At 38.7% G+C, this 576716-nt stretch overlaps 5 protein-coding genes, 1 long non-coding RNA gene and 3 pseudogenes across 20 annotated transcripts; 6 read left to right on the top strand and 3 right to left on the bottom strand.

Moving 5' to 3' along the window:
* Window positions 1-2441: 2441 nt before the first annotated feature.
* Window positions 2442-4416, bottom strand: LOC116855183 (interleukin-3-like). Its single transcript, XM_032837669.1, has 5 exons — window positions 4258-4416; window positions 4131-4166; window positions 2799-2891; window positions 2655-2690; window positions 2442-2546 (listed from the first exon to the last, which is right to left on the bottom strand). The coding sequence occupies exons 1-5, from the start codon at window positions 4414-4416 to the stop codon at window positions 2442-2444; spliced, it is 429 nt and encodes a 142-aa protein (XP_032693560.1).
* A 25020-nt stretch (window positions 4417-29436) lies between these two features.
* Window positions 29437-38284, top strand: LOC116855168. Its single transcript, XR_004380306.1, has 3 exons — window positions 29437-29587; window positions 34217-34290; window positions 38101-38284. It is a non-coding gene; the product is annotated as an uncharacterized LOC116855168 (long non-coding RNA).
* A 4179-nt stretch (window positions 38285-42463) lies between these two features.
* Window positions 42464-103246, top strand: ACSL6 (acyl-CoA synthetase long chain family member 6). 5 transcript variants are annotated; one of them, XM_032837559.1, is made up of 22 exons: window positions 42512-42600; window positions 43349-43462; window positions 59634-59854; window positions 61926-62040; window positions 62736-62800; window positions 63062-63163; window positions 63665-63764; window positions 64318-64496; window positions 65536-65568; window positions 66831-66882; window positions 75275-75348; window positions 76907-76984; window positions 78607-78741; window positions 79158-79292; window positions 80297-80392; window positions 81389-81461; window positions 83466-83554; window positions 84533-84649; window positions 87145-87288; window positions 88310-88411; window positions 89316-89387; window positions 100043-103246. In XM_032837559.1, exons 3-22 carry the CDS (start codon window positions 59660-59662, stop codon window positions 100178-100180), a joined length of 2094 nt encoding a protein of 697 aa, XP_032693450.1. In that variant the 5' UTR covers window positions 42512-42600; window positions 43349-43462; window positions 59634-59659; the 3' UTR covers window positions 100181-103246. The 5 variants fall into 5 exon arrangements, with proteins under 5 accessions (XP_032693449.1, XP_032693448.1, XP_032693450.1 ...); XM_032837558.1 differs by lacking the exons at window positions 43349-43462; window positions 76907-76984 and adding an exon at window positions 77042-77119 and having other exon boundaries at window positions 42464-42600; XM_032837557.1 differs by lacking the exon at window positions 43349-43462 and having other exon boundaries at window positions 42464-42600.
* Window positions 103247-107811: 4565 nt separating this feature from the next.
* On the top strand, window positions 107812-198184 carry MEIKIN (meiotic kinetochore factor). The gene is made up of 13 exons (XM_032837677.1): window positions 107812-108105; window positions 108252-108339; window positions 108909-108996; window positions 110802-110862; window positions 119548-119685; window positions 127285-127404; window positions 137610-137649; window positions 147751-147815; window positions 152975-153045; window positions 174345-174425; window positions 177321-177440; window positions 187339-187465; window positions 197858-198184. The coding sequence occupies exons 1-13, from the start codon at window positions 107973-107975 to the stop codon at window positions 197887-197889; spliced, it is 1164 nt and encodes a 387-aa protein (XP_032693568.1). The 5' UTR covers window positions 107812-107972; the 3' UTR covers window positions 197890-198184.
* A 536-nt stretch (window positions 198185-198720) lies between these two features.
* On the bottom strand, window positions 198721-198819 carry LOC116855238 (annotated as a pseudogene).
* Window positions 198820-208392: 9573 nt separating this feature from the next.
* On the top strand, window positions 208393-361638 carry FNIP1 (folliculin interacting protein 1). Of its 3 annotated transcripts, XM_032837634.1 has the most exons (18): window positions 208393-208583; window positions 267286-267412; window positions 283298-283432; window positions 286641-286741; window positions 287166-287240; window positions 292421-292512; window positions 298697-298780; window positions 299956-300027; window positions 305360-305495; window positions 307533-307734; window positions 311621-311706; window positions 330356-330502; window positions 331370-331539; window positions 339650-341075; window positions 341976-342144; window positions 354223-354420; window positions 358880-358995; window positions 361025-361638. In XM_032837634.1, the coding sequence occupies exons 1-18, from the start codon at window positions 208492-208494 to the stop codon at window positions 361101-361103; spliced, it is 3507 nt and encodes a 1168-aa protein (XP_032693525.1). In that variant the 5' UTR covers window positions 208393-208491; the 3' UTR covers window positions 361104-361638. The 3 variants fall into 3 exon arrangements, with proteins under 3 accessions (XP_032693525.1, XP_032693526.1, XP_032693527.1); XM_032837635.1 differs by lacking the exon at window positions 298697-298780; XM_032837636.1 differs by lacking the exon at window positions 354223-354420.
* On the top strand, window positions 301138-301268 carry LOC116855242 (annotated as a pseudogene).
* Window positions 361639-370544: 8906 nt separating the features above from the next.
* On the top strand, window positions 370545-558477 carry RAPGEF6 (Rap guanine nucleotide exchange factor 6). Of its 9 annotated transcripts, XM_032837625.1 has the most exons (30): window positions 370545-370826; window positions 392337-392407; window positions 393722-393778; window positions 397829-397912; window positions 418816-418885; window positions 438940-439083; window positions 464567-464698; window positions 473208-473385; window positions 475617-475753; window positions 477850-478008; window positions 478592-478744; window positions 484726-484890; window positions 487921-488028; window positions 490343-490546; window positions 493388-493496; window positions 502247-502487; window positions 506141-506152; window positions 509477-509634; window positions 517009-517249; window positions 519176-519559; window positions 527178-527389; window positions 531927-532050; window positions 534412-534435; window positions 538194-538414; window positions 542736-542927; window positions 545788-545922; window positions 551379-551607; window positions 553486-553988; window positions 556011-556325; window positions 557032-558477. In XM_032837625.1, the coding sequence occupies exons 1-30, from the start codon at window positions 370758-370760 to the stop codon at window positions 557055-557057; spliced, it is 4857 nt and encodes a 1618-aa protein (XP_032693516.1). In that variant the 5' UTR covers window positions 370545-370757; the 3' UTR covers window positions 557058-558477. The 9 variants fall into 9 exon arrangements, 8 of the variants coding, with proteins under 8 accessions (XP_032693516.1, XP_032693517.1, XP_032693518.1 ...); XM_032837626.1 differs by lacking the exon at window positions 506141-506152; XM_032837627.1 differs by lacking the exon at window positions 534412-534435.
* LOC116855167 lies at window positions 483393-484574 on the bottom strand (annotated as a pseudogene).
* Window positions 558478-576716: the final 18239 nt, after the last annotated feature.

Raw genomic sequence — 576716 nt, 5'->3', positions numbered from 1 at the left:
CAACCTATGTGTGACTTGCTCAAACAGGCCTTTCCAGACCACTCAATGTAAAGCAACCTCCCCAGACCCCCTCCATCTGGTTAGTTCACTGTCATAGCTCCAAGTGTCCAGGACAAGCCCTGACACATAGGTGCCCAGCCAGAGTTTGCTGAATGGATGAATTCCAAGGCACTGAAGGAGTGTTGCCCCATCCAGACTGGAGTGAGAATAGTGTGGCTCCAGGACAAAAGGAGGTTCCAGAAGGGGCCTTGAATGGAGACTGTCAGGTAAGAACAAAATGGCAGCCTGCCAGCTACCTTCCTACACCTCAGGTGAGGGGAGCTCCAGCAACTGGTAAAATTAACAGATCCCCAGTGGAAGGAGTCCACGTTGTAGCATTTCCTGATGTCCATAGTGTAAATATGTCACTGTGCCCAACTTCCAGCTACAGATGGTTTGATAACTGGCTGGCAACTTTTTATAAGATGGAACAATTGGCTCTGTGAGCCAGTATGAGCTGGTTCCATCCACCATTGGCTCTGGCCTGCTGAGGATGAAGACAAGGTGTGGGAGAAGCATGGCAGAACAGGCCACGGGGTCCATCTCCTTTCCACCAGGACAGAGGGTAGCAGGGCTGGCAGAGGTGGAAGGCTGCTGACCCACTCTCTAGAGAGTGAAGTGGAGGTGACAGGCAGGGACTCATCCTGGTCACATAGGAGTGGGACACAAATGCTTGCCTCAGCCAGGATGAAATTAGGACCAGCCACCAGGTGTGGGTGTGAGAGCGAGTGGAGCAGGGGAGCAGGAGAAGCGGGAAAGCCAGCTAGGAATCTGGACTCTTCAGTGCACACTCTCAGATCCTCCCCCAGGATCCTGGAGCATTCTCATGCAGTGGCCCAGCTCCCCCTAGTGGCTCCACCAGAAACTGCAGCAGCTTCCCCAGCTCCTCCCACGAGAGAGTGCAACACAGAATCTTCCCTGAGCACCCACAGTGCCGTCTGTGAGCCAGACTGGAGAGAGGGGGAAAGAGTGAGCAGAAAATTATTTTTGTGGGAACACAAAATTGTATTAGGAGGAGGAACGTGGAGAAATATATTTCTGAGGTAGTAGCAGATCACTTTAACCTCCTGCTCTCCCATTCAGGCAGCTGGGCTGTTCCATACCCATCACATAAGGGGAGGGGTGGATCAAGGCAGGAAACAGAAAAGAAGAAGGCCAGGCCACCAGCATCTAACCTTGGAATCCAAAGCCTTTATGGGACTTGTGAGGAGTCAGAGGGGTTGACATTGCTCCTTAGTGTGGTGACAGAGGAAGGCTTACTCTCCCCTTTCTCCCCCACAGTCCCAGACTAGAGGAGATGCAGGATACCCAAGAGCCAGAGAGGGAGGCACTTAGGGCCAAAGGGTCCCTGGGACATCAAGGGTCAGGCTCACAATGAAGCTACACTTGTTCATCTCCCAGCCTCCGCCATCCACATCAGTCTTTGCTGCCCTGGGCTACATGGCTGTCCTTCCAGTGGTTCCCTGTGTGCCTATTTCAGACAAGAGCACTGGAATAACGTGGACAGCAGAGGTAAGCAGCATTTGAGTTGGTCTCTGAAGTAGAAACTCACCATTTGGAGTCAGAATCAGGGCATTTGGGGCTGAGGTGTCAGTGTGGGTAGAAGTTTAGAGTTATAAAAAAAGGTGTGTGGTTCATCCCGGAAGCCACAATGCTGCTGTTGGCTGGCACATCAAGGAGGTTGGCAGTTGTAGGCATAATGGAATAGAAACAACAGGTGGAGGCAGGTCTCTTTTGCTATCCTAAGGATAAGAACAAAGTCCAGAAGCCCCTGAGGACTGGGAAATTAAGTATCAGACCAACCTGGTCAGATTCGGATTTTCTAAAACTCAATCTGGCTCCCTGGTAGACCACAGATTGCCAGGGTGTGGATTCCGGGGCCCATCTGGTGGCAGGGAGACTTGCTGGGGGTGAGAGGTGGAGGGCTGCTCAATCGTCAGGCAAGAGATTTACTAAGACCTGAGTCAAATCGAGACACTGGCAACAAAGCAGTTGTTCAGAGAGTGTGGTTTATTTTCTCAGATGTGTAGAAATCAGTTTAAAATCTTAGGTACAAATGAACAAGCCCCAAGTCCCCCTCTTGAGTCTTGTTTAGGAGGAGCAGGACGTAGGCTCCTTTGCTAAAATAAATACATTTCATGTTGCATAAGGTTATAAATAAAAACATACATAAATAAATAACTTCAATAGAATAAAAATGAGACCATCACCACAAAAGGCCAAATGGGGGCAGCACATTTCAGAAATTAGATAATGAACAATTGTTCTGACTCCACTGGAGAAAATGAAATCTCTTCAGTCCTGGACTGTGTGAGAGATACCCCAGAGTCTTCAGGTGTCCTGCTGTGTCTGACATCCAAGGCCCAGAGACAGAGGGGACATCAGACTGAGAATTCCAGGACTCAGTGGTTGTTCCTGAAATTCAGAAAGTTATCAAGGGCTTCCAGATATTTTTTCAGCTTCTTTTGGAAATCACTCCAGTTATTCTCAATAGAGATTGGTTCTCCCTGTGAAGAAACCAGGAGGGTGGCATTAGGTTGGAAGGTAGATGACGGCTCAGAGTCAGGTCATGGGTAAGAGTACCACCTGCCAGGGCATCTTGGGGGTCAGCTTACCCTGGGTGTGGGAGTTGGCAGGAGTGGCAGGAATTCCTGTGGGAAGAGACCAAAGCAGACAGTCAGAGAGAGTCACCTGGAAAAGGAGCAGGCCCTAGTTAGGGCCAAAGCAGGGATCCCCAAAACCCTCAAAGTTTTACCTACCTTAAGATTTTTCCAGATAAGTGATTCATTGCTGTAGAAATTTTTGGTAGCATTCAAGAATGCATCCAGGTTTGGCCTCAGAAGGGTAGTGTTCTAAGGGGACCGAGAATACACATAAGGGGAGAAGGTTGGCATTCAGCCTTCCCATAGCTGAAGTCATCCCCAGTTTTCCAAGTCTGCTTTCAGGGACGTCCTTGGGCAATCCCTCCTAGTCCTCTTCTTGCCCCAGGTGGTTCCCTGGGAAGCCCTTAAGGGCACAGGCCTCGAAGTGAGTATACACCCCAAGCAAGGCCTACTTCCCTCAGCCCCGAGCCCCTGACTCCAGGTAAGGGGCACACAGGGCCTGGGTGGATCTTTCCCCATTTAGGGGGGAAAGCATTGCCCAAAAGATCTACAAAAGGTGGAGGGCTGGCCACGGGGAGTATTTGTAGCTAAGAGGCCAGATAACAGGATTAATGCCTTGACTGAATGAAGGCCTCCTAGAAAATCAGGAAGAAAATTGCAGAGATCTCAACCCCAGCGGGACATGGGTGCAGCCTGTGAACTATACATGCTTAAAAGAGGGGCATATACATTTCTGATAAATTCAGGAAAGATTCCAACCTCTTGTCAGACCCAAGGATTACCATACAAACAAAGGAAAAATAACCATAGAAGCCAACCGAAACTAGGAAAAATAAGTGTAAATGATAACGCCCAGGGCCAGTCTACATGAGAAACAGGATTCAGTGTCTAAAGGAAAAGGAAGGAAGCAGGCAAGTTCATGGGGGAAATTTTAGGCTGCCCCACTGAAAAATCAAGAGCTTAAGGCCTTTGGAATTGTTCACTGGGAGCTAGCTACCTTTTCATTTGTAATTTAAAAAAAAAGAAGAAGCAGGGCGCCTGGGTGGCTCAGTGGGTTAAAGCCTCTGCCTTTGGCTCAGGTCATGATCTCAGGGTCCTGGGATCGAGCCCCGCATCGGGCTCTCTGCTCAGCAGAGAGCCTGCTTTCTCCTCTCTCTCTCTCTGCCTGCCTCTCTGCCTACTTGTGATCTCTGCCTGTCAAATAAATAAATAAATAAATAATAAGAAGAAGCAGCAGCAGCAGCAGCATTTTCCTGTTCTAGACCCAGCAGGGGAAAATGTATTAAACACTTAGCATCTGACACAGGTCTGGTGACTCTATGCGCTGGTGCCACATAATTCTCACAGAGACCCCACTGAGCTACACAGTAAACCCTGTGCACAAATGAAGCACTGAGGCTAGGCAAGGTGGGGTGACAGGCCTATGGCCACCCAGGCAGAAAATGGGTTAGGACCCAGGTGTTGCCTGAGTGTGGGCTGAGTACTTACCAGCAGGGTGTTTGTCTCATTTGGGTCCAGGGTTTCCTGTGGGGGCAGAGGGAGAGAGCTGTGAGTTCTCTTGGCCTGAGACACCTGCTAGCCCTTCCCTGCCCTCTGCCAACCTTATCCCACTCACTTCTGCAGGCGAGGGTGAACTGTTTAAGATGTCTATAATTTCACTGATCATCTTGAAGTTTTGCTGAGGCGGGTATGTCAGCAAGGACCGCCCCTGGGCCTGCGGGGCTTGCAGTCCAAGCAGGAGCAGGAGAAGGTGCAGGACAGGGACGCTGTTCATGTTCGGGCTGGTAGGGTGTATTCTGTCTTGTCCTGGTCCCTTGTGGCGTTCTGAAGCATCCGACACAGTCTCCCGTCTTTTATGCACAGAGGCCGCGTGCCTACACCCCGATGAGAGGGGCGGACGTCGGAAGAATCTTTATCTGACATGGAACCTCCATAGCAAACCACAGACTTATTCATCACTTTCTAGTACTGGAGATCAGTGAAACTTGGAAAAAAAAAAATTACTCAGAGGTTATCTCCTTCTCTTGCCAAGGAGAAGAGATGGGTAGGCCACTGGGCAGGGTGGGAACAGGTGAGAGGATCCCTCTGACAAGTGAGGGGCTGTCTGACTCAGAGCTCCCTCAAGCCTCCTGCCCCGTGGCATCTGCTCCTGCCATCCCCTGGATAGCTCTGACCCTCTACTGCTCACCCTACCTGGCACTTCCTGGTCCTTTGTGGGTGTCCAAGTGAAGGCCACTGGAACAGATGAGAGTTTTTCTGGAAGCTGGTCACAGAGCTAACTGTTCACATGTGAGCTCATTAACTGAGAAGCACATCTCTTGAAAACCTCCCACCCTAGTGCTGAGTTTCTGATGTTAAAGCCCCCAGTAGTTTGCCTTATGGCCCTTGGGCGGCTGCTTCTCCTTAGCACTTTCTGTTCCTTGGGGCAGGGGCACAGATGTAGCCCAGGCACCATATGCCCATTCTGTCTTCATTGGTCTGACAACCTGACTCTGCCCTGTGTTATGGGATCTTAACCCCTAGTGGAGGCCTGGCTGCAAGCCCTGGTGGTCCCTTTGGTAGCATGGAGGAGCTGGGCTCCAGGACCGGAAGATGGGGCCTTTGAGGAAGAGGCAGTTGTCACTGGGAAACAGGAGGAGGAGGCTGCCCTGGGAAGGTTTAGGAGGGGGAACTAGAGGCTGTGAGGGGTGAAGCAAGGGAGAGGAGAGGGCAACTTTCGGCTTCAGTGTGGGTTTCTAGTGATAGAGGCTGGTGAACAGCAGAGAGCTGTGTTGCAGGGGTCCGAGTGTCTGGGAGTATGGATTTGGCAGGCACAGGCCCAGTAGAAAGACTTTGCAGGGTGGGGAGGAGGATAGGGACACATCATGGAGGAGGCCAAAGAGAACCAGAGAAGCAGCAGCTAGAGAAGAGGCAGGAAAACCAGGAGAGTAGGGGAGTCAAAGGCAGCCCCTGAAGGGAGAGGGGAACCACTGCTCCCTGAGGCATGTCAGGCCCTGACACAGACCCAGACAGGAGGTTTTGGCAAAGGGGTGAATGTGGCAAGGCATGGGGAAGAGTTCTTTGAGATAACTGGGACTGAGGCGGCAGAATAGGAGAGGCGGGATGGAAGAGCCAGGGGTCAGGGTGAGATGTGATACAATCAGCATGGGGAGATTTAGGATAGGAGGTTATGCTGAGCCAGGGGAACTGGGGGGTTTCAGGCCTCTGAGCAGAGAAGAGATCTGGTAAAGACAAGGACCAGGATGTGGCTGAAGGGGAGGCAGGTAAGGAAGCTGTGGCGCAAGGCAGTGCTCTGAGAATGATGCCTGTAGCCAATACTCGTGGCCCCCTTCTCAGCCACGGGTCAGGAAAGGTCTCGGGGTTTGGGCCCAGAGCATCCTCACAAAAGCACGTGGAGTGTCTTGAAGGCACAGTGAAATGGGACAACACACAATTAACCTACGGCTAGGTACTCGCTAGGCATTGTTCATTCAACAAACTTTTATCAGCATTTGCTAAATCAGTCCTGGGAATAGAACAGACTCTGTCCCTCTCCTTCGGAAGCTTACAGGCTGATGGCCAGCCTTGCTCCTCTCATCTTAGACCTTAGAACTGCTGCTTCAGTGAGGGGCTTATTGGAAGTGCAGAAGCACCTGCCTCACCCCAGACTTTCTGGATCAAAAATTGCATTTTGACAAGACCCTCGGGTGATTCACATGGCATTGTAGAAGTTCTGATTCAAAGTACTCAACATGGGATGCATGGGTGGCTCAGTCAGTTTAGCGGCTGCCTTCGGCTCAGGTCATGATCCCAGGGTCCTAGGATGGAGTTACACTCCCTGCCTATCTGGGAGCCTGCTTCTTCCTCTGCCTGCCTCTCTCTTTCTCTCTGACAAATAAACAAAGTACTCAACTCCTAACGTAAGAGCTTAATAAGTGTGAGATACTATTTGCTCTCCCAACATACTTTGTATGGGCCTCATCCAACATTTGCTGTTTGTATTACCATGATTTGTTCTGTCTGCCCTGTTAGACGTTGAGCTTAAAAGCTGAAAAAAGATAAAAAATACTCAGCTTGAGTAGGGCTGGGGGTCCTCGCCCTCGGGAGACAGGGCTTCTTGACCACTCAACCATGGGTTGGTGTTACCTTCTATATAAGAGTTTTAAGGATCAGAGCACAAAAACATGATTTCTTTCTTTCTTTTTTAATTTATTTGAGAGAGAGAGAGAGAGAGAGAGGGAATGAGAGAAAGCGAGCATGAGAGAGGGAAGGTCAGAGGAAGAAGCAGACCCCCTGCTGAGCAAGGAGTCTGATGGGGGAATCCATCCTGGGACTCCAGGATCATGACCTGAGCTGAAGGCAGTCGCTCAACCAACTGAGCCATCCAGATTTCTTACAGAGAAAAAAAAACCTCTATTTTTTTTTTAATTCAAATGACTTTTTGAGGGAATTTGAAAGTTCAGTCCGTTCTGAAGCTAGGGAGGCTGAACATTCCTGCAAATGCTCTTTTTAAACCCTGACTTTGTGTTGCATTATAGCAAAGAAGACCCGAGTACTGCTACTGGAAATCTTTGACATTTATAGTATTTGTCTCGTTTTAAAAATACTTTAAAAACCTATCAAAGGAGAAGGAGGTTTTAGACCTCATGCTAGGGGCATTAGAAACATTATGGGGTGTTCAGCCAGGGAGGTGTGTGGCCCTGGAAAGTGTGGGTTCCAAGAAACCCAGCCCTGCTACTGTGGGGAGAATGGTCAGGATAGCAGGGTGGCCAGTAATGGGTTGGGGCAGTCCTCTGGACCATCGATGATGGGGAGGCTAGGCTACGTGTATTCTGGTTCAGAGGCAGAGAACTGCATGGAGGCAAAGACTTGAACAGCTAACCTCCACTGAGCAGCACTTAGCAAATGCTGGGCACTCAGTTCTTTTCCCTGGTTGACTCATTTAATCCTCACAGTGAACCTGTGGGGCAGGTATTATTATTACCACCGTTTCACAGCTAAAGAAACTGAGGCTCAAGGAAGCTGAGTTCCCCAAAGCTAGGAAGTGACATCACCAGGATTGAATGCAAGCAGGTGTGTCTGATCCCAGAGGCTGAGCACTAGAAAGTAATAGATTAAGAGGTGATGCAGGCTGATGGGAAGGGGGCAGTATGGTGAGGATAAAATGGAGCCATTGGAATTTTTGACTAGAGGCCACTGGTGCCTCTGGGGTAGCCTTTTTAGTGTGCAGTGAGGGTAGAAGCTGGTGGTGGTGGGCTGAGGAATGAGTGAAGGTGGGACAGAGGATAGTGGATTATTTGAAGTTTTATTCTGAAGGGAAGGGGAGAGATAGGGGCAGCTAGAGGAGTCAGGGAGACAGAAGGATCTTTCCAGACAGGGAAGCTTGGAAATCCTTCTGCTGGAGGTGAGATGAGAATGGGCTGGACAGTTGGACGCAGGCCAGTGCAATGGGTGCCCGAAGGGCATGCACACGGGGGGGGGGGGGGCTCCCTGCATTGGGCATCACATGCTCACCCAAGCAGAAGGCTCAGGGAAAGGCCACCAAGGTGGGCCCAGTCCATCCAGGAGGGAGGGTGTAATGGATTGTGTCCGCTGCTTTGGTGGCAGGAGAAGAAAATGGTTTCTGTGTTCCCTGTGAAATAAGAGGCACAGTCAGCTCCTGAAGTTTAGGGAGGTGGGGTCAGAGGCACAGAGGGTGTCCTGGTTGGGAGTCTGTTAGCTGACTGCCTCAGGATGGCCTTAAGGGGCTAGTAGCCTTGGCTTAAAAGACAAGAAGTTTGGGAGAATCCAAAGCCTTTCTGTTCCAAGGTGGAGGGCCCCTGAGGCTGGGGCATGAGGCCATGGTGGGCAGAGAAAGGAGCAGGATGGCCAGAGCAAGGCAGGCAGGAGGTAGTGGGCCCAGTCCCCCTAGAGAGGCCCCTGGAGTGCAAGCCAGTGCTTACTCCTGGTCAAGGAACAGAGTTACATTCCACAAAGCAAACGTTCTTCAGAGGGGCTGCTCAGCTGTTGTTGTAGGGGACGACCAGGTATCCTCCCCAGGGCTTCTGCAACCTCTCAGGGCAACCAGGAGCCTGACCCTCCTTTGGGAGTCTCCTTTGAGGTTTGCCTTGGCTCTAAGGCAGCTGCTTCAGGTCCATTCGCAGAAACCCCTTCCTTCTCCCGCAGGCAAAAGTCATGCCCATCCCCTTAAGAGAAGCCTGGCCTCCTATAAAAAATTGATTCTCCCCCTGGTGTTTCTATCAGCCCAGCCTAGGGAAAGCTTCCTCTGCAGACTGGGCTTATTGCAATCAGGAAGGGAAATGAGCTGAGGGTGCCCAGCCCTGTGTGGCATAAGGGAGGCCCTGCTAGAGCTGGGGTGGGAGAGCCAGCCCAGGACTGCTGACTGGAGTGTGCAGAAAAGGGACCCTATGGCTTTCAGGGTGGATTTCTGTGCCCCATCCAACGGATCCCTGTAGGCCTATGGTCTGGATTCACTCAGAATGGGGCACAGTGTTCAAAGTTGTGGCCCTTGGGGCCCATCCATATCTCCTCCTTCCTGTCACTCACCCACTCAACCCCACAGGCCTGGTGGAATTTTCTGGGGTCTCCACCACCAACAGGGACCCAGACTTCAATCATCATGGCAGACTCCCCTGATACCCTCTCTTTGGCATCCTGTGTCAGATTCCGTCTGTCTGTGACCTCAGTCATGCTTCCGCTGGTAGCCCTGACCACACTACTTGATCTTGCCATTACACAAGGCAGCTCCAGGCTTCTGGCTTGCCAAGCAGTACCATCAGGTTTCACATGCTCACCTGAGCAGAAAGAGCTTTGGGAAAAGGGAGGTCTGGCCTCCTGTCCCACCCAGCTCTGCACTCCTCACCCAGGGCCCACATAGTCTCACCCTGTGCACCCTCAGCTTTCTACCCGGTGCTGAGGATGTGGCCTTCTGGAGGCCCATTGGTGCCAAGTGGACCTCCTCCCCAAGTCCAGTCTCAGAGAGGATAAATGGAAAACTGCAGTTGAAAATAATAAGCCTGATGAGGAAGAAGGCTTAAAATGGGGCAGCCTCACTCTGTCTGGACAATCGGGGGAGACTGAAGAAGGGAAGGCTAAGCTCTCTGAAGGCTGCTATGGAACCATATGTGTTAGAGAGGAAGCACTCCCAGGCAGTTGGGTGTGAGGATGCAGGCATGCTGTCTGTCAATCTCAAGTCTCCTAGCCTCAGCTCTGACATCCGGTAATGGGGTAGCCATGTCAATCTTGTTACTTACAAACATATGTGCATTCAGTGCCTACTACTCTCTTGTTGCCCACGTGGAACACAGAGCTTTGGGACATGCATTCCTATTATGTCCATAAAGCCAGAAGTCAGGTGAGGGACAGACATACAGGGCCCTCAGCCCCACACTCCCCATTCTTACTGACACTGCCCCAAAACTGTAGGATGACTTAGATGCTGGTAACACAGTGTTCCAGATGCTCATGAATTGCTCTTCTAAGTGGTTAAGCCTTCCCGCAGGTGGTTAGCCATGGAGATGATGTTGCCAGGCAGAATCTTGGCTGCCTCGCAGGCAGAGAAGGGGAGGCCAGGAAAGGTGGCTGGCAGAGAGCCAGAGCTTTCCAGGTGACAGCAGGACCAGATCCTGGCTGGGCACAAGCAGGCCCAGGTGAGCCTCTTCAGAGCCAGGTTGCCCACTCCGTCTGGTGAGCAGAGGCTCTTATCTTCCTTGGTGAGGTGAGGTGAAAACCTTTGAGAATGTTTTTTCAAGTTTTACTGATCATGAGTTCCAGAAAATGATGAATAAGTTGATATGTTTGTCATGGAGGTTCCCTATCAGACAAGGGTATCAGCCCATCCGGGGCTTCTCTGAACATCCCCCACCACCCCATTTCCCGCCTTGCCCCCCCATTCCCCACAGTGGGTCTATAAAAGAGAAAGCCAGCTGGGCCACTCCAGATTCCTACAGCCAGGGAGGACCACATTAGCTCCCAGAAACTCAAGATGTGGAGAACCCTCTGCATTCAGCTTCTCCTCATCTTCCTTCCCTTTGGCCTCCCCAGATCTGTGTCCATAAGGGTCTCCAGCACCCAGGCTCCGGGCTGCTGCAAGTACTGGAGCACCATCTCTGAAATCTGCTCTAAGCTGAACTCTAGCTCTGTGAGTAGCTGGTGACTCCCTGGGCATGGGCAGGGACGGCCTGGCAGTCTCAGGCCAGGGACACTCACGGTTCTCTCTCTTTTCCCCTGCAGACACCTGAAGACATTAATCTGCGGCTGGCACTGCAGGTGAGGGCTCAGGCCTCAGTCCCCTCCAGGGACTGCCATTGTGTGGCTGGTCCCTGCCCTGGGCTGGGGTGTGTTTGGGTGAGGCACCCCTGGCTGGTCACACCTGGGCCTTAATCCTCTATCTGGCATTTTAAGTGCAGATACTTCCATTGGCCTCTTTGGCTTGTGTGGGGGTTGCATAGCAGATGCTTATTCCCAAGAGTGGGAATTCTAAAATTGTATCTTGCCAAAGCTGGCCTCCATTCCTTTGGGTTCTTCTGGTGGCTGGTTCATGAAGTTCTCCAGTCACCCAGGCTCCTTTTGCAGCTCATCTCGAGCCAGGTGGTAAGATGGGCCCTGCCTTGATTGGGGTTTGCTGTGCCCCTGGGGTGGCTGGGTTCTTCCTGGTCTGGGACAGGACAGGGCACCAATGTGGAAAGCTAGGAGAGGTGGCAGAGGGTGCTGGTGAAGGCATCACAGAAAAGAGGCAGGAAGGATTACACCCAAGACCATGAGAAGGACAGCCCCTCCTGAGCCCTCCCTTATCACTCCTTATCCTACAGAGTGATTACCTTCTGGCATCTAACCTGGCTGCTTTCCGGCTCATCTCACAGGACATCATCAGTGGCTCTAATGAGTCCTTATTCATCAGTAAAAATCTGGAGGACCTAGAGGTGTGTGAGGTTGGGGAAGATCTCTCTGGCACTGGGTCTCCAGGACCCCAAAGGAGCCCACTCTGGGTCAGTGTGCATGGCCTGGTTTTGCTTTTTCTCAAAGAGCAGCAGCATTTTCACCCTTACCCCTCCCCTGCCAATCTGTCCATGGCTGGGGACAGAGTTGCCACCTAGTCCCTTCTTGGGTACGATCACTGGCAGGGGCACACAGAGGCCCCCAAGCTCCTAGTGAGACCCTAGTTGCCTTCCAGCTTTTCCCAAAAGGCTAACTGGCTCTTCCTGTCTCTGGTCTACAGAAATTCCTGCAAACCTTGCCCATGCCTATGCCCACATCCCAGGTAAGCTGCTTAGACCAAGTGTAGAACCTGCTACACCCCTTCTACCTCTTCCTCAACTGACCCAAATTTCTCATTTCTTCTAAGGGAGAAGTGTACATCCAAGCAGAAGATTTTGATGAATTCTCAGGGAAGCTGAAAGTCTTTCTGGAAGCCCTGGATGAATTCCTGATGCGCTTACTGGAGTGCCCAGAAACTTTCAAAGCCTTGTGCAGAAAATCTTAGTCTGGTCCTCTGCATGCTCAGGGCTCAGAATTGGGCTCAGGTCCTGTGTCTCCAACCTTCCTTCTTGGTATGCCAGTGAATGCTCCACTCTGTCATAGATCTCACTGACAATCCTATTTATGTAACAATTTATTTATTGTCCACCCTATTATGGAGTTATTTATTTTAATAATGGAACCCTCTCAGGAACCTTGGAGCAAAGCTCAGAGGGAATATGAAGCCATTTTCATTTGTACCTCAGATTTCAAAAGGGTTCCTCCTCCTCTGTGGAAAATAAATATTTTATGAAAGCTACTTTGTGCCCAGTGTTGTATTTCTAGTGGGTTTCTCTGTCTGATTTGGGTCTGGGTTGCAATTTCCACACCCATAGTTAATTTCTTTAATTCTGTGGTTTTGATTCCTTTCAGGATTCTGTCCCCCCACCCCAACCCCATATTCCCTGTCCTACCCCCTTCCTGGGCTCACCTGGGTCTTTTTCTTCTCCCTGGCTCAGGCACCACCATCAGCCCCAGCCCCTACTCATCCTCTCCCCACTACCCACATCTACCTCTTAGCACCTATCTGCTCCATCCACTTCTCATCACTCCCATGTTCACCCCCCATCCAGACCCAGACCTGTCCACTGGAATTCCCACCACAGCTCCCAGGCCAGACATCTCTCTTCCTGTGTCTCTCAGCAGCCAGAGTGACTAGACACCTCTCTGTCCACAACCCCCTGCTGTTGTCACTCCAGTGACCTACAGTTAACGCACTTAGACCAGCCCCAGGAGAAACACAGCCTAGTTTTTTCCCTAAGGAAATCCCCACTGAGGAATCTTAGGGCTTCCAGTACAGGAAATGAGTCCCCTCACCCCTCTTCAAGCTTTTAGTCCTCTCTAACCCCTCCTGTCCTCCTCTACCTCCTGGTAGCCACACTCAGATGAGAAGACTCTAGTCCACACCACATGATATGAAATAGGCTCCCATTTTCTGTATTCTAAAACTCTCCTTTCAGACTCAATAAAACACAGCTCTAATGGCCAGACACTAAACAAATGAAAGGTTGTCTTCTTCCCCGTCAGCTGTCAACTAGGGGACATTTGCTTGTTCTAAACTACCCTCTCAAGAGAAAATGTCAGTTTAAGAGAATGCTGCATAGGATTTTACCTGTTGTCCTCGAAAAGACAACCAACATCTAAGCTTATACTTCTTTGAGCCAAGAAGACAACCAGTGGGACAGAGTGTCTTGGAGCCTTCTGGCCTCCTACAGTGTGGTAGAGCAAGAATATATGGTTTTCTAAAGCCTAAGTGGAAACCCAGAAGTAAGAAAGGTCTTAAAGCCCCAGTGAAGAAGGCTACCTGTCAGGCAGGGGAACCCAGGAAGAGATGGTAGGATGACCACAGGGGCTGGAGCAGGGGGCTCAGACAAGGTAGAATTAGGGGTTTGCCCTTGGTGTCAAGCTATGGAATAAACAGTTTCCTGCCTGTTCCTTCACAGAATCCCAAAAGATGCACACACATATCCATGGGACCCACCTGCCACAGAGAACCTCACAGCCAGGCAAGTCCAGCTTGAAAAGCAACAACAGGTAAGAGGATGACAGCAGTGCCTGTCCTGTAGGAGAGAGGGTCTCTTTCCATCCTCCTCACTCCAATAGCGCAAAGAAGAAAGGGTCCTAGAAAGGGAGGGAAGAGAAAGATGCAGCCATTCCTGCCCCCACCCCCACCATGGCAGCTCTCTGGGGCAGAACTGGCCAGCCTGGGGGAGGGGAAGAAATGGGTGTCAACCTGGCTCCAAGCTATACCCACTTTTCTTTTATACTGCAAAGGACTCAGGAGTTGGGAACCTGTTCCAGAAGTTGACCAGAGTCAGGAATGGCTGGTAGGAAGGGACACAGATGAAGGCAATGATTGAAAATATACAAGTGCGTGCCAGCCTTCACGGTCCAGTCATTCCACTGCCACTCACAGTCACAGAGTGCGCTCCCCCCTGCTGCTCATGGCCCCTGGGAAGCCCCCCTCCACACTCTTCACCCAGCTGATTGCTTCCACGTATCTTCCTCCTAGTTCAGACGCTCTGCCTAGCTGCTTCTGTGGATCTGTCAGGTACAGAAGCTGGAAGAAGTTCCCTGAGGTAAGAGGACACCTTGCTTGCACCCATTTTCTCCTCTCTGCCTCCCTCTGACTCACACACAGCCTCCTCTGGCCACTTCTTTTGGGAGTTTAAACTCTTTAACTACAGGACTATTATCCTGTCTGTGCTGTACCCAGATGGTGAGTCATTTACCTCCCTGTCTCTTCCTCCCCTCTGCAGACAGGACCCTGTCTTTTGTTTCTTAGGTATCTTTTCTTTAATTTGTAGAAGTTTAAACATTTGAAACATTTGCCTGACGATTGAACACGAACGTTTTCCAAACATCTTTTGTATTGGGTCCCATAGGTTTACAACAGACTCTTTAAACTCTGAGAACTTTTTCAGATTTAACTACTGAGACTCCATCTTATCATTCCAGTTAATGTGTCTGGTGCTCCACGAGGCTGGGATGAGTTGAGGAGGCCCGTGGCCTGGAATGCCACACTGCATTTCTGCCAAGATGTCTATGCCAAAAGGGCCATGATGTCATAGACAGCAGGTGAGAAGTGGAGTTGGAGCTGTGGGTCTCTCTGGTCTTGGTAAGTTAATTGTCCTGGCCTCTCTCATGATCATTGTTTTAACTGCAATTGCCCTAGTTCCTGACTTCGAAACATCTAGTCTATATTTGCATGCCAGTGTCCATAAAGCTATCTTAGTCCATCTGGGCTGCTATAACAAAATACTCTAGGCTGAGTGGCTAAGAAAGCACAGGAATTTATCTCTCACGGTTCTGGAGGCTGGGCAGTCCATCTCCAAGATGCTAACAGATTTGATGTGGGATGAGGGGCTCTTTTCTGGTTCATGGATGTCTATCTTTTCACTCTAACCTCACTTGGAAGTAGAGGCAAGAGAGCTCTCTGGGGCCTCTTTTACAAGGGCACTGATCTGATCCCATTCATGAGGTCTGTGCCCTCATAACCATCACTTCCCAAAAACCCCACCTCCGCATACCATACATTGGGGATCAGATTTCAACACACAAATGTTGGAGAAACAAAAACATTCAGTCTTCAGCAGCAGCATTATTTACAATGGCCAAAGCAGCCTAAGTGTCCATCAGTAGCTGAATGGATAGACATTCAGCCTATACATACAATTGAATATTATTCAGCCTTAAAAAAGAAGGGCATTCTGATACATGCTGCTGTATGGATGAACTTTGAAGATACTCTGCTAAGTGAAAAAAGCCAGAGATAAAGATTAAACCCCACTCACATATTTCTAGTAATCAAATTTTTTTAAAGATTTTATTTAGAGAGAAAGCACACATTCAAGCATGGGGAGGGGTAGAGGGAGAGGGAAAAGCAGACTCCCCACTGAGCTCAGAGCCAGATGTGGAGCTCCATCTCACAGCCCTGAGATCATGACCTGAGCAGAAATTGGGAGTCAGATGCTTAACCCACTGAGCCATCCAGGTGCCCCAATAGTAATCCAATTTATAGAGACAGAAGATAAAAGGATAGTTGCCAGTAGCTGCATGTAGGGGAGAATGGGGCATCATTGTTTCATAGGTCCAGAGCTTCAATTTGGGATGATGAAAAAAATCAGGAGACGGGTGGTGGTAATGGTTGCACAGCAGAATGAATGTACTTAATGTCACTCTACTGTGTCCTTATAAATGGTTAAGATGATAACGTTTATGCTATGTCTATTTCACTACAATAAAAAAAATCTAGTCTGGATGTTTTCTCAGTAGAGCCTGAGAGTCTTCCTGAGTCTCCCCATGGCCCAGGTTGGTCAGTGTAGCAACAAGGCTCTCCCAGCCCCAATCCCAGGGCTCTCTCCACCCTGACCTTCCTCAGCCCAGGGCCCTTGGCTTCTTGCCAGCCTGGTAAATGACTCTTCATACTGAGACTCAGTTCTTGGTCCCTGCACCATATAGCTCTCTGAGCCTCCCCACCCACTCCCAGGGCACTGCTTGCCTTTCTGTATGGCCAGGCTAAACAGACCATCCTCTCTCTGTTCATGAGAGCATGTGGATCCATACAAATGGTGAGGCTATATCAGCTTCCTCCCCGTGCCCCAGGAGGCCTGTGTGGGGACTAGGGGATGGGTCTGGGCGTCCTGGAGGAATAAACATTCTGGGCTTAGCCACCAGGCACTCAGGGTAGTAAGCTGGTAGAAGCACCCCATGAAGACAGCTCTAGAGGTTGGCGACCTGTTGCTCACAACAGGATTTGGCGTAGCCCCAGGTTCCTCTTGCAAATTTCTGTTCTTTCCATTTGATATTTGGGAATGTTGGCTAAGTAAATTTAGATCTCCTGTAGATAACCCTCACAGTAGGAAGAAGAGAGGCTGGTGGAAAAGACCATGATTTTGCCATCTTGCCAAACCCTCTTTGCTCTGAAAGTTCTTCTAGTTCTCTTTGGTTTTCCAGTATTTGAAGTGCAAGAAATTTCATTGATTTTATTGTATTCTTTTAACATTTAACATTTAAAAATGGACTACAGAGCACACATACAAAAAAAGGTATAAAATACATATGCACAGTTTAACAACTAAAGCAGTCACTCATATCACCAGTGCTTGTCAAAGGAAAGAACATCGCACAAACTCCAGAATTCTCCTCACATTTGCCTTCTGATCATAGCTTCCTCCCCTTTGGGGATGCTAACCTATTACCTTGTCTTATGGTAATCAATTTCTTGGTTTTCTTTTAGCTTTGTTACCTTCTTATGCATTCTTAATATACTTTGCCTGCTTTTAAACATTAAGTGAATGGAATGGAGTTGTTTCTAGTCTTTACCGTAAATCTGCTATGAATATTATTCTGGTGCACATGCACATATATTTATTAGAATAGATGAACCCCCATCACCACCACCACCAAGATATCCATGCCCTAATCCCTGGAACCTGTGTATTTGTTACCTTACTTTTGCAGAGATGATTAAGGATTTTGAGATGGGAAGATTATCCTGGATTATCTGGGTAGGCCCAATGGAATCACAAGGGTTAAGAGGGATTCAGGAGGGTAAGATCCAGAGAAGGAGGTGGGATATTGGAAGCAGAGGTCAGAGAAAGAGAGAGGGATTTGAAAAGGCTACACCGAGGGCTTTAAAGATGAAGAAAGAAGTCTCGGGCAAGGAATGCAGGAGGCTTCTAGAAGCTGGAAAATGTTGAAGAAACAGATTATTCCAGAAAGAATGCAACTCTATAATACGTTGATTTTAAGACTTCTCACTTTAGAAGTGTCAAATAATAAAATCCATGTAATTTTAAGCCACAAAGTTTGTGGTTATAAGTGTATACACATAAACCTAGGAGTTGGAATTGCTAGGTTTTGAAATACATTCAACTTCACCAGATAGTGATAAACAATTTCACAATGTTGTACAATTTACATTCCCACCAGCAGTATTTGAATATTCCTGCTGCTCCACATCCTTGCCAACATGTGATATTGTCTGAAATTGTCAGGCTTTTAAAATTTATACCAGTCTGAGAGGCATAAATAACCTCTCACCATGGTTTAAATTTGCCTTGTCTGGATTACTAATAAGGGGTGAGAACGATTTCATGTTTTTTGACCTTTTGGATTCCTTGTATTATGAAGTGCCTATTCAGCATTTTGCCCATTTTTTTTCCCCCCTGGAATTTTCTGCAATTTTCTTATTTGCAGGATTTCTTTAAATATTCTGGATACCAGTGTTTGTGGATTATACATGTTGCAAATATCTTTCACTGTTTCTTATCTCATCACTCTATGGTATCTTTTGAGGAACCAAAGTTCTTTGTTTTAATATTCACATCTTCCTCAACCTACAGTGGGGTCATATGGGTTTCATAAGAAGTCAAAAATACCATAAGTTGGGGTGCCTGGGTGGCTCAGTGGGTTAAAGCCTCTGCCTTCAGCTCAGGTCATGATCCCAGGGTCCTGGGATCGAGCCCCGCATTGGGCTCCCTGCTCCGCAGGGAGCCTGCTTCCTCCTCTCTCTCTCTCTCTCTCTCTGCCTGCCTCTCTGCCTACTTGTGACCTCTGTCTGTCAAATAAATTTAAAAAAAAAAAGAAACTATTATAAGTTGAAAATGCATTTTATAAACCTAACCTACTAAACATTGTAGCTTTGACTAGCCTACCTTAAACATGGTCAAAACACTTACGTTAGCCTACGGTTAGGCAGAATCATCTAACAAAAGGTCTATTTTATAATAAAGTATTGAATATCTCATGTAATTTATGGAATACTGTACTGAAAGTGAAAAACAAAATGGCAATATGTATATTGGTTGTTCACCCTTGTGATGAGGTAGCTGAATGGGAGCTGCCCCCTCCCAGCGTCAGGAGAGAGTATCCTACTATATACATCACTATCCCTGGAAAAGATAAGAAGTTGAAATTTGAAGTATGGTTTCTCCTCCAGGTGTATCACTTCCACCATCAGAATGTGGAGAAAGCCTATGTCAAACTCCTGTATATTGGGGACTGTCTGTAGTCAGATATTTTCTTTATGGGTTGAGCTTTTTGCATTTTCTTTAGATGTTCCTCCTTTCCTACCTCAAGGCCCTGAGATTTTCTTGCATACTAGTCAAGAACTTTATACTTTTGCTTTCCACATTGTTGTCTTTAACTGACCTGGGATTGCATGAGGTAGGGCTCTGATTTGATTGTTTCCATATTAGTGCTTATTTGTCCCAGCACCGTTTTCCATTTTTTAAGAAGATTGGCCTTTCCCTGTTGATTTGTATCACTATCTCTATCATTTTTCAAGGGAATATATATATATAGGTGTGGGTCTCATCTTAGGTGCTTTATTCCATTGGTCTGTTTCCTCTTGAACCAATATCACACTGTCTTAAATATTGTAACTTTATAATACATCTTGGTATCTGGTAGAGCAAGTTCTCTCCCTTGTCCTTTTCCTTAAGAGTGTCTTGGATATTCTTATCCACATCAACTTTAAATTGGCTTGTCAATTCCAACCCCCCCACCCAGAAATGCTGGGACTTGGAGTTGCATTGATTCTATAAATCAACTTAAGTAAAATGCTATCCTTAAAAATATAGAGACTTATAATCCATAAATACAGTGTATCTATTTTTTATTTCTTCACTGTCTCTCAGTAAATTTTAAAATTTTGTCAGCAGAAAACATACACAACTTTAGTTAAATTTAGTCCTAGGAATTTGGTATTTTGGTATAGCATTAAGAATAATATCTTTTTAAAAGTTCATAATAATAAATGTCATTTTCTTGTATAGAGAAATATGATTGATTTTTATAGATTGATTTTTGTCCCTAGAAAATCTGTAAACTCTCTTATCAATATTAAAACTGCATTTACAGCTCTTGCTGGATTTTATATATATATAAGTTTATCATCTGTGAATAGGGACTTTTGTTGCTACTTTTCTTATTTTTATGCCTTTTATTTTTCTTTGTTTTCTATGCAGGCTAGGACATTCTGTACAATGTCAAATAAAAGTAGTGATAGGCATCATTGTCTTGTTACAGATATGAAAGGGAAAGATATCATCTTTCTACCATTGAGTATGTAGTTTCCTTTCAGTATACAGCAGATATCCTTATCAGATTAAGCAAGTTCCCTTGTATTCCTAGGTTTGCTGAGAGTTTTTATCATGAATGGAAGTGGATTTTATCAAATAAATTTTTCCACATATTTTGAGATGATCATTTTTATTTTTCTCTTTTAATCTATGTGGTGAATCACATTAATTTACCTTCTAATTTTAAAATAATTCATATTCCAGACAAACCCAACATGGTCATCATATATTCTTACCATTTTTGTATTTTGCTAGTTTGTGTATCCTTTTTTTTTTTTTTTTTATGATTTTTGCATCTGTGTTTAAGAGTGAGATTTACGGAAATGTATGTCCTGATTTGCCTGGGATAACTCCTGTTTATACTTGTCTTACTGGCATCATTATTAATAGTATTGCCTTTCACTCTCAAAAGTGCCCTATTTTGGATGATAAAGGAAATAATCAGTCTGGTAAGAATGACTCTGATTCCGCCTTTTCATATTGTCTCTTTGGTTTTGGTACCACAGCAGTGTTTCCTCATTTTATATTTTCTGTAAGAGTTTGGAACTATGTCTTCTTTGAATGTTTGGTAGAATTCACTGCTAAAGCCATTTGGGGTCAGAGATTTCTTATTGCATCTATTGTTTTATTCTTTTTGAAGATTTTTATTTATTTATTTGAGAGAGAGAGAGAACAAGCAGGGGGAGGGGCAGGGAGGGGAGTGGGGAAGCAGACTCCCTGCTGAGTGGGGAGCTCTAAGCAGGGCTTGATCCCAGGACCTTGAGATCATGACCTGAGCCGAAGTCAGACCCTTAACCAACTGAGCCACCTGGGTGCCCTTGAATTTGTTATTTTATAGGTTATAGGATTGTTCATATTTTCTATTTCTCTGTGTCAATTTTGAGATTATAATTTTATACTAATTTGTCAACTTTTTCTAAATTTTCTGGCTTTTTAAAATATGCTCTTATCTTTTTAAGGTTTGCAGCGTCAGTGGTGACGGCCCTGATATTGGTTATTAATTCTTCTCTCTTCTTTATTATTTCACTAGATGTTTGTGAATTGTTTTAGTCCTTATAGAAAACCAGCTTTGAATTTTGTTAATCCTTCTATTGTATGCTCATTTTCTATTTCATTACTGTTTGCTCTCTATTATTTTGTTTCATGCATTTTCTTTGGGTTTATTTTGCCATTCTTTGTTGAGGTTCTTGAGATGGATGCTTCACTAATTATTTTTCACTCTTTAATCTTTTCTAATATATGTACTTAAGGCCCTAAACCAAAACTTTTTTCCGTGAAAAACCAAATAGTAAGTATAGTTGACTTGGCAGATTTCTTTCAGAACAACTCAATTCTGCCATTACAGTACAAAAGCAGCAACAGGCAATAAATAAATACATGGAAGTGATTGTGTTCCAATAAAACTTTATTTACAGTATTAGGCTTTGGGCTGGTTTTGGCTTGTGGGTTGGATTTTGCCAAAACCTATTCTAAACTTTTCTCCATGTACTGCTTTAGCAACATCTCACAAATTTTGGTAAGATATTTTGTTATTTAGTTCAAATATTTTATTTATTCTGAATTCTTTGACATGTGGATTATTTTTGAAGTGTATTTCTTAATGTTCAAGTATTTAGGGATTTCTAGTTCTCTTTTTTTCTTTCTTTTTTTGTGCTACTGATTTCCTTTTAACTGTAGTCAGAGAATATGCTCCTTAACAGAGCTGTGCAATAGAAATATAATGTAAGCCACAAATGTAATTTAAAATTTTCAGGAAATCACATTTTAAGAAGTAAAAAGAAACAATTGGAAATTAATTTTAATAAAGTGTTCTAATTAAAAAATAAAGTGTTTTATTTAGCCTTATATATCCAAAATAGTATCCTTTTAACATGTAATCAATATAAAAATTATTATGCCATATTTTAGATTTTTTGTACAAAGTCTTCAAAACACAGTGTGTATTTACATCAATGGCACATCTTAATTAGGCCTGGCCATACATCAAGTGCTCAGCGTACGTCCAGTGGCTACCATAATAGACAGTGTAGCTTTAGATGATGTCATCCTTAGAAATTGGTTAAGACTTACTTTAGGGGGGCGCCTGGGTGGCTCAGTGAGTTACAGCCTCTGCTTTCAGCTCAGGTCATGATCCCAGAGTCCTGGGATTGAGCCCTGCATTGGGCTCTCTGCTCCGCAGGGAGTCAGCTTCCTCATCTCTCTCTGCCTGCCTCTCTGCGTACTTGTGATCTCTGTCAAATAAATAAATAAAATCTTAAAAAAAAAAAAAAAGACTTACTTTAGGATCTAGTATGTGGTCAGTTTTTATAAATGTTCTATGTATATTTGAAAATAATCTGTACTCTAGTTATTGGATACAGCATTTTATACAAAATGCATTTATCAAAATGTCTGTTTGTCAGGTTTCTTACTGTGTTGTTCAAATCTGTATCCTTACTGAATTTTTTGAATTCTTTGTATGCTATTCGGTCACAGAGTATATGTGCAGATCTTCCACCATCTCTGTGAATCGGTCTGATTATCCTTGCAGTTCTGTCAGTTTCTCTTTACATACTTTGAGATAATGCATGTAATACTTAATTCTGTCTTCTTGAACTGAATAGGCCATTTTTGTAAAATGATGAGTATTAAAAATTATTTCGTTGCCAAAAGGATGTTTGCCTTAAAGTCTATTTTGTCTCACTTGACTTTCTTTTGGTAATTGCTTGCATGGTGTGTCTTTCTCCAGTCTTTTACTTTCAGCTTGTCTCAGGCTTTAGGAGTGTTTCTCATTCTGTTTTTAAATTCAGCCTGACAATCTTTATCTTATGCCTGGAGTACTGTTTTTAATTTGAATGTGGTAGTACTGTTGTATTTTGGATAAACTTATTATTTTATAGAATGCCTTCTAGTTTTCCTGCCTATTCTATTTCTGTGTTGTTGTTGTTATTTCGGATTAGTTAATTTTTTGCAACTTTTTGTTTGTTTAATAATTTTCTCCTCTTTTTCTAGTTTGGAAGACTCTAGCTAAACCAGAAAAGGGAGTACCCTTCTGTACTAAGATTCCTTAAGTCCTTCTGGCCAAATCCAAGGTAGGGACAGAACTTTAGCTCCCATTTTCCTAAGGATCCTCACTCTCGCCTTGGCTGATCCTACCCCAAACACACACTCCCACCTGTGAGTGAACCTTCATCAAGTTAGGCAACAGGTCTGGTCCTAAGTCACTTCCAGTGTCCTGAATCCCTTAAGAGTCTAGGCTTTTGAAAGCTTCCCAAACAGCCTTTTTTCTGTTTCTGAGTTAACATCCCTCCCTGGAAATCCTGTATGCTTCGTATTCCAGCTGGAGGAATTGGGGAAGCCTTATGAGGCAACGGAATCTGCCAGGAAAGCACAACTGGGTTAGTATTTCCCAACATTCTCCTTTTATGTAATTGTCATCTGATCTTCTATCCTTGGCTTTGGGTAATTAAGGAAAGTTGATAAGGACAGCAACGGCCCAGGGACCACAAGTGACAAGGAAGGTGGTTGAGGTCTGGGTGGTAGTTCTATTCTCGCCCCACCGTCTTCTCTCCTTCCCCGCCACCCCCTCACCACGTTCCAGTGTGGGCTGCCTGAAGGGGGCGTCGCTGGAGGCCTTGCTCTAGTTGAAGCACATGGACATTCAGTTTTAGGGGGCATCTATCCCCAGGGTCTCAGTGCATGTGTTCAGAATCCATAGCCTGTCACAGCCACATCGCTGGTCATTAACCTCCCAGGGCCAGGCTTCCCAGCTACCCTTGAGACAACTTTTTCTAGCCATACAGCCTGTTCCTGTGTGTCTGCCCCCAAAATAGCCTTCCTTGGGCTTAGTCTTGGAACTCCACTCCTTAGACCAGGGTGGCCACCATCTCACAAGCTCCTTTACCCTCTAGCTCAGTGTTTCCCCTTAGACGCTCCACAAGAACCTGAAGCTTATCTCATTATAAGCTGGATCATTGTCCTCTATCTGAGCCTTCTCTTTCCAGTGTTTCCATCCCAGTGACTGACCAGTATCCCCATCCACTCAGACCCCCAAGCTAGGCAGGCATCCTCACCTCCCCATGCTCCTCACCTGCACATTGCCCACTCCTGTCACTTCTATGTCCTAGTTTGCCCTTGGTCCCATAGGGGAAACTCTTCCTGCCCCTGGCCCTGCTCCTTTCCTGTGACCTCTCACCTGACATTTGCTACAGCTCTGTCCTGAGAGTCCTGTCCTCCAGTCCTGCCCTGCCAACTACTTCCCCGCCCAGAGACCAGGTGGTGTCTTTCTAAAATTTAAATCTAGTCATTTCAGCCCCCTGACTCCTCAAACTTGTTCAGAGTTTCTCTGTGGTCTGGTGTTCAAAGCCTGGCTCCTTATTCCTGCAGCCTCATTGGCAGTCACCCCTCATGCCTCTGCACTCTGGGTTCACCCAGACCCAACAACTCAACCCTTTCTGTCCCTTCCAGGCCTCTACACAAGTTGTTCTTTCACTCTGGAATGCTGGCGTCCTCCCCTTCCACTCTCACAACCCCCTTCTCTTTCTCCACAGCCTTCAGCTCAGACATCTTCCTGTGGAAAGCCTCTGTAGCAGTCAGATACCTGCTCTGGGCTCAGACGGTCCCTGTGCTTCTTCAGTGGACTGAAAACTTTCTCCTTGTCTTTTAATTGCTGTTCTCCCACCTTTTTCACTACACCATGAGGACTGTGTCTTATATCCTTTTATAATCTTAGCACCTAGCCCAATGCCTAGATGATAGGAGGCCCATCATAAATGCTTGTTGAGTGACTAAATGATTCAATATCGCTTTCATTTCTCTCTCTGTCCTTCATCCCTCCGTCCCTTCCTTTCTTTTCCTGTGACTTATTCCGTCATGTCCTTTGCTCATTTTTCCATTAAGGTCTCAAGTGTTTTCCTTACAAGAGTCTTCCATACATTAAGGTTAGTAGCACTTGGTCATATTTGTGGAAATTGTTTTCTCCAGCACATTACTTGTTATTATAATTCATGATGATTTTCTCACAGAGAAGTTTTAAATTTGAATCCTAATGAATTTACTGACCTGTTCCAGGTTACTTTAAGCAGGATAATGAATAGGAGAGGATATGAGGGAACCTTCTGGGGTACTGGAAATGTTCCAGATCCTGATCTGAGCATTCCTTACACAAATATACACATATATAAAGAGTCATTCAATTGTACACATATTTGTGCATGTTATTATATATAAGATATACCTATGTAAAAAGTTTTTAAAAATCCCTTTTCATTTGTCTTTTCTTTCACCAGTTTTTAAAAAGTTTTCTTGAGATGTGACTGAGGTATAATAAATAGCACATTTTAAAATTGTACAATTTGATAACTTTTAACACATGTACACTAGCATAAGACCATTACCACAATCAAGATAGTGAACTTACACATCACCACCCAAAATTTCCTCAGACTCCTCTGCAATCACTTCCTCCCACCCCTTTCCCACTGTGCTTTACATTTCCTCGAATTTCATATAAATGGAATTGTACAGTTCATACTCTTTTTTTAATCTGGCTTATTTTAGTATAATAATTTTGAGATTCATCAAAATATGTTGGTGCGTGTTTCAGTAGTTGATTCTTTTTATTGCTGAGTAGTATTCTATCATGTGGCTAGTCCCCAGTTGGCTTAGCCATTTGTCTGTCAATGGAAATGTGGTATGTTTCCAGTTTGGGGCTACTACAAGTAAATCTGTTAATCAAGTACAATTCTTTATATGGATATACACTTTGATTTCTTTCATATAAATTCTTTCACTGATTTTTATTCTTAGAAAATCCTCTTTTATGTAATGGAAGTAAAGTATTTAAATTTTTCTTCTTTTTTCACACTTAACTTTTAATTAGCTAGAATTAATTTTATTGTGTAGCATGAGGTGGGACTTTAACTTATTTTCCCCATAAATAGCCATTCTCCCCATCACCATTTAGTGAAGAATTGGTTTGTAATCCCCCTCCCCCCACTGCAGTTCTAGGAATTGGGACCATTGGGACCACTGCAGGAAATACCCCTTATTCACAAAGAACCAGGTTCCAATAATATCCTGCAGCTATTTCCAAGTACCTCCAGAGCCGTGTCCTGTGGTCACACACAGTTCAAGCTGATGCCCACACACTTACTTGGATGTTAGAATCACTCACACTTAAATACAATTGTCCACTGATAGTTGGCAGGAGATTTTGGCAGTATCTGTCCCATTCATGCAATGATCCAGGCATAAACAGAGTGGATAGCCAGGAGTCACCCACAGTGAGGAGGGCAAAGCCAACCCAGGTGCCATATTTTCAGCCAAAACTTCTTCCCACCCTATTTTATTGAATAAGCCTGGCAAGAAAGCTTAGTTGTAGGCGGCAGGAGCCTTCAGTGCCAGGCCAAGGGCTATAATTTATTGATGTCTGCTCTGTATAAAATCCTACACTGAATGCTGAGTATAGAAAGGTGATTTATTTTCAGACCCTGCCCTCAAGAAGCTCACCAAAAAGTAAGCAAACAACTGTTATTCGTTCATTCATGCACATACTCATTGATTCATTGAACTAATGTTAATCCCCCACTAATTGCCAAACACTGTTCTAAGGGCTTAGGATACATAAGTGAAAAAATCCCGCAGACTGTGGGATTTTCCAGGACGTGGAGCTGGAGTGATAGCATGCTCTGCCCTGCCCTTACCAAGTGCAGGTCTGTCCAGAGCTGTCTTGTCCATCCAGAGCCAGGTCTGCGCCTCCCCAGGACAGCAAGCTGGCTGCCACTAAGCATGTCTTCAGATGATAAGAGCCCCCATCTTGGGAGAGCCTGGGAGTGGGGACAGGGCACCTAGCCCTTTGTCTCTGAAGCCAAGGCTAGTCTGGCAAGGCTGTCACAAAGACAGTGACTGTGGCTTTAGATCTCAGGAGGAGGCAGGAAGCTGTGGCCAAGGCCTCAGCAGCAACATTTGCTCATCTAAAAGGAGAAAGGAAGTGTGTGCCAGGAAATGTGTACAGTACCCCCTCCCCAGCTTGGGCTTGAGTGGCCTCAGTCCAGCAGAGTCCTGGACCTGACCCGAGGCCCGTAGTGACAGCAGTGCCCACTCTCTCCCAGATGGCATCTTCTGCCCATGAAGCTGCAGTGGTCAGTGTGGTTGCTGGCACCAGCAACCCTAGAGGTCCCCCCTGTCCCTGCACATGTGGAATCTGTGACCAAAGACCTCAGGGTGACTTGAGACCTCCCCACACACACCTCACCCCACAACCTCTCTGCTTGGGGCTTCCCATGACTGCGGCCACAGAGGTTTCTTGGGCTCTTTTTCTCTGACGCTTTTTCCATAGCGCAGCTGGGAACTGATGTGAACTACCCTCGGAAGTCCCGGTTCCTGAAAGCTTCACAGATTGTCCTCCACACTCTCTCCTCTGCCTCTATACCCTGCTCTGTCCAGATGCCTGACAGAGAACACTGGCTTCTACTGCTGTGGGGCAGAGCATCGCATGTGTGTGAGGCTTGGCCACCTTCTGCTTCTGTGTGGTGGCCACACATATTGCTGGGATTCATGCTCTGTCCAAACACAATGAATGTTCAGTCTTAGGATCCAGCAATGAACAAGAAAGACTGGGTCTGCCCTGAAGGAGCTCCCAGGAGAGGAACCGACCATAAAGACGTGAATACAAAGAGGATAATTGAAGATAGTGATAAGTGTTATTAGTTAAACAAAACAAGGAACTATGATCAAGCTTGTGTGGGCGCCATGAGACTGGGTCCTCAAACAAGACTTCCTTGAAAGAGAGCATGAGTTCAGACATGAGGGACAAGAGACAGGCAACCGTAGGAAAAATAGGGGTATAGAAGAGCAGCGCCAAGTCCTATCATGGGTTTCAGGGAGTCCTTGAGGAAAAGGAGACCAGTGTAGATGGGGAGGGGACAGTGGAAGGGAATGAGTCCGAAGGGTGGGCAGGGCTAGATCACAGATAGCCTTGGACCTGGATTCTAGTCCCAAGTTGGAGGATTTTATGGCAATCTAATGATAGGATCTAATTTAGGTTTTTCAAAAATTAGTCTGGCTGTTGTGACAGAGTGGACAGCAATGGGTCAAGGTTAGGCATGGATGGGCTCCATTTATATGTTGAAAGTAGAGCTGAGTAAAGCTGAGAGACAGGATATGGGGCATGAGAGTATAAAAGGAGTCAGAGATGAGTTGACAGGTTTTGATCAAGCCGCTGAATGGAATGGGCTGCCATGAACTGAGATGGGGAAGACCACAAAAAAGCAGGTTGATGGGGTAATGGGAATACCCACTTTTTTGCTTTTCTATGGATCATGATTCTCCAATTGCCAAATAATAGAATGTATGAGTGAAACTGGCCTGAACATCAAGGGAAAGGTATTGACTCTGACAACTGAAAAGTCCAGAATTTAGGCCTAGTTTGATCAGAGCTTCTCCATGGGTCCTTAAATCTTACTTTGTCCTCAATCTGGCTTGCCTTGGTGGAGCAGAATGGCTGTATGTGTTTCAGTCCTGTCACCCAGTGGAAGAAGCTTCTACTGCCCAACGATTAAACAAAAGTCCTGAACTTTTGTTCAGTTTGACGGAACCAATTTAAATCACCAATCACCATGGCAAATAGGGATGGGGTTATCCTAACTTTCTTCACCAGAGGCTACCCCTGCAGCTGCAGGTAGGAGGATCTGCTTACCAAAACAGGAATGGAATGGATGCCGAGAAGGCAGCCCTCATGGTCCACACAGGTGTGGCTTCCTGGTGATGCCATTCAGATGTCCAGTGGGAGCTATGAGGAGGGAGGCTGGATGGAGGAGTCTGAAGCCCAGGAGAGGGATCGGACTGGGAATGAATGTTGAGTTGTCACTAGTGACTGGTAGTACTCACAGCATGAGGCTGGAAGAGGACACCTGAGGAGTCAGTGTAAATGGCGATCTGCAGACTCAGCCCCGGGGCCCGGCAGTATTTGGAAGTAGGACTGCCCCTGAGGAGAAGCCAGCAAAGGGGGATGCGAAGGAGCAACGAGGGGGAAGGAAAGCCTAGGCAGCGTGTTGTCATGGAATTGAAAGAGAAAATCGTTTCCCTTCAGCTACATTGAAAACCAGTGGGTAAGAAAAGCACGATGACAACAAGGATGTGAATCCTGGATGGGGCAACACACTGCGACTGCCTGCACCCGCCTCTGGTCTGCAGCCCCACCTGGCCCGGGGAAGGACGCAGCGTGGAGAAGAGGGAGAGGCCCACTCCTTGTGGGATCAGCACAGACGGGAAGTCCTGCACACTGACCAAGTGACTGGTTAGGGAATGGGCAGCGTGGGTTTGGGGCTGGAAAGGAGTGGACATGAAGGATAAGAGACAGTAGAGTTCCAACAACTGGCATGGTGGGAAGGACAGCATGAGTGCCAGAAAGTTACGTGTTTGTGTGAGATGTGTGAGGATAAGGGTGATGGAAGAGGAGTCTCAGAAGTGATTGACTGGAAAGAGAGGGCTGGAACAGGGTCCCAGAAGTCCTGGTCACCCTTGGAGACTGTCCGGGGGTGAGGGTAGGACCTGACCCAGGAAAAGCCCAATAATAAGCTGGGGCTGAGCCACTGTACATGTTATGATCATATTTTGAAGGATTAACCTCCTTCTGAGCTGTCTTGTTTCCTAGCTCATGCCACAAGGATAAAACACCCAACTCCAGCCCAGAACTCGGTCCACACCAGTGAAAGTAGCCACATGAGGGATGGTCAGCATGGAAAGACCATGTCTATAATTTCGGGGGTCAAGATCCACCCGTGACTGACTCCAAGACCTTAGGTCTCTGTGGAAGAGAGACTTGGCTTGGACTTGGCTGAACTGATTGTTGAGGGTGGGATGAGGGGATCTCTGACAACTCAGGTATGGAAAAGGATCTCAGTCACCCACTGCCTGGAGGGGGCCCAAGGACAACATTTGATGAATAAAAGTGAACAAGTGATGGAATAATTAGTGATCAAATCTAAAAGCCAATTTCCAAAAAGGCAGTAGAGGTTTAAAAAAAGGAAAAAAAGTTAGGAAGGATTGAGTCAAGGCAGTGAGCCACCTGTCTGTGTGTCTTGGCTGCGCTGGGGAAGCCTGGGCCTCAACCGTTCATGGTGATGAGAGGGCACTGACTCATGGGAAAGAAGCTGTGATCAGGATCAGTATGATTCTGTGGGAGGATATTAGAGAAAGACTTTTAAGATGTTCCTTGGCCTGGACTTTTCTTTCCTCCCACTGCTCATCCTGTGTTATCTGGATTTTACATGCATTTCTGCTGATGATGCCCTTCCCCACCACCCCTCACCTCCATACCCACCCCAGCCTATCTTCGCCATAGCTGGGGTGATGTGTTTATAACTAGTCCTTGTATTGTTTCTTAAAAAATGTTTATTTAATTATTTGTCAGGGAGAGAGAGAGCAAGCAGGGGGAGCAGCAGAGGCAGAGGGAGAGGCAGGCTGCCCGCTGAGCAGGGAGCCCAGTGTGGGACTGGATCCCAAGACCCTGGAACCATGATCTGTGCCAAAGGTAGACACTTAACCAGCTAAGCCACCTAGGTGCCCCAAATCCCTGTTTTGAAAAGCCACCTACTTCATAGGTCTCCACTTGCATTCTTTGAAAAAAGATGACATTCCAGTTTTGTTGTTTCTTCTTTTTTTCTGGCTACAAGTGTGATGTATGTTCATTATAAAAAGTCTGGAAAACTCAGACAAGCACCAAGAAAGAGCACAAAAACCACCCTCATTCCCAAATTCAGAGGCAGTCCCTTACTTTTGACACATGGGTCTCTGTCTTTCCTGACATCCTTCCAACCACATCTTTCTGTTAATTGGAACCATACCTTATCTTCCAGTTTATAGATTTTAGAAGGGAATGAAAGCTCTCTGAGAGTATGAGTTTTATCTACTTTGTTCACTGGTATATGGTAGCCATTCCATAAGTATTTGTCATTAGAATATCATAACTTGTTTTCACTTAATGCATTGTCAACATTTTCTGGCATCAGTATGTATTCTTTTATGCCATTATGTTTAATGACTGCAAAATATTTTGTGCTATGTGTATACACTAATTGTTTTATCCAACCCACTTAGATATTGAAGTTGCCTTGAATTTTTTATCTATAGGTAACATCATGCTAAACATCTTTGAATATTCATCTATAGCTATTTCTGCACATTATCCCTGAAGATAAATTCCTAGGGCCAAGGAATTATATGTATTAGAAGTGGAATTGTGGACTGAATGTGCTTTACTTCAAATTTCTATACATTTTGCCAAATTGCCCTCCCACCCAAAACAGGCTTATCCAAACCCTTGTCCTAAACTCCTTCAGAGGAATCTGTGGCCATGTTTTAAACCTTGATAATTGATTAAAAAAAAAAAAAGATGTACCTGATTGCTATTGAGTTTTCTTTGATTACTTGTGGGGCTAATTTTTATATTTTTACTAGCCTTTTGTATTTTCTTTTCTTCACTACTTAGTCATCTTCTCGCCCGATTCTTTCCAACATGTATTTTCTCATTGATTTATATGAGCCCCTCATATAGTCAATATTTGGGGATTGTGAAATTTTTAAAATTTCATGTATTTGTATTTGATCTTTCTATCAGTTGGTCCGATTTCTGCACTGGTGTCACGGACTTAATGTTTGTGCTGTCCATTACATTACTTATTTCGGCCTTTTAGTTTTTAGTATTACTCTCCTTTCAAAGACGACTCTCAGCCAGTATTGTACAGGTATGTTCTTTTTTTTTTTTTTAAAGATTTTATTTATTTATTTGACAGACAGATCACAAGTAGGCAGAGAGGCAGGCAGAGAGAGAGAGGGAAGCAGGCTCCCTGCTGAGCAGAGAGCCTGATGCAGGGCTCAATCCCAGGACCCTGGGATCAGGACCTCTGCGGAAGGCAGAGGCTTTAACCCACTGAGTCACCCAGGCGCCCCTATAGGTATGTTCTTTAAATTAAATTCAAATCCATTTGTTGAGTTGAAAATTGAAGCTGCATTAAACATAGACCCCTCTGTGGAGTGAATTGACATTTTTGTAATCTAGTATTTTCATTCAGGAAATTAGTTTCTCCATTCACTGAAGTCTTCTTTTATGTCATTCTATGAAGTTCTATAGCATCCTTCACCCATGTCCCATACATATCTTGTTTAGTCCCACTATTTTCTTATTTATTTATTTTTAAGTTATTTATATATTTTTTTCTTTTTTAAGAGAGAGAAGGAACACAAATAGGGGAAGGGGCAGAGGGAGAGAATATCCAAGCACACTCCTGCTGAGCATGAAGCGCAAAGTGGGGCTCGATTCCACAACCCTATGACCCTGAGATCATGACCTGAGCTGAAACGGAGAGTCAGGCAATTAACCAACTGAGCCACCCATGCGCCCACCCACCACCTAGTTATTTTCTGGGTTTTTTTTGTTGCTTTTGTGAATGTACTATTTTTTTTTCTGTATCTTTTCTGTTATATTTTCATAATAAACATTCAGACATCTTATATAAACATTTCTATTTAGTACCACCATTTTTAGTTGCTTCTCTTGTAGTTTCTACCCTCTACACACTCACTTTCTTTCCTCTTTGAATCTTCCATCCACATATGGAGGCAGAACTCAGTTTGAAGACCCCAAAACAGGAGTACAGATCAGCATGCCTTCCTGTCCTCAGATATGAATGATCTTCCCCAGTGAGGTCATTTGTACTTGGGTTGGAAAGACAGTCTGCTCTGGATGCATAGATACTTGGGTGCAACAAGAGAAACGTGATCCTCCCAGCCAAGGAACCACGGAAACAGGTGTCTTGGGAAGAGCACAAACCCAGTGGAACAGAGAGCATGTGGAGGGAGTTGGGGTTAATAAAGCAGGAGGTTCAGCAGAGACAGGCCTTGGGCGTTTATGGCTGGCTAGAGCCCCTGAACTTCGTACTCTGGCAAGAGGATCTGTCCCTGAGGAACACAGTGATGGGAATGGTAGGACCCAAGGAAGAGGAGGAGGAGGGGCTGAATGTGTGTATATGTTGTGGGGCAGGGTCCTGGGAAGGGGTCCAGAGGGAGCAGAGGTACTTGGAAGGAGGACCTGTCTCCCCAGTGCTCTGTCTTCCTTCAGCTGCCCCCTCACCACCTGAAGAAATCTTTCCTGATGTTTCTTAAGGGCAGAGTTTAGAGGTCCATCCTCCCTGCTACCAAAAGTCTCACGCTGACTCAAGCACAAATCCTGCGTGGTACATTTTTTCTAATTCTCCACCAGGATGAATCCTATGGGTGCTTATATCTGCTTAATGATTTCTCTGTCATTCTAAAATTCTACAACACCAAACTTTCATTGAGTGTCTCCTGAATGCCAGAAGGCTGAGTACGAGATGAAGGCAGCCCAAGTGCTGACTGGAGGGGGTGGCAGTGTTTTAGTCTGACTCTCCACAGGTGTTGGCAGCTGAGTCCCCTGCCTCACTCCTTACCCCGAGGTCTGTGGCAATTCACCTTGTGAAACTCATCTCTTCATCACATACTTGGCCCAGCAGCTCCATCTTGGGTGTTTCACATCCCATAATTTTTTCCTCGTTTGGGAACTTTCAATCTATAGATTTAGAATATTTTTTGAGGGGTACCTGGGTGGCTCAGTCATTAAGCGGCTGGCTTCAACTCAGGTCATGATCCCAGGGTCCTGGAATCCAGCCCTGCATCAGGCTCCCTGCTCAGCAGGAAGCCTCTTCGTCCTCTCCCACTCCTCCTGCTTGTGTTCTTCTCTCACTGTGTCTCTTTGTCAAATAAAGAAATACAATTTTATATATATATAAAATTTATATATACACATATAAAATATATATTTCATTTGATTTTGAGGGGTGCCTGTGTGGCTCAGTCGGTTAAGTGTCTGCCTTCAACTCAGGTCCTGATTTCAGGGTCCTAGGATTGAGCCCTGTGTCGGGCTCCCTGCTCAGCGGGGAGCCTGCTTCTCCCTCTCCCTCTTTCCCTCCCCACCACCCACACCCCCCAGGGGCACACAGGTACGTGCTCTCTCTCTCAAATAAATAAGTAAAATCTTTGAAATAAATTAAAAATGTATTTTTGTAATTATTTTGGATGGAGTTGGGATTACGTAGCATACGTATGCAGGATGCCCTGGTATTTTAGGTGAATTCCCTGCTGCTGTGTCATCACTGAGAGCTCGTGGTTGGCCCTGGTATTTCTACGATTCAAGGGATGTTCTCTTTCCTTCCATCTGGGGTCTGCCCACACATAAACCACATCACAGCTTTGGGGAAGAGAGCAACGCCTGTGATTACTGGGGGTGCTGAGGTTAAACTTGCCATCTTTTCCCACTGAAAGATATACTGACTCCCAAATTCGAATGTCCTCTTCCCAAGAAATTAACTCTTTTTCCTCTTCTTTTACATAAAAAAAAAATCCCTATTCCTAATTTTCAGAGGTTTTATTAAGAAAAGATGCGGGGTTCTTGTGGATTCCTCTTTAAGTGACTTTTGCCAATTTTCCTGTCTGTAGGTATAATGGAAAGAACACAATTCGGGGAACTGAATGGCTCTGGATTCAGATCTCAGGCTGCCTTGGGATCTTGGGTAAGTTACTTCAGCTCTCTAAGCTTCGATATCTTCAGCTGCAAAATTAGGTATTATTAGCACAAAGGACTGCAATGGTCCTTGGAAACTACCTCACATGTTCCAAATGCAGGAATGCAGGTGGGCTCGCCAGATGCCCTGATATCAGGGATATGGGCACAGCCAGAAATGAGGGTCCCTGAAAACTCCAGTTCCTTTATAGATGGGCTGGAAATCTTGCCCTGGGATTTGTTTTGAGATGCAGCAGAGTTGGGCCTGGTGGCTTTCCTGGTCTGCTGTTATATACTGACTTTCCCCACCCCTCATTGACCCTGTAGAGAACCTGACAGTGAATTCCTCTGTTTCTCATCTCTGCTCTTCTGGGCACATTTGCTTCATTTTTTTACATTCTCTGCCAATGTATGCTCTCTGCAGAAAAGGACTAAAATTCCAATCCCAAATTCCCAGGAAAGAATGACGATGGGTCCAGCTATTGGACCAGTTACCAATGACCAGAGGACAGAGTCACCTTGTGTGAACTTGGTAGCCCCTTTTGTAAAGTTGTGGATGGAACTAAAGGGGATAGTAAGAGCAATGTTTGCTAAAGAAGTTGGTGCAGAGATAATCCTAACATCCTTACAGCTTAGAGTGGGAGCAGAACTGGAGCTCACCATGCATTTGTGCCTGGTTGACACTCCATACGTCTGTGGGTACGACCCCTGGCTGCTTGTTCCGCATCAGCTGGGCACCCTGCAACTAGGGTCTCTTTTATTTCAGTGAAAATTCAATTTACATATTTAATCTGCCTGTTAAGATTTCATCTAGGATTTTTGTGCCTATATTTATATCTGACATTGGTTTATCTATTTTTAGTTTTTTAAAAATTGAGTTTTGGAATTCTGTCTGTATTTATCTCCTAAATTGAATTGGATGACAAATCATACATTCATATAGTTTCAGATAATTTTTATCATAGAGGGATTACTTACATTATCAAATTTAAAAAAAAATTCTCCCTTTGGGGTAGTGGGTGATACATTAGGCTGGGAGTTAGAATGTCTAAGGTCTGGTTTGATCCTCATCTCAGTTTTTCTGTGTGACCGAAATCAAGTTCCTTAGCCTCCCTGGGCCTCTAGGATTAGGGAGGACAAGACAGCTGGCCCAGATGTCCTGAGCCCCCGCCCAGCTGGCCTTTCTGGGTGATCAGACCCTGGTACTTGGGGTTGTTTTCTTTTGGCAGGACCCATTGTCACCTTTCTGGCACCCTCTAGCCAATTTCTAGTGGTTTTCCTCCCACCTTTGAAGTGCTCTGTGTTGTGTTCTTGGTTTTCTCCTGGACTTAAGAGAGCAGCCCCCTCCCCCGCCCCCCACCACTGCCTCGCCAAAGCAGGTTTTGTTCTCCCTGGGTCTGAGTCATGTGGTCAATGACTTAGGCATTGATTTTTTGGTTCTCTATAATGAGCTCTGAGATGGGAACATTCTGCCTGCCTCCAGGAACGCATCATCCTCTTCTGGAAATTCATATCTCCTTGGCCTTCCCTGGTACCTGGCCCTTCCCTGAGATCTCCTTCCGAAGAGTCTGCCTCTGCCTGCCTCCCCTCCTTCTGTAACATCTTCCTGGGCTGACATGTGCCACTCTAAAGGTCCTCATGGCCACCTCCAACCCTCATCTCCCTCACTAGCCCCAGGTCAGTGAGGACTTCTAATGGCTGCCAGAGAAACGGAAGCCTGGGGCAAATGCCTAGAGCCCACAGAGTCAGGAAGTAAGGAGTCTTGTAGCACTGACCCTCTCCTCACACCCTGCCTTTCCTGCCATTTGGGAGGAATATCCTTCTGAATTCTCTAAAGGTCTTCCCATGGCCTGCTTTCACTCTTCGATATGCCAGCCCTTTCTGAACGGAGAGAGGGTTCTGGGCAATGGCTTCTTCTGATATTAGATTTCTCCTTGTTACAAAAATGTCTATTCATTGTAGAAAATTTGGAAAATACGGTTGAATTTGAAGAAGAGAAAAGACCTTATAATCCCATCACTCAGTGATAAAAGCTATTCAACGTTTGTCCATTTTTTTCCCATGAATATACAAATGATTTCAAACATAATTGGAATTGTACTGAATATACTGTCTCCATAAGCTGCATTTTTCAGCTGGCTGCCTGCCATGAGCATCTCTCTGTGTCATTGTGCAGTGATCTGCATCATTGTGTTTCGGGCAGAAGTGCATATACCATCTTAGAGATGCACAAAAACGAATTCAGTTTGTGATTGAATATTTGGGCAGTTTCCAGTCTGGCCCTGTTGTAAGATATTGCAATGACAATCCTTGTGAACAAATACTTCCTAATGTTTCCCCTGTGTGCTCATTCCTGAGTAGTAGTCAAAGTTAAGAATTTTGGGAGGTTTGTGATACACCTTGCCATACTGCCTTTCAAAAGGGGTTTGCAAAATGTCAGACCTTCAGATGCCCATACTTTTTCCTGATCTCTACCTTCCTACCGAGATCATTGGTGTGCCCATAGAGCTGAGTTGCCTAGGTGGTTGCGAGGGAAAAGGGTCTGAATTCTTGTGCGATGGAAATAGTGAAGGGGGCCAGGGAGATCCTTCCAGATGGGTGAGGTGGAGCTTTTGGAATGGTAGTCTTCTGAGTGCCCTTGTGACATATCTGGGAGAGGGGACCCCACCAGTTGTTGGTGGAAGGAGACAGGAAAAGGGATGGTGACCTTCAGGCAGTAGTTTCATTGTTCACTTCCATGGCCAGCTATACAGAGAAGGGCAGTATTTCTTCTTTCTTCAGTTCCCTGTCCATGTCCTTTGCTTATTTGTCTTTTTCTTCTTGATTTGGGTAACATGTCAAAACCTTTTCCTGTTGTCTGTGGTGTAAATATTTTTTGCAAGTTATCTGTTAGATTCTCTTAATGGTGGTTTTTAAGATGCAGACATTTAAAATTTGCATGCAGTCAGATCTTCCAATCTACCAGTGTTTTCCTTTGTGGTTACTGCCTTCATGTTGTACTTCAAGATTTTCCCTACCTCTAGATGGTATACACATTCATCTATATTTTCTTCAATTATTTTTGTTTGCTTCGTTTTTCAAAGTCTTGAAAATGTGATTTATTTCCCATCAAATCCTGACCTTGTGTGAGTGGGAGACCCAGGGGTCTCCTTGGGATCTGGTGCTGGTGGCTTGATTAGCCCTAACTTCCAGACCTGTGGACTCAGGACAAATTCCAAGGCACTCATCTTTGTCCTTCTATGACTCTGAAGAAATACCAAGAGACTTTGAGTCATTTGGTTGGCCTTTTCAAAAGTAGAGAATCTGGTAGCTTGTGTCTGTCTAGTTGGCTCATCATAAAACTTTCAATCAAAAGAAACCTTCCCAAATGCATGGGTCAGTCCATGTCTGACAGTTAGGCAGTAGGATTTCTATGGCGCAAACACACTGTATGTGGGCAGGGACTTTCCATTTGTTTCTTCACCTCCACATCCCAAGTACCTACACAATGCCTTGCACATAGCAGGGACTCAGCATATACTTGTTAACTGAATAAATGCATGAATGATTATCACATATCCACTTTTTAAATTTAAAGAGGTAATAATGTGGAGAAAATACTCATGTGGTTAGGTTTTAAAAAAGAAGCATATGGTACTGAATAAACTGTATCCATCATTCATTCATTTAACAAATATTTATTAAACTCTTATGAATGGGGGAAAGACAGGACTGATATAAAGATTAAATGACTTAACATACTGTATCAGTCTTCTAGAGATTCCATAACAAAATACCACAAATTGGGTGGCTTAAACAACAGAAATTTATTTTCTCACAGCTCTGGAGGCTGGAAGTCCAAGATCATGATGTCAGCAGTGTTGGTATCTGGTGAGACCTCTCTAATTGGCTTGCAGATGGCTGTCTTCTTACCGCATCCTCAACACAGTCTTTCTCTGTGTGTGTGCCCTCCTGGTGTCTCTTCCTCTTCTTATAATGATGCTAGATCTATTAGATCAGGACTCCACCCTTATGACCTCATTTAACCTTAATTATCTCCTTAAAGTCCCTGTCTCCAAATACAATCACATTGGAGGTTAGGGCTTCAACATATGAATTTCGGGGGTGGGGGGAGGATACAATTCAGTCTGTAACACATATGTAAAATACTTATAAATAATGCCTGGCTAATAATGCTCATTATAAATAATGAGCCTGGCTGGCTTATTTAGTAGAACATGGGACTCTTGATCTCAGGGTTGTGAGTTTGAACCCCATTTGTGTGTAGAGATTACTTAAAAATAAAATATTTTTAAAAAGAGGGAAAAAAAGAATGCCTAGTACATACTAAGTACTATATGAATGTTTGATATTATGATTACTATTATTATTGTTAGAAAATATACAAAACCACATTGGTTATTATCCTCGGGGAATGAAATTACAAATGACTGTAGTTTATTCTTTCCCATATTTTCTAACATCTCTACATTGAACAGTTGTATTAATCTGGGGGAAAATACTACTATTCAATAAAAGGCATGGGTTGACACTTGTTTGCAGATCTATACCCATTTCATCACATATTCCCAGCCTTCACTCTGGATAGGGTTTCAGGTTCTGGCTCAGCTCTTCATATTTGTGGTTGTCAAAGTGGAGAGAAACAAAAACGGGGCTCAGCTCCCACAGGCCCACCAGCTGGAGCTTCCATTTCCTCATGGATGCAAGGATGTGGGTGTGGGAGTGTCATGCTGTAAGGGCTAGAAAGACCTTTAGCAGTGGGACAGTGAGTAAGTCAGTCTGAATTCTTGACTGCAAGCAATAAAATCCATATTGACTATTTTAAGCAGAAAAGGAGCACATTAAAGAATGTTAAGTAGCTCACAGAATTTGTGGAAAGGCTCAAGAAAAAGGGTCAGTTCTCAGCTTCTAAGAACAACTCCACAAACCATCCTTTATACATTGTTTTTGCTCCCAGCCTGTGCCAGTAAGATGGAGACCACACATAGGACTTCCTCTTGCTTATTGCTGGATTTTGAATCAAAGGTTTACGAGGGTGTATCTCACTGGCATGGTCTAAGTCACTTATCCACCCCTTCCTGCCTAGGAGGCTATAAAAGAGAGTTCTCTGGATTCTACCTAACTTCAGGAAAACCGAGCCCAGGGTGGCTGAGGCCATCCTTGTCTGGCTTTTAGGGCCATGGTCAGGCTGGACACAGAGTGGTGGACACTGGGCCTCACAGACCAGAGGGTGGCCATCTGTGATGATAAAGAGGCAGCAGAGTCATGGCCAGTTAATCCTGATGCTCAGAAACCTTGACTTAGCCCCTCCTTGTACCAATGGACACAGAGAGGGACAAAAGCTTGCCCAAGGCTGCACAGCATGGCAGAACTGCAGCCAGGACTGGGAGTGGTGCCCCACTTTGATGCCTGGCAAGTTTTAAGGCCCCACTAGAATATTTCTTCCTTCAGGATGTCTGCCCTGGGTGAGGCCAGGATCAAATGCTTGTCTTCACACTCACCACCTGAACTGCTCATTACTGCTGTTTCCTATTTGCCTTTTCCCCTCCTTGGTTCCAATCAGGGGGCCAAAAACATGTGTTAATGAACATTAGTTGAATGAGTGAATGAATGAATGAATGGGAGTCTGCCATATGACCTAAGGCAGATGTTCTGCTCCTCAGACACTGGTCTCCTACTCTGTTGAAGAAAATAATCTCTGCATTCTCTGAACCAGACCCTGTGTCACGGTCTGAAAACATGATCCAGATCCTACCTGCCTGCTCTCTCAAGGTGCTGGGCTGGGAGGAGATGGATGTGAAAAGAGCTGGCCACTACTGTGGCTGACCTTGCTGATTAAGAGAGAAGTCCAAGGGCCCTCAGCCTGGACTAAGTATCTCTGGGTCCTGGGTCCCCTCCTTCTGGGTCCCATGGCTATCATATCCATGCAGCCTGGATGCCTCAGAGTCACAATTGTTGAGGCCCACAGAAGGTCCATAGATGGACACCCACAGAAGGGGAAAGAGACCTCTGGAACCAAGGACAGAAAAGAACAAGTCCCTACAGCCAGTGGTAGGAACAGGCCTAAAGTGGAAAGCTATCTGGCCCATGATTCCACAGCTAGGCCCATAGTCTTCCAATCCCCACCCCTCAGGGAGTAGGGGGAGGCAAGCCACTCTCAAAGAAAAGAAAAATACTCAGTTAAGCTGTAATCTGTCTCTGCTCCAGCTCATCTTTTTGAATCAGATTATTCACAAGTAGCAGAGACATCTGTAGGGAGAGTAACTGGATGCGACATCCTGCAGGAGGCCAGGCTAAATGTGTCCCATGACATCACTCTGGAGAGGAGGCTGCCAGGAGCCACGGAAGGGCCTGGAGCATTTCTGCACCTGAGTGCTGCAGAGGAAAGCTGGGCCTGAGGCTAGTAGCATGGCTTCTGGGCCCTCTGCTCCCCAAAGAAATTCTTTGTTGGCTCCCCTGTCCTGTGGAGAAATTGCCTGCCCATCTCTATAGACTAATCTGATCTGGAGAGATACCTTCTTTCTGCCCAGCCTTCTGGTTCCCCCCGGGTCTCCTTTGGGCACCAGTAAGTCTTCAGTTAATCTGCTGCCAGAGGGAGTTTGGTGGGGGAGGTATTCTGACAGACATGTGACACCCTTTTGGAGCCTTCTAAGCCTGGAGCATGAGAGATTCCACAGTCCCTGCCAGGCTGTGCCTGGGTTCCAGCAGGAGCATTTCTCCCAGAGTCCAGATCCTGAGGTGGGAAAGAAGGTGGAAGGTCCTATTGTAAACATGGGAAGTGTCTCAGAGGCACACATCTGCACATTTACACCTATAGGGTGTATATGTTTGGGGCTGGGCGCACACATGCCGTATACTAGTACTACAGGCAGAGGCTGCTGCACAAACTCACACCCTAAATGCTAAGTTGTTGAGCACATGTGCACATAGGGCAGGTGGTCGCTGGTGAGTCTGAAGAGACCTCTGGCTCTTCCACTCTAAGCCACCTGACCTCTAACCTCTGGTTTCCTACCCTTTTCTTCATGTGTTCTGGGTTGGGCTGCTTGAGCGCTGTCCTCGGTGCTGGATGCCTGGTAGGACAAGCACATTTGAGAACAGGCAAGAGTGTTGGGAGGAGGTGACCTTGAAAGCGGGGTGTAAGTGTAGGACCCAGCAGGATATCTACATTTATTCTACTTATTCTTTTGGAAGAATGTACAACTGGGGTTTCTCCCTCCATCCCAGACACTGAAACAGAACTTGTCTAACCCCTCTGCCAAAATTGTGGCCATACACGCCTGTGGGTGGCCATATAGACATTCACTGTAGCTATGAGGGGCTTCTTGAGGCCTCATGTGCCACAAATAGCTATGTATGAAGACCATGATCGCCTGTGTCCTCAAGAAACACCTGTGATTCCATGTGGCTTCCTGTGACCCCATGTGGCAGGCTGTGACTACATGGAGCCTCCTGTGACCTTGATGGCCTCAGATCCAACCTTCCCAGAAGGGGAGATCTGAGGTCTGGGGTCCCCAGGGAATCTGGGCACTAATCTGGGCTCCTAATCCCTTCGCCAGAGCCTATACAGACACACCACCTCTCTCCTCACTGGCTTGCCCCCCCCCCCATCTGGGCACTAATCTGGGCTCCTAATCCCTTCGCCAGAGCCTATACAGACACACCACCTCTCTCCTCACTGGCTTGCGGACTTGGCAGAGGCTCCTGGTGTCTGCAAACTTGGGTCCTAGGGGGCGTCCGCGTTAGCGGAAACTGGCCCACAGGCACATGTGCCTCTTAGAACAGGTGACTGCAACGCCTCTGCCACCAGAGTCTGCCCAGCAATCACGCGGGGTAAGGGTCGCGCAGCGGTGGGGTGGGCGCGGCGTCACGGTCCCGCGCTCTTCTCCCGTGCGCCCCTCTCCTGCCGGTTTTCCCAGAACGCCTGGTCCTGACGTTGGGGGCGGGGGCGCAGAAGGCTGGTTGGCCCTGCGGCCGGCCCCTCCCCCGCCCGGCCTCGGCGGTTCCGACGCGGCTTGGAGCGCGGGAGGCGCCCCGAACTCCGCAGGCTGCGGGGCTGGCAGGGGGCTCAGGTGCGGAGCGCGCGCCGCGCCCTCCCCCTCCTGCCAGGACTCAGCAGCGGCGCGGAGAGGGGGGGCGCTGCGGAGCCGGGGGGCGGGGGCTAAAAATACCCGGCGGCGGCGGCGGCGGCGGCGGCGGCGCGGCGACTGCTGGGGCTGCGGGGCTGCGGGCCAGGGAGGCCGTGCGGGGCCAGGCCGGGCCCCGCTTACCGACATGCTGACCTTCTTCCTCGTCTCCGGGGGATCCCTCTGGCTGTTCGCGGGTAAGTCCCCATTCTGTCCTCTTCCCAGACCCCCATCCCCAGCGCGCTATAGGGTCTTGGCCCTGGGTGGAAGTGCGGCCCGCCCCCCCCCCAATCCCACTCCCCGTCCCCGCTGCTGAGCGGTCCCTACAAGCCTCTCCCCCCAACCCTGGCCTCCCAGCTCGTTCCCCCAACCTCCCAAATTCTGGCGAGCTCTGGCTCGGGTTTGAGAAGCAGCTAGGTGTGTGGACATGAGGGGCCTCGCTCTCAGGACGGCACAACAACCTCATTCCAGTTCTAGCACCCTCTCCCCTTATAGCGAGCACCATCCGTGGTCGGACTAGGCCGAGCTCACCCGTCACCCAAGGGACAGATGCGGTGCACCCTTGTCCATCCCCAGTATCCAGAAACCTAGGGTGTTGGTCCCCGACGTTTTACTGCAGGTGGGAGACGTAACCAGCACCGACCTGGGCTTCCTGATCCTGGGCAGGGGTCTCCTCAAGACCCCTCACTGCCCACCCTTGAGCCAGAAACCTTCACAAGATTTCTGTAGAAGGTGTTCACCCTACTCCTCAGTTCTGGCCAGTGCTTGTGTCCCCACTTCTCCCAGCCTTCTCCCCTCCCCCCCTTATAGGAGTCAGCTCCTCGCCCCTGCATTCTTTTAAAAGGCTGTGAGGACCCGCTCTGAATCCCTGCCCAGCACTCCTCCCTCCTCCTTCCCCACCACACACACACCTGGGGTCTCACCACAGGCCCGTTCATCCACCAGTTCTGCTGCCTGCACCAGCCAGTCCCCTCTGAGAGCCTCGTGTTCCTCCAGGGTATAATACCACTACAGGGTCTCCACTTCCGGCTGCCCATTTGCAGATTTAAGCCTAATAAGGTATGTGAAGTTTGGAACCTTAAACTGGCCTTGAAAGGGACCTAGTCCAGAGCAAATACTCTTTGAATGCTAATGTAAATAATAAGTATTATTATTTCACATACAGGCTGCAGCAACAGAGGAGGTAATAAGGTTCTTTTTGAGCCAAAGAAGGGGAAGCCAACCCTTTTGAAAAGCTTACCTGCAGTTTTATATGTATTATTTAAAATTCACAGCAAATACTAGGAGTTTGGTGGTGCCTTCCCTTTCTCACTGAGGTTCAGAGGTTAATTGACTTGCCCAATGTCACATGGGTAATATCTGGCAGAGTGGGATTTGATGTGAGGTTTTAAGTGAGCAATCATTGCTAAATGCATGGTGGTATCAGGCCTGAACCTTGAGGGTTGGTGGGCCAGGTAATCATCACCCCCCCAACTCCATTGCCCTGAGTTGGGCCACAGGGATACTTCCCCTGAGCTGGAGAGTGAGTGAGGCCTCTCTAATCCCTTCAGCTCCCTAAGCTCCTTCTGTCTGCCAGTGTCTGAGGACAGGCTGTACAGGGCCATTCTGGGCCTGATATGCTCATCTAGCAGGCAAGGTCTGGGCTAGAGCTGGGGTCACAGGTAAGGGAGATGGTCTCAGAGCCTTTCCCTAGTGCCAGGACCCTTTGCTCTATCCTTAGTAGGCCCTCACCCAGTGGTGGATCCAAGGGCAACTCTCTGGAACCTTGGTCTTCTGCAAACATAGGGAAAGGTCTGGGGACCACAGGGCCACATATGCCAGGAGTAATCAGCAACCTTTGAGAAAAAGCTTCTCATATTATTAGGTACTTGGTCTGAAATTGGGGTTCAGCGGGCACTGACTCAAACTGGACTTTTGTCTGCTTCATGGAGCATTTCCCAAAGTTGTCGCATACCTCTTGGAATGGGAAAACTGCCTCACTGAGGGACTGTACAGAGGCCTTGGAGTGGTCAGGGAGGGAGATTCTTGGCGCAGGTGGCAGCTGCTTCTGTATAGGGCAAGCTGCTCAATGCAAACAGGAAATTCCTCAAAGATGCCACACTTGTTAGAGTAAGAGACTGAGTAGCAGGCATTGGATGGAATACCCCCTGCACCTGTAGGGGCTCCCAGATTTTGTGTCCACCTTGCTTGGGACTTTGCCTGGACCCCAGCCTTCCTCTGGGGAGAGAGAGAGAACTCCTAGGCTAAGACTGACCACACATTTGGCCTTGTAATCTCCAGGGTCCCTGGGCAGCTGTCAGATCCCTTTGGCGCAGCTAGAAACAGGAGGTGACCCTCAAGGTGATGTCACTCTTTAGTAAAGTTATGTACTTTTGCCACCCTTTCTGGCCCTAAGGAGACAAGGGTTGCCTTCAGAGGACTGCAGGGAGAGGATGATGTGAAGGGTAAGAGGACGCCCCTGGAGGAAGAACTGTCTGTCTAGGGGAGGCAGCCACATGCTCTGAACCCTAGGAGAACCAGAGATGCATCTGTCCTCTTCCCCACAGAGGAGGCCATCTCTGAGTCCCAGGCCAGCCCATATCTCACCTGTGTGTTAAGCAGTAAACGATGAAACAAATAAAATAGATTCAGCCTGAGTCAGATGCTGCACCTGGCCCCAGGAAAACATGGTTGGTCTCTGTGCAGTGAGCACTCAGAGGACTGTGGGAGCAATGGATGGGCATTTCCGCCTGGCCATATGGCACCCTTGGGCAAAGTAGAAAGAGACACCTCTCAGAGAGGTGAATTTCTGAAAGGGCATCCTTCTTTCTAGGTTGCTGCAGCCCCATGCCCTTGGACAAGGTCCATTCTGCTCAACCACGTACCTGACCACTGGTGGCATCTTAATAGGCTTCTGCAGCAAACAGGGATGTTTGTCAGAGGCAGATAGGACAAACTGGGTAGAGAGAGTCAGGCCAGCCAAGGGGTGCAGGAAGAACTGTGGGGGAGTGGGTCTTCATGGTCTTGTGCCCAGGAGCCTTGGTTGTGGGAGGAGGGTATTCTGGAGGAAAGGTTTTTTTTAGGTGGCAGAGACCAGGCTGCAGTGGCCAGGCTGAGCCAGCAGGGGGAGGCTGGTAGAGCGCATAGAGGCTGTTGATGTTTCAGACAAGATTAGATGGTGGCTCAGGTCACCACCGCTGGGCTCCTGGAAGGGGAAGGTAAGAAGCCCAAGCTGTGACCCTGGGGAATGCGGTTGGCCCAGGTGGCAGAGACTGCTGTGGCAGCCATCTGGCTGTAAGTGTCTGGGGCAGGTGCAGATGTGCACATCTTACTGAGTTCAGCCCTATCAGATCTTCACCTGATTCCAGGCTTCCATTAAGATGGAGGAGGAGTGTGAGATCCGGAGCCATTACAGGGGACCCAAGTAGGCACTTAGGATCCTTACAGATTGTGGAGCTCCAGGAAGAACAGCTGAGGGCATGCCTCACAAAAGAAAATTGTGATTTGCACACAGTGCACTGCCCTGTGGGAAAGTTCTGACCTCAGCTGGCCCAGCGTGTCGTAGGATACAAGGGTCCTGCCAGTGACAGCACACTGACACCAGAGGGCGTCAGAACCTGGCCATTCTGTTCTCTTGCGTGCTTTTCTGTCCCATGTGATGGTAAGGGCTCTTAGGTTGACCTTCAGAAGGCTGACTTTGGCTTGGCTACAGGCCCAGACGGGACCGAGGGCTGTCCCATACACATAGCAAGCAAGATAAGGGAGCAGGAGGCTCTGGCTTGTTTGCAAAAGGAGGCAATATTTACAGGCATTTGTCTAACATAGGCTGCACTTTGTCATTAGCCATGTAATTAGCCTGGTACATAGTAGGCACTCAAATATCCATTCAGTGAAGTACTGTGGAAGGAGAGTTGTTTTTATGGGGTGGGGGGAAGTGTTGTTGCAAACGTACTGATTTGACTGCTGTTTCCCTGAGCACCTACCATGTGTCAAGCACCGTGCTCTGTAATTCCCTAAGCTTTTCATGTAATCTTTCCCACAGCACTGTAGTGCTGTTATCCCCATTTAACAGCTGAGTCAGTGAGACTCAGGGAGGTTCAGAGGGAAAGCAACTCCTAAGAGCTGGGAGCCAGACCATCCTCTCAGACTTGCAGTCCAGGGAGGGACCACCAGGTGTGAGCAGCCAGGGCCTGAGCCCTCCAGCAGGCTCTGTAGTGGGCACAAGCAAGGGAGTGGTCCTTGGAAGGAGGAGGGTTTAAAGAGAGGACTGGCATCAACTGTCAAGAGCAGGGCCAGCACATAGAAGGGTCCCCTTAAATGTTAACTCGATCTAGGCCTTCCTCAAAGCAGGGACAGTGTTCTGACCTGCAGAGAGGGAGTTAGGGAAACAAGGCATTCCTGGCAGAAGGACCAGTATGAGGAAAGACAAGGAAGGCCATAGGAGTGAAGGAAATCTAGGGACAAACTCTCCTTGGCCAGGGAGGTCATGAGGGCTGGGGTCTGCAGGCTCTGGGATACCAGCCCAGGCACTGGGCTTTGTTCTGTGTATGTAGTGGCAGCGTCAAAGAAACATAGCCCAAGCTGGTCATGTGAGTGGCCACGGTGACACTACCCTGCACTTCACATGCCATGTGCATCGCCTAGGGGCACCTGTTCCACTGACCTGCAGTCTTTGGCCTCATACATTATGATCTCCTGAAGGGCAGGGCCAGAGTGTCTCTTCTGTGAGCCCCAATCCGGGGCCAGGCAGAGCATGTACCAGTGTTGGTTACCTTAATGAAGGATAGGAAGAATTCTGTGAGAATAGTTTATTTTAATAATGATTTGTTTTATAAGCTGTTTTCTTACCACACATCAGTTAGCTAATAACAGAATTTGAGTGTGCTCCTACTAGGTGCCAGTCTCCATGCCCACCTTGGGATGGGGGGAGCGGGGGTGATGATAGTGTAGTAGAAGCAGGGGGGGGGAGCAGGTGTGAACTCACTTCAGGCAGGACAGCTCAGCCTTTCTGGGAGAACCCTTAGTGTTAACCCAGAACAGAAGGAGGTGCTCCAAAAGTAATTGTGGAAGGAAGGAAGGAAGGAAGAAGGAAGGAAGGAAGGAAGGAAGGAAGGAAGGTCGGTAGGTCAATCTAATCCCTAGCTGCAGGTGATTGGTTTTGTAGAGAATATATTCCTCTCTGAGGGCAAGGTCCTTTTGTCTCCTTAGAGCTCCAGTAGGCTGGGAGCTCTGGCTAAGCAGAGCAGAGAGCAGGCCCTAGTCTGGGTTCCCAGCTCACTGAATGGGCTGGTGTGCTGGCCCCATTCCCTGCCTTTGCCTGGCCAGAGTCCTCACTAGTCACCCATTGGGCCTCAGGGATACTACTTTGGGGTATCCTTCAGGATACCCAGGCACATCTCCCACCATTGTTTGGCTGCTCTGGGAGCTCATGGTGGGTGGAGTCATTCCCAGACCTGGTTCCTTTTTACGGCTTCTGATTCTTGCAGGCTTGATCTTGATCATCTGATTCTGTGACAGGCAGAAGTGGCAAGCTGGGAAATGGGTTGGTATAAATTCTGGACCAAGCTGAGTGACCTGTTCTGAGGCCCAGCCTGTAATCTCAGAACGTGAAAGATATCAAATCCCAAGAAGTCCCATGCGTCACTACTCCCCTGCTCTGCCCGGAGACATCTTTCCTCTTCGGACAGCTAGTCCAGGCATTTGGATGGGAGTGTCCATGGAGAACTGCGGGAAGCTCACTTCTGATTTCCTCTCTGCCCATTCAGTCCTACGTTCTGAGACAGCTGTCTCCTGGGGACTTTAGAGCAGGAAGCCAGGCCAGGATGGTGCTAGTGAGGGAACAATCAGCATCTCCATTTTCAGAGCCTGGGAGAAGCAAATCCAGAATGACACCTGTTGGGAGTCAGGAAGAGACCCAGCGATTGATGGCTATTAGAGGAAGGAGAGAGGGAACAGGCAGGCCCAGGTCAGAAGGGCTGCTCTGGGCCCAAGGCCACTAACCAACACCAGGAACCCTGCCCTGTTCCCAGCACACTGCACCAGCCTGGACCATCAGCTTGGCAGGTGGATCCCAAGGAACCAGGCCGGACTTAGCCCTGCTGCAAAGCCCTGTGTCTCCCTCTAATGTGCAGATTGTTGTGGGGGCTAAGTGTCTCCAGTCTGGCTCCTGACCAGCAACCCCTGGCCCATCCTTGGCTATAGACCAAGTGACTGCAAATCATGTCAAGTAGGCAGAAGGGTCACTGGGACGGACAGTGAGGTCAATTAGAGATTGGACAGCAAGCCTGCACAGCAAGGACAATCAGAGGAGGGGGAGGGTTGTTGGAGCTGAGACTGAGTGGCAGGATGGAATAAGGGCCTGCCAGTGCACTTGGACAGGGAGGTTGGCCAAAGGCTGGATGGCAAGCTTCCAGAGGCCAGTGAGAGGAAGGCAGTTACCAGCATGGAGATGGGAGACTCACTGGGACCCATCCAGGCCTGCAGTGACCCCTGAAGTTTGGAAACTGGGGTGTGCATGAAACCACTTAAAGCCCAGGACCTTGCTTACTTCTGGCAGACTTCAGTGTTAACGGTGATATTCCCTTCCAGCAGATGCGTTGGATGTGGTTCTGTAAGGGACATCGTCAACTCCCACACTTAGCCCCCCTTCCTGCCTGCAGGCTCTGTCCACAAGCCTGGCTCTGCCTGGAATGGTGGAGAGAAAGGGAGGGCGGGCCTTCTCCTGGCCAGTGGGCTGGTGGGAGATGGGGGTATGTATGTCCCCAACCTCCTTGCCCAGGTCAGATATCAGGGAAGACTGTGACCTGGGAAGCACCCTTTCTATCTGTATTGAAGTGTCCTTTTTTGTCGTCGTCGTCGTCGTCCTCCTCCTCCTCCTCCTGCCTCCTGTTCCTCCCAGGGCTGCTCCCTGAACACTCACAGACATGCCTGGCTTCCTGGCTCCGTGGGTGTACTATGTGGCCCCGGCCTCTAGAAGGAAGACCTGTGGAGCGAGCAGTAGTGGACACTCATCCAGAAAGGGCATCTTCGTTGGGCTGAGAAGCTGACCAGGGCAGTTTCCCTCAGATCGCAGGGAATCAACAGAGCGTCCTCTAGGCCTCCTCTTGGTTTCTAATCAGTTTAAGTGGTTTTGTTCTAGATTGTTCCTCAGGCTCACCCATCATGTGTGTGTTTGAGGGCTCCCTGTGTCACTGTCTCCTGCTCATGGGAGTCTGAGGAGTACCCTCACTTCTCAGGGTGCAAGATTTGCACTGTGGGGATAGGCTTAGGTGGCCCTTAGGGATGTCAGAAAAGCAGCATTGGCCTCTGGAAATCTGAACAAAAGTAAAGTCTGACCTTGTCGTGGGGCCTCTGTGGAGGATGGAATCCAAGCCCTGTAGTGTCCCAGAAGGTTGTGATCTTGCACACTGGGCCTTAGGTTACCAGGAGCCCCGGCCCCAGCTCCTGTGGCTCCTGTGCCAGTGGCCTCGGGCGAGGCAGGCAGAGGATGCCCGTGGCCTCCATTCTTAAAAAGTCCTCACTGTGCGCTACAGGGTCTTTTGTTTACTCTAATTTCTCTTTCCTTTTCTTTCTGCATGTTTAACTGTCAACACCCTGAGAATTACCAGCATTCCCCTCTGCATAAAAGGTGGTGATCTGAGAGCCAGCCATTTCTATGTCTGCAAGGGATAAACCCGTGGGGCCTCCAAATGAGCCAGTCCCACTCCTTGGTGCCACCCACTGGACCTGACGCAGGGCTTTCCTCAGAGACCCCAGAGGCCTTTGACTCCTCTGGAAAGGTGGTGGGTTTAATAGGAATCTAAGGGATGGGTGCTCTCGGTGGGTCAGTGTGAACAACGTCCAACAGCCTTACCCCAGCCAGCCAGGGCCTCGTTTTGCTTGGGTCTGAAAGAGATTTTTGTTCTCTGGTGAGAACAGCCCCAGTCTGGCGCCAGAGCCAGCAGCAGGAATACAAACCCTTTCATGTGACAGGCCCAGAGTGGAAAGATACAGCAGCAGGCCCTCCCCTGCACTCCTCGGGAGGTGGGTATTTGCATATTCCCCATTCATCCTGGCCTTGAAAAAGAGGCCCGAATTCTCAATGCTCCCTGCCCAGCTGAGGGCTGGGCTGCTGGAGCCTGGCATTAACCCTGAGGACGCCAAGGGCCCCTGCTGGCCTAGAGCAGGACCAGGCAACCAGAGGGCAGTGAGAGACAGTGCCCCTGGCCTCCAGAGGGGTGGTTTGGGAGGTGACCAGGTCCCACCGACAGGCAGAGCCTTCGACTGAACTGAGTGGAACTCGGATTTGTTACTTTTGTGGCATTCAGAGGAAGAACATTGTCAAAGTATATGGGATCCAAGAAGTTAAACTATTTATCAAATTTTCCAGAAAATTTACGTCTAACCAAAGGCAAAACTCTCTCTTCCTTGCTCATTGTCTCTTCTGTGACAAACCCAGCGACCTTTGGAACAGCCCCAACAGAGACTGGGTAGCTCATGTCTGTGGCAGCAGCCCCTTCATCAGGGAGCTAGGGGCGCAGCTTGCCTGGGGGCACTTGTGCATCTTAAAACCCTGGGGGTATTAGGAGCTGTTGGGTTCTGTCAGCTCCTGGCTGTGACACCAAAGGCGAGAGGCCTGTAGACAGTACCATGAGATGATCTTTTCTCTTCTGCAGCTACTTACTGGCCTCCCAGCCTCGGCTTCCTACCCCTTTCCTCAATGCAACCAGACTCCTGCCTCTTTCCTGGGACCCTCAGCATCTTACAGGGTCTCCCTGCAACTTACCAACCCACTTCCGTCCCTCAGTCCACTTCTTAGAACACTCCTTCCCATCTGCTCCTGAGTCCCTCCTTGCTCCCTGTACCTGACTAAGGATGTGTCCCAGGTTCCTCTTTTGTGCATTTTTTCCTGAGCTGGGTGCCAGTGAGAGAATCCCCCCACCTCAGTGACCACAACTATGTCTTAGCAGGACCCTCCTGGAGAAGGTCGCATCCCGTGCCATGGCCACTGCCGTGAGCTCTGAGACCCTGGCTCTGCCAGGAGCAGCTTCTGGTCCCTTGAGCTGGAACCTGCTAGGTTCACAGTATGTCCTCAGTTTGGGCAGGTGATGGAAACGGATCACGGATCCTGAGGCTAGGAAATGGGCAGTCCTAACACGGACTGGCTGGGAAGGGAAAGGATCGTGTTGTGGTGACAGGATTTGGCTTCCTGCACAGTTGGGTCTGGCTAGGGGGTATCCCTCTTTTCTTGTGGTGCTCATGGCCCTCAGTGGGGCCTGAATTCTGCCTGCTGTCCTGGGGGGCTTGGTGTGTAAAGGAGGACAGCGAGGCTCAGGCTCACCCACACCGTCGGCCCCGGTTATTGTGCTCTGCAAATATTGCCAAAGGGCCTACTGCCAGTTTGAGCCTCTGATGCCCCTCTTTGCTCTGAATTTTTAGTTGGGCCGGATTCATGGTGAGGACAACATTTATCTCCCAGCTTGTGAAAGACACTCTGTTTCTCTTTGCTCTTCTGTCCTCAAGGTTCTTTGTATTTTTTAAGTTCCCGAAAGTGTCGTTTGAGCCTGGCTTCCCAGTGTTATCGTCAGGAATGTGGGCCCATGTTCCCTGACCCGGGCTTTGGGTGAGTGGGATTTCTTTAGAGGTGCTGGCGTGGTGAGAGGAGGGTGCGGGGAGAGGAGGGCAGTGAAGGCAGCTTCCTGGATGCTAAATGAATTGCTAAAGGGAGACATGATCAAGGTGAGTCTGGGCCTGTTGGCAGGGATGGCCGGCCCCATGCTGTGCTCAGGCCCAGCCTGCCAGAGGTGGGCTTTCCCACACTGAAGAGGCTTAACTGAACCTTCAGAGCTAGCATCAGGCTTCGTGGGGGAAGCTCGACAGGTGAGTCACTGTGTAACCCAGCAACCTGTGTCCCAGCCTCTTGGGGATGTGCGGCAGCTCTCACCTGGCAGGTCCCCAGTCGGGGAGGCCCTGGGCCCCATCTCTGCCCCAATTGTCTGTGGTTCTGTGACTAACTAAAACCCAAGAGGAAAATGGAAATAAAGCCTCTCGTGCATGATAGAGCCAAGCATGAATATCTGTGAGCACAGGGTGGAGAGTGGGCCCAGGGTAGGCTGCTGGGTTTGTTTGTCTGCCTGTCAGAGTCCTACAGGTGTGGTGGTGAGATCCCTGCTTTTCTTACCCTAGGGGCTGGGCCACACCCTTACTGGGACGAACTGCTGCCGGCCTCTGCTGCCGGCCTCTTCGTCCCAGCACCGGGGGTGGTTCCATCAGCCAGGACCTGGGTTGTGGCTGCTGAATTTCTTGCTCCAAAAGCCGTCCCAGGAAGCATTAAACAGAGATTTTGTCTTATTTTAAAAACCTCTCTGAAGATGTCTAGAGGAAAGTAAGGGTCCTGCCGAGAAGGAAGAGGTAGGAGCTTTGTGAGCAGAAGGTGGGTCCTCAGGCATTTTTGTATTTTAAAGCTTCCTTGGGGTGGATTGGAGGAGGCTGTGGCCTGGGGGGCCTAGATAGGCTCCTGTCAAATTCCAGGAGGGGGCAGCTGAGGCAGGAAGCTCTCCTCCAGGAGGCTCCAGCTCCAGGGTGGTGGGCTGAGCCATGAAGGCCGCATCAGCCTCAGGGAAGTGTTGCAAGGTGTGTGGGCTCCAGACTCACTGGGCTGGCTGTGCCCGCAGTCCATTAGGAGCGAGCTCAGAGCCCTGGACGGTGGCGTGGGACCGCCCTGCTGCTGAGGAGGTAGGTCGGATTTGGATAGACAGTGGCCGCATTTTGGCAGACTGGGAAGCACCAGGTGTGGTTAGGGCCTGGAGGGCGGTGAGCTAATTACTGTGGCCTGGATGTGCATTTTACTCTTCAGCAGTGGTGACCATCTTCCTCCTGTGTGTCCAGCCATGTACTAGTCATAGAAGTTGGAGCCACATCCCCACCCCTCATCCTATGGAGACAGACCTTGCAGAAGTGGGGCCCTGGGAGTCCCTGGGACCTCTGGTCCCAGTCTGTCTGCCAGGGGTGCTGAGAGAGTTCAGAGCTCAGCTCTGGTTCCACAGGGCCAGGGTGTAGATTCTGGCTTGGGATGGCCGTATCTCTAAGGGCAGGCATTGAGAAAGGGCTGATGTGCTGGCCTGGGGTCTTGCAGAGGACAAGCCAGTATCTTCTTCTACCTGCTGACCCCAATCCCTATTGGAGGGCACCCAGGGCATCTCTGAGCAGATGTTTTATCTGGGACTGTGCTCAGTTTCCTTCTTCTCCCCAAGTAGACAGGTTGTGACCTTTGGGGTGGGGGGGTAGGGAGGAGAGGCAGCCCCTGGAACTCTGAGAGGGCCTGGAGGTGGAATCTCCTGGGCCCCCAGATGCCTCACTCAGCCGCAGATATGGCATCTGCACCCCCACGCCCGACTACTACCTACCACTTCCGCCACTCAAGTAGGTGGCAAGTCCCCAGCCCCCGGCTGAAGCTCTCGCCCCTAATCAGTGTCATAGATGGGTGTGTAAAGAGGCTTTGTCCTTAAGCAACCCATTTGGCCAACTCTGTCCAGAACTGAAGACAGAGTGGGGGAGAGGGCAGAAGCCGTGAGCCGAGCTCTGGCCACCCGGCAGAGTGGGGGTTAAGGCGAGTTCCTTGGCTCTAAGCTGATCTGAGCCAGTGCTGCCCAGTGTGCAGATGGGGGTGGGGGCGGCAGCTCCTCATAGAGCTGTTCTGTGCCCAGGTCCCTGCCAGACCTGCTCCCACAGCCGCCAGGGAGCCGCTGCCACCTCTGCTAACGCCGCCGCTGCCACCCGGCTTCTCAGAGCAGGTGGCTGTTGCCATCCGCTGTCCCCAGGAGGGCAGACTCGGGGCAGGGCCTTCGCCACTTTTGTGCTTTGCTCAAGATGTGGTAAGCTCTCTCCCTGAGCCCCACACACCCTTTATAAAGGGAGGCTGGTACTAGTGGGACCAGTTCAGCTGCCTCCCCAGTGCCAGGAGCCCTCTGGAAAGGTAGGGTGTAAATGCATGTCCTTTTGCAAGTTATCTTTGAGCCCTTCTGACTGGCAAAGAGACAGAGTAACTGCTTTAGCTAACCACTGTCTATGAGTGTTTCACTTACTCTGTGATTGGCCCCACATTCTCTGACCCTGAGCTTCTTAGAGAAGAAGCCCTGAGGGGTCAAGTGACTTATCCAAGGTCATAGGGCTATCAAGAGTGTGAGTCGATTTGGACCAGGTCAGTGCAGCACCAGAACTTGCCTTGGAGCCTTTTCCCTGCCTTGTTTGCTGGAGACTCCGGTCCCTGGGAGAGGTTGTGATTTTCTTTTTGAAGCTTTTCATTGGGAGGTAAGGGTGTTCTTTAGTAATCCGGTGGCTTGCCTTGCGCTGCCTACCATTTCTGAACTCCTCAGAGGTTTTCAGAAACTCAGAACCCTGCTGCAAGGGCCCTCACCCCACTCCAGTCTGATACAGAAGGAACATGGGTGATTCTAAAAGAAGGGAAGAATCTGAGGGTCAGGTTGTTCTTTAGCACTGGGCATGATGAGTTGGACTTTTATCCTAAGGTAGTAGTAGGGAGCCAAATAAGGTCTTTGAGTAGTAGCATGACATAGTCATGTCTGTGTGTCGGGAAAATATACTTGGTATCAGTGTAGGCACCAGTCAGAGCAGGGACGCCTGTGAGGAGGCTGGTGTGGGAGTCTGGACTGTGCTTGCTGGTGGCTGGACCAGGCCAGGAGCTGTGGGGTGAAGAGGGGTAGTCACCTTTGAGGGGTATTGAGGAGGTGGCCCTGACAGAGCCATCTAGCCAAGTTGCCAAGGTCTAGAGTGCTGGGGCTAGGAGGTCGGTTCAGTAGAGTGTCCTTGGAGCCAAGCCATGGGACTCAGGGCCATCTCCACAGGGACTGTGCCCTGAGCTCTGCCTCAACCACCTGGTCACCGTGGTGCCAGCATGCTTCCCACCAGTGTCTCTTTCCTCCCATCCTCTCCCTTCCTGCGCAGCTCTGTCTCTTACCACCTACCTTCCCTGTGCCCCAGTCAGTGGAGGACCTACTATGATGGGGGTAGTCCCAGGCCCTTAACCTGTGCCAACAGCTGTATCCTGAACTGTTCTGTGCCAGAGGAGAAGAAGGCATAGGATACGCCGGAGGAGAGGAGACTGGTTTGAGCTGAGGGCGGGGTCCTCCTTCAAGGTGAATATTTACAAACACAGCAGCTCACTTGGCAACAGGGCACCACTGATTCCCTTGGGTGCTGCCTACCCCCCCATCCCTGTCCCATGCTACTGCAACCAGGAGAGGCTCCTGGGGCCTGGGAGGAGGCAGCTACTGCTAGCACCCCAGGGACCACCAAACCCCACCCTAGTCCAACAGAGAGGGAGTGAAGGTCAGAGGAGGCCAAGGCCCTGTGAAATAGGGAAAGGAGACCAGACTCCCAGACCTAGGCTCTACCCTGCCCCAATTTCAAGTGTTTGGTGGCATGGGTTGGCTCTTAGGCTCGTGTCCTCAGAAGACCTGAATTTGCAGCTCTGCCCTGCAGTGGCTCCCAGGTCTTGGGGCAGATGCATGCGGCCCTGACTGCGTCAGAGAAGGTTGGCGAGCCTAGAAGCATGATATGGTGCCCAGTTGATTGCCTTGTTGCTGCCCACCAGGTAGGGGTGCAGGCCCACCTGAGGAGGAGCGGGGAGTCCAGCCCTTTCTCCAGCACCTCCCATTGCCCCAGGCAAGTGGGCTTCCTGGAGAGAAGGGCCCAGCCTGGAGAAGCTGGTGAGAGGAAGGGCGCCCATGCCTAGTGTGTGCATGGTGGAGAAACAGCCATGGGCCTGACAGGCTGCTGCCACTTCCTGGGCTCTGGCGGCCTCATGCTGCCTCCCACCCCTGTGGTCTTGGCCTGGGCTCTTCTGAGCAGGTCTGGAGCCGGTTATGTGGGAGCTTGACACCCTTAGACATAGAGGTGTGGGTATGGGTGGTCCAGTGCTGGCAGGGGGTGGGGTGGTGATACCACATGAGGTCATGGTTTGGGAGGCTGTAGTCTGAGGCCTGGATCAGGCTCCCCCTCTTGCTCCCTGTGTGCCTGTAGATAGCAGCTACCTTTAGCAGCGTCTCTGTGCTCCCATCTCAGGCGAGGGCTTCTGCTTCCCAGACTCCAGCAATTCAGGAAGGTTAGACAACTTCTGTTTTTCCCTATCCTGGGGACTCTGATATTTTGGTGACTTCTGAGAGTGCACGTACCTAGGAGGCCAGCCTCTCAGACCGGTGGCAATGACCTTTGTACAACATTTCCAGAGCTCAGACTTAATTTCCTGAGCAGGATATTCAGCCGGCTCAGTGCTCCCCACTTTGTGTCAGCTCCAGCCTTTGTGTGTTGGCTTCCCCCTGCTCAGGACACCCTTTCCTCTTTGTCCGTCTGTCTCAGCATCAGTACAACTCCCTGCCAGAAGCAGGTCCTGACTCCCCTGAGTCGGGCACCTTCTCTGGCTCCCCATGTCTGATCACGGCCCAGACTGCGCTACACAGTACCGCCCCCTCCTTCATGTGTCTCTTCCATGGGACTGAGGGCAGACCCACATGTGACTTGTCCCAGGGCCCAGCCCTGAGCCAGAGGAGAGTGGGGAGGGTTTGCTCTGTGATTGGGGGTTGGTTGGGTGGATGGATGACTTGGCTATTCTGGGCTGTGCTCTGCGAAAACCCCAGCATGGCAGCAGAGACTGCAGATGCCACGTTCTCCTGCAGCTCAGCGCCCAGCAGCTACTGCCGAGGGCTAAGGACTGCTGATAGTGAGCTATCTTTGCAGGGTTCTTGCTGACATTTTTGGGACCACATAGCTGAGCTCTTGAGCTTGTCCAGGGCTTTTCAGCCCATTGACTCAGTTCAGACCCATTAGAAGAAACATTAGGCAGCTCAGAGCCTACCCCAAGAGCTGATGAGGATATTTGGATTTTCTATGTGTGGACTAAATCACTTCTCTGCTAGGCATGGCCATGACTCAGTCAACCCATCTGCAGCTTAGGGAAGCAAATGTCCTAAGGAAGTTAGCTGGTCACCTGCCCAGGATCTTCCCCAGAATGGTTTTCCTTGGTGAATTCACTGGGGTCCATAGCTGGGCCTCTTCTTTGCTAGTGTGGCACCTCATATGATTGATATGCCAGGAGTGGTTTGTTCCTGTGGGATGATAGCCTGTTGGCTGATCTAGCTTGAGGACGCCGCCAGGAAAATTGGGTTTCCAGCTCAGGAACTCAGTGGGAATGACCATGGTGCTGGGGGCTTACATTCTCTGCTCCCCAGGGAGCCCCCAGAGTCTGTGGGTGGCTCATGAGTGTTTCCAGGACTCAGACGGCCTGTTGTGCTGTGCACAGAGCATCGGCTCCTGAGGGGCTGCAGCTGGAGCCCAGCCACCTCTGTCAGGTGCTTGGACCTGCTTGGACTGGGCAGCCTCCCTGGTCTTGCAGCCGTACTCCATACCCATCTGTTTTGTCATGGCGTGCCTCTAACTATGAGTATGTGGCTGAGTGATGCTGTCCCCATTCTAAAGATGGGCAAGGAGAGGTCCACAAAGCTGGGTTATGTGGAACCTTGTTTGGCTTGTGAGTGAAGGAGAGGGGATTTGAAACAAGATTTGCCTGCTTTCTTGGCAATGATTTTGCACATCACTGACCTCATCTCTGGTGTGGTTTAGTACAAATATTATTTGTCAGGATTTCAGCAGATCTCTCCTCTCTCAGGGGTCAGGCAATTGCAGCTTGGCTCATATCCTGTGGCAGTAGAGTGGCTGCTGTTGGATTTCTCATTGTTTCCCAAGAAGCGAAACCACAGCCATGCTTCCAGAGGTAGAGGGCCAGCAAGGAGAGTGGCTGCAGACGGGGAAGTGGTGCCTGGACCTATCCAGCCCTCAGCAGGCTAGTAGACCTGTCGGTGTTTTGTGGCGTTACTAGTCTCAGATATTCCTAGGCAGTGACTCCAAGGAGGCCCCCATGGGGATAAGAGCATCCAGTGCCTGGTCCATCCTTGCTCCTTCTCTCAGTCCTAAGTGTAGACCCCCGAGCCCAGCTGGCCATGTCCGCTCTGCCAGCATGGTTCACTTAGTGGCCATTGGGAGGACATGGTAGCTTCTGGGACTGCTGTCTTTGAACCGTTAGTCACTAATGCTTCCCACAGAAATGCTTCCCCTGTCCACCCCAAGGCATCCTCTCTGTCCCCAGGTAAGCTCACTGTGTCCTCTCAGGCTGAGGTGGGCAAGCATGGCACCCTGACCCCCATATCGCAGGAAATGCTGGTTACCCCCAGGAGAGCACACAGCACCTTGCTGAGCCCTTTCTCTCTGGGCTTTGCTTCCTTTCCCTTCCCACCAGTTTAACATGTGCTTCCTGGGCCACTCCTGTTTCCTTTACACATTAGCGGATGGGGTATCCAGTTAATGGGACCAGTTAATGGTGGGTCACTTGTGCCTCTTGGTGCTTGATCAGGGGCAGTGCAGAGCCCTAGCACATAGTGGTCAGTGGTCTGGGGCCAGGGAGTGGTGCCTTGACCCTACCCTGGCTGCTCTTGATAATGCTGCTATTCCTCAGAAAGTTGGCCACAGTATCACCTCTGGCCCTGGCAAGACTTTGGCTCCAAGTTTTCTTAAGGAGCACCTGTGGTGGATGAGAGTGTAGACCTGGGGAAACCCTGCTGTGTCACTCCCTGGAACCTTGCCAGATAGAGTGATGCCCTCGTGTCATGAGGGCCAGAGGTGTCTGTCAGGATGGGTCTGTGGGTTCTGCTCCCCTTGCCTTCTCTGTCTCCCTCAGGGTCAGGGCCTGGGACTGGGAGCTTGGGGTAGAGTGGGAGGAGCCTGCATCAGCCCATTCATTCTGGCCACTGTGTTCCTCATACTCCAGGAGCAGAGGTAAGCACACTGGTCTGACCATACTGGTCTGTACCCAGATCTTGGGGCTCAGAAGGCTTTACTTCCAGAGCTATCAGAGCATGCGCTGGCCTCCAGAGAATATGGAAGCATCTGTCAGTCATGGCCCAGGACCTGAGCATATGGTTCTCAGAACTGGGCTGGATGTGAGAGTGTCAGGGGTGACTGCTCCAGGTTCTGGCCTGTCACCTAGAAAGGTCCTTCTAGAAAGCCAGCTTCTAGGATATGCAGTGTTATACCAGGCGACTATACACCCAGCTAGCCCAGGGCCTGCCGTACAGTGTATTTGGCTGGGGTCTGGCTGAGGTCACTGTGCTGCTTGTGACCCAAGACAGATGGAAGGACAGACCTGGGACTCCTCCCTGGCCTCCATCTGCTCTCCTCTCTCACTGCCTATTGTTTCCTGCAGAGTTCATCCTCTCGCTTCTGGAGAAGATGCAGACACAGGAGATCCTGAGGTTGCTGCGGCTGCCCGAGCTGGGGGACTTGGGCCAGTTTTTCCGCAGCCTCTCAGCTACCACCCTTGTGAGTGTGGGTGCTCTGGCTGCTATCCTCGCCTACTGGTTCACGCACCGGCCAAAGGCCTTGCAACCACCATGCAACCTCCTGATGCAGTCAGAGGAAGTGGAGGTGAGCAGAGTGCAAGCAGCTGGCCTGTGGCAAGTAGCAGGTAGAGGTGTCTTAAAGGTAGAAGCCAAACTTGCAGCTGATTTGACCCAAAATGGTACAGAGAATCTTGTTTTCCCCTGGCAGTGAGCCAGTAAGCCCCCCAGGGCCTTGAACAGGGTCTCCGACACAGTGCTCCTCTGCCTTTTCTAGGAACTGAGCATGAGCCCTGGGCAGAGCCCAACCGTGGCCTTGCACTGGATCTCTAGTTTGTCTGCTTCTTGGGTGGGAAGCCTTGACTCCCTGGTGCTTCAGTAGAAAGTCTAAGGTTCTCAAGGGGCCACCAGGTAACTTCCCTCTTGGTCTCCCTGTGCCAGCCCCTGGTCTAGAACTGGGACTCAGAACTGAGCCCACCCTATGGCCCTGTCTTCCCAGGGCACATGGGCTCCCAGGAGGGCCACCAAGGAGAGGAAGGGCAGTGCTCTGGCCTGGACAATGGTATTCCAGGCTCAATCTAAAAGGACTGGTGAGATTGCTTTCTTTTTTAAGCTTATGAAATTTATTTTGCCTTTTAAAAAATTGTCTTTTTCCTAAACTTTTTGAATAAACATTTTGAATAGTTAATGTATTCACACTTCCAAAGAGGAAAAGTTGTAGACTGAAGATCTACCTTCTTCCCCTCGCCTGCAAGTTCTCCTCCCCAAGGAACATTCCATGAGCAAATGGATAGTTATCTGCCCTCTTTTTTTTTTTTTAAGATATTATTTATTTATTTTCGAAAGAGAGAGTGAGAGAGGAGGGGAGGTGGAGAAGGAGAGGGAGAGAGAATCTTGAGCAGACTCTGTGCTGAGCATGGAGCCTGGGAGGCAGGGTGCTTAACCTCACGACCTGAGCCGAAATCAAGAGTCAGATTCTTAATTAACCCTCTGAGCCACCCCGGCACCCTGCCCCTCTTTCTGAATACTAACTTGCTGCACACACAGTTCAGCATCTTACTGTTTTGTTCTTAAGGATGCATCTCTTCAACCATGAGCATAGCAGTTTTGTGTGGTCAGAGAAGATGCAGGTCTAGATAGGACAGGGATCTTCAGGATACTTTTGCAGCAGGAGGCATGATGTGTGCAAAGGTGTGGATATGTGATCTTGCACCCGGTGGCTTCGGGAAATGATAATTCACATGGAGTGGCTGGACAGTGGAGGGGGTAACCCTGGACTAGCAGAGTGGTGACCAGAATGGCCTCTGGTGACCCACAGCCCCGAAAGGTTGGCCATGCCTCTTACTAGCTATATGGTCCTCAGCAGTTTCTTAACTCTCTGAGCCTCAGTGTCCTCAACTGCCAAGTGGGTAATAAAAAGAATGCCCACTTCCTAAGATTGTGGTAAAGACTTGGTAAGATGACACAGAGAAAGCACTAGACTAATCGTTTCGGTAGACTTGTAATTACAACTTGTTTGGAGAGGCCAGTAAGGACAAAGCTCCATGGGCTAGGACCCTGGAGGCAGGCAACATGGATTTGCTTTGGGTTTTCAGTAGTAAAGAGACACAGGTCCAATTTGTGCTGTAGAAGGATCGAGTGTCCTGGACAGGAGTGTTCCCAGACAGGTACCTTCAGCCAGTACACAAACTAATTCATACTACTATGTGAGTGATGGATGGCTCCTAAATGATTCTTAACCTAGGGATGCAGCAGCAGCAGCAGTAGCTGGCGATGAGGGCCATCCCGATGCCAGAGGATGACCTGACGCCTACTGGCACTCCCCGCGGAGTGACCCATAGCTGTATATGAATCGTAACTGGAATTCTGGATGTTTTGTGGGTGCTGCGTGCACCTATGGGAGACTAGCGTACCGGGCCTGTGTGTGTGAGCCAACTGTGTTGGAGTGAGGGGGCATACAGGTCAAGTGTGGAAGTCGTGTGTGTGCCATCCAGGTGTTCTATCTAGGCCCCATGTGTGAATGCATACAGCATGTCACAGTCCCACCTGTGTGGCCCTGGTGTGCGTCCACGCTGTGTACAGCCTGGTGCGTCCTGGTGCCCTCTCCTGATGCCTCTGTCTGCCTCAGTCAGCTTCCCTGGCCTGTGCTTGGCTCGTAGGACAGTGGTGGGGCCCGGCGATCTGTGATCGGGGATGGTCCTCAGTTGCTCACCCACTACTACGATGATGCCAGGACCATGTACCAGGTGTTCCGCCGTGGGCTCAGCATCTCAGGTGAGAGGGGGCATAGGGGTGTGCAGGAGCTGTGGTGGGAATGAGCAGGTACAAATGTGGGGAGGGGCAAGCCAGGTACCGGGGGCCTGGGAGGAGAGTGATACTGGGGTTCAGAGGAGAAAAACCACTGTTAGCCCTTCTCCTGCCCAACTAGAGAAGTAGCTGCAGTATGTGGCCAAAGGGCTGACCTCAACTTTGTTCTAGCCCTTAGGACTGCCTGACCTTAAGCTGGCTCTTAGCCCGTACTTTATACTCCCATAGGCAGCCCCTCATAAGCTTCATACTGCCAGAGCACTGGCTGGCACTGTTCAGAACCTGCGCCTCTGAGATGTCTAGGTGGGCCAGGGTAGGGGGCAAAAGGAAATGGTCCAACAGAGGCAACTTTCTACCTCTGCCCCATGGCTAGGTCTCTGTGTCCTCCTGGGGCTGCATCAGACAGGTCATGGTGGGAACTGGCATTGTGTTATTCCCCATTCCTGGGCCTCCCTGATCCCTGAGGGGACACATCATGCTGGTGCACTTTAGGCCTTCTTGGGCTTCAGCAGGTTAGACAGGGAGCTAAGGGGCAGTTCGCCTGACTCCTAGACTAGTCACCCCACGGCCTGGGATGGCCATTCAGGTGTCTGATGAGCAGCTGCAGGTGACAGCCCACCCTACCGTCCTCCCTGGCACGAGGCCCGCTTATCTTCCTGCAGGGAATGGACCCTGTCTTGGTTTCAGGAAGCCGAAGCAACCTTATCAGTGGCTGTCCTACCAGGAGGTGAGTGACAGAGGACAGGCCCCACCCTGTCAACCCATGTAGACCTGGCATTGGGGGGCGCATGGGCACCCTGCAAGGTCTCAAAGGGTCATTGTTTCCTTGCCTGGCCTGTTTGCCAGACTCCTGGCAGCTACCTCACAGGGCTTCCAGCCGATCCGTGTAGGGACTTGGGAAGATCTCAGACCTGTAAGAATCCCCACCTGGGGATCTCCCTTCCCTGATGAAAGTTGCTTTCCATCACTTCCCCATGTCTGTGTGCAGGTGGCTGACAGAGCTGAATTTCTAGGGTCTGGACTTCTCCAACACAATTGTAAACCAAGTACAGATCAGTTTATTGGCGTTTTTGCTCAAAATCGGCCAGAGGTAAGCATCTGCCTTGAATGGTTTTAGAGGTATCAGTGGAGTAGGGGCTTGAGTATCATACACAGCCCTGCTCCCATCTGGGACAAGAGGAAAAATGGATATCCTTGGTGCATGCCACCCCTCAGTCTCTTGGGTTTGCCTCTAACCATGAGTGGACAACCTGGACAAGCTCGGTCTGTCCACATCAGCCAGCCCCACAAATAGCTGTTCCATGAGCCATGTGGGAAGAAGGACCCAAGGAAGAAGGCCATGCAAGCCCTTTAAGTAGGCTTGGGGCTGTTTGGAGTCTCAGAATTCCCTGGCGCATGCATGATCCTGAAGGCTGTGGGTAAGTGGGCAAAACCAACTGGCTTCACAGATGCCTTGCCACATGGAGAGGGACAGAACAGAGCCTTCTCAATAGGACCCAGAACAAGTCCTCCAGTTGCCTGGGCATAAGGGCCGTATAGCCCTTCTATGTGCTCTGGGCTCCCCCAACCCCAGACCCATGTGTTTCCACAGTGGATAATTGCAGAGCTTGCCTGCTACACATATTCTATGGTGGTGGTCCCGCTCTATGACACCCTGGGCCCTGGTGCTATCCGCTACATCATCAGGACAGGTGAGCCCCTACATCCCCTTCTTGTCACTGGCAGCCAGCCCTCCAGATCCCCACCTCTCATGTTATACTACTTGTCTGACACCGATAAACTCTTGGCTTCCGTTCTCAAAGAACATTTTCCACTTTGGCCCTTGAGTTGGCTTTCCCCACTTGGACTTCACCTAAAGGCACCTTCCATGGGGCCTGGCTATCATGAAGGAGCCTCTGCACCAGCCCCCACACAGGCTTCCAATTCCCTGAGGGTTAGTATAGCTTGGGGCAGATGCCCAGGGGCAGGGGCGGGGGTGGCAAATAGCTCCTGCAGACCTGAGATTATGAAGCCTGAGCCTGGAGTGAAGGAATGCTTGGAATCTGCTCTAGGAGATTCCCTGGCCTTTTGTCCTTGGCTTCTCCCTAGCTCCCTGTACCTCTCTGTACAGCACACTGCCCCGCGTGCCTATCTTAATGCATTTATTTACACGCAAGCTCAGGCACACACAGCCTGTGGTTCTGTGGCCTGGCCCATGTACCCATGGTCACAGCCTATGCCCACACAGCATGACTTTCCCTTCAGCTGACATCAGCACAGTAGTCGTGGACAAACCTCAGAAGGCCGTGCTGCTGCTGGAACATGTGGAGAGGAAGGAGACTCCAGGGCTCAAGCTTATCATCATCATGGAACCGTTTGAGGAAGCTCTGAAAGACAGAGGGCAGGAGTGCGGTGTGGTCATTAAGTCCATGCAGGCTGTGGAGGTGAGGCTCTGCTTCTGGGCTCTTCCTGGCCCACTACCAGCCAGAGCAGCTGTCAGGCTATCCAGCCAGAGCAGCTGGTTATCTGACCCTCTCGTGCCCTGGGGTGGGTGTCTTGGGTCATAAGGACATGTCAGGGTTGAAACAGGGCAGGCTTCATGAGGGCTGATGGTGGGGGCTGGGACCGGGGTGCCTATGGGCATCCCCTAGGCAATAGGCTCCATTGGCTGGCACAGTTAATGACATAGGCACCAACAGGTGGATGGGGGTACCAGCCTGCCCAGAATTACTCATGTAGCCTCTGGGGCTGCCTTTGCTCCAGCCCATCTGAACCTGACTACTATAGACAGACATTCCAGGAATCTTTGAGGTTCTTTCAATGTGCAGAGCCTCCCGGCGGCCAGCGGAACTAGTTTTTCTGTGTGTGACCTTCCTCGAGGTGTCAGTTTAGTGGCAGCTTATGGCCTGCTAGCATGACACGGGCCATTCTGGCCTCCAGGGCCTCATGCCCTGCTCAGTAGCAGCTGACCCCCACCGTACCTTCCTGGACGTCGGCTCCTGGGCTCCCCCATTCTCCTCCTGCTTGCTTGTCTATTCTGGGCAATGCTTGTAATGCCTGTGTACTTGTACCCTTCCATGGCTTTGGGGGGCCACATTTACACTGGCAGCCCCCATCTGCCCCTCCAGCCTTGACCCTTTATCTGGAAGTCCCAGCCACCTAGCCCCTCTGTCCTGAGCACTTGTCCAGATGGGCACCTCAAGCCATCTTCCCACTGTGCATGTGCACAGTGCCTCACCTTTCCCTGGGCCTCGGCCTCTTGTCTATAATGTGTGGGGTGGCCCAGGCCTGGATGCATATTTGAGGAGAGGCCGCTCAGGTGGTTTCTCCACATGGGCTACATCTGGACAGGGAATCCTGAATTCTAGACTCAGCACAAGAGCAAGGCATACTAGGCTGAGTTTGTTTTGATTTTTTGTTTCTTCCTTTGTTTTGATGGATGAGAACTTTTGAGCATTTAAAAATAGTACTTTTCTCTTCCAGGAGTGTGGCCAACAGAATCATCAGGCTCCTGTGGTAAGCTCCTCTGCCAGCAGGTTTTTCTTGAGCAAGATGCTGTGCAGAGCTGATCCTCACAGACACCCCCCTCCCCAGGGGCTTGATAAGAGGTCAGAGCAGCACCCCTGTGCTGATTAGCAACTACACTAAGCAGCTTGGGAAATGCACGCTTAAAGTGCCAGGACTTCTGTGGGTGAGGATCTAGAAAGTGACCTGGAATAGGAGTCAGGTGTTGAGGAAGGAGGAAAAAAGGGCAGCCAATCCTGGCCTCTCTTGGTTCTCCAGGAGGATTTTCTTTGGGACAGTGCATGGTTTTCTTTGATTGTAGTGAACTCTGTAAGGACGGGGAGAGCAGAAGCTATCTTTCTTCATTTTTGCTTTGTGATTTTTGTGTGTGTGTGTCGCCCTCAAGTGATACTGCCTGGGGTTGAGTCACCAGTAATGGTCACTGGCCCTGGGAGGGCCCTGTAGGGGTTTTCAGCTTGCTTACAAGGCCTCTTGCCTCCGCTCCTCCCTCTAGCTCAGCCTTTCCCCTCTTCTTGCAAGGCCCTGAGTTTTCTCATACATGGGCTGGCCATCACAGGTGGCTCTGGGAGGTTCCCACCTCCCACACACAAAACACCAGCCTTAGACTGCTGTTCTCTGACCCCCTGGCATGCCCTTGCTTCTACCAGGTGAGTTCTCTCCCAGAGCCCACCCTCTGTTCCGTTTGTCTGGAGGGATCTGGCTTGTCCCTCATTCTGAGCTTGTGTCACGTCCTCTGCATGTGATCAGATGTGCTTGGCTCTTCCTGCTGACTTCAGGACTGTGTATCCTGTGTCAAGGACAAGGGCTTGAAGTAGAGCAGTCATGGTGACACGGTGGGAAGCTCAGTTCCTGCTTCACATGTTCTGCTCCCAAGCCTAACCACAGACATTTGGGAGAAAGTGGGAAGGAAGGACTGCACTGGATCACATGCCCGAGGCCTAGATGTGGCCACTGCAGCCCAGTCCCAACTAGAATTGAACTCAGATTCAAATCAGGGAGGCAGCAGATGCAGGTGAGAGGTTAGTGGGACAGATGGACTTCCAAGCTCCTATTAGGGTTCCTCAGCTTCTCCTCCCCTTTCCCAGGGATGTGCCAGCCTGCCCTTCTGACTGCAGTGTGCAGGGCATGCGCCCAGGGCCCACGTGGCGGGTGGGGGCGCACAAAAGGGCCAGCTGGTAGAGAGACCTGGAGATCCTGGGCCCTGGTTGGCCACACTGGGTCCCTTTAACTCACGCCTTTTCTCCATCCTGCAGCCCCCGAAGCCTGGAGACCTCTCCATTGTGTGTTTCACAAGCGGCACAACAGGTGAGCAGAGGTGCCCAGATCACCATCCGGGGCCACCGGAAACCTTCTCTAGCAGCCTTGGTGGGGTGGATTCAGGGCTCTCTGGTGTCCTGGGCGGCATGGGCTGAGCCTTGTCCTATGGCTGGCTCCAGACACTGGGCCCTTCCTGCCACTCCCAGTGCCCAGTAGGAGGCAGCCCAGGTGGCTGGACGTAAATGGACAGTGTGGTCTGAGAGGCGTGGGGTCGGGGCTCACCAATACCTACACTGGGGCCAGAGGAGAACCGGGTAGCCGAGTCACTTCATCCCTCCCTGAGAAGCAGCTCTCACCCCGCTGCTTTCTGCCCCTGGCTGGCCTTTGTGTCGGAGACGGGGAAGAAGTGTGCGGTTTGGTGTCTGAGAGCCTCGATTTGAATCCCACTTCCCCCACTTGCTGGGGAGTCTGAGCCAGTCGTGTAAACTTGCTGCCACCACTCTGCCCAGCTTCTTACCTGGGATGGGGGCTCTTGAAAGTGCCAAAGAAGAGAGGGGATGTAATGTGAAAAAGCGGTGCAAAGGCTCTGTCGTGGGGTGGGGTAGGGCTGGTGTGCTGTGGGCATGGCTGTGGGGACGAGGACAAGCAGAAGTGACACCCACATGCCTGGTGCTGACAGAGGAGGGCACACAGCTGCATAGCAGGGACACCCAAGGCAGGCTGCATGGGGGCGGGGTCAGGATGCACACGGTCACGGGCACAGCACATCATAGTCTGCTGTGCCCTGTGGACCCAGGGACTGAGCTGCTGGGGCCTCTGCACGGCCTGTGAGGCCAGTAGGTGTGGGGGGTTGCTCAGGGGGCCTCCACTAGCAAGTGGAGGTGGGGGACTGGGGCCCTGCTCCTGTGATCCCCAGGCCAGTGCTCTTCCCCTTTGCTGCTCCATCTCATCTATGGACTTGGGAAGTTGCTTGTCTTTTCTCCGAATGGGCAAGGAGTTTCTAGCCTTCTTTTTCCAGACCGAGGACTGGCCTGCCTTGGTGATAGCTCTTGGTGGGGTGGGCAGTGAATCTGGGGCTTCTGACGCTTTCCACACACACAGCCTCTAAGTCCGACCAGCCCCATGAGCAGGACTCTCCATGAAGATGGATCACCATAAACGTGGCTTTGTTGGATCAAGATGGATCTTTGCCATTAATTCGGGTTTGAGGGTTTCTACCACATTGCTAATTTTTGTCCGAGAAGAAGTAATGTAGCATTTGCTCTCCAGGGGCTGACATCTAGATTCAAGCCAGAATTCAAAAATGCCTTTCAGGTTTATATTGTTCTTTGTCATGAGTTTCATGACATACACTTTTAGTGACCTGTCTTTCCAGCCTGGGCTGGGGAGCACGTGACCACTGTGGCCTTTAGCTTTGGACCCTTGCCCTTCGAGCGTGCCCCTAGGCTTTTCCTGAGTCACTTGATGTTGCTGTGTTTTTGGAAAAGAACTTCACAACGCAGAAATGTGCTGTCACCTGGCTGGAAAGGGCAGGCCTCCTGTCTAGTGCTTTTGCAGACCATGAAGTCACCACAGGAAGCTAAGCCATCCTGCCCAGGCTCTGGGTGGTAGAAGTGGGACATATGGAGCTTGGCCAACAAGTGGTGATTTAGTGCCCAAGCCTCCTACTCCCGCTAGTGCTGGGGGCAGAGCTGGAGGATGGAGCACAGCTCTCATCGCCCTGCCTGGCAGTACCTGGATTTCCTTGGCCCTCGCCTGAACTTGCTTTGCCCCTGGTAGCCATCCTGTTATTGAGCACATCAGCAAGGTGTGTCACAGCCCCAAGCCAGCTTCCCTTCCATACCAATCATCCTGGCTCCCAGCTTCATCAAGAGCCACGCTGTTCTTTCAGTGGGGAAAGATAGAAAATATGATCTAAACCTGACATTTGGTTTGTGATTCTGGTGAAATCATTCTGGGAAGATTTTCTTCTTGGTATGTGATGGAAACCTCTGTGGAAATTTGTAGAATAAGCCAGTGCTTTGGAGCCTATAGTCAGGCCAGGAGGGCACTGGAGGCGGTGAGAGCTTGGGATTTATCTATCCTCAGGGGTGGCTACTGGCTGGGTGTGTGGGTTGGTTGTTCATAATTCATAAAATGACTATTAGCTGGACAGGAATCTGACACCCCCTTCTCCCCAAGAAAAGAAGATTTGTGGTATTACATGGCCCAGTTTGGGAAATTGGGCCCCATGAATAATTAAGATGTATTCAATGAGGACATGTACCCTCTCTTCCCAGAGAAGAAAACATACCTTTCTTAACTGATATGCTTTTAGCATTTTTTTCCTACTTTATGTAGATTGACTCAGCACATTTGTGGAGCACCCAGTATACATCAGACCATTGCTGGGGGCTGAGGTCACAGGGATGGATAAGCCAGAGCCCTGTCTCCATGGGCTCACAGCTCATGTCACCTAGCAGTTCGGTACCATGTGGTCACTGCCCCGAGGGTCCGCATCCTAGCATGCCTGCAGCACTAGGCCACTGCAGGACGGGAAGAGCACGACAGAAAGTGTTCCCAGAGGAAGTCCATCTGCGGAGTCCTGGAACATTGGTAGCTGGAGGAAAATAGGAGAAAGGGTGTTCTCGGCAGGGGGATCAGCGTGTGCTGAGGATCAGCTGCAAGGAGGAAAATGTTGCTTTGAGGGAGAGCTGAGTGAAGGAATAGCAGTCTCGGGCCAAATCCTGGAAGCACTGGCAGGAGAGGAGTGACAGGGGCTGGGGTTTCAAATGGAGGCTAAGCGGTACGGCCAGAGACCCTGGAGGAGAACAGACTCTTTCAGTGTTGTCTGGTGGCTGCGCCATACCCAGAGGATGCCACTGCAGAAACACTTGCTGGTGCTCTTAGCAAAGGCTAATCGTGGAGTGGAGGCTGGACGTAGACGCTGATGGCAGTGGAATGAGGAGTGAACGGGAGGTGAGGATATCACTTCAACAAGTATGGATAATTCCTTCAAGAAGCTTGGCCACGTCACCAAAAGGCCTGCTCCAGAACATTCATGACCTCGCTGTGTGGAGAGTCAGAATCTGGAAACCAGTCCAGTGCCCATCAGTGATGGAAGAGTATACCCCAGTAGAGCATTCTGCCTCACTGTATGTTGAATGAAAGAATCCAGGCACAAAAGAGTGCGTGATTTCTTTGACTTAAAGTTACAAACATAATCAACTAGTCTACGGTTTTAGAAGTCAGGCTAACGGTTGCCTTCCAGGATAAGGGGGCCCTGGATTACCAACGGTGTTCTATGTCTTGACCTGGTGCTGGTTGCACAGGTAAGTTCACTTTGAGAAAAAAAAAAATCTGTTGAGCCATATACTGATTTGGGCACTTTACTATATATGTATGTTGTGCTTTAAGAGAGATCTGTGGGGAAAAAAGTACATTGGCTCTGAAGGAACGACAGAGCAAGAGTAGAGCTGACAGAGGCTGGGAGGGGGTGGGGGGTTCTTGTTATTTTCTTGGAAACCCCTGCAGGTGTTTCTTGGTATTGAGAAAGAGCCACTAGAGACAGAGAAAGGGAGGTGCTGCTCAGTGGAGCCGAGCCCCCATAGCTTTGGTTTGGACTGGAGGAGAGAGGAGGCTTCCAGGTGCCACCAGGAAAGAGATGTGCCCTGCCTAGTGAAGGGAGGAAGAGTGGGTAGAGGCATCTCCTCTGTTCTAATTGAGGACACCCAGGAAAGCTCACTCATATGCAGTCCTTTAGCTGAGCATGAAGATGCCCCACAGCCTTACGTCTGTGGCAGCTCAGAGATGGGAGCTCGGGAAAATATTCTCCTTGACCTATTTATTTTACACCATTCAGTTCAAGACTTAGGTGACTATATGCATGAAACTACATCTCAGCACTCCTGCTCTGCAGCTTTAGGAGAATTTCTTCACCAGTCTTAAGCCCCCACTTCTTTGGATATTAAATGAAGCCATTCATGGAGCACCTGAGTGGCTCAGTTGGTTAAGCATCTACCTTCAGCTCAGGTCATGATCCCATGATGAAACCTGAGTGGGGTTTCCTGCTCGGTGGGGTGTCTGCTTCTCCCTCTCCCTGCTCCTACTCTCTCTCTCTCTCAACTGAAAAAAACACAAATCTTTAAAAGAACTAAATGAGGCCATTTGATATTTGCAGCGTAGACTGTTTTTGAAATAACTGAGTTACCATGTATGAGATGCCCACCTAGCACAGTGCCCACAGTGGTGGGTGTTCAGTAACTGGCTGCTATTAGAGTTACTACTTGTATTCCTACCAGCTCTCAAGTCTGATTGTTTAAAAATAAAAAACTTTAAAAATGGTGGGTATGGGGTTGATGAAAGTGAGGCTCAATCCTAAAGAAGGTGTGGGAGCCTCGAGCAGGGAGAATACTCTGCATTATAAATCTTCCCAAGCATTTCTGTTATCAGCCTCTTTTGTAACCCACCTTTGCATGAAAGCAGAAACAAGCAGCCAGAGGAACCTCCAGCCGGAGGGCCCAGCACTGCTCTCAATCCTACTCCCACCCACCCCTATAGAAGAGACCGGGAGCTCCCTCCTCCCCCACCATAACTGCTCTCACTTGGAGCCAGTGTCCATCCAGGGCAGACCTTCAGTCAGTGAAATGCTTTTCTGCGTAGCAGCCGTGGATGGCCTGCCAAAGAATACTGACTAAAGTCCAAATGACTTTTGCAGAATCTGCAAAGAAGAGTTCTTTAACTTCAGCAGCTGGAGAGAAAATAAATGGGAGGATGGCCAGGCTGTGAGTAGAAGGTTGGAAAGGGACAGTTGGTCTCATGTTGCTGAGATATTGGGGCCCAGGCAGCACCTCCACTGATGTTGGAACAGAAAAGGAGAGAACCAGAGCAAACACTGGTTCTTTAACTTTGCTAGAGGTCTAGTGAGGAATGCTTACCTGTTCCTCCATGTGAGTAACTTGGAAAATTTTCCGTAACACATTTGAAGAAAATACTACCAGAAGCAAGCATTTGTCCTGAATCAGAGAAGCAAGCAGAACTTTCCAAAGCCTTACCTCCCACCTCCCAGCTCGGACCTTGCATCCTGTCCCAGGATTTGTTGTCAACATGTGCTTCTCCTTCTTCCTTTGGGACCACATGGAGGCATGACTTGAAGACATGATTTGAACATCTCTGGCAATGTTTTAAAATTCTGTAACTCATTAGAAGTTTATAAAACCTCACTCATATCTGCAAGAAAGTTGGAGGAGGAGGAGAAACGCCAGAGCAAGAGGGAGGGAAGAAGTGGAAGCAAAGTGGTCAGATTCGCACTTTGGACAGACATCTGCAGTTCTGCATTCAGTCCATCAGTGACTTACAACATCCATGAAACTGACCTGACAATAACCAGAAAAAGCATGAGGTGCCTGTGTTTTCATCCAGGGGCAGAAGTACAATTCCCCACCACCCCCGCTGAGTAAAGGCCTAGATGGAGCCAAAGGTTTGTTTCTAAAGGGTACAAACATTTTCTCTTAGTGTTGGAGAGGAAAAAGGTTTGTCTAAGCAGAACTGAGTAACTGCTAACATTGTGTGTGTTGTGGACTGAACTGAATGGAGGCTTCAGACAATTTTCATGAATGAATACAACTTGCTCTTGAGATTCTCAGTCAACCACCTTGAGGTTGCATTAGGCATGAGCAAGCCAGCCAGCCTAGCAGATCTAAAGTTCTATAGCATTGGACAGTATGTTGTGGGAGTTCTGAATTCATACCTAGTATTTTGGGGGTATTCCTTAGAAAATTCCAGAACTTGGGGATCCACAGGTGAAAATTTCCCAGAATAGTCTGTGGATCCAGAGATTCTGTGGGATTTGTACATAGGAGATGATTCAGGAACAGTTCTAATCTGGGCTTAGGTTTGAGGAAAGATGCTGGGATGAAAGAAAGACCACCAGAGGTAAAACAGATCCCATGGGTCTTCATTTGAAAAAAAGAAAGATATTTTGACAGCTACATAATAAAGCCCTGTAACCTTCTGCATCTCCCCACCCTCCAAAACCCTCTGTGATTTGCAGAATGGGTGTTTGTGCCAGAGCACTTGTTAAAACCCCACCCACCATACGTCTTGGTCAGACTGAGACGCTCCTGTGTCTGATGGACGGATGCCAGTTAAGGTGAGCACACAGGCCACACAAGATAGAATTATGAGAGTAACTTGACTTTTGACTCCATCTGTGCCTTTAAAGTTACTCTGTGGGAACTTTTTCTGCCCTTGGGTGAAAACAGGCACCTCTTGCGTTTTCTGGTCACTGTCATGTCAATTTCATAGGTGTCGTAAGTCACCAACAGTCTGAATTCATAACTGCAGGTGTCCATCCAAAGTGCGAATCTGATCACTTTGCTGCCATTTTTTCCCTCCCCAGCTGGAGCTGGCTGCTGGCCTGGTGGCCTGCCTCTCTTCTCTCACTTGGGTGTTTCTCCTCCTCCAGCTTGCTAATGAAACTTTGGGCCCTCTCCCACCAAGTGGAAATGGGGAGGGAGAAAAAGAAAGTGGGAAAGGGAAGTGGAGAGACAGTTTGGGGCGGACCTTTAAAACTTGCTCTTTATGTCATGGCCACTTGTGGGAGTTGTCTTGATTGCAGGCAGTGTTCTCTGGGTTGTCTGCTCCCTCCTCCACTTCACCTTTGGCCTGTGGCCCAAGACTGCTTCCTCCTGAGTTGGAGGAAACTGGCCAGTGGACAAGACTCCTTCTTAACCCACCATTCCCAATACCCACTAAGACTAATGTTCTTTCTGCAAACTCCATAACCAGTCCCTGGGATTTATTTGTTTGCAGACACGCTTTTTACACTTCTCACCGGGACCCTCAGCTGCAGGGAACATGATCAATTCTGAGTTAATGTGGGTTTTGGGTTGGGAAAGAAAACCCCCCCCCCATTCTTCCCCACTTTGATGGGATATAGAACTATGTAGCTCTCTCTGAAGAAATTCTTCTCACAAATCCATTCCTCCATTTCTCCCCCTCCTCCCTCTCCTCACCTCCACTTCCTCCTCTCTCTTTTCCTTCCCCCTCCTTCTGTCCCCCTCCTCCTTCTTCCTCTTTTCCCTCTTCTTTTTCTTGTTCCTTTTCTCCTTCTTCACCTTCTCCTCTTCTTTTTTCTTCCCCTTCTCTTCCTCCTCCTCCCATCCTCCTTCTTCTTCCCCTTGTTCTTCTTTCTTCTTCTTTCTCCTCCCCCTCCTCCTTTTCCCCTCCTTCTCCTCCCCCTCCTCCTCCTTCTTCTCCCCCTCCCCTCCCCTCTCTCCTCTTCCTCCCTCCTCCTCCTCCTTCCTCCTCTTCCTCTTCCTCTTCTTCTTCTTCTTCTTCTTCTTCTTCTTCTTCTTCTTCTTCTTCTTCTTCTTCTCTTCTTCCTCCCCCTCCTCCTCTTCCTCCTCTCCTTCCCTCACTGAAGTAAATTTCATACAGCATAAAATTAAACATTTTAGTGTGAGCAATGTGGTGGCATATACTACAATACTCTTTTTATCTCAGGTCACTTAGTCCTTTTTTTTTATGACCTCTTTCTAGGTGAGGGTTGCAAATTTAACATATTGGTTTATTTAATATTTCCTGGGTAAATTCTGCCCATGGTCTGGTCTTTCACTTTTGGAGTTTCATGGTTATTGTAACTGCTGCCTTAGTGGAAACTTTTAATTTAACATTTTTTGCACATAGATTATATTCTTAGAACTTCTGAAAGCCCTGGGAGGTGGGCATTGTCTCTGTTTTACAGGTAAGCAAACAGAGAGGAGAAATGGCTTCCCTGTGTTCTGCTGGCAGTGACAGGCAAGGCCAGGAGTCAAGAGGCTAGTTAGATGTGTGTCCTATTCACCCTGACGTGAAATGGTGACTAGCTGGCCTTCCTCCCCAGTCTATGGTGCCCTGGGTCCCCACCTAGCCCCTGTCTTCTGAGTCATTCTACCAGACCTGGGTTTCACTACAAGCAGTCCTGAAAGGTCTTATCAAGACAAAGCGAGAATATCCTTCTCCTGTCCTGTCTCTGCCAGCAAGGGAGGGATTGACCCCGTGCTCTGCCCCTCTAGGCTGGCTCCAGCCTGGGGCCTTTACAGGGGCTGCATGCAGCAAGGAAGTCCTCTGTCAGCACAGTGGGCTGCTGGATTCTGGAGACAAGACCCGCTCAGCCCAGAAAGGAGCACAGGGTACTGAGTGTATGTGAGGAGGCAGAAGAGGGGAAAGGCACAGGTCACAAGTAGCCAGCCTTTCAGGCCTTAAGACACCCTGGCTGTGGGACTGTGTCACCTGTGTTCTGGTCCCAAGCTGCTGGGAACCTCAAGGTGAGAGTCTCCGACACAGCACCCATCAGCCTAGGACTCTGAAGTGGCTGCAGATGAAGGCCAGAGGCTCGGGTGCTGAGTGTCTGGGACTGTCACTGTCCCAGTGACCCTTGAGCTTCTAGCTGATTTGCCTTTTTGCTTTCTCTTTTTAGGAAACCCAAAAGGTGCGATGCTCACCCATGGGAACGTGGTGGCTGATTTCTCAGGCTTTCTGAAAGTGACAGAGGTGAATAAAGTAGATTCACTGCACAGGTGTCTCTCGAGGACACCCTTAAGCCTCAGAGTTTTTTTGTTTGTTTTCTTTTTTTTTTCCCCCTGATGTAATCTGAGCTGCCTTTCCTATGAAAGGCAGGAGTTTCTCTTGTCATTAAGAACAATCTGACTTTTACAGACACTTTAGCCCCCAAACCCTGAAATGACCCATGCCTGATAAATAGCCAGTTTGATTTCTGAGAGTGCGAAGATCCCAGAAAGAGAAACATGTAAACCTGTTTTTTCATTTTTAACTGTGAAAATTGAAATATGTGTGGTTTTGTATGTACCTTTATTAGAAAGTAATCCTTAATAACTTGTCTTTCACATAGGTCAGGGTTTAATTCAGTCATTTTGTGTTTAAGGACTGCTAGAGTCTGAGAAATAACGGTAACTGCTAATTTGTAAGACTGTACTTGAAAAGGTAAATCTAAAGTTTAAAAAAAAAAAAAAGCTTCATATCTTGGCCTAACCAAGGCATGTTAGCATTTTATAACCAACTAAGAGAAGGATGTTTTTCCACAAGTGGTGAGTATCCGTTTGTCCTGCAAGTTTCCTCAAGGAGAAAGGGATGTTCCTTTTCACGGAAGTCAGGCTTTTTCTCCACTGTGGAGAAAAATCTCTCTTCTGCATTCATGCCACGTGGCAGCATGGAGCATATGCCCCCCAGACACTGATAGATTTTGGTAGAATGGTGAGAGACTGTTGGTGGCTGAACCCATGTCAGGAGCCATAAGCTAGGTTCCCAGGGCTTGTCCAGACTGGTTCAGAAGCCAGCCCCAGGGAACGAAGGGCCTGTGAAAGGGTGGGGGTCAGGGCAGTCCACCGAAGGAGAGCTCCCAAGGACCCGGCCCACCCCCTGAGCACAAGCCTTGTGCAGCCCCTGTCGCTATGGTCAGTCCCATGTGCTTGTCAGGGGCAGGGGGGCATAGCAGGGCTCCCTCTCAGCCTCCTCTACATGCCCTGTCCCCAGGCTGTGGCATGCAATGTCTGGTTCAGCCATCTATCTGCCTGAGGCTTCTACCCCAGCCACAGCTGGTGCAGAGCTAGGGCTCCCCCGGGGTCCCTTTTCTGGAAGGAGGACTAGAAAGTGCCGACAAGGCAAGCCTCTCGGACTCCCCGCCCATGTGCCGCAGGGAGATGGCGAAGGGGGCCTGGCCCCAGAGGAGACTTCCTGCGGAGCTGGACTCTGCTGGTTTATGTGTGCTTCACTGGGCTTTTTGCTTCTGCAGATAACCTAGACCCACTGGCTGCGCCCTAACACTCCGCCTCCTACGCTGCCCTGTCTCTCTCTCCCTCTCTCCTTCCTGCGCCTTTCATCTTCCTCTCTCTCTCACACTGTTTCTCTCTCTCTCTCTCTCATATCTCGCCTCTCTCTCTCTCCCTCCCCCTACCACTCAGTCCCTCCATTCCCCTTCCCCTCTTCCTGTTTGCCCCTCCAGGACCATTTTCTCTGTATTGTTTTATGACTCTCTCGTCGTCTTCCTGTCAGTGTTTCTTTCCTTTCTGTCTCCCATGCCCGTCACCTGCAGAAAGTGATCTTTCCGAGACAGGACGATGTGCTCATCTCCTTCCTGCCTCTGGCTCACATGTTTGAGAGAGTGATCCAGGTAAGACGCCCACCTGACTGACCGGGCCTTGCCTGGGCTCCTTCTGTTTTCTTACAGAGTCAGTGGGCTCCCACTTGTGCGGATGTGCACATTTCCTATTTGCCTTTAGCACACATGTTTGAGCGAATGGTGCAGGTAAGGCCCTGGCTCCAGAGAGGCACAGTCTGTGCCCAGAACCCAGAACCCTAGCAGAGTGTCACTTTGTCACTGGTGCCATGAAGTAGAACTAAACTGCCCTGTCCTCAGAAGCTACCAAGAGGTCGGGGGACCTTGACTGCCTGACTTCTCCCTCCTGGGGAGTCTTCAGGGCCTACCCCAGGCCTGCCTTGTCTTATTTGCAGTTATACCTCAGCTGAGAGAGGCCCCAGCTGTTGGACCATGCTCAGAGAGGATCATAGCTTTGCAGAAGTATTTTGCATTCACACTCTGTACACTGTGGCTCCACCTATGGCCACGACACTTATATACCATAACTTCCAGAACTCATGAACTCCTAGAAAGGAAAACAAGACAGTAAGGTTGGGGAATCAAACTGCCATGACCCCTTACTCCAGAGATGGGACCAGCATAATGATTAGTCCTGAGAACAGCCTAGTACGGGTACAGAGGGAGTTGGGGGAGTCCACACAAGACTGTAGGAACAAAGAATTTTCCAGGCATGCGTCACTCGGAACCAGCTTGTGAATAATCTGTGTATTTTTTTTTAAATAATTTACTTATTGGAGAGAGAAAGAGCACTAGCAGGGGTGGCAGAGGGAGAGGGAGAAGCAGACTCACCGCTGAGCAGGGAGCCTGATATGGGGCTCGATCCCAGGACCTGGGATCATGACCCGAGCTGAAGGCAGACGCTTAACCAACAGAGCCACCCAGGCTCTCCTAAGCTGTGTCTACTAAGCCTCTCCCATCTTGCTTGGAGGAAAGCTCGTATTTTAGGGCATGCTTTCCAGCTTTTCAGATCTGAATTAGAATGCCATAGGTCATCACTATTAATTAGTTTTGTGACTCTAAGCAAGTGGCTTTACCTCTGAATTTTGCATTCCTCGCCTATAAAATAGAGACATAAATGCTGCCTCACTTGTAGGGTTGCAATAAGCATTAAATAAGGGAGCATGTATTAAGCCCCATGCATATTCTTAAATCCATTAAGAACCAGCCAGTCCCCCTGCCCTGCCTTGGTCCCCCACACCAAACAACACCCACAGCCAACATTACTCATGGGCACTGCACACCTTTCCAGAGTTGCTGAGGTGACCCTGGGGGAAATCCATAGACCTGGGGCAGACCTGTTGATAGGGTGAAGTACAGCTCAGAGACCTGAGTCCTCAGGAAGGCCCTTGCCCAGGGCTTGGGTGTTGAGCGTGAGGGAGAAGGCACCAGTGAGATTGGCTGCTCTGCCATCTCCCAAAGGCCCAGGATCCCCCTCCATCTCTTGCTGCTTCACCCCGTGCCTGAGTGGGACTTAATGGGAAGGGGGGCACCTCATGGTATTCTTGAGTGTCTCATGGCAGCAGCCAGAGCTGGGTTAGGGGGTCATGGGTGCCCTCCATGTGGGGCAGAGCTTTGGACAGCAGCCAGGACTGACCACCCTGAGGAACTCCTCCCTTCCTGTCCTCTCCCTCCAGTCTGTTGTCTACTGCCATGGGGGACGTGTCGGCTTCTTTCAGGGAGACATACGTCTCCTCTCAGATGACATGAAGGCTCTGCACCCCACCATTTTCCCTGTGGTTCCTAGATTGCTGAACCGGATGCATGACAAGGTAAGTCCCCTAGGGAGTCTCTGACCAGGCTGAGGTGCTGTGTATCTCCTTGTCTGGACAGGATCTGGAGCCCCGGGTGAGCTTGCCATGCTGCCTCCCTCAGGTCCTCCCTCATGGCGCCTCCCCTCTGAAATTCCTTTGCTCTCACCTTCCTTCTCCTCTTTTCTTCCAATTCTCTAATACCTTGTTTAAGGTTTTTTCTTCAGGAATTTCTATCCCCACAATGTGACCAGGCGCTGGTTAGCCTTTAGCTGGGTGTCACACATCCACTGATCTCCTGCAGAGGCAACATGGAGTGTGACTTCTCTGTTGGTCAGGCTGGGCCTTCTTCCTGGGGGGGGGGGGGTCTGCAGTGGTGTCTGTCTAGAGGTAGTACACACAGGCCCAACAGCTGTCTTCCAACTTCTGTTCCTCAGATCTTCAGCCAGGCAGACACACCATTAAAGCGCTGGCTCTTGGAGTTTGCAGCAAAACGTAAACAAGCTGAGGTCCGGAGCGGAATCATTAGGAATGATAGTATCTGGGATGAACTCTTCTTTAATAAGATTCAGGTAAGAAAATGAACAAGTGGCCTTAGAGAAGAATTTGACAAGCTCATTCTAGTGGCCTGTAATCTTTTACAAAATAACTCATTTGCTCATGAAATCAAAACTTAAGCTACCACAGAAATATTAAAGGACTCATTTTTATTATTTGGGTGTGTGTGATATTTGCCAAAAGGTAACCAGCAAGAAGGACTCCTGGGCATCAGTTCCCTTGGCCTCCACAAGCATTGGGGTGCCTTTGCCCTCAGCTCGATCAGGAGCTCCTGTGGCCTTCAGTTTCTCTTGCCCCCTCCCCCTTTAGCCTTGGCCATGCTGGCTTTCCAGCAGCACTAGGTTCTAGCCATGAGGCCAAGAATCTTCCTTTCCCCTCCTATTTCCTAATCCTTCAACCTCTCCTAGACTGAGTGGATCATAAATTACTCACTTCTATATTCCCACGTAAATTTTCAAGCTCTGCATTACCCAAGGAATTTGTAGCTAATTAGTAGCAGTACTTTTTTTTTTACTTCTCTATTTTTAGCTAAGACAATTAATATTTAAACTCTCTTGGCTCAACTTACAGAAACAAAGTGCTTAAAGAATCCAGTTGTCCTCTGCTGTGCATAGTAAATAGAGCAGCACATGGAATCAATTTATAAATGAGAAAAGACTATGCCATTACCATGGGAGTGGGAAGAAATTGTCCTAAGTAATTGTTTTGGCTGCATGCAACTGATGGGAGAGTGAGGGAAGAGCTGTGTATTTTAAGGGAAAGCCAAAAGTATGGAATAGCACACTTACCTCCAAAGACAAAGAGAAGTTGACCATATTGTGGGTCAAGTTGCAAAACTGATTGGGTTGATTCATTTGAAAGGAGAAGGGACTTCTTCAGCCTTAGGCTGTCTCTTTTATCCCTCCCCTATGGCCAGGTAGGGTCCAACTGTTGAGTGGTGACCCTGGATGAGACCCCCGCGGGCTAGATGCCATCTCTGGCAGCACAAACTCTGGCTGGTTCTCGTCTCTTCCCATAGGCCAGTCTTGGTGGTTGTGTGCGGATGATCGTCACTGGAGCAGCCCCTGCATCCCCAACGGTGCTGGGATTCCTCAGGGCAGCTCTGGGGTGCCAGGTACAGCCTTTCCACTGCTTTCCCTAGAGTCAATGGGACCTGTGTCAGGGCAGAGGAGGAAACCCACTGCACCCTCTACTGGAGAGAAAAAGATCCTTGGGGCAGGATTTTAGTGGGACAAAAGCTCCCTCCTCTGAGGATGAAATAGGTTGAGAGTCAGTGAAGCCAAGATTATCTTGTCACGTTCTGCGACGTCTAGGTGTACCCACTCTGGGAAGAGGGGCCCATTAAACTCTGTATGGGTCATCGTTGTGCTAGAGAACCCATCCCATACCTGTGCCAGCATCTCTGCATTCTCCATTCTGCAAAATATCTCCCGACCCACAAAAGGAGCACTAGAGAGGGAGATGCAAGCCCACTGCTGTTTTGTTATTTGATTCAACAGGTTTTGTCATCTCTTAAAATACTCATTCCTTCATTTATCTATCCGGTTAATATTTATTAAGTTCCTGCATCTGCAGGGCTGTGACTCATGTGTTTTGTGTAAAGTAGGCACAACTGTTTCATAAATGTCCATGCTTAAGTTTTTATACTTTAGAAGCTAGTGCTCCCTTCACTATCCTCCTGTTCTGTACCAGCATGGCCTGGGCACTCCTAGGGCAGGCTGTCTCACATGCTCTATTCCTGCAAACATGTGGACCTCTGAGGGGGGAAATATCTTACAGAGTAGAAGTAAAATGCATAGTAGGTTTTAAAGTATTTGTCTCATACCTATCATCCAAATGAAAAATAAAGTCAGTAGTTGAAAATAGGTCAGAAATCTTCACCCCAAATCACATAACTTTATCTCCTAAGTGTCTGCAGTATAAAAATAGCACCTCTTCTAAGCCAAGGAGCCACACCTGTTGTTTTCACCTGGAGTAGCCTACCTCCCCTCCCACTGCCCCCAGCATGGGACAGTCAGATGTTCAGTGGGAGGTTAGCTGGCTGAAAAGGGCAATCAGTCAGCTGTAGGAACATGTTAACTTACAGCTTGTTTTTGTTTTTCATTTGAAGGTTTACGAAGGTTACGGCCAAACTGAGTGTACAGCTGGGTGTACCTTCACCACACCCGGGGACTGGACCTCAGGTAGTATGGAGTGGAGATGTGGGAATGATTCATGGGGCACCACTGATCTAAAATGTCTTTATGGAAAACAAATTTATGGGTCATTTAGGAAAAAGGGGACAGAAAAAGAAGAAAAGCACTGATGGTGGTTATGTCTGGGTTGTGGCACAATGGATGTTGTTCTCTTTGCTACATATTTTTGTGATTTTCAAATATGTTTTGTCTTTTCCCATTTCTTTTATGGATACCTAGAAGTCATATATATATATATGTAAAGAAGCGGTAGATCACAGACTATAGTTCCAGGTGGAACTATCAGTAAACATCAGTAAATAACATCAGTAAATGTCAGTATGTTGGATTTTGTGAGTTAGAACCTAATATTTTAGAATGAAGGAAGCAGGGTGTGAATTAGGTATGATTTAGGAAAGAAGGGCAAGTTCATAGTGACCAGAGCACTATTTCTTAAACCATTTCTGAGACCCTTTGGGACCTGGGGTCTCCTGTGATGTTAATGTCTAAAAGGCAACAGCATCCTCCGGAAGAAGCAGCTCCTTTCCATGCCTTCATTCTGAAGAGACTCCTCTTTCAGAGCAAGAAGGGTGCAGCAGGCAGCCCATGTATTTACCTACCACAAAATTTAAACCAGACACCAGAAGAATCTGAAAAACACTGAGCAAAAGAATCCTTCAGGATACCAACTTCCTATGTCAGCCGGGGGCCATTCTTTCAGCGCAGGTTTACTCAACTACACACTAGAAAATTCAGGGTGATACACGTGGAAAAGAGAGATGCACAGTAATGCCATGCTCTTTTCAGAACACCTTGAGGCAGTCAGCTGAAACATGATAGGTGTGTTCCATATTGAAGTCATATTTGACCACATCAAGGACAGAAGCATTTTTGTCTGAGTTTTATCTCTTCAAACTCTAGGTGAATAAAGTCTATCTTGTGTATAGATTCTTTGCTGTCTCTACCCCTGGAAAACTTACTACAAGGACTATTCTTCCAAAACCCTGGATCAGTAACTTTTTTCTTATTCTGCCATCATATTTACTGATCACTCACGTGGATCCCCTTCTTTCTGGACACTCTCTTTCCTCTTAATGGCATCCTTTATATTTTCCTATGTAAGATTTTTGAGATTTTGCCTTTTTAAGTAATCCTTACCACAAAAACTTGCCAAGGCTATTCAGTATGAGAGGATAGATATCTTTAGACAATATTGTAAAAGTCGGCAGCCTCTTTAAAAGAGAAACCAGATTGTCGCAACCTGTTTTCATCTACAAGGCGCACTTTTCTTTCAGGACCTTGGCCAGCACCCACTCAAAGCCCCTCCCCCTTGCCAGGGAATTGTGCTATAACAACCATAATTACTAGAAAAATGACTTCAATGTAATTGTGCAGTTGGAGTATGTATGAGCAAGAACATTTGAAGTCTTATTTTTCAGGGAAGAATGATCTCATCCTTGTCTTCTATTCCTTTGTTACTCTAAGTGTAATATGTGGACCAGAAGCACCAGCATCCCCTGGGTGTCTGTGAGACATGGAGACTTTCAGGGCTCATCAAAATCTAAATTTTGAAAAAAATTCTGGATGGTTTGCACATGAACCAATAGTCTGTTGACTGGTGGAAAAGTAATGATGACAGTTCCAAAACCAGGGGTCTGACAATGGGGGGAAATGTTTAATATGGGCCCTATTGGAAAAATACTGATGGTATGGTTGGTGTGGGTAGGAGGCCCCCTACAGACCCTGCGCAGGTTAGTACTGGGCCAGGTGTGCCTGTTTAGCTTTTTTAAGAATCAGATGTAAAACAAAGGCCCAGCAGAGGTTGGCCTGTCTTTTCCCCAGAACGTTTTTTAATCATCAGTGCTTACCTGTGACAAACGCCTGTCTTAAGGTGTATTGCTCTCCTGTAATTCCCCACTTCAACACTGGAGGGATTTTTATGTGGCCCAGAGCATCTTCAGTGCTGAAATTGATCTAGACACTGACAAATGCCATATTGCTTTGGTGTTCTAGGGCACGTAGGGGCACCTCTCCCCTGCAATCATATCAAGCTCATCGATGTCGAGGAACTGAACTATTGGACCTCCAAAGGAGAGGGAGAGGTAAAGTTAGGACCTTAGCCATTTATGTCTCTGCATGCCACATATAGTAAGTAAAAGAAAAACAATGGAATTGTTTTCCTTTCACCCTCCCTGTAAAGTCACTTTAAATTACTGATTAATTTCACTCTACTGAATTCAGCATTTCCTCTCTTGCTTATGAAGCAACCAGCCTCCAAGGTTGGGACCAGGCTGGTCTAAATCAAGACTTGAAATTCCCAAACTTTTGTGGCACCTGAGTAGCTCAGTCAGTTAAGCATCCAACTCCTGATTGTGTCTCAGGTCTTGATCTCAGGGTTCTGGGATTGAGCCCTGAGTCAGGCTCTGTACTCAGCAGGGTGCCTGCTTGAGATTCTCTCTCTCCCTCTCAATCTCCGCACCCCGCCCCCCGCTCATGCTCTCTCTCTAAAATAAATAAATCTTAAAAAAAAAAACAAAAAAGCAAAAAATGAAATTCCTAAACTTAAAAAAAAAAAATCCATTGTTTTCCTCTAACTGACATGGCCTACTACTATGTATGTGTCCCAACAGAAGCCGTACTCTTGCAACTAGACCAGAAGAGGGTGATAGAGCTGGCCTATACTTGTTCACTCCATGGGAGCAGATGGGGCATGACTGCCCCATCATGTCACAGAGAGCTCAAATCTCCAATGGAATCAGCCAGCCCTCAGTATCTGAGGAGAGCCCTTTCAGTGTCACAAAGCAGCACTTACTGAAGGGAGGGAGGGCAGGAGGCCTGAGGGTAGGGTAGGGGACCAGGACAGGGAAGAAACCTGGCCAGGACAGAACATACTGTTGGAGAGAAGCAGGAGACTGTTCAGTCTGCTGGTGGCCATTCCTGTACTCTGTCTCCATCTCTGCTGTTTCCACAGCAAATTTCTGGAAGGATAGGATACATTCTCCTACACATGCCTCCTGACAGCCCCACATCAGGATTCCTCATGCTGTGGGCTGACAGAAACCCTGTGTTTGTCCCTACAGATATGCGTGAGAGGACCAAATGTGTTCAAAGGTTACTTGAAAGATCCAGACAGGACAAAGGAAGCCCTGGACAGCGACGGCTGGCTGCACACTGGGGACATTGGGAAGTGGCTGCCGGTGCGTAAGTTTCCAGCCACCGCATGCTCACGGTGGGAGGTTGTATAATCCAACTCACTTCTGAGGCAAAATTCTTCTCCCTCTCTTCCCTGATAATTAGCCATTTAGGAACTGCGGGGCTGGAGAGGGGTGGGATAAGGAGGTTCTTCCTTATCTTGCCCCCAGAGCTTTCTTGTCTGTCCATCCTTCTGATAAAGGTGATAGAGATCTTTATGGGAGGGCACAGCTGGAGTTTAAGACCACTCCCTACCTTATCCCTTTCCGGGTTGAGATTTGTCAGTGCTGTGGAATCTGACCAGTGAGGTACAAGGGACTGGAAGCTCATAACTCTGGGAGGTCTGAGAAAGCAGGGCCTAGGGACCCACAGACATTGGCACCTCGCTGAGAGGTGGCACTGAGCAGTGGGAAAAGTTGGAGCCAGGTGGAAGGGTGTCTGAGTTCTTTTGGCTCTGCCAGCAGTTGCTCTGAGATTGAAGCCCAAAGCCTCATCCCTCTCTGGGGCTCCTTATTGACTTTCTTGTGGAGCAAGAGAAGAAAGCTACATGATATTCTTTGGCTGCAGCCCCCGACTTTTAACCAGACCCGGTTATTGTGCCTCACTCTGTCATTTGTAAAATGGGGGCTAATAACACTGATTGCCTCTATGGTGGTTTTGAGGAATAAAAGAAGTTATACCTGTAAAGCGGTTGACACAAGGCCTGGCACACAGGATATGCTTAGATTAAAAACTATGACCAGAAAATGGCTCTGTTGCTGGAACCAAGAGCCCCTGGCCTGATACAGCCCACCTCAGGAATGTCCCCTGTGTCTTTGTGAAGTTGCTAAGGTTTAGGGTAGATGCTGTAAAATGTAGTGTTTCTCAGGCATGTGAAGGGTGCTGAACCATCTGGTGGCCCTGTAGGCTGGTGAGCTGATTCGCCCCGGCCTTGAATCTGTGTCCTTCCCTGAGAAGCCCTTTCCCATAGCAGACACAGATGCACCCCCAGTGTGTGCCCAGGGCCAGGGACTCTGCTCAGGAAAGAGATGCCAATATGGTATGTAATGTGATGGGCATAAGTGAAGGGCCACGCTCACCTGGGGAGAGGCAGGGGCTGACGGGCGCCTCTGGGAGTCTCAGGATGTGAGTCCTGTTCCAAGGAGAGAGGAGAGGGTGGAGAGGATGTTCAGGGCAGGAGTGATAGCACATGCTAAGTAGAGAGACACGAGAGGTGTGAGGTAGGCAGTTCTCCCTGAGGTCCCCTAGGTGTGGAGGGGAGAGGCTGGGGAAGCAACAGGGCCTGCAGGCTGGCAGAGCGTGCATCATTCCCTCCGCTGAGGAAGCCTAGGCTCAGAGCCCCTCACTTGCACAGGCCCTGTCCAAGCCCCAGCACTTCATTTTATATTATTTTTCTTAAAGGGGGAGGGCCTCAAAATTGGTAAAAGCTTGAAGTTCCACAGAACCTTGAATCTAGTACTGATTCCCTGTAAGTTGGATGGAACCAACCACCCTTGCAGGATGGTAGGAGAAGCAAGTAAAGTAATTCATGTGGAGACCTAGAGCTGTGTATACACTAGGAGCCCAGGACAGTGGACAGGTGGTCTGTAGGTGTCCATTTTTTAAAATTATTAATGTTTTGAAAGAGTATTAGGTAGATTAAGGACAAGGTACAAACTTCTGATCCAGAAAGACCTAATTCAAATCCTGGTTCCCCTGCGTCCTAGCTGTGTGGCTTTTGAGAAATCAACCAAATTCTCTAATCCTCATTTTCCTCATCTGTGGAATGGAGGTGATGATGCCCCACTCAGGAGGTACCATGAGGGTCAAAGAAGCCAGTTATAGAAAGCACCTAAGGTCCAGCCCGGGTTTTGAATGAAACAGGGCCTGCTCGTTTTTTCTTTTCTGGAAACTTTGCTCTGCTTTGGCCAATTAAACAGATGGAGGAGGGACAGAGGATATGCAGAAATCCAGTCAGAAGGTGACAACTCTGCATTCCATCTGGTCTGTCAGGGAGGAGTCCCCTGGGACCTCTGCCAAGGTCTGCTGTTTGCTGGGGGATGGAGAGGCCACTCTTTGGGAGCAGAGGCAGTAGCTGGGCAGAAAGGCCTAAGCATCATTCAAGGGAGTGAATTTGAAGATGGTGGTGAGAAAAGAGGCAGTTTGGGTGAGAGGGGAAGGTAGGCAGGCCTTCTGAGAAGGACGACACCTGGTTGCTGGGCATGAGGGTGGCGGGTATGAGAGTGGGGAGTGGGAGGCGGGGTAAGTGCTGAGGGGAAAGGACAGTGGGCACTCAGCGTCTAGCAGATCTCTAGGGCCATCAACCCGTGGTTTGTGGTTTGTGGTGGCCCTCTCTAGCCACAAGGGGGCTGTGTAATGGCAGAGGCCTCAGGCAGAGGCCCAGATCCATTGGGGTTTGCAGGGGGGACAGGGCAGGGGTGAGGCACTATGGCACTGATGAGTGGGGGGTTTAGATTCAAGAATGCTATCTTTTCCTGAAGCAGTTTGTCCAACTCCACAGGCAGGGACTCTTAAAGTTATTGATCGGAAGAAACACATATTTAAACTTGCTCAGGGAGAGTATGTGGCGCCTGAGAAGATTGAGAACATCTATATCCGGAGTGAGCCTGTGGCACAAATCTATGTCCACGGGGACAGCTTAAAGGTGAGTCTCCCGTGCTTCAGCCCTCTCACGCATACTGGGCCTGCTGAAAAATCTGGAGTTATTTGGGAATAACTTCCTGAGTATTTGGTATTTGGCTGTTGTGGTAAACATGGATTTCCAATCAGACACTGGTATTCTGCATATTAGATTGTGAGAGAAAATTCCTTTTGAAGGAGAAATCTCACTTGTAGAGTTTGATAAACTGTGATTAGGTGAAAAAGTTGCTTGAAGTAGTGGTAAGGAACATTCCCACTGCTTTTAACTTAGGCTCCACCTACTTCCAAGAGGGATATTGAGATAAGATGCTAAAGCCAGATTCAGGGTTTCTTCTGCTCTTTAATCTTAAAAATGCAGATGAGGTCTACAGATAAATAGATACAGTATTATAAATAACGGTACTGTTGATAATATAGCTCTCCCTCTCTGTATATATGGCTAATATATTAGGCTAATATGTTAACATAGTTAGGATTAAATTATTAGAGAGGATTTATGTTTATTCTGCCTTCAACATCATTTAGACTTGAAGTCAGAAAGATTACTGTGAATATATTTTGTGCTGTCATTGGATTCATTAGGCAAATATTATTAATTTATTTTAAAGAAAATCCTTTAAAACCTTAAAATGGAGTTCTTCATGAATGGGTGCCATATTAATAAAACAATTTCAAAATGATTTGGGAAACCTTGAGAAATATATGTGTTTGGGTTCATAGAATTGTTTGACTGACATCTTAAAGGTGTACTCATGGGATTGGCATGAGAATTAAACTTTACTGATTCTTAATATCCTTAAGTTTACCCTTTATTAATTGTTAACAAAGTTAAGGAAATATATCGGAAAATAAACAGTCAAGAATGTGTGCTATATTGGTGGAAATGTTTCATAACATAAGCATATACTTATTTTTAGAAGAAAGTGGAATCTGAGAATACCAGGAGATTATTTTTAATGCTGGACCACAAATAACCACTTTGAAAGCTTTTGTCTGACTGTGTTTTCCTTTGGTTGGGATTGCAGGCCTTTTTGGTGGGTATTGTTGTGCCAGACCCTGAAGTCATGCCCTCTTGGGCCCAGAAGAGAGGAATTGAAGGGTCATACGCAGAGCTCTGTGCAAATAAGGTCTGTACCTTGGTTGCTGGACCTCCCGATGCTACTGGGTAACGGGAAGGCAGAAACGCAGTAGACCAGTGGAATTTGAACCTATAGGGACATTTCTAACTTTATTTTATAAGTGGTAGAAATCTTAAACCAGAGGTTCATCTTTTTGTTACTGTGGTTGGAGGAATGCAGATTTCTTCTTAGAAAGTTTGATAGACTATTGAACTATTGGAGGAAGACGTCACAGAAAGCTTGTCCAGCCCTGCTGTCCGGCAGCTCACAGTTGGGTCCAGAGAGGGAGGTGGCTGACCCAAGGCCACACAGCTGACACCGCTGGTTAGAGTATTATCAGGTGTGAGTATAGGCCTTCTGACTCACTGGCCTTGCTCTTTCCAAATGTGAGGTGGCTTTTGTATGTACTGGACTCAGATAGTCATGGAGTTGACAAAAAAAAATAGACTCCCTTCTTCCTGCTTAGAGCTTTAGCCATTGCCATCTGCCCGAAACTTCTCAGGCATGGGTAGAGTCCTCTGGAAGGATTGCTGTTCTAGCTCAACATCACCTCGTCCAGGCACATGGTCCATGTTCAGCAGCACCCATGGTCCCGAGCACTCTCACTGGATCCTGGGCCCTTCTGGGAGAGACAGGGTTCCTGGGACTCACTGGGCTGACCAGAGAACCGCTTTAAAAAATGGAGTGGTCCCTTAGCCTCTTCCTGGTCACTCCTTTGTTCATGCCTGGCACTTACTTGCCTGATGAGAGGTGGTGACTCTGTGCTGCCTGGGAGTGTCAGCCCCAGGAGAGGGGCAGAGGTGGGGGTTGGCACAACCACCAGTCGTACTTTGCTGAAGACTCACTGTTTCCTCTACCTCCATTTTGAAATGTGTTTTTGCCTTGTCATTTTTTTCTCTATGGTCCAATTCAGGAGCTGAAAAAAGCCATTTTGGAAGATATGGTGAGGTTGGGAAAACAGAGTGGACTCCATTCGTTCGAACAGGTAAATATTACCTTCCCCATACTTGTTACAACCCTTCATGCAGTGCTGAAAATTAAACTCAGCCATGGTGATCCTGACCTAGATTCTCCACCCCCATATGCTGCTGCCCTCGGCCAGGCTGCGTACTGACAAGACCCCTGAAGGCCTGTTCCAAGCCAACTTGTAGCAGCCTTCGTTCTGCGCTAAAATAGGTCGTATGTCAAGTGAGACCGTGCTTGCTGTCCTCATAATCACAGACGTTCCTAACGCTGAAATATTACCTTGCTGTCACACAGCAGAGCGTGTGTGCACATGCTTGGCCTGTCTCCAGCCTGCTTGCAGTACTCAAGACCAGAGTCCTCTCTTATTTTTATTTTTATGGGGACTATCTTCTTGGCTACAGCAGGCAAGCTGACTTGCTAGGACATCGGAAAGGTCATGTTCCTCGGGCCAGTGATCTCTCCGCCCCCCGTGTCTACCACAAAGAGGAAGAAACACAGAAAGTGTTAGGAGATGACACAGCAAGCGGTCCTCTCAGACCCTTTCTCTTTGCAAGTTTGGGGTTCTTATTGTAACTGAGTTCAGAAGCGCCCTTGATCCTACTTATCTACACCATTTATACATCCTCTTTAGTCAAAAATTCAAAAAGAAAAATTATTCAAATAGAGAAATAGACACACTCTGATTTAAAAAAAAATTTCCTGCCTGTCTTTAACATAATCATTTGTAATAAAATTGTGTTTCTCCAATAGGGCTTCCAAATACAGTGTTAGTGTTAGGGATCTGCAGGGTTTATGAGAATTTTAAATTTTGTATGTTTATTTTGATGATAACCTGAAAACATTTTTAAACCAGTTTCAAATGTAAAAACTCTTGTAGCAGGTATTTATGATTAGAAACCTCGTCCACAGAGTCAGACTTTAATTTCTTAAGTTTCAAACTGATGGAATCTAAACACAGTTTCAGAATTATTTTCCTTGAAATAGATCTTTATATAAATCTAGTTTGAGAAACAGGGCTTTACCCTCATCTCTCAGCATCTAAGGCAAAAAAAAAAAAAAAAAAAAAAAAGGCTTGGATGAATTAAATCTTCATTTTAAAAAATTACAAAGTCAGAGGGATTCAGTCAAGTTATATTTCTCTTTCTGAATGAAAGTTCATTTCTGACATCATTATTTAAAATTCTAAATTTGCTAGAACTGATTTCATTGCCCTTCCATTAATGGTTTCTGTGTGACTGGATCACATGATGACGTAGAGCAGGGAACACAAATGAGTGGTCCAAGACCCCTTTGTTCTGGGCCTGCGTCTTCCTCTGAATAGGGAGCTACAGGGGCTCTGAGGGCATTGCTTTAAGCTGATTGGTTCCTGCCACTACCTTGCTATTCCCGAGGCTGGCACGCCCCCTGCTGGGTTTGGGCGGCATGATCTGCCCCAGCACATGGAGAATCTTAGCATTTGGATGCTAAGCAAAAGACCATCCATCACCTCTAAATATTACGCTGAAAGGGGACGGTTGGTGAAGTTTCAGGTGTTGACCATTGCTCACATTAGACCCTTACTGAGAGGAGAGGTATTCTTTTTTTTTTTTAAGATTTTATTTATTTATTTGACAGAGAGATCAGAAGTAGGCAGAGAGGCAGGCAGAGAGAGAGAAGCCGCAGGCTCCCTGCTGAGCAGAGCCTAATGCAGGGCTCGATCCCAGGACCCTGAGATCATGATCTGAGCCGAAGGCAGAGGCTTAACCTACTGAGCCACCCAGGCACCCTGAGAAGAGAGGTATTCTTGTCTTCCCATACCACTTAAGTAGTTTCTGCTCTTTTTTTTTTTTTTTTTTAAGATTTTATTTATTTATTTGACAGACAGAGATCACAAGTAGGCAGAGAGGCAGGCAGAGAGAGAGGGTGGAGGAAGCAGGCTCCCTGCAGAGGAGAGAGCCCGATGTAGGGCTCGATCCCAGGACCCCTGGGATCATGACCTGAGCCGAAGGCAGAGGCTTTAACCCACTGAGCCATCCAGGCACCCCTAGTTTCTGCTCTTAATCTGCCTTCACCATGGTAACCTCAAATACAGGGAAGTCATGTGGGAATCCCAAAGACCTGAGCTTTAACGCCAAGGGTGTCACCACTTCATTTTCTCTGTTCTCCTTTTCCTTTTTGTTGGTCTGTGCATCCTCTACCAATAAGCAGCGCATGCCCTCAGCTGACTACTGGAGAGTGAAAACCAGGCCTCCTGCCTGAGGATGGTGTGCTCCCAGTTGTGCTCCAGAGATCAATGTAAATCATTTAAGTTAACCCACAGTCCACTGTCAGCTTGTCCTTTTCCCTTTTCCTCAAAAATGAGTCATCAGTTAAGACTTAATACTAGTTTTTTTTTTTAAGACCACGCAAACACAAATAGATATACAAGCCTACAAGGCTTAAATCATTCACCAAAAGCTTTAAGAGTTCAGGCTCACTGGGCAGGGTTGATCTGAATTAACATTTGAATTAGATAAAAAATTAATGTAATTTAATTTCCAGAAACAGACAATTTCTTAGAATGAGGCCAATCATTATTTCTTTATGGAGATCTTTGGAAGATATATTTTAAGGAATAGATAGGAAGCATTTAAAATCACTCTATTGGGGCACCTGGGTGGCTCAGAGGGTTAAAGCCTCTGCCTTCAGCTCAGGTCATGATCCCAGGACCCTGGGATCGAGCCCCGCGTCGGGCTCTCTGCTCGACAGGGAGCCTGCTTCCTCCACTCTCTCTGCTTGCTTCTCGGCCTACTTGTAATCTCTGCCTGTCAAATAAATAAATAAAATCTTTAAAAAATAAAAAAAAAATCACTCTATCGATAATTAAAATGTTTAGGTACCCAGGAAGTTTTTGAGCATACTTAGCCATGATTTAACCGTTTTCTTGACATTTATATGCCTTATTAGTTTGTAGAGACAATAACAAGTGAACTTTGACACTTGATAGATTTTTCATATTCTGATGTGAAACTCTCACCAAAATATATTATTGTGTTTCCTGTCACTAAACTGAATGCTTACCTAACCAATTTGCCTTTAAATCAGAAATGAAAAAAAAAAAAAGAAAGACATGAATAGAGCATTTGCCTAATTACAGTGCGTTTTGTTTTTACTTTATCTCTTCAGTCCGAAATTATTCACTCTGTGTTTATTATCTCCAAGCAACATTATGGGTTTGATTTAGTAATACCATTGAAAATTTAAAATACCACGTTTCTTCAGAATTATGAAAAGTTTTGTGCTGTAATGAGTTAGCATAAATTGACACTTTTGAGGTATTTTAACTCAATACAATATACAAAAGTTACAGTATTTCTAAACTAAAAAAAAAAAAAATCCCTTTGGAATCACTTTTCAGTGGCAAGAGTATAGTTTCAGAAAGGAAGCTAACATTAGCATTTCCTTCCTTAACAAAAATTTTGCTTATTGGGGCGCCTGAATGGCTCAGTCAGTTGAGCAGCTGACTCTTGATTTTGGCCCAAGTCATGATCTCAGGGTCCTGGGATCAAGCCCTGCACTCAGCAGGAGTCTGGTTGGGGTTCTCTCCCTCTCCCTGTGTCCCTCCCCCCACTCACGTGTGTATGCATGCGCACACACTCTATCAAATAAATTGATAAATCTTTAAAAATTGCTTTGCTTATTACAAATTAGAAAACGAGTTTCACATTGTGTTAGGCCCGAAGGGAGAATAAAGATTCTCATTCCTTTTTACCCCCACAAATCGATAGTTTGGTCTTATTAGAAAATACGTAATTATAGAAAATGAAAATTGGTTTTAACATTGGTTTCCTTCTTTAAAAAAACAACTAAGTTTGGGACCTACAGTTGAGCTTAGTGTTAGTTAAAGTACTGGTTTGATCCATTTTTTTCCCCTACTTACTGACTGGACTTTTATTCACTCAGGCAGTTTGTATAGGTATTTTCTTTCTTTCTTTTTTTTTTAAATTAACACATAATGTATTATTTGCTTCAGGAGTACAGGTCTGTGAATCGTCAGTCTTACACAATTCACAGCACTCACCGTAGCACATACCTTCTCCAATGTCCATCATCCAGCCACCCCATCCCTCCCCTTCTACCCCCAGCAACCCTCAGTTTGTTTCCTGAGATTAAGAGTCTCTTATGGTTTGTCTGCCTCCCCTGTCCCATCTTGTTTCATTTTTTCCCCTCCCTGCCTCCCATGACTCCCCCGCCCTGCCTCTCAAATTCCTCATATCAGAGAGTGTATAGGTATTTTCATGGAAGAATTCAAACAGACCCAGAGCTGTAGGTCAGCCTGATACAGGGCCCTGCAGCCAGGCGGCAGAGCCACTCTCAGCCACTCACTAAGGGAGTTAAAGGCGCCCTATGCCTTGGCTTCCTGCAAGGCGGTATTTAGTGCTACTCCCTGTCTGCAAGCAGAAACTATTTTGTAGTGAGCCACACTGAACTGCTGATGCCCCCGTCAGCCCTTAGGCTTGCTGTGACATCTACCTGCTGGTTCAGTCCTTTGTTCCTGAGATCATAACGTTTTCTTTTCTAGTCTATTTAGCATCTAAATAGCATTCCATAGCTCTCCCTATGAAATTCATCTTCCCTGTACTTTATCGTTTGTAGCTTCTGTGTGTCACTGCTAGATTTTCAAAGGTGCTCACCCCAAGCTCTGCACTGAACATACACTCTAGTTCCAATTTCATCATGTTCTCCACAGGCTGTGAGGGGCTCAGATGAGCTGAAACCCAGGCTGCAGATATTGTATCTTGGCTTCTGCTTCTCCTTTTAAAATTACATTATTAATTTCATTTACAAAAGAAGGTTGGCTTTTGCACTTCCTGGAAGTCTTTATGTGGTACCATTTTTATCAGAAGAGAACTTTAGGGGGGAAAAAATTAAGGAAATTAGCACTATTTTCAGCTTTTCATTTTATGACCTTACATAAACATGAGATAATAAATTAATTTGCAGAATCTAAGATTAAGTTTGACTCAGATTGTGTTCATTTCTTCAGGCTAATTACTTTTGTTGTCAAGTGGTGATTTCCAAACTTCTTTAAGCACCAGAGCTTAGATGGAATCTTATCTGAAAAGTCGAGCTTGCACCAAGCATTGGAGCAGTGCTGCCCTGGTGGGGTTGGGGCTGGAACCAGAACCTCTCTCCCCCTGCTCCCCAACCCAAGCACCTCACTTCATCCCTCCTCCACCCCACCTCCGCACACCTCTGCTTCTCACCAACCTCACCCCACCCCCACTTATATATACCTGCCTCCCCCACCACAGCACCCCCACCAGGGGCCTCCACAGAACCCCTGCTTTTCAGTGCACTCTGTCTGAAAATATCTCCCTTGGGACCTGTTTCCAGTGAATTTTGGGTCCTCTAGAATGGTTAATGTTTAATAAAGAAAAATTAAAAAAATATATATTCCAGAGGGTACAAAAATGGCAGCCTATTCCTTACCAAATCCTTGCTTATTTGAACATCAAGAACAGTGAGGGAGTTTCCAAGCAAGACATTTTTTACAAGAACCTTACCTAATTTTGAAACATTTGACAATGCCCCTTTTAGCTAAGAACCTCAGATTTCCATCTATTTATATCAGATATCCAAGCAGAAATCCTTTGTGAGTAAAGTAAAGTTGAGGCAGCTAACTATAATGCTAGTTCTGGTTTTAGCCTAATGTTCTCTCTTCACCTCTCCCCTACACACTCGAATCCTTAAAATGCTGTTTTTTCTGTAGCAAAAGTGAATCCTTCATTTGGACAAATGTCTAAGAGACAAAGTGAATCTGATTTATTAATGTGTGCTCATTTGAAAGCTTTCACATTTTTAAATTACAAGCATGGGTTTAAAAAATTTGTTAGAATTTTAAGAATTGGTTAGGATTTTTCCTTGTGGACTTTTAGGAAGTTGGGAATATAGCTAGCTGTTTTAGGGATCTTCTTTGTATATTGATTTTTTGATCTGAATAATGCCAAGTTTTCAGAGCAAAGAATTCTTGGCCATCTCAAAAGGCCCACCTCCCAGGACACAAGACTATTAACATTAGAGGTTTTGAAGACAATCACTGACATGCTGAACATTTTGAAACTAATTTGCATATGCTAATTTTTTCTCATTTTTTTATTGTGGTAATATGCACATAAAATTTACCTCTTACCCATTTTTAAGTGTACAGTCTAGTAGCATTAGACGTGTTTGTAATGTTGTGCAATCACCACCACCCTCCATCTCCATAAGTCTTCTCATCTTGTAAATGTGAAACTCCATCCCCATTAAACAATAACTCCCATCCCCCCACCCCACCCCCAGCCTCTGGCAACCACCAGTTTACTCTCTGTCTCTATGATTTGGGTTACTCTAAGTACTTCATATCAGTAGAATCATGCCATATTTATCTTTTTGTGACGGGCTTATTTCACTTAGCATAATGTCCTCAAGCTTCATCCATGTTGTAGCACATGTCAGAACTTCCTTCCCTTTTACAGCAAGTAATATTCCACTGTATGTATATAAGCACATTTTGCTTATCCATCTGTCAGTGGACATTTGATTGCTTCCATGTCTTGACTACTATGAACCATGTTGCTATGAACATGATTGTACAAGTATCTTTTCTCCAGATCTTGCTTTCGGTTCTTTTGGATATCAACCCAGAAGTGCAATTGTTGGGTAATGTGGTAGTTCTATTTTTAATTTTTTGAGGAACTGCTGTATTGTTTTCCACAGTGACTGCACCATTTTACATTCCTGCCAACAGTGCCCAAGGGTTTAGCTTTCTCCACATCCTCACCAACACTTGTTGTTTTCTGTTTTTTTGGATAATAGTCATCCTAAATATGTGTGAGGTGGTACAAATATTGATTTTTGAAATAAGTCATTTCCTGATTGTTTCCATTGATTTTATGAACAGTTCTTCTATGACAGTAGCATCTGACAGAGTGACCTCTCATTCTTGTCCTCCTGGTGTTTGTAACCCACACTCCAGTACCTTTCTACTCATCAAGTCACTCCTCTATCTCAAGCCCAGGCTGTTGCTCTGTCCTGCATACTGATACTAATATATCCAGTAGTAACCACTTGGTTGTCTCAGAATCATTTCAGACTTTAACACAAATACTTGATCTTCCCTCCTCCAAAGAATCTTCCTGCTCCTCCAGTTTTTCTTCTCAAGCAGAAACCTAGAGCCATTCTTAATATCTCTCTTTCTCTACCACTTACCCAAGCAAATTATAAGTCCTATCCTTTCTATCCCCCAATCTATTTCTATCTCCAGAGCCAACTTTTAGAGTCCAGGTCACCCTCGGTCTTGTCTCTTGGCTGGTCTTGCCATTTCCACTTTAACCTCACTTCAGTCCATCCTTAGCACAGTGGTTTTTCCAAAGAGCCATTCTGTCTCTCACTGCTTAAGAATTATTGAAAGAATTATGTCCAAACTCTCTGCTTTGGCATCTTAATCCTTTATAACTTGCCCCCAGGGTATCTCTCCAGCCCCAAATAGCTTTATTCTCCAACGGTACCATATGCTTCAGTCTACACATAGAGTGCTCCAAATGTGCTTTGGCACATATGACTTCTACCTAGAGCACCCTCCTCTCCTTGGGCCATCTAGCAACCACTGCTCCTTCCCCTTGCTGTCTTCAATGGGCTAAAGCTGACTTTATCCTTCAAGGTCCACTCTGGCATCTCTTTTCAATGAACCCTCCCCAAGCCTGGGATGGGTGCTGTATCAGAACTGCATTCAGCTCTAACAGAAAAGCCACAATGTCTTAAACACTTGGATGTGTTTTGTGTTTTTTCTCGCATAAGAAGTGCAATGATAGGCAGTCCAAGGAAGGTACAGGTCCTCAAAGACCTAGGCTCTGCCAGTCTTTCCACTCTCCATTCTTAGTATGTTGGCTTATCACAAGGTGGCCACTATAACTTTGGACATTGTCCATATTCAAAGAAGGAAAAAAAGAGAGTGGGTAGAGATAGCTATGTCTGAACCTTTTACTACAAAAGCAAAAACTTTTCCCTTCTCACTAGCCAAAAATAGATCTCATGACTGTCCCCTAGCTGCAGTGGCTGGGAAACCAGGAAAGGTGATTTGTCATGGTTGGCATAGAACATTTTGGCCCCAAACCAAATCAAGGTTTTATCAGCATGGAAGAAGTCAGGACTGGGTATTATGAAAGCAACTGATTCTGCCTGAGAATGGTGACCTTCCCTGTGCTTGTCCCTGTAGTAGCAATATAATACTGTCACTACGTAATATAGCAGCATCTGTCATTAGATTATAAATTGATGTGGGCAGGGACCGTGTCCTGTTATTCTTTGTATCCCTAATGCCTGACACATACCTGATACAAAGGAGTTGCTCAATAAATATCAATTACACAAAACAACAGATGAATGTATATGTGTATTTAACACATTTTGAGTTAATTTTCCAAGTGTCTGTGACAGTTGACTATTAAACAATGCAAATTTGAACTGAAGGGGTCACTTAGACATGGCTTTTTTCCCTTCCTATAAAATCAGTATAGTACTGTAAATATATTTTCTCTTCTTTATGATGTTCTTTTTTTCCTTAAGATTTTCTTTCTAACATTTTCTTTTCTCTAGCTTGCTTTATTATAAGAATACAGTATATCATACGTATAACATACAAATTATGTATTAATCAACTAGTTATGTTATCAGTAAAGCATCCAGTCAACTGTTGGCTATTAATAGTTAAGTTCTGGGAGAGTCAAAATTTACACACAAATTTTCACTTGCTCCGCACAACTCCATTGTTGTTCAAAGGTCACCTGTACATACCTAGGGAGTAGTTAGGATTTGCTGCACTTCTTACTGCTGCTACCTAGACTTTTCTGCCAGAAGATTCTGAAAAAGGTTTGTTGTTTCAGTTTCAAAATTGCATTTTGGACTTCAAATAATATACATGTAAAGACAAATGACATTTATGTTTAGCAAATGGTATTTGTAGTCACATTGTGATTTTTATTTTTCTGTGACTTTTATTTTTCAGAAGTGTAATAGAAATTGTTATTAAAATGTCTATTGCAACAATTCATAACCCTGTTTGCTATTTAATGATCCGGGTCTGTTATCTCAACAAAATCATTTAATTTAGACCCAGCTGTTAGGACACAATTTCTTGGAGGCAGTATCACTCAAGGATTAAACTCAAGCCCAGATCATAAGATTCTCAAGGGATTATCAATGAATGACCTTTTCAGATGGAGCCTCATGTGGGAGGAGTCTGCCCAGGTCCTCCTAGTTAATTTCTATCTCTGGTCCTCATTTCAGCATTTTGCAAAGGGATTTTGCATGAGGGGCCCTAAGATCTGTCTCATAGAAATAGGAAGTGTGTACTGCTATGCCTGATCCCTTCATGCCTCCTCCCAGTAGCTGTGATAAAAGCCATGGCAGGGCCTTTTTTTTTTTTTTTTTTAAACATAGACTCATCATGTCCTACCAAGATTTTATATTCCTCTCATGAATTGCAGTACCATCTATATATCCATCCAGATCAGAACCCCGGGAGTCCTGGAGGCTGCCCTCCCTCTTTACTACCTCTTGCCCACTGAATGGTTCTTAGAACTGCTTACTGTGTCTGTCTGTGCCACTGCTCTAAGTATAGGTAGGTCCTTATCTTGTCTCCCATGGATTGGCCAGATTCTTCCGATTGGTTTCCCTGTATCTTTTTTTTTTTTTAAGATTTTATTTATTTATTTGACAGACAGAGATCACAAGTAGGCAGAGAGGCAGGCAGAGAGGAGGAAGCAGGCTCCCCGCTAAGCAGAGAGCCTGATGTGCGGCTAGATCCCAGGACACTGAGATCATGACCTGAGCTGAAGGTAGAGGCTTTAACCCACTAAGTCACCCAGGCTCCCCGGTTTCCCTGTATCTTATCGTAATGTTTTCAAAAACAGTTCTCACATTTCACATTTCTCTTGGACAGATCTCTCTAAAATGTGTATCTTTCTGAAATGTGTATTCAGCCATATCACTGCCCTGTATAAGAACTTTCAGTGCCTTCCCACTGACTCCAGACTAAAATTGGAGCTCCTCTGTCAACCGTCACATCACTACCACTTCAGCTCTATCCCTTATCCCCTTTCCCTCCTACTTCATGTAACTACAACCAGAAACCCCTTGGATTTCCTTTCTCACTCCCATAGCTTTGTTCTTGTGGTTGCCTCCGCCTAGAATGCCCTATACCACCCACCTCTCCCCGCTTTGCTGGTTAACTCTTACTCATTCTTTAACACTCACTGAATTTGGGAAGGCTTCCCCATGGCTCCTTCTTCTCCCCTACCATAACTGTGTTCGGCACCTGTCACTCTATGTGTACCTCACTGATCACTGTTCTATGCCTGCTCTGCTGGGTGCTAGTAGGCACCCGCTGTGGGCAAGGGCACTCATGAGTCTTCTTTGCATCCTCAGTGCCTGGCACAGAAAAAGCAGCCGGTTCATTTCTGTTAACTGGTTAAATGAAGAAATAGGAAGGGGAAAAGTTGGCTTGCAGACATGTTAAATAGGCTGAAATGTTTATTTAACGTAATTTTGACTTTTAAATGAGTACAGTGTTTCTGTATCAATATATCCTTATATGTTGTTTACTTTTATCATGTGTGCTATAAATGCTATGTTGTATTCCTGATAAAGACATATTCTGCATTTGGTTTTTAGGTTAAAGCCATTCACATCCACTCTGACATGTTCTCAGTTCAGAATGGCTTGCTGACACCAACACTAAAGGCTAAGAGACCTGAGCTGAGAGAGTACTTCAAAAAACAAATAGAAGAGCTTTACTCAATCTCCATGTGAAGTTCCAGGAAAGTTCTTCTCAGTATAATGGACTGTGTAGCAATACTGTAGTTACTCTTGAAAGTAATGAATCAGAATGATGCAGCTGAAAATGAATAAGCACGTGAGCTTATGATTGAGCCTTTTCCTGTCTCAAGAGGTCTTTAACAATATTTTCTCTATCATCACTGAGTACACTTTATTTTTATTAAAATGATATTGTAACAAGCTGCTAAAAATATCACAGATGGCAATGTAAAAATCAAGACTTTTCTCAAGGACTGTGTACCACTAAAAGTAATATATTCTCAATGTTCACAGAACTATTAAACATAAAGGAAAAACATAACTGATATACTGTACTTAATTATTTGTGGAATAGTAACCAGATAGTAACCAGATACAGCAAATTTCTAGACAATGTGGACTACCTCATTCAATAACTGATTGTCAAAATCACAGTTAAATCACTTAAAACATTAAAACTATGTGTACAGAATCATGCTAAAACAAAACATAATGCACATTCTGCATAACTTCACAGTCTTTATACATGACAATTCTTATTGATGTAATCAAGTTTTCCCTCTCATTTTTACTTTTATTCATGAAAAATGCAAATTCAGATATTCTTGAAACAAATGTTATATTTATATAACATTTTACAAAGATCTTTCAATACATTTTCTCATTAAACTCATTAAAATTTCAGGAACTACCTAGAAAAAAAATGTACAAAGACTTCAAGGATAATATGTATATATCCGTGGACTTCGTACAAGTGAATTCTAAAAGATCTCTGTTGACTGATTGCGCAATGAATGGACCTTTGGGGAAGACTTGGGAAAAGAAACTCAGAATTATTTCTCAGGATAGACAGCAATTAATGTCCCTATGTTCCTTGCTGGGTTCTTCAGGCCTTCCATTCTCAATATGTCCATGCCAGGCCTGGGAAACCCAATATGGCTATGATCCTGAACAAGGGGAGGAGGGAATGTTATTTCCAAAGAAAACAGGTTTCAACAACTTAATTTTGAAGAACTTCTTCAAAATACCCATAGAAGACTTTTAAGTCCATCATAGATAAATATCTCATAGGGCATAATTCCATTCATAAAATCCTTAAATGCTTCTAAGCTTAACCGTGGAAACCTCCTTTCTTGCATCATGTGTTTAGATACTTCTTGCACCTGAGTGCCGACAATCTCATATAATTAAAGCCAGCATGGATAGCAGTTAAGTTCCAAGCTACAGACTGTGCATCTGCTCAAGGAACCATCCCTAGGCAAGTATTTTCTTCTGTAGAGACAGGACTCTGCAAGCAGACATGGAGGTGTAGTGCTCACAGTCCAGAAGTTCCTCTCTGCTGGAGCAAATCCAAGCTATAAATAAATGCTATTGGTTAAAAAAAAAAAAAAAAAAAAAAAGCATTATCGCATAGGACTACTGGATGAATCTGTATCAGTGATTATAACATATTTCAGTCTTGGCAAAAGTGGATCACACCTTTATATGATGCATTTACCCAATTTTTACATATTCCTTTGGTAGATTTTTTCTGCAGACCCTTTACTTACACTTACAAATATGACTTTTAGTATATGAGCTAGTTCAGTGCATACTGACTTTTCAAGGCAGTTCTGAAAAAACAAATTCTTAAAATGTCCAAGGCTATATCCATATAGCATTAATTTTTTATATTTAATATGTTCAACTAATTGAAAGAGAAAAATCATTACCTGAATTAGATAGTCATACTATTTTAAATAAGACAAGTAGCTTCACATCTGAAGAAAATGAAGCTGCTTCCCATTGTCTTTCCACTCAACCAAAATTTCATAGTTGTCTTTTGTTTCCAAAAGGATTTTTGACAATGTAACATAAGCAAATAATTTAAAACTTATACTGATTCTATTTATATCTCACTGTAGTTAGATATGATTGATTATGGACAGCTTAAGCATTTCTTCTTTTTCTCACCTTAAAGATCTTCATGTTATCTTCTAGTCTTCCTGATCTGTGTGAAAAGCATCACACTTGGGCCAATAAATAGGTTACAGCAGATGTGCTGAGAAAAGTAAACTTTTGGCGCTAAATATACTGCAGGTACATTTATCTATTCCTCTGTTTAATTCCACTTAATTTTTTAATAAAGGAGAAATGAAACAATACATGTTAATGGAAAAAAATCCCTCTTGTTTCAGATTTCCCAACTTAATGTTGGAAAATTTTGTATTTCTCTTTAACGAATATGGGAAAAGGCTATATACTTAGGACGTTCACATTTGTAGTGGACATCAGATAGGATATAAATCTAGAGGTTTAACAGAGATCAATTACAGAAAATATATTCCTAAATGTTTGGCCTTTTATCAAGTTTCCATTCAAATGTAAATTAGTAACATAATTAGGAATATACATTAGTAATTTTCACATTTTGCAAACTAATCCTGTATATAATTTAAAATAAGATATACACCAATTTTTTTTTCCTTTTGCCATGAAAGAGATCTTTATATTGCATAGTGATTCCCCTCCAGGCAGGAGAGAAACTGAGGTGTTGGCGTGGAGGCCTACTTCCACATTTAGGAATTCACAAACTCACAAGTCCAAGGAATAAACATACCATGTCTCCCTCATATGTGCAAGTCAAAATTTCATTATAAATTTAAGTAAACCTGCAAGCATGAGAAAAAAAATAGGACTTTGCATTGCAACTTTTATAGTCAGGTAATGTTTCAGCGACTTGAAGGTACCACTTAATTTGGCTGTATTACCCATCAACGAACTGATCATCTTTTATTTTTTCTGCAGTAAAGAAAATGAATTATTCTCTATTTTCCAAATGTACAAAGCACAAAGGTGATATAGTTATTTAGAATACCAAATACTATGAAATGAATGTAAACAATGGAAAAATGTATTTTTTGCATGAAAACACACTACTTACAAACTTGCTTCATATCTCAGGAAAAAAGAAGAATGAATAATCGTATATAAAATTGATAAATTATATGTTGAATTAAGTTGCTGTATTTTCTTGCCTGTTTTTATTTTAAGGAAGCATAAACATGAAAAGAAAACAAACCTGATAGTCTGAATTTTTTTCTCAAGTATGCACACAGTCCTTTCTATGATTCTAACTGCAGTGAGAATGAGATTAGCATTCAAGGAGGACAAAGCCCTAAAGGAGGAACTCTCCAGTTAGAACAATGTATGGTCATAACCCAGAGGCAATAGATAAATACCTGGAATACAAGCATTTCTAAACCTTGTCCCAAACTGAAAAGGTTCTGTTGAGGTGACAGTGGCTTTTAGACATTCATTTGACTCATTAATTTTCCTTGTTAAGTCACTTGCAACAATTGCATGAGACAGGAGGAAATGGATATTTTTTGAAGAATTGCTTATTCTACTTACAATTTTTAAAAATTGAGATTAAAAATTACTTTTTAAATATGCATAGAAGTATCTTAACTGTAATTATATTTTTAGTTGCTTTGTTATAATAGCATGCCTATCAAATATAAAATGCATTTATGAAAACTTTTGTAAAAAATAAAGATTTTTTCATTTCTCAAAGCTGCTTATAATTACTATTTTATATATTTATATAACATAATCCCTGTAGTTAGCATATTAATAGTCATTGATAACTGTAAACATTGTATAGAGCTTTATCACACTAGTCAGGATACTCTGCATTCTTTTTAAGGATCCTCAGACTTCAGATTACAGTCCCCACCCAGAGACTCTCTCCTTTGCTTTGCACATTTCCTTTTACCAAATGTGTCCTGGATTTTTATGTGTCCTGAATTTAAATAATTTTTATACTTTTAAAAGAACAAATACCTGTATTCAAATTTTCCACTGTAATACATCTTAAACAACATTTCTACAATTTCTTTTACCCATATACAAACTAATGGTTACAATTTCTTACTGTGTGCCGTAGTTATGCAGATTCTGCCTTCTCTACAGATTTGCTATTGCCTACCCCTCCATTCTCAAAGCTGTTAGTATAGTTGGGGCCATTCTCATCTCTTGTCTGGAATATTACTGCTTTCTTTCTTTCTTTTTTTTTAAGATTTTATTTATTTGACAGACAGAGATCACAAGCAGGCAGAGAGGCAGGCAGAGAGAGGAAGGGAAGCAGGCTCCCTGCTGAGCAGAGAGCCCGATGCAATGCAGGGCTCCAGGACCCTGAGATCATGACCTTAGCTGAAGGCAGAGGCTTTAACCCACTGAGCCACCCAGGCGCCCCCATTACTGCTCTTTCTTAATTAGTCTTCCTGTTTCCACCCCAGCTTCCTTAAATTTCACCACCCACATTTCAGTCAGTGTGATCTTTCTAAATTGAAAATCTGGTCACACCACTCTCCTGATTAATATTCCTTTGATGACTTCCCATAGTTTCCAGGATAAAGTTCAGACTCCCTGTTCCAGCACACAAGACCTAGCATCTCTTCTCTTGCCCTTCCCCCATAGAGCCTGGGCTCCAGTCATACTAGCTACTTAATGTAGTGTCCTAAAAGCTTCATGCTTTTCTGTGCCTCCATGTGGCACATAGAGTCCCCTTTTCATAGAATGCCATAGCCTTTAATCCCTCTGCTAACTTCCACCATGCAGCTCTTAAAACAGCTCAGCTATTCTTTTATCTTAGAAGATTCCCTTTGCCCCACTCCCACTCCCACTGTGAGTTACCTCAAGTTGTAGCCCCAGTGCAGAAGGTCTGGTCCATAGCGGATGCTCAAGAAATATCCATTTAGGGGCACCTGGGTGGCTCAAGTTAGTTAATTGTCTGCCTTTGGCACTGGTCATGATCTCAGGGTCCTGGAATCAAGCCCCATGTCGGGCTCCCTACTCAGCTGGGAGTCAGCTTCTCCCTCTCCTCCCTGCTTGTACATTCTCTTGTGATCTCTATCTCTCTCCCTGAAATAAATAAATCTTTTTAAAAAATAAAATTAGGGACGCTTGGGTGGCTCAGCTGGTTGAGCAGCTGCCTTCGGCTCAGGTCATGGTCCCAGCGTCCTGGGATCGAGTCCCACATAGGGCTCCTTGCTCAGCAGGGAGCCTGCTTCTCCCTCTGCCTCTGCCTGCCTGTGCTTGCTTTCTCGCTCTCCCTCTCTCTGACAAATAAATAAATAAATAAAAATATTTTTAAAAAATTAAAAAATAAAAAAATAAAAAATAAAATTAGAAAAGAAATATTCATTTATGAAAAATCCCCTTGGTTCTTTTTCATACATTCATGCATAATGTACATATGCATTAAGATCGCAATCCCTTGAGGATATGTTTCATCTATCACTGTGGTTTTGTTCATTCTTGTCAAGTAAAGAAAAATAAAAATAAACTGGTTGTCAGTTGCACCTTGAAACCTATGGATAGAACCACAAACAAAAGTGGGTCGGTCACTCCATAAAAAATACAGAAAGATTTCCTCTGAGCTCCTGGGAATCCTAAAGCCACAGACAGGCTATTTAAAAAACAAAAACAAAAATATTTCTTCTGAAATCTCTTCAAAATTTGGAATTTGTTTTCCCATGAAAGTTTGCCACTCCGTAACTGCTCCAAACCTAGTCAAATCCATAACATAACTGAACTGAAACAGAGAGCAGAATCCTGAGTCTAGATATGGAAGGAGTGCAAAGGGACATGGGAGAAGTTCAGTTTAACACTCAAAGATGAATGCTTGCACTGGCATTTGTGTATTTGGGGTAGAATGGGGGAGACAGACAGATAATTGAATTGAGATGTGTCTGCCCTACCTCATCCTTTTGTATGGGACACATCTCCTTCCCTTTTATAGCCTGGTTCTGGGTGAAGCTTTAAAAAAACCAAGTCTGTCTGTAGTCTCTTTAATCCCCTTGCTGCCCAGGGCTTCAAACTCCCTTCCTTGCTCCCTCTACCCACTGCCCAGCCATGTGTTAGGAAGAATGGGGTCATGACAAACACACTAGGCAAATGCCAGCAGACTCATGCCACCTATGCCAATCATCAGTCATAATGAGCCTCCCTAGGCTGTAGTTTACTCAGCTGCAGAATGAGGAGGCAACTAGATTATCTCCAAGGACCTCTTTTGGCTCAAAAAATCATTCATAAGTTTATTTCCAGTTTTGAAACCCTATGTATTAACTCCTACGAATCTTTACTTGATGGCATTTCAGTAAATGCAGACCAGTGAGTGAGACAGACCTCTATAGGGCCACCAAAGCACAGATCAGCTTTTGCTTTAAGCTGCTTTCCTTTTTCATTGTTTCTTCCATTTCTAGGTAAAGGGCATGGAAGAACCCAGACCTCCCACAGGTCATTTAAGAGCTCCGAGTTTTTTTCACAACAGCCCCCAAAAGGAGAGAGGAGAGCCTGGAGACCTGACTTGTAAACTAGAGACTGCCTATCAGCATATTATGGATATAACTAAAGAAAGGAGGTTGAAATATGAGAATTGCTTTGTACTGCAAAAACACTATGAGATCCTAGACTGAAGGACACCTCTGTATCCCCAGGACCTACCACCATGTCTAACACAGACTAAGGTGCTGAGTAAGTATTGATTCAGGGACTCAAAGCACTGTATCAAATTAGGTAAGACTACCCACCTTCTATTCTTGAAAACTAAGTTTTAATGATTACTTATATATTGAATCAACTGTCGTGACTTTCTATGAGCCTATTTTAAATTTAAAAAAATTCAGAGTGATTTCATTATGAAAATATTGTGGCTGTATATGTGCTATAGTCACACATATACACTATTGGAGCATCACAAAAAAAGTCTGGAGTTTTTGTAATTTTACCTCTACAAATGCATTTTTAATGTTGTGAAATGTCATTTTTAAAAATAGGAAGATGGTTACTGTGTGCACAATATGTTCATCAGATGCAGCCAGATGGTTCAACCACAGTGTATGGATTGAGAAAGGTAATTCCCACGTTCCTGCAATGATGCCCAGCAAACGCGCCAAGCCCCAAGACAGCAGGAGGTAAGAAATTCTCTACCTTGACCATAAGGCCGCCCAGATGTCCAGAGACAGCTCCTGGACAGGGGCTAAGGGATTACACTATCCTTAAGAAGAAATATCCTGGAAACAAGATCTTCGAATGCTCAAATACCATGGCCCGGGGACTGAAGCTCATTGCTCAGGAGGATATTCTCTACTGGTTTAATGTACTTTTGTTCCCGTCTGATCTTCCCGCACTGAGTCAGGTGACGCCCCACCACCGCCCGGTCCCCCTCTACCCCCCACCCCCGCTAGATTCCCTATGTTCAGACCCCAACACTGTTATTACCAGGGCTTTAACGCAATGTTACAGGGAGACGGGCTGAGCCATCCGTAGCATCACGTGACAGACTCATCACACCAAGGAAAAAATAAAATGCAGAGGAGCAACCTCCTGGACGACGAAAAGCCTTTTCCCCATAAGCTTACCTTCAGGCGAGAAACGAGTGAGTCTGTACCACCAGTCGGCAACCCTGTGCGCCCACTGCCAGATACCCCGACGCTACGCCCCCGGGGAGGCGGGGCCGTCTTCAGGGGGCGGAGCCTCTTCCCCGTTACTCCGCTTCCCAGAAGCTATCGCGCGGCTTGGTCAAGATAAAAAAGGGCGGGAGCGCCCGGCAGGCTCCAGTCAGTCAGGCGTTGGTGCTGTAGGATTTTATCTCTTCGTCCCGCTCCTGTCGTTCTATTCCGCAGGCAGCTACGTTGCCCGGACGGTGGCTCACTCAGACTGTAGATTGTTTCCTCCGGAAGGCTAAGAGACAGGCTGTGAAGGGCCAAGAGGTCCCTGAGGCCTTGGGGGTTAGGTGGCAATGTGGTCACTACGGGTGTATACCCGCAAGAAGCGGGCCGGCCAGAGGCTCAACCTAACCCCGACGCTGGACCTAGGCCCCACCGCGAAAGTAGAGGCCCCCCCAGGTCCAGGCAGAAGGCACTCTGCGCACCGTAAGCCCCAGCTGACAAGGCCTGCGGAGAAGGGCCCAGGGTGGGCGAGCACAAGGGCGGGGGTGACTAGTCCTCAGCCCAGGGACACCCGAGGGCAGCAAGCCTCCTTCCAGGGCTTTGCCCTGAAATATGTCGTCCTCTCTTAGGTTTGAAAGGGAAAGCACATCGTTTGCAGAAGATCTCAGAGAAAGCAGAGTGCAGTGGGCAGGGAGTTAGCGGTTCTAGGCCACCGAGGTGCGTAAACCACTAGTGCCAAACCTGTGCCCTCTGTCTCCTCAAAACTTTAGTCCTCCTTTTCTGCCTATAGGCCCTCATTCTAAGTGTCAAGGAAGAAATGACTATAATACTATTTACTGTTTGGCTGCTGTTGGAACATAGACCCAGAAATTTGACTTTAGGAAGATTTTTATTTGAGAGAGAGGGAGAGAGACTCCCAAGCCGACTCCCTGGGAAGTGCGGAGCCCCAGGAGTTCGATCTCAGGACCCAGGAGATCATGACCTCAGCCTAAATCTTCAGTGGAAGCTCAACTGACTGAGCCACCCAGGTGCCCCTGGAAATATTTATGTAAAAAATTTTTTTTGAAGAGCAGTTTTGCCAACTTATCTAAAAGCAAGTGAGATAAAACCTTCAGGAAAGCATTTGTAGCGCCAGCGAATATTGGTACAATTAACCCACTGGAGTCTTTACTTTTTCCTAATGACGTCCAAATAGCTTTTAAGATTCTGAACAGTGTGAACTGTGAACAGAGAAGGGGAGAGCCAAGTCCAGACCATGCAAATTAATTGTGTTATTTGTTTGTTAGCGGTCAGTTAAGAGTTACAGGACAGAAAAGCCTGCAAGAAAATAGCACTAATGAAGAGCCCCCGGATGAGAAAGTTGCTCCATTGAGTGTATGTATATTTCTCTTACCGACCTTGGTTATACTTAAAGCAGAGGCCAATGGTAACTGATGTGCCTTCAGATTAAAGTGTATTAAGAATTTTGTTCAATAGAGACTGCATATCTTCCTAGTGTTTTTTTAAACATTGGTGTTTTCTCTTTAGACAGGGCCTTGAATTTCTAATTCTGGTGGAAGATTCATGGGCGTATCTTTTTTGTTTTTAATTTCCATTGACACAGATTTGAGAAATGCCCATTACTCACTAATTTTCTATAAAAGCTATCTGTAAGTTTTTCTTAGTAACTCCCTTATGTTTAGTAGCAGTTAAACCATTTTAAAGCCATTTTCATTCTCATTTGAATTTCCTTTGATGGCTAGTAACAGTGTTCATTACCATTAGAATATATAACTTCTTGATTTACTGTATTTAATATGGATTCTGTACAATATTTTAAGGATACGTAGTAATTTGGAGAGATACAGAATTTAAAAATTGCTTGTGACTCATTTACCATTAGCATTAAATAGTCATGTTCCAGAGTTTTAGCTTATATATCTCTCTAAAACATGTGTTTTGGGGGTGGGCAGTTTCAACAAATGGCACTTTTTTTTTTTTTTTAACAAATGGCATTTTTTTAAAAGGCCTTTACTCTGGATTTTAAGTGTTAAGTGTTCCTTGTAGATGTTTCAGATTATGCAAAAAAAAAAAAAAGTGCTTAAAAAGTTCCCTCTAATTTTTATGTATTTCCTTACATTCCTTTTTCCATTTTTTTTACAATCTCTTTTTTCAACTTAGAAATTGTTATCTTACTGTATATTCCTCTAACACTAAATGGCCTTCAAAAATATGATTTTTAGTGTCTAAATAGTGCTTTGTCTTATAGATAAATATACTGTAATTTATATAACTATTTTCCAGTGGTTGGAGGATTGAGATTATTTCCCAGGTTTTACCATTTTAGGTATCAGTGGACGTTGTACCACAGAAGTTTTTTGTGCACCTTAAAATTTTTATCCTAAGACAAATAACTTTGCAGTGGGTCAAGGGTTGGATCATGTTTAAAGTTTGATTCATGTTGGCCACTTGGCACCATTTTACCTGATACTTAAAAAGTACATATATTTTATTGAACATGACATCTGAAACTAACGATGTACTATATGTTGGCTAATTTAATTTAAATTTTTTTAAAAAGGAAAAAGGAAAAAAATGCATATATTTGATAGATGAAAAGTAGCATGTTATTTGATACTGCATTTCTCTGAATGCAGTATTTCTGAATGTAAAGTTTACACTTTTTTCCCCTCCTTTTATTATTTGTGTTTGTTTTTTGTGAAATGCTTATTGATATATATATTGAAGATAGTTACACTTTATACACACATAACAAATAGTTTTATATTTTTTTGTTTGCCTTTAATCATATTTCTGGTTTTTAACTTATCACTCTTTTCATTTATTTTGCTTTCATATTTAGAGAAAGAAAAGCCCTTCCAGCCTAGGGGATCAGAAAAATATTCACCTTTAATGTCTAGTTGCTGGTTTATCCAGTAGTTAGTTGACTAGAATATTGCTGACTCTGTAGATATGTCCATGTTATTATATTTTAGTATTTATTTTTAGATTTAATATTAAGTATCAGATTATATCTGTGATCAGTAGGCTGGCAGAATCTATTACATATGAAACTGATACACAATGTTGATACTAGTTTTTCATTTTCAAAATAACCAAACTAGTGTGATATAATATTATAATATGAAAATATTCAGTCTCATAATTTGTGCTATATCTTTAATTCTCGTTTCCCTTAGGAATCAGTGACTGATGATCTCCAGGTTGACTGTAGTTCATCCAATAGTGAGCTAGTATCAGGTAAGATTGTCACATGTGAACTCTCTCAGCTTTGTTTCTTACAAATAGAAGCATCCATTTGTATTTTTGCCTCATCTTCCCATCTCAGTGGAAGAAGTGTCTTTCTCCTAGTCCAAGGTGAATCCTATGTGTACAATGGACCTCATCCTCATCCTTCAAGCACACTCCAGCCAATTAAAATTGAGATAAATACTACAAAAGAGATTGACTTGAGTATAACTAATTGAGTTTATTTAGAAAGTTTAGGGAAGGATTCCATGAGGGAATAGTAATTGAATTGACTTAGGTAGAAAAGGAGAAATTAACTGTGCAAGGAGATGAGTTAAGAGCCATCCAGGCAGAGGGAACAGCATGTGCAAAGACCCTAATATGGCACTAAGCCTTGTGAGTTCTTGAACTGAAAGAAAGCCAGTGTGACTGTAGTACAGAGAGAAGGGGGGAATGCAGTAATAAGCCAAGGTTCAACAGACAGAGGCCTTGCATAACATTGTAGGCCATGTCAAAGATTTTGGTGTTTGTATTTGTAGCAGCAAGAAGCCACTGAAGTCTTACTTAGGAAAATATATGATCACCTTGGCTGTGGTGTGGAAATAAGCAGAATGGATGCAAATAGATCAGGTAGGGGTTATACATTATTTTAGGGGGAAATGATGGCACTTTGTACTAAAAGATAACATTGGAAATGGAACAAAGTGGGCATAACTCATGACTATTTTAGGAAATGAAACTGACGGAGTTTGGCAAATGAAGAATGAAGTAGATGGAGGTATCAAAGATGACATCTGTTTCTGGCTTGCATAACTGGATATAAGGTGGTGCCATTTACTGAAAAAAAAAATCTTGTTTGAGGGAAGGTTCATAAATTATGTTTTTAATATGTTATGAGTACTTTTAAGATGATTAAGTAGAATGCCATATGAGCAATTGGATATGGAGGGAAGCTGATAGAAAATTTGTGAGCCATCTACATATTGGTGTAATCAAAGTTTTTTTAAAAAATGAGAAAGGATGCCATCAGCACACCAGAAATACTGAGGAATTCTTAAAAGCAGATGAGATCAGATTGCTGAATATTTGAAGAACAGAAAAACCGCTGCCTTGGTAAGAACAGCTCTAGAGACATTTGAAACAGTTGGTCAATAAATGCAAAAAAAAAAAAAAAAGTAATAGAAAGGACCCTGAAGGAATTGTCAAGGTGATGGATTAAACACTAAATTATGTAACTATGTAGCCTGGTTCCTCTTCCTCATCCCTTTCTTACATTGGAAACATTGGCAGTTACAATGCTGGCTGCCAGGATAAACCATGGAAACTCTCCTAAGCAAAGAGAACTAAGGGTTTGGATTCTAAGTGTCAATTTTGAGGCTGGAATGAGAAGCAGAAGAGAGTCTGAAGTAACTGCAGAATGCCACAAAGATCACAGTGGGATAAAAAGGTGAAAGAGATAGATTATGCTTATGCTTATTAACCCCAGGGTACAGATGTAGTATGACTCTCTGAAGTGGAATTTCTTTTTTTTTTTTTTTAAGACATTTTATGTACTTATTTTAGAGAGCAGAGTGAACATGGCCATGTGAGAGAGAAGGAGCAGGAAGAGGGGCAGAAGCAGATTTCCTTCTGAGCAGGGAGCCCAGTATAGGGCTCTGTCCCAGGACTCTGGGATTATGAGCTGAGCTGATGGCAGACACTTATCCGACTGAGCCACCCAGGCACCTCTGAAGTGGAATTTCTTTTCTTTTCTTTTCTTTTCCTTTTTTTAAAGATTTTATTTATTTATTTGACAGACAGAGATCACAAGTAGGCAGAGAGGCAGGCAGAGAGGAGAGGAGGAAGCAGGCTCCCCACAGAGCAGAGAGCCCGATGCGGGGCTCCATCCCAGGACTCTGGGATCATGACCCAAGCCGAAGGCAGAGGCTTTAATCCACTGAGCCACCCAGGTGCCCCTGAAGTGGAATTTCTGATAATGGAGCTTTGTAGTGTGTACACTATCCGGACAATTAGGACAGTGCTCCATGTAACCTACAATACCCAGAAAATACAGGAGGACATCACCATGCAGAACACAGGTTCTCAGAATGTCTCATCACTCATAAGTCTCCAGAAGTAGGCTGCTGTTTCAGAGTGTATATGCACTGCTATACAAGCAAAGATTTTCAAGTAGAGATATAAACAGACAACCAGGAGCAGCCAAACCTTTGAATAAAATCAGTGGCATGGAAGAGAGGCCACAAATTGAGCAAACAGAGTAACTTTAACAGCTGAGAAATAGCAAAAAACTTTAAATATCTCTTTGAAGACAAGAGGCCGGGGCACCTGGGTAGCTCAGTGCGTTAAGCATCTATCTTCAGCTCAGGTCATGATCCCAGCGTCCTGGGATGGAGCTCCACATCAGGCTCCTTGCTCTGTGGGGAGTCTGCTTCTCCCTCTGCCTGTCCCCCTGCTCGTGTTCCCTCTCCCTTAAATAAATAAAGAAAATATTGAAAAAAATAAAGACAAGAGACCACTGGATCCATAATATAACAATCTGTTTTAACAAAAATTATAGTCCCTAGACACTAAAAATATCATCAAATTTTAAAACTCAGAAAATGATCCGAGGGCGCCTGCGTGGCTCAGCAGGTTAAGCCTCTGCCTTCAGCTCAGGTCATGATCCCAGAGTCCTGGGATTGAGTCCCACATCGGGCTCTCTGCTCAGCAGGGAGCCTGCTTCCCCTTCCCTCTCTGTCTCTCTGCCTACTTGTGATCTCTCTCTCTCTGTCAAATAAATAAGTAAATAGAATCTTTAAAAAAAAAAAAAAAGAAAAAAGAAAAAGAAAATGATCCGAATATTGAAATGAATTCAACTCAAAATCAAATTAGCTGGCTAGAAAGTAGAATAGAGAAATATTTCCTGGAATATAGTACAAAAGAACATGGAAGGTGCTCAAAAAATGCATTTCCTTCCTTCTCTTTTTATGTTTAACTTGTTCTTCAAGGAAAAAAAGAAATTAGGTGCTGTCTCTACTGGGAACTCTCTTGACCCATCTTCTCTCTTCCTACATGAGTTGTTCTTTCCTGGGAATTCTGTGGTGCTCTTTGTATACTTCTGTTAGGACTCAAAACAGTAGCATTATTGCTTTTGTTACTTTTGGCGCTAAAGCCATTGAGAATAAGCCCTACATTTTATGTTCCTATCTCATGTTTGGGACTTTATATAATTGCAAATGCTTGTTGAATGAGTATTATACTCTGTTTAGAGAAAATAAACTATTTAATCATAATTATTATTTTCTTAAATTGTAGTTTAAATACATAATATATGTCATTGGTTACTAGATTTATCAAGTTGATGGATAAAAGATAGAAGGAAATAGAGACTAGACTGTCTCTAATTTGCAAACTAGTTGCATTCTAAGACATCATTGTCAACTGATATTTGAAACCTAGAATACTTTTTCCCATAATAAAATGTAAATGGTTAGGTTTTGAACAGCCTACAGAATTCTATTTAATTTATAAGTAACCATTTTAATTCTGTCTTGGAATGTAGTTAATTTTGCAACATGATGAAAATTAATTCAAGACTTTATATTTAGTATAGAAGATTGAACATAGACATTTACTTCTCCCTTTCCTGAGAGAGAAGGAAAAAATAATTGAGAGCTAGATGCCTAAAGTAAGGACAAATGAAGAAACAAACTGATCCAAGCTATAGTTTCAGGAATTAGAGGCATCACATATTCCTGAAGAAATGTGTACAGATAGTGTTGAAAATAGGAGGATTTTTAGAAATCTTTAAAAGTAATGGTTAAATGCTTTGCTCCCTTCCCTAATGGTGTGGTCAGACAATTACTCTTTTTCCTACCTTGGCAGTCCAGATACATTGAAGCACAGGATCTGGACTCAGGGATGCCATATTGAAAAGTAGTAGGGGTTCAGGGAGGAGGGAAGCGAATTAACTAAAGTTTGTATGCTTAGTGGTGTAACTTTTGGGCCCATTATCCCCACCTTACCCCACTCGGGAAAATACTCCTCAAAAAAGACTGGAGGATTCTGCTTTTAGAATCTTCTCTGACCAGAAGGAGACCTATATTCTGACAGTAAGGACCTGGTCCCTATCTTAAATACCCTTCTGTGAAGCCCACTACTTCCTAAATCCCACTCATGGACCTAGAATTTCTAATTAATGTGTTAGAGCATCATTCTTGAACATTCAAGAATTAAAAGGCACTTAATGAAAGCATTTCAAATAAATGGTACCAAATGAAAAGAAGCTTGAAGAATACAGTGCAAAGTAAGGAAAAATTTTAAAAGCCATGTTTCATTATCCTCAGGACAATGAAAATATATATCCAAGATAAAAGTATGGACTACTATGAAAAGGAGCAGTTGGAAAACAAAAAGTATTCTTAAAAAATAAAAATACAAAAGTAAAAATAAATACATCATTTTCATACAAATACAAAATACAATCATAGTACAATTTTTTGTACAAATTTTATACAAACATTTACACAAGTTTTGTATGTTTTTTTATACAAATACAATATAATACAAATACAAAATTAAAAAGAAAACATTCTGGGCGCCTGGGTGGCTCAGTCATTAACTGTCTGCCTTTGGCTCAGGTCATGATCCCAGGGTCCTGGGATCAAGCCCCACATCAGGCTCCTTGCTCCGCAGGAGGCCTGCTTCTCCCTCGCCCACTCCCCCCTGCTTGTGTTCCCTCTCTCGCTGTGTCTCTCTCTGTCAAATAAATAAATTAAATCTTTAAAAAAAAGAAGAAGAAGGAAGAAAAAGAAAACATTCTGTGAAGGATTGGATGATGAATTTAAGGAAATATTCCAAAAGTTAAACTAACATCAGAAGATAAAAATAGTGGCAGTGGTGACACAATTCTGTGAGTATACTAAAAATCACTCAATTGTATACTTTAAAAGGTGGAGATTTATGGAATATAAATTTTATTGCAATAAAACTGCTATTTTAAAAAGAAAAATAATGGGGCACCTGGGTGGCTCAGTGGGTTAAGCCGCTGCCTTCGGCTCAGGTCATGATCTCAGGGTCCTGGGATCGAGTCCTGCATTGGGCTCTCTGCTCAGCGGGGAGCCCGCTTCCCTCTCTCTCTTTCTCAGCCTGCCTCTCTGCCTACTTGTGATCTCTCTCTGTCAAATGAATAAATAAAATCTTTTAAAAAAATAATGAGAAGATGAGTTCAGACATTCTAACATCTGAAAAATAGTAGTTCCAGACATTATAGAGTAAACAGAAAGGAAATTATGAACACATAAAGCTAGACATTTTTCTAGAATTAAGAGAGCTCATGAGTATATATAACAAAAGAGCCCACCAGCTGCCCATCACAATGAATGAAAAAAGACTCATACCAAGCACAGCACAATGTAACTTAAAGATCCTCAGGATAAAGAGAGAAATCCTTCAGTCTTCCAGGAAAAAAATTGTTGATTGCAAATAAGCAATGGAGAATATGAATGGCATTGAGTTTCTCAAGAGCAACTCCAGAAGCTAGAACATGGTGGGGCAATGCATTTAAAATTCTGAAGCATACAGATTTAGCAGAGATAGAATAGATGCCCAGGCAAAATTCGGTTCAGATTTCAAGACTGATGGTATTTCAAGACTGATGATGCCACCCATATAACCAAGAGGGTTAAGGAAAGGTTTGTCACTCACATAATGAGACTTTCTAGAGAGAAGTGCATCTTCCAAATAGGACTGAAAATGGCTTGAGAGAACAGGGAGAAGAAACAGTATAAGGGGTGTTAAGTGAGGCAAGGATGGAGTTTCCCAGGCATGGTTTTAACTTGAAACCATTGCCAAAAGATGGAACATCAGGACTTTCTTATCAGCTTGCCCAGATGTGGGGCAGAGATAGCACTGAGGTTTAAATTTGTCAAACATTAGAAAATGAAATCAGTCATTTTAATACACGAGTCTGGAATTCTGTACCCAGCCAAACAATTACTCAAGCATGAAGATAGTATAAGCAAATTTCTAGACAGGTCTTCCATCTTTTCTCATGAGATAAAGGAGATACTCCAACAAAACTAGAGAATAAATCAATAAAGAAGAAATCAAAGTATCCAGCAATCAGAGGCAATCTGATTGACTTTCTTAAGATTCAGAAAGAATTTCTTAGGATAATGGTAAAAGGGGAATTCCAAGAAGACACCTGTGCATCATGTCTAGAGGACAAGAGGTCTGAATTTGAGCAAGTGAATTGAGAGCTTCAATAGCAGTACTTCTTTAAAAAAGGCGGGGGGAAGGAAAGAGGAGAAAGGGGGAATGAGGGTAGAAAAAAAGAAAAGAAAAAAGAAAGGAACTGATAGATAACTTGGAATTTTTTAAGTATTGAGAAGAGATGTATAATTTTGTAAATATTTGTGACAGAATAGTGATAGGTACTTAGAAAACTAATTTTATTTATTTATTTATTTTATTATTATTATTTTTTAAGATTTTATTTATTTATTTGAGAGAGAGACAGTGAGAGAGAGCATGAGCGAGGAGAAGGTGAGAGGGAGAAGCAGACTCCCTGTGGAGTTGGGAGCCTGATGCGGGACTCGATCCCAGGACTCCGGGATCATGACCTGAGCTGAAGGCAGTCACTTAACCGACTGAGCCACCCAGGCACCCAGAAAACTAATTTTAAAATTGAGTAATCAGTAATTGAAAAAAAAAACAACTTGTAGCAAAAGGATCTGTCTATAGCTCATAGTATATGGCTTCGGTATAAATATATTTGAGCAGGCATAATAATAGAATTGTTGAACACATTTTAATTTAGAAATATAAAGGGAGTGTTAGAAGAAACAGCTAGTAGTTAAAAATAGTTGACTCTGGAGATTAGGGGATTATGGGGTGGTATGAGACAACAGATTGCCGTTTTGGTTACAAGCCTTATAGAACAAGTTGACTTAATAAAAGTATATATATAGTATAAGCTGACATAAATATAACTTTAAGTGCATTTACATTTCTAACCTGTGACTCCAGAAACATCCTTCCACTGCTATAATCATGAATATTTATATATTCTTTTCTCTACCCAACTACCCAGATGGTGAGCATGGGGTTTTCCTAATTTCTAAACCTGGCTTGAGTTCTGGGGTTTGGTGGAAGGGATGGTTCTACTCTGTGTGTGGTGTTCATGGAATTTTGAAAACTGGAAGGCAAGAGAGATGTAACAACATGTGAGAGGGGAAGGATGAAGACGGAGTGAGAAGACTAAGAAGCGAGGACAGGGACAAGATACTCTGGGGCACTCGGAGTAAGAGAAGCAAAAGATGATCAACCTACCTATGACATCTGATGTGGTAAAGAGATTTGATTGGGTCAATCAATTTAAGTGTTGAATGGTGGTTAGAAGAGGGGGCCAGATTGGAAATAATTGTCAACTTTAAGAATGATGTTGGAGTGGAAGAGAAAGATGTGGTAAGGTCAATGTAGGAAGGACAGAGCTAGTTGTCTCAGGTAGGTAACGGATGAGGAGAGATGGGCTATAATTCAGTGCCCCCGCAGGAATAAATTTATGAGAGTCATGCTCCCCTTTTATCCCTAACCCTCCCAACACCCTGCCAGTTTTTATTTAGTGTTAACATCTATCTTTTCAGTTGAAAGTGTTTAATAAATGCTGACTAGAGAAGACTACATTTTCCCTTTTTTTACTAAACCTGTTTGTTAAGTTTTGGTATTAATTTCTTTCCCTTTCATTTATGTGAAAGTTCTTCACTGTAGTTCATTCTCACAGGGATAACTTTAAAGACTTCTTAGTCTGGAAGATTCTCTGTTCAAATATTTTGCCCCTTATTGAAAGGTTTGTTTTCTTATTATTGAGTCTTCAAAATTATTTATATTTTGGATTCCAATCTATTTGCAGTTGTTTTCTGTCAATCTGTGGCTTGTCTTTTTCTTTTAACAGTCTCTTTCAAAGAGAAGTTTTAAATTTATGAAGTTTAATGATCATTGCTATAGTTATTGTTAATCTTAGTGTTAGAAGAAATCTTTGCCTACCTCAGTGTCATGAAGATTTTCTCCTCTGCTTTTTTTTTTCTAGAACCTTTGTATTTTTAGGATTTACATTTATGTCAATGACCCAATTTTTATCTGATGGAAGGTATGAATGCAAGTTTTTTGTTTTCTTTTGCTTTTGCATATAGGTACGCAGTTCCTTCAAGATAATTTGTTTAAAACAGTGTCCTTTCTCCACTGAATTGCCTTTGCATCTTGGTAAAAAATCAGTTGCTCGTATAACTGTTACATTTCTGGGCTTTCTGTTGAATTCCTTTGATCTATTTGTTTAAGCTCATTGTTTTTTAAATGGACTAACTAGAGTTACTTTTCCTTCTCAGCTAATTAGTTTACAATTATGGGTTACTTATATGTAAAACTTGCATTTTGGAATCAAAAATCACAACTTAACTGAAGGAAGGGAAGAAATAAATTATGAAACTTGGTAAAGCAATGGAAAAAGATTATAATGGTTTCTCTACATCAAAGCCAGAATTATTATCTAAGATTGAAGTGAAAGTGGTGTGCAACAGTATGCCTTTTCAGTTGTTTGTATAAGTAATTTTACATTCTCTCTATATAATTGCATATATGTTTCTACAAATATGAATTCCTAGGATTCTGAGTCTATTTACTATTGAAACATTTTACCCTTTTCCTTTGTTTATTTTATAGGACTAACTTTGCAGCATGGTATTTCTAGTTCTCTTCTGAGCTATTCATTCACAGACTCTTTCACAGAACACAAGAGTTTTGGAGAGAGTTTAAGCAGTTTCTCATCACCTGAACTCTTCAGAGGATCAGATTCTTTAGGTAAGAAAATACTCTCAACCTTAAGCTGACCCATATAGAAATTGTTCCTTTGTTCACAAATAATATTCCTCTTGAGAAGGTATGCTTGTCTTCCTCAACTAAACCTCCTTCCCCAGTCCACTACTGCATTCCATGCTCGATCACATAGGACTATTCATTAAAAGCTACCAGACAAGAAAAGGATGAAGATATTAGGGGAATGCCCCCGAAACAGGCCAGTTTGATCTGTAGTATCCCAGAGAAGCTCACAATTTGGCTGCACCAGTACTTGTAAAAAGGTATGTCTGAAATGTGAAAGATGTGGTGACTACTTTCTTACTCAAATGGAACTTAGAGATTTACTCTTTGGGGTGTTTTGAAACAGAGGAACTTTGGCCTATAGGATACTAAGCACTGTTAAAAACAAGGATCTGTGATATTTTGAAATGTTGGTCCCAAATACTCATTCCCCTGTAGTAATATTATATAGCCACATTGTTGCCATATCCTTGCAGTGGGTAGAGTGTACTCTCTCCCTCTTTGGCTCTGGAAAAGCAATGGAAATATGACTTGCTTTGGGCAGTAGGATATCAGTGAATGAAACATAAGCAGATCTTTGAAATATGCCTAAATGGGTGGACTTGTCCTCTTATACTTTTAACATTGTGAGAAGAATATATCTTAATTAGCTTCAGCTTCTCCTGTGGGGACCCCAGAATGAGAGTTATGGAACAGAACAGTCCCAGGCAATCTGTAGATTGCAGAGAGCTGCCCCAGCATATCAGCAGAAATGTAATCTGAAGCAGACCTGGTTGAACCAATCTGTAGACATGGGAATAAGAAATAAATGCTTTCATTTTATGTCAATGAGATTTGAGGGTTATTTATTACATAGAAAAAGCCAACTGTTTCAGAGACTGTACAGAATGAAGTAGAGAGGAAATTAAATGAAGTGTACATTATGAATTGTTGTACCTTCTCACCTAATGCCTGTTCCCTCACCAACCCAACATTCCCTTTTTCTGTTCAGCTTCCAGAATACTAGCATCCAGACTTGAACATTTCAGGCAGGAGAATGGAAGATTCTTTCCTAACAAATCTGAGCAACCCTAAAGAAAATATCTAATGATATTGACCTCAGTAGCCCTTCAGTGAAGCTGACAAGAACACCCTAAAATTAAGTCAACTTGTGAGAAACCCCAACTAGGCCACAGAAATCCCAGTTAGCCTCTTACAGCCCTCTCTTAAATATGAGTAGAGAGCCAAGAATCACCAGACCTCTGAGAAAAGTTTCTAACATAAAACATAGAGATCAGAACAAAGGAAAATATGGAAATGATATCAGCAAAATGTTGGAATAAGAAGCCCTGGCTCCTCCTTCCCCCATAGACACACCAATTCAACAGTAATACATGGACTTATTCCTTTTGTGAGAAATCTAGAAGCTAGTCAAGGGACTCTTATACCCAAGGCATGTATGAGACCAGCCACATCAAAGCCAGTAGGAAAATTCAAGACACTCTCTCACCATAATCCCCACTCATAGCACATTGCCACACAATTGGCAGGAAACCACCAGGTCCCAGCTTCTCCCTCGGGAGGGAAAAAAAGGACTGAACTGTGTGTGAAATGCAAATTTCCCAGGAGCTTCCCAAAGGATTGGCTACTCTTGTGACTGTTTCAGAGTGCTGCCTAAGGGAATGGCTTCTGTCTCATCTGTCTCAGAGTGCTAATGGGACCTGGTATATTCTAGATGACTCTTGGCCACTAACAACAAATACATTGTGTGAGGAAAGCTTAAGAGACTCATGGAACACAATGAAACATGCAATTTATACTTCATAGGGGTCCCAGAGGGAGAAGAGATGAGGGAGGGAAAGAAAGAAGGGAGGGATAAAAGAAAGAGAAGGAAGAGGGGGGAAAAGGGAGGCGGTGGTGGGTGAGGGGAGGAGAAAGAGAATGCAGGTAGAAGGAAGAAAAGGGAAAAAGAGCACATGCCAGAAAATTTATTTATAGAAATAATGGCTGCAAAATTCCCAAATCTGGGGAAGGAAATGCAGACCTAGGAGGCCCAGTGAATCTCAGAATAAGCAAATCAAAAAAATCCACACAGGAACTCATAATCAAATTATCAGAAGTGAAAGACAAAGAATTTTAAAAGCAGTAATACAAAAGCAAAATAGAAAACAGCTTGATATGTACATTAGACTATCGATGGATTTCTCAGCAGAAACATTGGTGGCCGAACTGTACAGATACAGTTAAAGTGATGAAAGAAAAGAAACTGTCAACCAAGAATACTGTAATCAGCAACACTATCATGGAGTATTATTCAGCTATAAAAATAATTTTTTATTCTTTGCCATTTGCAAAGACATGGGTGGAGCGAGAGAGTATAAAGCTAAGTAAAATAGAGAAAGACAAACCATATGCTGTCACTCATATGTGGAATTTAAGAAACAAAAAGAGCAAAGGGGAAAAAACCAAGAAACAAATTTTTTAAATAAGATTTTTTTATTTGAGAGAGAGAGAGATAGTGAGAGAATATAAGCAGTAGGGAGAGGGAGAAGCAGGCTCCCCACTGAGCAGGGAGCTTGATGAGGGCATGATTGCAGGTCCCTGAAATCATGACTTGAACCAAAGGCAGATGCTTAACTAACCGAGCCATTCAGGTACCCCAGGAAGCAAACTTGTTTCTTTTTTTTAAAGATTTTATTTATTTATTTGAGAGAGAGAGAGCACAAGAGGGGAGTGGTGGTCAGAGGGAGAAGCAGATTCCCCGCCCAGCAGGGAGCCTGATGTGGGACTCCATCCCAGGACTCCAGGATCATGACCTGAGCTGAAGGCAGTTGTCCAACCAACTGATCCAACCAGGCGCCCAGGAAACACACTCTTAATGGTAGAGAACAAACTGATGATTACCGGGGCGTGGGGGCAGCAGGAGGCCTGCTTCTCTCTCTCCTACTCCCCCTGCTTGTGTTCCCTCTCTCCCTGTGTCTCTCTCTGTCAAATGAATAAATAAAATCCTTAAAAAAAAAAAGTTGGGGCACCTGGGTGGTTCAGTGGGTTAAAGTCTCTGCCTTCAGCTCAGGTCGTGATCCCAGGATCCTGGGATTGAGCCCTGCATCAGGCTCTGCTCTGTTCAGTGGGGAGCCTGCTTCCTCTCTCTCTGCCTGCCTCTCTGCCTACTTGTGATCTCTGCCTGTCAAATAAATAAATAAATAAATAAATAAATAAATAAATCTTTTTTAAAAAGTTAAAAGATATATATATAATAATAAAAGTTATTAAAGTTATTAAAAGTTATTAAAGTTATTAAAATAACTATAATAAGATATGTTAATAGATACACACTATAAAAAGGTATAAATTATAACATCAGTAACAAAGTGTGTATGAAGGGAGAAATAAAAATATAGAGTTTTTTGAGGTGCTTGGATGGCTCAGTCAGCTAAAGCATCTGCCTTCAGCTCAGGTCATGATCCCAGCGTCCTGGGATCAAGCCCTTTGTCAGGCTCCCTGCTCAGCAGGAAGCCTGCCTCTCCTGCTCCTCTGCCACTCCCCCTGCTTGTGCTCTCTCACTTTCTCTCTCTCTCTCAAATAAATAAATAAGATCTTTAAAAAACTAAAAAAGAAAAAAAATGGATATTTTGTATATGATTGAAGTTGCTAAAAGTTTAAAATAGATTGTTAAAACAAAACTTTATATAAGCACCATGGTAACACATAGAAAATACCTATAGAAGATACTCAAAAGATTGGGGTGGCTGGGTGCCACAGTTGGTTAAGCATCTGACTCAGGTTCAGCTCAGGTCATGATCTCAAGGTCCTGAGATCGAGCCCTACATTGGGCTCTGCACTGAGCATGGAGTCTGTTTTCTCTGCCCCTCCCCACCTCACACTCACTTTATCTTTCTCTCGAATAAATAAATAAATATTTTTTAAAAAGAAGGTACAGAAAAGAAAAATAGAAAGGAATAAAAGCATATCAGTATGAAAAAAAAAATCAATGAAACAGAAAGGAAGATGGCAAGAGAGGTAAAGGGGCGAAAGAACTAAAACACAGAAGATAATTAACAAAATAGTAACAGTCTTTCCCAATCAGTAATTATCTTAAATGTAAATGGTTTAAATTCCCCAACCAAAAGACAAAGAGTGGGTGAATGGATTAAAAAAAAACCAAGGTCCAACTATATGCTGTCTACAAAAGACTCTTTTTACATTTTAGGACACACATGGTCTTAAAGTGGAGCAATGGGAAAAGATATTCTGTGCAAATGATAACCAAAAGAGAGCAGGAGTGGCTCTACTTATATCAGCTAAAACAGACTTTACATCAAAAACTATCACTAGAGACAAAGACATGATATAATGATAAAAGGGTCAATTAATCTGGAACATATTATGATAATAAATAAATAGGCACTCAGCATCAGAGTACCTAACATAATCAACACTGATAGACCTAAAGGCATAAATGGACATTTATATGGTAATGGAGACTTCATTACTTCCACTTTTAATAATGAATTAAACATCTACACATAAATTCAACACTTTTTTAAAAAAAGGATTTTATTTATTTATTTGACAGAGATCACAAGTAGGCAGAGAGGCAGGCAGAGGGAGAAGAGGAAGCTCTCTGCCAAGCAGAGAGCCCAATGTGGGGCTCGATCCCAGGACCCTGGGATCATGACCTGAGCTGAAGGCAGAGGCTTTAACCCACTGATCCACCCAGTCACCCCTAAATTCAACACTTTTTAATTTCAAAATGTATTACAAAACTACAGCAATTGAAAAACATGGTACTGGCAAATAGATAGACATATAGGTGAATGGAATGGAGAGCCCAGAAATGAATCCATGCTTATACAGTCTTCTTGATTTTAAATGAAGAGTGACAAGAATAAACATTGGGGAAAGAATAGTCTCTTCAATAAATTATGTTGGGAACACAGGACTTCCACATATGAAAGGATGAAATCAGGCCATTACCTTACATCATGTAGAAAAACCAACCCAAAATGCACTAAAGACTTAAACATAAGACCAGAAACTATAAAACTCCTAGAAGAAAACACACGGGTAAATCTAGATGATATTGATCTTGACAGTAATTTCTTAGATATGACACCAAAAGCACGGTCAACAAAACCTCAAATAGTCAAGTGGGACTACATAAAACTAAGAAGCTACACAGGAAAACAACAGAACAAAAAGACAACATACAAAAAGGGAGAAATGTTTGCAAACTACATATCTGATGAGATTGATATCTAAATCTGTAAGAAACTCCTGCAACTCAGTAGGAAAAAAACAACAAATAACCCAATTACATAATGGATGAAGGACTTGAATAGACATTTCCCCAAAAGGGACATACAAATGGCCAACAGGTGAAGTCTGGGTGGCTCAGTCAGTTAAGTGTCTGCCCTTGGCTAGCTCATGATCCCACGGTTCTAGAATCAAGTCCTGCACCATGCTCCTTGCTCCATGGGGAGTCTGCTTCTCCCTCTGGTTCCCCATAATTATGTTCTTTTTCTCTGACAAATAAATAAATAAAATCTTTTTAAAAAATTACTAAAACCGGGGCGCCTGGGTGGCTCAGTGGGTTAAGCCTCTGCCTTCGACTCAGGTCATGATCTCAGAGTCCTGGGATCGAGTCCCACATCGGGCTCTGCTCTGCGGAGAGCCTGCTTCCTCCTCTCTCTCTCTGCCTGCCTCTCTGACTACTTGTGATCTCTCTGTCAAATAAATAAATAAATTCTTTAAAAAAAAATTACTAAAACCAAGCAAACAGATGGTCGACAGGTATATGAGAAGATGCTCAACATCACCAATTTTCAGGGGTATGCTAATTAAAGCCACAATGAGATCTCACCTTACACCTGTTAGGATGATAGTGATGATGATAATAATAATAATAATAGTAAAGCAAGTGTTGATAAGAATATGGAGAAATGAGTACCCCTGTATGATGTTGTTGGGATTGTAAATGGTGTAGCTGCTATGAAAAACAGTGCGGAGGTTCCTCAAAAAATTAAAAATAGTACTACCATATGATCCACCAACCCACTTCTGGTTCTTTACTCAAAGTATATACATATGATGAAATAGTATTCAGCCTTAATAAAGGGAAAGACTTCCAAATGCAACAACATGGATAAATTTTGAGAATGTCACACTTAGTGAAATAAATCAGTCACAGAAAGATAAGTACTGTATCATTCTCTTTGCATGAGATATCTAAAATAGTCAAATTCATAGTAGAGAGTAGAATGTTGGTTGCCAGGGCCTAGGATGAGATAGATATGGGAAGTTGCTATTCAACAGGTATTAGTGTCAGTTTAGTAAGATGAATAGGTTCTAGAGATCTCCTAAACAACAACACTGTGCTATATAGTTAAAAATACTCTATTGTAAACTTAAAAACTTGAGAGGGAAGATTCATGTTGAATGTTCCTACCAGAATAGAACAAAAAATTAAAAAGTAAGAAAAGGAACCATGCAGAAATAGAAACACAAGGAGAAAAAAAATGTTAAAAAAATAGTCTAATTGACATAAACTGTACATTGTGTCCATTAAATAAAAGTAGGGTGCTATAAAAAGCAATATTCCAATGACAAATGCAGTAACAGTGAAAAACTTGGTAGAAGGATTAGAAGTTAGGGTTGAGGAGAGAAGAGTCAGGAGGAAAATAAAGAAAAAAGATTGCAGTTTAGAGGGAAAAAAAGATCAGAGGAAGAGTATATAAAATCTAATATCAAATAAAAGGAGTTATAGACAAAGATAATGGAAGAAACACAGGGAAGAAAATTATAAATGTTATAATTCAAGAGCATTTCCTAGAGCTAAAGAGTATGATTTCTGTGTTAAAAGGGCCACAGTGTACCTAGCACAATAGATAAAAAACACCAAGATAGAGCATTATGCAACTTCAGAACACTAGAGAATGGGATAAAAAGAATGGGTTTATAGAATTTGAAAGAGTTTGTGATTAAATCGATGAAAAATACAGAGAAAATTAAAACAAAAAGACTTATTGACTCTGGGGAGTGGGGAGGAGAAATGGTTGTTACGGTATACCGCAAGAGTAAATAACATTTTTATAGCAGCTTATCATCATAATGTCTACACCGAATATTGATCTAACTACATATGCAATATAATGAATTGTGGGAATTGTGAGAAAGGTGGGTACGACATAAGAGAGAATAACCTCATCCTTCCATAGCGGGAATTCAATGGAAAGCTTAAAATCAAGTGATACTAGTATGTTATTTAGTGATACGATATTTAATGGGACCTAGGTATAATTTACACATAAAATATTAAGAGGAACCTCCTGTGTATGCCATCTGTCCCTTAGGTCAATAATCTTTATGGGGCAAAAATCTATGAAAGAAAATAGGTTATAGCACTGAAATGGGCCAAAGATTATTTATTATCCTAATGCCATCAAGGCTTGTCTTTTTTATCTGTCTTACTCAAAATATTTAATTACCACAGCTTGGTATGGGGAACCTAAGCTGGTATGGGAACCTAAGTTGGGGCTCAGGGAGATAACCTACTATTTGTACACTGTCCAAGTTGTGTGCCATTTCCTCCTGCTGTTTTAGATTGGGAATGTCCCAAGTTGGAAGAACGTACACGATGCAAAAATTCCACTCTTCTGGATACCAGTACAGCAGTAGCAATAGAGAAGGTACCACAGTTTTCAAACCTCTCTGCAATTTTAGGTGAGTTTTCACATTCTTTTTTCTCATGTCACAGGGGAAACCCCCTCATCTATGTTGGAAAAAAAGTAATTTTTATTTATTTTTATTTTATTTTTTTTTTAAAAAAGATTTTATTTATCCATTTGACAGAGAGAGAGAGATCACAAGCAGGCAGGCAGAGAGAGAGGAAGAAGCAGGCTCCCCGCCGAGCAGAGAGCCCGATGTGGGGCTCGATCACAGGACCCCAAGATCATGACCCGAGCCGAAGGCAGAGGCCTAGCCCTCTGAGCCACCCAGGTGCCCCTAATTTTTAAAAACTATTTATAAGCTAAATTCATCAATTAAGATTACCTTTGGCTACAAATAATATCTGACTAGTAGTAGCTTAAGCACATAAGGATCTCCTTTTTTATAACTTTTATTTTGAACTAACTTTAGACTGCATAAAAGGTGCAAAAATAGTACAGAGAGTTCCTATATATCTTTCACCCAGCTTGCCCTAATGCTGTCTTATATAACATGAGTACAATGATCAGAATCAGAAAATTAACAATGGCATAAAACTACTAATGAAGCTACAGACTTTATTCACATTTCACCAGTTTTTCCACCAGTGTCTTTTCTTGTGTTTCAGGATCCAACATTGCATCTGGTTGTTATTTCTTCTTTAATCTACTATAGTCTGTGACAGTTTCTCAGTCTTTCTTTGTCTTTCATAGTCTTGACACTTTTGAAGATTTCTGATCAGGTATTTTGTGGAACATCCCTCAAATGGAATTTGTCTAATATCTCCTCATGATTGGAATGACTTTATTCATTTTTTAAAAGAATGCTGCAGAAATGATGTTATACCCTTTTTAGTACATCATATGAAGTTCTTGGTGTCAGTATATTTCATTACTGGTGATACTAAATTTCATCATTGGATTAACATAGTGTCTTTGGTTTCTTGCATGGTTAAGTTACTACTTGACCTTTGTGTTAACAGATATATAGAAAAGATAGTTTGAGACCCTGTAAATTCTGTTTCTTCTCAAGTTTTCATTCACTGGCATTAGTAGTCATCAGAGGAGTTTGTGACATTTATTACTCTGGTGTTCATGTAATGGTGATTTTCCATTTCACACTTTGCTGCTACATTTACTAATTGGAATTCTACTGTAAAAGAACTATCTCTTTTCTGCCCTATTTATTCAGTTGTTTATGTCAGTATGAAGTCATGAATATTTATTTTATGTGTCCAAGTCCAATACTTTCATTATTTATTTACATATACATAGAATTCTAGTATACACATAAAAAAGTTTCAGAATTGTTAACCCAGATCCCTTTGAGAAACACACTAACTAAATAGATTATAGCATTTTTGTACAGTTCTGTTTGTTATTACTATTACTCTTGTTATTACTATTACAAATTAAAATAATGTTTTCCGAAGCTATATATACAGGTTAGTTCTTTTCTTCCCTTCCCCTTGCAGTACAGTTGGTATTCACTTGGAATATACTTAGATTGATTTGTTAGTGTTGGATTCAGTTTTTCATTCCCCATCCTATTTGTTGTTTGTTTGTTTGTTTGTTTCTTTATTCAGAGAGAAGGGGCTATGTGAAGGTGTGTGAAACATTGTTGTGGTTCTGAGAGTCAAAGCTATAAGAAATATGTATATTCTCAGAAAATATCACTTCCTCCTTCCTGCTACTCTGATCCAATTCCCCTCTTCTTTCTACACCTTTCCCATCCAACCATTATAAGTAACTAGTCTCTTTAGTTTATGGTTTATCCTTCTTATATTTCTTTTGTATGTATTTTCTTACATCTTCTTATTTCTTACATGGAGCTTAGCATACATATAGATATACTTTTTATTTTGTTTTTTTCCATCCACATAATAGTAGGTACTAGAAATCACTGCAGATCTTATAGAGATCTTCCTCATTTTTTTTTTTGATAGCTACATACTCCACTGTATGGATGCACTTTTGTTTATTTAACTGCTCTTTTTACGAATAGGGTGTGCAGGGGTTTTTCCCCCAATATTTTGCCACTACAAATAATGTGTTAATGAATAAATTTATTATATATATCTTTCATATTATTGATGGAATATCTTCAAGGTAGATTCTCAGAATTAGGATGACTGAGTCAAAAGGTAAGTGGATTTATAGTTTTGTCGAATATTGCCAAATTTTCCTCCAGAAAGATTAAACCTGTTTGCATTTCCACCAGCAAAGTATTACAGTGCTTGTTTCCTCATATCCTCACCAACAAAATATATTGTCATATTTTAAAATTTTTAAATTTTTCTACCCTAATAGGTGAGAAATGATATCTCAGTGTTATTTTAATCTGTGTTTTATTATCTGTGAGTTTAACATTTTCATATGTTTGAGAGCCATTTTTGTTTTCTGTGTGTGTGTGTGTGTGTGTGTGTGAATTTTCCTTTCATGCTTTTTCCCCATTTTTCATCTTTACCCTCCCTCTCTAGGTTCATTAGATATTAAGTATATTAGCCTTTTCCTAAAGGCTCCAATCAAAAGACACAGGGTGACAGAATGGATTAAATGAACAAAACCAATCTATATGCTGCCTGTAAGACTCATCTCAGACCTAAAGACATATACAGACTGAAAATGAAGGGATAGAAAAATATTTACCATGCACATGTAAATAAAAAAAGGCCAGGGCAGCAACACTTCAATCAGACAAAATAATCTTTAAAACAAAGACTGTAACAAGAGACAAAGAAAGGCATTACATAATGATAAAGGGATAAATCCAGTGAGAGAATATAACAGTTGTAAATATTTATATATCCAATATTGAAGCACCTAAGTACATAAAGCATATATTAATGGACATAAAGATAGTAGTACAATAATACTATGGGACTTTTAACAACCCATTTAAATCAATGGATAGATCATCCAGACAGAAAATCAATAAGGAAATGGTGTCTTTGAATGACACATTACACCAGATGAACATAACAGATACATACAAAACATTTCATCCAAACAAGAGAATATATATATTCTTTTCAAGTGTTCATGGAATATTCTTGGGAACAGATTGCATATTAGGCCAGAAAGCAAGTCTTAGTAAATTTAAGAAGGTTGAAATCATACTAGGCGTCTTTCCTGACCACAACAATATAAAACTAGATATGATTCACAAGAAAAAAACTGGGAAATAAACCCCCAAAACATGTGGAGACTAGACAGTATAATATAAAACAACCAGTGAGTCAACAAAGAAATCAAAGGGGAAATCAAAAATTATATAGAGACACAAGAAAATGAAAACATAATGGTTCCAAACCTTTAAGACAAGTAGTTCTAAGAGTGAAATATAAAGTGTAGAGGTCTACCTGGAGAAACAAGAAAAAACTCAAATAAATTATCTAATCTTAATCCCAAAGTAACTAGAAAAAGAACAAACAAAGCCCAAGATGAGTAGAAAGAAGGAAAAAATAAAGTTCAGAGCAGAAATAAATTTTTTTCTTAAAGATTTTATTTATTTATTTGACAGACAGAGATCACAAGCAGACAGAGAGGCAGGCAGAGAGAGAGGAGGAAGCAGGCTCCCTGCTGAGCAGAGAGCCCGATGCGGGGCTCGATCCCAGGACCCTGAGATCATGACCTGAGCCAAAGGCAGTGGCTTAACCCACTGAGCCACCCAGGCGCCCAAGCAGAAATAAATTTTATAGAGACTAAAACAAAAACAAAAAACAATAGAACAGATCAATGAATGCAGGAGCTTGTTCTTTGAAAAGAAACAAAATTGATAAGCCCTCAGCCAGATGCATGAAGAAAAAAAGAGAAAATGCCCAAATAAATACAACCAGAAATGAAGGAGAAGTAATAACTGACTCTAGAAATATAAAAGATGATAAGAGAATAATATGAAAAATTATCTCCCAAAATTGGACACTATAGAAGAAATGGGTGAATTGCTAGTAACATACAATCTTCCAAACTGAATCAGGAAGAAGTAGAAAGTCCTAACAGACCAGTTACTAGTAACAAAATTGAATCAGTGCCTACCAAAACATAAAAGTCTGGGACCAGATGGATTCACAGGTGACTTCTACCCAGCATTTAAAAAAGAGTTAATACTTATTCTTCCCAAACTTAAAAAAAAAAAAAATAGAAGAGGAAGGAAAGCTTCTAAATTCATTCCACAAGGCCAGTATTACCATGATAACAAACCAGACAAATATGTACACACAGAAAGGAAGGGAGGAAGGAAAGGAGGAAGCAAGGAAGGAAGGAGGGAGGAAGAAAGGAAGGAAGGAGAGAGGGAGACAGAAAGAAAGATAGTTACAGGTCAAAATTCTGAATGAACATAATTGCAAAAAATCCTCAGTAAAATACTAGCAAACCACATCCAACAATACATTAAAAGGATCATTCACTGCTACCAAGTGGGATTTATTATGGGGATGCAAGGATGGTTCAGTATTTGCAAATCAATCAACATGATATACCACATCATATGATTATCTCAGTACATGCAGAAAAAGCATTTAACAAAATTTTACATCTATTCATGTTAAAAAAAAAACTTCCCACAAAGTGGTTTTAGAGGGAACACACTTCAACATAATAAGGCCATCTATGAAAAAAAGCCACAGTTGATATCATACTCAATGGTGAAAAACTGAGAGCGTTTCCTAGATCAGGAACAAGATAAGGATGTCCTTTCGTTCTATTTTTCTGCTACTACAGCATAGTGTTAGACATCCTAGCTAAAGCAATCAAACAAGAAAAAGAAATAAAAGGCATCCATATCAGTAAGGAAGAAGTTAAACTGTCATTTGCAGATGACATGATACTATAGACAGAAGACCCTAAAGACTTTACAAAAAAACTATTAGAACTAATAAATAAACTCAATAAAGTTTAAGGATACAAAATTAATACCCAGAAATTGGTAACAGTTCTATACACTGATAGTGAAGTAGCTGAAAGAGAAATTAAGAAAACAACTCCATTTATAATTGCCCAAAAAAGAATAAAATACCTAGGAATAAACTCAACCAAGGAGGTGAAAGACATGTACTCTGAAGATTATGGAACATTGATGAAAAACACTGAAGAGAACACAAACAAATGGGAAGATATTCCATGCTCATGGATTAGAAGAGTTAATATTTTTTAAATGTCCATACTTCCAAAAACAATCTAAAGAGTTAATGCAATCCCTATCAAAATACCAATAGCATTTTTCACAGAACTAGAACAAATAATCCTAAAATTTGTGTGGAACTACAAAAGACCCCAAATGGCCAAGACAATATTGAGAAAGAATGAAACTGGAGGTGTTGTACTTCCAGTTTTCCAAGATATACTACAAAACTGTAGTCAAAACAGCATGGTTCTGGCACAAAAACAGACACATAGATCAATGGAACAAAATAGAGAGCCCAGAAATAAAACCATGCTTATATGGGCAGTTAATCTGTGACAGAGGAGACAAGAATATACAATGAAGAAAATGCTTCTTCAATATATGCTGCTGGGAAAACTGGACAGCTATGTGCAAAAGAATGAAACTGGGCAACTTTCTTACATCATACACAAAATAAACTCAAAATGGATTAAAAACCTACATATGAGACCTGAAACCATAAAAATCCTAGGAGAGAATACAGCAGTACTTTCTTTTATATCAGCCATAGCACTGTTTTTCTAGATATGTCTCCTGAGGCATGGGAAACAAAAGGAAAAATAAACTATTGGGACCACATTAAAAAGCTTTTGTACAATGAAGGGAACCATCAATCAAACAAAAAGGCAACCTAATGAATGGGAGAAGCTAGTTGCAAATGATATATCTAATAAGGGGTTACTATCCAAAATATATAAAGAACTTCTACAATTCAACACCAAAAAACCAAACAATCCAATTTAAAAAAATGGGCAGGATGGGGCACCTGGGTGGCTCAGTGGGTTAAGCCTCTGCCTTTGGCTCAGGTCACAGTCTCAGGGTCCTGGGCTGGAGCCCCACATCAGGCTCTCTGCTCAGCGGGGAGCCTGCTTCCCCCTCTCTGCCTGCCTCTCTGCCTACTTGTGATCTCTCTCTCTGTCAAATAAATAAATAAAATCTTTAAAAAAAAAAATGGGCAGGGTACCTGAATAGACGTGTTTCCAAAGACATACAGATGGCCAACAGACAAATGAAAAGATGCTACACATCACTAATCATCAGGAAAATACAAGTCAAAACCACATACCTGGCAGAATGGCTAAAATAAAAAGACAAGAAAAAACAATTGTTGGTGAGGATGTGGAGAAAAAGCAACTCTTCTAAATACGAATCAAAACCACAATGAGATAACACCTCATACCAGAAAGAATGGCTAAAATTACCAATTCAGGAAACAACAGATGTTGGTGAGAATGCAGAGAGAGGGGAACCCTCAAGATACAAACAGTGATTCAAAGGGGCACATACATCCCAATGTTTATAGCAGCAAGGTCCACAAAGCCAAACTGTTGAAAGAGCCCAGATGTCCATTGACAAATGAATGAACAAGGAAATGTCTCACACACACACACACACACACACACACACACACACACAAATATTACTCAGCCATCAAAAAGAATGAAATCTTGCTATTTATGGTGACATGGATGAAACTAGAGGGTATTATGCTAATCAAAACAGTCAGAGAAAGATAAATGCCATATGTTTTCACTCATATGTGGAATTTAAGAAACAAAACCAACGAACATAGGGGAAGGGAAGGAAAAAGAAAATAAGAGGTAAACAGAGGGAGAGGCAAATCATAAGAGAATTTTAACTAAAGGAAACAAACTGAGAGTTGCTGAAGGGTAGATGGGTGGGAAGATAGGGTAATTGGGTGATGGGCAATAAGGAGGGGACTTGAAGTAATGAGTACTGGGTATTGTATGTAAATGATGAATCACTAAATTCTACCTTTAAAACTAAGATTACAGTATTATTATATTGAATTGAAAAACAAATTTTTTAAAAAATATCTTATTTGAGAGAGAGAGCACATGAGGACAGGCACAGGGAAGGGGGAGAGGGAGAAGCAGGCTATCCACTGAGTAGGGAACCCAACTTGGGACTCAATCCCAGGATCCCAGGATCATGACTGAAGCTGAAGTCAGATGTCTAATGGGTGCCCATTAAATAAATTATTTTTAAAAAAAGAACTCTTATCCACTTTTGGTGGGAATGTGAGTTGGTACATCCACTGTGGAAAACAGTGTGGATTTTCCTCAAAAAACAGAAGTAGCATATGATCCAATATTTCCACTAGTGGGTATTTACTCAAAGAAAACAAAACCACTAATCTGAAAAGATTACATGCTCCCCTATGTTTTGCAGCATTATTTGCAATAGCCAAGATATGGAAGCAATCCAAGTATACATAGATGGACAAATGGATAAGAAAGATATGGTGTGTGTGTACACACACACACACATACATGAATATTATGCAGCCATAAAAAAGTTTGAGCTCTTGTCTTTGCAATAACATGAATGGACCTAGCAGGTATTATGTTAAGCAAAAATAAGTGAGACTGAGAAAGACAAATACCATATGATCTCACATGTGTAGAATCTAAAAAACAAATCAAATTAAGAAACAAAAAAACAGGGGCACCTGGCTGGCTCATTTGGAAGAACATGCGACTCTTGATCTCAGAGTTGTGAGTTGAAGCACCATGTTGGGTATAGAGATTACTTAAATAAATAAAAGTTAAAAGAATTTAAAAAAACAAACAAAAAAACAGAATCAGATCTGTAAACACAGACAACAAACTAATGGTTCCCAGAGGGAAAAGGGATGGGGTATAGGCAAAATGGGAGTAGGAAAGGAAGAGGAGTAGGAAACACAGGCTTTTAGTTATGGAATGAATAAGTCAAGAGTATTGTAATAGCATCCTGTGGTGACAAACGGTAGCTACACTTGTGGTGAGCATAATATAATGTACAGAGAAGTTAAATCCCTATGTTGTACACATAAAACTAATGTAATGTGTGTTACCTATACTCAAAAAAAATTTTTAAAGAATATTAGCCTTTTGTCTTTGGTATATATTATGAATATTTTTCCCAGTTTGTCAGTTGTCTTTTTGTGTATGTTATTTTTTGTCACGCAAAAAAATGTTTATTTATATTGGATTTACTTCTCTTCCCAGGCCAGAGATAATGTAGCAGCTTACTAATATCATTAAGATCCTATAGTCATTATATCTTTCTACCACCAAGTGTGTTGGATTGTTTCCCCATAATTGTAGAATGGTTGCTAAGCCTCTGGGTATCACAGCAGTTCCAGGGGAAAAGAATGAGAAAAGGCTGTACTAGCCATATATATCTCTTTTTATCAAAAGACTCAAAGCTTTCCAAGAAATTGCCCAGAGAACTTCTTTTAGATCTATTGGCCAGGACTGAGTCATATGCCTATTGACTACTTGGGAGACTTCTTTGATAAAGTTTATGAAACACAACAAAACAAAAAGCAAGTTTTTCATTCTCTTATTCTCTATATTGGTATAAAGCAAGGAGAAATGGAAAAGAATGGAGAGGAGGAATGGGAATGGATGATGTCAGCTCACCTCTCAGAGCCTGCCAAAAAGGGATAGGGGCGCCTGGGTTGCTCGGTGAGTTAGAGTCTCTGCCTTTGGCTCAGGGTCCTGGGATCAAGCCCCGCATTGGGCTCTCTGCTCAGCGGGGAGCCTGCTTCCCCCTCTGTCTCTCTGCCTACTTGTGATCTCTGTCTGTCAAATATATAAATAAAATCTTTTTAAAAAAGCAGGGATAAATAATATCAAAGAATTAAGCATTGATTATATAGTCCCTGAAAGAAGAGTTGATAGCTGTCTGGATGGCAGTATTTCAAACGGTTCAAAAACCTTGTATTCTATGTTATGCTTAGTTTGGCAACTCCTTTGCTGATATAAAGTGCACAAAGAAGCAGCCTATCTCTTTAGTGAGTGTTTCAGTTAGGTTCTTTGTCCACTGCAGGTGACCAAAAAAAAAAAAAAAAAAAAAGTAAGTAAGTAAGAAAAAGAAAAGAAAATCCCACCTCAAATAATTTATCATGTTAAAAAAGGAAGTTATTACCACATATACCTGAAAAATCTAGCAGTAAATTATATGCAAATACAACTTGATCCAGAATTTCAAATGACAGCAATAGGAACCAATTCCTTTCCATCTCTAAGCTCATCGTCCCTCTGTGCCAGTTAAACTCTCAGCTAAGCTCCCCCTTCATATAGCAACTCTTTTTAGGTCCAGGCTTATATACTCACAGCCTCGAATCCAGTGAACAAAGTGCTTCTCTTTACCAATGATTTGAATAAAAGTCCTGATGTTACACGTTGGCTAAAATTATTTCATATGCCTATCCTTGAACAGTCAATTTGCGCAGGAAGATGCAGGGCTCCTGTTATATTAAGTCACAGGCCTTGTCTAGCTCATCAAAGGATAAGCAAGAGACTATTATCAGCAAAAGCAGAGAGTAGTGCACTGTAGTCTTTTATATATTTTAGGAACATCTATTTCAGGGAAATGCTTCTCAGTGATTATTAGATATCATTCACTTCACTTTTACTTAACTGTAAAATTCTAATTAAATATAAGCAGACTTCTGCAGCTGATTAGGGTCATAAGTTCTTCAGAAGACTACTCCCATGGTTCTTTATGTTCCTAAGTAATAGCATAGTGGATCTGGACTGTAAAATGTTGACTGATAGGCATTTTCTTGGCTAATCAGTCTAATATGTATATCTATATGCTTGGTACTAGATTAAGAACCATGAGATCTGAGTTTAAGTTCCAGGTATGCAGCTGTTAGTTTTATAACTTGACAAGTTATTTTTTTCATATATGTAGCATAGGAATAGTAAATTGTTACATTTGCCTCACAGGACTATTATAAGAATCAAGAAAGATCAAAGATTGGAAAGGACTTCAAAAATTATAAGTATCCAAATATAGGCTGATAGATTCCTGCATCTCATAAAATTTCCCAGCAATTTTGTTGGGTTTATTTTGGTATTTTGAAAATACTTCTACCTAATTTAAGTGGCAGACATAAAAACAATATGAAAAAATAAAATTATAAAAATAAAATATACTATCACCATATACTTTAGAGAGAATATTTCTTTTTACTTAATTTTTGCCTCTAGTCTCTATTTGAATTATATTTCTAATAGATTGATTTTTTCCCCCTTTCCTAGGTATGTCTTCAGAAGACTATCAGAAATGCCAGAGAGAAATGTAAGAACTAACATTTTAAAGTTGTGCTTTTGAAAACCCTGTGTTCTAATAGTTACATACCTGGAGTGATTATTAGCCCACAAATTCAGGTGTTCATTTATTCATGGTTGGTTGAGGAATCATTATGTGCCAGAAGTATGCTAATTGCTAGAGAAATATTGTAATGAATGAAATTGATTAAAAACAAAATCCTTGCCTTCATCAAGTCCACATTTTAGTTGGAAGAGGTAGACAATAAATGAGTAAATTTATACTATTCTATGTGGTGATGAATCCTATAGAGAAAAAGTAAAATGGGGGTGAGAGAGTATTGGAATGGAGGTTCACTCTTTTAAGTAGTGTTGTCAGAGAAGTCGTAACTGAAATTTGAGCAGAAACCTAAAGAAGACAGAGCAAGATGTGTGACTCATAGGAGAGAAGAGTAATAGTTGGAGCACGAACCCACGGCAAGAAGGCCTGGGTTCTAGGAGTGGAATGTGGGAAGAGGAGAAAGGAAGTGAAAGAAGCAGTAGAGACCATATCACATAAGACAATGTAAGTGAATATAAGTGGATTGGAAAGCCTTTGAAAGGTTTAAAAGGGTGACATGATATAACTTAGATTTTAGGGGCGCCTGGGTGGCTCAGTGGGTTAAAGCCTCTGCCTTCTGCTCAGGTCATGATCCCGGGGTCGTGGGATCAAGCCCTGCATCGGGCTCTCTGCTTAGCGGGGAGCCTACTTCCTCCCTCTCTCTGCCTGCCTCTCTGCCTACTTGTGATCTCTGTCTGTCAAATAAATAAATAAAAATCTTTAAAAAAAATAACTTAGGTTTTAAAAGAATCACCTTGGCTGTTGTATTGAGAATAAATTATGAAGAGACAACGAATTAGGGAGATTATAGTTAGGAGACTGTTGTCATAATCTAAGCAAGAGATATTGGACTGGATTGGTGAGAGTAAAGGTAGAGAGGTCAGATTTTGCATATATTTTGAAAGCAGAACTAACAGGATAGACTGTTACTTGTTGATGTTCTGAATGGTAGAGTATGAAAATAGTGAAGACTGACTCCACGGTTTTGGCTTCAGCAACTAGAAGGATGGTGTTGTCATTTATTAAAATGGGAGAGACTGAAGAAAAGCATTGCTGAGCAAAGATCAAGGATTTGGTTTGGGGCTTGTAGACTAAGGGGTAAGGCATATGTGAGAGAGACAGTATCTAAATTGAAGGAGGTAATCATAATCTGGATCATAAATGGCCTTAGGGGCTGGGATTTTTATTTTCTCTTGAAAGTGATGGGAGTCTCTGAAAGATTTTCAGTAAACCTATAAAATATAACAAAAATTTTAAACACTTTAATTTTCAAAGTTTGAAGGAACTTGCAAAAAATTCATACAAGTTTAAAAACAAATCCAGAAGACACCATAAAGAAAATGACAAGACAGTCCGTAGGATGGAATAAAATATTTGCAGATTATATATCTGATAAGGGACTTGTATCTGGAATATATAAAGAATTCTTGAAGTGCCTGGGTGGCTCAGTTAAGCGTCTGCCTTTGGCTGGGGTCATGATCTCAGGGTCCTGGGATCGAGCCCCACGTTGGGCTCCCTGATCATCAGGCAGGCTGCTTCTCCCTCTCCTTTCCAGTCGTGCTCTCTCTCTCACTATCTCTGGTTCTCTCTCTCTCTCTCTCAAAGGAACAAATAAAATCTTTTTAAAAAAATTTAAAAAAGAATTCGTAACAACTCACAATAAAAGAAAAAAATAACTCAATTTAAAAATGAGCAAAGGATCCAAACAGGCATTTCTCCATAGAAGATACATAAATGGTCGAGTTTCATTCTTCTACATATAGCTGTCCAGTTTTCCCAGCACCATTTATTGAAGAGACTGTCTTTTTTCCACTGTATATTTTTTCCTGCTTTGTCGAAGATTATTTGACCATAGAGTTGAGGGTCCATATCTGGGCTCTCTACTCTGTTCCACTGGTCTATGTGTCTGTTTTTATGCCAGTACCATGCTGTCTTGGTGATCACGGCTTTGTAGTAAAGCTTGAAATCAGGTAACGTGATGCCGCCAGTTTTACTTTTGTTTTTCAACATTTCCTTAGCAATTCGGGGTCTCTTCTGATTCCATACAAATTTTAGGATTATTTGCTCCAGCTCTTTGAAAAATACCCGTGGAATTTTGATCGGAATGGCATTAAAAGTATAGATTGCTCTAGGCAGTATAGACATTTTAACAATGTTTATTCTTACGATCCAAGAGCATGGAATGGTCTTCCATCTTTTTCGTCTTCTTCAATTTCTTTCATGAGTGTTCTGTAGTTCCTCGAGTACAGATCCTTTACCTCTTTGGTTAGGTTTATTCCCAGGTATCTTATGGTTCTTGGTGCTATAGTAAATGGAATCGACTCTCTAATTTCCCTCTCTGTATTTTCATTGTTAGTGTATAAGAAAGCCACTGATTTCTGTACATTGACTTTGTATCCTGCCACGTTACTAAATTGCTGTATGAGTTCTAGTAGTTTAGGGGTGGAGTCTTTTGGGTTTTCCATATAAAGTATCATGTCATCTGTGAAGAGAGAGCGTTTGACTTCTTCATTGCAAATTTGGATACCTTTTTTTTCTCTTTGAAACTCGACCATTCTCTTACACCATACACAAAGATAAACTCGAAATGGATAAAAGACCTCGATGTGAGACAGGAATCCATCAGAATTCTAGAGGAGAACATAGGCAGTAACCTCTTCAATATCAGCCACAGCAACTTCTTTCAAGGTATGTCTCCAAAGGCAAAGGAAACAAAAGCGAAAATGAACTTTTGGGACTTCATCAAGATCAAAAGCTTCTGCACAGCAAAGGAAACAGTCAACAAAACAAAGAGGCAACCCACAGAATGGGAGAAGATATTTGCAGATGACAGTACAGACAAAAGGTTGATATCCAGGATCTACAAAGAACTTCTCAAACTCAACACATACAAAACAGACAATCATATCAAAAAATGGGCAGAAGATATGAACAGACACTTCTCCAATGAAGACATACAAATGGCTATCAGAGGGACACCTGGGTGGCTCAGTGGGTTAAGCCTCTGCTTTCGGCTCAGGTCATGATCTCAGGGTCCTGGGATCGAGTCCCACATCGGGCTCTCTGCTCGGCAGGGAGCCTGCTTCCCCTTCTCTCTCTCTGCCTGCCTCTCTGCCTACTTGTGATTTCTGTCTGTCAAATAAATAAATAAATAAAATCTTTAAAAAAACAAAACAAAACAAAAAACCAAATGGCTATCAGACACAAGAAAAAATGTTCATCATCACTAGCCATCAGGGAGATTCAAATTAAAACCACATTGAGATACCACCTTACACCAGTTAGAATGGCCAAAATTAGCAAGACAGGAAACAACGTGTGTTGGAGAGGATGTGGAGAAAGGGGAACCCTCTTACACTGTTGGTGGGAATGCAAGTTGGTGCAGCCACTTTGGAGAACAATGTGGAGATTCCTTAAGAAATTAAAAATAGAGCTTCCCTGTGACCCTGCAATTACACTACTGGGTATTTACCCCAAAGATACAGATGTAGTGAAAAGAAGGGCCACCTGTACCCCAATGTTTATAGCAGCAATGGCCACGGTCGCCAAACTGTGGAAAGAACCAAGATGCCCTTCAACGGACGAATGGATAAGGAAGATGTGGTCCATATACACTATGGAGTATTATGCCTCCGTCAGAAAGGATGAATACCCAACTTTTGTATCAACATGGATGGGACTGGAAGAGATTATGCTGAGTGAAATAAGTCAAGCAGAAAGAGTCAATTATCATATGGTTTCACTTATTTGTGGAGCATAACAAATAACATGGAGGACATAGGGAGATGGAGAGGAGAAGCGAGTTGAGGGAAATTGGAAGGGGAGGTGAACCATGAGAGACTATGGACTCTGAAAAACAACCTGAGGGTTTTGAAGGGGAGGTGGTGGGAGGTTGGGGAAGCCAGGTGGTGGGTATTAAGGAGGGCAAGTATTGCATGGAGCACTGGGTGTGGTGCAAAAAACAATGAATTCTGTTACGCTGAAAAGAAATTTAAAAAAAAGAAGAAGATACCTAAATGGCAAAAAAATACATGAAAAGATGCTCAGCATCATTATCCATTAGGGAAATGCGGGTCAACTTGAATGAGAATCACTTCATACCCACTAGGATGGCTATAATTAAAAATACTGATAATAACTATTATATTGTATATGGAAAAATTGGTACTCTCATACATTGCTGGTGGGAATTTAAAATGGTGAAAGTACTTTGGGAAAATAGTTTGGTAGTCCCTCAAAATGTTACATGTGACCCAGCAATCCTCTCCTAAGTATGCATACATGAGAAAAATGGAAACATGTGTCCACACAAAAACTTGTCATGAATGTTCACAGAAACTTTATTCATAATAGCCAAAAAAGTAGAAACAGTCCAAATGTCTATCTGCTAATGAATGTAGAAATAAAATATGGTATAGACATATGGAATATTATTCAATAATAAAAAATGAAATTCTGATATATACTACAATGTGGATGAACCCCAGACATACTCTAAGTGAAAGAAGCCAGTCATGTAAGACCACATACTTTATGGTTGCATTCATATGAGGTATCCAGAAGAGACAAATCTGTATAGACAGAAAGATTAGTGATTGCTTAAGTCTAGGGTGTTTAGGAAGAAATAGGGACTGACTGCTTCATGGGTATAGGGTTTTTTTGGGGTGATGAAAATGTTCTAAAATTAAATGTATGACAGTTGCACAACTCTCTAAATATATTAAAAGCTGAATATACACTTTATATGGGTGAATTGTGTGATATGTGAATTGCATCAATAAAACTTTAAAAAAAGCTAAGACTTAGGAAACCAAGGAAATATCATTTTTAATAGAAAATACAGGTAGTAAAGATAATAGACCAAAAATAAATAAGCTATAAGAGTTAACAGTCAGATGATTTAATTGAACCACATTTTGGCTCTCAGCTTTTTGAGATACAAGGAAAAGTCCTATAGCTATTTGATAGGTTTTGTGTCTGTCAAATAATGTTACAACTCTTACTATCTTATAAATTGATTTTGTAAATTAGAATTAAATAGTAGATGGTACAATGTTATCTTCCTTGGTGGGTGTTTATGATTTAGGTATTCTGTGCTGATGAGTTTATGGGGGTGAGGATTGCTATACTTTTATAGGGCAGATCTCTGTAGAACTTTTACATTACTCAATCAAAATTCTTGCCTGTTATCCCACCTGTTCACAGACATATGCATGATAATATTTCTGTCTTAGAATAATCACTTTTGCAACAAAGAAGAAGGATTAGAAAAAGTGATTAGATTGAAGGAATGTCTTTTGTAGCATTTCAAGTGAGGGTAATTAGGACCTGAACTTTATCAGCAAGGACAGCAAAAAGGGAAAACTTCAGAACAATTCAGAAGGGATAATCAGTAATATTTAATGTTTGGTTAGTTAAGGGAGGAAGGTGGAGGTCCGACATGGTTTCTAGCCCTCTGACAGGAAACTGGGTAAATGATGACTAATTCATTGGATGAAGGAACACAAACAGAAAAGCAAGAGTGAGTTGGCGTGACAGATAATTTTAGTTTGGAAAATACTGAAGTACCTAGAACACTTTGAGGTGGTTTTATCAGGCAAGTAGTTATATATTCCAGCCTAGTTAGCAAGGGAATGATTCTGGGCTGAAGGGATCGTTGTCACCCTAGGAAATTGTGTGGAGTGAGAAAAGAATAGCGTTAGTGTGAAAGCCTCCTTACAAATACGCTTGTATCTAAGTGGTAAAAAATTTCTGAAGAAAAGGGAATATTTTACAGGCATACCTCATTTTATTTGTACTTCTTCTTATTGTGCTTCACAGATTTTACATTTTTTACAAATTGAAGGTGAGCAACAATGAAAATTCGGAAGATAAATTATTAACATCACCAGAGAGAAATAATGATATATAATTTTAAATCCCTTCTACAATTTACAGTGCAATATATTTTTAGGAAGAAAGGAGAGTTTGGATAGTAATAGTAATTATACCACTTTTGACTATTAGTTATTTTTGGCATTCTCTTTAATTAAGTACACATTCACAAAGTTAAAATCCTACAACTTTGACATAGTACCTAATAAATAAAGGGAGTTTTGTTTATATTGATGAAAGATATGTATATACCCAGTTCAATGAGTGTTGCCTATATATTTCATGGAGCAAATGTAATACAGTGCTTGATTATGTGTATCTGATCTTATTTTCTGTCCCCCCTAAATGTTGCCCTATCTTTAAAAAATAAAATGTACCACATGGTTATGTAGAGAAAATAGAGCTTTCATCTCTCTTCTCTTCCCTTCCCTTCTCTCTTTCCTTTCCTTTTCTTTGCTTCCTCCCTTCCTCCTTGCCTCCCTTCCTTCCTTCCTTAAGTTTGTATGTATGTATCTATTTATTTGCCTCTCTATTTTTAAAGGTTTATTTATTTAAGAGAGAGAGAGTTCAAGCTAGGAGATGAGTAGGGGGAAAGGAGATAAGCAGACTGCCCACTGAGCAGGGAACCTGATGTGTGGGCTCAATCCCAGGACCTTGAGATCATGACCTCAACCAAGACCTGACCTGAATCAAGAGTAGGACACTTAATGGACTGAGCCACCCAGGCACTCTTAAAATTTTTATTTAAATTCCAGTTAGTGAACATGAAGTAGAATACTAGTTTCATATGTAGTTTATTTATTTTTAAAATTAACTGACTTCAACTTCTCATAGGCTCTCCTTTCCCTTCTCTCCTTTTTAGCTTGGAAATGATGAGTTAAACTTAATAGTGCCATCCATTTACTTCCAGTTAAAAGTCTCTTTTGGGTGAATGCTGAATCTTACAGATTTTTTTTTTCCTTATTACATATTCCTGAGTATGGCATATAGGTAGATTATCATACCTCTTGATTTGCCTGGGACTGTCCTAGTATGTGTCTACTGTTCTGACATAAATTTTAGTAGAACTCCCTTTTACTCTTGGTAAGGTGCCAGTTTGAATAAATGGTCACCCTAAATATAGGCTCCTTATAGGTACAGGAACAAGCCAGAGCTGGGGGAGGGGTAAAGTTGGGGCTTTGAGGTTGTTTGGGATCTACGTGTTTTCTCTGGACTTATATTAATTTACGGTAGAGGTTTTAAGACTAGTTCTGTACCTGGGCTAAACTCTGCTGATAAAATTTTTGGTGAACTTACATCCTTATTTAGGGCCTGAGATCCTCCATTGCTGATTTCTTTCTCACCTTACCTTTTGTTGCTACCCAAAACTCCTTGGATGTCTTTGAAGTCCTCCAACTATATTTTGACTTGATTGCCTTTCTGCAACCTTTGTGGTAGAGTAGTGGTAGTGGCCCAAGTCAAGTATTTTGGTTCTAATTTGAGCACCTTCTGCACTGCCCTTGGTATTTGGAACCTTGAGAACTCATTCACAATCTACAGGAATTAAGGGACTCTCAAGGAGGGCTAACTGAGGTCTCCTGAACACTGAATAGTCCAAACTCATTTCGATGTTGAATTTCTGCTCTTTGTGGATATCTCCACCTACAGTGAATTTGGCACATGCCCCCTCTGCTTTTGGCTTTCTCTTCACCTCTTCTAATGTCATCTAATGTCATCTTTGTACCTAGTACTCCCACTTCCAGATTTAGGGCTTGATGGAGAGAAGTCAGTTCCCACTGTCAAACTGCTTATTTCCCAAGACGCTGTCCCCTTTTTCTTAGCAGTAGTCCTCTAGGTGGAAGGCATGGAGCAGGAATCTATCTTTGGTCACATCCTGAATTTTTTCTACACTCTGTGGCAAATAGTAAAACTCTGTGGTTTTCACCTACATATGTTAAGAGGAACTTGAGGAATGTACCAGGATATTAAATGTGGCTTTCAAATAGTGTTAGAACTTGAACAGGGACCTCAATAGATGAAAACAAAATAAATTGACAGGTACCCCCATTCCCATTTTTATTACCCCAAAATGACTGTTTTATTATATAAGAGAATACCATAAAAACAATGGGATACACCTAAAAGTTCATTTAGGGGCAAGAAAGCACTATTTTTGACAGGATTTATTTAAGAAGAAAATAGGATAGAATAAAATTGGGTTTTTTCTTCATTTTTTTAAATTAACATAATGTATTATTGGTTTCAGGGGTACAGGCTTGTGATTCATCACTCTTATATAATACCCAGTGCTTATTACAACACATACCCTCCCTAATGTCCATACCCAGAGTTACATAATCCCTACACTCCTCTCCCCTCTAACAACCCTCAGTTATTTTCCTTTGATTAGGAATCTCTTATGGTTTGTCTCCCTCTCTGGTTTCATCTTGTTTCATTTTTTCCTCTCTTCCCCTATGATCCTCTGCCTCATTTCTTAAATTCCACATATCAGTGAGATCATAGGATAATTATCTTTCTCTGATTGAATTATTTCACTTGGCATAATACCCTCTGGTTCCATCCACATTGTTGCAAATGGCAAGATTTCATTTTCTGATGGCTGCGTAATACTCTGTTGTGTGTGTATATGTATATATACCACAACTTTATCCATTCATCTGTCAATGGACATCTGGGATTTTTTCATAGTTTGGCTATTGTGGACATTGCTGCTATGAACATTGGGGTGTAGGCGCCCCTTCGGATCACTACATTTGCATCTTTGGGGTAAATACCCAGTAGTGCAATTGCTGGGCTGTAGGGTAGTTCTGTTTTCAACTTTCAACTCCATACTCCAGAGAAGCTGCACCAGCTCGCATTCCCACTTGGGTTCCACTTTTTCCACATCCTCACCAACATCTGTCATTTCCTAACTTGTTAATTTTAGCCATTCTGACTGGTGTGAGGTGGTATCTCATTGTGGTTTTGATTTATGTTTCCCTGATACTAAGTGATGTGGTGGATTTGTTCATGTGTCTGTTGGCCATTTGGATGTATTCTTTGCAGAAATGTCTATCCATGTCCTCTGTCCATTTCTCAATTGGATTATTTGTTCTTTGGGTGTTGAGTTTGATAAGTTCTTTAGAGATTTTGGATACTAGCCCTTTATCTGATATGTCATTTGCAAATATCTTCTCCCATTCTGTCAGTTGTCTTTTGGTTCTGTCAACTATTTCCTTTGCTGTGCAAAAGCTTTTTATCTTGATGAAGCCCTAGAAGTTCATTTTTGCCTTTGTTTCCATTTCCTAAAATTTTTTTTTGCTTACTGAATTCAATTGTTCAATAAGCCAACAATAGAAATTTAGAAAATTATCTTCTCGTATTTGGTTTTCAACTCCATTGTCTTGCCAGGAACTCAGAAATCCCATTTTGGTGGCCAAAGGCTGAACTTTGATCCTTTGGTATTCCTCTTGTAATTCTTTCATACACATTTCAATAGAATTGGGAGTGGTATAATTTTTAAAAGACAAAAGGATAGGGGTGCCTGGGTGGCTAAGTCAGGTAAGCAGTTAAAGTTAGGTCACGATCCCAGTGTCCTGGGACTGAGCCATGCATTGGGCTCCCTGCTCAGTGGGGAGTCTGCTTCTCCCTCTCCCTTTTTCCTCTGCCCCTACCCCCACTCATGCTCACGTTCTCTCAAATAAATAAATAAATAAACAAAATCTTAAATAAAAAGAGAGAAAAAAGGATAGTAATTTTTTAAAAGTATTATATTTAATGTTACTTGAGATTGTTACCACAAGAATCCTAGGAAACAAGATTGCCTTTTTTTTTTTTTTTAATAAATGAGGGAAACAAGAGTCAAGACAAGTTAACTAAATTTCCAAGACCACTCAAGTGTGAGTAGCAGAACTGGGCTTTAACCCTAGGTCTGTCTGATTCTGAACACTATACCTTTTCCTTTATTTGTATTGTCTCACACTGAAAAATGTTTAAATATATTACTTTTTATTATTAAACTACTTTTTCATATAGATACAGGAACATTTTTAACCAGTTATATTTTTTCTACAGGACATTTGATATAAATATAAATGTTATTATTTTAAGTATTATTTGAGGATTCTCAAAAGTTACTGAAAGATTAAGAGAATAACCATTAATTTGTTCTTATTATAGAGTGATGACATTAGCAGACCAAAATATTACTTCAAAACCAAAGAATACTTCACATTCAGAATCAGGTAATAAATACTAAAACTAATCATCTTCATAATTCTGTATTTCTTTATTTTTGTGACAGTACATTTTGATAGTACATTTGACAGTACATGTGACAGCATATTTTGATAAAATTGGTAGCCCAGGAAACTGAGTGCTTTTTAGCTTGGTTGTGTTTTAAGAAATGAAGATATGTGAAATTAGAATGCGGGTCTTAACTATCCCTGTAACACCCTTCATTAAGTCATTTCATAAACATTTTCCGAGTATGTACTCTGTATTAGGTGTTGCTATATTTACAGCAGTGAGGAGTGATATAAAGTCCTTGCCTCCTGAGTTTCAGTCATGGGAAAGGAACATAATCGATAAACAGATATATTGGAATTATGTGTGAAGATTGAAAATAAAAATCAACATAGTACCTTACATAATAGATACTAAATAATTTAGTTTATTATTAGGATAAACTTAACTAAACATTTCCAACCTTTTTAATTCATGCTGTCTATCAGATTGCTATTTTCATTTCCTGAGTCAAGTTTTATAGCATCTGTTTTTGGGTAAACTTGAAGAATTGCTGATTTGGCTCTTAATAGGTATGTTTATATAAAGAAAAAAAGGTTTTTTTTTACATAATTGTCACTTTAAGAAATTCTCTTAATCAGTATTTTCTTTCTTTTTTTTTTTAAAGATTTTTTTTATTTTTATTTATTTGACAGAGATCACAAGTAGGCAGAGAGAGAAGGGGGAAGCAGGCTCCCTGTTGAGCAGAGAGCCTGATGTGGGGCTTGATACCAGGACCCTGGGATCACGACTGGAGCCAAAGGCAGAGGCTTTAACCCACTGAGCCCCCCAGGCACACCAACTTAATCAGTATTTTCTACATGCCAGGTTTTATGTTAGGAATTCTGAGTATAAAAATGATTAAAATAGTTGCTGTTCTTTTTTTGAAAGATTTTATTTATTTATTTGACAGAGAGGGAGAGAGAGAGCACAAACAGGCAGAGCAACAGGCAGAAGGAGAGGGAGAGTCAGGCTCTCCACCAAGCAAGGAGCCCAATATGGGGCTCCATCCCAGGACCCTGAGATTATGACCTGAACTGAAGGCAGACACTTAACTAACTGAGCCACCCAGGTGCCCCAATAGTGACTGTTCTGAAGGAAATTAATCAAGTGATACAAACTAAACTTGTAAAAACACACATCTTTTAAAGGAGTAGCCATCTATTACCCTAGAGGGTGAACATTAGAAGGGGGATTTGTTTTATAGACCTAAGAGGGAATTTGTGAACAAGAGAGATTATGAAAGGGAAAGTGGAAAGCATACCAAAAACAATCATGATTTTATTTAGGTCTTGCCCAATAAAATATTTTCCTTTGGCAGTAGAAAATGTTTTTTATAAGGCCTAGTAGTAAGGGAAAATAGTGATTCTGAAATTATGTATGCTTTTGTATTCTTTTATGTGATTGATTGACTTGAAATTTAAAAGTAAGTCATATCTTGCTCAAGAGGTATTTTTTTACTTCCTTAATTCAACAAACCTATCTTTGTTCCAATTGTATGTCAGGTTCTTTACTAAATATTAGAAAATAGTCTAATCATAGAGACAAATAAACAATAAATTATTTCTCAGGTAATTCCTGCTTCTTTGCAATCTTATCTACCACTATTAATGATTAAATCTGGGAGTTCCTCAAGGTTAGTTCATAGATTTTAATCTTTTTAAAATTAACCCTTGATATGTATAGGCGTCCTATAAAAAGAAGGGCTTCTGAGTTTTCTCTCATTAAAGACTCTCCTCTGAGGCTAAGACCTTTATATGCAGGTGCCTTCTAAACATCTCCCCTTGGATGTTTCAGAGATACCTCATCACACTATTCATTAATTCCATTCATTCAACAAATATTTATTAATCACCTACAGTGTGACACAAAGTATTTTAGTTGCTGGGGAACATGACGGAGACCTTGCTCTAACAGAGCTATGTTATAGCAGAGGAAGAAAGACAATAAACAGTTAAATAAATATACAACAATGTCAGGAATAAAAGTACTGAAGGAAAATAAAGCAGGTAAAAACAGAGTGTGACTAGGGATGCTATTTTAAACACGGTAATAGGATAGGACTCTCTGAGGAGATTATATTTGTACAGAGCTGGAATGAAGTGAGAGAGTGGGTCATATGAAAATCTGTGACAAAGCATGCTAGGCAAAGGAAAAAACAAAACAAAACAAAACAAAAAAACAAGAGAAAAGACCAGGAGATGGAAATGAGCTCTGCATATTTGATGAATAGAAAAGAGGTTAGAATGACTGGAGCAAAATCAGTTTAAAAAAAAGAATGACTTCAGTTGTGTTCAGGGAGAAATCGAATGGTATAATGTAGAGTCTCCTATGCCATCATAAGAAGCAGGGATTTTATTCTAAATGTGCCTAGAAACACATTTTAGGGCAAAGGGATGACATGATTAGATATATTTTGAATGATTACTCTGGCTACCATGTGGAGAATTGTCTAAGATGGCAAGTGAAGGCAAAGAGACCCTGTTAAACAATTGTGGTGGTCAGATACTGGTATATGAGATTAAAGTGGGAGCAGTGGTCTGATTCAGAATCTATCTTAAAGCAGATGTGCCAGGATTTTCTGATGTGGCTGGATGTTTCATGAGAGAGGAAAATAGCAGTTAAGGATGAGTCTAAAATTATTGGTTTTAGCAGGTGGATGAATGATGGTATCACTTCTTGAAATGGGAGCACTGGAAGACGGAGCAAGTTGGGAGACTGATTAAGAGAATTTGGTTTCAACATTAAATTTGATCTGTCTACTCATGTACTTAATATTTCACGAAATAACTCAGACACAAATGTGTATGTATTGTGTAATTCTGTACATATGAAGTTCAATAACAGGCAAGAGTGTTTTATGTAGTAGAAGCAAGAATAGTGATAATCTTTGGAAAGGGAGTCCTGACTGGGAAAAAAACATATAGGAAACTTCTGGGGTGTTGGAAATATTTTATATCTTGATTTGTCCAGTGACTGTATAGGTGAATACATATACATTTACGATTTGTGCCCATTACTGTGTATGTGAAGTGCTTCAGTAAAATATTAAAACATTTGGAGGGTTATTAGCCTTCAGATAGAGATGTCATGAAAGCAGTTTGTGACACAGGAGTCTGGAATTTAGGGCAGAGACAAGCTGTATCTAGATAAGTATCTAGAGTCAAGAATATAGATGAGATTACCTAGGAAGTGGAATAGAAAACAAACATGCAAAAAGAATGTAAATGGAACACTCCAACATTTAGAACTAACTATAACATAAGTTATCAAGAGATTAAATAGAATGAGCATTGAAAACTGAGAACTGTCACGACCAAGACCTAACCTGGTCTTCCAGTGTCCTCCATCTTAGTTAGCAAATGTAGCTTAGCAGACCAGAAGCATGAGATCGTCCTTGACACCCTCATCTTTGTCACTTCCTTTGCTTAATGTATTACCAAATTTTGTTACCAATTTCATTTCTTACTAAACTCTCAAACCTACTACTTCTCTCTACCGTAGGAGATGAAGATGAGTGGAGTAAGTAGTCTCAAGAGTTGCCAGATTTAGCAAATAAAGATACAGTATGCTCAGTTAAATATGAATTCAGATAAACAGTGAATAATTTTTTAATATGGTATCCATTTTATTTATTTTTAAATTAACATATAATGTATTATTAGCCCCAGGAGTACAGTTAAACAGTGAATAATTTTAATATAATTATGTCATAAATATTACACATGCTTGTACTATTACACAGCAAACACTTATACTAAAAAATTATTTGTTTATCTGAAATTCAAATTTAAGTGGGTATCCTGTATTATATCTAGCAATCTTTTCACCTTTGCAGTGAGGCTGGGAATATAGAAGTATACAGGCAGGGTTCATAAAAACCAGGATTTTGTATGCTGAGTTAAGAAGTTTGAGTTTTAACTTGAATACAATGGAAAGCCTTGGAAGAATTTTTTTTTTTAAGTAAAAAAATCCCAATTAAATTAGCAAAAAAAAGGGGTGCCTGGGTGTCTCAGTGGGTTGGGCCTCTGCCTTTGGTTCAGGTCATGATCTCAGGGTCCTGGGATCGAGCCCCACATTGGGCTCTCTGCTCAGCAGGGAGCCCGCTTCCTCCTCTCTCTCTCTCTGCCTACTTGTGATCTCTGTCAGTCAAATAAGTAAATAAAATCTTAAAGAAAAAAAAAAGAGAGAAAGAGAGAAGCCTTGGAAGAATTTTAAGCAGATGATATTAAACTTGTGTTTTAGGTATATTATGTGGGCAGTGGACTGCAGAGGGAGCTGAAATGAAAAGCTATTGAAATAATTCGAAGAGAAATCTTGTGTTGACTTAAAGCAAGGTATTAGTGTTAAGAATAAAGAAAACCAAATTTGCAATACGTGTAGCAGTATCTTTGGCACATAACAGACTAGATATTTGTTGCCTTGGATTGAGCCTGGAGAGTAAAAAAGAAGAGAAAAGTCAGAAATAAAGAAGAGCCATACAAGGGGCCAGAGGGAAAATGTTCATATTTGTTGTACTGATGTCCAGTAAGATAGGACAGAAAAGGTTTCTATTCATAAAGGTGGGACCTGAAACTAGATTGCTGTGGGTTTGGGAGTAAACAAGAGGAGAAGAAGTTATGTTGTATATGTGGACAGCTCTTTGAAGAAACATGCCCATGGAGAAGAGGAGAGAAAGGATGTAACAGGAAGGAGTATGGGGTACAGATAAGTTTTTGATAAGATGAAAGAGTCCTGACTGTATTTTAAATACTAAGAGAAAATTTGCAGTGAAAAGGGAGAGCCTGAAAATACAGGAGAATGGAAATGGAAGGATAGTTATTGAAGAATTCTAATCACATGCAACCTTCTGTACCAAATAAAAAGTAAATATTTTACATAGAGCTTATTTACTTGTGTGAAACCTAGAGCTCTTAAAAATAAAGCCCTTTATGTAGTAAGTCAGGTTATTCAACATATATTAAGCTTTTCTTCTAAACCTATTTCAAAGACACAGTCATTAAAATCAGGGTGTTTTGTTTTTGTTATTGTTTTTTTCCAAATTTGAGTTCTACTTTCTATACTTACAGTTAATGAGAGGTTAAATGATTAAAATATTGGAGCATCTTTTTCTTTACAGATAATGCAGCTTGTGAAGTTTTACTTGCTGAGAAAACTTACCCTTCAGCCCCTGAGAAAACAAAGAAAAAAGTAAGTGTTGAAACAGAAAAACTATATAAATCATAAATTTCATTGATGTAGGACATATTCTTAACTAACGGTTTTATAGGAGTTATTTTTCAGTTAAGTCAATAATTTCAAACAGGTTTCAAACTTAGGAATTAGATTACATTACTGTTACATGAATATATACTGTAAATAAATTTAATGAAAGAGAAAGTTTACAGTTTTTCCAAATTCCTTTTGGATAATTGGATGTCTATTAAACATTAATTTAAGGTAAAAATAAGACATTCGCTATGTAGCCAGAGCCGTGTCTTCTGCTGAGGAGAATTTGTGAATTAATATGTTAGGTCTAGAATCTAGAGGTCTTTGGGGGGAAATATGAACTTTATTTTGTATGTAACAGGAGCTACTCTTTGAGTGACTATTCAGTGCTAGGCATTATTCTAAGCACTTTTTATAAATCATATCTTTTTCTTATAACATTCCTACCTATGAGGTTTTTGTTTGTTTGTTTTGCTTTGTTTTCACCTATTTTATACCTAAGAAAAATGAGGTTTAGATATTAATCAGTGTGTTTGAGGAGTTTGTGGCAGGTTTTTCTGGATGTTACATCTGTATTCTTTCCACTACACTTTACTGTCATTGTATACATTGGGTAAAAAAAAATATTGAAAAAGGGCAAGAGTCTCAGTGGGAAGATTCCTTTAGTATGAAGTTACAGATATTTTAGGTACAAGATTGTGGTGGCTTGACAAGGATATTTTGTAGGAGAGATGGGAAATATGCATGGATTCAAGATAATTTTGCCTGTGGAGATCATGAATTGGAGATAGAAGATGAAGGAGTGAAGTGTCAAAAAAGACTTCTAGGTTTCTGCCTTCAGCAGCTTTGGTGGATAAAGGTACTATTTAGTGTGATAGGAGAGGCAGGGGGTCTGAGGGTACATGAAAATGAAAATGTTGTAAGGACCACTGGCTATAAATCTGCAGGTCAGGAAAATGGAAGATAAGTATACAGTGTTGCAGATATTTCTAAGTTTATACAAATAGATGAAAGCACCTGAGAAAGAATGAGTTTCTACAGAGTGAAGAAGAGAAAAGAGTCCTGGATCATTCCTTGGAATACTCAATAGTCAGGTAGAAAAGAGTGGACAGAGGAAAAGAGGAAAATGAACAGAATGTGGTATCATAGGAGAAGAGACAAGAATATTTACTCCTAAAAGGGGGAGTGGTTAATAATACTGAATGTTGCTTGGAATCCCAGTGTTATAAAAAACTTTGCAAATTTGGAGGACTTCCAGTTTCTGGTCTAGCACGTAAGGAACTTAGAAGTCACCACTTTGGCCTAACAAGTAAAAACCTGAACAAAGGCACACCTGGGTCATGCAGTCAGTTGAGTGCCTGACTTTTTGGTTCTGCTTGGGTGGTGATCTTAGGATCTTGGGATTGGGCCCTGAGTTTAGCTCTGAGCTCTCTGTGGAGTCTGATTAAGACTCTCTCCCTCTATCCCCAACCCCTGTGCTTGTTCTATCTCTCAGTCTCCCTCTCTCTTAAATAAATGAATAAACCTTTAAAAAAAAAAAACCTGAACGAAGTTAAAAATCAACAAGCCTTTTTAGATATGTCAGAAAAATTATGTCATAGGCCAAAGTGCTGCACTAATACTTGGAAAGACAGGTGGATACAGAGAATCATGACTTATTGGAGCAAAAACACTTGAACAGAAACCTCCCTGAGAACCATTGCTGGGATGGGAAAACCAGTGTTGGTGTGGTTGATGAGTTGCTAGAGGCTCAGTGAAGACAATGCTGAGAGTTAAAAACTCAAGATGGACACAGTCATCAGGGGGGCTTGACACTTTTTTATCTAAAAACCTAAAGAGTTTTATCTTTAGGAAGGACCTCTATCAGATCCTCACAGTCAATATCTGAGAAAAATCCTTTCATGCTTTTGGTAATGGGAAGAGGAAAAGAACCATCTTGAAATATACTGGAATATTCTGTTCTTAACAAAGCCTTCCCTCAGAAGAATGTATTTCACCAGAGTCTAACTTGTTGGGGTTTTAGTAGAGCCTGACCTACCTTGGGGAAAGGAAATACCCAACTTCAGCCAGCTCTGCTTTTACAAATGAGGAAAGGAAATATTCCAATTCCAGCTCTCTCTAGCCTTCCACATGGAGGAATGGAAATACCCAGATACAGGTGTCTCTACGTGTCCTATCCCACTTAAGAAGATATGGGGACTAAGAAGTACTGACAAATTTTACCCTCCAGGTGTAAAGGCTCAACAAAAAAGACCTAATCATAGCACTATGGCTTACACCTTGCCACTACTTTACTAAAGGCCTATCTACCACCGTTCCCATTACTTAGTACATCTTGTCTACCTTTTAGCAAAAAATTACAAGGTTTATTAAAAGGCAAAAACAGGGACACCTGGGTGGCTCAGTTGGTTAAGCAGCTGCCTTCGGCTCAGGTCATGATCCCAGCGTCCTGGGATCGAGTCCTGCATCGGGCTCCTTGCTCAGCAGGGAGCCTGCTTCTCCCTCTGCCTCTGCCTGCCATTCTGTCAGCCTGTGCTTGCTCTCTCTCCCTCTCTCTGTCTGACAAATAAATAAAAAAATCTTAAAAAAAAAAGGCAAAAACAAACAAGCAAACAAAAAACACAGTTTGAAGAGACTGAATAGACATCCCCAGAGTCAGATAAAGCAGTAGTATTAGAATGATCAGACCAGAATTTTAAATAGCTATGATTAATATGCTAAGGGCATTATAGAAAAAAGTAGACAACGTGCAAAAACAGGTGAATAATATAAACAGAGAGATGGAAATTCTTTTTTTTTTTAAATATTTTGCTTATTTATTTGAGAGTGAGCAAGTAAGAGAGAGCATGAGAGGGGAGAAGGTCAGAGAGAGATGCAGACTCCCTGTGGAGCTGGGAGCTTGATGCAGGACTCAATTCTGGAAATCCGGGATCATGACCTAAGCCTATACGTAGTCACTTAACCAACTGAGCCACCCATGCACCTAAGAGATGGAAATTCTAAGACAGATCAAAACAGAAATGCTAGAGATCAAAAATACTATAGCAAGAATGAAGAATGCTTTTGATGGACTTGTTAGTAGACTGGGCATAGTGAAAAAATATACTTGAGTTTGAGGATATGTTAGTAGAAACTTTCAAAACTGAAAAACAAAGAGAAAAAAGACTGAAAAAAACAGAATATTCAAGAACTATGGGACAACTACAAAAGGTGTGACATACACATAATTGGAATTCCAGGAAGAAAAGACACAGGAAAGGTACAGAAACAATATTTGAAGCAATAATGACTGAGAGTTTCCTAAAATTAATGTCAGATACAAAATTATAGATTCAGGAATGTCAAAGAACACTCAGCAGGATAAGTACCCTCAAATCTACAACTCGATTTATCATATTCAAACATCTTGAAAGAAAGAAAAAAATCTTGAAAGAAGCCAGAAGGAAAAAAACACCATGCCTATAGAAGAATAAAGGTAAGAATTACAGAGCTCTCCCTAGAAACTATCATGCAAGAAAAGAGGGAAGTAAATACTTAAAGTCCTGAGAGGAAAAACACCCACCAACCTAGAAATCTATACCTCATGAAATTACCCTTCAAAAATGAAGAACTAAAGACTTTCTTAGACAAACAAAAATTATAATTTGTCACAGTAGGCCTGCTTTGTAAGAAATGTTAAAGGAAGTTCTCAGGGAAAAGACAATAATGTGTCAGTATAGGTTTAACGTTCCTAACAAATGTAAGACTATGATGGAGTATGTTAAATAAGGAAGATTATATATGTAGGGTCAAAGGCTATATGGGAACTCTGTATATTCTGCTCAATTTTGCTGTGAACCTCCAATTTTTCTTTAAAAATTTGTTAATTTTGGGGGCACCTTGGTGGCCCAGTGGGTTAAGCCTCTGCCTTTGGCCTGGACCATGATCTCAGGGTCCTGGGATCGAGCCCTGCATTGGGCTCTTTGCTCAGCAGGGAGCCTGCTTTCCCCTGTCTCTCTGCCTGCTGCTCTACCTACTTGTGATCTCTCTCTCTGTGTCAAATAAATAAATAAAATCTTTAAAAAATTTTAAAAAGTAAAATAAAAATTTATTAATTTTTAAAAACTCAATTGCATTCAGAATCAAGAAGGAAACTGATGACTTTAGCAAGAATAATTTTAGTGGGCTGATGAGAGGCAAGCCAGACTGGAAGAGGTTGAAAAGTTATAGAAAAGAAGGAAATATAAAATATAAAAAGAAGTAAATTGTGACACCAACAACATGAAACATATGTGGGGGTGAAGAGTAAATGTGTAGAACATTTTTATGCAGTTAAGTTATCAGCTTAAAATGAACTGTTGTAACTATTTTGAAAGCCCTATGACGATCCGGGCACAAGTTTTTAAGAGACACACAAAAAGTAAAGAGAAAAAAATCAAAGCATATCCCTATTAAAAAAATAATCAATTCACAAAGAAAGACAGCAAGAGAGGAAGATAAGAACAAAGGAAGTACAGAACTGTCAGAAAGCAATTAACAAAATGATGATAGTCCTTACTATCAAATCATCAAATGATGATAGTCCTTACTATCAAGAATTACTTTAAATGTAAATGATTTAAATTTGCCATTTAAAAGACATAAAGTGGGGGAATAAAAAAAAATAGCCTAACTATATGCTGCCTAAAAGAGATTCACTTAAACTTCTTTCTTTCTCTCTCCCTGTTTTCTTTCTTTCTTTCTTTCTTTCTTTCTTTCTTTCTTTCTTTCTTTCTTTCTTTCATGTAGGAGGCTTGAAACTCATGACCCTGAGATCAAGAGTCAGACACTTAACCAACTGAGCCACTCAGGTTCCCCATAGATTTGCTTAAGGTTTAAAGGCAATTAGGCTGAAAGTGAAAGGATGTAAAAATTTTTCCATGGAAGTGTAAACTAGAAGAGATCAGGAGTAGTTATATCAGACAAAATAGATTTTAAGTTGAAAGCTATAATAAGAGATAATGTTATTACATAAAAATAAGGGGCCAGTTCATCAAGAGGATATAACAGTTGTAAATATATAAACATCCAATATTGAAGGACCTAAATATGTTAATCTTTAACAGGTCTGAAGGCAGAAGTAGACAACAATGCAATAGTAATAAGATACTTCAATACCCTACTATCCAACAATGAATAGATCACCCAGACAGAAAATCATTGAGAGAATAATGGATTTGAACAACACTTTAGACCAAATAGACCTAATAGACATATACAGAACATTTCATTCAACAATAGTAGAATCCACATTCTTGTCAGTGCACATGGAACATACTCCAGGATAGATCACATATTGCATCACAAAACAAGTTTTAACAAACATTAAGAAGATTGAAATTATATCAAGTATCTCTTCTGACATACTGGCATGACATTAGAAATGTATAACATAAGGAAAAGGGAAAATTCACAAATATGTGAAAATTAAATAACACATTTTTGAATAACTAATGAGTCAAAGAAGAAATCAAGAGATATCAAAAAAATCTTAAGACAAATAAAAATAGAAACACTACATACCAAAACTTATGGGATGCTGCAAAAGTAACAGTAAGATAGAATTTTATTATGATAAATACCTACATTATGAAAAAATTAAGATCTCAAACATGCAACCTAACCTTATACTACAAAGAACTAGAAAAAGAACAAAGTCCGAAGCAGAATGAAGGAAATAAAAATAAGAGAAGAAATAAATGAAATAGAGATTAGAAAGGCAATAAGAATCATTAACAAAACTAAGAGCCAGTTTTATTAAAAGATAAACAATGGAAAAACTTTAGTCTAAGAAAAAAGAGAAATGACTCATTAATAAAATTATCAATGAAAGATAAGACATTATGGTGCATACCACAGAAATACAAAGGAACATAACAGACTACTATGAATAATTATATACCAAAAAATTAGATAACTTAGAAGATATAGATAAATTCCTAGAAACAGAAACTTACCAAGACTGAATCATGAAATAACAGAAAATCTGAAAAGACAATAAAAAGCAAGGAAATGGAATCAGTAATAAAAAGATCTCCAGCAAATAAAAGGGACCAGATGACTTCACTGGTGAATTCTACCAAATGTTTAAAGAAGAATTAATAACAGTCCTTCTTAAACTTTTCTAAAAAACTGAAGAGGAAGGAACACTTCCAAACTCATTTTAGAAAGCTGGAATTACTGTGATACCAAATCTAGGCAAGAACACTGAAAGAAAAGAAACTTACAGGCCAATATCCCTGATGAACATAGATTTAAAAATCCTCAAGAAAATACTAGCAAACCATATTTAAGAACACAATGAGAAGATCATATACCATGATCAAATAGGATTTATCCTTGAGATGCAGGGATAATTCAACATAAGAAAATCAATTAATGTGATAACCCACATTAACAGAATGAAGGATAAAAATCATATGATCATCTCAATAGATGTAGAAAAGCACTGGACAGAATTCAACATCCTCTCATGATAGAAACATTCAACAAATTAGGTGTAGAAGGAATATACCTAAACATAATAAAGGCTATATATAACAAGCCCACAGCTGATGTCATACTCAATGGTGAAAAGTTAAAAGTCATTTTTCTAAGATCAGGAATAAGAAAAGATGTTCACTCTTGCTATGTCTTTTCAACATAGTACTGCAAGTTTAGCCAGAGCAATTAGGTAAGAAAAAGAACCAAAAATCCTCCATATAAGAAAGGAGGAAATGAAATTATCCTTTGTAGATGGGATGATCTTATATACTGAAAACCCTAAAGGCTCCACTGAAAAACTGTTAGAAGGTAAATAAAATCAGTAAGGTTACAGAATATAAAATCAATGTACAAAGATCTGTTGTGTTTCTATACACTAGCATCAAACTCTTTGGAAGTAAAATTAAAAAAGCAATTCTCTGAGATAAGAGAAAAAATATATGAATATATATAAGAAAACATATATATATAAGAGAAAAAAATATATAAAATATATATTGGTTTCTGCCCCCATTTCCTGGCACAGAGCTCCTAAACACTTGTAATTTCCTAAGTGATGAAGAAAACCAGGAGCATCTCTTGTTTTAATATTTTGTTTTTTTACTTCCTCCCTCACAGAGGGCTCCTAAAACCTTTGTAATTCCTAATTGATAAGAATACTAGAAGATCTTTTTGGAGTGCCTGGGTGGTGCAGTTGGTTTGGCACCCACTCTTGGTTTTGGCTCAGGTCTTGATCTCAGGGTCATGAAATTGAGTCCCACATCAGGCTCCATGCTCAGTGTAGAGTCTGCTTGGGACTCTCTACCCCTGTCCCCACTCTGTTTCTCTCTCTCTCTCTAATACATAAATAAATATTTAAAAAAAAAAAAAAGAATACTAAAGGATGTTTTGTTCATGAGACAACTCTGAGTGGACTCCTACATGGCTCCTGGAAGGGGGTTGGTCATCAGAAAGACCAAGCCATAATTAGAAGCTTAAAATTTTCAACCCAGTTACCCCCTCTCCAAAGAGGAGAAAGGGGCTTGAGTGAAGTTAGTAACTGATTATGCCTATGTGAGAAGGCCTCCATAAAAATTCAAATGGTAGGGGATTTGGAGATCTTGTAGGTCAGTGAACACAACCACACCAGGAAGGTGACAGAGCAGAACTCCATGGTGGCAGATGTTTCTATACTTGGGACCCTCCTAGACCTTCCTCTGTGTTCATATGTATCCTTTATCATAACCTTTAATAAATTAGTAAATGGAAGTAAGTGTTTCCCTGACTTATATGAGCTGCTCTAGCAAATTAATTGAACCTGATGATGGGGTGATAGAGGCTTTCAGTTTGTAGGCAAATTGTACAGAAGTTGAGGAAAACCCGGGCACCTAGTACTTGTGATTGGCATCTGAAGTAGGGTAGGAGCAGTCTTGTGGGACTGAGCCCTAAACCTATGGGATCTGACCCATCTCCAGGGAGACAGTATTAAGATTGAGTTGAATTGTAGGACACCTACCTGGTGTTGCAGAGAATTTCCTGTTTTGGTAAAAACCCCAAACACATTTAGTGACTAGAGGTATCAGAAGTATAAGTACTTTAGGACACTCATAGGAGAAAGATTCACTGGGAGAGAAGAACTGTGGTTTTTCCTTCAAAAGTCCCATTCATAATCTCATCAAAAACAATAAAATACTTAGAGATAAATTTAACCAAGGAGATAAAGGACCTGTACACTACCAACTCTAAGACACTGATGAAAGTAACTGAAGAACACACAAATTAATGGAAAGATATCCCATATTTTTAGACATGAAGAATTTATATTATGAAATTGTCCATCCTAATCAAAGCAATCTACAGAGGCAGTGTAATCCCATTTAAAGTTCCAATCATGTTTTTCTCAGAAATAGAAAAACTCTACTTAAATTTGTTTGGAACCACTTAAGACCCCAAATAACCAAAGCAATCTTGAGAAAGAAGAACAAAGCTGGAGACATCACATTCTTGATTTTAATATATATTACAAAGCTATAGAAATGGAAACATTATGGCTCTGGCATAAAAAGAATCACTTAGACCAGTAGAACAGAATAGAGAGACCAGAAATAAACCCACATTTCTACAGCCAATTGATTTTTGACAAGGGTGCCAAGACCACAAATTGGAGAAAGTATAGTCTCTTCAATAAATGGTAATGGGAAAGGTGGACATTTACATGCAAAAGAATGAGACGGGACTCCTATCTTATACCACTCACAAAAAGTTAAGTCAAAATGGATTAAGGACTTAAATATAAGACCTGAAACCATAAAACTCCTAGAAGAAAACATAGGGCAAAACCTCCTTGACATTGATCTTGGCAATGATTTCTTTGATAAGACACCAAAAGAACATTTGAAAAAATACTAAAGTAAAAGGTAGTGAGACTACATTAAGCTAAAGAGCTTTTACACTGCAAAGGAATTAATCAGTAAGTTGAAAATGCAAGCCACAGAATGGGAGAAAATATTTGCAAATCATGTATCTTATAAGGGGTTAATATTCAAAATATTTAAAGAACTTGTACAACTCAATGCCAAAAAACCAAAAAATCCAATTTTAGAACAGGCAAAATACCTGAATAGATGTTCTCCCAAAGAAGACATAGATGCTGCCAAAAGGTACATGAAGAGGTGCTGAATATCACTAATAATCAGAGAAATGCAAATGCAAACCACAAATGACACCTGTTAGGATGGCTAATATCAGAAACACAAGAGATAACAAATGTTGGCAAAGATGTGCAGAAAAGGGAATCCTTAAATACTGTTAGTGGGACTGTAAATTAGTACAAGTATTATAGAGAACCATATGGTGGTTCTTCAAAAAAATAAAAAGAACTACGATGTGATCCTGCCATTCTACTTCTGGATATATATCCAAAGGAGAAAGAAAATGAAATGGGTATCGCAAGGGATAGATATCTGCATTCCCCTGTTCACTGCAGCATTATTCACAATAACCAAGATATGAAAACAGCCTAAAAGTCCTTCAATGGATGAATGGATAAAGAAAATATGGTATAGATATAGATATAGATATAGGAATATTATTGTCATAAAAAGAAGAAAATCTTGCATTTACAATCACATACATGAACCTGAAAGACCTATGTTAAATGAAATAAACCAGAGGAAGACAAATACTGCATAGTATCACTTATATGTGGAATCCTAAAAAACAAAAAACAAAGCCAATTTCATAGAAACAGAGAATAGAAAATATAATGGTAGTTGCCAGGGTCTAGGCCTCTGGGGAAATGGGAAGATGTAGGTCAAAAGGTACAAACTTTCATTTATAAGAATAAGTTCTGAGAATCTAATGTACAGCATGGTGATAATTATAATACAATATTATTTACTTGAAAGTTACTGAGAATAGCTCTTAAGCTTTCTCACCACACACACACACACACAATTTATATGTTAGGTGGTGGATATGTTAATGATCTTGGTCATTTGGCAATGTTTATGTGTATCAAATCATTAAAATCACTTAAAATATATACAACTATATTTGTCAGTTTTTCCTCATTAAATGTTGGGGTGGGGGGGAAGTGGGGAAGTAATGATTATGTATGGAACTTGACTCTGAGGGGAAATTGAGAAAAAGCACAGTAACTAGAAGGAGAGGCAGGGTCAGAGGAAATATGTTTTGTTGTGTTTGCTAAATCATTTTTGAAGGCTATTGGGAATGATGGAAATGAGGAAGAGGGGTTAGCTGAATGTAACCCAGTGGGCAACTGGAGCCTCTATGACCTAGTGATCTAGTTGAAGTTGGCCTGAATTTCACTTCTTTAGCCTAAAACAATAAAACATCTTCCCCATACTTTCTGTTTACTTTTCCATGCTTCTTCACTTCCTCGAAGTTACATTTCCCTTTCTGGCTTACATACAAACTGTCTCAATTTCATACTCTATCAATTCACATACACAGGTACACACACACGTGTATACAAATCAAGGATCTTATAATTTAAATGTGTCACATCTTGATTAAATGCCATTTCTTATGCTCTTGTATGATCTGTTCCTTCTCAAAACTGTGCTCCTAGTAGGTGGTTCCTGACTATAGTTTTATCATCCTTGGGATGCTGGTGTTTAAGAACTTTCCTATAGTTCTCAAATCAAGATATACAAATGGCCAATAAACACATGAAAAGATGCTCTTATGATTAGTCATTAGGGAAATGCAAATCAAAACCACAATGAGAGATTACTTAATACCCATTATGATGACTGTAATTTATAAGATAGCCAATGAAAAATTATAATAATAATAACTGTTGCATCCTACAGCTTGGATGAACCTTGAAAAACAAAGAAGCTGGTCAAAAAGACCACATATTATATAATTCCATTTGGGTAGGCAAATAAAGACTAGTGGTTACATAGGTCTAGTGGGAGGTAGAATGGAGACTTACTGCTAATGGGTATGGAGTTTCTTTTAGGGGGAACAAAAATGTTCTAAAATTAGGCTCTGGTGGAGGAGGAGTTGATATTGCAGAGGATTAAGAGGACACTAAGCTTGTCTTGTCCCTCTAATATAGCTAGATAGTTACCAAATCATTCCAAACACCCAAGAAAGCAGTTGGAGATCTGAGAACAAAAACTGCAAGTCTACAAGTAGGAAAGCAACCACCTTTTGGAAAATTATTTTGACCAACAGACCAAAACATACCCAGGATCTAGTTTTGTTGTTGTTGTTTCTTTTCTTCTTTTCTTTTCTGGACAAAATGACGAGATGGAGAAATTTGCTCCAAAACAAAGAAAAGGAGGTAGTACTCATGGCCAGGGATTTAATCAATACAGATGTAAGTAATATGTCTGAACTAGAATTTAAAACAAAGACTATAAGGATACTAGCTGGGGTTGGAAAAAAGCATAGAAGACACTAGAGAATCCCTTACTGCAGAAATGAAAGAAAATCTAGTCAGGCTGAAAAATAAATGCTGTAACTGAGATGCAATCCCAAGTGGAGGTCATAAAAATGAGGATGGATGAAGCAGAGCAGTGAGTCAATGATATAGAAGATAAAATTATGGAAAATAATGAAGCTGAAAAGAAGAGGGAAAGAAAAGTAATGGATTATGAAGGACTTAGGGAACTCAGTGACTTATTAAAACATAATACCAGCCCGGTGATGGGTATTAAGAAGGGCGTGTTTTGCATGGAGCACTGGGTGTTATATGTAAACAATCTTGGAATACTACATCAAAAACTAGTGACATACTGTATAGTGGCTAACATAACATATTTTTTTAAATATTTAAATAAAAAAATAAAACATAATACCATTCATATCATAGGAGCCCCAGAAGATGAAGAGAGAGAAAAAGGGGCAGAAGGTTTATTTGAACAAATTATAGCTGAAAACTGAAAAGACAATAGTCATAAAAATCCAAGAAGCACAAAGATCTCCCATTAAATTCAACAAAAGCCGACCATCACCAATGAGAAAAAAAGTCCTTAACCTAAAAGGGAAGACAAATCAGGTTTGCAGCAGATCTGTCCACAGAAACCTGACAGACCAGAAAAGCATGGAAGGAAATATTCAATATGCTGAATGGGAAAAATATGCAGCCAAGAATTCTTTATCCAGCAAGGCTGTCATTCACAATAGAAGGAGAGTTAAAGAGTTTCCCAGACAAACAAAAACTAAAGGAGTTCCAGACCACAAACAATCCTGCAAGAAATTTGACTCTTTGAATGGAACTCTTTGAGTGGAGGGAAAAAAAAAAAGGCCCAAAGCAAAAAGACCAGAAAGGACCAGAGAATAGCACCAGAAACCCAATTCTACAGGTAACACAACAGCACTAAATTCATATCTTTCAATAATTTCTGAGTATAAATGGACTAAATGCTCCAGTCAAAAGGCATAGGGTGTCAGAATGGATAGAAAAACAAATCCATCTATATGCTGCCTATAGGAGACTCATTTTAGACCTAAAGACACCTACAAACTGAAAGTGAGGGGATGGAGAACCATCTAGTATACTAACGGACATTGAAAGAAAGCTGGAGTAGTCATACTTATATCAGACAAACTAGATTTTAAAACAAAGTCTGTAACAAGACATGAAAAAGGGCATTGTATAATGATTAAGGGGTCTATCCATCAAGACGATTGAACAGTTGTGAATATTTATGCCCCCAACTTGGGAGTATCCAAATATATAAATCATTTAATAATAAACATAAAGAAATTAATTGATAATAATACAATAACAGTAGGGGACTTTAACGCTCCACTCACGACAATGGACAGATTGAAAATCAGCAAGGAAACAATGACTTTGAATGACACAGTGAACCAGATGGACTTAAGAGGTATATTCAGAACATTTCATCTTAAAGCAGCAGAATACAGATTCTTTCTGAGTGCACATGGAGCATTCTCCAGAATAGATCACATACTGGGTCACAAATCAGCCCTCAACAAGTACAAAAAGATTAAGATCATACCATGCATATTTTCAGACCACAATGCTATGAAACCTGAAGTCAATCACAAGAAAAAATTTGGAAATACTACACATACATGGAAGTTAAAAAGCGTCTTCCTGTAGAATTAATGGATTACCAGGAGATTAAAGAAGAAATAAAAAAATATGTGGAAGCACAGGAAAATGAGAACACGACAGTCCAAAACCCTTGGGTTGCAGTAAATGCAGTCCTAAGAGGGAAGTATATTGCAATATAGAACTACCTCAAGAAAAGTATCAACTACACAACCTAACTTTACACCTAAAAGAACTAGAAAGGGAACAGCAAATAAAGCCTAAAGCTAGCAGAAGAAGGAAAATAATAAAGATTAGAGCAGAAATAAAGGATCTAGAAACAAACAAAACAAAAAACTATAGTAGAACTGATTAACAAAACCAAGAGCTGGTTCTTCAAAAGAATTAATAAAATTGATAAACTCCTAGCCAGTCTTATTCAAAAAGGAAAGAGAAAGGACCTAAATAGATAAAATTATGAATGAGAGAGGAGAGATCACAACCAACATCACAGAAATGCAAACAATTATAAGAGACTACTATGAGCAATTATATGCCAAAAATTTAGGCAATCTGGAAGAAATGGACAAATTCCTAGAAACATGTAAACTACCAAAACTGAAACCACAAGAAATAGAAAACCCGAACAGACCCATAACCAGCGAAGAAATTGACTCAGTAATCAAAAATCTCCTACCAAACAAAGTCCAGGGCTGGATGGATTCCCAGGGGATTTCTGACAGACATTTAAAGGATAGTTAATACCTATTCTCCTCAAACTGTTCCAAAAAATAGAAATGGGAGGAAAACTTCCAAATTCATTCTATGAAGCTAACATTACCTTGATTCCAAAACCAGACAAAGACCCCACTGAAAAGGAGAATTATAGGGGCACCTGGGTGGCTCAGTGGATTAAGCCTCTGCCTTCGGCTCAGGTCATGATCTCGGGATTCTGGGATCGAGCCCCACATCGGGCTCTCTGCTCAGCAGGGAGCCTGCTCCCCCCCCCCTCTCTGCCTGCCTCTCTGCCTGCTTGTGATCTCTCTCTCTGTCAAATAAATAAATAAAATCTTTAAAAAAAAAAAAAAGGAGAATTATAGCCCAATATCCCCAGTGAACATGGATGCAAAATTCTCAAAAAAGTACTAGCAAATTGAATTCAACAGTACATTAAAAGAATTATTGACCATGATCAAATGGGATTTATTCCTGGGCTGTAAGGGTGGTTCAACATTTCGCAGATCAGTCAGCATGATACACCATGTTAAGAAAAGAAAGGGGGGCGGGCGCCTGGGTGGCTCAGTTAGTTAAGCAACAGCCTTCGGCTCAGGTCATGATCCTGGAGTCCTGGGATCAAGTCCCGCATCCGTCTCCGTGCTCATCAGGGAGTCTGCCCCTCCCTCTGACCCTCTCCCCTCTCATGCTCTCTCTCTCTCTCTCTCTCTCAAGTAAATAAATAAAATCTTTTTTAAAAAGAAAAGAAAAGAAGGATAAGAACCAAATGATTCTCTGTGTAGATGCAGAAAAATCTTTTGACAAAATACAGTATTCTTTCTTCATAAAAACCCTCAACAAAATAGGGATAGATGGAACATACCTCAGCATCATAAAGACCACATACAAAAGACCCACAGCTAATATCATCCTAAATGGGGACAAACAGAGCCTTTCCCTTAGGGTTAGGAGCAAGACAAGGATGTCCACTCTCACCATTTCTATTTAATATAGTACTAGAAGTCTTAGCCTAGCAATCAGACAAGAAAAAGAAGTAATAGGTATCTAAATTGTCAAGGAAGAAGTCAAGCATTCACTATTTGCAGATGACAGGGAAATCTATGTAAGAAAACAAAAGACTCCACCAAAAAAGTTGCTAATACTAATACATGAATTTACAGGCACCTGGGTGGCCCAATGGGTTAAGCCTCTGCCTTCAGCTCAGGTCATTATCCCAGGTTTCTGGGATAGAGCACTGCATTTCTCTCTCAGCAGGGGGCTTGCTTCCCCCTCCACCTCTTCCTGCCTCTCTGCCTACTTGTAATCTCTCTCTCTCTGTCAGATAAATAAATAAAATCTTTAAAAGAAAAGAAAACTGTAGAACACTTATGAAAGAAATTGAAGAAGACAAGAGAAATGGAAAAGTATTCCATGCTCATGGATTGGAAGAAGAAACATTATTAAAATGTGTATATTACCCAAAGCAATCGACACATTTAATGCAATCCCTATCACAATACCACCAGCATTTTTCACAGAGCTAGAACAAACAGTCCGAAAATTTGTATGGAACTACAAAGACCTTGAATAGTCAAAGCAATTCTGAAAAAGAAAAACAAAACTGGAGGCATCATGATTTCGTATTTTAAGCTATATTGTAAAGCTGTAGTCATCAAGACAGTATGGTACTGGTACAAAAACAGATACATAGGTCACTGGAACAGAATAGAGAACCCAGAAATGGACCCACAACTCTATGATCAACTAATTTTCAACAAAGCGGCAAAGAATAAAAGACAGTCTCTTCAACAAATGGTGTTGGGGAAACTGGACAGTGACATGCAGAGGAATGAAATTGGACCACTTTTTTACACCAACACAAAAATAAATTCAAGATGGATGAAAGACTTAAATTGAGACAGGAAACCATCAATATCCTAGAGAAGAACACAGGCAGAAACCTCTTTTACTTCGGCTGTATCAACTTCTTACTTAGATACGTCACTGGAGGCAAGGGAAACAAAAGCAAAAATGAACTATTGAGACTTCATCAAGATAAAAAGCTTTTGCACAGCACAGGTAACAATCTATAATACTAAAAGTCAGTTTCCAGAATGGGAAAAGATATTTGCAAATGACATATCTTATAAAGGGTATCTAAAATCTATAAAGAACTTATCAAACTCAACACCCAAAAACTAAATAATCAAGTTAAGAAATGGCAGAAGACATGAATAGACACTTTTCCAAAGAAGACATCCAGATGGCTTACAGATACATGAAAAGATATTCAACATCACTCATCCTCAGGGAAATACAAATCAAAACCATGATGAGATATTAATTCACACCTGTCAGAATGACTAAAATTAACAACACAAGAAACAACAGGTGTTGGCGAGGATGCAGAGAAAGGAGAATCCTTGTGCACTGTTAGTGGGAATGCAAACTGTGCAGCCACTCTGGAGAACAGTTTGGAGTTTCCTCAAAAAGTTAAAAATAGCACTACCATATGATCCAGCAATTGCACTGCTAGGTATTTATCCAAAGGATACAAAAATACAGATTTAAGGGGTACATGCACCCCGATATTTATAGCAGTGTTATGAACAATAGTCAAATTATGGAAAGAGCCCAAATGGCTGTCTACTGATGAGTGGATACAGAAGATATCAACACACACACACACACACACACACACACACACACACACACACGCACACAGGAATATTCATCAATCATCAAAAAGGATGAAATCTTGCCATTTGCAACTACATGGATGGAACTAGAATGTATTATGCTCAGTGAAATAAGTCGGTCAGGGGAAGAGAAATACTATATGATCTCATTCATATGTGGAATTTAAGTAAGAAATAAGATGAATATATGGGAAGGAGGAAAAGGGGGAAAAAAAAAAAGGAGAGAGGGAAACAAGCCAGCAGTGACTCTTAACAATAGAGAACAAAGCGAGGGTTGATGGATGGGTGAACTCAGTGAGTGATGGGTATTTAAAGAGGGCATTTCTTGTGATGAGGACTGGTTTGTTTGTTCGTTTGTTTTTTAAAATTTTATTTATTTATTTGACAGAGAGCACAGTAGGCAGAGAGACAAGCAGAGAGAGAGGAGGAAGCAGGCTCCCCACTGAGCAGAGAGCCCGATGTGGGGCTCCATCCCAGGACCCTGGGATCATGACCTGAGCCAAAGGCAGAGGCTTCAACCCACTGAGCCACCCATGCGCACCTAGCACTGGTTTTATGAAGTGATAAATCACTAAATTCTACTCCAGAAATCAATATTGCGCTCTATGTTAACTAAAACTTAAATCTAAAAAATAAATAAAAATTAAAAATCAATATACTGAAAACCATTGAATTTTACTCTTAAAATGGGTGAGTTTTATGGTATGTGAATTATATCTCAATAAAGCTGTTTCAGAAAACCTCAACAAATTCCATATACTATTATGTGGAAGAGGGAAGTCTTTGAAAAGATGAGTAAAGACAGGATCCAGAATACAAGTGGAGGAACTGGCCTTTGAAAGAGGAAGAATATTAAAAAAAAAAAAAAAGAGGAGAGATATTACCATTATGCTATATTTGTAAAAGTAGTGGTGTAGTGGTAGCAGCATGGGCTTTGTGCTTAGAAGGATCTCACATTTCATTTAATGCTCTGCTGTTGCCCTGACATTTTTAATAGTTTTCTTAAACAAGAGGCCCCACATTTTTAGTTTGTACCAGGTCCCCCAAATTGAGTCCCCCCAATTGAGTCCCGAAATCTTTTGATTTCTTCTGTTGTTGTTGGGCAATGTTGTTGGGTAATGTTGGGTAATGTCAGCTGAGAATGGAAGGGATTATTTCACTCTCATCTCAGAATCCAGATAAATGTAGAAATATTTCCAGTCTGTGGTTTTTCCTTTTGAGTTTGTGGTGACTTTGATATGTCCAGCGCTTAGTTGCAGTGGAGGTACGGAAGATGTTGATGTCATCTAGGAGTCATCTAGGGTTGGGGGTTTGTCAGACATCTGTGATAGAAGGAGAAAGCGTTAATGACAATGATGGAAGGTGATAGATGAGGGAGGAATGAAAGGAGAAGGATAATGTATGAAGATAAGTGGTAGGATCAGTAAGTTGGAGATTTCATTGAGGGAGGAGTTTATATCATGAAGATAATTGAACATGGGTTGGAAGGATATAAGAAACTATTCAAATTGGCAATTCTCTAATTTCTGTTGATGGTAAGAGCTGTGTTTGATTTATGTACTGACTAAAATGCCATGAGGGGAAAAGGTTATTGAGAATGCAGAGGTCAAGCAACTGGGAGGCCAGTTGGTTAGATGGATTATCAATTTGTGTGATGAAATTGCTGAAAATAATATATGAGGGAAATGGATCGGTAGATGCCAGTAAGTACCTTGCTCTTTGCTGCATACCCTTGTTCTTTTCTTGGCTTAGAATGAACCTTATAGCTCCTTGGTTTCCTTCCTTCCTTCCCCTCCCCTCCCTCTACCTTCTCTTTATCCTCTAAGCCATAACTCAAAATACTGTCATTCTTTCAAGACTCAACTCAAATTGTACCTCCTCAGTTATGTTGAATATATGTAAACTGGGAATACTATTATAAATACATCTCAGAAGCACTGGACAAGTTACATAGGACAAGCAGTTACTCAGCAGTCTGCAGTTTTAGTCAGGGATTAATTGGTAAAGCAACACACTTTTTTGTAGTTGTAGCTTCCTGATGTCTTAATACTTTTGGTTTCTTAAATGAAGATTATTACATAATAAATACATTTATATAAATGTATTTGACATTTTCTCTAAAATTTAGTTTTAACCATTGGCAGATGGACAGATCTCATTACATATTTTTTACTGAACACTGTTTGGGAGATGTTACCTTAAATGTGGTAGGGAAATTTTTTGAGTTGTGTGTATTTTAAGCTGTTTTGTCTTTTAATAGATTTTATTTTTTAATACATAGAAAACTTTACTTTTTTTAACAAAAGTATCTTTAACTTGAAAACTTTTTCAAGTTGAGAGAATAACAATAGAATTATCTATCTATAAATTTATATGTATATATGATTGATGTATATACCCTATTTTAATCATAATACTTACAACATATTTCTATCACAATAAAATATCTGAGAAGTGCTACAAATGTTTTTATAGTACTATGAAGTGTATTTCATGAATATGAATTTGTTTCAGCCAGAAAATGATCCTGAACCTAGAAATACATATTTTCAAACAAAGTTAAGGTCTCATCATGTAAAAATCAAGGTTCCTTCAAGTAGATCAATTACCAAAGTTCCATTGTCTCATCTCCTGGAACCTGCATTGGTAAGCCCTGATCTTCTATTAAATAATTCTTGAAAAGCATATACCAAGGAAATGTACTTATTGGAAAGATTTAGATATGCCTAACTTCTTAACAAATCTAGGGGAAAAAATGCAGAGAGCTTTATGTTTACAACTATACACAGATTAAAAAAATAGATTGTCAGTTAACAATTGTGTGTCTTGGGACCACTGGGAAGCAGATATTCAAGCAGAATTGAGTTCAAGTGGTGTACTGAAAGGGGTAATACCTGAGGAAGGAGCAGGGAGAAAGCTGCATTGGGCAGGAATAGTCTCAGCCCTCAATGCCAAAAGCTCTCCCATTTCAAGGTCTGGAGCAAAGATTATCCATTACAGGATTCTTACGTTGCTTCCTATGCTCAAACCTTGGCTGAGGGTTGCCTGAGAAGATGATGGGCTCAACCTGAAAGCTGAAGCAGATTCCAGAGAAGTTGCAATGGGCCAGGGGGTGGCTGTCACCTAACTGCACTCCTTGCAGTGGAACAGCAGTTTCTTTGTTCAGGGAGATCTGCCCAGAGCACCTCCATGGCAGCCACAATGATAAATAATAACTGTCACGGAGTATCTCCTACTCTACAGGCTCTCTTTACATGTATTCTTTGTAACTGTTGTACAGCAATCCTTAGGAGTAGAATAATCCCTGTTGTTCAGATGAAGAGAAGATAAAATAGCTAATGAATTAGAGAGCTGACATATTCAGTGTGCCAGGGAAATATACCCATAAAATTTTTTTGATAGAAAATTTCCTAGTAAATGATCCCATATTACATCTTGAACAACTAGTTTAAGAAATGTTAAGCCAGAGGGGCACCTGGGTGGCTCAGTGGGTTAAAGCCTCTGCCTTCGGCTCAGGTCGTGATCTCAGGGTCCTGGGATCGAGCCCCGCATCGGGCTCTCTGCTCAGCGGGAAGCCTGCTTCCTCCTCTCTCTCTGCCTGCTTCTCTCCCTACTTGTGATCTCCGTCTGTCAAATAAATAAATAAAATCTTAAAAAAAAAAAAAAAGAAATGTTAAGCCAGAAAGGAAAGGAAGAATGAAAAAAATGAGGAAAGAAAGAAGAAAGAAACCTAACATAAACTTTCCTGTGATGTTCAATTTCCAACTCTGGGTTCGTGTTCCAAAGTTGGCAGCATATAATAAACACCTATTCAAAGAGATTTATCAGAGGGACTGATTGTTTCATGGAATCCCAAAGTTGAAAAGATAGCTGACTGCTAGAAATAAAGTTATCTGTCTTCTCTCTTTTTGAATAATTGTGTCACTCTGTTTTACTGCTCTCCTTCTCTTTTTCCCTGGTTTTTGTCTCTTCGACTCCAGCTCTTTATTCTTTGTCTCTGCTTTGATCTCTCTCCATCTGCCCTTCTCTGTCTCTGACTCTGTTTCTCTGTCATTTCCTTTCTGTTCATAGTCTGTTGGTCTCCATCTTCTCCATCTTTCTTCTCCCTCCCTCTCTCTTCTTAGTGTTCCTCTCTTTTGTCTCTCATCCTCTCTCTCTTCCTTTCTTTTTCCCTCACCCACCTCATCTCTCCTCCTTTTCCCTCTCCCATCCCTCCCTTTCTCTCTTAACTTTTAGGACTCTCACCCTGTCTTTCTCTTGCTCTCTCACTCTTTCTTGATTTGTCCACCTGTCCAATATCTGTCTGCCTCTTTGCATATTCAGGAAATAGAAAATGAGTCTTTATAATTTCTCTAACTTTGATATTAAATAAATGGAAGTATGTATATGTATTTAAATGTATGTATTTTAAACCAATTATCCTTATTACATACATGTTTAACAGCTTCACGAAGAACTTATAATCCCTTTCCATGAAAAGTACAATAATATACTAGCAATTAAACAAATGCTAAAGGTAAAATAATTTTCTTAGCAGTAAAAAAGATAATTAAACACCATTTCCTAGTTCAAAACTTTAATTAGCTTTTCTTCCTAAATTAAGAGTGATTTCACCCAAAGTATTCTTGTAGTATTCTTGTGCCATGCAGAACTCTCAGTTCCTTGACCTAGCTTAAGCCAGAAAATTCTTTAGTTACTTGTCTAGTGGTTTAAATTTAATTAGCACATTAAAGTTTTATTAGTATGACACTTTATGATCTAGTCTACTAATTTGATATTGTGTTTTTACTGTATTAAATTAGTTTATTTATTTATGCTATTCAATCTCCTATTTCACAAAACACTGATAGACAACAAATTCTAGTATTCCTGATAAGAAAAGCAGAGGCCTCTTAACAAGTACACCATCTTCACAAACTGCTGGTTTAGTGGTAAGTATTAGCATTTGTCACTTTTAGTATCTATGTTTTGGTTCCCCCTCTTCCCTGTTATTCTGTTTCTGTCACACCAGGGAAATATTCTATTTAGGGAATAATGTCTATTTTTCTGTTGTATAGACTTGCTTTCGCTGGATGTACTCTATATACTGCTCTACATAAAAGAAAAATTAGAGGGGCACCTGGGTGGCTCAGTGGATTAAAGCCTCTGCCTTTGGCTCGGGTCATGATCCCAGGGTCCTGGGATTGAGCCCCTAGTTGGGCTCTCTGCTCCGCGGGGAGCCTGCTTCCTCCTCCTCTCTCTCTCTCTGCCTGCCTCTCTGCCTGCTTGTGATCTCTGTCAAGTAAGTAAATTTAAAAAAATTAGAATACTACAGCACCAACCAGGGTTTTCTTTTGTTTTGTTGTTGTTGTTGTTGTTGTTTGTTTTTTATTGTGGCACAATGTAACATAATGTTTAACATTTTTAACAATTTTTTTTGTTTGTTTGTTCGGTTTTTTTTTTGGAGAGAGACAGCATACAAGCAGGGTGTGGGAGGGGCAGAGAGCAAGAGAGAAAGAGAATCTTAAGCAGGCTCCACTCCCAGTGCAAAGCCAAACTTGGAGCTCTATTTCACAACCCTGAGATCATGACCTGAGCCAAAATCAAGAGTGGGACACTTAACTGACTGAGCTACCCAGTTCTAAAATTTACCATTTTATCCCTTTTTAACTGTATAGTTCAAGTACATTCACATGTTGTGCAACCATTACTTTTTTTAATGCAGATTTTCTTGCAAAGTTTTTCTTCTTGCAAAATTGAAACTCCATACATTAAACACTAAGTACCCATTTCTCCATCCCTCACTCCCTCTCAACCACGATTCTACCTTCCCCCTCTGAATTTGACTGCTCTATATACTTCATATAAGTGGAATCATACAGTATTTGTCCTTTTGTGACAGATTTCATTTAACATAGTGTTTCATCCATGTTGTAGCATATGTCAACTTTTTTCCTTTCTAGAGGCTGAATATATTCCATTGTATGTATATACCACATTTTGTTTATCTTTTCATCGGTCTGTGGACATTTGGGTTACTTCCAACTTTTGGCCAGTGTGAATAATGCTGCTTTGAACATGAGTGTTCAAATATTTCTTTTCTGTCTCTGTTTTCAGTTCTTCTGGTATACACTTTAAAGTGGAATTGCTGGATCAAATGGTAATTCTCATTTTTAACTTTTTGAGGAACTGACATACTGTTTTCCATAACAGCTGCTCTATTTTAAAGTCCCAGTAACAATGCACAATGGTTCCAATTTCTCTACATCCTTGCCAACACTTGTTATTTTCTATGTGTTTTTCAAAATAATCGCCATCCTCATGGGTGTGAGATGATATCTCATTGTGGTTTTAATTTGTATTTCCCTTATGGCTAGTGATGTTGAGCTTCTTTTCACATGCTTATTGGCCCTATTATCTTCTTTTAATAGATGTCTGTTCAAGTCTATTGCCCATTTCTTAATCAGCTTATTTATTTGTTGTTGAGTTATAAGAGTTTGTTTGTGTTTTTTTTTTTTCATGTATTCTCTATTTTAACCCCTTGTCAGATATATGGTTGGCAAATATTTTCTCTCATTCTATGGGTTACCTTTTCATTCTGTTGATAGTATTCTTTGAAGCACAAAAGCTTTAATTTTTATCTAGTCCAATTTATCTGTTTTTTTCCTTTTCCTGTGCTTTTGGTGTCATAGCTGAGAAATTATTGCAAAATTCAATGTTATTAAATTTTACCCCTCTGTTTTCTTCTAAGAGTCTTATAATTTGGCTCTCATCCAACCAGAGTTCTTCTTAGGCTCAACTAAACAATAGAAATACAACTTACAAGCAGGGCAGAAACAGGTGTTCCCCTTCAGTGGGATCAGTCTTCACAGAAGTCTATGGAGCAGTTGACTTAGCAGTTTGGGTACAGCTCAGACACAAGTAGATGAGATCCATATCTTTGTAATACCACACAGACATAGCTTCCAGTGTCCCCACTAGAGACATGCCAAATTACAAGAGTCAGGGAAATCCAAACTATGGTGCTTTTCATAAGGTTTATTTACATATAGTGCATTTATCATTTATTCATAGTGCAGTTATAGTTCTTCCTAGTCCAGATGCAATTTATCAATCAGACATCATTTTTACCATTAGCAATGTTGACATTGTTACTTTATCAGGTTCCATTAGGAACTGAGCATGAAAATTAAGCGAAGATCAGTTTTTCAAGCTGGGATGAAGGGTCCTTTATAGGTTTACTTATTCTGGCTATTTCATTTAAATGGAATCATATAATATGTGGCCTTTTGTGTCTGGCTTCTTTCACTTAACATAATGTTTTCTAAGTTCATCCATTTTATAACATACACTTTCTTCCTTACTTATGACTGAATGATATCCCATGGTAAGGATATACTACATTTTGTTTACTAATTTGTCAGTTTGGGGACATTTGAAAAATAATATTGCTATGAACGTTCACGTACAAGTTTTTATGTGAATATGTGCTTTCAGTTGTATTTTGTTTATGCTTAGAAGAGGAAGTAGAATTGCTGAGTCACATGGTAACTTATGTTTAACACTTTTTTTGTAGTGGGCTTTTTAAAACAGCTTTATTGAGGTATAATTAACATACCATACAATTCACCTATTTAGAGTGTGAAATGCAGTGTTTTTTTAGTATATTCACAGGTATGTGTAATCATCACCACAGTCAATTTTAGAATCTTTTTATCACCTCAGAAAGAAACTCCGTACTTTTTCCCAAGGAAATGCTTCTAATGAGATAACATTTCACCTTTAATTATGTAAAAAGAATTGTTTCTGCCACATTTGACATCTATAAGAGTAATATTTTTTTATAGATTGATTTGTCCTCAGTGCCAAAAACATCTTTTGAAGAACTATTTCCAAATGTCAGCAATTATGTTAATTCAAATGAAATTGTTCCTGTGTCAAATTTGCAAGAATGCTCTTCAAATGAGGTTAGTATTTTCCATTTTTTCTTCAATTATTGAAATTAATACTGTTATATTGGATACTTTGTTTATGAGATACTTTAAGAAATCTGTAACTCATTTGAGGCTAACATCATCCACATGAGGAGGCAGCTATCAGTTACAATTCTAAATAAAGAATGTTAGGCTGCCAGGGCCAGAACTCTACATTGTGAGGGCCTGAGGCTATTAAATTCTGAACTAGAGGAAACACTGTTAGCCTGCTTTGATCCATAGCTCTGTTTTCATCTGTACATATAAATTAATAATCACCAATTTCATTTTGTTAGGATGAATACACGGAAGTACTATGCTCCTTTGAAAAAGAAGACATAAAATTCATAAAACTAAGAGCCATGGGTGTGGGAATAGAGCTAGAGGATGAGCAGAAAAAGAGAGTACAGAAAGTGGGGTGGGGAGAAAGAAAGAGCCAGAAAGAAGGGACATGGGAGCAGACGGAGAGACAGAAGGACAGAGTGGGAGAAAGAGGCAGAGAGAAAAAGACATAAAAAGACAAAACTCAAGGGATATGTAGTGCTTCATTGTAGCTAGGCCTTTTCAGTGTGACTCTGTGATGAGGGTGGGAATCTGGATGGTGAGAGAAAGCTGGAGATGAGACTGTAAAGATAAACAAGGCCAAGATCTCAAAGGGTCTTTAATCCATATTAAGTAATTTGTATCTCTTTCCTGAGAGGAGCCAATAAAGAATTCTGAACAAGGGATGATATCATATGTCTTTCTGGCTCCAGAGGTGGAGAACAGATTATAAAAAGCTAAGACTAGAGATAGTTAGAGGGATAATTTCCTGGGAGAGAGAGAAAGAAAATGTAGGTAAGAGGTTGAAGGGAAGTAAAAATAGATTGAAGTAAGGAAGAAGTTGAGAAACACAAGATTATAGCCCATTATTGAGAGGCCAGGTGAAACTGGAAACTATTACCTCTCTTAAAAAGCATCTTTATTGAGGAATAATTTATATGCAATAAACTGCACATATTTAAAGTGTATAATTTGAAAATTTTCACCTATGTATGCAACTGTGAAACCACCAACACAGTCTAGATCATGAGAATATCTGTCAACCCAAAAGTTTCTTCCTCCTGTTTTATATTTTTTTCCTTCCTGCCCCTGTCACCCAAGCAACTACTGATCTAGTTACTGTAATTATAGTTTGGTTTACATTTTCTAAAGTTTTGGGGTCATTCAAGTGAGAGAGAGAGAGAATTTTTGGTCTGGTGTCTTTAACTCAGCGTAGTTATTTTTGAGACTCATTCATGTTGCTGAGTATATCAATACTTTGGTCATTTTTACTGCTAAGTAGTATTCCATTTATGGTACACAAAAGTTTATCCTTTTACCCATTTATGGACATTTGATCGTTTAGCTATTAGGAACATTCATGTACAAGTATTTGTATTACAAAGATTCTCTCTTTGATTGAACTTTAGTTAGGCTCTTCTGAGCCCTCTTCTCAACTAGGTCTTGTGTACATCCTTGCTGAGTATAGTTCTAGCAAGAATTTTCTCCCACCCTTGATATCTATTTCCCACCCTTGATCTGATCTGATTTGATCTGGCCTGCCTTTGACACTCTGGCCTCTTAGGTCTAATTGGGTTCCTGGATCTAGTTTCAAAGTGTGTGTATGTGTGTGTATAGGAGAGTTGCCCACACCTCCAACAGGCAATACTTCTGATATCAGCTGGGTGTCCTAGAATTCAATCCAATTTTGCACTATCTACCTGAAGATAGCTTTAGATTCCACAGGTAAAGGGCTTAGTTCCACAAAACCACCCTCTACTTGAGATGCCACTTGCCAGTCTAAGTTGTTAACTGTGCTTCTGACCAACTACCTATAAATCAGAAGTTCCCATGACCCCTCTCCTTGGATTTTATTAACTTACTGGAGAAGCTTACAAAAGTTAAAGAAACATTTTACTTACTTGATTACTGGTATATTGTAAAAGAATATAACTCAGGTATAGCCACGTGGAAGAAATGCATAGGGCAAGGTATGGGGAAAGGGCAAGGAGCTATACATGGATCGTACATACATATATACATTGTATGTTGTGCAGTTGAGGCTGGTGCTCCTTCTTGGGCAGAGATTTTAGTATTATGATAAGGTAAAGGTAACTGTCATTACGTGGGTCATTCCATAGTTTATCTGTACAGGCATAAATCAGGGAAGAGGGAGATGCTCAAACTGGTCTGGGGGTCTGAACCTTGGGAGCTTTTCCTTCAGGTAGTCATTATTTCTTGAGAGGTAGTTTGGTTCCCATTACAGGATGCGAGGTCTTTGCCTGGGTTAAGAGATAAACTGGAAGAAAGAGCTAAAGGGGAAATGTGGGACAAAGGTTGGTGGCTACAAGCAGGTGAGCAGTAAAGGTAAGGTCTTGGAATATAGCCGGTAACAGCTTCATTACATAGGTATGTTTGATTAAATCATTGGCCATTGGCAACCGAGTAAACCTCTATCTCCTCTCCCCTACCTGGAGGTTATGGCACAGGCCTGATCCAACCCTGTAATCCAGAATTCGTTCCCCTGGCAAGGAGCTCCCTTCCTTAGGTGCATTCCTAAAGTTTTATCACATTAACAAAAACACCCTTATGGTTCTTATCACTTAGGAAATTCCAAGGGTTTTAGGAGTCTCATGCTAACAATGGGGATGAAAAACAGATACTTCTTATTGAAAATCTCAATATCAGGGCACCTTGGTGGCTTAGTCAGTTGACTGGTTGACTCTCGATTTCAGCTTGGGTTCATGATCTCAGAGTCCTGAGATCAAGCCCCGCATCGGGCTCGTGCTCAGCCCGGAGTCTGCTGGAAATTTTCTCTTTCTCTCCCTTTACCTCTGCCCCTCCCCTGGCTCATGTTCTCGCTCTCTCTCTCAAACAAATATAGATGAATAAACCTTAAAAAAAATTACTATATCACAAGGTCAATTTAATAAGAATCTCTTTGCACTTGATGTCTCCTTCCGTAATTTTTCAATAACTGACACCCATTCTGCTGATCAGCTGTGCATCCCTGGCTATATTTGCTATATTTGGATTTGAGCCAAATTTCTCTCCTCTATTTCAATACCTTATCATGTGTCTTTTTGTGTGTGTGAATAAAGAAAGGTTTCTTTTTTTTTAATTTAAGATTTAAAATTCAATTAGCCAACATATAGTGTATCTTTGTTTTAAAAGTATGGTTGATATACAGTGTTACATTAGTTTCATCTGTACAATGTGTGAGTGAACCCTATTACAATAATCTTGAATAAAAATCTTACTGTAATACTAATTATCAGAATAATTTCTTCTTTAACTGTAAGGTTATATATTTCCTTTCCTGTTGGGTAAGTACCTAAGAAATTTCCAAACTGTTTTCCAAAGTGGTGGTACCATTTTACATTTCCACCAACAATGTTTGAGACTTGTAGTTTCTCTACATCTACATTTCATCTTCATTTAGTCCTGTCACACTTATAATCTTAACCTTTAGTTAATTTAATCTTAACCATTAGTACAGTCTTTTAATCTTAACCTTCCCAGTTAGTATGAAGTGATATCTTACTCTGGTTTTAATTTGCATTTCCCTAATGACCAATAATGTTGATCACATTTTCATGTGTTTATTTGCCATCTATGTATTTATTTTGGTGACATACCTGTTCATATCTTTTGCACATTAAGAAAATTGTTTATTTTCTTATTGTAGAATTTTGAGAGTTTTTTATATATTCTTGATGCAAATCCTTTATCAGATATATATACTTTGAAAGATATTATCCCAGTCCATACCTTTTTTTTTTATCCACTCCACTGCCTTTTTTAAAACATGAAAAAAATGCTTTATTTATCTTACATATCATAAAATTCACCCATTTCAAGTTTACAATTCTGTAATTCTTAGTAAGTTTATGGAATAGTACAGTAATTACCTATATCAGTTTTAGAACATTTTCCAAATCCTTCACACTTATTTACAGTTAAGCCCTGTTCTCATGCCTAGCCCCAGGCAAATACTAGTCTACTTTCTGTCTCTAGAGTAACTTTTCCTGGACATTTGTTATAAATGGAATCATAAAGTCTGTAGTTTCTTACAAAATGGTGTCACTTAAAGAACATACATTTTTAATTTTGATGAAGTCCAACTTGTCAGTTTTTTATTTATTTTTCTCATGGGTATGCTTTTGTTGTCATATCTAAGAAATCTTTGCCTAACCCAGGGTCACAAAGATTTTCTCCTACGTTTTCTTCCAGAAGTTTTAAAAATTTACACTAATAACTGTGAGTTAATTTTTTACTTTTGGTGTGAAGTATGGATTCCAGTGTATTTATTTATTTCCATACAGACATTCAATTATTCTAGCAACATTTGTTGAGGGTTATTCTTTCTCCACTCTATTGCTTTTCCACCTTTGTTGAAAAAAGGTAATCCATGTATTTGTACAAGCTTGTATAAGGTTTTACTGTTGTCTATATTTGTGCAAGTACCAAACAGTATCGAATAAGGAAGCACTATAATAATTCTTGAAATTAGTTAAGGTTAGCCTCTAACTTTGTTTTTCTTTTTCATTTGTTTTGGTTATTCTAGGTCCTTTGCATTTCTATATGAATTTTAGAATCAGCTTGTTGATTTCTACCAAAAAAAAAAAATCCTGATGGAATTTTGATTAGGATTGCATTGTATCTACAGCTTAATTTGGGAATAATTGATATCATGACAATATTGAGTCTTCCAACCCAAACACAATGTATAGCTATCCATTTTTTGGCTCTTCTTTAATTTCTGTACAAATTCTATAGTTTTCACTGTTTGGGTCATTATTCCTACTTGATATCATTATTTCCCTCCTGATGATAGTGTTTCATATTATTGATACTATATGTAAGTGGTATTCTCAATTTCAATATCTGAGTAGAGAAATACTTGTGTGTGTGTGTGTGTGTGTCTGTGTATGTGTGTATTGATCATTATATTAGTCTCTTTGGTTTTCCACAATAAAATATGATAGACTGGTTGGCTTACATAACAGAAATTTATTTTCTCATAGTCCTGGAGGCTAGAAAGTCCAAGACCAAGGTGTTAACCTACTCAGGTCCCAGAAGAGCTCTCTTCTGGCTTGTAGATGTCCACCTTCTTGCTAAAACTTCATATGGCCTTTTCTCTCTTTGCATGAAGTGTTAAAGTCCTCTGGTGTTTCTTCCTCCTCTTAAAAGGGCACCAGAACTTTCAGATTAGGACCTTGCCCTTATTAAGTCAGTTAACCTTTTATCACCCTCTCACAGAGACTATTTCCTCTCACAGAGCCTATCTCTGTGTATTTATTCTTTGATCCATGGCCTTTTTAGAAGTATGCAATTTCTTGTCCACATATTTGGAAATTTTTCAGAGATCTTTCTGTTACTAATTTCTAATATAATCCCATTGTGGTCTATGACCATTCTTTGTATGCCTTGTATGTATGCCTTTATTGAGACATGTTTTATAATTCATTTGGTTTATTTTGGTAAATGTTCTGTGTATACTTGAGAATGATGCATATTTTCCTTTTTTTTAGTAGAATGGTCTACAGTATCAGTCATGTCAGGTTGGTTGGTGGTAATGTTCAAGTCAATTATATTTTTGCTGATTTTTGCCCATTTAGTCTATCAATTATTAAGAGGTATTAAAATACCAGACTGTAAGGGTGGGTTTGTCCATTTCTCCTTTAATTTCTTTTTTACTTTATCTTACTTATTTATTTGAGAGAGAGAGCATGAGCTGGGGGAGGGGCAGAAGGAGAAGCAGATTCCCTGCTGAGCTCGACATGGGGCTCAATCCCAGGACCCTGCGATCATGGCTTGAGCCAAAGTCAGATGCTTAACTGACTGAGTCACCCAGGCGCCCCTCTCTCATTTCGTTTCTATCCTTTTTGTTTTATATATATTTTGAGGCTCTTTACTAGGTGTGTAAACAGTTAATATGGTTTAGGATTGTTATGTTTTTTTGATTAATTCAGGATCCTTCATTATGAAGGAACTTCTTTATTCCTGGTAATGTTCTTTGCACAGAAATTTACTTGTTCTGGTATTAATATAGCTACTCTTACTTTCTTTTAACTGTTATTAACATGGTATGTATTTTTGTATACTTTTACTTTCTAAAAAATGCATTTTCTTAATTTTTAGAGAAATTTTAGATTTACAGCAAAATAGAGAGAGACATGCAGAGATTTCTTTTAGCCCACTGCTTCAGTACATGCATAGCCACCACCATCACTGACATCATTCACCAAGGAGCACTTTTTTTTTTTTTTAAACCAAGGATAAACCTGCATTGGAACATTACAATCACCCCACACATTCCACAGTTTAACTTAGGGTCCACTCTTGGTAGTGTGCATTCTGTGGGTTTGGATAAAGGTTTATTGTTGTCAATATTTTAGATATTGGCCATTCTAATAGGTATGTAGCAGTATCCAATTGTTGTTTTATAAAGATTTTATTTATTTGACAGACAGATTTCACAAGTAGGCAGAGAGGCAGGCAGAGAGAGAGAGAGGAAGAAGCAGGCTCCCCGCTGAGCAGAAAGCCCGATGCAGGGCTCGATCCCAGGACCCTGGGATCATGACCTGAGCTGAAGGCAAAGGCTTTAACCCACTGAGCCACCCAGGCGCCCCTCCAATTGTTGTTTTAATTTGCATCTCCCTGAATAGGAAATAAGATGTGGAGCGTTGTTTAATATGCTTACTTGGCATCTGTATATCTTTGGTGAGGTGTCTGGTAAGGTCTTTGGCCCATTTTTTAATTATGTTGTTTTCTCATTGTTGAGATGTAAGGAGACCTTTGTAAGAGTTATGACCCCTTGGAGTATCCTGCCTAATAAGAGTGTCTTTGTAGGGGCGCCTGGGCGCTCAGGTCATGATCTCAGGGTCCTGGGATCAAGTCCCGCATCGGGCTCTCTGCTTGGCGGGGAGCCTGCTTCCCTCTCTCTCTCTGCCTGCCTCTCGGCCTACTTGTGATCTCTCTCTCTGTCAAATAAATAAATAAAATCTTAAAAAAAAAAAAAAAAGAGTGTCTTTGTATGTCCGGTGCTATACCAGATAGCTTATACTAAATGTGATTTATGCTAAATACCTGTTTTTCATGCTTAAGGCTTTGGGCAACCTTTGTATCAGTTTGAACTCCAGGAGATGGGTCTGAATCAAGGTTTACTGGGCTCTTCATGTTGGCAACACTTTGCACATGGGAAAACTAAATGTTATCCATGTGACTCAACTAGGAGAAGACAACTGGAAGCTTACTATCCTGCATTGAGTTCTGTATACTTTTTCTCCTGACGCCCACCTATGTACCTCTTCCCTTTGCTGATTTTTGTCTGTATCTTATTGTGTAATAAGCCTTGACTGTGACTATACCAGCTTTTCTGAATCTTGTGAGTCCTTTGGCAAATCACTGAGTCTGAGGTGGTCTTAGGGACTGAAATACCTTTTTTTTTCTGGATTTTTTAAAGTTCTTATTGTGGGTGTGCTATAATTTCACTGGAGTGTATACATAAAGAGATTAATATTTTATTTGCTGTTGGCTTTTTGTTCTTTACTTTTTATTTTTATTTATTTATTTTTAAGATTATACTTATTTTTGAGAGAGAGGGAGCGAGAGAATAAGCAGGGGAGGTGGGGAGAAGGAGAAGCAGACTCCTCACCAAGTAGGGAACCTGAGATGGATCTCAATCCCAGTCCCCTAGGATCATGACCTGACCTAAAGGCAGACACTTAACCCACTGAGCCACCTAGGTTCCCCTGTTCTTTATTTTTTAAAGATTTATTTATTTATTTTGGAGAGAGAGAAAGTGCAGGGGGAGGGCCAGAGGGAGAGGGAGAGAGAAAGAGAGAGGGGGGAAAAAATCCCTGCTGAACGCAGAACCAAACGTGGGGTTTGATCTCAAGACCCTGAGATCATGACCAGAGCCAAAAATCAAGAGTTGGATATTTAACTGATTGAGCCACCTAGACACCCCTGTTGGATTTTCATTGTAATGTTGTTTGGGATATTAGTCTTTCTGAATGTGTGCACTCATGTTTCTCATCAGTTTGGGAAATTTCTCAGCTATTATCTGTTTTATTCTTTCTGGGATGATAATTAACATATGTTAGACATGTTTCTATCCTCTGTATCTTTCAAACTCTCTTTAATATTTTTCATTTATTTGTTGTATTCTGGGTAATACCATCAGTAATTCTTTAGTTGTGCCCACTTTGCTGCTTAAGTCTTCCATTGAATTTTGTATTCAACAATTTTATTTTTCATTTCAAGGTATTCTAGTTGTGTCTTTTTCACATCTGCTTTTCAGTCCAGATAGTTTCTTGTTTGCTCATCCATGAGATTTCAATTGTTATTTCTTTAATCATTTCATACATTGTTATTCTACTCTGATTTGGCACTTCTGATATTGGATGTTCTGGGGGCTTAACTCCCCTCTTTGATATTCCTGTACAGTCTTATACATGGTAGCTTGATTTCTTATGAATTTGTTACTTCCTTTATTGTTGTTATAATAACATGAGAGGATGAAGTGAACTGTATTTTGCCCATTATTTCTGCTTCGAACGGTTCTGAGCTGAATCTTGAAGAATGACTCTGATTCTGACCCTGATCATTTATTTCCTTGCTCCTACTTGATAAGAATCCTATATGCCTATAATGGGGATCCCATCCTCGTAAGAGGATATGTATCTGTTTCTACTACAAAAGCTATAGCTAGGGTTGGGTATCACTCTCAGACCGCTTTTGCTCCCTTAAGGATTTTGGCTTAGTACCAGAATCTCATGTTGCAGAATTCCCTTCTTCCTCCTGACCCATTTAAAATGTTCTTGTCTGAGCCAGTCACTGTTCCCAGGCACATAGCATATAGTGATTGGCTGGGCTGGGTTTTAAGGCTTCTTGGTGCTCAGAAGTATTATCAGCTCCACCTGAACCATAAGAAAGGAGTGGTCTGCAGGCTGGGAGAATGTGTAGATTCTCCCAAGAAAACTCTGGTACCGTTCCATACTGGAAGAATAGAAATGATGCTGGGCAGAAAAATATCAGATGCCCATCACAGAAGAAGATACGAATTTTAAAGTAGAAGTTGTTTCTATATAGGCTTTACTTACAGTGGGAGGAGCCCTCGGTAAATACATATGTCTATTTGAGTTCTAAGAAACAAGGTATGTCACTTTTGGAAGACACTTATTTCTTTATTCTTTTTTTTTTTTAAGATTTTATTAATTTATTTATTTGACAGACAGAGATCACAAGCAGGCAGAGAGAGAGAGAGAGGGGAAGCAGGCTCGGGGCCAAGCAGAGAGCCTGATGCGGGGCTCGATCCCAGGACCCTGGGATCACGACCTGAACCGAAGGCAGAGGCTTTAACCCACTGAGCCACTCAGGAGCTCCAAGACACTTATTTCTTTATTCTGAAGTCTGTCTGTTTGATTGGTGGTTGTCAAAATTCATTGAGTTGGGAAACCAAGGAAATCTAGTATATGGCTCGGAATTAAAATAAGTTTATATTTTAATTCAGTAAATCATGTAAACTTGTTCTTGCACTTTGGAGTGCTTGAATCTCAACTCTTATCATTACGCTCTCTATGTCCTTAAATAAGATATCCAAATTCTCTGAACATAATTTTCCTCATTTTACAAATGGGGATGATATAATCTTCCCTGTTTGGTTCTTGTGTGTATTAAATAAACAAATGTTTAAAAACCATTTCATTAGTGTCTAGAGTGGAGTAAGCATTTCATAAATGCTTTCTATCATTAATATGTATGAAATATGGATGTTGAAATGATATGCCGTTGAAATAGAACAGCATACAAATACAATACCTGGAAGAATTATGTGCTGTCTGCTTTTCTTTTTCTTTTTCAGATTCCTTCAGATACGTCAGAAATATGTTGTATTATTAGAGCAACACCAGGAACTAGACAAATGAAGAGTGAAAGTAATGTTATTGTAAAGAAGAAGAAATATTCCCCACCCAAAGATATTCCTCAAGGTACTATAATGTGAATCCAGAGCCTACTTTTTGGATGATAGAAAATATTTTTCCATTATAAATTCCTTATGCACACAGGAAGTCCACTTATAAATTGTATTCTAGGAGTTCTTATACAATTACAAGAAGTTTGGTTAGGTTTCAGAACCTGAGTAAAATATTTTTTTGAATGTCAGATATTTAATCTTTCAAAAAGTTAGCTTATGCCATTGATCTAAATGAATTTATCTAGGATAACTTTTCTTACAACAGTTTGAAATTTATTATTGTTGGGTTTCATTTTTAGTAGAATTCTTTGTGAAAATATTCTTCATATATTTTTGCATTCACTTATTGTTGGTTGAATACTTGCTCTGTAAAAGGCACCAAGCCAAATATTTTATCTCATTTATTTCTCACTACGACTTTATAATAGGCAGATATGTACTATTATCCCTGTTTTATATGTGAAGAATCTGGAGCTTAAATTAGTATGCAATTTGTCCAAGATTCTACTGCTGGTAGTAGAGAGGAATTCTATCTTTTGGGGCTTTTACACTCCAAGTTTAGGTTTTTCTGTTCTCCTGATTATATATCAGACAGAATGTCTGATTAGTCATTGGAGCCTGGGAACATTTATGAGTAAGCGGGCAGTGATGCAGTTGAAATTTAATAGGTTATGTACAACTTCAATCCACCTAAACTGTCTACTTTTGATCCTTGTCCCCATTTCTGACACAGAGCCTACCCTGAGCACTCCCTAAGTCCACAAAAGTTGTCTTTTTTCCTAAGTTCCTTAAGTACTTAATTCAGAGCTACTCATTTGACATTTACTAAGATATTACTACCTCACATAATTCATAATACTGACTTATCATATTCTTTAGGTTAGGAAGTTTTCAAAGACAGGGACCACATAATAGACTTTTTTCTATCTCTTATCTCTTGGTGACATTAGCATGGTGGTAGGGAAGAGTAGATGCTGTATCAAGGTTTTCCCAAAAAAGTAGAACCAGAGGGTTATTTCAAAGCATTGACTTAGGCAGCTATAGAGTCTGGCTGAAAACTGTAGGGCAGGCTGGAAACTCTTGAGCAGGAGTTAATGATGCAGTCCTTAGGAGGAATTTCTTTTTTCTCTGAGAAACTTCGGTTTTGTTCTTAAGGCCTTTTAACTGATTGGATGAGGTCCACCTACATTATCAAGGATAATCTCCTTTGCTTAAAGTCTATTATTATAGATGTTAACCTTATCTACAAGTAACCTTCACAGCAACACCAAAATTAGTATTTAATTTAATTGGTTAATATAGCCTAATCAAGGTGACATATACAACTAACCATCACAGTCTACTTCATGTCAACTATGTATTCATACACAGGTCCTTAAACCACAATTAATCTGTAAATAAAGAAAGTAACAAAGTTATACTTCTAACATAATACAGCTGTCCTATCCTATATACAACCCAAAATGTGCTAATTCCTTCCCCAGAAGAGGATGCAAAATCCTTGGGTGGTATTTATTCCTTTTCTTGATATCCTGTGACTCAAGTACTATGATAGAGAGTAATTATTAGTACATTTTATGTTAGTTATAGGAATAAGAGTGGGAAGCAAACAGGTATTTGCTTAAACTAGTTAGGTAGAAATAACTGGTATTTATAACTACCTTCCTCTATTTCATATTCCCTCTTCCTTCAGCAAGAACCTCAACTGGTCATAGTTCTTAAGCTAGTGGGGTACTATCAACCTCATTTCAGTAGGGTCTGGGCCCTTAGTCCTGGTTGGATTGGGTTGTTGTAATTTTCCATTGACCTTAATCTCAGGGCATAATACTACTAAGGGATGTCCTAAGGAATCTCCTGTATTCCAGAAATACTCTTCCTTGCCTCCATTGCAGGGAAAATTTCGCTTGAGTGGTCAGGATCAGTCATCCTGGCCCGCATAGTAATTCCCTTCTTTGCTTGTTATTCAGAGGCCTGAGGAGCCCAAAGCAGCCAGGTGGCAGTCTTATCTTCCAGTTCATTGGAATCATTGCTGTCTCTCTGTGGAAGCATTGTCCCTTTGAAACTAAGACCCCTAGGCTAGCAGAGCAAGGCCTGTCATGGAAACAGGAAGCAAAAAAGTTTTTCTAGTAGATTACTAGAGATGATATTGAATGATCTCACTTCCATCTCCACTTCTTGATTCCTGGACCTGTGAATCTTGGATGTGGGAGAAATAGCACCATATATTGAGTGTTGAATCAGGGCATATACAAGATTCTGAGAACCTTGTTTCAGCCCTGCAAGGTATTGCTGCCTACAGGGTGCTTTAACTGAGTCTTCAAAAGGCCACTCCACTATTCTGCCAAGTCAGCTGCTTCAAGATGGTGGGGAACATAGAAAGACCAGTGAATTCCATGAGTTTGGGCCTCTTGTCACCTTCTTTCGTGTGAAATGGGTTCTTTTTTTTTTTTTTTAAGATTTTATTTATTTATTTGTCAGAAAAAGAGAGAGATCACAAGTAGGCCGAGAGGCAGGCAGAGGCAGAGGAAGAAGCAGGTTCCCTGCTGAGCAAGGAGCCCGATGTGGGACTCGATCCCAGGACGCTGGGATCATGACCTGAGCCGAAGGCAGCTGCTTAACCAACTGAGCCACCCAAGCGTCCCTGAAGTGGGTTATTTGATCAGAAGAAATGCTATGTGAGATAACATAATGGTGGATAAAGTATTTTCTAAGTCCTTGGATGGTTCTTTTGGCAGAAGCATTGCATGCAAGACAGGGAAATCCATATCCAGAATAAGTGCCTATTCCAGTAAGAATAAAATGCTGTCCCTTCCATGATGAAAATTGTTCAAGGTATTCAACCCACCACCTGGTAGCTGGCTAATCACTCCAGGGAATAGTGCCATACTGGCGATTTGGTGTTGGTCTCTGCTGCTAACAAACTGAATACTCACCAGTGGCTATAGCCAGGTTGACTTTAGTGAGTTGCTGAGCTCATGAATAACCACCATCCTTGCCACCATGGCCACTTTTTTTTGTTAGCTTATTGGGTGATAGCAGAGGTGGCTGGAGAAAGAGGCACAGAATGGGTCATCTTATTTACTTGATTATTAAAGTCTTTGTCTGTTGAGACCACCCTTTGGTGAGTATTTCAGGGGACACAAACCTAAACACAGATGGTTTTTTTTTTTTTTTTTTTTTTTTTTTTTTTTTTTAAAGAATTTATTTATTTATTTGACAGAGAGAGATCACAAGTAGATGGAGAGGCAGGCAGAGAGAGAGAGAGAGGGAAGCAGGCTCCCTGCTGAGCAGAGAGCCCGATGTGGGACTCGATCCCAGGACCCTGAGATCATGACCTGAGCCGAAGGCAGCGGCTTAACCCACTGAGCCACCCAGGCGCCCAACACAGATGTTTTTTGCCCATTCAGGGAGGTCTACCCATATACTTCTTTACTAAATCTCTCGTCATCAATTTTCCAGTCCTGTCCCTTCCACATCCCTAACTATCCAGCCAAACTATTGGCCACAGTCAGTGAATCAATATATAATCATGTATCTGGCCACTTCTAACAGAGTGAACAGTGAGGTGTTTTTCTTGAAGTTCTACCCATTGGGAGGATATACCTTCACCAGTTTCCTTCAGGGATGTCACAGAAAGGAGCTGTAGGTCCAAGGGTTGCCTGCATATCATGTAGAAACATCTGTGAACCAAGTCTGAGCTTTTTTCCCCCCTCAATCAGCTGATTGTGGAGAACTCCCCATAATGCCAAAGGTACAGTCTGGGAGAGAGAAGATAGTGTAGCAGTAGTACAGACAATGGACATATGGACCACATCCTCATCTAACTTACTCTTGCCTTTGGGGCTCGAGCTCAATTCCATACATATCATTTCTATCTGAAAATGCAGTGCTGTTCTGCACAGCCAACTCTGTGGCTTGGTACATCAGATTGTGTATAATTCATGGTTGGCAGCTCAGGTCTCATTGTAACTTGGTGTATCATGGTTAAATATTCAGTCTCTATGAAGGCCCAGTAGCAGACCAAAAACTGTTTCTCAAAAAGAGAGTAGTTATTCACAGAAAATGCTAAAGATTTGCTCCAAAATCCTAAGGACCTGTACTGTGATTCACCTACAGGATCCAAACAACATATATATCTCTCAATGACACTTAAAGCACCATTCAATTTTCTAGATATTATGGTACAAGTGGCAGAGCATCTTGCATAGTACCCTGGACCTGTTGTAGAACCTTCTCTCATTCTGAGGCTCCCTCAAAACCAGTAACTTTTAGGCACTGAGTAAATGGGTTGGAGTAGTGCACTCAAATGAAAAATGTTGACTCCCAAATCTAAAAAGGCCCACTAGGCATTGTGCGTCTTTTTTGGTTGTAGGAAGAGCCTGATGCAACAACTTATTCTTTTCTTTAGGAAGTATATCTCTCATATCACTGGGCCCCTCCCTAGAAATTTCACTGAGGTTGAAAGAGACCCAGCAATTCCATTTCCCTGGACCATGGAGACCCAGCAATTCCACTTCCAAGAGTATATCCAACTGTAGTGTGTACATATGTTCATCAAAAGATGTTTGCTAGAACATTTATAGCAGCATTTGGATAATAACTCCAAATAAGAAATAATCCAAATGCCCATCAACAGTGGAATGGATTAATAAATAGTGGCACATTCATTCATTGGAGTGCTATATAGCAGTGAGAATCAACAATGCGCAGTTACATGCAACAGTATTTATAAATCTCACATAAGGACTCAGACACAATAGAGTACATATAACATTACTTATATTTAATACAAAGCTAGGCAAAACTAATCTATGATGAAAATCACCATAGTGGATGTACTAGTTAGGGAGGGGCTATTAACTAGAAAGCATTATGAGAGGAAGTTATCTAGGTACTAGATACTAGTACTAGGTACTAGTGGTATTTGTTCTGTTTCATTATCTGAATGCTGGTTAGATGGGTATAGTAAGTCTGTGAAACCCATCAAACTTTACAGTACATATATGCAAACTTCTCTGTGTGTATGCTGTATTTCAGTAAAAAGTTATAAAATAGAAAAACTTCTCTTAATTTGAACTTTATGACAAGTCATATTAATCTATGACATGTAGCATCACAGTTCTGGGCATAAGTATGTGACAAATCAAAACTAAAATGTGTCTGGGAAGTTCTGAATATTTAGACTAAAATTTTTCATATAATTCAGAGACCCTTGATGTATGTTGAACTGATTATGCCATCTCCTGGCTTCTTTGTAGGTTCTTACCTCATTTGGCAGCCTCTTCGTTTAAGTAATTCCCCCTTCAACTTCTGGCCACTTGTCTTTGCCTTTCCTTTAGTAAAAATAGCAAAACCCCAAGCTAACTAGTGATCATGTTATTTTAAACATGTAACAGCCTATTTTTAGTCCTGACATTTAACATTTAGCTAGTTTGCCAGTTATCTAATCAGGACGGTAGGATGAAGCTTACTTTTGATGAAGCTTAGCATTTTGATGGTCTAGGACCCCTGTTTGTTATGATACTTGTTCATTAATAATGCTGATTAGAGAAAAAATGTGGTGAAAGTAAACCACTAGAGGAGTCCAAAGGAGATGTGATAGAGGAGGTAGGAGAAGTTTGAGAATGGTGACAGCCTAAAGAAAGAGGCCTTAGAGGATATCCAGTCCAAGATTTCTCAATGTGTAGTCCTCTAACCACGTACACCAGAATTACTGCGGACCTGGCAAATTTTGTATTCTCTAGAGATATGGCACAGGGATCTACAATTTGAAGAATTCTCAGAGTGATTCCAAGAAACACTAACATTTGAGAGGCATTTAATGATCTAGTCTATTTTGCTCACTTTACATATAATAAAAATGACCTAGTCAGATCAATAAGTGATTTGTTTGAATACACCAGCTAATTACTGGTAGAATCAGAATTAGAACTTAACTTTCTTAATTTGCAGTAGTTTGACTGGGTAGCTGTCAAATAAGGCATTGGGAGGGGTAGAGTAGATAGGGCTCTGAGTTTCTCAGTTCTTCCATACAGAGACATTTTGCTTCTCTTTGTTTTATATTTCTCTTTCTCTTTGTACAGACTTCTGTATTCTATTTAAAGAGGTTTTTTTCCCCCCCTCAAGAAGATGCTTGGAAAATCATTGCTATTTGTTATAGCAATAGATGTCTAATATTACTTTAATTTGGCTAATAAGCATATATTGCACACTGCAGTGTTAGCTGGGGATAAGAGTACAGCCTTAGCCCTCTAGGGCTTACAGACTCTGTATGAGACAGATCACATAGTCTTCTCTATAACATGATAAAATTGGAATAAGGCGCTGTAGGAATCGAAGAGGGGATATTTTAGCTTTGCTTTGAAAGACTTCCTAGCTAACAATACATTTTGGAAAATCAGACAAAACTTGAAGCTATCCTTATAATAAGGTTTTACAATTTCTCTTCAATTTTGATCTTTAGAAGACATGATAAATGATGAGTTATAGATTCATATCTTAAGCTTATAGTACAATAAAAGCCTTTAACTAGATATGTATACATCTTTATTGAGAAGCTTGAGTTTTTAGATAAGAGCATGCAGATGTATCACATAGAAATATGACAAATGAGATGGAAAAGGACTTGAGTATCCTAGGGATGGTAGTAGAAATCACTTAAGAATAAGACATCCCTAAGTTTGGGGCGCCTGGGTGGCTCAGTGGGTTAAGCCTCTGCTTTTGGCTCAGGTCATGATCTCAGGGTCCTGGGATTGAGCCCGCATGGCATCAGGCTCTCTACTCAGCAGGGAGCCTGCTTCCTCCTCTCTCTCTCTGACTGCCCTTCTGCCTACTTGTGATCTCTGTCAAATAAATAAATAAAATCTTAAAAAAAAAAAAAAGACATCTCTAAGTTCAAAACCTAGTTCTGTCACATGAGTGAATTCCTTAAATCCTCTGGCTTTTAGCCTCCTATCCGTAAAATTGGCATAATGATAATACTTAGCTCAGAGAGTTATTGCAAGGATTAGACATAATTTATGTAAAGCATCTGAAATATAATAATCACTCATTATGCAATAAGTATTACTTATTTCTATAGAGTAGGTTAATTCCTCTAGACTATCTATGTTTTTCTTTTCCCCTTTGGAAATTATTCCTTTGTTTGTACTAAATTGCAAAAGCCTAAAATATATTGTGTAGTTGTTGTATTTGATGATAAATTTGGTTGTGCCATCTCACATAAAGAATATAGCAGGTAGGGGCGCCTGGGTGGCTCAGTGGGTTAAAGCCTCTGCCTTCGGCTCAGGTCATAATCCCAGGGTCCTGGGATCGAGCCCTGCATTGGGCTCTCTGCTCAGCAGGGAGCCTGCTTCCCCTTCTCTCTATGCCTGCCTCTCTGCCTACTTGTGATCTCTCTCTCTGACAAATAAATAAATAAAATCTTAAAAAAAAAAAAAAAACCATAGGGACGCCTGGGTGGCTCAGTTGGTTAAGCGGCTGCCTTCGGCTCAGGTCATGATCCCAGCGTCCTGGGATCGAGTCCCACATCGGGCTCCTTGCTCGGCAGGGAGCCTGCTTCTCCCTCTGCCTCTGTCTGCCTGTGCTCGCTCACTCTCTCTCCCTCTGTCTCTGACAAATAAATTAATAAAATCTTTAAAAAAAAAAACATAGCAGGTAATTGTGTGTAGCTTTTGACACAGACACGTTGATCTAGTACAAATATAGAGGTGCCATATCATATCTTGGGGAAAAAGAAATCAAACTAGTTTGACATCATGGAGATTTTTAAGCCTGTTGATTTGACGTCAAAAAAGATGAAGTTCTGCAGTTGACTGGTTCATTTATCCAGCAAATATTTATTGAATCTGGATGTTATATCTAGATGAAGTTAGTTAATAGTAATATTGAAATAAAGACATAGTTGTCTTTATGAAATTTGTAATCTCATAGAGGAAGTCAGATAAGGTAATACAAGTCCAGTGGAGATATAGGTGCTTTCATAGAGGTATATGTGGGACTGTGTTGGGGTACCTAGGGAGATGATTTGAAGGACGTTTTGAAGCCCTCAGAGGCATTCTGAGCATAGGCTTTCTAGGCAGAGGCCACATAAATTGAAGCACAGAGGCTTAATGTATTCTTGGGTAGTTAACCAACTGAAAGTAGTTATGTTTGGCTGGAGTACAGATTGGACTCTGAGAACTAAGTCTTGAGTAGTAATCAGAGGACAAATTGTGGAGAGCCTCCTATGTCACACTGACTTTTTACTTCCATGGTCAAATTGCTTTTTAATTAGTTCATTCTTGTGGGAATGACTTGGGAAAAAAGTGAGCTGGGAAGTAGAAGGATTGGGTGGAAGTTTTACTAAAGTCCTGAAGAACAGAGTTGAGAAAATGAGTATCTGAGCCAGTATATCTCAAAATGTGGTACTCAGAAACACCTAAGTGATTTATAAATAATTTATAAATAATGCATATTCCTGGGTCATTGGTTTAGCGATCTGATTCAGTACTACTGGGGTTTGAGAAACAGTCTAAACTAAAAATGTGTACTGGCATATTTGCCAGGACTTAGTGACTGATTAGGTACTGGTACAGGTTGCTGAGAGAAGAGGACAGTTAGGATGACTCCCAGGTATCCAGTATTGTAAAGTTTCAGAGATGATGTGTTATAGGTGCTGTCTGTTCTTGGAAATGTATGAAGCCTGGTTAAAGGTAGGTAAAACTAGGTAGTGGGTGTGCTGATTACCCACTTGGGAAGTTACTACAATTGGTATGGCCTTGATTACTGTGGCCCAGTTTTCAAAGCATTTAATAAATGAGCAGATAGTGTCTGAGGTCAGTAAAGAAAACAACAGGGAGGAGTAGAGGGTAGAACAGGCAGTGCTTTGCACATTTTAATGTACTGGTGAATTGCCTGTAGATCTTGTTAAAGTAGAGATTTTGATTTATTAGATCTGGAATGGAGCCCAAGATTTTACTTTTTTTTAAAGATTTTATTTATTTGTTAGAGAGAGAGAGCGCGCACAAGCAGGGGGGACAGCAGGCAGAAGAAGAAGCAGGCTCCTCACTGGTCACAGAGCCCAACGTGGGAACTCAATCCCAGAACGCTGGGATCATGACCTGAGCTGAAGTCAGACGCTTAATCCACTGAGCCACCCAGGCATCTCAAGATTCTACATTTCTAATGAACTTTTACATGAGGATGAAATTATTGGTCTATGGACCACAGTTTGAACAGTGAAGATAGAGGTCTCTGGCATTCAAACTTATCTACATATCATACTTTCCTGGATATTTGAATCCCTTGTCCTGAGATTCTAATCTAATTGGTATGAAATGTAGCCTGTATGTAGGTACAACAGAATTTGAGAATCACTGATAAAGGTCAGGGTTGACGTATGTCATAGTGTGAAAGTGGCAGTGAGAATAGGTAAAACTGGCTCCATTCGGGATCTCCTGGTATCAGATGTAGAAGGAAAATCCCCAGAATCCTGTACTAGAAAGAACCTGGATTTAGCTACAGCAAAGAGTAGTAGAATACAAAGGAAGGGTGGGTAGGAAAATGTGAGGGGCTTCTTCATGGGTGGTGGATGAGGATGAGAAGCACAACTGGATCAACTCCTCCAGGTTACACAGCTAGAGTTAGAGGCCATCTTTGCTGGGCTTCCCATTGGAATATTATTGAGCAGGTCTTTTTCTGTCTCCAAAGAGGTATCCTTAGCCTGTCCAGGAAGGAATGAGCCAGCTATTCCTTTTTAAAATTATTTTTTATGGCTTCTGGATTTATTTCCTGAGGATTGACAGGATGAAACTAGATTGGCTGGGTGTCAAGAGTTTTTTTTTGTTTTGTTCTGTTCTTTTTTTTTTAACTGATTCTTGTCTTTCTTTCTTTCTTTCTTTCTTTCTTTCTTTCTTTCTTTCTTTCTTTCTTCTTTCTTTCTTTCTTTCTTTCTTAAGATTTTATTTATTTATTTGACAGAGATCACAAGTGGGCAGAGAGGCAGGCAGATAGAGGGAGAGGTGGAAGCAGGCTCCCTGCTGAGCAGAGAGCCCGATGCCGCAGGGCCGATCCCAGGACTCTGGGATCACGACCTGAGCTGAAAGCAGAGGCTTTAACTCACTGAGCCACCCAGGTGCCCCCCCGCTTTTTAAAAAAGATTTTGTTTATTTATTTGACAGAGATCACAAGTAGGCGGAGAGGGGCGGTGGGGAAGCAGGCTCCCTGCTGAACAGAGAGCCCTATTCGGGGCTGATCTCAGGGTCCTGGAATCATGACCTGAGCTGAAGGCAGAAGCTTTAACCCACTGAGCCACCCAGGCGGCCCGTGTCAAGAGTTTTTGCCCCCAAGGATTGGTTATTAATAATTATTGGTCACCTTCTTATGATGTATATGAAATAATCTATTGTTTTATATTTTTCTCCAGATATTATAATAAAAACAAATGGCAGAATGTAGCAGCCATGGCTGAATTGTCACCACTTTGAAGATATACGTGAATGTGAAGTCAAAGTCCGTGAAGCAGAATGTCTGCCTGAAATTATATATAATTCAAAAATCAAAATTCTCTAATTATATGTGATATATCCTAGTGATGAAATTCTACTGAGATTCTTATAATTTACTTTTAATCAGTAAAGAAACACTCTTATGTATGTCTCTTAAATATATGTATTTGTATTGTAAAATAAGAACAAATAGCTTATATTAAAAGACTGTACACTAAACAAATGATTTCAGCTATTTATAAAGAGCAAAGTACCAGGCTACTGTGTAACTCCCTTTGTTTTTTTCCCCCAGAGTTTGTCCTATATATGGATTAAAAGTAGTAAAGTTGAAGCACTAAAAATGAAAATGCTTATATTACGAGCTATTTTTAACAGAACTTAATTGAAACCACATGAATGAGAGACCTAATTCCAGGTCTGACTGAAAGAAACTCTATACTCAACTTTGCTGAAGCAGGGAATGTATAATATGTACAATCAATCATACACTAAGTTTTTGATGTATTACCTCATTCTCAAACCTTCTTTAGCTAATACTGTCTGTAAGATTTTATGTGTTTATTCATGTGAGATATTATTTGTTGTGGTGTCTCTACACTGCTCTTCCTAAAAAACAACAGTCCTGTTGTCAGTGAACATAGTACAATTATATAACTGTTGGTGAAATTTTAACTCTTGATGGTTTACTAATGTTATTATACATAAAAGTAAGAGTCAGATTTTCAAAGCTGCTTCAGTAAGAAAGAAAATTCTAAAATCAATGAATTAATTTGAGATTTTGTAAACTATATAGCATTCATTTTTGCGTGTCATTCTTGCGCAGGGGCCATGCTAATCTTCTCTGTATCGTTAAAAATATGGAACGCTTCACGAATTTGCGTGTCTATAGCATTCATTTTTAAAGAGGAGTTCCATGAAGATATTCTTTTTTTTTTTTTTCTAAGATTTTAAAAATTTATTTGACAGACAGAGATCACAAGTATGCAGAGAGGCAGGCGGGGGTGGGGCGGGGGGGTGGAGAAGGCTCCTCACTGAGCAGAGGGGGGAGCCGGTGGTGGTGGTGGTGGTGGTGGTGGTGGTGGTGGTGGTGGTGCTGCTGCTGCTGCTGCTGCTGCTGCTGCTGCTGCTGCTGGTGGTGATGATGCTGCTGCTGCTGCTGCTGCTGCTGCTGATGCCGAGCTTGATCCCAGAACCCTGGGATCATGACTTGAGCTGAAGGCAGAGGCTTTAACCCACTGAGCCACCCAGGCACCCCTGAAGATATTCTTATGAATTATTTGACAAGGCCTTAAGCCACTAACAAAGCTATTTGTGATTTCTATTTCACACTGTCATCTGGAGGTGAAATACAGGAAAGTTGTTAGGAAATGTAGAAGAGACCATTAAAGATGGAGGCTAAAACCCAATTTAGATCTGGATTTTAAATCAGTACTCAACCAATAAAGCACTTGGGTTGGTTATAAAAGCAGAAATGTGACAAGCAATGTGGGGAAGAAGAAATGAAATAGAAGGCCTATTCCCTACTTTCAAGGAGTTTATCATCCAAGTGGAAAGCAAGAGGACAAATTACTTGGTAGTTTCTAATCAGGTGGTGGGTTCCTGTGAGAAAGAATGACACCTGATTCCTAGGTTGGGCCTAGTGGGGCTGGAGGAAATAAACACTTATTTCATATTGCTCATAAGGAAAATAGAGCTAGCTCAGAAAGAGTTATATACTTAGATGAGGCTGACATGATTTGGAAAGTGACAGAGCCTGGATTTGTAGGCAAAGGTATTTTAAGCCCAGTGTTTTTGTTTTATCAGCTAGAGGATAGGGAAAAATGGGAGGGGAAAAGGATTTACAACTGGCATTCAAGAGCCTTAGTGGGGAGGGTATGACTTCTATTATGATTAAAAGGAAGGAAAGTAGAATAAACTTGATGGTTATCTAGAAGGCAGGAGAAGTCCAAAGAGGATTACTGTTAGCAAATCCCACAAGAAGGTTGTACACTTAACTTTTTATCTGTCGGTAGGCCTTAGAATTCTTTCAGTGAATCTCCCTAGAAGAGCATCAGAAACAGTTCTTACCTTCTGGAGAGAGGGTGTCCATAGTTTTTAATCACATTTTCAAAGTTGTCTGTGATCTAAAACTAGTTAACAATAGGACTTGATCTCTTTACTTCAATATATAACTGATTAATAATAATTTTTAAGCATTTAAAATTTTCAAATTTTACTTCATGAAAAAAAAAAATCTCAGGTCATAAGTACCCAAATCCAGTTGAAAATGCATGAAGGAGCAGATGTAATGTCATTTACAATAAAAAAAATTGTTTTTTAAATTTTATTTATTTATTTATTTGTCAGAGAGAGAGAGAGCACAAGCAGGCAGAGTGGCAGGCAGCGGCAGAGAGAGAAGCAGGATCCCCGCTGAGCAAGGACCCCCCCCCCCCAATGTGGGAGTTGATCCCAGGACCCTGGGATCATGACCTGACCTGAAGGCAGCGTGGCTTGATTGACTGAGCCACCCAGGTGTCCCATATTTAAAAAATTTTAACTGGAGTGTTTTTTCACCTCTCCAAGGTATAATTTATCATGGTTTGTTCAGTTGTGAATAGCCTCTTCATCTTATATTGTGTTTATATGAAAGGCATAATACCCAGACTTTCCAGATAAATGTTATCTATAACCTTTTCTAATGTAATGTTGCTTTCTAAACTGTATTTTAAAATGTTGACCCATCTTACTTCTTAAATCCTTCCTTGACTCCATATGTTCTTCTATATACCCATGCTTCACCCTTTTACACCCAGATTTCCTAAAAAGAATGCTGTCTACTTTTGCACCAGTCCCTCACTCCTAAGCCCTTCCTCCTCTTCCCCCTGAGCCCAACACACACAGAGTCTGGGTTCAGCTCTGGTTCTCCATTGACACTGCACCCCTCAAGGTTACTAGCAATCTCCCTGATGCTAATCTTAAGAGGTATTTTTCAGTTCGCATCTTACCCAACCTCTCTCTCCCAGCTAATGATATTGTAGACTAGTGCTCTATTCTTGAAAGCCTCCAGTAAGGAATGATCTCTTAGAAATGTTACTCTCCAGGCTTTCATCCAATCTCCAGCTCTTTCTCTTCCATTTCTTCTGAAGGCTCATTTTCCTCTGTCCAGCCTTTAATTTTGGTGCTTTCTGGGGTTCTCTTCTAGGGCTTCTTCTCATGTTACCTCGTCTCCTTGGGTAATCTCATCTAACTCTGATTTCAAGTACCATCTCTGTGCAGTTGACCCCAAATCTTTATAACTGCCATGGATACATGTAAGTGGACATATGTAGTGATTATCTCTGCATCTGTCTCCCAAAGGATTAGTTGTCTTTCCTTGTATTCCCACAACATTCTGTACTTGCCCACATCATAGTATTTTCATAGTATTTATCATAATGTTAATCATAATAATTACAATAATAATTATAGTTAATTTCCAGTTGAATTCTGTTTTTTTTTCCTAGACTGTAAGGTTCTTGAGTGAAAGAACTACACTTGTTCATTATTGTGTTTCATTTCCCCTCTATCGCCATCCTGACTGGGTTTTGAATTTCCAAGCCATATGGTTTAGGTGGGATTGATCCCATCCTTAGTTCCAGGGGTGGGCCATTAATGGTTTACATAAATTAACATGGCTCTACCAACTCTGGCACAATGATTGGATCACTAGGCGGGGGACCAAGGCCCAACGATTCTACTGGTATTAAAGCTCAAGAGTTTTGTTTTGTTTTTTTTTCCTGGGAATGCTGGGATATAGATATTTTCTTTATTCTCTTGGATTTTTACCTGAATGGATTTTACCTGAATGGAAAGCTGCTGGCAGCCACCTGTGTCCACAAATGGAGGCCTGGGAATGGAGTTCACACAGAGAGATTAGAGCTTTGATAGAGAAACTGGATTCTTGATATCATTGTTGCTGTCCCTGGATGCATCTGTGCCTGAACTTTCCATCTACATTAGGTCTGGTTCTGATAATCAGTTTCTTTTTAAAACTATGCTAGTTTAGTTTGGTTTTTCTATCATGTGTAACATAGAGCATCCTGACTGGTAAACTCAACTAAGACCTGCCCAGACTTCTAGATCTCTATATCCAAATGTTTGTTTGTCATTACACTATGGGTTCTTATGGTATCCTATATTCAGCATATCCCAACTTGAAGTTATTTTCTCCCTTAAAGCAGTTCTTCTATTTTCTGTTTCAGTGTTAGATATCTTAATTCATCCATGTAAGTTGAGCCAGAAATTTGGATATCATCCATAACTCCTCCCTTTCTCTTATTTTCTCACAGGCAGTCATTCATGAACTTGGTCCTGAATCCTAAATAGCCCTCAATATTTTCTATTCCCCTCCATTCCTATGGCCTTTCTCTGAGTTCATGCCAGCATTATCTTGGTTTTGTGTACCAGTCTTACCACTAGATTCTCAACCTTTATTCTGGTACCCTATAGTTAATTTTCCACAATGCATCCAGAAGGCGCTTTCTAAAATGTTCATCTGATCATGTTTTCTGCTAAAAAATCCCTCAGTAGCTTTCCAAAGTGTTCTGAATAAAGTATGATCTTTTAAATTTATTTTACATATTTTTCTTAATCTAGTTCAGTGTTACCACTAGATTACATTATAGGTCACTGAATTTTTATATTTTATCATGCCTCCAGCCTTGCATGTGCTCCTCCATCTGCCCGAAACACAACTCTCCTGCCCACAGCCTCCTTTCTTTAGCTTCTCCTATTTTTATTTTTAATCCCTATTCATTCCTTTCTTCAGAAAATTCTCCTTAATTCCTCCAGAAGGCTAATTGTCTTTCTTTGTATCCCCATGGCAGCTGTACTTGGCCACTTCATAGCATATGTCACAGTGAACTAAAATTGCCTGTCAAATTCTTTTTTTTCCTACTACACTGTAAGTTCTTCAAGTATAATAACTATATCTTGTTTATTAGTCTATTACCAGGTTCTAGCACAGTTGCTAGACACATTAAATATATTAAGTACCTGAAAAATATTTGTTGAAAAAATGTTTGTCATAGAAATGTGTCATTATATAAAGGAACTTCTTTTGTATACGTCTAATAGAATTCTGAAAATTTCAAACCAATTTATTTTATACTGAAGGTAAAAGTTTGATTCCTTAAAAGCATTTATCACAGTATGCAATAACTCTTTGTTTACTTGTTGGTTTCTTAAGAGCAAGGACTCTACCTGTCTTACTTGTTATTGTACTCTGAGCACCTAGAACATAGTAGGTGCTTGATGTCACCATCTCTCTCTTTTTTAAAAGATTTTAAAAAATAATTAGTTTGTTTTAGAGAGAGAGAGAGAGAGAGAGAGAGAGGGCACAAGTGGGGGGGGGGCAACAGAGGGGGAGAGAGAAGGAGGGGGAAAGAATCTTAAGCAGACTCCTTGCTGAGCATGGACCCCCACGTGGAGCTTGATCTCACAACTCTGAGATTATGAGCTGAGCTGAAATCAAGAGTTGACACTTAGTCGACTGAGCCACCCAAGTGCCCCAATATCTCCTTTTGATTGTTTCCATTAGAATACAAAATTCTCTAATATCTTCTGTTTTGAAAAAAGAAAAACAATTTTCCTTCTTCCTATCTCCTCTCACTCCTCATTTCTCTGCTCCCTATCTCAGTAAAACAGAGGATTGTTTATATTTGCTTTACCACTTCCTTTCTACCCTTTATTTTTTTGAACACACTCCATTCAGGTTTTTGCTCACATGAGTCCACTGAAACTACTCTTGTCAAGATGTCCCTGCTGAGAAATCCGATGGACACTTAAATTTTCAGTGACATCCAACACAGTTGATCCTTTCCTCCTTTTGGACGTATTTTCTTCTCTCCTTATTCTTTGCTGGATCCTTTTCTTCAAGACCTATAAGTGTTATCCTCATCGAATCTTAGTCCTGGACCTCCTTCTCCACATATACATTCTCCCTAGGTGAACTCCTCCATTCTATTATTTTAAAATTTTATTTATTTATTTGACAGACAGAGATCACAAGTAGGCAGAGAGGCAGGCGGGGGGTGGGGGGTGGGGGAAGCAGGCTCCCTGCTAAGCAGAGAGCCCAATGCGGGGCTCCATCCCATTGACCATGATCCCAGGATCATGACCTGAGCTGAAGACAGGCTTTAACCCACTGAGTCACCCAGGCGCCCCTCCATTCCATTATTTTAAATGCCTCCAAAATTTATCTTTCCAATCCTGTTTTCTCCCCATATATTCTACTCAGAATCTCTACATGGATATCTAAAAGACAATTCAAACTCAATATATCCAAACTTATTATACTTGATTTTCTTCTTCAAGCCTGTGCTTTTCCTGGTCATTCTATTGGAAAATGACTTCCATTTAGTTACTTAAGGGAAAAATCTAGAAACTAATCCTTTTTCTTTCCCTCACTTCTGTCAGAAGTCCTGCAGAATAACTCCAGTTAGTCATCTTCCACTTCCACTGAAAACGCACAGTAGCCTCCTATACACTTTCTCTGCTTTCATTCTCAATCTTTTAGAATACGTTCTCCTCAAAGCAACCAGAGTAATCTTCTAGAGTCATTAATTGGAGGACGTCCTTTTCCTGTTTTAAAATCTTGCAGTAGCTCCCATCACATTTAATCTAACCTCTTTGCCATGATTTACAAGGTACCTACATAATGTGGTACATAATGCTCCCTATGTCTTTGTAACCACCTCTCAAACATCTCCTTCTTCCCAGAGTATACTCAGCTCTTCTGGCCTCTTTTTTCCTCTTCAAATAAGTCAAACCCATTTCTGCCTCAGAGCCTGTGTAATTTTTCTTCTCTTTGCCAGAATGTTCTTTGTTACCTTCTTCCCACTGCCAGTTCCTTTTCATTGTTTTGACCTTAATTTAAATCCCACACCTTTGGAAAGGCTGTCCTGACCACCCTGTGTAAATCTGGCCTTCTCCAGATGCTTGCTATCAACTATTTTGTTCCTAGCTCCTAGCATAGCTTGCAAACATCTTGTTTATTTTGCCTGTTCCCACTGAGAACTAAGTTCCCAAGAGTGAGGACTTCTGTGTTTAGCACTAATGTCCTCAGTTCCTACAGCAGAGTCTGAGACCTTAGAGACCTCAAGAAATATTTGGTTGAATAAATGAATGTTTAGGTTTTCTGGTGTCTCAAACTACTGCCATTCCTTTATCATATAGCAGTAAACCATCAATTGGTTTAAGAGTTTTTTAAAACTAAGGTACTGGAGTGCCTGGGTGGCTCAGTTGGTTAAGTGTCTGCCTTTGACTCAGGTCATGATCTCAGCATCCCCAGAACAAGTCCCACATCAGGCTCTATGCTCAGCAGGGAGTCTGCTTCTCCCTCTCTGTCTGCCCCTCCCCCTGCTCAGGCACACACACACACACACACACACACACACTCTCTTTCTTGCTAACAAATAAATTAAAAATCTTAAGCAAAACAAAACAATAACAACAAAAGACCAATGAGGTACCCTGAGTCCTTCAGGCAGTTTTGATGATCTAGATTCTGAATGTCTTGTTCTGTGACAGTGAAAACTTAACTTGTTTTAGGAAAATTTAGCACAATTGAGGCATGCTTATTAGCATGTGTTTGAGAGAGCAAGATTCCAATTTTATTGTCACCTTTCCCTGTATCTGTAACCAGAAGAGAGTGCCCTTGTCTTTTATATTATTGGAAATTATTTTCAATGTAGTCTGCATAATTAAGTAACTTGTCTTCTTTTATAACAAACTTGTATCATATTAGTGCTTTCTTATTCTGTAATTTGAATATTACCCTGCAACATAAAGGAAATATGATGAATGATAGATAGTTTTTCTGTACCTTTCAAACATAAGGCTAAATGAAACTATAGAAATGAAATTATTATATTAGAGAATAGTAGAACAAAGTATCTCTTATGCAAGCAGTAATGTTCTTTCCCTTACTATTAATATCTATAATTATCCCATGAAGTAACTTTTTCCCAAGATGAAAGCATACAAGGTTATTGTTTTTAGAAACTTGCATCTGAGGGGACAAGGAAACACTCTTCTCTGTGCCATCCATGAACCAGCCATGAGTTCTCAGTGTCAAGGGTTCTGTATATACACGCTTGAGACTGTTTCCACTTGAAATCATTTAGTGTAACTTGCTAGTATAAAGGCAAAATAAAACATTCCCAAATGATTAAGTGATTTATAGGTTGTGCATATTCTCACTTTAAAAAATTGCATTGACTTCATTTTTTGTTAGCAAAAATTTTATTCCATGTTCACATCTTTTGGGGGTAGGTGGGTGGGAAATAGTTTGAACTGTGTAGATTCTCTTATATGTAGATTTTTACAGCTTGGTACTATAAATGTATTTCCGTTATGATTTTAATATTTTCTTTTCACTAGCTTACTTTGTCATAAGAATACATTATGTAATACATGCTTATATAATACATGCTTTGTGTTAACTGTTTATGTTATCAATAAGGCTTCTGGTCAACTGTAGGCTTTAAGTAGTTAAATTTTGGGGGAGTCTAAGTTATACTTGGATTTTTGAGTTGCAGGGGTTGGAGCTCCTTGCCCCCACCTTGTCCAAAGGTCAATTGTATACGTAATTCATTTTGCCTTATTAAAAATCTTTCTTTGTTTGGTGTCAGAATCAGAGGATTATCTCTACACAGAGCATAGTCCTGCTGTTTTGAATCTGTATTGCCCAGTAAGTTTTGGAGCTTGGGCAATATGCAGTGAAGTTATGAATGAATCTTGAGAACCTCAAATGTCACCTTCTCATAGAGACCTTCCCCACTCCCTCATTTTATTGCTTAACTCTCATTACCTTGTTTAGTTATTTATTATCTCCTTATATAGAAAGTTAGCTTTGTCTTTGTGTTTACTTTGGATCCCCAGTACCTGGACCAAGGGCACTTAAGCATTTGTGGAATGAATAAATTAATTTCTTAAGGCATGTGGGTGGCTCAGGTCCTGATCTCAGGGTCCTAGGATTAAGCCTCATTGGGCTCCCAGCTCAGCAGGGAGTCTGCTTCTCCCTCTCCCTTTGCCCCTCCTACCTACTGGTGCTCTTTCTCCTCTCAAATAAATAAATAAATAAATACATATGGCCACATTTTTTATAGTTTAAACTCTAGCTGCAAATTAGTGGAAGTTGGTAGTCACTCAAGGAAAATACATTGGTTTGTCTGCTTAATTAAATGAAATATTCAAAAGTTTTTTTTTTTTAATCTATCCTTAAAACCTCGTACCAGTTATTTCTTGACATCCATATTTACCAGATAATTTTATCCTACAGTACAAAACTCCTTATTCTGGAGGGGAGTGGGTTAATAAATGGTGCTGAAAATTTGCAAGACCACTTTGATCTGAACCCTGATAAAATTTGGCGTCCTGGGTTTAAAAAGAGTATAAGGTCATTTTTTTTTTTTAATTTATTTGACAGAGATCACAAGTAGGCAAAGAGGCAGGCAGAGAGAGAGGAAGGGAAGCAGGCTCCCCGCTGAGCAGAGAGCCCGAACACGGGGCTCGATCCCAGGACCCTGGAATCATGACCCGGGCTGAAGGAAGAGGCTTTAACCCACTGAGCCACCCAGGTGCCGCCCAGTGTAATGTCATTTTTGAGTAATGTTCTTTCTTCCCCCCTTTGTAATGCGCTTTTTCTCGTATCAAATCCATTTGTTTATAGTTCCACCGTGGAATTCCCCTCTCCCTACCTACCTAGGCGTTAAGATAGAGCTTAAATCCTATCGTTAGGGTAGTGAGAAACGCTGAAGGCGGCTCGAAGATCCTGGCCGAGGCCTTTTTCTGCTGGAGGTCAAAGCTGTGGCAAGTGTCTGGGCAGGGCTCTCCACCAGCCACGCGCCGCCAAGCTCTGAGCCCACACCCCTCGCGGCCCTGCACTGGCAGGCCTGTGGCCCCCGCACTCCAAGTCCAGACTAGGTCGCGCGCCTTTTCTGCTCAGGGGTCCGCTGGACCCGCCAGGAGCGCGACGGAGGTGCGAAATCTCGGAGGCTGAGGAAAGGATGGCGGGCGAGGGTCGGCAGCCCTGGAGCTCTAAGCATCTCGGTCGTGGCTGCCGGAAGAGGAAGCTTTCTGCATTCCAAAGTACCGGGCTTTGTTCCCGCACCACCCCACCGTAGCCTCAGAGAGCAGCAGACAACGTCACGCACAACAACCCCGAGCTGCGCGCGTTCCCCCTCTTCTTCCCCAGGCAGCTCTACTCCCCGCCCCTCCCCTCCTTTCCTTGCACACCACGCCCCCTGAGCTGCCACGTGAGGGAATCCTCTAGTCAGCCTATGGGGGCCAGCTCCGCCCTACGCCTCCGCCTTACCCCCCCACCCCGGCTCAGCGCGGCGCCACGTGATGCGGCTCACCGCCAGCCAATGGACGCCGGCCTTGCCCCGCGCCCCGCCCGGCGCGCCGTGGCCGTTTGAAGTGACTAATTTCTGTCATATGACTGAGGCGCTCATGGGGGTGGCGGGGCGGCTCTAGGAGCGGGGGCCTAGCGAGCGCCCTAAGGAGCGACCCTGGTTTGGCCGTGGTCAGTATGGCTCCTACACTGTTCCAGAAGCTCTTCAGCAAGAGGAGCGGGCTGGGCGCGCCCGGTCGGGACGCGCGGGACCCAGATTGCGCGTTCAGGTAGGGCGCTGCGGGGTGGGGGGGAGCCGAGCCGAGGGCCTTGTGGGCTCCGGGCTCCAGATGTGCAGGGGCCTTTGGCATTCCTGCCCGCGCGGCCGGGCCGCGCCGGGATTGGGACCTGGGCCCCGGTGGGGAGCGGCTGGGCAGCTGCGGACATGAGCTGGAGGTTGGAGGGAGGTCCTTTTCGCCCCCCCCCCATCCCAGCACTTGCCCCTTCCCCCTCCTCCTGGCGGGTTTGTTTACGTCCTGCCCCGCTGCCACACGCGGCTGTGCCTTCCCCACCGAGCGCCGCGGCCTGAGCGTAGGGGTCCACACTCCTTTCTGGCAGCGAGTAGAGTTGGGAGCGGGCTGGGCTGGACCTCAGCCGCAGTCCTCGGGGCCCAGAAGTTTTCCCCTCCTACCCGAGGCCAGTCGCTCTCTGGGTGCTTCATTCCAGCCTGCTTGCTGTTGTGGGGGAGAGCCTCCCGTTTTGTGCAACCTTTTGAGGGTAGAGGGTTGGAGGAACGAGTAGGCAAGGTGCCGTTCTTTCTAGTTTCTTGGAAACTAATATTGGAGGTGTGCAGTTACTGGAACGAGCGGTCTTATTGTTATCGAAGGAGAAAGGTGAAACCTAAGAGGTTATGGTTACTACTGACTAGACTGGAGCAGGAACGAATCAGAGGAAGCACGGCGTTAGAATTGACCATAGAATCATTCTCTTACAACTGTTACCAGAAAGGTGTCTTTAAAAATTGAAAACGATAGCTAAATATTTTGTGGTAGTAAAGGCTTTATTAATTTTTGGTTGCAGTACCTGTTGCTGGTAGAAAAGCTTACTAGAATTGTAAGACAATGTAGTAGAATCATGAATTCAAGGTAAAATTGAATTCATGTGGTTTCGCCAAACCACATTTGAGGTAGAGATTATGTCTTTCACATAGCCTTCATACTTGTTGCGGTGTGGAAACTTGTTAAGTATAACTAGGCTAAATGTCACATATCAGTCAAACCTGGTAGAACAGCAAAGAGCCCAGTTGTTCAGTAGTAGTAGGAAAAAATGAGAGTCTGTTAAAATTGCAACAGGCAAAAGTTTGAAATGACTGTACCACACTGGTAACAGGTTTTCATATCCTTAAAATTATTCACCCTCTCTTGGTAATGGAGGTCACATTACTAAACACTCAGTAATACGTGTGGAATTGTAGTACTAAATGGAAAGAACTTTTAGAGGAAGAAAAACCACAATGTGAACATCTTGGAAAAGTGTTTAATGAAACAGTTTTCTAGATTTGGGTCTTTTCCACTGGGAAATAAATGTCAGGCCATACTCATCAAATGAATTTTTTAAAACACTTCTTTACTGATTTTCTTTTGAAAAACGAAAGTGTAGTCTGGATAATACTGCGTTGAGACATCCAGTAAATCAAGAGTCAGTACAAAGCAGGTTGAGGATATTAAAAAGGTGACACTTGATTAGGCTGTCTATTTCTGGGCAAAGATTGACTTTAGGGTACTCAAGTTTCCAAGGGTCTGAAGTCACACATATGAAAAAAATTTTTCATGTCTATTTTTAAAAAAACGTAAAGCCTACTATATAGTTGTGTAACACTACTTTAGAGTTGCCTAAGCACTTTCTCATTAGTTATCTCATGTGATATTTCACAACAACCTTGTGTGAGAGAGAAAGTATAGATAACTATATGATCCTTTTTCCAGTGGAAGTAAGAATTATGTATAAGCCCAGTAAGTGCAGTATGATTTAGAAGTGATTGCTTTAAAAAATAAAATGTGCAAGTGTACGTGTGAGAAAATGAAAACTGGTTAGCATCACACAGGTGGTAACTTGAAGATCTAGGTAACCCAGGTAATTTTTTTTCTTTTTTTAAGATTTTATTTGTCAGAGAGAGAGAACACAAGCAGGGGGAGTGGCAGGCAGAGGGAGAAGCAGGCTTCCTGCTGTACAAGCAGCCCAGTGCAGGACTAGATCCCAGGACCCTGAGATCATGGCCCGATCTGAAGGCAGGTGTTCAACGAATTGAGCCACCTAGGCATCCTTGTAATTTTTTTAAACAACTTCATTGAGCTATAATTAACATACAGTAAAATTAAGCCATTCTAAGTGCACAGTTCTTTGAATTTTGTTACATGTTTACAGTTTTGTACACCACCCCAGTGAAGTTTTAGAACACTTCCATCCCCCCAGAAGTTCCCTCATGACCCTTTGTAGTCAGTTCTTAACCCATCCTCATTCAGGGCAGTCAGTGATCTGCTCTAATGAGTGAAGTTTTGACTTTTCTAGAATTTCCTATAAATATGATCATGTTTATAGTCTTTTCTGTCTGGCTTATTTTAACTCATAGTGATGATTTTTGGGATTTATCTCAGTTGCACTTATCAGTTTCTTCAGTTTTATTGCTGAGTAGTATTCCATTGTATGGGTATACTACAATTTCTTTATCCATTTACTACCAATTGGCAGACCTTTGGGTTGTTCTCAGATTTGGTCTGTGAAGAACAATGCTGCTGTGAACATTTGTATGCAAATCTTTATGCAGACATATGCTTTCATTTCTCTTGGATGGTTACTGAGGAGTGGGATTACTGGGTCATATGCTAAGTATATACTTCCAAAAAAATTGCCCAACTTTTCTGAAGTAGTTGTATCATGAGCAGTGTGTGAAGGTTATGATTGTTCCATGTCCTTCCCAATACCTGGTATCTGTTAGTCTAATTTTTAATTAAGATTTTTTTTGTATTGTGAAAAACACCTAACAATGTTTACCACGTTCACCATTTTTGAGACTTCTTGATTATAGCCATTCTTGTGGATGTTGTGGAATCTTGTTGATCTTGTGTGTGTGTTTTTAAGATTTATTTATTTATTTTAGAAAGAGCATGCACAAGCTGGGAGGGGCAGACGGAGAGGGAGAGAGAATCCCAAGCAGATTCCTTCCTGAGCACAGAGCCCAATATGGGGCTTGATCTCATGACACCAAGATCTGGACCTGAGCCGAAACCAAGAGTCCATTGCTTAACCCACTGAGCTACCCAGGCACACCCCTTATTGTGGTTTTAATTTTCATTTCCCTAATAACAAGTGATGTAACTCAGGTTTTAGAGTAGATTAAAATTTCATTCCAGTATACCATGCTTTCCTTTCTAGAAACTTTTTTTGGTTTTGTTTTGTATACTTAGTTTAAGTTGGTGAATCTGACTTGGACACAGCCTTTGGCACTAACCGATAGCTCAGCATCCAAGAGTCTGTTCCTAGAGTTAGCAACATACAAGGCCCGGTGGTAATAAGTTACAGTAGGGCTCTGAGATAGGAGAGACTTTTGATATGAATGAAGGTTTAGCCTTGAAATAGTCTTTCATGGTCACCCCATTGGAAAAGGTGGTCAGGGTTCACCCCCTTCCCTTCAGTTTTCACTTTTAAAAAAGATCATTACCATATTGATTTCTGTGTGCTTGTCTTATCTAAGCTTCTTGAGCTGACAGGAGTGTGAAGGATATCACAGGGATGTTATTTCAGTAATTTATAGAATTAAAACAGTAACTTGCTTTAATATTTTTGAGGATTTGGGAAAGAAGGTGGTTTCTAGGAGAACATACTGTTTGACGTTTTTTTCCATCAGGCCACTTTGTAGTGGAAGAAAGAATTAACTGTAAGTCCAGTAACTACAGTACATATAAAATGATTGCTTCAAAAATAAAATTCTTTGAAAACTGTCTAATTTGGTAAAGAAGTTTGTTTCAGAATTAAATGTCTGTAGGACATAATTCACGTTTTATTAAAAAATTGCTGTATTTTTGTTCTATTCGTAATGCAGGAGCATTTGCTTTTACTGTCTGTACCAGAAATTCTTATATTGTTGTAACAATCTCTTAATTGTTCTTTTTTCCATCACTCTTGTCGTGCTCCAAAGTATTCTCAACACTTTATCCTTTAAAGAATGCAAATTCTGATTATGATCAGCCTGAAAAATGGTATAGAATTTAATATCTGCATTACAAAGTTATTTTAAGGATTCAAAGAGATAAGTCATGTTAAGTACTTAATGCAGTGCTTAGCACATGACATTCAGGAACCAGAAGTTGTAAGTATGATGATTCTATGCTTATGTGTAAAACCATTCAGTTTAGGCCCAAACTCCTTAAAGTGGCCCGTATTGTGTGGCTTTTGCACAGTCTGTAGCCTTGATTTTTTTTTTTTCCTAATTAACTTACGGTTTTTAAAAACTGAGCCATCATTCTATTATTATGCTTAACAGAAATTCCCTTAATATGATCTATTCTTAGATTATATTAATATTTTCTCAGTTGTTTCAAGATGTCTTTTTATAGTGGATTTGTTTGACTTAGAATCTTTTTTTGGGGGGGGTGGAGAGGGAGGTCGGGGAGGAGGGAAGGGGAAAGGCGCAGAGGGAGAGAGAGAATCTTAAGCAGGCTCCATGCCCAGCATGGAGCCCAACAGGGTCCCCATCTCATGACCCTGAGATATGACCTGAGTTGAAATCAAGAGTCAGATGCTTAACCCCGTCAGCTATCCACAGGCGCCCCTGTTAATTCAAGAATCTTTAGAGTCTGCATATTACATTTGCAGTTATGTTGCTTCAGTAATTTTTTTCTATAACGGCCTCCCCCACCTTTTAAAATATGATTTCATATTGAAATTGGGTTATTTTTCTTATAAGTTTCCCACATTCTTTATATGGCTCTTTGCTTCCTTATGGTTTACTCTAATTCAGTGCTTTCCAGCATTCTGTGTTTTAACAAAGCCTCCTTTAGGTTATTCTGATGCTTAAGTTTGAGAACCACTGCTATAACTTACTTTCTATATCTAGAAAGCTGGTAGATATTTTATTAGATTCAAGTTCATTTTTTTAAAATAAAAATATCCCATAGATGTTTGTTGTGAATTTCCTACCCATTAGAGTTACATGGTGTCTAGTTGTTCTCCCTTTACTGATGCTAAGTTTGGTGAGTTGTTGTTATCAACCTTGTTCTTACATTTTAAGATTCCCCTTTCCCTAATTGTTTTAGCATCTTTTGTTGATTATTTTCTGAATCCATTATCTTATCAGGGGTTATAAAATGGTGATACCCTGATTGTTCAATTCCTCCTGCATTTATTTCCTAGAAGAAATTTCTCTTACCACCTGTTTGGCTACTCTTTGCTACAGGAAAGGTAGCGTATAAGTTTGATAGTTTCCCTTTGTAATGTGTCAGAATAATTTATAATGAGTTGTTTAGTGAAGGTTTTCACTTTGTCATTTTTTGGTATCATCACAAGCTTGGGTTTTAATCTATTATAGTCAAATTGTCCCATATTTGGCCAGTAGGAGACTTTTAAAGTTGATTTCTGTGCCCTTGTGACATGATCTCTTTAATCTTTGGTAACTTGTGCTTTCTTTTGGCTTTTTATTAATCCCTTCTCCCTGTTCTAGGATTTTATCACCCTGAACGTGTTTTAGATTCAGTGATGTTCCATCCCTGTTCTTGGCATAGTCTTCTGTTCTTTTTTTTGTTTGGCTTTTTGTAGTGATCATCTGGAGTTAACCTAGGTATACTTCCTCCAGGAAACCTTTTCTTATTTCTCCCAGAGTGAGTTAGGTTTCACTGATACTTTCTTCCATAGTTTTTTGCATTTCCTTCTGTGACATCTATTGCAGTTGTCATTATTTGTCCTTATCTCTTTTCTTTGTTTGCTTGAGTTCTAGTCAACTTCAAGGTAGATTTTGAAGTTAGAACCCAGTAGATTGACCTCTTGGATTGTTTGTGGAACAGATACCTAGGTTTTTGACTGGAACCCCTAAATAGATGCAATTTTCTGAGGGAGAGAATATAAGACTGTGGAAGTATGACTTGACTAGCCTATCACAAGTAGCAGCCTTCTTCTCTATTCTTTATCACACACATTTTGTACTCTTCATAGCTTATTTTATAACTTACCATCTGTCTTACCCAAGTACACATTGTTGTGCCAGTATACAGCACAGTGCCTGAACATATGCTCAGTAAATATTTATAGAATGGACGTATGAAATAATTTCAAGGGCAGAGGGAGAGAGTCAAAAGTTCTCTTTTGGACATTTGTTTTAGTTTTACTTGCTAGAGAGAGATACCCGCTTAGAGATGTAAATGTGGAGTTCACACCAGAGGTTGGTTCACAGGAAAATTGGGACTGGAGATAGAGTATGGTCATTATTAAGACTAAGGGAATGGATGATATCATCTAGGTAAAGGTGTAGCTAGAGTATTGGAAAGAGCAGGGCTTTGCTCTGAGGAAATTTAAAATGTACAGGTGTAGGAGAGGAAAGTCTACAGAGAAGAAAATGGCAAGAGAAACATTGGGAAAGCCAGGGTTGTGTGGTGTTAGGACAGCTCCAAAGGGAAAGTGTTTAAAAAATGATAATGTGATGTACTGTTTTCTGTATGCTGATTGCTGACAGGTCTTATGAGATGACAAACAGAAAAGTATCTATTGATCTGTGGAGTTGGAGATAACTGGTGACCTTTTTTTTTTTGAGATGGGCATGTTTTGGGGAGAAAGTGAGATAGATGAAGATAGATGTGGAGTAAATGAGAGGTGAGAAATGGCTTCACTGCTACAGCTTTTTTTTTTTTAGGAGAAAGTCTGTAGTACTGTGTTATTTTTTCACTTTCAGTATCTGATTTTATGTCACATTTTAAGCAAGCTTCTGAAGTGTGTTTTGTTTTTTTTTTTTTTTTTTAAGATTTATTTATTTGAGTGAGAGCATGCACAAGTGGGGAAGCAGCAGGCAGAGGAATTGGGAGAAACAGGTTTCCCACTGAGCAAGGAACCCTCCGTGTGGCTTGACCCTGGGATCATGACCTGAGCCCAAGGCAGATCCTTAACTGACTGAGCTACCTAGGTGCCCCTGAAGTTCTTTTCTTAAAGATTTTATCTGTTTACTTTGAGAGTGAGTGAGAGGAAGAAAGCACTGAGTGTGAGTGCAGGTTGGGAGAGGGGCAGAGGCAGCGGGGGAGAGACAGTCCCAACCACACTCCAGGTTGAGCCTGGAGTCCATTGTGGGGCTCAGTCCCCCGACTCTGAGATCGTAACTTGTACTGAAATCAAGTCAGATGCTTAACCAACTGAACCACCCAGGGGCCCCAAGCTTCTGAAGTTCTTAAGCTGGCTTTTTAATATTGTTAATATTTGTAAGAATTGTATCTCAGAAATTTTGCTTTATCAATGTCATTTTTAAAGATTTGCTGCATTCACAAGGTCTTTTGTTACTTAAAAAATACCACCTTTCCATAAATTGTATCTTTTAATGCTGTATTAGAAATGGTAAGTTTTTAATAAAGCTTTAAGCTTTTATTTATTTATTTGACAGAGCACAAGCAGGCAGGTGGCAGGGAGAGGGAGAAGCAGGCTCCCTGCTGAGCAAGAAGCTCCATGTGGGGCTCAGTCCCAGGACCCTGGGATCATGAGCTGAAGGCAGATCTTTAACCGACTGAGCCACCTAGGTGCCCTGAAAGTTTTAATATTCTTTACAGAGAATCCTGTGGGATCATATCTTTCTTATTAATGTGGGAAGCTGAGAATTGTAAGTAATTACATATTAATCCTCTTTGGTAGCAGTGTTTGGTCCTTAAGAGTCTAACTTTCCAGTAAGAAATACAAATATATTTTATTGTTAATATTTTTTTTGTTTGTTTGTTTAATCGGTAGTATTAGATTTGTTTTTCAGAACCATATTTATTTAAAGAAAACAGGTAACTAAAAAATACAGCTTCAGTATTCAGTTTATAAAACTTGGACCTCAAAGGGACAGTTTAAGATAGAGGTATAGGAAGATCCTGAACTCGCCTCCTCTCATGGACACAACACATCTGCAGCTACATTTGGAATAATTTCCTCTGAAAAAGGTCTGAAAACTACATGAACAGTTCCTCCACAGCAAAGGATAAAAGGACCACGCTGAGATGAGAGGCAGGGCTACACTATTGCCAAAAACTGCACCCTCTGTACGATGACCCCAAATCAGGAGGGATCTTAAAAATCTTTTCCTTGAGGAGCAAGGAGGAGCAGTCTTTTCCCCTGAGGAGGGATCTTTCCCTTGTGCCAACCCTTGGATCCCGCACCATTGAAACAAGCCCCCAAAATGTAAGACCAGTGGGGATTATGTCTAGGAGAACTGAAGAACTATAGGGAATGGAGAAGGAGAACCCTGCTCTTAAAGGGCTTGTGTGCAGACCACTTGCCCCAAGACCCAGGAAAAATGAGCATACTGAAAAGTGCCTAGACTATTATGTGAAGGAGAAAGTTTTAATCTTTAATCTTAAAAGGACTGCCAGAAAGGCAGGAACCTGTTCGGACTCTCTCTGGGAACAGAATTGCTGGTAGGTACTACTTTTGTCATCTCATTCTCCCTTGCTCATGCTAGCTTTGGTAGGCCCCATTTTGGCAATCTCCTTCTTAACCTGCTAGCGTAGGTGGGTGCACCCCACCGCCATGTGCCATGTTATAGCCAGCCTGCAAGCATCTCATACACCTTTGAGCTCCGGTTGCACTACAACTGATTGGGCAAGTTCCCTGCCTCTCTGTGCCATAGTCAGCTGGGCAAGTGTTCCTCAGTCCCCACACTGCAGCTTCATAGCTGGTAGTTGTGCTCAGTCCACATGGGGGGTGCCCTTTGAATACCTAGTTCTGATTTCTGGGTGGGACGGAGATTGCACTTTTGAGCCCCACAGGTTATTTCCTGCAAAAGGCCACTCTTGCAAGACTGTGAGAGGTAGCTGTTAAGCTGAATACAAAGAATAAACCAAGAGAACCAGGTAAAATGATTAGACAGAGAAATATGTTCTAATCAAAAGAATAAGACAGAACTTCAGAAAACGACTTCACTGGGCTCCATTGCTGTGCATGGAGCCTACTTAAAAAGAAAAAAAAAAAAGAAAAGAAAAGACTCCACTGAAACGTAGGTAAGCAAACTACCTGATAAAGGATTCAAAGTAATAGTTCTAAATATGCTTACTGAATTTAGGAGGGAAATGGATGAACACAGTGAGAACTTCAAAAAATGTAGGATATATAAGAAAGTAGCAAATAGAAGTCACAGAGTTGAAGAATACAGTAACTGCACTGGAAAATATATTAGGATTTCAACAGCAGACTGGATGAAGCAGAAGAATGGATTAGTGAACTGGAAGATGAAGCAATGAGACTCAGACAGCTGCAAAAAAGAATTTTAAAAAGTAAAGATACCTTAAGGGACCTTTGTGTCATTATAAAGGTCCTAGAAAGAGGGAGAGAAAGGGGCAAAAAATTTATTTGAAGAAATAATGGTGAAAACTTCCTCTGTATGGGGAGGTAAATAAGCACGCAGGTCCAGGAATCCTAGAGAGTTCCAAATAAGATAAAGAGATCTACCAGGATCTCAAATAAGATAAAGAGAATACACCAGGATGTATTATAATTAAAATGTCAAAAGTTAAAGAGATACTTAAAACCGTCAAGAGAAAACAGCACTTTATATACAAGGGAAACCCCATAACACTATTAGCAGATTTTTCAGCAGAAACTTTCCAGGTCATAAGAGAGTGGTGTGATATATTCAAAGTACCGAAAGGAAAAAACTTGCAACCAAGAATACTGTACCTGGCAAAGTTATCTTTTAGAGTAGTAATTTTTCAGTTAAGCAAAAGCTAATGGAGTTCATAACCACTAAATCAGCTTTACAAGACATATTGAAGGAATTTCTTTAAGCTCACAGTAAATGGCACTAATTAATGGTTAAAAAAAAAACTTAGTAAAATAAAAATCTTACTGGAAAAGGTAAATATACAATAAAGGTGATGGTTTAATCACTTATAAAACTAGTATGAAGGTCAAGAGACAAAACTAAAACTATAATAACTTACTAAGGGATATTTAAAATAAAAATATATAAACTATAGCATCAAAAACAAAACATTGTGGGGTGAATAAAGATGTACAGTTTTGGAATATATTCAAGTGTGTTGCTGTCAACTTAAAATAGACTTAAAGTCAGAGGATGTTATATGTGAACTTCATGGTAACCACAAAGCAAAAACTTATAGTAAATATACAAAAGAAAATGAAAAAGGAATCTAAACATGACACTGAGAAAGTTATATGAAGAATGTTAACACAAGTGAAGAAAAAAAGAAAGGAACAGAGAAGAACTACAAAACCAGCCAGAAAACAATTAATAAAATGGCAATAAGCACACACCTATCAGTAATTTTTTTTAAAGTAAATGAACTGATTCTCCAGTCAGAACACATAGAGTGGCTGAATGGATTTAAAAAAAAGACTTAAGCTGTATGCTGGCTATAAGAGACTTACTTCAGAATAAGGACACACACAGACTGAGAGTAGAGGGTTGGAAAAAGATATTCCATGCAAATGGAAATGAAAAGAAAGTTGATGTAGATGTACTCCTATCAGATACAAAATGGACTTTAAAAACAAGAATAATGAAAGAGAAGGGCAATATACAATAAAGTGGTCAATTTATGAAGAAGATAGAGCATTTATAATATATATGCACTCAGCTTAGAAGCACTAAAATATATAAAGCAAATATTGAGAGACCTAATGAGAGAATTTAACAGCACATTAACAGTAGAGGATGTTAATACCCCACTCTTATCAGTGGATAGATTAGACAGAATTGGTAAGGAAACATTGGTCTTGAATGATACATTAGACAGATGGACTTAATATATATGTATATGTATATATATATCTATATATGTATGTATATATATATCTATATATGTATGTATGTATCTCTCTCTCTCTATATATATATAGATAAAATATATAGAAATATAGAGAACAGGTCATCCAAAAGTAGCAGAATACATGTTCTTCTCAAGTCTACACGAAACATTATCCAGGATAGATTACAATATGCCACAAAACACCTTTCAGTAAGTTCAAGAAGATCAAAAGCATATCAAGCATTTTTTCAACCATAGTGATATAAAACCAGAAATCAATTATAAGTAGGAAAATGGAAAAACCACAAAATTGTGGAGGTTAGAGAACATACTGCTGAACAGCCAGTTGGTCATTGAGGACATCAAAGAAGAAATAAAAGTATATCTAGAAACAAATGAAAACAGAAATGTGACATAACCACAAATATGTCATACCAAAATGTTTGGGATGCAGCAAAAGTGGTTATAGAAGGGAAGTTCATAGTATTATAGGCCTACCTCAAGAAACATGAAAGATTTCATGAACAGTCTAACTTTATGCCTAAATAAAGTAGGGGGAAAAGAACAGGGGATACCCAGGCTAGTGGAAGGAAGGAAATAATATAGATCTGAGTGGAAATCAGTGAAATAGAGGCAAAAAGACAGAAAAAATCAGTGATACTAAGAGCTGGTTCTTTGGAAAGATAAAAATGAGAAACCTTATCTAGACTAAGAAAAAGAGAGGGCTCACATGAATAAAATAAAAAATGAAAGAAGTTACAACTGATAACTACAGAATATAAAAAATCACAAAAGACTACTATGAACAGTTATATACCAATAAATTGAACAACCTACAAGTGGATAAATTCCTAAAAGTGTACAATCTTCCAAGACTGATTCAAGAAGAAACAGAAAATCTGAATAAACTAGTAAGGACATTGAATCAGTTATCAAAAACCTCCCAACAGACAAAAGTCTGGGAACAGATGTTTTCATTGGTGAATTCTACCCATCATTTTAAGGTTTTGTTTTTTTTTTAAAGATTTTATTTATTTATTTGGTAGAGATTACAAGTAGTCAGAGAGGCAGGCAGAGAGAGAGAGAGAGAGAGAGAGAGAGGAAGCAGGCTACCCGCTGAGCAGAGAGCCTGATGCGGGGCTCGATCCCAGGACCCTGAGATCATGACCTGAGCTGAAGGCAGAGGCCTCAACCCACTGAGCCACCTAGGCGCCCTGCATCATTTTAAGTTTTAACATCTGTTCTTCTCAAATGATTCCAAAAACATTGAAGTGGAGGGAATGCTTCCAAACTTGTTTAATGAAGTAGCATCACCCTTATACCAAACCAGTGTTGGTGAGGATGTGGAGAAAAGGGAAGCCTTGTACATTGTTGGTGGGAATATAAATTGGTACAACCACTCAGGAAAACAGTATGGAAGTTTCTCAAAAGATTAAAAACAGAGTTGCCAGTAGATCCAGCAGTTTCATTTCTGGGTATCTGAAGAAAATAAAAACACTAATTTGAAAAGATTTGTGCACCCCTGTTTAAAACTTGCAGCATTATTTGTAATAGTGAAGGTGTGGAAACAAGTAGTGTCTATCAGTAGATGAATAGATAAAGAAATGGGTATGTGTGTGTGCATGCACGTGTGGCACGCACATGCATATTCATGTCCAGTGGACTATTCAGCCATAAAAAATAATGCAGTCTTGCTATTTGTAGGAACACTGATGGACCCGGAGGGTATACTGCTAAGTGAAATAAGTCAGATAGGGAAAGACAAATACTGCATGGTTTCATTTGTAAGTGGAATCTAAAAAACAAACATGAACCAAACTAAACCAAACTCAGACTCATAGATACAGCAAACAGAGTGAAGTTGCAAGGGAAAGGGGTTGGGAGGGCTGGGCAAAATGTGTGAAGAGGGTCAAGAGGTATAAACTTCCAGTTGTAAAATAAGTAATGGGTATGTTATGTACAGTGTGGGAAATAAAACCAGTAATATTATATTCACTTTGTATGGTGACAGATGGTAACAACTTACGGTGGCAGTCAGCTTGCAGTGTCTACAAATGTGAAGTTACTGTGTTGTGCACAGGAAACTAATATTGCATGGCAGTTTTACTTCCAGAATAAAAAAATATGATTGAACTGTGGGGCAAAGTCAAGTAACCTAAGAGATATGTAAATGAAGTCTGATAAGGAAATAGGGGGAGGATCTTTGAAAAAATAATGGTCAGAAACTTTTTCAGATTTGATTAAAAGGATAAACACAAACATTCAAGAATTTGAACAAACCTAAGCATGAGAAACATGAAGAAAATTACATAAAGGTACATGATAATAAAATTATTTAAAGTTATTGAAAAAGAGAGGTGTCTGGGTGGCTCAGTTGGTTAAGCAGCTACCTTTGGCTCAAGTCATGATCTCAGGATCCTGGGATTGAACCCTGCATTGGCCTCCCTGCTCAGTGGGGAGTCTACTTCTCCCACTCCCTCTGCCCACCACTTGTGATCTCTCTTTCTCTTGTCACATAAAATCTTAAAAAAAAAAAAAAAGTTAATGAAAGAGAAATTCTAAGACCAGAGATAGGGTAAGGGTAACAGCAGATTTCTTATCAGAACCAGAGTGGGCCAAAAGAAATGGAGAAACATTTTTAAAGTACTGAAAGAAGAGAATTCCTAACCTGTAATTCTATACCCAGCAAAATTGCTCTTCCAAAGTGAAGGCAGAGAGACCTTTTCAGACAAACAGAATTGAAGGAATTCAAAACAACTAGGCTTATCGTATAAGAAATGGGAAAAGAAACCATTCAAACATAAAGGAAATGATACTGTAAAGAAGTCAAGATCTACACATAGAAATAAAGAGCATATGTAAAAGATAATTGTTTAAAACAAAAATAATCACAGTGTATAGTAGAACCTATAACATACAGAGAAATAAAATTTATAACTACCATAGTTCCAAGGCCTAGAGAGGAGAAAGAAAGTAAATTGTTTTAAAATTCTTGCACTGTACATGAAGGGATATAATTTCAAATGGAGGTAGACTATAATAATGTTAAGATGTGTACTAAAACCTGTTTTGAAACCCCATTTGCAGGGATGCCTGGGTGGCACAGTTAGTTAAGCATCTGACTCTTGATTTTGGCTCAGATCATGATCTCTCAGGGTCACGAGATCAAGTACCATGTCAGGCTCCATGCTCAGCACAGATTCTACTTGAATTTCTCTTTCCCTTTCCCTCAGCTAATCCCTCCACTTGTGCACATCCTTTCTCTTTCTAAAATAAAGAAATCTTAAAACAAACCAACCCTATTTGCAAGACAAAAATAATGAAATAACCAAAAAGGTACAGTGAATATGCCAACAGAGATAAAGAGATTACCAAGGGGTACAAGGAAAATTTTAGGTGTGATGTATATGTTCATAATGTTGACTTTGTTAAAAATGCTGACTTTGTAAAATAACTCAGGGAAAGACAAATACTGTGTGTGGTTTTTTTTTTTTTTTTTTTTAAGATTTTATTTATTTATTTGAAACAGAGAGAGATCACAAGTAGGCAGAGAGGCAGGCATAGAGAGAGAGAGGAGGAAGCAGGCTCCCCGCTGAGCAGAGAGCCCGATGCGGGCCTCGATCCCAGGACCCTGAGATCATGACCTGAGCCGAAGGCAGAGGCTTTAACCCACTGAGCCACCCAGGCGCCCATGTGTGTGTTTTTTGTTTCAATTTTTAAAACATAGGATTCCTAAGTTAAAACTATAAAATGAAGTCATCTATGTGATTCTAGCCTCCATCCCTATCTCCTTTTTCCCATTTTATTTCTTCCCATACTAACAATTTTTATTTAGTTTTCATTCCATTATTTTTTTGAAAATGTTAGTAAATAACATATGTATACATATAATCATATCTCCTCTCATGCTTATGAAGACTTTTGCTATTACACAGTATATGGATCCTCCCTTTTTTCATTTGGAGATCACTGTATATTGCTTTACAGAAATCTTCATTCTTTTTAACAGTTGTGGCATAATCTGTTGAATGGGTATAATGGTTTATTTAACCAGTCTCCCATTGATGAGTGTTTGGGTTCTTCCCATCCTTAACTGTAGAAAATTATACGGCAGTGAATGACCATTTGCATATTTTCCCTCCTGAATACCTCCCTGCTATCATAATTTAATGGTACTTTTCAGTAACAGCATATATTTTTTTAAGATTTTATTTATTTATTTGACAGAGATCACAAGTAGGCAGAGGAGCAGGCAGAGGGGGTGGGGGAAGCTGAGCAGAGACCCAGGACCCTGAGATCATGACCTGAGCCAAGGGCAGAAGCTTAACCCACTGAGCCACCCAGGTGCCCCAGTAACAACATATTTTTAAATAGTTAGAATTATACTTGGGTTTCTGTTCTGCTTTTATGTTATAATACTTAAGCTAAAATAATGTAGTATGTACAACATCACAAAAAGTGAATATTATAGAGGTGATTGCTTTCCTGTTGGAGGTACAGGGTGTTTTAGGTGTGGAATTTAGAGGGGATATAATTGGCAAGTTCAGCTAACAGAAATAGCAGAAGGCTCCAAACATTTTATAACAGTTGAGTTTTTCTTTAATTTATCCCATTTCTGTCATCTTGTTCCTCCACTTCTAAAAGTACAGTGTATTGAAATATAACATGTATACAGAAAAACCTGCAGATCATAAAATAACTCGGTAAATTTTCTCAAAGTGAATATACTTCCATAACTACCATCCAGGTGCAGAAACAGAATTTTACCAGTATCCTAGAAGTCTGCTTCATTCCCTCTTCTGGTTACTCTCAGTTCTATTAAGGGTAACCACTATCCTGACTTTTAACATTATAGGTCAGTTTTTTCTGTTTAACTTTATGAAGTACAGTCATATTGTATTCACATATTCTTGTGTCTGGCTTGTTTCAGGTTTATTAACTTTGTTGCATGTAGCAGTAGTTGTTGCTGTGTAGTATTTCATTGTATGAGTATGCAGTAATTTATTTGTCTTTTCTCTTACTCATAGGGAATTGTTTCCAACCAAAGGGTTGTTTCTGATTTTTTTTTTTAACTACTAAGAATAAATTAAGAATAATGCTGCTATGATTACTCTTACCTATCTCTTTTGGTGTACAGATGCTGAATACCTTAACTGATAGTTTCTCTTTAGCATTTCTGTGTGTAGTGTATACATTCTATGTATGTATACATATAATGTATATATGTATGTATACATATAAAGTCTATGTATGTATACATTCTATGATATTAACCAAGTTACATAGATTGCATTCCTGAATGTTACATAACACAAATTGCTCAGATGTCAGAATTGCATATGTAATTCCAGTGTAATTTTGCAGTATATGTATCCTCTAAGATGTAGGGGATATAAGATGAAACCAGGCCTTTTCGTGTAAAATATGCACAAGTGCACCAGTGATAATCAGTTCTGCTATGATTGCAGCAAGTACTACAGTTATACAGATATGCCATTTTATTTTATATTTTATTTTATTTTATTTATTTGACAGACACCTAGCGAGAGAGGGAACACAAGTAGGGGGAGTGGGAGAGGAAGAAGCAGGCTTCCTGCCGAGAAGGGAGCCTTATGCGGGTTCTATCCCGGGACCCTGGGATCATGATCTGAGCTGAAGGCAGACACTTTATGACTGGGCCACCCAGGCGCCCCTACAGATATGCCATTTTAAAAGTGGTGTGTCAAACCTTCTGTTTACAGAGATGAATAAGATAGCTGTCAGTGAGCTCACAACCTAATAAATGAGGTACAATGTGAAAATAACTTATTTTATTATTTTTTTATTTTTATTTATTTGACAGAGATCACAAGTAGGCAGAGAAGCAGGCAGAGAGAGAGGAGGAAGCAGTCTCCCTGCTGAGCAGAGAGCCTGATGTGGGGCTTGATCCCAGGACCCTGGGACCATGACCTGAGCCGAAGGCAAAGGCCTTACCCCACTGAGTCACCCAGGCGCCCTGAAAATAACTTACTTTACATTGTGCTGCAGTCGTTCAACTGTCATAAAGAATGTGTGAAGTACTAGAGTAAGTAGAAGCAGGATAGATTTCCTTTAGCTGGAGGTTTTAGACAGATGCAGGTAGGGAAAGGATTCCAGGTAGTGGAAAAAACATGAGCAGAGAGTGTCAAAGCTGGAAGATCATGAGTATGTACAAGGTACTTGGAGGAGTACAAGTTTGCTTGACCATGGTTTGTGAAAGGTAAGTTAGGTCCAGATAGTAGAAAATGCAATGTCAGGAAATTTTTGTAAACAGTGGATGGTCCCTGAAGTTTGAGAAGTGATGTTGTTTGAGTACTAAAGTGGTTCTTTGTACCCCAACTGTGATCTTCAATTTTTGAAGCATTTAATGAAACGGGTTAATATAGATGGTATCACCCCTTTCTTATATCTGCATCCAGGAAATGTGCCTGCCTTTTTTTTTTTTTTTTAAGATTTTATTTATTTATTTGACAGAGATCACAAGTAGGTGGGGAAGTGGGGGAAGCAGGCTTCCTAAGCAGGGAGATCAATGTGAGCTCGATCCCAGGTCCCTGAGATCATGACCTGAGCTGAAGGCAGAGGCTTAATCCACTGAGCCACCCAGGCGCCCCATTTTTTTTTTTAATGTAATAGCTTCACTGATAATAAAATTCACATACCATACAATTCAGCCATTTAAAGTATAAAATTCAGTTCTTAGTTTTTTCACAAAGTTTCATGACCAACACCACAGTCAATTTTAGAACATTATCATCATCCAAAAAGAAACCCTGTACCATTAGAGTAACTCTCAGTTACCTCACCCTCTACCACCCACCTACCCTCTCCCAGCCTTAGATTATATATAATCTAATTATATATACTTATATATATTAATATACTTTTTGTTTCTATAGATTTGCCTCTTCTGGATATTTCATATAAATGGAATCATGTAGTATGTGGTCTCTTGTGACTGTCTTCTTTCACTTAGCATTATGTTTTCAAAGTTCATCCATGTTACAGCATGAATAATTCCCTTTTATTGATGAATAATATTTCATTGTATGGATGTACCACAGCTTATCTGTTCATCAGTTAATGGGTATTTGGGTTGTTAACACTTTTTAGCTGGCTGTTATGAGTAATGTTCCTGTGAACTTCTGTGTGTAAGTTTTTGTGTGAACATGTTTTTATTCTTCTTGGGTATATGTTAGGAATGGAGTTGTTGGGTCATATGGTAACTCCATGTTTGAAAATTTAAAGAACTGCTATACTGTTTTCCATAGAACCCAATGATACATCTTTGTGGTGCTGTGAGGCAGAATAACTTCCAACATAAAACCGATACCTAGTAAAACTTGTTTGAGATTGAAGACAAAATACATACATTCTTTAGACAAAAAAGTGAGAGAATATCACTAATAGAAGAATGTTTTCAATACAAGAATATATTGAGTAAGAAATGAACAGCAACATAATATGGTACACCTGGGTAAATCTGCACAGTTATTGGCTGTATAAAAACAACAAACATGTCAAACATAGAGCTGAAAGACTGGAAAATAGTGCCATGAGTGAAGGGTTTTTTGGTTGAGGTAGAGAGAATGAAGTAGAATTAAAATATTCTAAAGTTCTTTTATCTTTTTTATGTATATGTAAAATACCATTTATTTGAAATTTGAGAAAATGGAAACTAGTCCCAAGTGACAAGAAGCAGAACAGCTGCCTGGGAATGGGGTGTGGGGCGAGTGTGAAGTGGGGAGGGAGGGGGAGAGAGAGAAGGATTATAAATGGAAATGAGGAAACATTTGGGCCTGATTGTGGTGATGATTTCACAGTTATATATATAAATCAAAACCTACCAGATTTCATACTTTAAATAGGTACAGTTTAGTATATATCAGTTATACTTCAATAAAGCTTTTTTTTTTTTTTTAATCTTCAAGGCAAAAAAATCCTATCATTCTTGAAATAATTTTCTGGTCACATGGTTTTCAGCAGTCTAAGTTTTTAATTCCAGTTAGTTAACATAAAGTGTTAATAGTATCATGTGTACACATAGTAATTTAACAGTTCCATATGTCACCCTGTGTTCATGGCAGGTACACTGCTTAATCCCCATCACCTGTTTAACCCATCCCACCAAGCCCCTCCCCTCTGATAGCTGTTAGTTTGTTCTCTGTGTTCTCTATAAGAATCGGTTTCTTGTTTTGGCTCTCTCATTTTCTCCCCCTTTGTTTTGTTTTCTGAAATTCCATGTGAGTGAAATCATATGGTATTTGTCTTTGACTTATTTTGCTTAGCATTATGCCCTCTAGCTCCATCCACGTTGTTGCAAATGGCTAGATTTCATTCTTTTTTATGGCTGAGTGATAATTCCATTGTTTATATATACACTACATCTTTATCCATTAATTTATCAGTGAGCACTTGGGCTGCTTCCGTATCTTGACTATTGTAAGTAATGCTGCTATAAACGTAGGGGTACCTGTATCTCTTTGAATTAGGTTTTGGTATTCTTTGGGTAAATACCCAGTAGTGCAATTCTGGATCATACGGTAGTTCTGTTTTTGTTTTTTTATTTTTATTTTAGAAAGAGAGAAAGTGTGAGTGAGGTTAGGGGGAGAGTCACAGGTGGAGAGAGAGAATCTTAAGTGTTGTGTGCCCAATACAGAGCCCAACATGGGGCTCTTACACCCTGAGATCATGACCTGAGCTGAAATCAAGAATTGGATGCTTAACTGACTAAGTCACCCAGGTGCCTCTCTATTTTTAACTTTTTGAGGGACCTCCGTACTGTTCCTGAGTGGCTGCACCAATTTCAGTTCACACCAGTAGTGCAAAAGGGTTCCCCTTTAATTCTCCACATCCTGGCCAACACCTGTTGTTTCTTGTACTGTTGATTTTAGTCATTCTGACAAGTGTGAGGTGATATCTCATTGTGATTTTGATTTGTATTTCTCTGATGATAAGTGATGTTGAGCATCTTTCATGTGTCTGTTGGCCATCAGATGCCTTTTTTTGAAAAATACCTATTCATATGTTTTGCCCATTTTTAAGTTGGATTATTCATCTTTGGGGTGTTGAGTTTTGTAAGTTCTTTGTATGTTTTGAATGTTAAACTTTCATTGGATTTGCCATTTACATGTATCTTCTCCCATTCTGTAGGTTGTCTTTTAGTTTTGTTGATCGTTTCCTTCACTGTGCAGAAGATTTTTATTTTGATGTAGTCACAATGGTTTATTTTCGCTTTTATTTCCCTTGCCTCAGGAGACATATCTAGAAAGAAGTTGGTTTAAGACTGATGTCAAAGAATATGTTGCCTGTGTTCTCTTCTAGGACTTTTATGGTTTCAGGTCTCCATTTAGGTCTTTAATCCATTTTGAGTTTATTTTTTGTGTATGAGGTAAGAAAGTGGTCCAGTTTCATTTTTGCATGTTGCCGTCCAGTTTTCCCAACACCATTTCTTGAAGAGAATGTCTTTTTCCCACTGTACATTGTTTCCTGTTTTGTTCAAGATTAATTGACTGTATAATCATGGATTTATTTCTGGGCTCTATTCTGTTCCATTGATGGATGAGTCTGTTTCTGTGCCAGTACCATATTGTTTTGATTATTACCACTTTATAATATAACTTGAGATCTGGAATTATGATGCTTCCAGCTTTGCTTTTCTTTTTCAAGAGCGTGGTAGCTATTTGTGGTCTTCTGTGGTTCCAAATTTTAGGATTGTTTGTTCTAGGTCTGTGAAAAATGCTGTTGGTATTTTGATAGGGATTGCATTAAATCTATAGATTGCTTTGGGTAATATAGACATTTTAACAATATTTGTTCTTTCAGGCCATGAGCATGGAATGTCTTTCCATTTCTTTGTGTCATCTTGAATTTCTTTCATCAGTTTTTTACAGTTTTTAGAGTACAGGTCTTTCACCTCTTTTTAGTTAGGTTTATTACTAGGTATCGTATTTCGAGTGCAATTGTAAATGGGATTATTTTCCCAATTTTTCTTAATGCTGCTTCATTATTGATGAACAAAAATATAACATATTTCTGTATACTGATTTTATATACTGTGACTTTACTGAATTCCTTTATCAGTTCTAGCAGTTTTTGGTGGAGTGTTTTTAGGGTTTCCTATATATAGTATCATGTCATCTGCAGATAGCATAAGTTTTACTTTTTCCTTAACAATTTGGATTACTTTTCTTTTTGTTGTCTAATTGGTGTAGCTAGGAATACGAGTACTGTGTTGAATAAAAGTGGTGAGAGTGGACATCCTTGTCTTGTTCCTGACCTTGAGGAAAAGCTCTCAGTTTTTCTGCATTAAGGATGATATTAGCTGTGGGTTTTTCGTACATGGCCTTTATTATGTTGAGGTATGTTCTCTCTAAACCTATTTTATTGAGGGTTTTTATCATGAATGGATGCTGTACTTTGTCTAATGCTTTTTCTGCATCTGTTAAAATGATCATGTGGTTTTTATTCTTTCTGCTGTTGCTGTGATATATCACACCAATCGATTTGCAAATACTGAACCACCCTTGGAACCCCGAAATAAATCCCCCTGATTGTGGTGATTTTTAAAATGTATTGTTGAATTTGGTTTGCTGGTATTTTATTGAGAATTTTTGTATCCATGTTCTTCAGGGATATTGGCCTGTAGTTGTCTTTTTTGGTGATGTTTTTATCTGGTTTTGGTATCAGGGTAATTCTGACCTCATTGAATGGATTTGGAAGTTTTTCTTCCTCTTTTATATTTTGGAATAGTTTAAGAAGAATAGGTATTAACTCTTTCTTATTGCCATTTGGTCCTGAACTTCTGTTTTTTGGGACTTTCTATTTTACTGACTCATTTGTTTCCTGGTCATTAGTCTGTTCACATTTTCTGTTTCCTGTTTCAGTTTTGGTAGTTTATATGTTGCTAGAATTTATCCATTTCTTCTAGGTTGTCCATTTGGTTGGCATATTGCTTTTTATAACATTCTCTTATGATTGTTTATATTTTGGTAGTATTGGTTGTTATTTTTTCCTCTGTCACTTGTGGTTTTATTTGACTCCTTTTTCTTTTTTTCTTGATATGTCTGGCCAGAGGTTTGATTTTTTTTTCCTTCTTTTTCCTTCAAAGAACGAGCTCCTTGTTTCATTGATCTGTTTTGTTATACTGATTTCTGTATCATTTATTTCTGCCTTCATCTTTATTATTTCTCTGCTTTTAGGTTTTGTTTTGTTTTGAAGATTTTATTTATTTATTTGAGAGAGCAAGAGAGAGCAAGTGGAGGGTTAGGGGAGAGGCAGAGGAAGAGAAAGAAGCAGACCCCCACTGAGCAGCAAGCCCACTGTGGGGCTGAATACCCCACTAAGCAGTGAGCACAATGTGGGGCTGGATCCCAGAACCCTGGAATCATGACCTGAGGCAAAGGCAGACACTTAACTGATTGAGCCACCCAGCTGCCCTGGTTTTAGGTTTTTTAGGTTTTTAGGTTTTTAGGTTTGTTTTAGGGTTTTTTTTGTTGTTTTGTTTTGTTTTAGGTTTTAGGTTTTTTAGGTTTTAGGTTTTTAGGTTTATTATTTTTGTGTCTCCTTTAGGTGTAAGAATAAGTTGTTTGAGATTATTCTTGTTCCTTGAGGTAGGCTTGTATTGCTATAAAATTCCCTCTTAGAACCACTTTTGGTGCATTCTAGAGGTTTTGGAAGTGTTGTGTTTTCATTTTCATTTTTTTCCATGTATTTTTTTAATTTCTTTTTTGATTTCTTTGTTGACCCACTCGTTTAGTAGCATGTTATTTAACCTCCATGTATTTTTTTTTTTTAATCTTTTCTAGATATTTTCTTGTGGTTGACTTCTAGTTTCATAGCATTGTGGTCAGAAAATATGCATGGTATGATTTCAGTCTTGAATATGTTGAGGTTTGTTTTGTGGGCTAATATGTGATCTGTTCTGGAGAATGTTACATGTGCCCGTTGAAAAGAATGTGTATTCTGTTTTAGGTTGGAAGGTTCTGAATATATTTGTTAAATCCATCTGTTCCAGTGTGTCATTCAAAGCCATTTGTTTTCCTTGTTGATGTTTTGTTTAGATGATCTTTCTCTTGATGTAAACGATGTGTTAAAGTCCTTCTCACTATTATGTTATTATTATTTAGTTCCTTTATTTTTGTTATGAACTGTTTTATGTACTCCTGTGGTGCATAAATATTTAAAATTGTTCTTTTTTGGATTGTCTCAATTATTACTACATAGTGTTATTCTTTGTTTCTTGTTGCAGTTTTTTGTTTGTTTTGTTTTGTTTTCTTTTGTTTGAGAGGGAGGAAGAGGAGAGAGAATCTTAAGCAGGCTCCACACACAGCATGGAACCCACTGCGGGGCTTAATCTCACAACCCTAAGATCATGACCTGAGCTGAAATCAAGAGTCTGACATAACCAACTGAGCCACCTGGGTGCCCCACAGTCTTTGTTTTAAAGCTTACTTTGTTTGATATAATTATTGCTACTCCGGATTTCTTTTGACATCCATTTCCATGATAGATGGTTCTCCATTCCCTTACTTTTAGTCTCTGTCCCCTCACTTTCAATCTGCAATTTAGGTGTGAAATGTGTCTCTTGTAGGCAGCATATAGATGGTCTTTTTATAAATTCACTGTATTACCCTGTATCTTTTGATGGGAGCAGGAGCATATAGTCCTTTTGCATTTAAAGTAATTATTGCTAGGTGTGCATTTATTGGCATTTTATTACTTGCTTAGTGGTTGTTTCTGTAGATCTCTGATCCTTTCTTGTCTTTCTCTCATGGTTTGCTGATTTTCTTTCGTGGTATATTTTGATTCCTTTCTCTTTATTCTTTGCATATTTATTAGTGGTTTTTGATAATATGGCTTCCATTAGGTTTTTATATCTCTTTTGCTGTAAATAGCAGTCTAAATTAAGTTGGTGATCCTTTAAGTTTTAACCCATTCTTTTCTTCTCTCCTCCCTGTTTTAGGTATATGTTATTATATTTTTAGATTCATTTTTTTGGTAAGTTCTTGAGATGTTTTACAGAAATAGTCTTTTTATAAAAGATTTATTTACTTGAGAGAGAGAAAGCATGTGCATGCACGGGGGGAGGGGCAGAGGCAGATGGAGAGAGAGTCTTAAGCGGACTCCACATGGGGCATGGAGCTCAAGCCAGGGCTCACTCTCAGGACTCTGAGATCATGACCTGGGCTGAAACCAAGAGTCAGACACTTAAGAGTCAGACATCCCTAGAAATAGTCATTTTTAATGTGTTTTTAGACAATATAGAGTTTTCCTACCTCTCTTTTGTCACTTTTGGTCTCTCTTCCTTTCGAAGGTTCCTATTAATATATTCTTGCAGAGCTGGTTTGGTGGTCATGAACTCCTCTAGTTGTGTGTTTAGGAAACTCTTTGTTTCTTGTTATGTTCTGAATGATAGCCTTGCTGAATAGAGTATTCTTGGCTGCAGATTTTTCCCATTTGGCACATATAAATATATCCTTTCAGTTCCTTCTTGCTTGCCAAGTTTCTGTTGAAAAATCTCCTGCTAGCCTTATGGAGTTTCCCTTATAAGTTAAGGATTTCTTTGTTTTGCTGCTTTAAAATTTTTTTCTTTATCAGTATATTTTGCAAATTTAATTACAATATGTCTTGGTGTGGATCTCCTTTTTTTGATTCTGTTGGTGGTTCTCTATGCCTCCTGGATCTGGATATCTGTTTCCTTACCCAGATTAGGGAAGTTTTCAGCTTTTATCTCTTCAAATAAATTTTCTTCCTCCCTTTCTCTTCTTCTTCTGGGACTTATATGACTGCTCTTATATTTGATGCCATCACTAAGTTCCCTTAGTCTGTTCTCATTTTGCATAATTCTTTTCTTTCTGTTCAGCTTGATTACTTTCCATTACCATGTCTTTTAGGTCACTAATTTGTCATCCTCCTTTAATCCTGCTGTTCATTCCATCAAGTGTGTTTCTCATTTCATTTATTGTGCCCCCATCTCTACTATGTTATTCCTTATTTCTTTGTTAAGGTTCTTACTCATGTCTTCCATTTTTTTCTCAAGTCCAGTGGGTATCCTTATGATTATTGTTGTAAATTCTTTATCAGGCATGTTACTTGTATCTGTTTCATATAGCTCTCTCACTGTGGCCTTGTTCTGTCCTTTCATTTGGGTTAAATGTCTGTCTCCCCATTTTGTCTGTCTTTCTGTGTCTGTTTCTTTCTTTAAGATTTTATTTATTTATTTGTCATACTGAGAGAGAGAGAGAGCACAGGCAGGCAGAGTGGCAGGCAGAGGCAGAGAGAGAAGCAGGCTCCCCACCAAGCAAGGAGCCTGATGTGGGACTTGATCCCAGGACTCTGGGATCATGACCTGAGCTGAAGGCAGCTGCTTGATTTCTCCTCTTGAAAGTAGTGATTTTTATGATGAAGAGGTCCTAGAATACCCAGCAGTACAGTGTCCCCTGTTTAACAGAAGCCAGCTCCTTAGGGGGGAATCCTTTTTGTTGCTTATTCTCTGCTGTTGTGTTCAAGTCACTTTTCCTTTCATTGCAGTCATTTGCACTGACTCTCTGGCTGTTTTGGGCTATGCTTGCTTTCTGTGGTGATAGTGGCACGTAGGCAGGTCAGCTTTGGTATTGCATGCCCACCAGGGAATTTGGGAGCAGGATGACAGTATTAGCAAAATTTGCATTGGTCTATAGTCCTATCCTGGATTCCTTGAAGTACTCAGGTGGCTGGGAGCAATGTGCCAGGATGGCCAGGGACATTTGGCTGGGCAAGACACAGGATGGTGGCTGGGTGTGCACAGTTGAGTGCAGCTGGGGATTGTACCCCAGGCTGACTGGATGGGGCACCCCTATGGTTTTAACAGAGTTTGCCCTGAGCCAGGGCTGAGGCCACAAGGCTTGGAGTTGGTGAGTCCTCCAGGGAACTCCTGAGTGTGCTGCACTGGTAGTAGGTTAGGTAGCAAGTGCCTGTGTAGCCCTGCCTCCTGCATATGTCTCTGTGCTTATTCTATAGGTCAGGGGAGGAAAATGGCACTTGCCACTCCTTCATTTTCAGAGAAGTCCCCCAGCACGCTCAGAAATCAGTGTGAACAGATCCATCTTCTGTTTGTCCCTGGTGTTGTGTAAACTGCCATTTTTATGTTGTCTCTGCATAGGTTGCTTTCACTTTAAGGGCAGTGCCCGGGCCTTCATTTGCTCTCCCAGGTGGCCCAGTGCTGAATCAGTTGACCTCTAAAGCTGCAGGTTCCAATCCCCACTGCTTTTACACTCACAGAATTCAGCTCCTCTGTTTTTTGTTTTTTTTTAAGATTTTATTTATTTATTTGACAGAGATCACAAGTAGGCAGAGAGGCAGGGAGAAAGAGAGGTGGGGGCGGGGAGCAGGCCCCCTGCCGAGCAGAGAGCCTAATGCAGGGGTCGATCCCAGGACCCTGAGATCATGACCTGAACTGAAGGCAGAGCCTTTAACCCACTGAGCCACCCAAGCGCCCCAGCTCCTCTGATTTTTAAAGCTAAACATTATGGAAATTAATTTTTCCTTTGTGAGCTCTCTGGTGTGAGGGCCTATTTCTTGGCCCTCTTTACTCCTGCAACTCCCTGCCTCTTGTGGGCAGCCTTCCTCTGCCTTTCTGACCTTCATAACCTTTCCGATGGAGCTTCTTCTCTATATTTAGTTGTGGAGTTTGTTCTGCCAGTCTTCAGATTGCTCTCTGGTTTATTGACTTGGATGTGGATGATATCTAGTTGAAAATGTGGGAGGGGGTGAGCGCAGGGTCCTGCTGTTCCACCATCTTCTCAGGTCCCATTTTTAAGGTTCTTTTATCTTTTGAGAATAAAGATGTTAACTTAAAGTATGAAGTATGCATGTTAAAATTTCAAGGCTATATATCTAGATGAATAGAAGTAGAATAAGTAATTTCCAAATTATTAGAAAATGGAATATACAAAGAAAATTAAAAATAATGTAAGAAAGGGTAGGAAGAGAAACAAGTTACAGAACAAGCACAAAGCAAAAGAATAATGTAGCAGAAATAGATTCCAGCATATTATAAAGACCACATTTAGTGAAAGGAGACTAAATAATGTGGAGAAGACAAAAATGTGTTGGACTGGAAAAAGATCAAATAAACTCTAGCTGTATGCTGCTGTTTAATAAACATATACCCCAAATATACAAATATAGGAAGATTGAAAGCAAAAAGATAGAAAAAGCTAGACAGATAACCAAAAGAAAGCTGGTAGTTGCACTCATATCAGATAAAATAAACACAGAAACTACTAATGATAAATATAATGATAAAAGTTTAACTCACCCAGAAGATACATATTTTTGAAAATATGTGAAGCAGAAATGTCAAGGAAAAATGGACACATCTCTTCTGGTAGGTGATTTTTACTTTTTAAATTTTTTTTTTGTTTAATTTTATTTATTTGAGAGAGAGAAAATATGAAAGTGGCATGAGGGGCAGAGGGAGACCCAGATTCCCTGCTGAGCAGGGAGCCCGATATGGGACTCATTCCCTGAACTCCAGGATCACGACCTAAGCCAAAGGCAGATGCTTAACAGATTGAGTCACTTAGGTGCCCTATAGTGGGTGATTTTTATTTTTATTTTTATTTTTATTTATTTATTTATTTTTAATATTAATAATTTTTTTAAACATATATTTTTATCCCCAGGGGTACAGGTCTGTGAATCGCCAGGTTTACACATTTCACAGCACTCACCATAGCACATACCCTCTCCAATGTCCATAACCCCACCCCCCTCTCCCAAGCCCCCCTCCCCCCATCAACCTCAGTTTGTTTTGTGAGATTAAGAGTCACTTATGGTTTGTCTCCCTCCCAATCCCAACTTGTTTCATTTACTCTTCTCCTACCCCATTAACCCCCCATGTTGCATCTCCTCTCCCTCATATGAGGGAGATCATATGATAATTGTCTTTCTCTGATTGACTTACTTCGCTAAGCATGATACCCTCTAGTTCCATCCACGTCGTCGCAAATGGCAAGATTTCATTTCTTTTGATGGCTGCATAGTATTCCATTGTGTATATATACCACATCTTCTTTATCCATTCATCTGTAGATGGACATCTAGGTTCTTTCCATAGTTTGGCTATTGTAGACATTGCTGCTATCAACATTCGGGTGCACGTGCCCCTTCGGATCACTACGTTTGTATCCTTAGGGTAAATACCCAGTAGTGCAATTGCTGGGTCATAGGGTAGTTCTATTTTCAACATTTTGAGGAACCTTCATGCTCATGCTGTTTTCCAGAGTGGTTGCACCAGCTTGCATTCCCACCAACAGTGTAGGAGGGTTCCCCTTTCTCCGCATCCTCGCCAGCATCTGTCATTTCCTGACTTGTTCATTTTAGCCATTCTGACTGGTGTGAGGTGATATCTCATTGTGGTTTTGATTTGTATTTCCCTGATGCCGAGTGATATGGAGCACTTTTTCATGTGTCTGTTGGCCATCTGGATGTCTTCTTTGCAGAAACGTCTATTCATGTCCTCTGCCCATTTCTTGATTGGATTATTTGTTCTTTGGGTGTTGAGTTTGCTAAGTTCTTTATGGATTTTGGACCCTAGCCCTTTATCTGATATGTCGTTTGCAAATATCTTCTCCCATTCTGTCAGTTGTCTTTTGGTTTTGTTTACTGTTTCCTTTGCTAAAGCCTTACAGTAAATTTGTAATGTTTACATAAGAGAAGAAGGAAAGGATCAAAATGTTAGTTGAGTGTTCTACCTAAGGAGTTAGAAAGGGGAAAGCAGAATAAACTTGAGAAAGAAATAATAAAGAGCCCAAATTAATGAAATAGAAAACAAGTGTACAAAAAAAGAAAACAAATGTGTAATGACAAAAAGTCTCAAAGTCTTTTTTTAAATGGGCAAAATCTGCTAAAATTAATAAAAAAAAGAAATGAGGTATAGATAAATAATACTAAGAGTAAGAAGTGGAACCCATCTATAGAAAAATGGAGATGAAAATGTAAGAGAATATTACCAATTTTTAGAGCAAAGTATTTACGTCGTGCTTTATGAGGTTCCAGGCAATATTTTTAGGACTTTGGATGTATTTTTTCATTTAATTGTCAAAATAGCTCTATGAGGTAGGTAACATTATCCTTCTTTCATAGATGAGAAAATGGAAACAGCAGGAGATTAGATTACTTAGCCAAAACCTAATAGTTGACAAGAGAATTAAGAACCCAGACTGTGTAACCTGATTGGTCTTTGTTGTTTGGTGTTGAGACCTGGAACAAGTAATTAAATCTGTGTCTAACTTCCATTATCTGTTAAATGTAACTAATACTTCACTAGTTCATTGGAAGGGAAGATTATGTGTATGTGTGTGTGTGTGTGTGTATATATATATATATCATTTTATTATGTATAAATATATAATATATATAAAAGCAATTTTAACACTGTCTACACATTGAATTGTATGTGTTATTTTAATTATTAAAGAAGAAAGACCACCAAATGCAAGCAGATTGACATTAGTTTGGCAATGGCCAAGAATTTGGAAAGTACAAAATATTAATAAGAATCTGGAACAGTAAGCATCCCTAAGTAGTCTTCATAGCAGTATAAATTGGTACAATAACTTTGGAAACCAATCTGGCATTATTTAGTAAAGTAGAAATACTCACGCCATGGCTCAGCAGTTCTATTCTATGGCAGATTTGTTTACTTCTCACAAAATTTTTATGCACCCTTCCATATTTCATAGTGCTTGTAAGCAGATAAGGCCATGAGACTATTGTGGCCAATTTGGTGTAAATAGTATTTACTTGTGTCCTTTCTGGCCTGAAGGTTGAAGGATGGTGTGAGTTCATGCTGTCATCTGCCATGGAAATGAACAGCACATAACCCTAATTCTGCCTTTTGGAAGGAAGCTTCTGTAGAGAGCAAGTCAGCTCACAGTAGATGTTAAGCCAGAAAGAAACATTCATATGTTATATTTGTATGCATGAGTGGCCAGGGGATGGGTATATATAGGAATGTTAATAGGAACTGGAATGATAACATTTCTGGGATATAGTGTGGATGCTGCAGAGTAGAGGAGTCCTTGTTTCTAGTCATTGGCCAGTCAGGTGGCTGTGATAATGATTTTGGCAGGTAAGCAGTTTCTTCTTTTCAGATTAATTGCCTGGGAGTCTGTCTTTTTAAAATTTGAATTTATATTTACTTTTCTGTTTTGGTAATTAAGAAGTAGAAATTTAGTTTTTAATTTTATGACCTATAGTTTTTTGTTTGTTTTGTTTTACCTTTATATTGGGTTTGTGGGAGCCAGTATGCTTCACAAAAATGTAGAGAAGGTACACAAAGCAATATAATACTGTATCAGTAGTTTTCCACTATGAATATTTTTATTTTCTATACTCTTATTTCTGTACTTTTCTGTACTTTGCCTTGATATGCTTGCATTAAGATACCTTGTATTTAAGTGGTGTTCAAATTAAATTTGATCTATAGTAGGACAATTTCAACTCTAGCTATTCATTAAAATCATCAAGGAAGTTTTAAAATGTTTTGATGTCAAGGACCTCTTCATCCCAGTTTTTTAGTTCTGATGTGGCAGTTGGGGTTGAAAATCAGTGGACAATAAAAAAAGATAAAAGAAGAAAGCTAGGTGTTGTTGGCTAGATACTCCTGGACCATAGGGCCCAGTGATGATAATATACACCTTAGAAAAACAACCCCTGCGCCCCCCCCCGAAAAAGAAGAAAGAGAAAAACAAAATAATTGATCGTGTAAGTACTTTAGACTTACTTAACTGGTAAACTCCATATTCCAGAGTAATTCCAGATTTAAGTCATGCTACCATTATAGAAAATTAGCATTGTTCTTGATTCTTTTTCTTTTTAGGTAAATATTTTTGGTGCTGGCAACCTTTTTAGTGAATTAGCCACTTTGATGTTTTACTTATTCTTAAAATTAATTTTTCTTTTTACCTCAACTTTATTGAAATATTCAGTAAAATGCACCCTTTTAAGTATGTATGCATTAGTCATGGCTTTCTATTGTCTGTATTTTTCTAGTGTTTTGACATCTGGGGCCATCTTGAACCTGGAGAGACTGACTATCCCAGGGCTAGCTAATTCCTAGAGATAGCAAAGGCTTCCCCTTCTACCAGCGCATCTTTTCATTTGCAAACCAACCAATCCAGAGCCTGCCCCAGCTGCCTCCTTTGTTGAGCAGTTCTGGGCCACTAGTCCCCTTTTTTAAACACCAGCACTACCAGGTCATGATCCCAGGGTCCTGGGATGGAGTCCTGCATCGGGCTCTCTGCTCAGCAAGGAGCCTGCTCCCCTTCCCCGCCCCGCCCTTGCCTGCTTGTGATCTCTGTCAAATAAATAAAATCTTTTTTAAAAAAAAGTATGCATGTTTTTGAAATGTGGAGACAGTGTGAGATTTTATTCTAATAATCAGCCAAAGCACCATGTCCTGTACACAATATGCTTACTAAATGAGAATGTTTGCTTTGGATCTTAACCTTAGCTGCACATAAAAACGGAAATTATCTTATTTAGGTAATCTGGGCAGTCTACGGGGTGAATAGCAATAGACCACTGCTTTCAGTAGACTCTCCAGTCCTGCAGAATTTAGTATCCAGGAGCAGAGATTCTGTATATATCTAAAAAGATAATATATATTTGCTAATATTCGAGAAAGAGAACAACTTATATTTTCTAATTTGCGAGTGGTTATCGTTCTGGGTTGTGTATCAGAATCACCTGTGGACCTCTAAAAATCCTTTGTATTGCCCAACCTGAAATTAATTCTCGATCTTATAGGGTAGGTTTTCGGCCAAGTGATTGTTTCAGTTTATTTTGAAGCTCTCCATCATGATTTTGTTGTATAGCCTTGATTACCAGTGACTGATTATATTCTCTTATTTTCTCATTTGACTGCTCACTTTTGTACATGAGGAAGATAAAAATGATTAGATATCTTCCTTCACAAGTGATTTAAACAAAATCCACAGAAGACATTTTCAAGTGGCTTTTAAACATTTGAATAATGTTTAACCTTAATAACTGAAAAATAGAAATAAAGATAACATCATGTCTGTAATTTACTAAGCTGTCAGTCTGATAGTACTGGAAATAATAATATCTTAATATGGCAAAAGAATGGTAAAGCAAGTCCCAATTTATTTGAGAGTATATATGGGTACAACTATTTTCTTAAGCAACAGTTGTGCAGATGTAATCATATAAGCAAATTCTGTTGTTCGCTGAAGAGATATTTGAAATTTCCATTTTAAGTTGTTATGGTGTCCATAATTAGCATGATTAATAAAATACAGTTGTATACATTGGAACACTGTAGCTGTTAAATAGAATATGGTAATTCTGTATTTCCTGTAGAGATTTCCACATACATTAAGTTAATAAATTGTGGGGTAGTATGCAATATGATTTTGCTTTTATAAACGTATGCTAGTTAACTCTATTAACATGTTTATTTGTACATGTATAGGAAAAACTAGAAGGAAACACAAAAATGTTGAAAATGGCTAAGTCTGGAGGAAAAGATTGGTGGAAGAGTTTTATACTTGTTTTTTGTGTTCCCTTGGTAGTAAAGTCTATTGCCTCTATATTTTTGAAAAGATATGAATATGAAAAATATAACTTGCTCAAGATCAATACAACTGGTAAGTGGCAGTGCTAGCACTTGGGGTTATCAGACTTAAGGGAAGAAATTTTTCAGGGATATATTTATCAATATGATAAGAATTTTAACTGATTTACAGTAGAAGTTTTTCTTTTTAGAATTTATGTACAGTAAAATCCCTTTTTGTGCTATATAGTCCTATGATATTTTTTAAAATAAAATTTTTATTGAAGAATAGTATACTTAAGAGAAGTTACATATATGTATTAACTCTTCAGCTGAATTAATTTACACATAGTGCTTGATAACTAGTACCCAGCTCAAGAAATAGAACATTGCTTGTGTTCCTGAAGTGTACTCCTAGAGACTTTTTCAACCTCTACTATCCTGACTTCTAACATCAGTGATTAATTTTGCCAGATTTTGAACTTTTGTATAAATGGAATCATACATAGGTGTTCATGTTTGACTTCTGTATTGGTCAATATTATGTTTGAATTTATCCATATAGTTTGTGTTGTATCTTTCATTCTCATAGGCTATAGGCTAGAATTTCTCAATCTCCATTCTCTTGGCATTTTGGATGGCATAATTCTTTGTTATAGGGGCTCTCTTGTGCATTGAAGGATGTTTACCAGCATCCTTCATCTCTAACCCACTAGATGCTGGTGACACCCCCCTATTTGTGACAACCTAAAATGCTTCCAAATGTGTCACCAAATATCCCTGGGGAGGATAGTTAGGGGGGCAGAATCATCCCTGGTTGAGAACTACTGCAGTACAGTATTCTGTTGTGTGAAAATACTACAGTTTATTATCTAGGCTATTGTGTTAATAGATATTTGGATCATTTCCAGGTTGAGATTGTAATGAATAACATTGCCTTGAACAATTTTATACAGGTTTTTTGAGGAAAATACCACCACATTTTGTATGAATATGTACCTTAGATTGAATTGATAGGACACAAGATATGTATATGTCCAGCTCTTTTAGATTTTGCCACAATTTTTTTCGGTGGTTGTGCCGCTTTTCATTGCACCATTCATTTGTGAGAATTCCATTTGCCCCACATTCTAGCGAGCCTTGAATTTGAACTATACATTTTTGAAATTTAAGATGCACCCACTGGTTATCACAGTAAAAGGCACAGAGAAGATGCCATTTGCTGAGGGAATAAAGTCATGAATTTGAGCCTTCTGCTTTAATGTCCTCTGACTTATCGCTGAAGTCTGGCAATGGGAAGCACTTAGTTACCCATCCTGGGTTGCTTTTTCCTATGTCCAGATTTCTCTCCCACCACCAGTGGCAGCTTATGGGCTCCATAGTTGGGGCCGTGTTTTTACCTTGTTGTTGAGTTTCAGGTACTAACAAAACTGTCAAAGCCAAATGTCAGACACTGAAACTGTTTTTAAGATTTGTCGTTTAAACAAGACTTGGCAGTCAAATGAGAATCTGGTTTTTCCTTTTATGCTATTACTCTGTTTTTACAGAAGGATGTTACATTTTTTAAAATAATAGGTTTAATCGTTCTGTTTGTTCTGCATACTCTGTAAATGTTAAGCATGTTGAAGGCAAACACTATGCACTTCTGGTTTTTTAAAGCATATATTACCACTGAGTCATCGTCGTCGTCATCATCACCACTGTTATCACCATTTTGCTGCATATATATGAAGCTTCATATATATGTATTTATGTGTATAATTTATTGAGGTGAAATTCATATAAAATTAATCATTTTAAAGTGAGCAACTCACTGGCGTTTAGTACGTTCCTATGGTTGTCCATCCACCACCGTTACCTATTTATAACTAGTTCTAAAACATTCCCATGAGGCCAAAGTAAACCGCTTATCCTGTAAGTAGTTTATCCTTCCTCTCCCCCTTATCCCTGGCAACCTCCAATCTGTATTGGTCTCTATGTTTTTATCTCTTTTGGATATTTCATATAAATAGAATCATATAACTTAGGACATTTAATGTCTGGCTTCTTTCACTTAGCATAATGTTTCCAAGTTTCATCCATGTTGTATGTTTCTGTGTTCCATCCCTTTTTATGGCTGAATAATATTTCATTATATTCCGTGATTTGTTTATCCATTCACCCATTGATTGACATTTGGACTATTCCACTTACCAACCACAGTAAATATATTTTGCTGCTGAGAACATGCATATACATGTACTTATTTGCATTCCTAACACATGTGACTAGATTATTACAGCCACCACCACTGATACTGTACAGTTTTAGTGCCTCTGGAATTCCCTCATGCTACCCGTCAGATCCTTTTCTTCCTCCTAACTGCTAGCAACCATTGATCACTTCTCTGGCTTTATAGCAGTGAGACATTTAAGTAGTATCTCCACTATGTAGTCCAGCTTTCTTAAAGTATAGAATAGACTTTTCATGAGTTAAATTTTTAGAATTAGAGAAAGTGTTTTAGAAGCTAGGGACTAGCAATATTTTATATGTATTTCCTAAATTCAGTTTCTCCAACTTGCTAATTATGATAAGAACTAAATTAAAATTACTGGTAAATAATTTTGTATTTACCTATACAGCACAGATAATTGTCAAAAATATTATCTTTTGATATTTTATAAATTGAACATGCAATTATTTGATAGATTTTTTTAAAGTAATTTTTTCACTGTTTTGTGTACAAAAGATGAGTTGGGACTTTATATTTTCTTCCTGCCAAAATCTTCAGTGAATTATATACTGATATGTTTACATGTTAATTTTAAAAGCTCAGAGGAAGATCATTCAGCTTCTGAAAACATAGCATGCACAATAAAATAACTGTTTGCCAAGGGGTAAAAAAAGCCCTCTGTCTTCTAGTACCAGTTGGTATTACGTAGGTTTGTTTTGTGTCTCATATCTTATTTATAGTAGCTTGAAACTAGAAACTAAACAAACACTGATGTTTCAGCTGTAGCTTAGCTATGCATTAAAGTCTTTCTTTGATCGTATATATTGTTTTTTGCTTGTGTGTATATTTCTCTGAAACTCAGAACTTCTGATCAACTGGCAACTTGCTTGAGTCCAGTTCATTTCTATATAAAGACAGAAATAATATATAATACATTTAAATGTACTCATTTGTTTAGATGATATTTATAAAAGCTTTATAACATTAATGAGTTAATTAATAAGTTAATTAGAGGTATTTAATGATTATTGCTAGTTACTGAGAGAGAGCATGAAGAAACATTTATTAGTATTGTTTGTTGGCTGTAGAAGTTTCCCAGACTCCTCCTCTCAAGAAAAGGGCTTTTGTTGGGAGGAATTTCAAATCTGATGACTATGTTTCTTAAAATATTTCAGATATATCCTAAATATTCTAGGGCTCTAAGAAGTTGCAAGTGTTTAAAAATCATATTACTAGATAATTTTAATTGTGTGTTTATTCTTTTCTTGGTATTGTTGTCTAACCTTACTTACCTCCAACATGCAGACCTGTGCTTTGGGATGGCTTTGTTTTATACTGGGAGATCTTTAGTAGTTGGCTTGATTACTCCTTCATAATAGCAAAGAGCCTTTGTAAGTGAATTTTCCAGAATCTCACAGAACATAATGGAAAAGTATGAAATGAAAAAAAAAATACACCACCTTTGTGGCTTTCAAGCATTGATTTTAGGATGTTAGGGCGATGTGGTTGTGACATCTGTTACCACAGTGATCACCAGGTTTGATTTGGCTGATCTGGCTGGCAAGGCGGTGTCCTCTTCTTTCCCCAAGTCTGCTCCATGTGTTTCTCTACCGAAGCTTCATGGTTGGTCGAAGAGGATGACCTTTCTGGGTAGAGGAGATTGTTCTTTGTCAAGAGTGTACAAGTTCTCCCCTGCTAGAACTCCAAGTAAGCTCTTAAAAGTTAATCTCAAAGTTAGAGCTCTTAAAAATCCATCATGCATGGGTTTCTTGGGTGGCTTAGTTGGTTAAGATCTGACTCTTGATTTTGGTTCCAGTCATGATCTTAGGGTTGTGAGATCAAGCCCCATGTGGGGCTCTGTGCTGGGGTGTGGAGCCTGCTTAAAACATTCTCTCTCTCTCTCTCTCTCTCTGCTCCACCCATCCTTGGGTGTGCACGTGCACTCGCTCTCTTTCAAAAAAAAAAAAAAAAAATCCATCACCCAAGACTAGCCCAGTGTTACTTTTTAGTGGTGACTTAAGATGCTATATCTGGGGACGCCTGGGTGGCTCAGTTGGTTAAGTGGCTGCCTTCGGCTCAGGTCATGATCCCAGCGTCCTGGGATCGAGTCCCACATCGGGCTCCTTGCTCAGCGGGGAGCCTGCTTCTCCCTCTGCCTCTGTCTACCACTCTGTCTGCCTGTGCTCATGCGCTCTCTCTCTCTCTCTAACTAATAAATAAATAAAATCTTAAAAAAAAAAGATGCTATATCTGATAATTGCCTTTATACTACTTAGAAAATAAAGGCTATGACTGTGTTTTAAAAATGCAAAGGAGTTAAAATAATTGGCTTCAAACGTATATCGGTTCATTCATTTAGTAAGCACATTTTGGGTTTTCTTGTTGCTGTTTCTTTCATGCCAGCTACTTGCTGGGCCTTTGGAATAGTTGCATCCTGTGGGGCATCCTGAACCTTTTGTAGCCTCGTAAAGCTTGAAGACCTGTTCTCAGAAAAGTGTTTATGAACACTTAAAATTCATAGGATTACAAAGGAAACTCTTACCTTGAAATAGTTGTCAGAATGCTAAATTTGCAATATGGTAGTGTGTAATATGTGTTAACTCATTAAATATTAAGAGTTAGCAGTGAATCTGGTAAGTATTATAATTTTGAAGTAATGATGAGCATAAGCTGTTTTCTAGATCATCTGTATCAACTATATAGTCGGATGAAACTATGATTCCTAACAGTAGTCAAGAATTCTAGGAATTGCTAATACCGTTGAGGTTTGTTGCTTATGTTTTAACTGAAGGAAATGCTAAATTGTGGTTAGAGGTTGGTGAAAGTGAATATATCATTTTTGTCCCTCTTCCAAGATCATTTTCCACACTGAGCCATAGACCCCCTGTTTGTCCATAGACTTGACCATAAGTAAGCTCTTTTTTAGGAGCTGTGAGACTGGCACTTAAATAGTTGGTTATAGTTGAAGTCTGAGCAGGGATTCATCTCTTTCATATAATTCTACGATGCCTGGTAAACATGAAGCAGATGAGATTAATTTATGTCATTGCTTTTATCAATAGTCTTTGTTGCTATGTAGTATTCCATTGTATATGTGGAGGTTCTTAAAAATACATGTATCTGGGCTCCAAACCCTGAATTCAGAAAGATAATCAGGAAATAGTAGTGTGTTGGAAACTGAATATGATGAGGGCATCACTGAAAAAAGTGCAAGGTTGTGATAGTGGCATTTGTTGTGCACAGGGTGATTGAGGCATTAAAAAGCTGTGTTAGGTAACTTTTTCAAGTTTGGTTTAGAAAGGAGGGAGATGTGCCAAGAACCTGGATGTTTTTAGAGATAAATGGGTGAAACAAACAAATTGGAGTTATAAGAAATGGGCAAGATCAAACAAGAAGCCAGAAAGGATGAAATCAATTTCAAAATTTGGAGATGGAGAGGAGCACCTTTCCCTTTAAGGTAAAATGGGTCTATGTGTGTGATAGGATTGCACTCTCTAACAGGTAAATCTGAGGATGATGGAGGAATGGTTATCTTAGAAAATTTGTGAGCATTGATGTGAAAGGAAATGAGGAGGCATTGATGGTTTTGTAGTAGTGGGATGGTCTGATGAAGCATTATATTCCTAGAAGGTGAGTATGGAATTAATTGGAATGGGAGAATCTTTTTTTTTTTTTTTTTGAGATTTTATCTATTTATTGGACAGACAGAGATCACAAGTAGTCAGAGAGGCAGGCAGAGAGGGAGGAGGAAGCAGGCTCCCTGCTGAGCAGAGAGCCCGATGTGGGGCTAGATCCCAGGATCCTGGGATCATGACCTGAGCTGAAGGCAGAGGCTTTAACCTGCTGAGCCACCCAGGTGCCCCTGGAATGGGAGAATCTTAAATTGAAAATCTTAAATTGGTTATATTTACTTATGTTGATTTGAGGGCTTGGACTTTAGGATTGTCGTGAGAAATGGAAGTGATACATACTAGAGATTAATTTGTGTGGTTTTTTTTCTGTTGTTGTTCAGAGGTCATTTTTGGAATTGTTAGCAATTTAAAGTATTAGCTAAAAAATTATATTTAAAAAATTGAATAATGGAATTGGTGTTAATGGGATGATGTTTAATTTTCCAAGGTTTTGCTTTTATTGTATGTGTCTATAGACTCTGAATTAATGTATTTTTAGTTCTTATTTGTGAAGTTTTCTCTGAATAGCCTATTGTATAGATGCCTCTAAAACATATTTCTGCATTTTAGACAACATCCCAATTTTCAGGTATTTATTTAGGCTGATAGTGAAAGAAGAAACCTTATAATTTTTCCTTTTTGGGGATTCAGAATACTTTAATATGATGATTCCACAATGTTTGCTTTCTTACAGATAACTTCTTGATTCTCATAATTCCAGAACCATTTGTAAATTCAGAGATCACTTTCAGAACAGTGGCCTTCAGGTTGATACAGAAATATAAAATACTAGAAGGCTGGTTGTAGAACTTCTTTTTCTTCTGTAACTTAGAAGTTAAACTTCTTGGTAAGACACTAGCTAAAAAAGGGGACATTTGTAAGCTATCTGCATATTTTGTTCAGTTTTTCATATCCTCAAGAAAGCCGAGATTATTTTCACCTTAAAAATAGGTTAATTTATTAATGTGGAGAGCATTTCGGTAAGGAAAAAAATACTTTACTCTAGAAGCTGTCAGTTCTCTGCTGCTGATTTTCAAAATTATATCTCTCTTCCTGACTTTTCAGCAGACACATACATTTTAACTTTCTTTGGGGATTATCTTTTTGACATCCCTCCAGTGCCTTAGGATAATTACAAAATGAAATATTTTAGGCTTATTTCTACTCTAGGTTATTTTGAGGAATAGTTTGCTCTGCCTTAGTACCATATTTAATTACTTACTAAATCTTTTTTATTTTTGCTTTTTTAAATCCTTTTACCGCCATTGCCATTTTCATCATCCTAGGCCCAGTATTGGTTGGTTCATCCTAGGCCCAGTTAGTACTGGCTCAGGTTGGTTCTCTTTGTTTCTTTCTTTCTTTTTTTTTTTTTAAAGATTTTATTTATTTATTTGAGAAAGAATGAGTGAGAGAGAGCATGAGAGAGGAGAAGGTCAGAGGGAGAAGCAGACTCCCCAAGGAGCTGGGAGCCCGATGCGGGACTCGATCCTAGAAGTCTGGGATCATGACCTGAGCTGAAGGTAGTTGCTCAGCCAACTGAGCCACCCAGGTGCCCTCTTTGTTTCATTTTTAATAGCACCTAAATTGTGTTATTCCTTTGCTAAAGAATGTGTGGTATTCCTGGGTTTTGTGTTTTTGGTTTTTGGTTTTGTTTTGTTTTCTTTTCTTTTCTTTTTTTTTGCTAATCTCTGAAAACTTTAGAATTCTTACATTTGATAATTTTAGTGGGTGAATTTTACCTTTTTTTCTGAATCTTATACAACCCTTGGGTTTAGTAAACTTGTGAACCTGCTGCTTATATTTTACTCTCATTGTATAAGTTCTAGTCAGTGCCATGCCTGTCTCCTCATATCACACTGGCCCCTCAAGTACATGAATTTTTTTAAAAATTTCATTTTATTATTATTTTTTAAGATTTTATTTATTTATTTATTTTTGACGGAGAGAGACACAGCGAGAGAGGGAACACAAGCAGGGGGGTGAGAGAGGGAGAAACAGGCTTCCCACAGAGCAGGAAGCCTGATGCGGGGCTCGATCCTAGGACCCTGAGATCATGACCTGAGCCGAAGACAGAGTCTTAACCCACTGAGCCACCCAGGCACCCCAAGATTTTATTCTTATTTTGGAGAGAGAGAGAGGAGAGAGAGAGCACAAGTAGGAAGGAGGAGGGAGGGGGAAGCAGACTCCTTGCTGACTGGGAAGCCCGATGCAGAGCTCAATACCAGGACCCTGGGATCATGACCTGAGCCGAAGGCAGATGCTTATCCAACTGAGCCACCCAGGCATCTCTCAAGTATATGAATTTCTAAATGATTTGAATATATCTTATATTGTAAACCCCATCATGTAAACCATTGATATTTTGGTACATACCCAGTTTTCTTAATTAGATTTTAGGCCCTTCCAAGGCTGAGATGTTTGTTTCTACCACTACAAAAGACTTTTATTTCACTTTTATTTATAATATTGTATTTGCAGTGTTAATATTTCCTAGCATAGAATAAATATGTGTATTTATCTTATGCTTAGTGTTGTGCCTAGTACAAAGTAGGTCTCTAATATAGGTGTTTTCAATGAGTAAAATGCAGTTTAGCTGTTAATAATACCTTCCTTTTATTGTGTATTTATAGTACCTCAGGAATTGTGCCAAATGCTTTATATGAAATTAAGCTCCTCTAAATCCTTACAGTTGTATGAAATAAGTATTGTTATTTACATTGATAGTTGTAGTATTTACCAATTCAGCAATAAATAAATGACAGAACTGGAATTTTGTACTTTGGTCTCTGCTTTTAAAATCACTTAATTGCTATACTTCTTCCCATGAAGTATATTTATTTCAATTTATATGTTTAAGATTTCTAAGTTTATATTAAGTGCCCTAAATCTTATCTCATTGTTAATGTGTGGTTATGAATATGAAGCTTATTGTGTAAATTTATGCTCCCAAAATATAATGTAGTTGTATATCCTGTGCATTGCACTCTTATTAAAAATTCTGGTTTGACAAAAGTCAAAAAGGCAGCGTATACCAGTGATAAATTCCAGGTTGAAGGTGGTCTTCTATGGACTTTGACCTCAGAAAGGGAAAATTTGCCTAAGAAGTGAGACTCAAACCCAGACCAGTGTAGCTATGTATTGGGTACAAGCTAAGCTTTGCAAAAAATAGGGTCTGTAAGATACAATAAAATAAGATGAAGCTTTTTCTCTCTTATATTTAAAAAAAGTTGGTAGGAGTTCTTGGCAGGTAAACAGTGTAGCTTCATGAGGTCATCTAGTGTTCCGAGCTGGTAGGTCAGCTAGGACAGCTCTGCCATCCAGAAATGGAGACAGTAAATAGGTAATTACAAGAGTAGTCTGTTAAATACCAGGATAGGGGATCTTCATTGGTAGTTTAGGGCTTTTTATTGAGGGGAAGAGAGAGAAATATACGGTGGGGATTTTCCCTCTTTGGCTACATTGTAGAGAGTAAATTGGAGGGGAGCAGAAGGAGAGGTTGGAGACTAATTTAAGTAGTTAAATATGGTGGCCCACACTAGAATGATGGCAGTGTGGCCATGCTGGTGGTCACAATAAGACATTTTGGTGGTAGAATAAATAGGACTTGGTGACTTCTAGATTTTTGGTTTAAGCATCTGGGTGAAAATACTTTAGTAGGTTGACATTAGAGAAATAAGCTTATTAGTTAATTCACCTACTGGCTTTCCTTTTTTGGAACACTACCTTTTCCTTCCATTTTTTCTTTGTAGCACTTTGTTGGTTTTTGAGCTAGTGGCTAACAAACTTTTCCCTGGCTGGTTCTTCAGTGGAAAAATGGATCATGTCCTGCTGTAGGATTATGATGCTTATGAAGGTATTTTGTATTCCTTGGACTCTGGGAGGGAATCCAAAATCTGGAGAGTCAAAGAAATGCTTATTGAAATGAATGTAAAGTTTTGGTACCAGACTAGAGGTAAGGAATGTAATTGGAAAGTAAGTGTCTGTTTCCTTTTTCCAGTTCGTTTTATTTCCTAGGGGTCACTTCTTAGAACATTATTTGTGTATCTTTGTATTAAGTTTCTTATTAATCTTACTTGAAAATCTTACTTTAGGGGCACCTGGGTGGCTCAGTGGATTAAGCCTCTGCCTTCGGCTCAGGTCATGATCTCAGGGTCCTGGGATTGAGCCCCACATTGGACTCTTTGCTTAGCAGGGAGCCTGCTTCCCCTTCTCTCTGCCTGCCTCTCTACCTATTTGTGATCTCTCTCTCTGTCAAATAAATAAATACAATCTTTAAAAAAAAAAAAAGAAAAGAAAAACTTACTTTATCTTACTTTGATATATGTATGAGAATATTATGGTATTCACTCCGATGGTGTATGTACTGTTTTGAACCTTATTTTTCTTTCTTTTTTTTTTTTTTTAAATTTTATTTATTTATTTGAGAGAGAGAGAGCGCGAATGAGAGGGAGAGGTCAGAGGAAGAAGCAGACTCCCTGCCTAGCAGGGAGTACATTGTGAGACTTAGTCCCTGGGCTCCACGATCATGACTTGAGCCGAAGGTGCCCCTGAACCTTGTTTTTCTTCATGTAGTAATTACTTTGGAGATCTTTGTATACAGCTCTGTCTTCTAGTTTTCTCCCCTTTAAGACAGTTAATGCTGAAGTAAACAGCTTCTATTGTATGTGATTATAGTAAACCCAGATTTGCATCAGAGGCCTGTCATGAGTGAGCTCTGAAGGCTTAGATCTGTCAGACCTTGTGAAATCATTCAACTTACTTTTGTGTCTGTATGCAGGCTTTCTAACTTAATTAAAAAATGGGTTATTTTTTATTAAATTTTTTTTTTCATTTGAGTGTAGTTGACACAATGTTCTATTAGTTTCAGATGTACAACATGATGATTTGACAGCCTTTTTTTTTTTTTTTTTTAAAGTAGGATCCATGCCCAGCGTGGAGCCCAATGCAGGGCTTGAACTCATGACCCTGAGATCAAGTTCTACGCTAAGATCGAGTCAGATGCCTAACTGAGCCACCCAGGAACCCCTCAGTATCTTTATATGTTATTCTATGCTTTAGGTTCCCCCAAAAATGGAGCAGAAGGTATAGAGATTACACATATAGCCCATGCCCCCACAGATGAAAGATTTTAAAAGTTTCTGCCTAATGACTTGTGGAGAAATTGCTAGTGTGGCAGATATTTATATATCTCAGAAAGTACCAGGATTATTAGAATGAATTATTAAGTATGACAATTAAAGAAAAGTTACAGTTTTTCAAACTGGGACAAGACAGTGTTACTTGTAAGAGACAGGTAATTCCAGCAGCATGTCAGTAGTTCACCAAATGTTTATTGAACTATAGATATTTGTGAGACACTGTTTTAAGCGTTAAAGAGATAAAACACAATGCTTATACTAGTCATAGAGATAGTCCTGTCTTACAGATGAGAAATCTAGGGACTAGAGAAGTTAAGGCATTTTTCTTAGATCACATTCAGTCTGTATGTGGCAGAGTTGAAATTTAAATCTAAGTTAGGCTGATTTAGATCCCATTCTTTTGTTTCTGTCCTTTTGGATGTAGGGAATGATTCTTGGTCTTGGCATATTGTCCATTAGGTTGTGGGTAATAGCCCATTGTATTAAGGCATTTCTGTTACTGCAGTAGTCGTTATCAGCATAATACCCAGATGCACTGTGCCTTTTCTGGAAGAACATGCTGATAAGTGTTAAAATACAAACATAGTGAAAGACTGTTTTTTTTTTTTAATTTTTATTTTTTTTAAGATTTTATTTATTTATTTGACAGAGATTACAAGTAGGCAAAGAGGCAGGCAGAGAGAGAGGAGGAAGCAGGCTCCCTGCTGAGCAGAGAGCCCGATGTGGGGCTCCATCCCAGGACTCTGAGATCATGACCTGAGCCGAAGGCAGAGGCTTTAACCCGCTGAGCCACCCAGGCGCCCCGAAAGACTGGGTTTTTAAAGCAAGCTGAAATGTCTCTGTTTCAGAACCAACCAAGTAATGTGACATGGTAGTTTTGTTAAAGTATGTAAATAAATAAATTTTTATTTTTATATTAATTTATGTAATATAAATATAAACTTTATAGGTTCAAAAGTCGTATATTGTTCTAGACTTGTATTTTTGAGTTCAACAGAGTTCAGATTAGTGAGCCAGTTTTACTTATGACCACTGTGGGTCCTGTGATCTTCAGGGCTTGCTTTTCCAGTTGCTTGTCATTCGGGTAAAATAAAAGCTTGCTGTGGCTTCCAAGAATGTGTGTGTGTACTTGTCTGAAATGGCAGAGTTGGGACGGAGAGAAGTTGAGAAAGGAGCACTTCTGTTTGCTTGCTTATTAGATGAGCCTAAGTTCCCTATAGATGGGAATTGTTGAATTGCTGGAATGTAGCCATGGTTGCCTCTATGCAGACCAGCCATCATTGAGTTAAAGCTCCCTTAAAAAAAATTGGCATTCCTAGTCTGCAGCAGCTATCAAGTTTACAGAATACTTAGGTTGACTTTCTTTAATCATATATTTATAGTAGAAGAGATAAAGGAATTGAAATGTAGTCATAATTTGCTTCTGTAAAAATTTGAGTTTTCAATGAAACAAAAGATTAGGATTCTACTCGTAAAATGGTAGGACTGAATAGACGGAACCTTTTGCAAAAACAGGTTTTGTCATGGGCAGTAATTTCCCAAAGGCTCCTAGTCTCCCATGGTTCCGTTGCTAGGATTAAGCCTTTTTTCATTGCAGCATGGAGAAGCTTTTATTTGAGTTAAATTCAGACCTCTTGGTATGTCACCTGACAGTCTTGTGGTTTCAGATGAATATGGTTCATTGCTATTATTAACCTGAGTTGGCAGTTGTACGTAACTGGAGTTTTTAGGGATTTTGAAAAGTGGAACTGCGCAAGAGAAATAGAGATGCTGCTAATATACAGTTTAACTCAAGATGTTATTTTCACATGTTGTTAACATCAGAATCAGTCCAAATCTAGTTATAAAGTTGGTGATAATTTTGCTTTACAATATCCGAAGCAAAAATTTATATGGTGAGATTTTTAGATATACTTATTTTATGAAAAGCAGTTTAAAATTGTGTGATGACAAATTTAATTAGAAGGACTTCATGAGAATGTTTTAAGCAGGTGGTGATCATTATTTTAAGCATTGAATTTGTCAATATTCTATTAATCCTTGGTACATATGTGTCTTATTCTGTCTGTTATTCTCACTGGTCTTCTTTCTCATGTTTATATAGGAATACTTATTAAGATACTTAGAAAGCAGTGGGCCTTTGTGTTTGTATCTCATATACATATTGATAAAATTTAAATTAAAAACTTGACATTGTTTTAGTTTGTTGATCATAATCTAATTATTTTTATAGTTAATGTTATTCTTTAATTTTAATGACAGGGTCCTGAATTTTCTGGTAATATTTTTGATACTCTGTGAACTATGTGTCCCAGTCAGATGTGATATGTGGTATCCTCTCATGGTACAGAAATTTACTGAGGTTCCATTTCAAGAATTCATGTGGTAGATTATTAATTTCTTTGAAATACCTTTTATAAAATTTTAACTTTGTGCATATGACTTTTTACTTGTTAAACTAGAGGATAAGTATAAATGGATTTGGGGATTTTTTTTAAGTTATTAAATTAAAGATCACAAGATTTTTTTTTTTAATTTATTAAATTAAAGATCACAAGTAGGTAGAGAGGCAGGCAGAGAGAGGGGGGGAAGCAGGCTCTCCACCCAGCAGAGAACCTGATGGGGGGCTATATCCCAGGATGCTGGGATCATGACCTGAGCCAAAGGCAGAGGCTTTAACCCCAAATCAGGGCCACCCAGGTGCCCTGATTTGGGGGTTTTTAATGTCGGTAATAGTTTATATTTTTACTTTATATATTTTTTTCATATGAAAAATCTGGTTTGTTTAAATGATGATAATATACAGCCAAGTAGCTGATTATACTTGTCCTTAAAATGTAAATGACAGTCATTAGGATTTCATCATTATTCTGGGTATGATTCAATTCAGTATGACTAAAGATACATAGGTTAAAGGTTATCTAGTATTATAATATTCAGTTTATTAAGATGTAGTTGGAGAAATGTAAACAGCTTATATAAAAATCAAGACTTTTCGGATAGGAAAAGTCCTAAACTGATAACTCATTTTTTGGAACTGAGATTAACCAATAAATCCTGGGATTATTTTCTGTCAGGTTAGAGAATTTTAATTCCGTAGAGAAGTAATAAGAAACATATAACTTCCTGGGTGAAATGAGCATTAAGGAGTGCACTTGTGATGAGCCTTGGGTGATACATGGAATTGTTGAATTACTCTATTGTACGCCTGAAACTAACATGACCCTGTGTGTTAAGTATATTGGAATTAAAAAAAAAAAAAAAAGAAACACAAGCTTCCTGAATTAAAATGGTATTTCTTTCATTCACAGTTCAGGAAATTAATTAAAGTTCCATTATATTCCCTGTCTATCTCTCTCAGCTTCTCTTTATAGTTGTAAGATACTGAAAACATGAAAAAACAAACAAAAATTATTAAGTTGTCAATCTGGGAGGAATTTTCACTGTTTGCAAAATCGGTTTGAATTCTTTTGAAAAGCGAAAATGGTACAGTAATTGCACCTTGTCACTGATGATCCTGCTTGCTAAAGAAAATTTATTTTAAGCAGTTCTTTAATGTGTGACTCTTAGCAGAAATGCAGTGGTACTCTGAATATTTTATCTTAATTATATTTCATGCTTTAAAAACTTACTACAATGTAATTTTCATATGTATTTTATATTTCCTATAATGTTCTATATATGATTCATCTAATTTTGTATATATCCTTATGTTAGGTGTTTCAACCCCTGAGATGTAGTAGAGTTATTGAATTAGGTCCATCTAATTTTATATATATCCTTATATTAGGTCTTTTCAACCCCTTAGTTGTAATAGTGTTACTGAATTAGGTCCTTGACTTTATAAAAACGTGTTATATAAACTGAGTAAATAATTGATGAATATGTAGTTCTGTTTTTCTCAAGTATATAAATGTTCTTTTGATTAATACTGTATTGAATTCATAGTAGCCTTCAGTAATATTTTCTGATATTGGATACCAAATTTTTAAAAAATATTCAAAAGATGTCCTTTTGCTAGAAATTACTGGGAATAGCTGATATAGCCCATGTGTTCACCATTACTATTTTTTTTAAATGCACAGTAAATATATCAAAAGGAGAATAAGATGCTCTCTTGTCTGATACAGTTGGGACTTCCAGATTAGCAGAAGAAGTTAATTAAAGTGAGAAATTAAAAACTTGGACAAGTTGTAACATTTTATTTTTAGCTTAAGACCTATATATGAATACAATTGTTATTTCTTTCCTGGTCACTGTGTTTTAAAGGGAATGGTGAATGTTATGTCATTAAACATTGACTAGTTAGCAGCAGATTTCTCTAAAGCCCAGTCTGTGTACAGGCTTTTAAAATATTCAGATCACTTGTCCCATGTACAGAATATATTTCTCAAATTGAATATGGTGCTTTTGGCTATTACGGTTTGAGGTTCTGATGGTGACCACTTCTTGGCATGTTGTTATGTTGAGAAAGCTTTCTGTTTATCTCTTTAACCTAATTTGGGATTCTTTTCTCTCTCCTGCCTTTCCTTCACTCATTCTTCACTTTATTCTACAATAATTTTTTTTAACCAATCTCAGAATGTTTTCTAGTGGTGGGGACAATTTCTTTAATTCTGCATATGTAGATTTTGAAACTTGGCTGCCTCCTCTTTCCATTTCTTGCAGGAGCATAAGATTTGTATTGTTTCCCGGTGTTAGTTTTCATCACCTTCATGCTTCCATTTCAGTGAGACGACATTGATGGATAAGGCTCAAGAAGAAACAACTAGTATAGTAGCAGGTACATAGTGTAGGCATTGCATGCAAGAAATTATTGAATAAATGAACTTAAAATCTTCATATTTGGTAAGTATACTCTACACTAAGATGTTATCTCAGGCCGTTTGATGCTAAGTAGAAGTGAAAATGTCTAGATAAGTTGAAAGTAGGAGTAGAGGAAGAGAAATGACTTGTTGGTGTTTATCTACAAGTCAATGAAATTCAGTTGCTGAGGTACAAAAAATTGATCAAATAGAAAAAAAGGTGAATTATGTAGGTATTACCTTTAAGTGTGATAGTCCATTAGTGTTTGGACATACAAACTAGCATTTAGCCTGGCACTTCTCAACTTTTTTTTTTTTTTTTTTTTTTACATTTTCGTACCCCTAAGGAGTCTTTTTTAGACATCTTTTTCCTTAATTGCCACCCCATCCAATGAAATTTTAATACCATAGATATACCTGTTATTTGCTTATGTAGTGGTCCTCCAAAGGGCCATACCCATTGTAATATCTAATACTGTTTTGTCTCCTTCCCCTTAACCCTCTTTGGAAGCCATCTTGCTGTCATTGAGAATGCATGATTTAGCCCTAATTTAACAGCCAGTAATGTGTTAACAGGAATTTTCATGGTCTTCTGAGCTGCAGTGTCAGTGTGTTAAGGGAATTATCTTTTCTAGCATGTTTAGTTTCTATTAGCATTCTTTGAAGGTGTCAGATAAAAAAACATGCAGAGCAGATAAGCTGACATAAACTATAAATAACATCTGTGTAGAGTTTTAAAATAGTTCTGGTTCTTCACTGAGGAGTTTTCTTACTAATGTTTAATAAGCTGAACACAGTAGCTTAATGTTAAGGGAAGATTTGCTGTAGTATATAGATAATTTTTGTGAATGGTGATGGTGTGCTTACCACTGTTAATGATTTGGCTTAGTTATGTTTTCAGTTAAATTTTGACAAAAAGAGGCAACCCGATGAAGTAGAAATCCTGATGGATTAGATATCAGAAGATGAGGTTTTGGTATAATAAAGGATTATGCCATACTGTTTGAGTGATGAGTGGCAGTGAATACCAGTCGAAGATAGAGATGAGTGAAAGGAAGGGGAACGACCAGCCAGCCTAACCAGAAAAGTGACTTTTGGCAAGTCATTTTTCTGTTTTTTGTTTTTTCCATTTCTTTCATTTGAAAAATGAATAAATTTAAGGTTACTATTACCATTTTAAATTGTTTGCCTGTTAAAGGAGTCCCTTTGGGGTTATTCTTGTTGTTTAATATCATTTTCTCCTGGTATCTTTCTTCCGCCTATTTTTTTTAAGGTTTTATTTATTTGAGGGAGAGAGACAGAGACAACAAAAGCAGGGGAAGGGGCAGAGGGAGCGGGACAAGCAGACTTCCTGCTGTGCTGGATCCCAGGACCCCAACATATTTACCTGAGCCCAAAGCTTAAAAGGCCAAAAGCCACCCAGGCATGCCTCCTAGTATATTTCAAACAGAGGTAATTTGTCAGGCAACTTTTTGGTAATATCTCTTTAGTCAGTTTCAATTTAACATTTCTCCAAATTTCAGGATTCACAACTCTTTTCCATAAGACAAAGGCAGTCAAAACCCCCTCCATTTCAGGGACATACTCTTCAGAAGGACAGATCTCATCCCAGAAAACTTTTGACTAGCTTTTCGCCTTCTTTCCTTCCCTCCCCACCCTCCCTCCCTCCCTTTTCCTTTCCCTTCCCTTCCCTTCCCTTCCCTTGTTCCCTTCCTAAACAGTGACTGACTGTAAGGATTTCTCTTGTCAAACCAAATCAACTTCACTCATTTCTATTTAAATATAAAACTATGTTATTTCTGTCTCTGTTCTTATTAAGGCATATCCCACAGTCTGAGGCCTGCAGGTCTTGAGCCTTCTTCATGTCTCCAACTTTGCCTCCCTCATCTAATAATGTCTGTGCTGCCTTTTCTGTGCACCATTCAGAATTCCTTCCTTATGTTTTCACTTTCTTCACAATTTCTCCACCTTTTTGCCTTCACAGGCCATAATTCCTCCTTTTGCCCTTTCAGGACAGGATGCTTTTTTCACACACTTCGCAACACTGGCTGTAGAAAGTTGGCCCCTACTGTTGCTTGGAAACTGTTCTTGTCCTCTTATGAAAACCTCTTCTGAGGCCTTTGCCATAGAACCACACTTTGCTCTATTTTGTTGTTGGCATCCACTGTTGACCTTCTACCAGATGGCTCCCTAGTGTTCTTCAAGAACTTTGACACTTAGGTGATAGTGTTTCCTTCCAGATTACTTGTACCATCCTCTTGTGCAACCCACACATCTAACCTGGCTTCACAGTACATTCTCTTGCTCTCTACCTTGATCTGTTCTTGACTAGACCTTGAGCCTAAATATGAGCTGACTCTCTTCTCTTTCTGGGAGCCTCCCATTTTGACCACAACTTCATATCCTTTGATCTTTCATATAAGCTTACTCTCTAGCTTCATTAAGACTATTGTTTGTTTGTTTTTCCTCTCCCTTTTTTCCTATCACCTCCATCCTGACCATGTGTCCTGTGCTAATATGTCCAGACCTCCTTTCTGTGTATCACTCTTAATAGCCTTTCCCCTGTTTTTCCATTGCAGCTACTCAGAAAATTTAAATACACTGTCTACTTTTGCCTCTTCTATGCCTGTGTTCCCTTGTGATAGGATAGAAAATTAGTCCTATCACAGATTTATGAGTTTCAGCTTAGCTGGCTTGAGAGTACTTTGGCTTATGCTTATGCTTTCCTTAGGTTAGCACTTTTCCACATTTTCTTCGATGACTTTATCAGAATTTTATCTCTCACCTATACCTGAGTTCAGGCCACACATTTCATATATTCTTAGATACATGCATGATTTCTAGTTTTCATAAAAAAACACAAATGATCAAGTGTAAATGCTGTTTCTTCTCTCCAACCTGAGAACCTGCAGTAGTAGAGAAAATCTGCAGTAGTTTTCATTTGTAGATCTTCTTTTTCCTGCCTCAGCAAGTGCATTTCATAGTTCATTAGCCTTACCCAGGGTACTGTGTCCCAACTTGTCTGGGATCTTAGTCCAACAATTGTCTCTGGTTGCTTTTAGACTGTTTATCTGATACTTTCCCATCAGTTTAGAAATACATACATTTAAGTACCCTTTTTGGATAGATAGGTAGATAAAATGAAAGACTATATATATAAATATGTATGAAGATGTATCTGTATATTTCTGTCTGTATATGTTTGTCTTTTTCCTTGAAGAAAATGCCTCTTGTAGCTTCTTCTGCGTGTCTGGAGTGACCATAGACCTTGGTTGCCCAAGAAAATCTCAGTTTACTCCTGTGTGTTTAAGGTCCCCCTTTACTTGCAGAACTCTGCAATTTAATTGGTGAATTATATGGTCACATTATCCCTTTATCTCCCCATTTCACAGGGAAACCTTTCCAAATAGCGCTACTTTACTCTGTCAGCTCTTTTCCCTTCATGCCTTTGCCATTGCTATGTGACTACCCCCACCCTACCTCTCTCCTGAAATGGTTCTTGCAAGAGTACCAAGGTTTCCCAGATTGCCATATCCCCTGGACACTTTTAGTCTTTATAAATTTTGGCCTTTGACACTGCGCACAGTATTCCTTTCTTCGGCTTTTTTTTTTTTTTTTAATCTTCCTTAACTTTTGAAATAACATTTTACCAAGGGTTTTCTCTTTCTAGTGGTCTGTCTTTACTTACCCTCTGCTGCTTTTCTCTCTGTCCTTAAAATATTGCTGTGTCCTAAAATTCTAGTTTATCGGTCTTTCTTTTCTCTCTTCAATTAATATGTTCTCCCTAAATGATATTACTGCCAACTATGTGTCAATAACTGTGTCTATAACTCTACTCTCAGTTTTTTCCCCTATCCTCCAGAACATTTTTTCATCAGTCTTTTTCACCTTTTCTGAAGCTGTGTTTCAGGCCCCTTCAACTCTGTTAATGCCCTTATCTCAAATTTGCTTTCCCCCTGTATTCTCCACATTGGTTAATGGTATTTATTTTCATGAGATTGGAAATGTGAGAGTCAGCCATCGTCTTCCCTCATTCCCCATCTACAGGCTGTCAGGTCCTATCTCTGTCTCCTAAATAATACCCTGCTCTGTCACTTTCTTTCTGTCTTCACTGCTGTTCTTTGGTTCAGTTTATTTTATTTTTAAAGATTTTATTTATTTATGTGACAGAGAGAGAGAGCAAGAGAAGGAACACAAGCAGGGGGAGTGGAAGAAGGAGAAGCAGGCTCCCTGCAGAGCAGGGGGAGTGCATGCAGGACTCAAACCCAGGACCCTGGGATCATGACCTGAGCCGAAGGCAGAGGCTTTAACCCATTGAGCCACCCAGGCGCTCCCGTATCATTTATTATTACTCTTTAGTGAGTCCTCACTGAACTCCCTATGCAAACCTCCTGTCTAGATTGTAAGTGTGCCTTGGTCATAGACAGTATCACATTAATAAATTGATTATTTTTCTGTTAGATTCAGTCTTCTCATTGTAGTCTTGTTTTCATGCTGAATAAATGCCTTTTTTTTTTAAGATTTTATTTAATTATTTGACAGAGACACAGCGAGAGAGGGAACACAAGCAGGGGGAGTGGAGAGGGAGAAGCAGGCTTCCTGCCGAGCAGGGAGCTTGACGCGGGGCTCGATTCCAGGACCCTGGGATTATGACCCGAGTCGAAGGCAACTGCTTAACAACTGAGCTGCCCAAGCACCCCTGAATAAATGCTTTGAAGTCAGCAAAAGAATATATAGATAAAGAATGTGATAACAGAAATATTCCCAGCAGCTAGTATTGTGCTTTGAATGTGGTAAATGTTTAATATCTCTGTTTAAATGAGATGTCTGTAATGTAAATACATAGTTTGGTTACATATAGTGTAATTTTTTTCCTATAGTCTTCTCCTTTTTAATTTTTAAATTTATTTGTATCATTTTTTTAATTCTCTCCTTTTTAAAAGTTGAAGAACAATTCACATAAAAGGCACAACCGTAAGTGTACAATTTGATGAATTTTGAAAAATGTATACATACACCTGTTTCACTGGAACCTCAATGAAGATCTAGAATATTTCATTTACTCCACAAAGTTCCTTCATATACTTTTCTAATCCATTCCCCTCATCCTCCACCTCTGGCCAACCACTGTTTTGATTTCTATCAACCTGCATGAATTTTACCTGTTCTAGAACTACATATACATGAAATTACCAGTATGTATGCTTTTGTGTGTGGATTTTCTCACTCAACAGTATTTTAGAGTTCATCTTTGTTACTGTGTTTTCAGTGGTTCATTCCTTGTTATTTTTGAGATGTATTTCATTGTAGGAGTGTATATAGTATTGTTTATCCATTCTCCCATTAATGGTCATTTAAGCTTATCCCATTTTTTTTTCTATTGTGAATAAAGCTGGAGAGGACATTTCTGTGAACATATATTTTTATTTCTGTTATGAAATCCCTTATGAGAATAATTGCTGGGCCATAGCTGCCAGATAATTTTATAGTATGGTTATATTCCTTTCAAACTCCTACCAACAATATATGAGAATTCCAAGTGCTTCATATTTTTACCATCAACTGGTGTATTCTTTTAATTTTAGTTATTTTAGTGGTTGTGGGAGCATTTTAATTTGCATTTCTCTGATGACTGATAGTGATAGCATCTTTTCCATGTGTTTTCATTCATTCATCATTCATCATTCACATATATCCTTATGTGGAATGTTGCAGTCTTTTAATCCCATTTTAAAATTGTATTCTTTTATTGCCTTATAGGAGTTCTCTGTACAGGCTGTTTACAAATCCTCTTGTCAGTTATCCACATTTCAAATAATTTCTTCCAGTTTATGGCTGGCCTTTTTTTTTTTTAACTATCTCTTTTGATATGCAGGTTTTAAATCTTGATGTAGTCAAATGTATCAGTTTTTTCTTTCATATTTGGTAACTTGGGTCTTGTTTAAGAAATCTTTGTGTACCACAAGGTTGCAGAGATTTCTACATTAATTTGTATAAGCTTTATAATTTAGCATTTACATACAGTCTTATTTTGAATTAACAGAGAATACTTGTAAGTTTGGGAGAAAAGTGTCCTAACTTTTTTATTATTGTTGAGATGTATTTCCCCTACTATAAAATTCACCCTTTTAAAGTGTGCAATTTAGTGGTTTTTCAGTATAGTCACAAAATTGTATAACCATCACCACAACCTAATTCCAAAGCATTTTATGACCCCTAAAAGAAACCCCATTAATTGCTGTAAATGCTCTCTCTACTCCCCCATCCCCTCTTGAGCAGCCACTAATTTACTTTCTGTTACAGTGAATTTGTTAATTCTGGATAGATATATAAATGGGGTCATATGGTAATGCGGTCTTTTGTGTCTGGCTTTTTTCACTTAGTGTTACGTTGTCAGGGTTCATCCATACTGTAGTTTATATCCTTTTCATAGTCATATAATATTCATTTTATAGCTTTATGACATTTTTATACCACTTCTTAAAATTTATTCTTCAGTTGATGGACATGCCTTTTTAGCTTTTTAAAGAAAGGTGTTTTTTTTTTTTTCCGTTTGTGGACTATGATAATTCAATTTATGTACTCATAAAATAATTATTTCGTTCCTATAGTGTTAACCTTTACTTGGGCTTATGTAGTTTTACTTATTTAATGTGCTCAGATCTAGGAATTCAAAGATGAGTGAACTTTGGCTATAGGGAGCTTTTCTTTCTAGTGGAGGAAACTGCGTGTAAACAAAGTACAGTGTGAAAATTACTATTAGATTTATAACCTAAAGTAAGTGTAATCTCAGAAGTCAGCAACTAACTGCTGGAAGAATTAGTAAAGCCTTCCATGGAGATGAGATTTAAACTAGATCTTTAAAAATGAATGGGAGTTTTGCCAAGGTGATTGAGGGTATTTCAGGTAGAAGTAGTGGCTCACACAAGGGTGTGGAACTGTGGAATTGGTATGTCTTTGCACCTTTGAGAAGATGACTATGTTGATATTACAAGTAAGGTGAAGTAAGTCTGGGAGGGTAGATTAGGGCTAGATTATGAATATTTCTGCATCTGTACAAAGGAATTTAGCTGTTACTCTTTGTGTGTCGTGGCGATCCCAGGGGGTTCGATAAATGAGATGGTGGCCACTACTTATTCAAGGTCTTTTGGAATACCTCACATCCAGCAAAGCCTAAGTTTTCCTTTTTTTCAGAAAATTTTGCATGTATAGTCACTTACAAAAATGAGTATACCTTGCTGACTCACACACCATCCTCTTTTTTTTTTTTTAAGATTTATTTATTTATTTATTTGACAGAGAGGTCACAAGTAGGCAGAGAGGCAGGCAGAGAGAGAGGGGGAAACAGGCTCCCTGCTGAGCAGAGAGCCCAATGTGGGGCTCGATCCCAGGACCCTGAGACCATGACCCAAGCCGAAGGCAGAGGCTTAACCCGCTGAGCCACCCAGGAGCCCCACCATCCTCTTAACTACCACATCTGTCACAGCTCTTTGATTCCCTATTTTGGTTTCTTTATTTCATCAGCTGCTTACCTGAAATTATCATGTCTGTCTATTTCTTTACTTTAGTACTACTGTTTCTTGCTTCCAAAGCAGGTTCTTACTTACCTCACCCTAACCAGTACTTGGTACATGGTAGGCACTGTCTCTATTGAATGAATGAAAGAGGGAACTTTTCTGCCTCTAAATAAAATCTTACTTCCCTGCCTCCCCACTATAGCTCTTGAGGTTATTTCAGCACTTTGACCCCCCATTGTCTTCCCATCTGTTAGCTTCCCCCTCCTCACTTTCTTATCTGAATAGTGTAGATTCTCCTGTCCTTTGTTCCACCTATATTTTTGTCTTTTGCTCTATTTCCAAGGCTCCCCTTTGCTTTTGTCTTATCTCCCTATCAAACTCCTTACATTGGCTGTCTCATCCAAATTGAAGAGGAATGTTTGCTAGAGAAAATGACCCAACTGTGTAGTTCTGGCTGGTACATATTCGTAGTCTTAAACATGTAGACTTCCAGCATTGCCAAGAAACCTTATGTTTCCCAGTCAGTGTATATTTTCCCCGTATCACTGTTCTCATTTTCACTCTGCTTTCCCGCATTTCACAGCCTTTCCTTTATTTCTCTTCATCTACTTTCCAAAGAAAATAGAGCTCTTAGCATGAATTTTCTTAGCATTTTACCTTAATATCTACAGTTCTTTCTGTATCCATTTCCTTCTTTGCCTCTTTCCATCCTAGTGCAGGAATTATCCTTTCTTCTCTTTGAAATTAATCCTTTCGCCTGTACTTTATACCTATTCAATTCCGCTTCTTCAGAGCCTGTGCTTTGTCAGTCACCATCTCCCTTCCCCTTCATAATCTTTGTCATCATTATGTAAATATGTTCAGATGGTCCTTTTTTATAGCAAAATAGCTGTCACTCCATGATTCCTTTTCTTTCTTTCTTTCCTTGACACTTGTCTTAAATTCACTATTTTTCTCTTTCCTCTGCAGTCTGACCCATTGTACTTTCTATTCCTTAGAAGAGTCCTTGCCATGGTCACCAATGATTTCTTTGAAATCATTGAAGCTAGTGGATGCTTTCAGTGACTGCCATGGTATTTCTTCCTGTCTAAAATGCTCTTCTTTCTAGTTTCCTTAAGACTTCTTTGATTTTCATTTTCTATTGGTGTGTTCTTTTATAGTTTCCTTCACACAACAGCTAGCTACAGTTTAGTAAATCATTTACACAGACATTTACTAAGGATTAGACAGGAGAAAACTAAAATTCCAATTACTGTCAAGAATTTGGAATGAAGACGTTTTATGTTGCGAATTAGGGTCACTTACGATGCATTGATGAAGTTAAGGTTAAGATTCTCTTAAGGAGGGGCGTCTGGGTGGCTCAGTGGGTTAAGCCACTGCCTTCAGCTCAGGTCATTGTCTCAGGGTCCTGGGATCGAGGCCCACATCAGGCTCTCTGCTCCGTGGGGAGTCTGCTTTCCCCTCTCTCTCTGCCTGCCTCTCTGCCTACTTATGATCTCTCTCTCTGTCAAATAAATAAATAAAATCTTTAAAAAAAAAAAGATTCTCTTAAGGAGGTGAAGGAACCCAATCAAGAATTGTTAACTGATGGATTGTGAGTAATTGACTATTTAGCCTGACATAACTAACAGCAAAGAGCTCCTGGAATGGCCGTTCTCCTATTTGTTAACACTGTTCCATCAGTTGTAGTGTGCTCAGCTCACTGGGTTAGTGTCTCCACCATACAGTTCTTTGTTTTCTCTTTCTCTCCCTGATCTTAGTCACTTCATTAATTTTTTTTTGATTGTGACAAAGAATGCCTATGTAAAAATACATAAAACAAATTCAGTGGCTTGTTTTGACCATCGGAAGTGAGTATTGAGGTAAGTATTGTCCAGGCTAAAAATAGTACATAGTCAGTGCCCTGGTCTACCTGCTGTGTTCTTTCTTGATTATGCCGTCATCACTCCCAACATTATCCCAGAGGTAACCACTCTTCAGACTTTGGAAACCCATCACTTCCTTTGTTTTCCTTATAGCTTTAAAAACTAAATATGTATCTCAGCCTTAATAAACTTTACCTGATTTAAAGCTTTGTATAAGTGGAAAAATATAGTAACTCTGGGTGCGTATGTGTCTTGTGTATGTGAGAGTATGTCATTGTCAGATTTCTTTTGGTCAGGGTCAGTCTGCATTTTTGTGTATATTTGAAGTTCGTTCATTGTATTTGTTACGTCTGAATATATATATTTGTAGTCTGAATATACCATAACATATTTATCCATTCTACTGTTGATGAACCATTTGTAATGTTTCCATAACAGTAACAGTACTTCTGTGAAGATTCTGATACAATGGAATGGAATGGAATGGATAACTTTAAAAATATATTAAATTAATTAATATAATTATATTTATCATAATTATATTAATATAATTAATTATATAATTGTATTAATTATATAATTAGTTAATATTTAAAATATTAATATATAATTAAAATATATTAAAAATACAACTTAAAAATCAGTTATATTAGATTTTGTCTATTTATTATATAGATTTAAAAAACTATTCTCTAAAAAGAGTGAGCCAGTTTTTACTCACACCAGCTTTATGTGAGAATTTCCACTGCATTTAGTCATTCATCACTTTTTTTTTTACTTGTTTTTGTTTTACAAATACTTTAGCTGCTATTATTTAATCTGAAAGCTGTTTCTTTTTTATGTTTCTATATAAAGAATCAAAACTGTCTAAAAATATGGATTAATATTATGCCATCTGGGTTCATGCCATGAAGCAATGTGTATTTTCATTGTATTAAATATAGTCACATATTTTTATTAGGTTAACCATTTTTAGATTCAAATGGGTTGACTATATTGTATACACTTGCTACAACTTTTATTTTTACTTTTTAATTTAGAATATCATTGCTATATGAGTTTTTAGTCCTAAATGTGATAATTTATAAAAAGTACTTCCGTATATTCTTTAGTAGTAATACAACTTAGGGTTTTATTTTATTAGGTTTTATTTCTAGGAATTTATGTAGAATATTTTCTAGAGTAACTAATGGGCCTTTATTTTTCTTTAAAGTTGGCCTTTGCCAGAGTTTGATCCAAGTCAAATTCGACTGATTGTATATCAAGACTGTGAAAGACGGGGAAGAAATGTCTTGTTTGACTCCAGTGTTAAGAGAAAAAACGAGGACATATCAGTATCGGTGAGCATCATTATTGACTGGTTGAAATTTAATGTCAGATATTTTAATGCAAGAAAGAATGAGTAAAATTTCAATTTTGTCACTTTTGTTCAGTATAGAACATCTTTATCATGTTTGAATATTTGATTTTGAATATTTCTTAAAGGAAAAATACTTACTTTATTTGTTATCTTTCTAGCACCAGGGAGCATTTTAGTTTCATGTTTATTTTCCCACATAATTGTATTGTGAGATATTACTAGAGGTCCAGGAATTCTTACAGAGGATATGGCCCAAACCTCTGATCTTAAAGTTGTGGAAAGTGTGACCCAGAGAGATGAAATTATTTGTCTGAAGGAGCAAAGCAAGTTAAATCTCTTGCCCTTAGTCCCCCCTGCTCTACAGTGTAAAAAGAGCCTCTATTTTGTTAACTCTCAGTGTCTTATTTTGAAATATATTACGACTAGTTTAGCAGTAGTACATGGACATTAACTTGGTTGTCCAAGGAAATGTTAACCTTAAAAATAGACATGCCAGTTATTTTGCCAGCAAAATATGGGTTTATTTGGGAATTAAAAAACCTACAGTCCTGGACAGACAAGGTAAGGCAAAACAAAACCATAGACAAGTCAGAAAGAAAGAACAAAGGAGAGATGTGCTTTTTTTAAGGAGAAAAAGGGTAAGTTGGGTAGGCTGGTAGGAACTAAAAGTTCATTGGGGTAAACTGAGGATTTGAAGTGTTGTGGCTTCTCATTGGTAGAGCTGCTGAAGGCAAGGGTACATGGGGGGAATAAAAAAGCATCTGTTCCTCAGCTGAACTAGTAGAGTAGTATCTACATGCAAGGTCAAGTCCTTGTAAGGTCAAGTCTGTCTCTTCCTCTTGGGTCTGCTATTAGCTGCGAGTGGTAGGGCATAAGAGCTAACCCCTGCAGAACCTCCAGACTCCATTTTATTTAGGTTTCCCTTTACTAACTTTCACAAAAACCCATGTGAGTGTCATTATCTTTGCTGCTGCTACTGTTAATAAATTTTCTGGCATAAAGACTCATTCCCCTAGATCTCCTAATCTGGAAATTGAAGCTTGGAATAGTGATTTCTCCCTTTCACTAAATTAATAATTTTCACTAACATTTTGGTAAACAACTGAAAACAGAATACTTTGGGCTGGTCCCACCAATAGAATTGTCTGTTAAAGCCAACAAGTATTTATTTTTTGAGACTTTAAGGAGTTTATATTTCAGGTTTTGTGTTCTTAAACAATTTCGATTTATTGAGCATAGACTGTTGTTTGTAACTGCATCCTCAGCATCCACTACAGTGGTATATAATAGGAACTCGACTAATTTTTGAGTTAATTTGATTGCCGAGTTTTATAATGTCCCTTCTAATTACTAACACATTGCTCGGTTTTCTGGAGATGGTACTTTGTTTAGATTTCTTAGCCATTCTTTGGATATTTTTTTCCACTCTTTTATCAAAAAGCAGAATGTTCTTAAAGTGTTGTTACAAGGCACTTGGAGATTTAGCTGTCTCTGTCCTCTTGGTGCCTACAATAGGGTACCCTTCTAGGGGAGTTAGACATTGAACAAAAAAGTACACCAATAAATAATACCAAATTATGATTAAATGCTATGAATGAAGAACACAGAATGCTTATGAGATTCCATAGGAAGGAGCCCAGTTTTCTTCAGTTTGGATGAAGGGATATTAAGGAAGTTTTCATTGAGGAAGTGAAATTCAAGCTGAGATCTGAAGAAACAGAAAGAATGGAATAGGGGATGATTATTCCTGGTAGCAGGACCTGCATTTGTAGTCTTCAAAGTGACTTAGAAGCTTGGTGAACTGAAACAACTGGAAGAACACCAGTCTGACTGGACTGATAGTAAGTAGTATGTAAAGTAGCTAGAGATGCAATTGGAGAGAAAGAGAGAGAGAAAGAGCAGGAGTCAGAATTAGAGCCTTATTGGTCTCTGGGTTAAAAGTTTAGATTATATCCTAAATACAGAAGGAAGCCACTGAAGGGATCTTTTCACATTTCAAAAAATCAGTTTGGTAGAGAGCCCAGGAATAAACCCATGCATATATGATCAGTTATTCTATATAATGGAGAAAGGATAGTCTCTTCCAACAAATGTTGGGAAAACTGGACAGTCACATATAAAAGAATGAAATTAGACCACTGCCTTAACACCATACACAAAAACTGACTCTAAATTAATTAAAGACTTCAACATAAGACCCAAAAGCATAAAATTCCTAGAAGAAAACATGGGCAGTAACTATTGGTGGGAGAAAGTATTTATAAAGCACATATCCAATAAGGGTTTAATATCCAAAAAGTATAAAGAACTCAGTAGGAGCAGTGCTTGGGTGGCTCAGTTGGTTAAGCCGCTGCCTTTGGCTCAGGTCATGATCCCAGGGTCCCTGCTCAGTAGGGGTCTGCTTCTCCCTCTGCCTCTGCCCCTGTGCGTAGTCTCTCTCATTTTCTCTCTTTCTCTCAAATAAATAAATAAATATTTTAAAAAACTCAATAGCAAAACAAAACAAAAAAGTGCAATTAAAAAATGGACAGAACAGGGGCTCCTGGATGGCTCAGTGGGTTAAGCCTCTGTCTTTGGCTCGGGTTATGATCCCAGGGTCCTGGGGTCGAGCCGCACATCAGGCTCTGCTCAGCGGGGAGCCTGCTTCCTCCCCTCTCTCTGCCTGCCTCTCTGCCTACTTGTGATCTCTGTCTGTTAAATAAATAAATAAAATCTTTTAAAAAATGGACAGAAGATTTGTATAGACATTTTTCCAAAAAGGAATACGAGTGGCCAATAGTACATGAAAAAATGCTCAACATCACCAGTCATCAGGGAAATGCCAATCAAAACCACAATGAGATATCACCACACACCTGTCAGAATGGCTATTATTAAAAAGACAAGAAATAACAAGTGTTGTTGAGGGTGTAGTGAAAAGGAATCCTTGTGCCTGGTTTTTGGGAATGTAAATTTATGCAGTCACTATGGAAAACAGTATGGGGGATCTTCAAAAATTAAAAATAGAATTACCGTGTGATCCAGCAGTTCCATTTTCAGATATTTATCCACAGAAAATGAAAACATTTGAAAAGATAAATGCACCCCCATGTTTATTGCAGCATTATTTACAATAGTCAAGACATGAAAGCAACCAGTTCCATCAGTGGATGAATGGATAAAGAAAATGTGTGTGTATATACAATCGAGTAGTCTTCAGCCATAAAAAGGAAGGAACTCTTGCCATTTGTAACAACATGGATAAACCTTGAAGGCATTATGCTAAGTGAAATAATTCATAGAAAGAAAAATACTTAGTGATCTGACTTATATGTGGAATCCAAAAACAATAAAAGTCATAGCTATGGCTGATAGGTGGTGGTTGCCAGAGGGAGAGGGTGGAAAGTGAGCAAAGTAGATGAAATGTGTCAAAAGGTACAAACTCTCAGTTTTAAAATAAGTCATGGGGATGTAATGTACAGAATGGTGATTATAATTTAAAATGCTATATTGTATATTTGAAAGTTGCAGAAAGAGTAAAAGTTATCACAAGAAAATATATGTAACTGTATAGTGATAGGTGTTAACTAGATTTATTATGGAGGTCATTTTGCAGCATATAAAAACATCAAATCATTATGTTGTAATCCTGAAACTAATATATATCTCAGTTTTAAAGAGACAGGGGCAAAAACCACTTTTGCTGCTATATGAAGAATGGCTGGATTTGGGGGATAAGGGAGAAGGAAGTGTTTGCTGAATACAGCACTTAACTTTGATTAGCTGAATGATGAGGTAGCCACACAATCACATCCACAATTGTGGATGGTTAAGTAGACAGTTGAAATCTAAGGCTACAAATGTAATGAGCATATCTTCTTTGCATTTAGACTGATGATAGCTCAGCAGAACTACACTGAAGCTGAGGTTGATACTGATTGACAAATACTGCTTTTTTTAAAAAAATATTTATCGAGCTTTTTCTTTGCTTGGTAGTGTTCCATTGAATTGCAGCATCTGACCTTTACTTTATTATTTACCTTGATTAATGTTTATTTATTGTATGTTTTTTCAGCATTCTTACTTTTTTATTTAAGAGAGTGTGTGAGAGAGAAAGAACATAAGCAGAGGGGATGGGCAAGGGAGAGGGAGAAACAGACTCCCCACTGAGCAGGGAGCCTGATTTGGGGCTCAATTCCAGGACCTTAAGGTCATGACCTTAGCCAAAGGCAGATGCTTAACCCACTGAGCCACCCAGGCGCCCCTCAGCATTCTTACTTTTTGTTTTAAACAACCTTGTGAGTATTGACTCATACTGTTTCTTGAACCCTTCCTCCCCACCTTTTCTGGAATGTTGCTTCGTTAGTCACATTGGTCTTCTCTCTTGCTGATGTCTTCCTTTTTCCCTCTCAGTTAGCTTTTTTTATCTTTGTCTATAGACCTTCACACAGCCTCTTTACCCAACACCGACAAAGTGATTATACTTTTACTTTCTCTTTCTTATATGTGTCCTTTTGTCTTTTTCTGTCTCTGACTCTGTTCTGCTCACTCTTCCTTCTCAGCATCTGTTGTTATCTTTCAGTCTGAGTGCTTCACTATCTCTCATGCTATCTGACTGTTCTGTCTCTTGTTCTCTCCTTAATGTCTCTGCTTGGTCTTCTCCATGTCTCTTAGTCTTTTCTCTGTCTCTCTGTGTTTCAGTATTAATCTGTCGTCTGGCTCTAATCTCGTATCACCCACTAATTCCTCAGTCTTCTGAAATTTTCCTGTAAGTCTACTACTTTTTTTAAAGAATTGTTCTCTAGGGGCACCTTAGGTGGCTCAGTCATTAAGCGTCTGCCTTCAGCTTGGAAATCATGATTCTGGGGTTCTAGGATCAAGCCACATGTCAGGCTCCCTGCTTCTGTTCCCTCTCTCGCTGTGTCTCTCTCTGACAAAAAAATAAAATAAAATAAAATCTTAAAACAAAAAATGTTCTCTAGATTAATTGGTAACTAGAAATCAAACAGTGTTGAATACCTCCAGTCTAACTTTTTTATATGTCCTCATCCTTGTGTGCCATCTCCCTAGATGAAGATTTATCTGCTTTCAAGGTTGGTTTTATCAGAATTTTAGGAATCCTTTTGATTCTTCTATTCCTTTTCTCCTGTATCAGAATTCTCATAATCCTTGGTTCATAGTCTTTCATAGACTTCTATAGCATAGCTGTTTTTTATGTGCTTTCATTATTAGATTGGAAAAAAAGAGAAAGTAAAAAATTTATCTGTTACTCACCTTAGTTTTCTAAACTCCACAGTGCCTCAGCATGTGGCACTGTGCAGTTCAGAAAACTAAGGTGGACATACTTTCATCAGTTTCAGTTAGGAAGTTTATTATCAAAATCCTGTAAATACTTCTATGAAGATTTCATATATTCCTTTTGAACACAGTGAATCACATCGAATACTCATGTTTCTTCCAAATTGTAAGCTGTTTGAATCTGTAAGTGATTTTTTAAAATCTCTTTTACTATTACAATACCCTTGGAAAATCAGATCATGTGGGTTCTATATAGGCAAAGGAGGACCGTGTGATGTAAATGATAATTTTTTTACTTTTTACACAATATTTTGAGTCTGTGCATAATAAGATAGTTTAGACATTAGCAGTTTATTGGATAAAGGTAAATCATTTCACCTTTGTCTTTGCAGAGCAACATTCTATTTTGATATGATAAATACTGAAGTCATTTTTGTGTCCTTGCTTTTAGTTTAAAATAATCTTACCAGAGAAAATAAGGATTATAAATATGAATTTGGCCATGTATTTCACCAAAAATTTTATTGAGAAAAGTTTTATCCTAAAGTTGAGAAAGTAATATCATAAATTATAAATGGAAAACTAAGGTTTATAATAAGTCATAGCAAATGGCTTCACTCTGTTCCCCTTACCAAAAAGAAATTAACATTTTCTAATTTGAAAACAGCTGTAAGTTTCTTAGGCAGTTTAATAGTAGCCTGAATCTGAATTTTAGGAATATGTTCAAAAATAATTTTTATTTGAAAGTATATTTCATTTCAAGGTACATCAGCATTAAGAAATGACCATTGTAAAAATACCTAATGAGATCTCTTTAAATAAGACAGATGACAGATAATTTTCTTTATGAAGATGATAGATGATAATAATTCACTTTATTGAGTATTTTAAAATCTGGGATGGGAGGGGGAAGGTCAGTAGTATTTTCACCGTGGCATACTGATTCATAATCTGGGTTCTGTTGAACCAAAGAATTCTCTACAAAGAGCATGATAGTACCTTATAAGGATAAAGAGATCATTTCTGTATTTCCATGCAACGAAAATACTGTATATTTAGAGTATATTTAATGGGTTTGGAGATGAAATGAGGAGCTCTGTGTTTTACATTTTAAGTTCTATGACTGGGGAATTACATGAATGCTTAGATTTTGTGTCAGAAATTACTGGGTATTACGTACAACTAATGAATCATTGAACACTACATCAAAAACTAATAATGTATTGTATGTTGGCTAATTGAACTTAAGAAGAATGTACTTTGCGTGCCTAAATATTGTCCTATAATGCTAAAATAAAATTATATTGATTACTGTATAGCTTTTCAGAGCATGTATATTCCAGCTCTATTATATTTAATGAAAAATGACTGCTGAACTGTAAAACCTGATTACATTGAATACATTCAGTGATTTTAATAAAGTAACTTCCCTTGTTTGTAAAAATGTATTTTTTATTTCTTTACATTCAATCCTGAGACCTTATTCATTTTATAGCTGAAATGTAAAAATTATTGAGATGTCGTTTCTTTGAACAATGATGTTAGTCAAATGTGTACTGTGTGATTTGATCACCTAATACAATCCTTATCCTGGACATTGTTTTTGTTTTCATGATAATGTAATGCTATTTCATGAGTTCTCAGTGAAGTTATATGATCATTTTCATGCTTCAGCCTTCATTCATTACACATAAGTATATCAGCAAATTCATATAACTTTGAAAAAATGAATACAAATTACAATGTGTGAGTTTTGTACACTATGAAGCATTGTACAAGTGCTAATTGTTGAGTCTTAATTATGATATCAAATTTGGAACATTGGATTTTAGGTAATTGGACCTGTGTTTAAGTTAATATACAGGAATCAGTAAGCTTCATATATACTTATAGCTTCCAATTAGACAATATGAAGAAAGCTAGGACTCCATTTGAAACAGCAATTTGAAAAAGTACCTCTGCAGACCCTTTAAAAAAACTATGCTTTCAGAACTTTAAAAATGTCCAAAAGTACATAAAATATTTTTTTTTCAAAAGTACATCAGATCTTACTTGCACAAAGGGAAAGGCAAATATATTCTTGGCTAATATTCCCTGTCCTAATGTCAATTCTTTCAAAGTTGCTCTGTAAAATAATACAATCCCAATAAAAAATGGCACTCTTATTATTTTGTTTTTGGTAAAGGGCAGTATGTGGAACTAGGTAGCAGAATCTGGAGTTCAAATGGAAGAAAATGAACAGTAAGTGGTTGAAAACTGAAAAAGGACAGTGGGGATGAAGCTAGCCCTACCAGATTTGCAAAAATACTGTGAAATTTCAGTAATTAAAACAGTGTATTACTGGCACATAAAAAGAAAAGAGGAGTAAAATAAAGAATCAGAAATAGATCTACATCCACACAGGAATTTATGTATGATGAAGATACAAAGACTAGTAAATGGTGCTGAGTCATTAGACAACTATTTAAAGACAAATTTGAATTTATATCTCAAGTATATTAGACATATTAATGTAAAAAACTAAAGCTACAACTTTACATAAGAAAACATGAATGAGTTCCTTTATATTTGTCGAGAAGATCTTTCTAGTTATGATTTAAAATCCAAGAGCCATAAAGTAAATTTGACAGTCAAACCAAACAAAAATCCAACATAAAACCCCTAACAAACTCTTATGGTAAACAAAATAAAACAAAAACAAAGGAACAAGGAAACAAAAACACCACCATAAGGAAAGTTTAAAATAATACCCTGGGAAAATGTTTTTACAGTGTATAAGCCCCAAGTGGTAATCTTTCTATATAAAGAGTTCTTAGAATCTAGATAGGAGAACCACTTAGAAAACTGGGTGAAGGACAAGGGCAGAGAGTTCACATACAGAAGGCCATTACACATTTAATAGGATTCATATTCTCATTTTTAATAAAGGAAATGAAAATGAAAACTATACTGAGATTTTAGTTCTTTCCTTTTAGACTGGCAAAAACTCAAATTTTAATGATAATACTTTGCTATTAAAGTGAAATTGTAGTCTCCATGGAGGTTAATCTGCAATGACTACCAAAATTGTATCTATTTTTGTGGTTTTTGTTTGTTGTTTTATTTATATCTGATTTATTCCCTACTACACACAAAGGATTTAAATTGTTTTACAAAACCTATAAAATGTAAGAAGAGTAAATTTTAAATAGGTGAGAAAAGGAAGTCAAAGAGTTCTTGAGATGAACCTTACTTTTTGTTTTTTGTTTTTTTTTAAGTTTTATTTATTTTAGAGAGTGTGCATGCACACGAGAGAGTACAGTTTGGGGAGCGGTGCAGAGGGACAGGAAGAGAGAGAATCCCAGGCTGAACCCCCCCCCCCAATGCAGTGCTCACTGAGGGGCTCAGTCTCACAACTTATAAGATCACGACCTGAGCTGAAACCAAGAGTCAGATGCTAAACTGACTGAACCACCCAGTCTCCCCTTACTGTTTTTGTATTATCATGATAACGTCAGATAATTAATGTTCATGGTAGGAGATACTCAGTGATTCAAAGAGGATGAAGAAACAGTTCCTAAAACAGTAATCTCTTTTTTATGAAGATAAGATACTGTACAATAGTCCCAACTTTTTTTCCCCAGCATTACTGAATTACAGTAGACCTATAACACTGTGTGAATGAATTTAAGGTATACAATGTAGTTATTTTACCTATGTATATATGAAAAAAGGACTACCATAATAAGGTTAGTGATCACATCTGTTACATCACAAAGTTAATTTTTCTGTGTGTGTGTGTGATGAGAACCTTTATTTATTTTTAAAGATTTATTTATTTATTTTAGAGAGACAGAGATTTAGAGAGCAGGGAGGGGTGGTGGGCAGAAGGAGAGGGAGAAAGAGAATCTGAGGAGGCTGACTCAGGACTTGATCCCACAACCATAAGATCATGACCTGAGCTGAAATCAAGGGTCCAGTGCTTAACCACCCGAGCTACCCAGGTACCCTTGTGATGAGAACATTTAAAATCTACCCTCTTGACAGCTTTTGTGCTGTTAACTATAGTCACCATGCTAAACATTACATCCTCTAAACTTACTACTCCTACAGTTAGAAGTTTGTACAGAGTTCCAACTTCGAATCTATGCATACTTTGGTGATGATAATAATACTGGCCGTAAAGGATTATTGTGCAGGAAAAGAAGGCAATGTGTGTAAGACCCTAAATGTAGCACCAGCCAAATTGTAGGTTCTTAGACAGTATCATTGCCTTTATTTTAAAATTTAGTTCTCTTCACAGAAAAATGGAGCTAACTAAAATTCTTAGGTCATGAGAATGAATAGTTTCAGAGTTGAAAGAAATCCTAACAATGGTCCCATCCAGTGAATCTTCTGTGTTATGACAGTGGCCTGGGGCACTTGTTAAAAATATACTTCTGGGTCCCCATCCTTAGAGGTTCTTTTTTTATAATTTTATTTTAATTCCAATATAGTTAACATACAGTGTTGTATTAGTTTCAAGTGTACAAAATAGTTACTCAACAATTTTACACATTACTCAGTCCTCATCGTGATAAATACACTTTTAATCCCCTTCATCTGTTTCACCCAAACCCCCTGAACTCCCTTCTGGAGTTCTATAGTTTAGAGTCTGGTTTTCGTTTGTCTTTTTTTTTTTTTCTTTTTTCTGTATTCTTTTTTTTCCCCTTAAATTCCCCACATGAGTGAAATCATATGGTATTTGTCTTTCTCTGACTTATTTCACTTAGCATTATACTCTCTAGATCCATCTATGTTGTTGCAAATGGCAAGATTTCATTCTTTTTTATGGCTGAGTAATACTGCATCTCTCTCTCTCTCTCTCTCTCTCCCTCTCTGTCACACACACACACACACACACACACACACACACACACATATCTCTATCCATTCATTGATCAGTGGGCCTTTAGACCCTTGGGCTGCTTCCATAGTTTGACAGTAGTACTGCAATCAATATAGTAGTGCATATATCTTTTCGTATTGCTGTTTTTGTATCTTTTTGATTAAATACTTGTAGTGGAGTTACTGGATCGAATGATAATTCTGATTTTAACTTTGGGGAACATCTGTACTGTTTTCCACAGTGAATGTACCAGTTGGCATTCTCACCAACATTGCACAAGGGTTCCCTTTCTTGACATCCTCACCATCATATTTTCTTGTGTTTTTGATTTTAGCCATTTTGACATGTGTAAAAGATATCTCATTATGCCTTTAATTTGCATTTCCCTGATGATTAGTGATGTGGAACATCTTTTTAGGTGTCTTTTGGCCGTCTGTATGTCTTCTTTGGAGAAATCTGTTTATGTCTTCTGCCAATTTTTAATTGAATAATTTGGGTTTTTGGTGTTGAGTTGTAGAAGTTCTTTTTATATTTTGAGTGCTAGCCCTTTGTGAAATACATCATTTGCAAGTACCTTTTCCCACTCAATAGATTGTTTTTTAATTTTGTTGATTGTTCCTTTGTGTACCAAATATTTTTAGATTGATGTAGTCACAGTAATTTATATCTGCTTTTCTTCCCTTGCCTTAGGAGACATACCTAGAAAAATGTTATGACTGGTGTCAGAGAGATTTCTGCCTTGCTCTCTTCTATGATTTTTATGGTTTCAAGTCTTATATTTGGGTCTTTAATTCATTTTGAGTTTATTTTTGTGTATTGTGTAAGAAAGTGGTCCACTTTTATTCCTTTACCTGTGTCTGTTTTTGTGTCAGTACCATACTGTTCTGAGTACTACAGCTTTGGAGTGGATGTTAAAATCTGGGATTGTGATACCTTCAGTTTTGTTTATCTTTTTCAAGATTGCTTTGGATATTTGGGGTCTTTGTTCCATACAAATTTTAGGATTTTTTTGTTTTAGTTCTGTGAAAAATGCTGTTGGTATTTTGATAGGGTTTGTGTTGAATCTGCAGATTGCTTTGGGTGGTATGGGTATTTTAACAGTATTTTTTCTTAACAATCGATGAGCATGGAATTATCTTTCCATTTGTTTGTGTAATTTTCAATTTCTAATCATTTTGTTACATTTTTCAGAGAACACGTCTTTGACCTTCTTGGCAAAGTTTATTCCTAGGTATTTTATTCTTTCTGGTGCAGTTGTAAATGGGATTATTTCTTAATTTCTCTTTTGGCTGCTTCATTATAAGCTTATAGAAATGCAACTGATTTCTGTATATTGATTTTGTATCCCGCAACTTTACTGAAGTTATTTACTGTTTTAGTAGTTTTTTGGTGGACTCTTTAGGGTTTTTTATATATAGTATCATCTCACCTTAGTTATTGAAATTTTTATTTATTTCTTTCCTATGTGGATGCTATTCCTTTCTTTTTGTTGTCTAATTGCTGTGGCTAGGACTTCCAGTCCTATGTCGAATGAAAGTGAGAGTGGGCATCCCTTTTTCCTGATCTTACGGAAAAATCTCTCAGTTTTTCACCATTAAGTGTGATATTAGTTGTGGGTTTTCATATATGGCTTTTATTATGTTGGGCTGTGTTCCCTTTAAACATACTTTTTTGAGGGTTTTTATCATGAATGGATGTTATACCTTATCAGATGCTTTTTCTGAATCTACTGAAATGGTCATAAGGTTTTTATCATTTCTCTTGCTAATGTGCTATGTCGTGTTGATTGATTTGCTGCGAATATTGAACCACCTTTGCAACCCAAGAATAAATCCCAGTTAATTGTGGTGAATGATCTTTTTAATGTTTTTAGTTTGGTTTGCTAGTATTTTATTGAGAATTTTTGCATCTATGTTCATCAGGGATATTGGTCAGTATTTATTTCTCTTTTTTAGTGCTGTCTTTATCTGGTTTTGGTATCAGGGTGATGCTGACCTCATAGAATGAATTTGGAAATTTTCCTTCCTCTTCAGTGTTTTGCAATAATAGTTTGAGAAAAATAGGTATTACCTCTTCTTTAAATATTTGGTGGAATTCTCCTGTGAAGCCATCTGATCCTGGACTTCTGTTTTTTGGGGGGTTTTTGATTACTGATTCAATTCTGTTGCTGGTATCAGTTTGTTCAAATTTTCTATTTCTTATTTAGTTTTGGGAGTTATATGTATCTAGGGATTTTTCCATTTCTTCTAGGTTGTCTAGTTTTTTGGTATATAATTTTTCATAATCTCTTATAATGGTGTATATTTCTGTCATGTTGGTTTGTTATTTGTTATTCTTTTTCCTTAATGATTTTGAGTTCTCGCTCGCTCTCTCTCTCTCTTTTTTTTTTTTTTTGATGAGTCTGGCCAAGATGTATCAGTTTTTTGATTTATCAATTTGTTGATCTTTTCAAAGAAGCAGCTCCTGGTTTCACTGATGTATTCTATTGTTTTTTTAGTTTCTACTTTATTTCTTCTCTAATCTTTGTTATTTCCTTTCTCCTACTGATTTTGGGTTTTGTTTGTTTTTTTTCTACTCCTTTAGGTGTGAAGTCTGATTGTTTTTTGACATTTTTTTTTTCCTTCTTGAGGTAGGCCTGTATTTTTATAAATCTCCCTCTTAGAACATCTTCTGCTGCATCCCAAAGGTTTAGACAATTGTGTTTTCATTTTCATTTGTCTCCATGTATTTTTTCACTTTCTCTTTAATTTCTCAGTTGATCCATTCACTGTTTAGTAGTATGTTATTTAACCTCCATGTATTTGTATTTTTTACAGATTTTTTTTCTTGTGGTTGATTTCTAGTTTCATAGCATTGTGGTCAGAAAAAATGCATGGTATGACTTTGATCTTTTTAAATTTGTTGATCCTTGTTTTGTAGCCTAATATATGATCTATTCTGGAGAATATTCCATGTTTAGTTGAGAAAAATGTGTATTCTGCTATTTTAGGATGGAATGTTCTAAATATCTATTTTAAATTTCTCTGGTGTACTGTGTCATTCAAAGCCCTGTTTCCTTGCTGATTTTCTGTCTGGTTGATCTGTCCATTGATATAAGTGGGGAGTCCTCTACTATTACTGTATTACTATCCATTACTTTCTTTTTTTTTTTTTTTAAGATTTTATTTATTTATTTGACAGTCAGAGATCACAAGTAGGCAGAGAAGCAGGCAGAGAGAGAGAGGAGGAAGCAGACTCCCCGCCGAGCAGAGAGCCCGATGCAGGGCTTGATCCCAGGACACTGGGATCATGACCTGAGCCGAAGGCAGAGGCTTTAACCCACTGAGCCACTAGGCGCCCCATATCCATTACTTTCTTTATGCCTGTTATTAGCTGTTATGTACTTGGGTACTCCCATATTGGGTGCATACATAATTATAATTGTTATATCATTTTGTTGGATTGTCCTCTTTTTAAATATCTTTTTAAAAATATTTTATTTATTTATTTGACAGAGCGAGCACAAGTAGGCAGAGAGGCAGGTAGAGGTGGGGGGGAAAGCAGGCTCTCCACCGTGCTGGGAGCACAATGCAGGGCTCAATCCCAGGACTCAGGGATCATGACCCGAGCCAAAGGCAGCCGCTTAACCAGCTGAGCCACTCAGGCGACCCTGAATTATCCTCTTTATTAATTATATAATATCTTTGTTTCTTGTTACAGTCTTTGTTTTAATGTTTTACATCTATTTTGTCTGATGTAAGTATTGTTACACCAGGTTTCTTTACACTTTAGTTTGCATGGGAAATGCTTTTCCATTCCATCACTTTCACTCTGCATGACTCTAGGTCTGAAATGAGTCTCTCTTTTTTTTTTTTTAAGATTTTATTTATTTATTTGACAGAGATCACAAGTAGGCAGAGAGGCAGGCAGAGAGAAAGAGGGGGAAGCAGTCTCCCTGCTGAGCAGAGACCCCAATGCAGGGCTTGATCCCAGGACCCTGGGATCATGACATGAGCCGAAGGCAGAGGCTTTAACCCACTGAGCCACCCAGGCGCCCCTGAATTGAGTCTCTTATAGGCATCATATAGGTGGGTCTTGTATATGCTACTTCTAGATGCTGTATGGGGCACTTAATATATTTATATATAAGTACATACTGAGATAAACACACACACACACCTCTCTCTTACGTGTCACAAATACTCTACTGATTAGGTAGGGTTTTTCTCTCCATTAAATAGATATGCTCAGAGAGTTCAAGTAACTTGCCAAGGAGCAGGATTTAAATTCATGTCTATTTAGTTTTAAAGCCCTTGTTCTTTTTAGTTTTAGTTGATCATGCTCTTTACATTTTTGGTTAGAGATGGTTTTGAAATTAACATGTGTTCTCTTTTACAATGCCTTTGGTGATGTTGGCAACTTGTAAAATAATTGGTCTTCAAAAATGGTGATTTCAGTCAGATTACTTCTTCTGAAAACCTCCCTGAAGTCTTTTACATGGAAGAGTGACATACTGGTAACTGTGATAAATACTTTTAGGAGTATTAAAGTCCTTGGTGGATTACAACTTCGGTACTTGTGAGCAGTGAAAGCTCTAGAACCTGTTGGGAAATTAGGAGGAAAGCAAGACCATAGAGAAAAAGAAATAGAAATACTTGGTTCTTTCATACTACACTACACCACTGTATAGCCTTCTGGTTCTAAACTCAGCTGTTATTAAAAACTTAACTTCACTACATGAATACATTCTCATTTCAAATTAATAAACATATGTTCATATATAGAGAGACACACACATTTAGTAAAATATGAAAGCTCCATTTGCATTTCTCCTCCCATCCCTACATCTCTCTATAGAAGCCTTTTGTTCATAAAAATATGTTAATGTGGGCGCCTGGGTGGCTCAGTTGGTTAAGCATCTGCCTTCAGCTCAGGTCATCTCAGGGTTCTGGGATTGAGCCTCATATTGCGATCCCTTACTCGGTGGGGAGTCTGTTTCTCCCTGTCCATCTGCTGATCTCTCACTTGCACACTCTCTCTCTCTCAAATAAATGAATAAAATCTTTTAAAAACTATGTTAATGTGGGCGCCTGGGTGGCTTCAGTTGGTTGAGCGACTGCCTTCGGACTTCCGGGATCGAGTCCCGCATCGGGCTACCAGATCCTTGGGGAGTCTGCTTCTCCATCTGGCCTTCTCCTCTCTCATGCTCTCTCTCACTCATTCTCTCTCAAATTAAAAAAAAAAAAACAAAAACAAAACTATGTTAATGTCACTTAATGAAAAAAGTTTTTTTTCATATAAATATGTTACATAATGTTAACCTGTAATGTGTATTGTTATATTTAAGTGAATTAGTATTTTAAATTTTCTCAGTTTTAATTTCTTATATGGGAGAAAATTGATACAACTCAACACAAAAGGTGTAAAAGGGGGTTTGAGATCCAGATATTCAAAAACTGCTGTAATACATTACATCACTAGTAATGAACATTGTTGTAGACCATAATAATATAGAAAAACTCCATGATTTGATAATCTTGGTGAGAAAAGCATAATACAAACTCTACAAGAACAGAAAACAGTACTGGAGAAAATGCAGTAAAATGCAAATCATTATACCAAGGTTATATTATTTTGAATTATTTCATACTTGGTTTTTTCAAAGGTTTTTATATTATAATTAAACTTGTATATGATGAAAAGTCTTTTATAATATGAATGGGCATAATATCTCTATTTCAGAAGCTCTGTAGTGATGCTCAAGTAAAAGTCTTTGGGAAATGCTGCCAACTGAAACCTGGAGGAGACAGTTCTTCCTCACTGGATAGTTCTGTGACTTCATCTTCTGATGTAAAAGACCAGTGTCCTAAGTACCAAGTAAGGTCATTGATAACATTTATTTGTTCATTCACTCATTTACAAATACTTTGGAGCACCTACAATGTGTTATGCACCATCCTAGGGACCGGGGGTAAGGACCTAGTCCTTACTCTTCTGGGGAGACAGCTAATTAAATAAGTTTATGCATTTTGATAAATCTTAAGAGAAGTTCAGAAAATGATGGGCATAGGTAGTAAAGGGTAATTTCTCCCTTTTATTTCCCAATTCAGATTTTTTTGGCTATCAAAATAATTTATTTTAGATACTTTTACATTATTGAAATATGAATGCAAATATAACCTATATTATATAGCCTATATATACAGTTTGGCTGTAGTATGAAATTAAAGTATGATTGGAAGTATACACATGCAGAAATGGACATTTATATTTTTCAGAAATAATCTCTTTTAAAATACAAAGTTAAACAAATTAGTACCTAGTGGGAACTTCTGTATAAACTTGTTATATTTTACATATAACGTTAAGTGTTTGGTTTCATACCAGGTATATGTCATCTGTGTGAATTTATTTGTGTCATCCAAGCTTACATGAATGTATCACAAGTATTTCATATTTAGCAATATCAACATGGAATTCTGGGTCTTTAAATTATTTGTAGTTAGGTAATTGTGTTTGGATGGGAAGTGACCCTTCTATCCGGTCATGTGTACAGTGTATTTGAAAGAGCTCTGAGGTGTTTAGAATCCAGGTACTAGGAAGTACTATTTAGTTGGCCCTGTCTTCCCCTGTTTCTCCTCCAGCTTTTTAAGCATGACAAATTAGTAAGTTCCTAATAGTGTTATGCTATGTGACATCATCATACTTATACCAGGTTGGATGTTTGCTGATTGAGTTGTGTAACTTTGCATTTCTTCCTGCTGTAATGCAGTTAAAAATGAATATTAGCACATGGATCCAGATTGTAGAAATGCTGAGCCATTGAGTGATTGTACCCTCATGTTGCATCAAGATCCGTAGAGATTTACTTTTTTAAAGTTCAGATTCCCAGGATTTCTTCCCAGATATTCTGATTTGGTTCAGTATGATCCTGGAAATCTGCTCTTTTAGCAAGAGACATTGAATTATTGTAGCATATAGTTCACTATACTTGATAAAATGTGATTTTGGGTAACTAGGACATTATCTTTGATCTACACAGATTATTACAGATTAATAGCTTCCAGCAATTGGTACTTTAAAAAATTGACCTTTTAAGTAAGGGCCTTATTTAAAAAAAAAAATGAAAGATAACAGCACTTTTTAAATTATAAAATTTATTATAGATTATGTCACATAAAAATACATAACATGACATTCATGATAACTATTTGATATGTATTAGAGCAGGTAAGGAGAACCTTTACTGGAAAACTCTGGTCTAATACAATTTGAACACAAATTTATTTTTACTATATTTGCTTTTTGAGGACTCTTTTCCGGTTTTATTAGTAAAATATATAAATGCTTTGATAGTTGAATTCATAATAGTTTTGAAGATTGGCATTGATCTTTAAAAAAAAAACAAAAAGCCTTTGCACTTGATCATTAGAAGAATTATTCACCTCTCTTTCCAAAATGTTGTTCTTAGTACCCAAACCTTCGTGTTTTGAAATAAAAATTTTTTCTCAATCAGATCCCTAGATGAGTTATTTTAGTAACCAGGTATATCAGAAGTGTTTTTTTCTTAAACATTAGCTTTGTGTCTTTATTAAAACAAAATTAAGACTATAGTACCTAAGAGAGAAAGAATAATATGTAAATGAATATGTATAAAAACTAATACAAAAGTTACATATAATGAAATAGATTGCTATTTGAAGATTTTTTAAAAGAAAGCTAGCAAATGCAAATACATAGATTTTTAAAAAAAATACCCAGATAGGCATTAAGTAAACAAAGGAATCACATAAAAATAAAAATAGTATGCAGATGTATTCCCTGTCCTCCACATGTAAAATGGGGGTCTTTAACACTTTGTTGTCAGAAGAGTCTTTTAAATATTTTTTTAAAAAATCCTCCCAATTTTTTATTTTTTATGAGGGAATGGCTTAGTGAAATTTATAAATAATACTCAACTACTATCTTACATAGTTATTTAGATCCTCTTCCTTATCACTTGTTTTATTACATAACTATGTAAATTAGGAATTGGATTATACCTAGGGATTATTTTGTTCATATGACAAGAAGTCTGAAAGGCTGTCTAGGTATGATACATGGGTTTCAAGATAGCTTTAGAAAACCAAGGCATCCTTATCTTAGCCAGAGTTCATGTGTAACTGTTGCCTTTTGGTCCTAATATGGCATCTCCATCTCCAGTGACTTCCATTTATATCATTGACCAGGCCTTATAAATGTGTAAGTTCTGAAAGGTGCTGCTCCAACCATTAATTTAACCTTTTGGATGTAGAAACAAATTCTCGATTTGTCTACAAGGAAGGCTGTGAAATGCATTTAAAAAAAATTCTTTTTTAAATTTTTGGTTGGGCACATTGCTGCCCTGAAACAAATTAGACTTCAAAAAATAAAGAATAAGCTATTTTTGGGGGTAGTTAGTGATGTTTACCACAGTATCTAATTAGTAACCAAATAGATGAGTTCAATGTTACCTTTTTTTCTGACTCCTGTGATGACAAAGACATTTGAAGAAAAATGGAAAGGAGTAACTTTTAATTTGACTTCTTTGAGAATAAGACATTCTAATATTTTAAATAAGTTCTTTTAAAAAATACAAAATAGATATACATTACCCTGTTTATAGATACCTCTTTTGCACATTAAGAGCAGTAAAAACTGTTCTGCATGTTCAGTGAATTCTATTTCTTATTTTCTGTCCTGGAGAAACATTGCATATGCACAAGATGCGGTTAACAGTGTTTATGTAAGCATTAAGCATTATTATAATAGCAAAAACCAGGAAGTAATCTAAATGCCTATCAGTAAGAGCAGCTGTGGTATTTTCATACAGTAGAATACTATGTATTTAAAAGGAGTAGTTGTATAACAACATGGTTAGATCTGTAACATATTGTGAAATAAAGAAAATCAAGCTATAGAACAGTGTATACAATGTAGAGTCATTTTTTAAAAATATGTAGAGTTATGTAGAATAACTGCAGCAAAGGAATTTTCAGTAAAATTTAATATTTGAAATAGGTTTTAAGTTTTGCAGTTTTATTAATGTTCTGATTATTTTTTTTAGGGTTCTCGGTGCTCTTCTGATGCCAATATGCTTGGAGAGATGATGTTTGGCTCAGTAGCAATGAGCTATAAAGGGTCTACCTTAAAAATTCATCAGATCCGGTGAGGGCTTTTCTGATTTTTCATAATCCATTTTAGAACATGTAATTTTTGAAGATGAGAGAATTTCCTGTAGTCTTCACACAGATGGAGCTTGTCAGATTTATGGTGTTTTATGGGTTTCATGCTACTTCATGACTGTTGGAACCATGCAGTGAAATTTTTGTGATTTGTACGTTTTTTGGGAAGGGGGAATGGAAACAGGGAGAGGGGGAGAGAGAATCTTAAGAGGTCTCCATGCCCAGTGTGCAGCCTGACATGGGCTTAATCTCACAACCCTGAAACCATGACCTGAGCAAAATAAATAGTCTGACACTTAACCAACTAAGCCACCCAGGTGCCCAGGTACATTTTTATTTGTAATAAATTGAGAAGGTTTTTATGTTTTAGTTTTGATCTCTCTGTGTCCCTTTCTTTTTCTTCATAGTTCCCCTCCACAGCTTATGCTCAGCAAAGTTTTTACTGCACGGACTGGCAGCAGTATCTGTGGAAGTCTCAATACGTAAGTGTGATTATGAATGCTGGGAGAAATGAATTATTTAGGATGTGCCAAGTGTGAAAACTAACAGACTCTACCCAAGGTTGCAGTTTAAATGGAGATTTTCTTCCATCCCTTAAGTTTGGAAATTTATGGAGGCCAGACTTTTTCTCTAGCTTTATTGAGATATAATTGACATCTAACATTGTGTCAATTTAATGTGTACAACACATTTGATACATTTTTATATTGCAGAATGATTAACATCATAGCATTAGCTAACGCCACCATTCTGTCAAAATTACCATTTCTTTTTTGCAGTGAGAACAGTTAAGATTTACTCTTTGAGCAACTTTCAAGTGTATAAAATAACTGTATTATTAGCTATAGTCAGCATGCTATACATTAGATCTCAGAACTTATTAATCTTGTAACTGATGTTTGTACCCTTTGCCCGTTATCTCCCCATTTCCCCCACTCTCAACCCGTGTAACCACCACCCTGCTTTCTGTTTCTCTTTGTTCAGTTTTTTTATATTACACATGTAAGTGATACTATATAGTGTTTGCCTCTCTGTCTGACTTATTTCACTTAGCATAATGCCCTTAAGGTTCATTCAGATCGTCACAAATGGCAGGATTCCCTTTACTCAAAGTCAGATAATATTCCTGTGTGTGTGTGTGTGTGTGTGTGTATTTTTATCCATTCATCTGTTGGTAGACTCTTAGTTTGTCTCCATTTATTGACAGTTGTCACTAAAAGCACAGTGAACATCTGAATGCAGACATCTCTCTGAGATCCTCATTTGAGTTCCTTTGGATATATATCCAAAAGTGGGATTTCTGGATCACATGGTAGTTCTATTTTTAATTTTTTGAAGAACCTTCACGCTCTTTTCTCAGTGGCTGCATCAGTTTTATTCCCACTAACAGTGCACAAGGGTCCCCTTTTCTGGATACCCTGTCCACCACTTGATAATCTCTTGTCTTTTTGATGTTCACAATTATAAAAGGTGTGGGGTGATACCTTGTTATGGTTTGGTTTGCATTTCGCTGATGATTAGTGATGTCAAGCATTTCTTTCATGTACCTCTTAACCATTTGCATGTCTTTGGAAAATTGTTCAGTTCTTTTGAATATTCAGAGGAGGTATTAATTTTTTAGTCAGGTTGTTTTTTGCTGTTAATTTGTATGAATTATTTATATATTTTGGATAGTAACCCTTTATCTGATAAAGGATTTGCAAATATTTTTTACCATTCCATATATCGCCTTTTCATTTTGTCAGTGTTTATTTGCTGTGTAGAGTCTTTTTAGTGTGATGTATTCCCATTTACTTATTTTTGCTTTTGTTGCTTGTGCTGTTTGTGTCATATCTAGGAAATTGCTGCTATGACCAATGTCAAGGAGCTTTTGCCCTATGGTTTCTTGTAGGAGATTTGCAGTGTTGGGGTCTTTTGTTTATAATTTTAATCAATTTTGAGTTAATTTTTGTGAGTGGTTATCCAGTTTTCCCATCATCATTTATTGAAGGCACTATCCTTTCCCAGTTAAATGTTCTTGGGTCCCTTATCAAATATTAGTTGACTGAATATCCAGGGTTTTTTCCTGGGCTCTTAAATTCTGTTCCATTGTTTTGTGTGTTTGTTTTTATGCTAGTATTATAATGTTTTGATTATGTTAGCTTTGCAGTATAGTTTTTCTCAGGATTGCTTTGCTATTCAGGGTCTTTTGTAGCACCATACAAATTTTAGGATTGTTTTATTATTTCTGTGAAAAATCCCATTGGAATTTTGATAAGACTTGCATTGAATCTATAGATGACTTTGGGTAATATGGACATTTTAACAATATTTGTTCTTCCTACTTTTTTGAGGGTTTTTTTTATGGAAAGACATATTTTGTCATATGCTCACTTTCTTTCTCCCCCTTCGCTCCTCCTTCCTTCCTTCCTTCCTTGTTTAAGGTTTTTATTTATTTATTTGAGAGAGACAGATAGTGACAGCATGAGTGGGGAGGAGAGGGAGAAGCAGGTTCCCCACAGAGCAGGGAACCCGATGCAGGGCTCTGTCCCAGGACCCTGGGATCATGACCCGAGCCAAAGGCAGACACTTAACCAACTGAGCCAGCCAGGTGCCCTGGTCATATGCTTTTTCTGCATCTGTTGACTTGATCATATGATTTTTATCTTTCATTCTTTTAAAGTGGTAATTCTCACTTATTGTTTTGTGTATACTGAAGCATCCTTGCAGCCCAATCAATCCTACTTGATCACATTGAATAATCCTTTTAATGTTCTGTTGAATTTGGTTTGCTAATATTTTGTGGAGAATTTTTGCATTTACAATAGTCAAGAGAAGTGATCTGTAATTTTATTTTCTCATAATGTTCTTACCTGGCCTTGGTGTCAGGATAACACTGGCCTTGTAAGATGAGTTTGGGAGTGTTCCTTCTTTAATTTTTTGAACAGTTTGAGTAGAGTTGGCATTAATTCTACTTTATATGTTTGGTAGAATTTACCAAGGAAATCATCTGGTCTCCTTGGCTTTTCTTGTGTTGGAAGATTTTCGATGAATGATTCATTTTCCTTACTCATTATTGGTCTGTTCACATTTTTTATTTCTTCATGATTCATTCTTGGTATGTTGTATGTTTCTAGGAATTTATCCATTTTTTATAGGTTATTCATTTTGTTGTGTAACTATAGCAGTCTCATGATCCTTTTTATTTGTATGGTATCAGATGTAGTGTCTCATTTTTAATTTCATTTATTCGAGTCCTCTTTTTTCCTGGATTAACTAAAGGTTTGATGATTTTGTCTCTTCAGAAAACCAGCTCTTAGTTTAATTGATCTTCAATGTTATTTTTCCTTTTTCTATTTCATTCTCCTATTGGCCTTTATTTCCTTCCTAACTAATTGTGGACTTTATTTTTTTCTCAGTTTTTGAGGTATAATTCAAGATCATTTATTTGAGATCTTTTTGGCTTTTTACTGTAAACATTTATTGCTCTCACTTCCCTCTTTGAACTGCTTTTGTAATATCTCACAGGTTTTGATATGCTGTGCTTCCATTTTTATTTGTTTCAAGGTATTTCTTGATTTGCCCTTTGATTTCTTCTTCGACTCATTGGTTGTTCAGAAGCATGTTGTTTAATCTCCACATATTTGTGAACTGTCCAGCTTTCCTTTTGATACTGATTTTTAGTATTACACCATTCTGGTCAGAAAAGATACGTGGTTTCATTTCAGCCTTCTTAAATTTGCTAAAACCTGTTTTGTGACATATCATGTGATCAGTATTAGAAAATATTCCATGTTCACTTGAGAAGAATGGTATTCTGCTATTTTTGGATATATCTGTATATGTATATATCTCTTAGCTCCATTTGGCCTAAGATATGGTTCAAGTCCAACATTTCCTTGCTGACTTAATGTCTGGATGATCTATTAATTGTTGAAAGTAGAATGTTAAAGTCTTTTACTAGTTATTGCATTGTTGTCTCTTTACATATGTTAGTATTTGCTTAATATATTTAGGTGTCTCTGATGTTGAGTGCGTCTGTATTTGTGATTGTTACTTGCTATGTTTTCTTGATGAATTGCTCTTATTATATGACCATTTTTAAAGTTTCTCGTTACTGTTTTTGGCTTGAAGTCCATTTTTTTTCTGATATAAGTATAGCTATCTCTGTTCTTTTTTTATTTCCATTTACATGGATTATCTTTTTCTGTTCCTTCACATTGAGCTTATATATATCCTCAAAGCTGAACTGAATCTCTTGTAGGCAGCATAATGTTGGATATTATTTTTTTTTATTCAATAAGCTATTCTCTCTATGGAATTCAGATTACTTCTCACTTGAGTTTAGTTGAAGAATAGGAAATGTGCTTTCTCTTTCTCTAATTTGCTTCTGGAAGCTATGTCTGGAAGTAAAATGTTGACAGCATTCCCATGTTAGGATGAGATATGGATTTACCGTTTTGTAGTGACATGCCGAGTTAGCATCTGTATATTGTGCTCTTCAGTTTTTAGATTGTAGAATTAACTCTGCAATCAGGAGTGGCACAGGTCACCCATGGTGGGGCACAAGATTACCACAGGGTGTTAATGCTAAGATTAGAAAAGTGAGGCTGAAATAAAGGCAGGCCTGATACTAGAATCATGGGCTACATGCCAGAACTTGGTAAATGAATGACTAGGGCTAGAGTGAGGTGTTAGTGGATTCCATTGATGGCCTGCAGGGTCCAGGTCAGAACACTGGCTATCAGAATCTGTGGAGTTACCCAAAGTCGAAAGGTAGCAGGGAGGCTACTCAAACCTTGAAAAATTCTCAAAAGGTTCCATTAATTGAAAATGCTCCAAAAAGACCTATCAGGGGTTTCATTTGCTAAGGTTCTAATACTTATAGCTCTTTATTAACTTTTCTTTTAGGAAGGAAGGAAAGGGAAAGAGATTTTTTTGCACTATTATGGATGCTTAAAAATAGTGATGTTACAAGTGCTAATTTTCAAGAGTTTAATACTAAAGTAGAAATTAGAGATCCTACATTGGAATCACTGGTTCTAGCTCTGATCCTCTCAGTTTCTTCATCTTTTCTAATTTTTTATTTGTGTTTTTAAAAATCCCTAGGAAGGATACTTTGTACTAAATGCATAAAGTAGTTCTATTTTTGTTACTTTGAAAGATTTACTAGCAGAAGTCATACAGTTCATTTATAATGTGTGAACTGATGATACCTTGATTTTTGTTCTTGTTTATCTCTTTTTTATTCCTGCCAGAAGTTTAGGAAATAATTTCAGGTCCAAAATACAAGGGAAAGCTTTACAATTTAAATTGGGGTCAGTAACCTTTTTCTGTAAAGTTCTAAGTAGTGAATAATTTTAGCTTTCTGGGCTCTCAGTATGTCTGGTTTCTCAGCTCTACCATTGTAGCATTAAAGCAGCCATATACAGTATATACATGGCTGTGTACATAGCATGGTTATGTTCCAGTAAAACTTTATTTATAAGAACAGGCAGCAGGGTGGATTTAACCCTCAAGGTGTAGTTTGCCAACCCCTGACTTAGTGCTGTAAACTAATAAGAATACTTAAAACTTAAAAAAAAAAAACAGTTTTATACTTAAAATTTCATTGGGATATGCAAAGAATTGCTATAAAGAACATAAAATGAATTTGCAATTTATTGTTTCTTTTTCCCTTTAGGCTACAGGACAGTCTTGAATTCATCAATCAGGACAACAGTACATTAAAGGCTGATAATAACACAGTTATTAATGGATTACTTGGAAATATAGGTAAATGGTTCCTTTGGTTTTACAAGTTTTAAATAGGTTAACAGTAAAACAAGGATTTGCAGTTTGTTTTTAATAATGTAGACCTTTTAATAAGACCACAGAGTTTGACATACTAGAAGTGGAAAAGGAATTTAAATTGGCAGTATATATAACATTTGTATTATTTGAAAAACATAATTTTTGTATATTTGAACAATACTTTTTTTGTATCTGAAAAAGAACTGCTGAAGATATATCTGGTTTGTTTTTTGTTTTTAACTTTGATGCATCTTTGAAAGGCACTGTCATTCATATAAGAAGTCCTTACCAGCTTTTTTGAATATTTCAGCTGAAGATTACTGGTATTATTCTCCATTCTGTCTTCCCAAACCATAAAAGTAATTCTGAAATGGTGCTCATTTTTGTGACCTGAATTCAGATAGATGAGCAGATATTCAAATTTTATGTTCCCTTAAAGATTTATTAAAATAACAGCTTCATTAGTGATTTGGATAGTTGACTGTTCTTATTTAAGTTTAACATTCTGAAGTGACAAACTGTTCCTAAAATTTCTAGTCATTTGTTTTACCCTACAAAGCTCAACTAAATTGATGCTGGCCATATTCCTGGTACGCAAATAACTAACATGCCAGAACGTGGACAGCAATTAGACAAGGATAAATATTTCTCTATTTAGTGAGAATTTTTTATTTCAAATTGATTTTAAAAAATATTAGTTACATATATAAATAGGAAAGAGTTTTTCTTCCAACTTGAACCATATTGTAATCTATTATTTTTTATAATTCATGTTCATTCAAATGAGCAACCATTTATACAGCAAATAGTATGAGCTAGTTACAGTGTCAGGCATGTACTTTAGAAAGTTTGCATATTTTGGGGAGCCTGGGTGGCTCAGTTGGTTAAGCATCCAACTCTTGATTTTGGTTCAGGTCAGGATCTCAGGGTTGTGAGGTTAAGCCCCATGTTGGGCTCTGTGCTCGGTGAATCTGCTTGAGATTTTCTCTCTCTTTCTGCCCCTCCCCCTGTTTGCATGCTCTTTTTCTCTCTCAAAATAGGTAAGTCTTTAAAAAAAGAAACTTTGCACATTTTTTAGAAAAATAGAGGAGTACTGCTTTTTCATAACTCAAATGATCAGTTATTTCATTGGTTTTAATAAAGTAAAAATGTGACGAGATAACTGCATCTTTTTTCTTTATAATTTGACACTTTACAAAGCTCAAGAGGTTAATTAAAACCTATTTTAATCATTCAAATCCATTATTACTTAATACAGTAAATTACCTTATGGATGCTAGATATACTCATCTTCTGTGTTTTAATACAGGATAGGAAATTCATTTAACAAAGCACAGACTTTAAATAATGAGTGTCTTTTACTTGCACGTTTGTAATTGTTTGCACCTGTTGTATACTTAAGCACTCTGCTAGGCCCTGAGGGTACAGTGGTAAACCAGACACACTCCCTGCCTCAACAGATTTATAGTTAGTGCGAATCACACAAGAAATACAACAACTGTAGTAGAGTGCAGTTAATTCTTGAACATGTTAAAGAGCATGGTGTGATAGAAATGAGGAAGAGTACCTAATCCAGTCCTGGAGAGTCCCAGACTTTCTTGAAGATATAAAGCCTATCCTTGAAGGATTAGCCCTTTGATTGCGGACAGAAACATTCTAGGAAGATGCAGTAGTGTGTGCACAGACCTAGGAGCAAGAGATGATAGCATGAGGAAAGAATATGAATAAATTAGTGTTGATGGAGCAAAGAATAGGAGTAAATAAAGTTAAAAGAAATAAAAAAAAAAGTGAATAGGAGGTTGATGACAAAGGACACTTTGGGCTGTAGTGAGGATTTGAACTTAAGTGTTAAGCAGTTGAGTAGTAGTGAGGGTAGTTAGTTTTGGTCCTCTGCCTGTTTTTTAACAGGTGCCAAGGCACGATTAAACATGCAAGGTTAATATTAGGAGAAATGACTGTGAGAGGAAATGAGGCAGGGATCTGGTAAAGGTCAAGAGAACCATCAGATTGTGATGCAAGTCTGACTCCAAATGAAGAGAGAAGATTGAATGGAAGTGTCCTATCCTGCCATGCAATGCATGGAAGGTTTGGTAAGGCCATTGACAAGTCTTTAAATCAAAGTTTGTTGTCACATGTGTTCCAAAATGTGCCTGCCTTACTGTTTCTGCTGTGGTGAGTTACTGGCTAACAGTAGCCTATAGGGTATGTGGCCTTGCACAGACATCACAGTAGATGTCAGAACACATCATCTTGGGGGTACTTAGTCAGTTATACTCCTTTTAGCTAGAGATCTTTGTGGTGTGTTCTGAAGGTGACCACAGAGGAGTTGTCAGACTAGAGAAACATGATCAGATTAGCTTTATATCTTCAAAAGAGTATTCTAATTGCAGTGGGAAAGGATTTAAGTGAACTGATGGGATTGAGGAAAAGATCTGTATTAGAAGGTCCTTCTGATAATCTAAGTGTCAGATAATGGAGACCTAGAGTAAGACTGTCAGGACAGGGAGTTGTTGAGAGGTTCCTTATGGGAAATAGAGTGGACAGGACTTGGTAATTAGAGGAAGAAGGGAGGAGAAAGGAGAACTCAAGTGTGGCACTTTGCTGTATGGTTGTATAATTGCTTGGATATTGATGCCATTTATTGGAAGGAACAGAAGAAATTAGGAATTGGTAATTTTAGGTTTATGTATGTTGGAATAGAAGTATTGGTTGGTTATTCGAGTATCCATTATAGTTCTTTAGTAGGTGTAGCAGTAGGTGCTATAAAATAAAAATTAGTGAATATAAAATAATTTAAAAGCAGTAAAGTTTTTTTTGGATTTTGTTTTTTGTTTCCAGTCATGTGAAATTCGAAAGAGCATTCCTCATTGATTAACAGTTTTTCTCCTTCTGGGAGTTCTGCCTTCTTCATCATGTAGTTTCCAAGGTTGTGCTCAGCTGCACAAAGCCAGTGGAAAGGAATTGAGTATGGAAAAGGCACATCTATTTCATAACCAACCTCAGCCTGAACATGACATATATCAGTTTTGTTCAGGTTCCATTAGTGGTAATTAATCACATGGCTTCACCTATATATAAGAGTTGAGAAATAAGATCCCTAGCTGGGTAGCTTCCCAGAAACTCCTTGATAAAATAGAAGGGAGAGCACAGTTCTTTATTAGACAGCTGTATCTCCCGTGGATTTGTGAAACATTAGCTTGTAAATGATAAATGAAAGTGTAAGAATGAATGAGGTGACCTAGGAAATGTTAAAGAATGAGAAGGAAATGTTTGAGGCTAAAGTCCTGGGGAATGTTGGCTTAAAGAAAGAAGGAGTAGGGCGCCTGGGTGGCTCAGTGGGTTAAAGCCTCTGCCTTCGGCTCAGGTCATGATCCCAGGATCCTGGGATCGAGTCCTGCATCGGGCTTTCTGCTCAGCAGGGAGCCTGCTTCTCCTCTCTCTGCCTGCCTCTCTGCCTACTTGTGATCTCTGTCTGTCAAATAAATAAATAAAATCTTTAAAAAAAAAAAAAGAAAAGAAAAGAAAGAAGGAGTAGGTGAAAAGAAGCACATAAAGAGGATTAAGAAAAAAAAACCTACTTTGTAATCCCTGAACTGTGGGGAAAAGTTCAAAGTGTAATTTAGTCAGCATCAAATATATAATAAGGTAACATAAGAGTATGAACTGCATTAGTCAATGGGAAGGCTTTTGGTGGCCTACGTAAACAGTTTCAGTGGGGAGAATAGAATAGAAGCCAGAGTTGAGGAGAGACTCAGAGGTCATTTTTTTCCCTGAGATTTAAGCGGTGATTCTTTTTGGTCTCAGGACCCCTTTATACACTTAGAAATTACTGAGAAACACAGGGAGCTTTGGTTTATGTGGGTTACCTTCTTTGATGATGTTTTAAAAATTAAAACAAAATTTAAAAACATTAATTTATTAAAACACAACTTTTTACATATTAATATAAATAACATGAAATGACTATTTTCCATGAAAAAAACTAAATGAGGAGAGTGGCATTGTTTAGATTTTTGCAAGACTCCTTCATTTCTGGCTTAATAGGATACAACTTAATCCTCATATCTGCTTCTGTATTCGTTTTCTTGTAATATGTTGTTTTGGATGAAGTGTATTAAGAAAATAGTTTTATACAGATCCCTAAAGAAGTCTTCAGACCACATTTTATTTTTTTTAAATTTTTTTTTAAATTTTTAAAGATTTTATTTATTTATTTGACAGAGAGAAATCACAAGTAGGCAGAGCGGCGGGCAGAGAGAGAGGAGGAAGCAGACTCCCTGCTGAGCAAAAAGCCCTATGTGGGGCTTGAACCCAGGACCTGGGATCATGACCTGAGCCGAAGGCAGCGGCTTAACCCACTGAGCCACCCAGGCGCCCCTTCAGACCACATTTTAAAGAACTACTGAATTATATAGTATTAGATATATGGAGAGAATAGTTTTGACTGCTTTGTTTAATAATTTTTTTTTGCTTTATTTTTTTGAGAAGAGGGGAGGGGCAGGGAGAGAGACATTCTTAAGAGGCTCCATGCTCAGTGCGGAGCCTGACACGGGGCTAGATCTCCCAACCCTGAAATCATGACCTGAGCTGAAATCAGGAGTCGGTGGCTTAATTGACTGAGTCACCTAGGCACCACTGGTTTTGAATATGTTTAAATGTTGATGGAATAAGAGGTTATAAGGAGGGTAAAGTTAAAGATAGAAATAGTAAAGTGAGATTTTTTGAAGGTCCTAGCTGACATAGAATTGGCTTTGAAAGGGAGGGAGGTGTGGGTTCCTAGCTCTAGCAAGAAGGGGCAGGTGGGACAGAATTTGTTTAAATTTGAAGACAAAGTGGAAGGAAACAGGAGAGTTCCTTCTGGTGAATTCTGTTTGCATACACACATGCATATGTGGGAGACAGTCATATCCTGAAAGTAAGGAAGGAGGTAGGTAGAGAAGGAGTTTAAAGAGAGTAGATAAGTTTTGAAGTAGCTAGAGAGAATTAAAGAAAGAGCTGAACAGTTAAAACATGGAAGGATTGCTGCAAATGCACTATAATTTTAGAAGTTCTTGTTATAGAAAAATATCCATCAGCAATTTGAAAAATTCATGTCACTTGTTAAAACTAAAAGCCCCCTATTCTATCCTAGGTAACCTCCTAGGTGGCTCTTTAGGCTGTCTTGATTAAGCAAGTAGGCAGCCCAACTGCTTGCTTCCAGGTTCTAATGTTGCCCCTTTGGGTCTTCAGACTCTGTTATTTGGTCCAGTGTGCGGCAGCCATGTTTCCTGGATAGCTGGGAGTTGATGGAGTTGTGTTGGTGTTCCTGCTTCCTTTGTGGCTGACCATTGTTTTAGGAACTTTGGTTTCTTCCAAAGTTAGTTGCTTTGTTACTTCACCAGGTTAGAAAAAAGAAGTCTCATACATATTTGTCAGTAGATCCTTTTTCTGCTTTTTGTTGTATGTTGTGTTCTCTTTTCTCAGCCAAGCACTTAGGTGGTTTTCTCTTTACTGCAGGGGCAGGAGAATGCTGTAATTTTAAAACTGACTTTTTGGGGCACCGGGTGATTCAGTCGGTTAAGTGTCTGCCTTCAGTTAAGGTCATAGTCCCAAGAGTCCTGCGATTGAGCCCTGCTGTGGGCTCTCTGCTTAGGGGGAGTCTGCTTTTCTCTCTCCCTCTTCCTCTGCACCCCCAAACCCAGTGTCTCTCTCTCTCTCTCTCTCTCTCTCTCATGCTCTCTTGCACACAGGCTCTCAAATAAATAAATAAAATCTTAAAAAAAAAACCAACCCTGACTTTTTAAAAGGTAAATTTATTTGGCAAATGTCAAATTATTTAGATAATAATACTGTGCTTTTTTGAATCTTTAAAATCATTGTTTTAGGTTAGAAAGGATTGAACATTTAAAATAACTTTTACATTGTGTAGTAGAAGGTTATTTTTATTATTACATACAGGTTTATTAGTAAGTAGGCATGAGTGGTGTTTGACATAAGCTATGACCAGAGAGAAACAGTCCTGTTTCAAGGAGGGGAAGCCAGCTTGAATTATTCTTACTTAATTTAAAAGCTTCCATCCATATCTGTTGGTCTGCATTTGTGCTGCCTAAGCTCACCCTTTATTCCTGACGCTTGTAGCTTCTCTGACAGCCCTCTTTCATATGTATTTTACATTTTCGCCATGTAGGTCTTTCACAGTTCTGCAGCCCCAGGCGGGCATTCTCTGAGCAGGGTCCGCTCCGCCTGATCAGGAGCGCCTCTTTCTTTGCAGGTTTGCCATGTGCTGTGTGGGTAGACTAGCTGGTGTGCTCCAGTGGCTAGAATCTATAGTTAAGCTGTGGAAACAAGAGAGTAGATAAATGCATTTGGAGAGGGTGTGGTTAAGAAAACATTGTTTATCAAGTGTAAGAACTTAATTCCTTTCTACTGAGTATGTTCTTAAAACTTTCCAGAAATTTCAGTTATCAGTAGAATTGACATTTTCATGTAATTTCAGTTTATTTCATATCTCATTATAAAATAACGATTTTAACTTTAGAATCCTAACCAAATTTTAGTATGAACATTATTTCTTAACAATACCAGTTAGAATTTCTCATGTGACATGCTCTTGTTTCCATGGCTGAGTAGCTTTTGTGTACTCATAGTTCACCAATTGCAGAAAATGTTCTCAGTCACTATTTTAAAATTTCTGATCTGTGTTATTCCATAAGAACGATTTCTCTTGGAGCTAAGATTTAGATGAACAAGCTCTATTATATCAACCTGTAAAAGGCATATGTGAGTGTATTTGTTTATATCATTAAATTGATGATTGTAGAGTGTTTTTATGTCTTGTGTCCAGGGAGTTGTATCTAACTTCTTGTTTTAATTAATATTTACTTTCCTTGCAAATATGAGATAGGAATAATACATATTTATTACAGAAAATTTGAAAAATATGAGAAATGAGCAAAAAAATATATATTAGCCATTGTGTCAGCTAGAATTAACCTTTCTGAAAAAAACACCATAATTTAATTTGGCTCATACCATTCAAACTGTCTTCCTAAAATTTTTATTTTGAGGAATTTTTATACCTAACAGTAATATTGGCAGAATAGTAAAGTGAACCACCATATACCCATTATTTACCTCCAGGAATCATTCTTACTAAGTTCAATAGCATGCTTTTTGGTCATTTAGTAGCATATTGTGAGTATTTTCCTTTTAGCATCCCTTGCTTCTTTAGATAATATATCATATTTTCATATTATATGTCAATCTTCACCTAGATCTCAAAGCTTGTTCAACTGAGTGATAGCTCTTGGTGTTGGGTTTGTGCCATGCTATTGAAAAAAAATAAAGGAATGCAATGAGATGAGCATGATTTCATTTGCTACATAAAAGCAGCAACACCACCCTGGATAGCATTATATGCTCTGACAGTTTTGTCTTAATTCACAGTTCACAGCAACCCAATGGACATGCCTGGAAGAGAGCTGAATGAGGACAGAGACAGTGGCATAGCACGTTCTGGTAATGCCAAGTTCATGTGTTAATCTAGTTTTCTTATGAGATCACTGTTATCCAACAATGATTTTTATTTTTTCCTTTACCATCCAATTTCATGTACAGTTTGTTAGTATTGATATTAGCCTTGTAAGAGAATTGTAATGACAGAAGTATTTTAAAATTAAAATTTTCATGTTTACTGTTTCATGTGCCTGGTGGAATATGGCCTAGATGAATGGACATTGGCTTAGACTTAGTCAATATAAGAAAAAGTATTGCTCAAGAGATGGCTTAAATAGTAGAAAAAACACATTTGAGTATAGCTGCTTACTCTTAACTGGAGTTTTAAGTTGGCAGAGTATCTCTTGCCCAGAAAAGCTTAGGCATTTTGTATCAATGCTATATATATATATATATTGCTTTCAAGTATGGGCTCCCAAAATACAGACTAACAAATCTTTATTGAAACATGGACGAGATTAAAAGAAAAAAAAAAAGGTAAACCTTGCATTCTACCTTTAAGAAGCACAGAGTTTACAGAGAGAACAGTTAGGAAAATTGTCCTCCATTGTGTCATGTGTTCTGATAGATCTGTGCAGAGAGGTTTAGGGAAAGGAAACCTGACTTAGCCTGGGCTAGGGACAGGGTGCCAGTAATGCTTTATAGAGGGATAATACTTGAGTTGTATTTTGAGAAGTAAGTAGGAGTTATCCAGGCAAAGGCATGGAAGAAAGGCTTTCCAGTTAAAAGGAAAAGTGTTTGTCAGGGCCCAGATAGTGTAAATGAAAGGAGTATCTTAGGCTTGCATTATTGTTAGGTATGAGAAACTTTATTCACTGTGGTTTATCCATATGAACTGTGATGTTATATGGCTCTGCTGTCTAAATTGTTTATAATTCAGTTTTGAGTATAGTTGGGAAGTCCAAATTTACCAGTATTATAATCCCTAGGTATGCAATTAGAATAACAAGAGGTTAAAAAAAAAAGTTTTCACATGCCTGAACTGTACTCCAGGACTGTAGTCTAGAAAAAGGCTTATGCAGCTATAGTTGAAAAACAAAACAAAATGAAAAACTCAATACCTCATTCTGATGGACAGATATAGTTAAGAACTATTCTGATATGAAAAATCTTAGCTTTGTGCAGTGGCAGTATCGTAGACAATGAGGCTTATCCGAGGCGTGATTATTGCTAATATGAAAAATCTTGATCTTTCAAATAATCTCAACTTCTTTTCTAATTGAATTTTTAATTTTTCTTAGGAACTAATCTAGCGTATATTTCTAACACTCATTGCCTCTGTGTAATCTAGAGATTTAGTTTTCTCTTCTGTGACAGGAATTTAGTTCTTATTATTTTATCCAAGGTTTTGGAGGTGATAAATTAGTATCTGTACTTCATTTTCTTTAGCTATAAATTGAAGGCCCTAGCTGAATTTGATGAGGTGTTAGAATATAGGTGAGGTTCAGTAGGGTAGAGTCCAGAGCTGATGACCAAGAAAGAATTCTTGAGACATCTTTGATGCAAAATGGTGGTTTATTAAAGCATGGGGGCAGGACACCTGGGCAGAAAGAGCTGCTGCTCCAGGGTTGTGATGGGTGGCAGGTTATATATGGTGGGGTTGGGGGAGGTAAGGAAAAAGGGAGGTTTCAATAGAACTTGGATATGCTAAAGAGGACCTACAAGATACCGGATACCAGAGGCTTTGCCATTGCTAAGGTCCTTTTTCCCTTCTTAGCTAGGTATTAACATTAAGGTAGTTGGGAGATTCCTAAAGAATGTCATATATGTCCCATACAGGAGTGGGGGTAGGGGAAGGTTGCTGGGTGTCAACTTTTGCTTTGTCCTCAGCCAGCCTTCTGTTCCCTCATCAGATTGATCTGTAAGGCTTTTTCAAGCCATAACTTCATGTATACCTTTTAAATTAATTGTGTATTTTCTTTTTTTTCCAGTAGGGTTATTTTTAATACCGGACTCTGGTAACACATAGTTTTTTTCCAAATTTAGATTAGCATTTGATTTTTCACTGAAGCATCCCCAGGTTAGTTATACATATCCAGTCTTAGACTTTTACAACACTTATAATACTAATAAAAATGTGGTCTTTTCAAGGAAGTAGTTTAGAATTAATTCATTGATGTTCCAGATAGTTGTATGGCACATAAAACTCTTCCCATTATCATTGGATTTGTTAGCAAGAATTGAAATGAACAGATCTTCATAGTGAGTCTGTTAGTTTTCACTCCTGATATCCAAAAGTAATATACCATCTGATGTGCTTCCCTGTTTTTGATTACCTCACAAATTTTCATGATTCACAATCATTTTGGAGGTGATAAATTAGTATCTGTACTTCATGTGATTTCATGATTGTAATTATGAAAATGGGAATTTAAAATATAGCCAAAGAAAAGCAGACCCTTAATGTCTTTCGCTTTTTAGATCCAGCACAGAGGAGAGGATTCCTAGTCTAAGGAAAACCAAAGGGTTGTAGGTTTTGACATTCCAGGCAAGAAAAAGTTTCTGGAGAGGGGGTTTTTGGGAAGAGCGTAATCCTCACAGTTAAGGGATTGCAGCAATTATAATCATAATGGGTTCTATTGGAATGTGTCTGTCACCGCTTATTCTCTGGAGCAATCTAATCTCTTTTTAGAGCTTAGTACATATAGTCATGACTATTATTGAAAGGGGCTAAACATTCACAGGCTTGACTACCTGTGCAGAAGCAATTCATCAGTAGAGTTAACTCTTGGATAATGTGTTGGTGAGGGGTGCAAACTTCCTCTCCCCCTGCGCAGTAAAAAAAAATCTATACATAACTTTTGACTTCCTAAAAACTCAACTACTAATAGCCTACTGTTGACTGGAAGCCTTAATGATAATATGAACAGTCAATTAACATACATTTTACATGTTATATGTATTGTATACTGTATTTTTACAATAACATAGAGAAAAATGTGGTTAAGAAAATCATAAAGAAGGGCCCTTGGTGGCTCAGTGGGTTGAAGCCTCTGCCTTCGGCTCAGGTCCTGGTCTCAGGATCCTGGGATTGAGCCCTGCATCGGGCTCTCGGCTCAGCAGGGAGCCTGCTTCCTCCTCTCTCTGCCTGCCTCTCTGCGTACTTGTGATCACTGTCTGTCAAATAAATAAATAAAATCTTAAAAAAAAATCATAAAGAAAATAGATTTGTAATTCTATACTTTATTTATCGAAAAAAAAACCCAAACATATGTTAAGTAGCCCTGCACATTTCAAACCCATGTTCAAGTGTCAGTGATACTTTTATTCTTTTTATTGAAGTATAGTTGTAAATACAGTTGTAACACACTGTGTTACATCTGTTTTGGATGTACAACATAGGGATTTGACAACTCTGTATGTTATGCTATGCTTACCACAAATGTAGCTCCCATCTTCATTTTTATTACAATATTACAGTACCACTGACTCATCCCTAACCTGTCCTTTTTATCCCTGTGATTTATTCATTTCATTACTGGAAGCTTGTATCTCCCACTCCCCCTCACACATTTTTCCCTTCCCATCTAACCCCCTTCTCTCTGGCAACCATTAGTTTGTTCTCTGTGTTAATGGGTCTCTTTCTGCTGTTTGTTTGTTTATTCTGTTTTTTAGATTCCACATACAAGTGAAAGCATACGGTATTTGTGTTTCTCTGTCTCACTTACTGCACTTAGCTTTATACCCTCTGGGTCCATCGATGTTGTCTCAGATGGCAGTATCTCATTCTATTTTATGATTGGGTAATATGTATACATCTTCTTTATTGCTTCATCTATCAGTGGACACTTAGATTGCTCCCATATCTTGGCTCTTGTGAATAATGCTGCAGTAAACTTAGGAGTGCATGTATCTTTTTAGATTACTGTTTTTGTTTTCTTTGTGTAAATACCCAGTAGTGGAATTACTGAATCATATGGTATTTCTCTTTATAGTTTTTTGAGGAACCTAGTGGCTGTACCAGTTTGTATTTATACCAACACATGAGGGTCCTTTCTCTTCATATCCTTTCAACACTTGTTATTTCTTATTGTTTTGATTTTAGCCATTGTGACAGATAGAAGATGATGTGATTTTAAATGACATCTTCAAATGACATTCAGAACTTTTGTTCTTAAAATCTAGCTGCTGCATTAAAAGGAATCACATCAGTCCAACAATTATAGTACTGTTTACCCAAAGAATATAAAAATATTAGTTCAGAGGGATACATGCACATTTATGCAGTTTACAATGTATGTTTATAGCAGCAGCATTTACAACAGCCAAATTATAGAAACAGCCCCAGTATCCATCAACTGATGAGTAGATATAGGAAGATTTGGTATATTTATACAGTGGAATATTACTAAGACATAAAAAAGAATAAAGTCTTCCATTTGCAACAGCATAGATGGTGGTACAGGGTATTGTGCTAAGGGAAATAAGTTAGTGCGAGCAAGATAAACACGGTTTCACTCATATGTAGAATTTAAGAAACAAAACAAATGACCAAGGGAGAAAAAATGAGAGAGAAGCAAACCAAGAAACAGACTCTTAACTACAGAAACTGATGGTTACGAGAAGGGAGGTGGGTGAGGGGATGGGTTAAATAGGGGATGGGAATTAAGGCATACACTTGTTGTGATGAGCAAGGGATATTGTGTGGAACTGCTGAATCAGTATATTGTCCACTTAAAACTAATATTATACTGTATATTAACTAACTAGAATTTAAATACAAACTTGAAGAAGATAAAATAATTTTAAAAACCTGAATCACATCATACTTCTTTTAATTTAAGGACTAAGTGTTCAGCTAAGCTAGAGGACAGTCTCATGGTTGAAGAAATAATGCTTGTTTCAAATTAGCCCTTTCTTCTGAAGTAGGGGTGGGAGTAAGACTATAAAAAGGGGAATGTCTCAGAGTCTCTTTCCAATGCACTATTAATATATGAATTTTCTGCTCTGGGACTTTGCTCCAACAACGATGTTGTTTTTTTAAAATGGAAAGTTTAGAAGTTCAAGAAGCAAAATGAAAAATTTGAATCACTACTATTAAATTTGTTAAAAAGAAATTTATCTTGGGGCCCCTGGGTGGCTCAGTTGGTTAAGCTTCTGCCTTCAGCTTAGGTCATGGTCCCAGGGTTCTGGGATCGAACCCCATGTCATGCTCCCTGCCCAGCAGGAAGCCTGCTTCCTACTTTCCCTTTTTCCCTCCCCCTGCTTGTGCTATCTCTCGCTGTTTCTCTCAAATAAATAAATAAAATCTTAAAATAAATTATCTTTATGCTTAGTTATTATTGATGTATTTTTAAATGTTTACATTATACTTGTTTTTATTTTGACCTGACAGCATCTCTGAGCAGCTTGCTTATTACACCATTTCCCTCTCCAAACTCCTCACTTACCCGAAGTTGTGCCAGCAGTTACCAGCGACGTTGGCGACGCAGCCAAACAACAAGCTTGGAAAATGGGGTATTTCCTAGATGGTAAGTTGGGACCTTCACTATAATAAAATTGAATAGTTTCTTATTTTTTTAAAAAAAGATTTTATTTATGTATTTGAGAGGGAGAATGAGAGAAAGAGAGAGCATGAGAGGGGGGACTTAGTCCTGGGGCTCCAGGATCATGACCTGAGCTGAAGGCAGTCGCCCAATGAACTGAGCCACCCAGGCGCCCTGAATAGTTCCTTAAACACAATTCTGAATGGTTCTTTTTAGAGCCTGGGTTTGTATTTTGTGTATTTTAAGTCTTGAAACTTTTAAAATGTATTCCATTTGTTAAATTATTGGTAGTTTTAACTGATATTAGTGTATAGTTCAGTGGCATTTTAAGTACTTTCACATTGTTATGCAACCATCGTCACTATTCATGTCCAGAACTTTTTTATTTCCCCAAATTGAAGCTATACCCATTAAGCAGTAACTCCCCATTCCTCCCTACCCTTGGCTCTTGGCATCCTCCATTCAAAATATTATTTTTTGTCTCTCTGAATTTGAGAATTCTCTACAAACCTCATATAAGTGGTATCATACAATGTTTATCCTTTTATATGTAGCTTATTTCAGTTAGCATGTCTTCATGGTTCATCTGTGTTGTTGCATGTATTAGGGTTTTATCCCTTTTTAGGGCTGATTAATACTCCATTGTGTGTATATATCACACTTTATTTATCCACTTGTTTGTTGATGGACATTTGGATTGCTTTCACCTAGCTTTGAGCAGTGACAGCCAATGTGGTTTATCTGAGGTGCAATTGTTGCTAATCGGATTACTTCCACCTTTTGGCTTTTGCAAATAGTGCTGATATGAACATGGGTATACAAATACCCTATTTGAGTTCCTCCTTTCATTCTTTTTGAGTATATACCCAGATGTGGAATTGCTGGGAGATAGGGTAATTCTGTGGTTAAAGTTTTGTGAAAATTCCATATTGTTTTCTACAGTGGCTGTTCCATTTTTACATTCTTACCAGAAATGCACAGAATTCTAATTTATCCACATTCTTTCCAATAGTCATTTTCTGTTTTTTTGATAATAGCCATCCTGATGGGTATGAAGTGGTATCTTATTATGGTTTTGATTTGTATTTCACTAATAGCTAGTGTTATTGAGTATGTTTTTATGTGCTCATTGGCTGTGTGTCTGTCTTTTGGAGAAATGCCTGTTACAAGTGTTGTGCCCATTTTAAAATAGGTTTGTTGGTTGAAGTATAGGAGTTCTTTACATATTCTAGATACTAATCCTTTATCAGACATATGCTTGGCTGTATTTTTTCCCATTCCATGGGTAGTGTTTTCATTCTCTTGACAGTGTCCTTTGGTACACAGCAGTTTTAATTTTATGTAGTCCAGTTTATTTCTTTTTTCTTTAGTTATCTGTACTTTTGAGTGTCCTATCCAGGAAGTCATTGCCAAATTCAGTATCTTAAAGCTTTTACCCTATGTTTTTTCCTAAAAGTTTTATAGTGTTAACCCTTCTGTTTGGGTGTTTGGTTAATGTACTGCATGTTTTGGTATTTCAGTTTTTCGTGTTTGTAATTAGGCAAGTTCATTCATTCTTGAAAGATCTTTTTTTTTAGTCTACGTTAAGCAGCTATAGATAATGCAGCTTCTTGTTTCCTCTTTTACTTCCTCCCTTTAGTCCTTGATTTTTTTTTTTATTATTTCTGGAATCAAAAGGAGAGACATAATTAGATCATAGAACAGTGAATTATATCAGACTCTGTTATAAACCTAAAAATTCAGGCATTTTAGATTGGTTATGAATTGGAAGTTTTCTCCTTTTTTTAGTGACTTCTAGTTGAACAAAAATGTTCCCAATCTGACTCTGTTAAAATTTCTTATAAAAATGTGAGTATGAAAGAAAAGCCAGTAGATTGCTAAATGAGAGAACAGTTGATATGCATTTTTAGATTTACTTGATAAAACACAAAAAGATACTTAGTCTACATTTAATTAGCAAGGACTCAAACTATGAATTTAATTATTTTTGTATTTTTTTAATTAAAAAAATTTATTTTTAAGGTCTATAGAAGAAAGCTTTAATCTGTCAGATGAAAGCTGTGGCCCTAACCCAGGAATTGTGAGAAAAAAGAAGATTGCAATTGGGGTAATCTTTTCATTATCCAAAGATGAAGATGAAAATAACAAATTTAATGAATTCTTTTTTTCACATTTTCCTCTCTTTGAAAGCCACATGAACAAACTAAAGAGTGCAATAGAACAGGTAAGCACAGTCATGTTGTTTTGTTTATGTCCTTTATTTTCCTCTGAATCTTATTCTCCTTATTTAGTATTATGTTTATTCATTTGGCAGAAAAATTAACAGCCACAGTTGCAAGTACCCTACAAAGTGCTCTGGAGATGCAAAATAGACTTCAGCTCTTTTCAAGGAGCTTACTGCCTAATATATGTTACAAAGTCATTCATCCATTCATGGCAAGCACTATTCTAGCAAGTGTAGGTAATATGGGAAAAAAGCAACACTCTAGACCTCATGAGGCAACAAATAAACAAATGAATATATAAGTTTTATTTTATGATTATGATTATTTTTATTTTTACTTATTTTGTTTATTTATTTTTTTTTTTTTGAGAGAGAGCATGCATGCACAAGCAGAGAGAAAGGCAGAGGAAGAGGGAGAGAGAGAATGTTAAGCAGGCTCCACACCCAGCACAGAACCTCATGCAGGGCTCTGTCTCATGACCCTGAGATCATGACCTGAGCCAAAATCAAGAGTCAGACACTTAACCAATTAAGCCACCCAGGTGCCCCAAATATATGATTTTTGATGATAATAAATGTTGTGGAGAAAAATAAAATGGGTTTATAAGGAATGCTGGATGGAAACATTCTGATTTTTGTTGCCTAGTCATGATGGTTCCTGATAGAATGACATTTGATCCAAAGATATGGAAGAAGTGAGATGCAACTATATGAGGGAAGAACTTTCTAGGCAGGAGCAAAGGCCTGTGTCAGGAGTAACCCTGATGCTTGAGCAAAGTAAGGAGGCCAAAGTGGCTGGTTTAGAAGTAACTTCAGATTATGTACACACTTTTAGGATACCATTGCAAGGGCACTGGCATTTACTCTTAAGATGGGAAACCATTGGAGAGTTTCAAGTAGAGGAATGACAGTATTTATGAGGCTCAGTCCTACTGCTTATGAAGAATAGACTTGTAGAGGCAAAGGTGGATGCTATGGGACCAAAATAGGAGACTGTTGCAGTGATCCAGTGAGAGATGTTGGATACTCAAACCAGTTAGGTGATAGAATTGATGAGTAGTGGTTGGATTCTGGATATGTTTTGAAAATAGAGCTAATGAGATTAGTTGATGGACTCAATTGGCGTGTATGAGAAAGAGAACAGTACAGGTTGGCTTGAGATTTTTCACTTGAGCAGTTAAGAAGGATGGAGTTGCCAGTAGTAAGATGGAACAGGTTGGGTAGAGGAAAGTCAGGTATTTGTTTGAAAGACCTTTTGGACATCTAAGTGGTTATATAAGTCTAGAGTTTAGGAGACCAGGCTAGATAGTCATCAGTGCATTTATGTATTTAAAGACATGAAACTGAGGAATAGAAGAAAGGAGAGGAGATCCTACACTTGATCTGTGGAGCATTTCAGCAGTTAAAATTTGAAGAGTTGAGAAAGAACTGCAGAGAGGAATGGAATTGGCCATTCAAGTAATAGGAAAAACAAGATAGAATACTTTTTTGAGGGGAGCCAAATGAAGAGAAAGATTTAAGAATGTAAGAGTAATAGTTGTGTCTCATGCTGCTGATAGTGGATATGATAAATTTATATACAAGTAAGAAAATTATGAATATATGATAGAACAAAAAGAATAACTAAAAAAGACAAGCTCATAGGAAAAGAAGAGGACTTCCTTTTGAGAAGATGTCACATTTGGACTGAATCTTAAAGGATATGTAGGATTTTTTAAACTTAAAGCTTTGAAAATTGGATATAGCTGAATAGCAAGAAAATTGATATACTTGCCACCCAAAAATAACTCTGTAACATTTTGCTTAAAGTCTTCCCAGGCCTTTTCTATGTATATTTTATTTTTACTCGATTGGGATTGTTCTGTGTCCATATTATTTTAATTATGTGCCTATTTTTAAAAACTCATCATTTGTTAACATATACACTTCTCATGTCATTGTAAATTGTTCTTAAATATATTTGAGAGGATTTCCTCAAGTAACAGTTTTTCTATTAAGTCATTTTTACTCTTTCATAATTATAACTACACTGTAATTAATACCGTGGTGAAGTTTCCCTATTATTTTTAAGAGATTCCCAGGAAGTTAAAGTAACAAATCATTGGGAATAACTAAATTCTTAATCCCATTGACAGTATACAGAAGGGAAAGGATAGAAGAGGGGTAGTGCGTGGTATGGTTGACAGAATTTATGAGAACCGACCACAAAGAATCTAGAATGCTAGCCAGAAGTTTTGACTTTGTTGTTAAAGCCGTCTCCAAATTGTGCTTTCGGAAGATTAATTTAGCAGTATGTTTTTTTTTTTGGGAGAGTAGAATTCGGAAGGCTAGGGAGAGGAGGACCAATTAGAATGGTCCTGAAAACAGGATGCATTTTGGTAACCCAGCAGTGACTAAGTCTCATCTGCCTCTAGAGAGTACACTGATGTTTGTTATTCACATTAAATTGTCAGAGGACAAATAGATCATTAGCAGTATATCTTTACTTGAACAAATGAGTAATGGCCATTTTTGCTTTTTTCAGAAGTTAGACCTTGGTGACATTTTCTTCAGTTGGCAGCTGTCCCTTTTTGTAATCAATGTTGCCAAGGTCAATACATGTAATATTTAGCTGCGAATGAACTGACATTTTGAGTTACTGGGAGAATGGTTTGAAGTTTTGTATAAAACTTGAAATATTCAGGCATTATAGAACTCATTATAGATTACTTTTTACATGTTTTAATGCTTTGACCATTTTATAACCAAAAAGCATCCATTGCAGTCTTTATAGTTGTTTCAATATTTGTTCAGCAAGTTTAAAATCTCATTTTCTTACTATAGTTGAAAGATAAAGCTTAATGGATGAGTATCTTTATATAAATAAACAGAACTTAATTTTAAAAGTTCTATAGCTGTTAATTAGTGATAGAATATTGTAAACAGTGGACCATCCAGAGAAGTTTTCTTTTAGGGTCAGTTTTGACAGTATCATTTATTTGTTTTTTTTTAAATGAAAATATATGGATTTTGTTTCTCGGTACCTTGGTAATTATTTTGAAGCTTGTGTCACCTTTTGAGATCTATACTGTAATTGTACATTTTTACTGCTGATAAAGTTAAGATTAGTGTTTAGTTCTAGCTAAAGAATATTCACTCCTTTTTTTTTTTAATAAATTGGGAATCTCAACAGTTTATGAAAACATAAAGTTTCACGTTTACCTTATGAAGCTTTTAGATGTGCATGAACATGATTTCTGGCCTTAAAGTAGTCTTACCTCTGAAATATATGTTTAAAATTTTTTAAGTTGATTTTTAATTACATAAGTAATGCAGAAATCCGTTCTCTTTAAAATGTCTAAAAAAATTCTTTCTGACATTCACATCCTAATCCTGATCCACTTTTTGTCTGTCTAAAGCAAAGCCTCTCAACCTTGGATAAATATGTTTTTAATAAAGAAAATATTATTAATAACTTGAGATACTTTTCAGTAGAATCCTGATGTTTTAGATTTTTAAAAAGGTTTACTTAACGAGCTATTCTCTGTGAAAATGCTAGATGAAAATGCCATTGTTACTGAGTTATTGTATCTTGCTCTGTATGTTAAAAAAAAAACAAAAACAGAAAATGGTAGTTTTATGTAACCCAGAAACTGTTAATATCAGTTTTTTTTTAATGTTAGTATTCTGCCATTTGACAGTTTCAGTAAGAGATTTAATATTTGAAAAATTTGAATTTTGTTATAACTGTTAATGATCAAAGGTGCAAAAAAGGAAGCCTCTGTAAATGTATGTACCTTCTTTACATGACGTGTTGTGGAAATAAGTGATTTTGTCCTTCACTTTTTTTTTCTCCCATTTTTTGCTTGTGATCAGTGTAAGAATTAACTATTTCATTGCTTCCAAGGCTATGAAAATGAGCCGGAGATCAGCTGATGCCAATCAGAGGAGTTTGGCATATAATCGAATAGTTGATGCCCTAAATGAATTCAGGTACATATTCTTTAGCTTTTCATAATTTAGAGTTGTCTAGTAGTGTACACAGGAAGATATATATTTTTTTAGGTTTTTCTGATAAAATTATTTAAATTTCTTGGTCCCATGGACAAGAGAAGGTATAATTCACTAGGCCACTGGCTTCTGTTATTAAGTATCACTTGTTTTAGGGATTCAAGTATATTTGGGATTCATCAGGGGGCATGGTTTTAGTACCAAAGCATTACAGAAACTAATATGACTAGAGGAGGGAGACCCTTGTTCCCCAGAAACATGCTTGGTCCTCTCTCTTGGGTTAAGTGTACCACTTAAGGTTTATTATTACCAGTAGTTTATGTATCTCATTTTTTAGAAAAACTGGCTACGTATTTGTTGTGGTCCCATATTGGGGCAGAGATCTGCTGGATTGTTGGTTTAAATGGACTATTACATTTTGGAGTGAGAGCCTGTTTTTAGCTTGTGCTATTTCAGGATTGTTATGATGAAACTTTAGGCATGTCATACACAACCAGACACTCAGACACACACGGATACACACACATCTTTTGTTAATGGAGATGACTAAGGAGTGGTGTGTCTAGTAAATTTGACAGTAAGGGAAAACCTATGTTTGTTTTCAACTTTGCTTGTTTTTTATTTTTCATTTTCCTCATACTATGTTAGATAAACCACAGTGGAAGTAAATCTGGTGTCTTTTTTTTTTTTTTTTAACTTCTCTCAAAATGAGAGACTATATTGCCTCAGTAACGTTCTGTGTGATTTTTGAAATTGAGTTATAGAGAAGTATTAAGTGGAAATTGCATGGTTAAAAATAACCTAACCGTATGGAGTATTTTATCATGTTTTTAATTTATTTAAGTTGAAAACGTTTACTTTGTGGCTATTGTGTAATAATTATCCACTGGACTCAATTACTGAGAAAGATAAAATTACTAGTCATTCACCTTTTATTTACTATAATTTTTAGGATAAAGGCATTAAAAGTAAGCTTAAAAATCTTCCATTTTTGTTCAGTAAACTCAGTGATGAGGGGAATAGAAAAACAAATTAGAGAAATCAGTTTTTCTTTTTTGGTCTTTGAAGGAAATAATTTGCACAAATGCAAATTATATTGGAACTGATGTTTCTGCTCTTTTTATATTTTAGCATGTTAACTTCAGGCCTGTCCTATGTTACTGAATGGAACCATACTAACAAATACTGTAATAAAGTATTAAAATTTTTTTGTAGTTGTAAAAAATCCCACATAACATTAAACTTAACGTCTTAACCATTTTTAAATGTACAGTTCAGTAGTGTTAAATATTATTTCAAAACTCCAGAACTTTTTCATCTTGCAACATTGAAACTACATGCACTGAATACTAATTCATTAATAAAGTATTTTTAATCAGTGTGTTTCTTCAGTTCATTGGCATCATTGCTCTTTATATATGAATTATATGTAGAATTATTCATAATTTGTTCATACCTGTACCTTAAGAATTCAGATTGTTTGGAGAAAGACAACTATCATATGATCTCCCTGATATGAGGAAGTGGAGATGCAACGTGGGGGGTTTGGGGAGTAGGAAAAGAATAAATGAAACAAGATGGGATCAGGAGGGAGACAAACCATAAGAGACTCTTAATCCCTCAAAACAAACTGAGGGTTGGGGGTGGGTGTAGGGAGAGGGTGGTGGGGTTATGGACATTGGGGAGGGTATGTGCTATGGTGAGTGCTGTGAAGTGCGTAAACCTGATGATTCACAGACCTGTACCCCTGGGGCTAATAGTACATTATATGTTAATTAAAAAATAAAAAAGAATTCAAATTGTTATCTTTCAGGTGCTGTTTATAATTAAAACATTATAATAAATGTTTCTTATAGATGAAGTGTATGGAAAATAAAAATTATTCCCTCAGCATTTCTAGATGGAATTTAGAACAATTTTTTAAAAAGATTTATTTATTTTATTTTAAAGAGAGAGCACGCCCACACATGCCATGTGTGCACGTAATTGGGGGGGTTAGGGGGAGAGGGATTGAGAGAATCTCAAGCTGACTGTGTGCTGAGCGCTGAGCTGGACGCGGGGCTCCATCTCACGACCTTGACTGAGATCATGACCTGATTCGAAATCAAGAGTTGGACACTTAACCGTTCGGGCTGCCCAGGTGTTCCACAGTAGTTCTTAAAGTTAGGTAGTAGGAGCCCTCCAACTCTGTACTTCCCCTTCATTTTATGTTGGTTATTATGCGTCTTTTTGCCTCTTCATATAAACTTTAGAATCACTTTGTTGTTATCTGCAAAATAACTTGCTGTGATTTTGATTGAGATTGTATTGAATTCCAGGTCATATTGGGAAAAAGTGGCATCTTAGCAATAGAGTCTTCCTATACATGAACATGGAATATCTCTCCATTTATTTAGGTATTCTTTAATTCCTTAAATCAGAGTTTTTTTATGTTTCTTTTTTTTCTATAGATCTTTTACTTTTGATGGGGAGGAGAGAGGGGCAGAGGAAAAGAGAGAATTTTAAGCACACTGTACACCCAGTGCCTAACCCTGACCCAGGGCTTGATCTCATGACCCAAGCCAGCCAGTGCCTAACCCTGACACAGGGCTTGATCTCATGACCCAAGCCAGAATCATGAATTGGGCACTTAACTGACTGAGTCAACCAGATGCCCCAGATCTTGTACATTTTTAAAGATTATTACCTAAGTATTTCAGGGTGAGGGTGTTTTTGGTATTAACATAAATGATACTGTGTTTATAATTTCAAATTTCAACTGTTTGTTGCTGGGATATAAGAAAGCAATGAACTTTTGTATATATGTGTATATATTTTTTGAAGTATAGTTGACATCCAGTGTTACATTAGTTTCATGTGTACATCATCATGATATGACAGTTCTACATATTACTCACTGTTCACCATGATAAGGTAGTCACATCAATGCTATCAGCAATATAATTGGCTATACTCCTGTGCTGTACTTTTCATCTTTGTGACCTTTTTATTTTGTAACTTTAAATTGGCTCTTAACCATTTCATCTATTTCAACCATCTCCCCACATGATCCTCTGTGGCAACCACCAGTTTATTCTCTATGAGTTTGTTTCTGTCTGTTCATTTATTTATTTATTTTTTTTTTTTTAGATTTTACTTATAAGTGAAATCATGTATACTTTTCTGATTTATTTTACTTTGCCTAACACTCTCTAGCCCATCCATGTGTCCCTGACCTTTGTATAGTAACCTTAGCTGTGACCTTGCTGTAATCACTTGTTAATTCCAGCAGAGTTTTGGGTGTTGGTATTTTCTTCCGTTCCCTTCCCTTCTCCTTCCCCTCCCTTCCCCTTCCCCTCCCTTCCCCTTCCCCTCCCTTCCCCATCCCCTCCCTGCTTCCCTCCTCTCCCCTATTCTCCTTCTTCCCTCCCTTCTTCCCTTCCCTGCTTCCCCTCTTCCTCTCCTATCCTTTCCTTTCCTTTTTTTTTTTTTTTTTTTTTAAATAGAGCATGAGCAGTTCAGGGTGGGGGTGTAGAGGGAGAGGTAGAGAGGATCTTAAGTAATCCCTATACCCAGCACAGAGCCCTGAATTCAATAGGGGCCTGATCTCACAACCCTCATACTGTGACTTGAGCCGAAATCAAGAATACAACTCTCAAGCAGCTGAGCCACCCAGGCGCCCCTCCCTTGTTCCGTATTTTAGTGGGAAAGCTTCAAGTTCCTCACGATTAAGCATGGTATTAATGGTAACTTGTTGTAGATAGTCTTTATCAAGGTAAAGAAGTTTCCTTCAGGGCGCCTGTGTGTGGCTCAGTTGGTTAAGTGTTTGCCTTCCACTTGGGTTCTGAACCTAGTATCCCTCAGCAGGGTTCTGCTTCTCCTTCTCCCTCTGTGCTCTCTTTCAAATAAACAAAGTCTTAAAAAAAAAAAAGGTCTCCTTTATTTCTAGTTTGATGAGAGTTATTAATTACTGATTTAATTTTTTTAATAAGTATAGGACTCTCCAGGTTATCTTTGTCTTATGTAATTTTTGGTACTTCTCTGTCTCTCAGGGACCATTAGAGTCAATAAATTGGTGGCCATAGAGTTTATTTTTGCTTAATTGTCCTGTAATTGTTTATCAATTAGTAGTAATGACCCATCTTTCATTTCTTGTGTCAGTAATTTGTGTCATTTCTCTTTTTTCTTGCTTATGTTGGATAGAAGTTTATTACTTTTATTTATCTTTTCAAAGAATTAGGTTTAGTCTTGTTGACTTTTAATCTGTTGGTATTCTTTTCAATTCCAGTGATTCCTGATCTAATTTTTAATACTTCTTTTCTTCTACTTGCTTTAGGTTATCTTTCTCTTGTTTCCCAAAATTAAAGCTGAGATTGTTTTCAGATGTTTCTTCTTCTTGAATATATGCATTAAGTTCTGTAAATTACCCTATATGCACTGCTTTTGTTCCATACCACAAATTTTGTTAAATCGAATTTTCTTTTAGTTCAAAATATTTCCATCTTTTTCCATCTCTTTGCTTACATTGCTTATATGGTCTTACATGTTAATCTACTTTATTTATTTAGTATATTTAGAGCTGTACATTTAGAACCATTTACATAGCAATCATAGTTATTTCCTTATCTGATAATAACAAAAATCTGTGTCTTAAATCTGAGTTTGATTCTGATGCTTTGTCTCTTCAGACTGTGTTTTTATTGTCTTTTAGCAGTATTTTGTTGAAATGGTCCGGTGGTGAGGTGTTGGGCATGGGGGAGGAAGTATTCTATAATCTTGTGATCAAATCGTAGTTTTTTTTAATGAGCTTGAATTCCTGGATTTTGACCTTCAGAAGCGTTTCTTGGTCTTTATTTTGCTCCTGATAGATGAGTGTGGAAGGCCAGTAACAATTGAGTTGTCTAAATGCCCATTTCTTAGGTCAGATAAGACGCTGGTATAGTTGGACTTGGACTCTTGAAGAGCAGATGTTTGTTTTGGAGAATGCCCTCGGTGTACTTAAAAATTGTTAGAATTCCTCCCTATCTGAAACACAAAAGGATGTTTCTTTGATCCTCATTGTGGAAATCTGATGGTACTCCCTTAAAGTGTGGCAGTCTTCCTAAGACTGGTACCCAAGGAGTTTTTTTTTTTTTTTTTTTTTTAAGATTTTATTTATTTGACAGAGATCACAAGTAAGAGAGAGAGAGAGAGAGGAGGAAGCAGGCTCCCTGCCTAGCAGAGAGCCCGATGTGGGACTCGATCCCGGGACCCTGAGATCATGACCTGAGCTGAAGGCAGAGGCTTAACCCACTGAGCCACCCAGGCAGCCCCCCAAGGAGTTTTTTAATCATTCAGTGGTAGTTCATGTTTATTGTGCCACCAAATTCATCAGTTACTTTTTAAGTGTTCCTACCAGTTATTGGCCTACCAGTTACAGAAGCATTTGCTTCAGGAAAGGTGGTCTTAGCTATGATTCTTGTTTAGTTTTTGGGGTGATGTTTTATTCTCAGACCTCAATTCTGTGATGTAGCTAAGAAAAATCATTGATTTTCAGTTTGTTTAGCCTTTTTCTTTTGAGGAGTAAAGTGATGAGATGACTTCTAGGCTCTTTACATTTTGGCTAGGATTGGAAGTTCAGATATTTTTTAATCAATATTTTTAGGTAAGAGTACACTGAATTGAAATAGAATTAGAATACTTCCATTTAGTTAAAACTCAAATTGATTTTGTTTGGAAGTTAAATTATATTAAATACCACTGATTACAAAGAAAAATATGGTGCTGAGCTAATAACCAGGCAAACATAATGAAAACTGTTTCCCAAACTCCTAGAGGTCTAGAGCCTTGCATTTTTATTTCACAGTCTGTTTGGGAATTACTAGCTTAAACTGTTTTCAAGGAGAAAAATTGCCAAACCTATACTACTACAACGCTAGCTATACTTGCAATCCTGCATTGTACAGCAGCTTCAGCTGTACAGCCCTGAGAGAGGAGAGGATGTCTGAGTCAGCATTTGAGAATAATTTTACTTTGAAATAATGAGTTTCTGGGCTTAGAAATTCTTCAGAGAGATTATATGCAGTGGGAAAAGTTCTTATGTTTCATTGGAACCAAGACATGTTGAACCTAATACCATATTAAGTTAAAACATTATTAGCTGGGTACAGTGTTTTTTTTTTTTTTTTAAAGATTTTATTTATTGATTTGACAGAGAGAGATCACAAGTAGACAGGCAGGCAGAGAGAGAGGGAAGCAGGCTCCCCGCTGAGCAGAGAGCCCGATGCGGGACTCGATCCCAGGACCCTGAGATCATGACCTGAGCCGAAGGCAGTGGCTTAACCCACTGAGCCACCCAGGCGCCCTGGTACAGTGTTTTTTTATGTATTTCTCATGGTTTATGACAGCTTTGCTCTTCACACATTCCCTAGTTCGTCTGTATTTATATAGCTGGAAAGTTTTACTTCAACTGCATAACCCAGAAAAAGAATTCTAGAGTGATTTCTCTTTGAGAAACCTATAAACTATGCCTTTGTCATGGAAATGAGTGGTTTTGAGAAGTATGAAAAGTTTTAATCTTTTCAATTTTTTTCTTTTTTTTTTTTTTTAAGATTTTATTTATTTATTTGACAGACAGAGATCACAGGTAAGCAGAGAGTCAGGCAAAGAGAGAGAGGAGGAAGCAGGCTCCCTGCAGAGCAGAGAGCCCGATGTGGGGCTTGATCCCAGGACCCTGGGATCATGACCTGAGCCAAAGGCAGAGGCTTTAACCCACTGAGCCACCCAGGAGCCCCTAATCTTTTCAATTTCTAAATTTAATCTGTAGTTTGCCTGAAAGTTCAACCAAAGATTCTTAAGAGGTTTGCTTTTCCTCAAGTGGATAATATAACTTTAAAGTAAAAGAAATGTGCTATGAATGATTGGGTATTTTGTTAATAATATTTTAAATTTTTTATTGTTTTATTTGTATTGTTCGGTTGACTTTAGACTGGAATTATTACAAATATGTGTTTGAATAATTCTTTTTGCTTATATGCCTTAAAGAATGCTGCAGTATTCTGAGTTTCACATTTTGCAGTATTACAAAGCAGTCAGTACTTGCCCGTGCACTTGGAAATGTTACTTTCTGTTATTGGATTGATAGTTTCTTCTCTGCAGTCACAGACGTTGTGGAAAAAGGCCAAGTGTCCCTATTTGAGGTCTGAGGAAACTGTCATCATAGATCCAGCTGAGGTTACCAGCATAGTAAATATTGTCAGAAAATTCATTCCTAGTAGAATACCTATGAATTAATTGGCATGTTATTAGGTAATCTATATGGCCTAGCTTTAGAATTTTAATATTGCCTGAATTTACAGTATGTGTGAGTTATAAAATCATTGCAGATGTGTGATTGTGTACCTTTCCTTTTATACTAGTTTGATTATTTTACTTCAGTTACTATACAGATATGAAAGACCAAGTCAGTTAAGCTTTCTTACATAATCTTAAAAATACTTTATAAGTTGCGCCTGGGTGGCTCAGTGGGTTAAATGTCTCACTTTACTTCAGGGTGTGATTTCAGGGTGTGACATGGGATTGCGCCCTCTGTCAGCCTCCACCCTCAGTGGGGAGTCTGCTTCTTCCTGTCCCTCTGCCCTCCCCCATAAATAAATAAAACTTAAAAAAAATACTTTATAAACTTTAAAGGTCTGTCAGAGAAGTACTTCAATATATATATTTGATCCTCATTATATACAGTTTGTGTATTTGTGAATTCACCTACTTGCTGAAATTTATTTATAGCCTCAAACTATACTCACAGTGATTTTATGATCATTTGTAACAAGTGCAGAGCCCTGAAAAATTGGAATAGCCGGATACATTCCTAGATGAGTTGAACAAAACAGTGCTCTGCCTTCTTGTTTCAGAACTTATTCTGTTAACAAGTATCTGACTGAAATGTATTTTGTGGCTGGGTTTCTTTTCACATTTTACACTTTTTTTTGTTGTTTAAGATTGCTTTTATTTATTTATTTTTTATTAACATATAATGTATTTGTTTCAGGGATACAGGTCTGTGATTCATCAGTCTTATACAATTCATGGCACTCACCATAGCACATACCCTCCCCAGTGTCCATCATTCAGCCATGCCATCCCTCCCACCCCATCCTCTCCAGCAACCCTCAGTTTGTTTCCTAAGATTAAGAGTCTCTTATGGTTTGTCTCCCTCTCTGGCTTCACCTTGTTTCATTTTTTCCTCCCTTCCCCTCTGATCTCTGTCCTATTTCTCAAATTCCTCATAGCAGCAAGATCATATGGTAATTCTTTTTCTCTGACTGACTTATTTTGTCTAGCATAATACCCTCTAGTTCCATCCATGTCATTGCAGAAATGCCAAGATTTCATTTTTTTGATGGCTGCAGAATATTTGAGTATGTGTGTATACACACACACACACATATATACACTGCAACTTCTTTATCCATTTTTCTATTGATGGACATCTAGGCTCTTTCCATAGTTTGGATATTGCAGACATTGCTGGCATAAACATTGGGGTGCGTGTGCCCCATCAGATCACTACATTTGTATCTTTGGGGTAAATACCCAGTAGTGTGATTGCTAGATCCTATGGTAGCTCTATTTTCAACTTTTTGATGAACCGCCATACTGTTTTCCAGAGTGTCTGCACCAGCTTGCATTTCCACCAACAGTGTAGGAGAGTTCCCCTTTTTCCACATCCTCGCCACATCTGTCGATTCCTGATTTAATATTTTAGCCATTCTGACTGGTGTGAGGTGGTATCTTATGGAGGTTTTGGTTTGTATTTCCCTGATGCTGAGTGATGTTGAGCGCTTTTTCATGTGTCTGTTGACCATTTGGATGTTGTCTTTGCAGAAATGTCTGTTCATGTCTTTTGACCATTTCTTGATTGGATTATTTGTTCTTTGGGTGTTGAGTTTGATAACGTCTTTACAGATTTTGGACTAGCCCTTTATCTGGTGTGTCATTTCCAAATATCTTCTCACATTCTGTCAGTTGTCTTTTGGTTTTGTTGACTGTTTCCTTTGTTGTGCAAAAGCTTTTTATCTTGTTGAAGCCTCAGTAGTTCATTTTCACCCTTATTTCTCTTGCCTTTGGTGATGTTTCTAGGAAGAACTTGCTAGTCAAAGAGATTGTTGCCTGTGTTCTTCCTAAGGATTTTGATGGATTCCTGTCTCATATTTAGGTTTTTCATCCATTTTGAGTCTACTTTTGTGTGTGGTGTAAGGAAATGGTCCAGCTTCATTTTTCCGTTGTCCAGTTTTCCCAACACCATTTGTTGCAGAGACTGTCTTTTTTCCATTGGACATTCTTTCCTTCTTTGTCGAAGATCAGTTGACCGTAGAGTTAAGGGTCCATTTCTGGGCACTCTGTTCTCTTCCATTGATCTAGGTGTCTGTTTTTGGGCCAGTACTGTTCTGTCTTGATGATGACAGCTTTACTGTAATAGAGCTCAAAGTCCAGAATTATGATGTCACCAACTTTGGTTTTCTTTTTCAACATTCCTTTGGCTGTTTGGGGTCTTTTCTGGTTACATAGAAATGTTAAGATTATTTGTTCCATTTCGTTGAGAAAAGTTGATGATATTTTGATAGAGATTGCAATGAGTGTGTAGATTGCTCTAGGTAGCACAGACAATTTCACAATATTTATTCTTGCAATCCATGAGCATGGAACGGTTTTCCATTTCTTTATGTCTTAATTTCTTTTCATGAGTATTCTATAGTTTTCTGAGTACAGATTCTTTGCCTCTTTGGTTAGGTTCATTTCTAGGTGTCTTATGGTTTGGGGTGCAGTTGTAAATGGGATGAACTCTTTAATTTCTCCTTCCTCTGTCTCAGTTAGTGTATAGAAATGCAACTGATTTCAGTGCATTGATTTTATATCCTGACACTTTACTGAATTCCTGTATGAGTTGAATCAGTTTTGGGGGTAGAGTCATTTGGGTTTTCCTCGTAAAGTATTATATCACCTGCACAGAGTGAGCGTTTGATGACTTCTTTGCTGATTCAGATGCCTTTTATTTGTTCTTGTTGTCGGATTGCTGAGGCTAGGACTTCTAGTACTACATTGAATAGCAGTGGGGATAGTGGGCATCCCCTAAGGCTGTGTTCCTGACCTTAGGGGAAAAGCTCTGTTTTTCCCCATTGAGAATGCTATTCATTGTGGGTTTTTCATACATGGCTTTCATAATACTGAGGTATGTACCTTCTGTCCCTACACTGCGAAGAGTTATAATTAAGAAAAGATGCTGTACTTTGTCAGATGCTTTTTCTGCATCTATTGAGAGTATCATTTGGTTCTTGTAGTTCTTTTATTAATGTATCACATTGATTTATGGATGTTGAACCAACCTTGCAACCCAGGAGTAAATCCTACGAGGTCGTGGTGAATAATCCTTTTAATGTACTGTTGCTCCTGTTGGTTAGTATTTTGGTGAGAATTTTTGTATCCATGTTCATCAGGGATATTAGTCTGTGATTCTCTTTTTCTGTTTTTGGAATCAAGGTAATGCTGGCCTCATAAAATGAGTTTGGAAGTTTTCCTTCCATTTCTATTTTTTGGAATAGTTTCAGGAGGCTAGGTATTAATTCTTCTTTAAATGTTTGGTAGAATTCCCCTGGGAAGCCTTCTGGCCCTGGGCTCCTATTAGTTGGGAGATTTCTTATTACAATATGCTTCAGTTTCCTTACTGTTTATTGGTCTGTTCTGGTTTTTTCTTTCTTCCTGGTTCAGTTTTGGTAGTTTATACGTCTCTAGGAATGCATCCATTTCTTCCCAATTGTCCAGTTTGCTGGTGTGTAGTTGCTGATAATATGATCTTATAATTGTTTGTATTTCTTTGGTGTTGGTTGTGATCTCTCCTCTTTCATTCATGATTTTATTAATTTGGGTCCTTTGTCTTTTCTTTTTGATAAGTCTGGCCAGGGATTTATCAATCTTACTAATTCTTTAAAAGAAAATATGCAGGGAATGATCCTAATCTTTTGGTACCAGTTGAGACCTGATTTGTGTCCCAGGATGTGATCTGTTCTGAAGAATGTTCCATGTGCACTAGAGAGGAATGGGTATTCTGTTGCTTTGGGATGGAATGTTCTGAATGTATCTGTGATGTCCTTCTGGTCCATTGTGTCATTTAAAGCCTTTATTTGATCTTTTGCTTAGATGATCTGTCCATTTCAGTGGGGGGGGATTGTTAAAGTCCCATACTATCGTTGTATAATTGTTGATGTGTTTCCTTGATTTTGTTATTAATTGGCTTACATAATTGCTGCTCCTATGTTTGGTGCATAAATATTTAAAATTATTAAATCTTGATGGATAGAACGTTTAAGTATGATATCTCTTAATCTCTTATTATAGTCTTTGGTTTAAAATCTAATTTGTTTTAAGGATTCCCATCCCAGCTTTCTTTTGATGTCTGTTAGCATGGTAAATTGTTTTACACCCATTCTCTTTAAATCTGGAGGTGTCTTTGAGTCTAAAATGAGTTTCTTAGAGACAGCATTATCGATGGGTCTTATTTTTCTGATACCCTGGGCCTTTGATTGGGGCATTTAGCCCATTTACATTCAGGGTAACTATTGAAAGATATGCATTTTGTGCCATTGTATTGCCTGTAAGGTGAATGAGACTGTTATGGTCTCTGTTCCATTCTATTCTATATTACTTTTAGGCTCTCTCTTTGCTTTGGTGGACCCCTTTCAATATTTGCTTAGGGCTGGTTTGGTGTTCACAAATTCTTTTAGCTTTGTGTGTGGGGGGGTTTTTTTGTTTGTTTGGTTTGGTTTGGTTTGTTTTTTTGTCGTGGGAGCTTTTTATCTATCTTTCTATTTCCACTGACACCCTAGGTGGATATAGTATTCTTGGCTGCATATTTTTCTTATTTAGTGCTCTGAACATATCATGCCAGTCCTTTCTGGGCCGCCAGGTCTCTGTGGATAGGTCTGCTGCCAATCAAATGTTTTTATTTTTATAGGTTACAGACCTTTTGTCCCGAGCTGCTTTCAGGGTTCTCTCTCTCTCTCTCTCTCTTTTTTTTTTTTTAAGATTTTATTTATTTATTTGACAGAGATCACAAGCAGGCAGAGAAGCAGATAGAGAGAGAGAGGAAGGGAAGCAGGCTCCCTGCTGAGCAGAGAGCCTGATGCGGAGCTTGATTCCAGGACCCTGAGATCATGACCTGAGCTGAAGGCAGAAGCTTTAACCCACTGAGCCACCCAGGCGCCCCAGGATTTTCTCTTTTTCACTGAGACTTTTAAGTTTTACTGTTAAATGATGGGGTTGACCTATTTTTAATAATTTTGAGGGGATTTTGATGCCTGTTTCCTTCCCCAAATTAGGGAAGTTCTTTGCTATAATTTGCTCCAATATACCTTCTGCCCCCTTCTCTCTTCTTCTTCTAGGATCCCATTATTCTAATATTTTGTCTTCTGGTATCACTTATCTCTCAGATTCTCCCCTCGTGATGCAGTAGTTGTTCATCCTCTTTTTGTCAGCTTCTTTATTCTCCATCATTTGGTCTTCTAGATCGCTAATTCTCTCTTCTGCCTCATTTATCCTAGCAGTTAGAGCCTCTATTTTTTATTGCACCTCATTAATAGCCTTTTTGATTTCAACTTGGTTAGATTTTACTATTTTTATTTCTCCCGAAAGGGATTCTTTAGTATCGTCTATGCTTTTTTCAGGCCCAGCTAGTATCTTTATAATTGTTATTTTAAACTTTAGTTCCAACATCTTACTAATGTTCATATTGATTAGGTCCCTGGCAGTACCACCTCTTATTCTTTTTTCTGAGATGAGTTTTTCCATTTTGTTGTCATATCCATAGAAGAAGAGATGAATGAGAGAACAAAATGTTAAAAGGGTAACAATGGCCCCAGAAAAATGTACACTAAACAAATCAGGAGAGATCTGAAACATGGGGGAAAAGAAAGGGAAAAAGAAAAAAAAAAAGAATATGATCAGGCCGGTGAATAGAACAGAGCTACACACTAGATTTTGGGTATATTTTGCTCTGTTAGAAGGAACTGTGTTCTAAAATTTTAAAGAAAAACTTATATACATATAAAAACAAGGGTAAATATGAAAGGATGGAATATGACTGTAAAGATGAAAATTAAAAAATATTTAAAAAGAAATTGATAAGATCTTGGTTGGAGAAAGAAAAAAATTTTTTTAAAAAATGTAAAAAAAAAAAAAGAGAGAATGTTATCATGCAGGAGATTTGAACAAAGCCATACACTGGATTTAGGAATTCAGTGTTTATTTTGGTCATTTAGAAGAAACTGTATTCCAAAATTTTAAAGAAAGAAAAATAATGTATATACAAGTTTTTCATACACACACACACAGTTAAATACAATGAAGGGATAGACTATGACTGTAAAAATTAAAATGAAAAGATTTTTAAAAAGGAATTTATAAGATAAGATGTTGGTTGAACAACTCAAGAAAATAGAAAAAGAACAAAATAAAGAAAAATTTAAAAATTAACTTTGAAAAAAGAATCATCGGGGAAAAACCCATGAATTCTATGTGCTGTGTTCCCCTAGCACTGGAGTTTTGCAGTTCTCATTGACTGGATAGACTTTCTTTTGGCTGGATGTTCTTGCTGATCTTCTTGGGGAGGTACCTCTTGCAGTGATCCTCAAATATCTTTGTCCCAGGCGGAATTGCACTGCCCTTTCCTGGGGACAGGCTAAGTAATCTGCTCAGGTTTGCTCTTGCAGCTTTTGTTCCATGGAAGCTTTCCGTACAGCTTTGGAGGACGAGAATGAAAATGGCAGCCTCCCAATTTCTGGCCCCAGAGGAGCCGAAAACTTGGGGCCCGTGCCCTTCCGTCAGCTCTCAGAGAAAACCAGTCAATCATGCCTCTGGCCACACTTCTTGCTCACCTGGCCTGGGTCTGAGCATTCTCTGGCACACAACCCCATCTGGAGTTTCCAAACCCAGCAGATTCCTGCAGTGCACTCCCGTGGCACTCCTCCCAGGGCGAAGAAGGGGAATCTCCGAGATCTGCTGCTTGTTGGGTCCCTGCTCAATGAGTAGTGGCCCAGCTGTGCCACAGATCATGGTTTATGGCAACCCCTAGCTGGCAGCCTTCTCCTTGGCTGCAACTTTGCTCTGATACTTGGGATCTCTTCCACACTCAGGCACCCCTCATCTTTCTATGACCTGAGGGTCTTGAGACCACACTGTCCCAGCGAGGGTTCCACTCCCTAGCTTAGCCACGGGAGAGACCTCCCTCAGGGGAGCAGACTTCTAAAAGTTCCAATTTTGTGCTCCATTGCTCTATCACTTGCTAGGAGCCGGCTGATGAAGGCTCTCTCCCCCTGCATTCTGTCTTCCCAAATACCACTTCAGAGTCACTTCTCTGCACATCCTACCTTCCAGAAAATGGTCACTCTTCTGTTTATAAAATTGCTGTTATTCTTTTCTTTGATTTCCTGTGGGGTTGCACATCCTACCTTCCAGAAAATGGTTGCTTTTGTGTTCATAAAATTGCTGCTATTCTTTTCTTTGGTCACCTGTTGCATTTGTAAATGTTCAGAATGGTTTGAGAACTATCTAGCTGAATTCCTGATACTAGACAAAATTTAGGTCTCCTACTCCTCCACCGTCTTGCCCTCTGCCCTCTGGCATTTTGCACTGTTGGTTAGTGATTTTGCCATTAAAAATCATCCCCTGGTGTACTGCTGAAATGCTATCTAATGTTCCAAAGTACAAGAAAACGATGATGTGCTTTACAGAGAAAAGACATGTGAGCTTCCTTCAGGCATAAGTGATAATGCTATTGACTATGAATTCAGTGTTAATGAATCAGTAGTAAATTAATAAGGTGTCTTTAAACAGAAACCCACATAAAAAAGGATTATGTATTGAAAGGCTGATAAAAATGTTGATGAGAGACTTGATAGGAATCTGACCATGTATTTTCCTTAGGAACAGTATTTCATTGCTCACTGCTTCTTTGTTTGCCTCAGCTTTATAGGACATTACTGCAAATAATGAGGATCCATCATACTTAATTTTAAAATTAAGTTGTTATTAAAAGTTAGCAATTAGACAATTATCAAAGTATGTGTTTATCTGATACCAGATGATTAATGATTTTGGGGTAGTTGAGAAGAGGAAGGAAATGATTCACATGCATGCAGAAGCCATGAAATGTAGAGAAACAGGAAGCATGTTTAGTTTGGAGCCAAAAAGATGAGTTTCTTGGATTCTCCCTCTGACTTTTGTGCATATCAAAGAAAACTAAATCAGGTCCACAGGTCCCTTCCAGTTAAAGGAGTCTTTCATTCTTTAGGGTCAGTCAGGAAAAAAAAAGGGTCATATGACTAAAAATTCGTGCTTACCACTGAAAATTAGGGAATAATCATTAGGGGAGAAGAAAGCCCTATTAATTCTAGATTGCCGATGACAACATAGAGTTGTATATAATGAGAAGCACTATTGCATAATTAATTTCTTTGCCTTCTTTACATTTGATATACCCTGAGGTCATAGTACTTACCCTTAAACACCAAAACTCTAGAACTAATGATTTCAGTGGACCACTATACTCATGTTAGTGAACTGGTTCTGACCTATGACACATGGACTTGTAGTAGTCACAAATATGCTTAAGAAACTCATGGAGAAAAAATTGATCATCTCATTCACTCATGTATATAGTGTTTCTTGTAATCATAAAGTATATTTACATGGTTAAGAAACAAAGAAAACATGCCCAGAAATCTAGTAATGAAGAAGAAATGGAACTCTGTCCTATCTCTCCCATCCTCATTCTTACTTCCCAAGAACATTATTTTTTTTTTTAAGATTTTATTTATTTATTTGACAGAGATCACAAGTAGGCAGCGAGACAGGCAGAGAGAGAGGGAAGCAAGCTCCCTGCTGAGCAGAGAGCCCGATGCAGAGCTCCAGCCCAGGACCCTGAGATCATGACCCAAGCCAAAGGCAGAGGCTCAACCCACTGAGCCACCCAGGTGCCCCCCAAGAACATTATTTTTAACTGTTACCTATTCTGTTATTTGCCTCCACATTATTGAGCAATATACTTAATGCAGTTATTTCTTGATTTATCAGTCTTGGAGCATATTTATTTCCTGCCATGACTTTATACCTGCCCATTGGTTATTAAGCTTCAGTATAGCTCTAGCACTAGCTTGTCTTTCAGTTATGGTAAATTTTCTACTTTCTTATCTATTTTCCTCTGTCTTCTCTCTCTTGAGTTTATTTTGTTAGTAAAAAACATGTTCTTTCATGTTTCCCTTTTTCTGAATGTATTATTTATTATTTCCTCTATGAGTCCTTTTGTGTGAGTGTGTGTTTCCGTTTTTCTGTTTGTGTCCCTCTCTCCTTGGAGGCTTTTCCCTTGTATCAATATTGTGGTTGCCCATCTCTAGTTGAGAGCAAAGTACTAAAATACGAGTTGGGAGTTCTGTGCATGATTAGGTACAAACTGAAGAACTTTACTTTAGGGCAGTGTTTCTTAAGCTACGTTTTCATTATCACTTCATGAAGGGGCATATTTAAGACATTTTCTTCTCCTAATTGCTGTCCTTTCTTCCCATGACATTTTAATGCCACAAGGACTTACTGTGTATGTTTATATATTCTGAAGGATTCAAATATCAGGAAGGGTTTGGGCCCTGTTTCTTCTCAGACTAGGCAGTTGCTACATCTGCTCTTCTGTCTATAGTCATTCTTTGGGAAAATAGGTTATAGAAAGGGATCACCAACCATTTACAGACCTTGAATTATTCTCCCATTTTATAGTCCTGAATAACTCCTGTCCTCAACTTAACTTGTGTGTCCTGAGCCTCTTCCTGTGTCAGTGAAGCAGATTAGCTCCTTTATGTACTCATCCATCCCCTTCTTTGAAGACTATAAACCTGTATGTTCATCTGCCTTACCAGTTCACTTAACATTCCTCTCATGTTTTGAGTTGCATAATTTTATTAATCTGTAATTTAAATTTTAAATAAGAGTACTCTCCATTTTTTTTCAAAGATTTTATTTATTTATTTGACAGACAGAGATCACAAGTAGGCAGAGAGGCAGGCAGAGAGAGGAGGAAGCAGGCTTCCCGCTGAGCAGAAAGCCCGATGCGGGGTTCGATCCCAGGACCCCGAGATCATGACCTGAGCCGAAGGCAGAGGCTTTAAACCACTGAGCCACCCAGGTGCCCCAAGAGTACTCTCTATTTTTATTTATTACAGTAATTTATCTGTTTTCAAATCTTTAACGGATGTTCATTTGAGACATCAGAATGGAAAGGAGGTAAACCCTGATGTTTGCTTTTCCATCTTATCTAGACATCCTTAATAGGCTTTAGCATTTAGCATTTTCACATATTCCTAGTTGATTTTTGGATCATATTTTTCTCTATAAAATATCTTTAACTCTTGCCATTCATTTATTTTAAAGTTCTCAGCCATGATATTATGCCCTACCAAGAATTCATTAATGTGACCCTTGTTTATCACTTTTATCAGTTATGTTGTGTTCATACTAGGTCAAGATTCAATACAACTTGTACAGGCAAGAGAATTCTTTCCTCTTTTTGGATTCTAGGTGTTAGAGAATTATGCTGAAGTAGGTATTCGAGCTTGCAGAGATCTCAGAGAACTTCCTAGATTTGTACTTTCTAATATAGTAGCCATTAGCCACATGTGGATATTTAACTTAAATAAAATTAAATAAAATTTAAAATTCAGTTCATCAGACTGACCGCATTTTGTGTTCAGTAACCTTATGTGGCTAGTGGCTACCGTCTTGGATAGCATAGATACAGAGCATTCCCACCTCTGCCAAAAGTTCTGTTGTATGGTACTGTTATAGGAAGTAGAAAGTGCAGCACCATTCTGTATCTTCCAAGAGATAACTAGTTTCTTAAGCCTCAACTTTGTAGGAGTTGCTTAATATAGTGAGTGTGTCGGACTTGGCTGAATAGGTATTAATGTAGGAGGAAAATGATATCTTAGAGATACCCGTGAAGCTTTAAGGAGAAAGTGCAAGTCATGGGACTAGCTATTGTCTAAGTAAATGCAAGAGACAGCCAGAAAAGCATCATCATAATTGTGCAATAATGCTCTCTTGTGTTGATTCAAAGAAAAACTTCAGGAGATTGAGAACAGTCCTTCAGAATTTTACTGAAGAATCTCTACATAGGCAACAAAATGCTGCTGATCAACTATTGTTTTGAGTGGGTATATGGATAAGCTATTATCTAATTCAGAATATTTTTCTTTTGTAGGTTGTTGATAATTTGCATTATATTTAAGTATGGCATATACCTTAGGGATGTAGAATAAGGAAGGGCTTTAGAAATTAATCCATTCCTGTGCTTTCATTTTACAGGTGGAGGAAACTGATGCTTAAAATAGGGAAGTAATTTATCTGAGGGCACACAGTTGTTGGGGCTAGAGCTAGCACCAGAACCAGCATATTTTGTGTTCATGTGCAGAACATTTCCTGTGGTACTATGCTGGTGACAAAGAAGGAATGACTTGACTCATTGTGTCCTCTTGAAAGCTTTAATAATCCACCTGTGAGGCTTAAACTGGTAACATAAACTTGAAGAGTATGTAATTCTGGGAAGTATGAATTTCATAATGTGTTTTTCTCTTTTTAGAACAACAATTTGTAATCTTTATACAATGCCACGAATTGGAGAGCCTGTCTGGCTTACAATGATGTCGGGGACTCCAGAAAAGAACCAGCTTTGCCATCGTTTCATGAAGGAGTTCACTTTTCTAATGGAAAATGCTTCCAAAAATCAGTATGGCTTTCTCTCTTTATATCTTAGATATTATGTACTATAACTTGATATCTAGATTTTGATCAAACCCAGTTACAAAAGCAAAGTAATTAACTTTTTTGGGAATTATTTCTTACTATTAATAACCAAAATAGAATTAAAAGATGTAAATAAGAGATAGGATATGGATGAAAGCCACAGAAGACAGTAAAATGAATGAAATGAATGAGAAACAGTAAAAAGGTCTTTAATTATGTGTTAAATTAGAATTCCTGACAACTTACAGAACTCTCTGAGGCTTCCCATTTTTTGGTGAATTGCATTCACTTACACAGTTTCATTCTAGAGAAAATAAGGAAAAAAAAAAGAAGTGGTGCGAGGATTCCAATGATACATATTTAATGTGATATTTTATCATACTATTTGCTTGTAACCGTTCATCAAATTCCTAGAATCCAAATGAGTAATTTAGAGGTTTTATTCTTTTTAAATAGACAAAGTTTGCTTAATACTTTACTTCGTTTTCCCATTCAGTAATTTGGAAATGTATAGTCCTGTTGCTTCATTAATTTTGCAGATTAAACACTGAAAAGAAACCAGTTTTTCAAGTAAAATGGCAGTTTTTGCTTTGTAATTAAGATCAGATACAGCTCTGTGTGAATACAGTTTTTATTTTAAGGATTTTTTTTTTTTAACTCCTACCCAACCAAAAACTGCATTTTCATTTTCATCCAGGTGATATGCCTGTCTTTTCTTCTTTCCTCTCCTTTTTTTATGCTGTTTGGCTACATGAGAGTAGGTACTGTCTCTGCTTTATTCTGTTGCTGCGTTTTGTATTAGGTTTAATGAAAGCAGAGTGGAGTCTGATAGGATGTATTTTGTTTCCAGATTCTTGCCAGCACTCATTACTGCAGTTCTGACCAATCATCTTGCCTGGGTTCCAACGGTCATGCCAAATGGACAACCACCTATAAAAATATTTTTAGAAAAACATTCCTCTCAGAGTGTGGACATGTTGGCAAAAACTCATCCATATAACCCACTTTGGGCACAACTAGGTATGTAATCTGAAAACCCTTATATTATGCATAACACTTATACTTTTGTGTAGCTGTCTGGAGTTATTTTATAGCAAAAACAAAAATTAAGAAATAAGATGTTCTTTTTTATTCCCCCCATTCTATTTTTTCCCCAATTTTAAAATTTTATTTTATTTTTATTATGTTATCTTACCATACAATACATCATTAGTTTTTGATGTAATGTCCCATGATTCTTTGTTTGTATATAACACTCAGTGCTCTATGCAGTCCTCACTCTTTAATACCCCATCACCAGGCTCACCCATCCTCCCAGTCCTCTCCCTTCTAAAACCCTCAGTTGTTTCCTGGAGTCTGTAGCCTCTCAAGTTTTGTCTCCCCGTCTGACTCCCCACCCCCCATTTTTCCCTTCCTTCTCTTAATGTCCCCTTGACCAGAAAGGACTTCCATTCTTATATTGCCCAGGTCTTTGTGTATGGTGTAAGCAAGTGGTCAAGTTTCATTCTTCTGTATATAGCTTCATTCTTCTGTTTATATATGCAGTTTTCCCAGCATCATTTTTTAAAGAGCCTGTCTTTTTCCCACTGGATATTTTTTCCTGCTTTGTTGAAGATTATTTGACCATAGAGTTGAAGGTCCATATCTGGGCTCTCTACTCTCTGTTCCATTGGTCTATGTGTCTGGTTTTGTGCCAGGACCATGCTGTCTTGGTGATCACGGCTTTGTAATATAGCTTGAAATCAGGCAGCATGATGCCCCCAGCTTTGTTTTTATTTATTAACATTTCCATGGCTATTTGGGGTCTTTTCTGGTTCCATACAGATTTTGGGATTCTTTGTTCCATCACTTTGAAAAATGCTGTTGGTATTTTGATTGGATGGTGTAGTATAGATAAAGTATAGATAGTATATATAGATAGTATAGATAAAGTATAGATTGCTGTGGGTAGCATAGACATTTTAACAATGTTTATTCTTTCAGTCCATGACGATGGAATGTTTTTCCATCTTTTTGTGTCTTGTTCAGCTTTCATGAGTGTTTTGTAGTTCCTAGAAATAGAACCTTTACCTCTTTGGTTAGGTTTATTTCAAGGTATCTTACGGTTTTGGTACTATTGTAAATGGAATTGATTCTCTAATTTCTTTTTCTCCAGTTACGTTGTTTGTGTATAAGAAAGCAACTGATTTCTGTTCTTTGATTTTGTATCCTGCTACATTACTTAATTGCTATATAAGTTCTAGTAATTTGGGGATGGAATCTTTTCGTTTTTGCACATAAAGTATGTCCTCTCTGAAGAGAGAGTTTTACTTCTTCTTTGCCAGTGTGAATACCTTTTATTTATTTTTGTTGTCTCATTGCTGCTACTAGTACTTCTGGTACTATGTTGAACAGTAATGGCAAGAGTGGACATTCCTGTCGTGTTCCTGATCTCAATGGAAGGGCTCCCACCTTTTCCCCACTGAGAATGATATTCACTGTGAGTTTTTTATAAATGGATTTTATGAAACTGAATCCCTATACTCTAAGGTTTTAATCAGGAAAAGGTGCTGTATTTTGTCAGATGTTTTTTCTGCATCAGTTGAGAGAACCATGTGGTTCTTGTCTCTTATTTATATGTTCTACCCCATTGATTGATTTGTGAGTGTTGACCCACCCTTGCATCCCAGGGATAAATCTCACCTGGTTGTGTTGGATAATCCTTTTAATGCACTTTTGGATTCTGTTAGCTAGTACCTTGTTGAGAATTTTGGCATCCATATTCTTCAGGGGTATTGGTTTGAAATTCTCCTTTTTGATGGGGTCTTTGCCTGATTTTGGGATCAAGGTAAAGCTCGCCTCATAGAGCGAGTCTGAAAGTTTTCCTTCTGTTTCTATTTTTTAAACAACTTCAGGAGAATAGGTATTATTTCTCCTTTGAATGTTTGTAGAATTCCCCAGGGAATCCAAGAGGCCCTGGACTCTTTGTTTTCTGGGAGGTTTTTGATCACTCCTTCAATGTCGTTACTGGTTATGGGTCTATTCAGGTTGTCAGTTTCTTCCTGTTTCAGTCTTGGTAGTTTATAGGTTTCTAGGAATGCATTCATTTCTTCCAGGTTGCTTAATTTATTGTCATATAGCTGTTCATAATAATTTCTGATCATTGTACTTATTTCCTTGGTGTTAGTCGTGCTTTCTCCCCTTTCATTCATAATTTTATTAATTTGGGCCCTTTCTCTTTTCTTTTGAATAAGTCTGGCCAGTAGTTTATCCATCTTATTAATTCAGGGAACCAGCTTCTAGTTTTCTTAATGTGTTCTACTGTATTTCTGATTTCTAATTCATTGATTTCTGTTCTAATCTTAATTATTTTCCTTCTTGTGCATGGGTTAGGTTTAATTTGTTGTTGATTCTCCAGATCTTCCAGGTATAAAGATAATTTGTGTGTTCAGGATTTTTCTATTTTTTTTTGAGCGAGGTTTGGAATGCTATGTATTTCCCCCTTAAGACTGCCTTTGCCATATCCCATAGGTTTAGGATTGACGTGTCTTCGTTCTCTTTGGTTCCCATGAATTGCTTAAGTTCTTTGATTTCCTGATTGACCTAAACATTCTTGAGGAGGATGGTCTTTAGCTTCCAAGTGTTTGAATTTCTTCCAAACTTTTTCTTGTGATTGAGTTCCAGTTTCAAAGCACCGTGGTCTGAGAATATGCAGGCAGTAATCTCAATCTTTTGGTATTGGTTGAGACCTGACTTGTGACCCAGTATGTGGTCTTTCTGAAGAAAGTTCCATGCACGCTCAAGAAGAATGAGTATTCTGTTGTTTTAGGGTGGAATGTTCTGTATATATCTTTGAGGTCCATCTGGTCCAGTGTGTCATTCAAAGCTCTTGTTTCTTTGTTGATTTTCTGCTTAGATGATCTGTTTATTGCTGAGAATGCAGTGTTGAGGTCTCCTACTATGAATGTATTATCAATATGCCTCTTTATTGTGGTTAACAGTTGAGTTATGTTGTTGGCTGCTTCCAACAGAAAGGGGAAGGGGGCATAGATAACTGTAATTGTTAGACCGACCCTTTAAGAATAATACAGTGTCCTTCTGTGTCTCTAACTACAGTCTTTAGCTTAAAATCTAATTTGTCTGATATGAGAATTGCTACCTTGGCTTTCTTTTGAGGTCCATTGGCATGAAAGATATAGTTCTCCATCCCTTCACTTTCAGTCTGGATGTATCTTTAGGTTCAAAATGAGTCTCTTGTAGACCACATATGTACGGGTCCTGTCTTTTTATCTAGTCTGCAACCCTGTGCCATTTTATGAGAGCGTTTAGGCCATTCATGTTGGGAGTGCTTATTGAAAGACAGGATTTTATTGTTACCACGTTGCCTGTGAAGTCCTTGTTTCTATAGATTGTCTCTGTATATTTCTTTCTGCATCTCTCTTGGGGACTTTCTCCTTTTATAGAATCCTCCCTCCCTTTAATGTTTCTTGCAGGGCAGATTTAGTGGTCCCTATTCTTTCAGTCTTTGCTGGTCCTGGAAACTCCTCCTCTCTCCATCCTTTCTGAATGATAGCCTTGCTGGATAAGGAATTCTTGGCTGCATATTCTTCTCATTTTGTACCCTGAGTTTGCCTTGCCAGCCTTTTCTGATTTTCAAGGTTTTTGTGAACAGGTCTGACATTAGAGATCTGACTGATGTTTCTCCCTCTGTATTTTTTTTTTTTTAAAGATTTTATTTATTTATTTGATAGAGAGATCACAAGCAGGCAGAGAGGCAGGCAGAGAGAGAGGAGGAAGCAGGCTCCCTGCTGAGCAGAGACCCCGATGCGGGGCTCGATCCCAGGACTCTGAGATCATGACCTGAGCCGAAGGCAGCGGCTTAACCCACTGAGCCACCCAGGCGCCCCCTCCCTCTGTATTAAGGAATCTCTTCCCGCTAACTGCTCTTAAAATGGTTTCCTTGGTTCTGAGATTTGCGAGTTTTATTATTACACGTCTGGGCATTGGCCTGCTCCTCTTGATCTTGGGGGGTGTTCTCTCTGGACATGAATGCTTGTTTCATTCCCCATATTAGGGACATTCTTGGCTACAATTTGGTCAGATATATCTCCTGGTCCTCTCTCTCTCTCCATCTCCCCTCACCCCCTGCCAGGGATCTCAGTAATTCTGACATTGGAATGTTTCATGGCATCATTTATTTCTCTAATTCTGTTTTCATGGATTGTAAGCTATTTGTTCCAGGTCTTCTCCTGATCCTCCTTTTTTCTCAGTTTGTCTTCTAGATCACTAATTCATTCGTTCTTCTACCTCATTTACCCTAACTGTTAGAGTATCTAGATTAGATTGTATCTCATTGATAGCATTTTTAAGTTCTGCCAGATCCACTCTCATTTCTGCCTTTAGCAAATCTATTTTTTGCCATTAATAGTTTTCTCCAGCCTGACTATTGTCTTTATAACTGCTACCCTGAAGTCTATTTCTGACATCTTGCTTAGATCATATAGATTAATAGATCATATCTGTTATATCTCCAGGAGAGGCCATTGTCCCTTGGACTTTTCTTTGTTGGGAGTTTCTCCTCCTAGTCATTCTGTTGAGTAGAGGGGATGTACAACCAAAACTATCAGCCACAGTCCAGGCAGGATGCACCCTCCCGACTGAGGATCCTCTGCCCCTATAGAGATCCAGACGTGTATAATCTTACATGTCAGGCTGATTTCATGGGTATTCAGAGTGGTTTGGTAGATTTCTAGCTAAAGTCAGGGGTCTGGTTGAAAAGGAGTTCCCGTACTCCTCTGCCATCTTGGTGGAACACATCCTCCATTCTAAAGCACTTCTTCTTTCCTTGTCCTTTTCATGCCTGCTAAATTGTCTGATCTCCATCTTAAGTCTAACATCAATTTCTTCTAGCTACACAACTGCAGTGAGAGCTAGAGAAGCAGGATCATGACTGATTCACTCATAACCTCAGGTTCTTTAGGGTGTTTTATGTTATGTACTTTGCCCAGAAAGAGTTAATCATGTTATCTATGATAGCTAGAATAAATTTGGTGAACTGAGAAGCAGTCATTGAGGTTTCTGTTTTCCACTTTTGCTTGTTTTTTAAAATAATTTTGGAAAATGTTTCCCTTAGTGCAAGGCCTTGTTAAATAAATGGGTAACCGGGTAAGAAGGGATAGTTGATGAGTTGACAGTCATTAGGAAGGCATTGTAGCATGGTGCTTAAAAGTGCAGGATATGAGTCAGACCACACGTGAGTCACAGTCTCTTTGTTTATAATTTGAGGATAATAATATATAGTACATACTTCATAAAGTGAAGACAATTAAATTAGAGAGTACCTGTAAAGTACTTAGAACAGTGTCTGGTAAACATGACTGCTGTTGCTCTTGCACTTACTCTATTGCTATTAGGTCATAGGGGAGGAGTCCAATGAGAACATTTTGATGACTTGATAGAAACCTCTCTTAGGTTGTGCTGAGTGAGCTTGCCAGGCAGGTTGTCATGTAACTTATTCATGTAACTTCCCTCCCCTTCTCTTTCTTTCCTCTCTCTGTCCCTCGTTTACTTTCTTCTAATTGAGGAATAATTGACACATACCGAACAAATATATATACATTTTTGTAAGTATTGATATTTATGTTAAAATATGAGTACCTCTGAAACAGTCACCAAAATCAAGATGATGAACTCACTCATCACTTCCAAAAGTTTCCTCATGCCCTTTTGTAACCCCTCCTTCCTGTTCTTCCCACTCTCCCTATTGACCTTCCAACCCCCTCCCCATACCCAGGCAGCTACTGGTTTGTTTTCTATCACTATAGATTAGTTTGTATTTTCTAGATATAAATGGAATTATACAGTACATGCTTTTTTTTTTTGGTCTGACTTTTTTATTCAACATAATTATTTTGAGATTTGCCTGTGTTGTTTGTAGTAATAATCAATGCCTTTATTTTGCTGGGTAGTATGCTGTTGTATGGATATTAATTTAGTTTTTTTCAAATCAAGTAATTCAGTGATATTTTATTTATTTGGACATTTCAAATTTATTTTCAGTTCTACAATCGTTTATTTAGTGCATAACATATATAAGGCACTATGCAAACAGCATTAGAGCATATAAAGATGAAATGCAGTTCTTGGCCTTAAGAAGTGAACAGTTTAAGGTGTTTGGGTGACTCAGTTAAGTGACGGCCTTTGGCCCAGGTCATGTTCCTGGAGTCCCAGGATCAAGTCCTGGGTCGGGCATACTACTCAGTGGGAAGTCTACTTCTCTCTCTGACCCTCCCCACTTCTCTCTCTCTCTCTCTCTCTCATTTTGTGTCTCAAATAAATAAAATCTTAAAAAAAAAAAAACTGGACAGTTTAGGGGCTCCTGGGTGGCTCAGTAGGTTACATGTCTGCCTTTGGCTCAGGTCATGATCTCGGGGTCCTGGGATTGAGCCCCTCTTTGGGCTCGCTGCTCAGCAGGGCATCTGCTTCTCCCTCTCCTTCTGCCCCCCTCCCCCACACATGCATGCACGCATGCTCTCTCTCAAATAAATAAGCAAAATTTCAGAAAAAAAAGTGGACAGTTTATTTTACTGAAGGTAATAAATATGAGGACAGTAATGATAAATCAAAGAGGAATTATAAGAGAAACAAAAAGTTCAGTGAAATTTCAGTTAGGGTAGCTGACTTTTGCACAAGGGAGGGTGCTTGGGTGGGAAGCTTTGGACTGGCAGAGAAACAGAGAATAGGGCAAGCACAAAGCAGTGCTGAGTTGCTTCAGTGTTCAGTTTAAGTAGTCTGCTTTAAGTGGGACTTAGTGCGAATAATGATGAAAAGGTAACTATAAAAAGATAAACCTGGAAAAGTAAAGTTGAACTGGTCAGGAAATACTTCTCATGTCAAAGCGGTTCATTTATTTGGTAATTTGTGAGAAACTTAGGAGTAGTTTCAAACAGTGGCATGATGGCATTAGAGCCAGTGCATTAATCAGAGGAAAAGAATTATCATAATACTGTCTATAGCACATATTTATCTGAGACCTATTTATGTCTGTTCCTTTAAAAAGCATAGGAGTTAGGCTTTAAAGTGTGTATACAGACAACTTGCTAAAATTGAATTAAATTTAAATTAATGACTTTGTGTTCTCTATTTTTTTAAAAGATTTTATTTATTTGACAGAAGGAGAGAGAGAGATCACAAGAAGGCAGAGAGGCAGGCAGAGAGAGAGGGAGAAGTAGGCTCCCTGCTGAGCAGAGAGCCTGATGTGGGGCTCGATCTCAGGACCCTCCTGAGCCGAAGGCAGAGACTTAACCCACTGAGCTACGCGGGCGGCCCAATGTGTTCTCTATTTTTAAGTGTAATTTGGCATCTTCATCTAATTTGAGCTATAGCATAAATATAGAAATTACATAGACAACTCTTAGGTTCCTGTCGCCCTTTTCTTATGTAATGGCTGTTGGCATCTAGTATGGATTCAGAAGTGAAAATGAACCACATGGTTAAAAGTTGCCCTTTGTTTTCCTCTTGGTCAGGATAGGTCTCACTTTTCTTGTTCTTTCTGGTCTTTTCTGAGTACCTACTTCTCTGGGAAATAGAAGGGCTTTTTAAAAACATGGGAACTAGTTTGGGGTCATGGGTAGGGCAACAACAGTTAAGGTTCAGGGATGTGATTTAATCAAGAAAGGTTAAGTGTGTGATATGATTACTCTGTTCTGTTCCACATTTTACTCCCTTTTCTCTCCTCCCTCCCCGTCCAGTAGATACTGTGCTTTCTCTTTTCTGCATTAGGTGCAGTAACAGACTTCTTTTGCTCATAGTTTCTTAAGTAGTACTTCTCCCTCAGTGAAGAGCTCTGCATGAGGCCTGGCACCGAGAATATTCTTGGTCAGTGTGACTTTCACAGTTGACTCTTTGGTTGGGTTTCAGAACCATAGGAGCTGCTTAAAGAGGAAATTAGAAAACCCCTCTATTCACCTTGCTCTTTGGTAAATACCATTTATCTCATCCCATGCTCCTGAATAGTCACTTACCTGTTAAAGAACTAAGAGTCAACCTGAACTAGCTCTCATACAGTAAGAGTAGGTATCTGATCATTGGAAATAGCCTGCTTGGCTATATGAGGAGAGGATATGTCCAGTAACTGATTTTTCCATTGCAGGGGACTTGTATGGCGCTATTGGTTCTCCTGTACGATTAGCGAGGACTGTGGTGGTTGGCAAACGACAAGACATGGTCCAGAGGCTGCTTTATTTTCTTACTTATTTTATAAGATGCTCTGAACTTCAAGAAACCCATCTTTTAGAAAATGGAGAAGATGAAGCCATTGTTATGCCAGGCACAGTAATTACTACCACTTTGGAGAAAGGTGAAATAGAAGAATCAGAGTATGTGCTTATCACAGTGCATAGAAACAAAAGCAGTTTGCTCATTAAAGACCCAGAAGAGACAAGGACTCCTAACTGTAGCTGTAAATATTGCAGTCGTCCGTTCCTTGGGCAAAATATAGAGAATGTTTCACAACAAGAGAGCGAAGATACTCAAAACAGCTCGAAGGAGCTGCTAGGAATTTCAGATGAGTGTCGAATGATTTCTCCCTCTGACTGCCAAGAAGAAAATGCTGTTGATGTTAAACAGTTCAGAGATAAATTAAGAACTTGCCTTGACACTAAGTTAGAGACAGTTGTTTGCACAGGCTCTGCTCCAGTAGACAAATGCGCCTTGTCAAAATCAGGCTTAGAGCCAGCAGAGGAAACATGGCATAATGAGGAATTGCTGGGTTCAGGTAATCACACAGGCAAAGTGTTGAGATCCACAGGAATGGTTGTGGAAAAAAAACCTCCAGATAAGCTTGTGACTGCTGCATTTTCTTGTGAAGCATCACAGACAAAGGTTACCTTCTTGATTGGAGATTCTATGTCCCCTGACTCAGATACTGAACTCAGGAGTCAGGCAGTGGTGGATCAGATTACCAGGCACCACACCAAACCACTGAAGGTAGAAGGAGGGGCTGTTGATCAGGAGCATCAAGAAACTAAACAGATAACTAAGGACCAATCCGGCAAGTCTGATATACCAAACGTGGTTTCTGGAGAGACCTGCAAACATCCCTGTTGGAATCATTCAGATCCAGAAAGCATGAGCTTATTTGATGAATATTTTAATGATGACTCAATTGAAACCAGGACTATTGATGATATTATTGCAGTTAAAACAAGTACAGACAGTAAAGAACACTGCTGTATGTTAGAATTTTCAAAAGGATTGTGTACAAAAAGTAGCAAACAGAAGAGTGAATTTTGTAAATGTGTAGAAACAGTTCACCAGGGTTCATGTAAAACCTGCTTTCCTCAGCAGGACCAAAGAGATACACTCTCCATTCTTGTCCCCCATGGGGATAAAGAGAGTTCAGAGAAAAAAATTGCTGTAGGAACTGAATGGGACATTCCACGAAATGAAAGTTCAGATAGTGCTCTTGGGGATAGTGAAAGTGAAGATACAGGTCATGATATGACTAGACAAGTAAGCAGTTACTATGGAGGAGAGCAAGAAGATTGGGCAGAAGAAGATGAGATACCTTTTCCTGGGTAAGTAGGAAGTTTTAACCTATAATAGACCCTATGTAAATATATATCATTCTTCTATTTAGATGAAGGTTGGTGTTAAGTAATATAAAACAAGACGTCATTGTCCTGGAGAGATTTTCTTCTATTACCATGTGGTTTTAGGGAAAGATTAAAGGCTAAGCCCCATAGTTAACCCCAGAAAGGTTATGTGAAGTCATTAAAGAAAAGCATATTTGTATGTGGGGGATACCTTACTGTTTAGGAGTTTTTAAGTAGCTTAAGAGTGACTTATGCCCCCAAATACGGACCTGCGCTGAGCCTGGCAACTAGAGAGGTGATCACAGAGAAGGTGGAAAGTGGCTGTTAGAAATAAATTTGGCCAAGACTAAAAGGAAAGCTATGGACCTGCGCTGAGCCTGGCAACTAGAGAGAGGTGATCACAGAGAAGGTGGAAAGTGGCTGTTAGAAATACATTTGGCCAAGACTAAAAGGAAAGCAGGAAATGTATACTGTGGGTCAAGTATAGAAGGAGAAGATTCGTATTTTAGAAATGTTATATTCCATGCTTTGGGTTTGTGATACATTTAACTACTTTGTTTTGGATGATGGTTTTCATTCTCTGATTCTATTAAGAATGTATTATATACACAAAGGACACCATTCTGGATGTCTCTTTTGAACGATTTATACCCGGGTCATTACAGAGTTGTTCATTCACCACCTTTTCTGGATAGGAAGGAGTATTTTGTGGTCTCATTGATCACTCAGGCCAATTTTTACTTAAGGATGATTTTACTCTGAGTATAGTTTGTAGAAAACAATGGTACTAGAAGTGTGGACTAGGAAGAGTCCAAAAAGTTTTTTATTGATAAAATGTTTATTAATAATTGGATATGCCTTGTTTTGGGACCTTTCTTCCAGGTCAAAGTTAATTGAAGTGAGTGCTGTTCAGCCCAACATTGCCAACTTTGGGAGGTCCTTATTGGGTGGCTACTGCTCATCTTATGTGCCTGACTTTGTTCTTCAAGGAATTGGGAATGATGAGAGGCTCCGTCAGTGTCTGATATCCGATTTGTCTCATGCTGTGCAGGTGAGTTACCTTCACTGCTCTTGTATTTACTTAGAATGAACTTTGTTAACTGATAGAACCAGTTTACCTTACATTTTTGGTTATACTTCACTATGTAACACAATCATTGTTCTCTTAATCTGTTACTTTTGCACGTGTGTGTTTGTACCTATGACCATGAGAGCAAGTAGAGAGTTCCAGGAATCTACACAAATAGAAATATGAAATACAGAAAGTATTGGATGTATTCATAGATGTTCATCATCAGATCAGTTATAATATCAAGAAAATTACAAATGCTTAAATGTGAATGTGGTTATTTTTTCATTTTCAGATTGTTCATTGCTTATATATACAATTGATTTTTTGTATATTGATCTTACATTCTTCTACCTTGCTGAACTCTCTTTCCTTTTTTTTTTTTAAGATTTATTTCTTTTAAAGAAAGAGGGTGCGTTTAGGGCAGGGACAGAGGGAGAGGGAGACAGAGTCTTAAGCAGACTGTGCGTTGAGTGTGGAGCCTGTCATGGCGCTCAGTCTCATGACCCTGAGATCAGGACCTGAGCCAATACCAGGAGTTGGGTGTTTAACCCACTATACCATCCAGGTGCCCCAACCTTGCTGAACTCTTTTATTCTTGTAGTTTTCTGTGTGGATTCCTTAGGTTTTTCTACATACACGTTCATGTCATTGATGAATAGACATTGTTGCATCTTCCTTTCCAATCTGGATGCCTTTTGTCTTTCTTGCCTGATTATATGGGCTAGATCCTTCAGTACAGTGTTGCAAAGAAGGACTAATAGTGGACATCCTTGTCTTCTAGGAGAAAATATCGACTCTTTATTATTAAGTATATGTTAGCTGTGGAATTCTTATAGATGCCCTTTATCAAATGGAGAAAGTTTCTTTCTAGTCCTAGTTTCTTTGTTCCCTCCACCTTTAAATCATGAATGGATATGGCATTTTGTCTAATACTTTTTCTGTGCTTATTTGATAATGATCATTCGGTTTTTCTTTCTTAATCTGTTAATGTGAGAGATTACATTAGATGTGGTAGATTTTTTTTTTTAAAGATTTTATTTATTTATTTGACAGAGATCACAAGTAGGCAGAGAGGCAGACGGGGGTGGGGAGGGTAGGCTTCCTGCTGAGCAGAGAGCCCAATGCAGGGCTCGATCTCAGGACCCTGGGATCATGACCTAAGCCAGAGGCAGAGGCTTTAACACATTGAGCAACCCAGGCACCCCGATGTGGTAGATTTTTTTAGACATTAACCAATTTGTATATTCTTAGAGAAAAAAATCTACCTGGTCATGGTATATAGTTCTTTTTATATGTTACTAGATATGATTTGCTAATATTTTAGTATGAATTTTAGGATTGTATTCATGAGGGATATTAGTCTATAGTTTTCTTGTGATGCATTTGTCTAACTTTAATATCAGAATAATACTTGCCTCATAGAATGAGATGGGGTGTGTTCCCTCCTCAATTTTCTGAAAGAGTTTCTGGAAGATTGGTACTGTTTTTTCTCCAAATGTTTAATCCAGTTCACATGTGAAGTTATTTGGACCTGAGCTTTTTAAAATGAGAATATTTTAAATTGCTGATTCAATTTCTTATTCTCGATCTATTCCAAGTTTTTATTTTTTCCTGAGTCAATTTTGGTAATTTTTGTCTTTCTAGGAATTAATTGCATTTAAGTGATTTATTTGTTGGAATAAAATGATTCATAGCATACATTTATAATCTTTTAATTTTTTTGAAAGATTTTATTTATTTGAGAGAGAGAGAGCAAGTGAGAGAGAAAGGAACCTGCGAGAGCACGAGTAGCAGGGAGGGCCGGAGGGAGGAGGAGAAGCAGACTCCCCTTGAACAGGGAGCCCAATATGGGGCTCAATCCCAGGACTCCAGGATCATGACCTGAGCCGAAGGCAGACACTTAACTGACTGAGCCACCCAGGCACCCGCATTTATAATCTTTTTAATTTCTGTAAGTTCATTGGTTATGTCCTCACTTTCATCCCTGATTATTGTAATCTGTGCTTTTCCTTTTTTTCTGAAACCTCCTATAAGTGGAATATTCCAAAGAATATTCATGGCTTTGTTAATAGTTATTTTTGTCCCATATGCATCAAAGATGAGTAGGCTGTGGCCCATGGGACAAATAGGCTTGCTTTTTTAAATTAGGTTTTATTGGAACATGACTACACCCATTAATTTATATACTTTGCAATTGTTTTCCTGCTTCAGGAGCAGAGCTAAGTCACTGACAAGAGACTTTATAGCCTCTAGAGCCTAAATTTTCTCTCTGTGGCTCTTAATTGAAGTTTGCCAGTTCCTGTCCTAGCTGAACGTGTGTTAATTTTGTTAATCTTTTCAAGGAAAACAACTTTCTTTTTTCTTTTTTTTTTTTCTTTTAAGATTTTATTTATTTATTTGACAGACAGAGATCACAGGTAGGCAGAGGCAGACAGAGAGAGAGGGAGATGCAGGGCTCAATCCCAGGACCCCGCGATCATGACCTGAGCCGAAGGCAGAGGCTTTAACCCACTGAGCCACCCAGGCGCCCCAGGAAAACAACTTTCATTTTCACTGATTTTCTCCATTTTTTTTGGTCTTTTTTTTTTTTTTCCATTAATTTCTATCCTCATCTTTATTATTTCTTCCCTTCTGCTTGCTGTGGATGTAGTTTTTTGTTGTTGTTGTTAAGGTGGAAGATTAGGTTATTAATTTGAAGTATTTTTTCTTTTCACATATAGGCATTTAATTCTAAATTGTCCTCTAAGCACTGCTTTAACTGAAGCTCATAAATTTTAATCTTTTGTTTTCACTTTTATTCTCTTCAAAATATTTCCTTATTTTTCCTTGCCATTTCTTTGATGCATGGGTTATGTTTTGATCTCCAGATATTTGTGGAATTCTTCGATTTCCTTTTCTTGATTTCTAAATCAGTTCCATTGTGGTCAGAGAACAGACTTTGTATGATTTTAGTCCTTTTAAATCTAGTGAGTCTTGTTTTATGGCCCAGCATGTGGTGTATCCTAGAGAATAGTTGAAAAAAACAGTTGCCTGTTGGGACGCCTTGGTGGCTCAGTCAGTTAAAGTGTCTGCCTTCGGCTGAAGTCATAATCTCAGGGTCCTGGGATCGAACTCCACATCGGGAGCCTGCTTCTCTCTCTCCCTTTGCGTGCCACTCCACCTGCTTGTGCTCTCTCTATCAAATAAATAAATGAAATCTTTAAAAAAAAATAGTCGCCTGTTGTTGGGTAAGGAATGTACAGGTCAAGTTGGTTGATAGCTTTAGGTTTCCGCTTTCTTGCTGATTTTTCCACAATCTTGCTGATTTTTCTGTGTAGTTACTGCATCATTTATTGAGCATGGAGTATTGAAGTCTCCAGCTTTTGTTGAATTTTCTGTTTCTTCAATTTCCATGTGTCATTCTAATAATTTTTAAAGCAAAATCTTCTCCTTTCCCCCTGTGAAAACATTAAAAAGGAATGGAGAAAGACAACTAGGAAATCATGGGTGAGAAAATACGGCTCATTGAGGAAGCATTCCCTTAATTATTAGCCAGAAGTTTTTTTTTTTTTTTTTAAGGTTTTTATTTATTAATTTATTTGAGAGAGAGCATGAGAGGGAGAAGGTCAGAGGGAGAAGCAGACACCTTGCTGAGCAGGGAGCCCAATGCAGGACTCAGTCCCAGGACTGTGGGATCGTGACCTGAGCCAAAGGCAGTCGCTTAACCAACTGAGCCACCTGGGGGCCCACGAGAAAGGTTTAAATGCCCTATGTTTGTAGTAAATTATCTTAAGTTGTTAAGTTTGGTGTTTTATTGTATAGTTGGGAAGTTCAGAAAAATCTAGATTAAAAAACAGACTTTGGAAGGAAAGTTACCAAAACTCATGTTCTTTATATTTAAAACCCATCTTGCTCAACTCTTTAACACCAGTTGGATAAATACTTACTGATATACTGTGTTCTGAACATGGTGCTGATAGTCCAAGGGATATATAGATGAAAAAGAAATAGCTTCTGATCATAAGTTATTTACTTAGTAATGGAGGAAGTAAGGGACGTATGTATAGGAGTAAGTGTAGTACAACATGTTAAAAAAAAAAATGCCTGAGGAAGATACTAGTAAGTAATTTAATGCTTCACAGGAAAAAGATTGTATCAGTTAATGGTATTCTTCAGAGTGTAACAACCTTTTCTGTTGTTTTTTTTTTTCAGTTCTGTCCTCCCATTGTCTAACAGAGTACTCAGTATTTGTTGAAATACTTGGTTAGGAAATCTGATGTGGGTCCTTGTATGCTCTTTGTGTCCTCTTGTCTTTGTTTCTGTTTGATCTCAGTCATTCATTTTATTCATTTTTCTCTCCATCTATACCCATTAGCACACGCTGTGCTTTTTTTTTTTAAGATTTTATTTATTTATTTGACAGACAGAGATCACAAGTAGGCAGAGAGAAAGGGGGAAGCAGGCTTCCTGCTGACAGAGAGCCCATTGGGGGGCTCAATCCCCAGGACCCTGAGACCATGACCTGAGCTGAAGGCAGAGGCTTAACCCTCTGAGCCACCCAGGCGCCCCCACACTGTGTTCTTCGATGTTGCTTCTGGAAGCCTGGAATTGGAAGGGGTGGCTGTTTCCTACTGAAGACAGAACATTTCAGTTTAAAGGGTTTTTAACCTTTGGAATAGGAGGAATAGTAACAGTAATAAAAAGCATTTGGTTTTTATTATAGCCTTAATGTGTGCCAAGTACATAAATGTAATACTTAATTTTATGGCACTTATTACTATCATTTCTATATTTCAGATATACCACAGAGAGGTGTTTCAAGTTATATTAGATAGGGGATGGCAGAGCTAGAAACCAATGCTGATCTGTCTGTTCTTTAGCAATACTCTTTAGCTTTAATATATACAGAACACTGTCTCTAAAACAGATGAACAAAAGTAAATGTAAATATAATAGCAAAATTGGCATTAACAAAGCTTGCAAGACTTTCATATTAGTAGTCCTCCTTCTATTGCCCTTGGAATCATTCCACTATGGTAAAAAGTAAGAGCTTTCTGTCTTCTGCCCTCTGTTTTTCTAACTACATTTCTAGTCTTTCCCTCTTAAATTTTCATAAGATATTTTACTGTCAAAGCAGATCACAGAAAATTTTGAAGAAGTGAAAACTAAAATACCAAACTTAACACTAACAGGTTGGGTTTTTTATCATGCGTTTTTCTCTATTCGTGTATAAAGTTTATATTTAATGGTTTTAATTATTGTGTGCTCATAATTTATCACCATCACATCTAACATGAGAACTATTTCTTATGTGCCTACATGGAAAACCCCACAGGAGCCTTTCAATAGATAATTCATGAGGATAGTACTTTAAAAGATAGTACTTTAAAAAATAATAAAATAAAATAAAAATAAAAATAATAAAAATAAAAAATAATACAATCTTATTCTTTTGAACCGTATTAGTATTTTTTTCTTTTCTCCTCAGTTTCTAAGAAAGTAGCATTTTTCTTATTACCAAATTAAATATATATTTACTGTATAAAAGATTGAAATGTGTAGAAAGCTAAACACAAGTTTTACCAACTCTACTATTTAGCCATCCTTTTTAAAAATTACTTAATAAATTAATTTTACTATTATGTTCAATCACCCAGCATATAGTAAATTATTTAGTTTTTGATGGCAGCCATTCTTAATATAAAAACCTCTTCTAGACATTATGTAGTATGTGGCATCTGATGAAACCCAGACTTGGCCACTTCCTATCTGCATATCTTAAGACAAGATATTTAATTTTATAGAACCTCAGTTTCCTTGACTGTAATGAAAGTGATACTAATGTTTATATACCAGATTTATGCTATGTGGTGTTTTGTATATATTAGGTATTCTCTGTCTTACATCTTCTTGTCATCGTTATTCTGTGTGTGTGTGTGTGTGTGTGTGTGTATTTATATACATATATAACTAGGGCTATACACACACTTTTTACAGATATACATTTTTTTATATATATATACTATATATGTATATAGGGTTTTGATAATTTTTTTCCACAAACTTTGTTTTTACCTAGGTTTGCCATAATTTTCCTGCTGTACAGTAAAACACTAAAATTTACATTTTTATGTATAAATATGTATTTTTATATAGGTTATACATGTATATAAGATGTATGTATGTGTATATATAGATACCTACTTATATATGGCATTATATTTAATGTTTTGAATTCTGCTTTTATTACTTAACAGTTGATGTGAGAGAATTTCCCCATATTATTAACATATTTTGTAAACATTGTTTCTAATGTTTATTGTAATTCTGTGGTTTTGTCATACACTCAACTTTTTTTTACCTCAGTTTTATTTTGATATATAATTGACATATAACGTATTAGTTTAAGGAGTATAACATGATTTAATATATGTATATTAAATTACCACAGTAAGTTGAGTTAACAGCCATCACCTCATATAGTTATACATCTTTTTCTTGTGGTGAAAACTTTTTTTTTAAAACATTATTTGAGAGAGAGTGTGTGTGCACATGAGCCAGGGGAGGGGCAAAGGGAGAGGGAGAGAGAATCTCCAGCAGACTACCCACTGACTGAAGAGCCCAACATGGGGCTGGATCTCAAGACCCTGAGATCATGATCTGAGCTGAAATCAAGAGTGAGATGTTTGGGGGCGCCTGGGTGGCTCAGTGGTTAAAGCCTCTGCCTTTGGCTCAGGTCATGATCCCAGGGTCCTGGGTTCGAGTCCCGCATCGAGCTCTCTGCTCAGCAGGGAGCCTGCCTCCTCCTCCTCTCTCTCTCTGCCTGCCTCTCTGCCTACCTGTGCTCTGTCAAATTAAAAAAAAAAAAAAAGTGAGATGTTTGACTGAGCCACCCAGGCATCCCTCTTGTGATGAGAACCTTTAAGATCTATTCCCGATATAATATATAATGAATATATAATACAGTGTTGTTAAGCATGGTCTCCATGCTATACATTGCATGTCCAGAACTTACTTGTCTTATAAATGGAAGTTTATACCTTTTCACTAACTTCACCCATTCCTTCCATCCTCCCCCCTCGGCTCCCACATCACCCACTTCTCTGTTTCTGTGAGTTTTGTGTTTTGTTTTGTTTTTTTTTTTAGATTCTAGGTGTGTGAGGTTATACAGTATTTGTCTTTTCTCTGTCTGACTTAGTTCATGTAGCAGAATGCCCTCATGGTCCATTTGTGTTGTTGCAAATGGTAGGATTTCCATCTTTCTCAATGCTGAGTACTATTCCTCTGTGTGTGTGTGTGTGTGTGTGTGTGTGTGTGTGGTATCTTCTTTATCCATTCATTTACTGATGGAAAGTTAGGTGTGTGTGTTTGTCTTGGCTAATGTGAATAATGGTGCAGTGAACATGGGAGTGTAGGTACTTCTTTGATAGCCTGTTTTCATGTCTTTGAATATATGTATATCTAGAAGTGGTATTGCTGAAGGATATGGGAGTACTGTTTTTAATTTTTTGAGGAACCTCCATACTGTTTCCCACAGTGGCTGCACCAATTTATATTCCCACCAGCAGTGCACAATATTTGTTATCCTCGTCTTGATAACCACCATTCTGACAGATAGAAGGTCATATTCTTTTTTTTTTTTTTTAAGATTTTATTTATTTGACAGAGAGAGAGAGATCACAAGCAGGCAGAGAGGCAGGCAGAGAGAGGGGGAAGCAGGCTCCCCAGTGAGTGGAGAGCCCGATGCAGGGCTTGATCTCAGGACCCTGAGATCATGACCTGAGCCGAAGGCAGAGGCTTAACCCTCTGAGCCACCCAGGTGCCCCTAGAAGGTCATATCTTATTGTGTTTTAGATTTGCATTTCCCTGAAGATGAGTGATGTTGAGCATCTTTTTATGTACCTGCTGGCCATTTGTATGTCTCCTTTGGAAAAATGCCTATTCAGTTTATCTGCCCATTTTTAAAAATCAGATTGTTAGGGGTTTTTTTTTTCCCCCTTTGCTGTTGAGTTGTGTGATATTAACCTCTTATCTGATATATGGTTTGTAAATATTTTCTCCCATTCTGTAGGCTGCTTTTTAATTTTGCTGATGGTTTCCTTTGCTGTGCAGCAGCATTTTAGTTTAGTTTGCTTTCATTGTCTTGGCTTTTGGTGTCAAATCCAAAAAATCATTGCCAAGACTGATACCAGAGAGCTTACTCCCTATGTTTTACTAGGATTTTTATGCTTTTGGGTCTTATGTTCAAATCTTTAATTTGGTCTGAGTTGAATTGTGTGTAATGGTGTACAAATAGTGATCCAGTTTCATTCTTTTGCTTCTGGCTCTCTAGTTTTCCGAGCACCATCTACTAAAGGAGGCTATCCTTTCTCCTTTGTAGTATATTCTTGGCTCCTTTGTCATATGTTAATAGAGCATTATGCATGAGTTTATTTCTGGGTTCTCTGTTCTGTGTTGCTCAACCTTTTCTTCTTTTTACTGTTATTATTAACATTGGTACTACTTCTGTGTTTTAAGAATTTAGGTTAATTTCTTTAGGCTAGATTCCCAGAAATGTGGTTATTGGCCGGGTTTTAAGGTTAGGATTATTTTCATGTTCTTGATGTATGTTGGTTAGTTTCTTCTCCAAAAGGCAATGCCAGTTTGAACTATAATTTGCAGTGTCTTTAAGGCCTGTTCCCTCTGCCACATTGGGGGGTCTTATTTTTTATTTTGAAAGGCAAGATAGAAACTTGAAGGCGGCAGGGGGGAACAGTGCCAGTCATTCATTCTGACTGCTTATTTTCACTCAATGGACTGTCACATGCAAGGTCCTAATGTGATAAATTTTCAATTTATACAACCCCAGTCTTTCTCTTCATCATCAACTTCTGGAAAAGAAAGCTATAACAAATGGGAGCATATTCTTGATAGTTCTGAAGAGAGTACACTGAAGTTGTACATTTTTAGTTCAGACGTGCAGTTTACAAGGCCATGTTTGAATACTAGCAAGCAACTGAAAAATCAGGTTTTGTTATGGGGTGGAGATTTGGGAGTATGTATGTCCTTGAGAAGAGGTTAGAGAGTTTATGTATTGACATTCTGGAAATACCTGGGGGAGAAAAAAGGCTGGTAAGGTTGTGGATGAATTTGTATTACAGAAGTCATGTAACTCAGAAAAGAAGGTTTAAGCCAAATAAAACTATATTTACTGTTTCTCTCTCACGTAAATTACTTCCATTTTATGACTGGGAAGTGTCTGAAGCTGGATACAAGCTCAGTAAAGATCGTGGAGGAAGCCACTACAAGGTCTTACTTGAGAATATGCTCCCATTTGTTATAGCTTTCTTTTCCAGAAGTTGATGATGAAGAGAAAGACTGGGGTTGTATAAATTGAAAATTTATCACATTAGGACCTTGCATGTGACAGTCCATTGAGTGAAAATAAGCAGTCAGAATGAATGACTGGCACTGTTCCCCCCTGCCGCCTTTAACAACAACTTATAAAACAATTTTGGCTTGAATTATTTCTGATCATAAGCTTGGTGTTTAGGCCCTTCTCACTTGGGAGACTACAGATTTGGGGCCGTTTCCTTTTCTTTACCAAAAAGTAGTTTTTATAGGTTTTGGTTAGATAAACCATTTAACAAACAAACAAAAAAGAGAGGCAAAACCGAGAAACAGACTCTTAACTGTGGAGAACAAACTGGTGGTTACTGGAAGGGAAGTGGGTGGAGGTAAAGTAGGTGATACAGATTAAAGAAGGCAAGTGTTGTGATTAGCACCAGCTGTTGCTTGGAAGAGATGAATCACTATATTGTAAACGCAACTAATGTTATACTGTATGTTGATGGACTAGAATGTAAATAAAAACTTGTGGGAAAAAAAAGAAAAAACAATCTTAGCCACATGCCTTTTGATTGAATGGCTATAAAGTTAATTTCTAAAATAGTTTGTAACCTTTAAACAAGGTATATTTTGTAGCTGTTCTCTCATTATCTGTTTAGGCATTTCCTTGTGAGGATAATGGATGTACCCCCTTCATAAATATCATCTCCTAAAGATGTCCCCTGCTTTTGAAGTCTGCCTTTAACAGTTTGTTATTCCGTGTTGGTTTTTTTTTTATCGTATTTCAGTAATTAAGTTGGCACATTGAAAAATGTTCTATTCTTGGTAAGAGGTGAATAAGAATTATTTGAGTACTACTTTATAAAAACAAATACAAAGTTTAGAATTTCATGGCAAGTTTTCACAGTGTATCTTACCAGGCTTTTTCTTTTCCATTCTCTTCTTCACTGCTTCTCAGTATCATATTTCACTAATTTAGTCACATGCATCTACTTATGTCTCTAAGCCTTTTCATGATATTCTGTCTTACAGAATTATCCATATACCTGTCTGATTTTTCACCAGCTGTCCAATCCATACTTAAATGTTATGTCCCTGTGTCACTCTTACTGTGAAACTCCCACTCACACAAGAACCCATTATTGCCCTCCTCTGCTATCCCAGCACTTGATACCTGTTTCGTCTATTACACATGTCTTTTTATAGCCAGATGTATTTATTTTTATCTCCCACACCGGACTGTGAGGTCCATTGTCTTTGTTTAGTTAGCATCAAGCCAAAAGCCTTATTCATAGGGGTTGTTCGTTTATTGGGCAAAGGGATATCCTTTGGGCATGCCAAACCTGGTGTTACCAAGAAGCAAACCTACATTCTTTGCTATAAAGTTGTAGTAACAGTACAAGTTTAAAAGGATAAAGGCCATTGGGTTCAAGTATTTCAGATTACAGTTGTTAATCTCAGTTTTATTATGCAGTTCTGTATGGCCAGTGGTGAATAAAACCTTAGCTTTCCAAATATAGAAAGATGTTGAAATACTGAGCACTGTAGGATCTTTCTTCCTGCCTTCCTCCCTTCCTTCCTTCATGCATTCCTTCCACTATCATTTCTTTTTGATAGTGGCGCTTTGTACTTAATTGTCAATTTTGGTCTTTGTGTATAAACCATAAGAAGCCAAGGGCACAGCCACATGTTGTGGGCCTTTTATTTGAGTATGTTAGTTTAAAATATTTTTCATTGTGCCTTAAACTTTCTAATTATAAAAGTATCATTTGGGTAAATGCTTCTGATAGAAATTAAAACAAAATAAAGATACACAAAGGCAAAAAGACGTCCGTATTTGTACTCGTCATATTTCGTACTTCTTCACAGAGATCTTCATGATAGAGTCTGATTTGAGTATTTTCATTCTGCTCTCTATACATTTGCATTTAGATACAGATACTGATTTTATAAAATGTAACTGGGATGGATATAATATATATATGTGGGTGCATGCGTGCACATGTGTCTAGGTGTTTAATGACTTTTTCTTTCTGACTTAACCATATGTCTTGGAGAATCATGTTAGTACCTGGTGATTTGTTTCCTTTTTAATTGCTGTTAGCCATATTGGGGATGTATATTATGGTAAAACAGAAAAATCCAGGGAACATAAAGCAGCAAGGTGTTTCATGTAATCTAATCAAGTGATAGTTCTTGAGGTGCTCAGTCAAATTAATGTCTGACAAGTTGGGATAGTTAGCACAGAACCTTACCTTTGACTTGCTCATGTGAATTCTTTTTGTATATTTTTAAAAAATATTAATGTTTAAATGTTAAAATGTTTAAATAAAAACTTAAAAAAGAATACAAAGTTCTGGCAATTAATTTCTACAGTGATGATCTCTCTTTCTTTCTTTTTTTTTTTTAAGATTTATTTATCTGGGGGGAAGAAGGGATAGAGGGAGACAGAGAATCTCATGCAGACTCCCCGCTGAGTAGGGAGCCTGACCCTGAGATCATGACCTGTGTCAGATGCTTACCCAACACCACCCAGGTGTCCCCAGTGATGATTTCTGTAAGGTTTCTCAGGGTATTTGTTAATTGAGTTAATTCAGTATTCCATTTTCTACTGTCAAGGATTCTTTGGCAGTAACTGTCAGAATTTAATATTCTTTTATTCTGTTTTTAATATCTCTTTCTTGCCTTATTTTCTTTAACATTTATTTGAAAACCTCATTTGCTTATTGTAAGATGAATTCTTTTTTCCAGCATCCAGTGTTGGATGAACCAATAGCAGAAGCTGTCTGTATTATAGCAGATATGGATAAATGGACTGTGCAAGTGGCCAGTAGCCAGAGACGAATGACAGATAATAAATTGGGAAAGGAAGTATTAGTTTCCAGTCTTGTGTCCAACCTGCTTCATTCCACTCTTCAGCTTTATAAACATAACTTATCTCCAAATTTTGTAAGTATGTATACGGCTTGAATTATTTAGCACTCCGATAGGTGACTGAACTTTATTTAGAATGTGCCTACATTGAATACTGCTATTAGCTTCATCATTGTTTCCTGGAATAAAAAGATGTTATGGACTCAAGGTTTGTGTTCCTCTAAGATCCCTGTGTTGAAGCCCTAACACCCACTCTGTTGGTATTTGGAGATGGGCCTTTGGGAGGTAATTAGGGTTAGATTAGGTGATGAGGGTGGAGCCCTCATGATGGCATTGGCGGATCTTCTAAGAAGAGGAAGAGAGATTGTGAGGACAGAGCCAGAGGCAGTCGTCTACATTCCCAGGTGAGAGCTCTTGCCAGAACTGGAATATACTAGCACCCTGACGTTCACGCTTCTAGCCCCCAAAACTGTGAGAAAGTAATTCTCTATTGTTTAAATCACTGAATTTGTGCTATTTTATAATGGCGGCCCAAGGGGATGTGTACATATCTATATATTGTATGGTTTTGGCAGCTAGAATTTGGTGCCTGACTAGTTTCATGTAAGGTATGGATATGTGGTATCTCTAAGCTTTGCATAGAATGCCAGTGCTTTCTGGAGCCTCTTTTTCCTGTCAGGACGTTGAAGGAACCCTCTTCATAATACTGAATAACCTCTTACTGAAGACAGCATTTCCAGCTTTCAAAGTTCTTCTTTTTTTCTTGTTAGGACAAATAAAATACAGCTTACTTAAAAACTTCTGTAGATAACATAATAAAGGCCACATACGACAAAACCACAGGTAACCTTATTCTTACTGGTGAAATATTAAAAATTTTACCTCTCTGATCATGGACAAGACATGGATGCCCACTTCTACCACTTCTCTCCATCAGAGTATTAGAAAACCCTAGCCAGAGCAGTTATAAGCAAGAAAAAGAAATGAAAGGAAGAAGTAAAATTATCTCTGCAGATGACATAATCTTAAATGTAGAAGACTTAAAATTTCCACAGGAAAAAACTGATAGAGCCTGAGGGTTACTGGGGGGTGGGGGAGTAGGGATAAGGTGGTTGGGTTATGGATATTGAGGAGGGTATGTGCTGTGGTGAGTGCTGTGAAGTGTGTAAGCCTGATGATTCACAGATTTGTACCCCTGGGGCAAATAATACATTATATGTTAGCAAAAACAATTAAAAACAAAATTTAAAAAACCTGATAGAGCTAAAAATGAATTCAACAAAATTGCGAGATACAAAATCAGCTTGCAAAGGTAGTTCCTTTTACGTAATGCTAGCAATGAACAGACTAAAATGAAGAAAGCACTTAAAATAGCATTAAAAGAATAAATTATTTTGCAATAAATTTTACCATGCACAAAGACTTATATACTGAAAACTAGATAACATTGCTGAAAGAAATAAAGAAGCATAAATAAAGGAGAAAGACATTTCGTGTTCATAGATTGGAAGACCTGGTATTATCAAGATCACAGTACTACCCCAAGTAATCTACTGATTCAAAGCAGTCCTTATAAAAATCCCAATGACATCCTTTTTTTTTTTGAAGAAATAGACTCAACCTAAAATTTGCATGGTCTCTCAAGGGACCTGAAGAGCCAAAACAATCTTTAAAAAGGAAGAAAGATGGAGGACTCACACCTCCCAATTTCAAAACTTAATACAAAGTGAAAGTAATCAAAACCGTGTGATACTGGCATAAGGACAGATATATAGGCCAGTAGAATATAATAGCCCCCAAATAAGCCCTCACTTAAATGGTCAGTTGGTTTTGGACAAGGGAGCCAAGACAATTCAAAGAGGAAAGGAGCCCCTGAAAGAAATCATGCTGAGAAAACTGGATTTCCACATGGAAAAGAATGACGTTAAACCCTTTATGCCATGTACAGAAACGAACTCAAACTTGAATCTGACTTAAATTGAATGCTTCAACTATCTGTAAAACTGTTCAAAGAAAACATTAGGGGATAATCTTTATGGCATTTGATTTGGCAGGGATTTCTTGAATTTTACACCAAAAGCATAGGCGACAGAGATACATGGGACTTTGTCAAATCAAAATTTTTGTCCACCAAAGGACATAATCAACAAGTGAAAAGACAACCTGCAGAACAGGAGAAAATATTTGTAAATCATAAATGTTCAAAGAAATTGGTATCCAGAATAACAAAGAAAAACTCAATTTAAAAATAGGCAAATAGACATTTCTCTAAAGAAGATGCACCCATGGTCAATGAGCATATGAAAAGATCTTCGGGAGGGTACATAACGAAACCACAGTGAGATACTCCTTCACACCCATAAGTGTGGCTATGATCAAAAACAACAAGTATTAGCCAAAATGTGGAGAAATTGGAACCTTTGTGCATCGTTGGTGGGAATGCAAAATGGCGCGGCTTCTGGAGAAAACGCTTTGGCAGTTCCTCAAGAAGTTTAACATTGTATTGCCCTGTGATCCAGCAATTCTACTTCTGGGTTTATACTCAAAACAGTTGAAAGCAGGGACTCAAAAAGATTGTACCATCATGTTTATGGCAGCATTATTTGCAATAGCCAAAAGTTGGAAACATCTCATGTCCATTAATGAATGGATAAACAAAATGTAGTATATAATACATAGAATGGAATATTTCAGCCAAGATAATGAAATTCTGATATATTCTGATACAATATAGATGAATCTGGAACACATTACACTAAGAAGAGTAAATGAAAAGGACAGATATTATAGGATTCTGCTTAAATAAGGTTTCTGGAATAGGCAAATTCATACAGACAGAAAGTAGATAGAGATTACCAAGGGTTGGGGGAGGAGAGAATGAGGGAGTTTTTTTTTTTGTTTGTTTTGTTTTTTTAAACAGTCTTTTTTTTTTTTTTTTAAGATTTTATTTATTTATTTGACAGACAGAGATCACAAGTAGGCAGAGAGGCAGGCAGAGAGAGAGAGAGGAGGAAGCAGGCTCCCCGCGGAGCAGAGAGCCCGATGCGGGGCTCGATCCCAGGACCCCGGGATCCCGACCTGAGCCGAAGGCAGAGGCTTTAACCCACTGAGCCACCCAGGCGCCCCAGAATGAGGAGTTTTTATGTAATGGGTACAGAGTTAATGTTTGAGATAATGAAAAAAAGTTCTGGAAATGGATAGGGATGATGGTTGCACAACATTGTGACTATACTTAATGCCACTGAATTGTATACTTAAAAATGGGTAATATGGGGGGTGCCTGGGTGGCTCAATCAGACATACGACTCTTGATCTCAGCTCAGGTCTCGATCTCAGGGTTGTGAGTTCAAGCCCTGTGCTGGGCTCCATGCATGGAGCCTACTTTAAAAAAAAAAAAAAAGGGTAATACGGTAAATTCACAGATATATGTAAATTATATATACAGTTTATATATATTTGTGTATGTGTATGTGTATAATTTCTATTTTGTTTTTCCAAGAAGAAAGTGGGTTTTTATTAGCACTTTGGTGTTTTTTCTTTAAGTAAGCTCCACGCCTAATGTGAGTCTCAGACTCACAGCCCTAAGATCAGGAGTCCCACACATTACTGACTGAGCCAGCCAGGCGCCCCTGTTAGCAGTTTTATTTTATTTTATTTTTTAAGATTTTATTTATTTATTTGACAGAGTTCACAAGTAGGCAGAGAAGCAGTCAGAGAGAGGAGGAAGCAGGCTCCCCGCTGAGCAGAGAGCCTGATGCCGGGCTCAATCCCAGGACCCTGGGATCATGACCTCGGTGGAAGGCAGAGGCTTTAACCCACTGAGCCACCCAGGCACCCCCATTAGCAGTTTTAATAGTTGATTTTCATTGAAAGGAATACTCTGAAGGAATTTAGTGTTTTAATACCTGAAACTCATGTATTTTTCTCAAATGTATAGCATCAATGCAGAATCACGTATTTTATTAAATGGAGCAAGTTAGTTGATAATAAATGAAGTGTGTATGTTTTAGTTTTTAATGTTCTAACTTAGAAACATCTCTCTTCTAGTAAGGACTACTGAGCATTTTCTGTGAGCTATTGCCAATGTTCTTCTTTAACTCTCTGCTGGAGAATGCAGCCTTTCCTGTGTAAATAAATTTGATATGCATCGATTTAGGAGTGTTACATTTATCAAATTCGGAATAAAAACATTTTTTAAAGTTCTGGAAATGTGTAGTGGTGATAATTTCATGTCTTTTTGGATGTACTTAATGCTTCTGAATTGTACACTTAAAAATGGTTAAAATGGTAAATTTTCATGATGTATAATTCACATTTAAACAAAACAAAAACTCTGTATGATCTAATTCTGATATTAACTAGAAAAAAATTACAATCTTTTAGCTAAAATTTAAAGCAAATGTGCTTTAAAACTGTGCTCCAGTTTATGTGGAATAACTAAACTGAGTTGTCATAACCATGATGCCTTGGAAAACCATTACTTCGAAGTAGAAACTATTTTCTTACCTGGTTCTTGTTTTCCCCTTAACTGCAGTGTGTAATGCATCTTGAAGACCGATTACAGGAGTTATACTTCAAGAGCAGAATGCTGTCTGAGTACCTGAGGGGACAGATGCGTGTTCACGTCAAGGAACTAGGAGTGGTTCTAGGGTATGTTTGTGGCTTTCTCATTGCACTTTCTTTAGGCAAAGAATATTCCCGGAATTGCTTTTTAGAAGTTGGACACTGTTATCAGTTGGGTTGCTCTATACCGTATAAAAGCAGATCCCTGGCTTCCGCTGATCTGAAAGACATTGTCCCGTATACTATTACAGTAAGTTGAGAAACTTGTAATTTACATATGTTGTAAACTCATGCTTCGCAGCATCTGCCCTGTCATCCAAATGAGCTGACTGAAGTAACACCATTCTGTGGGTGGTAGTACATTATCTACATATTATTACTCCTCCATTATTTTTATATTGTGTCTGTCTGCTTTGCAGTTATCCTTGGGAAGAAGACATTTTTCTAAAATGCTAACTGAAGGAGGAACAGGAAATTGGTGGGAAACTCTGATTAGCCCTTTTCATTATAGTCTGTAGACACTAGTCACTTTGCCTGTGTTCGTTCTATAGCTACTTGCGTGTGTGCGTGTGTGTGTGAGAATTATTTCCCCAAATCCTAGATGCATAAATTGAAACAAGCTGGAACTTTTTAAAATTGAGCTTTTTAGAAGGGAGAGAGGACCAACATCAAGTAGCAACCGTGTCAGAAACCAAATTAAATTCTTTCATTAATATTACTCCTCCTCATCTAGATTGGATATAGATGATTCTGTATGTATCATGCCATCATTTAAAAGAAATTAAACTAGTTTTTAATGTAATATGCATATAACCAAATTTTACAGTGCATTTTGGCATAAAATGAAAATTAAGTTGTTAGTGTCTTTTCCCTAACTTCTGATCCTCACCCAAACACAATTAATGGATTGTTTCTTCTTACAGAATTTTTAAATATATAGGATAAAAAGTATAAATTGATTTATTTTCTATATATCATGGTGCTACTTGCCTTTTAATATATCATAAATGTTCATATAAGTACATACTGATTTATCTCGTTACTTTTAATGGTTGTATAGCATTTCATTATATAGTAGAATTTAGATTATTTTCAGGTTTTGTGCTATTATAAATCAATGCTGGAATGAATATAAATCTTTGAAGTTCGTAGGATAAATTTTTAGAAGTAGAATTTTTGGTTAAAGGACATGTGTATTAAATTTTTGATGGATATTATTTGTTATTTTGATAGGTAATACTAAAGGTTGTCCAAAAATTATCAGAATAAATTCTCACTGTCAGCAGGAAGCACACCCTTCCTACTACTGCTGGCTATTGCCAAACGTTTTCATCTTTCTCAAGCAACTAGCTGAAAAAATATGTGATTTTATTCAGATTTATTCTATATGAATAAGTCTACAATAAAGATGTATTTTTAAGAAGATTCCATTATCAAAAAAGAAGCAGCAGCAGCCCCTATTATTTCCTCTCAGTCCTTTTTTTAAAAAAGATTTTATTTATTTATTTATTTATTTATTTATTTATTTATGAGAGAACATGCAAAAGAGTAAATGTGTGTGTGTGTAGTGGGGATAGGGTGGAGGAAGAGGAAGAGAATCTCAAGTGGTCTCCACTTGCCCTAAGTGCAGAGCCCTGTGCAGGGCTCATGACCCTGAAATCATGATCAGAGCCAAAACCAAGAGTTTGTTGGATGCTTTACTGACTGAGCCACCCAGGGACCCCCCAAGTACTTCTGTAAAAACATTTGTATCCAAGACAGTATGGGTGGACACAATTACTCTATTATTAGACTTTATTGTATTTCTTAAGATACTGTGCCTTACCCTGATGCCTGGTCTATTAGCAGATCAGTGAGATGCTTTCCTACATCCATGACTTAGTTACTAATACGGTTTCAGTGGCTTTTTTTTTTTTTTTTTAAATCTTTTGTTCTGATTTTTACATACTGAAGCATTTCTACTTTGTGTTATCATTAATTCTCTTTTTACCCTTTTCCTATTGGCCAGAGTGGCCTAGGTTCTTGACTACTCAGATGTGGTATGTAACAGTTATTACCTGTAAGACACATGTGTTGGTTATAGAAACCCTAAACTGAGATTTTTGTTTTATTTCAGGATTGAATCCAGTGATCTTCCTCTTCTGGCTGCTGTAGCAAGCACTCACTCTCCATATGTTGCTCAGATACTTCTTTAATATAAAGGTTGTCAGAATTAACTCTGGTAGAAAGTTAAACAGAAACTAAGGAAGTAGATGCAACATTCATATATGGCAGTTTTTTTTCCCAGTTAGACTTCGATCTGAATGAGTCAAGTGCCTGGGTATCCTGTGTTGCAGTATACATTGTGTGATCATTGGATTGCTTTTTTCTTTTGGCTGGACTTTTGGGTGGTGGTATACTTTTAAGCAAGTGAAACTAAAATAGCATAAATAATTTTGAGGGAAAGCATTTGAAAAAGCCAAAGTGTAGAAATTTCTAAATAAGTAATAACATCAAGGAATTTCATATGATCACTCCCGTGTTGCCACACTCATAAACAGCAGTGGATGTTTGATGATTCAGTGGCTCAGAAATAATCATTTCACTAGTTTTAATGCCTTATTTCTAAGGTATGGATATATGACAAAAGCTTATTTGTTCTTTTGTTTTTCAATTCAAAGTAGCTAATTTGGGGGTATTTCTCAGAGTATTTTAAACAGCCTGTTAGTTAGAATAAATCCAGAATAATGAGTGTAATTGTGTGTATGTTATCCATCCAAGTGTACATACGTATCTATTTTTTAAAACAAAGGTAGAAATACAAGATTGATTGGTAAACATGCCCTTTTTTAAAATAATATTTTCAGCTAGTATCAATTGTAAATAATGTTTAAATGTTACTCTCTGGTGAATTTTCTGTTCACACACCCTAAAATGTAACTAAAGCTGATCTTTTTTTAAGGCTGAGGAATGTAGATTCCCCAAATAAGAATACTACTTTATACCATTTGTTTTGTTTATAAGTATAAGCTAATTCTTACAAATGTTAATATTTACATATTTGCATCTAATTTAATAAATGAAAATTAGGATTAAAAATTACACCAAAGCATTGGGAAAAAGAATACTATTTTCTTTAAAAGTGCTCAGGTAGCCAAGGCTTTTGCTTTCAGTATCAGCCCCACAGGAACTGAATATTTGTTTCACTGCTTCATAATATTCAGTTTACACTAATAGAGCTTATTATAAATTCTTAAAATTATTTCTTTCTTCTAACAGCCCCCCCTTCCAAAATCTAATTTTTTTCAAATATTTTCACTTTTCAGTTATTACTGTTTTTGTATATATTGTTGAGTGTTGCTTATGAGAAAGGCTAATATGGAACCAAACTCTTGTAAGTAATGTAAATAGAAAGATGGGTAAAGTTTTCAATACGCTCTACTACCTCAGTTTACTTGAATACTATGTTATAGTTTATTCTTTACTTATCTGATCAAAGATACTTTTAATGCTAGACGTGAAATTGGTTTCTGCTTTCATGGACTATTTTCATCATAATTGATTAGCTTAAAAAAAAACCCTTGCTTATTCTCTTAACTAAGTATAATTACTGTATAATACATTCATTCTTGCTGTTTGAATTTTCAGTAATTAAGGAAAATTTCTGTGGTTTGTTTAGTCTTTGGCCTTGAATTTATAGTGTTGGGTCACATTTTGCCTTGTTCTTTATGTATTCAAGAAATCTCCAACTTGACAAGAAATGGTTGTTTTGATGGAGTATAAACCTGAAATTGTGCCTGCAAATCACTTTTGCTCCTGCATCCTATCAGCTGGTCCCAGCTAGTACCTGAGTCTCCCATGGATGACTTGCTGCCAAAGAGTATTTATGGATCTGTTTTCTTTGGCTTAATATTCTTATTCCATTAATTGTTGAAATTCTTCCCTCTTTTATTGTTTGGAATTCTATAAATCAGTCTCTTTGGCAGAATTCAGAATATAGACAGATTCATAGGTGGGCCATTGTACACTATTTTTTTATTGTAGTTCAGAATGACATGTAACTATCAAACTATTCGAAGTCCTGTTTGAAATCTCTAATTATCATCTAGGAAATCTAGTCTTCAATAAATGGATGGCCCATCCTACTGTTCCTTTTAAAACTAAGCTTTGGGGGTGCCTGGGTGGTTCAGTCGGTTAAGCGTCTGCCTTTGACTCAGGTCATGATCCCAGTGTCCTGGGATCGAGTCCTGCATTGGGCTCCCTGCTTAGCAGGGAGCCGCCTTCTCCCTATCCCACTCACCCTGCTTGCGCTCTCTCTCTGTCAAATAAATAAATAAAATCTTAAAAAAAAAAAAAAAAAAGCAAAAACAAAACTAAGCTTTGCAGGGCACCTGGGTGGTTCAGTCAGTTAAGTGTCTGCCTTCAGCTCTGGTCATGATCCCAGGGACCTACCTGCTTCTGTCCTCCTTACGCGTGCTCTCTCTTGCTGTCTCTCTCTCTCAAATAAATAAAATCTTCAAAAAAAGAAAAGAAAACTAAGCTTTGCTCAGAAGGAAGAGGCCTATAGTTTCTTATAGAATCATTAATCCTTATAGGATTCCTGAGTTTTACAATTCCTAACCCTCTGATTTCTACTACCTTCATCATAGTCTTGTATTTCCTTATACAAAGCCCAAGGAATGAGCTGCTACTTCTTTAAAGTGTGATCATTATGATGAATGTGAAGAGTTTTGGCCTGTTCAAAATAATTTTTTCGGCTTCCTATGGTACAGACAGATATGTATTACATATTTTAAAAAAACCTGTTTGTTTCAACAGGAAAAAAAAAACTGTTGCAACAGGAAATGAAAAAGGGATCTTTTACATTATAGATTTAAAACTAATTTTTCCTTGTATATAAACTAATTGGTTTGATTTGAAATATTCTTGACTTTTATTAATATGTCTTAATATTGAGTTTGAAAATGTTAAGTGCAATAAACATACTAGCACAGATTTTGTTTTGTTGCAGTTGGCATACACTGGGGATGATCACTTAAAAAAAAAACAATTTTACACAATGCCTACTTCTGGTGGATGTCTTATGAGATTGTTCTGCTTTCTCTAAGTTATTTAGATGGTGAGATATGTAAATGTACATACTTGTTCCTTGTTCTGTATACATTTCTCAAATGTACACCTGTATTATAAATAACCTCCCAGTTCTAGGGGAAATTTGTGCAATAAACACATGTCAATTTGATGGATGATGTTGGTCTTTATTTCATGTGTAAATAAGGCATATGTAATATGGACTCTGGTGTCCACTAACTTGTATAGTTTTCACAAGTGTGGCAGTTGTAGATATGTGACCTTGTTCATAATGTCCTTCTTTAATCCCATATTTCTTTAATGGTTAGTAGAATCTACTTTCTGAGGTGGTGTGTGAATCAAGTGACATAATGAACGTCAAAAATTTATCTCAATGCATGGGACACCCCACCTGCTTAGTAATTCTTGTCTGCTGCTATTACTCGGTAATCTGTCGAGCCTCCCCACTGTGGACTCTAGCTGTTGTGGGGAGAATTTAACATTATATTCTGATGAATGAAAATATAGTCATAAAAAATATACTGGTATAGTATTCCATTTGTCCTGTTCCTTATGACAAATAGAAAGTTTCAACTGCTTTTTTGAAAACAAACTAAAAATATTTAAAACCTAGAAGAAGCCATGTAAACTAGTTAAGAACATTGTATTCTATGCAAATTACCATTGACTTTACAATTAAACCAAAATACTTGGTTTGGGTTCTAATCCTGTTTTGTTCACTGATTTGCATGTGATTCTGAGCAAGTCTGTCCTCTTCATCTTCATTATAGGGTAAGTAAGCTCTTTCATCAGTCCAGAGTGCCAGGTCTGCAGCAGTGATTCATTCCTGAAGAGGCTTTTGAGATGCTACCTTATGTCACTCAGGCCAGTTGATTTGGGCAGACTTAGGTCAGGAGGCAGGATTAGACCAGTGGCTTTTTGTAGTGCCTGTTTTCACATCATTTTATATAAATATATACATGTGATATATATGTGTGTGTGTGTGTATCACTCTTATATTTGACTAAAGAAAATAAGTGCACTATTATATTTTTAAGATTTTATTTATTTATTTGAGAGAGAGAGAGAGAGAGACCACGATAAGGGGGAGGGTCAGAGGGAGCAGACTCCCCGCTGAGCAAGGAGCCTGATACGGGACTCGATCCTGGGACTCCAGGATCATGACCTGAGCCGAAGGCAGTCACTTAACCCACTGAGCCACCCTGGTACCCCAAGTGCACTATTTTAAAGCAGAGAGGAAATATCAAGTTTTGGGGAAGACTCCATCAGATATTTTAAAGGTTTATAACTGGGTACCTGTGTCAGTAAGTGCTGTTCCTGAATACAAATTTAGAGAAATATTGGAACATTTCTGAGAAGCAGAGAGAAATGATTTTGGTAATAAGAATCTGTAACACAGGGGTGCCTGGGTGGCTCTTTGCTCAGCGGGGAGCCTGCTTCCCTTCCTCTCTCTCTGCCTGCCTCTCTGCCTACTTGTGATCTCTGTCTGTCAAATAAGTAATAAAATCTTTTTAAAAAAAATCTGTAACAGAATTTAATATGAGATCATACTGTCTTTCCATGAGCATCTGTTTTCTCAGACCAGAATGGTTTCCAACTGTATGTGGTAACAAATGTATTAGAAAAGATAATCTGGTATTTGTTTTTGCTAGTGTAGAAAGGAGAGTAGAATGGCACGTGAGACCAAACCCAAGGTGAAAGTACAAGGGGTGCTGAGGAACTGTAGCTTTGAGTAGGAAGGACTTAGATAAAAAGGCTGAGGTTAGAGAGTGTAGTGCTTCTTATCCTTGTTTTGGAGTGCAGACCATGGACTTGGTGTTTGTTCTAGGTTAAACCTTTGAGACATCCCTAAAAAAGAAAGAGAGAGAGAGAAAGAAAGAAAAAGAAAGAAAGGAAGGAAGGAAATATAAGCTGTCCAAAAGAGAGTTTTAAAGAATATATGAGATTCCCATTCATTATATCAAGAGAACTTTGGTGGTATTAAAGCATATGCTCAGCTTCCACTAACCCCCACCGTGTAGTCTGAGATTTGGTCCCTTGTAATTCTTTTAGAAGGGACTTTGGTCAAAATGTGAGCCTAGACCAATCCCTTCATTAAATTGCAGACAGATCTCTGGGTTAACACTGATTAGACCTCCCACAGATAAATCTGTATTTACTCTTAAGGAGAGTACTAAGTTGAAGAGGCTTGAGGTCCCTTGTTTTCCAAGTGACTGTTTTAACAAGGGCAGTCCAAATACAGACAGGTTTCTATATTCACCTCAGTGCTCATATATTCAGATTCTTGGTAAAGACAATGTTACCTAAATTGTCTCAAAGGGACTCACATTGTTGAAATGTGTAAATATAAGGGAGATATTTTCTCAAGAAACTATGAGGCCGCTCTTACGTCACACAATTAGTCTAGCAATCACAAGTCTGTATCCTCCATTGTGTGAAGAGGCTTGGAATTAAGTTGGGTCAGATTAGTTCAGAACCGGAGTTAGTTTAAAGTAGTTTTTAAACCTTGTCACATACTAGCAACACCTAGGTAGGGGTGCTTGGGTGGCTCAATCCTTAAGCATCTGCTGGTTTGGCTCAGGTCATGATCCCAGGGTCTTAGGATCCAGCCAGGCATTGGGCTCACTGCTGGGCTGGAAGCCTGCTTCTCCCCCTCCCACTCCCCCTGCTCGTGTTCCCTCTCTCTCTGTCAAATAAAATGTAAAACAAAACAAAACACGTAGGTAGCTTTTGAGAAATACTAATTCCTAGACCCCACTCTCAGGTTCTGACTTAATGACCATAATTGATGTGGATTTGGGCCAAAACATGCTCCCCCCCCCCCCGCCCCCTTAAGTAGTGACTGCATTTCCCAGCATATTCCAGATCTCAAGTCTTTACTTCATTCCAGGTTCTATTAAAACCAGTGCTCTTTACTCCCATATTTTTGTTGGTTCGCTATTTTTTGGTAAGATAGACATTCTGAGTATGTCTGCCTAATTAGGATTTGGTTTTGCATAAAACATTTGCTTAGCCAGGCCTCTTTCTTTGCCATTAGAGAAAAATCAAGTGCCCCTCCCCTTTTTTTAAACAGCAAAATCCCTTCTTAATTACTTAGTCCTTAGATACTTCCATTTGTTCATTCAGCAAATACACATGGAGCATCTGTTAACATGCTGGGCATAAGTCGGTGCCAGCTATATGCAGTAAATAACACAAACCTTCTGTGTTCCCCACTGGTGGGGGAGATAGATGAAAATATGGTGTCAGGTTGTGGTAAGAGTGATGAAAAAAAGGTAGGGTAAGGAGTCAAGCCTTTTTTTTTTTTTTTTTTAAGATTTAACCATGTTTTTTTTCCCGGAATTTAATAACTTGCTTGCATTCAGAACCATTATTTTTCCTTTTGGGTACCAGGTAGTACTGGTGAATAATATCCTAGAGGTTGCCTTTTCTCTGAAAATAGCCATTAGAGTTTTCACTGTCTATTCACTTTTTTCAGCATACCAGAGCACAAAATAAAATAGGACAAGAAAGATTTTGAACATGTGCTTAAGTTTAGGTTGTGTGTAGTTACCATGGACCTTGTTTTTACTACTGCTGTCTTATGATAGAGCTAATAGTTATTTTTATGTAATTTTTTTTCATGAAACATTAATATACAGAAAAATCAAATATACACTAATGTAACCATAACTTTGGTCGCGAAACAAATTCTAGTAACCTAGAAGCCCCTTCCTCCTTGTGCCCTATCCTGATCATAATACTCTTCCTTAACACTTTTCTAACTACAACCTGATTTTTGTGAACATCATCTTCCTTTTTCTTTATAATTTTATCTGTCCTCTGCATCCCAAAGTGGTACAATTTAATTTTGCTTGTATTTGAGCCCTGTGTTATAATTTTACTTCATATTTTGTTTTGTTTTCCCTCTCAACATTATGGTGGAGGTTCAGCCACTGAATCCAGTGGTTTATTCATCCACTGAATGAATATACCATAATATTCTGTTATGGATGGACATTGGTGTTATTTTTAGTTCCTGGCTAATATGAACAGTGAACATTTTTGCTCATCTTTTTTAGTGTATATGGGTATTCTTCAGGACATATTATCAAGGACTGGACTTGCTGTGAAAGGGTATGTTTCAGCTTTACTAGATTTTTCTACCAAAACAGTTTCCTAGTTCACACACAACCTGCAGTTTTGTGACAATTCTTGTTGTTCCACATCCTCATGAATACATAAATGTGTTTCTTAAAGTTATTAATGAAAAAAAATAAGGCATTAAAAAAAATCTTTCTAGGGAATCCTGGGTGGCTCAGTCAGTTAAGCGTCTGCTTTTGGCTCAGGTCATGTTCCCGGAGTGCTGGATGGAGTCCCGAATCGAGCTCCCTGCTCAGCAGAAGTCTGCTTCCTGCTTTGCCCCTGCTGCTCTTTCTCTGACAAATAAATAAAATCTTTAAAAAAAAAAAAAAAAAAAAAAAAAGTTCTTCACAGTAAAGTTCTGCTTCAGAGAAATCACTTTTCAGAGGTAAAGTAATAAAAGAATGTAGGTAACATCTGAAGTACTGCACATGAATTATCTCATGTAATCTTGAGAATCCCAAAGCAATGGGCCCTTTACTATTCCCATTTTACAGATAAGGAAACTTAAGAGATACTATATAATTTCAAATGGTTTAAAGATTTTATTTGATAGAGATCACAAGTAGGCAGAGCAACACACTGCAGGGTGGGTGAGGGGGGCGGAGCAGGCTCCCTGCTGAGCAGAGAGCTGGGTGCGGGCTCTTCCCACAATCATCATGACCTGAGCTGAAGGCAGAGGCTTAACCCACTGAGCCACCCAGGCACGCCTCAAATGGTTTAAATAGAAATGGCCTATTATAGACACAAATTGAGATGTTTGCCCTAAAGTCTAAGCTCCTGGTCATCATGCTTTAATTCCTTTCTCCTCTTTAAAATATTTATGTGGCCCTAGAAACTGATCCTTGAAGAATATAAGGGCTCATTTTTGTGATCCTAGGCAGATCTTTGAGAAGATGTTTATACACACAAAAAATGACGAACATGGGTCATCGCAATTCCTTTTGTAATGTCTCCACAGTTAGTTTCCAGAATGGCTGAACCACAACTTTCCTAGTAGGGTTTTTGACCCATATTCAAAAGAGAAATGGGCTAATATTTTGTAAACTTGCAAGTCTGGGCAAGTCCAACGACCAAAAGAAAACAAAACTATTATTTATATATTTTTTCAAAGAAAATCCCATTATTTTTTTTCCCCCAAAGATTTTATTTATTTATTTGACAGACAGAGATCACAAGCAGGTAGAGAGGCAGGCAGAGAGAGGAAGGAAAGCAGGCTCCCCACCGAGGAGAGAGCAGGATGCGAGGCTTGATTCCAGGACCCTGGGATCATGACCTGAGCCCAAGGCAGAGGCTTTAACCCACTGAGCCACCCAGGCGCCCCCAAACTATTATTAATATCAGCCATCATTACCAGGTACGAGAAATATGTTGCTGCCTGAATTCTCTTTTACCTTTTCTCTAAAATACAGCAAGTCATTAGAAAACTGGAGAGCGTAATAATCATTAATCACTTTGAATTGAGTGAGCTATGCAAACTGCCGTGAGAAATACTAAGATGTACCTAGATGTGGTATACAGACTTAAGAAAGCTTAAAATTCAGTAAAAAGAACATGCCTATGATGTCTACGAAGTAAGGAACTTTGAGACCAGTGCAGCCCATCAGCGCGCCAAAGGGACAGAAGTGAAAAACACGGTTCTACAACGAATGGGCTCTGGAATTCCCCGTTTTCTCACAATGAAAACTTAATTTGCAGGTGCCTGCCTATCCTGAAGAATGGTCTTTTTTTCTTACCAAGAGACCAGTAAATAAGTGGAAGTTGGCTTTATTCGCTCTGTTGGGAAACAGGCTAGTATGTAAAATGCAGTGCGAAATTGGTCACTCGAGTCCAGGCGGCCCTAAATCCTTCGCGAATCAGCACTAACAGGGAGCTGGCCACAGAACCGGCGCCCCATCCCTGTTCAAGGCCACGAGACTTTAATTGCTGTGCCCCAATCTCAGTACGTCCGTAATGGACAGGGCAAGTACTTTCTGACGGTCTCCTTCCACAAGAGATTTATCACCGAAGAGAGTGAACTTCCCCGTTCGCGGAACGGTAGCGACGATTTCTGCACTTTCTCCAAGGGAGGGGTGCCGGCGTTGCAGAATAAGAGCTTGGCCCCAGGCTTGGCCACACCCTGAGTTTCCGGATTAGGGCACAAACAGACCCCTCCCCCCACAACGCTTACCCTTACCGTCCTGCCCCAACAAACTATTTTTGCTCAGTCCCCTACAGTGCGCTTCCGGTCCCTGCACCGGAAGTTGGAACAGCTGAAACCGCAAATCCGAGGCGGGTCCCGTGACTGGTTCAGGTAAGATCTCGCGAAGTGTCTTCAAATCTCACGAAGAAGGGTCGGAAGAGGTCTAACTGCACCGCCCGAGTTTTTACGTCACCGCGGAGACACGCCCTTGGGCGCTCGTTTGCGTGCTCGCCCTGCTGCGCATGCGCACTCGCCCTCCTTCCGCCCCCGTGCGGGCTTCCCTCTGGCCAGTCGCGCGTGGGCTGAGGCCCTGGGCGGGTGTTGCGAAGGCTTGTTTGTTTGAACGCTGACCCCGGGGCGGTCCGGAGTTCTCTACCTCGGGGGTGGAGGGTGCAGACCCCCTACCTAAGGTGAATGTACTGTCTCGTGGACTGCTAAGGGCAGGTTGGGGAGCACGGGGGCGGGGGCCGCGGCCATGAACTCACCCGTGGACCCCGGCGCTAGGCAGGCGCTGAAGAAGAAGCCTCCTGAGCGGACCCCCGAGGTAAGACTGTCGGACGCTAGCGCGAGTCCCGCTGTCCAACGGACAGCATCTTCTGTCGGTCCGAAACCTGTGGCGACTGTCCCCTTGCCAGAGACTCGCACCTGCTGCCGGTTTATGTGTTCTCTGCGTCCCTTCCTCTCAACCCCCTCTCACCCAGGCCCTTCTCGCCGGCGTGATGACCGCTTTTCTTGCTCGAGGTGCAGTCTTCTCGCATACCCGTCTTTGCCGGTAACTTCCTAGTGTTTTTGATAAGAAGATAACAAAACAAAATCCTATTTTCTCAGGGCAAAATGTGGGTCTCGGAGTGAGAGTGTCCCTAGGTTGATAGAAAAACGGAGTAGAAATTGTTAGTAGTCATATTATGAAAAAGTAGCTTCTCTTTAAAGGTCTTTGAAGTTGCCTAGGAAAGAAAGTTTTCAAAATCAGCTTAAGACTTTGCATCCAGTCAGAAGAATTCTGGTGGTGGGTGATGCATATTTAAAGATCGGTTCTGGTGGTACTTTCTGACTGTCAGCGGGAAATTCTTCAGTATTTTGTGCGTGAATCCAAAATTTGCTCTATTGGGTTAGCATCAGTGGCATCAGGTTAAATGATTTTCATTTGATCTCAAGGCTAATTTTCAGTCACGGAACAGGCAGCTTGTTAACTTTGCATAGCCCTATAGAGTGCTTAGATTTGGGGGCAGGTTTTCCTTGATTTGGGGTAGTTTCTGTAATAAGTGGTATATTTCTTAAACCAAAAAGCAATAACTGACAAGACGGTGAAGGGATTGTTAGATTGTCGTGTATATGGTTGCAACACATGAAATTAAATGTTTTGGTTAATGCTTAAGCCACTTTTGAGGGTTTTTTTCAGATTTATAGTGCTTTGCATAGTGGATCTCAGTAACTTGGGGCTGACCTTTTGTGATATGACATTAGTCAAGGCGTAACTGTGGTTAAACAAAGTGAACTTTGTTTTGGGGATCCTGGTCTTTAAATGGAAAAAAGGCAAATTCTGCCACTTTCCAGAGTCCTCATTTTGAGACCTACATTTTTTATCCCATGTGTTTTAATTCCCTGTGATAATTCTTAATGTCATTGTGAGCTAATTGAAAGTCTTCACAGGTGAATCTGCTGTAGTTTTTATATAATTAGAAACTATTACACAAGTCTTGCAATCTGTAATGTAAGTTTTACTTTTAAATATTTATGATAGATTCACAGTTTAATAGGAAAATCTTACTTCTCTTTAATAGCATAATTAGCCACTTCGGAATGGCCCATTTTTGAGTCTTAGTAGATATTCCTCCTTTGTTTCTTGTTTCTTTCTTTTTGGTTTTAGAAGATTTTCTAAACTATTAAGAAAATTATGTCGGCAGATGTGTGCCGCGTTAAGTACTCATCTTGTTTTACTGGAACAGCAGCATTGTTTAAGGGAATGCTGACCAACTGCCCACAATACAGTTTAGAGTGCTGAGATCTAGCAGCATAACATGGTAACTGTTTGATTTATTGGCAGTGGTTTCCAGTGAGTATAGAATTTGTTTGCAGTACCCAAGTATGAGTAAAGAAGTGGTAACCTGAATCAAAGTGCTGATTTGTTTGTGAGAATTTAATCAAATTACATTTCTCTTTTCAGGAGACCTTTATTCTTTTAGTGGACTCTTACAATTTTATTATATTTTCATTTAACATGTACTGAAATCTTACAAATTCAAGGCACTGTTCTGTGCACTGGGATGTATCATTGAACAAAACAGGCGTGCCCTACTGGTGCTTGGCATTCTAATGGAAGGGTCAAGGGGGGAGATGGGAAAAATAGAATCAAGTAAGTTAAATAATGTGATAATGGCTAATTTAAGAAAGAATAAGGGGATTGGAAACGGGCAAGGGCTGGGTTGCAACACTGGTTGAACAGTGTTGTGATTTCTGAGAAGATGACTTTTGTTTGAAGGCTTGATGCATGTGATATAATTAGCTCTGGAGATATATGGGGAAAGCATTTGAAATAGAGGGAATAGTCATGCACTTCCAAGATGAGGGTATGTCTGGTGCATTCAAGGAGTATCAAGGAGCTGTTAAGTGACTGGAGGAGAGTAAACAAGGGTGAGATTTTTAAGAGATGAAGTCAGAGAGGCAGTAATAGTGTAGGAGGGAGTATATCATTAAGGTCTTTGTAAGTCATTGGAAATTCCTTAACTCTTACTTTGTGTGAAAGGGGGTCACCAGAAGATTTTGAAGCAGAGGAGTGATACTATCCTACTTAACTTTTTTAAAGCGCCCCCTGGTTGCTTGCTGCGTTGAGAATAGACTTTATGGAAGCAAGGGTAAAAAGAAGCAGGCACATCGGTTGAAGGTTGTCACTTTGAAGTCGGGAAGAGCTGATTGTAACTTTGACTGAAGTGATAATAATGCAGGTGGTAAGAAGTTATCATTTAGGGAAATATTTTGAAGGTTTAGCCAACAGAATTTGGCAATGAATTAACCATGTGCTTTGGGGGAAAGAAAAGTGTCGAGGAGGGTTTCAAGGTTTTTGGCCTGAAAATCAGTGGTGGAGTTATCAAAGAATTTCAGTTGGCATCATAGTTTCAGCTGGCGTCAAAGAGATGGGAGAAAGCTGCTATGGAGAAGTAGGTTTGGGGAGGGAAAATCAGGAATTCAGTTTTGAACATGTCAAGTTTTGAAATGTCTATTAGAAATGGCGAGTAAGGAGTTGTGTATACAAATTTGTATTTCTGTAGAGAGGGCTGGGCTGGAGATAGAAATTTTATATTCATTCTCTGGTAGGCAGTATTTCAAGTCATGAGACTAGATGAAATTACCAAGGTGGTGTGAGTGTATACAAAGAAGAGAAGAGGACCACAGACAGCCTCATGGCACACTTGATTACTACAGCATCGGGAGAGAAGAGCAGAGACCAGCAAAAGAGAACGAGTTTGAGCAAACTGTGCAAGGAAAAGAAAAGCCAAATGAATTAAGTGTGTAATAGAAGAGGATAAAATACATTCAACTTATTTTTTCTTGAATGCTTAGTGGGTGTGAAGCATTATCAAAAAATAGACAAATAGGTTAAGAATCACTGTCTTATAATCTTGTAATGAGATATTTGCATTGTATAATGAGTATAGAAGTTTTCTCTGTGTTTCTGGGACAAAACTAAGAGTCCCTTTATTTTGAACCATCTGTTGCTCTTACGTGAAACTGTCATCTCAAACTTAATCTGATTGAGCCAGACATGGAAATGTGTTGTACAGTATACAACTTAGAACTATGTTCTAACACGGTTTTTACGTTCTGGCTATTTCTCTGACTTCATAATTCCTGCTTCACAGCCCATTGTCTTTTCTGAGCTAGTTCTCTGATTACCTTTTCCACTTCGCAAAGATTTTTTTTTTAAGTGGAATATTTTAGACTTAGGTACTCTGTGAAGCTCTTTATCAGTGAAAGCTGTTAAGGTACTCGTTTTGAGTTCTTCTAGCCAAATTAAAGATATTACAGTCAAAATTAAGGTCTTGAATTTGGCCCTTCCTCAGCTCAGTCCATATGCAGCACCATTCTTTGTCAATAACCTTTCTTTTTACCTCAGAGTGAGCTCCTTACCTCTCTTAGGGTTCATTTCCATAGGTATTTAATGTCATGCTTTGCATGTACTAAATAATGAATAAATGTGTAAAAACAAAATTTAGAATTCATTTTGTATGGTCCTCCTGTTAAAATATAATAGTTTCTATTGATGGAACTGTTGATTTTGTACCTCCTGGGAGGCCTCATTCAACAACTTGGCTTCACTTAATATTTATAGACTGACACTTGGTCCTTCTTACCCACCTTTCATGTGCTTTTGATCCATATATCAATTAAATTGTCCTCCACGTTCTTTAATCACTAGTCCTAAATTGAAGCCTCAAAAAACAGAATATTTTGTTGCTCAGGCTAATTCATGTTCCGACTCTGGATTCTCCCTGATAATCTTCTCTCTGTCCAACTGACCACTAAATTTTTATGTCCTAAGTCTCTGTCTACCTTTTTTTCCTGTGCTCTGCTACCCTACTTCATGCCCTTATATCGTTTTGACTTTTGTACTTGAGTCATTTTATTTATTTTATACATCTCACCATTTTTCACTCTTGATGAGAATTGCCCACTGCCTAGATAAGTTACCAGTATAAGTTATCCAAATCATTTTTGCAAGTTAAAAGAGATGTCATTAGTACTTATGTCAAAATAACACATTAAAGAAGGGCTGTCTGAGGTAAATGAGTTGTATTGTTATCTCACCTACGTAATAACATTAATATGCCCTCTCATTTAATAAATATGTCAGACACAATAAAATACACTGTTTTTGTGGAAAGAAATTGGGATATGGTCCCTATTCAGTGAGTTAGGAAACAGTCAAGGAAACATTAGTAAATGTTAAGGTTATTAGTGGCAAAAGTATGGATGGGATACTTTGGACTGCAAGTGGGAAAAGGAGAAATTTTGATGAGCAGTTAATGGAATCTTAAACATGGTGAATAGTTGTGTGGACGACATCTAGAAGGGAAGTCATTCTGGGCAGAGAGCAAGAAGAGTGAAGGAAAAGTATATGTGTGGAACAAGAAGCCACTTGGTGAGCATGCATTCCCAGCTGGGGTGATACCATCCCCAAAGGAACACACATTATTACTATTTTTTTAGAGATATATTTATTTACTTATTTGAGAGAAAGCATGTGTGCTCATGAAAGGGAAGGAGCAGACTCCGCTCTGATTGGGGAGCCCCACATGACCCCAATATCGTGACCTAAGCCAAAAATCAAGAGTTGGAAGCTTAACTGACCAACTGAGCCACCCACGTGCTCTACAAAAATTATTTTTTAGGGGAGTAGTGAAAAAAATCTTAGACCTTGTTAATGGTTTGTAGCCTTAAAAAACTCAGTTCTGCCTGGCAGAATCTTATTTCTTAGTATTTAATTGAGGGTGGGGCAGCATTTCAGAAAAAATGTCTAAAAATGCTCTTTGGGAGGGATGTGATAATAAACTTTGCAAAATACTGTGTATTGTGTCTGGGGGTTAAATGGATATACTAGCTGGATATACTGGATATACTAGCAAGGTTGAATCATTTCAAGGATTTGAACCTGATTTTATGAATAAAGGAGAAACACTGGAAGGTTTAAAGCCTGAAAATAAGGTCAGATTTACAGATTTACTCTGTGGGTGTTGTTGAAGATATATTGGGGAGGAGATGGGGCGGTATAACAAAAGCAGGAAGGCTTATACGTAGGGTAAACATATATTTTCTCTAAACCAGGATACATTTATGAATGAAAGAGAAGATTATTAATGATTATATGAGTATCACAGGAAAACCAGGAGATAGGGTCCTGGTTATAGGAAATAAAGTAGTTCAGGTGTGAGATAAGGCAGTTGCCTGTGGGATAATAAGATAGTGAGGAGCTAGAATTGGCCCAAGTGGTCACTGATTGGAATTGGGAGTATCTGCCTCCCAGCAGGCTTTTTCATTAAAGTTTGAAATGGACTATAACACACACAACGGTGAAGTCCATACATCCTAACTAGATGGTCAGCTTAGTTTTTACAGTTACATTTAGTTATCACTCAAATCGGGGTATGAAATACTCTCACCTCTCCAGAAACTCCCCCTTTGCCCTTCCCAATCAGTACCCTTTCCAAGAGGAAAAAAAAATTTTTTTTGAAGATTTTTATTTATTTATTTGACAGACAGAGACCACAAGTAGACAGAAAGGCAGGCAGGCAGAGAGAGGAGGAAGCAGGCTGCCCACTGAGTAGAGAGCCTGATGTGGGGCTCGATCCCAGGACCCTGAGATCATGACCTGAGCTGAAGGCAGAGGCTTTAACCCACTGAGCCACCCAGGTACCCTGAAAAATTTTTTTTAAACCGTAAATGTTTTCTGCCTACTTTTGAACTTCATTTGAGTGCAATCATACGCTGTATATTCTTTGTAGCAACCAAGAGGACTTGTTTTTTTGTGTTTTACCTCTGGACTGGACTTCGAATCACCCCTCTTGGTGATTTCCTTGATCTCCATCTGCCTATCCTTTTTATCCTAATTCACCCTTTTGGCTACCCTTTTGAATTGTCTGCCCCACTCTGTCCAAACCTACTTTTGAGATAATTGCTTCTCAACTCCAGAAGCTGCATTTAAGGCCAACATACACCCCTGCCCTTATGTTCTTCACAAGTTTCAGGTTAAGTCTGGCTTTCTGTCTTTTGCTTGTTGGAAACAGGTTTGGACTGGGTGCAAGCGCAGAGCAGTTTAGATGATTTCTAGATTGTTGATTTGGGTAGCTGCCTGGTTAAGAGTGCATTATTAAGCAGAATTAGGGTGGGAAGAAATTAAATTTTGGAAGTGGTTTTAGACTCCATGCAGGGGATGCGGGTAATGATGTTCTCTAAGAAATGACAGCTTCAGGTTAAACCACGCTGTGGGTCTGAGAGTCTGTATAGCATATGGGTTATACGCGATGTCATGAGATTGATAGGAATGACAAAGGGAAAAAAGCGATATGAGGGTAGGACAGCCCTTTTGGGTGTTCCACTATTAAAGGGATGGGACAAAGATAAGAAACCTGCAAAAGAGAGTGAAAAGAAATTGTTAAAGATGTAGGATGAGAATAGAAGAGTGCTGCTATAGGAGGGCATTTCAGAGAGAAATCCCTAATCACTAATGTCGGATACTTTTGAGAGTTCAAGAAGAGGGAGGACTGATAAATTCTTTGGATTATGTCTGTTAGGATGATTTCACTAGACTAATGAATAAATATCCTGATTGCGATGGGTTGAAGAGAGAATAAGACTTAAGAAAGCAAAGGCAACAAGTACTTTTTGTGAATCTGTATGGAGAGGTAAAGTCCTCCATGATCTTCTGCCTGGCACTCTAGCCTCATCATCCCCTACCCCCAAAGACGTGCATTTTTTTTTTTTTTTAAAGATTTTATTTATTTATTTGTCAGAGAGAGAGAGGGAGAGAGCACAGGCAGACAGAATGGCAGGAAGAGGCAGAGGGAGAAGCAGGCTCCCTGATGAGCAAGGAGCCCGATGTGGGACTCGATCCCAGGACGCTGGGATCATGACCTGAGCCGAAGGCAGCTGCTTAACCAACTGAGCCACCCAGGCGTCCCAAAGACGTGCATTTTAACTACTTAAAATATTGAAACACCTTACTTCTCCTTCTAGGCTATCTCTCTCAATGTAGGGAACTTTTTTTTTTAAATGTCTATGCCCACCCTTTGTTTCTTGTGTTAGAACCTTTTGGAATGGAGTGTTAAGCGTTAGTACTTATAGAGGGCTTCTTAAGTAGTTCTGATACACAGACAGAGGTGAGAAGCATTGTCCATTGTGTCAAATTCTCCTCTCTCTATGCTTTATACAGGTTGGGAAAATATGGTTAGAGCAGTATTTATAGCCTTGGGTTTTGCGCTTGGGCAAGACTACTTCAAACTAATGTAGGCTCCAGCACTGAGACTTTGAATGATCCTGGGCAAGCTGCCTAATATCTCTAAGACCAAATACCATTTTGGGATTATTGTGTGGAATAAATATTTAGCAAGTGCCTGTCATAATAAACACTCAGTAAGTGGTAGCATATTTGTTAGCTTGCCATTTCCTTTGACTGGAAAGCCATCCTCTGACTTGGCAAGTTCAGTCTCCTCACTGAAGTGTCATCTCCAGTGCTCACCTGCAAAATTGCAGATTTCCTTACTTTTCCACTTCTCAGTGTTCCTAGGAGACTTCACACCTTCCTTCACCACAGTAATTGCTTGTTATGATTACTTGCATGTTTGTGTATGTGGCTAGAATATGAACTCCTTGAAGACAAGGTATTCTAATGTCCAGTGCATAGTATGCAGTACTTGGAACCCATAGGTATACACATATTTGTAAATGACTTTAAGAAGAAAAGGAAGGTGAAAAATACTGTTTCCCTCCTCTTCTAGTGGTGGTTTCTATTGGTCTAATATTTGAAGTGCTAGGATGAAAAGACTGATGAAGTTTGACAAAAAGGGCCAAATCTGCTATTAATAATACTCTCTAAATAAAATATGAATAAAGTACAGTTGCCATAGAGACTATTTTACCTGGTAGTTCTTTATAAATAATACAGATAGAAGAAATGTAGTCATACCATGAAACCGACTCCTTTTTTCTATGGTTTTAAAAACACATTTACGGAAAACACATGTGTAGGAGAGACATCTGAGAGAAATGCAGATAAATATCGGTGTTAATTTCTCATGTGATTTTAACCAGATGACTTAAAACTTTTCCTGGGCAAAAATTACATCCTTAGCTAGGTGCTAATATAATTACCTTTTTACAGTCAGAAAAAGGTATTAAAAAATAGCTTATTTTTGTTGTGAAAAGTTGAAGAGGGAGCTAGGACTGTAAGAATGTAAGATGTTTTCTTATAGTCCTTAATCTATTTCAGAATTTAGAATTATCCTTAAATGTAGACTTGTAGAGGTTTTTTCTCAATTGGCGAAAGCACACCATTGTACTTGGAATCATTTTTTAGTGAGTCACTGTGCACATCCCTAAGGGTGGCAGAACAAAGATTCTCTTGTGCTTTTTTCTACAGCAGATGCACATTCAGAGGGTTTTTGGAAAGTAAAAGAACTTATTTATGCTTGTGGGGCCCTGTGGCCTTCATTTGTAAACTCAACTGGATAGAGAATATAGATCTGGATGGGGCCTTCATTAGACGGAATCTCTTCTAGGCACCTCATTTTACATGTATTAGAGATTTCCACCTTGAGAAGAAAACTGTAGCCATTCAGGAGTTTGAGCACCATAAAATTTTGTTTTAAAGAGAGTGAGGAACTTCCCCGAGAGGATTGGACAAAAGTGAGGAGCAGCCAGGCATGATGAGCTTGACTATGTGACGGAGCCCTCTTCTTTGGAAGAGGTGGAGTGATTATGAGCTCTGTGACATTATGATTATTATTTGACTTGACCCTGGACTTGTTAAACTGAGGTCTTGCTGTAAATAAAAAGTGAACAAGCTGCTTTACTGAGAATATTAGATTATGGAGGCCTAACCGGCCTGTTTGTTTTTTCTCCAATATTAGACACTCTCCACTACTTTCCTATAAACTAAACCTTTGGCAGCTGGAGGGCTTTAGGCTTTGTCATGTGGCAGAGATAGTGGGGCTTATTGGACAGAACACTTAGTACGTAGCTAAAGTAGCAACACTGCCAGCATGTATTTGTGAACGTATATATAGTGCTTCTAGAAATATTGTAGCTGGCGAGGTCAAGAGCTGGTGATAAGAGTTGCATACAGATAAAGGAACTGAACTCATGAGAGGTAAAATGTCTTGCTCAGGGTCACATGATTCATCAGTAACTTCCTCAGTCTAGTAGCACCCCACTGCCTTCTCTATAGCAGAACAGTGAACTTTAGGTTATGTTTTAAGCTTTGAACTTTTGTCATCTTTATAGATGCCTAATGCTTTCCTGAATAAATTTGCCTTGTTTTATCTTGCCTGTGCTATATGCGGAACTTAAAGGTGCTATGTAAATTTAATGGAAGGGGTCAATGTAATGGAGGTACAGAATTCTCAAGTTTTATGTAAGATGGAAACAAGTGTGCTTGATATCTGTGTCAGTGATTTCTTACACCATTCTGTTTTATAACTTAAACTTTTGTTTTCAAAGGGTGGTAGTATATTCCATTTTGGGTTTTTAAAAGCATTCAACTAATAGGAAAAGGCTTTTTTTTTTTTTTTTTAAACAAAAGAGTTTCTGTCAAAAGTGCCAACTGGAGTTTGAAGTACTTATGAGCTGCTTAAATGAGGCAGAATTCAATATGTACTTTTTTTGAGGAAGAGTGCCTAATGTATATTTGTGTGGTAAGTATTTTTAAGTACTTTTTTTTAAGTGCCAAGGGTAAAAGATTAAAGTTCTTTCTATATGGAAGGAGATCGGCAAATACACAGTTTAAAATATCGCCTGGTTAAGTACTGTGATAGCTGTAAAATGAGGCCTTAGGAGTTCATAGTAGGACTTTGGAGAGAAAAGAGTAAAGAGTAGGCAGGTGTCATTCATGCTGTTTTAGAAATGGGAATCGTGACTTCAGCATAGATTAGAATATATAAGTGTTAGGTTAAGAAGGGATAGTATGTATTTACCGAAAAAGGAACAGTATTTGTCAAGGACACAATATGTGCTTGGCACAAACATGCAAGTTCCCTGGGTTGGTAAGTAGTACAAGATAGGACACTGGAGGCATGGCCAGGATCCAGATCATGAAGGACTGGTTTCTCTTTGTTAAGAAGTTTGTATTTGCTTTTTGGAAAGATAACTCTGACAGGACTATGGAGAATGAATTACAGGGTGTCAGACTTAAATGCAAGAAGGCTGGTTTACCCAGTGAGAAATAATAAATCCCCCAGTTCCAGATGGGATGATGAACAGAGATATTTATGAAATAGAATTGACAAATTTCTGGCCAGAATCATTGAACAAGAGTGTATCACGTAAATCAGGGAACCTTGGAGGAAGACACAGCCAGTAATATAAATATTGAGTTTAGCTTTGCATTTATTGCACTTGGGATGCTGATGGATTGCTCAGGTGTAAGTGTTCATTATGCTGTAGAATGTGTACATTGTAAGTTTTGCTAGAGAGCTCTGGGCTAGAAATAGAAATATGGGTGTCATTAACATGTATATGGTACTTCAAACTATGAATGTGGAGGATTTTACTGGTCGTAGAGTGTCTCTAGTGAAGAAACAATGGATGTCACAGTTATGGGAACATATATAAACATTCAAAAGCCTAATAAGGCAAAGCCTGCGAAGGAGACTCAGGAGCACCTGGGGCAGAAAGGTAGTAATAGCAGGAAGAATGGCCAAGATTCATATGCTGTGGTTCTTATTGGGATGCCTGTCACTGTTAAAAAAAAAGAGAGAGAAAAAAAAAGAAAAACCTTTATACACATTTAATCTTCCAAAAACACCCTGAAAGAAGGTGTTATCCACGTTTTACATACAGGGAATTCGAATCATAGACTAACTTGTCGAAGTTCACACAACTAGGAAACTGCAGACTCAGGATTCAAACTTAGGTGTTCTAATTTCACAGTATGTGCTTGTAGTTATTAAATGTTTTCCATCGGGACAGGAACCCAGAGGGAACCATATTACAGAAGGGATGGGAGGAAAAGAGTTTTAGGGAGGAGTGAATGAGTGATGAATGTGTCAGCAATGCTATTAAAGAAAATTATGGAGAGAGGTAAGGATTGAAAAGTGCATGTGAAACTTGGAATTAGCTTATCTTGGGTGACTGCATGATACATAGTGGGATCAGAAAGGTGAACTTCAGCCTAAACTTTGAACTTAGAAGTAATTAGATGCTTGATCTTTTAATACATTATTTCAGAGGTTAATTGTTGGTGTTCTAATTTTAAGCATAATGTTTGGGATTTTCATTTTTAAAAATTTCAGGCTATAACTTTTTAATGTTAGAGTTATTAATAAAATTTAATGTTCAGGTAATTTGGGTTAGGCAACATATTTTAATCTACAAATAAAAAGTTCTAGTTTGCTTTAGGAAATGTATACCCAGGGGCGCCTGGGAGGCTCATTGGTTTGGGGCCTCTGCCTTTGGCTCAGGTCATGATTCCAGGGTCCTGGGATCGAGCCCTGCATCGGGCTTTCTGCTCAGCAGGGAGCCTGCTTCCCTTCCCCTCTCTCTGCTTGCCTCTCTGCCTATTTGTGATCTCTGTCAAGTAAATAAATAAAATTTTAAAAAAAGAAATGTATATCCAAATGTGTAGACTAAATTCTAATTTAGACTAAATTTCTAATTCTAAAAGACTAAATTCTAATACACTCATGGAATGAGGTCACCTTTTCCAGAAAACATTCCAGGATATAGTGTGTCACAGACACAGGTTTGCGTATGGTGATGATTGGGGATGCATAGGAAAAGGTAATGAAAAAAAGAACGCAGATCATTAAATGAGACTTGAAGTTTAGGGAAAACTAGAAATGTCTGTCACCGTGTGGAATAAACAGGAAAGAGTCATGTTTTCTCCCCACACCCATCTTTCTATTTTAAGAAATTCAAAACTGCAGAAACATGGGAAGAATAGTATCCCCCTTTTTTGGTCCTGTATTATATACTCTTCACCCCGAGCAATATTTTGCCATATTTATCTTAGGTCCTCCTCTCTTGCATATACTTTATTTTGCTAAACCATTTGAAAGTAAACTGCAGACCTGGTAACAGTTCACCCCTCACAGTATCTTTAAGATGTCTCTTATATTTTACAGTCTAGGATCCAGTCACATTACATTTGATTGTTGGGTTTCTTCAGTCTTCTTTATTTTTTTATTTTATTTTAAAAATTTTATTCAAGTAATCTGTACACCTGATGTGGGGCTTGAACTCACAACCCCGAGATCAAGAATTACATGCTATTCTGACTAAGGCAGCCAGGTGCCCCTAGTCGTCTTTAATCTCCTGCCTTTTTCTTTTTTCATAAGTCATGTTTATGAAAGAAAGAAAAAGGCAGGAGGTTAAAGACGACTAGGGGCACCTGGCCAGTTGTCTTGTAGAATGTTTCATAATTTAGTTTCATGGTGAGAGTTAGGTGAAATTATTTTCTTGAACTATATTTTTTAAAGCTTATTTATTTATGGGGCGCCTGGGTGGCTCAGTGGGTTAAAGCCTCTGCCTTCGGCTCAGGTCATGATCCCAGGGTCCTGGGATCGAGCCCCGCATCGGGCTCTCTGCTCAAGCAGGAAGCCTGCTTCTCCCTCTCTCTCTCTCTGCCTGCCTCTCTGCCTACTTGTGATCTCTGTCTGTCAAATAAATAAATAAAATCTTAAAAAAAAAAAAAAAAAAAAGCTTATTTATTTATTCTTAAGTAATCTCTACACCCGACCTGGGGGTTGAACTCACAACCTGGGATTGAGTCTTATGGTCTTCTGACTCAGCCAGCCAGGCCCTCCATGATGTTCTGTACTTTGAATATTGTCACATCAGAGGACACATTACCAGTTCTTTCCATTATGGGGGATGCTAAATTTGCTTATCTGCATCTCTTTGTTTTAAAGGTACAGTGCTGCAAGTTAGAAGTGATCCTTGAGATGATACTTTGCCAAAGGGTAGATATCTTGTCTTTCAACAGTGTTGGACCCATTGGCTTTATTAGCAAGTTGATAATCTTTGCTTAATTAACTATTACTTTGCTGTTACAAAGTGATAATTTTCTAATTGTATATTTCCACCCTGAGGGATTTTTCATTGTTAAAATTCTAGGGATATACTTGCTTTCCCGGTGAAGAAGATAATTAAAATATCTTCATTAATGAGTATTTTAAATAATTGATGTTGTATTGAAAGTTGCATGTGGTGAGTTAATCATAGGATAAGAAATTCATTAGTTTTAGAGTTGAAGAAACAAAAATACAGTTTCTTAAGCACTGCATTCTAAGTTTTCCAAGTTTTGGTTGGGTTTCTAAGTATGTGTGGAATGGCCATCAGTAGAATTGAAAGATGGCATTACTCCAGGAGCAGCACACTGCTTTGGCACAATCTCCTTAATTAGAAGGTATACTTAAAGGGATCGTTAATTCCTCATACAGCGCTGCAAATAAGAATATTTCACTTAAAATTGAACCAATGGGATGTACCTACAGTGAATTCATTAGGTTTGGAATGTTTGAAGGATGTAAAAAGGTAGCTGCTTTGTTGTAGGATGGCCACGTTACCACCCACCTCAGCTTGCCCACCTTTACTCCCATAACTGGCTGAGATGGTATGGTTGATCTGTTTTAGGAAGCTCTGAGTCATCACTGCTTCCTCACCATTTTTTGCTCAAGTGGACCCATTATTTTATTCTTTAACGCAGAGCTGGTATTTGTTATTCTAATACGTCTGGTTAATTTCTGTAGCATATTGTTGTAGTTTCAGAACAGGTGGCTCATTCTGTTCTGAATCTGAACAGAATGTTGCTGATCTGAAATATCCTGACTTCCTAGTTTTTCCATCTTCCTTATGACTTCCCTCCTTCAGGCTCTGTAGGGCAGCTTTCAAGTGCACACAGTGTAAATGATTAATACCTCCTTGAATGTACCTTTTACATTTTTAACTACCAACAAGTATCTATGAGATTGAAGGCCTGTCTCTGTCAAGTTTTGTTTGTTTGTTTGTTTGTTTGTTTGTTTGTTTTGGCTTTCTATAATAGCTTTTATTGATCTTGGGCACACCAAGCCTAATAATACTACCACAAGCCTGTCTCAGAAATAGTTGGTACAAAAACTTCGAGAAACCAGGGTGCATGCCTGGCTCAGTTGGTAGAGCATGCAACTTTTGACATCAGGGTTATGAGTTTGAGCCCTACATTGGGTGTGGAGCCTGCTTAAGACAAAACACAAAAACCTATAAGAAACCCCTAAGGCCAGCTTTACACAGTCAGCAACTACTTGGTGTCCCATTTAAACAAAATACCATAACCACCCACATCATGTGGGAGAATTAGCCAGTTTGCTACTACAATCAGGCCTTTGTTCTGGGAGGTCTTTTCTGTTCTTTCATGAGTGCTTAGCATCTTATGACCCTCAAACCAGGTGCATTGTAGGGACTAGGATTTACTAGGCATCTCAGTGATTAATTCTCTTTTTCATTAATAGGTTATCAGCCAAATAACAGAGTGGCATAATCCTTCCTGGCCAGTGGTTGTCAAACTTTAGTATGCATCAGAACTACCTAGAACCCTTAATTAAACCACAAATTGCTGGGACTACACCAGAGATTCTGATTAAGTCTGTAATGGGGCCTGAGAATTTGCATTTTACCAAGTTCCCACATGAGGCTGATGGTGCTGGTCTGAGGGTCTGTAGGGGTTGTAAACTTAAATGAAACAGAGCCCAGTTCTGTCCACTTTAAAGAAAAGGAATAAAAAGATACTTGGTAGCTACAGAATTGCTGGGATTACTGGAGAAGTGGACTTGGGGCTAGACAACCGTGGTCATATGCCTAGCACAAGCAGTCCACTACTTGGACTATTGACCACCTACACTATATACTGCATATGTTGACTCACCCTGATGTTACTGCTAACTGTCAGCATAGATTCTGTGCAGTTCTTGCTTGTCGGTTTCCCTGTGTTCAAATTTTGGGACATGTGTGTCTCATTAGTAGCACTTGGATCATTTCCCCATGCCCTAGTTTTATGTGAGGTTGGAAGAATGAAAATCTGGTGTTTTCAGCTTCCACCAAAATTCATATGCTGAAGTAGTCTCCAAAGAGGAGTTCATTCATGGCTTGACTTCCTTTGTGGATATTTTTGACCGCTGTATTTTAGTAGTTGGCAGAATATGGCCTGGAGTCCAAATTAGCCTACCAACTATTCTGTAAATAAGACTCTATTGGAATGCAGCCACACCCATTCATTTACCTACATTTTTATGGTTTTCATGCCACAAAGGAAAAGTTAAATAGTTGTGACAAAAATCATATGACCTAAAAAGCCTAGAATATTTACTTTCTCACATTTTATAGAAAAGGTTTGCCACCCCTATAGAAATAATGCTAATATTTGTATTTGGGTCCAAAAGAGTCAGCATTTATAGATGTTGTTGGAGAACTACATGTTCATTTGGCCAAATTGCCCCTCTGAAATAAGATTGAAGGCAATTAGCAGTAAAAACTTACAGATATTCAAAGAAGGGCTTTTAGAATCTAAAATTGATAAACTTTGTCAGGCTGTCTTCAAGCAGAGAACTGAAGAAACACATACTTCAAAACTTGTGAATTATATTCTTGCTTAGAGTTTAAAATTGAGAAGTGAATTCCAGATTCTTTGTCAGACATTAATGGTGTTATCGATGTTGTTCCCAAAATGTCCTCTGAATTGAAAACAGTAGAAATTGTATGACATAAATTTAGTTGAGAGTCTCAGAAAATTCTGGTGAGGCTTTTTGACACTAGCCTATCCTCATTTGGTAGGTCACATTATGGGAGTTCTAACTTGCTTGCCACTAAAAGTTAGCTTTATGTCAGAAATAAATCGCACATATCCATAGGATAGGTATTTTGTAGGTGTCTTGCCAGGTTCTGATGACTTAATGTAAAGGGTGGGGCCCAAGCAACTATGTGTGTATGGCCACAGCTTTAAGGAAAAGGAGAGAAAGGAAAAAAGGACCCAGACTGGGAAAGAACTAATAATTGTTCTCATTCACAAGGATGTTTTATATAGAGAGAATATAAGAAAATCTACAAAATATGAGATTTATTAAGGTTTATAGTATACATTTTATGTTTATCCCAGTCTGTCTTCAAGTGAGATTATAGTACTTCACATGGAGTCTAAGAACCTTACAACAATGTATTGCCATTTTTACCTCCATCCTTTGTGCTTTTACTGAGATACCCATCAGGTGTATGCATAGTGGAAACCCTCACACATTTTTGTTGTCATCATTTTTGTCAATGCTTTTTATTTATTTAAGATTTTACTTATTAGAGCACGTGTGCACTCACTAGGAGTGGGAGGTGGGAGGCAAAGAATCCCTGGCAGAATCTATGCTGAGCTCAGAGCCCAACATGGCTATCAGGGATCCATCCCATCACCCCAAGATCATGACCATAGCAGACCAAGAGTCTGGCATGCCCTACCGACTGAGCCACCCAAGTTCCCCTTTTGCTAGTGCTTTTTAATCTGTTGATTATTGTTTAAATAATTAGAAAAAAGGTTTATATTTTCCCATGTAGTTTCCATTTTCAGTTCTCTTTATTTTTTTGTGTAGTTTCAAATTTCCATCTGGTATTGTTTTTCCTCCTTTATGAAAGACTTAACATTTCTTTTATAAGGCAGGTCTGCAAGTGATTCATTCATTCAGACTTTGTATATGTGAAAATTACTTTCCCTTTGTTTTTGAAGGCTGTTTTGATTGGCAGTAGAATTCTAGGTTGATAATTGTTTTTCTTTTTTGACTTTGAAGATTTACTACAATAGTTGTCTGGACTGCATTGTTTCTGACGAGAAGCTTGCTATAATTCTAATCTTTGTTTATGTAATTTATCTTGTTTCTTGAGCTGCTTTTACAGTTTTGTCTTCATTTTTTGAAAGCAATTTGATCTTGAGGTGCTTCGGTGCTGTTCTCTTAGTATTTCTTGTGTTTGGGGTTTGTTGAACTTCCTGGATGTGTAAGTTTATAGTTCTTATCAAAAAGGGACTATTTTCCATAATTCAGTTTTTCCCCTTTGTTCTCCCTCTGCCTTGAAATGACTCCAGTTACACTTTTGTTAGGCTGCTTGAAGTTTTTCCACAATTCATTAGTGCTCTGTTTAAGTTTTTTTTCCATATCTTTCTGTTTTCTTTTTGCTTTCTGTTCTTGTGTATTCAAGTTTATTAACCTCTTCTCTGCAAAGTCTGATTGTGCTGTTCATCCCATCTAGTGTATTGTACATCTCAGATACTGTTTTCATCTCTGAAATTTTTTTAATGTCCCTTCTTACATGCTTAATCCTTTCTGTATCTTCCTGAATATATGGAATATAATTTTAATAAGCTTTAAATGTTTTTTCTTAACTCATTCTGTTATCTATGTAATTGATAAATTGGTTATAATTGATTTTTCTCCTCACTATGAGTCATTTTTTCCTCCTCCTTTGCATGCCTGGTAATTTTTGATTGAATAGCAGAGATCGTGATCTTTACCTTTTTATATACTGGGGCTTTCATATTTCTTGTAAATATTACTCAGCATTGTTCTGGGACACAGGTAAGTGACTTGGAAATTATTTGATCCTTTTGGGCCTTTTTTTGAGCTGTGTTAAATAGTGCCAAATTTCTATTTAATTTTGCCCCAGTATTAGTCAGTCCAAAGCCTTCTGAGTACTCAGCTAAACACAGTATGGATTATGAGATTTTCTAGTCTGCCTGATGGAAATAGTAACTCTTCGTGTCCCTGTGTGAGTTTTAGGTACATGTTCCCTCTGATCCAGGGTGTTTAAACCTCAGCTCTATGGACATTTGGCCCAGATAATCCTTTAGTCTGGGTCCTTGTCCTGTGCATCAAAGGATGTTTACCAGCATCTTTGGATTCTAGTCACTTGATGCTGGTGGCACCAGCACCCTGCCTCTGTGCTAAGTTGTGACAATCCCAAACGTCTCCAGATACTGCTCTTGTCATCCAGGGGAAAAAAATCATTCCTGCTTGAGGACTTACTTCATTCTGTAATATAGTTCTTTCCCTGACTTCTTTGCCTCTTTTTGTTGTTGTTGTTGTTTTTAATTTATTTATTTGTCAGAGAGAGAGAAAAAGAACAGAGAGCTGTAGGCAGAACAGGCAGAGCAGGCAGAGGGAGAAGCAGGCTCCCTGCTGAGCAAGGATCCTGATGTGGGACTTGGTTCCAGGACTCTGGGATCAGGACCTGAGCCGAAGGCAGATGCCCAACCAACTGAGCCACCCAGGCGCCTGGTTTTTGTTTTTCTTCCCCCACGTGATGGGATGATCAGTATGCAACTGAAGACTTGATGAGCACAGCACCTTCTGTAGGTTTCCAGAATATACATTATCGGTGTAACATGCTCTCTTGTATTCTGCAAACTCTAGCCAGTTTCTGCTTTCTAGATTGCCTCCTCCTTTTCCTCAACTAAAGATACTGGCAGGCAGTAAGTTACCATTCTTTGAATCATCTCATCTGTTTCTCTTCTCTCAGGTGTTAAATTGTCTTCTGTTGCCTCGTGTCTTATCTCATGAAAAACGTGATTTCATATATTTTTAGTTTTAGTTGATTATGGTGGAAGGTAAGTCCAATCTATCTTAATCTTAATCTGTTTTGACCTAAACTTGAAAGCTCCAACATTCTGTCAATAGGAGATGTTCTGAAATGCTCCTGATCACTGCACCTCCCAAAACATCAAAGTGATAGTTCTTTGATTCCTCATAGAGTTTATTGCCCACTTTCTGAAGTATGAGTGTGTTACCAAGGACTCCAGGGTACCGGCCTCCTTTTGGTCATTCTCTTGTTCATTCTGTCCATTCAGCAAGATACCGACTATGTATGGGTAAGAAGGTCTGGATGTTTTCACATTGTGTTATGGTAGAGAGTGAGAGAGTTAATCCGCTTCTCGGCCTTTTGGCTAAGATCAAGTGAGAGTGAGAATGTTAAAATAACCCTAAGGAAAAACTGTAAGTTAATATTGTCCTATCTGAATGCAGACTGTTTCTGATGATCTTCTGTAATGGAAATGGTAAAAAAATGTATTCACCAAATCAATACCCGAGGCTTAATCAGTTCTAGCAACAATGTTATGTTGAGACTATTGGTTAGAATTTGGTTAAGTTTGGCAATCTGCAGGCATTTTTTTTTAAGGATATGTTTACTTTAGGAGGACAGTCTATGGTAGAGACCTCACCATTAAATACTGTAAATTTTCATTGGACACCCTAGTCCTTGCTGTCTTTTGCCTGTATGGAAGCAATATGACCTTTTATTTACTATCTTGTTCTGGGGCATAGGAAGTGGCTATTTCAGAGGCTTCCACTTGGCTTTTCCCACTATTTACAGCTATTATCACATAGGTCATGGACCCATATGGGGTTATTCTAACTAACAAGTATATATATTCTAATTTTAAACCCAGGATTTTGAGAGGGACTATTAGGTGGGTCTGCAGGCTCAGTGAGTTCACTGTGAGCTAGACTTTGGCCAGGACTTTATTACTTTAATCCAGAAGGTTTTGGCTGGGTGGTTGGTTCTTTTGTTCCACCAAACCTCAGCTGGGATCATTTTCTCAGTTTCATTTGTCTTCTGGGGTAAGAAGACATGACTTACATATCTGATGCCTTGGTACTGTTCCATGTGGCCTTTCTCCATGAGACTAGTGGGCTTCCTCACCGCATTGGTGGTGTCAGGGTACTTGAATCTTACAAGTGACACATCTTTACTTCTGCCATATTCTTTTTGATCAGAGCAAATCAAAGGACCAACCAGGTTCTTGGGGAAGACACATAAGATTCCAGTTTTTAATGGGGGAGTGGTAAGGTATCCTATTGAAAGCATATAGGATAAGAAATACCATTGTAGCCATCTATGGAAATATTAGTTTATCATATCACTTCTCTATCTGCTGTCATCAAGAATTTTATAGAACTTTTCTCATTTGTTGTGGTTTTCTCTTTTAATTTATTCTTTATATATGTATATAGGAAAAAAAAATCTTTTTCACTCCATCTTCCTAAGGATTTAGTGAGATGGTGTGGTCATTGAATCTGTCATGGTTAATTAGTGGTTGTAATTTTTGGAATGACAGATCATGGCTCTTTTTCTTAGTGGCTCTATGTTTTCTTATTAATCTGTTAAAAAACAGGTTGTCTTAGCTTTTTTCTTTTGTCATCTGATAATTCTCTTAGCCAATTGCATATCAAAGCAGGAAGGCAGTGTTGGGGAGCTGCCTGTCTTATAAAGTCATCGTTCCTTATAAGAGAATAAGGAGGTACATTTTATATAGAGAATTTAAGTTTGTTTTTAATCTCTGAGCACCAGCATTCTACATAAGTGGTAAAGAAGACCATTCTGTCAGGAATTTGGGCTGCTCCTATATTCTCTGCCACTTCTCTAGGCTGAGGTTATACTCTATCATACTGGGAGTTTTAATACCTAGTTATTTGAATGAGGGCTAGAGACAAGTTCCCTATCTCTCTTGCAAAGTGAGTAACAGGATTGTCCCACTGGACTTTTTTTTTTGTTGTTAATGGTTGATTAATATTGCTTTGGGTCTCTTTAGAAAGAGATATATCTTTAGAAAGAGATATAAAAATATCAAAAATATTTTGATTTTTTTTTTTAAGATTTTATTTATTTATTTGACAGAGAAAGACACGGTGAGAGAGGGAGCACAGCAAGGGGAGTGAGACAGGGAGAAGCAGAGTTCCTGCCAAGCAGGGAGCCCGATGTGGGGCTTGACTGGGGGCTCTATCCCAGGGTATTGGGATCATGACCTGAGCCCAAGGCAAATGCTTAATGACTGAGCCACCCAGGCTCCCTGTCTTTAGAAAGAGATTCTTTAGAAGGTCATATTTTTAGAGGAATATTGACAAATTGGGTCCTATCCAAAGGAGATTAGCCAGGGTGCTTTTCAAGATGTAGAAACTGCAAATACTGAGACTGAATAATCTGGAGGAAATAATAAATTAAAAATTTATGGCGATAATGATAATTCTTTTTGAATAGCTGGATGTCACTGAGGAAGAAGGGTTATATCTGTTTAGAAATGAAATAGACTTTCATATGAAATGCTAAGTTTTTGATTTCTGGCGTTGCTTGAGTGGAAGCTTATCAGCCGTCCTGAAGAGGGTTCCTGTATGAGTGGAGGTAGCTCTTTAGCTTTTCAGATTTCTTTTATTTCAGAGATTTTGTCTACCATAGTCAATAGTTTTGTCATGAACAGTTGTTGGCTTAAAATCAGAGTGTGGGGTGTTAAGATATTTTGAAAGATACATTTGAAAAATAATCAGTTTTTTTTTTTCCTGTTCTCCAGGATTTAAATACTATTTATTCTTATCTTCATGGAATGGAAATACTATCAAATCTCAGGGAACATCAGCTCAGGTAAGTGTGATGCTCTGTTTAAGAGCTTTTGTGATGGAGTTATTGAAATGGGTTTAGATATAGATAGTTAGGAGCCCAAACCATTCGGGGGCTTTTTGTAGGATATACATAGGACTTTGGATTTTCTCATCACAGTTTTCCTGAGTCATGGGGCCTTGAGCAAATCTTAACATCTTAGTTGCAGTTTTATCTTTGATGAAATAAAGACAATGAGAGATGATCTTTGTTACAGTGTTTTGAAGGTTACATGAGAATATCTGAAGTAAAACACAGTGTTGAGTATTTGCTAGTCAATGAAAACAAAACTGTTTACTTTATGTAATTCTTTTTGATATTATGTCCATGCTTAAGATGGACTGGGTATGATGTAGTGTTGTATTAAAGTGCAAGAATTACAACTCCTGATTTGGTATGCTCATACGGGTTCTGTGAATAAGACCCGTAAACTTTCCAAACCCCATTTTCCTATTCTGTAAAATGAAATTTCTTTCCTGCTACCTTCTGTCATGGTGATTACATTTATAAAAACACCTTTGAGTGTTGTAAAGCATTTACTGTAGTAACTTTGCATAATGTTTTAATGTTTTAATTAAAGTGTGTTTTCCTTCCATAACCAGCTCATCCATTACTTTTTCTGGTTAGGGAACAAACCAGATTGCTAGAATATAAATGTTAGGGCCTATTATTTTCTCGTTTCTGTATAACATAATTCAGATGTCAACATGTGTTTGGAAGAAGCAGCATACATACACACATACGCACACACACTCTCTCTCTCTCTCTCTCTCAACAGACTTTGATATGTATGTGTGTAAATGTTAGGGCCTTTTATTTTCTCTTTTCTCTATAATAATTCAAATGTCAACATGTGTTTGGAAGAAGCAGCATACACACAGACACACACACACACACACACACACACACACACTCTCTCTCTCTCTCAACAGACTTTGATATGTATGTGTATATACCTCTGCCAGTAACTTTTCTTTTCCCCCTGCTACTAATATCTTAACAGGAGGATTCAGTAGTGAATCAGACAAATGTGTATTTTTTCATAGCAGAAAAGGAACATTGTTCAGTGTGAGTTGGCAGGTTATAGAGTGTACATGATAGTATTGTATTTGTTGTCTCTTAATATTACCCAACTGACATTTTTGAAAATACTGCATTTGATGTATATATTTCTAAACTCCTGGAGTTTAATGAAGTTAGTGGTAGGTAAGATAATTTTCTGTTGAAGTAATCATAAGTGTTTTTAAAACAAAGTGAAGATAAAATCATTAAATATTTGGCTTTTTTTAAATATGTTAGATTAATGTCTGCAAGAGCACGCTATGAGAGATACAGTGGCAATCAAGTTCTTTTTTGGTAAGTATTTCCTTAATTAGCTTAAACTAATAGCTTTAATGTTTAAATTTTGACTTTTAGCATTGAAATTTATTTTATTTGGAAGGAATTTCTTTAGAGTGGATTAAAATATATTCATAAACTGAAAGAGTGCACCAAAAGTTTAATAAATAAAATAGTATGTATTAGTAACAGTTATATATTCAGTATATATATATATATATATATAACACTTCAGCTCTTCTAATCACCTCTCTTGGAAAGGTAATCCTGTTCTGACTTCCATCACCATGGATCTCCACACAGATAAAAATTGTTTGGTCAGGCTTTTTTTTTTTTTTTTTTAATTGATAAATGTCTAAGATTCTTCTATGTTTTTGCATTAATTCTTTTTCATTGCTTTACTGTATGTGTGCAAATGACACAATTCATTTATCCTTCCCACTCTTGATTGATAGATACTAGGGTTGTTTCCAGTTTTTTTCCTATTGTGAATAATAAAGTTTCAACAAACATCTTGTTCATGTCTTTTTGTGCCCTTATATAGTCATTACTATTGGGCATATTCTTAGGAATAGAATTATTGGAAATGCATGTGATCAAATTAGGAGAATCTGACATTAGAATCTGATTTACATATTTTATCCTGTCTCACTGATTTTATTTTACGTTTCCCTGCTTATTGATGATGAATGATTTTCATGTTTTTGTAGGTTATTTGGGTAGCTTTGTTTTAATGAACTCTGATTTGAGTTTTTAACCATTTTTTAATTGGGTTTTCTATAGTATTTCTGTTGATAAGTAGAAATTGATTTATGAATTCTGTATCCATGTCCTTTGTTGAGATACTTACATTGTATGTATCTTCTCCCACTTTGTGGTTTTCCTTTTCACCCTATTAAAGGCATACTTTGGAGAGGAGAAATTTCTAACTTTTTCAGTTTTTCTCTTGTGATGTGTGCTTTTCATGTCCTACTTAAAAAACAAAGTCTTTCATGCCTGGGTGGCTCAGTTGGTTAAGTGACTGCCTTTGGCTCAGGTCATGATCCTGGAGTCCCGAGATCAAGTTCCACATTGGGCTCTCTGCTCGCCAGGAAGTCTGCTTCTCTCGCCAACCTCTCTCCTTTCATGCTTGCTCACTCTCTCATTCTCTCTCTCTCTCTCAAATAAATAAAATCTTAAAAAAAAAACCCAAAAATAAAAATAAAATAAAGTCTTTGCCTTTCTCCAGGTGATGAGTTATTTTCCTTCTTAAAATATTGGCAGCAATGACCTCTTTTATTATATAGCTTCACCTGGTATATTGAGATGCTGTTAACTTCCATGTTTCATTATCAGCCCGTGATATTTATCAGTTTTTGAAAGCATTAAACTGAACTCACAAGGATTTTAATACCTATCTTGATTCATTTTTTAGTCCATTCATTTATTATTAAAAGCTTGTCTGCTATACATTGCTTACCTTAGTGCAGAGTGGTGGGGAGACATAGTGTTTGTCTTTATTGAGCTTATTGTTGAGTAGAGAAAATTAATTAAAAGGTAAACATATTTAAGTGCTATCAAGGAAAAGAATGTATAAATAGATCATTGGAACAGAATTGAGAGCCTAGAAGTAAACCCTTGTATTTATGAGCAGTTGTTTTTTTTATTTTTATTTTTATTTTTATTTTTATTTTTATTTTTATTTTTTTTAAAGATTTTATTTATTTATTTGACAGAGAGAGATCACAAGTAGGCAGAGAGACAGGCAGAGAGGGGGGGAAGCAGGCTCCCTGCCGAGCAGAGGGCCCGATGTGGGGCTTGATCCCAGGACCCTGGGATCATGATCTGAGCCGAAAGCAGAGGCTTTAACCCACTGAGCCACCCAGGCACCCCTGTTTTGTTTTTTTTTTTTAAATGATCTCCAGCTAAGATCTGTCCATAGTGTGGATATAACACAATGGAGGATTAAAAAGGAATCACCGATGTACAGTTCATTTATGATGAAGATGCTAAGGCATTTAGGGAGGCCAGCGTAGTTTTTTCAGCAAATGATGCTGGGTTAATTAAGTATTTACTTGCAAATAGTTTATTTATTTACTTTTTTTTTTTTTTTGCAAAAAGTTAATTTAGACCCTTACACCATACAAAATTTATACCAAAATTAATGAGCTGTCACTTTATATCCATTAGAGTAGTCACAGTCAAAAATGTAGACAGTAGCAAATACTGGCACCTATACGGTAAAAGCTGGAATCCTCATGTGTTAGTGATTCAAGCACCATGAGGAAAAGAAGAGGAACTAGTAAGAGAGGAGACTGGAGAAGCAGATGGAGGCCATCTTAAGATTTTTTGATCTTTGTCTTAGGAGCATCTGAAGCCTTTGTATGAGTAAGATCGGACAAGATTAAGTATGCCTTCCTTCTCTGGGCTGTAGTTTGCTTGCCCAGAGAATAGGAGATACAATGGCCCACATGAAAGCATTTTACTTTCCTTGGGTTTACTTAGGTGCATTGCCAAACCATGCTCTGAGAGTGAATTTTTTTTTCAAGGTCTGAGCAGTTTCTTAGTCATGGGCTGGCATGGTTCTCCTTGTGGTGGGAGTGAACTTTGGGATTTTCCTACATTTATAGTAGAATTTACTGACAACTTTGTGACCACTTTAGCTAAGTGAAATAAAAATTGGAGGCTTGTGGTGGCATCTACTTAACAACTTTGTCCTGTCTTAATTTCTGGCAAATTGTTTGATTTTATTCCCCCTTGACTTTTTAAGTCATATTTCACAAGAGTAAGGAAGTAGAATTTCTAAACAAAGAACCTTAAGTAGGAGATGTGCAGCCATTTATGTCTTCCCTCAGTGAAGATTAGAAGATACTGAAAAAGAAACTTTAAAGTAGGTACCTATTGGAGGGGCATCTGGGTGGCTCAGTTGGTTAACTGATGGACTCTTAATTTTGGCTCGGGGGGTGATCTCAGGGTCCTGGGATTGGGCTCTGTGCTCAGCCCAGAGTCTGCTTGAGGATTCTTTCTCACTCCTGCCTCCCATCCCCCCATCCTCCCTGTTTGCTCACACATGCTCATGTTCTTTCAAATAAATCTTAAAGAAAAAAAAAAAAAATAAAGTACCTAACTGGAAAGTTGACAGTTTTTTCTTCTTATGGTCAGTAATGGGATTGACCTAGAAAGCTTACCCTGAGTGCTATGTGGAATGTTTTAGAAGCCTAGGTTTCTGGATGGAGGATGGCAGTATTCAGTGAATACAGAGAATACCAGAAAAGATGTGATCTTGAAGGAAATGGTAGGTAGATTTTTTAATTTGTTGAGTCTGAGTTCTCTCTGTTAGGTATAGTCAAGGTAGACAGTTATATAGATAAAAAGTTCTCCAGGTCAGAGAAATGATTTGTTTTATAGATACATATTGGAAGTAGTTAAAACCTTAGTTATGGTAGATAAAGATAGTTAAAAGACCGAATGGTTAGTTTATACACTAACAACTAACAAGATTCTGGGTTTCCATTGGAGATTTAACTCAACTAAAAGGCTGATACATTTAAGTCATCTGGTATTCTTTATCCTTCAAACACATAAAATGAAAGATTTGATAGGCATTTTGTTCATGTCAATACAATTTAAAAGAAATAAATAGACCATGATTCAGATTATAGTTGTCAGTGAAGATATGACATTGATAAACTTGTGAATTCCAAGGAAGTCTTTAATGTTATTAAAACAGGATTTTATGATATGTAGATGTAGTACAATATTTAAGCTTTAATCTTCATCAGATCTTATCATCCACTATACAGAAATGAAGAATGTGAAGCTAATGGTATAATAAAATTGACTTAATAACCATATACTTGTGAAGTCTGTATCTTAGGGTAGTGATTACACTTTTCCCGTATGCACATGGTCTGTATAAAACCTTTGGCAACAGTCAGTATTTCCCCAAATTCCATTAAATGTTAATGATTTATGATATTATTAGAATGTATTTATGGTATGTATTTTGTATTGAATTATGTATATTTCGAGGCCTATACATGTGCATATGTGTATTTATTTACTTGTTAATTTTACTTATTTTAACAGTTCAGAAACTGTTGCCAGATGTTGGTATATCCTGCTTTCTGGATCTGTGCTTATGAAAGACTCCATGGTCTTGCCTCCTTGCAGGTACATTTACATTTGCTGCTTTAGAGTATGTGCAGGCAGAGTTAATATTACAACAATTTATTCTATCTCTAATGTTAAACTGTTTTATGTAGGATGTATATATTCTCTCAGTAGGTGATATATTTTATAACTGTGCTTGCTTACTGGTACTACTGAAAATAGTAAGAAACAATTGACAGTTCATGCTTCTGAGGATGTGATATTTAAGTTTACATCATGACATAGATATCTTTTATTTTGTCTTTAGTTTTATATGAGATTTGATCTGATTTATCTAATGTTTTTTTAATTTGTTGCTACTAGTAGTGGTTATAGAGAGGGTGATCTATTTTAATAGTTAAGAAAATGGTTTTTAGAATAACAGATTTTAGAGAACAGCAACTAGATTAAAGTCCTAATTTAACACTGTTAGGACCTTATACAAATTTTAATTTTCTTTATAAAATGAGTATAATAGTACCTACTTGAAGTGTTTCTATGAAGTTTTAGCAAACTCTACCACTCAAAGCTCTGAACAGACGTCTGTAAACATTGGCAGGCAAGAGCCAATCTGCATGAGTTCGTGACAGATGTTCTAATATTTCTTGGGCAAATTACCTAATTATGAGTAGTTTTGAGGAATAAATTAGTTTATCTATATCCATATCCATATTTTAGAAGAGTGCCTGACTGTTACAGGTAATTGTTAATTATCACTAGCACAATTATTAGGTAAAACAGAGAAGGGTGCTTGGAAAAATGGTCACATGTAGTATTCTTCAAGAATTTGTTTTCTAAGCAATTACTAAAATTTTGGGGGCTTAATATTAAAATTTGGTGACATAAAAACATAATTTTTTAATTGACTTATTTCCAATATTGTTGAGAAGATATTTTTAGATTTACTTATTTATTATTTTATTGATTATTTATTATAATTATAATTATAAAATAATTGTAATTAATATGATTAAAAATATAAAAATATATTTTATTACTATTTTTCTAAAGTAAGGCTTTTAATTGCAGCTATTAGTTGCAAAACTGTTAAATTTAAATATCAGAGTATAGTCTACTTGATAGATTGTATGGGTCATCTCATTTTTTATGCCATTTTTAAAGTCCTATCTTGAGTCCTGAAACGTTCTGTGATTAACGCTTGGTTAGGAAGTCTGTGCTTCTTGACTAATAGAATAACACATAGTGTCTCCTGTTTTTACAAATAAAATACATAGTAGTTCTTGGTTATTTAAGCCTTTGGGCCATTGTTTGTTTCTCCCTGTGTTTCTGAAGCTCACATTAATGAATTTGTAATAAGTTTTAGCTACTGAGAGAATAAGCTGGAATGATAGAGACTGCAGTTAAGTTTTAGAAGTTAGTATTGTTCTTTTAAATATTTCCTCACTCTTGCCTGCTCTGATGGTCAGGAATGTGTTGTTAAAACTTTCTGTAGCCATTAATCAGCCATAATAATTCACCATTATTTAGCGATCAAGACAATGAAGCTTAATATTTTAATAATTCACGGACATGATGAGATTTTAAACAACAAAGTGATGGTACACGTTAATGCAGCCATCATGAACTTCACAGTGAACATGATTATAGAAGTTTAATCGTTATTTGAAGAACAGTTTTGGGGGTGTCTGGCTGATCAGTCAGTGGAGCATGCAACTCTTGATCTCGGGGTCTTCAATTAGAGCTCCCTGCTGGGTGTAGAGATTACTTAAAGTAAAAATTTAAAAATTAAAAAAAAAATAAACAGTTCTGGGTAGGGGATTTGCATTTTTCATTTCGCACATATTTGTACTAGGCCATAGGCTGACTGTTAGAATTAAATTATCTGTAAATAAACTTAAAATAATGCTTAGCATATATTAAGCATTAAATAACTTTTGTCTTCTGTTAAAATTAATTATTAGAGAATAATGGCATTGGGATATGATCATTATAATACCAACAGAAAACAAACACTATTTATTACAGGAGAAGGAGTGAAAGTAGTATTCTAGTTCATTAAAATATAGCCTATTTCTCTAGATGTAAAAATATTTATTCCCCTTATTGGGGTGCCTGGGTGGCTCAGTTGGTTAAGCATTTGCCTTCTGCTCAGGTCATGATCTCAGGATCCTGGGATTCAGCTCCCCTTGGGACTCCCTGACCATCTGGGAGTCTGCCTCTCCCTCTACCCCTCCCCGCTCTTGTGCTTGCTTGCTCTTTCTCTTCCCCCAAAAAAAAAAAAAAAAAAAAAAATCTTTAAAAAAATATTTATTCCTCTTATCAGTCAAGAGACAGAAACTGCACAATAATTAGAACAAGGACAGTTTAAAGAATTATTATTTCAAGAAATTAGGCGTTGAGAAGGATAAAGGAGCCAAGGGAGAATACCCATGGAAAGAACAAACCTGAAAGGGGGACTCTTTCCCCACAACTGGATTTTAGGTCTTGTTGGAAATGTGTTAGCTGTTGCCCAGTAGATAGTGGAGAAATTCACTGGGTTGTCTTGCACGGGAGCTGGTACACAGTCATAGGGTCAAGGCTGACAGGAAGAGAACTGCTGACCAGGACTGACAAGAGAACCTCTCCTCCCCCTTTTCAGGTATCCTTAGGCCCTGAGGCTGGGGATAGGACCTCCCTTTGACACACACACACACACACACACACACACACACACTCTCTCTCTTGCTCTCCTAAAGACAATTTTTCTATTGCATCGTCCTTCTATTAGCACCCTCTACTGGCAGAACTTTAACATTTTCAGCAGGCAGAAGGAGAACATTGAGTTGAGTCTAGACCTTTTATTACAAAGTAGATTTGAAACGGAGAGTGTATAGGGGTACCTGGGTGGCTCACTTGGTTAGAGTGTCTGACTCTTGATTTCAGCTCAGGTCATGATCTCAGGATCTGGAAAATGGAGCCTGGAATAGGGCTCTGAGCTCAGAGGGGAGTCTGCTTGGGACCCACTCTGTCTCTCCCCTTCCTTCCTCCCACTTGAATGTGCCTGGTTGCACACTGTCTAAAACAAATAAATCTTAAAAAAAAAAAAGACTAACAATCTATTTGCAACTGAAAGGCAGTAATTGTCACAGTCCACTACCCTGGCTACTTAGCTCCTGTATCAGTGCTTCTAAACACTTTTGAGCTCCCCTCCAACAAAAGAATTCTGTTCACACCTTACAAGACAAAGCTGTCCTTCATACAGGTGAAGAATTTCTTACCCTCGGGGCGCCTGGGTGGCTCGGTGGGTTAAGCCTCTGCCTTCAGCTCAGGTCATGATCTCAGGGTCCTGGGATCGAGCCCCGCATCAGGCTCTCTGCTCAGCGGGGAGCCTGCTTCCCTCTCTCTCTCTCTACCTGCTTCTCTGCCTGCCTGTGATCTCTGTCAAATAAATAAATAAAATCTTTAAAAAAAAAAAAAAAAGAATTTCTTACCCTCTCCAAAGTACTGAGATGTACAGTCCTAGCAGGCATTGCTGGCTATATGAATTACATACTTTATCACAATGCTTCTGAATATTCTGCTAACTGAAGAGTACCTTGTAAGGTTCACTTCCAACAAATTGTATATACAAAATATATGGGGAAGAGAGGAAAGAAAAAAATTGGTTAACACTTACACAAATATAGACATAATATATACTATAAACAAAGGGAAAATATGAAAAGCTCCTGTATTCCTTGTTAACAAGGCTGTAGTTGGTACCTCTGGCTTATGTCTTTCACTACCCATTCAAGTACTTTTGCCCTAAGCTAGCTTTTCATTTGTCCTGCGTTCTCTACCTGATGATGTGAACAAAACTTTGATTTCTGAAGGGTCCTTAAATGTCCTGCCTTATGGTGATGATGATGGCAGTTTTTTGTTTTTTGTTTTTTTAAAGATTTTATTTATTATTTGACAGAGATCACAAGTAGGCAGAGAGGAAGGCAGAGAGAGAGGAGGAAGCAGGTTCCCTGCTGAGCAGAGAGCCCAGTGCGGGGCTCCATCCCAGGACTCTGACATCATGACCTGAGCCGAGGGGAGAGGCTTTAACCCACTGACCCACCCAGGTGCCTGATGGTGGCAGTTTTCCATTAACTTTGAATAGTAGACATGGAAGTACATTGAGGAGCCTAAGTGAATCACCTAGGCTTCAGATGTAGTCCTGGTGGCGCCCATTTTGTGCAGTAACTCAATTTCTCCTTGTGATTGGGATTAATCACTCAGGCCATTAGAGTAACCCCTCTCCCTCTCAATTGGCTCAGTGGCCAGGTGGAAGTATATAATTCACTGAAACAGTTGTATTTCCTGGTAGAAACAATCTTCCTTTGGATATTAAGTCTCAAAACCAGCAGAGCTCAAAGGTTTTTGGATGGCAAGCAAAAATTCTGTGAGTTATTTATTAGGTAATATCAGTGAGAAGAGCCACTCTTACTTTCATGCCTTGAATATCAGACCTAAGTATTCTGGTTGTTGGGGAAGACAGAAACCATTGCTGTACTTAGGCTGCTGTGAAATGAGTGCCTTGATAAAAGACAGTGCTATCTAGAATGCCAGGATGGTAGATCAGGGGTAGATCAGGCATATAGTGAGCCTGTGGATAGTGGTGCTGGTAGAAGCATGGACATGGAAGGCAAATGATTTCCAGAATCCATTGTAAATAATCATAAATCTGCCTCCAGGAGACTGGTCATGTGGAGCAATGGTGTTATATCAGAGTCTTAGTTTTGATCTCTGATGTTTGCAGATTAGGTTCCCAGCAGTAGCATTAGCAATTGAACCACTGCATATTCTCTGTCTCTTGACACATGGCTGCTTCATTCTTGGACTCATTGAACAAGCACTGGTGTCCCTGGAGGAAGTTTGACTTCCACAGGGCATGTCATTTTGTTCACCTGATGATGAAAAGCCTGCTTCACAAAGCATGCCCTTGAGGCACTCATATGAGACAGAGTTATCTTCAAAGTCTGTGCCCATTCTGAAAGAAGTGCTTCCACATAACTTTTCCTAGACTTCTCATTAGCAGTCTTCCAATCCTGTTCCTTCCAGATCCTCGAGCATTCAACCATGCCATTTGGAACTGTCCATAAATCTGTTTCAGTCAATAATTCTGGCCATCTCTCAGTCCAGACAAAATGGACATCTAAATGTATTGTTAGAATTTGTATTCTCTGGGAGGATTTTCCTTTACTGCCTTCTTTCATGGTCATCCTTGAGTGACCTGTGGCCATCCACTTTTGGGTGGTTACCAACATGCTGTGCAGACTCACTGATGAAACAGGCTGAAGGTTTTTCTTTCTCAGTCAGCTGGTCATAAGGAACTGCCCAGGTGGACGTAGGTATGGATTGAGGTAGAGGAGTCACAGCAGTAGGAGTTGATTTTGGAGTCTGATCTACCTGTCTGCTCCTGGGTAAACTCAGCCTTTTACACAGATTGCTACTGCCCCTGCCCAACAGGCGTGGCTAATTGTGCAGTTCATAATCGGAAGTTCAGGCGGCATTGTCACCTGATGTCCTGTAGTTAGGCATTCAGAGTCTCTGAAGGCCCAGTAACAAGACAGACACTTTTGTTTCTTAAAAGTATAGTAGATATTTGCAGAAGATGTTATATTTGAGAAATTGTAGACATCTACACTGTCATTCTCAAATTAGTGTTTGGGAGAGGCTGTAGAGAGCATCCATATTTGCCATGGACACTAAAGGTACCATTGGATATGCTGGTTCATAAGGCCTAGATGGTACAGTGGCTTATACTCCATCTTGAATTTGCTAGTAGCCTTGAGGGCAATTCTGAAGATGGGTCAAAGTAGCACACTTAGAGTATATTACCTCAAGAATGCAAAATAAACTTACCAAGCATTGTTCTTCTCTTTTTTTGTGGTAGATGGAATGAGGTACAGCAACTTAGAGGGGATATATTGTTATGTCCCAAATTATGGAACTCCCAGAAACTTCACGGAGGGCAGGCCGTTTGTATTTTTATATGTAATTTAAATCAGTAAAATAAATTTTTAAATTTACTAAAAACTAAGTAGATACATAATAAATCAACTCTGAAATTTATATGTCTTCTGAAATGAATTTAGTCTTTTTCTGGAATTGAATTCACTTTTTAAATGCCACAGTAAAATCAAATTGTAGCTCAAGAAAGCAAGGACTTTATTGAGTAGTGGTTTTCAAATAAAATATAATGCTGCATGTATTCATTTATTCATTCAAACAGTTTATGGAGCAAGTAAATATTGATTATCATCTTTTTATAAGACAGTAGCATTGAGACAAAAAAGACTGATTTACTTTGGATAGGAATGACTGCTTTGTTTGAAACAGGCCACACTGTTGTTTCACATGGAAAAAAAAAAAACTTGTTTAGGCAGTTGTGGAAATGGATTCTACAGATAAGCAGTATTAGCTAGGCAAAGAAGAAGGTAACAGAATTTGCAATCAGAGAATATCTCCAGTACTGGGGCATTAATTGATTTAGTAAACGTGGAGTGCCTACATGTGTCATGCACTCTGCTAGTCTTGGGGTTGTTAAGGTTTTCTTTAAATAACACTGTAAGTAGCTTTGTTCTTTTTCTAAGGATGTACTTTTTTTTTTTTTAAGAATTTTATTATTTTTTAAAGATTTTATTTATTTGACAGAGATCACAAGTAGGCAGGGAAGGCAGGCAGAGGGTGGCAGTGGCGGGGGTGGGGGGAGGCTCCCTGCTGAGCAGAGAGCCCGATGCCGGGCTCGATCCCAGGACCCTGAGATCATGACCTGAGCTGAGGGCAGAGGCTTAACCCACTGAGCCATCCAGGTGTTAAATTTTTTAAATTTGTACCATTCAGAAATATTGTCATCCATACCATTTAACCCATCTTACTACATAGATGACTAACCACTTTTATTAATGTCTTCTTCAGGTTTTTTAAATACATATGTGAAAAAGAAATTCTTTTTTCCCCCCACATTTCTAACCCAAAAAGGAACACTGTTCCTTGGTTTTAACTCTTTTATTCTGCAAGGTATGGGTAAAGTGCAGATAACCCAAATGTGCGTATCAGTGAGTTACTATAGATTAAACATTTGCCTACTTATTCCTCAGATCAAAAAGTTGAACATTATCAACACCCTGGAGGCAGCCTGCAGTCTTCTCAAATTGGCTTTCCTACTTCCCCCTTTCCCACCAAAGATAACATTTTTTAAAATGTAATTAGTCTTTAATATCTGTAGAGTTTTAGCCTGACAGTATGCACACCTAAACACTGTAGTTTTGCTCACTTTTGAATTTGATGAGTGTAGTCATAAAATATTCTTTTGTGTGTAGCTTCTTTGGCCCACTGTTAATGCGATTCATCCATGTAATTACAGTTACTTCTTTCTTTATTAGTATTACATTGTATAGTTGAGGGCTATTAGAAGTAAAGCAGCTGTGAACATTCTTGTACATCAGATGCACACTGGCATGCATTTAGGTAGCAGAGAATTGTTCCCTTACAGGATGTCTGTATTCATATGAATAGTATTCATATATTGTTGATTGCCAGTTATACTCTAAAGTGGATGTACTATTTTACGCATTCACCAGCATTGCATGAGAATTTCTGTAGTTCCATATCCTCACCAACATTTAGTATTGTCGTGGTTTTTACTTATTTTGACTGCTGAATTTCAGTTACTGTTGAGTGTCTATACCTCATATAATTTTAATTTGTATATTACAGATTGCTGATGAGTGAGTGCATTTTTATTTGAATAACTTTTTTTTTTTCAAGTTCATCTTTAGATCTGTTGCCCATTTTTCTAATGCATTGTCCTTTTGTTAATGAGATAGAAATTCTCTATAAATCCTGAATAAGAATCTCTGGTTATTTTTGTTGTAAATACCTTTTCCCTGTGTCTTGTGTTGTTCATTCTCTTAGTAATGCCTTTGGATTAATGAAAGTCGTTAGTTCTAATGGGGATCAGTCTTTTTCTTTTTGTCTTGTTTGCTTAAAAATTTTCTGTACCTGTAGTCATGAAGATATTTTCCTTTGTTACTTTCTAGAATTTTCCTTGTTTTCCTTTCACATTTAGGTCTATATTCTACTTAGATTGGATTTTTGAGTACGATAATCTTGTGCGGTTTGCCATATGGATTTCTGTATATCCATTCTTGTTCAGTGCCATATCTTTTTTTTTTTATAAACAAATATCCACATATGTGGATATCCTGTTTCGGGGCTCCTGATTGTTACAGTAGATTTTGTTTGTCACTGCTTGAATATCACACTGTTGTAATTACAGTAGCTTTATAATGTGTCTTGAAGTTTAATAGAGAAACTGTTAATGAGAAACTGCTAAATTGCTTTCCATAGCATTGTACCATTTTAAACTCCCACCAGCAGTGTCTTAAGAGTTTTCTTCCTATGCAGTCACCAACACATGATTGTCAGTATTTTAGTTTAGCTGTTCTAGTCACTGTGAAGTAGTTTGCATTTTAATTTTCTTGCTTAATGATATTTAGCACTTTTTCTTGTGTTTATTGGTTGCTGCTTCCTCTATATTCTTTTGTGAAGTGACTGTATAAAGTTTTTTTGAGAGCTTTAAAGTGGAGTTGTTTTGTCTTAAATTTTTTAAAATAGGAATTTTTAATACATTCATGATACAAGGAGATAGGTTTTGCATACATTTTTGTCATTTTTGGCTTGCATTTTCATTTTCTTAGTTGTTTCTTATTAGCACCATGCTGTAACCAACTGGATGAACCAGCCACCCTAATTGTCTTTTAAACAACTTTATTAAGATGTAATTGATGTAGACTAAATCGCACTTATTTATTTATTTATTTATTTATTTATTTATTTACAAGATTTTATTTATTTGACAGACAGAGATCATAAGTAGACAGAGGGGTGGGGGTAAGCAGGCTCCCCGCTGAGCAGAGAGCCTGATGTGGGGCTCCATCCCAGGACCCTGAGATCATGATCTGAACCGAAGGCAGAGGTTTAACCCACTGAGCCACCTAGGTGCCCCTGCGTTTATTTAAAATATACAGTTCGATAAATTTTGGTGTATGTATACACATGTAAAACTGCCACTCTAGTGAAGGTAATGAGCATATCCATCACCCCCCAAAATTACTTGTGCCCCATTGTAAACTTAGTATTTCCACCTTCCTATTGCCTCCCATGATCCACACGGATTTGATGTGTGTGTTTGTGTGTGTATGTGTGTGTGTCACTGTAGATTACATTTTCTAGAATTTTACGTAAGGTGAAACATAAAATACATGTTTTTTTCTTGGCTGGCTTCTCACATTAAAATTACTTTGGGGTTTATCCGTGTTTTAATATGTATCAATATTTCATTCCTTTTTTCTTTTTTAAGTCACCATGCAGTACATTAGATCACCAGAGCTTATTCTTGTGCTTCTGAAAATTGTTTTCCTTTGACCTTCATCACTGTAATTCCCTCTCCCTTGAGTACCTGGCAACCACCATTTTAGTCTGTTTCTATGAAATCAGATTTAAAATAAAAAATTGTCTCTACATGTAATAATGAATAGTTTTTGTCTTTCTGTTTATGGTGTACTTCATTCAATATAATGACCTCAGAGTTCATCCATGAAATGACAGGATTTCCTTCTGTACCACATTATCTTGATCCATTCATCTTTCATATATTTCATTGCTTTTTGTTGCAATATTCTTTTGTATGGATATACCACTCTTGGCAGTTCAACTATTCATGGACATTTGGGTAATTTCCTGTTTTTGATTATTTTGACTTGTGATGCTATCAGCATTTGTTTATAAGTCTTTATATGGACATATGGTTTATCTTTTTAGTAAATACATGGGAAGAGAATGGATTATAAGTCTTCATGTAGACACATACTTTCATTTATTTTGGGTATATAAGTATGTATGTATATTTATTTTGGAAGAGTTATGTTGTGTGATAAGGGGATATTTAACCTTCTAAGAAAGTGTTACACTCTTTTCCACAGTTGTCATTTTACATTCCCACCAACAGTGTAAGAGAATACTAGTTGTTCCATAATACCTCCTCACAAACACTTGGTAAGGTCAATCTTATTTTTTAAAGAGAGAGAGCACACAAGGATGAGATGGGGGTGGGGAGGAGCTGAGGCACACACAGAGAGAGAATCTCAGGCAGACACCCTGCTGAATGAGGAGCGGGCTTCAGGGGTTCATCCTGTTGACTGTGGGATCATGACCTAAGCTGAAATCAAGAGTCTGATGCTTAACCAAACTGACCTAGCCACCCAGGAGCCTCAAAGTCAATCTTTTTAATTTACATATCCTCATGGGTATGTGATCATAGCTGATAGTAGTTTAAATTTGCATTTCCAAAAATGAAACAAGTTGGGATCGGGAGGGAGACAAACCATAAGCGACTCTTAATCTCACAAAACAAACCGAGGGTCATGGGGAATGGTAGAAGGTGGAATGGAGAGGGTGGTTGGGTTATGGACATTGGGGAGGGTATGTGCTGTGGTGAGTGCTGTGAAGTATGTATGCCTGACGATTCACAGACCTGTACCCCTGGGGCAAATAATACATTATATGTTAACAAAAAACGTAAAAAAAAATTTACATTTCTCTAAAGACTAGTGATGGTGAGTGTCTTTTTATGTAGTTATTTGTCAGTTACGTATCTTCTACAAAGGGTCTCTTTGAATCATTTGCCCATTTGGGCGGGGTAGGTAGAGTTGTATGATTTATTTTATAGTTACAGATGCTTTATGCTTTACATAGTTCCTTCAACAGATGGGTGCCTGACAAATATTTTCTTCTGGTCTGTGGATTGTTTTCCCTCTATTAATTGCTTTTCAGAGAGCAGAACTTAATGAAGTCCAGTTTATCAAGTTTTTCTTTAATGGACTGTGCCTTTGTAGTATGTAGGAAATCTTTGATTAACCCATTGTCACAATTAGTTTTCTGTAATTTCTTCTGGAACCTGTATAGTTGCAGATTTTATTATGATATATTTAGGTTTGTGATCTGTTGTAGTTACTTTTTTTTCATAGCATGGTATGTGGATCTAATTTCATCATTTTACCTGTACATATTCAATTGTTCTACCACCATTTGTTGACAAAACTATCCTTTCTCTGAATTACCTTTGTATCATTGTTGAAATTTTATTGACTATGTGGTCTATTTCCCAACTGTTTAACTTGTTTCATTGATTTATTTTTTTCATTGATTTATTTTTTCTGTGTTGTTCCATTGCTACATTATCCTGATGATAATACATTATCCTGATGACTCTAGCTTTATAATATATTACAAAATGTCTGAGTCCTCACAGCTTTGTCAAATTGTTTGGATTATTATAGATTCTTTACAGTTTCAGGTGAATTTTAGAATCAATTTATTAATTAAAAAAAAAGCAAAGCCTGGGATTTTGATTGGAAATGAATCTGTAGACCATTTTCGGTGGTATTGACATCTTAACAGTTGTCTCTTTTAGACCATGAACAAGGTGCATCAGTCTATTTGTTTAGGTCAACAATGTTGTGTAGTTTTCTCTCAGTGCTCTTCTGTAGTTTTCAGTGTTGAGGTGTTGCATGTGTTGATTTTATATCTTGGAACATTACTAAATTCATTTGTTTGTTCTAATAGCCATCTTAGAGAATCTGTAGGATTTTCTGTCTGTTGTCTACTGATTTGTGAACTGACTCTTGGGGTTTTTTTTCCCTAATTTAAATGCCCCCTACCCTCTCCCTGTCTTTCCTGCCTTACTGCCCTGGGAAGAAACCACAGTACAATATTGAAGAGATGTACAGAGAGTGGACAGGCTTTATTGTTCTGTCTAGAAGGGGAATTGGGGATGAGAAGGTAGAACATTCACTTTTTCACCAAACATACTAATAGGTGTAAATCTTTTGCAGATGCTATTTATCTAGTTGTCAGTTTGTAATCTATACTTTGTTGCACCTTCATCATCAGGCAACCACTGTTCTGCTTTCTGGTATATAGATAACATTTACCACTCTTTTATATAAATGGAACATTTATATAAATAAATGTACAGTTCCTTGCATTTAAAATATTTCACTTAACATAATACTGTGGAGATACCTTCATGTTGCCATGTATATAATAATTTATTTCGTAAAATTGGTCATTAGTATCCCATTGTATGCATATGTCACAGTCTGTTTATATAATTTACTATTGAAAGAAATTAAGGTTGTTTCCAATTTTTTGTGATAACAAATAAAGACCCAATGATCTTTTTTTTTTTTTAAGATTTTATATATTTATTTGGCAGAGACACAGCAAGAGAGGGAACACAAGCAGGATGAGTGGGATAAGGAGAAGCAGGCTTTCTGCTGAGTAGGGAGCGCAATGCAGGACTCAAGCTCAGGACCCTGGGATCATGACCTGAGCTGAAGGCAGATGCTTAACAACTGAGCCACTCAGGCTCCTGATCATTTCTGTAAGAAGTCTCTGTATAGACTGGTGTTTTTCTTCAGTGAAGAGCTTCAGTTCAGTGACTGAACTCTGTGGTAGTCATATTTAACTTATAAAAAGAGCGCCAGATGTTCTGTCGAGTTTTGTACCATTTATATTGCCACAACCAGTTTATAGAATTCACATTGCTCTGTATCCTCCTTAGTGCTTGAGATGGTTAGTCTTTAATTTTAGCTATTCTGATATGTATGAAATGGATCTCATTGTGGTGTTAATTTGCATTTCTGTGATAACTAATGCTATCAGCTTTTTTGCCTGTAGTTATTAATCATTCACGAATCTTCTTTTGTGAAAAATTGGTTCAGTTCTTAAGAGGTTGTGTCTTTTTTGAGTTATAGGAATTATTTGTATATTATGTATAAAAATTCATTACAAGATAAATCTGTTGCAAATACTTTTCGTGGACTGATTCTTGCCTTTTCATTTTTCACTGGTGACTTCTTTAATTGTTACAAAGTCCCAAGGATGATTTTTTTCCTTTTATTTGTAGTACTTACATGTGCCAACGAATCTTCCTCTATTCCAAGTTTTTAAAGATTTTGTTCGTTTCTTAGACAGTTTTCTTAAAATAGATTTATTGAAGTATAATTTGCATACCATAAAATTCATCCATTTTAAGTTCACAGTTGAATAATTTATAGTAAATGTATACATTGGTGCATCACAGTTACAGATGACTTCCATTGCCTGAAAAAGTTGCCTCATGCTCTTTTGCAGTTAACGTGGTTTGCTTTCTGTCACTATCTACTTCTTGCAGTTATTTAAAAGTAGTCTTTGGTTTTTGGCTTCAGTCAGTTAGAATAATGTTTTTGAGATTCATCCCTGTCTGAACATGTACCAGTTGTAGCACACTCATTGTAAAAAAAATTATTAAATTGTACTTCATTCTAGAAAGATTCCACATTTTGTCCAGCCATTTAACAGAAGTTGAAAATTTTGAGAAATAAGAAATTTTTTATTCTAGCTTGGGAGTTTTTACAAATAACAGTGTTACCAAGATTTACTTGCAAGTCTTTATACGGGCTGCGTGTTTACATTTGTTTTGTATGTATCCAAAAGTAGTGGAATTGTTCTGTTGTATGAGAAGCATATATTTAACTTTTGAAAAGGAGGAAATTGTTTAAAAGGTGACTGTAGTGTTTTACGTTGTGGCCAGCAACATTTAATGAATCAAGTTTCTCTGTATCTTCTCCATCACTTGCTGTTGACAGTCTTCGATTACTACTGTTTCAGTGTGTACTTAACAGCATTTTAGTGCTATTTTATTTTGCGTTTCATTAGTGAGTGGTGCCTTTGCAGATCCTTCCATGTGCTTATTAGGCATTGCTATACCTTCTCTGTTAAATTGTTTGTTAGAGCTTTTCTCTTTTCATTTGTGTTGTTTGTCATACTCTCAAATTATAAGAATTTACAGTTGACTCTTGAACAGCTGATTGAGACATCCATGTGCATGTTTTAGCGTGTACATAAGTTTTTAACTCCTTTGGGAGGAGGAATATGATTACTAGGTTGTATGGTAAGAGTATTTCTAGTTTTGTAGGAAATTGCCAAACTCTACAAAAGTGTTTGTGCCATTTTTTGTTCCTAGACCAATGAATGAGAGTTCCTGTTGCTCCATGACCATACCAAATATTCGGTGTTGTCTGTGTACTAGAAGTTAGCCATTCCTATAGGGTGTAATGTATCTCATTGTTATTTTAATTTGCATTTCCTTGATGATGTCTGATGTGGAGCTTTTCATGTGGTTGTTTGCCATCTGTATATCTTCTTTGGTGGGCTGTCTGTTACGGTCTTTGGCCTTTTTTTTTTTTTTTTTTTTTTTTAAAGATTTTATTTATTGATTTGACAGAGATCACAAGTAGGCAGAGAGGCAGGCAGAGAGAGAGGGGGAAGCAGGCTCCCTGCTGAGCAGAGAGCCCCATGTGGGGCTTGATCCCAGGACCCTGAGATTATGACCTGAGCCGAAGGCACAAGCTTTAACCCACTGAGCCACCCAGGTGCCCCATCTTTGGCCCATTTTTAAATAATTTTCCTGTTGAGGTTTTTTTTTTTTTTTTTTTTTTAAGATTTTGTTTATTTATTTGACAGATAGAGATCACAAGTAGGCAGAGAGAGAGGAAGGGAAGCGGGTTCCCCGCTGAGCAGAGAGCCCGATGCGGGGCTCAATCCCAGGACCCTGTGATCATGACCTGAGCCGAAGGCAGAGGCTTTAACCCACTGAGCCACCCAGGCTCCCCTTCTTTTTGAGTTTTAAGAGTTCTTGTGTCTTTGTACTTTGGATAACAAGCCTTTTTCAGATGGACCTTTTGGAAATATTTTTCTTGGTCTGTGGCTTGTCTTCTCATTCTCTTGACTTTGTCTTTTGTATAATAGCTTTCAGTGGTAATGAAGTTCAGCTTATTTCTTTCATGTATCATGCCTTTGATTTTGGAGCTAAAAGGTCACTGCCAGTCCTAAAATCATTTATATTTTTCCTGTGTTTTCTAGGAGTTCTATGGCTTTATGTTTTACATTTAGATCTATGATTCATTTTGAGTTAATTTTCTTGATGAGATAGTGTAAGATAGATGTCCGTTATTCCAGCACTATTTGTGGAAGAGACTGTCTTTGCTCCATTGTGTTGCTTTTGCTCCTCTGTCAAAATCAGTTGAGCATATAAATGGGACTCTGATTCTGGGCTCTGTGTTTTCTTTTATTGATACCTTTGTTTATTCATTAACCAATACCATAGTGTCCTGTTCCCTGAACCTGTATGATATATTTTTAAATTCAGCTAGTGTCTTCTTCATCTTTGTAGTCTTCATCATCGTTGTCGTCTTCTTCTTCTTCTTCCTAAGATTGATTTATTTGAGAGAGAGTGAGCAGGAGAGGAAAAAAGAGCACAAGTGGAGGGAGGGGCAGAGATAGAGGGAAAAGCAGACTCCCTGTTGAGTAGGGAACCAATATGGGGCTCCATCCCAGAACCGTGACATGACGACCTGAGGCAAAGGCAGACACCTGAGCCACCCAGATGCCCTAGTGTCAGTCTTCTGACTTAGTTCTTCTTCTGTGTTGTGTTAGCTATTCTGAGTCTTCTGCCTATTCATGTTAACTTTAGAATTGGTTTTTTGGTTTTTTTTTAAAGATTTTGTTTATTTATTTGGCAGAGAGAGAGAGAGAGAGAGAGATCACAAGTAGGCAAAGAGGCAGTCAGAGAGAGGGGGTAATCAGGCTCCCTGCTGAGCAGAGAACCAGGTGTGGGGCTCGATCCCAGGACCCTGAGATCATGACCTGAGCCGAAGGCAGAAGCCTAACCCACTGAGCCACCCAGGCACCCCTAGAATTGGTTTTTCAATATCTGTGTATAACTTGGGGCGCCAAGTTATCTGTGTATAACTTGGCTGAGGTCATGATCCCAGGGTCCTGGGATCGAGGCCTGCATCACGCTTCCGGCTTGGTGGGCAGCCTGCTATGCCGTCTCCCTCTGCCTGCCACTCTGCCTACTTGTGTTCTCTCTCAATCTCTCTGTCAAGAAATAAATAAACTTTAAAACTTTTTAAAGAAAAAACTTTCAGAGATTTTGAACGGAATTGCATTGAATCTGTAATTCAGTTTGGGGAGAAAATGACGTCTTGGCAACGGTGAGTCTTCCTATTCATGAATATGGAATCTTTCTTCATTTGTTTAGCTCTTAAATATCGTTGATCAGAGTTTTGTAATTTTCACCATACTGATCTTGTACATAATTCTGATAGATTTTTACCATATAATTTCTGATTTATCTGGATGCTAATGGATATGACATTGTTTGTTTTTTAAATTTTAAATTCTGCTTGTTCGATAGTATATAGGAAAGTAATTGACTGTTATTAAACTTGTACCCTGCAACCTTGCAATAATAGATTATACCAGAAGTATTTTTGCGCCCCTCCCCCCAGATTTTGTACTTAATCATTTCATCTGTGAACAGGATAGTTTTATCTTTTCCTTACCAATCTTAGACCTTTTGTTTCCTTTTCCAACTGTATTAGTTAGGTCCTCCAGTATAATTTTGGAAAGCAGTGGTTGAGAAGGAGACATTCTTGCTTAGTTTCTCATCTTAGTAGATATTAGCTATTGGTTTTTTGTAAATAATCATAATCAAGTTAAGGAGGTTACCCTGTACTCCTAGTATACTGAGTTTGTAATAATGAATGAGTTTTGGTTTTTGTCAAATGTGTTTTCTGCATCTGTTGGTATGATTGTGTGATTTTTTTTTTTTAGCCTTTGATATGATGGATTACATTAATTTTTGAATGTTGAACTCTCCGTTTTTGTTCAGCTAGTCCCAAATATTTTTCTTTTTGATCCTATTCTGGATAGCATTGCTTGCTTAATTTCATGTTTACTTTTTTCATTGTTAGCATATAGAAGCACAGTTGGTTTTTACATAGTGATGTTATGTCCTGTGACCGTGGTACACTCTTAAGTTTTCTAGGAAAGTTTATAGCTCCTTACAGTTTGCCACATACAAGATGGGTCATCTCTGGTAAAGACATTTTATTTCTTGGTACCCATTCTCTGTGCCTTTAATTTTTTTTCTTGTGTTATTGCATTGGCTATAATCTCTAGTACATTGTTGGTTGGAAGTGATGACAGTGGACAGCCTTGCCTTGTATTGTTGCATATTGTATGCATATTGTAATCCTTAGATGAACTAGTAAGAGTTTAATAGCATTTAAAGGGCATTTAAAAATCATCACAGAAATTAAAATGGTAGACTAAAACTACTCATGAGAGATAATGGTAGTAATGTAGGAGTAGAGGGACAAAAAAGATGGGACATTTACAAAGTAGGTAGGAAAATCAAACCATGTCAGTAATTTCATTACATATTATGGTCTAGGCACTCTAGTCAAAAGACATGTTATCAGAGATCCTGTGATAATCCCAGATTGAATTATATGTTGTCTTTAGGCAGTACTTGAGGTTCAAAACACAAATACATTTAAAGTAAAAGGATGGAAATGGATATAGTAGGCATATTGTATTCGTAAGACAACTGGAGTGGTCATATCAACATCAGTCAAAATTGACTATAAGGGGCACCTGGGTGGCTCAGTGGGTTAAAGCCTCTGCCTTTGGCTCAGGTCATGATCCCAGGGTTCTGGGATAGAGCCCCACATCAGGCTCTTCGCTCGGCGGGGAGCCTTCTTCCCTCTCTCTCTCTGCCTTTCTCTCTGCCTATTTGTGATCTCTGTCAAATAAATAAATAAAATCTTTTTTTAAAAAATCGACTATAAAACCCAAAATGTTACTGGAGACTAAGGGCAAATTTTCATAGATGTGAAAGGATGAATATATTAGGAACATAAAACAGTTTTTAGCTATGATAGAGCCCTAAAATACTAGAAGTAAAAACTGACAATTGAAGAGATCAGTAGAAATTGAACTCTTACAGCTGGAGATTTCAAAACTATCAACCGTGGAAACCACTAGATTGAAAAATTAGTGAAGATAAGTAGTTTGAGAAGTACTATTACCACTTTGATACTTTTTTTTTTCCAGGCATGTAGATCATTCTCCAGGATAGAGCATACTCTAGACTATAAAATGTCTCAGTAAATTTAAGAAGATTGAAATTACTCAGGGTTTATTCTCAGAGTATATGGGAATTAAATTATAAATGAATTCCAGAAAAAAATGTGAGAATTTAAACAAAACATTTGTAAATGACCCATAGGTCAGGGAAGAGTTGATAGCAGAAAATAGAAAATATTGAGGGGTTCCTGGGTGGCTCAGTGGGTTAAAGCCTCTGCCTTTGGCTCAGTTAATGATCCCAGGGTCCTGGGATTGAGCCCTACATGGGGCTCTCTGTTCAGCAGGGAGCCTCCTTCCTCTTCTCTCTCTCTCTGTCTGCTTCTCTGACTACTTGTGACCTCCGTCTGTCAAATAAATAAATAAATCTTTAAAAAAATTTTTTTGAAATGAATGAAAATGAGTATATAACACATATGGAGATTTCTGTGAAGGGGGAATTTAGAGGGAAATTTACAACTAAATTTATAGTAACTTCATGAGAAAAGAAGAATGGTCTCAATTCAATCATTTTAAGTTTTCATCTTAATAAGAATAGCAAAGTAAATTTGAAACAGAGATAAACTTTAAGTGGAAATCAATGAAAGAAAAACCAGAAAACAACAGAAAATAATCAGTGAGATGAAAAGTTTGTTCTTTGAAAAGGTCAACAAAACTGATAAACTTTGGAATAGACTGATCATTTAAGAAAGAGAAAATACATAATACCAAAATCAGGTATGAAAAGAAGAGATATTAATATCCTACAGAAGTTAAAAGTATTTAAAAATTTTATAAGCCACATTATACCAAAAAGGGCAAATCTTAAAAAGACATACCTTACCATGTAGAGACTGAAAAAGAAACTTTGAATATATTTATAAAAAAGTAAAGTTGATTAATTACATTTATTCCCAGAAAGAAAAGCCTAGGCCCAGATGGCTTTACTGCTAAGTGTTTTCAGTTATTTAGGGAAGCATTGCTATTTATCCTGTGCAAACTTGGAAACTGGGGAAAGCGGGAGCACTTACAACCCATTTTATGAGTCCATTATTAACCTAACACTAACACAGACAAAAACAACACAAGAAAAGCAAACTACACTTTGTTATCTTTCATGAACATACATGCAGCAGTCATTAACAAGATAACAGCAAACCAAATCCAGTTATATATTAATAAAGTATTAGAAACTAGTAAGTTGGGGTTATCTCGAGAATGCAAGAAGGTTTATTAGCATTCATAAATCAACTAATACAGTATACTGTATTAGTATAATAATGTATAATATGTATAATATATTATATATTATAATATATAATAATAATTAGTATAATAATAATGGACAAAAACCATATTCTTTTAGTAAAGTAAGAAAAAAATTTGAAAAAATCTAAAGCCTGTTCATGATAAAGCTTTGAACATACTAGACACAGAGAAAGCAATTTGCTAATTCTGATCTAGGGCATGTATCTAAATGGCCTAGAGAGTTCCTGTTGTTTGTAAAATAGTATACTGTAGATATCATCTTAATTTCTTTATTTTCTCTCTCAGGAATCACAGTCCTGTCCTTGCTGTTGTCCAGTGTCTTGAAACTGTGTTGTTTTATATATTTTGTCTGATTTTTTTTGGTTTTTTTTTTAGGTAGAATAAATCTGGTCCTGTTACTCTATCTTCAATGAAAGAAACTTCCACAAATTTACTCCTCATTTTTTATGCGTTATACCGTTAGCATTTGGGGAAAAAATAGTTATACTGCTTAAGAAATAACAAAAGTGATTTTTTTTTTAATGTTCAGAAGTAATTTATTACATTTAGACATTGAGATTTTGTTACAAGACTGACTTGCTGCCTACTACACTAAGGAGGCACCTTAGGATTTTTGTTATGAACTAATATTTGTGTATAACATTATACTTTGTGAAGAATTGACATTTTTAGAATATTGAACCTTTCCATAAAAGTATATAATAGGTCTCGTATTTCATTCAGTCACTCTTTTCAGTCTATCTATAAAATTTTATAGTGTTTTATAAATGACCTATATTTCTTATGTTTACTTTTTGGTATTTTATGTTTTGCTTGATTAGTGGAGTTTCTTTTCAATTTGGTTAGTTTATAGTAATATTTTAGAAATTTTATAATTGGCCATGGTAATTTTCATTAATGTAATATTTTAGATTGCTTGTATAATTTAAGTGTGGTCTCCATATTGGGTATGTTAACATTTTGTCTCTTAAATAATTAGCAAGTATTTTATCCTATCCCCCCATCCTTTTAAAACATTCAGTTTCTCTTTTAAATGAAAATGTTATATTTTCCTATATGAATGCTTCCTTATTTGATTGCTGAGAAGTCTTTCTCCCATTGGAAGATTACAGAAGTATATTTTCTTTTAGAACTAACCCAGTTGTAGTTTTTTTGGAAGAGCTAGCTAGGGATTCCCCAGCAGTATTTCTGAAAAATAAATCACATGTGTATCTTAATACATTTGTTTATATATTTAAATGTGGATTTATTGTTTAAGTTCTTTTTATCTTTGGTTGATTACTGCCCCCAAAATATTATAATAATTTATTTTCAGAAAATATTCCATAGTCGTGGCTTCATTTTTTATTAGGTGTTTTTATGTTAATTCAACATACCAAATTGAAGATTTGAGACTAGGCAAATATCCTATACTATAAAAGTTTTAGAGATGAGTTAAAAGGCAATTATTTTAAAAGATTTTTTCACAAAAAACTATGTTGAGATTAGTTATATAAGGGTAAATATGAGGAAAGATTTTGATTTGTTTTTAAGAAAATCTTGCATAGGTGATAGGATTGTAATTTCTTGGTTAATGCTTAGGGTTTTGGGGGGGGTTCTTTTTTATTTTTCCTATATTGATATATTTTATCTATATCTTTGCTAAAGAAATTGTTCTTTTGTTTTTATAGTTTTGGTAAGCAGTTTGGAGGAAAAAGAGGATGTGATTGTCTTGTATTAGAGCCTTCAGAAATGATTGTGGTAAGAACTTTAAAGAATGCTGTGAATTTTTTTGATATGCTTCAGTTTCAACTTTAAATGTAGTAGGATTTTAAACACTCAAGGGGGTCCATTACTTTAAAAATGACTTTAAAAATACTGAATAATATCAGACTTATACACCTAATTTGTTGTTTCTATCTACTTAAAATTTTTTCTGATCCTTGAGACGATTTAGAAAGTGATACAATTCTGTATACCATATTCCAAATTTTGGTGATTTCTTTTACTACTTCTACCAGTAATTTTAAATGAAGGCCTTATTAGAGGAACCCTGACTTTTCAAGTGTTTTTTTCTTTTCCTATGCAATTTAGTTAATAATCTTTGAACATCCACATTCTGCTAAACATGAGGGTAAGAGAGAAAGAGACATACAGTTATATCCAAGTAAGAAATGGTTTAGATGTTAATATTTTTCTTTAAGAGTATAATTAAGGAATAATTCTTGTTACTGAGAAATCTAGAGAGGCGATATAACATTAGAAAACCTCAGTTTATTCTTTTTTTTTAGCATTAAAAAAACCAAGAACACAACTTTGTTTTACCTTGTTCTAAGATGACCTTACTACAAAAATAGCTTATATTGAATGGACTTGTTGTTCTCCTAGCATCTCATGTAGATGATCATGTCATCTGATTTCATTTTAAGTTATTAAGAAAAGAGGTTACATTCTTAATGATGCATTTTAATGTCAGGACTCAAAACTTCACATCTTCACATAGTTAGTTTGCTCTTCTCCAGATTGGGTCATCGACATTATCATGCACTTCAGTGTCCTAAATTTCGTATAAAAAAAAATAATTTTTAGCTCCTACAAGGTAGAAATTGTCTTACTCATTTTGTGTCTTCCATTGTATTGCACAGTGCTGCCTGCATATGAAGTATTCAGTGAATGTTAATTAAACTGAAGTTTGTTCAAGGTGTGGACTGTGTAGTATGTTTATTTTCTTTAAGTGTTCGTATACATAGTATATCTAAATAAGGCCTCAGAACACTCTCTTCTAAGTAAATGTATTGAGGGACATAGCGAGAAAACTGCCACAGGCAGTACTAGTTTTCTCATTTATTTGTTTGTTGATGTATTTTATATTTTTTCTGCTTTATCAGGAAAGAATTAGTGCTTTTTACTGCAGTGTTCTCATATACATTGGTTTTTTGTTGTTGTTGTTTAATTTTATTGTGCTAAAATACACAACAGAAAATTTACTTACTATCTTAACCATTTTTAAGTGTTCGGTGTTAAGTTATTATTTAAGTCGAAATTAATCACTCAAAAAATGCTTTGTAAGTTGTAGGAGAAAATTATTCAAAATTGCTTTAAGATTTTTATTTTTGAGATTTCTGAAGGATTTTATTGTCAAAATGCCATGTGATTTTTTTCACCATTATTACTTTTTTTTTTTAAGTAGGCCCCATGTCAAATGTGGGGCTTGAAATCATAACCCTGAGATCAGTGGTTGCATGCTGTACTAACTGAGCCAGCCAAACACTCTGATACTATATCTTTTGACAAATAAAAATGTATTGATATTTTGTATGAGTGTAAATCTTTGGTACCTCTGTATTTTTTAGCTGAAATTATTTAGAATTCATGAATGAACTTAATGTTAGTGCATGAAGTTCTTTCAAATGGTTTTACTATGTATGTATGTTTACAAATTTTAATAACTCCACTAGTGATTGGGAATGCCTGTTATTGAGCATCTTTATGATCACCCGATACATTAGTCATCTTAATCTGACATGTTAGAAGGAAATTTCCTATTTTTAATTTACTTGTGCATATTTTCATATGGCTTACAGGGGATATGTTTTTCTTAATATTCATATGTCCTGCCCATTTTTCTAGTTGTATTACGTATTTATTTATTTGGCAAAGATTATTATAGAGAGCACAGTGTGGTAGGGGCAGATCTTGAAGGAGAGAGAGAGAACCCTAAGTAGACTACCTGCTGAGTGCTGAGCCCAACACAGGTCTCTATCCCAGTATCCTGGGATCATGACATGAGGCGAAATCAAAAGTCAGACTCTCAACTAAGTCACCAAGTACATGGGATTATTTTTTTTTCCCCTTAAGAGGTTTTTGTTAATAAATTAACCCTTTTGCTTATAGGATGCCATAAATAAATCATTTTCTTGCATCAGCTAAAATAAATTTTGCAATAGGTTCTTTGGTTTTTATCTATAGCATTGTTTTCCTCTTAAAAGATCTGGTTAGTGTTTATGCTTATTAGAAAGACCTTCCTCATGACAATATTACTGAACTTTTAACCTGTATTGCTTTATAGAATTCTTTTTTTAAAGATTTTATTTATTTATTTTGATAGAGATCACAAGTAGGCAGAGAAGCAGAGAGAGAGAGAGGAGGAAGCAGGCTCCCTGCTGAGCAGAGAGCCCGATGTGGGGCTCGATCCCAGGACCCTGGAATCATGACCTGAGCCGAAGGCAGAGGCTTTAACCCACTGAGCCACCCAGGCGCCCCATGCTTTATAGAATTTTTTTTAAAGATTTTATTTATTTATTTGACAGAGAGAGAGATCACAAGTAGGAAGAGAGGCAGGTAGAGAGAGAGGGGGAAGCATGCTCCCTGTTGAGCAGAGAGCCCGATGCGGGGCTCGATCCCAGGACCCTGAGATCATGACCTGAGCCGAAGGCAGAGGCTTAACCCACTGAGCCACCCAGGTGCCCCGCTTTATAGAATTTTTTTAAAAAGATTTTGTTTGACAGATCACAAGTAGGCAGAGAGGCAGGCAGAGAGAGGGGGAAGCAGGCTCCCTGCTGAGCAGAGAGCCTGATGCTGGGTTTGATCCCAGGACTCTGAGATCATGACCTGAGTCAAAGGCAGAGGCTTAACACACTGAGCCACCCAGGCGCCCCAGCGTATAGAATTATTTTAAAAATTTTAGAGAGTGCACGCAAGTAAGCACTACTAGGAGGAGGGACCAAGGGAGAGTGAGAATGTCACGCAGACTCCCTATTGAACGTGAAGCCAGACACAGGTCTTGATCTCAGGACCCTGAGATCATTACCTGAGCTGAAATCATGAGTCAGACAGTTAAATGACTGAGCCCCCACATATACTGCTTTATGGAATTTGTTAGTTCCTTACTTTAGCTTTTAGATCGCACTTCACTGAGTAGCCGAAGACAGTGGTTACCACTTAACTACCTGTCTCCCAACATTTCCTCCAAAAGCAGTACAGAGCTATAAGAAGAGTAAAAGAAATCTATACAGAAACCATGTTCAAGGCATAAGTTGAAGGCAGAGAAAGCCAAATTTTGAGCATAATTCTAAGTAAGGGGAGAAAACCCACTAATTCTCAGTATATTACCTCTCACATTCTGTCTTTTCCAGTCCTCAGCAAGGCTTTGTAGTAAGCAAAAGCCAACCAAGCAGATTTGAAGAAAACATACAAGATGGAAGCTACCAAGTGTACCTAAGATTAACCGGCACAGCCACTCTACCTTAAGTTCAAAATTGTGGGTGTGTATGTATAGTAGAGCAAAGCATAACCTGTAGGGAGGTCTTTTAAAATGGAGTGATTTACAAAGTCATCATCTAAATGTGTGTGTATCTTCAGGGTTAAGACAAAAAAAGGTAAAAAGAAAAAGTCCCTTTGGTATTTAAGTGTTAAAGAAGAAAAGAAGCACACTGGGAAGTTTTAGGTTCCTGCAAGACAGGGTGAACACAAAATCACCGTCTTATAAGGCCCACACCTCCCTCTCCCCGTCACCCAGCGAGACGAAAAGAAAAAGTATCCTAAAATACCTGGCCCTCAGAGTATTTGCTAATTTCCTCTTAAACTAGGAATCTTGTAAAATATCCCAATACTACAAAAAGATGAAAAGGGAAGATTAATAAAAGTATATATAGTTGTTACCAAAAAAGAAGAGATTTGTTATGTACCATCTGAGGAAAATAGAACTCCACCCCAGGGGGGAAAAATTTTTTTCAGATGAAAATTGACCATACTTGGATACAAACATATCAATGAAGAATTTAAGGACATTTTTTAAAAATGTAAAATCAAAAATTCAAAAACCAAGAAATGAAAACTGACAAGTGGAGTAAAAAGTATAAACTTGGTAAAGAAATGGAAGGCATAGAAAAAATATACTGATAACGTATATATAAAATGAGTAAATTACAGAATGCCCCAGGAAGAATACACTCAAATGAAAGTTTAATAAGGTGCATTGAACAAATCAAAACTACAATGAGTTAGCACCTTACACCTGTCAAAAAGGCTAAAATCAAAAGACAAGAAATAAGGGAGGGTGAGTGAGGATGTGGAGAAAAAGGAATCCTCATACACTGTTGGTGGGAATGTAAATTGGTACAACCATTGTAAAGAACAGCATGGAGGTTCCTTCAAAAATTTAAAAAAATAAATGCCATATGATCCATAACTCTACAATTGGGTATATACCCAAAGAAAACAAAAACACTAATATGAAAAGATACATGTTCTCCTATGTTTATTGCAGCACTATTTACAATAACCAAGATTAGCAGCAATCTAAGTGTTCATCGATAGACAAATGGTTAAAGAACATACGGTATATATGCAGTGGAATGTTAACCAGCCATAAAAAAAGGATGAGATCTTGCCATTTGTGGTAGCATGATGCACCTTGAGGGTATTATGCTAGAGAATAAGACTGGAAAAGACAAATACCATATTGATTTCACTTGTGTGGAATCTGCAAAATACATTCAACAAAAAGCAGAATCAGGTCTATAAATACAAGGAACAAAGGGATGGTTACCAGTGGGGTAGGGAGTGGAGGCCGGGCAAAAATGGGTGAAGGGAAGTGGGAGATAAAGACTTCTGGTTACGGAATGAATAAATTACAGAAATGAAAGGTACGGCATAAGGAATATAGTCAGTGATGCTGCAATAATGTATGTTAACAGATGGTAGTTGCATTTGAGCATAGCATAATATATAAACTTGTCTAATGACTATGTTTTATATCTGAAATTAATACAACTTTGTGTGTCAACTACACTTTAAAAGAATTGAAGAAAGGTAAGGAAGAAGCAAGTAAAGGAAAATGAATGAAGTAGAAAATGTCAGAGATACTCTGTACTTGAAACTTACTGAGAGCAGATCTTCAAGTTTCTCACCACAGAAATGAAATGGTATTAAGTGATATAATGGAGGTGTTAGCTAAGGCAGTGGTGATTATCATTTTGTGAAATGTAAATGTATCAAACCAGCACATGGTATACCTTGAATTTATACAATCTTATAAGTGAATTATATCTCAAAGCTGGTATAAAACAAATGGCAGAGCAAATAGTGGAAATTGAAGATAGGCAATGAAAGGATAACATTCATAACTTTAAGAGTCAGGAGAGAAAAATACATGGAAAGCAATTATGTTTAAAGCAATATTTAATGAAAATTGTTTAGAAATTGAAGAAGATTCAAATCTACACCCACTTAAAGGGTATACTGGGTACTGGGGAAGTGAGCTCAGAATGATCATTTCTAAGACATTTCCTAATAAAACTATTTGATTTCACAGATGAAAAATCTTTAATGTCTGCAGGCAGAAACACAACTTCCAAAGGCAAACGAATTGCACTGATTCACACATTTAAAAATCCACTGGGATGGGGGGTGCCTGGATGGCTCAGTTAAGTGGGTGACTTGTGATTTCACCTCAGGTAATGATCTGATGGGGCTTGAGACTAAGCTCCATATAGGGCTCTGTGCTTAGATGGGAATCTGCTTGAGATTTTCTCCCTTTCCCCTGGCCCCATGACATGCTCTTTCTTTCTCTCTTTAAGATAAGTAAATCATTCTTTTTTAAAAAAGAAAATATTAAAAACCAATTAAATATTAAAAATCAAGTAGAGCAGCCTTTCAAAAAGAAAATATGAACTAAGGATTTAATGTCAGCCACATTGTCTTTATCAAGGTTATGGAGAAATGGTTTTCAGCATAAAAAAACTTAGGGAGGGGTGCCTGGGTGGCTCAGTGGGTTAAAGCCTCTGCCTTCGGCTCAGGTCATGATCCCGGGGTCCTGGGGTCGAGCCCCGCATCGGGCTCTCTGCTTGGCAGGGAGCCTGCTTCCTTTCCTCTCTCTCTGCCTGCCTCTCTGCCTCCTTGTGATCTCTGTGTGTAAAATAAATAAATAAAATCTTAACAAACAAACAAAAAAATTAGGGAATTATGCACCCATGAGCTGTTTTTAAGGAATCTGCCAGAGGATATTTTGTTTAACTGAGAAATAACCAGGAAAACTTCACCAAAAGAAACAATGATGAATCTTTCAACTACACAAATGTATTAATAAGACTAAAAGGTAGAGATGTGAGGGACAGACTATATTATATTTTGAGACAGAATAGCCGTAATAAAACTGAAGAAAAGGAGAAGGGAGAGTGAAATAGGAAAAAGAATAAGCGTATTGATGGTTGTTTGTTGCATGGAGAATAGATGAGAGTGTTAACAATAAAAACTCCAACTAGGTAATTACAAGGTTTGGGATTTGATTACTGTATAATCAAATTGTTTACTTATTTCATGAATGTTAGCAGAAGACATAAGACTTATGGGTCAGAAACAAAGAACTTTTTTACTTGTGGTATAGCAAGCAGCATTATCATTAGCATATTTCTGTAGCTTGCCCTTGCTTCATAGGTCCCATGGAGGCAGTGCTGGGTGGCCCACAGTGATGCCACACACATAGTAGGTTTGCATTGCAACTAAGAACCCCTGAGTTTGGGGAATATACTGCTTTTATAGTGAGCAAGCCTGCTCTTTTTTCAGCAGGGAACATTACCACATCCTTCAGGATTGCTTACTATAAGCACAAGTCTTGAGAAATGGCCCAGTTAATGAGTGGTTAGGACTCTGCATTCTTGGCAAATGCAACAAAATGTGTAGAAGCACAGCAGGCCCTAGGAAGACTATGTTTCACCACAGATAGTAAAAGGTGTAAGAAAGCAGGTGGACCATAACAAATATTGGTAAGGGCATAGACAATGAAAGCCCTCATTTGTGGCTGGTAGAAAAATAAAGACGTGCAACTTCTCTGGAAAACAATTTGACTGTTCATGAAATAGTTAAAAATGGATTACCGTATGATCCATCAGTTCCATTCCCACATTTATACCCAAGAGAATTGAAAACACGTGTCCACATAAAATCTTGTGCACTAATATTCGTAACATTCGTAATAGCTGGAAAGTGGAAGCAAACCAGATGTCCTTTAACCTGATAAAGAGATAAACAAGATGTTTTTTGTTCATATGATGCCATATTATTCTGCAATAAAAAGGGATCAAGTATTGGTACATGCTGTAATATAGATAGATGAATCTTGAAAAGATTGTTCTAAGAAACCTGACTCAAAAAATCACATATTATATGATCACATTTACATAAAATATCCAGAGTGGGGAAATTTGTAGAGACCGAAGGTAGATGCTAGTGGGCATAGGGTTTCTTTTTGGAATGATAAAAATGTTCTAGAACTAGATAATGTTTGAACAACTTTGTGAATATATTAAAAACTAGTGAATTGTATACTTAATTGATTAATGTATACTTAAAAAAGGATTTTGTGGTATATGAATTATATCTCAGGAAAAATGTGTGAGAAAAGAATACAGAGACAAATCTAACAAAAACAATTTTTATTGAAGCAAAGAATATACATTTCATACAGACATGCAGTAAATACATAAAATGATAAAATGTTAAAAACCTACAATATTAGTGATAGCAGTAATAATAACAATGTGAATGGCTTCATCTAGCCATTATAAGGAATAGATTTTTCAGTTTGGGTTACAAAAGAAGACCCAGCTATATACTGTTTATTTTTTTAATGTATTTTTTAAGACTATGTATTCATTTATATTAGAGTGTGCATGAGGGTGGGGACGGGGTCAGAGGGAGAGAGAGAATCTCCAGCAGACTTCATGCTGAGCACAGAGCCTGAAGTGGGGCTCAACCTTGCAATCCTGAGATAATGATATGAGCCAAAAGCAAGAGTTGGACCTTTAACCAATTGAACCACCCAGGCTCCCCTTTTTGCTGCTTAGAAGAGACAATCCTGTGATTGCTCGATCAAATGTTTCAGGAAGGCTAAAAATAAAGCCGTAGACAGTGGTATACTAGACCAATGAAAATGAAAGTGGGACATCTTAATACCAAAAGTAGAATTCAAACCAAAAACTCATGAACTGTGACATAGAAGGACGATTTTTTTTAGTGCTAAAACCTATAATTACAGTGGAGGAGAACACATGAATATCTTCGCAGCTTATCACACAGAAACCTTCTATTTAAAACAGACACTCCAGGGGCGCCTGGGTGGCTCAGTGGGTTAAAGCCTCTGCTTTCAGCTCAGGTCATGATATCAGGGTCCTGGGATTAAGCCCTGCATCGGGCTCTCTGCTCAGTAGGGAGCCTGCTTTCCTTTTTCTCTCTCTGCCTGCCTCTCTGCCTATTTGTGATCTCTGTCTGTCAAATAAGTAAATAAAATCTTGGGGCCCCTGGGTGGCTCAGTGGGTTAAGCCTCTGCCTTCGGCTCAGGTCATGATCTCAGGGTCCTAGAATCCAAGCCCTGCATCGGGCTCTCTGCTCAGCAGGGAGCCTGCTTCCTCCTCTCTCTCTGCCTGCTGCTCTGCCTACTTGTGATCTCTCTCTGTCAAGTAAGTAAATAAAATCTTTGAATAAATAACTAAATAAAAATCTTTGAAACAGACACTCCAGAGAATTCAATGAGACTTAGAAATCTACTACTAGAGAATTTAATTCTTTGTTCTTAGTAGAGAACAGGCGAAGTCAAGGAAAAAATGGGATAGAAGACCTGGACAACATAAACAATAAGGTGATCTTAGGGAGATAAGTTGAATTCTACAACATGATGATAAACTGTATCAGGTGCCCGTGCCGCATTAACAAAAAATGTTCCTATATTTTTAAAAAAATTCATTAATTTTTGTAAGTTAGATATAGTAATACTTTCTGATTTACATGCAATGAAATTCTAAATTATAATAACAGAAAACTGATTGGTTCTTTTGCCTGAAATATTTTAAGCCTACCAAACAACTTTTTGTCAAAGGATAAATACATACTGAAATCACAGAATTGTGCAAAATAACAACAGTGAAAATACGCTGTATAGCAGAATCCATGGAATATATCAAAAAAGTGTTCAGAAACCAGAGGGAAAACGGGCAAAAGGAACAAACGCAGAGGCGATACAGATACCAGAGTTAGCAAGTGCATATTTTGAAACCTCTGATTAGTATTTCAAGGATTTAGTGGAGAATTTTAAAGGATTAGAATCTATAAAATGAAATAATGATTTCCAAATTCTACAACTAGAAACATCCTCAAATTCGACTGAATAGCAAGTTATGGAACTGAAAGATAAGCCAAAAGAATGCAAACTGATGGAGAAAATATTTTAAAAATACGTAATGGAGTATATGACACAGGTAATAGAAAAGATCTTAGGTAAGTGTAATAAGAATTCTGTAAGGAGAAGAAAGAAGTATTAGAAGAGATAATGGTTGAGAATTTTCCAAAACATTAAAAAGAAATCAACTCACAAATTTGAGAACTCTCTAATCTCAAAGCAGGAAAAATACAAAGAAACTTAAGCATAAGCACATTATAGTAAAACTACGGAAAACAAAAAACAAAGTTATAAAACCAAAGGGAAAAACACATTACTTTTAAACCACCACAACTTGTAAAACACCCACTGGCAGGAAAAACTGAAGCTTTGTTTGTTAAGGTAAACAGTTTCCACACAAAACTGAAGAAAATTTTCAGCAATAGACAAGCACTCAGTTTACCAAGTGGGAGTTTTTAAGGCAAAAGGGAATCGCAGATGGAAGTACAGATATGTGGAAAGAAAGACATTGTAAAGCATTTAGATATATGTATATTGACTATAGAAACCAGTAAGAGTAATAAAAGTGTCTTTTGTGCTTTAAAATATATGTAGAGGTAAACACATGACAGGTAAGAAAAGGAGGGATGGAGTGAAAAATTCGTAAGATCTTTGCATTCTAGAAATTGTTAAATATACTAATAGTGGCTTCTAATAAGCATGTATGTCATCTAAGAATACAGCTTGGAATTAAGGGAAATGGAATAATAAAATGAATTTATTTAAAATAATAAAAAGAAGAGAAGAAACTTACTAGTAGGAGGAAAGAACATAAGATGATATTTCCTTTCTAGTATATCAGAAATTACATTAAATATAAATATTCCAGTAAAGGAAATATCAGATTAAATTTTTTTTAAACACAATTACATGCCACTGAAAAAACAGCAGTGTAAATATAAGGTTTGAGAAGAAACTTGACTTCTTGGTCTTTTGGCTAAGATCAAGTCTGGAAGAACTGAAAGAACAGAAGTTGTGTCTTCTAAGTGATAACCAAAGGAGAGCTGGTTTGTCTCCAATCTTAAAAGTGTAATTTAAGAGAAAAAAAAAAGTGTAATTTAAGGCGAGAAGTATTATTTAATGTAAAAATGGTATTTCATCATGATAAACATTATCACATTTAAACAGTCCTGGAGTTTTATGTGCTTTATTATATAACTAAAAGATAGACATTAGTAACACGGGAACTTAACAAATCCACAGTGACAGCGAGAGAGATTTAAACATCCCTCTAAAAGTGAGAAAGCAAGCATAAGGAATCAGTAAGGATTTTGAGGATTTGAACCTGTGCCTAGTAGTTGGAGAACTCTATACCCATCAACAACAAATATGTGTACTTTGAAGCACGCATGGGATGTACTTCAGACGTGTGGGTGGCTCGTTTGATTGTGCTCCAGACTCCTCGTTTTGGCTCAGATCGTGATCTCAGGGTCCTGGAATCAAGCACCATGCCCCGGGCACTATGCTCAGTGCGGATTCTGCTTGAGGTCCTTTCCCTCTGCTCAACCCTCTGCTTGAGCATGCATGTTCTCTAAAGTAAATAAATTTAAAAATAATAAAAATAGATGTTATATCTGGAACATAAATTGTAAGAAAGAATTTAATTTTTGGTTTTGTTTTGGCTATAATGGAGTTAACTTAGAAACCAATTACAAAAACAACTAAAAATATAACTTGAAACTCAGTAGTAGGGGCGCCTGGGTGGCTCAGTGGGTTAAAGCCTCTGCTTTCGGCTTGGGTCATGATCCCAGGGTCCTGGGATCGAGCCCCACATCGGGCTCTCTGCCTGTCGGGGAGCCTGCTTCCTTCTCTCTCTCTCTCTGCCTGCTTGTGATCTCTGTCAAATAAATGGATAAAATCTTTAAAAAAAAAAAAACCAAAAACTCAGGAGTATACTTTAAATCACTTGGCAAAGAATCACTATGAAAATGAGAAAATATTTTGAGCAGAATGAAGAGGATATATCAAAATGTATGAAATTTGTCTTGAGCCTTAGGTGAGTAGTTTAAGCAGTAATGTTTTAGGAGAAAGGCTAACATTTGGTGAAGGTAAGTATCCACATTAAGAAATTAGAGAGCAGCAAACTATTTTTTCTAATTTAATTTTTTTTTCTAAGATTTATTTGTCAGAGAAAGAGCACAAACAGGTGAAGCTGTAAGCAGAGGGAGAAGCAGGCTCCCCGCTGAGCAAGGAGCCCAATGTGGGACTCAGTCCCAGGACCCTGGGATCATGACCTGAGCTGAAGTCAGCCTCTTAACTGACTGAGCCACCCAGGTGTCCCAGAGAACAGCAAACTATATCTACAGAAATTAGAAGCCAAGAAACAATGAAGATTAAAAAGTTGGTGGCATATAAAGCATACTTAAAGAGGGTGAAGAAAGGTAAAAGTTGATAATCAGAATAGAGTAATAAATTTTATACTTCTTTGTCAAAGTAGTCAAGAACAAAACATGACATAGGTTAATATCATGAGTAAGAAAAGCATGGACTACTATGGAGCTTATGAAAATTCTGAAAATAGTAAAGGGTATTATTAAAAACTTAACCAAAATAAGCACATGCATGTGTCACACACAGAGAAAATCTTCAGAATCCCTCTTCTAGAAAGAAAGTACATCTGTAATAGACCTTTTCATTTAGAAATTTCCACTCACATGGTTTCATTGGTGAGTTTTTTCCCAGCATTTAAATAAGAATCAAAAAGTCTTAGCAGGAAAGAGAAAGATTAAATTCCTTTTTTATGCATCTAGTTTATTTTTATTGATGTATAAGTGACATAATGTTTGAGAGCCTAGTTTAATTGTGATGGCAAAACCTGACGAGTTACATTACAGAAAGGCAATGTTACAGATTAATTTTTTTTTTTTTAATTCGTTGGAGAGAGAACCAGCAAGAGCAGGAGTGGAGTGGGGGTGGTGTCAGAGTGAGAGGGAGATGGAGACTCTCCACTAAGGAGGGAGCCCAACTTTTGGCTTGAGCCCAGGACCCTGGTATCCTGACCTGAACCCAAGGCAGAGGCTTCACTGGCTGAGTCACCCAGGTGCTCCCAGGTTAGGATTTTTTAAATTAAAAATCATAAAATGCTAGGAAATCAAATTCCAGTGAAGTGATCTACCAAGAGGATAAAATATCGTGATTGTTGAATTTATTCCCAGAGTTGCAGGGTTGATTTAATTCATGCAGTACATCGCTTTACTGCAGTTTGCTTTATTGTACTTCATGGATACTGTTTTGTGGCAGCCTTTGGTGAGGTGGTCTGTTGGTGCCATTTTTTTTTTTAACGCTGTTTGCTCACCTGTATCATTTGTCACTGCTTGGTAATTTTTGCAGTATTTCAGATTTTCATTATTTTATTTGTTACAGTGATTTCTGATCAGTGATTACAACTCGATAAAAGCTCAGATGATGGTTAACATTTTTTAGCAGTAAAGTATTTTTTTAATGAAGGCATTTATGTACTTTGCTTTTTTGTACATACTGCTATTGTACACTTGATAGGCAACAGTGTTTTGTAAACATAAGGTATGCATTGGGAAACCAAGAATTCTATTTGATTCATTTCAGTGCAATATCTGCCTTATTAGAATGACCTGGAACCAAACCTGTAGTATCTCTGAGGTATCCCTATATTTGAAAATCACTATGATACACTATAGTAATATAATTAGAGTCACATGATTGTCTGTATAGACGTAGAAAAGGCAATTTGATAGTACTCAAAACCCATTCATGATTGTTGAAGCTTTAAGCAAACTAGGAAAAGAAGGAAACTTTCATAATCTTATTAAAGGCATCTGCATTAGCCCTACAGAAAACATTAAAAACATTATCCAGGCCTTTGGAAATGTGTAAGGGAAGCTCAGCATTACCAAAGCCACAGGCTAAGAGATCCTATAAAGTGCATTTAGGAAAGGGAACAAGGATAGATCCAAAAGATAACATAGAGGTGCCTGGGTAACTCAGTCTGTTGAGCTTCCTTGGCTTAGGTAGAGATCTCAGGGTGGCAGGATCAAGCCCAGCTTCAGCCTATGAGCTGAGTCTGCTTGAGATTCTCTTTCTCCCTCTCTTTCTGCCCCTCCCCCTGCTCTCATGCTCTCTAAATAAATAAACAAAAGCTTTAGAAACATGTATAAAACAGATGAATGATTTGCATGTAGGAAATAAAAAAATACACATAATCTTTTATAATTAAGTCATTTTAGCAAGGTCTCTGGATATTTATGTACAGAATATCAGTTGTATTTCTAGTTAGGACGAACAAGTAATTTAAAAATTAAATTCAGGGACGCCTGGGTGGCTCAGTTGGTTGGACGACTGCCTTCGGCTCAGGTCATGATCCCGGAGTTCCCGGATGGGTCCCGCATCGGGCTCCCAGCTCCACGGGGAGTCTGCTTCTCCCTCTGACCTTCTCCTCGCTCGTGCTCTCTCTCATTGTCTCTTTCTCAAATAAATAAAATCTTTAAGAAAAATAAATAAATAAATAAATAAATAAAATAAAAATTAAATTCAGTGAACATACTACTTGTAAACATCAAAAAATCCGTATATGTTAGAATAAATCTAACAAAAGTTGTAGGAAACATCAAAACAGAAAACCATAAATAAATTTTGAGATCTTTAGCTCTAAATTGAGAGAGGGGTGCCTGGGTGGCTCAGTGGGTTAAGCATCTGGCTTCAGCTCAGGTCATGATCTCAGGGTCCTGGGGTCAAGCCCTTCGTAGGGCTCCCTGTTCGGTGGGGAGTCTGCTTCTCCCTCTGCCTGCTGCTCCCCTTGTTTGCATGCACTCTGTCTCTGTCTCTCTCTGACAAAATCTTAAAATAAATAAATAAATAAATAAAACCACTACTAGCTCTTGTGCCCTTAAGACTTATTCCATTAGAAATGCAAATTGCTAATACTATGTATACTGTATAGGTAGAGGAAAAAGCATTTGATAGTACTCTAGATCCATTCATGTTTTTTGAAACATAGCAAACTAAGAAAACAAGGAAACTTTCATAACCTTATTAAAGGCATCTGCATTAACGGTACAATAAACATTGAAATCTCCTGGCTTTTGGGAATGTGTAAGGAAAGCTCAGCATTACCTAAATACCATCTTATAGAAATAATCTATCTTGGTGGAATTATACCAACTACCACCAGTAGTCTTATTTTTAGTACTAATGGCGACATTAAAGTTTTTGTTTTTTGTTTGTGTATATGATTAGACATAAACATATTACATGTGTGTGATGGTGTGTAATTATAGTTATTATGATATGTACATAAATCATTAGAAAGCAAAACCATTTAATACCAGAATGTTGGTGGTAACGTTATTGTTAAAGCTGTTATGTATGTAGATGTACCATGTATGTGTATTTTTACTTGTACTTTACAAATGTCTTACTGTTTTATGCAGTCATTATGTGCTCATATTTTATGATGTATTTACTGTTGGTTTACTTTTAATTTCTTCCATCTGAGACCTTTTTCGTAGAAGCATTTGTGTTATATCTGAGGTACACCATTTAAAATATTCTTTAATATTTATTGGTAAACAGCTCAGCTGGGTGTATTTTTTTTCTTTTTTATTATGACTGAAACTATATTTTGTATCATTCTTCAGGATTGTTTTGCCATGAATGCAATTTGGGGAGGAGGATCCTTTTTTTTTTTTTCTTAGCACATATATATTTTATAGTCAATATAGTCCACTGTTTCCTGGGATTTATTATTTTTTGATAATAAATCTGTTATTTAAGTCTGTTATTAAGTCTGTTAATAATAATGTTATATATAACATAATAAATAATAACAAATAATAAATGTTATATAAGTCTGTTATTAATCTAATCACCTTTCATTTATAACCAGTCTACATTTTCCTTGTGGCTGCATTAGAAGTCTTCTCTTTATCTTCACTATGTGAATTTATAGTTGTATTTTTGGATTTGTTGGACTGCTTCAAGTTTTTGTTTAATCAAAAAGTTTCGTTTTCACTTTGGGTATTACCTCATTCTTCTGTCATCTCGTTCTTGAACTTTATATGTTAAATCTTCTCAGCCTATCTATATCTTTTATGCTTCCTTATCATCTCCTCTTGACTTTGTGCTGAGTACTCTATAATTTTTTTGGCTTTATTTTCTCTATTTATTAATTCTCTTTTTGGTTATATCTCCATATGGCATTTAATTCCTTTCCTTTTTTTTTTTTTTTTTTTTTTATTCTTCTTTTTTTCTTTCTCCTCTCTGTTGGTTTGGGTACTTTATTTTGACCTACATTTTAAGTTCATTGATTCTTAATTCAATTGCATCAAGTCTACTGATGAGTTTATCAAAGGTATTTTTTGTCCTTGGTACTATGATTTTTGTTCTATGATTCTCATTTTACTCCCTCATATTTTCCTTATGTCTGGTGAAATTTTTCCTCTGTTTATGTTGTCCACCTTTTCCACCTTTCTGCTGCCTTTTCTGTATGTAGTTTTAAATTCTCTGATAGTTTCAGCATCTGGATCACATCTGATTTTGGATTGCTCTGTTAGTTGCTTTTTGTTTTTTGGCAGTGGATTGGTTTTTTTGTTTGTTTTTGCTGTTTGTTATTTTACCCTATTTTTATGTGAGTCATTATTTTGGATTTAATGATACCTGCTGTGTGTAGGGCAGTAGAGAATGAGGATAGTGTTTAGGCCTGGAGCTGAACACACCTCTTCTGCTAGAGTTGAGCTAGGTTTGCATTGTTTTGTTACTATGGTTACCTTTAGTGCTCCAGTTCTTTCAAATTTCTCTTGTTGTCCTTTGTCCTCAGGGTTGGGATTGGTTTGTTGAGAGGTTTTTCTGAATCTTGTTCCATCCCCATTGTAGGCCTTCTTTGTGCTCTTGTGTTTCATACAGGATATCTCTATACTTTCTTGTCCTTCTTCTAAATGTAGACTGCATTTGCTTATTACAGATTCTTTGCTAGCCTGCTATTGGGGAGGAAGGGCACTTGGGTTTGTTGTGGGTTTTTGGGGCCTGGTCAGTCCTTACCTATTTAGTGCTATTTATAATCTCTGGCTTGTTTTCAAGTTTCTTTTTGTTTGAAAGGTTGTTGTTTTTTTTTAATTATAACTATATTTTCTAATACTTAAAATACATTGGAATATTTGCAAGTGTGAGTCTGTTGTCCCTTTTCTGGCCATTATTACTCATTATGTCTGTCATTTATTCACGTTTCATTTTTGTTGTAGTTGGGGGTCTTTTTACTTGTTTTTTTGGAGGGGGAACGTATGCTTATCTGGGAAGCCATATATCTTGAACAGTAGGTGTGGGAATTCTTTGAGGTTTGGGTTAAAGTCTTGCAAAGAGGTTTCAGATTTTTGTCAGTTACATATGTAACATTATCAATCCTGAGTATCTTTAAATTTACTTAGGTGCTTAAAGTATTACAAATTCAAACTAATGACCTGCATGAGGGATAGCTTATGTTTTAAATTCTTGGGAAAAATGTTTTTGGTCTGTTTGGTTGGTTGCTTTTTACCACTTCTCCTCCCAGTGTCAAGCAAGTTTTCTTCCTGTCTTCTTCTGTAGGATAAGCTTATACCTCTGTATCCTCACAGTGTGGATTCAGCTAGTTAAGTTGAGCTTACGAGCAAGTCTCCTTGGATTGCCATGTTTGATGGATTCTCTATTGTCTTTCTCACTCCCTCAACCATCAAAATGGAGGGGCTAATCTCTAGGGTTGGGAAATTTTCTGTCTTCTGGTAGATCAGGAGCTTCATTGGTAGCCTATCTCTTGGTATTTTTATTTTCACTTCAGTCTTGGTCTTTGAATTTGTTACTCTAGTGACATGAGGTATGCATGTGTAGTTCTGTTTTGTTTTTAATTTCACATTTCAGTTGTACTTGGCAGGTTTGTTAAGGGTACTTAATCCTTCATACATTGTTTAGTCTTTATTTTCATTTGGTACTGTCCTTAAAATTTTGAGACTTAGAAACTCCTTTCCTCGACTTAATTTACTATTATATTTTGGAAAGCCTTTATTATCTCTGCTTTTGAGCAATAAATTGTAGATATTAGAAAATTTAAGGATTATATGATACTGAAATTTTAATGCATGTGGATAATTTAATTCATCGATTGGGATAGGGCAGTATGAAGGAAATGAATTTTAGTAGTCACACTTGGATTTTGAGTCCTTACCCACTTGTATGTATTACTTAAGTTTTATGTTATTCTGTATGATTATCGAAACAGAGTAGCTATGTGATAGGAGCATTGTGAGCCTTAAGTGATAACTTACACTGTCTGGTACACGCTCTGGTGTAGTGATGGAACGAATACTGTGATTCTCTCACCATTTTTTTAGAAAGCAGATTAAATCTCAAGGAGGTAGCATATATTGCTGCCTATTCACAATTTTATATTTGTTGAGGTGGAAGTTGTTCCCATGTCTCTTCTGAATTTTACCTTTCAGAAGAGTAGTAGTAACTTACTCTGCATACCCTTATATTTCTGGAGTCCCTTACATGTATTTCCAAGGACCTATCATGTATGGGGAGAAAGAATCTAATGTATTGTCTGCCCATTTTTGCAAACTTTTTGAATGTTAAATGAACAAAGATTAATATATAATGCAGTTTCTGTCTTAAGGAACTTGTTAGATTGTTAATGATATGAGCTTATATATTAATTGCAGTTGATGAGAAGGGGTAGAAACTTCCTGGGGCAGAGGAGGGAGGGGTCATGAAGTATGGGAAGGATGCCACCATGTTGGCAAAGGAGGATTGGGCTTTGTGGCAGTAGCAACAGCAGCATATACAAAGGCCTGAAGGCAGTGGAGAGCATGGCCTATTTATAAGAAGTCTAGATTGTGTACACAAAGTAGTTGTGGTCTGAGGACAGGAATGTCTTTTGCAGTTATAGAAGAGATGCTAATTGAGACATGTCTTAAATGAACAGTGGGTTCAGCAAGTGAAGATAGATGTGTAGGATAATACAAAGTTACTTAGTAAAATGTAAGTCACTTTATTATAGGAACACACTAATAGTCCTATTCACTTGGCCACTACTTATTATTGAATTCTTGTACCACTCATACCTGAAACAGACAGACATCAACTCTTTCTGAGAAATCATCAGGAAATTTTGTGCATGTCATTAGAGCTTTTATGTGACAGGTTTTTTTGTGTGTGTTGAGGTAGGGGGGAGGATAAGGGAATAGTTTTTCCAGGCTTACCTTTATAACATACAGTAATAAATTTGGAGGATGGGTCATACGTGGCTTTGAACATCACAAATAATTGTTTAAAATTCACTCAGTACTGTTAGTGGTCCATTGTAGCATTTTGAACAGGAAATGTGATAAAGTGATGATTTTTACATAGGCGATTTATTTGATGATATAGGATGGAGTTGGAGAGGAATGTGTCTGAAGCAATAGCATCACCTCTTTGTATAGTTCAGGACTGAAGTGATTAAGATTTGAGTAAGGAATGATGGGAATGGGAATGAAAGAAAGGGCAATATGAGAGGACTTTATAAAAAAAGGATTGACAAGTTCTGAGAAGTGTTTGAAGATTTGAAAAACGAGCAGCAAATTAGGGATGGGATATTCATGAAATTTCATACTTGGGTAACTGGGAATTTTTAATATTAGCCAAGGATAGGACATTTGAAGGCAAACTTGGGGAAAAATAATATTTATGTGATGTGATGTTAATTATATGTTATACTGTAGAACATCAATATACCTTTTTATAAATAATTTTTAAAAGTATGGCTTCGTCTGTGATTGGACAGGCAACGTAATCTTGTATCAGTACCATAAGTGTTGGAGACAGAACTACAGTCCAACTCAACTTTAATAATAAGGATCACTATGTGAGAGAGGAAAGTAATCTCTTAGGATTTTGCTTTGCTCATCCGTAAGCTACATATTGCTTACAGGACTGCTGTGTGAAATAAATAGTATAATGTTTATGCATGCTGGCCCATTTTAGCCCTCAGTTAATGTTAGTTTTCACTTCTTTATTAAAAGATGTCAGCTTTGGGGCACCTGGCTGGCTTAGTCAGTGGAGTGAACAACCCTTGATCTAAGGGTTGTGAGTTTGAACCCCACATTGGATGTAGAAATTACTCAAAAACAGAATCTTCCAAAAAAAAAAAAAAAGCCATTCTTACTCTGTTGTCATAAATGAAGAACACCAAAGAATAATGCATAAAACGTTTTTGTTTTGCTGTTGAGCATTTCACTGAAATCATAACTATGATTATTGGCAAAATAAAATACGTGTATAATCATGCAGCTTCTAATTGGACTAACTCAGAAGTGGTAATTAATTATTCAATGTGTAGGTGTAGTTAACAGCCTTTGCTTCTGGTAAGTGCCTTTTTTAGAACACATATGTTTATGTGAGCAAGACAGACTATTTCCTGGAAGGAAACTGTGGTCTTGAGATCTTCATAATAATGTCACCTTTAATCTTGAACTCATGAGTGTTGTCCTACACAGATTATTTTCTTGAAGCAGTTCGTTGCAAGAAGTAAATGAATCCTCCTTTGAGCCTGTTAAGACTCCACAGACTGTCAGTAATATGGAAAAATTGGATATTTAATCAGGAATCTGAACGTGTGTTTCAGGTGGAGAATTCCAAAGATAATGAAGATAGTATTCTACAAAGAGAAATACCTGCCAGACAATCTCGACGAAGGTTTCGGAAAATTAATTATAAAGGAGAGCGTCAAACTATTACTGATGATGTGGACATTAACAGCTATCTTTCTGTGAGTATATTTAGGGAACAGTTCAAGGCTCTCCCTTAATTTTTATATATGGTATCTTTAATTTACATGTATTTTTGGTAATATCAACACTTAAGGTTCAACATAAAATTTTAGAACAGGTAAATATAATTTTTAAAAAATATTTATGCTCAGTTGATTTTGGTAGAAATGCTCTTACCAGGGGCGCCTGTGTGGCTCAATGAGTTAAGCCTCTGTCTTCAGCTCGGGTCATGATCTCGGAGTCATGGGATCAAGCCCTACATCTGATGGCTCTCTGCTCAGCAGGGAGCCTGCTTCTTCCTCTCTCTTTCTCTGCCTGCCTCTCTGCCTGCTTGTGATCTCTGTCAAATAAATAAATAAAAATCTTTAAGTGGAAGTTTTGTTTTTGCTTTGGTTTTTGTTTAAATCATGTAAAAAAAATTCTTGCTGTATCTTTTTAGACCTTCTTTGTGGATTTTTTTGCCTTTTTGTTATCTAGTGGAATATAAAAGAGAGTTCTAAGAACTCAGATAATAGACTCATTGGGAGCTTTTTTCCTGATATTCTGTAAGGCGTACAAAAGAAAAATATATCAATTTTTCTCTTGTATGGGAGAAATACAGATACTGTGTGTTAGTGCAGAAATGTGGGCAAGTGTTAGTGATATGTTTTTACATACAAATATTGAAGAAGCAGCAGCAGCAGCAGCAGATGAAATAATTAGCTTTTGTAACACTAGAAGAAACAGAAGCTGTTTCTCCAGAAATCTTCAGTTTTGTAATTGCAGAGAACTTCATTTTAAACTAAAAAATATTTGAATTAAGAAGAAAGGATAGGGGCACCTGGGTGGCATAATCATTTAAGCATCTGCCTTCATCTCAGGTCATGATCTTAGGGTCCTGGGGTTGAGCCCCATGTCAGGCTCCCTGCTTGGAGGGGAGTCTACTTCTCCCTCTTCCACTGTTCCTCTTCCTTGCTTGTGCTCTCTCTCTCAAATAAATAAATAAATTCTTAAAAAAAAGAAAAAGTAAGGATAATCTAAGAAAGAATAAATCCAGGGGTATTTTATCAGTTTCAAAGAAGTCATGATCCCTCCCAAAATATAAAAATAGTTTAGAGATTGATTGCAACAAAATTCCCAAGGTTATGTTTAATTCATTTGGTTGTCAAAACAGAACTTCCTCCTTCCATGTTAGGAGGAAGGATTATTTAAGGAATTGTGTATAGTGGAGTAAATGTTAAATTTAAGGCAGCGCTAAGGATTTAGTGACATTTGCCTTATGTTTTTGGTTCCGTACATTCTAACAACAAAGAGTAACGTGAAATAGTCTCCTAGGTTTTTTTGCCGCATCCAGAGGCACTTAAAGTTCATTTCCTGTTCTTACTATGTAATAATTTCTTTTTATGTAATAAATTTCCCTATAATGAATAAATTTCAACTAACATGTTTGCATTATTATACAAGTAATATGTGTCTGTTTTGGAAAAATTATACATTGACTTGTCATACTACCCAGTTATGTAACCATTCATGACATTTTGTGTATTCCTGGGTAAAGGGGCTTTTTTCCCACATAGAGTTACAAATGTAAGCTTTTTGGCTTTTTAAAACTTAAATATATGAAAACTCTTTAAAATTTATGTGTATAATGTGAACATCTTTCAGTGCTTTAGAAAAAATTTTTTTACATTATTCTCAAGAGTATCATGGCATTCCATTATAATAATTACCATAATTTCTTTATCTACTTCCCAATATTTGGCCATTTAGATTTTTTTAGTTTTTATTTTTTTTAAATAAGGTTATAATTATCTTTCGTGCTTACGTATATCTCTATGTCGGTTTCTTTAGAAAAATTCTGAGAAGTAGAATTACTATCTTTAATTATATTATTTGGTTTTCCTTATATGAGCTACACTGCATAGTTTGTATGTGTGTTTTGATCACTTACTCCAGTCTCAGCTCTAATGTGTTCTTAGATTTTTTTGGCATTATGTCTTGAAGCCCAGGCAAATTCCGTATTTTCTCTAGGTAGCTGTGGCTTATGCTCCTGAGTCATGTACTTGTAACTCTCATGTGTGCTAAATGTTGTTCTCCTGGGGATAAGTTGGTTTCCTGTGTAGTCCAGAAATAGCAACAGGCACACTGCTTGAGATGCTGTCCATTTGATGACTCTGAGTGAAGTGTGGCATTGTTGCATTTAAAGGGTTATATAGCTAGTTTTAAGTACTTAACCTATTAAGTACTGTCAGAAGTTTGGCAGAGGGGAGAACTAAGTTTATTCAGGGTAGTTATTAACTCTGAGACTGGGTTGGAAAAGGATTTTTGGTCATGTTAGGTAAATTTGCTATTTCTTGAAATAATAGTTTCTGTTTGCTTTTTTTTTTTTTCCTAAAATAGATATATTTCAGGCAACTTGGAAAAGGTTTTAAGAGGTTTTCATTTATTATTCATTAATGTCACCCATATGTAAAACCTGTGTCTGTCCAAATACCTACATACTGATAGTTGGTCTGGATAAAGGAAGTTGTGCAGCAAAAATTTAATTAGTATTTGTGAAAACATCCAGAAGAAAATTTGCTTTATGACTACCCGAGGATCTTTCAGTTCTTTTTTGTTCTACTCTCAGCAATTCAGAGAAAAAGATCAAAAGGAATCATTTTTTCTTGTAGACAGTAGTGCAGATTTGACAGTTTCTTTTTTCATTTGCTCACCATCATCAACTTTTCCTTGCTAAAATGCTGAAGGTCAGAAATTCTTAAAGATGTACAGCATTTTTTGTTAACTGTTATCTTTGCCGTAAGTATTATTAGTATACAACCTGTACATAGAAGTTTATGTGTACTAAAGACTTTGCATGTTTTATTCTCTAATTGAATGCTTAGAATGATTGAAAAAGATTGTTTATTTTTATGAATTATTGTTGCAGTTTTATCATACATTGCTTTATACAAAGATGAGAACCATGCTTTTAATGTGAAAGTGAAAGGGTTTTTTTCTTAATGTTAAAAAGAGCACTTCTATAACTGTAACATTTTTGAAACTCCTTAGGGTATTGCTCTCATCTCAGAGTTTTTAACAAATTTACATATTTTTTAATATTCTCAGTGAGAATATTCTAGATATTTGAGGAAGGTGTATTTCATATTTAGAAATAGCAGAAAGGTGATTGGAGTAATATTCAGTGAGAGTAAGATGGGTAATTATGCCAGCCGAAAATAGTCTAGCATTTACATGAGCCATCTGTCTTGAATTCTTCCTACTCACTGTATGGTTAGGGAGTTTCATCTAAACTCTTTGTGCTTTGGTTGCTGTACCTTAAAAAATGAGAATGGTAGTATTGGATGTGCCTGTCTTAAGGGGTGGTTGCTAAAGAACATGGAACATGTTTGCACACTCATAATCTAATCAGTCAGTAATATCTGTAGATGCTTCTTAAATGTTTCAAGATTTATACTCTGCTCTTAATTTCCCCATGTCATTGCCTTAGTGTTCACTGCCTTTCTTTTTAGAACTGTTGTAATAGCATTGGGGCGCCTGGGTGGCTCAGTTGACTTAAACATCCAACTCTTGATTTCTGCTGGGCCCCCGAGATTGAGCTCATGTGCTCACTGGGGAGTCCGCTTAGGATTTTCTCCCTCTTCCTCTGCCCCTCCCCCTGCTTGCACTTGCTCTTTATCTCTAAAATCAATAAATAAAATTTTAAAAGGGAAAAAAAAAATTGTCGCAATAGCATCTCCTGTAATCCCCCGGCCCATTTTCACTGTAAAAGCAGTATTTCTTCATTTTAAGAAATATGGAAATTTTTTTTTCTAAATTGGAAAGTGTCTCATAAGCTCTTCATTAAGACATCTGGTTAATCACTTTCTTTGATTTCAGGATTTATTTTCTCCTTTCTCTCCGATATCCCTATGCTAGCCCTATTCTTTACCTCTTCCTTTATCCCATCCCACCTAGTCCGTCCATTTTACTTCTTTCAGTTCTAAATGAAGCTCTGTCGCTTCTTTTAAACTCTTAAATCTTTTCATAGCCTACTACCATCTACCGAAGAAATTCAGAGAGCTAATGTGTGAGGACCTTCATAGTCTAGACTAGTTCTCTTTAATAGAACTTTTAACAATGATAGAAATATTTTATATCTGTTTCTAGATTGGTGGTAGTAACTAGCCACAAGTGGCTATTGAGCACTTACGATGTGGCTGGTATGACTGTGGATTTTAATTTAGCATTTAAATTTCAAATAATTGACATGTAAGTGACATGTGGCTAGTAGCGACCAGATTGGACAGCAAGGTCTGGACTTTGTCCAGCTCTCCAGCTTTATCTTTTCTTTTTTTTTGTACTCATTCACTACTTTTTAGTCATGCTGAACAAATTTGGTGACCCTTGAAGGAACCATATTTTTAGTTATTTTCAGCTGTATTGAGATAGAATTTACATATAACACTGTGTAAGTTTAAAGTGATTTGATATACATATTATATTGTAAGATGGTTACTGTATATATGTATACACTGTCTAAGGTATATGTGTATGTGTGGGTGAGAAATACATATGTGTATGTACTGAGGGTGAGAAACCTGCTTATATATACATCTTTCACATCTGCTGTTCCTTTTACTTAAAATGCTATTTTATTCTTTGTCTTCTTGGCACAAAGTCATCCTCAAGACTCAATTCCTTATCATTTCATGGGAGGCCTCCATGATTTTCCATTGGAAAGGGTTAGGTATACATCTCTGCTTTCCCACAGTATTCCATGTTTATACTTGTGACCATTATTAGACTACACTGTAATGGTTTCTTCAGAATATATTTGCCTAATGGGAACCATCGTCATTGTACCCTCCAAGCTGGTTGTCTCTTAAGGAAAATAAGAGTGCCTCTTCTTGCATCAGCTTTCAGCCTGTTTAGATTCCTCTGTAACTTTGGGTACATTGTGTAACCTTCCTACATCTCTTTTGATTAATAACCTATAAATTTTTGAAAGGATTAAATGAGATTTTTTTACAGAAAGTTCTGCATTGTGTTTGGGGCTCTAAAAACCATTTAATATGTCAACAGCTTCTCTTCCTGTTGTTACTGTAAATACTCAGTGTTTGTTATTGCTTATAAAATAATTTTCTTATTTATCTCTTCTATACCTGAATATAAAATGTGTTTACCAAAATATTTAAGTATATTAATATAATAAAAAAACAAGTAAGCTAAAGAATTAGAACAAAGGGAAAGTAAAAGCAGGAAAAAGAAAATCAAGCTGGCTTGAAATTAGGGCAACTAAGATTCAGCCTACCACTGCTCCCATTCCCACCCAATTTTTTTATAGTGTTTATTCACAGTAGCTCTCTTAAAACATGGTATTTTCTTTGTCCAACCTTAAAAGACAAGGTGGTAACTAAATATATATGAAAGTCACTGAAGTTGCTTTACTGTACACAACCACTTGCTAAAATCCAGTGAAATGATGGCAGGGGTGTCTGCCAAAAACTGATGACTGGTTTTGGAATGACTGATTTGAAGTCTTTCTGACAGTAGTTAGCAAGGCCCAGTAGGTTAGTCCATATGTCTTAAAATGTAGATTACAAAACTGTCCCTAGGACATGGGAAGAAAATAGAGTTTATATTTATATGTAGTTTATATTATCCTTTTAAATTTCTGGGGATTTGTATATATTTCATAACTGTTTTTGCTGGGGATACGTGCATTTATTAATAAGTTACATATGTCAGGGGCGCCTTGGTGGCTCAGTGGGTTAAAGCCTCTGCCTTCAGCTCAGGTCATGATTCCAGGGTTGTGGGTTGGAGCCCCGCATCAGGCTCTCTGTTCAGCAGGGTGCCTGCTTCCATTCCTCTCTCTCTGCTTGCTTCTCTACCTACTTGTAATCTCTGTCAAATAAATAAATAAAATCTTTTAAAAAAATAAGTTACATATGTCAGAAATGTATCTCAAAATTTTTTTATTTTAAAAAGTTTCAAGATTAGGTTGTTTTTAAATTTCTTCCTCATTTGGCACCAATTTATCTTTTTCGCTTTCTGGCTCCATTATTTTGCTGGAGGTCCCTTCCTTTGTTCTTGTTCTCCCCCTGGAAGGTTTTTGGAGGCTCTTTTACCTAAGGTAATTCTTTAAGGAATCAGTTTGAATTTTAACATTTGCTCCTTCTATCCAGAATGGCCTCCTACTGTGTCCTCTTGATAAGTCCTGCTCAGCTCCCAAGGCTTCAGTCATTGATTGATCTCTCTGGAGACATCTTTCTTAACATTTCCTGTTCATAGAGTGGACTTCTCATTGGTCCCATAGGATGTGGGACTTATATGCAGTGCGCTCATAGAATTCAGCTATGTTCCAAAACTTGATTGCTATGTTTAAACAGCCTATTATGGTGAATATTTTTCAAATGTAATGATTTGAATTTTTAATGTTGGTATATATGTGAAGTTAAATGGTAAAATTAAGGCAGAACCAAAAAGGAAGAAGTATTTTGGTTTCACCAAGGTCAGGCACCAAGTATGCCTTTATTCATCTTGAAATCAATCACCATAATGTCAGAAAACATTCGTGCTTTTTTTTTTTTTTAAAGATTTTATTTATTTTATTTGACAGAGATCACAAGCAGGCAGAGAGGCAGGCAGAGACAGAGAGGGGGAAGTATGCTCCCTGCCAAGCAGAGAGCCCGATGCAGGACTCGATCCCAGGACCCTGAGATCATGACCTGAGCTGAAGGCAGAGGCTTAATCCACTGAGCCACCCAGGCATCCCCACTCATGCTCATTTTGTGGAAACATTGTTGACCCAAATATAAAAAAGGACATTCTTCAAAGGTCTGAAGAATTTTCTTGGTGTTTGGGTGCTTCATTTATAAATAGTGGTGTTTTTTTGTTTGTTTGTTTGTTTGTTTTTTTAAGATTTTATTTATTTGTTTGACAGAGAGAGATCACCAGTAGGCAGAGAGGCAGGCGGGGCGGGGGGGGGGGGAAGCAGGCTCCCCGTGGAGCAGAGAGCCCGATGTGGGGCTTAATCCCAGGACCCTGAGATCATGACCTGAGCCGAAGGCAGAGGTGTAACCCACTGAGTCACCCATGCGCCCCTGGGTACTTCATTTATGAAATTACAGTCCTTTATTGATTTCTCATTTCTTATACTGTGTTTTTAAATAACAAACAGTAAAGGTGTTTGGTGTGCATGTTACCTTCTCTTAACTAGATCCCAGGTTCCACAATAGACCACATCGTAATTTTTTCTTTCTTGTCCCCGATACTGCTTATGGAGCTTTTTACATTCTCAGGCACAGCATAAGCCACTAGCCTTGTTTTTCTCTTTGTCCATCATAGCACCTGCATATAGTGGAGCCATCAAACTCTTTCCAAAAGGACACCTAGAAAAATTATTTCATGGCAACATCATGGGTCATGGTCTTAAATTTGGAGGGCTTTCTTTTACTCACCTTTCTTTATATATGTTTTTTCTACCCAGTCCATTGTTCTGGAAAGTATGGCAGGTCGTAGGCATGATAAGGTATTCTAGAATCTATGGTTTGATTTTAGGCGCACAAATTACAATGAAGCAGTCAGCTCTGTCTGATGGCACCTTACATTCCCTGCTCTCCTGCAGTTTTGTTTGGATTCAGAGCATATTTGGCAAGATTAAGGCATAACTGTCAGTACAGTTGATTATTAGGATCAGATTATTTAACCACCTTTATGTTGGTACACCAGATAATGGCTATATTCTTCGACTTGGCCATGCATGTGATACCATAAGTTTTGGGTTGTTTTTTTTTTTAGCAGAGTGTGTGTTGCTTTGATGGAGTCTGTGTGTCTTATTGATCAAGCCATTCCTGTGGTGAGAAATTAGGATCCTGCCCCCTGATAAGCTCATCAGAAATTAGAGGACTTTGGTCTAATCATGTGATTGCTGAAATCTCCTCTTTGATGAAGATGTCTTAGTCTGTTGAGCCTGCTGTAACAAAATACCACAGACTGAGTGGCTCATAAATAACACATTTATTTCTCATAATTCTGGAGGCAGGAATTTTAAGGTGAGGGTCTAGGCATGTATGGGTTCTTCTGTATGCTCCCTGAGTTTACAGACTGCTGACCTGTCTGCTCACATGATGGAAATGGCGAGGGAGCTTTGTGAGGCCTCTGTTATAAGGGTTTCAGAGTGCCCTGCACAGTGTATTTTTTATGGTGCTTTGCATCTTAATAACAGAAGAGGACTTTTCTCAATTTATTCTTGATTGTTTAACATCTCCTAGGAGAATTTTGCTTCCCATTTGCCTTCTGGGAAATAATACAGAATTCTTGATAGGAAGTTCTTATACCTACTTAGAGGGTCATGAGTCCGCAAGTGGAGAAAAAGCAAAGGGGTGGTAGTGTAATCAAACTAAGTTAGGACAAATGGCTGCCTCGAGCAGATTTTTTTTTTTTAATTTGTGAAAAAAATGCTCATTGTAGAAATGTAAAAACGTAGAAGAATGTTAAGAAAGGAACTTGCTGTCATCCTCAACCCAGAGATAGCTAGTGTTGCTAGTGATTTGGAAAAGTATCTTGATTAATTTAGCTCTTCTAATTTAGATAATGTTGGATATTTATAAATTCTGTTCTCTACTTCTTAGGCTATTAAATTTTTCCTAAAACATTATTTTTAATAGTAATATTATGTTTATGAGTATAAGAAAGTACTCTCATGAAGCTTCTGCTTTTTGTCCCTTTAATGGACAACTTGTATGAATAAATGGACTCTGATTTTGTTGTAAGGATTAATTTGTGAAAGTTAAGCTACTGGATTAAGGATATAAAAAATTATTTTTATAGCTCTGCATAAGTATTGCTAGCTTTATCGTTTCAAGAAATTATCATTCACTTTTTTTGAACTTCATGAATGTTGGGAGCTCAAGGAGGGCAGGGCATGCTGCTCTGGATCTGCCCAGGGAACCAGAATTGGAGAAATTTTTTAACATACTTGAAACACTTTGTATAATAATTGCTACTGGAAGCTCTTCTAAAGTCTTTCTGAGGCAACTCTGTTATTAATGTAAACCAGTGGTCCAAGGTATTGATTTTTAAGAGCATTCCAATTGGAGAGTAATAACTCCTGAGACACAGCAAACAGATAAATGCTGAATGTTTTTGCCATTTTGTTTGATTTGTTACCTGTTGAGAAACTATGCTGAACTCAGCATTTGGCTTTCATAATACTAGAAAATGCAGTATTAAAATTAGAGAAGTGAAAAAAACATTTAGAGAAGTGATTTAAAGTTGGTCTCAAATATATTCTGGGATTCTAGAGATGGAGACCTTATTCTCAACAGTTTAATCTTTAAAATGAAATTTGTTTTTACAGTTATGTTTATATGTAGCTCTATTTTAATTACTGGGTAGACCTCATTTTTTGGAAGAAAATAATACACTTTACATTAGCTTTTACATTAGCTTTGCTTGGCAGCACACTTGACTGACTACAGGTAGAATATATTCTTTATTTGCCTGTATGTGAGTGAATGAATGCTTCCTACAACTGCGCAGTTTGGGGGAAAGTGGAAGCATGGTGTGCCTTTTTATTGTTCCTTCGGTTTCACTGTTTCTAATTATAGAAGCTTACATCACCTTAGTTGATGATGAAGGCTTCCCTTTCCTTTGCTTTTTCTTCCTCGATCACTCCCTAAGGAAGGATCATATTTCATAGTGCTTATGTGTCCTGCTGGTAGCTTTAGCAGGGTTTTCAGCAGCATGGTGCTGACCATTTAGTGGTCATAGCTGATAGTGTGTTGAAGCGCACTTTTTCTTAATAGGAGGAGAATGTTGATACTCTGGCTTCCTTTTTTCAGAAAGGCTGAGCGATAGATAGATAGAATGCACTTTGAAAGGAGGAATTCCTGAGGGGCACCAGTAATTAGAATTAATCGTGTCTGATAACTTAATGAGGATTCATTTCAAATATTAAAGTTAAGCAAGGGGTGAGGAAGAGGTGGAAAAGCTTGCTATGATCCTTTACAAGGGCTTGGATGTTACCTCTCTGACATTATGGTAATGGGTCATTCATTCTTCAAAAGGATTAAAGTGTTTTTACTATATAAATCAGCACACTTAATTTATATTTTGAAGACCAAATGCTTACAACTAAAATAGAGAAACGAGGGGCCTGTTTATTTTGTGGTAGTACATAATTTTTCTTTGTTCTTTACCTGCTTTTGAATTTGGTTTCTCCCAAGTTGTAATTACAGTTTTCACTGTGCAGATGGGGAATAAACAATATGACCTTGCCTGAGATTACTATAAATCTGGTTTTTGTTATTGTCAGTTGTTTGTTTTTATAATGTCAAGAATGTATATTCTCTGATAACTTTATAGTTGATGACCGCCCCCCCTTTTCAGTGTTGTTTACTAAGTAAGAAACATATGTATAGTTTAGTAACTGTCAGAACCTCATTTTTGGCTTTCCATGCAATATTTCTGATGTTTTCATTTGTATTTTTGTTTAGAGGTAGTATATACAGTCAACATATTTTAATTATTAACTACATAGCATTTACATTTTTATAAATATATTTGTAATGGTTTGAAGCTTTGCAAAACCAAGGTATGTCGATTGCTTTCTTTTATGGTGGTGCGGCAGACCCTTCTGAAGCCAAAGATTTCATCTCATGTGGCTTAACATCATGACGTTTCATATGCAGGGGAAATGTATTCTTAAATGGCTATTCTGTGGTGATGGTTCCTAGATAATGTGTAGATCAGGGCACTCTCCCTTGCTGCGATTACTTCATTTGAATTGGTAAGATGAGATCACAATAAAATTCTAAAAATGATGGAAGTGAAAAAGTGTTTATTCACCTAATCGTATTTTTAGTTACTTGACAAATTACTGACTGTTGTCTTCAAAAGATGTTTATTTCTTTCTTCATTAATTAGGAGGTTATGTCATTTTTTTCCTGAAGAAATCATGTGGTATAGCATATCCTCAGAATGCTGGTGGATTCATAAGCTGAATATAGGACTTGGCCTGTGTATTTCTTTGGTATTGTTGCACAGGGGGATTCTGCATGCTCTGTTTACCATACAGTTCCCCAGGATGGCGGATACTATGAGGTGATTGGTAGAACAAGGAAAAGGATGATGTCATCTTCACTTACAGGCCACGCTATAGGAAAAGAGAGTTGTTCCTTTGCTGAGTTGTTTACTACAGTAGTTTCTAACATATGGCATCTAGTCGATTGCATTTCATACACAGAGCAGCAGTTTCTTAAAGCAGCTAAGAGATGGCTGTCTCTTGCTCAGCTTGAGGTCCTTCTTTGTGTGCTCTCAGCATGATTTATTGTAAAAAGGGGGTGGTGGAAATGACCATTATGATCTTGTTTTTGGTTATAATTTAATCCTGTTGGTACCATACATGAATGTAATTGTTATCTGTCAATGAGACTGAACTACTCTTGAGTCATGTTACTAATGTTTATGTATAAAAGGCTTGGCTTAGAAATTTATCTTTAGTAATTGTTGGGCCTCATTTACATAAAGTGCCTGCTATCATTTTTCTGTTTCAAAATATGAATGCTCAAAATTAGATTTTAGTTAATTTATTCTTGAATGCTTAACATAGTGTTAAAACTCCAGTGCATTATAGTTTATTATAAATAATTAAGTTGAGGGGCGCCAGTGGGTTAAAGCCTCTGCCTTCGGCTCAGGTCATGATCCCAGGGTCCTGGGATTGAGCCCCACATTGGGCTCTCTGCTCCACGGGGAGCCTGCTTCCTCCTCTCTCTCTGACTGCCTCTCTGCCTACTTGTGATCTCCGTCTGGCAAATAAATAATTAAAAAAATAATAATTGAGAAAATATATTGGTGCTTGAAAATCAACCTGTGTATGTTTACCATGTTTTATGTTTAGAAAGCTAGTCATGCTTATTTGTATTTTTGAGATTTAATTTTACATTTAAATGCAAATTTTTTGTTTGTATTCTTTGGAAACTTTCACCAGAAATATGATTCTTAAGTTTTATGGAAATCTAAGTATATAAGTGATCACATAGTTTGAAAGCATGGCTTACTTTTGTTCAGAACAGTATTTAGCTTTACTACAGTTAATTATACTTTTATAAGTAACAGCACAGTTCAGATTGGCAGGTTAGTATTGTTCAGAAAGTGAGTCATATTTTGCCCAGAGGTATTAAAGAACTCTTTTTTTTTTTTTTTTTTTTTTTTTTTTTTTTTTGTGGTGGGGCTAATGACATGATGTTTCTTTGACAGTGGAGTCCTTTGTAATAACACCCATCTTTCAGGTAATAATTTCTCTTCCTAAGTTGCACATCTCTTGCCCTCAAAATTAGTGTTAGGTGAATAAAACAAAATAATTGTATTACTCTGCTTTGTTCATTGATTATAACTCATAATTTTGCTGTCTGGGGATGTACTAAGCATTTTATCATTGGAAACTATGTCATTTTTTGGCCATTGGGAGGCACCATTACAAACTTAAGTGCAAACTATAGGAGTATCTGCAGTAGGTTCCTTGTGGCAGAAGTGTGAAGAGTAAGGGTGGAAGCTAGAGGAATTGTTTTTAGATCGGATAGGGTGTGGCAAAATTTAATTTTTTTCTGGAATTTTTATAGAAAAATGTTTACTTTTTAGTCCAAGTGCTAGTTTTTAAACAGGTATAATAATTTTCTTCTCTGATTCCTTTTGAGTTTTACTGGCATCCTGTGTCTTTCTAGGAATTGAGTGCCGGGCTGCAGGAAAGTACCGTATTGCATGGGTTATTCTTCCTCAGAGGAGTTGGTATAGGCTGCAACTCGGCTGTTCTGCCTAGTGATGTTTTTCAGCTTTTCTTTGCAAAATGAAATTCTATTGTTTCCATTTAAATATATACATAAAAATCTTAGTACTTAGTACTTTGATATTTTTAATGTTAAGAGTATCCTAAAGGTTATATCTTTTAGAACAGTTACTTGATAAATAAGTTTTGCAAGCAGAAACCCCTGATTTAGTAATGTAACAAACACTTATGTGACATCTGAGGGGAAGGCTGCCTTACATATTTGTAATGCAAGTATTTTACCAGTGCTAATTATTTTCCCTTGGGAGGACAATACTGTGTTAAATTTGAATAATAATAGGAAATCTAGCTTTCCAAATAAAGCTCTGTATCAATGCACAGAATTAAAAATCAAGATGGATTTTTAAAAGTGAAACAGAGAGGTGTTTTAAGCCAATTTTTTTCTTGTAGAATTTAGCTTGCTGACACGTCTCATGGAAGGGTGTGTGTGTGTGTGTGTGTGTATTTTCAGTAAATTGCTTTTTGGGCTACATCTGCAGATACAGTAGCCAATTGATCTAATGCAGTTTCTGAAGGCTTTCTATACAGGTGATGTCATCCTTTTAGCTCTATTCTCCTCCCACTCTCTTTCCTTCTTATTAGATATTTCATCTTACTGCAGAGCATGGAATCAATAGAAGCGTCTCCTTAGGGAGCTGCTGTGAAACAGGCAAGGACAGTAGGAATTAAGACAGTAACATATAGTCTTGTTTTAGCAGAAGATGTAGTGCTTTTGTGTCATCATATATAAATTTTCAACCAGAAAAGCCAGACTTAGATCAACATTACTGTCTTACTGATGCATTAGAACAAGAAGCAGTACTGCAGAGCTGTAAATAGTGCATGTGAAAAAGAGAAAATTTCAATTTTGGATATTTTCAGGCGTTCTCCAGGACAGACCTGTTAGAGCATATATATATCTTCTAACTACCATTTGCTTGCTCATCGGTTGATTTTTTTTTTTTTTTTTAACCTTTGGTTATTAAGAAGATAAAGAAGAAACTTTCATTTTAAGGATACAGTGTTCTGGTTTGCTTCCGATGCAAAAGAAATAACTGCAGTGCTTGCTCTACAGAACGAAATAAGTTGAAGAAAAGACAAAGCTGTATTACAGAAAGGAAGGGTTTCTCAGAATCCAGGAACACAGATTTGGTGCATGTTGCCTTATTTACTTTGATTGATACTGTATTAACTGTATGTTACTACTGTGCATGTCTGTGCCAGGAGCCTGAAGAAGCATGTGTATGTCTGTATGTACTGAGCCAGAAATGTAAACATCTTGATTTACTGTGATTTGTTTGTTAAAAATGAACATTGTGATGAAAACTGTTGCAGTTATTTAGAACAATACTCTGAGCTACTGAAAGCTCCTGATTTCAGTTTGAAAGGGATTTGGAGAAGCTGCCTTTATATAACACTGCAAATGGCGTATGATTTGTAAAAAGAAACTTAACAGAATTTTGTCAACATACTCATCCGTGTGGCTCTGGTTTGAAAAGGAAACTACCCTTTCCAGCCCAGGAAATGGCTTTTCTTGTTCGCTGTTATGCCAATTGTCTTCAGCCATGGGCCTCCAAAGTAAGTAATGTTTATTATTTTCTTGGAGATGGATATAGTCTAGTTATTAAATTTAAATTCTGTTACTTTGAATTGTAAATGAGCTTTATTGTGCTCTTACATTTCCTAAACTTTAAGTATTACAAAGCATTATCTAAAAAAGCTCAATCTCATGGCCATTTTGTTTTTCAATTTAAAGGAATCTCTAAAGTATTCTAATGTATCTCTAAGAGGATTTGAAAAAATACCTTCGTAATAATCTATAGACTTAAAATGTAATGCATTTGAGGTATACTGTCTTCAGACTGAACCATTTGGTTATAGCTATTTCTGTACTTGGCTGTGAGTATGCTCTTTAACCTGATTGTATTGTATAGCTTCCTTAAATGGTCGATGCATTTAGCAGTGTTAGTCTAATCTCTATATTTATATGTTTTTATATTACACAAAAATTTTAGGAAAACAGGGTAATAACTTCTCAGTGAAGTAATATGAAGGACATACTTAGTATGAAAAGTCTATGAAAAAATTTTTATGTTCTTAAGCATTTTAAAAATAGTCGTAAGTGAATCATTAGTAGCTTGAGATGTTAAGATAGCTTCTGTTATATTTGTCACTTTTTAAAAAGCAAACATTAACTCACAGAAAAGCAAAATGCTACACAACAGGACATGCTAGGTTTTAGGAAAATATGCAATGTAATTTTAATATATTATATTGTTAATAGTGGTTGTTTATAGAGATCTGAAATTTGATGCCACTCAAGTTATCTTTCCTAGTATGTAAATTTCAAAAACAAACCCAGAGAAGTGTGAATTTTTAGTTTTGTTTTATGAAACTATATGTTTTAGTAAGCACTTTACTTGTAACATTGGCTGTGTCAGGATTTTTTATGGTTCTGTTGAATAGAGACAGGCACAATAGAGGCATTTCCTAAGATGAAATCATGTCTTTGTTCAAAGGTTGTCCTACTGATGGTGACTGGTGACTAAGGGAGAAATACTGTTGATAGCGTCACTGCTATTTTCTTAAACGCAGCTTCTGGAAAGACATTTAAATTCACAGTCTATTTGGCAAACAACTGATTGAAATGTAAAAAGATGGAGGGAAACATAGGTATAGGTATGTGCTTCATTTGTACTATCTGGTAAGGCATGGGTGGCCTCCATAGTACAAATGCCACCTGTGGGGCTTTGCTAATGCTTGATAGTGACACTACTAAGATTTAAAACCTGTGGAAGGAAAATGGATGAGACCAAGTGAAAAAGCTTTAAAGAAAATCAAGAATGAGATATAGGTGTTGTTGTTTAGAATCCCAACAAAAACATAGTCTTTGGTGGTATTGGTAACCAGCTTTTGATTTAAAGTTTAACAAGTATAGAAGAGCCAAGGGGATTTTAAAAATCAGATTCTAAGGGTTGATTAAACGCTAGCAAATACTATCTGAGCAGGATTCTGTGATTGGTACTTGACTATGTAAATTAGTATTAGGGAAAAGAGTATGACTTCTTTCCACCCCTCCCCCATCTCTCATGTTACTACTGTTGGAATTTTAACTCTGGATTGTGATTGCAAACGCATTAAACCTGTGGTTAATTTTTTTAAACTTGGTTCTCTCGGTTTCCCTATACATCCTACTGGTTTTATTTATTCATGTGTTTTGCCCACTCTACTACTTGGCTTTCTTTACTTCTGAATTTATTTTCTTGACAGAATAAATAGTTCTAGAAGCCAGATAAGGGAGTGGGGGGAGGAGATGGATTTTATTTAGGTCCTGGTATGTTCAAAATGCTTTATTTCATATTTACTTTTAAAATAATTGTTTAGTTGTATATAAAATAATAAATCTAAAGTTTTTTTTTTCCCTTTAGCACTTTGAAAAAGTTAATGTGTCATCTCTCACATCTATTGTTGGTGATGAGAAGTGTGGGCTCCTTATAATCCTCAGTCCTTTGTTAAGTAATCTCTTTTTCTTGTCAGTGGTTAGTTTTGTTTTGTTTGGATTTTTCTTTTTATCCTTGATGCCATGAGGTTTTATTATGGATTATCTAATTTTTTGTCTTGTTTTCTTGGGACTTGCAAGCTCTTCTCAAGATTCTCAATGGGAATCTTTATTCCCATTGGTCTTCAGTTATGGGAAATTGATTGTTTGAAAACTGCAGCTCTTAGTGTTGTAGATGTTGGAACTCTGGATCTGTCCATATTATCTCTAAACACTTGTTTCAGACTTTATTTTCACTCTATGCATTTCCAGTTTGATCTTCTAACTCACTGATTCTCCATTTGTTACCATTTGCTGTTCTGCTCTTCATCTTTTAAATTTCTAAATGTAATCGTTGTATTAATTGATTTGGGAGAGACATTAGGGTTCAAAGCTGATGGCCAAGAAAGAATTCTTGAGACATCTTTGTTGCAAAAAGTGGTTTTATTAAGGCACAGGGACAGGACCCGTGGGCAGAAAGAGCTTCACTGGAGTCATGAAGAGTGACCCATTGTATAGCTCCAAGTTTCGAGGGGGTTTGGGAAAGCATAAGTCACTAAAGACTTTTGGAAGCAAGGTTTCCAGGAGGTTGAGGGGGCTAGCTGTTGTTGGGAAAAGGTCACTTATTACTATCTAATAAAACATTAATCATGAGACCCTTCAGATGTATATTGATGGGCCATATACTTGTGGGGAGAGGGGTGATTGCCACACGTGTCTGGGTGGGGTTTAGAGATAAAGGAAATTTCTAAAGAATTTTATATGTTAAAGTAGATTTCTAGGGTGGGGGTGGTGTTTAGGATTGCCTTTTGCCCTTAGCAAACTGTCAACATCCAGGCAGTTAAGTCCCTAGAGGAATGTCATTCTGCCTGTTTCAAGGACTTGTCAGTGGGCTGTAGGTAGTAAGGAAATTTAATAATTTCTCTTATGCCTTTGTTTCCCACACCACTAATCATTTCGGAAATCTCAAGTGATGGTTTTTAACAGCCACCCTTGTTTAATAACTTGTTTTCATTTCATGAATGGCAATCGTTTCCCTTATTGTCTGCCTAGCTCTTTCTTCATGTTTAAAGTCTTCTCTTAGTTGAGTGTGTTTGCGTATTTTTTCAGGAGGTTGATACTCCTCGAGTGATTGAGAACTCACCTTCCTGGTCTGTTCAAGTTGTTTACCCAAAGTGACTTATTTACTGGGTGGAAGAGATATCACCACTTTGGCTTCTCTTTGCCTTCTTTTAGGTGCTTCTATGGTCACTAGTCAAGGCAGTGAGTCCATTTTCATTTTTACACACAGCTAAATCTGCAGGTCATTTTCTGACCCTTACTTTACCTGTCTGTGGTGTTTGACACAGTTGTCAAACCTTATGTCATACCTTCTAGGCAGACTTTATTCAGACTAAAAGTCAGAGTCTTAGCTGTGATTTACTAGACACTGTGGGACTCTTCTCCCATTATCTCCTGCTACACTCCTCATTCAGTGCAGTGACTGGTTTCCTGCACTCTTAAACTGAGTTCCTCTTTTCTCAACAAGTCTGTGTGCACTTTTAATAAACCTACTGTTAAGTGCAAGTATTGATTGAAAGCTGCTCTTTGGTTTTAAAAATGTTAGAGTGAGGAGATACACATGTCAGTGTCTCTCCAACCCTCATCTTCTAGTAAAACTAATGAACTAAGAATGTATGCTTCCCTTGTAGTTCCATTTGCCTCACGCAAAGTACTAGTGTAATATACCCAAGGCTACTGTGGTCATATACAACTATTTCCTTTAGGACTTCCGAGACAGATTGTCTTCATAAAACAGTCTCCAAAGGGTGTTTTTGAGCCTCAGAATATCTTTTCTTTTTTCTTTTTAATTTATTTATTTGACAGAGAGAGTGAGTGAGCACAAGCAGGGGGAGCAGGAGAGAGAGAAGCAGGCTCCCCATTGATCAGGGAACCCGATACGGAGCTCAGTCCTAAGACCCAAAGTCTTGGCTCCACTTTATATATTAAGTATATTAGTACTTAACATGTTCTCGTAAAGCATTCTAATAAATGTTTTCCCCATACAAAAATGAAACATTTTAGCTGGATATTGTAGATCATGCCAAAACACCTTTTGGGCTACCAGCCTTGATATTTCTCTTTCACTAAAGAGTACTGCTCCTGATTGCCTGATATATATTCCTTCAAATCTCTTCTCCCAAGCTTAGATGAGTATATATATACAGAAAACATGTAATGATGTTTTTATGCTTTAAAAAAAATGAGTCTTATATTTATCACGAACGTTACTTCTTTTAGTCAGTACAGTTAGGAGACCTATTCAGGTTTGATTTATACAGGTTTGCTTCATACCTTCAACTGTTGCACAGTATTCCATAATAGGCTGTAACAACTTAGCCATTCTTGTGATTATTTTTCTTTAATTCAAACTATTACACTTTGTTTATAATGAATGTTCTTACATATCCCTCCTTGCACACCTGTATGCTTTTTTGGGATAGATACCCAAAGAGGAACTGTTGAGTCATAGGTTTATGAATTTAAGTAATTTAAGTAATAAATCTTAATGTTTGCTCTTCAAAGTGGCTACTCCCCAAATCACTCTCCAGAGTGGCTTACCAATTCATAACTTAGTAATTTATGAGAATATTGTTTTCCTCCATAGCCTTGCCCATATTTTGTGTTATCAAGCTTTCTCTTTGCCAATCCCATGAACAGTTTTTGTTTACATTTTTATTTCCCTGGTTGCTGGCAAGATTTAGTAATCTCTTCCAGCAGCTCTCTTCTCTTGCTGCTGTGATTTAAGTGGCCCTGTATGGAGATGGCAGAGCCAAAATACCAAAGTAGTATCTGAGTTTGCATTTAAAGAAGTTGCCCCAGAGTATTGCCTGGACCTGCAGAGAACTTTGAGTCAGAAAAATAGACACTTTGTTGGCTTAAGTCTGCCTGAGACATACAGCAGGTCTTATGTCATTGCTCTTCCCAGAAACTTGTAGTAGCTCTCTGTTACCTATAGGATTCAAAATCACAATACTTTGCTTGACATTGAAGATTATGTTCTACCTCTAGCCTCTTAATACATCTCTTTCCCTTCAAAAGACTGTGTACTTTTTCGTAATCTGTGTCTGTATTCAAGCTGTTAGCCAAGGAACCTTTCCACCCCACAAACTGAACTTTGACACTGGTCCTCATGGACATATGAGCTCCAGCAGAGCTCAGAAGTTTGGGTATAGGAAATGGATAAAGTAACTGTGGAAAATAGGAATGTTTGCCAGACCTGGTAGGCTAGAAGGATGATGCGGTAAGTGAATTGACATTGCTCATTAAAGATAAGCTAATAACTCCCTACTGGGGGTAGAAAGAAAAGGAAAAGGGGCAGATAAGCTGAGAGACCGCAGACAAGGTTTAAGAAATCGAGGATTCCGGGGCGCTTGGGTAGCTCAGTGGGTTAAAACCTCTGCCTTCGGCTCAGGTCATGATCCCAGGGTCCTGGGATGGAGCCCCGCATGGGGCTCTCTGCTCAGCAGGGAGCCTGATTCCCTCTCTCTCTGTCTCTGCCTGCCTCTCTCCTACTTGTGACCTCTGTCTGTCAAATAAATAAATAAATAAATAAATCTATCTTAAAAAAAAAAAAATCCAGGATTCCTATTGGAGGAAAACTTTCTCCTTTCTGCCTCTTTTGTTATAAAGAAAAGGAGCTGTTGGGTGTTAGGAACTCAAAACTTAGTATCAGGAAACAACTAAGTAGGAAAGAGCAGTTGATTTATAGTCAGGCTGCCTGGATTTTTAAATGAAGCTTCCCTGCTTCCTAGCTATGTGACCTCGGGAAACTTGTATAACTCCTCTGGGCTTTGGTTTCCTAATGTGAAAATTGGGTATAATAATAACACCTACCTTGGCTGGTTGTTTGATGATTAAATGAGATAATCTATGTAAAAAAGTATGTAGAAGGATATATTTGCTAGCTTACATATTTGGTACATGTGGTGAGTACTCAAACAATAGCTGTAGTTGCTATCATTATTATTCTCATCACATGAAGAGGTTGAAGGGATTCCTATATGTTGATCTAAGTTTCCTTCATGAGGGAGAAAGGAGATACTGTATACTTTTTTTTTTTTTTAAAGATTTTATTTATTTATTTGACAGAGATCACAAGTAGGCATTGAGGCAGGCAGAGAGGCGGGGGAGGGGGGAAGCAGGCTCCCTGCCCAGCAGAGAGCCTGATGCAAGGCTCAATCCCAGGGCCCTGGAATCATGACCTGAGCCGAAGGCAGAGGCTTTAACCCACTGAGCCACCCAGGTGCCCTGATACTGTATACTTCTGAATCTCTGTCTGCTCTTCACTGTTAGACTGCGAGGACCCATCTGGTTTTATCTTTGTTACCATCAGAGTTTCTGGTACAAAGCAGAGTGTAGCAGAGAGTATTAGAATCAGATAGTTCTGGGTTTTAACTCTAACTCCACTAGTTACTTGAGTGAGAGATCTGTGGCTAACAGCTTAATTTTATTGCCTCAGTTTCTCATTAGTAAAGTAGAGATAATCTTATCATTTAGGGTCTAGTCAGGATGAAGATTTCTCATAAGTATCATTACCCACCCACTTTGCAGACTTGATCTTCTTCTGGCTTTGGTTCATTGTGTTACGTTGATGGATAACCTCTTTCTCCGTGGTCTTAACCTCTGTGGGAATCTTGGGAGTACGGATCATCTCCCACTCCTGACACCTCAACCAAACATATGACCTTTTAAAACAATTTTCAGTCTTTGTCTTTTCATAAACTTCGTTCCTAGATGAACGAATTTCTGGTTGAATTCTGTCCAAACAGTAGAAACTAAGTAGATCTTTGAGCTGAGACGTACTCCCATCACTATTTCTGTATTATTGTAATCAGTTACAGATACCTCATTGATTTTTCTGCCTTTTTAAAAAATTAATTTATTAAAAAATATATATATAGAGAGAGAGAACATGGGGTAAGAGGCACAGGGAGAGGGAGGTAGAGTCTTCTGAAATTTTTGGTTGCATTATTCTATGTTCATGCACTTTAGGTCAGGTGTGTTATGGTTTTTCCTATCTTCTCTGTTGTTATATATTTTTTTATTTGCTTATTCTGTCACTGGGAAATTTGGTATAAATTGACAGCATAATTGTGGATTCATCTAGTTCTTTTATTGTTGCCATTTTTTGCCTTATATATTTATGCTTAGGTACATATTTATTTAGTGTTGAACCTTTTATTATTAAAATATATCCCCTTTTTGTCTCTTATGCTTTTCCCTCAAGTCTACTTCATCTGAAATACAACTACATAATCTTTTCTTTTGGCTTATGTTTGCATGGTATATACTTTTCCCTTGATTTAATGTTTTCCCCTGTGTAAACTTAATAGTTATACACAGTTTTACTATTCTTAAATCAGAGATTACAGTGATGTATGCTTCATCTGTGAAGTCTGTTTCTACATTTTCGTGGACATTGCAAAGAAAAAGTACTTCAATAACTTCGTTTACTCTTCTCGAGACTTAAATTCTGTTGTTGTATATTGTATTTTAATTCTATATGTGTGTTGGGACATTAATGTTCCTATTTTGTGTAGTCAGTATCCATATAGATTTACCGACACATTGCCTGTTTTCATTGGCTTTCCTTTTCTGCATCTAGAAGCCTCCATCTGGAATTGTTTCCTTTCTTCCTGTGGATTTCCTTTATTGTAGGTCTTCTGGAGAGTATTTGTTTTCATTTTTATTTTTCTGAAAATGTCTTTATTTTGCCTTTTTTCCAAGGACTCTTCTTGCTGGGTATAGAATTTTCGCTCTTGGAGATATCACTCCATTCTCTTCTGCCTTTCAAATTTCTGTTGAGAGTTCAGCCATCAGTTTAATTTTGCTTTTGTCCAAGTGTTCTTTTTATTTTTTTTTTCTGACTGCTTTTAAGACTTTATCTTTTTTTCCCTTGCCTGTAGTTTCACCCTAGTTAACATAGGTATGGTTTTGTTATTTATCTTTTTGGTCATTTTTAAAAAATTTTTATTTATTTATTTGACGGGGGGGAGGGGGGAGAGAAAGAGGCAGAGAGAGACCCAAGCTGAAGGCAGTGGCTTAACCCACTGAGCCACCCAGGCGCCCCTCGTTGGTCATTCTTTAAGCCACTTGATCCCTGACTTTTTATTTTTTGTCAGTTTGGAAAAATGTCGGCCATTATCTTCTATGCCTTAGTCTCTCTTTTTCTATGACTCTGATTATTCAGATATTACCTTTTCACTGTATCTCCTATGCTTCTTGTCTCTTCTTTCCCAGCTTCATTCTTTTTTACTTTGGTGCTTCATTCTGGATATTTTTTCAGGCCAATCTTTACTAATTTTCTTCTTAGCTCTGTCAAATCTATTGAGTCCACGTTTGACTTTTTGATTCCTTAACTTTACTTTTCAGTTCTAGAATTTGCATTTTATTCTTTGTTAATTATTCTTTGCTAAAGTTCTTGTCTTTTTCTTTGTAGAGTTAACCCTTGAACAACATGGGTTAGGATCACTGGTCCCCTGCACAGTCAAAAATCCATGTGTAACTTTTGAGTCCACAAAAACTTAAGTACTAATAGCCTACTGTTCAATAACAGTCATTTAAGACATATTTTGTAAAATATTTAAAAAAAGATACATTTTGTATGTTATATGTATTATATACTGTATTGTTATAATAAAGTAAGCTAGAGGAAAGAAAACATTATGAATAAAATCTAAGGAAAATATATTTAGTGTAGCGTATTTAAAAAGAATCCACATGTAACTGGAGCCAGGCATAAGTGGAGCCATACAGGTCAAACCTGTGTTTTTCAGGGTTCAGTTGCCTATATCATGTATTGCTATATTGGAAAACATATGGCCAGTGAGCTGTATGAACTGTGAGCCAAGAATGATGTTTACATTTTTAAAGGGTTATTTAAAAAAAAAAAAAAAAAGAAGAAGAAGTATCTACAGAGATTGTATGTTGCCTGCACAAGTATTGAATATATGTTCTTTGGTCCTTTAAAGAAAATATTTGTGTACCCTTGCTATATATATTAAAAACAGTCATTTTATAATCTGATTATTCTGTTATTTGAAGGTTCTTCATTCTTTTCTAAAGTTTATTATTTCTCTTAGTTTTCATCAGTGCTGTCTTGTCTTCTCATGTGCCTGTTTTTATTTGAGCAATGGTTTCGTATATGCAAAATATTTTAAATAATTTGAGACCTAGTATGATTTTTTTCCTGTGGTAATAATTCCTATTTGCTTCCAGTAGTTGACTGGAAGTACTAGTAAACCTGTATAACCTTAATACAACATTAGGGATTTAGATTATTCTAAAACAGGCATCAGTTTACTTTTGGATCACAGTTGTTCCTAGAGTATAATGTTCTTTCCAGACTCCCAGTCCAAAGGATGGTCTTTCCATTCTAGGCCTTGGAATATAACTTCTGTCTCTTTTAACCAGTAACTGTTGAAGTGCATCTGAGTCTCTTCATCACCCTCTTTAAGAATCAGCAAAACCAGGGCACCTGCATGGCTCAGTGGGTTAAGCCTCTGCCTTTGATTCAGGTCATGATCTCAGGGTCCTGGGATCGAGCCTTGCCTCCAGCTCTCTGCTCAGCAGGGAGCCTGCTTCCTCCTCCCTCTCTCTGCCTGCCTCTCTGCCTACTTGTGATCTGTCAAATAAATAAATAAAATCTTGAAAAAAAAATCAGGAAAACCTTACAGGCCAGATTATGTGTGTGTATTCCAGCTTTTCTGTTTATCTTAGTTACAACATTTATCTGAGTTAGATAACCTACCCTTATTGGCAGAGGAATGTGTGATGTCATTTCTGTGTATAGTTTGTTTTTAGGAAGGGAAGGGAAGGGTCAGAAGGAGAGAGACTCTTAAGCAGACTCCTGCTGTGCATGGAGCCTGATGCAGGGCTAATTCTCATGACCCTGAGATCATGACTTGAGCTGAAATCATGAGTCAGACACTTAACCGACTGAGCCACCCAGGCATCCCTCTGTGTTTGGTTTTTATAAATATAGTGACTACTCTTAAGATAAAAGAACTCAGACTTCTCCGTTTTTCCTTTAGGGTTTATTTAGTTTTTACTATGTTCATCTTCAACATTCTCCTGCACTAAAACAATGAGAAGCTCTGTTTTAAAAAGTAAATTCATTACTCTTAATGTTCCTGCATGGCAAGTTGCAGAGAAATTATTTGGAAAATATATCACCATGACTCCTATTTAAAACTTTCTCTCACTACTCTGGAGTGCAGTCATGTGTTTCCTACTGTAATTCTTAGAGCATTGAATTTTGTGAGGTTTTTTGTTATTGTTCTGGTTTATTTTTGGTATGAACGATATTATAAAACCTGCACCCCTATAAAAGCGTGACCATACTAAAAATGGTGTGATAGTATCATATCCTTCTTGTGTCTCTTGTATCCCTGTACCTAGCATAGACATTAATTAAATCATCATAATTACTAACAAATTTTTTAGGAGCCAACTACATACTACTACAATATCATGTGAAAAGAGCTCTACAGAGTTTTTGAAATTTGGAATGCAATCAACTTTTCCTAAGTCTTGCTACCAGATGCTGTACTTTAACAGGAGATACTGCTTTTCCTTTTTTTTTTTCATATGAATAACCATTTTATGTTGGGGTGTGTGTTTGTGTGGGTGTGTGTGTGTAGTGCATTCTGAACAGTCGAAGGTGGCAATAGCTGAGAGTTTCATTTGGAGAAAAAGAGGGGCCAAGTGTTTCCTCTGAAATACCAATGAAATACCATTACCAATGAAAATGTCTCCCGAAATCTACACAGTGGAATTCCACTCTAAGCTTGAGTAACAGTGTCAGAGTACTAATTTGGTTCTTATGATTTCCTAAGATTTTTCATAAAAGTGGAAAATTTAAGTTAGAAATGAAGTTGCACAGTAATGTACATAAAGCAAAGCAAATATTTGTTACAGAAGTTACAACTTGTTAAGAACTCATATTTTTATTTAAAAAAAAATTTAAGTATTTTGATTCCAGTGTAGTTAATATACAGTGCTGTGCTTCAGGTGTACAATATAGTGATTCAGTAATTCTATGCATTCCTCACCAACGCTGATAAAAAGGTAGTGTTTGATGTTTAGAATATCTTAAGTTATTTTTCTTCTGCAGCTTCCGGCCGATCTTACCAAGATGCACATCACAGACAACCCTCATCCACAGGTGACTCATGTGTCTTCTAGTCAGTCTGGTTGTAGCATCGCCAGTGACTCTGGGAGCAGCAGTTTATCTGATATCTATCAGGTAATATCTTAGGAGTTTGTATGCTGTGCCTGTGGCTTTGTTATTCTGCCAGATAATCCGTGCTTGTGCTTTAGGTGGTCACGTATCTTTTAACTTAAGGGTATGAAATTCAGGCAGAATGTCTTTGGGAAAATACACTTTATTTATTATTTCAAATTTACAAGCTTAATTAAAGAAGCAATCTTTTGGGAGTGATTAGATATGGTTCAGGAATATATGAATATAATGTTCTTTTTAATGTCTTTAGTCCAAGGGAATTCATTATATATAATACTTGCTTTGTTAAAAAATAGTTCTTGAAACATGTTAACTTAGACTTACCAAAAGGGTGTTTTTTATAATGGACTAAGTGTTTTGTAAGTAGTTTTAAAGAAAAGAGTAACTTTTTCTTTTTTCAAGTTTTTATTTAAATTCTAGATAGTTATGATTGTTTTTATTGTAAAGGGTCTGTTGAATTTTCTAGTAGACCCCCTTAAAAAAAAAGGAAACAGGTAAAATTAATTTGAATAATGTGTTTTATTTAGCATAATATATCCAAATATTATCATTTCAGCACATAGTTTAAAATTATGAGTTTAATTTTTAAAATTCTGGCTTCCAAAGACAGTATAAAATTATTTTAATAAAAATCCAAAGCAAACATGTACATGTAAAAATTAGTATCAAAGTTAATTTATTAGCTGATATTTTTTAAAAGATTTTATTTATTTGAGAGAGAGACAGAGAAGGGCTTGCCCCAACATTCAGAAAGCCTACATGCCTTTCTAGGCTGCCAGTTGCTAGTAGAGTTCCAGGTGGAATGTTGGGGGATTCTCTTGGGTTTGTTGTGGCCGGTGGTTCCATGGTAAAGGGCAGACCTAACTGTGGATCAGTGCCATGGAGGAGCTGAGATCCTCTGCGGAGCTTGGCTTTGAGCTGATCGTTGATGCGGTGGAATTGCCCGATGACCTGAGTCTACAACCGACTTTCCAGAGCCACTTGGACTGCAGCATTCCTACTGCCTGCTTTGGTGACTCTGTAGCAGGCCAAGTAGGGCACAAGATGGAACAGCAAGAGTCCACCAGCCCAGGCTGTGGCCCTGGCCCCAAGGTGCCAGACAGAGGGATGTGAGGGTGCATGCACAGTATGGGGGTGTGGGAGTCTCCCATAGGCAGAATTTAATATAACCTTACTGTACATTTCCGTTCAGACCAGCCACAGTTTAAGTGACAGGTGGCAGGTGGCTACCACATATTACTTGTCTTTTGAAACGGAGTTATTTTTGCTCATGGAAAACATTTTGGGCTGTGGGTCTACTGAATTGTTTTCAGATGGTTTAGGAAAATCCGCATTCCTTTCAAGGGAAGTTTGTAGGCAGAGACAAAATGGAAAAAAGCCTCCATTTTGGATTATGCATAGCTTTTCTACACAAAGGTCATTGCTGTGGCCGTCTACATCTCCCTGTTTAGCATTTTATAGTAGACAGGACAAGGAATTCTTCCTGTTCACCATTTTGTAGGAGACGGAACAAGTGATTTTTTAAAAGAACACTTAAAAGGTACGTGGACTCTGGAGTCTCTCAGAGTATTGCATTCCAGGTATTGTGCCCCTCCCCAAAGGAATTGTCATGTGGAAGAAATAAGGATGCTTACACACCAAAAAGCGAAAGTAGAGCTGTAGCTCCTCTGGATTCTTTGTTTTTTTTAGAGAAGATTGGTCCTGGATTAATGAAGTGCAGGGTTGAGACTATAGATTTCTCATAGTGGGAATGTCTAGACGTTGCTAGGAGAAAACATGCAGCAGAGATGAGGTTATGTTAAGTTCTAGGTATCTCATCTCGTTGGTATATCCATTTCTAAACCAGATGTTACCACCTTTTTGAAGCAAGGAACAGAGCCTTAGGTGGTTGTAAGAGAAAGGACAAAAGGTTAGTGCACAGATTGAGATCAGGGTCACATGGAAAGGCCAGTGCTTTACTCTGCACCAGAAGATGGGCTACACAACAGGGTTCGGTGTCTTTGCAAGATCCTGGAGAAGCTTCTGAAGCACTGTACTTAATATAATATCTATAGCATGTCTGTATACCGTATAGCATGTCTTCCTACTGGTTTGTCCACCTGAGGCTGAGGCTGGAGCACATCTACTGGTAGTTGGAAGTCTTCTGCTATAGAATTATGGCCTTGTATATGGGAGCCCTGCTCCAACCTTCCGCATGTTTTCTTGCCTTACTAACACTTTGTACAGCTCATTTTACCTATCTATCTATCTATCTATTTATTTATTTATTTATTTGACAGAAATCACAAGCAGGCAGAGAGGCAGGCAGAGAGAAAGAGGGAAGCAGACTCCCTGCTGAGCAAGGAGTCTGATGTGGTACTTGATCCCAGGACCCTGAGATCGTGACCTGAGCCAAAGGCAGAGGCTTAACCCACTGAGCCACACAGGCGCCCCTCATTCTACCTTTAAAGAGTCCTTTTAATGTTGGATAAACTGTGGATAAGTAAGCTTGCCAGCTGTCCTACATGTTAGAGGACTGCCTCCATTACAAAGTGAAGAAGGCAACATGTCATATCCCAGAAACCTGAAAGTTACTTTTGACTCTTCTCCCTTGAGCATAACTTCCAGTACCAAGTTATGTTCATTCTGTTTCCTACATCATTAGTTGTGTTTGTTTTTATTATATTTTTATGTTAACTGAGGTATAATTGACATAGAATAAAATTCATCCTTAGCAGTATAGCCTACATGAAAACAGAACATTTCCATGACCTCAGAAAGTACTGTATGCCCCCTTATAGTCAGTATCTTCTGATCCTCAGACCCTGGCAACCACTAATCTGTTTTCTGCCTTTACAATTTTGCATTTTCCAGAAAGCCACATAAATTGAGTCATGCAGTTTGGGGTTTTTGCAGAGAGGGTGGTTTGGGAGCCATATAGTTTAAACATGACATAATTAAAAAGTAATCAGTAAGATAAAAGTTGGTGTTAATTAGATTAGAAGGACTTAATAGATAAAAGAAGCAAAAATAATGAAATCTAGAACCAAAACAGGAATTCAGAAATTTAAGGGAGATAGTTATAATACTAAGTCAAAATGTGAAAAGGTAAGATAAAAATTTTAAGGGTGGCCAAAGAAGGTAAAAATCCTCAAACCTGGGCTTAGGTTAAGCTTAGGTGAATAGCCAATGGATAGAAACCATTTATGTTAAAAACAGTTGGAAACAGAAGAAACCAATATCTTAAATAAATACACATACATACATAATTACATGTATTTTATACTTGTATACGTGGAATGTAAATGTGAATTAAAGAGGACCAAATGATAGTAATGTTTTCTATTAGTAGTAAGTTTGTAGGTAGTTTTTATTATGTTACCTAAGCTTTTCTTATTTTTTTCCCTCAGTGAACATTAGTATTTCTGTATTTAACACATTTTAAAGAGGATGTAAATAGAGTGTACTGTTAAAAATAAAAGTTGAATAAAATTGTGGGAAAAGATTAAAGTTAAAATTACTAGATTGTAAAAGAAATAAGAACAGAATAAAAACAGATTGAAAAAATATATCCCCCCAAATGCAGAATATCAAGATTTACAATTAAAACACAGATAAGGGGGTATCTGTGTGGCTTAGTAGGTTAAGCATCTGCCTTCAGCTCAAGTCATGATCTCAGGATCCTGGGATGGAGCCCTGCATTGCGCTTCCTGCTCAGCGCCGAGCCTGCTTCTCCCTCCACCTCTCCCTCTGCCGTACCCCTGCTATACTCCCTGCTTGTTCTCTCTCTCAAATAAATTAAAAACTCTTAAAAAAAAAAAGCAGATACAGTAAATAATACCAACCAAATAGTGTGTGTCTATCCAGTCACATCCTCAGGCTATAACAAAAGGGAAGAGGAATATCAATACTGGACCTTAGTCTTTCTCTTGACCTCCAGCCTCCTTTGGAGTACTTACTCAAGCTATGAATACACCGTTTAGTTACAGGTGGACATTGCCTGTGTATTATGCCTTGACCAGTGACAGATGAGGTAGTTTGTCTGGTCATCCAAATTTTGGCACTTCATAGATTTTAAAAGCGAACACCTAATCTGGTCATGGCTTCTAACACTATAAGCAAAGCCTTGTGAAATAATGTAAGTATTTTTAATTTGGAGGTTTGAGGGGAAGAGAGAAGAGAGTTGAACATCAGTTCTTAACAAGAAAATTATTGACACCATTTTATATGGCCAAATGAGTGGCTGTGCTATGCATTTCCTCCTTGAGAGTTTTCATGTTTAAAAATAAAAGTCCTTGGCTCTCAAGGAAACTTAAAAAAAAAAAAAAAAAAAAAAAAAAAAAAAAATCCACTTACCACAGTCTGGATAAAATGCAAGTAATCTTTTGGTATGAATATGTTTCTAATCAGATTAGCTTAAAATTTAGCTAAATTTATACATTAAGATGTTAGATTGTTCTTGGATCAGATATTTTATGTATCCTCAAAGAGTACTCAAATAAGGAGTGATTCTTTCTGACTACTACTTCTATATATTCCAGTCTGTTTATACCAGCAAGAGCTGGAATATTATGAAGTAAAGCATTTATCTTTTCATTAACTTGTATTTCAGAAACCTGAGGCATATATTCATCTCCTGTCATCTTTTTTAGTTTCTATGTGGGAAGTAAAACATGCTAAAAAATCCCATTGCTTCTGTTACTATCTCTATGGCAGCATTAATCCTTAAGTCATACCTCTACTGCCAGTCTCTCTATAACTGGGGCTGCATCTCCACTAGGTTGTTCATTTCACACCTCAGCTAGCTTTGTCATACCACGTTCCTTCTACTTTAATATTTCTGTCAGAAGTATCTGTGTCCAGGTCAGAATTTCACTTACCTTTTGGCTACTCCCATTTTAACATAGGGCTGGATCTCATGACCCTGAGATGATGAGCTGAGCTGAAATCAAGAGTCAGTCGCTTAATGGACTGAGCTACCCAGGTGCCCTTACTCCCATTTTTTAAACTCCCACGTGAGATAAATTACAAGAATGGTGTGACCTTACTCATACATTTTAAAAGTTTCAGTGCTTCACTGTTCCCCACTTGAACATTCTAGATTCATGACAAAATACATGTGTTATTCCCTGAACATGTTTGCTTTGTCCTAGCCTTGTGTTTTGGTTGTGCTCTTCTATCTGCAGTTTCACCTTGATGACATTTGCATATCATTTCTCAATGTCTTGGAACCCCACAGCAGTTTTTCTGTGGATTGTGAATAGAAAATTTGTACAGGCAAGGTTTGTTTCTTATTTATGTATTCCATGCTGAGTTAAGCACACTCTTGGCATTTAGGAGGTAATATAGAATCTTTTTTTTTTTTTTTTTTTTTTAGTTACACTTGAAAGTAGAGACCAATATTGTTCCTCAGGAAAGTGCAGAGGATCACTAGTAATTAAAGCTTGATTATATCCAGGGCAAAGAAGACTTTATAAGGCTTTAATTAAACTGCATGACCTATTGCAGAGAATATGGAATGGACTATTCTGGATAGTATTACTGTGAAGGATTAATTTTACAGCCTTCTTGCCCTGGCCAAAGAGAGAGAGAGGAAACATAAGGCCTAAGTGGTACATGTAAAAGGTTGAATGAAGTACTCAAAATAGCGCAAAAAAGAGAAGCACTGAAAGTTAAAGGTTAATATTAGGCTTAATATATTTGCTCTAAACTTGAAAATGTGGTTTTTGTAAGTTTGTATAACTTTTCATTCCAACCTGTAGTTCCCCTCATTCTTTATCTTGATGCAAACAGGAAAAGGATATCCTCTGGTGCTTTATTTGGGGAAGGCAGAGTCATCAGAAAAATCACCTCAGACTGTCTGCCTCACCAAATTATAGTTACACATAAATGCAGAGATACATTATACTGCAGGAAAGGAAAAACACAAGTTTAATGAACTTGCCTTATTAACTGCTTCACCAAGATACCCTTTTTCCCCACCCCAAACTTAATTTATTATAATCTTTTTGAGGGTCTGCTGTAATCCAAGTGCTGGGATAAAGTATTAATTAAAAGACCAGGAATGATCTTCTCTGTACCATGTCTTAACAAATGTGACATCTCTCTTGATCTACATTTTTTTTTTTTTTTTTTTTTTTTTTTTGGTAACAACAGTTGATGTTATCTTATTAGTCTCTCAGACTCTTTTCTAAATTTTCTTTAAGGCCTTACTCTTTCTTTGCTTCAATTGGGGTACTTTTTATTGCCCTTCTTCACGTTTTCTCTTATTGCTTACATTTCTTTACTTAGATTTCCCATTTTCACTCTGCTTATGTTTGTATTTTCTTTTAAATCTTAGAACTTATTTATAACGTTGGGAGTTAGAACTTATTTATAACGTTGGGAGTTCATGTCTCCTAATTCCATTCTTTCATTCCTGGGTCTCTTTATATTGATTGATTTTTCTCCTGGTTATGTATCACATTTCCCTCTTTCATCTATCTAGTAAGTTTTTATTGTATGCTAGACATTGTGAATACTACATTAAAAAAAGAAATTCTTATCCGGTTGTTAGAGAATTAAACTCTGCCAACAAACTGCATCCTCAGAAATATCATGCAGTGACTTCTCGTCTTGATGGTTGTTATATCTACCTTCACCTTAAAAGACCTGACTTGCCTTTGCTCAGTCAAGGAATTAGACCTTGGATTCTACATAGCTTGTTTTATTTACTTATTTTTTAATTACAAAATCCTTTTTAAATTCCTAGCATGTTTTTGGCTACTCTTTCTTCACTATTTTTAATTCTTATTTTGCCACCTTATACATCTTGTATACTTTTAACATTTTAATAGTTTAATATGTTCCCTTAAATGATACTCATCCGTTTTCTTTTTATTGTACTTTGACAAAAGTACAGTTAAAGAAGATATTTATAAGGATAGACTATAGTCTTTCCTTTGCAGATGTCCTTAAAAGATCTCTAGGGCGCCTGGGTGGCCCAGTCCTTAAGCATCTGCCTGAGGTCATGATCCCAATGTCCTAAGTTCAAGCTCTGTGTCAGGCTCCCCGCTCAGTGGGGATCCAACTTCTCCCTCTTCCTCTGCCTGCTGCTGCTCCTTCTTGTGCTCTCTCTCTGTCAAATGAATAAATAAAACCTTAAGAAAAAGATTTCTAAAAGAGTTCCTTTAGTACCCTTCTCACACTCCCTACCCATGATTTCCATTCTCTCTAAAGAATTTTCCTCTTAAGTGTCTTCACTTCTCACACAGATCACAATAAACCTTGCCTGTTGTTCTCGTAACTGACTTGAATCTTGCTTATTTTTGCTGTAAGCCATCTTTTTATCAGATACAATCTAAAAGGTTTGGAGACTGTTGAAATAGTCTGGGTCATGGTATGAAAACCTGAAATCATGTTGAAGACATTGGTTTAAGAACCCACATATATAAAATAGATTGTCCTTAAATTTTTGATAAAGTGGATAAAGGCTACTCTGGGGGTGAGCTTCTCTATTCCGAAAAATTAAACTATAGAGGAAGTTGCAGAGAGTATTCCTTTTTTGTTTTTAACACTAGTTTCTTGGATTAAAATCCATGTATGTAAATAAATGAGGTTTTTGAAAGTCATTTTAGCATGTGTACATTTAAATATAAACTATTCTTTTAAAAGAAATAATAAGTTTGTGGTTCTAAGGATGTATTATTCAGAAGTGACTCCACTTAAACTCTAAAGTTCTGTAGCCAGAAAGCAAACGCAGTTTTGGCCTCAAGGAACCTAGTTGCTTGCAGGTGTGTGCCCCTGTCTTACTTGTCTGCGTTGTCCTCTGGCACCTTGGAGCTCACTTCAGTATGTCCCAATTATTTATTATTTCATTATTTTCTATTATTGACATTTAAATTTGTAGTTTCTGAAAAATCTGCTAGTTCCTTTACAGATATATGAGACCAATGTATTTCCAAAGTTGAGGTTGCAAGTATAAGCTTATTTTAGACATTAGCTATAATAATCTCAGCTCTTCTTTGCACAGTTAGATTCAACAAAAAGGTATTGGGGTGTTATGATTATGTTTTCATTACTTCACAATTGGTCTGTTTTAGTCCTTTTCATTTTTATACTTTTGTTCTTAATTTACGTGGTTGCCTACCTTACTGAACTCTAAATCTTTGTAGTGAAAGAATATCTTATTTGCAACACTCAGCACAGACTAATAGATATTCATAAAATGAATGTTGCTAAACTGTCTCCTGCACTTCATGTTTTAGGAGCTGTTACACTTCTAAAAAATAAATGTGTTATTTGGAAAACTGGTATTAATCCAGGTGTTTACATCTCTTGACCATTTTGTGAACTTACTGGCTCAGATTTATCATCTGGATTTCACCATGAGCCTGTATTTTGGGGCAGAGAGAAGCCTTTTATAAATACTGTTTTGTTTCTGACAGAACATAGTGTTGGCTATCTTTGTAGTGTTAGGAAGGAGTAGTTTTGATTAATTCAGGCTGTGTCATACAATTTTTATTACATAATCGATCAAAATTTCTTTTTGTAGGCTACGGAAAGTGAAGTAGGAGATGTAGATTTAACACGTCTTCCAGAAGGACCTGTTGATTCTGAAGATGAAGAAGAGGAAGATGAAGAGATTGATCGAACAGATCCACTGCAGGGACGAGATCTTGTTCGAGAATGTCTTGAGAAAGAACCTGCAGACAAAACTGATGATGATATTGGTAAAAAATATATATATCTGTTCACAATAAGAATTTTATAGTTTAATTTATATATAGTTAACCTCTTGCTGCATAACAAAATACCTGAAGCTTAGTGGCTTAAAATAACATGTTTATTTTCTCATAGCTTTTGTGGGTCAGATATTCATAAGCACCCTAGCCGAGTGGTTCTGGCTCAGTTTCTCATGAAGTTTTAGTCAGAATGTGAGCAGGAGTTAGAGTTATCTGAGGCTTCACTGGGCTGAGCTAGAGGATATGTTTCCAAGGTGGCTACTCATATGGCTTTTAGTAGAAGACCTCAGTTCCTGCTTTGTGGGCCTTTCCATAGGCTCTTTAATAATCTCACAACATGGCAGTTGGTTTCCCCCAAATCAAGTAATCCAAAGGAGAGTAAGGCAGATGCCACATATTATTTTTTATGATTTGGTCTCAGGAGTGTCTCACAGAATAACTGTGATATAATGTGGGAGGGAATTGTACAGGATCATGAATAACGAGATTTGGAGCCATTTTGGAGGCTAGCTATCCCAATTTGAGGGTTTGGAAGATACAGCAGGCGAGTACAGCTATTGGTATACTGTTGACCAAATAACAGTTGTCCTTTGTAGGGAAAGTTCATCTTAAACTGACTGCACAGCTTGCATAGGGATGCACATGAAACAGTTGGGGCAAGGGGACACCTGCTTAGCCAGGCAGATCATCTGAATCAACACTGGTGATTACTGGGGTGATAGATGTCACAAGCAGATAGCCCTCATATTCTGGCTGCTCCCAGTCATAAAACAAAAGCTTGACTACAGTAAAGTAGTTTCCCTCTTCATGTCCATAAGATATTTAAGATCCAATACAACAGTGTCTGATGTCTAACTTTTTAAAAAATTTTCAGATGTTATCAAAAGTCATCTTTTTACTTGTCTAGCTTGAGGGGAAGAAAAAATAAATTTTGTGTGTGTGTGTGTGTGTATAATTTTTTGATAAAAGTTTATGAATTTTCCCTTTTTGTATTTCTTACAGAACTCATCACTTTGGGGAGGTTGAATAATACTAAAGATGCTAATGTTTTCTTTAAGAACAGGATTACTTAGTGTCATTATATATTGTTATGATTCAATTAAGATTTTATCCTAGATTTCCCTTTCATAATAGCTATATAGCTGTCATTCAAATCAGAAGATGCTACTACCAAAAATCATAATCTCTGTGAGTAAAGATGAGTATATTTGAACATTCCTTGCCATTCTAATGACATAATACAGTTCATTAACTTATTTTAGACTCATGAATAGTATTGGGACAGAAACTGAAAGTGCATTTTCTTTTTAAAGATTTTATTTATTTATTTGACAGAGATCACAAGTAGGCAGAGAGGCAGGCAGAGAGAGAGGAGGAAGCAGGTTCCCTGCTGAGCAGAGAGCCTGATGCGGGGTTTGATCCCAGGACCCTGGGATCACGACCTGAGCCGAAAGCAGAGGCTTAACCCACTGAGCTGCCCAGGCACCCCTGAAAGTGCATTTTTAATGATAAAGAATTGTATACTGTGTTCTTTTCACAGTTTTTAAAAAATTGAAATATAATTATGTCCCAGTTATCTGGGTAGATAGCACCTTAGAGTTAATTCTTTTACATCTCTTAGCTGACTGCTTGTATATGTGTTTCTCCCTTAATATTTATCTTTATTACTCATGTATCTGTACCAGTAATGTTGGCCTAAGGCAGGCACTCATAAACATTAGTTGGTTATAAAGAGTTACCTTGCAGCTGATTCAACAGTTGGGAATTAGAATTCAAATTTGTTACCCTTCATTGCTTAATTGTTGAAATTTATTTTTTTAACTCTATTCCAGTAAGAACTAGACAAAAGACTTTTTTGCTAATCTGTTAGATGGAAAGATGTCACTAACTTAACTACCATGGAGTGATATCTCAGAGTAGGAAAATTAGCCTCGTTTCAGTCTCTGGGTTTCTGGTACTCTCTGGAGGTTGTGAATTCTTGGTATCTTCCAATATGCCTATTTTTGTGTGTGTGATTCTGAAATATCTATTAAATCATTGTGTGTGTGTGTGTGTTTCTTTAACCAGCAGCCATCTTGTACCTTGTTTGCTCAATGTTAGCAACATAAATTCATAGGTTGATTAGGAAATTGGGTATTCAATTCTAGATTTTATTGGATCTTTAAAGTGTAGCCTTTAATGGTGTCTATACCAAAATTTCTTTTTTTTTTTTTTTATAGAACAATTAATGGAGTTTATGCACCAGCTCCCTGCTTTTGCAAACATGACTATGTCTGTAAGGAGAGAGCTCTGCACAGTGATGATTTTTGAAGTGGTCGAACAGGCTGGAGCTATTATTCTTGAAGATGGGCAAGAGGTAGGCTTGCATATCAATGTTGTATATTATTTAGTGTGGCAGCTAATTTTTAGAATGATTTAATTTCCATAAACTTATGTAAATCTTTACTTTTTTTTACATGAATGCTGAGTTTGGGTTTGTTACAGTTTCTGAAGATGAAGGTTTTTATTTTTGTTTTTGCTTTGCTTTGTCTTAATTTTTATTTCCCAGCAGTGAACTAGTATAGAACAGATGTTCAATAAATAATGTCCATTGAACCAGATTTGTTTCTCTCAAGTTGTAATGCTTTTAAAAAAATTCTTAATCTTTGTATATTTATGTCATTATTTAAAATATTTGTTATTTACTTGCTCTCCTTATCCATTTTTTATGTTATACATTAAAAGAAGTAAAATGTATTGATATCTATGCCTCCTGGTGGAGTTCTGTCAGTTGAGACATTTATGTGGTGGCAGTTCTATATTAAGAAATGTTTGGCTGGTAACTTTGTGTGGGTGAAGGGAGGATGCAGAGGAATTACTGCTGTTAGGAATTACTTCAGTTTTTCTTATCAAACTATTATTAATTAATAAAAATTAATGCTGACATATCAGCCAATGAGAATTGTCATATACTGCTAAAAGGAATATAAATAGCATTTCTGGAAAGTCATTTAGAAATTTTTAACATGGGCCTTGAAGAATTAACAGTCTATCCTGTTTCACTCATCATGAATATCTTGGTTCAGTACATAATATAAAACTCAGTCATGCCAAAATATGTTCATTGCAACATATTTATAATAAAAATTGGAAATGACTAAAATGTAATTCAGTAATCAATGGTTAAGTAATTATTATATGCCTGCAAAAGTAATATGTAGGCATTCAAGTTATTTTAAAATTTGATGGCATCTTTTTGAAGGCAGGGCCCTTATCTTTAGCTTTATTTACATGTTTTTCCCCATTTCCTAAACATCTGGCACATAGGATATACTCAAGAAAAAAGTTTCATGAAAAAATGAATTTACTATTAAGTTTTCTTAAAAGGCAAGACAGTCTACTAACTGTTTCAGCAGTTTAAAGTAATATAAACATGGAGAAACTAAACTTCTAACAACTGTATAAACAGTGGCATTTTGAAGAACTTTTCCACAAATTTTTATATTCTCTTAATTTTCCACAGTTCTGTCAGCAAAAATTTATTGTTTGCCTACTTTGTGCTGGGTACTGTTCTAGACACAGGGAGTGTAGTGGTGGAAAAACTAGACACAGTCCCTGTTCGCAAGCAATTTTATGTTATCCACAAATTGCACAGTGAGTGAATTTCATATTTGAAATAACAACAACAAAAAAAAACCACGCTTTTGGAAAAAAAAATTTTTTTGCTACTGATTCTCCTTCAGAACTGATAATCCAGATTTCCCTTGAATCACCTTTAAACTGTTGAGACTGTAGGCTGATAAGCATACTAAAGGAGAGTAAGTGGTTTTTCCCTGATACACATCGAGTTAACTTCTAGGAGCAGCATGTGTTGTTATGTAAGTGAAGGCAATATTTTCTTAACATTAAGAGAAATTTTCAGTACTTTGTCAACTATGCCTTAAAATTCAGGGTTTTAGTAATCTTTCTGAATTAATTACTAGCTATCTTTTTGTTTTTTCTTTTGAATGTTTACCATGTCCTAGGCACTGTTCTAAGCACTCAGTATGTATCTTAGTATGTTTAAACTCATTAAGATAAAGGTCCTATGATAGGTATTCTTAAGCCCACTTAGAAATCAAGAGATTGGGGCACTGAGAGGTTAAATAACTTGCCCAGAGTCACTCACCCAATTAGTGGCAGGGTCTGGATGCAGATTTCAGGAGCTTATTGTTTTAACCATTGCATCATTTTACTCTGATTTTCTCATTTGGTCAATTATGAAAGTCCTTCTGATGTCATTTCATGACTAAAAGAAGAAAGAATAAAATAAGCTTTATTAGTTTACATAGACAGGCATAGGATGTATAAAGTAATATAACCAGATCTTTTTTCTTTTTTAAAATACAAGTTCCATGTGTTGATTATATTTCAAAAGATAATGTATAACTATCTTTTTGAGAATATTCTTAAAACCTGTCTTTTTCTCTGTAGCTTGACTCATGGTATGTTATTTTAAACGGCACTGTAGAAATCACTCATCCAGATGGAAAAGTTGAAAATCTCTTTATGGGAAATAGTTTTGGAATTACTCCCACTCTGGATAAGCAGTACATGCATGGAGTTGTTAGAACTAAAGTAGATGATTGTCAGGTAAGTTTATCTCTTTGCTCTTGTATTCTTGGTTGTTGATTTAAAATGGCCAAGCCTGTTTTTTCTTCCTCAAAATAAAATAGCTTGATTTGAAAATTGGGAGTTTTCAGAAGCTCACAGTTAATAAAAGGAAACTAAATTTTATGTCTGATTCAAACATTTGTGGAATTGAACAAAGTACAAATTTTTAGAAGAGAGTCTATGAAATGTTGGTTTGTTAAATCTCTATTGGGTAATAGTCAGCTTAGTCCTTTTTTTTTACATAAAGGAAAAAAAATAGGAACTTCAAAGTTCTGTTTGTTTCTAACTTACTCCTGCTTCATGTTTTCTTTGCTTAGTGTCCATTTTGAGAGAAGTAGAAGCTCACTTCTCCTTTTAGAGCAGAATTCAAAAGGATTTAACCTCTTTTGTGTCTTTGTACGTGAATTATTTATTTCACCTTGGTTTTTGTTAAGGGTTCAAGGGATTGTATAAAAAAGAACTGATGCCACTCAATTTCTTACCTTTGTGTTCGGCCTTGGTGCACAGTGATATATTTATGTACTACAGGTTCATTAACTGTCCCCATGTTATTCTCGGACAGTTTGTCTGCATAGCCCAGCAGGATTATTGGAGAATTTTAAATCATGTGGAGAAAAATACCCATAAAGTTGAGGAAGAGGGAGAAATTGTTATGGTACATGAGCACCGTGAACTAGATCGGAGTGGAACCAGGAAAGGACACATTGTAATCAAGGTGGGTGTTTTTATTTATTATTCTAGTCACTGATAGAATAAAACTTTCTTATTTATAAGGCTTTGAACCACTTTTTGTGCAGTGCAAGATAATTGTGTTAATTCTGTTCTTTTCCTTTTTTCTACATTGGTTTTTACACACTTTAATAAGCATGACATTGGCATTTAATATTAGTATGGGTAGGATATTATTTTAGAATACAATGGTTAAAGTGTTCCTTTTCAAATTTATTTTATGATCCATTGATAATGGGAGTTGATTTCATCAAACACAGCAATAAGTCAGTCAGAGAAAAAAATACCTTATGGTTTCATTCCTATATGAATTTAAGAAAGAAAACAAATGGACATTGGGTGGGACGGAAACCAAGAAACAGACTCTTAACTGTAGAGAACAAACTGAGGTTGCTACATGGAAGGTGGTGGGGGAGATGGGTTAAATGAGGAGATGGGTATTAAGGAGGGCACTTGTTGACAGTGCACGCTGGGTTTTGTATATAAGTGATGAATCACTGAGTTGTACACCTGAAACTAATATTACACTGTATGTTAACTAACTGGAATTTAAATTAAAACTTTTGAAACTTAAAAAATAGTAGCAGTATTTAGAAACAAAACAGAAAATGAAAGCACTAATCACAAAAGTATGAAGAATGGTAGATGAAGAATGCAGAATGGTTACTGGATATTTATGGCATTGAAATAGGCATTATCTTCTCTGAACCTCAGTTTTCTTATCTGAAAATGATATGTCAAGGTTTTATTAGGGCTAAATGAGGTAAATCAAAAACCTTAGCACATTGTAGAGTCTGAATACTAATCCCCATACTGTTTTCTCTAGCTCCCTCTCCCCTACCCTTTATCCACTTGCCCCCTTGTCTCCCTCCTCCCCCTCCCCCAATACCCTGTCTCCTGGAAGATCTCTAGATTGTAAGATAGAGAATTTATAGTTGAAATAGAGGAAATAAAAACATATAACCATTTCTCTTTTCAACCTAGTCTTGGTTGCAAAGTAAGTAAATGTGTTGTTATTCATTACAAATGCATGAACTAACTTACTTAATAGTGTGAAGGACTAATGTCAGATCCATTTTCCCTCAGGAGTCAAGCTCTTCTGCAACACTTTTTCTTTTCCTAAACTGATAAGAATAAGCTTTGTATGTAGAAAAGATAAACATATGGGTGGATTGCACAGACTGTTTTTTTTATGGGAGCTCATGTTTTTTTGACTCTCTGTTTTTAGGTAATTACAACCTTAGAGAATTGTTGCAAGAACAGTGCTGAGCTCCCTCACTCTGAATCCCTAACTGCGTGTTGGCATTTCACTGCAATTTCTCCACTGTCGCCGTCTTTCTCTGAATCATTTGAGAACAGTCTGCAAGTGTGATGCATCACTCCTGAATATTCCATTGTGTATTTCCTAAAAACAGCACTGTCCTACAGAAACACCATGGAACCCTTCAAGTTGGGAAATAAAAATTGATACAGTACAACCATTCAGCCCACAGACCTTATTTAGATTTTCACCAACTATCTCAGCAATGGCTTTTGTCCTTTCTCATCTAGCATCTCACGAGGAACACAGTAGCATTTAGTTGTCATATGTCACTTGAGTCTGCTCTAGGAACAGTTTTTTTCTGTTCATATTCTCAGCAGTTTTAAAGAACACACCTTTTATTCTGTAGTGTCATTGGATCTTTCCAATGTTTCCTCATGAGCAGACACAACTCATGCTTTTCTGGTAGGAATTCCACAGAAATGATGTCCTGTTCTTCTCTGTGCATTGTATTAGGGAATATGTAATGTCAACCTGTCCCTCCCACCATTGGTAAAATCTGCTGTAAACATCTGGTCATGTTGATGTCTGTCAGATTTCTTCACTATCAAGTCACCACTATACCATTTGTAATTGTTAAGTGTTTGGAGGAGAGATGTTTTGGCATAGTGTCTGTATGTTCTGCTAACTTCTGTCCTCCAGTCTTCCATTGACTCCTGCCTGAAATGGTGATTTTCTGTCCCACCCATCTTTTTTTTTTTTTTTTTTTACATTTATTATCTTTTTATCTAAGGATGAAAATTCCCTTTTCTCCCATCAGTTCAGTTATACTGGCATGGATTTTTGTGTTATACTCTCTATCGTCGTTCCAGTGGTCAAGTTGTCCCAAATTTGGCTAAGGAGATCTTCATGAGGCTGTCTCCTGTATCCTTTTGATATGTCCCCATCCTTTCTTGAGAGCTTTCTTATTATCTGGCAAAACATGATGTTCAGGCTCATCTTGTGCTTTTCCTGTTCCAGCTTTGGAATCAGCCATTTCTCCAGAGAGCCCTAGATCCTCCTAATGGAGAATAGCATTTAAAAACTAAGATCTGGGGCGCCTGGGTGGCTCAGTGGGTTAAGCCGCTGCCTTCGGCTCAGGTCATGATCTCAGGGTCCTGGGATCGAGTCCCGCATCGGGCTCTCTGCTCAACAGGAAGCCTGCTTCCCTTCCTCTCTCTCTGCCTGCCTCTCTGCCTACTTGTGATCTCTGTCTGTCAAATAAATAAATAAAATCTTTAAAAAAAATAAAATAAAAACTAAGATCTGTGGGGGGGGTGCTCTGGCTGGCTGAGTTGGTGGACCATGCTACTCTTGATCTTATTATGGCTTTGTGGGTTTGAGCCTCAATTGGGTGGAGAGATTACATAAAAATAAAATCTTTTAGGGGTGCCTGGGTGGTTCATTTGGCTAAGCATCTGCTTTTGGCTCAGGTCCTGATCCCAGGATGCTGGGATCGAACCCTAAGTCAGGCTCCCTGCTCAGTGGGTAGTCTGTTTCTCTCCCTCCTGTTGCGCCCCGCCCCCACCACTGGTGTCTCTTGCTCGCTCTCTCTTGCTCTCTCGCTCACTCAAATGAATAAAATCTTCTTACAGCGACCACCACCACCACCCAAGATCTTGGCACTTAGTCTTTCATTCTACTTGGGTGTTATTTCTTTTAGAGCCTTTGATCAGACACTGCAAGGAAAGATGTATATGTATTTACTATACTATATAGTATATTTATATTAAATATATATTTACAGTAAATGCATATGCACCTATAACTTTGTATGTGATTCCATCCACTTGTAATACTCAGGAGTTCATACCAGCATTCCCAGTTCCAGTGCTATACCACAGTTTTTCCTGTCTTTTCTCTTTTCATATTTGTAACTGCCTTCTCCAGGAGTGGCTCTTGTTATGCTCTCTGTATTTACTTGCTTGCTCATTGTAACCAGTCTCTATCATGCCAGTGTCACCATTCCATTCATCTCCTTTGTCTACCAGCTCTGCTCACCCTGTCTCCCAGAATCCCACCTTGTTGGATAATAGTGAGCCCTTTGGTGACATGCTGCTGCTTTTTTTTTTTTTTAAGATTTTATTTATTTGAGAGAGAGAGAGAGAGCATGAGAAGGGGAAGGGTCAGAGGGAGAAGCAGACTCCCTGCCCAGCAGGGAGCCTGATGCAGGCCTGGATCCCAGGACTCCAGGATCACAACCTGAGGCAGTTGCTTAACCAACTGAGCCACCCCAATGCTCTGGTGACATGCTTCTGCATGACTGTGGGGCTCACCTTTAAATATAGTTTTGAACATATGGCTTAGTCTCTGCAGGTATACTGCCCTAGTGATTTAGCCAGTCAGAATAATGGCCTTTCTTTAAAATGTTGATGAGTTCTTCCCCCAACTTAACTATACATGATTTAAGAACCAGATTTAAAGACCTCAACTCAAGATTGGCTTGTGAAAGTTAAGCCCAACTTCGTACTATTTGACTTAGATTGTTTTAGAGGGTGGAAAAAGAATAGGAATGCACCTGTGGTTGCCTCATCCCTTAAATGTTATATGAAAAACCTTACTTTGACTTCATTCTAGAGAAATGATTTATATACCTTTCTTTAAATTCTTAGATAACATTGTTAGTATTGATGTATGTTTACCATACAGTTATTCTCATCAGTGAAATTGGGTGAGTTGAAATTTGATGTTATGGACAGCAGTTGCTTTTTATATTTGGTTTAGCATATGTTTTATCTCCACACTTTTGAAAAGGCTGCAAAGGTAATAAATTTTAACACTGATTCAGAAGCTTAAAGCAGAGCAGTAAATAAATGTTGTTTACATTTCTTTTTATAAATCTGGAGACAGGCAAGCAGTTAAAACTCTGAATTAATGTAAAAACTATATATAGAACTTCTGGTTCCTCTCAGAATGGTGAACTAGCATGGAGAAACCGTAGAAAAAGAAACTTCTTTTCTAGGAAGTAAGAACAGCAAAACACACTGTCTTAAACTGGTGCACTGCTCCTATAGCCTGGGGCAGAAGAGATTTGAAGATGATTAAATTTGGAGGGAAGGTTTTGTTTTGTTTTGTTTTTTAAGTTTACCTTCTTCTATCTGGTGGCTTAAGACGTCATCTCCCTGCCTCTACCAACTGTGGAAAAATGACAGAAAAAGCCCCAATAGGGGTAAATCGCTGAATTTCAAAAGCCCTACCAGTATGAAATGACAAAACAGATAAAACTGAGTAAATGCTTTTGGGTATTTTCATTCCTCTGCCTTTTCTCTTTTTCAACTTCTGGGTGCTGATGGACTGCAATCTGTAAAGGACTACCTTCTCCCACTGCTAAGTATTTTTTTTTTTTTGATTCATTAAAATATTTATTGAGCAGCTAGGGAGATACAGAAGTGACTGAAACATCGTCAATAAGTGAGGCAATTGCACAAATCATAGAAAGCCAAGTGTAAGGGATCACTGAAATCACAGCAGTCAAAAGAAAAGTGCTTTAGGAGATCAAGAATGAGATTGCTTCCAGCCTGGAAGGGGGTGTGGGTAGGTGGCAAATCAGGAAAGGGAATTTGAAACTTCAGTCTGGATTGTTGATGACAGTCAGTATGGACTATATTTGTCTCTCCTTTTCCTCTCTCCCCAGCTTTGGGCTTAATTTACCAGTAGTGCCCAGGACTGTTCAATTCGCTTTTTCTATACTTGCTTGCATTTTTGCTTTAATGTCTTCTACAGAACTAGGTCCTTTCGGTGTCTTGGGAGTCTTTTCCTGTTTTTTGAAAGATTCTTGACCTTTTGTTCTTGGTGTTGATGGTTTTGAGTCTTTTCCATTCTGGTTTGATTTCTGTGCATTTTTGGCTGGAGTATCTCGTACAGATTTCTTTACTGGAGCCTTTTCTTCCTCTTCCTCATCATCAAAATCATCATCATCATCTTCGTCATCATCGTCATCTTCATCATCATCTTCATCAGCAGCAAGTTTTACTTTTTTCTGAGGAACCTTGCTACCACTTCCAGGGGCAGAACGCTTTCCAGACATACTAAGGAGTTTCACGTCCTCTTCCTCTTCATCTTCTGACTCTGCGTCTTCCTCTACAGCTACTAAGTGCTGTCCACTAATATGCACAGGCCCTGAACCACATTTCAACCGTAAGACCACAGGTGGTGTTATTTCAAAGCCCCCAAGGGAAACCGTTGGCTGTACAGACATTTTCAAAGTTGCCATTGTGACTTAATTGGACTGCCTTCGTAATTCATTGCCTCTGCTTCAACAATGTGCAGTTCATCCTTTGCACCAGCTCCTAAACTGACCGTTCTTAAAGATAACTGGTGCTCATTTTCATCATTATCCACCTTAAAGTGATAATCCTTGTCAGCCTTTAGTTCACAACCGAAAAGATAGTTCTGGGGCCTCAGGGGGCTCATGTCCATATCCATCGAATCTTCCATGAGGTGGTGGCTCGCACTTAGGTGGGAGAGAAGGCGGACGGAGATAAACGACTACTGTTCACAGAACAGCCACACAGGACGGAATCACACCAGGGACCACTACTAAGTATTTTAACAGTGAAACTCTGCTTTGAGGAATTGTGTAATAGAGTGACTAAAAAGGAAAGTAATTAGTAGAGTTTTTTGTTTCTTCAGCTATTTGTTTATCTTTTCTGTCCTTGGATTTTTAGGCAACACCTGAGCGTCTCATCATGCATTTAATAGAAGAACATTCTATTGTGGACCCAACTTATATAGAAGATTTCCTACTAACTTACAGGACATTTCTTCAAAGTCCTTTGGATGTTGGGATCAAACTATTGGAATGGTTTAAAATTGACAACTTACGGGATAAGGTTGGTTTTACAAATATGAAGGGCATGGAAGTGATTTTAACCTATAAATTATATTCATAAAACCTTTTACAGTTGATAAATATTTATTTTGATAACAAAATTTACTTCACCTAAAAAACATAGATCTACTTAGTTACTTTTGAGGAAAAAAGCATGTTAAAAAGTTGATAAAAGCCTTTAAAGCTAAAAACTGAAATAAACTGTGGTATAGCTATAAACTCAGAAAACATGATAGCTGCATAAGAATATTTTTGAACTTTATCAAAATGTTTGTTTCTGAAAGAGATCAGTAAAACATTTAAAACTTAATAGTTTAGAAAGAAAATTCACCAAGTAAATTATTTTTAGGGGCGCTTAAGATTGTAAGCCCCAAAATAGAAATATGTTGATTTTTGAATTAAAGACTTTATAATCATTTTGAAACAGTTCGTCTTTTTGACCTTAATATTTCTCTGTTGTGACTTATTTTAAATCTACATTTGAGTTTTGTTTTTTATTTTTGGGTTTTTTTTTAATATTAAACATTGCTAATTTAATTATCTTACCTTATTTCATGGGATATTTGTACATCGGTGGAAAGACTAGCAATACCTCAGCAAAAAACTTGAAGTTACTTATTTTAAGAAAAATAAAAGTAGGATCATAATTGCTTGGTATGTCTTTCTGAGTTGTACCTTTTCTTTTATTATTAACATATAATGTATTATTTGTTTCAGGGGTACAGATCTGTGATTCTTCAGTCTTATATAGTACATAGCAGTCACCAAGACACATACCCTCCCCAATATCCATCATCTGAGTTATATCTTTTTTTTTTTTTTAAGATTTTATTTATTTATTTGACAGACCGAGATCACAAGTAGGCAGAGAAGCAGGCAGAGAGAGAGGAGGAAGCAGGCTCCCTGCTACGCAGAGAGCCCAATGCGGGGCTCCATCCCAGGACCCTGGGATCATGACCTGAGCTGAAGGCAGAGGCCTCAACCCACTGAGCCACCCCGGCGGCCCCCTGAGTTACATCTTAAGAGAAATAAATTAGATGTACCTGGACTTGGGAATTCCATTATTAAGGAAACTAAAGTGTTTAAACCAAAGGCTTGCCTCCCCACCCCCTTTGGAGTTATATGTAGTTAACTCAGTTGCTGAGGAGATAAAGGCATGCTGAAGAATGAGCAAAACTATGAGTGAAAGACAACTAGATATTCACATGCAAAAGAATGAAATTGGACCCTTACCTTATCCCATATACAAAATTAACTCAAAATGAGTCAGAGACCCTAAATACAGGAGCTAAGACTATAAAACTCTTAAAAGAAGAGGTTAAAAATCATGACCTTATTAAACATTTTTGTATTCATATGTATTGTTTAAATCTTTTGCAATAATATGTGCTTTTTTTACTAAAATAAAACCTCTTCTTTTAAAACTTTAAAAAAAAAGACCTTGGATTTGGCAGTCGTTTCTTAGATATGTTATCCAAAGCACAAACAACAAAGGAAAAAAAATTAAAAACAGATAAACTTCATCAAAATTAAAGCCTTACATTGAAAGAAAAGACCACATATCGGATAGGTGAAATATATTTGTAAATCTTACATCTGATAAGGGTCTAGTATCCAGAATGTATAAAGAATCCTTATAGTTCAATAGCAAAAAGACAACGTAAAAATGGGCAAAAGACTTGAATAGACTATTTTTCCAAAGAAGATACATAAATGGCTAGCAAACACATGAAAAAGATGTCCAACACCATTATTCATAGGAAAATGCAAATCAAGACCACAGTGAGATTCTACTTCACACCTACTAGGATGGCTTTTTAAAAGGAAAGGAAGTAACAACCATCACCAAAGATGTGGATGTGGAGAAAATGACATTCCCATACATTGTTGGTAGTAACATAAAATGTTACTGGTGCTCTGGAAAAAATTTCGGCATTTCTTCAAAAAGTAAAACATAGAATTACCAGATAGTCCAGCACTTCTCCTCCTAGGTATTTATCCATAAGAACTGAAAACAGGTATACAAACAGAAACTTAGATATAGGTGTTCCTAGCACTATTGACAATAGCCAAAAGGTAGAGGCAACCCTTATGTCCCTAAACTGATGAATGGGGAACAAAGTGTGGTATAGCCATGTAATGAAATGTCTTTGAGCCATAAAAGGGAAAGTAGTACATGCCGCAACATGGATGAACCTTGAACATGTAATGCTAAGTGAAAGAAGCCAGACATGAAAGGTCACATTTTATGTGAAATATCCCACAGACATAATACAGAGAGACAGAAAAGCATATTAGTGGCTGCTGGGAGAAAGGGCAGAAGGTGAGATGACTCTATAATCAGAATGGGGTTTCCTTTTGGGGTGATAAAAGTGTTCTGGAACTAGGTAGTGATGATAGTTGCACACCATTGTGAAGTGCTAAATGCCACTGAGCTGTACACCTAAAAGTGGTTTAAATGTTGGCTTTTATGTGTATTCTACCTCAGTTTATATATAACTTAAATTACTTCCATTGCTAGGTGTATGATTCAGTTCAGCTTCCATTAACTTTTCTGTTAATCTGTGACATGAAGTAAGCAAATCACTTTACAACTTTGAAAAGTTACGGTATTTATAATACGGCAAGTTCAGGTGTGCTTATGTTAAGACTTAGAGTTAAACATGTGCTCGACTATATAAACACTTTCGATATGATTGCCTACCCTTAGAAGCTCACATTTTAGGATACTTTCTGAGGTATACATCCTGTGTATTTCTTACAGCTTAGCATGCAGGTTTGTGGGTTTTTTTTTTCCACTGAGGGTATACTCTTGGCCCTCTCTGCTTGCTTGTGTCCTCCAGGAAACAAAAGGTCAAACTAAACCATGCCTGTCTGTTAGGATGAACCTTTTGCATGCAGGATAGGGAGTCGGTAAAGGGATTAGTCATAAAACTCTGTTCCCCCTTGGTTTTTGGACATGCTTTTGGAATATACTCAGCAGAAAGAAAGCCTCTCATAACTGTATGCTGCCTCCTTCATGTTTCCACAGGTAACACGGATTGTGTTATTATGGGTAAATAATCATTTTAATGATTTTGAAGGTGATCCTGCTATGACTCAATTTCTGGAGGAATTTGAAAAAAATCTGGAAGATACAGTAAGACTTAAAAGAATTTATCTTCTTCAAGGTTTAGGGATTTTTCCTCATTCCCAAATAACAGCAATTCACAACTTTTATCTGTTTCTGTGTCTTGAATGTCTGCTCTGAGAACTTATAAATTTATATTTTAGATTCTGCTCATTTTCTGGCACTAACCCAAGCAAAAATTAGGCTTCCTTCTCACTCTTCTGTTTTCATATTAAGACTCATGAGAATGCTATCTCCAGTCACCCAAGCTTATGAACTCTGGTGTTTATGTGGGCTCCCTCTCTCTTTTCCTTGAATTCCCTGACCAAGATGTCCATTCATTGCTGAAGTCACCTAGGTCACTAATTGTGGCAGTACACATATTCCCTATAGCCCCTCTCTCTCCGCCATTCCTTTGTCACTCCCCATTTAAAAATGGCCTCATTTAATCACGCCTCATCTGTTGTAATAGCTAGGTAATTTTAGTTCTAGTATTTTTTTCTAGTCCATTTTGTGTGGCCAAAGATTTTTTTTTTTAAGATTTTATTTATTTGTCAGAGAGAGAGAGAGAGACAGCGCGGGCGAGCACAGGCAGACAGAGTGGCAGGCAGAGGCAGAGGGAGAAGCAGGCTTCCTGCCAAGCTAGGAGCCCGATGTGGGACTCGATCCCAGGATACTGGGATCATGACCTGAGTCGAAGGCAGCTGCTTAACCAACTGAGCCACCCAGGCGTCCCTCAAAGATTGTTTTTAAACTATAAATGAGATGAATATTTCTCTTTTTGTCAGTGAACTAAAGTATTTCCTATCAAAGTAATTCCTCATATGTTCAGGCTCCTCACCTACATTTTAAGTCTTTTTATTTGTGCACCCTTGATTTTACCCAGCCAGATTATTTTATATTCTTTACCAGTTCTCAGGTTTAAATTCTTTTCTTCTAGTGTTGCTTTTTGAACTCTGTACAACTTTAAAGGCCTATTTTATGTATCAGCTCTACATTAGACATTCTGAGTCTCCCTTCTGCATGTGATTTTACTTGTTCTAAATATACAACACCTAAGATAACCCCCTCAAGGTCCTTTTAACTTACACAGTAGCTATTTATAATTCCATTTACTCTGACAGATATAAACTTTGAACTGCAACTGGATTTATATCCTCCAAGCAACTTGAAATTTTAGGAAGTAAATTAATAATGCAGTTCAGGAGTTAGTTTGCCTGAATTAACATTCAGACTGTACCACTTATTAGACATGTAAACTTGGGCAAGTAGCCCAGCCTTTTCTGTAGTTGTCTTTATAAATAGTAGCCCCTAGTTTCTGGGAATTGTTATAAGGATTATAATGAGCTAATGAATGTAACAATCTGGGGGCCCAAGAACCATTGCTGTTACTCAGAGTGTAAATGGATTGAGTTGAAAAAGGGACAAATAGGCAGGTTTCTGTCCATTCCCTTACCTCTTAGTTCCTGTAGCTTTCTCAGCAGCCCTTCAGCTCTATGCAAGCAAAATGGGAAGAATGAACAGATACAGGGAACTTGATTAAGAGGTGATAAGAAGCTTATCACCATCATTTGGGTTTTCTAGTGCCAGCTGTGTAGATATTTATGGGCTAATGGAAAATAGAAATTGCCTTACAGTCATGGGATTTCTTTTTTGGTAATCATTCAGTCATCAGGTATTTATTCAGTTCTACTTGATAATCCCAAGGTGTTAGGAGAATAGGATCAGAACAGGTGTAAGGCGGGGCCTCTGTCCCGAAGAAACTTTAGCTGCTTTTTATGGGCATGAGTTATGAGGTTTACACATACTATGCTATTTGAGAATAGTTGAGTATTAAATTGATATTAAAATCTGAAATTGAGAATATTACTAAAGTTAGGAAAGATCTAAAATAATATGGGAATAATATACCCAGAAGAGGTAGGGACTTGAATGTGTCTTTCAGTATGACTGTATTTGGAAAGGTGATTCAGGTCCTTTAAGGTTTTAAATGAAGGTTTATAAAGATTCTGGATTTATGTAACGGCCTAGAGATGAGCAAGATAGTAGTGGAGATGTATTAGGAAATTTTAGGCCACGAGAAGTAACATTTTGTCTTCCATGAAGAGATATCATTTTGGAATCCTTTTGAGCCATTTTTAAAAATCGTATTGTGAGATCGTTTTCTTGACAGCGCTCTGGGTTGAAAGTTTGCCCTCCTTCAGCTTTATTTACCCTGGCTTCCATGTTCTTTACTCTCTATTTCAAGGTAACTCTAATTCTAATAATTTTAGGTGATTTTTAAAAGCCTTTAAGGGATACAGACATAAATTTATGTACATTATACCCTTTTTTATGTTTTTAGAAAATGAATGGTCATCTCCGGTTATTAAATATTGCCTGTGCTGCAAAGGCCAAGTGGAGACAGGTGGTGTTACAGAAGGCTTCTCGAGAGTCCCCTCTGCATTTCAGCCTTAATGGAGGGAGTGAGAAGGGGTTTGGTATTTTCGTTGAAGGAGTAGAACCTAGTAGCAAAGCTGCTGATGCTGGACTGAAACGTGGTGATCAGGTAAGTAAATAACCAACCACATGAATTAAAGCCTTTTGGGAAGTATTTGTCTGCTGCTTTTTTTTTTTTCCACATGTGATATTTCTACAAGTAAGCATGATCTATTTAAGGAAATTCAATTAGAAATTAAAATGAGGGGTTCCTGGCTGGCTCAGTCGGATAAGTATCTGCCATCAGCTCAGGTTGTGATCCTGGGGTCCTGGGATTGAGCCTCACGTGGGGTTCCTTGCTCAGTGGGGAGTCTGCTTCTCCCTCTGCCCTCCACTCATGCTTGCTTGTATGAGTACTCTCTTTCTCAAATAAATGAAATATTTAAAAATTAAAAAACAATTAAAATGTAAGTGGCCAAAGATTACCATAAATGATGGTTTCAGCTTAAATAGTGTTCGTGTAAGTAACAGAACTACATGCATAAGCAGAAGAAGCCAGGTGAGGGACCAGGAAAAAGACACTAGGAGGAAGTTAGTGAGGATTTATTTTCTCCATTAAGACTTTAGGTAGCTGTAGACCAAGCAGTGTGTTCCCAGATGTGATTCCTGACAACCTTGTTACTAAGAAATGTAATTCCTAAGCTCGCCTCAGTTCTGTTAATCATACTAGTCACATTCTACAGAGATGAGCTCTAGGAATCTGTATTTTAACACAGGTCTCTAGGTGGTTCTCATGCACACCAAAGAGTCATTTTTCAAATTAACGTGAATCACTTGGGAAGGTTATGTTTTCCCATTTTAAAATTCTGCTAGTTAATTTAACTCATTTAGAATATAGCTTTATTTTACTTTTAACTAAATCATACTAATGTACTTTCCTTTTAAAATAGGGGCGCCTGGGTGGCTCAGTGGGTTAAAGCCTCTGCCTTCAGCTCAGGTCGTGATCCCAGGGTCCTGGGATCGAGCCCCGAATCAGGCTCTCTGCTTAGCAGGGAGCCTGCTTCCTCGTTTCTCTCTGCCTGCCTCTCTGCCTACTGTTGCTCTCTGTCAAATAAATAAATAAAATCTTAAAAAAAAACACAAAATAAAATAAAATAAAATAATGAATACATTAACATTATTAAAAGTTTTACACTGCAGAACAGGGGTTCTCAACCAGGAGTGATTTCTCCCTCAGAAAACATTTGGCATGTCTGGAGGTATTGATGAGTCTCATGACCTGGGGGCTGCTACCATCATCTAGTGGGTAGAGGCCAAGGATGCTACTAAGCAACTTCCAGCACGCTGCAGCAGTGCATCCCCCATAATAAGGAGTTACCCAGCCCAAATATCAAAGGGCTAAGAAGCTGATTTAGAGTTATAATGATCCCCTTCTTCCTCTGAGGGAACTTTTTAAAAATAGAGATTTCTGGGCCTAACTCCTCCACTCCAGTCATTAAGAATATCTAGTGCTAGAATTCTAGACTAGGTGTATTTATTGTTCTAGTATTTTAAACACATTTAAGCATCTCATTCTTCACAGAAAAAATAAAACAATGAAATCAAATGATTTCATTCTTGAGAGAAAATTTATCAGGTTTTACTTCTCTCGGTATCCCCAATTATTATTAAAATTACCTGAAATTTTAGGTCTAGCTATTAAGTCATTTTTAATGTTGTTTATCTTCTTTTAAGAATACTCTTGACATTTACATTAACTTTTGTGAGTTTATCACTAACAACCATGTACACGTTTATACCTGTCTTACTGATTTCATTGATCACTTCCATTTCATATGCCCTGTGTCTCCATTGTTGTGTTTCATTTCACAGTTGTCTTCTAGTACTACCAGTACCTTTTCTAGTATTTTTCTCAAAAAGGCCAGTAGGTACTATAGTTTTGTGTGTCCTTGCATGTCTGATAATGCTCTTGTTCAGTGGAGTATAATATTCGTTGGTCGTAGTTCTTTTTCCCTGAGAACTTTGATGTTACAGAAAAGTTTCACATCTTAGTATGCCCAGGAGAAGTCCAAACCAATCTTTATTTTTCTTTTCTAGCTTTCTTTGTCCCACTGCACAGTACTGCAAGTGATGCTTACAGATTCTTTGTTCTCTGACCTTGGAATTTAGAATTTTCATTGGGATGTATTAAGTCTCTTCATTATCCTTACAGGTTACTATTTGAGACAGTTCAGTATGTAGACTCAAGACTTCTTTCAACTCTGAATTTTATTTCTGTGATTTTTTTTTCTTCTTATAATATTTTGCTTCTCAGTCTTTATTTTAATCTCGATGGGAGCGTTCTCTATGCTCTCCCCCTTTTTTTTTCTCATTATGGTTATCTCTTTATCCTTTTTTGTTAGAATTAGTATTTTTTAAGAAAGCTTTCTATATGATTTTGAGGTACAGCCAAATTTGGGAAAGCCCTGCTTTGAAGGCTGAGCCATATCATGTGGAAGGACTCATCACAGTCGTACTTTTTGCTTGACTTGTTGGTTCATTCATTGTCAGGAGATGATACTAGATGTATTTGGTGTGTCACTTTTGAATGAGTTATCTCTCTTAAATGCAGTAAATTTGCATTTAGAGAATTTCAATAAAATTTGCACATATATACACTGGCACTAATTTTTATCATCTGATCTGACATGATTAAAATTTTTCCTTCATATATAAACTATACTGTATTTTTTTTAAATGTCTTTAATCTTAGAGGGAGTGAACTTTCAAAAAAAATGTTTTTAGTAGATATTTGGGGAAATAAAATATAGAGAAAAAAAATTAAGTAGTAACTCCACTTCTCACAGAGATAACCATTGTTCACATATGGGTGTATTTTGTTCAAGGTTTTTTTTTTTTCCACCATTAAACTTAAGGGTGCAGAAGTAACAGTTTTTGTCTTAATTTATATTTTACAAATGCTTTTTTCAAGATAATGGAAGTAAATGGACAAAACTTTGAAAATATTACATTTGTGAAGGCCCTTGAAATTCTAAGGAATAATACTCATCTTGCACTTACAGTGAAGACCAACATTTTTGGTGAGTTTTGTTGTAAAAACTGAGGCTTTTTGTTTGTTTTTTTATTTTGTTTGTTAGTAAAAAGTAAAGTATTACAATGAAAAGACTAGTAAAATGTAAACATGTTCTCTCTGAGCTCTTAGAACATTTTTAGGATCCTTAGTGTTAAGATACGGTATTATGTATTCTAGAATTTCATTTTTTATTATTTGTATTATTTTGGTATCCTGGAAATAAGATTTAAAATAAATATACAAGTACTTTCTATTAGTCATTTTTGAAATATCTGCTGAGGAGGCACTATGTACTTTGCTGGGAGGCACTGATTGAATCTTAGAATGATCTGAATGAAGCATAAAAGTCATGGTTAGGCATTTATTCCCCCTGCTAATGTACACATCATAGTACTGCTGAAGTTTTAACTGCCTTTCTGATATAATAATATGAATGCCAGATTAGCTGTTCTGTGAAAATAAATTGAGTAAAACAATCAATGAATTCCAGATTTTGAATAATGGTATACTTTACCTTTCTATGTAATAATGCTGTGTTGGTGGTGTTTTGATCACGCTTCTGTTAGAATGAAGCAAAGAGTAAGCTTGTAGTTGTATTTTTTTTTCCCTTTTAGGGAAGACTTACTGTAACTTGGTTTCATTAGATACCAAAGAATATTCTCTGAAATTTCGAGAAGTGCAACAATAAAAACAGTATAATAATTTGAAAACTATCAAAGAAAGTTTAACAGTCTTAATGAAGTAAGGAGGAAAAATTCATCTAGGTCATTTGGGTTGCAATTTGAAAACTAGGAGTTGAATTTAAAAGCTGTGCCTATGGAAGAGGAAATGTGTTTTATTTTTTCACTTTGACTCTTCCTTATACTGCACTTAGTCATAGTGAAAAATGAAACATTTGATATTTTTCCTCTTTTCACTTGCATCCATTCTACTGAATTATGTCCTGTTAAATCTGATACATAACCGTCTATTCACAATTTCCTAAAACTATATAATTTAGTGTAAAATAAGTAAGCCTTCACAGTTTCTGTATTTCCTGAGCTTGAACTAGTAATCTAGAAACAAAACTTGTGGGTTAAATTAAAAAGATTCTGATTTTGTAAAATAAAGCAGAGCTTGCTCTGACACTGAGAGCAAATGATTCTCCATGCTTGACTTTCTTCAGCTGTATTTCATAAGATTCTTATATAGATCAAACACCTTTAACTTTTTGTGCCAGCACATAATAGTTACTAACTGATACCATACTATTACGTATAAAGATATTGAGATAGTAAATTTGGTGGTTAATAGCATGACCCCTGAGAGACAGAAAAAGATCTGAAGGATATAAGAGGCAGGGAAGCCACAACCTTAAAACTCCTTGAGTGGTGAGAAACAATTGCCCATCAGAACTCTAGACTGGATGTGGCAAAGGGTAAGGCAGTATGTGGTAGTGCAAAGGGGGCCTGTGTCCTCAACACCTCGTTCCTTATCCTAGGCAGAATATGGTCAGTGACTTTTACCCCAAACAAACACCTAAGAGTATCTTGAAGGAATATTAATAAAGCATTTGTAGAAATGGAGCTTTTTATTCTGGATGTCGTACCTGGAATAAAGCCCTAGTAACTCTGGCATTACAGTGAAGAAAATTTGCACAGTTAGGTCATCCTGTATCGAACACACAATGAGACCACCCACAAATAGGAGGGGTGGCTCAGTCAGTTAAGCATCTATCTTCAGCCCAGGTTATGATCCCAGGGTCTTGGAATCAAGCCCCATATCAGGCTCCCTGCTTATTGGAAGTGAGCTTGTTGCTTTCCTCTGCTATTTCCTCTACTTTTGTGTGTGTGTGTGTGTGTGTGTGTGTGTGTGTGCGCGCGCGCGCGCGCACGCACACGTGCACCCTCTTTCTCAAATAAAATCTTTAGAAGAAAGAAAGGAAGAAAGGAACAACCTACAGTTAGGAAAACTGACCAGAAGATAGATATGTTTAGATGATACCAGAGCAAACCATATTTAGTCTTTTTATGTTAATTAAAACTGATGGCCAGGCATAGGAGAACCAGGGTCATTGAGGAAGCATGGTGGAGAGCCTAATGAGTAAGCTTACACATTCTGGAGAAAATAGTTAAAGAGAAGAAAAAAACATTTCCAGAGCTGTGCTCAGAGAGATTTAAAAATCCATCTCTTAAAACAAGAACAATATATTAGGGAAAAAAGGAACAGTCACTGAGAAAGAAATACCTCAGAGTGACTTAAAACATGGCAGCAAAGACAAAAACATACAGTAGAGGGGAGTAGGTTATAAAGTTGAGGAAATCTCCCAGACTATAGAACAATAATAAATAACATTGAGCATTATTTCAGGAAATGTAAAAGAAAATGTGGAAAATAAAGTATTCATGTAACAGTAATAGAGACTATACCAGAGTGAAAGAAGGATGTGACTCTTCTAATTTAAAAGTCCACCTAAAATCTGTGCAAAATGAATTAAACTTATTTTAACATTCTGTTTCCAGTATTGACTAAGAACAGTCAGAAAAGTTAGACTAAATATAAAAAGTAGCTACAAAGAAGTATAAAAATTCAAAAAGAGAGCTAGGAACTATCTGACACAGAACAGAGAGAGAAGCAGACCACAAAGAGGTGAACTGAAGCCATATATCTCTGGGACATTGCCAGTACAGTAGAGCACCCGAGAGACAGCCTTTTTGGGCAATAGACTCCCAGGAAAAGGTATGGAGTTGAAATCCTGCAGTTGCTAGGAGCGCAAAGTCTGCATGTGTCAAATCCCTACCCCTCCCCACTGAAACTGTATCCCAAAAAGGTGTCTTTTTTTCCATGGACATTTTTAGTCCATGGATTGTAGCTGAGAAAAACGAACTGCTAGGTAAAAATCAAATTTACAATTTTCCAAGTACAGAGTCAAAGACTGTGAGGCTCTCTTAGAAGTCAGTGTAATCTACAACCAACAGAAACAGAACCAGAAGAGCTCCAGAATATCAAATACATACTATGATGTACCTATCTTATATCTGTGAAGATAAAAATCAAATTAAAGGTTACATTTGCAGGTGAGATGGGATAAACACATGCCACCCTTTATTTCCCACTAAGCTCAACAATAAAACCTGGCCAGAATCGTGATCACCCATTGAAGAACTTGGAAACTTCGAAGTCTCACTACCAGCAGTGGATTAATCTTTTTTTTTTCTTTTCTCCAGCATCCCCTGAGCTGGCAAGCTGAAACCTGGATGTGTGCAAACTAATAAAGGTTCAGGAAAAAACTAATTTGAGGAGTGAGAAAGGGAATTCCCACTTTTTTTTCTCCATTCTGTCAGGCCTCAGCTCCAAATAATCCAGTAGCATTGACCGCAGCCTTCAACATAAGGCTACTCGAAACAGAATTCTGAGGGTGGAGCTGTGGCTCCAAGAAGGCAAGGCCAGCTTCATTGTTTTCCCACACTCTCACTGTCCTTCTCTTACTTGACCCCTAAAGTGCTAGAGTGGGCAGTTTATTAGTTTATATCTAGAGGACTGAAAAGGTTAAACTAAGGATAGTAGGTTGTTAACTGAGATGGAGGAGACAACCCCATAAAGTTGTTTATGAGATCCTGTGCTCAGTGCGTGCGTGCATGCGTGTGTGTGTTCGTACTTAGCATACCAAAGACTTGGAAGTAGACCTCTTCCCAGGTCCCAGACTGACTGGTGGCACAGAACACTCCAGAGCTTTTAAAACTGAACATGGGAACCATAGCCCAGAGAAGGCTAAACAAAGATACAGCAACATTTTCCATAACTTATAAACAGGACTCAGAGCAATTTTAAATATAAAAAGGATCTCTTAGTACAAATCTCTTTATTTTGTTTGGGCTTTATGGAACTTTTGATTTTGTGCATTGATGTCTCATCACTTTAGAAATTTTGTGGCTGTTATGACTTGAGATACTGCCTTTGCTACTTTGTCTTCTTTCCATGTGAGATCATTTCCATATGTGATAAAAGATCTCTGTCCCATGCATCACTTAGAGTCTGTTCTGTTCTTTCCATTTTTTCTCATACTTGTGCTTCAGTTTGGATATTTTCTAATGACCTGTGTTTAAGCAAAGTTTTCCTGTTTTCTTACGTATCCAGTCTGCTGTTGAACACATGCAGTGAGCTTAATTTTAGATAATTTTTTAGTTCTAGAATTCCCATTTGAATCTCTTTTATAAATTCTAGTTCTCTATTGCACCATGTTTACATCTATTTTATCTCTTCCCTATATTTTCTTATTATATTTCTTATTTCTTATTATAAAACTCTTGTGTCTTAATTCCAAAATTTGGGTTTTTATTCTCCGCATACCACCCCTCCCTCGGTGGTTATCATTGTGTCTTATTTTGTGTGTTTTACAAATGTTTTCTTCGTATGCTATACTTAGTATATAACAAGTAGGGAAATTAATATTTTTTCATGGAAAGGGTTTGCCATTTCCTGTGGTTAAGCATATAAAGTGAGGGCTGGGTGAGGTTGGGTTACAAAATTACTTAAAATGTATCCAGGTTTCAAACTGAGAGTGAGATTTGTCTTGTCCTTGTTGCAGGTCCCTTCTCTTAATGGAAAGTTTTGTCTCTGAGCATGGAGAGATTGTGGGAAATTGTACTCTGCTTTTGTTAGCCTTGTCCTTGTACCCTCAATCTCTAGCTGAGACATGGCTTTTGGTTCAGAGTGTGGTGGCTTTCTTTTTTTTTTTTTTTTTTTTAAGTTCAGCCCTTCAGAAGTTTTGAGATTTGCTCTTGAACCTCCTTCCCCAAGCAGATAAATACATCATGTGTTTGTTCCACATCCATCCCTGTTGTATGACTTTGTCTCCTAAGTACCATAAGACTGTATGAAATTTCCAACCAGTCCCCAGCCTCCTGCCTTGTCTTACAAGTAGCTATGTCCCATGGAGGAAGGCAGCACTGCTTTGGGTCTCTTTGTATTCTAGTTTTTATGCCAGTGCTTGAAGCTTTTAAAAATTATTTTTCCTCTAGTAGAGTCCCTCTACCTCATTGCCATTTCATGTTTAGAGAAGAAAACGGCAGGCAATCTCAATTTACCATCTTTGTGCCGTGGAATTTTAGCTCATCTGTTCCTCTTAGCTTTCACAGCTTTCTAACATCTTTGAAAATCACACCACTCAGATAATTATTAGCATTTTCATTTTTTAAAAAAGTCATACATGTGTATGTTTTAAAAATTAAAACATTAAAGAAAGTATACAGATGGACCCCACTGTGTACAGTATTCTGGAACTTTGCACAGGAGTTGGTACAGATTTATTTCTTGTGAGATTGTTGAATAGGAATCTATTGACGTACTATTGTAATCTGTAATGTGTTGAGCTAATGTCATATTGATGGGTATTTTCGGTTATTGCCAGTTTTTGCTGTTTATAGTGTTGAAATAAAAATCCTTTGTACTTTTATGCTTATGTAGATATATCTGTAAGATAAATTTCTCATAGTGCAATTAATTTTGACAATACTGCACTTGGACTTTCCAAAAGTTTATCCCAGTCTACATACACTTCTATTTAAGAATGCCTCTGCAGTGGGTTTGATCAACTTTATGGTTATTAATGCACATCATTTAATTATGAGGGAAGATGAACACCTCTTTTACATATTACCATTTCTTTTTCAAAGTCTTTTCATTTTCCATGTTTATATTGAGTTTCTTATTTTTCATTGATTTGTTTGAATGTGTTACTAAAAAAAGGGACAGTATCTTTTTAGTCTTAAAGGTTGCAGATATTTCCCCAAGTGGTCCTTTTGACTTTGCTTGTGATGTGTTGAGAGTGTGTGTGTGTGTGTGTGTGTGTGTGTGAGAATATACATACATAGAGGTAGGGACTGAGAAATTTTTCATCTTATGTAATCAAATTTATGATTCTCAGGCACCTTCACTTCTGATTCATATGTTCAATATTCTTTATTGGCATTGTAATTACATTTACTCACCTATTAATTTTTATCTGGAACTTTAACTGATTTTTAAAATTCACTATTTTTTTCTTCATCTGCAAATTAAAATCTTTACAGTTTTATTTATAACTGTGTACACAAGTCCAGTGAGGATATAAACTTCTTCATACACTCTTAAGTTGCCTTATGTACACATCACAGGCAGGAATATCTACAGCCCATTTAAAGATTTCCTGTTGCTTTTCACAGAAAATTCAGACACCTCACCGTAGCATTTTTAGGCCCCTTATCTACCTTGTTTCCCAGTCATCCTAATTTTCCTTAAGTTTCCTTTTGTGACAGGAACTTGGAACTTGGGATTTTCTCTACCTAGTGTCATTCTGTTTTCCCTTCCCTTTGCCTAGTTAAAATCTCACCTTACTGAACTTTTCTTACACAGTGACTTAATTAGGGAGGATTTTCCCTTTCCTGTTGTCTTAATCCCTTGGCTTATGTTTTTTCTGTACCATGTATCTTAGACTTACTGTTCTATAATGGGGAATTTGCAGGCATTTGGTATAGTGCCTGACAAGTGTTCTTAGGTCAGTAAAATTTTTTTTTTTTTTTTTGCATGAGTACATACTGATTTTAGCTCAAAAAGGCATTTTTGCCTTTACCGCATGTTTAAAATAAAGCATAATTTTCAAAGGAAACTAAAAGGAATTTATTGCTTTTTAATCAAGCAAAATATCTTGAGAAGGTGACTCCTGAAGATTCCCCATTATTTTGAAGGCAGAAAATATGCTTTTCATAAACTTCGAATATGCTTTGGTAATACATCATCCTGGTTGAAACTTTCAAGAGTGGTCCACTTCTACAACTGAATGCCAAGCTGTTTTATGTTGTAATGCATCAATTTTTTAAGTCTTTGTCTTTCAGAATCTTACTTGTAACTCTTTTGATGTTGAAGGAAACTGTTCAGTCACCCCCAAAACAACAAAAAAGTTCACAGTTTTCTGTTTTCAGTGGGCACATTTATACTATTACAGTTTTTCTTTTATAAAGGTACTAAGTAGTACTACTCAAAGCTATACCTTCTGAAGACCTGCATATTCTAGAATATGTAGCTTCATTTTGCTTTGATTCAGACCCTCCCAGACACCATGAGTTTTTAGGAAGGTTACCTTCTATGTTAGCTTTTATCTTTTTAGTTTTTTTCCCCCTCTAGTAGTTGATCTGTCTTATTTCAGAAAACATATTTAAAACAACAAAAAGGGGCGCCTGGGTGGCTCAGTGGATTAAGCCACTGCCTTCGGCTCAGGTCATGATCTCAGGGTCCTGGGATCTAGCCCCGCATCAGGCTCTCTGCTCAGCAGGGAGCCTGCTTCCTCCTCTCTCTCTCCCTGCCTCTCTGCCTGCTTGTGATCTCTGTCAAATAAATAAATAAAATCATTAAAAAATTTTAAAAAAATAAAACAACAAAAAAATTTCTATGACATTAGTTAATGAAACGTAGGTAATATAGGTTATCCTAACTGGAAAAGGCAACATTAATTACTAATTATACTAGTTATTAGAAGTACCTAGTATGGGGGCGCCTGGGTGGCTCATTGAGTTGAGCCTCTGCTTTTGGCTCAGGTCATGATCTCAGGGTCCTGGGATTGAGCCCTGCCTCGGCCTCTCTGCTCCGCAGAGAGCCTGCTTCTCCCACTCTCTCTGACTGCCGCTCTGCCTACTTGTGATCTCTGTCAAATAAATAAATAAAATCTTAAAGAAAAAAGTACCTAGTATGTAGTTACTAAATCCATAGTCTTACACAGATTAGTCTTTTTTTCACCTGATCCCAAGGAGGTATAGCCCTTCTCACAAGGTGAAAAATCTGATCTAGGCTAAGAGATTGTGAGACAGGCAATTCTTCCAGTATGCTTTCACTTTCCTTAAGAATGAAGTAACTCATCAGACTTCACGTTAATAGGAAGTTACCTAAGAATGATTGGTTGTTTACTTCACACCACTGTAGTGAATGTTTCTTAGCTGAATAACAAGTGACAGAATTGTCAGAAATGTCTTGAGGAAATTGTCATTTATTTTTACATTTGGTATTATTTATTTCTCGTGAAAACAGGTCCAGCCAAACTTTTTTTTTTTTTTAAATTGGCTAAATTTTATAAAACTGAGCCTGACTGCAGTACTTGTATCTCATCTCAGGTGATATAGATTATGATAAGAAATAACATGTAAATAATAAAGTCTAAATACTTGTTTCTATAAAATCTGAGTTGATTAGCAGTTATATCGCTTATTGTTATTATATAGCAATTATTACTAAATAGGAAGCCCTGGACTTTCAAACATGCTACCTGCCCACTTCCATTCCATTCTTGCCAGTAACTTTCTTTTACCACTTTAGGAAAATATCAGAAGTATGGTTAGTTATAAAAACTGAAGAGAGGGGTGCCTCGCTGGCTCACTTGGTAGAGCGTGCAGCTCTTGATCTCAGGATCATGAGTTTGAACCCCAAGCTGGACATGAAGCCTACTTTAAAAAAAATTGGAATACATTCTTAGGGGTACCTGGGTGACTCATTTGGTAGAGCATGTGACTCTTGATCTCAGGGTCATGGGTTTGAACACCAAGTTGGGTATAGAAATTACTTAAAATCTTAAAAACCTGAAGAGATAAGTGGATATGGCTGATAAAGAATGGGTATAAATTTCATAATGTTTGATGAATGAGACTGAAAGGCCAAGTAATAGAAAGTGATTGTTTATCTTTCAAATTTGTTGTTCCTATAAAATCTTGCTAATGAGAAGAAAAGAAATGACAATTTTTTTTATTTCCACAGTGTTCAAAGAGTTACTTAGTAGGACTGAACAAGAAAAATCTGGTATTCCTCATATTCCTAAAATTGCTGAAAAAAAAAGTAATCGCCATTCAATCCAGGATGTACCAGGAGATATTGAACACACATCACAGGAGAAAGGAAATAAGAAAATAAAAGCAAACACTGTTTCAGGTGGAAGAAACAAAATCAGGAAAATTTTGGATAAAACACGGTTTAGTATCTTACCTCCAAAACTGTTTAGGTAGGTAATGCTAATCTCTGTCATGGTAGACCTTTTCCTATTGACTGTAAAATTTTATTGGGGGGGTTAGGGAATTTGAGGTCAGTTTTGGTTTTTATACAACCAATGCATCATAAAATCTGTAAGTAACCCATAAATAAGAAATTCTCAATATTTTTCCATTGCTTCTGTGATGTTACCACTGCTAGATTATATGTTCTTCCAGTAGCTGTTTTGAATTTTAGGAAGGACTGCCTGTTTTATCTTACGAAATCTTTTCTTGTGTATTTTTGGTCTAATTTCAGTCCTTTGATCTATAAATTTGGACATCTTGGGAATACATTTGCTGATACTGGTTTTTGTCTTCTAAGTCATCTTTCTCTTATTCCACTATTTTTTCCTTCCTGAATTCTAAATGACCTTCTTAATGAAATCTGTTTCTGTTTCTAAATTGAGATGTCACCAATACAGAATGAAACTTTGAGACTTTAAATGTAAATTGAGGTATGTAAAATACTTAGAAAATCAGTTCACTAAAGTGTCACGACTGGGAAAGAGTCTAGCATATATTATGTCTATTTATTTTACGTTATCTACTTCTTAAAGCAATCACACAAGTTCTAATCAAGCTCAATACTTAGCACATAGTGGTCACTCAATATCTGTTGAATAAGACAGTGAATGAAAAAAAGAATATTTAAGCAAAATATACTCCAAGAAAATACTTATTTGGCTCATGATAGTGCCTAGCACTATGCGCATTGATAATTTTATAGAGCTGAAAAGAGGTAGTCGCAACCTCTAAGGAATTCATACTACAAACCCTTGATTTTCCCACACACTTATCATACACTAGGCACAGTGTCCAAATAATAGAACTGTACAACGATAGAGCAAGTTTCTTGTTCTCCAAGAGTTGATGATCTAACTAGGGAAGCAGACATTACAGAGTGATAAATGTTTCAATACATTAAAAGGCAGTAACAAGCTTGGTAGGTTAGTTAGAGTGTATCAGTGTGTGTACATCTAGGGATAAAGCAGGAGAGTTAGGTAAGTGCTGTGTTATGAAGGACTTTGAATATTATGCTAAAGATACGGACTTCATTGTGTTATAGGAGGAGGGAGCCATAGAAGCTCTGTTCATTGTATTTGGTGGTTTGGGGTTGAAAGTGCAGCACAGCGTAGTAGTAACAGCAAGGACACTAATTAGGGGGCAACTTAGAAATAGGTAAATGTCAACTCTCAATTTTTTTAGAGTTCAGGATCTCAAAGATTCCCTGATCAGAAAATGCTCTTCTTTTTGAGTTCTTATTTCCAGTCAGGGAACACATTTGTTCTTCATTTAATTGGGGGCTCACAGAGAATTGACACATCCTGAGCTCTGTTCTTAATGTCACTGATATCTACAAAGTCTGTTTATTACTCATTGTTTCTTAGTGACTGCTCTCCTTGAGGCAAGTACTTTATAAAAATGATAACTTTAATAAAGCTGAAGTTCTTTTAATCCTGAGCATACCGTAGTATGACAGCAGGACAGCGAACAGTGTAAGAAAAATCTTATTCTCATATATGAGAATTACGGAGATATAAGTGGGGCTAGCTCACAGTGTAAAGATGGCAGGCAGTTTGGGATGAGCAGAAGTCTGCAGGAAGGCAATGAGTAAAAGGGGATGAATGGAGGACCAGAAACCAGAGAAGAGTTCTCAAAGGAAGTTCTCAGGAGGTAATGCCCTGAGTTCTGTTGCTGGAAACCTGGGTGGATTTGGTGTGGAATACATACATCTCCTTTAACTGGTTTTCATTTTGAACAGTGGCATTGTGACGTGTGTTCTCTAGAATGGGAGAACAATGATTGTAACTGACTTTAGCTTTTTAGTGTTAGATTCCAACCAGCTATAGTCATGTGTCACACAGCTAACTCATCTCCATAGTATGTCCTTCAGGGATGGGAATTGGTTTTATGCTTGGATTCTCTCTGGTTACAGTGGAAGGTGTGGAAATTAATGTAGCCAGGAGCAGTCATTTGAGTATTTTCAAGCATGATTTCTTTATATTGGTACCCCCTATAATGAAAGATCTAATAGAAATAGATAACTTAGAAGGAAATACTTTTTCATTTAGTGATGTATGGAGTTTTTTTGTGCCAGTAGGAGACTGTTGTTGGCTATGAATGCAAACATTAATACTGTACTTCAGAAGTTAATATTAAACTATCACTTCTAAACATGTTTCAGAGTAGTAAAATGCTAATAATTTCAGCCATATAAATGCAAAAAGAAAAAGCCAGTTTATTTTAGTAGAAATAATAAAGGTTTTCTGCTGGAGCCTGTTTTACAAAAAGAACTGATTTGTCAAACTGGTTGCTTAGCATTTTTGAGAATGAATGTGTGTCCTATTTCTTGGCACTTTCAGGTAACTTTTAATAGATAAACAAAAGATCACTAAAACTTCAATGGGAAAATAAGCAGAGAACATGAATCATGTGTGCTGCATCATTAGTAATCAAGGATATTCAATTTATTTTGAAAGTAGGGAACCATTTGTTTCATCACAAATTGACAAGAGAATAGTCAGGGCCAGGAATTGATAACATCAGATAAATGGCTCAGACTGCTGTTGAAATATGAAATTATGCAACTTTCCATAAAGCCTTTGGGTATTTTTTCTCGAGGGTTTCAAAAATGTTCATACCTTTTAGTCAGTAATTCCATTTCTAATAATTAGGTGAAGATTTATATACAGATGCTCTTAGTAGTATTGTCTGTAATTAAACAAAAAAGGAAGTACCCTAGATAGATGTCCAGCTATAAGGCATTGGTTAAATAGATTGTGCTATATTCTGTAAAAGTAACTAGAAGGAAAAATGTTGATTGTGATTTTTTTTTCTAGGGTGTGGTGTTATATATAATTTTCTCTACCTTGTTCACTGTATTTTTAAAATTTTCTCCTTTAAATATTTTTTAAGTGAAAAAAAAAAAAAAAACTTCAATGAGTTTAATTCCACAATCCTGAGCATCTCCTGTGTGTCAGGCCCTTTGGAAGGGCACTTAGTCTCTGCCCATTGTAGCATTCATCTCTAAGAGTTATCATAGAAATACTGGAAGAAGAGTAATCTACATCTGTCACATAGGCAAAAGAATATGAAAGGAAGGAAAGAGGGAGCAAATAGTTGAGATAAGAATAGATAATTCCCGTATCCCTAACCATTACATAATTTTAAAATGAAAGAATTATTCTGAAAATTACAACTGGAAAAAATTGACTCATTTTCAATAACCTCTGTGAAAGGACATAGCGATGGGTATTTATTGACTTGAGAATATTTTATGATTTAGGAAATCTGATGTCCTGTTTTTTTTTAATCACTTTTAGGTTTTTTTCTTTTAATTACAAATTGCATAGTAAGAGCTTCATATTATTCTTTGTAGTAGTCCCAGAAGTAGACTGTCTTGTTTGCTTATCAGAAATTATTTTTTCTCACCATCTTTTTGTCAGCATACTTTGTTTGCTTTTAATATTGGAATTATTTTTCATTTGCATATTGATATTTACATAGCCTCTTTAGTTTCATAATATGAAACTAAAATACAGTTTTATTCTAAGTAAATTTAGTGTTGGGGAATTACTGAGGAATTTTTCAAAACTATCTTGTTTCTGTTACTGCATCATCTCAGGAGACTGTTTTGGTAAGAAATGACATAATTATTTGCAAATGGGCTTTATCAATTCAGCTTCCAAAAAAGCATGAATATTTTGCTAATTAGATACTGTTTCATTCATATCATGGCATGAGTTATACATAACATTAGAATAGTTTTCATTTATACATGCTCACACCTTAATTACCATGAATTTGTAACCAGCTTTACATTATTGTATCTGTACGGTGTACTGTCTTTGCTTATTAAAAAAGCAGAGGTAAGGTTAAATAATATCAGTAAGATAGATGAGGACTTCTGGTGTTTCATGCACTTTTCTTAGTCTCCATAGTGAATTACTTCTTACTGCAACTAATAGAGCCAGTTCCCTTTAATAGAAAATTAAAACTTTTTAACATTGTTAAACTTGCTTCTACTGTGATTATTAATAGGACCAGCTAACCTTTTAACAGTTTGCTCCTTTGGATTCAGTTACTTGGACCTCTGTGTTAAAAAATAAGCAGATTTGTTTTCAAAAGTCAGTTAAATTGGAAAGCCTATTATATTTAAAAATATTTATTTTCCATATAATTTAAGTTGTTGCAAATTACTTCAAAGCTGTAAGTACAGCTTCTGCGAAAGCCACCTTGCTTTTGTTCTCATACCTAAACTTTAAAACATTTAGCTCCGATCTTTAGCAACACACACCAAATTATAAGGAACCAATTTAACATAAGCGCTAATTTCCTATCAGATACTATATTTCCTTAGCCTTAGTTCTGTCAGATGAGACTGCCTTCTCTCCCAGGTAAACACTTCCTGTTTCTCTAGTGTTTGTTGTATCCATGCTGCCTTCTCTGTTTTTCAGTAAAAATGCTTAAAATCCTTTCTAGGTTTGTACTGTTCTAATTTTAGTAAAAGTACTTTACTACTTCTTAAAAATTGGAATTGTATTTTCCTCTGTGCCAAAATATTCACCTACATAACCTAATTTAATCCTTAAGGCAGCCCTGGGGGGAGAAGTAGTCATATTATTAGATGAGGAAACCAAAGGTACAGAAACAGAAAGAAATTTCCTTGAGGTCACATAGCTAATAACCCAAGTTTACATGCATAGCTGGCTCTTAAAACACTTACTTTTGCTCCTTTCCATGTCTTCATGCTTTTCCCTGACTCCTGTGCAGTCTTGCTTGTCCTAGCTCTCTCTTCCTTCTGTGGCTGTTAGCAGTCCTTTAGCGATTTATTTAACTGTCCTCCGCTCTTCATCTGGCATAGTTCCCTAATCTGCCTAAGTCCTATTTTCTACTCCTAATGTATTCTGGATGTATCCCCTACCACTCATTTAATCCATTCCATGGTAACAGGTAAGTGTTCTTTGATACCTCTGTTTGTGTGGCAGGTACTGGGTAGAATACAACATTGAATAAAACATAGATGAGAATTAATGTTAACCTAAAGGATTGGTTTAACCTTTAGAAAAAAATGGTTTTTGCTCATTATTCTAATGGAAATCTTTTTCATTGCTGTCCTGTGTTTGTATAGGACTGTTTCATTAATCCTTTGTTTTGTAGGACTTTCTGGGGTATGTATGTAAAGTTTAAATGACAGAATTAGGTTTCTTTTAATTTTTTCTCTTAGATGGATTAGAGCTGCCTGTGTAGCACCTTTAAAGTATTTTTCTTGTTAGGTATAACTTAAGTATAACAAATGTCATTAAAAGCAGCAATTCAAAACCATAAATCTTTTCAAAGGTGCACAGGGTTATTATAAGGTCATTTGATAATAATGTAGTTATTATCTATAATGAATGAAATGCTGGGTGTGGAGTCAGGGTGGCGTTGCTAGGCCTTATATTGACTTCCCAAGTGAGGAAGATACTCTCTCTCCACTTTGCTGGTCTTCAGGCCGAGAGTTCTCTGGAGCTTGAAAAGGTACAGGTGCGCTGTGGCAGGCCTTGCCCATTCTGTGCTTCCTCAGAAGCCTAGAAAACAGGCCTAGGAAGTTGCTATACCCTCTGGAGCCCGGCAGGAATATTGGATTCTAGGTCCCAAAGCCAGAGGGCGCTAACTTCTCAACCTTTAAACTATCTTATTTTTAAGATTTTATTTATTATTTGAGAGAGAGAGAATGAGACAGAGAGTACAAGAAGTGGGAGAGTCAGAAGGAGAAGCAGACTTCCTGCTGAGCTTAGAGCTGGATGTGGGTCTTGATCCTGGGACTTCAGGATCATGACCTGAAGTGAAGGCAGTTGCTTAACCCAACTGAGCCACCCGGGTGGCTTTAAAATACTTTATAAAGTATTTTGGGGCACCTAGGTGGTTCAGTGGGTAAAATCCTCTGCCTTGGGCTCAGGTCATGATCCTGAAGTCCTGGGATCAAGCCCCAAGTCGGGCTCTCTGCTCAGCAGGGAGCCTGCTTCCCTTCCTCTCTCTCTGCCTGCCGCTCTGCCTACTTGTGATCTCTGTCAAATGAATAAATAAAATCTTTTTAAAAATAAAATAAAAAAAAATACTTTATAAAGTATTTTAAAAGAGGGATGTTTTATTTGCTTAAATATGGCCATTTAATTGATAATTTCTGAAACCTTTGAAGGGAATTAACTTTAAATGACTTGCTTTCTGCTGTGGTTGTGATGCTCTCCTCTAGGGAATAGCCAAAAAATTAGACTTGAGATAGGAGATATCACACAAGAAATCATATGTCCTTAGAATAAATTTAAAAGACTATAAAACTCCTATTCTTCTGTTTTTGATTTCTGGTCCTCTTTTTTTGTCTTTCTACTTGTCACATGTACCCAGTGTTCACTGTTCTTCTGTGTTCCATCTTCCTGTTATCTTTTCCACATTATCGCTGGTTTGGGCAGTTCTTAGGTTGTTCATATGTTTAAAGACTCTCTTATTTTGTCACTTGGACCTGGTCCCTTTGTTTTCTACAACCTGCTGGGGTTTTTTGGTTTAAATTTAGACCCAGCTTCGTGCTTTGCTTCGAAGATCACCAACCTATTATTTGGGAGTACAAACTTTGCTGTGGTGTGGTTATACGTTGTTGGATATGTTAGTGTCCACCAAAACTGGATGATCTTAAAAGCTCCCCAAACATTCAGGTTTAATTTCTCTACCAAAACCAACAGAAACTCAGCATGACTGTTTCTTTATGAGGTAAAACTACTTAGATGTGTAAGTTAAATTTTTAGTGTAAGTAAATTTTGAGTGTCTTCATTAATATAGTTATCCCATTTTTTAATTGCTGTAATATACTTATATAATATTTTAAGTCACCACTTTGAATTGGTCTTATGCCTCAGTGTGTACAGAGAAAAGAAACGTTTACCATTAAGAATTCTCAAATACTTTATGTGCCATTATTTTGAAGTGACGGAGGCCTGAGCCAATCACAAGACGACAGCATTGTGGGAACAAGGCACTGCAGGCACAGTCTGGCTATAATGCCTATTCCTGGAACACTCTCATCTAGCAGCCCTGATCTTCTGCAACCGACCACCAGCATGTTGGATTTTTCTAATCCTTCAGGTAATTTTTAGTTGTGATTTCATATAGCCTTATTGGTGCTAAAGGGACAAACTAGGTGGTTGTGCCTTGTGTATCAAATGGTAGATTTGCTTAAATCTGTCTTCTCTTATCTCAAGGTTATGACTTACTGCAAAAATCTAAAGAGAACTTTGTGTCTTTCTGCATAAGCCAGAATGGTGTTTGTTCCAATATGAAATAGAAGTACATAGAAAAGAGATTACATTTAGGTGTCTTTTGGTAACCCTTAGAGCAGTGGGATGAAAGAAGGGATGCTGCTTCTCAGTTAGGAAGCAGGTTGTCCAGGATGTGAAAGAGAATAAGGGAATTTATTGTAGTTTTGGTGGTCTCACTTAACTTCCTCTGTGACATACTGAAATGTGTTAGTAATTTTTTGTAAACACTGATTTTTTTCCCGCAGCATCTGAAGCTAAAGCTGTTTTATTGTCATATATTGTTAATTAAATATACTATAGCATCTTTTCGTTTGTGTTCATATTTGGGGTTTAAACATCATGTGGGACATTAAGTTAATTTTTCTGCATCTATTCATGCCCAGCGGCAGAAATTGTCACTTAACAGTATAATATAAAATTTCATTACTAAGAAGAAAAACTTTGAGAATTATTTGCCTATCTGTCACTTGAAAGGATTTGACTTTCATTTCAAATGAAATGTAAAATGGTATGTAAAAGACACATACAACTAAAACTGAGATGTGTAATTTGGTCCAAGGAGAAGAGATAAAAAAGGTAGCTCTGCAAAGATTGATGACATTGTGATTCGGCTTCAGTTTTCATGCTGAAGCTCCTAATAGCTTGTGTCAAAAGGGAGGAAACTCAATTACATGAATCTCAGTATTCGAAAGGAGAGAATGTAAGTGTAATAGTAAACTTTATGTTTCATTTTAGCAACTTGAATAAAAATTGGACATAACATAAATATACAGTTCAATGAAATTCATTCTGTACATTTTTTTTAATTTCGATTGCCTCTTAACTGTTAGCGAGGACTAACACCAATTATCTGTCTTTGACACATCTTTCTATATGACTACCAATGTTCTTTCTAGAACAAAGATTTTAATGAGTCATTACTTTGCTTTAGGAATTTCTAGTGATTTTTGTATTAGTCGAGATTTAGTCATAAGATAGAAACCTCTCCAGATACTTACTCAGAATTTAGTAAAAGGGATTGTTGTCAAGGTATAAAGTTAACTATTTACCTACAATGGTAAAGAAGCAAGCACTAAGGTATCACAAAGGTAGGAGGCGCAAACTGGATTTTTCCTCTGGTACGTGAAAGAAGTGCCACCATAGGGTGAAGTGTTGCTGGGGTGGTACAGGAAGAAAAAGCCCACAAGAAGAAACATAAAGCAGCAAGTCTTTTCTTTCTTTAACCCAACACTTGTTTTTGGTGCTGGTTTTTGGCATAACCTAAAAGGTGTCCAGTTAGCAAAGAAGAATATGGTTTGCAGCGTCTCAGCCCCGGATTTGTAACGTTACGACAATAACATAATATTTTTTAATGTCCAGTTTTCACAGCATGATTGTAAACCCCTTTCTAGCCTGCTGTTCTACCATTCTCTCCACTCTCACCACCTGTCTTTCCTGAGTGGGACATGTACCTTCATAACTGTGATTTCTTTTCCTCTGCTTTTTGCCACCTTTGGTATTCTCTCCCTTCATATCCTGCAAACTTTTTCTTGTTCTGTGATACTGAGTTCAAATGTTACCTTATGTGGGAAGGCAGTCCCTCCTTTCCTAGAAATCTTTAGCACATTTTCATTGTCTGTCTTATATTGCTTTCCAGTAGGAGCATGGGAATTTATTTTCATGTCTGTGTGTGTGTCCTGCAGCAGTATGTTCACAAATGAAATATTTTTATACTACCAAAACACAGACTAAGCATGCATACTTTCATAAGATGGTATGTTATAAAATAAATGATGTTCCTGGCTGCCTTTTTGTCAGTGGCATATCTAGACATGGGGGTAAGGAAATAAGGGATGGTTGTAGGGAAAGGACAGTAGTCATTTGGGGATTTGGCTGGGGCAACAAAGGGAAGAAGTTGGAATTTATGAAAATTTAGAAACTTTAGGCTCCATTGCACTGAAATTCAAATTTCTGAGGAGGAAGTGCTAGTCAATTCAACTGATTGCATAGTTCACTCATTGAAAACTTTAGAGGCTCTTATGACTTCTATTCAAAGAAGGTCCATCTGCAGACTCAATCTGCAGCCTTTGTCCGTACCAGCAATATAAAAAAAATACCTATAAGATCGGTATTTGACTTAGAAATTATATTTTTAAACCCCCAAATGTACACCTTTATGAAAGCACTTTTACGGTGCGTTGATGTTGAATAAAATACATATTACCAATTGATTCCAAAATCAGTTCCTTAAATTATATATGACAGCGACAAATTTTAGGTTAGCTATGGATGTCACGTGTATATATTGCAGCACATGTGTGCCATGAGTCAAGTCTGATGTGATCTCAGCTATGTTTATGCTGCTTGTGGAAAATTGTTAGAAAGTAGGGTCAAAGCTACAGAACTGTTAAAAGTAGTTTGCTTTTGATTGCTGACTCTTCTGTGATTTTGCTTTGTTTTTGCTGCCTACAGCTGTTGGTTTTTACTGTATCTTGAAGACTGTCGTATTCCATTGCTAAACTTCTTTGTAGTATTATTTTTAAAAAGTCATATGATACAGAATTAAATAAGAGTCAGAACTTTTCTGTCCAATCTACAAGCTTACCAGTGTAAACTGGTGTGTATTCTTTTCAACATTTTCTTTGAATACATAATTTTTTATAGTTATAGAATCAGAGTATACATGCTGCTCTATAACTTAGGAATGTTTTGGAGGAATTTTTGATCTAAATACTAGATTAGGCAAAAAAGATCTCAGAGTGGGCACCTGGGTGGTTCAGTGGGTTAAAGCCTCTGCTTTCAGCTCAGGTCATGATCCCAGGGTCCTGGGATCAAGGCCCGCATCGGGCTCTCTGCTCAGCAGGTAGCCTGCTTCCCTCTCTCTCTCTGCCTGCCTCTCTGACTACTTGTGATCTCTGTCTGTCAAATAAATAAAATCTTAAAAAAAAAAAAAAAAAAAGATCTCAGTATGGCCAAAAGGATTATAAAACTGGAATTTTTTTTCCGAGTCTACTTATGGAACTTCTTGCTTGCTTCTTTTTCATTAGTAGCACATACCTTTTATTTGATTTCTTTAATACTTAATACTTTTTCAGATTCAGTATTATAAGTCTGAGTTATTTTAACTAATTTTTTATTTTAAAGGAACATAAAATTTTTAAAAATCTGAGAAAGGGTAGAATATAAGTCTTCACTCCCTAGAATTAATGGTTGTTTATTCATATATCTTTCCAGAAATTTCAGTGCACATAAAATGTGTCTACCACTCTATTCACCCCAAATTATATGCTATACTTTTCTTCTCCTTAGCCCATCTCACCTGCAATATACCTTGAATACTTTTCTGCCTCAGAATGTGTTGTTCTTCCACAGTTTACTAAACAGCTGGTAGCATTTTGTTTAACCAGTCCCCTTTTGGTGAGTGTTTACAGTGTTGCCTAAATCTGTGTGTTTATCTTTCCACATTTTATGTTTGCACTATTGTCGAATACCGAATTTTTGTCAAAGAGTTTGTGGAAATTTATTTTCTCCTTTACTATATATGTACCTACAAAATATCATCTATTTTGCCTCTTATCCAGCAAAGCTTAAAATATTTACTGTCTGGCCCTTTATGGAACAAATGTGCTAATCCTTGATCTCTACCATTGTACCACTACCTTGTGTTTTCTTAGTGAAACTTCTCACCATATGGATTGTCTTTCCGTGAACCACCACTTTGTCTAATATAAACAAGTCCCCGAGAGCGGAGACTTTGTCCCATCTCCTTTATTTCTGTATCTTCATCACTTAAATACTGTTGACACGTAACAGGCACTCCATAAGTACTTACTTGGCAGTTAACAACTTAAAGTATGATTAAGAGGCAGTCTTTGTTTTTGTTTTTATCATAATCTTACTTAAAAATTCCCTTCTTTATTACTAGGGTGAATACATGCGTCCTTCAAGTATGTTATTTCTTTATTTTAATCAGGAGGATTATAGTTCTATAATATATTATATATTATAATACATTATAATATATTCTAGAAATTCTGCCTGTGAGTTGAAAGTGCAGATATTGGAGATTCTCTTAAATCATTTACCTATTACCTAAGATTTTTTTAATGAAATAGGAATAATAAGATTAATAAATGCTTTAGTCCTCCAAGATTCTTTTTAAATGTCTCTTTTTTCCTTATGGGGTTTTATTTTTAGGTGCATTTTAGTTTCATGCCTAAAATTTGAAATCCTCATTTTCCCTTGATTCAGTTTTATTCTAACGTCATGTCTACCATTCATCTGATCATTTAACATTTGGTATCTTACCTGTGTTAAGTATTACATTCGACACATACGCCCTTTTAACAACAAACATGGTGGCAAAGAATAGGTATGTTTTATATGTCACAATTTTAAAACAAAGTTTTACCATGATGCCGATAACAGTGCAAAGAAATGTTTACCTCCAGTGTTTTTCGAAATCATTTTCCAGATTGGTATTTATTATTACCTTGGAAAATTAATCAGCGTTTAGGTAATAGGGTGCCCTTTGAATAATCCCTTTTATGGATCTATTCTAGGGGTACCCATTCATGATGTCCAGATCCCTCTTACATGATGTGATTATGTAACAGTTTGGCCTTCTCATGGGAAACAAATGGCTTTAACAGTATGACTTTCTTTTACACTGTTTTGCAAGATATACAAGTCTGAGTTCCTTCCCAGATGTTATTAGTATTTGAAAGTAAAAGAGAAAATGAAATATGTGCAAATTCCCACTCTTTATGAATAAATTTCTCTGAAGAAATTAATAAAAGAGATCCGAGCATCTCCCCTTTCCCTCAAGGTTAGCCAATCCTGCTGGCAAAAACCTAGTAAATTGATCCAGTACTAGAGCCCCAGATAACTGAGGCCCTTTTTTTTGTAAAGAGGATAGGGACAGTACAGGTAACAGTAGTTAGTTGTTTGACCTCTCTATACAGAGTTCAAGGGGATAATGAAACCCTTTTGTCCACTATCTTTCTCTTGACAAACTGGAATTTCCCTCTGCTTGAAAACATTTTCTAGCCAAGAGTAGAGAAGCATCTCTGATTTGAGTGGATCATAAAACAGTCTAATCTTAAGCCTTGTAGGTTTAGAGACCTGATGTCATCAGCACCCTAAGGATTGACTCACTGCAAGGAAATATGAACAAGAAGCTTTTGGTGACTCAAATATTTGCATATATCAAGAAAGGCCATTTGGTGCATACATCTTACGAAAGGGACTTGACTGAATATATGAAGACTTCTGCTTCCAGCTTGACAGTGGGCCTAGAACTCTTAAGACTGTGTTTTCCAGGCATTCATATATGTTTAGTTGAATCTTCCTGTCTTGGGGGTCTCTTTTTGTCCCATGAGCCTCAGAGTAGTACCTTATTCTCTGAAATTATCTTCTGCCACATCTCTTTCATTATTCTTTCCTTTAGCCAGAATTGTACTTGAGATGGCTTTGAGACAAACTTGTCATTTTTCTTCATTCTCTAAAAGTTAATACATGTAGTGCTAAATGAGATAGTACTAGACAAACCATATATAATTACTTGAGCCACCAAAATCGCCCAGTCCAATTATAGTCCTTACCAAAAAACTCACAAATAATACATTTTTCCTAATTTAAAGAACAAAATTTTTGTAACAGTGATTTATTATCAAGAAATTATTAATATTAAGAAATATTAGGGGGAAAATATACTCTGTTCACATTAGTCCAGGGTCATCATATTGAACATTGTTTTTAAAGTTTTAGCCGATGCAGTATAACAAAATAAAACAAGGTAGAATGAGGGAAGGAGATAATCATTACTTACTTGTGCATATCTTGAATTAGGATTTGTCTGCTAATAGCAGAAATCCCAAAGAAAAAAACTGATGTTTAACCAAATCAGTTTTCCTGTGTTAAATAAATATAAAAATAGGAAGACATGTGCCACTGTATAGTAGACTGAGTGTTGGTATCTACTCTAAATAATTCAGTAAGAAAAAGCATAAAGAATATAAAAAGTATTTAAAAAGAAGGAATATTAGTCGCCCCTTTAAACAAGTGACTCTCACCCATAATCAAAGAAATGAAATGTAAGATAATGACATATTTTTAGAGGGAAGAAAAGCATAGCGATTTCAAAATGAAAAAAAAAAATTGTAATGAACAGTTGGGTAAGGATGTGATTAAAATTGCTCTCTTTATATTCTAGCATTATAAAATATTATAACTTCTCTGGGGAGCATTTTGGCAGTATATTTCAAAAACCTTAAAAATATGCCTGCCCTCCTCCTAACTCAGCAAATCCTCTCTCTCTCTTTCTCCCCCCCGCCATCTCCCGTCCCCTACTGGATTTTCTCTGAGGAAATAATCAGATTGACTGCAAAGGTTAATCTACCAGGGAAAGGGAGTATTAGTCATCACAGTGTTGTTATAAAAGATATGCAACCTAAATGTCTGTCATTAAAGGTTTGGATAATTTAAAAAGGGGCTCCTGGGTGGCTCAATGGATTAAAGCCTCTGCCTTCAGCTCAGGTCATGATCTTGGGGTCCTGGGATCAAGCCCTGCGTCGGGCTCTCTGTTCAGTGGGGAGCCTCCTTTCCTTCTCTCTCTGCCTGCCTCTCTGCCTACTTGTGATCTCTGTCAAATAAATAAATAATAATCTTAAAAATAATAAAATACACATTATGGAGTCCTATGCCTCTTCTAAAAATTTTTTTGTTGGGATGCCTGGGTGGCTCAGTCAGTTAAGCGGCTGAGGCTGCCTTCGGCTCAGGTCATGATCCCAGTGTCCTGGGATTGAGCTCTTCATTGGGCTTCTTGCTCAGCGGAGAGCCTACTTCTCCCTCTCCCTCTGCCTGCTGCTCTGCCTACTTGTGCTCTCTCTCTAGCTCTCCCAAATAAATAAAATCTACTAAAAAAATTGTTTTGTTGAAGAGTATTTAATGACCTAAAAATGTTTGTAATAAATAAAAAGATTGTGGCTTCCAAATCATAATGTTTATCATTTTGTGTGTTTTTCTGTGAACATATATTAGTATTTTGTCACCTGAAAAGGTAGATACATTCATTTACCAATAAATAGAACAGTGATTTCTGTTAACCTCCTGAAATAGGTAGGTATGTATCACTATCCAGAGGTATCTTTTTGTTCTAAATTGCTTTATGAAGAGTTGAATTGTCTTGAAACTAACAAGGCACACTTTTGTATTTACATAGATATTCCTGATCAAGTTATAAGAGTTTTCAAAGCAGATCAACAGAGTTGCTACATTATCATCAGTAAAGACACTACAGCTAAAGAAGTTGTTTGTCATGCTGTTCATGAATTTGGTTTGACGGGTGCGTCCGACACATATTCTCTCTGTGAAGTTTCTGTTACTCCTGAGGGTGTCATAAAACAGAGAAGACTTCCAGACCAGTTCTCCAAATTAGCTGATAGAATTCAGCTCAATGGAAGGTGAATGTGCTTATTAGTGAATGTACTTATTTCTAGAATTTTTTTTAATTGTACAATTAACTTACAGTGGTTTTAGTTTCAGGTGTACAATATGTTCGATAGTTCTGTTAGCATGAAAACTGTAGTCACCATACAGTGTTATTACAATATTATTGACTATATTTGCTATGCTGTAGTTTTCATTTCCATTAGTTATTATATAACTGAAAATTTTTATACCCTTTAATCCCCTTTTTATATAGATGTGTTTTTGAAGATTGTGTGTAAAAACAGATATATTAAGTAGAAATATCATGTCTTAGGATCATTGAAATTTCTCTAAAATTAAAGTAGGATTTTTTTTTAAGCTTTGTCTCCATAATTATGTAAATGGAATCTCAGAGCGTAAGCACTCATAGGACTACTCGAAAGTAGAAGGAAGGGAAGGATAATTTGCTAAAATATTTTAGCCCTCTTGCTAAAAGAGATTCTTAGAACCATTGGTGTAGTCCATTTTTTAGAGAGGAAACCAAATGATACTTATCTTTGTATGTATCTGAGTATGTATGTGTTAAGTTACAAATTTGTTTTTAGTATTACTAAAATGTACTCTGGGCAAAAGAGGGCATAATTTTTACAGTTCTTTTTCTAAGCAGTTTTCCAACTGTGACTATGGAATAACTTTTTTAAATTTTTAAAAATTTGCTTTGAATATTATTTGATCAACTAGAAGATTGTTTCTGTAGTACATTTGTTGTTAACTCTGGTGATTTTGTCTGAGAATAATGTTCTTTTTAGTGAGCCTAAATTCTGTATATAGAGTTAAGATCGTTAGAAACCTTAGGATTACTACCCCTCATGGTTACTGGTAAGAGAGAATGGATGAACTCAGCCTTGCTAGCTATACATAGTGGAGCCGGAGTGCTCAGCAGTCTGGGAAAGTCCCAGCTCTGGCTGTGTGACCAGAGTGAGTTATTTGGTTTCTCTCTGCTTGAGTTTTCTCACTAAAAAAATGGGAATGATAATAGTAGAACCTACCACATAGGAATGTTAATTGAATGAATGAGTTAGCCCCCACTATAAAGGTTAGATACAATTTTATTAACTAGGGTCTCAACACATTTATAGTGTTCTTTTAGGTATGTGAATAGTATACACACAGCAGAAAACAAGATACAGTTCCTTGATAGTCAAAAATAGATGGTCACAAACTGAGGCTGGGATCAAATTGTATATTAGAAAAGAATGAACTAAAAGACACATGACAAGTATGTTACCTTTTTTATCCCCAGCACCAGCCCTAAACAAGATACTTCCAGCTGTGAAACTTGTCTTTAACTTTTAAGTGTTACAGAATTGTTAATGTAAAAAGAAAATGATGGTCTCTTTTATGATTGCCTATCAGTGCCATTTGCTGGAACGAAGTTTTGTATTTAAGAAGGGAGAACTCATTAGTGGAGAGGTTTTTCCTCTTTACTGGTTCTATTCTTTGCTTCTCTTGGGAATTGAGAAAGAAGAAAATGAGTGTAAGAACGACTTCTGAGTAGAAGTAAACAGTCTTGATTCAGATGTTCATTCATGCTGTCCATGAACAAATACTGACGTAGTACCTACCCTGCATCAGCTTCCTTCATATATGCCTTGTAGAGCTTTATCCTCAAGAACACACACACAGTTGTTGACGCATTATGTGAGTAGTTTCATAAAATGGTTAGGTTCGCAGCATTGTCAACATTATTTTTACTCTCTAATAATGTCAAATGGTGGAACAACAGGGTAACTTCTTTGTCTTCTCATTTACAATGTTAATTTTCCTGAATATTCTGATGTTTTTGACAAACATCTGATGTTTTTGACAAACCATATAATCACATTTTGACAACAGTCCAAAAGAAAGTGCTCTTTATAAATGTGAAATCAGTTATAAAGATATTTTTTTTCTTTTAGGTATTATTTAAAGAATAACATGGAAACAGAAACCTTATGTTCAGATGAAGATGCTCAAGAACTAGTTAAGGAAAGCCAACTCTCCATGCTGCAGCTCAGTACCATTGAGGTGGCCACTCAGCTGTCAATGAGGGACTTCGATTTGTTTCGTAATATTGAGCCTACTGAATACATTGATGACCTTTTTAAATTAGATTCCAAAACAGGAAATACTCACTTGAAAGAGTTTGAGGACATTGTTAACCAGGAGACATTCTGGGTTGCCTCAGAGATTTTAACTGAATCCAATCAGCTGAAACGAATGAAGATTATTAAGCATTTTATTAAAATTGCTCTTCATTGTCGAGAATGTAAGAACTTCAATTCCATGTTTGCCATAATAAGGTAAGTATGTATGAATATTTGTGTGTAGTTTAGACATGAAGCTGATTTTTTGCGTAGGTGTTAAGTGACTAGAAGAAAAGTCCAATTAATAGGCTTTCAAAGTATTGTTAGATTTAATGTATTTTCCATTCTGGTGATAGTGGTTTTTTCACTTTCTTTTTCTGCCATCTTTCATTTAAACATTTCTTTTGCTGAAGAGGGTTAAGTACCTTCCCATTTTTTTTCCTTCTCCCCCTTTGATGGATTATACTCTCTTGGGATATCTGGCCAACAGGTGATCTTTATCATCAGATTCCTGTATTGGGCATCTTTCCCTATCTGCCTCACTGCGATTTGACACCGAAAAATCAGTGTGGCATCACTGCTCCAACCTACAATTGAAATTTTGAAACAATAAAAACAACAATAAATAATGATAATAATGGCAACCATTTGGTGAGCACTGATTTGTTTATCAAACACTGCATGAGGTATCTGGTTGTATTGTTGCTGAAGCACAGTAGGCCTTAGAATTTAAAAATTTATGGTCTCTTAAGCCCAGGAAGTATGGATGGTTATATGTCCTGGGAGCCTTTCTTCCCCTGACTCACTATGACTGGCTAGATTGGCTAACTGAGGTAATAATGTATTTTCTGACCCTCCCCTAGTATAGTGATAAGGGGTTCCTCTTAAAGGAAGTCAAGTTTTAAAGGTGGAGGGTAGTTACAGTTTTGCCCATTTATAAGATCCTGTGCTTATATATTGCAGCATAATTACCTCCTAATCCCAGCTATATGTGACTCCCACAGAATTTAATTATGACCTGCTCTAGTCTCACATGAGATAGAATTGGAATCTTTATAATCATAAATCTGTCATGGTGATGAGAAACTCCTTTATGAAGGTAACCAGTGGGTGTGCTTGAATTAGATGCTTTAGGAGGAATTTTTGTTGGTGTGGTTTTGTTTATTTGATTTTAGGAGTATTGAACAGATATGAGCCTTAACCTTTAGAACAGCTGAACCTGTGTCTGAGTCCTGCCTCTCCAGTATAGTAGCACTGTGTCAGTTGAAAATTGAAGACTCTTTTTTTTTCCACCTATAAAATGCAGGAATCGTGCCACTTACTTCAGACTTTTTAACAGCTGAGTCTAAAACAAGGAACCAAGATTCCATTGATGCACACTTGGAAGGCTAGAAACTGAAATTGTGTAGGAGGCATAAAGTTAGAATGTGAGAGTTAGAGGCTCAGTTTTGGGAGTAGTCTGTGGAAAAAAGCTGATTAACACCGAGAGAGATCTCTATGTAAAAAGAGAATATAAAAAATAAATAGTAGAGGGTTTAAGAGCCATAACTAGTGACCATCCAGAGTGTAGGGGTAAAGAAGAGAGTTGAGCCAAAGAGATAGGGGACAATTTCAAGAAATAATAGAACAGCACAGTTATGGCCGCCTGGGTGGCTCAGTGGATTAAAGCCTCTGCCTTCAGCTCAGGTCATGATCCCAGAGTCCTGGGATCGAGCTCCACATCGGGCTCTCTGCTCAGCGGGGAACCTGCTTCCCTTCCTCTCTCTCTGCCTGCCTCTCTGCCTACTTGTGATCTCTCTCCCTCTGTCAAATAAAATCTTAAAAAAAAAAAAAAACAGCACAGTTATGATAGTGTCTTTATAGCCAAGGAAAGCAATTCGAAAGAAGGAAAGACAGCTCCAAGGTGGGTATTTGGTTAAAGGTTTGTTTTGTTTTGGGACGCCTGGGTGGCTCAGTTGGTTAAGCAGCTGCCTTCGGCTCAGGTCATGATCCCAGCGTCCTGGGATCGAGTCCCACATCGGGCTCCTTGCTCTGCAGGGAGCCTGCTTCTCCCTCTGCCTCTGCCTGCCATTCTGTCTGCCTGTGCTCGCTCTCTCTCTCTCTCTCATAAATAAATAAAAAAAAAAATCTTAAAAAAAAAAAAAAAAAAAGGTTTGTTTTGTTTTAAAGACTGTTTTATTATACACATTATTCATATTCAGTAGTTCCTGTAAAATTAATTGCTTTGTTTTCCCATATTTTATATTAAAGCATATCAAAGAAACTAACGTTATAGCATAGATGACACAAGTGAATCAACCAGTTCTCCCTGGAATTAGGTAGTAATATTTTATTTATTTCCATTATTTTTCTTAGTCTAGCTAAAGGTTTGTCAATTTTGTTTATCATTTCAGAAAAACGCTTCTTAATTCCATTGATCTTTTTTATTTTTCTGGCCTCTATTTGATATCTTCCTGTTCTGATCTTATTTTTTTCCTTTTCCTAGCTTTGGGCTGAGTTTCTTCTTTTGCTAGTTCTTTGATATGAAAAGCCAGGTAATTTCCATTGCTTAATAAAGAAAATTATTGCTAAATTTCTGTCTTGGAAATAGTTTTTGCAGCATCCCATAGGTTTTGTTATGTTATGTATCCATTTTAGTTTGTTGCGAGATAGTTATTTCCCTTCTGATTTTTTTTTTTCCCCGACCCATTGGTTGTTCAAGGGAGTGTTGTTCAGTTTCTCTTTATTGGTAGATTTTTCCCATTTTCATCTTGTTAATTCCTAGTTTTACACCTTATGGTCAGAAAAAAATACTTGACATTATTTCAGTCTTCCTATATTTTCCAAGACTTTTGTGGTTTATTTTATAATCTCTCCTGGAGAATGTTCCATTTACGCTTGAGAAGAGTGTATATTCTGCTAATGGTGAAAAGACTGTCCTGTGTATATATATGTTAGGTCCATTTGGTCTAAAGTATGGTTCAAGTTCCATTTATTGATTTCCTGTCTAGGTAATTCATCCATTGCTGAAAGTGGTATAGTATAGTCCCTTACTAATGCATCGTTGTCTGTTTCTCCCTTCAGATCTGTTACTTTTTGCTTATTATAGTTACATGCTGAAATGTTGGGCACACACACATTCATGATTTTTATGTTTTCTGGATGAGTTGGCCCTTTATCATTATATCATGACCTCCTTTGTCTTTTGTTACCATTTTTGGCTTGAAGTCCATTTGGTCTGATAGAAATAAAGCATCCTCTGCTTTCTTCTGGTTTCTATTTGCATGGTTTATCTTTTCCATCCTTTTACTTTGAGCTTATTTGTGTCCTTTAAGCCAAAGTGAGTCTTCTATAGGCAACATATAGTTGGGTCTTGTTTTTCTTATTCATCCACCCATTCTGTGCCTTTTGATGGGAGAATTCAGTCCATTTACATGTAGAATGTTTGCTGGTAAGGACTTTTATTACTGCTGTGTTACAGTTCTAGCTGTTCTGTAGTTTCCCTTTTTTCCTTTTTACTCTCTTGCTATGTGCTTTTGTGAATTGATGATCATCTGTGCTGAAATGCTCTGATTCCCTTTTCCTTGTCTTTTGTGAGTCTACAATAGGTATTTGCTCTGAGGTTACCATGAGACTTACATGAAACATAACTATTTCATGCTGATATCAACTTCAGTCACATGCAAAACTCTACCCTTTTACTCCCTGCTCTTATGTTTTCAGTGTCAGAATTTGCCTTTTTATATTGTGTATTCCTTAACACCTTATAGTAGCTATTGTCATTTTGTTGTTCCTTAAGCTTTATTCTCTAAGTGGTTAAATGATCATACTGCACTATTAAGCATTATCTGAATTTGGGGCACCTGGGTGGCTCAGCTGATTAAGCTCTGCCTTCAGCTCAACTCATGATCTCAGGGTCTTGGGATCGAGCCCCACATTGGGCTCCTTGCTCTGTGGGGAGCCTGTTTCTCCCTCTCCCTGCCTCTCCCCACTGCTTGTGCTCTGTCAAAGAAATCAATAACATCTTTTTTTTTTTTTAAGTTATCTGAATTTAACTATGTATTTAACTTTATCACAGTGGCATATATTTGTATATCTTTTCATGTTACTGTTTAACATCATTTCATTTCAGTTCAAAGAACTCCTTTCAGTGTTTCTTATAAGGCTTTTGTTTTCCTGGGAAGGTACTTCATTTCTCAGGATAATGTTGCCAGATAGTGTCCTCGGTTGACAATTTTTTTCTTTCAGCATTTTGAATGTATTATCCCACGCTCTACTGGCCTGTAAGGTTTCTGCTGAGAAAATTGGCTGACAGCCTAATGGATGTTCCTTTGCGGGTTATCATCTTTTTTTCTTTTGCTGCCTCTTTGTCTTTAATTTTTGACAGTTTTATTACAATGAGTCTTAGAGAAAGTTGTTTTGAATTGAACTAATGGGGTAATCAGTTAGCCTCATAAACTTGAATTTCCAGATCTCTTCTCATGTTTGGGGAGTTCTCGGCCATATTTCTTTAAATAGGCTTTCTTCCTCCTTCTCTGTCTCTTCCCCTGTCTGGAATTCCACTAATTCGGATGGCTGGGTTTTTTGGTGAGCCCATGGACCATGTAGGCTTGTTTCACTCTTGTTCATTCTCCCCACTCCCACCCCCAACTGGGTTACTTCAAAGTTGCTATTCTTTTTCTCGCTGATTCTTCTCTTTCATCTACTCTGATTCTGATGCTCTCTGTGACATTTTATTTTATTTTGTTCATTGAATTCTTCCATTCTAAAAAAATCTATGATTCTTTTTTATGATTTCTATATCTTTGTTGACTTTCTCATTTTGATTATGTATTATTTTCCTGTTTTCATTGAATTACCTTTCTGAATTTTCTTGTAGCTCATTGAATTTCATTAAAATAGCTATTTTGAATCCTTTATCAGGTAAATTTGCAGCTCTCCATGCCTTTGGGTTTGGCAACTAGAGGATTATTGTGAATTTCAGTGATGTCATGGCTCCCTGATTTGTTTTTGTTTTTTCTTTTGAAGTAGCATTAACCCTCTCCCAGTTTTTACTAGCAGTCTTTAGAGTGAGGGGAGGGGGAAAAACGTTAGCAGTCTTCCTATAGATTCTAAGACTTTCTCAGACATTACATGGATGTATCTGCTCCGTGCTTTCTCTCTCTCTCTTTTTTTAAGATTTTATTTATTTGACACAGAGAGAATGTGTGCACACAAGCAGGGGGAGCTGCCAGCAGAGGGAGAGGGAGAAGCAAGCCTCTCTGCCTGACACGGTCCTGGAACTTTCTGGGACTCTATCCCAGGACCCTGGGATCATGACCTGAGCTGAGGGCGGACACCTAACTGACTGAGTCACCCAGGCACCCCTCCCTCTTGTGAGAGAATTCTAAATTTTATCTTCTTTGTATCCTCCAGTATACCCTGTCATCTGCTAATAGATTCTCTTCTATTTTTTGAAAGTGGTGCTCCAGTTCAAGTTTGTGGTTTCTCCTTTGCCCTTAGGCTTTGGCCTATTTTCTCTGCTCCTTCTTTACCAGAGCTTGTTCTCAGGACCTTGGACAGGGAGCCAGCAGCAGAGGAAAGAAGGATGTAGGGGTATGAGTTGGGTGTATGGAGCAGGGCAGGTGCCAGTAGGTCATTTGGGGCCATCTGCAGGTAAGAGGTGAGATGTTCCCTGTGGATCCTGGTCTGACTCCTGTTGGAGTCCAGAAGCAGTCAGCAGGACCTGTGTTCCTTTAATGTCCTCCAGGAATCTTCCATACTACTCTCTAGTTCTGCTCCCTCACCCCTTGTCGTGGAGCTCCCACTTTATTGGATGTTCTGGAGCTTAGTGAAACGAAGTTAGTGTCTTTGATGGCATCCTGCACAATTAGGGAAACCAGATATGTACTTAACCAGTTCACCCTCTCCCCTGTGGGAGAAATCACCAGCTATCTAGTTTAGCTTTCAGCTGTGTCCCTGTGGGGAGGGGTGAAGCCAGCAAAATCAAACTATTCGTTTTACCTACTTAAGCGCATCCAGACTCCATTTTTTTGTCGTTGTTGTTTTTGTTTTACTCCAGCCGAGTGCTAGAACTTTTCTTCTGGAAACGTGGACTTCCAGTTCTGTCCACTTCCATTAACTGCTTTTGTTAATCCTCCCCTCAACAGTACTTGCACCAGGTTGTAGCAGTGTCTTTTTTTTTTTTCCTCTCCTCTGTAGGTTCCAGGGTGGCCTTCATTTCTGTATTGGTTTTGTGTTCCATTTCTTTTCTGAACTTTACTAGTTAACTTCTTTTTACCAATTCCTTCTACCATATTTTCCTTAAGCTCTTTATATCTCTCCATTAAGCTCTTTATTTTACTAATTCATTTGAAATCATGGCTAGGTCATTGATTAGTCCCAGTTTTTATTTGATTGGTGGCAGCATTTTTCTTTGTGTTGTTTTTCCTTGTAGCAGCTCATTATAGATTCTGTGTTTATTTTTTTCTTTTTGAATGATGGGAGTTTTCCTGTACCAAGTGTTTGCAGGAGGTTCATATGAGAGAGGATCTAGGGCATTATTCCAGGCTAGCAGGAATTGAGCTTGAATGTGAATTGTTTACCCTTTATTTCTTTCCACCACATGGAGATATGGCCAACCAATCAGAGTTTTTACCTTCTATCCGGTCTCACCGCTAAACTGCTTCTTATCGAGGTACTGTAGCTATATACTTTATCCGGCATTCCCTGTTAAGGAACATGGTCCAGCCTCCACCTAATTCTATAAGTCTATAGATTCCTTTGTGTTATTTCAAAAAGGAGGGTGGTGTTCTTGCCTTCAGGGTGAGTTACCTGCTTTGGAGAACTTTACCAGCTTTCATTGAGACCTTCACCTACAGAAGTTCTTTTCAAGCATTTGCCATTCTCCTATTTAACTTTGACTGTTTGGGGTCTGCCTTTTAATGTGTTTGGAGTTACAGATAATTCCTAGTTGAAGTGGAGATGAAATTTGTATTTCTGATACTCATTCAGTCATTTGGGATGATTTCTCAGAGGCAAAGGGAACAAATATCTTGATGTCACACCTTAAGATGAGAAGTCAAGAGAACATTTTAAGTACAGTGGTGTCCCTAAAAGTCAGGTGGCTAAGTATAAAAGAGGGATTAAATGGTAAGAAAATTGAGGCATTATATATGCATGATTCATTTGGCAGCCTACCTGGGGGGTGGGAGTGGTAGTAGAGACAAAAATGGAGAGGGAAGAGCTGCAGCCTGATGGATATGCATGCTTTTCAACCTCGGGGCTATCTGAGTTTCAAGTCCTGTAGAAAAGAAGACACTGAATATATGGAGGCCTTGGGGGAACAGGATTAGAACCGAGAGATAGGGAAGTATTTGAATCGGATGTGAGAGAACAAAATCTCTGGAAAAGAAGGCTGCCTCTGCCCTAGAACTTGCCTCAATTATTATAGCATTTGTGTTTAGCATTACTTAAACCTCTTTCAAATAGATAATGTCTCCATAAAGTTATTTCTAGGTAAAACAAACAGAAACATTGTGATATTAGAGGGTTTTTTTTTTATGTTAAGTGTGTCTTTTATGGAAATACTATGTTTGTCTCATACATGCAAGCTGGAAAATAAAAGCTACAGGAGTACAACCATAGACAAGTAATACATATAGTTCCTCTGAAAGCAGTTTTCCTTGTTGTCAGATTAGAGAGTCCCTTGTATTTTTTTCTCCCACGGTTATACTCTGTTCATTTCAACATACTAAAAATATGTCCCTACTTATTTTAGCTTTGTTAGAGAAACTTGGTGTATATGCTTTATTGCCCTGAGTCTTTCTCACTCCTCCAAGTCCCTTATTAATGTTTTTATTCTCATCTTTGGCAGTGGCCTGAACCTGGCATCTGTAGCACGACTCAGAGGTACTTGGGAAAAATTACCAAGCAAGTATGAGAAACACCTCCAAGATCTACAAGACCTTTTTGATCCATCTAGAAACATGGCAAAATACAGAAATATTCTTAGTAGTCAAAGCATGCAGCCTCCAATTATTCCACTCTTCCCTGTTGTCAAGAAAGATATGACATTTCTCCATGAAGGTATTTAAAAGTTATTTGAAAATTAGCATGTTAAACTTCAACTAATTCCACAGAATTGTGCTTTATTATATTTCATATATTTTGCAGCCTTTTATATCACTAAAGCTTTATGTAATTATAAATGCAGCAACTTTTATAAATCAAAATCCACATTATTGACAAAAACAAATTTAGGTGTTTATCCTATGCATTCAAACATAAATTTCACTTACACCCAGATCAGACTGTTGGAATCATATTTGTTATTTTGCTAAGTAATACTTTTCCTTCCAACTTTTTTTTAAATTGAATTACTCAACACATGCAATACATAAAAATTCCCAAAATCATTGAGCAACTAAATGAATTATGACAGAGAGAACACCCATGTAACCAATACCCTGGCCAAAACCAAAATGTCCCTTTCTAATTAATTACCACCCTCATTCTCTTCCCCAATAGTAATGACGGTCCTGACTCCTAATACTAGGGTTTAGTTTTATCTGTTGTTGAACTTTATATAAATAGAATTACAGAACGTATTTGTTATGCTTTGGTTTGGTTTTGGTTTCTGGTTTATATTGTTCAACCTTAGATTTGTGAGATTTTTCCATGTTTTTGACTATAGCTGTACTTGACTTTTCAAAATTACTGTTCCATTACCTGAATGCAGTACAGTGGATTTTTCCATTCTTCTGATAAGCATTTGACAGTTTTCCACTGTTCACCTATTATGAATAATGTTGCCTTGAATATTCATATCAGTCAAGGTGGCATTTCTGAATCTGATACTCATATAATCAACTTTAGAAAAGAGTTGGCATTATGTACTGAAGTGCAACACTGGCATTGTTATTAAGAGTCGTCATTGTTCCTCATCAATACCTGGTAAATTCAGTCTTCTTATTTTTACCCATTTCAGTAATGGTATGGTTTAATTTGCATTTTCCTAATTACTAATGAGATTGAGTACCCTTTTATATATTTATGTGGGTTTTTTTTTTAAGATTTTATTTATTTATTTGACAGAGATTACAAGTAGGCAGAGAGGCAGGCAGAGAGAGAGGAGGAAGCAGGCTCCCTGCTGAGCAGAGAGCCTGATGTGGGGCTCGATCCCAGGACTCTGAGATCATGACCTGAGCCGAAGGCAGAGGCTTTAACCCACTGAGCCACCCACGCGCCCCTATGTGGGATTTTTTTTGGTCAATTATGAGTTCAGGTTTCTTATGTATTCTTTTTATCAGGTTTTCTCTTTTATTACATTTTTAAGTATTTCTTATAAATCCTAGGTGTAATATGACCTACTTTTTGAGTCTCTTAAGATTATCTTTTGTTGAACAGCAGGTTCTTTGCCTTAAAAGCCTAACTTAGTGATCTTTTACCTTATTTTATCTACAAACTTCCTGAGTTAATTTTTGGGTATGGTATTTGTTCTAGTACAGTAACTTACTAACTGTATACTGTTTTACTCTTTTTCTCATGTTACAATAGACATTATAATATTTATACTCAATTAGTTGATGTTAGGTTAATATTCATCAGTACTTTTCTATGTATTGGGCAGTACAAGGAACTTAGATTATTTAAATTCCATTTACTAACCTCCCAGTTTATATGCAGTTGTTGTTAATGCTTTGAACTCCCACATACTATCATTTAGTAGAGTCAGTATATGTTTTTGTTTTTATTTCTTTCTGCATTTCAACGCTCTGTGTGGTTGGGGTTTTTTTCTTTCTATAGAACACTATTATTTAAGTGCAAGTCTGCTGCTGATGAAATATCTTAATTTTATTTATCTAAAAATATATTTCATATTCATTTTTAAGGCATAATTTTGGTTGGCAGTTGTCGTCTTTAAACATTTCAAGAGACCATTCCATTGTGTCCTGGCTTTCATTGTTGATGTTGGGACATCATTTGTCAGTCTTACTCGCTGTGCCTGTGACTATATTTTGTTCTTTTCCAATAGCTGCCTTATAATTTTCTCTTTGTCTCTTTTTTCCCTCTGGTTTGGCTGTGATGTAACTAGGTGTGGCATAGTCCTGATTTATTTGTAAGATGTCTTGAAAGCTGTATTTTTATTTATTTTTTTTTTTGAGTTCTGAAAATTCTCATTCATTTTGTCTTCAAATTTTTTACCTTTCCTCTTCTAACCTCTAGGAATTTTGATTTCACCTCTGTTAGACCTTATGACTTCCTCCGTTGCCTCATACCCTCTTTTCTCTGTTTCTCATCTTTTTATCTAACCGTGCTTCATTCTGGATAATTTCTTCCAGTTTATCAGTTCTTTCTTCAGCTGTGTGTAATTTACTATTAAATATATCAGTGAGTTCCTACTACCAGTTTTTGTGTTATATGAGGCTTTTTTTTTTTTTCTTTTTGGTCAGGTTTATAATTTACTTTTTTTTTTATCTTTATTATGTTCTCCATAATAGTTCTGTGTTGTTTTCTGTATCTTTGCACATATTCAACTTGGTTATTTTAAAGTCTTTAATAACTCCCATCCTTTGTGGGTCCCTTTCTGTCATTTTTTTCTCCTGCATTTAATTCATGTTGTCTCTTTTCCTGATAGCCCTGGTTATTTTTGGTCAAATGTATGTTGTTAATAAAAAATTAGAGAAATAATCTGAGATTTCGGATAATGCCCCATTCCTCCAGAGAAATTAAAGCTTGCTTTTGCCAGACAGCTAGGTGTGCTAATAATCCAAAATCACCTTAATCCATTTTCATATCTTGAGATAATTTAACACTGAATTTGTATCCTGGTCACGTTTAGTTCATCCTTAATCCCAGGATAGCCCTTCAGGATCCCAACCCAAAGCATTGGAAGTTTGCCAGAATTTAAGTTGTTTCCTTCTAATCTCATAGGTTGGGATGGTACCACTTAGTTCTTTAAGCTCATCATCTGCCTTTTCTGAATCAGTAAATACCCCTAGGATCAAGCACTGTGATATAGTAAACCTTCCCCAGATCTTCATTCCTCTTCAGAATCTTCACTGCTTCATTAGCTTTTTGATGACTTAAATTATTTGCTTTTTCTGTTTTTGCTCAAATTTTCTAGTTATTCTCAGTACAAGGTGGTTCTGATTATCTGATCTTACTACCCCTTCTCTCCTTACTCCTCTTTCATAAGGAAATACTGTGATAGACTTCACATATATTTTTCTGACTTGCTACCTCAAAACATGTTTATGTGACTTGAAAAGTATTTTTGATTATTATTTTGTTAACACCTCACATGTTGAGGCACTGAACGACTCATATCTTTAATGTATAGGTTCTGTTTACTATGAGGAGATAGAACATGCTGTGTTTTAGACCCATTAGGTTCTTAAAGTTGTCTTTGGGACTTAGGATTTCCACAGAGGCATCTCAGGGGCCTACCACATTAGATAAATGCAGCCACACTAAGTATTGAAGACAGGCATGAAAAAGAAACACTATGATAGACAGTCACATTGCCTTTTGAACATTTTTTTTTTCTTTTTGCCTTGTACTCTGAACTTTTAGTAAGCCATCAGATTGGCTAAGTTTGGTTTCATACCTACTCTCTTCAAAGAAAAGCAGACCATTTTGAAAGTTGTGTGAATTTTTCCTCAGGGTCCAGTTATCAGAATAGAAATAATAATTACAGAACTTTTAAGTAAGCATATTTGCATCAGTTGATGAAAGTAAGAATTGTAAATTAAAACTTTGGGTAAAAGAAGGTGAATGGCAAACTAGAAAGTGTTTCTTCTGTGAGCCAGCCACCTCTTAATTTTAACTAATAATTGTGATTTAAGAAAACATACCTACTCTTCCTTAATCCCCCACCCGAACCCTCCCTTTTTTTAAGAATAGTCAGAAGTTTTCAGGGGATATCTTCCACTTGTTAAATGTTGACAACTCATTTAACAATTTCTAAAAGTATTTTAAATCAAAGAAAACTTAATGGATTAATTAAGCTCATAGGTCACTCTTTGTGACCCCTGGCTAAAGCTTAAGTTTTCAGGTGCTATACCCTGCTGTCTAAAAAAGCAGAGACAGGTCCCCGCCTGAGAGTGAGCTGAGCATCTGGAGAGTAAGACTTAAGGAGGTGCACATTTTATAGGTGTTCCTGTAACAACACTGTGAAATTGGTTTCAGAAGCTATGTAGCTTATCACCTTCCAGTATTGATAATCACTGCTGCCATAGGAATAGAATTCCTTCCAATAGCTCAGTACCTAGGAGCAGAGTTGAGTCATATACATCGCTTCTTAAAAATAGAAGTGGCAGGGCACCTCAGTGGCACAGTTGGTTGACTCTCTGACTCTGGATGTCAGCTCACTTCATGATCTTAAGGTTGTGGGATCAAGCCCCACATCAGGCTTAGTACTGGGCATGGAGCCTGCTCAAGATTCTCTCTCCCTCTGCCCCTCCCCCACCTCCCTTTCTATCTCCTCCTCTAAGCAGACAAAACAAAAAATAAGAAAACAGAAGTTGCAGTTCGAATTGTGCTCCCAAGAGAAACTTGACTTCTGCTACCTTTATATAGGTATTTTAATTTTGAGAACCAAAGAATTGCTTTTATTCCATAGGAAATGACTCCAAAGTAGATGGTTTAGTGAATTTTGAGAAGCTAAGAATGATTGCCAAAGAAATCCGCCAAGTTGTTCGAATGACTTCTGCTAACATGGACCCAGCTATGATGTTTCGGCAGAGGTAAGACATTGAAGTGTGTAAAAGTGTTAGAGTGACATTGAGTGATATAGCAATAATATTTATTAACCATCTCCCATTTGTTATATACACTGCATGACATAAGTAATGTCAAGTAAGGTCAGTCATAAGTAATCATTTGTCCTGGTACCCCTTAAAGGTAGGTGGTATAGGGTTTCCTTTTACATTGGAAAAAACCAATGTTGAGAGCAGTTAGGTTATTTGCCCAGTATTACGTAGTTTGCTGAGATTTGAACACGTGTTCTGTACTACTTTTTTGAGTAGGTGGATAATTCTGTATTGTTATTGTTATGTTAAGTAACTAATATAAGAAAATTGCTGACCTTTACTGAAGTTATCACAGAGGACAAATGCTTTTATCTGGTTTTCAGCCTAATTTGTATAGTATTATTTATTAGTCTGCACATGTCTTCTATTTTTACTGAATATTTTTAAGTTGTTTTTCTGATTAAGTCATACTTTATTCTTTTAAAACATAATTTTTTCCTCAAGCCATAGTACTACTGTTTATTTGTGTGTAAGTACTTTAACAGAATTGAGAAAGTGCAGATTTAAGCATGTTCCATCATTAATAGAAATGGCAGATGTTATTTGTATTCCATATTCACTTCTAAGAATGCTTTTTTAAAATTCATTTTTAATATAATAAAGTCTTTCTCAGACTATATAAAACTTATAGAACGTTTGTTGTCAAGATGTTCTCAGTAATTTTCATAATTTTCAGGGTAAATAGGTAACTGGGGTTCTAATCTAGGTGACTTTTTTCTGGGCCTATGTGTATAGCTTCAGTACATAAGACTTTCAAAATGAACTATCAACAAAGGCAAGCACAGTTCCTTTGGCTTAAAAAAACATGTAGTCTAGGAAGGAAACAAAAAATACTTGTTTCTCTAAAAATCAGAGATGGAGTTAGAGTTTTGGTAACCAAAATATAGTGTGTGTGTGTGTGTGTGTGTGTCGGGGTAGGTTTTTTGTTTTGTCTTACTTACTGTTGGGGAAGAATCTTTGTTTTTGTAAGGAGTTGATCTGATGGTTGCTCCTAGTGTAGAGATCTTCAGAGTATGGACGAAGGGTAGTGTCAGCTCTCCTCTTCCGTAGCCATCCCACTCCACCCTTAAGAATCACTGTGTGTAATGAGACATGTCGGTGCTCAACAGTTTGGAAGCAGAAAACAGTAAGAACCAGGGACCAAAGCAAACCTGGAGGGGGGGTTTGTTGTTTGTTTGTTTCTTTAAGTTTTTGCTTTTGTTGCATGTTTCTGTCCAGTGGTCCCACCAGTCCCCGTTGTCTTTATGTGGACCTCCGTTTATATGTTAGGAGCCTTGTTCCTGAAGACATAATGAATTTGTGCCCCTACCAGGCCAGTAAATAATGAGTATCAGCTGAGCTACAAAAAAGAGCAGAGGAAAAACCTAAGGAGAAAATTCATAAACTTGGCTGTTTTCTGTGGAATGGCCTTGGTTAAGTAGAATATAGTGTGGGGGAAAAGGAAACATTTATAATTAGTTTGGACACTTAGAAATGGATTGAATTTTCCTGAATCCGTTTTCTTTGTCAACCAGTACTGAAGTGTGCTCTTTGTTTAAGCAAGTAATCGTCCATTTTGTGGGGTAAATTATCTAGTGTGGACAAAGTAACATCTTTTATTCTAACAGTAATCAATTTGCTGACTGAAAAACAGAGACTTGGGGCACCTGCAGCTGGAGCTTAGTGGGTGTAGGCCACACTGAGGCCGGCAGGGAGCAAAAATAAATACAATTTTTATTCAGTCTAATTGGAGTATAAGGATATGCAGTATCTTATTCTGATGGTATATTTTTACTTAAATTTTAAGTCAATTTTGCTGGTTAACATTTCTTGTAAAGTATATTGTCAGAGAAATTTCTTCCCTTAGAAATGACATAAATTTTTATGTTCCTTATAATTCCATCCTCTCATTTGAATGAGTGGCCCAAAAATCCTTTCCAAAAAATATTCAAAAATTCTTCCTTAATTTAAGGTTTCCTTCCCTAAAAACTTTAAATTCACAGTTTAGAGTAAAACGTGTTTTTTCTTAAATTTCTTATTAACATAAGCCTAAGATATAGATTTGATATTAGAAATACAATTAACCTAAAAAAATATTTTAAAGAAATTGCAGGTTTGTTGGCCTTCAGTATATATCATAATTCATTTTACCCCTCTGCATTCCATTAAGTCATTTTACTGTTAACTACCATTTTTTCTTGGTAAAATTTTTCTGTTCTAGTCTGTCTCCATAGTTTCTCTGACTCTCAACTGTTGTCTTTTTTCTGTGCTTTCCTATTCAACCCATGCTTCAATGTTTGTGGCTCTTGCTTGCAGGAAGAAGAGGTGGCGGAGTCTGGGGTAAGTGTAGAGATGAATGCAACTGAAATGAAGATTGTACGACTCTTAACATATACTGCATCCTATTCATTAATGCACGCACAGAAAATAGCATGCGTTCTATTAACCCTGTCAACCTACATTCCTGACAAATGCCTTTTGCTAACAAGGTGAAAGTAGTGATGGAACTAGCTTTTTTTTTTCCCCCTTTACTTTACCATTCTTGATGTCCCATAAGTCCCTTATAGATTTTAATTTAGCAGGGGCAGTTAAATGATGATGATGATAGTAAATATTTGTTGTGTGCTTGCTATGTGCCATATATTATTCTGAGCACTTTAAATGAATTACTGAATTCTCCATCCACCCTGGGAGATAAATACTGTTATTCCCATATTGCAGACAGGGAAGACAGACTGGTCTAAATTCTTATAGCTCACTAATAGTGGATCGAGACCCAAGTAGTCTGATTCCAGAGTCTGTGCCATTTTCTTATTCTCAGATGCCATATTTTGGGGTGCCTGGCTGGTTCAGTCAGTAGAGTATGTGACTCTTGATCTCACAATCATGAGTTCAAGCCCCATGTTGGATGTGAAGCCTACTGTTAAAAAGTTTCTTCAAATGCCATATTTTACTAAGAAATACGTAATAATAAAAAACTGAATGACTTTTGTTTGTAAAGGTTTTGTTCCCATTAGTTTTCCAAGAAGAGGCAGCTCTTATCCAAACTCTGCTATAAAATTCAGTTAGTAAACAATGAGTCTTGGAACACTACATCAAAAACTAATAATGTATTGTATGGTGACTAACATAACACAATAAAAAATTTTAAAATTCAGTTAGTAAATAATTGAAATAGGATGATTTTAATTCATCAGATCCACCAATACTGTGAGACTTAATATAACATGATAGAAATTTATTTTAAATTTCTGTCATTTTTAATAAGAGACTCCCTTGTCTTTCTTAAAACTGTAATACAGTCAGGGTGCCTAGCCAGCTCAGTCTGTAGAGCATACAACTCTTGATCCTGAAGTCATGAGTTCAAGCCCAAGCTGGGGATAGAGTTGACCTTATTTAAAAAAAAAAAAAAAAAAAAATAATACAATCAGAAACTGCCACCTTTTGTTGTGCAGGTATGTTCAGATCTCTGCTTTTACATAGATACCTATTTAGAATCAGAATGTTTAGGACCTTATAAATCATCTATGTAGCCCTTTCATTTTTAGATGAACAAAGAGATGGTTTTGTGAATGAAGGATTTTGTTATTTAAAGACTAGAGTGAATCATGAAGTTAGATGCTTTTATTACATGATAGAAGGATTTTTTGTGAGCCACTTAACTTGAACTTGAGTCTTGTCTTATTTGTGATCTTGTTTTCTGTTGGAAGTTTGGTGAACTTGAACTTCCTTCTCCATTCTTCCTTCTCTTTGTGTTTCTCATGTGTTTCCTGTATTCCACATTTATGTCTTGGTCTTTTCTGGTTCTTCTCACCAAAAATAGAAATTGATTCCTGGCATTACTGTTACGAAGAAAAATACTTGGTCAGTACATCCTACTGGGAATTTGGGGTGTTAAATGACTTAAGTAACATATTCAGTGTTCAGTTTTAGGGTTGCATTCTGTTGTGATTTTGTAGATGCTAGGTGCTTTTATTCTTATATCATGGTATTTTCTGTTCTGGAAGTAGTTTAGAAGACATTTTATTGTCATTTATTACAATGTTTTTAGTTACTAGAATTTTGTGTGTATCCTAGATTTGTAGAAACCTTTTTTTTTTTTTTTTTTCGGATACCAGTGAAGGAAAACTTATATAAGATCTTTGTATTCAAATTTGCTCCTAAATGTTGGCTCTTGATTTTACTGCATTTATTTGAATCTAAGATATCTTCAGTTGTTGGACACACCATTATTTGATGTACCACTAAGAAAAATCATTTCACTGCCTTCTTACCCCTGAATATTTTTTACTTTATGCTTATTTAAAAGAGCTCTTATGTAAACTTAGGTATGTATTTTTATCACATAACACACTTTTGCATTCATTAAAAGAAAAATGTTGGGACACCTGGGTGGCTCGGTTGGTTAGGCAGGTGCCTTTGGCTCAGGTTATGATCCCAGCATCCTGGGATTAAGTCCCACATCAGGCTCCTTGCTCGGCGGGGAGCCTGCTTCTCCCTCTGCCTCCATCTGCCAGTGCTCACTCACTCTCTCTCTCTCTCTGACAAATAAATAAATAAAAATCTTTAAAAAGAAAAATGTGAGCAAATTACATTGGTTTATTTGGATCTTAGACTTCTTCATATTTAGAATATGAATCTTCTGAGTGACTAGTTTCTGGGAGGTTTTTTTTCCCTGCACAGTAGTATCTTTTGTGTCATCCAGTGTATTGGTAATGCATTATTTCTTAAAACAAGCCATTAGAGAAGTAAAAGCTGTTGGTGCTAGAGTCTTGGCTTGGGTTTGCAGATAATTGCCTCCTTTTGACTGCTGTTTTGGGAATGTTGTGAAACTTGTCGGATTCACTCCCTTCTTAAAATCATTTGGAGATTGAAAGAGTAATTCATTAATGTCACTGGATTTTCTTCCCAACCATTCTTAAGTTTTGACGTTTCAAACGGGCCTGACCAGTAGCAATCGAAAGTTGGTTTCCAATGTAAGACACATCCTATTCCAAAGATCTTAAAATACTGAAAGAAAAAAAATACTATAACACTTCAACAACTTTGTTTCACTTAGTTTACAAAGAAAACATTAGGATTCTAGTGTCTGTTTTAAATAGTATGTAAGCATTGAAGAACAAATTGTTCTATAGGTTGTGGTCTTTTAGAATATTTGGGGATAAAAATGAGGGTAATTTAATAAACCCATAGATAGCTTTATTATTTTGGAATGGGAACTTCATTTAAAATAAAAATCATTTAAGAACCTTGCATTTCTAGCCTTATTATAAATAGTATAGCATTTCCTATTTTCCATTGGTTTTAGATGTGGTTATTCTAGAATGAAGTTTGCCAAAAAGAGGAGAGTTGGGAGAGGCTTTAGTTTGTTTGAACTGTAGTTATTTCTGCCTGGCTTGCAGTTCTATCATGGAGGCATTGCAAAGAAAGGTCCCCAGTCACAGATAGTCCTAGAACCACATATTGCCTAATCAACTGGTGTGTGAGTAGAAGACTGAGTAACTTTCTCTCCTACTTCTGGTCTCTAACTATATTGAATTGAATATAAATGCTTATTTTTCCTATTGGTTGTTCTCTTTGAATTTTGGCCAAGATCTACTTACTGGTAAAATCGGCTAGCATACTCAGAGTGGGTGTGCTGTAGACAGGAATGGTAATGGCTATGGCATATCTAAAGCAGCACAAACAAGCAGAGCTGCTCTAGAATAACTCCTGGTGCAGAGATCTGATTAAGGATCCACTTGTTGTGACCCAGGCTCTTGCCATATCTTCAGAGTGTGGATGGCCTTTGGGCCAGTTTACTTGTCATAGTTTTGCCATGGGTTGCATAGGCGCAAACATAGACCTGATGGAATTCATTGTGCTGGCGGGGGTGGGGCGGTGTTATCTTATTCTTTTGAGTTCTACACTTTGCCGAATCTTAGAACTCAGAACATAGCCATGTGTGCCATATTACTCTGCATTAATGCTCTTCATCTTTTAACTCATTTGCATCAGCATGCAATAGCATTAACAGAACAAAATTCTTTTAATCTTCAGTCTGCCATTTGTAATTCTCATCTTTACTGCCCCTCATTGTGATGTCCATCTCCCTACAGGTCACTGAGTCAAGGCAGCACAAACTCGAACATGCTGGATGTTCAGGGAGGTGCACACAAAAAAAGGGCACGTCGCAGCTCTCTGCTTAACGCCAAGAAGCTATACGAGGATGCCCAAATGGCAAGAAAAGTGAAGCAGTATCTTTCCAGTCTGGATGTAGACGCAGATGAGGAAAAGTTTCAGATGATGTCATTGCAGTGGGAACCTGCCTATGGTACCTGTAAGTACAAGTTTTCACTTAATATAAAAGAAAATAGAAATTTATTTCTCTAGAGTTAAGCTGAAGTCCCATGCAAATTGTTTCACTCAAAAAAGGTTTCTGATATACCCCAAGCATTGAGTGATCCTCTTAACCAGATACTGAATACCATCCATTCTGAACGATTACCCTATGCAAGAAGTTGAGAGATAAAGAGTTCTTCTTTAAAATTCATTATAAAGTCTTCTTACAAAAACCTGGAACATTATAGAGGAGCCCTTCTGTTTGAGAACATTTTTACCTTCACCACTAAATGAAGAATAAAAATAAGTGAGATTTTTTACCTTTTTAAAATCTCACAGATAATGTTACTTACCAACTACAAAATCCAAGAAGTTTAATTGAAACCCTTAGAGAGCGGCCCCTGGGTAGTTCATTCAGTTAAGCATCTGCCTTTGGCTCAGGTCATGAACCCTGGGTCCTGGGATCAAGCCTTGCATCAGGCTCCTGGCTCAGTGGGGAGCCTGCTTCTCCCTGTCCTGCGTCCCCTGCTTGTGTGTATGCATGCTCTCCCTCCTTCCCTCCCTCTCTGTCTCTCTTTCCCTCAAATAAATCTTTAAAAAAAAAAAAAAAAAAAGAAACCTTAGAGATAATAGGTGTCAGTAATTAATAAAACAAAAGTCAGGCACATTCTAATATTGATGTGATAGACAAAAGAAGAGCCTAGTCTCAATTTTTTTTTTTTTAATTACGTTCAGGTTTCTCCCACTATTCCTAACTAGAGCATTTCTATGAAACCTTTTGTAAGCCAAAATGGCATAAAAGGAAGAAGCAATTACCATGAAGTTATATGAAAGAAAATTTGAGTGTTCCCAACCCCCCCAAAAAAACCTCTTTTAGGCTTTTCTGATACCTTAAGACATACCTTGTTAATGGGTGCACAGACAGTTTGATAATCAGATGCCGAATATAGTTTCTGAGAAAACAGCTTGTTGATTCTACTCTGACTGGGTTCACATTGCATCTGTAAGCAAGAATTCTCTTCAGATTTCTTGTGGCTAGTGAAAACTGATACTGACATAAAAGCAAAATGGCGTAACGCAAACTTCTAAAAGCTGAGAATACCTGTACAACAACAGAATGTGTATGTGTATGGGTCAAGGAAATGATGAGTCACAAAAGCAGACCTCAAAAATAGTAAAAGACATTGTGTTGTGACAGCCAAAAATGATGATTAAATTAAAAGTGGATGTTATTTTATGCATATACATATATATACATATAACCAATAAAAATTCCAATAGGATGTCTAGAACTTGATAAACTATTGACAGAATATTGTTGGGGGAGGTTCACATTTTCTGTTTCTAGTCTTCCTGATTGATAGGAGGAAATGGTAGTCATCATGGGCTGACCCTGAGATTAACAAATCGCATATAATAGAAAACAGTTTGTCAACAGAGTAGAAAAGATAAAGTGGACATATAACTACATACTGATTTAAAAATTTCAAATATGATGGTGGATTTTAAAGTACAAAGTAAGCCATTCGGTAAATGTCCTAAAAAGGATTTTTTGGACCCTTCTACCCAGACGAATAGAGTATGGTGGAACCTTCTGAAGGATGAAGACAAAGTTTGAGTGTCATTTATTACTTTTTGAGCAAGGTTCTCTTCATCCTAGTTCTCTGTTTGCCCAAGGATATAAGACTTAAGGATTGACAGTATGTTTTATCTCTGTGATTCTTTCTGCATCAATCCTATTAAATTAAAGGAGAAAGAAATAATAAAACCTAACCATTCCTGAGAACTTTCTATATGCAGCAACCATGCTAGGCACTTCACAGACATTGCCATTTACTCCTTAGAGCTACCTGTTCGGTGTCTTGTATTGGGGTTGTTATTCCTTTGAGATGATGCACCCAAAATCTGTTTATATAAAGATGTTGCAGAATGTATTCCGATGAAAAAGAAACCCTGCAGATACTGAAATATTAGAGAATAGTCAAGCACACTGTTTCCTTATCAAGACAGGGGATAGTACATGGCCATTAAAAATAATAAACATATATAGACTTTGAAGGTATCTAGAAAAATTTTTACTACCTGTGACCTAGTAAGAATAGTGTCAGCCATGTGAAAATGGTACATATTAAGGAGTAGAGACCAAAAAAGTATACAGAATCTTAAGATTCATTCATATTTTACAGTTCAAAGCCCATATCCATAATTTATTAAAGTACTCTGACCCTGCTTTGCATGATCCTCAAAATTATTTTTTCCCCAAGTAATTCAGCATAGACCCTTATCATCTTACAGTGACAGAACACGGTTTAACCTTTCATCAGACAAAAACAGAAACAACACTTATGTTAACTTTTGTTTTCATTTTCTGCTTTTTTTGTCCCCTAAATCTGATTTGGGATATTCAAGAGCATAAAAATCTCTTCTGTGCCTGGCTCATTGTTAAAATGGGGGCCCAGAACGATCCTACATACCTAGTCTGCATCCATTCTCTCTCTCCCATTCTCCCTTCCTCACACCCTCACCTGCACACTTTCTTTACACCCAGCTAAACTTATCTGTCTTTCCTTATAACACTAAATGGTATCCTTTACTACATATTTAATACTGACTTAAAATGAATAAACCTGTGAGACCTTCTTTAAGTTTTGTGATAGTTTAATTCATTGTGTATTCCTTTAATTTGGTTTGAGAGTCTCTACTTGATTTCTATTACATAAATGATTTTTAAGCATTTAAATATTTTTTATTTTTAATCACTCTTCATATGGTTTATTTTTATTTATTTTTTTTTAAGATTTTGTTTATTTATTTGACAGAGATCACAAGTAGGCAGAGAGGCAGGCAGAGAGAAAGAGGGGGAAGCAGGTTCCCTGCTGAGCAGAAAGCCCAATGTGGGGCTGGATCCCAGGACCCTGAGATCATGACCTGAGCCAAAGGCAGGGGCTTTAACTCATTGAGCCACCCAGCGCCCCTCAAATGATTTTTAAATCCCAGGCCTATACAGTAGTTGATTGCTGAGCATTTTAGAATTTGGTTCTTCCTCATAAATCAGTATGTATTTAGTTGAGTTTGGGCAGTCATCTCTGTTTAAAGTGGTTTCTTGATTTTTTTCTTCTTTATACTACAGCAGGTAAAATAAGATGTCAGTTGATAATTGGTTAGTATTGACAGAAAGGGGAAGGTGTGTTTGATGGCTTTAGCCCAAAGGTGAGATAATTGCTTGGGTTCAAGCAGTTGAGGAGCTGCTGCACATTATCTTACAGAAGTCCCTTTGTTTTGACTTCTGAGATGTATCCTAATTCTTAACATTCAAAATACTCTGTAGGCCCTCATGATAAAAGCACGGTGGATAACTATTATAGCTATTCTGGGACTGGTTAAACATTCTAATTTGGCTTTTATCTTGATGTTAAAAACAAATACATCGTGGAGTACTGAGATTGGACCTGTGTTGAAACCACCCTGAATAACTAAAGGATTAAAAGTTCTTTCCTCTGGACTACTATATTCATTTTATACAGAGGCAGGAGCTTTTTGTTACTTAACTCAGTTCTCAGTTTTTAATTCTGACATCTATTATCAAATAATCATGAATTTATAAAACAATTCTCTTGTTTTATAGTCCTGCATGTAACTATTGAAATAATTTCAGTTCAGCAAATACCCATTAAGCATCTTTTTTGTATCAGTTGTGGCATACAGAGGGATATATAGTAGTGAGCACGGTAGGCAGTCCTTACTCTCATGTTCATTAAGAGCCTGGTCAGGGGGACACATTAATTGATGAATCGCACAGGTATCTGAATTGTTACAAACAATCACTAGTGCTGTTAAGAAAAGATATTGGATGACTTGAGAAAATAAGGGTTCTAGTTGCTGCAGAGTATATGGTATTAGGGAGGCAAGTACTGGCCTAATGCTAATCATGCAGGGCCTGATAGGCGATGATACTTCCATGAAGTTATTTTTAGGAAGATTAATCTGTTGTATTTTTTTGTTAAAAAATAGATGGTTTGGGGCGCCTGGGTGGCTCAGTGAGTTAAAGCCTCTGCCTTCGGCTCAGGTCATGATCCCAGGATCCTGGGATCGAGTCCCGCATTGGGCTCTCTGCTCAGCAGGGAGCCTGCTTCCTTCTCTCTCTCTCTCTGCCTGCCTCTCTGCCTACTTGTGATCTCTGTCTGTCAGATAAAATAAATAAAATCTTTAAAAACAAACAAAAAAATAGATGGTTTTAGTGCAGTCATTTATTATTGTCACTGGTAATAATCTTGCCTTAAAAAGCACATAATTACATACTTCTTACTCTGTTCTATTAGTGACCAAGAATTTAAGTGAGAAAAGATCAGCCAAATCATCAGAAATGTCTCCAGTGCCTATGAGATCGGCAGGTCAAACAGCTAAAGCCCATTTGCATCAGCCCCACCGAGTAAGCCAGGTGCTCCAAGTGCCAGCTGTTAATTTGCACCCCATCAGGAAGAAGGGACAAGCCAAAGACCCTGCCACATTAAGTGAGTATTCACAATTATTATTGCATTGATTTAATTACAATTTATAGGGGAGTTAGACTGAAAAATAATTACAAAGGTAAATGCTCAGGAGATGATCTAGTATGGTTTGTATAATTTAATCATCACTCATGAATTTAAAAAAGTTTCAGTTTGTAGGTATGTATTGACAGCATACCTATTTTAAATGCTGCTTTGGAATTTCTGTAGTCATATCAACAGAAAACTTACAGTACTACACTGAGGTACCAAGAGTTTATTGCATTCAGAGGGGCATAAAACAGTTATCTAATGTACATGCACCCTATGAGAATGAGGTTGCTTGTTCTAAAAATGTATATATTTTTTCATTAATGATCACTTTTGAAAAACCTAGTTAGGTAACAAGAAGAAATTGTAAAGTATGTAAAGAAGAGCCTGTGCTTTTTAGCCCCCGCCCCTTTCTTAGGCCATGTGGAAGGGAAGCTAGGTTCAGTTTGGCTCCTGACATTATTACCTAGCCCATGTATTATATTTAGGACAGATTCAGTAGACATCTGTGAATTTAATTTTGTTTTAGATCCAAAGTTGAGTAAGAAAGGACCCCCCCACCCTTGCCAGATTTTCACTCTGGTGCTATCGACACACAAACCAGTAACTTAAGTATAATGTGTTTGCTTTTATGCCAGGGGTATGTGCATATAAAAACGTACTAAAAAAAAAAATAGATGGAAAGTTTTTAGGACACACAGAGCTAAGTATAAAGTCAGAGGTGACTTTTTGGAGGTAATGCCTAAGCAGAGTCTCAAGGGTTGAGTGGGAAGGAGGTAATTAGGCAAAGATAGCAGAGAATTGCTTCAGGCAGAAGAAAACCTTGGAACCTACAAGAAGTTGCTGTGGGCATTGCAGCTGCCTCTGAGGGCAGAGCTACAGGAAGAGTGTTTGTTGAGAGAGAGATGATTAAAGCTGCTACCTACAGAGTACTCCCTGAGTGCCAGGCACAACTGTTTTACTAGGTTTGTTATATTCATTTAATCTTCACTGTAACCCTGTAAGATACCTAATACTCTCATTCTATAGAGGAAGCATAGAGGGTCTCCGTAACTTAGACCTGCTACCAGTGAATAATGGAGCTGGGAGTTGGGCCCAGGCTAACGGTTAAAACGTCATGCTAAACAACCTCTCAGGATGATGAGATGTGAAGTCCAAAGCATACTTAAGTTAGAATATGGAGTCCAAAGGGGAGTTGGCAGTGGGGAGTTGTTGCAGAGATTTGAACCGGGGAAGGTTACGGTCTGTGTTATACTAGAGAAAGACTATAGTAGGGAGCGCAGTAAGACTGCAGTCAGAGAGGCGCCTGGGTGGCTCAGTGGGTTAAAGCCTCTGGCTTTGGCTCGAGTCATGGTCCTGGGGTCATGGGCTCGAGCCCCACATCGGGCTTTCTGCTTAGCAGGGAGCCTGCTTCCTCCTCTCTCTCTCTGCCTGCCTCTCTGCCTACTTGTGATCTCTGTCAAGTAAATAAATAAAATCTTAAAAAAAAAAAAAAAAAGACTGCAGAGAGTCCAAACGGAAAGCTAATGTAATAACTAACAGGATGTTGCTCAGAGCCTGAGCTAGTTGGATGGTTATGGAAATAAAGAGGTAATTAGATCCAAAATTGGTGAAGTCAGTCAACTTGCAGGCTAGGAGTACCAAATGAGACAAATCCTGATCTGGCTTCTTACTTGGATGTCGTCACCCAAAAGGTAGTTATTACTTGTTCCATGTAGCCCTTTTCTCCGCTTGTTGTACTATGGCTGTTATTTATATGATAAATACATTTATATTAAAATAGCGTGTAAGGGCGTCTGGGTGGCTCAGTGGGTTAAAGCCTCTGCCTTCGGCTCAGGTCATGATCCCAGGGTCCTGGGTTCGAGTCCTGCATTGGGCTCTCTGCTCAGCAGGGAGCCTGCTTCTCCGTCTCTCTCTTCCTGCCTCTCTGCCTACTTGTGATCTCCGTCTGTCAAATAAATAAATAAAATCTTAAAAAAAATTAAAATAGCATGTAATTCAGAGTAGTGTTAGTACACTGTGATTTAAAGGTCTTCAGTGTGAAAGGGCTGCTTGGTATTATGACAAAGGCCCAGCAAAGATGGGCTCACTTTACTGATTTAAAGAGTATCAGTAGCTCTCGGACATTTCCTAAAGAAGATAAATACAGAAGTGTCAATATGGTGAAACCATGGCTAAGTTTGACCCACGCTAAACTGGACCAGTTGTTGGACAAGAGTGGAGATAGAACTTTGCTGCTTGTTTCTGAGGGGGTTCCATAATACTGTTTTTCCATAAATTCGTGATTGTTTCTATTGTCTACTTTTCTCCTGTAGTGTGAATTTAGCACTCTTGAAAAGGGCTGGACTGGCATCCCTGCACACCTTTGCCCCCACAGCACAGCTGCACCACAGGTAGTGATAGGGCCAACATCCCCACACTGCCCTGGTTGCGTGCCTCGCCCTCCCTGGAGAGGCCATCTCTAGAGGGGAGAGAAGAGTTTGAATCTGTCCCTTCTCTGTTAAGTCTTCCCACAAAACAAGTGTGTCTTTTGTGGGGGCTGGGACACTGTACTCAGACCATTAACTTGGTTTCCCTGACACCACAGCACAAACAAACAAAAAGAACTGTTATTATCTGGTTGGTGCTGACTAGCTGAATTGGAACAAACAACCTAGAGATGAGAATCTCTGTATGCCATCAGCCGGTCATTTAGTCCTGTTCGCCATTTAGACATTTCAGTTGCCTGCACTAGCCATTGTGTGTCATGGCTTCAGTTATATAGTACTTTAAGCCACTACAGATATTTTAATTGTGAAGTGATGGTTATTTGCTTCTTGGGTTTTATTTTTAGATACAAATTTACCTCAGAAGGTTTTAGGAACAACTGAAGAAATAAGTGGTAAGAAACATCCAGAAGATACTATCTCTGTAGCATCATCTTTACATTCTAGTCCTCCTGCATCTCCTCAAGGTTCCCCTCGCAAAGGTAAGACATAACAGTGTAAGCTCATCCTTATTACACCAAATAACACTTGGTGGTACATGATTTGTTTTTCAGTCTGTAGTGATAATGGAAAGTGGAGAAACATGTAACTTCTAATACTTTTTGGACTTTTATGTTTTAAAACTGAACTATTGAGATGCTTTCCAGGTAATTGTTCCATCATATCACCAGGACTCTTGTATTCACAGTATGGCTCTTTGTCAGTGGACAAGCATAGATAAGAATGAAGGCAGAAGTCACAGTTGTTTCATTCTGTGCATTCTTGATATTGTATACAAATTGCCAATTAAATGTTTCTGTGGAGTATTTTTAAAAAAGAATTTCTATAAGAAACTGGTCTTAACCAACTACAATATTGAGGGAAAGAAACATTTAGGTTGATACATTCCTTTTTTTAATAATGGAGTATTATTACGTTTACTTATCAGGATTTAAAATAACCTATACCCCTATGGATTTTATATCCTATGTAGGACCTCTTGAAGTAAAATACCTGAAATCTGTCTTGCTCATTGACCTATGTTTTCATAGTTCAGTGTGAAGCCTTTTTTTTTTTTTTTTTTTTTTGGTCTTGACTAGCCCTGGGTAGTGTGCATGCGCATGCAAATGCCATTTCATGGTAACTGCACATGTAGCATTTAAAGGGTGTGTATATTTCTTACATTGGCCCATACACAGTTTTTGTTAGCCTGGTAAAAACAAAACAAAACAAAAAAAACTCCTTAGTTCTGGCCTCATCTTCACAGATGTTAAAAAACATAAAGTTAATCTGTTTAAATAATCACAGTACAGGAGGGCACATGGGGTTGAGGAAGACAACCTTATGAATTCGAGCAGGAAGGAGAAGCTTCCAGAGTTTTCCTTAGCTCCCATGTTCTAAGTTTCATCTCAGTTTTGAGGGTTCCTTTTTATTAGCTGCCACATTTTGGCAGTTATGTGGTAAGGGATGTCAGACCTGCGTTTGAATTTTGACTCTCTCCCCCACTATAGCCATGTAATTAAGCCCAACTGTAAGGTTGGGTTTCCTGTCTATAAGATGGAACAAAGACCAGCTCTTTTAGAGGCCTCATACGAAGTTAAAAGAAATAATACTTAGAAAATTTGATAGATGATAAGTGTTTAGTAAATTGAGATGTGTTGTCTTTTAAAACCCTGCTGCCACCCTAGGGTAAAATAGCTTCATTGCTAACCTGCCCTACCTACCCTTTGACATAGCTGAAACTAGCTAGAATTTTCATTCAGATTTTACTAAGAAAAGAGTAGTAGAATTAAATATGAATAGAAGCAGTGCATATTAACAGTGTGATTATATAACAGGTTTCTGACCTTGTGGTATGTAGTTCATATATGATTTTGTGAAGCATGCATATACTGTTTCATTTCTTTACTGTCTGCATGGTCCTATCTGAAGTGCCCCTTACCAGATCTCACAGAGGGGGATGCCGTCACACACATGGTCCTGCTAACATGGCTGCATGCTCTTAGCACTCTTTGAAGAACAATCTACACCCTCCACACTTTTTGGAGGCTTTTCAGAGGTCCCATCACAGACAATTCTTTAACCAGGAAACTAGTTGAATTAAATACAGTGTTCTTGCCTGCATGTGACTAGTGGGAAGATGAATTTCCCCATTGCTCTCATTCCCAAAAGAAAATCCACTCTCACCACTAGAATCGAGAAGTCTTTTGCCATTTTGACTTTCATCATGTGGTCAACAATTGACCTTGACATTCATAGCTTTAGGAGACTGTCAGAAACATGTTTACAATCCATAGAAACCTGAAGAAATTATTTTCTTTAAAACTGTTTTTTACTGTTCTTACATATGTTCTATCAAAACCTCTCCAGTTATTGTATTTCCTTTTATTTCCATAGACATGATTTTGCCAGTAATCTGTAATTGAACAAAAATATTATTAAACTAGGAGTACATTATTAGGTTCTTGCTAAACTTTGGAATTCCTAGTTCTTGGTTCTTGCTAAACTTTGGAATTAGTTCTTTTCCTAACATTAAATAGGAAACAAGCCTATCTTCATGTTTTTCATAAGGGGTATTTAAGCAAGAACTTTTTTTTAGTAAGTAAGAACTTTTAAAAATATGAGACATCAGGCAGCTTTATGGAAGGCTGTGCTAATGGAAGGCAACCTTTCCACGTTGGAGATAAACAGGATCAGAAATTGTGCTTTGTAACTATTCACCCTGTATTTACTATTTTTGTGTCCTGTCTGGTTTTAACCAAGCTTTTTCTTAGTAGAATCTGCCTGAAAATTCTAGACATAGTTATTTGTGAGAAGTAATTCTGGTTAGTTCATACTCTTTGTCATATTTTTCTTTATGACAAGTTTTGCTTACTTTGAACAATATTTTATTACCAGCTTGTTCTGATTAAGGTAATTTTTCTCCTGCGTTGTGTCTTGCAATGACTTCAGTGTTTATGCTGTATAGTAGACTCTCTGTGTTTTAAAAAATATGTTACTAGATTTCAGTTTTTCCAATATTGTCAAAATGTTTGAATTTTTTATAGTGAAATGTTCTATAATAGAAACCAGCCTAATTGTGATTAACTGGAAAGAATTAATTGACCATGACAGGGTTTTTGCATCTCTCCCTCCAGTTGGCAGTATCCTATCTGATCTCAGCATCCTGCTGCGCCTCTCAGGGCCTTCCTCATCCCCTCCCCGTGAGTCCAGCACCAAGATCAGTGGCCAGAACTGCCCCGGAATAGGTGGGGTTTACTTGCAAAAGAAAATCCTTCAGATTACCAGGAGCACAGCCAAAAGAACAGACAGGACCGAGAAGGCCACTGAGGAGAATAGAGACAGGACAAGTTGTGAGAACACAGCCAAAAAAAGAATGACATCCCCGTTTAGAAGATTTAGGGAAAGAACTCTTTCAAGGGAGAGACTAGCCAACAACAAAAAAGAGGACGCAGATCACCATCAAGCTACAGAAAGCTGTGAGAAAGTGAAGGATGTTAGAAGCAACATCAAAGATGAGAAAGGGAGTGACATCTTCAATTCAAATAGCGGAGGCAACCGTAACACTTTAAACTGCTTCTATACGCGATTCAAGTCTAAAAGGAGAAAGACAATCTGACGGAGTTCCTCACTTAATTTTAGTGTTAAACTTGTTTTCATTTATTAATGTAAATGTAGCTTAAATTAAGTTATTTATCAAACAAAGTTTAGGCAGAACAATTTAGTGTAAAATACGATTTATAGGCATTTCATAGTGTTAAAGGTACTCTAGCCACAAAGTCATATTTATTTAAAGTGCCTTATTTGTACATGTTATTTTACTAATGTGAGTAAAATTTATACTCTTGTTTTCTGTAGTTGGCTTTATTTCCTGCTGATAGCGACTGGGTCTGTGAATGAAATAAGTAGAGGTACTTTTTAGAAATCAGTATTTACTTTTGCATTAGAACCCCTAGTAATGATCTTATCACCACCTTTGCTTCAGAGAATTTTATTGATCTTATTACTGCAACTACTTTAAAAGCTAAAGGAAAAAGAAGGCAAGAGATTTTATCTTGTCCACATACACTTTTTTTTTTCTTAAGATTTTATTTATTTATTTGACAGAGATCACAAGTAGGCACAGAGGCAGGCGGGATGGGGGGTAGGGGAGAAGGCTTCCCGCCAAGCAGAGAGCCTGATGTGGGGCTCAATTCCAGGACCCTGAGATCACGACCTGAGCCAAAGGCAGTGGCTTAACCCACTGAGCCACCCAGGCGCCCCCACATACACTTTTTATTTCATTTGTTTTTCATATAAATCTCTGATCGAGACAGGAAAAGGAGATCTGACATAGCAAGTGAAAAATCATTTGGAAACTTGTTGAAAATACAGTTACTGTGTCCTACTACAAACCTCATAAATTCGAATTGCCTGAAAGGGCCCAAGAATATGTATATTAATAACCTTTCCAGGTAATTCCTAGAATTGATTGTATATGAGAAACACTCATCTAACAGACAGAGGGATGTAATTCTAAAACAGTAAGCAAGTGACTCCTCCAGGATAAAAGAGCAATGGTTTTTTTCTTTCGAGAAAGGATTTTTGTTTTTTATTTGGATGGGGTTTTTGGGGGGTTTTTTGTTTTAAATTTACCAAATCCATTTTCTTGGTTCTCTTGAAAATTGACCAGTCACTTCCTAAAAAGCACTGAGAAGTGACAATGTTGAGAAGATCAAAAGCCTTGTTTATCTCAACTTGTCCTGTTCCTGGTGGCCCTCTAAGCCACAGGGAAGTCACCCGTATTCTGGGACTTCATTTTTCGCTCTGAAATAGTTACTGAAACTACTTATTATGGTTAGTGTTCAACAAGTTTTTTCTTTAATGACTTGAGTTATATGTGTATATAAAGCCTATAGTTTTTCTTAATGAGATTTGTCAGGATTGTCCTTAAAGGTCATGTACCTTTTGAACCTCATTTTTCCAGTAAAAAGGAAAATAATTATTTGCTTCTTTGAGACCTACTCCTTGTTGGGATTACTATGGCATTTCCTTTTATTTCTAAATAAGTTTGTTTACTTTTCTAACAGTTACCAAAATAGACATTATGTACCTTTGACTGTCATGCTACAGATTTATTTTGAGATGCTTCTGCCTCATTCCATCTCTACCCATTTATTCCAGAGAATGGAAGAGAAAATCTCTCTTGCTGAATCTGCTGTACAGTAAACCATAGAACAATTTAAAATAGGCAGATGCTGTTATTTTTGTAACACATTTTTATAAATGTGTCAATTCTGCCGTTTAATGCAATATTCTGTAAACCTAGTGAAGAAAAAGGAAACCAGGTATAAGATGAAATTCATAGCTAACACAATTGATTTAAAAATATGAAAAAAATTGCTTTGAACTTGGGGTAAGACTCCTTAATTGACATAAGCAGAATATCTGGGGTAAGTATATGGAGTTTGAAAAGCAAAAATGTAACTCTCTTTTTTGAGTCTTGATTCCCCTCACCCACCCTTACCTCAAGGTGGTATTCTAGACCCTCAAATCAGGCCATGAAATATTTATGTTAATCAAAGAAGGGGGCACAGGGCTAAAAAGAAGTGGAGAAACTCAAGATGTCTGCTTTTTACTATTTTGAAATATATCTAATACCTTCTTATTTTATTAAATGCTTGTAGCTATGTGAGAGCCCAGGGCAGATACACATTTGGACTAGTTTCCTCAGTAATACGGATTTCGACTTCGTATTTCTTGAATTTGGAGTCAGGTTGGTACAGTGTAGGTAGGTAGATGAGTGGATATGTAGGGGAATGTATGTAAGAAATTAGCATCATTACATCTACACAGATGGAAACTGAGATTGCTTACTCTGTCTTTTGTTGTTCTTGTTTTTCTTCAACTTCTCCCTGACCACATACCCCCTCCCTGTTTCCTTGTTTTGTAATTTAATCACTTGTTTTCTCTCATTTAGGTTATACACTTACACCGTCAGCTAAATCTGACAACTTGTCTGACTCCAGCCATAGTGAAATTTCTTCACGATCCAGCATCGTGAGCAATTGTTCTGTTGACTCCATGTCTACAGCTCTGCAGGATGAACGATGTTCTTCACAGCCTGTGGCGGTCCCTGAATCCACTGGGCCTTTGGAAAAGACAGAACACTCCTCAGGGATAGGAGATCATACTCAGCTTGGCCCTGGGTAAATATAGCTGCCCATGTTCATACCACAAAACCTAAACCAAGTGGAAATTGCAAGCAGTGCTCCCCAACTTGCCCTTAGATGATACCCCTGTACCTGTGGGGTGGTTGCAAGGGGATCCATAAAATAATATGAGGGTCAAGCATGTATCTTCTATCTCGAATATGCAAATAAGTACTATTTTGAAAGATGAATGGGTACTCATTTTTAAGTGTGTACTGAATTTAACTCTCTGTCATGTATGTTTCAATTAGTAAGAGCTCACAGTGAATCTGCTATGGGTAGGGGGATGTGGTTCTTGTATTGTGGCTATTAAGTTAGAGAATCCTCAGACAGACTGTGTAATGGGTGGTGGTCCCAGTGCTGTATCCATTATAGACAGGTTGGGTCGGGGGGGTACAGTCCGTCCTTGATCTGAAAGTATCATTTAGGGAGTAAGAATTACCAGCTAGCAGAAGTCCAGAAAGTTTTCTTGTTTTTTGTTTTTCTTAAACTTAGCTGTAAATTTCTATTTAGAATCAGGCAGTATGGAAATCTTGGAGAAAATTCTGAGAAAGTTGATTGTAAACTGATTGTTAAATCTGGTATTTTTTATTATGAAAAAAATCAGAGTGAAGTGTTACCATATTTGTAAAGGTTTTAAACTATGATTTTCTAGACCAAGGGTCAGCCAACATCTCTGTAGAAGTTGAATACTAAATCATATCAAGACTTTGTAGGTCATGAATTCTGTGTTGCGACTGCTCAACCCTGCCATTTTTGCTCTGAAATATCCTTAGACAATGCCGTTTGTAAATAAGTGGGGCTGCTGTGTCCCGATAAAATTTTATTTACAAAAATAGGCCAAATCCAAGGATCAGATTTGGCCTTGGGCTGTAGTTTGCCCACACCTGCTCTGTACTGTGAATGAAGGGTTCACAAGCTTTTTTGGTTGGGGAGGGGGGCGCAGCTAGCAGGAGACAAGGAGGGTAAAGGGCCTGATTGTAAACATTTCAGGCTTTGCTGACTCCATTTTTCTCTCTCTCAAATTCTTTGGAATGTTTTTGTTTTGTATAAACTCCTTTTTTTTTTTTTTTTAAGATTTTACTTATTTGAGAGAGAGAGACAGTGAGAAGAGAGCATGAGAGAAGAGAAGGTCAGAGAGAGAGGCAGATTCCCTGTGGAGGTAGAAGCCCCTTGCAGACTCTATCCCGGGACTCTGGGATCATGACCTAAGCCGAAGGTAGCCACCCAATCAACTGAGCCACCCAGGCACCCATATTTAAACTCTTTAAAATGTAAAATACCATGCTTTGCTCCAGACAATACATGCCCTTGCTCCAAAACATGCCATTGGCTGAATTTGGTTCCTGAGCCCTAATCTGGGGACACGTGCTGTAAATTATACATTTTACAGTTCTTGGTTGGAGAAGTTACTCTGTACTTGGCACTATATTAGGCTAACCTCAGAGTTAACATTGAAAAACCAAACATGGTTGAGAACATATAGTTGAGAATTCTTTATTCTGTATCCATGTAGAGAGTCTAACATTATGTTGACCAAGAATGAAAATGTATACTTAATGTTACTCATTTCAAACCTCATTTTTCATTTTCATTTAAAATCAATTCAAGAAAAATTTCTGAGGTAACTTTGCTAATAAGTATTTGAGTTTCTCCCAAGTATGTTTCTGGGTAAGTATGAATACTAATGGGTATAGAGATTAAGTGATGATTGATTACAGTGTCATTTTTTTTTTCACAAGATTATTTTGGCATTGAACATTTATGATGCATGTTCGATAGTCTTTTGTAGGCAGTAATACTTGGATTGGACAGAAGAAGTTTTTTCCAGTGAGCCAGTAAATTACTTTTAATGGTGTATCCCCGATTTTTTAGGTGGGCGCTGTCAAAACCATCTCTCGTCAAGAGTTTAGCTGTCTCCTCTTCTATGAGTAATGAAGAGATTTCCCATGAGCACGTCATTTTAGAAGCAGCAGATAGTGGTCGTGGAAGTTGGACTTCCTGTTCAAGCAGTTCCCATGACAACTTCCAAAGCCTTCCAAACCCAAAAGGCTGGGATTTTTTAAACGCTTATCGACATACCCATTTGGATGGCCCCATTGCTGAAGTTGAACTACCTGACTGTGAGCCCTATTCCTGCCCTAAAGGCTGCTCAAGAACTTGTGGTCAGTGTAAAAGAAACCTAGAGACTAATCAGATGAGACAGAGTTGGGCCTCCTCCAGTTCTCTGTCTGACACATATGAACCAAACTATGGAACAGTTAAACGGAGAGTGTTGGAGAGCATCGCACCTGAGTCCTCTGAAGGCTTGGACCCCAAGGATGGCACTGATCCAGTTTATAAAACTGTTACTTCAAGTACAGAAAAGGGCCTGATTGGTAAGTTCTGCATTCTTTGTCATCTGTGGCATTTAGAGATTAAGTGGCAAAAAGTGGCATTGGGATATCTTGGCCCAAAATTTTACCCCTGGAAATATTTCTTCTCACTCCAGGCTCTCTTCCTGCCTTCTATAAACAAATTATTTTCAAAAAGTTGACAATTTCTCAAGGGTTTTGGGGCAGGTATTCAAGTCTATTAAAATCAGAGGGCTGATATGAAGGTAATTAAGCTGGCAGTTTCATTTGTGTTTTGTTTTTGAGATTTGTGGTTTCATTGAGGAAAGATTGTATTACTATGCAACCCTGACAAAGGGATTATTCTCTTTTTGTCACCTCATACATTGTTTGGACCACAATTGATGTAATACATGGTAGAAACTTTAAATCTGATATTATTCTTTAAGTAATAAAAGTGGGGAAAATTGTGATAAGGAAGTCGAAAATATTTTTCGGTTACCCTCCTGGCACACGTCATGGCTAGGCCAGCTCCTGTTGTGGGTTCCATTCTGACCACACCGCTTTTTTGTTGTATGTGTTCATTTAGTATTTAGCCATCAAATACATTTTTTCATTACGTAAATATTTAGATATAATAGCCCCTGCTTTTCTATTTATATGGAATAACTATACTTTGAATCAACTGTATAATATATTAATGAAATTAGTTTACATTACTAAAAATGTGAAAGATGTGCTGATGTTTATAGCACATGTGTAGTACATGTTTACTTGTCAGATTGCGTTATAGATTGGGGTTTTTAGCGTGTTGATTTTTTTCCAAGCATTTTCTGTTAAATTTTTCTGGGTAACTGCTATATGGATAGCTAAACATGATTGTACAAGGATATAAAATGAATCTCCTGTCCATTTAGGAAACTAGATTTTTAAAAATCTTTTATTGCATTTCTAGATAACTCTGGGCTTAAATTCTTCATTCTTGTCTTACTGGTTTTGCTGACTTCACCCCTTCCCTCCCTGCCCCATCCTCTTGGGTGGGAATGGAAATCCTTGAAGAACTTGATACTACATGCAGATTTTGCTGTTACAGTTGTAGAAATTTTATTATGAACAAACCTGATTGTCTCTAAAAGAGCAGTTAATATTAGAATTATCAATGGTCTTTCTTAATTTATTCTGCCTACATGTAGGTAGTGTTTGTGTTTAAAAGTTACGTTAGCAAGGCCGTCAGAGTGGTTTGACCCTTAGGTCCTGTGAATTGGTCTTAATAAAATGGAGCTTCCTCTTTCTTTAACCTATTTCTGAAGTTTTTTGAAACTTCGCCTTTGTCCCATGGTCTGCAAACTTAGGGAAAAGGTTTTTAAGTTACATTTTTTTAAAGTCACAGTTATTTTGAATGTGCGCTGAAAATCACAGAAACTTAAGATGGATTTCCTAAAATTATGGCTTTTTTTTTTTTTCCCCCACTTAGTCACAAATCAGAAGTTAGCAGTAAGATCCCTGAAGGAATTAGGTCCTCTGTACCCGGGAAGTTTAAGTTGTTGATACACCAGGACTGACAGGTCGTCTCCACAGGAGTGCTGTAAAACGGTGGTTCATGTCTCAGGACAGGGTGGGCAGCCCTGAAATAGAGGGTCCAGACGTCATTTCTGCAAAAATCCTCCCTGTCAGCAAAGCATAGGTGTTCAGGCTAAACTGCTGAATGGTTCTGACTGTGTCATCCCCAGGGCTGGTGTCCCTGAAGAGCCAGGCAGCTGTCTCTGAATTTGGGGCAGGGGTGGGGATGCTCCACTGAAGAGGAGTGCTTGTCACCACATCACTTCTTTCAACTCTCTGTCACTCTGGTTTTTGTTTATAAGACCTAATGTGATCTATGTGTTTCAAAACAGGTTTAAATATTAAGTTTTAATCATTATGTTTTTAATCTGCTCTCTCTATATTCAAATATATTCATTTAGTCTATTTTTGAGTTCTGCTTTGTCACTGTAATAAGTTTCAGTATTTTTTTTTCTTTTATTTCTTAGATTTTTCATTAACGTTTCCATTGCTTGTTTTTCATGCCAGTGTACTGTGTCACCTCACCCAAGAAGGAGGATAGGTATAGGGAGCCACCTCCCACTCCTCCAGGATACATGGGGATTTCTTTAGCGGACCTAAAGGAAGGACCCTACCTACACCTAAAACCTCCAGATTATAGTGTGGCAGTGCAGAGGTCAAAGATGATGCATGACAGCCTCTCTAGACTGCCACCAGCCTCTCTCGGTAGCAGCCCCGTGGCCTGTGTTCCGTCGAAGATTGTAACTCAGCCTCAGAGGCAGATTTTGCAGCCGTCCCATCCTAAGCTAGCAGATGTGACTGATGCAGATAGCGAAGCAGATGGTATGTTGACAGACTACCTTAATGGGTCTCAAATAAATTGCTGAATACATGAATTGATCTTTACTCTGTTATTTCATATAGTCATTAATGTTTACTTCTAACTGCTGTAGCAATCTCTGTTTAAAAAAAAGAAAGAAAGAAAAAAAGAAAGAAAAGAAATCCCTCAATGTGGTGGTGTATTTTTTGAATGGAGTAATCTGCATGTTTCTGTGTGCCCAGTACCCAGTACCTTAAGAAGATAGGGTCTTCTTAAATCTGACCAGAAGTGGCTCAGTCTGATATGATAATTTTGAGAGGAGGCACTTGACCTTAGTAGAGCTGCATCTCACATTAATGCATGAAAACTGGAAAGTGCCTCATTACCTGAAGTTGTGCTGTTGGTGTAGTTCCTCTTAACAGCAGAACTCTTGACTGACTGCAGCTGGGGCAGCATCTTGCAAAATGATCTGCTTTATTAAAAATAAATGAAATTTTATCCCTTCAAGCAGTAGAGTAATGAAGCGATGAAGCAGTTAGGGCAGTGCCGTCTGTCAGCCCGCAGTGCGAGCAGCACTCATGTCATTGTAATAAAAATCTGGGCCTTGATGGGATATTTGAGAGGATTTCTTGGTTGAAAGTGACTAGTTCTCTAAACAGGTGGCTAGATTGCATGTTGATCGTCATTACTATGCCTCATCTACCACTTAATGGTGTCTTTTATTTTCAGAAAATGAACAGGTCTCAGCAGTGTAGCCTTTGGAGGACCAATTGGAAGTGTACCAGAAGCCGTCAAGGAAGGAGTGGACAGAACCACCTCATGATTCCGCAGACCGTTGTTGCCAACGAACAGCTTGCTGCTGCTGCTAACCCAGAGGTCTCGTTTCCTGTACTCTGGGCGACGACCTAGCTCTGAATCATGCTTCCTTTTATTGAATCCTTGCAGATGCAGTTTCCTCAGCTACGGATGTTGTGCCTGGAAACCAGTTTTTACTTTGCATACCAGACCTGCCTTGGGACCACAGTTACTAGAACAGATGCAAACTTGGGAGTCCTCCCTATGTATATCAGTATACATTTTTCTTAAACCAAATTATTTTTAAGATAGTAGTTTAGTATTATTTCCAAGCCATAGCTTGGGTTAACGGACAAATTTAAAATGTCTGCCATTACCAAGGATATTCTTGTGCATTTGAAAAGTAACTTATTATTTGAAGTTTTGTGGTTTTCTTCGTTTTGGGGAGCTGTCATTAGCAGATGTTTAGGTTTGAGGTCATAAAACTGTCTCTGGTCTGATCAAACTGAAATCATCTTTACCGGATGATATGCTTAATCTAGACAGATGAACTTGATCTGTAACTCCAGTGCAATGTAGGGTCTCCATTTGAGTGGGATAGGAAGCCCTTTGTGGTTGAGGTGTTTGGAAGATACTGCCCTTGGCTGATTTAGAAGGCCAGCTGAAGCTGCCACAGGGTTTCTTCTCAGTCCTTTGGGACAGGGAGGCTCTGACTGGGGGGGTAGCCACCCTCATCTCCAAAGAATGAAATTTTTTCTCAAAAGAAAATGTATACCAATCCCTTCTGAAGTGAAAGTTATGCTGTATCTAACTAAAAGTATAAATCCATTAAGTAGAGAATGGGTTCAGTAGAGTTTTACAGAAATCCAAAACAAAAATTTTTGACTGCTCAAATGTGGAGTTATTTCCAAAGGAAATGTAATCATTGGTCTGTAACCATGGAGATGAATTCAGCTGCATATATGTTCTGCAGCCGCCCCTGCACCCCATCTCAGCATGAGGCTGTGTTCAACCCTGACCAATGCTGCAGCCCCCAGCTGCCTGCAAGAAAGCTCGTGAGCACACCGAGGTGATAAGTGGTTGAAAATTTTAGGGGGGACAAAGGAGCTAGAATTGTGGGAATGATTCTCTTACTGTACACAGTTTAGCCCTTGAGAGGAAAGAGATACATATTTTTAATAGCCTGTTGGGCATGGCGCTCCTAAGTATTAAAATTTCAGTGACTATTTACTGGATGATCTAGACTTTCCACATTTTTACTAATTAAATACAGTGTTTTCTATATCTTAAGTTTAAATTTTATCATTTATTTTTTAATGTAAATGTAAGTGAGAGCTTAATAAACTTCTGTGATGACTACCAAAAAAAAGAAAAAAAAAAGCAAGAAAAAGGAAAAAAAGCCAAAGCCATTCGTGTGCACTACCCAGATTAACATGGAGCCAAAATGGGTTTACTTCTGAGTGGTCGTCCATATGTGAATTTATAGGATTTAGCTCGTTTGTGATTTCTTTTTTTAAGAGTTTGTTCTCATTTTTCCCTAGCTATCTCTTCCCTCTCTCATTTTCTCGCAGTCCCCTTCAGTTTTTGTTTGTTTTGTTAAATAGTAGGCTCCATGGCCTGCATGGGGCTTGAACTTGTGACCCTGAGATAAAGAGTCACGTGCTCTACCGACTGAGCCAGCTAGGGGCACACCCTACCCCCCCATCCCCTTCATTTTTGAAATCATAATTCATTTCCCAAGTGGTCAATGGGAGTAGTCTATGTTTTCCTTCAAAATGACTGTCTCTTCATTTTAGGAAAAATAGCTTATCTGAAAAATTCCTTTGGGCACGAAAACCCCATGAATTTGAAACTTTATTAAAGCCTTAAAAATCCACCTGCCAAGTATATTAGAAAGAGGCTAATTGACTCTGTAGCTTTCTTGTTCCATTGACATGGAAAGTGGCCTGGATCAAAAATCCTGGTTTGAAAGTCACACTGCCGTGATTTAACCTAAGAACACTGGTCCTCTGATCATAGAAAATGTCCCTTCATTGATTTACGTAATAGTGTTTTCATGTCTGGGGTAAAACAAAACGAAACATACTTCTGTTGTAGTTCTCTTTGTGTCAAGTTTGGTTATGTAGTCTTATTATTTTATATCCATTACCCCCCCCCCAAATGTGCTGTTTGCACATTATCTGTTTGCAGGTGTTTGAAATCAATCGGGAGCCTTACCTGTCTTCATCCTTAATGGTGTTGAGAATATCTTGCACAGAGTCAGAGGCTGTAATTTTGACTGCACCTTGTGGCTGCCTTTATTTTCATCTAGCTCCACCTGTGAGTGTTGGGGGTCAGCCGATCACAGTGATCAGGAACTAAAGCCAAATGCATTGTATTTTGATCTGTGTGTATCCCCTAAAAACTCATGGCGTTGTGATTTTTATATTTTAATTCTAATTTAGGATACATTTCTGCCTTCTCTTAGTTACATGACTAGAACAAGGGAAGCCTTAACCTGTATTTGCTCCAATTCTAAACCCCCATTTTTGTTTTTGTTTTTATTTTATAAAATTTTTAACTTTAATGAAGACACAAGTGCCCTCACCTCCCCTCAGCTCCGAATCTGTCAGGACTTCCTGAAGCAGTAAATCCATGGGGCAAAGTTTTGCCAGTTAAGTTTCAACAGAACCGTTTGTTCAGAATGAAAGATTTGGTCAATTAGTAAATCTGCTATATAACTTCCCTAAAGATTTATTTTAAGTAGTAGATTCTTCCTCCAAATGATTACTTTGAATCTGATCTTTGGAGAGGATAATAAGGCTTATTAACTGGTTTCTCGTGAGGGTGGTAAGTCATACTGTGGTCATTGGTATAACCTGAGCATCTCCCAGGCCGGAAGTGTGGCAGTAATCATGAGGATTTATGAGAACAAACCTAATTTTTATGAAGTGTTCTCTTCCCTATGAAAAGAGAGGAGAAAGAATTTCCTTGTATATTTAAAACAATGATAATGATTGTTATTCTGATATATTTTGTTTCTAAAAAATGTGATATTAAAGTAGATGTATCCCTTTAGCATTACCTTAAAGGCTAGAACAGAGGGATGAATCTTCAAAAGAGTCACAGTACATTTTCAAATTTAAACTTGAACCCCAGTTCATCTTTAGCTTTTGTTGTGCTTTTTTAAGGCTTCTTTATTTTTGATACACAGAATGCAGTTGTACTTGATCTTTTAAAATGAAACGTGAGCTCATCAGAAAAAGACAAAACTGCACAGTTCTAATAATTAAATGCAATTATACTGCACAATTCAGTGATTGTAAAGTATCTTGTAACGAGCAATGTTTGTCTCCTATTTTTTGATACCTCTTAAACTTATGTCTTTTAGAAAGACAGTGCCTCTGTATGCTTTTTGTATTTTTACTGAGTGTACATATTTGTTATATTTTTGGTTAAGAGAATGTAAAAGTCCATTTATTATCATATCTACTAATACATTGGTGGAATCAATAAAGAATCTACATTAAACTTCTCTGCTCTTTATTTCATACATAGATAAAATAATGACACCCAGTCACTCAAGGCGGCCATTGTGGGGCTAGCATTGGTGTGAAGGCCTTATATTTTAGGTCCGCAGAGAAACTGGAGTGACCCAATTATTGTTGACTTGGTGGTGTCTAGAAAATACCTATCTCTTTTTTGGGTTTTAAAAAGGGTGTTTGATGAAAAACCAAATAACAGTGGTTAATCCCCATTTGGCTTGTTTCTCTCTTAGAACAGGAAAGCCCAGGGCTAATGGGTTAAGTAAACAGGGCTTTCTGGGACTCAGGGCCTGGCATTTACACCACTCGACATCACCTGTGCATCACAGTAAGGGCAGAGAGGTAAAGGTGCAAAAGTGTGTCCCTTTTTATAGCGAAACAGCAGCTTTCCCAGAAGCTGCACTTGGTATTTCTGCTTTTATCTCACTAGTCAGAAGTGGGTCCCATGACCAGCGGCTGCAAGAAACTTGGGAAGTGAACTCCTTAGCTGAGCCATTGATGGTCCCAAATAAAAGTTGGATTCCTTTCAGTGAAGAAGGAAAGAATGGACATTGAATGGGCACCTGGCTTTGTCTGCCACAGCACTCCTCTTGTGAGGCAGGAAGTGCAACAGTTTGTATCGGGATCAGATCCGAGAACCACCAAAGAAGGAAGAAATTTTGCTCTAGCATTCCTTCCTGAAACTTTCCCAGTCTTCACTCTGTACCTAGGGAATATTATTCCCATGATAATAATGCTTCTCCCTCCTCCCGCTTAACCCCCTCTCACCACACACACCAGATTGTCCCCAGTCATTCCTTCCCCTGACCATCTTTGCACAAATGTCCCTGGTTCATTCCTTTACTTAGAAACACTACACACAAATACAGTAGGTTGAGTGTTGGCTACCTAAAAACTAGCCGTAATCCCTGGAATTTGTAAATGTTACTGTATTTGAGAGAAGGGTCTTTGCCAATGTAATGAAGCATTTTGAGATGAGATTACATTGGATTATCTGGATAAGCCCTATATGCCAAGACAAGAGTCTTTCTGAGGGAGAGAGGAAGGAAGATAAAACAGACCTAGTGAAGGCAATGTGGAGACAGCAGAAAGGTGAAGCCACAAGTGAAAGAATACCAGCAGCCTCCAGGAACTGGAAGAGAGGAGATTCTTCTCCACACCTTTGGATGACACCCTGATTTGGACTTCTGGCCTGTTTTAAATAGGACACCTGCAGGTCCAGCTGATCTGTTAGGGTAGCCCAGGGAAACCACTACACGTACTCTATTTGTCTGATGGTCGTGACCCAGGGCCGGTAACTGAAGGATGTGCTAGTCCGCAACATGTGGACCACCTCCTCTCACCCACAGAAGCATCTGATAAACTTGGAGACACGAATTAGCCACCCCAGAGGCATCCCCTGCGGCAGCCTAGTAAGCCTGTAGTTTTTCTGGTGTTTACAGAAGGGACACTCCTAACAGTCTTGCCAAACATAATGTTTTCCATTTTTCTCATTTCAGGCATTGTGACGGATGTGTACTGGTACCCTACTGTGGTTTTCCTTTTAATTACCACAATGGCTGATAACGTGAGTAAGAATCTTTTTGAATACTTATTGGCCATTTGGCTATCTCTTGGGTGAAGTATCTTTTTAAGTTTTTTTTTTTTTTAAAGATTTTATTTATTTGACAGAGATCACAGGCAGGCAGAGAGAGAGGAAGGGAAGCAGGCTCCCTGCTGAGCAGAGAACCCGACGCGGGGCTCTATCCCAGGACCCTGGGATCATGACCCGAGCCGAAAGCAGAGGCTTTAATCCTCTGAGCCACCCAGGCGCCCCTTTTTAAGTTCTTTTTTAAAATGTATGCTAGAGTATTGAAACAGTTGTTTTATAATGACCTTGTATCTAGCAATCTTAATTCGTTTATTCTAGGTTTCTTTTGGGTTTTTCTAGATACTCCTATCGTGTTGTCATAATGACTTTTATTTATCTCCAGTCATTTTGCGTTTCATTTCTCACCACCTTGCCCTGGTCATGGTGCTAGTTAGTACCATGTTGAATAGAAGTGGTCGGGGTGAAATACCTTTCTTTGTTCCTCATCTAAGGGGGAAAATCTCCCTATTCACCATTGATCATAATGATTGCTATAGGGTTTTTGTAAGTATTCTTTATTAATTTAAAGATGTTTTATTTAGAATTTGATAAGCAGATGTGTGATTGATCGAATTATCAAATGCTTTTCTTGAATCTGTTGAGATGATAGAATTATTTTTCTTGCATCCATAAGTGTTGTTAATGATAGATTTCCTAGTGTCAGCCACTTCCTGCCCCACTCCTCCCCACTTCACCTTCCTCTTTGCTAGAATAAACACCACTTGGTTATGATAGGTAATTTTTACATATTTCTGGATTTATTTTGCAGTATTTCATTTAGATGTTACATGTATGTCCAAGAGAAAGATGGTCTGTAATATCCCTTTCTTGTAATACCCTTGTTAGGTTTTGGTATTGATGTTAAACTGGACTCATGGAAAGAACTAGAAAGTATCCTCTCTGTTTGTTGTCAAAGTTTCTGGAAGATTGAACTCTATCCACTTGCACCTCTCTGGACTTTCACCTATCTCTTCGGCTCTGGAACACTGAGGAGCTCCTACCCAGTTTACCCTTCCTTGCATCATGGCCTGGAAATTTTCTTCAGGCGGTAAACTGGGGCAGTGGTAAGGTTCAGGTCTTGTTTCTTGTGCTTTCAAAGATTAATGTCCTTCAGTGCTTGATGTCCAGTGTCTTAAATGGCATTGTTTTATATGTTTTGTGTAGTTTTTTAGTCACTAGAGGCATGAGGTTAAAGTGCCGGTTAGTGCCTTTTGAGCAGAAGTGGAAGTCCACATATAAAACTCGAAGATAACTCTCAGTAAGTAACAAGCAGACACACACATACCCTTTCCCCACCAAAAAAAAAAAAAAAAAAAAAAAAATCAGGACATAAAAGACAAGAACAACAGAATTAACAAACTTATTAATCCAATGGACTCCAGAACACTTAATCATTAACTGCAAAGTATATATTATTTCTAGGGAACATGAGCATTGATCAAAGTTGGCTCTGTTAAGCCATAAACTAACAAATTGCAAAAAGTTGAACTTGTGTAGAGAAGTTTCTCTGTACAGAATAAAACAAGAAATTAGTAACAAGAATTATAAAAATTGGAGGTTAAGAAATATGTCCCCCACTAACCCAAGGGAAAGTTTTTGAAAGGTTTTTTAACTGAATGGAATTGAGTATCAAAACCTTTTGGTTTGAGGTTAAAGCCATACTTACAGGGGATGTTTATAGCCCTAAATACATATATTGAAAAAGTAGAAAGGCTAAAAATGAATTAAACGTTCTTCTCAAGAAAACCAGAATAGTAATAGCAAATTAAATTTAAATAAATGGAAGGAAATAATGAAAAATTAGTAACATGGAGTGAAATAAATAAAATGCCCCCAAAAAGAATCAAGAAAGCACCGAGTTCTTTAACAAGACTAATAAAATTGCTAATCTCTTGGAATAACCAAGAAAAAAGAAAAATAGCAAAACTATCATTAGGAGTGATAAAGAATGATTATGATTAATGTCACTGAAGACATGAGACACTTTTAGTAACTAAAATTAGATGAAATAAGTTCACAGAAAAAAAAATACAACTTTGCAAAACTGGAACAAGAAGGAAAATTCAGTAGTCCTACAGCTATTAAAGGAATGGAACCTCACTTTACAAGCCTTCCCTCAAAACTGAAGGCCTGGATGGCTTTATCAAAAAGTTGTACCAGGGACAAGTGGGTAGCTTGGTTGGTTGGGCTACTGCCTTCGGCTCAGGACATGATCCTGGAGTCCTGGGATGGAGTCCCACATCAGGCTCCGTGCTCAGCGGGGAGTCTGTTTCTCCCTCTGACCCTTCCCCTCTCGTGCACGCGCTCGCTCTCTCACTCTCAAATAAGTAAATAAAAATCTTTGCGGGGGGGGGGGGGGGGGAGAAGTTGTACCAAATGCTTACAGAAGAAATACTGCTGATCTTAATAAAATCTCCAAAGTGGGAAGGATATTTTTATTTTTATATTTTTTTAAAGATTTTATTTATTTATTTGACAGACAAAGATCACAAGCAGGCAGAGAGGCAGGCAGAGAGAGAGGAGGAAGCAGGCTCCCCGCTGAGCAGAGAGCCCGATGTGGGGCTCGATCCCAGGACCCTGGGATCATGACCTGAGCTGAAGGCAGAGGCTTTAACCCACTGAGCCACCCAGGGGCCCGGGAAGGATATTTTTAAATAAGATCCTCGTTAAGACAACTCTAAAGGAAATGGCAGGTTTATTCTAAAATACCATTTAAGAAAAGAGAAGGCCACAGAATTGGAAAATACAATGTAATTCATACACCTTTCAAAGGACTGGTATCCAGAATACATAAAAGTACTTCCATGTGCACAAAAAAAGAGCATCCAGTAGGAAAACAGGCAAGACTTAAATATTACATAAAAGAGGGGAAGTTGTCTATTAAACATGGAAAGTTGCTTGATCCCATTTTGAAAAACTACATAGGTTTAGGATTGATGACATGGAAGTGTTAGCTCTGCAGTGCTCTGTGGTGGCAGGTGATCATGGGCAGAAACCTCTTTCCTTTGCAAGAACAATGGGGAGCTGTGGTAAAATACATTGGAGCCACCAGATGGCGCCACACTACCACGTGTCCCTTGTGGTCTTTGTTTTTAGAAAGATTAGGGCAAGGTAATTTGGGGAGGGGTAAGATTTTATTTATTAGAGTGCTCGAGCAGGGGAGGGGGGAGGAAAGGGGCACAGGGAGAAGTATAGGGAGGGACATATATGCACTGAGCAGGGACCCTGCCATGGAGCTTGATCCCAGAACCCCAAGATCATGACCTGAGCCGAAGGCAGATGCTTAACCCACCGAACCACCCAGGCACCTATAATTTCTTGGCCATCTTTCCAGATATCTCTGCATTCCGCAGTGAAATTTTTTGAGAGTTCCCCTTCACAGAGATTATGAAATGAAAACATCTCCAACCAGCAAATAAGGAATTTTAGACAGATTATAGTTGAATAAAGTTTGGACGCTCAATAGTAGACAGTGTGATACAGCTATTTCCGTATATATTGTTTGTGCATTTGGACCTAGGATCTGGTATATTTAATGAGTGCTGTTTTTTTCCAGGGCTGCTAAGGGAAATCTTCCAGAAAACACAAATGGTCCAGCTCCGAACAGGAATGAAAAGCAGGTAATAAACACAAGAACCAGTCTGACTTCTGCGGTCTACACTGAGCAGTTGCCTACTCCATAGGCTCCTGGCAGTTGTCCATCTCACTCTGACACCACCTGGGATTTTTGGTGTTTTTTATTTTGGTAGATAAGTAATGGTATTTTATTATGGTTTTAGTTCTCATTTCCCTGGTTATTAGTGGGGTTGAACTCCTTTTAATATTTATGTGGGTCATTTGATTTCTGCTTTTATGAAGTGCCTTTTTGAGTCTTTTCCATTTTTATCAATTTGTAGACATTTTTTATGCATTCTGGATATGACTCCTTTGTCACTTACATCTTTGGCAAATAACTTTTCCCACTCGGTGGCATGTGTGGTCGTAATGAAGAAGGGAAGTTCTTAATTTTAAACTAAAGAAATTACTCCTTTCCTTTATGGTTAGTGCTTTCTTTGTGATCTAAGAAGTGTTTTCCTCTTCCACGTTCACTAACATATTTGTGTTATTTTTCAAATACTTCAATGTTGTGCCTTCTAAATGTAGCTCTACAATATATCTAGAATAGTATTTTGTGTATAGTGTAAGGTCTAGTCTCCCACCCATTGATTGTTCCTGGACCACTTGTTGAAAAGATAAGTCCTTCGTTCCCCTGCCCTGTGGTGCCATCTCTGATGTGAGTCATAGTATGTGTGAATTTATTCCGGGGTCTGTGTACTTTATCAGCCTATCCTTCCATTCCTTAATACCACATTGTTTTAAATGCTCTAGCATTACACTAAATACTGATACCTGGTAGAGAAAGGTGGTTGACCCTCTTATTTTTCAAGAATGTATTAGTTGTCCTCATATCATTTGTATTTCCAGATAAATTTAATGACCAGCTTATCAACTCACACACACACACAATTGCAATTTTGAATGGGATTTTCTTAAAATTATATAACTTGAAGGAAATTAAAATTTCTGTAAAATTTAGTCTTCTAGTCTATGAGCCCAGTGTATTTCTTTATTTATTTAGATTTTCTATTGCTTTGGTTTCATTGTTTTGCTTTAAGAGCTTTAATATATTTCACATAAGATTTAGGTTTTTAAGTGTCTGATGTGTTTGGGGGTTTCCCCCATCCCACTTTGAGAGAGAGAGAGATTTGACAATTAAAAATTGTATATATTTGAGTTGTTTGTCTTAGTCCATTTGGGCTGCTGTATCAAAAATACCATAGTCTGGGTGGCTTATAAAGAGCAGAATTTATTTCTCACAGTGTGAAAGCTGGGAAGTTCTAGGTCAAGGTGCCAGCAGATTCACTATTCTTTGAGGGCCTGCGTCCTGGTTCATGGATGGTGCCTTCCTGCTGTGTCTTCACAGAGAAGGGCTTCTTTTATAATACAGGCAGTCAGCCCACTCAGCAGGGCTTCACACTCTTCACGTAATTACCTGCCACAGCCCTCACTTCCTAATACCCTCACATTTACGGATTCGGATTTCAACCCATGAACGGGGTGGGGCATAAACCTTCAGTGTATGGTGGCTTACGGGGTACAATATGATGATGTGATATATGTATACACCGTGAAATGGTTACCGTAATTAAGCTAGTGAATGTATCCGTTACCTCACAGACTTAAAATTTGCGTGTGGTAAGAACACTTCAAATCACCTACCTTAGCCCACTTCATGTATGCCATCTAGTAATACTGACTGTAGTCAATACACAGTATACAGAATCACTCCAGAACTTACTTATCCTGCATAAATCTTTGTACCTTTTGAACATCTTCCTACCCTTCCCCTTCAACCACCACCTTCCACATACAAGGGAGATCACATGATAGCGGTCTTACCTGTGTGCGGCTTACTTCACTTAGCATAATGTTCTTCAGGTTTGTCCACGTTGTCAAGAAAGGCTCTATTTCTATTTTCTTCTTTAAGGCTGAATAATACTGTGTGCATACCACATTTACGTATGGTATGTGGCTGCTGTATCAAAAATACATCAGCAGACTGTTGTCTTCAAATCTTGGCAATTGCAAATAATCGTGTGGTGAATGTGAAGGTGCAGACATGTCTTCAGCCAACAGCCAGCACGGTGGAGCCAGCCGTTCCTCAGAGAATGAATTCTGCCAAAATCTCAGTGAGTTTGGAAGTGGCTGCTTCCCTTGTGAAGCCTCCAGCTTAGAGCCCAGCCGAGACTTTGAACTTCCGACTTATGAGACCGAGTAGACGACCCAGCCAACCTGGGCCCAAACTTCTGACCCACTGAACTTATGCTGTTCTGAGTCACTGAGTTTGTGATGATCTACAGCAAGAGAGAACTAATATATTCTGTATTAGCTATATATTCCCTATGTTCTCTTAAACAGGTTACCAACAATAACCTATCTCATTTTTACTGCTGCTCTGAGGATGAAGTGAATTAATCCACATGTAATCTTCTGGCAGTGCCCAGCCACCTGGCAAACTGTAGGCTGGATTATTATGATCCCCTGCTCGCTCTCCCTGCCTTTTTCCCCTCCTCATACTTCCGTAGTTCTATACCTTAATTGTTCCATTTCATCTTCTCTTGCGGAATTTCATTTCTTTACCCAGTAGAGTCTTAGCTGTCCCATACCTCCTTTATCTATGGTCATTTATCTGACAACTGAAACTATTCAAAATATAATCCAGATGCTCCCAAAACTAAAATCAATTCTATGTAGCAAATGCACTGAAGTTCTATTTTTGACTTGTTGGTGAGACCGAGCACTTACTTCCTTGTTTCCTAAGTTAAAACATACTAGGAGTGGAAAACTAGAAGGAGACACACTTGTAGCAAGAAGAATGTGAGGAAGACCCCATGAGAGGGAAGGGGCCTGAACACACAGGCACAGAGAGCTTGCCAAGCACGGGAAAATGGGGCAGGCTGTGTTTCAGGGATTCATGGGGGTGACACTCAGCAGACACAGTGTCGTGACACTCAGCAGACACAGTGTCAGGGTGGCTAAGACACTCCTCCTCAGTGTATGTTCATACTTGAAGTGTATATTGGGAATACATAGTATTTTTAAAGCTTTATATTTATTGAATAAAAGATACCTCATTCAACTGCAACAAAGACAATTTCAAAATGGGCAAAGTACCTAAAAGTTCTCCAAAAAAGATACATAAATGGCCAATAAGTACATTACAAAATGCTCAACATCAATCATGAGGGAAATGCAAATCAAAATCATGACGCCCTATCACCTGACAACCATTAAGATGACTACTATTTAAAAAAAAATAAAAAAGTTTTGGTGACGAGGTGAAGAAATGGGAACACTGTGCCCTGAAGGTTGCTCAAAAAAATAATACCATACAATCCATCAATCTCACTTGTAGGTTACGTCCCAGGGAACTGAGAGCAGGGTCTCACAGAGGTATCTGTCCAGCCCTGCATTATTCACAGTCAAGAGGTGGGAGAGATGCAAGTGTGGAATGTACATGAAGTGGATGGATTATTCAACCTTTTGAAGGAAGGAAATTCTGACAGCTGCTATGACATGAATGAACTTTGACAAGAGATATTGGGGTTCATGAAGCCAGTAACGAAAAGATAAATACTGTTTGATCTTGCTGATGTGAGGTACCTAGTAGAGCTCATAGGCGAAGGAAGAAGGGTTTCCAGCGTCTGGGCAGGAGGGAGAAATGGAGAGCTAAAGTTTAATGGGGTAGAGAATTTCCATTTTGCAAGACGAAGTTCTGGAGATCAGTTGTACAATAATGTGGAATTGTACACTTAAAAATGGTTAGGATGGTTGCCTTTGAGTTTGTGTGTTTTACCACAATTTTTCCAAACCAGTAAAGATGAACAGATGAAATACTTGTGGTGGGCTGCAGCTGGACAGGGCAAGGAATCAGTAGGCAGTGATGGAGGGTTTCAGCTCCTGTGAGACCAGAAGTATGTTTAGGGCAGTTGCACATACTTAATAAACCCATCCTCAAATGATCCTGTCTCCCATGTCTCATCCGTAAAAATCCCCTAGGACATGAGAGGTCAAGTCGCTAGTCAGCACTGAGACTGCAGCAAGGGTAAACATTCACAGGCAAACTTGACCTAGGGTTTTATCCGCAGCTTGTCAAGCACTTCATTTTGCTAAAACTCTAGGGCTTCATCATGCTAAGAAGCAAAGAAGCTTTAAAAGTAGTTATTCTGTCATCACCAAGTTTTGACATTTTTTTAAAAAGATTTTATGTAATTTGTCAGAGCGCACATGTGAGCAAGCATAAGCAGGGGGAGCGGCAGAGGCAGAGGGAGAAAGAGACTCCCTGCTGAGCAGGAAGCCCGTCTTGGGGCTCCATCCCAGGATCCCGGGATCACAACCTGAGCTGAAGGCAGCTGCTTAATGACTGAGCCACCCAGGCGCCCCAATGTTTTTTTCAAAAGTTGTGTAGTTTGCGGTCTTTTTTAGTTTTTTAAAGATTCCATTCATTTGTTAGAGAGAGAAAAAGTACAAGAAGGGAGAGTGGAAGGCAGTGGGCAGGCTCCCCACGGAGCAAGGAGCCCAATTTGGGACTCGATCCCAGGACCCCGAGATCATGACCTGAGCTGAAGGCAGACGCTTAACCTTAGACTAAGCCACCCACGCATTCCATGTAGTTTGAGGTCTTAAATATACATCTTTAATCCACTTTGATTTTGGTATATTGTGTAAAGATCTGCTATGGTCTGAGTGTGTGCACCCCCACCCCCCACACAGTATCTTGAAAATGCCCTTTTTGATGGTATTAGTAGGTAGAGCCTTTGGGAAGTGCCCAAGTCAGGAGGGCAGATCCCTCATAAATAGAATTAGTGCTCTTAGAGACTCCAGAGAGATCTCTTGTGCCCTTTCACCATGTGAGGATACAGCAAGAAGGCACTGGCTCTAAACTAGGAAGAGGGCCACTGTCAGAAGCAACCATGCTGGCACTGTAACCTTGAGCTTCCCAGCCTCCAGAACTGTGAGAAAGAAATTTCTGTTGTTTGTAAGCTATCCAGTCTGTGGCATTTTGTTATAGTAGCCCAAACAGACTATAAGATCCAGCCTTATTCTTTTGCATGTTTATATTCAATTTTCCAGCAGCATTTTTTGAAAAGACTGGCCTAACCTGTTGAGTAGTCTTAGCATCATTGTTGAATATCCCTGAATAACTCACGGAAGAGTTATTTTTGGAATTTCTCTTCTATTCTACTGGATTATGTGGCTGTATATGCCAGTCCCCCATGGACTTAAAAGTACCACAGTAAGTTTTGAAATCAAGTATGAGACCTCCAGTTTGTCCCTTTTCAAGACTGGCTCTTTAGGGTCTCTTGAGATTCCATATGAATATTAGGATGGGTATTCTTATTTATGTATAAATGCCATTGGGATTTTGATAGATAGCATTGAATCTGTAGATCACCTTGTATAGTACTGACATCTTAACAATATTAAGTCTTACAATCCATAAATACAGGATGCCTTTCCCTCTTCTGTGTCTATAATTTCTTTCACTAATGTTTTATAGTTTTCAATGCACAAGTCTTTGTCTTGGTTAAATTATTCCGAAGTATTTTGTCTTGATACTATTATAAACAGAATTGTTTTGTTAATTTCCTTTTGGATTGTTAGTATTAGCATATAGAAACATAACTGATTTTTTGGATGGTTAGGATTAGCATATAGAAACATAACTGATTTTTTTGTGTTGATTTTGAATTTGCAGCTTTGCGAAGTTTACCTCGCATTTTTTTTCTTTTGTTTAGTGAAATCTTTAGGACTTTCTACATAACAGACCATGCTGTTTGTGATCAGAGCTTATATTACCTCTTCCTTGCTGGTATGGATGCCTTCATTTCCTTTGCTTGCCGTTAACTGCTGTGGCTAGCAACTCCAGTATTTTGTTGAATAGAAGGGTGAAAGTAGGCAATGAAGTCTTGTTCCTGATCTTAGAGAAAAAGCTTTCAGTCTTTCACCACCGAGTATGTTAGCTGTGGACTTTCTGTCTACAGCCTTCATTTTGTTCAATGTTTTCTATTAATAGTTTGTTGAATTTTGTCAGATGCTTTTTTCTGTACTTTGATGATCCTACTGGTTTTTCCTCCATTCTGTAAATGTGGTATATTACACTGATTTTCTTATATTGAACCATTCTTGCATTCTAGGAATACACCTCCCCTGGCCATCCTGCATAATCCTTTACAGTGCTATTGAATTCTAGTTGGTATTTTTTGAGAATTTTGTGCATTGCTTTCTTCTTGCTGCTTTTAAGGTTCTCTTTCTTTGACTTTTGATAATTTCATTATATAGTTTACCCTTGAACAATATGGGGCTTAGGGGTGCTGACCACAACCCCCACCCCATGTAGTCATATATAAGTCACATACAACTTCTGACTCCCTCAAAACTTAACTCCTAATAGCCTATTGTTGACCAGAAGCCTTACCAACAACATAGCCAACTAAAACACATTTTGTATTATATATATTCTATACTGTATTCTTAAAATAAAGTAAGCTAGAGAAAAGAAAATGCTATTAAATCACCAGGAAGAGAAAATATATATTTGTCCATGTTCATTTAGCTCACTGAGCATACTTAAGACCCTTGTGGTAAATTCGTCATCAACTCAGAGGTCTGCATTTTTTAAAGATTGATTTCTAGAGATTATTTTGTTCTTTGAATGAGCCATGTTTTGTTATTTCTATGGCTTGTGATCTTTTGTTAAGATTTTGGCATTTGAAAAAGCAGCCACCTCTCCCGCTCCTCAGAGACCAGGTTCATGCAGGGGAAGACTTTGACTCATCAGCCCAACCGAAAGGCTCATGGTCCTCTCAGATCTCTGCTGAGGATACATCTTGCCTGGGACCACATGTGGGCCTCTGTTTCAGTTCCTCACATACCAACTGCTTATACATGGTCTCATTTCCCTTAAAACTCTCATTCCTGCCCATTCTCAGGAGACTTGAATTTTTCTATTCCTCTGCCTGTGATTTCTTGTCCACAGCCATCCATGGGTCTTCACACCTCCTGGAGTTCTAACCCGCTACCGCACCCATGCCTGTAGTCAGCAGCCTCCAGCCTGCCTTCACCCGATACCATCATTTCCAGCAACATTCTGAGTCAGGCAAGACAAACCAGTCCCCAGGCAAGTCAGAAAGTTACAAGCAAGTTTCATTCTTCGAGTCCCAACGGAGAAACAGGATTGGGTTGTTTCCTCACCACTGAGGTGTACTGCACCAGCACAAGGGTGGGACAGGGACACCTCAAAATTTCTGACCATTTTGAGTGTGGCCTTTTCTGTTAGGTGTTCACTTGGTTGCTGCAGCTTAACTGATCGCTAGCATTCTCACACAGCTATTTTGGTCCTCTAGTATTTGGTGTGTCAGGGGGCAAACAACAGCCTGGAGTTTCCTACTCTGCCATCCCACTAAAGATACCTCTCTAATATCTGCTTAAAATGTAACGTTATTTTGTTTTATATTATTAAGAAATTGGTAGTATAAAGAAAATGAAACCCAAATAGGACAGACTGGAAGTACTTAAAAAATAAGTCTCCATGTCCACTTCTAATATTCCATTCCTACTTTTACAGGTCTTTACATTTTGAATTATTCTGCAGGTCACCTCCTTAATTATAAATATTTGGCATAGTTTAATTTCTTCACTCATCAACTTTGCTACAAATGACTTTATGCAACAAAAAAGGAGACTTGCAATAGACTTCCTTTTCCCTCATTCCAGTTATGGTTTTATTTTTACATGTAAGTTTCTCTGTTGTTTTTTAAGTAAGGTCTGCACCCCACATGGGGCTCAAACTCACGACCCCAAGATCAAGAGTTGCATGCTTTAGCGATGGAGCCAGCCAGGCACCCCTCTTTCGTTAGTTTTAGAATTAAATGTTTTCCTAGTTGTGAGATACAACTGACATAAAACACCGTTGTTTATAGCCATAAAGGGGTAAATACTTGATGCACTCCTAGTACGTACATGAGAGATTAGCACTCTGCGCTCTCCCTGTCTTTCCCCGCCACCATCTTCTGAATGTGGTTTCCAGTTTTCTAAACTGTACTTTGTGTTCTGTGAAAGTAGTTGTCTTTTATGGTTTAAAAGATCTGAATCCTGTGGTGATGTACCTGTGGGCCCTGAAAGGCAATTATTTGTCACTAAACCTGTATCTCTCAAATAACAGTTTTCTTAAATTTCACTCAGAACTTAATTTGCATGGCTGACGCTGTTCTAGGAGCCTGACTTTCATGTGTCATTCACTCAAAATCCTGTCTTACCTTCAGACAAGTTTTTGGTTTATACTAGAATACCAAGAATTGTCATTTTTGCTTCCTGACAGTACATTTTTTCTCACCATATTACTGAGATCGTCTCCGTTCCGTACCATGGTCTCAACACAGTGATGTTTAAAATGCAGCTCTTCTCCAGTATGCCCGGCTGTTTGTCCAGACCATGTCTCCATTTCTGACCTGACAGAATTTGTTTGGCTTCATGTCTGCACCCCAACACTAGAATGAAAGCTCCTAGAGGGTAAAGGAATTTGGTTTGCTCACTGCTGTAGCCCCAGTGCATAAACAGCGCGTTGGGCACATAATGTGCAAAAAAAGATCGGTGGATGCACCAATCTTGCAGCTCGTAAATGGCATCTATTTAATGATGCTTCTTGGGACCAGTTTTCCTAAAATCTTCCTGATGTCTGTTCTTCTTTGGATAGATTGCTGTTTGTTTAGGTCAGCCTCAGATGTCGAAGTCCTGAGATACCTTCAAATCATAGTACTTAGTGTGTTCCGCTGGTCCTTGCGGAGCATACTTTCCCGGGTGTATTTTCAGAAAGGGGTGTGGCATAGTTTGCTTGCCTGTTCATCTTTGTTTTACCATCTCACCTCCTTGAGAGTTTGGTCTAGATAGAATATACTCGTTCAAAATAATTTTTTCTCACCAGTATGTGTAAAGTAGTACTCCTTTATATTCTAGAGCTCACTGCTGCTACTCAGAAATCTGATAATCCTCATAAAAAATAACCAGAGAAATAATTTCCCAGAGCTGGATACACATCTTCCAAACAAAAGGTTTATTGAACAAACTGTGAAGTGGGAAAGTATAAATGATAGTTTTTTTTTTTTTTAATTTCAACACACAAAGCAGGCAAAGAGCATTTCTTTTTGATATTCCCTCTCCTTCAGAGCATTTTCCTTGCTCAGCAGAGGCTGAGTCACTGGAATCTTCCATTTCCTTTAAGTTCTCATCCTTCAGATGACCTTACAGGCTGTTTTTTTTTCTGAAATGTCTACCTGTCATGTTAGTGTCCTAGGGGAGGGTTGTTTCTGTTTCTCAGTTGCAGTTGTACCTGACCCCGAGAGGCTCCTGGCCTGCAGCCTCGGCTCCACGGTGCACACGCTCCACGCTGGAGGTGGCCACATCTCACGAGGGGCAGCTGCAGTCACTCACCTCCCATAGCTGCATGCTATGGTCTGAATGCCTCGCCCCCTGAAGAGTTCATGGTGAAATCCTAACCCCTGCAGGTGACGTGTGTCATGAGCGTGTCACTTGTGAAGAGATGCCATATGAGATTCCTAGCCCCTTCAGCACATGAAGATCTGAGGAGTCTGCATCCTGGAGGAGCCCCCCTCACAGGACCACGCTGGCTCCCTGATCATGGACTTCCAGCCTCCAGAACTGTAAGAAGTCAACTCCTCTTGTTTATAAGCTGTCTGGTCTGGGGTATTTTGTCCAAAGAGCCCCCACAAAGCTACTATCCAAGCAGCAAAAATTAGATATAAGCAAAACCAGAAATTTATGAAAATGTTAATGTGACAAAATAGACATTATTGAAAACTTGAGAATTGGAATTTGGACTCTGGGTGCTTATGCTCAAAGCAGCAACGACGATTCTTAACCTCTTGTCTGCACGGTTCTGAACAGTGAAACAGGGATGTTTCCAGACACCCAGAAACCTCAACTAAAATGTCTGTGGACAGTGCCTGAGTGTGCTGCTGCACAGAATCGGGATCTAAAGTAAAGAATCAGCTCAAATATTTGAAAGGCCCAGATGGTATAAAGGAGGTATGTGTTGAGGCAGCTGAAATTAATAAATGAAGAAAAAGGTGATCAGGTGAAGCTCTGAGGAATTTTAAATAATCATCTTTCTTGCTGATCCTTGAACAGACCAAAACCAAAAATAAAAACCCTTGCTTGGGAGTCCTTTCTGGGCCCCCAGAGCAGGCGATCATGCATTCACTGATCTAAAGCTTCCACACAATTGAGTTGTAAAGGATCCAGTGGAGTGTGGGTTAGAGTTGGCCAGTGTCTTTGCTCTGCGGCTGTCACCTGGCTGTCAGACTCCCATCACCTGGCCTTCATCAATAGGAGCACACCCTTTCCCACTGCTTCTGAGGCTCCGGATCAAATATCTGGCTCTCCTTATTCTGATACTAGCTTCCTTCCTTTGGGCGTCAAAGGGCAGACAGAAATTGTTAAGATGATGAGACTGGAGGATGAAGGTTGGGGTTACACGAAGCCCAGAGGCTGTAGCTACCTGGCGGAAAGCATCAAAAACATTGTGCTAAAAATATAAAGTCTGAGCAACATGAGTTGCTTACTGGTTTAAGTTTTATTAGCCCGTGAGGAATGGAGACAATAAACCTAAGGTAACCTTTGCTTTCTTTGTAGTGTCCTCAAAGCGTATTTCAAGCAGCGGGTAAATCATTTCCTGTCAGTTTTGAAGATTTTTGCATTTCCACAAGTTTTAGCAAATTCCCGGCTATGTCTCTAAAGCACAAAAAGTAGGATAGATCTGTAAAAACAGTTTATCTTATGAACCCTTGTGCATTTTATTCATGTCCTTTGAAAATGTGCTCAAAATAGAATCCTGATAAACCACTATC

The sequence above is a fragment of the Lontra canadensis genome, unplaced genomic scaffold (assembly GCF_010015895.1).
Source record: "Lontra canadensis isolate GAN:19392208 unplaced genomic scaffold, GSC_riverotter_1.0 scaffold99, whole genome shotgun sequence".
Lineage (NCBI taxonomy): Eukaryota > Metazoa > Chordata > Mammalia > Carnivora > Mustelidae > Lontra > Lontra canadensis.
The sequence above is the reverse complement of the archived record's forward strand: the minus strand, read 5'-3'. Positions and strand labels throughout refer to the sequence as shown.

Bases quoted from the DNA above. Each gene is read 5' to 3' on its own strand.
- LOC116855183 (XM_032837669.1), bottom strand. From the start codon at position 4,416: ATGAACAGCGTCCCTGTCCTGCACCTTCTCCTGCTCCTGCTTGGACTG. The intron at 2,892-4,130 runs GTAAGTACTCAG...CGGTCCCCTTAG, and splicing joins ATGAGACAAACACCCTGCTG to AACACTACCCTTCTGAGGCC. The intron at 2,691-2,798 runs GTAGGTAAAACT...CTCTTCCCACAG, and splicing joins TTATCTGGAAAAATCTTAAG to GAATTCCTGCCACTCCTGCC.
- ACSL6 (XM_032837558.1), top strand. From the start codon at position 42,552: ATGCTGACCTTCTTCCTCGTCTCCGGGGGATCCCTCTGGCTGTTCGCG. The intron at 77,120-78,606 runs GTAAGGCCCTGG...CTCTCCCTCCAG, and splicing joins TGTTTGAGCGAATGGTGCAG to TCTGTTGTCTACTGCCATGG. The intron at 87,289-88,309 runs GTGAGTCTCCCG...TTGGGATTGCAG, and splicing joins TCCACGGGGACAGCTTAAAG to GCCTTTTTGGTGGGTATTGT.
- MEIKIN (XM_032837677.1), top strand. From the start codon at position 107,973: ATGTGGTCACTACGGGTGTATACCCGCAAGAAGCGGGCCGGCCAGAGG. The intron at 108,340-108,908 runs GTGCGTAAACCA...TTTGTTTGTTAG, and splicing joins AGCGGTTCTAGGCCACCGAG to CGGTCAGTTAAGAGTTACAG. The intron at 110,863-119,547 runs GTAAGATTGTCA...TTTATTTTATAG, and splicing joins CAATAGTGAGCTAGTATCAG to GACTAACTTTGCAGCATGGT.
- FNIP1 (XM_032837634.1), top strand. From the start codon at position 208,492: ATGGCTCCTACACTGTTCCAGAAGCTCTTCAGCAAGAGGAGCGGGCTG. The intron at 286,742-287,165 runs GTGAGGGCTTTT...TTTTCTTCATAG, and splicing joins TTAAAAATTCATCAGATCCG to TTCCCCTCCACAGCTTATGC. The intron at 292,513-298,696 runs GTAAATGGTTCC...TTCGCCATGTAG, and splicing joins TGGATTACTTGGAAATATAG to GTCTTTCACAGTTCTGCAGC.
- RAPGEF6 (XM_032837625.1), top strand. From the start codon at position 370,758: ATGAACTCACCCGTGGACCCCGGCGCTAGGCAGGCGCTGAAGAAGAAG. The intron at 418,886-438,939 runs GTAAGAACTTTA...CGTGTGTTTCAG, and splicing joins AGCCTTCAGAAATGATTGTG to GTGGAGAATTCCAAAGATAA. The intron at 478,745-484,725 runs GTGGGTGTTTTT...TTGGATTTTTAG, and splicing joins AAGGACACATTGTAATCAAG to GCAACACCTGAGCGTCTCAT.